At 44.8% G+C, this 576,716-nt stretch overlaps 1 protein-coding gene across 1 annotated transcript; it reads right to left on the bottom strand.

The window, feature by feature from the left end:
• Window positions 1-128,652: 128,652 nt before the first annotated feature.
• On the bottom strand, window positions 128,653-485,093 carry SLC27A6 (solute carrier family 27 member 6). The gene is made up of 10 exons (XM_069227290.1): window positions 484,074-485,093; window positions 418,981-419,190; window positions 309,294-309,452; window positions 281,406-281,530; window positions 258,860-259,054; window positions 216,070-216,160; window positions 202,224-202,422; window positions 201,385-201,482; window positions 177,608-177,738; window positions 128,653-130,072 (listed from the first exon to the last, which is right to left on the bottom strand). The coding sequence occupies exons 1-10, from the start codon at window positions 484,552-484,554 to the stop codon at window positions 129,896-129,898; spliced, it is 1,866 nt and encodes a 621-aa protein (XP_069083391.1). The 5' UTR covers window positions 484,555-485,093; the 3' UTR covers window positions 128,653-129,895.
• Window positions 485,094-576,716: the final 91,623 nt, after the last annotated feature.

Genomic DNA, 576,716 nt, shown 5'->3' with positions numbered 1-576,716 from the left:
GATGCTGGAACTCCTTCAGACAGCACGAATCATGGAACAAGAATTTGGGGTTGGGTCAAAAATCTCTGCATTGGACCAAAATCTACCTACACTAACTTCATTAACCTCTTCCTCTCCTTGTGGGAGGTAAACCATAACTCTGCTACTAGATTTGCTGCAGCATTTCTCACCCTCGCAAGTGATCATGCTCTTACAGGAGGTCGACAATCATTTTCGTCCATCTGGAGGTAAGAGGTTGTTAGTGGACAACAAAACTTTTCACAAAACTACAAACAACATTATTAAATATGGTATGACTAATATAGCCACAAAAGTAAAACCATGTCTGGAAAAAAGTTCAACAGGCTTTATTACAAACTAATGCATCGGCTAATATAGACAATCCTCAATAACAAACTATAAAGATAGAAAATCACCAAAGGATAACTAAAATGCTGTATATGTCTGAGTTTTATTACCCTCAAGCAGACCAAAAACATTCTGCATCTGATACACAATAACAACAATAAAGCTTGGTGACAGCTGAATACACGTACATCACTGCTCAACATGAAAGTTATTTCAAATACAACAAGTTAGTTACAAAGCTGGGAAAGCTCTATGTCACTAGCTGGCATTACCGGGACTAGTCAGATTTGTGGACAAAAACAAAAAGCAAAAAGAGGGCAAAAAATAATTTGAAGAGTGACATCCAGGACAACCTCAAGCTATCTAGAATTGGCAAAAAGTAAGTAAAAAGGCAAAACGTCAGCATTTGAACCTCTGTTAAGAGTCTTCACACAGGGTCAGAAAAATCCAAAGTCTAAGCTTTAGCATCCGTATGGTTTAGGGAAAAGTCAAATATATAAAAACAAATCTATACCTAGGAAACACATTAGGAGATTTGGTCCATACAGAAAAAGTCAGCAGCAATGGTGACAAGGGGTAAAATTCAGCAAAGTCTTTGGTAATCAGCATCAGTGAAAAGTGACAATCTGTCCATGGCTGGGGCAATAGCTTGAAGATTAAAGCTGGGCAAAAAGGAAAAGAAGGTTCAGAAGAAGAGCACAGCAGCAATGTCAGGATACGAAGTTCTCACAGCAAAATCGGGGAAAAAATGCCAACAAGTCCATCCAGAAACGATAAGTTAAAGACCATAAAATGTTCTGATTCGTGGAAAGTTCTCGATTTTTGGGTTGAACAATTCCATTTTCTTATCAAAAAACATCACATAATGGGCTTCTGACACTTTGCAAAAGTCTCCCTTCATTGTCACATGAAAGGGGACTGTTAGAAATGGGCTTGCTGGTTGGCTAGGGTATGCACCTAAACCAGACAGAACCCACCCATTCTAGTCGGGCAAGGGAGTTACACGTCCAAGATAACTCCTGCTCACCCCCTTGGTAGCTTGGCATGAGCAGTCAGGCCTAACCCGGAGGCAATGTGTGAAACATTTTCACAACACACACAACACAAGTGATGCAATATGTACACCACAAAGTAAACACAACACTGAGCTATGTAAAAATAAACTGTATTGCACAAAAGATGTAATCAGAAGGAAGAATGGAGCACACTATTATTGATTTACTTCCAATAATGATTGAAACCCTGAGTCCTTTGGTTCTATTTAAACTTCAATAGACTACCATGGTACAGTTCAAATATATAATAAGTTCTACATATTGGCTACACTATTTGAAATTCACATTTAATACAAATAGAAACACACCTATACAAATAAAACTAATAATTCAAAATAACAACAGAAAATTAAAGAAATAAATATCACAAATTTGACACAACTCGTCTAGAAAGTCCATATCATTGAACTCCAGAGACTTAAAAGTCAAAAGACACCCAAGTCCAAAAAGTCCGTGACAAGGGTGTATGTTATCCCATATGTTGACTTGAAGCAATGCAGTTTCTTAGTATCCAATGCGAAACAGTTCGCTGCAGAATCTGAACCAAATTCAGCCTGACTTGAAGCAATGCAGTTTCTTAGTATCCAATGCGAAACAGTTCGCTGCAGAATCCGAACCAAATTCAGCCGACACGTGTTTCGTCCCTAAAGGGACTTTCTCAAGGCTGACAAAATAAATTGTAAAGGTACTTACTGCAACTTAGTGTCCTATTCAAATACCAATCATTACCTAAAAAGCATGCTATTAAACCAAGTATCATAAAAATCACCGCAAGCGTGTCAAAAATAAAAACTATGAATCATGTAAACATCAAGCCATTACACCAAAATAACACAAACATCAAAAATAATCTGTGTAGCCTGAGTAAATGTGGAGACCAGCCTAATTTTAACCCAGTGATATCTCTAATATTCACCTTTGAGGGAAATGAATTTGATTTAGGTTATCATGCAAGTGATAGACATGCATCAATTGTTTTTATGCGGATTAGTACTGAGTATATCACCAAAATGATGTAAAAATGCATGAACCCATAATTGGTTGGAATAATCAAGATATTTATTAGTACCATCTGTGGTCGTATTCCATTTATTGCCCCTTTGTGAGGAAGATATTTCAAAATTTTGTACCTCGTCCCTTCGCATTTGGTATAAACTTTTCAAAATCTGTTTGTCCAGTAGGGTACAGGGATGCTACACATCTATACTTATTTCATTTCCAGTGGAGAGAATCCCGATGAGCCGTAATTTTCTAACCTGGCAAGAGATGACATGTGTTCTAAAAAGGTCGCTCTGAAATCCAAACACTTTTTGCTCTGTAACACATTTAAAAATGAGGAGGGGTTTAATAATCTCGATGGCATTAAATTACTGCTTTTCATGAAGTGAAAGAGATAACCTCTGGAGAAAGCGCCAACTGTTATCAAATATCCCTGTGAGTCCCAATTGACTCATACGTTTAGTGTATCATGGACTCATCCATGCAGTTAATCTTCACATTCTATTGACCGCATATGCGGTCGAGTCCTACCTTACTGCAGGCAGTCCCGTCGGGGAAAAGCATCTTCTCGTGCCGAAACCGCAAAACCAATTGCCTCCAATGCTCGTACGGATAAGTTCTGTTTGCCGAGGGAAAAGAGAGGTAGGACTCATCCCTACGAGACTCACTGCCGGTCTCGTGACTCTTCCAAAATGTTAGTGCACCGTGTTGTTAACGCTGTCCGCCATCTTTAAATTGTATGTTATCCCGTTCCGAAATGCCGATTAAGTGAAAACTTAAAACTACATGGAAAAATTGACGCTATGTAGCGTCCCAATAAAGATTCGATCCTTACATTCATAACAATGTTTTATATATATTTTATAATTGGGAGACAAATGTCTCCGATGAACTCATTAACTTAATCTGAAAGCCAAGGTAAAGGAAAATTTTAAGCTCATCCCTCCACATTGAATTTCTATCTCGTGACTACTTCGAAGTGTTAATTAACCATAGCGTTGACGGCGTATGTCATCCTTGAATTCCATGTGTCTCATTCAAAGAACACCAATAGAAAGAAAACCCACTACCACACGGCCTAATACCCATTCTGTTGTATCCTTAAAAAGGACTTAGTCTTTTCTTTGATGGCATTGTTTTATATTTGCTTTATGATCAAGATATAATTTAACGTTGTGAATCATAACCACGTTATAAGTACAAGTTGTATGTGGTTCCAGACATTTAATTATTGGAACCCAATGTGTATTAAAGACTACACTGAACATTCAGAATTCAATGAAGAACACCCTTACCTAATTACCCAAGTATTCTGATGGAACAATTTTGATTTTGAATGGATAACCGACTGTTATACCACATGTGCCACGAGCACCATTTAGAGAAGGTTGTCTGCCTGTTTTACTGTAGTGGAAAACTGAGTATATTTGACTATTTTTGTTTATTACATCTTCTAGGCTTGGTCTTAGGATAACAAAAATTCATCTTATCACCAATGGACTTAATGTGAAGTGATGTTAGTACCTAGCGTTTTTCAGTAACAAGTATGTTATTTAGTGGGTACGAGCATATAGCATGCAAACCATTGGTGTATCATGCTTTGTTATGTTGTTAGTTGACTCAAATTCCTGCTTAGCTGAAATAATGATGACATTAGATACCAGTGCATAGTATCAACAGTTCTTATAACCTATTAAGGCAGCAAGTGGAATCATAAAAAGTAATGCATTTCATGATCTAAGTTCATGCCCAGTTGTATACTTCTCAATCTCAGTATCCATTTTGACTCATTTCTTCTGAGCTCTAGCTCACGATTGCCCCCTCTCGGATGTGCTCTTGTCTGGCTGATGCCCATAAATGTTAGCATCGGGACCTCTGTTGTCGAATGTTCCTTCATCATGTGACGTACTACTGGAGAAAATGAATCATTATTTCTCAGGGCCCGTACATGTTCCTGAATTCTTTCCTTCAGTGGCCGGATAGTGCTTCCTACATAGATCTTGGTACATTCACATATCAACACATAAACCACATATCTGGTATTGCAGTTAATGAAATCTTGGATCTTATATACTTTGCTGCCATTGAACTGAAAAGAGAAGGTCTTATGTAACGCCAATTGGCATATATTACATCTACTGCAATTAAAAAAGCCCATAGGTTTTTCAGGTAACCAAATTAATGATTTTTCTTTTAGCGGAGGTAAAAAGCTTTTGCATACTAAATTCTTAATGGTGGTACCTTTTTTGTGTATCATATGAGGCTTAATGGGTAATATGTGTTTTAGAGTGTTGTCAGTATGTAGGACATTCCAATGTTTGAACAAGATCTTGTAAATATCTTGGCTGTTTTGACTAAAAGAGGTACAAAAGGATAACAGTCTTGTGGATGGGGTATTCTTTTTTCCCTTATTTATCAACAGTGATGATCTCGGCAACTTGTTTACTTTTTTTCTTGCACTCTTCAAGACTTGATTGGAGTAACCTCTCTGAATGAATCTATTTTCTAGTTTGTCCAATTCTACCTCACAAAGCCTGTTATCGCTACAATTTCTCTTCACTCGAACCATTTCCCCAAAAGGAATGGCATTAATCTGTGTAGTGGGATGGGAACTATTAGCATGTAGCAAGGCATTACAAGCAGTTGATTTCCGATGTAAATTCGAATGTACGCAATTATTCTCTACAAATATTTCCAAATCTAGGAAGGTGATTCGATCCTTATTGTATTCATGTGTCATTTGTATATTGAAATCATTATTATTAATATGGTGAATAAGTCTCATCAGTTGTGGCACAAAAGATAATTAGACCAAACATACATGTCCGTAATACCCTGCTACCTTAGCATTGGTCAGAACATTACACAGGTTACTTATACTCTGCAAGAATAAGCAGATGTCACATTAGAACATGTAAGTACTCAGGATTCTGCAACATAAGCAGTAGTCAGGAACTGCTCACAGTAAAGACATAAATGCACTTGTCATGGCCACATCATAAATATCCATAAAAGGAACATTTGAGAACCTATGGCAAGTCGTAAACCACATATAAGCGTTTTATGCCCATAAAAGGAATATGTAAGTCTGGTTTAAGTACCTGTCTTCTGATGTAGAGGCACTTCAGTGCCACGGGGATCATAGAGGGGGCCCCCGGCGCTTCTGTGCACAAGATAGGCCACACATTGGTCCTGAGGGAAGGGGGGGCGGTATGCACCCCCTCTGGTGGTGGGTGTCAGGCCCTCCTGGGTCCCGCACCGGAAACGGGCACTGACATGTTCTGTGGGCCCCTAGGGGTCACGACTGACCCTCCCGGGGGGACACTAAAACAAATGCCTGAGGTTGCCGGGGCGTCCATGCTTCTAAGGCAGTGGCCGGGGGAAAGAAACTTCCTATCCACCCCATGTCCTGCAATGCTGAAGGCAGCCGCCCTCGTCCTCGGTGTGGCTGCCTGTGGAAAGAGGGAGAGGCCGACACCTCTCTCAATTCGCTTCGCTCCTCTCTGAAGTCGAGCGTGACCCCTCTGGGGCCTCACCAAGGCACGGCCACCCCTGAGGGAGTCATCGGCCAGCGCGTCCCCCAAATGGGGCGAGGTGCGCTTCTGCTTGATCCAGGCTGCGGCGGTGATCCTCGCAGAAGGAAGAGTCGCGGGTGTCCTGGGGGCGCGCCTTAACATGCCTGTCACCCCGGGGGCACCAGTAGGAGCACCACTTCTCCGGTCTTCTCGTCTCGTGCCCTGGGGGCATGGGATGATGCACGCTCTAGACGTGATCCGGGAATCCGAGCTGCGGCGGTGATTTTGCAACACCCGGGCTGTGGCAGTGTTGCCTCGGCGGCGCACTTTTAAGCGCGAATTGCAAGGACCACAAGGAGAGCGCTCACGAGCACTAAGGGGCCACGCACAAAGCGCTGCACCTGGCGCTATGCACCCTAAACAGAAAAATTAAGCACTCCTCATGCTTTGCATGATTACAGAGGTAAGAGGACACGGCACCCTGCCCCTGGAGACAAGAAAGAAGGGAAGCACAGGGCTAGCAGGCCCAACAACATGCCAGCACAAGGGATGCAGATGGTGACAGTTCTTCCTAGTGACCAGGCAGGTCACAGGTCAGCACAGCAGCAGCAGTCCAAGATGGGTCCTGGTGAGTCCATTTTAGCAGCGTCCTGTGTCCAGTTTCAAGTAAGTCTCTGAAGTCCCAAGAATGTCTAAATTGTGGGGAAAATTCCCCTGTACTTATATTCAGTTTACAGTGTGTTTTACAATGAGGAGGAGAGGGGGTTTCAACCAGTTACAACTGGTTCTTGGAGTGCCCCCTTCTCTCCTCCAGCACAGGTTCCAAACATCAGTTGTGGGTAAATGACCCTATTGGGTATCCCTTCCCTCAGCCTAGGAAGACCATACAAAATGCAGATGCACCTCTGTGACACCTCCACCCTCCCTGCGTACAGGCTGTCTGAAAGGTATGCACAAAGCCCAACTGTCACTCTGCCCAGACGTGGATTGGAGTCAAGCTGCAAAACACCAGAGTCATAAGCACAGAGAAATGCTCACTTTCTAGAAGTGGCATTTCTGTAATGGTAATAAAAAATCCACCTACACCAGTAAGCAGCATTTCTCACTACCATTACAGCCATACCAAACATGCCTACGGTACCCCTCATAAATCAGACAATACCCCTTACATATAAGGCAGGGCATTTCCAATGCAATCCAATGAGAAGGCAGCACTCAGCAGTGAGAAACCAAATAGGCTGTTTGTCACTACCAGGACAGGCCACATTACTAGGCACATGTCCTGCCTTTTACATACATGGTACCCTGCCCATAGGGCTAGCTAGGGCGTACCTTGGTGGTGACTTATATGTAGTAAAAGGGGAGTTCTGGGCCTGGCAAGTAAATTTCGATGCCACGTTCCTGTGGTAGAAAACTGCGCACACAAGCCCTGCGCTAGAAGGCCTGAGACAGGTTTGAAAGGCCACGTCAGTGGGTGGCCCACTAGTAGAATTTAATTTACTGGCCCTGGGTATAGGGATACCACTTTATAAGGGACTATAGGTAAAGTAAATATGCCAATTAGGTATAACCCCTTCTGTGCCCAGGACGTAATGGTTACGTCCTGAGGCACAGTGCTGCTAGCGCTCCCTCTGTGGGGTTCCCCACCACCCCCCCAAGGTAGGGATGGAAGGGGAAGACCTTCCCCTTCCACCCCCCCCGTGACGTCAGCGCGCAATCGTGCGCTGATTGTCACAGGGCCTCCACCCAGCTCAGCTTCCAGCGTGATTGGAAGAGAAATGCTTTGCATTTCTCTTCCGATCACGTGGGGGAGGCCCAGAGAGGCTTCAAAGGGAAGGAAAGGAATTTCCTTCCCTTTGAAGTCTCTCTGAGCGTTTCAAAAGCCGGATTGCAAAGCAATCCGGCTTTTGAAACGCACACTAGACACCAGGGATTTAATTTAAAAAATGAAACTTGCAGGGGCGACCCCGTAGGCAAGGGTCACTCCCCACGGGGGTTGGGGGGCAAATTTATTTTAGGCCATTTCTGCCCCCCGGGGCCGGCAGAGCTAAAGGCCAAAATCCACAGGTAGGCACTTTGCAAAAAACACCTCTGTTTCCTGTGAAAAAATGTGATGTGTCCACGTTGTGTTTTGGGCCATTTCCTTTCGTGGGCGCTAGGCCTACCCACACAAGTGAGGGACCATTTTTATCGGGAGACTTGGGGGAACGCTGAGTGGAAGGACATTTGTGGCTCCTCTCAGATTCCAGAACTTTCTGTCACCGAAATGAGAGGAAAAAGTGTTTTTTTGGCCCAATTTTGAGGTTTGCAAAGGATTCTGGGTAACAGAACCTGGTCAGAGCCCCACAAGTCACCCCATCTTGGATTCCCCTAGGTCTCTAGTTTTAAAAAATGAACAGGTTTGGTAGGTTTCCCTAGCTGCCGGCTGAGCTAGAGGCCTAAATCTACAGGTAGGCACTTTGCAAAAAACACCTCTGTTTTCTGTCAAAAAATGTGATGTGTCCACGTTGTGTTTTGGGGCATTGCCTGTTGCGGGCGCTAGGCCTACCCACACAAGTGAGGTACCATTTTTATCGGGAGACTTGGAGGAACATAGAATAGCAAAACAAGTGTTATTGCCCCTTGTCTTTCTCTACATTTTTTCCTTCCAAATATAAGAGAGTGTGTAAAAAAGACATCTATTTGAGAAATGTCCTGTAATTCACATGCTAGTATGGGCACCCCGGAATTCAGAGATGTGCAAATAACCACTGCTCCTCAACACCTTATCTTGTGCCCATTTTGGAAATACAAAGGTTTTCTTGATAGCTATTTTTTACTCTTTATATTTCAGCAAATGAATTGCTGTATACCCGGTATAGAATGAAAACCCACTGCAGGGTCCAACAGGGTCTATCTTCCACTCGGGTACAGAGATTGCAACAAGTTTTAGGACAATGTTCCTGGTACAAGGACATCCATGTAGAGCCTTTACTTTATTTTCATTATACCACACTTGTAAAATAATTGTGAATGCACATTACTGGGTTCTCAAGTGCACCACTTTTCTACGGAACTGTTAGACATTAGTACACATAAGTGAATATATGTCACGTCTAAGACTATATTGTGACTAAGGGCCTGATAACGATCTTGGCGGATTCCATCACCTACGTGGCAAATATCCCATCCGCCGTATTACAAGTTCCATAGGAAATAATGGAACATGTAATACAGCGCGTGGGATTTCCGTCACATTTAATTTAATTAATCCCCTCTGCCAAGGTCGTAATCAGGGCCTGAATATGTGCAGTCATTATTTCAGCTGCATCATCAGGAATCTAGCAATATTTTGCTGGGAAAACAATGTAATAGCTTACCTGAGCAACAAATTAAAGGGAAAAAACACCAGGTCTCAACTTTGTGGTAAATCAGACTTTAACATGTTTTTCTTCAACCAGGTGTCCTTCCTTCAAGCAGTTCTTTTCTGTGTATAATAAAAACATCACAAATGTAGGAGGACTATGGAACATCCCACCTCCTACAAACCCATACATTTTTTTGACAACTAGGAAAGATCCTCACAAAACATTTCTAAATATATTTAAAGGTTGGCAGGAAGAGTTCATGTAAGAAACCATTTCCAGAGTGGTTTTCACAAAGGCCATCAAATAGAAAGTAAAGAATTCAATAAAAGAGAATACAAATTTAGGCGTCCATACGCTATTCTTTACCTGTGGACACAAAAGACTGCAAAAACTAGCGGATAAACTCAATAAAATGTCAATAACAAACAGTTTGACAGGTAACTTAGGAAACTTTATGCCACTTTAGTGGTGCAAGTCAGAAAAGGCATAAACTTAAAAAGACACTTGGTATCACATCGGTGGTTAAGCGAGGGTGCACATTGGTGCCCTTGCATGGCATGTCACAAACACTATGTGGGTACTTGACCATCAGCGCACTCTTCACAAATGCTATCCAGTTTCTGGTGATAGCAAAAGAAGTATATTGCACATAGACCAACATGAAAATGAGAAGGACTAAACTCAAAAGTGGTGGTCGGTGACTCGCTAAACACAAAAGCAATAAAATGAAAAGCAGCCTGGTCTGTAAATTGATATAACATAAATGTTTCCCTTACTTGGATACAACCCTAAAATCAGCGTTTAGATTAAATGTCCACATAGCATGTTCCTTGAAGGATGCAGACAGGCCATGCCATTGCCTGGCTGTCTAAACTCTATCGCAGAAATAAGCCTAAATTTGCTGGGCGAGAGTGAGCAGTTTATTAAAATACCTGGCCTGCAAGTCAGCTTACACCAACTCCTGTGCACTGACACTTAAGGAGATGGTCTTCGGGTTCCTCTGGTAACTGAATGCCCCACACCCACCTCCCAAATGCAGGTTACGCCATTAGTTGTCATGATATCCCATCCTGTGAGATGACAATTCACTACGGAGCCATAAGCAATGGTTGATCGTATGACAAAGGGAGCGACTTGGTGTACGATTACTGACATGAACTAGTAACAGACCGCACACACTCTCAACACAGACGTCGGATCAGGAAATGACAAGATGAAAAAGTCCTAAACACCCCTTGAGATGAAGACATAGGAATAAAGCTCAGATGTCAAACCCTAAAACATATATGCTAAAAAAGGAAAAGTGAGTCCTGGGAATAAAAGAAAGATACTGCTTATTTTTGTCCCTGGAAAACAGTGTTATCACTATGGTGCTGCATATAATCCTGCGTAATGCAAATGAAAAAGGAACAAGAAAGGGGCCTCTTGTCATCATGACAGCAAGTGGAGAAGGAAAATGGCTGCTTCCCATGTATGTGTCTGCAACATAAAACAGAAAGATTTACATCATATATTGTACTTCTGTGATTTGTGATTGTTAGAGAGGCCAGAATGCAACAAACAATCGCAAACAGACCTTTAAGAAATCGCCCATATGAAATTACACCATCACTCCTGAGTAATGCTTCTAGTAGTGTGACTGTAAATGTGACCAGCCATCAAAAGCACTCGATGGCAGAATGAAGGAGGATGATTCTGGGAGACGATCCGCTAAAGAATGTAGCACTGGTCACAGGAAAGTCAAGTGTCAAGCAGACGGGCATTTAGAGGTACGATGAAACTAGAACAAAGACAATGTATCCAGCCTTTGCTCCAGTATCCAATATCCGAAAGATTGCTTTTTAATGGACTTGTCCCCACCCTTTCATTTACGCCCCCTGAATACTTCATCCTTTATTTCCGGTAACGCCAGATGGTCTCATTTAATCCTACAACACACATCTGATCTTTTTACACTTTTAAAATGGCCCTACCAGAACCTTGTATTCATTTCCACAGCACGCTTCCCTTCCTCCTCTTTTACATCTTCATTGTGTTTTTTAATGTTTATGCATTTGTACACTAAGGCCAAATTAGTTGAACGAAAACATGTACATGTGAAGAACTCTAATAAAGCCATAAAGACATGATGAGTCTTGTTTTCATGAATCCTATCCTCAATCTGTATAGTCTTGCAACCTATACGTCGTTAAAGATTCTAGAATACTGTCATTTATTGTGTTAAAGACACATTTACCACACACATGTGACTTCACTGACCTTTTGGCCAGCGTCCGTCGCTCCCTCCTGCGTGCCAACTGCTGCTGCTGCTGTCTCCTCCCCGAGCCTGCCAGCTCTGTGTTTTAGGCCCGCCATCTATCCACAGTCGCCCTCCTGCGCCTCATCCCTGGTGGCCTAGTGGCCATCTGCATCTGTCAGGTCTGTCTGCTTTTTATCTTTTCATTATTTTTTCTGTACTTCAAATTTTTTCTCTCTTTTTCTCTCCTTTCACCCTTTTCTCTGCTCCTGCACTTTCCCCGCTCCCTGCCGCTGCTGCCCCGCAGTCCTTCCTCCCACCCTTGTAGCACTTCCCTCCCTCCTGCCTCCCAGCTGACTAATCTCCCCTTCCCTTCCCTTCTTATGGGTGGCTGCTGCGTGGCTTCACATCGGGCGTGCCAATGGCACGCTGAAGGCTCACCAAAGGCAAGCCTGTCTGCGTCTTGGCCGCACCCAGCGCCACGAACCCTGGATCTTGCACCACATACCGATATGACACCAGGTCCCTCCACGCTCTGAACCCTTGACACTGGAGCACCTGTCACCCTGCTTCTCCCAAGGACACCCACAGACCTTTCTCTTGCCGTCACTGCCACTTCACCTTCCTGCATGCCAAATGCCAGACGTCACAGCGCCAGGACCACTTCCAAACCACCTCAAGTGCATTCTCTTTAACATCCACTCCCTCCACAAATATGCCATGGAGATTTGGGACCTGATAGACACCACACGCCCGGACATCGCTTTCTCCACTGAGACATGGACAGACACAACTTTCAGGCCGGACATCGCCATCGCCATTCCTAGAGACTACAAGCGTCTATGCAAGGACCGTCCGTCCAGACCAGGTGGTGGCACAGCCATCTCCCACAAGACCACCCTCCAATTGACGATAAACACGCAGGAATTCATCCCCATCATGGAGCACCCTCACTTCCAAGTGAACACCACCCCAAAGACCACCACCCATGACACCCTCATTTACAGACCACACCCAGTGTTCAGCGACGCCATCATCAACTTCATAGGCCCCACGTACTCGCCTCCAGCAACTACCTTCTCCTCGGTGACCTCAACTTCCATTTCAATGATCTCAGTGACCACAACACTTCAACACTACTTGAGAACTTGGACACAATCGCAACTGGTCACCTCACCAACACACACAGCCTGACACACTATCAACCCCATTTTCTCTGCCAGCAGCAACATCACCATTGTCGACTCAACCCTGATACACTGGATTGAACACCACTGCATCCACCTTTCCATCTACACGCCCAGAACGCACACTCACTCAACGCACCCCGCCTACAGGAAATGGAACCAGATCTCAGAGGAGCAACTCATTGACACCCTCAGCAACTCACCACCCACGACACAACAGATGCCAACACCTCAGCTTACAACCTCCACAAATAGATCACCGACTACAACACCCTAGCCCCTCTCCATACAACCACAGGGAAACACTCCTCCAAGAAAGCCAGTTGGTTCACCCCCGCATTCCAGGAATCAAAGCGTTGATGCAGGAGGTTGGAGAAGAAGTGGACAAACAGAAAATCCCTGCAAGACCTTGCAACCTTCAAATCCGCCAGAAGAAACCACCACAGCCTCATCAGGTCCACCAGGAAATCTGCACTGCAGGACCGCATCAACTCCACCTCACACAACACTAAAGAACTCTTCAACATCATCAAAGAATTTTACAAACCACAAGCCGAGACCATAAACATCTCTCCATCTCAGGATCTCTGCAACAGACTGGTCACCTTCTTCCATCAGAAGATCAAAGACATCTACAACAGTTTCGGACCCCCAGACTCTCTGAGCTCAACAACAACACCCCTGCCAGGATCTGCCGAACCCCCATGACTCCTGCATGCCTGGACCCCCCACAACAGATGAGACCCACTCCATCATGAGCAGCATCCACTCTGGAGCCCCTCCCAACCCCTGCCCACATTGTATCATCAACAAAGCCAGCGCCTCAATCGTGCCCGAACTCTGCAAGACCATCAACTGCTCCCTAGAATCAGCAACCTACACCCAAGGACAGGAAACACGCCGAGATCTGATCACTTCTGAAAAAAACCATAGCCGGCCCAACGGACCTCAGGAACTACTGCCCTATCTTGCTGCTGCCCTTCCCAGCTAAAGTTGCAGAGAAAGCAAGCAACACTCAGCTATGCCAACACATCGAGGACAACAACATCCTGGATGTCTCCCAATCAGGATTCAGAACAAACCAGAGTACCGAAACCGCCCAGCTCGCCACCATAGATGACATCTGCTCCCTCCTCAACTGCAGACAAACACCAGCCCTACTTGATCTTTCAGCCGCCTTCGACACAGCATCTCACCGCATACTATGTGCCAGACTCCACGCAGCAGGCATACGCGGCAAGGCCCTTCAATGGATACACTCCTTCCTGATAGGCAGAACACAGAACGTCAGGCTCCCGCCACAACTGTCAGAACCCACAGACATCAGCTTTGGAGTACCCCAAGGATCATTGGTGAGGCTCATGCTATTCAACATCTACATGAACCCATTCTCCCCCGTTGTGAGGAACTACGGCATGAATATTGCCTCCTACGTTGATGAAAACCAGCTGATCATCTCCCTGACCGAGAACCCCTCAACGGCCAAGAAGAATTTCAGGGATAGGTTGAAAGCAGTCGCTACCTGAATAAGGGAGTGCGGCCTTAAGCTGAACTCCAACAAAACCGAGATCCTCATCCTGGGACTCTCCTCATCAGCCTGGGACGACTCCTGGTGGCCTCAATACTCAGCAGGCGCTCCAGCACTACAGACCATGCACAAAACCTTGGTGTCATCCTCAACTCAACGCTCACGTGACCATTGCCACCACCTGCTTCTACACCCTCCGACTTCTACGGAAGATCTTCAGATAGATACCAACCGACTGCCGGGAAACCGTGACACACGCCCTAATCACGAGCAGACTTGACTAACGCAACGTCCTCTATGCCGGAACTTCCAAGGAGACCTGAACAAGCTGCAGCAAATTCAGGACGCCACGACAAGACTCGTCCTCGACATCCCCCGCCAAGAACACATCACAGAACACCTAAAAACCTCCACTGGCTCACCATCGAGAAGAGGATTATCTTTAACTCCTCGTACATGCCTACAGAGCAATCCACAACAGCAGACCCAGCTACCTCAACCACTGCATCACCTGGTACTCCACTCGTCCTAGCAGTTGCTCCCAACGTACCCCGCATAAAGAAGTCCTCAGCTGGAGGAAGATCTTTCTCATAACTGGCAACAAAAGGTTGGAACACCTTACCTCCTCACCTAAGACAGTCAACATTGCTGCCTTAGTTCAAGAAAGACGTCAGGACCTGGCTCTCCAACTGATCTCTGAGGACACACTCCTAGGTGCCTTGAGACCCAATGGGTGAGTAGTGCGCTCTAAAATACATGATTGATTGATTGGTTGATTGACATGCACTTCCCACATCGTGAGAAAACGTGTAGGTTCTGTACATGTTCTTAGGGCGCAGCTAGTGTGCCCAGATATTGTTCATATATATGGACTTCAAACCTTGCCCCTCAGCAGTTTTCCCACTTACATACCGTTTAGAGGGACTAAACTGGGCATATGGAACTGGTACTCTGGGACTAGCTAGAAGATATGTCTTTGCGACCTCAAAATAAAGTCCTCATCTGCATACAATAGTGTACCCCTAGGAACTCCTGTGGCAGTCATGTGCAGTCAGGACCGGCTCTAGGGCAGTGCGACTGGTGCCACCGCACCAGGTGCTGACTGTGGGAGGAGGCACCATGTTTGCAAGTATACTCATTTTAAAAGTCATTCCTTGCCTTCAGTAATTTTCAGGCAACAATAAAAATGCCAAGAATATCCTAGTGATTAACTTCTGCCTGGAGAGAGTTCTGAGTTTTCTCATATGGACGTTTTAAGGTAGGGCACACGGTTAATATGCCTGCTGCAAAGAACATATACCATGCAGATTCCAATATAAACACAAATAGGTCAGTGGGTCACTGCTTTTGTCAGAGAGGTCCTTTTGTTACTTATAGTTTATAAGTTAAAATCCTAATATAGGCATTCCCAAAGTATAGGTTAGAACCCTATTATTTTTCCCCAATCTTTCATTAGCCTAATGTTTCAAGAAGGGTTAATTTTGGTATAAATCAATACGTGTTATTAAAGAGAACCCCCACCCATGGTGTTACATTTTAAATTCTGGGTTTGTGAGTTTCCAGACCTAGCACTCTTAAACTATACTGCCTACCATTATGGATGACGTGACTCCTACACCGTGTAGTGCTCTGTTTTATGTACCATTTTTATACACTGATTTACACACTTATGATTGATTCCCTCTGTGTAATGTGTGTGCGATGTAAAGTGCTTTGACACCCTACACTGGAATGTGTGGTGCTATAAAACGAATTAAAGCATCTGAGAGAGAGTGGTAATGGAGACTTGACGGGCACTGCTAAAGGGTGAAAGTGAGGGAAATTGTGGCGAAGATGGCCAATGGGGGCGCCAACAAACACTGTCACAGAGGGGGCCACCAGCGATAAGGCCGGCCCTGCGTGCAGTATATATATATACCTTTACTCGCTTATTGTTTATTCCCTTGCTTAAAGCTGTCCACTCTCCATTTTCGGTGTTGTGACTCTGGCTTTCCTAGCGCAGAGAGTCAGGGGTGTAATGCGCCTTATTAAATAAAGACATAAAAAATAGACTAACTTATCAGTATTATTTTTCATTTAACAACAAGTACTCAGTCATAATTTCAAGCCAAGAAACTTGAGGCCGGAAAACGGAAAGGTACGATTATATTGGTATTGTAGCCTGCACTACTATTTATTTACCTGTCGCAAAACGGTGCACACATACATTTATGCTAAGTATGGGTAATTCGGCTCTTCCATAATTTGCCTAATATATTTCAGTGCCATACAATTAGAGGCAGCATTAGGGTCATTTTGGTGGTCTCGATTTTATTCCAGTGATCTCCGATGCCCAGAGTCCATAGCTTGGTTAATACGGGAAAGTTCTAGATGCTGCCTAGTAAATTTAACAATGCCAGCCACGCTTTTTATGGAATTATTTTATAATCTTTATTTCACCTATACTCTCCCCCAACCCCTTCCCTTTTCTAATCTCCCCTTCACTCCTTGCCACCCCCACTTTCCCCTCCTCTAGGCTGGTTTACATATCCATGTTCTTCTGACAACGCCCGTTACCCTTGCCCTTTCTTCTATTCTGAACTCCATCTTCTGTCTTCTTCATCACAATTCCTTTCTCAGCACACCGCCCCTTCCGTCTAGCGCCTTTATGTACACCCACAACTTGTCTGCTTCTTTACTCTATTACCGTCTGCCGTTATAAATTACATAATCACTAATGCGGACCGCTATGCAGTTTCTGATATTTTGATAGCTGTAATCGAAAAGGCACAAGAATTACATACATCTGCATACTGTTTAGTTTTTACAAGCCTCTCATAAGATTGTTTACATTCTGGATCATCAACCCTTAAGTCTAGAAAAGTAAATTCACTTAGAAGCAGAGAAGTACTCTCGACTAAAACAGTCTTTATTTCTAGATTGTCTTAGCAAAATGCATATTACATATTTAAAAACTAAAGTGCTGTATACGTATACTTTACTTAGTAGAAAGAAATAATTCAGAAATAAACAGAGCAAAAGAGGTCCCGGTTGTATGCCCTATAACCAGTAGATGGTGCTGTGAAACAGGTTACTGAGAAACGATGGACCCGACGCTTATGTTGAGTAGCGGAGGCAGTATTAAAATACAAGCTTGTTATTTTTGGGATAGCACAAACACAAGTCATTGAACGGTGTAAAGTTGTCAGCTGGAAGAACCACACGGACTCGGGGTATGTTCTAACAACACCTTTATTGTCGCAACTGTACGGGCTTGATAATTCCCCTTCCCGCCCGATCCCCTGATACATATTTACTCGGCCGCGTCATTTCAGGACACGGCCAGAGAGGGGAGCCTCACGAAGCCTCGCAGGGTGGGCTGACCTAAACACGGGCCAAACTACCTGGAAACAAACAAAACAAAACTTAAGAACAGTCCACCTAGGAGAACCCATTCATAGTGAAGTGAACACAAACAGTGGTGACCAACGCCAGAGCGCCCCTTACTGTCTTCTTTAGTCAGCCATAAAGTCTGCATAGCGCCGGAAAGGATTGGGGTTGTACCTCAGATGGTACCGCCTGCCTCCGGATCTTTCTGACATCGACCCCTGACTCCTCTTGGTGCTGGGCGCTTCTTCCCCCCAGGACGGGGCCTTCTGCTGGTGCTGGAAGAGATGAGTGCATGGGCACCTGTTGGCTCACTGCGGCACCTTTGGCCGCCACAAGCTTTTGTCCAGTAGTTGCATCGGGCAGGGGTAGGGCATCCTCCTGTTCAATGTGACTCCCTGGCGTTGCGGGGTCAACATCGTCACCAGCTGAGGTGGGTGACGAAGGAGAAACGTTTTAACTTTGACACATTCCGGGTCACACTCTCTGATCCCTTTTCTGCTGTTACCATTGTTCCCCTAACAGCGGTCACAGTCCATGGCTCTGTCTAGAAAGGCAGAAGGGATTTCCTTCCTGGGTGGCGGTTCTTTACCAGGACGGTGTCCCCCACTTGGACAGGGATTACTCGGGCTCTCTGCTTCCGTTAGTTGTTGGTGCGAGACCTTCGCCTCACGGATTGGTTCTGGGGCGGCGGCTGAGTTGTCCATAAAGGGTGGTGCGGGATGTCATCTGTCACTATCCTGCCGAAACAGAGCTGGCTTGGGGTCGCGCCGGTGGTGGCTTGGGGCGTGACTTGGTACTCCCGGAGGAATGTTTATATGGCACTTTCAACATTCTGTGACTCTGCTGTGGCTATGCGGATTATCTTGGTTAGTGTCTTGACAAACTGCTTTACCTCTCTGTTTGCCTGTGGCCACCTGGGCATGATCTGGCGATGCTTTGTGTTTCTTGATTTCAGAAAGTCTGCCCATCCCCTAATGTCAAATGGGGGGCTATTGTCTGTGCGGACCTTCCCAAACAGACCATGGGTAGCCATCAGTTTTTCCATCTTCAGGATGACTGTGGACGCTGATGGAGTGCACAAGCTCCACCTCCGGGTATCGCGAGCAATCATCCACTAACACTAACGTGTATGATCCATCGAGCAGGCTCCCAAAGGCTACGCTGAACCTCTGCCACGGGGCAGTGGGGCCCTCCTCAGTGATGACTGGTGCCGAGGAGTCTGGCATTCCACTGGCTTGGCAGGTGAGTCACCACATCCTCCACATGCTGGCCTATACTGGGGAACCAGACCTTGCTCCAGAGTTGTTTTTTTGGCTTGAAGATACCCTGGTGGGCTCCGTGAGCTAGTGACGAGTGGACTTCACTATGAATGGGTTCTCCTAGATGGACTGTTCTTAAGTTTTGTTTTGTTTGTTTCCAGGTGGGGAGGAATGTTGTGTTTGTAATAATGTGAATCCACACCAGATGAAGATATGTGGTAGGAGGTATTTATTACAGCCTCAACCAACAGCCAGGATATCAACTGTCATGCAGAGAGCCCTGCATCACAGAACCTCAGAACAAGCTGGTTCCATGCCCAGTGTTCTGGCATGGAGCCATGTTACATCATTACACTTCTTCCTCTTTACATTAGAACAGAAGTAACATGAGAACAAAAACACATTTGAACAGAAAGAAAAAGAGGGTAGAAAGAACTACACAAAATCACGCAAATGTAAAGGAAACCTGCGTGTTCTGACACTCCTATGAGTATGATCAGACCTTAAATCAATGTCAGAGGGAAAACAATAAGAAGTATCATCTCTCCTGTCGGCCACACCACACCCCTCAAAATGTGCTACACGACTATGATTCCAGATGCGACCATCATCCGTCTTGACAGCATTTTTAAACAGCTTAATGATAGTTTTTGGAGAGGTATATTTTGACCAATTTTGACACCCAACAGGAGCTTTGACCTTTACTTTATCTCCAACCTCAAAATTTGTAACTTTCGCATTATTCCTTTTATCAACATAAATCTTCCTTTTGCTTTGCAGAGACACTTCTTTGTCTCTCCATTCCCCAATACCATTGTTTTTCAAACCCTTCCCAGCAACCATCCAGCCAGGACACAAACAAGTATTTGGAGACCTTCCCCTGAGCAGTTCAAAAGGAGTCTTCCCCGTTGATGCATGAGGAGTGTACCTGTAAGCTGTTATACGACCCTGCAGTTCTTTTCTCCAATCTAAACAGTTTACCTTTGCTAATTGTATACTCTCTTTTAAAGTCCTGTTAAATCTCTCCAAAGCACCATTCGCCTCTGGATGATATAATGCAATTTTTTTATGTACAATTCCACATTTTACAAAATACTCCTCCATCTGAGCAGAACAGAACTGCGGACCATTGTCAGAAAGAATAGAGTTAGGAAAACTCTCGCGTTTGAACACAGATTCTAAAAAACTGATCACAGATTGAGAAGTGATCTCTCTCACCAAACTCACCTCCACCCATCGTGAATACAAATCCAGCAACACCAACAGGTAAGGAGTCTGATGTTCTCCATGCAATGGCCCCACAATATCGATAGCTAATTCATCCCGTGGACTTTTTGGTAAACTTCTACAAACCATAGGTGAACATCTTGGTTTGAGCACCTTATCACTAGCTTGACAAGGTGTACACTCCCTAACAGTACGTTCCACCATCAAATCTAATCCAGGCCACCAGAAATCCTGACGGATGCGCTCTTTGGTTTTAGAAATGCCCATATGCCCTTCATGAGCCATGTTCACGATGACTTCTCTCAAACTCAATGGGGGAATCATTCTTGTACCCCTCATTAGAATACCATCAACAACGGCTAACTCATTCGCAACTAACAACCAAGGTTTAACCAGACTTCGAGACTTATGCTGTTCCAAAAGAGACATCACAGAACACAATTCACTATCCTTTTGCAACTCATCCCTCCATTCATCTTCCTTTACAGCCCCCAGCGTAACATCACAAACTCTTATGCCACACTCAGCATCACATTGATCATTTTCATCCTGAGATTTATCATTCCCTACCACCTCCACCAATCTCGACAGACAGTCTGCCGTTACATTTGTCTTTCCCGGAATGTATTCAAACATGAAGTTATACTCCTGTAAGGAAATGACCCATCTCCTGATCCTCGAGGAAATTGAGTCCAAACCCTTCTTCTCAAAAATTTCTTTCAGGGGTTTATGATCAGACCTGACTACGAAAGAAGATCCCCACACAAATTTTCTGAACTTGTTTATGGCCCAGAAAATTGCCAACGCTTCCTTCTCTATAACAGAATACCCTATCTCTGCCCCTTTCAAGCATCTTGAAGCACAAGCTATTAGCACCTCTTGGCCCTTCTTGATCTGAAAAAGAAGAGCACCCAGCACCTTTATACTCGCATCAGTAACAATGAAAGTGGGATTCCCAGGTACAAAAGCTTGTAAGTTTGGTGCATTCCTGAGATCATTTTTTACTTGTTTAAATTCTGTACCACACTCTTCCGTCCAAACAAACTCTGCATTCTTACACATCAACTTCCTTAGATTTACTGTCTTATCTGCAAAATTTCGTATAAATTTGTTATAAAATTCTGCCATACCTAAGAATGAAGAAACCTCATCTTTTGTACACGGTTCTTTTAACATTTCGATAGTGTCCACCAAATCTTTATTAGGACTCACCACTTGCCGTGAAATATGATGACCCAAATAGTCCAGTTCAGTGACTCCAAATTTACATTTGCTTCGCCTAAGAGCTAACCCAGCATCAAGCATCCTTTTAAGCACAGCATGCACCCTCTCATCATGTTCTCTCACGTCTCTCCCACATATTAATACATCGTCCTGGTAGCACTTTACGCCTGAAATGCCTTTAAAAAGATCTTCCATAATCCTCTGGAATACTGAGGCCGCAGAAACCAGCCCAAACGGCATACACAAAAACTTGAAGGCCCCCATTGGCGTAATAAAAGCCGTTAATTCTTGACACTCTTTACTCAACGGAACCTGATGGTATGCTGATGCCATATCCAGAGTGGTAAAATAACAAGCACCATCCAACGATGATACTAATTTCTCAATATTGGGAAGTGGGAACTTGTCAACCACCACTTCTTTATTTAAGGCACGAAGATCCACACATAGACGGATTTTATTATTTGGTTTACGTGCCACAACAATGGGAGCTAACCACTCCGTTGCCTCTACAGGCTGTATAACACCAGTGGACAACAATTTATCTATCTCTTTTTGTACAGCGTCTTGGACACAAATGGGAATGCGTCTAACTTTTGCCACAACTGGTACTGCGCCCTGTTTCAACTTAATATGGTGATTGTACCCCTTTAAACACCCCAAGGTGTCACTGAACAATTCACCAAAAGCTCTCACAAACTTGTTTTCGTCACCCTCAATAGATTGTACCTGAACAGATGGATTGAGAATGACACCCAAACGTGCTTGATGACTCCAGCTCAACAAATTATCACCCCTCTCAGCAACATAAATCCTAGCATCAGTGAACCTACCATTGTACTCAATGCAGTCATCAAAATAACCTAATAACTTAATTGGCAACCCACCATAACCCGTAGGTTTAATATTAGGTTTGAACAGTTTCTTCCTTCCTTGAAAATTCTTCATAAAAAGATCCTTTGAGAGAAACGTGATGTGAGAGCACGAATCAAATTTCATTTTGACTCTAACATCCCCCACCAAAACCCATTCAGAGGGATGTTCCACCTCACTCTCACTAACTTGAAAACTGACTTCCTTTATTTCTGATCTAGAATCTCTCCTATTCCTCATCCTACAATTTTTCCCAAAATGTCCTCTTTTTCCGCAAACATTACAAGTAATCCTATTAGCAGGACACTCACTTGCATTAGCCATGTGTCCAAATCTTCCACATCTGTAGCAATTTCCTTGAAAAGGTGTTGCAAACCTCCTATTCCCCTGTGTCTTTTCTGCACTATTTTCAATTACAACACCTTTCTCACGGACACCCTCATACTTTTTTTTCTTCTCATCTTTTTGTATGACTTGACACTCCACTTCTTGTGCTTTTACACTGACCTTGTCTTCTTTATGTGCTTTACTTAGTTCTCCAACACACTTTAACATATGCTCTACCCTTTTTGCAATACTAACAACCTCATCCAACGGTGGCTCGTCCTTTAGCCAGAGTTCTTCCCTCACTTTATCACTGCAACACCTCAGCACAAACTGATCTCTAATCCTTTCTTCTACCAACGCCCCAAATTTACAACTTGAAGCCAACTTCCGTAACGCCGTAATATATTCTTCAACACTCTCCTCTTTCCCTTGCTCCCGCAAACCAAAATGGTACCTTTCCATAATAGTACTAATCTTTGGCAAGTAATGTAAATCTAGTTGTCTTGCACATATTTCATATTCATTCAACCCCCTCTGATCAGCTTGCGACAATGGAGGTAGATTTTCCAACACCTCCTGTCCTTCACCCCCTAAACAATGTAACAAAAGTGCCTGCTTCCTTTCACCACTCAAATTCGTACCACACACCCTGGCATAATTCTCAAAAATCTTTTTCCATTTCTTCCACTTAATAACCGGTTCTCCTGGATCTGACAAGAAAAACGGCGGCGCCGTAACATTCTGCATACTCACAAGAGGTGTAAAACACTTCTTCCCCACAATATATTCCAAACCCTACTAGTTGCTAAAAGTACTGAAAGTCCAAAAGGTTTCCCAGTCACCGTATGTCCCAGCACGATGCCGCTATATCAAACACGGGTCTTCAGGTGTGTTTGTCACCGCAGAGACGACCTTTTCAGTTTACTTCATTTTACAACGCCCAATACTTGTATTCCACAAGTGCAATAAAGTTTCCAAAGAAATGTATATTCCCGTGACCACAAACCAATATAGTGATCCTTATCCAGTCTCCGTCTAAGTTTCAACTTCCAATAGACCGTCGATGTTCTTCTTCGATGTCCTCCAACAATTGCGCTGTAAAAAAAAAATCCTTCTTCCTCATCTAAGATGGCCGCCACGAAACATTTAGTCCGTTTTCTTCAGGCAGTTGGGCTTGCTTTCTCTTTGAGCAATCTCGGATCGTTTTCCTCACTCAAAATGGCCACAACCAAACATCCAGTCTATTTTCTTCAGTCAATCTGGCTTGTTTTTCTCCTTTCACCAAACTCAAGATGGCCGCCAACAATTCCCACAGCTTACAGTCCTTTTTCAATTGCTCACTGACCTTCTGACGTCGTGAAGCATCCCGAGACCACTTTGATCCTTAGTAAATGCTCAAACAGCTTTCCACAAAGCCCCTACAACCGCAATTTCACACTTTTCTAAGCTAGAACATGCTGCAAGACGCTCGATCCTCTCCCAGCACGTCTCTGTAAGTTATCTCCGTTTTTCTCTTAAATAATCCAAGCTCTTCCTTCTTTGTTGTTGTTGAGGCTGTCCCTTCCTCTGGGTTCCTTTTTATCCCATCCTCGTCGCCAGTGTAATAATGTGAATCCACACCAGATGAAGATATGTGGTAGGAGGTATTTATTACAGCCTCAACCAACAGCCAGCATATCAACTGTCATGCAGAGAACCCTGCATCACAGAACCTCAGAACAAGCTGGTTCCATGCCCAGTGTTCTGGCATGGAGCCATGTTACATCATTACAGTGTTGGCCCGTGTTTAGGTCAGCCCACCCTGCGAGGCTTCGTGAGGCTCCCCTCCTTGGCGTGTCATGAAATGACGTGGCCGAGTAAATATGTATCAGGGGACCGGGCAGGAAGGGGAATTTTCAAGCCCGTACAGCTTCATAGCGGGCGTTCCGATGGCACGCTGAAGGCTCAGCCTGTCTGCCTGACTGCGTCTTGGCCGCGCCCAGCGCCACGAACCCTGGATCTTGCACCACCCACTGATATGACACCAGGACCCTCCACACCTTGAACCCTTGACACTGGAGCACCTGTCACCCTGCTTCCCCCAAGGAAACCCACAGACCTTTCTCTTGCCGTCACTGCTACCTCACCTTCCTGCATGTCAAATTCCAGACGTCACAGCGCCAGGACCACTTCCAAACCACCTCAAGTGCATTCTCTTTAACGTCCGCTCCCTCCACAAATATGCCATGGAGATTTGGGACCTGATAGACACCACGCGCCCGGACATCGCTTTCGCCACTGAGACATGGACAAACACAACATTCAGACCGGACATCGCCATCGCCATTCCTAGAGGCTACAAGCGTCTATGCAAGGACCGTCCGTCCAGACCAGGTGGTGGCACAGCCATCGCCGACACGACCACTCTCCAATTGACGATAAACACGCAGGAATTCATCCCCATCATGGAGCACCCTCACTTCCAAGTGAACACCACCCCAAAGACCATCACCCATGACACCCTCATTTACAGACCACACCCAGCGTTCAGCGACACCATCATCAACTTTATAGGCCCCAAATACTCGCGTCCAGCAACGACATTCTCCTCGGTGACCTCAACTTCCATTTCAATGATCTCAGTGACCACAACACTTCAACACTACTTGAGAACTTGGACACAATCGCAACTGGTCACCTCACCAACACACACAGCCTGACACACTCTCAACCCCATTTTCTCTGCCAGCAGCAACATCACCATTGTCGACTCAACCCTGCTACATTGGACTGAACACCACTACATCCACCTTTCCATCTGCACGCCCAGAACGCACACTCACTCAACGCACCCCGCCTACAGGAAATGGAACCAGATCTCAGAGGAGCAACTCATTGACACCCTCAGCAACTCACCACCCACGACACAACAGATGCCTGCACCTCAGCTTACAACCTCCACAAATGAATCACTGTTGGACCTGGCTTTTTGACAGGGACATCCCCAAACTTTTTGCCTCCTTCCTCCTATTTTTTCTGACCTGTTGTTTTTGGCTTTTGACCTCTGGTCACTTTACCACTGCTAACCAGTGCTAAAGTGCATATGCTCTCTGTGTAAATTGTACTATTGATTGGTTTATTCATGATTGGCTATTTAATTTACTTATAAGTCCCTAGTAGAGTGCACTATATGTGCCTAGGGATTGTAGATTAAATGCTGCTAGTGGGCCTGCAGCACTGGTTGTGCCACCCACTTCAGTAGCCCCTTAACTTTGTCTCAGGCCTGCCATTGCAAGGCCTGTGTGTGCAGTTTCACTGCCACTTCGACTTGGCATTTAAAAGTACTTGCCAAGCCTAGAACTCCCCTTTTTCTACATATAAGTCACCCCTAATGTGTGCCCTAGGTAACCCCTAGAGCAGGGTGCTGAGTGGGTAAAAGGCAGGATATGTCCCTCTGTAGTTATATGTCCTGGTAGTGTAAAACTCCTAAATTCGCTAGATGGACTAAGTGCTCCCGGATTACCATTAAGGGTCACGACTGCGGGCTTATCAGGGCCCTTACGTAACCTTTTTTCGACTACTGGACTATCGAATACTTACCTTGGTCATACTCAGGATTGACTACTGTCTTTATCTTCCTCTTACTTTGGCTTGCTGTTTTCTTCTTCCTCTGGCCGGACGGGCCCAGCCTTGATAAAGTCACTTGTGTGACGAAACACGTGTTGGCTGTTTCCTGTAAGACGATACAAACCTACGCCTGTGAATAAAGACTCTTTCAAAACACCAACCCGGAATCATCGCTTTTCTCTTCGCCTCTGGACTCATACTACTTAGGTTATTTTTTCCCAGAAATGTTTATGGACTCTTACTTCTCTGTGTGCCTTGGTCTACCTGCATATATTGTCATTGTGTACCTCGGTACACAATTCTCTGTGCCCACTAGGGTAGTGGGGCACCCGACCGAGTGGCACCATTTTCTTATCTGACTTACTTTGTTGCTCAAATACGAATTGTTACGGTACGGAGGTGCGGCATCCTTACCGCTACTACCCTTGTGCCCTCATATATTGTTGAAGTGGCAGCTGCTGATCTGAAAGGAGCAGGAAGGTCATATTTAGTATGGCCAGAATGGTAATACAAAGTCCTGCTGACTGGTGAAGTAGGATTTAATATTACTATTCTAGAAATGCCACTTTTAGAAAGTGAGCATTTCTTTGCACTTAAATCTTTTTGTGCCCTTCAATCCACGTCTGGCTAGGTTTAGTTGACAGCTCCTTGTGCCTTCACTCAGACACACCCCAAACACAGGGTACTCAGCCTCACTTGCATACATCTGCATTTTTGAATGGGTCTTCCTGGGCTGGGAGGGTGGATGGCCTGCCCTCACACAAAGGACTGCCACACCCCCTACTGGGACACTGGCAGACAGGATTGAACTGAAAGGGGACCTGTTGCATTTCTTAGACACTCTTTGAAGTCACCCCCACTTCAAAGGCACAATTCAGTATAAAAAAGGGCCTCTGCCCTACCTCATGAGACACTTGCTGGAGAAGAAACCTGAACCAGAAACTACATCCTGCCAAGAAGAACTGCCTGGCTGCTCAAAGGACTCACCTGTCTGCTTTCTCCAAAGGACTGCTGCCTTGCTGTTGGCCTGCTGCCTTGCTGAACTCTTGTCTGGCTGTAAAAGTGCTCTCCAAGGGCTTGGATAGAGCTTGCCTCCTGTTCCCTGAAGTCTCAGGACCAAAAAGACTTCTCTTTTTCACTTGGATGCTTAGTGCGCCGAAATTTTGAACGCACAGCTTGTTCCGCGGCGAGAAAAACGCCGCACACCAACGCTGATCGACGCGACGCCTTCGGGACGACCGGAACTTCGACGCACGGCCTCGCAAGGACAACGCCGCCCTACTTCTAGAGGAGAAATCGACGCGACGGCTGCCGTGAGAGCGAAAACTTCGACGCACAGCCCCGCGGAACGACGCGCAGCCGGAAAACAAGCAGGAGAATCCACGCACAGACCCGGGACATCTGGTAATCCCTGCGATCCACAGAAAGAGACTGTCCGCGTGCCGGAAAACAACGCATGACTTCCCCGCGTGAAAAATAACGACGCAAGTCCGTGTGTGCTGGGGAGAAATCGACGCACACACCATTTCTCCACGTATCTCTTCTTCTGCGGCCCTTTGCAGGGATTTTCCACTCCAAACCAGGTACTTTGTGCTTGAAAAGACTTTGTTTGCTTTTTAAAGACTTAAGACACTTTATATCAGTTTTCAGTGATATCTTTACAAATTCATATTGCATCTTTGACCGTTTTGACCTGCAAATACCCAGATAAATATCATATATTTTTCTAAACACTGTGTGGTGTATTTTTGTGGTGTTATATTATGGTATTGTATGATTTATTGCACAAATGCTTTACACATTGCCTTCTAAGTTAAGCCTGACTGCTCGTGCCAAGCTACCAGAGGGTGGGCACAGGCTGATTTTGGATTGTGTGTGACTTACCCTGACTAGAGTGAGGGTTCTTGCTTGGACAGAGGGCAACCTGGCTGCCAACCAAAAACCCCATTTCTAACATTGGTGATCAGCGGTGAGGATAGGACTTGTGTTTGTGCAGTGACATACAGTAGCTAAGTATTTCACTACCTACCCACAGTTGAAGGTCAACTTGATTTTTTCATCTTTTTGCTTTTGGTTCTCTGATGTCCTCCTGGATATACTATTGATAGTTTGGACTTTGGATTTTGGTTTTTGACTGTGATACCTTATCAGATTGAGAATGGGTATCTACCGTGTGTCATACTTTGTGCTATTGACCACCTCACTAAGGCTGACCTAAGGAGGCTTTGCAGAAAATGGGGCCTTCCTGTATCAAGGAGATCTACTAAGATGGAACTGCTAGATACCTACATAACCTGGGGGGAAGAACGATGGGCAGAGAGAGAGGCAGCAAAAAACCAAATGACTAGGTACTCCTCAGATAAGGAGGAGGACTGCTCACACGAGGAGGAAGAATACTCAGATGAGGAAAGAGAACCAGAGAGAGATGAATGGCTCCTAGCTCAAGAGTGGCAGGCGCAACAGTTAGATGAGTTTCTTGAAAGGGCTGAGGCAGCAAGACTCTTATCCCTGGAAGAAGAAAGGATTGCAGCTCAAGAGCTGAGCCGTGAATAGCTGAAACTGGAGGCCGGAAGGGCTGAGTCCAGTTCAGATGGTGGCAGCAAAAATCTTGCATCCAGTACTGCTGAAGAAGGGTACAAGCCCAGAGATGTGGTGCCCAACTTGAAGAAGGGAGTTGACACACCCCAGGGGGTTCAAGGGTATGAGGTAGTTCCTGTTATGCACAGGGTCCCTGAGAAGGATTGGGGAACTGGCACAGGGAGTCATATTCCTACTGGGGGGAGGGACACTTTACAGGCTCTAGCAAAGAGAGTGACAGAGAAAAGGGTTCCCCCCCTGGTGGACGTCCTGGATATAGAGTGTGGGGACATCCCAGAAGAGTATGGGTTGAGTGTCAGGGACAGTCAGATACTGTCTCACCAGTCTCAGAAGGGTGATGTAGAGTGCTTTTTCAAGGCTGAGTCACTGGATGGTTGGGTGAAGGGTACTGTGGTTAATATATGTGAAGGGCAGAGTGATGTCATTGCTGGAGAGCATATGTCTGGTCCTTCTTTTCCAGAGCTACGCCAGCACCAGGTGGAGTGTGAGTTCTCTGACCCCAGGGAGCTTACAATGGAGGCAGACTTCTGGGTGCATACCAGAGAGTCTGAAGAGGCATTTGGGGGTGCTCCTGAAGGGAGTGTTCTAGGTGTTTCCCAACCAAGTGAGGTAGGAGAGGATTTTAGTGTCCCAGGTAGATCCCAGGTCCTAGAGGGTTCCACGAGGGAATGCCAGGAGGGAAGCCTAGCCTGTACCATAGGGCTACCTGTTGAGGGAAGCCCGCAGTGTCAGAAGAACTTGGAGGGGTGACTGGACCAGCATCCCAACAGTTCTGGTGTCTGGCAGTACCACTCCTAGTGAGGGGGTGCAGAAGTCCAGACAGAGGGTTGAGAGGGGGTTGCGGACCCCAGTGGAGGACCTGGAGAGTCAGGGGTCAGCTCTGAGAGCAGAGCCCCCGAGGAATGACCCAGGTGAAACCGTTTCTGGTTTGGGGGAGATCCAGACTCTGCCGGATGGGCAGACGTCAGGAGACCTGCGCCAACCAGACTCTTGTGTGGCCCTTGGGGACGGTGTGTCCCTTGTGGGGGGTGAGTGTGCCCCCCAGGAAGTCCTGGCATGCCAGGCAATGGTTCAACCTCAGGGTAGTGACCCTGGGTTGGATAACCAGGTTCAGAGGTTAAACTCTGACCTGGTGGGGGGTAGGTGTGCCCCCCAGAAAGTCCTGGTATGCCAGGCAATGGTTCAACCTCAGGGTGGTGACTCTGGGTTGGATACCCAGGTTCAGAGGTTAAACTCTGGCCTGGTGGGAGGTAGGTGTGCCTCCTAGGAAGTCCTGCTGTGCCAGGCAATTGTCCAACCTCAGGGTGTTGACTCTGTGTTGGATGGCCAGGTTCAGAGGTTAAACTCTGACCTGGTGGGGGGTAGGTGTGCCCCCCAGAAAGTCCTTGTGTGCCGGGCAATTGTCCAACCTCAGGGTGGTGACTCGGGGTTGGATACCGAGGTTCAGAGGTTAAACTCTGACCTGGTGGGCGGTAGGTGTGCCTCCCAGGAAGTCCTGCTGTGCCAGGAAATTGTCCAACCTCAGGGTGTTGACTCTGGGTTGGATGGCCAGGTTCAGAGGTTAAACTCTGACCTGGTGGGGGGTAGATGTGCCCCCTAGAAAGTCCTGGTGTGCCAGGCAATTGTCCAACCTCAGGGTGGTGACTCTGGGTTGGATAGCCAGGATCAGGGATTAAACTCTGACCTGGTGGGGGGTTGGTGTGCCCCCCAGAAAGTCCTGGTGTGCCAGGCAATTGCCCAACCTCAGGGTGGTGACCCTGGGTTGAAGAACCAGGTTCAGGGGTTAAACTCTGACCTGGTGGGCGGTAGGTGTGCCTCCCAGGAAGTCCTGCTGTGCCAGGAAATTGTCCAACCTCAGGGTGTTGACTCTGGGTTGGATGGCCAGGTTCAGGGATTAAACTCAGACCTGGTGGGGGGTTGGTGTGCCCCCCAGGAAGTCCTGGTGTGCCAGGCAATTGTTCAACCTCAGGGTGGTGACTCTGGGTTGGATGGTCAGGTGCAGAGGTTAAACTCTGACCTGGTGGGGGGTAGGTGTGCCCCCCAGAAAGTCCTGGTTTGCCAGGCAGTGATCCAGTCTGAGGGTACAGACCCTGGGCTGGAAGGCCAGGTTCAGGGTGTCCCCCCCGGACCTGGAGGGAGGGGCTACTGATAACAGTGCCCCTACCATGTTGTCTTCTGAGGAGGCCACTCCTAGTTGGAGGGTGCTGGACCCCAGAAGGGAGGACAGGGGGAGGGAAGCCTTACCCCGGGCCCTAGTCCAACCTGAGGGTACAGACCCCAGGTTGGAGGGCCAGTTGCAGGTTAATAGCCCTACACTGGTGGAGGAATGGTACAGGGCGACTTCTATAAGCACCCTGACCATGTTGGACTCTGGGGGTACCGCTCCAGGAGGGAGGGTACAGAGCCCCAGAGGGGAGGAACAGGTTCAGGCTGTCATCCCCGACCTGGTTAAAGGGTGCCCAGCACCTGGGGCTACCGCCCCCCACTCTCCACAGCCACAGTGGGGGGGAGAGCTTTGAGAGGCCTGGGGCCTGGCTCTCATCCCTGGCAGCTGTCAGTAAACACTATGGCTTGCTGTCCGGGTGGACAGAGTTATCCCTGGGGAGGGGACAAGTGTCACACCCAGGGGGTAGAGTGGGCAACACCACTGTGTTGGTCCTGGTGGTACTATCCTGCTCCTGGGATACATCTGTGAGCAAAGTAAGGTTAGGTGCTGCACAGATGGGATCCGCAGGTAAGGAGAAAGGTTCCCCATGGGTTGGCTTAGTGGGCCCTGAGAGTATGGACAGAGGGATCCAATTGGAGTCAGGAAGGCGAAGAACTGGAGCATGCCCCTGCTGTTGTGGGCCTGGGTCCTTGTTCTGTCGCCTCAAACAGGGAAGTACATCAGGATAGTGATTGTTCTCCCCTGGCTTTCGGCTGGTAGGGGGTCATGTTGGACCTGGCTTTTTGTCAGGGACATCCCCAAACTTTTTGCCTCCTTCCTCCTATTTTTTCTGACCTGTTGTTGTTGGCTTTTGACCTCGGGGCACTTTACCACTGCTAACCAGTGCTAAAGTGCATATGCTCTCTGTGTAAATTGTACTATTGATTGGTTTATCCATGGCTGGTTATTTAGTTTACTTATAAGTCCCTAGTAGAGTGCACTATATGTGCCTAGGGCATGTAGATTAAATTCTGCTAGTGGGCCTGCAGCACTGGTTGTGCCACCCACTTCAGTAGCCCCTTAACCTTGTCTCAGGCCTGCCATTGCAAGGCCTGTGTGTGCAGTTTCACTGCCACTTCGACTTGGCATTTAAAAGTACTTGCCAAGCCTAGAACTCCCCTTTTTCCACATATAAGTCACCCCTAATGTGCGCCCTAGGTAACCCCTAGAGCAGGGTGCTGTGTGGGTAAAAGGCAGGACATGTACCTGTGTAGTTATATGTCCTGGTAGTGTAAAACTCCTAAATTCATTTTTACACTACTGTGAGGCCTGCTCCCTTCATAGGCTAACATTGGGGCTACCCTCACACATTGTTGACGTGGCAGCTGCTGATCTGAAAGGAGCAGGAAGGTCCTATTTAGTATGGCCAGAATGGTAATACAAAGTCCTGCTGACTGGTGAAGTCGGATTTAATATTACTATTCTAGAAATGCCACTTTTAGAAAGTGAGCATTTCTTTGCACTTAAATCTTTTTGTGCCCTTCAGTCCACGTCTGGCTAGATTTAGTTGACAGCTCCTTGTGCATTCACTCAGACACACCCCAAACACAGGGTACTCAGCCTCACTTGCATACATCTGCATTTTTGAATGGGTCTTCCTGGGCTGGGAGGGTGGAGGGCCTGCCCTCACACAAAGGACTGCCACACCCCCTACTGGGACACTGGCAGACAGGATTGAACTGAAAGGGGACCTGGTGCATTTCTTAGACACTCTTTGAAGTCACCCCGACTTCAAAGGTACAATTTAGTATAAAACAGGGCCTCTGCCCTACCTCATGAGACGCTTGCTGGAGAAGAAACCTGAACCAGAAACTACATCCTGCCAAGAAGAACTGCCTGGCTGCTCAAAGGACTCACCTGTCTGCTTTCTCCAAAGGACTGCTGCCTTGCTGTTGGCCTGCTGCCTTGCTGAACTCTTGTCTGGCTGTACAAGTGCTCTCCAAGGGCTTGGATAGAGCTTGCCTCCTGTTCCCTGAAGTCTCAGGACCAAAAAGACTTCTCTTTTTCACTTGGACGCTTCGTGTGCTGAAATTTTCGACGCGCAGCTTGTTCCGCGGCGAGAAAAACGCCGCACACTGACGCTGATCGACGCGACGCCTTCGGGACGACCGTAACTTCGACGCATGGCCTCGCAAGGACAACGCCGCCCGACTTCTAGAGGAGAAATCAACGCGACGCCTGCTGTGAGAGCGAAACTTCGGCGCACAGCCCCACGGAATGACGCGCAGTCGGGAAACAAGCAGGAGAATCCACGCACAGACCCGGGACATCTGGTAATCCCCGCGATCCACAGAAAGAGACTGTCCGCGCACCGGAAAACGATGCACGACTTCCCCGCGTGAAAAATAATGACACAAGTCTGTGTGTGCTGGGGAGAAATCGAGGCACACACCATTTTTCCACGTATCTCTTCTTCTGCGGCCCTTTGCGGAGATTTTCCACTCCAAACCAGGTACTTTGTGCTTGAAAGAGACTTTGTTTGCTTTCTAAAGACTTAAGACACTTTATATCACTTTTCAGTGATATCTTTACAAATTCATATTGCATCTTTGATCGTTTTTACCTGCAAATACCCAGATAAATATTATATATTTTTCTAAACACTGTGTGGTGTATTTTTGTGGTGTTATATTATGGTATTGTATGATTTATTGCACAAATGCTTTACACATTGCCTTCTAAGTTAAGCCTGACTGCTCGTGCCAAGCTGCCAGAGGGTGGGCACAGGCTGATTTTGGATTGTGTGTGACTTACCCTGACTAGAGTGAGGGTTCTTGCTTGGACAGAGGGCAACCTGGCTGCCAACCAAAAACCCAATTTATACAATCACCGACTGCAACAACACCCTAGCCCCTCTCCGGACAACCTCAGGGAAACACTCCTCCAAGAAAGCCAGTTGGTTCACCCCCACATTCCAGAAATCAAAGCGTTGATGCAGGAGGTTGGAGAAGAAGTGGAGAAACAGAAAATCCCTGCAAGACCTTGCAACCTTCAAACCCGCCACAAGAAACCACCACAGCCTCATCAGGTCCACCAGGAAATTTGCCCTGCAGGACCGCATCAACTCCACCTCACACAACACAAAAGAACTCTTCAACATCATCAAAGTATTTTACAAACCACAAGCCGAGACCATCAACATCCCTACATCTCAGGATCTCTGCAACAGACTGGTCTCCTTCTTTCATCAGAAGATCAAAGACATCTACAACAGTTTCGGACCCCCAGACTCTCTGAGCTCAACAACATCCCTGCCACGATCTGCCGAACCCCCATGACTCCAGCATGCCTGGACCCCCTCACAACAGATGAGACCCACTCCATCATGAGCAGCATCCACTCTGGAGCCCCTCCCAACCCCTTCCCACACTGTATCTTCAACAAAGCCAGTGCTTCAATCGTGCCCGAACTCTGCAAGACAATCAACTGCTCCCTAGAATCAGCAACCTACACCCAAGGACAGGAAGCACACCGAGATCTGACCACTTCTGAAAAAAACCATAGCCGACCCAACGGACCTCAGGAACTACTGCCCTATCTTGCTGCTGCCCTTCCCAGCTAAAGTTGCAGAGAAAGCAAGCAACACTCAGCTATGCCAACACATCGAGGACAACAACATCCTGGATGTCTCCCAATCAGGATTCAGAACAAACCAGAGTACCGAAACCGCCCAGCTCGCCACCATAGATGACATCTGCTCCCTCCTCAACTGCAGACAAACAACAGCCCTACTTGTTCTTTCAGCCGCCTTCGACACAGCATCTCACTGCATACTATGTGCCAGATTCCACGCAGCAGGCATACGCGGCAAGGCCCTTCAATGGATACACTTCTTCCTGATAGGCAGAACATAGAACGTCAGGTTCCCGCCACAACTGTCAGAACCCACAGACATCAGCTGTGGAGTACCCCAAGGATCATTGGTGAGGCTCACGCTGTTCAACATCTACATGAACCCATTCACCCCCGTTGTCAGGAACTACAGTATGAATATTGTCTCCTACGTTGATGAAAACCTGCTGATCATCTCCCTGACTGAGAACCCCTCAACAGCCAAGAAGAATTTCAGGGAGAGGTTGAAAGCAGTCGCTACCTGAATAAGGGAGTGCTACGTTAAGCTGAACTCCAACAAAACCGAGATCCTCATCCTGTGACTCTCCTCATCAGCATGGGACGACTCCTGGTGGCCTCAATACTCAGTAGGCGCTCCAGCACTACAGACCATGAACAAAACCTTGGTGTCATCCTCAACTCAACGCTCACCGTGACCATTGCCTCCACCTGCTTCTACACCCTCCGACTCCTACGGAAGATCTTCAGATGGATACCAACCGACTGCCGGGAAACCATGACACACACCCTAATCCTCTATGTCGGAACTTCCAAGGAGGACCTGAACAAGCTGCTGCAAATTCAGAACGCCACCACAAGACTCGTCCTCGACATCCCCCGCCGAGAACACATCACAGAACACCTAAAGTAAACACAAACAGTGGTGACCAACGCCAGGGCGCCCCTTACTGACTTCTTTAGTCAGCCACAAAGTCTGCATAGCGCCGGGAAGGATTGGGGTTGTACCTCAGATGGTACCGCCTGCCTCTGGATCTTTCTGACATCGACCCCTGACTCCTCATGGTGCTGGGCGCTTCTTCCCCCCAGGATGGGGCCTTCTGCTGGTGCTGGAAGAGATGAGTGCATCGGCAATGTTGGCTCACTGCGGCACCTTTGGCCGCCGCAAGCCTTTGTCCAGTAGTTGTATCGGGCAGGGGTAGGGCATCCTCCTGTTCAATGTGACTCCCTGGCGTTGCGGAGTCAACATCGTCACCAGCTGAGGGGGGTGACAAAGGAGAAACGTTTGAACTGTGACACATTCCTGGTCACACTCTCTGACCCCTTTTCTGCTGTTACCATTGTTCCCCTAACGGCGGTCACAGTCCATGGCTCTGTCTCGAAAGGCAGAAGGGATTTCCTTCCTGGGTGGAGGTTCTTTACCAGGACGGTGTCCCCCACTTGGACAGGGATTACTCGGGCTCTCTGCTTCCATTAGTTGTTGGTGCGAGACCTTCGCCTCACGGATTGGTTCTGGGGCGGCGGCTGAGTTGTCCATAAAGGGTGGTGCAGGATGTCATCTGTCACTATCCTGCCGAAACAGAGCTGGCTTGGGGTTGCGCCGGTGGTGGCATGGGGCGTGACTCGGTACTCCCGTAGGAATGTTTATATGGCACTTTCAACATTCTGTGACTCTGCTGTGGCTATGCGGATTATCTTGGTTAGTGCCTTGACAAACTGCTTTACCTCTCTGTTTGCCTGTGGCCACCTGAGCATGATCTGGCGATGCTTTGTGTTTCTTGATTTCAGAAAGTCTGCCCACTCCCTACTGTCAAATGGGGGGCCGTTGTCTGTGCGGACCTCCACAAACAGACCGTGGGTAACCATCAGTTTTTCCATCTTCAGGTTGACTGTGGACGCTGATGGAGTGCACAAGCTCCACCTCCGGGTATCGCGAGCAATCATCCACCGCCACTAACGTGTATGATCCATCGAGCAGGCTCCCATAGGCTGCGCTGAACCTCTACCATGGGGCAGTGGGGCCCTCCTCAGTGATGACTGGTGCCGAGGGGTCTGGCATTCCACTGGCTTAGCAGGTGAGTCACCACATCCTCCACATGCTGGCCTATACTGGGGTACCAGACCTTGCTCCAGAGTTGTTTTTTTCACTTGACGATACCCTGGTGAGCTCTGTGAGCTAGTGACACAACTCTGGACGTCAGGCAATCACAAGGCGGAGTCCTTGCAGTAGACACCCATCGTCTCTCACTGAGAGCTCGTGCCAAACGTTGAAAAGAACTTGAAGTCTGGCTCTGGCATCTGCGGTGCGAAAGGCCGCAGGATGCTGCAGAGGGCACCAGTCGCCCTATCGCATAGCCTCCATGGCACTCTGTAGGCAGTCGTCTTGACTTGTGGCTTCCACCACTTCGGTGAGTGGTATGGGCAGCGGCCTGGCCCTGTCAACCACCAACCGAACATACTCTTCCGTTTCAAAAGCTTCTTCAGCCTCCTGGGAGGTAGCTGGGCGTGCATGGTGTGACAAGAAATCTACAGGGTTTTGAGTGCCCGGTTGGAACTCTACGATAAAATTTAATTCCTGCAGCTGCAGTATCCACTTTTCAATCAGTAGTGGCGGCATTGATGCATACCCCTTGAAGAGGGGAAGTAGTGACTTGTGTTCGGTAACCACGGTAAAGGCTTTGCCATAGAGATAGAGGCAGAAGTGCCGACACCCCCAGTGAATGGCAATGGGCTCCTGCTCTATCTGGGAGTACTGCTGCTTAGTAGGCGTAAGGGTGTGGCTGGAAAAAGCGATGGGTCACACTCCCCGCAGTCTTCTTTCTGGGTTAGAACCGCACCCAGACCGATGGCACTGGCTTCTACGGCCAGCTGCGATTCACGTTGAGGATCAAAGAATGCTAACAGGGTGTCAGCAGAGAAGGCGTTTTTCGTATTTTCAAAAGCGCACTCTTGCTCCTCACCCCAGACCCATGGGTGATCAGCTTGGGTGAGCACTTGCAGGGGGCCGGTGATGTCCTATAGGTTTTTCATGAACCAGCCACAGTAGGTGACCATACCAAGAAAACTCCTGAGCCCCGAGACAGAGGTCGGAGCCGGGGCCGCTTGGATATTTCTCACTCTGTGCAGGTCTGGGCCAATCCCATGCCCTGAGAATTGGTACCCGAAAAAGCAAATGTCTCTTTTGAGGAATTCACACTTCTCTCTGTGCAGTCAGCCCCTGCTCCTGCAGCCTTGCAAACACCGCTCTCAGCCTTACCGTGTAATCTTCCAAAGTGGGGGCGTGCACCAGAATATCGTCGCTCACATTGAGGACCCCCGAGAGCCCTTGCAGGACCCCTTTGATGGTATGCTGAAACACCTCAGCAGCGCTGAAGATGCCAAAGTTTAGCCGGGTGTACCTCCAGAGGCCTATGTATGTGGAGAAGGTGGTTATTGGGCAAGAGGTTGGGTGTAGCACAATCTTGTGGTACCCAGACTGGAGGTCCATTTTGGAAAACCACTTGGATCTTGAGAGCTACCCAATGAAATCGTCTATGGTTGGGGTTAGGTGTCTTTCCCTCTTGATGGTCTGATCGGGCAGGCACATGTCCACACAGATCTGGACAGCATCAGGCTGCTTGGGTTTCCTTTCAACGACTATCGGGGACACCCAAGGGGTGGGGCCCAACACCTTTTTGATTATGCCTGCTCGCTCCAAAAGTTGTAGTTCACGCTCCACTTTTGGACACAGATGGAAGGCCACCCGCCTGTGTCTGAGGGCAACAGGGGCTACGGAGTCATCTATATGGATTCGGAGGGGCGGCCCCTTCAGGCATCCAATGCCATTGAAGAGCGAGACTAACTATTTCACGGGGTCTCCCAAACTGCTAGCGTGGACAGTAAATGCGAAGTGCACTAGATTGAGGCTTTGGGCGGTTTGGCAGCTGAGCAGGAAACCCGACCTCTCACATGATGCGTAAACTTTGGTTGTTACCTTTGTGCTCTCATGAGTGACATCCGCTGCAAAGACTCCAGGTATCTCCAGAGGGCATGTGTTCACAAAAGCGTAGACTTGCACTCTTGTGGTTTTGAGTTGTGGTGGGTTTGGAAGTCCACGGTACACCTCGGCGCCCATGAGATTTATTGAGGCCCCAGTGTCAATCAAAGCTGAGATGGGCTGATATTGCAGTAGCACCTGGCACGTAGGTAGCCGCAGGTTGCCTGCACAACATGGGCTACTTGTTGGTCGTCGTCCATGTTACTGTCTGACGATGTGGTAGGAAGGGCAGCTACAGCCCTGATGGCCTTCTTGGGTGTGGGCACTGCCACCTTTGGTGAGGAACGGCAAACCTTTGTGAAATGATTGAGTTTGCCACATGCCCTGCAGGCCTTCTCTCAGGCTGGGCAACCCCCAGAATGTGGCAATTGCTCCCACACCATCTGCAGAGTTTGTCCCTCTGTTTTTTTTTATGGCCTTCAGCTCTCACTTTTGACGTGTCTGTGGTCACCGCATTGACTGGCTCAGTTTTTATTTGGACAGTCGGCACCTGTTCCATATCCTCCTAGGTTGAAGATGTCTCTCATCCGCATGTTCAGCTCCTGCAGGATGCGTTCCTGGAGTTTCGATGAGGAGCACTGCTGGATGAACTGTGCCCTGACTTCATCTTCCTCGCCGGGCAAAGTGCACATGGTTGCCAGTTCCCTTAGGTGCACATAAAAAATATCCACTGACTCGTCGGACTTTTGGCGTGCTTGGAAGAGCAGGAAACGCTTGTAGTCCGGGTTTGTGTAAGGTTCAAAATGCACTGTGATCGCACCTTTCAACGTGTTGTACATGTGAGGTGTTGTTTCTGCCACAGACTTGGATACTTTGTGGATGTCCGCCCCTCCCAAATGAAGGAGTAGAGGTCCTTTGCGCTCATCTTTCACCTCTAAAGCCTCAAAGTAGGTTTCGAGGCATTCGATCCATGCTTTCCACCTTGCAGCTTAGGTGGGGGGGGCTTCAGTGATGGTAAAAGGCTCAAGGGCAGGGATACCAGCCATGTTGAGGGGTGCACTGGGCTGCCAGCAGGGTTCAGAGTGGGGTGTCTCAGATTCCGTGTCCCTGGGGCCTTGGGCTTGTGCAGTGGCCTGTCTGTCTCCTCACCTCCGTTCAGTGCAGCTGGTTTACCTTCGGGCTGCACACCTCCCCTATGTTTTTCAGGGGCATCCACCCTGTAGGGCAGGTCTTCCACAGGGGCCAAAAATAGCAGGAGCTGATGCCTGCTGGTTGGAGCACACGTGAGAGGAGCTCCACTCCTCAGGGCAGACCACAGTAGCAGGCGGTAACAGCTTTGAGATGCCGTGTGCTGGAAAGCCGTAGGTCGTAGGAGGTGCCAAAGAGGTGGGGCCACTCGGGCAGGGCTCCGATCCGCAGCCTACAGGAGAGGAGGTGCCGGGAAGGTGGGGCCCTTGGTGCGCAGCCACAGGCAGCTTGAAAGCACTCTCTTGCACCGTGCGTGGCCAAAGAGCACAGCGAAGGTGTGTCGGGCCAGGCAGAGGCACTTGGGTGGGGCAGCCAGCAACCAGGAAATGTGCTGCCGTGCACCCAGGCACAGGAACACTGGAATGGTGTGTGCATGCAGACACACTGTGTCGCTTATTGTGGGGTCTTCGGCACAGGAATGGTGCGGCAGGCGGCTGGGCCCTTTTTGTCGCCATTTGTAAAGTTGCTAGCTGGAAGAATCACACGCACTCGGGTATGTTCTAACAGCACATTTATTGTCGCAACTGTATGGGCTTAAAAAGTCCCCTTCCCACCCAATCCCATGATACGTATTTACTCAGCCATGTCATCTCAGGACGCGACCACAATAACCATCCGGGAAGGAGGGCCTCAACAAAAACCCCTATGAAGCCTCACAGGGTAGGCTGACCTAAACACTGACCAACACTACAAACTGGTCACTGAAGGATCGACTCACAAAAGGATTATGCGCACCAAAGTTCAATTTAAGTGACCTAAAACTGCACTCTACTAATGTAAATCCAAAAACCTTTTGGTTGAACTATATGTTGGCAGTGTGCGCTTGTGAAAGCAAAACATCCACCCATGCACGTCCACAGATATTTGTTTCAGGGGGGTATTTTTTCCAAGGGGGCCGCGGCCGTACTACTACAGGCAGCATAACACTATGGCGGCCGTAGTATTAATCTGCACTGTGAGCCTGCACACTAGGCTGTACCTAAATCGAGAGGTGGAGCAAACACCACCCTTCCCCCCCTTAACCTCTTTCCCCCACCCTCCACAGACACCCATGCATCCACCAATACAGCGGATTTGCTTCATTTGCAGGTTTAGGGAGTAATAGGTGGATGTTTCCTTGTGGAACACTTTGCATCTAGGGAGTCTTCCGGCAGGGGACGTGACGGAGCACTGCTACCACCAGCAGCGCCCGCCAGCAGAACACCGCCAGGCAGTATAATTTTTCACAATACGGCTGTCAGTGGTCAACTGGCGTGGTGCTGCTGGTGGTAGCAGCACCACTTTACCACCATCCGCCAGTATGGCCACAGCCAGATTTCCGCCCTTCTTGTGGTGGAAATCCGGCTGGTGTCATAATATGGCAGACGGATGGTAGCCGCGGCGACGCTCTTTTGGCAGCTGTCGCCACGGCGGTAGGCAGTTTTTACCGCCAAAGACATACTGAGGGCCATAGTTCTCAATGTCCTCATTCAATCTGCGAACAAGATATAGGAAATATATGTGAAGCACGTGTCCTCACACATTCATGCTGTCTCGCAATGTTTCTTTGGAGTGTAGATTCGGTCTGGGTAACTGTAACCAATTCAACCCCTGCCCACAAGAATGCACAATGTCCATTGAAGGCAGCACGACAAGACACAGTGCCATACATACATTAGAAAACCCAGCTGCAACACAAATGTGGCACTGTAGGACACAGCAGCACATTTGTACTTGTCTGGCTATCTTGCAATGCACTTTTCCATTCTCACCACTTTGCTACACTGTGTCTCCACATTCAGACACAGTGGTAGTTCTAACCCAGCCAGAAAATATTATCTACTGCACACCCATGGGCCCACGAGGACATGACACCAGTTTTGCTTTTTCACGGTAGGCCCTATAAGTGAAGGGAATTCCTTCCCTGTCACTGATAGGAGGACCCCTCCCACCCCAACACTCCTGAGACACCACCCAGCCCCCCTTCATCCATGCTCCCTTCCAACCTCCCCCACATACACTCATTCACACAGACATACACGCATGCATCCCATTCAGTCATGCACACATCCATACCTACATTCACAATGACACGCAGACACACATTCACATTTCCATACATACATGCATTCGCACACATGCATTCATGCACGCAAACAACACTACACACACACTTGCATTTACGCACACACACATACATTCATGCCCACACGCCCACAACACCCCCTACTCTCCTCCCCTTTCGGAAACCTGACTTACCTGAATCTAAGGGGACTTCCAGGAGGAGACGGGATGGGGTGCTGCTACCGTCAGCAGCGCCCGCCAGCAGAACACCACCAGGCCGTATTACAAACGGAGAACACACAAATATTTAATGGAGTTTCAGACGAAAGCGCTTTCACAACAGAGATGTTCTGTCCTCTGTTAGAACACCCAGATGGCAGACTCTTTATAATTTGTGGACAAAAGCCACATTAATTGCACAGGAGCAGTGGGTAGGATGATGGTCACAGGGAATGCAGCTACAAGAGGGATTCTTTTGAATCAGAACCAAAGTAGTGTCCACATGTCAAGACACAATTACCATATGCTTCACAAGAAAGAATGCAAATTACCTTGCAAATGTGGACATGATCCCTTCTCATAACTGCAGAAATGGTAAGCATAGTGACCTGTGTAACTGTGTTGCAATATGTGTCAAAACAAAAAAGTCTGCCTTATCAGTCACACAGTTCGTACTTCAAGATTGTAGAGATACTGCCATCTGAAAGGCAACTTAAGGGCAAATTGGACTCCATACCTCTGAGTTGCCTCAATGTTATAATCAATTAGAAAAGTCTGCAAGTCTGAAATCATGTCAACATTTGACCTAAGGCACAGTTAACATTGTTTTCTCACATTTCAGAGGATGTACCTACAGCTCCTGAACAGCTGCCTGTCCGGGATGATGATCTGGGTGAGGATGACAGCCCGCCAACCCTATATCAAGACACCCTCTGGGAAATCCTTTGTCTCAGGCACCTACAACACCACCTCAAGGGAAGCAGCACACACATCAAAAGAGGAAGATGTAGACTTAACCTCATTCAAACCAAGCCAAAGTGTCTGTTTCTCCTTTGCCTGGTGTTCAGCCATTCCAGTGTATGTGACAACTGCTACTGACCTCATTTTGCTGTCCCACCAGTTGACCTCAAACAATTCAGGATGGCCAATGTGGCTTTTTTCCCTATTGCAAATCAATTATTATCTTCTTCACTGAAACACTCCTCTTCCACATATGTACATTGTAATAACTCCCTCATTCGACTCTGTCTGGGCATTCCCTGACTTGGATGAAATGTTGGGGTTGTTGAAACATGGACTTCCACTTGCAATTTGCTCCTATGTCCACTTGTAAATAAAATCACTTCACCAAAACAGCATGTTGTATGTCTGGTAAGTATAAGATGCAGTACCTCATATTGTTTGTGCTGACCCATAATACATGAAAATGACAAATGAAATAGCCCGGGGAAAGGCCAAAAGTGTATGTGAAACAGATGTGCATCTGTACTAGGAAGTAGTCACCCAAGATTACATGTATGAAGTTCTTAGAATTAAAATCTGTCATTGGTCATGCAAAAAGTATGTGCTTGCCAGGTGGCAGATATATGAATGCATGCTAGCCAACAATCTACCATGATGTGTCAAATAATTGTTGCAAGGGTGAGTGAGGAAGTTCATCGAACAGTTTGTGAGCCTACACATACCTGGTAACTCAGATTTGCATCAGGGATTTGCCATCACATTACATTTAGCTTCACTTACGGAACACAGTACAACATTTGGATGAGAACCTGTATTTGGCATGTTGTCCATCACAGCAGAAATGCCACTTCTGCTGCACAACCACGTGGGACAATCCATACAGTCATTTCAGATCTAACTTACCAGTCTCAACTCCCTCAGTCCTTCACCAAGTTAACTATGTTTAGAAGTCATGTGATGGAAGCAAACATCACAGGTCTAATCCGGCAAAGCCATTTATGTCAACTGCCAGTACTGTCACAATGATATATCAAACAAAAATTACCTACATTACCTTACAGACCTAAACTAACTATGCCAATTTTAACCTAAGCTAACTAACATATCCTACAAGCAACTTAAACTACCTACCCGTAACCTTTGAATACTTACACATAAACCACATCAGACCTATTAAACATCAACTCCCTACCCATGTTAATGCACAATATGACATGAAAGACACACTAAACCAATAATACACAAACTAAACATTGAAACCAAAACAAATATATATTTTTGTTGTATATTTTTCAATTTTTATTCTTTCATACAGGCACTAAACATCAACCTCCCCAGCACTAAATGAAGTACCCACCCAAATGCCCAACCTAACAACTATTAAATACTAAAAGCTAATTACTCTTAAAAACTATATAACCTAACACTAAACTAATCCCTATACTATTCTATGCAAATATCAGATGTAAAAACAAATTTAAAAATACAGGGAAGGGGCAACAGACCCAAGTCCACTAAAGTTGGGCCAAAATAATGTCTGCAGACTTTTGTATTTTATCCCATCTTCAACAAGATGGTGGTAACCTGTAGTTCGAGGCCTGCCAGCCTCTCCCTAATGTCATTATTGGCCTGATGGTTTATAATGGAGCCAGGCCTGGGTATAGTACTCCCTGTGGTGGGGCTGTTGAGGGCCCAGGGACAACTCCAACCTCTCACCCTGTTTTTCCCCCCGTGGTAGTGACCTCCAGGATCCAGCAGACTTTCTCTCCTCAAACTTCTGCCCCAATTTCTGGAATGCCTTGCTGACCTGGTGCAGGTGGCAGTATCTTTCTAAACATATCAGAAAAACTTTTCATGTTGTCTGTTTGAGAGGAAGGGTATACGTATGAGTCCAAGATGAAGTAGTTCCTGTTATCACCAATTACATGCATGAACATATAGTGGCAGCACAAGTGGCATATTCAGCTTTGAAAAAGGACTCCTATATAAGGAGTCATGAACAGATGTCACAAGAAACATAATGATCTCCTGAAGTTAAACAGCTAATGTGCTACTATCTTGGCCCTGTAAGGATATATCCCAAGAAGATATTATGGGATTGTAAGAACTAGGAAAGGATAGACCTAGTGGTTGCTACCAAGTGTTCTCATCCGCAAAGTTCCCAACACCGCCTAGTATGAGTAACAACAGCAGTTGGAATGTGAAATGGCCTGCATGCAGACAACAATGTACATACATGCCAGTGGGAATGAAAACATTGACCTTATACCTCTAATAACACAACAAAGGTCTCTGTAATAGGGAATTTTGTATATGTGGGCATGTCATGTGGACATTGTCATGTGTGCACTGCTAATATGTGGAACATTGGCTCATACATATTCAGGACCTCATGTACAAGTGGCCTGTGCTGCTGGTGCATCACGTTTTTTAACACACCGGCAGCATAAACTACAGGGCCATATTTACAAGGCCAAGCAATGCCATTTGCATGGAATGAGAAATCTGACCCCGAGGCCCTGTACTTGCCTCCTGAACATATCGGCAACTACTGCACCGACCACCATCAAATCTGGGACACTTGCAAAAAGAGAGAAGGAAGGGTTAAACCAGGAGGGTTTCACCGACCACTGAGATTAAAAAAGGACAACTGTATTTTGAAAAAGAAAGGTGGAAGCACGCGAGGAGAGAGCCAATCGAAGGAACCCAGGGTAGAAGAAAAGGACACTGTCATCACACCAATGGGAGAGCAAGGAGAGAATGACAGTCTAGAAGGAGCAGGAAGCTGCCATCCCGAGGGAGAACCTTCTACAACAGTCAAGGCCTTTGAAGACTCTGTGGACACGGAGATTTGAAGTGAGGAGTGGTGGATGCCCCCGGAGGACGCTGAAGAGCTACCACAATTTAGGAGAGTTGCGGAGTAGCGGGTGAGTGCCCCTGGGTGGAAACGGGAGGAGGTTAGTGTTGTGTAGTGGAGGGAACAGCACGGGTGATGGTGTTTTTATTTGGACACTAAGCTGGGGCATAATGGTGAGATGGCATGGGACCATCTTGACAATACCGCATATTGGGCATATCATTATTGTTTGCTTCACATGCTTTTGTATTGCCAAAACACCCCATATGTCAAGCATTTTTTTTCCTTCCCAATTTGAACTGGGAATGATAGCCGGAAGCTTTATGTTAATCAAAACCAACCCAGGTGATGTTTAATCTGGCTAGTAACCTCTGCATGTTACAGAGTAAAGACCACCTGAGACAACCACTACTGACACTTGAGGAGTACTCAACACAAGTGCGAAGTCCCAGGATAGTTCAGGTGCATGTTTCTCTCACTATAGAAAAAGAAACCCGGCACAAAGAGAAGGGCAAACCCGGAGATGGTGATGGTATACCATACTTATCTATTTCTATACACTTACCACTATTTCTTCTTCCCAGAGTCTGGGCCGGCATAATCCCAGAGAAGATATCTAGAGAAGGGAGACACAGGAAATCTTCATCAGGAGTTAACTACAACATATGGTGCCAGGCTTTGAATCCACAGCCACATCATCTTATCTTTAACAATGGTTAAATACAAATAAAATCAACATTGAGAAGAAAATGCAAATCTTTTCACCCATATATCTGCACCTATCTCCTACAAGAGGCTTTTCATAGCCTTGTAAATTACTCTGCATGAAAGGGGCGTTCCATGGTTGTAGTTGTGAGTGCTCCCTAACACCATCCATGGAATCTGTCATTCCCGGATTTAGAAGGTTTCATAAAAGCTGGGAATGCCACCCGAGGGGTGGTGTAAGGTTGGGGCAAGGGGGAGAAACAACATTATTTCACCTCTTATGATTGTTTTTGTTCAGGTGTCCCTTCCTGCACAAAAGCAATCATCCCTGCAATGCAGGTATCCTTGCACCATGGTGCAAGGGTGCCTGCTTTGGTGCATGACAGCTATTTGTACGCCGGCGCAGACAAGGACAGGAATGCACTGTATCTTGTACATTTGGTGCATTCCTGCCCTTTTGTTTTGACACAGAGCAGCAAAGCAAAAAGGCTTGCAATACTGCCCTGCCCAAAACTTTGTAAATGAGGCCCTCTGTCTTCCAAGGTTGATTAATAAACACAGCCTGTTTAGAGAAGCCACTCAAATTGCGTCTGACATTGCCATGTGGGCAACAACACTAGCAACGTGCTTCATACATATTGATAGAAGTTCATCCCTCATATTTGTTGGGCACCTCAGATTCCATAACAACATATTTTGTTTAAAAAAAATAAAAAATGATATTGATCCTCAGTTGCCCTATGTCATATGCCACTGATATGTTGAACTCAAAGTGATGTACAGGTACCCATGATGCTGTGGGGACAATTGCAACATTTAATGATAAATGAGTGGTTAGTGGTAAAGCTATGTTTGTCATTGCAATGGACAATGGATATTCTCACTCACTGCAACAATTTGGTGATGTGATTCACACACTATTTTAACAATCATAAATGACACATGTTGACTATGCCTCATCAGAAATACTTCAGCAGCATCAACACTAGTAAGGAATCATGTTGAGGAATGATGAAGCTGCTTACATGGTCAGCCAGCTCCATTGTAGTAATTTGGGGCCAGATGTAGGTAGGAAAAGATTTGAGAGTCGGAAATTGCGATTCAATGCGACTCGCAATTTACGACTCGCAAAATGGAATCCAAGAAAAAAAAGCTACACCAATTTGCGACTCGTAAATGATGTTGCACCGCAGTTTGCGAGTTCGCTTTTAGAGAGGTCGCTTTTTGCAACCTCGCTAAAAGCGAACTCGCAATTTGCGAGTCCGGTGTTGCAAATTGCGACTGGCCCACAAATTGCATGCAGGTGCAGCAGAACAGTTGGAAAATACACTTCCTGGCTCTTGCTGATGACATCAGAAACAGGAAGTCATCAAATACACCTGGGAGTAGGGAGGACCACACCCTTTTCAAACTGCTGTGCAGCACCCAGGAGAGAGGAGCTGCTGCTACCATGGAGTACACAGGCAGTGCAGGGAGGAAAAGAAAACTAAAGTTCCCTGAGAAAGAACTTGAGGTGCTAACTGAGGAATGCTGCCAGCACCATGACCAACGTTTTGGCAAAGCAGCCCTGAGTGTCCCCTACACTGAGAAAAAGAGGATCTGGCTGCAAATCCAGGACCGGATCAATGCCACTGGGGTGAGCCACCGAACCCTGGATGAAATTAAAAAAAGGTGGTACGACCTGCGCTCCAGAACAAAGGAGAGGGTGGAGGAGCGGCTCAGGGAAATGAGGGGCATAGGAGGAGGCCCATCCACCGTCCCACCACCCACAGCCATGGAAGAATTGGTGGAGCAGACCCTGGAGCCTGAGGCCGTGTCAGGAATGGGAGCATTGGACAGTTCTGTGCAAGGGACATCCAAAAGTGAGTACCATGAAATATGCATTCACACCTACAAATGCAGTATCCACACTCTCCCAGTACACAGCAGCAGGCACAACCAGACTAGCTCTATTCCAGACTAGCAACCACTAGAATGGTGCATTAGGGGCAATGTAGTACAGTAGTCAGCAGATAGGCAAATGTTTATTATTGAGGCATACAACAGATGTGAGAGACTGACAGTGTGTTCCCTATGTCCCACAGGTCTTCCACACGACACTCCCAGCAGCCACACCATCCAGGGAGGAGACAACAGGCCAGAGGCAGTGCAGGAGGCTGCAGCAGACATTCCAGGACCCAGCACGACACCACCACAGTCCCCTCCGGAACAAGTGCAGGACATGGAGGAAGCACACACGACCCCTGGCCCCAGCCCCACAGTAAGACGTCCAGAGCCAGCAGCACAACCACGTCGCAGACGCAGATGCCAAGTTCAGGCGGTGCCCCAGGAGGAGATAGGGGAGGCAGCAATGTCTGTAGTAGAGGCATCCCTCCTTACCTGTCAGTGCCTGCAAACAAGACAATTGCGGTTAATATCAGGTGCTTTGCACAGACTTGAAAACAACATGACCCATGGCCTGGCTGATGTGAACTCGTAGTTCACAAAACACAATGACAATGTGAGCGAACTCACCCAGTCCATCTGCCAACTAGTGATGGAACTGGTAGCTGATAGACGCAGCGAAAGGCACAGGGAGCGGCACCTAGTCACACGCTTTGACCGCGTGGCAGCGTCCATTGGGCGTCTTGCTACGAACACTACTGGCCTGTCAAGACGGACCGTGAGTCTGCAGGTCGAACGTGGCCACTTTGCTGGGGATGTGGAACAGGGACTAGGCAGCATCAGCCACACAGTGGACATGTTGGAAGCCAGACAGGTGGCAAGGGGCACAGGTGAGACCCCTCAGGACAGTGAGTAGGGGTCCACAATCAGTGGTGTCTGCAACTGACTCACGTGTGCTGAGGAGTGGAAGTGCACGGCAGGGGTCAGCAGACCCACCTGGGATGAGCCATGCTGGGCGAACAAGGAGGAGGGTGTAGGCCATAAGACAGCATGACTCATGAGGAACATGAAGTCAATGTGTCCTCATACAAATTGGACATGTGCAGCCTCTTACGGACAGAATTTTTCTTTCAAAATTTAGTTCACAAATAAAAAGGTTTTGTTTGTTCCACTACACAACTGGGCTCTGTTTGTGTGACATCAGTGAGTGTGGTGACAGCTGCCACGTACCTGCCAAAGTATTGTGTTGCAATGTGGTCCCGTCTCTGTCTGCCTTGATTTGCAATGCTTCTATCCCCAGGCTGGCGATTTGGTAGCTCTTGCTCCTCATCCTCCGAATCTGTGTCTTGAGGGGTGAGATGTAGCCCACGTCTGGTGGCAATTTTGTGTAGGATCGCGCATGCACCAACAATCTTGAATGCTGTTACCGGGGCATACTGGAGCGCAACTCCACCTCTGTGGAGGCATCGGAATCTTGCCTTTAACAGTCCAAAGGTCCTCTCAATGACAGTTCTGGTCCGCCAATGGGCACTGTTATATCGCCTCTCATTCTCATTGTCAGGTGTTAGGTACGGGGTAAGTATCCATGGTCTTAGCGCATATGCACTGTCACCTGTTTGGCAAAAATAAGCAATGTTAGCAGGGAATGGATGGTTTCTACAGTGACCTGTGTGTATGGCTTCAGCGTGTAGTCAGCAATACCTAATAGATATCGTATCCAAATGCCCCACGTTCTAGACGTTGGTGTATCCCACTGTGTCATGTGTATTCCCTGGAAATCTGGATACAATGTCAGTGATGACATTATGGGCGTCGCACACCACCTGGATGTTCAGTGAGTGGGTACATTTCCTATTGCGGAACACATATTCCAGATTTGCAGGAGGGCAGATTTGTATATGTGTCCCGTCCACACACCCTATTACATGAGGGAAGTTGGCAATTCTGTAGAAGTCCAACTTGGTGCTGTTAATTTCTGCCTCATTCCTGGGTAGGTATATGTATCTGGACATGTGTGTGTGAGTATGGCATCTAGGAAACATCTGAGGAATCGTGAGAGTGCACTTTGGGATACCCCACCTGCCACTGCAATCACCCCCTGATAGCTACCCGAGGCCAAGAGGTGCAGTGAGCATAGCACTTGCACATGTGTGGGGATGGCGCTGCCGCGCATTGTCTGGCGTTGAAGCTGCGGATTGAGTAGTTCAATTAATTCTAATATTGCTGCACTGCTGAGTCTGTATTTGTCATAAATCTCCTCCTCGGTTTGTTGGAAAAGTGTTTGCCTGGTTCTGTATATTCTCTCCTGTCTCTGGCTCCTCCTCCTCCTCTGCTGGGTGGCGTGGACTGTCCTCCTCCTTGCTATCACATACAGTTCAGCCATTTTGAGTAACCCAGATGCCTTCTGGGTCTCCTTTTATACTTTGATTCTGGTTACCACCTGCTCTGACTAAGTGGTAATTTGGGTGTGCAAAATGGGCTTTTTGCGACTAGTCGCAATTTGCGAGTGGCTTTTTCATATGGTTTGCGACTCGCAAATTGCGACTTCCTCTTTGCTGGTCGCAAAATCAGGTCGCTATTTTTGCGAGTCGGTAATGGCTTGCATCGCAATTTGCACTTCGGAAAATGGGATTTTTGCATCCCATTTACGATTTTGCGGTGTCGTAAATTGCGAATCGGGCCATTTGCGACTCTCAAAACTTTACTACATCTGGCCCTATGTTGTTTAGACATTTAGGTGGTCATTACGACCATGGCGGTCAGAGAACGCCAGGGGTAATGTGGCGTCCGTACAGCCAACAGGCTGGCGGTATGGTGGCCCTTATTACGACCGTGGCGGTAGCACCGCGGTCGCACCGCCGGGGCCGGCGGTTTCCCGCCGTTTTAGCCCCGGCGGTGATAATCCGCCAGGGCAGCGCTGCAAGCAGCGCTGCCCTGTGGATTATGACACCCCTACCGCCAGCCTGTTTCTGGCGGTTTGCACCGCCAGGAAGAGGCTGGCGGTAAGGGGTGTCCTGGGGCCCCCTGCACTGCCCATGCCACTGGCATGGGCAGTGCAGGGGCCCCTTAACAGGGCCCGGCCAGCTTTTCACTGTCTGCACAGCAGACAGTGAAAAGCGCGACGTGTGCAACTGCACCCGTCGCACGGCCGCAACACCGCCGGCTCCATTAGGAGCTGGCTCCTATGTTGCGGCCTCATCCCCGCTGGGCCGGCGGACGCAAACTTGGTTTGCGCCCGCCGGCCCAGCGGGGATGTCGTAATGGGGGCCGCGGGAGTGCGGCCGCATTGGCGGCCGCACGACGGTTACCGCTTGGCGGGCGGCGGTAGCCGCCCGCCAAGGTCATAATGACCCCCTTAATCACTAGTAAAGTAAGAATCTCAGTACAAATAGCAAAATTGAGTCACATGAAGGTCTGACAAGGCTCCAATCAGTCAGACTGTACCACAATTCTTTCAGATTTTTTGGGTTACTGGTAGTCATATCCTGCCCATATTATGTGTCACGTACTTTTTCAGTAATGCACATCTAATGATATACAGGTCAGGTGATAGTAACATGTCCCATAGCCATCAAACACTTAGCTGGCACAACATGGAACAACATCAGCACCTCAGGTTTGGATACAACCGGCATGCCGGAACCCCTCTCAAGTATTTTTAGGAGTAAGGACCTCCTCCTGAAAAAACTTCTAGAACCTGGTACTCCTCATCATTGATAATCATGAATGTCCCCAATTTCCACAGCAAATCATTTTTATGGTGTAGAAATAATATTAAACAGTGTTTAGCAAACCAAAGGTCAGGGAGTTGGTGGAGTGGTCAAATGTGTTGCTAAAAACAAAGGTCCTCATTTATGAGGAATAGGTGCAGGGTAGCGCCACAAGTCTTCCTACACCAATATAAAAGGACAGGAATGGATCGTATTTGTGAAATACAGTGCATTCCTGTCCTTTCCCCCTGCACTGGCTCACAAATTGCTGCTTAGCGCCAATGTAAGTAGGATTGTTTTTCTGCAGGAAGGGCCACCTTCCTGCACAAAAACAATCCTGAGAAGCATTTTCCTCTGTCTGTGTGTGCTGCAGAATGCAACACACATGGAAAGAAGAAAGAACAAGGAGAAATGAAAACATTTCACCTCATTATGGCCCTCATTACAACCCTGGCGGTCGGTGTTAAAGCGGCGGTAACACCGCCAACAGGCCAGCGGTAAAAAAATGGGATTACGACCACGGCAGAAACTGCTAAGATAGACAGCCACCTTAACACTCTGACCGCCAGGGCGGTAGCAACAAACACCGCAGCGGTCACCGCCAACAGACAGGCGGAAGACAATGTACCGCCCACCCTATCATGAGAGGCCAATCCACCAGCTTTTCCGGGGCAGTACCAACAACATCAAAAGCATGGTGGAAACAGTACATCGAAGAGGAACCACTCACCTTCTGACACTCTGCGAAGAACCAGGGCGCCATGGAGCCCGAATTGCAGTTCCTCCCCATGTTGGTGTATCTTCTCATACAGCAGGAAGTAGAAAGAAGGTAGCGGCGACGACAACGGTGAGTACTTCACCTAGCACACAGGGGAGGGGGGAGGGAAAAGAGAGTGACATACACACACGAGGCACGCAACACTCCCACCCCCCCTCACCCACAACACCATACACACTTACACATTCAACAATATTACTGATACACACCGTCACCGCCTGGAGGAACGCGAGTACAAAAGTAAATGAGTTTAACTAGTGTTATATTGGAACATTCAGATATAGCAATAGAATTTTAAATAATCAGTATAGACAAAATTGTACATTATGTACACAAGGCTGTACACTGTCCCTTGTAAATGTCCGTGGACCAGTGGTCCCAAAAAGCATGGGCAAAGCCCACACATGACACCTGCCTCAAAACGGAGAGAGCACTGCAGGGGCATCAGGTCGAAAAAACACAGGCACCTCAGGGGGAAGGGGAAGGGGTAGAGGAGCACCTCAGCCGGAAGATGGTACAACGCCACTGCTCCTCGAGGGGGCTCCATGCCCACTCCCTGGTCCTGGGGAGTGCAAAGCCACAGTCTCTCAAGTGGGTGGTTTGCCTACTCCTTGGTCCTGGGGAGTGCAAAGCCACAGTCTCTCAAGTGGGTGGTTTGCCCACTGCTTGGTCCTGGGGAGTGCAAAGCCAGTCTCTCAAGTGGGTGGTTTGCCTACTCCGTGGTCCTGGGGAGTGCAAAGCCACAGTCTCTCAAGTCTCTCAAGTGGGTGGTTTGCCCACTGCTTGGTCCTGGGGAGTGCAAAGCCACAGTCTCTCAAGTGGGTGGTTTGCCCACTGCTTGGTCCTGGGGAGTGCAAAGCCACAGTCTCTCAAGTGGATGGCTTTTTCCACTGGTTCTGGAGGGGGCATTGTGCCCAGTCTGCTTCATCCTGCCAAGGATTGGGGGAGTGGATGCCTTTCTCCACTGGTTCTGGAGGGGGCATTTTGCCCAGTGATGCTGCACCTGGGGTGTGACAGTTAACATTCTCTCACCTGGGTGTCTGAGCCACGAGAAGTACATGGGACAGGTAGCATGATACTCCATGGAGGCAGAGCCACACTCCTTCCTGCAGTGACTTAGGCTGCAAACTGCTGGTAGTGCCAGTGCTTGTGGTGGTGCCTCATGTGGTGTGTCCAGGGTCCAGGACGTCACCTGCAGCCTCGGATGGCTGCCCACTGGGGATGCTGCTGACGTCCGATGTAGGGGCACCGGCTGGGCACGTGGCGGTGCAGATGGTGGTGCAGGTGGCTGCGGCGGTGGCTGCGGCGGAGATGCTGCTGGTGCTGCCTGTGGTGCAGGTGTCTGTAGTGGTGGAGGGAGACACCAGACCGTCTCCGGCAGTCTCGGATGGCTGATCCTTGGAGAGGATGCTGCAGACTGACGTTGTGGCAGCGGCAGTGCAGGTGGTGGTGAAGGCGGCAGCGGTGCAGGTGGCATGCAGGTGGCAGTCGTTGCGGCGGTGGTGACCGTGGTACAGGTCACTGGCATCACTGGGGAAATGGTGGTCAAGAGCCCCTCACCAGGGAGCTTCGTGCCCTAAGGTGACTTGGCCTTTGTCTCGTGTCCCTTCCCCACCTTGGTAGTCGCTGCTGGGACCTTGGCACTGTCCTCTTTGTGTTTGACTGAGGCCTTGCTAGGTGGGTGGTGCTACTTTCCCCTGCTGCATGCCGGCCCCTTCTTGACCTTGGCAGGTGGCGGAATCGGGTGGTCCTTCCCATCTGTAGGTGGCACACTGGCAGCTCTGACGGGTGCCCCCTTCGATCCTCCCAGACATGCAGGGACCACAGGCAGACACAGATTTGGTGGCTGAGGTGCTGGGCTGGGATTTAGACATCCTGGCCCTAGGGGAAGGCCGGGGGGAGGTGTAGGGAAGAGGTTAATGTTAGCTAGGAAAAGTTTTTTTGACACACTGGGACGGGAAGATGGAGGGGGTGTGGGAGTGGAGGAAGAGGTAGTGGTTGTAGGAGGTGTACGTCTGCTGAGTTTGGGTGAAGGTGCATGGGCTGGAGGCTGTTGTGAGGTGGATGGCTGCTGAGTGGGTGTGTGCCTCTGTCTGTGAACTTTGGGAGGAGGGCTCACAGACACACTGGGAGAGGACACAGGGGATGTGTGAATGGTTGTGGGAGTGGTGATTGCCTGTGACCGGTGTGTTGTGATGGGCGTGCTGGTGATGGAGGCAGTGGCTGATGATGTAGTGAATGTAGGTGTGAGTGGAGGCAATACTGGGAGGGAGGTGGAGGACGTGGAGGAGGGGTACACAGTGGAGGAAGTGGATGTTGGTATGTGTGCATGGGTATGGTGCTTGTGTGAGTGCCTGTGTGATGATGTGTGGTGCTTATGTTTTCCTGAGCCACTTTTGTGTGTTGATGTGTGTGCCTGCTGGTCTGAAGGTGTGCTTGGGATAGGCTGAGGTAGAGGGGATTGGGTCTGGGTAGTGGAAGTTGGTGGGGGAGGCTTGACAAAGGGACAATGGCTGTCATCAGTGCTGAGGTCAGAGCCTGAAATGCTCTCTGTTGGGCCGCCACGCCAGAATTAATGCCCTCCAGGTATGCATTTGTTTGTTGCACATGCCCTGCTACACCCTGGATGGCATTCAGAATGGTTGACTGCCTAACAGAGAGGGATCTCAGGAGGTCAATAGCCTCCTCACTGAGGGCAGCAGGGCTGACTGGGGCAGGGCCTGAGGTGTCTGGGGCGAAGGAGATGCCCACCCTCCTGGGTGAGCGGGCACGGGAAACACGCTGAGGAGCTGCTGGGAGGGCGATGCTGATAGGGGAGGTGGCGGCTGTACCTGTTGTTGGGGTGGGCACAGAGGTGTCTGCCACCGCCAGGGAGCTTCCATCAGAGGAGGAGTCGTTGTCACTGGTATCCCCTCCTGTCCCTGTCGTGGAGCTCCCCTCGCCCTCCGTCCCACTGGTGCCTTCACCCTCCGTGGATTCACCCTCATGGGCCATGTGGGATGCAGCTCCCTCTGTTGCCCGTTCCTCAGCTCCTCTGCCAGATGATGCTAATGCACACAAGGACAAGGTGACAAAACAAGAAGGGGGGGAAAGACAGAGGACACACATGGTCAATTCCAGCAACACCACTACCCTTGGCGGACACAACACACACTGAGCTGCCCTATGCACTAGGCCTTGCCCAACCACTCACCATGGTAGTTACCAGCCCATGAGGTACAATGCCTAACGCCAGCACTTGCACACCTGACACCCACAGGACCCTGCACACTAGTATTTGCCCAATTGTACCATTGGGGTAGGGGTGCTTCTGAGCCTGCAAACAAGGGACCTACCCTGGCATGATCGCCCTGGCCTAGGGGCACCCACAGCCCACATCCCCCACCCAGCTAGTTCCTAAAGCGCGCAAAAAGTCAGCTTTCTGAAACTACTCACGCCCTTGTGGCTGCTGTGATGCCCTTAAGCGCCCATCCAACTCCGGATTGGCCACCGCCAGGATGCAGAACATCAGGGGGGTCATGGTGCGATGGGCACCCCTTCCACCTTGGGAGGCCAGCCCCAGCTGGGCCTCCGCCGTCTTCTTGCTCCAGCGGCGCGGGTCCTCCCATCTCTTGCGGCAGTGGGTGCTCCGCCTGTGATAGACCCCCAGGGTCCGAACCTCCTTGGCGATGGCACGACAAATACCCTTCTTCTGGTGGGCGCTGACCTAGAGGGTAAACAGAGTGAAAAAACGTAATTACTCACCCGTCCAGACCGTCATACTCATTGCCCACCAGTTCCCACCCATGCCCTGACGCACATACACTGAGCACCTCACATGCAGCACTCAGGCAACCACCCAACATGTGGCTTACATCCACACCACTCCAAACAGGCATTGCCCACGCATCATGCTCACAGTGTACTCACCGGTTTGTCTGGAGGACTGTAGAGTAGCGTGTACTGGGGGAAGACCCCATCCACCAGTTTGTCCAACTCCTCCGCAGTGAAGGCAGGGGCACTTTTCCCTGACACTCTAGCCATTGTCGCTTCCAGACTCAGGTCACAGCAGCACTTGCAGTGTAGGTCCTCTCCTTTTGATGGTCAGGTATCAAGTGAGTGAATGGGTAGAAAATGGCGATGACGTCCGTGGCAGGGCGTACCGTCAATGCCGGCGTATATCACCATTGGCTCCTAGGACCAATAGGGCCCAATGATAACCAATGCGGAGTTTTGCGGTGGTCTTCGACCGCCTACCGCGATGCTGCACAACGCCAGTGCAGTTATGTCATTTCCCCTTGTCCCTCCTCACAAGTCAGGCAGCCGCCATTTCAGGGGAGCACATGGCATGGCACCTAACAGCGTCACAGCACATATACTGACTCACGATTTAACACACGGCTTCTGTAACATTAGTTCAGACACAGTTGTGCTATCTATGTGGTAAATGACCTTCTGCTCACCGTTCTCCTCCATAGGCTACAACCGCAGAGGCAGCATATGAGATGGCGGCCTCCTCCGGTGTACAGACCTCTGGTGGACCTGTTGACAATGGAAGACAGACATATCATAATCACATACAGACTTGATTGTGCACCAATCCAAGAACTGTGTGCCCAATTGGAGCCAGACCTGATGTCCGCTATCCGCCAGCCCACAGGTATCCCCCCCTCTTGTGCAGGTCTTGTCAGTTCTCCATTTCCTGGCAAGTGGCTCCTTCCAAACTACAGTGGCCATGGCATCAGGGATGTGTCAGCCAATGTTCTCAAATGTGTTGACCAGGGTGTTGTCTGCCCTGCTGAAACATATGTGCAGCTACATTGTGTTTCCCCAAGTGGAGGATTTGGCCACAGTGAAAGCTGATTTCTATGCCCTGGGACATATCCCCAACATCATTAGTGCCACTGATGGTACCCATGTAGCATTTGTCCCCACCCGGAGAAATGAACAAGTATACAGAAATAGAAAAAGCTACAGTTTGATGAATGTGCAAATGGTGTGTTTGGCGGACCAGTACATCTCCCATGTGAATGCCAAGTATCCTTGCTCTGTGCATGACGCCTACATCTTGCGCAATAGCAGTATCCCTTATGTAATGGGCCAACTCCAGAGGCAACGGGTGTGGCTAATAGGTCCCCACACAGTATGAGTAGGTGTGTGGTTAGGGGGTTGTCCCTAAGGGTTAGTCTGTGTCTCACAATTGTCCCTCAATATTTGCAGGTGACTCTGGTTACCGCAACCTCTCATGGCTACTGACCCCAGTGAAGAATCCCAGGACAAGGGCAGAGGAACGCTACAATGAGGCACATGGGCGAACTAGGCGGATTATTGAGAGGACATTCGGCCTCCTGAAAGCCAGATTCCGGTGCTTCCATCTGACAGGTGGCTCCCTGTACTACTCACCTAAGAAGGTGTGTCAGGTCATTGTGGCATGCTGTATGTTGCACAACCTGGCATTGAGACACCAGGTACCTTTTCTGCTGGAGGATGAGCCTGGTGATGGTCTTGTGGCAGCGGTGGAGCCTGTGGACAGTGAGGAAGAGGAAGAAGATGTTGACAACAGGACAAACATCATCCTGCAGTACTTCCAGTGACACAGAGGTAAGAGACTGTAACTCCACTTCACATATCAGTTTACTTTAGGACATTGTACATCGCAGCCTCTTAACCTCTGTCTATGGACACTGACTGTTCCCTTTGGATTTCCTTTTTTCAGATCTGTGTACCTTCTGCTATGTGTACTTCTGCCCAGCAACAGACATACATTGGTATGAGTAAATGAACACATACCTTGCAATGCTTTGCTAATGTTGTAGTGATACATTTGTGAATCATCAGACTGACTCCAGATTGGTATTTGATTAAAGCGTGTTTATTTAGGTGCTAATGAGTATAGGGGTATGTGCAAGGGGCTGGGGTGATGGTGGAGGAAGGTCCATGGTAGAGTCCAGTCTTTTGGTATCACAGGTGCATTGTCCAAGGGGGCATAGGAAGTGGAGCAATTTCAGTTCAAGGTGGACAGGGAAGCAGAGTGGTACAGAAGGGTGGCAATCAGGAGGGTCCTATTTCCTGGCGGGGGTCTTGGCAATGTTCTCTGTCTTCTGCCTGGATCGCAGGGAACGGTTGCATGGTCGTTCTCCTTCTGCAGTGGGTGGGGTGCTGGTGGCCTGTTGGTCCTGTGGTGGTGCCTCCTGTCCACTAGCGCCGGCGGAGGTGGAAGGCTGTTCCTCGGTTTGGCTAGTGTCAGGAACCTTTTGTTGAGCCACTGCCTCCCTCATGGTCTTGCCCATATCAGCCAGCACCCCTGCTATGGTGACCAGGATGGTGTAGATTTTGGTGAGGTCATCCCTGATCCCCATGTACTGTCCCTGCTGCAGCCGCTGGGTCTCCTGAAACTTGGCCAGTACCATGCCCATGGTCCCCTGGGAATGGTGGTATGCTCGCATGAAGTTGGAGAGTGCCTCCTGAAGGGTCGGTACCCTGGGCCTGTCCTCCCCCTGTCGCACAGCAGTCCTCCCAGCTTCCCTGTTGTCCTGTGCCTCTGTCCCCTGAACCTTGTGCCCACTGCCACTGACCCCAGGTCCCTGATCATCCTGGGTTAGTGGGGTTGCCTGGGGTCCCTATAGTGGTGGACACACTACTGATTGACGTGTCCTGGGAACAGTGGCATGGGCCCGCTGGGTGGGTGCTGTGGTGGTGTTTCCTGAGGGGGGGAGAGTCTGTGGTGGGTTGGGACTGTGGCAGGGGAACTGACTGTCCAGAGGTCCCAGATGGGCCAGGCTGGTCATCCTGATCCAGGCGTGCAGAGCTGCTGTTATCACTGTGGGCCTCTTCTGTGGGGGGACTGGATGTAGCTGGCACCTCCTGTCTGGTGACGTTGGGTAGGGGTCCTGTTGGGATGCAAATGCATTGTTATTGTATCTGTGTGTGCCATGTTGTGCAATGGGTGTCTTTCCCTTATAGAATTTAGGTTTCCATGTTGCCTTGGGCTTGTGTGATTGCTGATAGTGTGGGGTGGGTGATTCTCTCTAGTGTGCATGCTGGGTGTCCATGCAGGTCTGTGATGGGGGTCCATGCATTGGTGGAGCATCCAGGGCTTGGTATTGGGATGTGTGGGTTGTGATAGTGGGGTATATGTGCGGTGTGGAGTGATGGAGGTGAGGGTAGGAGTAGGAGTTAGTGACGGCATGCAGGTAGGGTGGGGGGGATACAGTAGTAAAAATTCGACTTACCAGAGTCCAGTCCTCCTGCTACTCCTGCAAGGACCTCAGGATGCATGTTTGCCAAGACTTGCTCCTCCCATGTTGTTAGTTGTGGGGGAGGAGGTGGGGGTCCACCGCCAGTCCTCTGTACAGCAATCTGGTGTCTTGATACCACAGAACGCACCTTCCCCCGTAGGTCGTTCCACCTCTTCCTGATGCCATCCCTGGTTCTTGGATGCTGTCCCACGGCATTGACCCCGTCGACGATTCTCCGCCATAGCTCCATCTTCCTTGCAGTGGAGGTCTGCTGCACCTGTGATCCGAATAGCTGTGGCTCTACCCAGATGATTTCCTCCACCATGACCCTTAGCTCCTCCTTAGAAAACCTGGGGTGTCTTTGAGGTGCCATGATGTGGTGTGAGTGATATGTGTGAGGTGGTGTGTGGGGTGATGTGTTGTGATGTATTAATTGATGTGCATGGATGGTGTATGAGTGATGGTGTTCTGTGCCTCTGAGTGAAGGTGTGCTCTTTGCTTTTCTCTCTCTGCTTGTTCTAATTTTTTCATTGAAAGGGTTTTGTGTAATGTGGGTGTGCCTTTTATAGTGGTATGAGTGTGAGGGTGTGGTGTGTGTATGTGTGTCAAGTGTGTGTATTTCGATTTGTCCAATGTGGTGTGGTTTTGTAAGTGTGTGTGCATTTTGAGCACGGCGGTGTGTACCGCCAATGGTTTACCACGTTGAAAGATCGCCGCGTTGATTTGGGGGTTGTGATACTGTGGGGGTGTTCCTGTTGGCGTGAGGGTGTGGGTTTTGTTATCGCCAGTTTATCACCGACCTTTGGTGTGGCGGACTTGTATGGGTGTCTGTATTGTGGCGGTATTCTCTGTGTGGGTCATAATACCTGTGTCGGTTTACCACCGCGGTCACGGTATGTTGGCACCAGTCAGCACGGCGGTAGGTGGCATTTACCGCCAAGGTTGTAATGAGGGCCTATGTCTGCTCTGGGGAGGCCTAATGTTTTGTCCCTGCCCCAGTTGACGTGATTTTAAAAATCTGGAGCAGCAGACAAATCCATGGGGGATGCATGGGAACAGCCACCGCAATCCCCAGGGGACGCCTCCTTGGCGCAGAGTAAGGCAATGCAGCTGCTTGCGCTGCCTTACTCCATATGTATGAGACAACGCAAAGCCACGTAGGGTGACTTTGCGTCACCTCATAGGTATAATTGACAGGCTTGTGCTGCTGGAGAATCCAAAAAAGTTATATTCTGGAGACTCAAGCCTCTCATAAATAAGCTCCAAATTTTCTGCAAGTGTTTTTTTGGTCTTTCACTGTCAGGTAGCTACATATAAAATAACAACCAGCTTTAATGAAAAATAAATAGAAGAAAGTTGTTACTCAGTGGGAAATGCCCTGTAGTGCATTATGAAACCTGTATTAGTTAATGCACTGCAGAGGTCTGCGTGTAACTGGAGAGGACAGAAAGCACTGTGAATATGTAAGTCATGATTTTATATTTGCATTACACCCAATATCAAATAGACTACTACAAAATGTGCAAAATGCTTTACCATAAAATAGTGCTTCCAAAATATAGATTTTAGTAATAAGCGGACAATACGCATTACAATTTTTTTACATAACTGTTCCTTCAACACCTCCTTAGGGGTAGTAAACGCTATGTAAATACAATTACAGTTAAAAGTATGCACTTCACAGTTCAGTTGTTAACTCTTTTTACTACCACTCAAAAAGAATACATCTTTTTCATCACAAAGCTTCCAGTGATTCGATCAGTACTGGCTCCCAAGCATCCTTTATATTTGCAGATTACACTTTATATTTGAAGATTAACTGGTAGCGCCTATTTTAGGCAAGCAAGCACGCTGGCAAAAACGCTTCTTTAGATGTCTGCCCCTCCCTTGGATTCACTTAACAGGAAACTCACTGAATGACAATTCAGCTGAAGCTATCTAAACTATCCAAATTAACCCTCCCAGGACAGTTGTAATTTTCCAAAACTAAGACGTTTTAGATCCGAGGCAGAAGTGGCTGAGGAATGCATGCCTCTCTTCCGATGACTTCACGTCCCTCCTGGGGTCGCGACCCACAGTTTGAAGACCTCTGACATAGGGTATTACACTACAATGTAAAGTTATCTTTTGTATTGTACATTCCACTTTGGCGTATAGTACTGTGGTGTATCAACATGTCAGCAAAAGCTTGTTTCAGCTGACTTATGATGCATCTTACACATCACATGTAAAACAACACACGTGTACTCAGACATTCTTAACTGTATAAATAAACAATCAGGAGACACTCAGTGGTAGCATTACGATCACAAAATGTGTCGACATCACCTCTAGTGTAGTTTGCAGGTCCGTCTGAAAGACATAAAAAAGTATAATGCTGTGTGAATACTGACCATCTACAATGTGTACATATGTAGCACATTACATTGATGTTACTCATGCTTGCTACTGCAAGTACATTGGCAATGTATCATAGGGCTAAAGTCCAGATAATGGATGTATGTTTCCCATGTTGCAGGGTTCTTACACAGCACTTGGAACCTCACGTATCAGATGCCATAGACTGGATGTCAATACTGATTTAACAGTTCTCAAAATCTCACATAGCACCTTTCGGCCTAACCCTCACAGCTTGATGTGTTTCTTGCAAATGTAAGGCCACTGTGAACAGACCACTATGTCATGTAATTTTTAGACATCGGTCATACAGCATATCTTGGCATCATAACCAAAATATATATATCTCTACCTTCATGATACATGATATCTGGCTTTTTCAAACCCCTATGTGGCAGAGGAATGAAACTCTCAATAACGGGACGGTGGAGCACATTTCAGCCCCATATCTACAAGGCCAATTCGTACAAGTCAGTGTTGCTTTTCATGACCTTGTAGATATGAAGTGAGGCAATAAAGTGTAGGTGGCAGCATTGCCTCACAATGCAATAGGTATCTGTGCCATGGGGCATTACGATGGATGTGTCCACATTACGCCAAAGCTATTTGAGTCATGTAAGTCTTCTCAACATGATGTAAACCTAGGAGTGTTTCATCAGCCTAAGCCTCCCAGGGGAGGCATGAAGGAGGCGCAACAATGCCAAATTACATGTGTCTCATCGTTTAACATATTTTTATGTGTGCTGCAGTCTCCAACACACATACAGTGTTAAAATCACCTCCCTTGTTCACCCTTCCTTCATAAGAATACACAGACCTACAAAGCTGACACCTTTGCAATATTGTGCAATGGTGCCTGCCTTGGCACATGGCAGTCATGTGTGTGCAAGGTCTAATGTAAAAGATAGAAAAGCTCATCTTCCTACATATTATGAGCATTCCTGGTATTTTTTTTAGATGCAGGGCTGCACAGCATTAATGCTTGCAGTGCTGCCCTGCAACTAAATCAGGACATATACTCCTTCAATCTCTACATTTGTCATGCAAACACGTAACATTTTTTAACTTACCAGTAGGTTCACCACCTTTGATTCCCAGGTGGTCAAGGAGATTCCCTCTCTAGGCCAACAACGTCTGCCCAATGATGTTTTAGTTGGTGTATAAGCCAATGAATGTGAATATTCGGGCCAACTGGAAATCGAACTTGGCCCATCCGTGCCACTTCGCCTGAGTAGTATCCCTTGCTAACCTGGCCTTCAGTGCCTATCATATTAGGCAAGCATTGGTACACCAACCACAGTAGGCCCCCAGACTCCTCCTTGGACATATCGTTGGCTGTGGCCATGCCCAACATGTTCCCAAAATAGAACCCCTTCCCTAAACTCACAACACCCAAAAAATGTACCCTTCCTCCTTCCCCAACAATTATAAAACTCCTAAAACATCAGACACCCAACAATACAATGGACAATTCTGGACAACATACAATTATAAGATACAAAGGACCCTAAACCTAAAAAAAAGAACAGCAGACAGCACAACAGGATCAAAAAACACAACGATTTCACAAAACACACACCACAGACCTCCTACAGCTAGCACAGAGACAAAGACTCTAAAGTGAAAGTAAAAGATACTTCACACTTCCAGGTTTGTAGCATGGCTGAGCCATTCCATCACTTCCAGGGTGGATGCATCACATTTTCCATGCAAGCGTCACTTTTCAGACTGAAGAGTCACATTTTTTGGAAGAAGCGCCACTTTTCCAACCGAAGCATCACATTTTTTGGAAGAAGGTCACTTTTCCAACTGAAGAGTCAGTGTTTCTTAAGGAAGCATTGTTGGAAAATGGCCCTCTCCTAAGGGTCATCACAAACTTCCTTATCCTCTTTTTCTTATCTCATTTCGCTGGCTTTAGGTCTCTGGACATTTTACCACTGCTAACCAGTACAAAAGTGCATGTGTTATCTCCGTAGAAACATGGCAACTTTGGCTCATACCCAATCAGCATATTTAATTTTCTTTTAACTTTTAAGTCCCTAGTAATGTGCACTACATGTCCCCAGGGCCTGTACGTTTAATGCTACTAGTGGGCCTACAGCACTGATTACGCCACCCACATAAGTGGTCCCCTAACCATGTCATAGGCCTGCCATTGCAAGGCCTGTGTGTGCAGTTTCACTGCCACTTCGACTTGGCATTTAAAACTGAATGCCAAGCCTTAAAACTCCCCCTTTTCTACATATAAGTCACCCCTAAGGTAGGCCCCAGGTAACCCATAGGGCAGGGTGCCATGTAAGTGAAAGGCAGGACATGTACTTATGTGTTTTACATGTCCTGGTAGTGAAAAACTCACAAATGCGTTTCTCACTACTGTGAGGCCTGCTCCTTTCATATGCCAGCATTGGAACTGCCATAATGTACTTTTAAGTGGTAGATTCTGATCTGAAAGTAGTAGCGCTATCATGTTAGGATAATCAAAATGGTAATGGAAAATCCAACTTATTGGTGAACTTAGATTTAACATGACTATTTTAGAAACGCCACTTATAGAAAGTGGGCATTTCCCTGCACTTAAGGCCTTCTGTGCCTTACAGCCTGTCTCCAATCCACGTCTGGGCTGTGCTGGTTGACAGCTCCCCTTGTGCATTTTGTGTAGACAGTCACAAACACAGGACACTCAGTCACATCGGTATTCATCTGCATACTGAATGTGTCTTCCTCGGCAGGAAGGGCGGAGGGGCTCTCACTTACACTTTAAAGTTCAGTGGCCTGTCCCCACACTAAGGACTGTTAACGCTCCACAGGGCTCCTGGCAGACAGAGCTGGGTTGAGAAGAGAACTTATGCACTTCAAAACCACTCTTTGAAGTTTCTCCTCCTTCAAAGGTACTTTTGGGTATATATACTGGGTCTCTGATCCCACCAAATTAGACACTTCTGGATCTACAACTGGACTCTGTCAGGGGGGTGCTTGGCTGTCCAAAGGACTCAACTGGACTGCTTTGCTGGAAGAACTGCTGCCCTGTTGTTGTCCTGCTGCCTGCTGGCCCCTGACTCTGCTGGAAGGACTCTGCCTTCCCCACAAGTTCTCTCCAAGAACTTTAATTGAGCTTGCCTCCTGTTCTGAAGTCTCAAAGACTTCACCAAAGAGAAGAAAATCCCAGTGCTTCGTAAAATTGACACAATGCCTGCAGAAATCGATGCAGCGCCTGCTTCGCGGCTGAAAAATCGCTGCATCGCCTACCGGATCAACGCAGCGCTTGCTTATCCTCACCAGCACGCCAAAGATTTTCAATGCATTGGCCCTGGGCATCAAAATATCCTCGCATTGCAATGAGGAACCAAGGCTGCACTCCTGGAAATCGCCGCATCACCTTGCAGCATGGAAAGAAATGACGCACCGTCTGTGTTGCGTCGGAAAATCAGACGCAGCGCCGTATTTTTCAGTGCATCTCCTCCTCTGCGTTCTCTTTGCGTCATTATTTTTGACACATCCCAGGTGCTGTGTGTTACAAGGATACAATCACGGATTTGTAAGGTTTGAGACTCAATTAAACCTTTAAAAAGTAATATCTTGACTTGTGCATATTGGATTTTAGTCATTCTCCTCTTATTTTATTCAGATAGATATTATCTTTTTTTCTAAATTGGTGTGGAATACTTTTTGTGGAGTTTTTCACTGAGTTATTGCACAAATACTTAACACATTGCCTTCTAAGTTAAGCCTGTCTGCTCTGTGCCAAGCTACCAGAGGGAGAGCACAGGATAATTTAGGTTGGGTAGTGACTTACCCTGACTAAGAAATGTTGTCCCTACAAGGGTGTATGCCTCTGCCAACTAGAGTCCCAATTTCTAACATGCGTCAGTTTTTATGTTGCATGCACTGGGACTGTTACGTTTGAAGCACAAACATCACTTTCTGCCTTAAACACCAAGGGAGTCATGTCTCATTTTGAGGTCTCACATTTCCTCCTGTACCATCAAAAGGGTCACTTCCTAGCACAATGCATCACTTTTCCTACTAAAGCGTCGATTTTCTGATCCATTCCTTGGAAATGAGTATAAGTGTTATCTATAATATTGTTTTGGCTTTTTTGCACAATTTCTTCTTAATGACAAACTTTTAGACTTGGCATGTGTTGCATGTGTATGTTGACTGTGCATATGTGTAACTCATTGCGGTCATGGGGTTTCATTTACAAAGTTTTGGTGTAGGGCACCATCACAAGCCTTTTTGATGCACTTCTCTGCATCAAAACAAAAGGGTAGGAATGCGCTGTATCTAGAAGTTATTACGCATTCATGCCCTTGTCCCCTGCGCTGGTGCACAAATTTCTGCCATGTGCCAATTCAGTGGTCTTTGCACCATGGTGCAAGGATGCCTGCATTGCAGGGATGATTGTTTTTGTGCTGGAAAGTACACCTTCCAGCACAAAAACAATCATGAGAGGTGTTTTCCTCCTTCAATTTGAGCTGCAGAAAACAGAACACATAGAAAGAGGCAAAAACAGGGAGACCTTATTCATTGCAATACTGAGGTATGGGTCACTCTGTTAAGTAATGTATTTAATAACGCTTTATCCAGCAGGATTCTACGCTCCTGCTCTTCATCAACAATAGTGCCCATTTTTAGGTTGAGCTGCTTTTCCGGTGTGTTGTTATGTATGTGGCCTTTTAACCACCCATCACTTTCACTCGTTCGTGGGCTTGCCTTTCAAAAATTATTTATCATCATTGGTAAATGCTTTACATTTGTCCCTCCTTGGGGCTGTTTTGTTACCGCCTTGGGGACTGACCCTGTTACATGGATTATTGCATGTTTGCCGATAAGTTTGACTGCGAGCAAACTTCTTTTACCTTTTGTGTGGCTCCTTTGCGCTCATGCTCATGGCTGCTGTGGCGCTTTGAATTGGCTCGCTTATGTCAACTGTTTTACTTTAAATTTTTTGTTTCTGTGCACAAGCAAGAGGAATTCCAAGGCTCTTTTGGGATTTGAAAAAAAATCCTAGAAGACATGAAGGGGGTCATTCCAACCCTGGCGGTCATCGACCGCCAGGGTGGATGACCACGGAAGCACCGCCAACAGGCTGGCGGTGCTTCCCTGCCCATTCTGACCCCGGCGGTAAAGCCGCGGTCAGAAAAGGGGATCCGGCGGTTTCCCGCCGGATTTCCCCTGTCTGGGCTGAATCTCCATGGCGGCGCTGCAAGCAGCGCCGCCATGGAGATTCCGACCCCCTTCCCGCCACCCTGTTTCTGGTGGTTTTTACCGCCAGGAACAGGATGGCGGGAACGGGTGTCGTGGGGCCCCTGGGGGCCCCTGCACTGCCCATGCCACTGGCAGTGCAGGGGCCCCCTAACAGGGCCCCAGCATGATTTTCACTGTCTGCTTAGCAGACAGTGAAAATCGCGACGGGTGCAACTGCACCCGTCGCACCCCTGCAACACCGCCGGCTCCATTCGGAGCCGGCTTCTGGGTTGCAGGGCCTTTCCCGCTGGGACGGCGGGCGCTCCCTTGGCGGGCGCCCGCCGGCCCAGTGGGAAAGCCAGAATGGCCTCCGCGGTCTTTTGACCGCGGAGCGGCCAAATGGCGGTGACCGCATGGCGGGCGGCGGTACCGCCGAAATCTTTGATCAAAGTAATGTCAAATTCAGTTGAAAATAATAACATTTCTGATAGAGTTCAAAAGGGCATCAACATCAAGGAGTTAATTAATCTCTTCAATTCCCAAGTGCAAGGAACTATCTACTATGACAAATAAGGTATACATTTCCAAAACAACATGAAATCGTTTTGCTGCCTTTAATTGTATGAGCTTCTCGTGCTGAAAATAAAAAGATTCGACTGCTTTGCGTTCATCCTGTCAAGAGAGGGCAGTATAGTATTGTGTACAGTGACATGCTATTGGCAGAAAAGTGCATATAAACTGCTGTCTCTTTTCCACGGTCCTGAAGAAAAAAGCTGCAGGGTGAAAAGTGCTTAAGCAAGTACTGGAGAAGGGATGACAATCAACTATTTTAGAAAGAATAATAATTAGTGAAAACTTTAACAAGAAAATAAATGGCCCAAAACCTCTTTCATACAAATTATTCTCTCAAAGTTTGTGCCTCAATGGAAGCAAACGGTACAGGGGGCATTGGGTGCGTTTATTAAAACACGTATAATTCATTGCCCATAAATGTAGGTGATAAGATGACGATTTATGTCTATTTATATAAATACATTTTAAATGCGAAAGTATGTCACCTGCAGCTTTCAAATGAATGAGATTTTAGTTTTCCAAGAACATTGCATGCAAGAACCTTAACTTATCAGAGAACCACTCTGACAAAACATGCAGCTTCCAACCGCCCGCCGTCATCTTATAATGTCATACATTTATTTTTGGAGGTGTCAAGTTTGTCTTTTAGCAAATATTTGCTATGGACACCGCTCTGATTTCTTTTCCCGAGGCAGAAATCCACCATGTTGGACAACTGGGGATCATAATATGAAAAGGGGTGTGGCTCTGCATGGAACCAAGAATGTTGCTTAAAGTTGCCTTAGATCATTTTATGCCCTTATGTCCCGACTTGAAAGTCACAAAAAATAGTTCAACAAAGGAAGTGACATCATTGCACTTCCTAGCATCTTTCTCCAAGAAGTTATATCATTGGTTTCCAGCCAAAAACTTCCTTAAAAGAATGTCAGCAGTTTACAGAAGCACACCGATAAATACTTGACAATCAAGACGCATTTGAGGTCCCCCAAATACTATCTCCCCATTTCTCCTATTGATATCTCTGGTAAAATCATGGGCCCAGTGATCTTTAAACATTTGAAAACTTGGGCATACCAGTCCAGCATCTTGTGTCCTTTGCAGTTTGGGTTCTGCCCGGGACTGGGTACATTGGAGCAGTGCTTAAACCTAAATCTGATTATTGGCAAATACACCATCACCAAGCACTGCCGCCGTACCTGGCCTTTATGGAATTGTCAACAACATTTGACTGTGTCAATAGACTTAAACTGTGGCTGATGCTGTTGGACTTAGGGGTTGAGGTTGCGTTTGTGAACTTCCTGCATTTTTTACATAAGAATCTAGTAGCAAGGGTTTGGTTTGGTCCTGCAGAAGAAAAGTTTGACTCTTCCCCCTAGTCCGAGGGGTACAGATTTATCTTCGCCTCACTCGTCTTTGTCATTTATATTACCAACCTGTGTCCCACCTTAATCAAAGCAACCAGTGAGGTTCTAATGTTCTCCAGAGACCCTGTATCGGCACTGTTTTACGCAGATGATTCAGCACTTATGGCACGGACCCTGGGGGCATTCCTTATGCTGGTGGAATACTTTATAATTTTATGCGGGAACTGGACTTGGTTGACAACTTTGGGAAGTTGCACAATATGGGACGTGGACCGGACAAGGAAAATATTTCTAGATTAATGGTGAAGGGGAAGTCACTTGGTGCTGTGAATGATTGTAACTATTTGGGGGTTGTTAGAGTCAAGTGCGCAAAGCGCTTTGTCCCTGTTGTAATCTCTCTGTGGGCTTTTAACCATGCCCACCACACACCCATCAGTTTGGTTGGTTTGTGGGCTTGCCTTTTAAAATTCACTTGATTTCATTAATGAAAGGCATGCATACGTCATGCCTTTTTGGGTGTTTAGCCCTCCTCGAACACACCGGTAAAGTACTGAAAACATACGAGGCTCCATGTTTACCGTATGGTTTCTGGACTACTTTTTCTTTTTATTCATAGGCAGCGCAATCTCACTGGGCAGTAATCATGCGCTTTCCATGACATCGACCCCCTTACATGGATAATTGCACTTTTGCTGATCCTGGATACATTTTTGCTGGTTACATGGATAATTGCACTTTTGCTGATACGTTTGACTGCGAGCAAACTTCTGTTTCCTTTTGTATGTCTTCTTTGCGCTCATGGCCGCCGTCGGCTTGCTTATGTGAAACTGTTTTACTTCTGTTTTTCAGTTTATGTGACAAGAAAAGTACGGTTAGCAGTTTACAACGCTAATAGCTCTGACTAGGGCAAACGCGAGACCTATTGCATTGCAAATGCTTGTTTTTAACAATGCAAGGTCTTGCAGACCCATAACTTTTGCCTGGAGTTGTGTAGATCGGGGGGCTTTATTTAGTATACCACAGGACGCAGGCAGGGGAACCGTCCTGCCTTTCATGAACATTTATAACATCCAGTGCATCTCGGCAGCCCTGTGGGGATCTGGGGACACCACAAAGCTGAGGCTCTGCAAACAGAGGAAACCACATCTGTAGGTGTCCCCTGCACCTTCTAGCTCTCATGTTATCATTCATTCTGAGCTGAATCTGCACCGTATTTATCTGATAATGTGAAGATTCTCCCTCTTTTGTTATGGGTCATTATCTGGATCAACACTGAGACAAATCTAATTAGAGAGATCATTTAAGATTGCATCAAACTGAATAATGGTAATGCAATTCCTTGGTTAGCATATGTCTTTAACAGCTTCACAGCTTTGAGCTTTTTTGGTGCACTTTAAACAAAATCAGATAATTCACTGGTGAAGAACAGTTTTTTAGAGCTTTATCACTTGCAAAGATTACAGTCAGAAACTTCCAAAAGCTCTATTAAAGATTACCTAGCATTTTGTACCCAAAGAGCCCATGCTGTACATAAACACTGCCACTGCCTTAAACACTGCCCTTTCACACAGGGAGAGATCCCTATTATTTAATTTCAGGACAGGTACTGTGTGGCAGTTTATCAGCTTCCCTGGTAATGATGGTCTATTGGGGTGCCAACCTTAGCATGTCCCTGTGATGGTCTGGAGCAGACTTTGAATCATTTTATGTTCCTTTGCAAATGTTCTAATCCTGTTGTGTTATTATTTATGGAGCCATTTCTAAAAACCCATGAGGTTTTAGGAAATGCAGGGATGCTCTGATTTATCTCCAGTCTTTAAATTGCTATTGACATCGTTTATGGCGTTTGCTACTTTCTGAAAGTGGTGGTAAGATGCAGGAATTCAATGGACAGTTAGCCCAATATCTATTTCTATCGACTGGTAGTAGGCCACCGAATGAGCTAGTTTATTGTACAATTTTCATATCTTGTTGTACAAGGTATTTCAGTTCTGCTGCTTTAAATAGCACCCTCAAGTTCATTAGCAATGATTTGTGCCCATGCTTTTAATCATTTGGGTATCTTCTAATTTCAGCAGCTATAGACGATAATGGATCTTTCACAAGCATGCAATCTAAAGTGAATAAAAACCTTCATAGTAGTTTCATTTTTTTAACCTCTTTTTGAGTGAATGTCGGAAATGCTGCTTTTAATTTAGTAGGGAGGAATTCCAACCAACTTAATAAATGTAATATTGTCAGGTCACATCAGAGTTTTAAGAAAATCTCTGCTCAATCCCTTGTAGTTTTGGCATAAACAACAGGAAATGCCCCAGAGATGCAAAGAAAACACAAGAAAATTCCCAGACAAATGTGATAGAATCAAGAAAATGTATTGATCTGAAAGACATCAAAACAATCAAATTTGGATAAGGGAAAATGATCTTATTTCTTATAATTTCAATGCAAAAAAACACTAGAAAATGCGAAGTGTAAATCAGAAGTTACAGTTTGTGGTTGATGGGACCATGGCACAATTTCAGTCTGATTGCGATGGAATGGAAGTCCAGTAAACCAAGCAGTTGTCAAAGTTTTTACCTTGTGATTTTTTTTCGGAGCTGCATGTCCCCAAGTGCACTTCTCTCAAAATCAGAAATGTCACTGTTAAGTTATCACTGATGCCTTCACTTTTGGTGCTGAAAGCTCTGAGTGGGACAAAGCAGGGTCCCATTGTCACTAATGTTACATTGCTGCATCAGTAAATTTGCTTCCTTGCCCTAGGCCAGGGTTTCAACTTCCGACTTAGCCATTTTTTGGTTCACAAAGTCCTCCAGTGCAGCATAGCTTGAAGCTATAGTGAGGGAAGACTTTTCAAGCCTGGATACTTTCACTGAAAGATCCTGCTGAGGCCTTTTTCATAGTAACCAGAATAGTCCCAGTGGAACGCCTGGACATCATGCCCACTACTAGACAGCAGTAAACTGTGACTTCTTGGAGTCAGGCGTACCATGATCATTCTTTTTCCAGAATCTAGGAAGAGACCCCTTCCTTCAAGATGTTTCTTCTCAGGTCCAGGAATTTTCTAAGGAGGCGATTGTGCAGTAGTAATGTTATTCTTTCCACTAGCCAGTGATTAGAGAAATCCCTGCACCCAATCTTGGCTACTTTCCTGTAATCCTACCTCATTTTTCAGCATTTCCTTTCTCAGTTTACTGCAAACTTTCCCTGAATCCCACAAGCAAATTTGTCCTAGCCTTCTTTCACCTGAAAGAGCTCTGTTCCTCCTGCTATCTACTATCGTATGGAAATATGCTGTCCTCCCTTCTGTCAGTGGTAGAACTGATTTTTCATCCTTCTGGAAACACAGAAAAGTCTGAGGTGGCTGTGGAAACTAATCACAGCAGCTTCTGACCACCCATTTGGGATTTGGAATTCAAAGGAAGAGCAGTGAAAGCTGCCCTTTGTGTTGAAGGTTCTTTCACTCTCATTTCCAGATATCTAATCCCTGCTTAGTGCTCACTGTTACCACCACAATACCGTCTAGTTGCCAAAGGCAAAGCCAATGTCATCCAGGAGGACCGTTGTTGAAAGTCAGCTAGGGATTTTGTTAAGTTACTGGAGCAAGGCTGTGAAACAAATCGGTTCTCCCAGGCAGCAAAAAGTATACTTTTATTCAGTTAATTTGGCACTAAAGGTATTCAAATTATGCTGTCATTGTTTAATTAAAAGTGTATTACTAAATGAAAAAAAAACATTTATTTATCTTTATAGTATTTTCCCATGCCAAGATAAGAAAAAGTGATTTATTCCCAACTAGTCCTGTTCATAGAAAATGGAGCGTTAGCTACACAGAGAAAACAGCTTTCAGACCACTTTAGGGTATGCTTTTTTTCCAATAGCTAGCATGCCTCACCACCATATATTTAGTACAAGACCTGTAGGCTTACACAGCCCACTTCAAGAGCAACTTAGCTAAGATTAAAAAATAATTAGAGAAAAGCAATGCAAAACACATTTTTAGGGGGAATTAACCCCTTCGCTGCCAGGCCTTTTCCCCCTCCTGTGCCGAGCCTTTTTTTGGCTATTTGGAGCAGTTCGCGCTTAGGCCCTCATAACTTTTTGTTCACATAAGCTACCCACGCCAAATTTGCGTCCTTTTTTTTCCAACATCCTAGGGATTCTAGAGGTACCCAGACTTTGTGGGTTCCCCAGAAGGAGGCCAAGAAATTAACCAAAAAAGAGTGAAAATTTATTTTTTTTCAAAAAAATTGGGAAAATGGGCTGCAGAAGAAGGCTTGTGGTTTTTTCCCTGAAAAGGGCATCAACAAAGGGTTTGCGGTGATAAAATCACCAGCTTCCCAGCTTTCAGGAACAGGCAGCCTTGAATCAGAAAACTCAATTTTTCAACGAAGTTTTGGCATTTTACTGGGACATACCCCATTTTTACGATTTTTTGTGCTTTCAGCCTCCTTCCAGTCAGTGACAGAAATAGGCATGAAACCAACGCTGGATCCCAGAAACCGCAACATTTTTGAAAAGTAGACAAAAATCTGAATTCAGCAAGGGGTCATTTGTGTAGATCCTACAAGGGTTTCCTACAGAAAATAACAACTGAAAAAGAAAAATATTGAAATTGAGGTGAAAAAAACATCAATTTTTCTCTACGTTTTACTCTGTAACTTTTTCCAGCAATGTCAGATTTTCTAAAGCAATATACCGTTACGTCTGCTGGACTCTTCTGGTTGCAGGGATATATAGGGCTTATAGGTTCATCAAGAACTCTAGCTACCTCGAGCCAATAAATGACCTGCACCCTGCAGTGGGTTTTCAATCTATGCCGGGTATACAGCAATTCATTTGCTGAAATATAAAGAGTAAAAAATAGCTATCAAGAAAACCTTTGTATTTCCAAAATGGGCACAAGATAAGGTGTTGAGAAGCAGTGGTTATTTGCACATCTCTGAATTCCGGGGTGCCCATACTAGCATGTGAATTACAGGGCATTTCTCAAATAGACGTGTTTTTTACACACTGTCTTACATTTGGAAGGAAAAAATGTAGAGAAAGACAAGGGGCAATAACACTTGTTTTGCTATCCTATGTTCCCCCAAGTCTCCCGATAAAAATGATACCTCACTTGTGTGGGTAGGCCTAGCGCCCGCGACAGGATATGCCCCAAAACACAACGTGGACACATCACAGAAAACAGAGGTGTTTTTTGCAAAGTGCCTACCTGTAGATTTTGGCCTGTAGCTCAGCCGCCACCTAGGGAAACCTACCAAACCTGTGCATTTCTGAAAACTAGAGACCTAGGGGAATCCAAGATGGGGTGACTTGTGTGGCTCGGACCAGGTTCTGTTACCCAGAATCCTTTGCAAACCTCAAAAACTGGCTAAAAAAACACATGTTCCTCACATTTCTGTGGCAGAAAGTTCTGGAATCTGAGAGGAGCCACGAATTTCCTTCCACCCAGCGTTCCCCCACGTCTCCCGATAAAAATGATACTTCACTTGTGTGGGTAGGCCTAGCGCCCGCGACAGGAAACGCCCCAAAGCGCAACGTGGACACAGCCAAATTGGTGAAGCTAACAGAGGTGTTTTTTGCAAAGTGCCTACCTGTAGATTTTGGCCTGTAGCTCAGCCGCCACCTAGGGAAACCTACCAAACCTGTGCATTTCTGAAAACTAGAGACCTAGGGGAATCCAAGATGGGGTGACTTGTGTGGCTCGGACCAGGTTCTGTTACCCAGAATCCTTTGCAAACCTCAAAATTTGGCTAAAAAAACACATGTTCCTTACATTTCTGTGGCAGAAAGTTCTGGAATCTGAGAGGAGCCACGAATTTCCTTCCACCCAGCGTTCCCCCACGTCTCCCGATAAAAATGATACCTCACTTGTGTGGGTAGGCCTAGCGCCCGCGACAGGAAACGCCCCAAAGCGCAACGTGGACACAGCCAAATTGGTGAAGGAAAACAGAGGTGTTTTTTGCAAAGTGCCTACCTGTAGATTTTGGCCTGTAGCTCAGCCGCCACCTAGGGAAACCTACCAAACCTGTGCATTTCTGAAAACTAGAGACCTAGGGGAATCCAAGATGGGGTGACTTGTGTGGCTCGGACCAGGTTCTGTTACCCAGAATCCTTTGCAAACCTCAAAATGTGGCTAAAAAAACACATGTTCCTCACATTTCTGTGGCAGAAAGTTCTGGAATCTAAGAGGAGCCACGAATTTCCTTCCACCCAGCGTTCCCCCACGTCTCCCGATAAAAATGATACCTCACTTGTGTGGGTAGGCCTAGCGCCCGCGACAGGAAACGCCCCAAAGCGCAACGTGGACACAGCCAAATTGGTGAAGGAAAACAGAGGTGTTTTTTGCAAAGTGCCTACCTGTAGATTTTGGCCTGTAGCTCAGCCGCCACCTAGGGAAAACTACCAAACCTGTGCATTTCTGAAAACTAGAGACCGAGGGGAATCCAAGATGGGGTGACTTGTGTGGCTCGGACCAGGTTCTGTTACCCAGAATCCTTTGCAAACCTCAAAATTTGGCCAAAAAAACACATGTTCCTCACATTTCTGTGGCAGAAAGTTCTGGAATCTGAGAGGAGCCACGAATTTCCTTCCCCCCAGCGTTCCCCTACATCTCCCGATAAAAATGATACCTCACTTGTGTGGGTAGGCCTAGCGCCCGCGACAGGAAACGCCCCAAAGCGCAACGTGGACACAGCCAAATTGGGGAAGGAAAACAGAGGTGTTTTTTGCAAAGTGCCTACCTGTAGATTTTGGCCTGTAGCTCAGCCGCCACCTAGGGAAACCTACCAAACCTGTGCATTTCTGAAAACTAGAGACCTAGGGGAATCCAAGATGGGGTGACTTGTGTGGCTCGGACCAGGTTCTGTTACCCAGAATCCTTTGCAAACCTCAAAATTTGGCTAAAAAAACACATGTTCCTCACATTTCTGTGGCAGAAAGTTCTGGAATCTGAGAGGAGCCACGAATTTCCTTCCACCCAGCGTTCCCCCACGTCTCCCGATAAAAATGATACCTCACTTGTGTGGGTAGGCCTAGCGCCCGCGACAGGAAACGCCCCAAAGCGCAACGTGGACACAGCCAAATTGGTGAAGGAAAACAGAGGTGTTTTTTGCAAAGTGCCTACCTGTAGATTTTGGCCTGTAGCTCAGCCGCCACCTAGGGAAACCTACCAAACCTGTGCATTTCTGAAAACTAGAGACCGAGGGGAATCCAAGATGGGGTGACTTGTGTGGCTCGGACCAGGTTCTGTTACCCAGAATCCTTTGCAAACCTCAAAATTTGGCTAAAAAAACACATGTTCCTCACATTTCTGTGGCAGAAAGTTCTGGAATCTGAGAGGAGCCACGAATTTCCTTCCACCCAGCGTTCCCCCACGTCTCCCGATAAAAATGATACCTCACTTGTGTGGGTAGGCCTAGCGCCCGCGACAGGAAACACCCCAAAGCGCAACGTGGACACAGCCAAATTGGTGAAGGAAAACAGAGGTGTTTTTTGCAAAGTGCCTACCTGTAGATATTGGCCTGTAGCTCAGCCGCCACCTAGGGAAACCTACCAAACCTGTGCATTTCTGAAAACTAGAGACCTAGGGGAATCCAAGATGGGGTGACTTGTGTGGCTCGGACCGGGTTCTGTTACCCAGAATCCTTTGGAAACCTCAAAATTTGGCAAAAAAAACACATGTTCCTCACATTTCTGTGGCAGAAAGTTCTGGAATCTGAGAGGAGCCACGAATTTCCTTCCCCCCAGCGTTCCCCTACGTCTCCCGATAAAAATGATACCTCACTTGTGTGGGTAGGCCTAGCGCCCGCGACAGGAAACGCCCCAAAGCGCAACGTGGACACAGCCAAATTGGGGAAGGAAAACAGAGGTGTTTTTTGCAAAGTGCCTACCTGTAGATTTTGGCCTGTAGCTCAGCCGCCACCTAGGGAAACCTACCAAACCTGTGCATTTCTGAGAACTAGAGACCTAGGGGAATCCAAGATGGGGTGACTTGTGTGGCTCGGACCAGGTTCTGTTACCCAGAATCCTTTGCAAACCTCAAAATTTGGCTAAAAAAACTCATGTTCCTCACATTTCTGTGGCAGAAAGTTCTGGAATCTGAGAGGAGCCACGAATTTCCTTCCACCCAGCGTTCCCCCACGTCTCCCGATAAAAATGATACCTCACTTGTGTGGGTAGGCCTAGCACCCGCGACAGGAAACGCCCCAAAGCGCAACGTGGACACAGCCAAATTGGTGAAGGAAAACAGAGGTGTTTTTTGCAAAGTGCCTACCTGTAGATTTTGGCCTGTAGCTCAGCCGCCACCTAGGGAAACCTACCAAACCTGTGCATTTCTGAAAACTAGAGACCTAGGGGAATCCAAGATGGGGTGACTTGTGTGGCTCGGACCAGGTTCTGTTACCCAGAATCCTTTGCAAACCTCAAAATGTGGCTAAAAAAACACATGTTCCTCACATTTCTGTGGCAGAAAGTTCTGGAATCTGAGAGGAGCCACGAATTTCCTTCCACGCAGCGTTCCCCCACGTCTCCCGATAAAAATGATACCTCACTTGTGTGGGTAGGCCTAGCGCCCGCGACAGGAAACGCCCCAAAGCGCAACGTGGACACAGCCAAATTGGTGAAGGAAAACAGAGGTGTTTTTTGCAAAGTGCCTACCTGTAGATTTTGGCCTGTAGCTCAGCCGCCACCTAGGGAAACCTACCAAACCTGTGCATTTCTGAAAACTAGAGACCTAGGGGAATCCAAGATGGGGTGACTTGTGTGGCTCGGACCAGGTTCTGTTACCCAGAATCCTTTGCAAACCTCAAAATGTGGCTAAAAAAACACATGTTCCTCACATTTCTGTGGCAGAAAGTTCTGGAATCTGAGAGGAGCCACGAATTTCCTTCCACCCAGCGTTCCCCCACGTCTCCCGATAAAAATGATACCTCACTTGTGTGGGTAGGCCTAGCGCCCGCGACAGGAAACGCCCCAAAGCGCAACGTGGACACAGCCAAATTGGTGAAGGAAAACAGAGGTGTTTTTTGCAAAGTGCCTACCTGTAGATTTTGGCCTGTAGCTCAGCCGCCACCTAGGGAAACCTACCAAACCTGTGCATTTCTGAAAACTAGAGACCTAGGGGAATCTAAGATGGGGTGACTTGTGTGGCTCGGACCAGGTTCTGTTACCCAGAATCCTTTGCAAACCTCAAAATGTGGCTAAAAAAACACATGTTCCTCACATTTCTGTGGCAGAAAGTTCTGGAATCTGAGAGGAGCCACGAATTTCCTTCCACCCAGCGTTCCCCCACGTCTCCCGATAAAAATGATACCTCACTTGTGTGGGTAGGCCTAGCGCCCGCGACAGGAAACGCCCCAAAGCGCAAAGTGGACACATCACATTTTTTCATTGAAAACAGTGCCTACCTGTAGATTTTGGCCTCTAGCTCAGCCGGCACCTAGGGTAACCTACCAAACCTGTGCATTTCTGAAAACTAGAGACCTAGGGGAATCCAAGATGGGGTGACTTGTGTGGCTCGGACCAGGTTATGTTACCCAGAATCCTTTGCAAACCTCAAATTCTGTCTAAAAAAACACATTCTCCACACATTTCGGTGACAGAAAGTTCTGGAATCTGAGTGGAGCCACAAATTTCCTTCCACCCAGCGTTCCCCCAAGTCTCCCGATAAAAATGATACCTCACTTGTGTGGGTGGGCCAGGTGCCTGCAACAGAATAAGGCCCAAAACTTGTAGAGATAGAGGGGATAGCACAGCAAGTTTATAAGGACATATTCTTTTATACATCTTTAGACTGACTCTGCTTTGGGGACCCACATAAGTGAGGTGTCATTTTACTTGGGAGGCTGAGGGGAACACTGGGGAGTAGGAATTTTGTGCTGGAGTGGTGATCCTATGAAGAAAAGTCAGGAAAATATGCTTTTTTTAAGCACATTGAGGTTTACAGAGGAGTCTGGGTAAGAAAATGTTGGGGGAACCACGCAAGCCACACCTCCCTGGACTCCTTGGGGTGTCTAGTTTTATAAAATGTCTGGGTTTGGTAGGTTTCCCTAGATGAAGGCCGCACACAGGACCAAAAACATAGGTGCCCTCTCCCCCCCAAACACAGGTAGTTTTGTAATATATCGTTTTGATGTGCCCACATACGTCCGTGATGTGCCAAACACTAAAATTTTGAAAAGAAACACAGTTAGGTTATGTGAAAAAGACCCCTCACCCACCAACAAAGTTGGTGGCATGCTTCATCATCGGGGTCCCACCTGAGGCACCTAGCGTGTCACAGGTGTGCTGCGACGCCTGATTACAGCGGAGCAGGTTTTGTCATTTTTACCACACATACTGGTTGGATTTGGCACGAGGGTGAGTGATGGTTCAGTGGATCAAATTTTACTAACAAGAGCTTTCACAAAAATTAAATGCACTGTTAGTAACTGAAAGGCAAAAAACTGAACCAATGACTCACAGCTCGTGAGCTGTAAAGCTGCGACAAGGCACCAACCGCTTTACAGTCCATTCACACAACTTTCATACATGACACACACAAGGCCATTCACACCCCAGCCACGGGCCCAGCACATTACAACACTCACATCGACAGACAGCGCCACTCAAGGGCCCATCACTTACATACGCCCACGTGCCTGATACAACAATCACACCAGCTGATGGGAGTGTGTGGACTGGTGTTTGGCTGGCAGTGTGTTGCAGTAGCCAACAGCAAGTCAATATGTACACTCTCAGCCAATCCCCACTCCACCCACAATGGCATCATTTTTTTTTTTTTTTTTTTTTTTTTTTTTTAACAGAGGAACCCCTAACTAAGTAGAAAGAATTACAAAACTACAAACACAAAAGCTCTAACTAAGAACATGACAGAAATGCTAACCATGAAACTAAACACATGAAAATACAAAACAGACATGAGTTTACACTCATGGTTGTTCCCAGAAATTCTTCTGGGTGTGGTAATTCTTAAAACAAGCACCGACACACAGCCCAGGCTTGGAAGGACAATCCGGGCAGTACATTCGAGACTCCCTCCGGATACCTCTTCGAAAACACACTCTACATTTCTTAGCTGGAAAGTCTTTTTTGGGTGTGGGAGGAATGTGCTCAGCAAAGTGGCGATCTTTCAATCTAGCCACATCCTCCACCACTGCTTCTCTAGGAACTCTGGCCTGTTCCACCACAATAAGGCTCTCTATCACTGACTCCTGAAATTTCACAAAAGTCATCTTTGACTCTGGAGACCTATCCCTAAACACAATAAAAGCATTGAAGGTTGCTAAGTGGAAGAGGTGAAGTGCTAACTTCTTATACCAAACGTAAGACTTACGAATAGCAGTATAAGGTTCCAACCTCTGGTCAACTCTATCTACACCTCCCATGTGCTTATTATAATCTAAAATGCACACAGGTTTGCGCACTTCAGCAACCTGGCCCCAAACAGTCACAGGGGAAGTACTCTCATCATGGATGGTACTTAGCATGTAGACATCCCTCTTATCAGAAAATTTCAAAGCTAGCAGCTCCTCGTTCCGCAAGGCACAGCACTGTCCTCTCTCAAGTTTTTTACAGACAAGCTCCCTTGGATAGCCTTTCCGGTTAGAACGGATTGTGCCACAAGCAACTGTGTCCACTCTAAACAATTCCTTGAACAATTGCACACCAGTGTAGAAGTTATCTACATACAAATGGTGACCTTTGTTGAACAGTCGTCTACCAAGATCCCACACAATTTTCTCAGTAACTCCAAAAGTGGGAGGACAACCAGGGGGGTCAATATTGGAATCCCTACCAGTGTACACACGGAAACTATACACATATCCTGTCCTACTTTCAGACAGCATATACAATTTAATTCCATATCGTGCCCTTTTGCTAGGAATGTACTGCCTAAAAACCAAACGACCCTTGAAGAGGACCAAAGACTCGTCCACACTTAACTCTTTGCCTGGAACATAGACCTCCGAAAACCGATCTACAAAATGATCAAGGACAGGCCTAATCTTAAAAAGACGGTCAGAATCTGGGTGATCTCGTGGCAAGGCTAATGCATTGTCAACAAAATGCAGCATCCTAAGAAGAAGCAAATACCGATTACGACTCATGGTCGCTGGAAATATAGCTGTTGCCATCAAGGGACTAGTAGACCAATAAGAAGCCAGTGACGGCTTCCTTATCAACCCCATCAAAAAAGTCAAACCCAAAAACTTTTTTAACTCCTCCAAATTAGTGGGAATCCACTGGGCAGCTCTAGAGTGTGGCCTAAGTCTAGCAGCGTTGTCCCTCAAATGCTGCTCCGCATACAAATTAGTCTGCTCAACAATCTCTTCCAAAAACACATCATCCATGAATAACTCAAAGAAATTGATAGGCATAAAGTTCTCTGTATTGGCGTTACACCCCGGGAGACCAGTAAAGGCAGGCAACTCTGGCTGCTGCATGTTTGGGGCAACCCAGACATCAGGTCTTATAACGGGAAACCTTTCAGCCCCAGGTTGCTGCACTATTGGCACATCAATGTCCTCCTCTACAACAGGCCCTTCATCTGCACTGAGTGTGGCTTCATCATCAGAAGATTCCCCTCCAAGAGAAACATCACTGCCAGAATCTCTGACTTCCTCCTCTGCCTCAGATGCAGAGTCTGTCTCATAGTCATGATCAGACTGTGACTCAAAAAGCATACCAACCACCTGCTGAGCGGTCATCCTGCGGCTAGCCATGATATCTCCTGCTAAAATTAACTGGACAAATTCACCACCAACAACCAGCACTGTGTAAGACAAGTGACAAAGTGTAGCTTTGTTAGTAAGAGTTGTAAACTCAAAAACTATACCGCTCACTTGCCTGAAAAAGCTTGATTCACCAGCAACTACACAGCAATCACCAATGATATCCCACTAAAAATAAATAAAGAAAGGCAAATTAGAAATAAGACAAAACAAATATCATTGTGCACAAACCTAAGGACAATTTCACACACAATCCTGCATTTAGTACACCCCCTACAAACATGTCATTCATGCATGGCAACAATACTCCTTTGGAGTAAATTGTTTTTACTTACCTAAAACATGCAACTGTGCAAACTGCAGGTCAACCACCGCCAAAACCGCAAGGAGCCACAGCAAATAAAGCAAAAGTTTTGAACTAGAACAAAAAGGAGGAAAACATTTTTTATCACAAATGCAAAGACTTCTTCAGTTGACAAACACCCCACCATCAAACATTTAGAAATTGGTGCCTAAGTGGATTCTGCCATGGGGCAGATGGGCCTACTAATAAAATAGACCTGTCTACCCCAAGGAAGCCAGAAAATACCTTTAGTAGTGTGTCCCCATGGAGAGCGACCCTTGCCAAAGGGGACAGCCCTAAAAAAAAAAAGCAACAAAAAAAAAAAAAAACACACACAACACTATCCCTGGTGCCTAAGTGGCTTCTGCCCCCCTTGGGGGCAGGTGGGCCTAAGAAAATAGGCCCATCTGCCCCCAGGGGGTGTAGAAATGGGCAACAGGTCAATGCCCCCCTTGGGGGGGGCGCCCCGTGACCAAGGGGACGCCCCCCCACAAAAATAAACAAATAAAAAAAAAAAACTGGCGTTCTAGTAGTTTCTGCCCCCCTTGGGGGCAGACCAGCCTAAAAATTATAGGCTGATCTGTCTCCAAGGGGTGCAGAAATGGCCTGGGTACATGTGCCCCCAAAGTGGGGGGCGACCCTTGCCCAAGGCCCCACCCATCCACTAACACACACACACACACACACACACTATCCCTGGTGTCTAAGTGGCTTCTGCTCCCCTTGGGGGCAGGTGGGCCTAAGAAAATAGGCCCATCTGCCCCCAGGGGGTGTAGAAATGGGCAACAGGTCAATGCCCCCCTTGGGGGGGCGCCCCGTGACCAAGGGGACGCCCCCCCACAAAAATAAACAAATAAAAAAAATTCCCTGGCGTTCTAGTAGTTTCTGCCCCCCTTGGGGGCAGACCAGCCTAAAAATAATAGGCTGATCTGTCTCCAAGGGGTGCAGAAATGGCCTGGGTACATGTGCCCCCAAAGTGGGGGGCGACCCTTGCCCAAGGCCCCACCCATCCACTAACACACACACACACACACACACTATCCCTGGTGTCTAAGTGGCTTCTGCCCCCCTTGGGGGCAGGTGGGCCTAAGAAAATAGGCCCATCTGCCCCCAGGGGGTGTAGAAATGGGCAACAGGTCAATGCCCCCCTTGGGGGGGCACCCCGTGACCAAGGGGACGCCCCCCCACAAAAATAAACAAATAAAAAAAAAATCCCTGGCGTTCTAGTAGTTTCTGCCCCCCTTGGGGGCAGACCAGCCTAAAAATAATAGGCTGATCTGTCTCCAAGGGGTGCAGAAATGGCCTGGGTACATGTGCCCCCAAAGTGGGGGGCGACCCTTGCCCAAGGCCCCACCCATCCACTAACACACACACACATACACACACTATCCCTGGTGTCTAAGTGGCTTCTGCCCCCCTTGGGGGCAGGTGGGCCTAAGAAAATAGGCCCATCTGCCCCCAGGGGGTGTAGAAATGGGCAACAGGTCAATGCCCCCCTTGGGGGGGCGCCCTGTGACCAAGGGGACGCCCCCCCACAAAAATAAACAAATAAAAAAAAATCCCTGGCGTTCTAGTAGTTTCTGCCCCCCTTGGGGGCAGACCAGCCTAAAAATAATAGGCTGATCTGTCTCCAAGGGGTGCAGAAATGGCCTGGGTACATGTGCCCCCAAAGTGGGGGGCGACCCTTGCCCAAGGCCCCACCCATCCACTAACACACACACACACACACACACACACACACACACACTATCCCTGGTGTCTAAGTGGCTTCTGCCCCCCTTGGGGGCAGGTGGGCCTAAGAAAATAGGCCCATCTGCCCCCAGGGGGTGTAGAAATGGGCAACAGGTCAATGCCCCCCTTGGGGGGGTGCCCCGTGACCAAGGGGACGCCCCCCCACAAAAATAAACAAATAAAAAAAAAATCCCTGGCGTTCTAGTAGTTTCTGCCCCCCTTGGGGGCAGACCAGCCTAAAAATAATAGGCTGATCTGTCTCCAAGGGGTGCAGAAATGGCCTGGGTACATGTGCCCCCAAAGTGGGGGGCGACCCTTGCCCAAGGCCCCACCCATCCACTAACACACACACACACACACTATCCCTGGTGTCTAAGTGGCTTCTGCCCCCCTTGGGGGCAGGTGGGCCTAAGAAAATAGGCCCATCTGCCCCCAGGGGGTGTAGAAATGGGCAACAGGTCAATGCCCCCCTTGGGGGGGGCGCCCCGTGACCAAGGGGACGCCCCCCCACAAAAATAAACAAATAAAAAAAAATCCCTGGCGTTCTAGTAGTTTCTGCCCCCCTTGGGGGCAGACCAGCCTAAAAATAATAGGCTGATCTGCCCTCAAGGGGGGCAGAAATGGCCCTAAAAGACATGCCCCCCAAAGGGGAGCGACCCTTGCCCAAGGGGGCGCCCCCCATCCACTACACACACAATCCCTGGTGCATAAGTGGCTTCTGCCCCCCTTGGGGGCAGATGGACCTAAAAAAAATAGGCCGATTTGCCCCCAAGGGGGGCACGAAAGGCCAACAGTTCTCTGCCCCCTTGGGGGGGGCACCCCTTGCCCAAGGGGGCACCCCCCCCACATAAATACACATAAAAATAAAAAACCCTGGTGATCTAGTGTTTTCTGCCCCCCTTGGGGGCAGATCTGGCTAAAAAGTAGCCAATCTGCCCTCAAGGGGGGCAGAAATGGCCCGAAAAGACATGCCCCCCAAAGGGGAGCGACCCTTGCCCAAGGGGGCGCCCCCCCATCCACTACACACACAATCCCTGGTGCCTAAGTGGCTTCTGCCCCCCTTGGGGGCAGATGGACCTAAAAAAAAATAGGCCGATCTGCCCCCAAGGGGGGCAGAAAAGGCCAACAGTTCTCTGCCCCCTTGGGGGGGGGCGCCCCTTGCCCAAGGGGGCACCCCCAACACATAAATGCAAAAAAAAAAAAAAATCCGTGGTGATCTAGTGTTTTCTGCCCCCCTTGGGGGCAGATCTGGCTGAAAAGTAGCCAATCTGCCCCCAAGGGGGGCAGAAATGGCCGTAATAATTGCCCCCCTAAAGGGGAGCGACCCTTGCCCAAGGGGCCGCTCCCCGCGTGCCAAAAACCGTAAAAAACAATGAAGAAAACAAATCCCTGGTGTCTAGTGGGCATTCCTGCTGCCCGATCGCAATGCGATCGGGCAGCAGGAATGCTCAAAGAGACACCGGGGAAAAGGAAAAGCCTATCCTTTTCCCCGGTGCCTCTTTAGCCCCAACCCCCCACTCACCGGGAAGAGGAACTCACCTCTTCTCTCGTCGCCGCACAGGAAGCAAATGGCTTCCTGTGCGGCGAGGAACCCATAATGAAGTCAGCGCGCGCTCGCGCGCTGACGTCATTATGGGGGGGTGGGGGGGTCGGGGGTGGAAGGGGAAGGGCTTCCCCTTCCATCCCCGACTTTGGGGGGTGGGAGGGAAGCACACAGAGGGAGCGAGAGCGCTCCCTCTGGGCTGTGTGCCGAGGACGTAGTGGTTACGTCCTCGGCACAGCAGCACTGTGCCGCGGGACGTAACCACTACGTCCGCGGCACAGAAGGGGTTAATATTGTTCTCAGATTGGCAAATCATGCTGATTGCTTCCTGTTGCAGTGTATAGATACTGAGACAGAAAGCCTCAAACTCCCCAATGGAATCTGCACATAGTATGTTATGTTGATTTATATAGTGCACTAATCACCCAAGAGAGTACCCAGGTGCTTGGGCCGTTGTGCAGGTGTGTGGTCCGCAAGGTGCTTATAAGAACAGCCAGGTCTTCAGCTTCAGAAGGAAGAGGCTCTGATGTAATGAGGGAGGCTGTTCCATGTCATGGGTGTGATATAGAAGAATGAGCAACCTCCAGTTTTGCTTTTGTGGATGCGGGTAATGTGTCTGAGTGAGAGTGAGGCAGAGTATTGGTATCTGGTGGGTTGGTGAAAGTGTAAACGGGGAGCCAGGGAAGCTTCTTGAGATGTGTTGTAATGTGGGTGTGGCGTGAGAGGTCCATGATGAGTCTTGTACTGGTGTTCTGGATGGTCTAGAGTCTGTGTAGGAGTTGTTTGGAGATTCCAGTGTAGAGAGTGTTGCTGTAGTCCAGCCTACTCGAGATGAGTGTTTGCATGACAGCTCATGTGGTGTTCTGAAACAACCATTTGAAAATCTTTTGTAGCATGCATAGGATGTGGAAGCAGGAGTTGCACACTGCATTGACTTTAGCCATCATGTTGACCCTGTCACCTCAGATGATTGCTGTATTTCGTGTGTGGTCGTGGGTGTTGCTGTTAGTCCTAGCTCTGATGGCCACGGGGAGGTCTTGTTACCAAACACCAGAACGTCTGGTCTTCTTGGAATTAAGCTGCAGGCAGTTGGTTCACATCCAGTCTGCTGCCATGGTCATGCATTTGGTGAAGAAGGTTCTGGTGGTGGTGTCTTGTCCATCAGGAAGAGGATGAGTTGGGTGTCATTGGCATAAAAGATGACACCAATGACAGTGATGTCTTGTAATTGGATGATGTTGGCGAGCATTGCCATGTATATGTTGAAAAAGGTGGGGCTAAGGGGAGAGCCCTTTTGGACTCTGCATATCAATTTCTTAGTCTGTCACGAGAAGAGTGGTAGCCTGACACTTTGGGTTCTTCCCGTAAGGACGGTATAGATGTCCTGTTCTGTACTGAGTAGATGACTTTGAACTGTAGACAGGCTGTGGGCAGTGCAGGATCTTATTCTTGCTTAATTTCTAGGGCACTTAGATATTGTTTTTATCTGAATTGTGTTGTGGCTTGAAGCAGGTGTTAGAAGTCAAAGGTGCAGCAGAGGGACATAATATCACTTTGTCTTTAGACTCAACAGTGCATCAGTGGAAACTCATAATACACTTTGGGTATCTCTTCACAAGTCAGCCATAACGCAAACCTGAAAGTGCTTTACTTCCTCAGGCTCTGTACGTAAGATAGTTAGGTCTGTGTTAATATTTACTCTAGCAGTATTCACCAATGTATCATACAATTCAGAATGAATGTTTAAACTTAATGGTATTCGTTATTTCATTCTAAACTCAACACATCATGTCACCATTCGAGTAATAGACATTTCAATTAAAACTTGCAATGGTTCAAACTTACCATTTGAAGATTAGATTCAGATGATTGGATGTTTTCTCTTCAGTCCTGTAACCACGGAGCTATTTTAACAGGATTGAAACTTCCTGGTTATTCATGAATCTCTCCTCAAAAGCTTTATCTCACTGCTCTATCTCACATCATTACTTCTCTTCACATGGGCATGTTTGTGGACATTTCCAGTACCAAACAATAGGCTCCCTTACAGAGGCGGGACACTTTTTCTGTTGGATAAAGTTTGAAATATAGAGTAGAACAACATTTGTTTCAATTTATTAATTTACGTTTTTGGCTTTCAAGTGAACATCAGTGTTCACAGTACAACACATTTGTAAATTGCCCTCAGAATCATCTGTTGTTATGGGTGATACCAAATACAGAGCGAGATGAATAGACCCTTATCACAAGATCGGATTCTTAGGCACATTGCAAAACTGCATAGCTTTCTTTAACACCAATTTTTACAAATTTATTATAAACAGCTTCAGCTCTCTGTCGCAAACAGAAACAATCCTTTGTCAAGATTGGATGCTTATTGTGTAAATTCCAGATGCTTTGCTCTTATTTTTGGCTTGCCTTCCTTTCCACTGTTTGAGCCCACCACAGGTGCTTTATTGTTTTGTCATCAGGTGACAGGTAATTTGTCCCACTCCAAATGTAGCACTCCATATGTGGAAGTAAAATGGTACCTTGAAATATAAACAGCACAATATTTACCTCATTCAGTCCTTCTAAAGTTTGTTGGATCAAAAACGGTGTTAAACTTCAATTATTTGAGGCAATGTGTTCCGCATTAAGGCACCTGCTAAAACAAATTAGCAGAGTAATCTAATTCATTAAGTAATAGGTTAAATGAATTGAATGGACCACACTCAATAATTGAGTTCTAGACCAATGAAAAGTTAAAGGGTCTTATGAAAAAAATCAAATCAGCAGTACAGAGTAAATGTCATAAATGCTCTCAGATACAGAGTTATCGAGATTAGGCACAAATCTGAAATTATTATATTTCCCAAATGATCAACAAAATCAGAAAGAATTTGGGCAGCATCCCTAGAAGACTATAAAACTCTTCTAATATCTGTCTCTCCTTGAAAATCAAGGGGTCTTTTATACACAATTCTGGCAAAGCAAATTAGAGTTTCTGCACATTCATCGTAGTGGTGAGCAGATGCATGATTTCTCAACACATCAGAGCACAAGGAAAATAAAATTAATTATCTTAACACATAAGCACTACCCCATTTTCTGAAGATTCACAGAGAGCAGAATAATAACAGTGTTAATAAACTATTCTGATTTCAGCTTGACTGTGTGCTGTGGAGCCTTTGGGGAGAGGATGTGGCAGGGGAAGAGTGGAGAGGCATGAGTTGGTGACCTATGACTTCCATCTTGCTCAAATGGTGTTTAATACAGAAATGTGGCTTCACTAAAACACAATAACAAACACACTTCTACACATCTAATAACTTTGTTTCAAATTCAGTTCGGTTTATATATACATATGTACATATAGAATCATATGTGAAAATGCATAACACAGATTGCTAATGAAGGAAAACAAATATAAACCCACAAAATTCACCAATACAGCTGAGGAAACAGACCCACGTTTGAAGAAAATCAGTTTGCACCATTTCAGTGCCACTTAGTGCAGTGGCGGCCCCCGATTAGGGCGGTTGAGTGGCGTCCCGTGCTGTCTGTGCAGCAAAAGTGAAAAATAAAATGGTAATAAAATGAATAACCATTTTATCTTTCACTGCTCCCAGCTCGGGCAGTGTTTGGGGGTGGGGCATTGCTACTGACTGGCAGCAGGGGAGTAGTGCTCACTCCACCTGTTTACACCGGGCATGTCAGTTTGGCCCGCTGTCTTGAGCCAGCCAGGCTCACATGCGCAGTGTAAGCCTAGTAAAACTCAAAAACATATGTCCTACTTTTTTTAATGCTGTGCCCTATTGGCTATTTAGGGCCTACTTTGGGGGTGCCATATGCTTTGAAAATAAAAGTTTAGGTCAAGTCAAAATGGCAGTTCAAAAGTGTACTATGCAATGGGATACACATATACACACACTCATTCATTCACATACACACACATACATCCATTATCACACTAATTACCACATCTTCACACATACACTCATATACTCACCAAATATTAGTTTAAAAAAAAAAAACACACACTTACCTGCAGCTCAGCCTCAGAGGTCCCAGGAGGGTTGGGACTGCTGTCTTCCCTCATTGCCTGACCTTATGCAGCAATCCCAGCCTAGTCACAGAGTGTGATGGGGTAAGCGAGACTGCTGATCCTACCCCACTCCGTGATGATGTGTCACTGATTGACACTCGGTCCTGGGCCTCTTCAGGGCTTAAAGCTGAAGCACCCAGGTTCTAGGCAATGAGTGTCACTACCCATCCTCACACAGGGCAAGGGCATCAAGGACCTTTGCTGAGCTAAGGAAGTCATGCCCACAGGAGATGTGACCTGCTCAGCCCAGCAAAGTTCAGCTCAGGCAGCCAGGAGCCTGCACAAATAACACATGTCTAGCTCCTGGATGCCTGAACTGAAAATGAGGAGTGTCTGTCAGGCTGACCGTTGTTCAGCCTGGCAGACACTCTTGTTGAGGGGCAAAAGGTGAGGGGGCAAGGCCCCTCAGCCCCAAAGAACGGGTTGCAGCTGAAACTACAGGTTGCCATGGCAGGTCTGAAACATGTTTAAATGTTCTACTTAAGTGGAAATAACGAGTACTACAAGCCCAATAGTAGAATTCAATGTATAGGCCGTAGGTAAATCTAGTATCATATAATGCAATCTGAATGACTTGGATCTGGGGAAATAGGGGAAATGCATAGTGATGTATAAAATTCCACAACCCCTCAAATGCATCCTCCAAGGCCCCTTGCAATAGAAACTGGAGGGCATCATGCGACCGGAAAAGTGATCCACCTGAGAGATGTCCCACACAAGAAAATTCCTAGAACCACCTCCAGTTGGGAATGCCGCTTATAGTCAGAAAGATGAAGCGGACGTCTTTTCAACGTTCAGAAAACCTGCCAGATTGTTGCCAGTCAGCCAGATTCCAGGCCCAGTGTTTCAGGGATTATGAGTAGAGAAGATGAGATCCCACACCACCTTGCTTGTTGACATACAACGTTCCACGTTGACTACCAAGATCTGGACAGATCAGCCACGAAGGGAGGCCAGAAAGACTTTCAGAGCCAGATGAATTGCCCGCTGCTTGAGGACCTTTACATGCTGAACATTTCTGCCTGGAGACCAGAACGCCCTGATATCCTGTTAATTCAGATGTGCACGTCACCACGAGGTGGATGCATCAATCCTGATATTGGCCACTACCAAGGGCAAAAAGACAACTCCTGCATCAGGTTCTCCCCTGCTATGCCAGGGCAAGCCTGTCATAGTGTCCTGGGAGATCCTGATGGTGTCTGACATCGCCTTTTGTTGGAACCACTGAAGGAGGCACTGCTGTGGAGCTCTCATGTTTGTGCATGATCAGTAACCCAGCGAGCCATCAGTTCTTCCTTCTAAAACATCAGATTCATATGGCAAGTGTCCCAGATGTTCTGAGGAGGAGTCTCTCAAAGATGTTATTTCCAATACTACCTCTACAAGTAGGAGGCACTGATAGATTTCCAGGAAAAACATGAACAGGTTGATGGAAATGGCAAGGTTGAACAGCAGGGATGCTGTGACACATCTGCCAACTCATACAGTGCCACCATGTGTGACACAATATCAGCTTCTTTCACCGGTCACCCTTTGATTAGCTGATATCACACGGCGGCAAAGACAAATTGAAAATGACTAGACAGAGTTGTTTTGCGGCTCATTTTTGGGTTCTGAGCTGCTGATGTCCATTAAGGGGTGTAAAAACACCCAGGACATTGGCTGCAGCCTCCGCAAGCTTTTGTTCTTTTTTGTTTGAGAAGGGGGTTGGTGGGAGGGGGCAGAGTGCCTCTTAGGTAGCTCTTGGCATGAAGCTGCGCCTCCTACTAGATCACCCCCCGTCACACAGTCAAATATGTTTGTAAATCGGCAGGTCTGCTGTGGTCTTCAAGTCATCCGATACCAGCTGTGGTAAGCCTCCCTTCAGCAGCCAATCGATGAAGTACGGGAACGCTGAGATACTTCACTTGTGCAGATGTCACGCAACCACCACCATTGCCTTTGTGAAGACCGGAGATTGCTGATGTTAGGCCAAACAGTAGGACCATAGACCGATAGTGGGTGAAGTCTAACACGAATTGCAGGTACGTCTTCTGTGCAATGACAGTATTGGTATTTGAAAATACAGTTCCTGCAAATTAAGGGACACCATCTAGTCTTGTGCCTCCAGCAACAAAATGTACCTGAGCCACGGACAGCATTTGGAACTTTTCCTTAAAAAGGAAAAATTCACAACCCTCACGTCCAATTAGCTGCATGTGTTCCTGTAAAAAGAAAATAAAGCAACTTTCCAGATACTGCAAGGGAGGATGGGGATTTGGAGAAGGGTTTCTGGAGGCTTGTCTGCCTTTTCATTTACATCTGGCCCTCTGGTGCTGCAGAAACAGGTTCAGCAGCTGGGTGGGCTGATGCTGGCAAAAGGCAAAACCCTTCAAAAAGCCCTCAAACTGCCAATCTCATTGACCAGGTGGTAGCCCTTCCTCGGTTGAGTCAGCTTTCGGTCCAGACAGACCAGTGTCTTCAAATTACATATAATTTAGACTTGCCTGTACATCACTGGAGAAGCCACTGGATCTGAGCTATGCATGCCTCTTCAGAGCAACAGACAAGCCCATGACCCTGGACACTTAATCAACTGTGTTCAGGTCTGACCAGATGAGATGCCTGGAGATCTCTAGCTAACTATTTCTCACCACCTCTGCAAAGTTCTTTTTGAATGAGCTGACAGAATAGGCACCACTGTGTTCGCCATTTCCCACAATGTGTGGGTGTATCTACCAAGCAGACGTGGGATTCGTGGATGTTAGGGCCAAGCTACCAAAAGGGAAAACACTCTTCCCTAGTATCTCCACTTTTTGGGAATTTCTGTCAGGGGAAGCACTGGGAAAAGCCTCTGGATTCTGCTTGTTGCAACATGAGACTTGCACCACCAGGCTGTCTGTTGAAGGATGGGTAGAGAGAAAAGTGTGACCCCCCGTACCTGTCTATACCAGCAAGCAGTAAGCCTGTTCACAAATAGAGCAATTCTGTATTGCTAAGTAGTCAGCGGTCTCTGAGGATTCAGAAGGCAGCATGTGTATCACCTCACTGCTGCCTTCGTCATCATGAGGTATCATCTCAGGCATTTGGATGTGTTCTGAACCAAAGATGTCCACGAGGGATTTCAATACTATTGGCATGGTGCAGGTCCAGGTCCAGGTTGCGATTGCTCCCTGTAACTGGCTTCTTTTACCAGTCTCTGAGCCTCCCTCAAACATCACATTAGGATAACATTGGTTTTAGTAGGCTGTTTCTGTGGAGTGACTAGTGTCGGTGGTGGCATTGTTGGCATCGTGGCTCTGGAAATAACACCATTGAAGTAACCACTGGCAAGGGGCTTGATGCTGATGCAACTCTAGCCTGCACGGGGATGTGCATTGGGGAAGCCCCTTCGGTCAAATGCTGCTGAGGCCAAACTTGCTGGTGGTATCCCTAATGGAGCCATCTAAGGCCCCTTAGAGGATGGAAGCAGAACAGAGAAACACCATCTTGGCATGTAGGAACTGTGCTGGGTCAGCAACGTGCACCAGAAGTTCAAGAAGGCCAGAGTGGGAAAGGGGGTGCCAGGAATGGCCTTTGAGCTGAAGATGGCTGAGGGGCCATTATAGTTGCTGGAAAGGGCCTTGGATCAGGCACCAGAGTAGGTAGTGGTGTGGCTGGAGGAGCTTTTTGGGGTGGAGTGAGGTTGACTAACTCTAGCTCTGAGGTGGACTCTTCTGGAGTCTATCAAGGTGACCAAGATCATGACCACAATTGTCACTGACGTGAGCCATCATCCCTTTTCTTCTTTTTATGTTTCTCCCCTTATTTTTTTAGACTTTTGGGGATTTAAAAAAAAACGTGACTTTGAAGCCAATCTTGACCGCCACTGGTTTCAGGCCCAATGCTCATTCCAAGGACATGGGTCATGAACAACTTAGCCACCAGTTCCTTGATGGCCTTAGCATGAATGAAGCTGTGTTTTTTGCATGACTGATGCATGCTGCAGCTATAGGCACTTCAAACAGAACTGTAGGCATCGGATATAGAAATTTGTCAACGACAGAAAGGCAGGACTTAATCCTGATTTGTTAGGGGGAGACATCTCCTCAGTATTATTATAGATAAGGTTGAAACAGTTTGGAAAAGCGTACGGAGCACAGTTCTGGAACACTGTTGAAGGGCACGGAAAAAAGGAACAGGGTGCTGGGGTATCATTATATCGCCCAGGTTCCATCTGAAACATTTTTTTTTTACAAATCTGCCAGTTTGTAATATCTAAGAAGAGGGCAATTTTAGTGCAACACATCCTTTTTGTTTTATAAAAACACCTATTTTCTCATTTTGTTAAACAAAAAAGATTTTGCACATTTTGTCTATTTGCTTGGGTCTCCCGAAGGAATGCACAAACCAAAGTGCCGCTTTACAAACCCCAACATATGGGAAAAATGACACAAATGTATCCAGCTGTCTTTTGTGTACAAAAATAAAGAACTACTCTTGAACTGCATAAAATATTTAATAGGGTATATCACTGGGGGTGACAACCCGTGGCACGTAATGGATTAAAAACCCTATAGTGCCCAGTTAAACAAATACTTACCTTCATCAATGTTCTTTTTGGCAGCTACTCTAATCACAGATGATTCCTCATCATTAAAATATTACTGAGGCACCAGAGAGAATCTGAAGAATTTTTCATCAATGCTCTTGCACTCCTATAGCTGCTGCCATGTGATTCCACAGTAACTCAATACCACTTCGAGAAGTAGCAGAGGTGAATCCCATGTAAACCCCACACCTGGATGTTGACTTTAGTTTTTCAATTTTTTTTCCTTCCAATCCCTCAAATGCTGAGCAGTTCGAACAAATTACAGAGGACAATGTGCCAAAATCTAACTTTGAGTCTTGTTTTGATGGTCATGAGTCCACTCCACAGAATGGGGAGGTAGGAGGTCAGTGAGGAAACTGTGGTAAGATACAGTATTCACCAGAAAAGCATTGCTGGAATGTCCTTCTGGTGGATATGTCGAACTGCACATTCTTGGCCATTAGAATACAGTAGTTACCACAGTGGTATCTCCCAAAGATAGAGTGACTGAGGATCGGACTTATTTGAGGAAGGCTTGTAGGATCGAGGGAGCAAAATGGTCCTCACGTCTGACCAGTCTGTCAAGGTAGTAGTGTTTCATAATGTGGTACAAACATTTAGATCTCAGCCTAGTAGATATCAAACACTGCCTTTGGCAATGCCATTGTAACAGCCTCGGCCCTGGTAAAATGAGTGTGCAGGCCTTTTGTGAGTTCCTTCTTTGTCATCTTGTAGTAGATTTTAATACAGAAGAATACCCACCTGGAAAAAGTCCTCTTTTGCACTGTTCTCCTTCTCCCTGCTCCAGAGAATCCCACAAAGAGTTGGCCATCCCCACAATGGTCTTTTGTGCAGTCAATGTGGAAGCTCAAAGCCCTTTAAGATTTGAGGTGAAAAACAAATCGTGGGAGAGTGATAAACTGGTCAACATGAAATGGTGTCACAACTTTTGGCAATAAGGCTGTCTGAGCCTTCAGCACCAACTTGTCAGGAAAGAAGGTGGAGCAGGGTGGTTGCACTGATTGTGCCTGTAGTTCACTCACATGGCATGCACAGATGATGGCAATAGGGTAAAGTGCTGAGTGTCACTAATCCAAGTGGACAGTTGTTCCTAGGCTTATAAGTGGTGCACATAACAACAGTCAACCCTAAGTACATGTCCCACTGGGGTATGGCGAACGGCTACAGGGGCACTATTTCAGTCAGATCATTGAAAAACAGCATCTTTGCAGGTGATTTAAAGAGAGAGGGACAATCAGATAACCACATAAAGGCAAAAAGAGTAGACAGATAACTTTTGACTGTGCCCACTGCAAGGCCTTGATGGGCCAATGAAAAAACAAACAACACATCAGGAAACAAATTTCGTGTCATAATGGCAGTTAACACTGCACTGCACGCTGCAATGGCAAACCTAAGATGTGTTTTAAGGAGCTACTTTCGTGGGTGGCACCATGAGTGCTGCAGCCCCATTGTAGAAGATAATTTACAGGTTGTAGCAACACTTTTAAGGGACTTATAAGCAGGGCCACTGAAAAAATGTAATTCCATGGCTGCAGCTTTTTCACATATTTATGGATTTTCTGCATTTGCCACATAATTCATCATCTTTTGCATAATCTGGAGATTTGTTTTTTAATTGTTTCTACCTCAAGCGGATCTAAAGTTACTGAAAACATGGCAACATGGGTTCACATGCAGTGAAAGGCTCTTTGCAAAGGTTAATTGGTCATCTTTAGTTTTTTTTCCTGTATTTGGTTATTAAACTGGAACCAATCATGTTAAACGTTTTGCTCAGACAGTATTACCATGTGTTGGACCTTACAGCCCTAGGGTGGTTTCTGCCCTAACCTTTTTCCTACCTCCTCCACTTTTCTGACCCTTGTTTTGCTGGCTTTAGGATTCTGAGCACTTTACTATTGCTAACCAGTGATAAAGTCCTTGTGCTCTCTCTCTCTCCTGAGCACAGTAAAAGTAGCGTATCCACAATTGGCATATTTAATTTACTTATAAGACCATAGTAAAGTGCACTACATGTGCCCAGGGTATGTAAATTAAATGCTACTTGTGGGTCTGCAACACTGATTGGGCCACCCACTTAAGTAGCCCTTTAGCCATGTCTCAGGACTACTATTGCAAAGCCTGTATGTGCAGTTTTACCCTGCTGTGCCAACCTGGCAAAATAACCCTTTTGCCAGGTCTACACCTTCCCTTTTTATACATATGTCACCCCTACGGTAGGCCCTGGACAACCCAGAGGGAAGGGTGCAATGTATTTAAAAGGCAGGACGTGTATTTTTAAGTTTTACATATCCTGGTAGATAAAAATCCCCCAAAATAGTTTTTCACTACAGCAAAGCCTATCTCTCCCATAGGATAACATTCAGATTACATTATTACATCTTTTAAGTGTAATTCACAGTCTGGAAGAGATAAACGTTTTGAGTTTGGTGTCTCTGGAATCACAATTTAAAATCACAATTTATGATGAAGTCATATTTTAATTTGCAATTCTGAAAATGCCACTTTTAGAAAGTTGGCATTTTCTTATTTTATCTATTTGATGTATGCTGCCTAGCTTGGATTACTTCTCTGAGGTGGGTGACAACTGGGCGTTATGTGTTCCCCTAGACAGCCACACAATTGGAGCTTAGGTGTGACTTGAGAGGCCATCCTGGCAGGATGGGAGGGAGGAGCTGGCCACAGCCTCACTTACACTTGAATAAGTGGTGTCCTGTCCCCATATAAAGGGCTGCATAACACCCTGTAGTGAGCTTGGAGCCACAGAAGGAAGGGCAGGACCTCTGTGCACGTCAAAGGCCTGCCTTTGAGGTCTCTCCCACTACAAAGGCCCAACTGGGAGCAGGACCTTTGACACCACCAACTCAGTACACTTTTGGACCTGTAACTACTCTGTCAGGAAGAAGACCTGCTGTGCTGTGGAAGGACTGCCACTTTGCTGGACTCCTGTCTTGCTGTGCTGCACTGCTGCCTGCTGTTCTCCTCCCTGGGTGGGAAGGAATGGACCTGCATTACTTAAACCCAGAGTGACTCCAATGAAGAGCTGACTGGTCTCCTTACCTGAAGCCTCAGTGTGATAAAGGACATCCAACCAATAACTTCTGCAGCTGGACACTGCCAGCTTTGAGTCTGCCCCGCTAAGTGGTGCCCACCCATTCCTGGCCCATGGGAAGTGGGCCTAAGGAGCTTGCGCAACACATTCTGGGGCATATTTATACTCTCTTTGCGCCGAATGTGCGTCACAATTTTTGACGCACAATCGGCGCAAACACTGCCCCATATTTATACTTTGACGTCCGACCCCTCGGGCGTCAAAGTTCCACCATGTGCGTCATTTTTTGGAAGGGGGAACCAGCCTTGCGTTAATCATATGCAAGGTAGGCGTTCCCTTCCAAAAAATGACTTTAAGGCCTGTGCGCCTTATTTATACTGTGACGTCATTTTGACGCACTGGAGGGGGCAGGCCTTAAAAAACGGCACCCAGCCTGATGGGCGCCGTTTTTTAACGCCTGTGTCAGGGCAGGCGTTAAGGGACCTGTGGGCTCAGAAGGAGCCCAGAGGTGCCCTCCCATGCCCCCACGGACACCCCCTGCCACCCTTGCCCACCCCAGGAGGACACCAAAGGATGGAGGGACCCATCCCAGGGAAGTTAAGGTAAGTTCAGGTAAGTATTTTTTTCGTTTTTTTTTGTGGCATAGGGGGGCCTGATTTGTGCCCCCCTACATGCCACTATGCCCAATGACCATGCCCAGGGGACATAAGTCCCCTGGGCATGGCCATTGGGCAAGGGGGCATGACTCCTGTCTTTGCTAAGACAGGAGTCATTTCAATGGGGGTTGGGCGCCCCAAAAAAATGCGCAAATCGGGTTAAGGCCAAAATTTTGCCTCAGACCTGACTTGCCCCATTTTTTGACGCCCAAGCTCCATTTTCCCCTACACCGGCGCTGCCTGGTGTGAGTCATTTTTTTGGACGCGCACCAGTCCGCAGCGCCGGCTAACGTCATTCCATAAATAAGGCGTCTGCATGGTGCTTTGGAATGGCGTTAGCCGGCGGTAAAATTTTTGGCGCACAACTGCGTTGGCGCAGTTGCACGTCACAAAGTATAAATATGGGCCTCTATGTCAACCCAACACATGTTATGGGGATTGGAAACAACACATTGCTCCTATTGCGTGTATCAGAACTAGTGTGTCGCCTCTGCTGTGAGACTCAACTCAAGACACATTGCCACTGTTGCAGGAAGAGACACGGCACATCGCCTCCAGACCCCCTGCAAATCAGAAGTGACACATCTCTGCCGCTGTGTGGAGAAAATTGACATCTCCTCAGCTGAGGGAAGCGACACTGGTGAATCCCCTCTGCTGCACCCCACATCTTTGACATTGACGCAGCCAGGATTGAGGTACTTGTGTGCAGCAGGCCTCACCGAGTCTCTGCATCCGTAAATTAAGTTATATTTTCCCATCAAATGTAGTACTTTTTATTGTGGTGTTTTTACAGTTTGAAGTGTTGAACAAATGCTTTACACACTGCCTGACGTCTCTGTGCCAAGCTTCCAGAGGGTGAGAACAAACTAACTTAGGGTTTGTCTGACACTTACCCTGACTAGGATTGTGGTTCCTGCTTGATCAGGGTGCATACCTCTGGCAACCCGAACCCAATTTCTAACACCATGTGTAAAAATTACAAAATTATTAAGCAATAGTATCTAAATATGTTTCGCATTATGCTGTATAATTTACCTTTTTTTGCTGCATAATTTCATCAATGCTGCCGCATAATTCTGTGCTCCTCTGTAAATTAACTGTCAAAATCAGGAGGATGCCAAAGTTATCATATTGAAAGGAAAGAGCAAACTCACTTTAACACTTATTTGCAGGAAGGTCCTAATGTCAACAAAAATGAGTTCATCTATCGAAGGCAAAATTCTGGGGGAACACCAACCAAAGATGGTCATTCCCAAAAGTAAGTAAGAAAGGCCTGTCACAGGTCAGGTTGACCTTTGCCTACTACCACAGAAGATACAGAGCTGTCTGCTGTGAGATCTGGATAGAGTCAAAGTGGCAGCTGATGCTGGGCCCACTCAAACGTAAGGTTCCACTATAGTGGCCACATATTCTATCTAGTATATAGGACAAAGAGTATGCAAGAGGTTTGGAGTCCAAGGTGCCTGAGAGCCACCCTCACAGAGATCCAGGACCAAGCCCGAAACATCAAGATTCCAGACTTGCTGGAGCAGTAAAAATACCTTCAACACCACCATTTCTACGACAGCCCCAAAGGAAGGAATCTGTGGATGGGGCTCAGGTGTGACTTCAGCTCATCAATGGAAAACCTTAGATACTCCAGAAAGTCATTTGTCATCTGAAGGTGGTCCACGACTGACTTCAGCAAGCCCACCTTGAGCAGCTAGTCATTAATATATGGAAATATGCGTATCCCTGACCTTGAAAGGTGGTTAGCGACCTGCGTGATAACTTTTATGAACAACTGTGGGGCTGAGGTGAGGCCGAAAGGGAACAGGGCAAAGTGGAAGTGTTTCAACCCACTGTGATCCACAGATAACATTTATAGGTCTGCAGGACATGTATATGAGAATACCTATCCTACAAGTCCTAGGGCACCATCCAGTCTCCTGGGTTTGAGCAGATCAAATCTGAAACAGGGTAAGCATTTTGAATTTGTCTTCCCACAGAAAGGCATTCAGTGGATGGTGCCACCAGTATAGGCCTGAGTCCCCCATCCTTGTTTAGTGCAAGTAAGAAGCCCAAATAGATCCCCTCTCCGATTTTCAAAGCTGGTACTCTCTCAACGGCCCACTTGGTCATCAGCAGATTGACTTCTTGCAGCAAGGTTGCAGAATTGTCCACTAACAATCCACTCTGATGTGGGGGGGAAACAATCAGGATGTAATTGAGGGGTAAGGTGTAGCCCCTTTGAATGATTTGCAAGTCCTGTTTGCCTGATGTGATGGTCTATCGCTGGAGAGGAAGAGCCTCCCACTGCATGAGTTTGGGCCTGCAAGGGCAGTTAAAGCAGTTTGGAAGCCGGTGATCATGTTGCCAGGAGCCATGGACCAGTCAGAAGAGAGCTGTTCCTGCTTGTGCTAACTGACACAGTCGCAACCACATTTGCCCTCAAAGGACTGGACCTACTGTTGCTGCACAGGTTGGGAGAGATGGCCTTCTCTGTAAGGTAGCCCTGTGAAATAACCCCTAAACTTCCTGTACTGTTGGCGGAACTGCTTGGTGGGGGACAACAGTTCTAAGGATCGTGCTGTGGTTCGATTGTCATTAAATAGAACGCTGATTCAGTCTTTTGATTGATTGATTGAATCCATGCATGCCTTACAACCACTACTCTGATGCTAATAGCTTTACTAACTGTTCCCACAGTGTCCTAACCAACACCTAAGACATAATTTGCTGTGTTGTGGCCTTCCTGTGTTGTTTGAGCCAAGTGAAATCATGAGATCTTCCATGATGATTGCCCAGATATCACTGGCCATTTCACATACAGCATGAGTGTACCTGCCAAGAAGTCACACTGAGTTCAAAGTAGCCAAAGGGAACATCTTTTTGCCCAAGGCATCAATAAGCTTTCACTCTCTATCTGGAGGATTGGTAGGGAAAGCATTAGCAGTCCCCTTACTAGTTGTTTCCTCTGCCACTAGCATAGGATGTCTAGTCAGGAAATCAAGATCTAGGGCTGAGCTATGTCACCTGGCAGCATGTTGACTGACCGGATGACTCAAGAACAGTTGTGAGCAAGCAGCCATGAAATTTTCTGTAAAAGCATCACAGAATGGCCATAGTAGCTGAGAAGAGGGTGGACTTTGTTGAAGGAGTTCAGTTAATATATTTGCCTTTGTGTCAAAAGTAAGCAATTGTAAATCTGGCACTTCTGCTGCCCTTTGCACAACTACTGTGAAAGAGGCCCTTTCCTTCATTGTAGTGAGTCTAGCTCAGTCACTGAAGAAGTATGCAGTCCACTGGTATTTTATAAATCAAGGTATATCCCAACATCATTATAGAGAGGGGAGAGCACTTTCAATGCCTCCTCTTCATCTTTAGTATCACAGGGAATCATTTGCATAATCTGAACTGCAGCAGCGTCAGACCCAACTAAGGCCTGCAGCAGTCGCAGCTAGCTGACCTCTAACGGGGTCGGGTGAGGGGGGTGGTGCACGCAGGTGGGGGGCAGGAAAGGAGGGGTGAACATTTAATAAAAAAAAAAAATCTTACCTCCTCTTCTGCCGACACGCCGCTCCTCTTTCCCTTGTCGTTGCTTCAGGTTGCAGGCACAGGCTGCCCTGCGGCCAATCCGGACGCTGCTTAAAGCAGCATTAGGATTAGCTGGGAGCACCCAGCCAGGGCACTCCCAGGCAGACTGGGATCCTGTGCAGCCTCTCTCCAGCCCATCAACATAGTGCCGGGCTGGAGAGAGCCTACTGCGCATGTGTGTTTGGACGGCCCAAACTCTGCACTCCCCTCAGTGCTCATCACACCCAATGCCCCGCCCCTTTACAAGAAACGATAATAAACTGTTTATTATTGTTTTCTTGTAAAGGTTTTGCAGCTGCTGCTGCTGGCGGGTGGGAGGGAGGCGCTCCTCCGCCCTAATTGAGGAGCCGCCGCCGGCCTGTAGTCTCTGATAGTGTTGGAGTCAAGACTGAGGTCGATTATTAGTCTGCCTGCACACTGACTGGCTATACTTTTTAAATCTTGTAACGTGGCATAGGCTTGGAGTAGGCTGCACCAATATGGAAGAAACTGGTGTGGACCCTGGAGCCGAACTGGAAATATAAACCAGCTTCAGAAGAGGTCCATGAATAAGGCCCACAATTTGAGTTGGTGCAGAAGAAGGGTCACCAACAAAATTCCAGCTGCAGCCCCATTGCTCTGTGCATCCTGAAGGCGCTCTTGAGGTAGCCAGAAGCATCTGAAAGAGATGCACCATTTCTTCCTTAAAGTCTGCCAATTGCTGCAGGGCCAAGGAATCTGGAGTGTGCTGGGACCAGATATGAAGATGCCTGCGGGGTGTATTCTGAAGCCTTGGTGCCTTCTATTTAATTTTGCATGGCAGGATGGGCTCAAGCCTCACTTAGCCTTCTTGCATTTATGGCATGTTTTTTACTTGAATTACCAGAAGACTTGCATCTGAAATGGATTTCACTCAGGACCATCTCCATCAACGAGATTGAGAGTGGCTGTACCCTCACCTTCTCTATGCTCCTGTATCATGATGCTTACCAGATATGAGGACACCAGTAAATGTAACACCAGTCTTTTATCAATAATGGAGGGGTGCGTATATTAGCATATTGCCTTCAACATTTATTGCCTTAGGTTGCTGATAAATGTAGTGCATATACAGCGGGAATTAAGTATCCCATTTGAAGTGATGCTCCAAGATGTTAAAAGCTTGTATGTTTGTAGGTAACATACTTCTTACAAATATTTTGCAAAACACCTCTAAGTGTTCGAACGCAAAATGTCCCTAACAATTGGACTCTAATCTACTCCTTTAATAACAGAGCATCTTCATTGTCTACTGCAGTTAATATCATATATAAATGAGTTCTCTACAGCAACTGCAAAAACATATTTCATCCATATCAGATCAGATTATGTACGATAATTCCACCTGATTTAACTGTAGTCAATCTAAGTTCAAACACCCATTGTTGTCATGTGGGTTGTAGGTATGGCATACTCAAGCTAGGATAGGTTAATCAATTGTATATCATAATTCAGGCCCCCCAGGTGAGTGCCCAATCTGAAAATGCATCTTTGTTCCTTCATAAATCAAAATTGACGTCTCATTCATTTGGTGGTGAATTAGGTGTGCTCACTACTGTCCATTTCAGATTGTCCTCATTGTGATCTTTTTTAAGATAATGTGTAGTCATTCTGCTGGTAGAACGGTGACATTGTATGATACTCCAGTTTTGCGTGATACATATCCTGACTTTCTTGGCCATCATATTGATGTACCGGAGACCGCACTTCCATGTGATCATGTAGCTCACTCTATCACTGTTGCAGCTGCTATGTTGCCTTAATTCCCATGGTGTTTGTAAACCTGCACTATCCCCAAAACCCTTCACTTACAAAGGGAATACACATCCCGAAGAGTTCTTCTTTATTCTAGGACTTCTAGCCCACACCACAATAATGTGTTGTGATGTTAGGAGCCCTGTGATAAACCATGCCATGTAAAGGCTGGTGAGTGTTTTCGTCTTATGAAATATCTGCCTCTAGCATGTTGGAGACAGTACCTTTCCTGGCTGAATGACACCATGTGTCATGACAGTGTACAGACGCAGGTATTTTGTGTCCTTGACTATATATTACCAGTGAATACCGACTGGTGTCTAAACATTCCTTGGCCACCTATGTGTTTCTTCTTGGAATTTGTAACTGACTTAAAGAAAAACTTTACGATTTTATCAGTGTTACATTACTATTTACTTTTCATACTTCTAGTGAACTTTGTCACTTCTATGTTTTTAATAGTCAGAACAGCTACTGTTCATATTGTGTGGACGAGGATAGGGTTTCGATGTTTAAAGTAAATCTTTTAAAATGTACCCCTGCTCTTGAGAATGTATTTTCTTAATGGAAAAGTGCTTGTTCCATTAATTATTCTTGTGATATCTCATAAGACTGATCATTACCTGAAATGCATCTCACTCAGATACTGCTCAGTGGGTTGTGGGGTTCTTGGCACACTGACATAGTCCTTAGTGCCATGGGTCTAGAGGGGGTTATTTCCATGCCGTGTTCTGGAATATCGATCCAGAAAATATATCACTTCCACCTATACTCTTTTACAGTCTTTCCTATCACACACATTATCTGCTTTCAGCCAATCACTGAAATCTCACTTTTCGTGTTGTCCACGTAAAGAATACATTTAGTAAGGTGAAAATAACTTTATTATTTTAAGTGAGAGGGATTGCACCATATAGGCTTGGCTTATTATAACACATGAACATACTTCCACTAAGGACTGTATCGCATGAACAGTTATTTGTTAGCAGTAGTCATTTATGGCATTGGCCATAACATGTAAGCACACTTGTGGCAGGGACATTTTGAATTTGTCATTGGTGAAAGCTGGCAGCTTCATCTGCATTTGATGTGCCAAATGTTGCTTATAGAAGCACTGCTGACAAAAAGACAATAAGTCAGATGTTGGCTGGCTGCCTTTTCAACTTGCCACTGGTCATTTTGTTTTATATTTATTTTGTAAAATTTTATTCTCAGGGTAACTTCTGCCCCCTCCCAGTAAAACAAATACCTTAAAGCAAAATTATTTTTGGTCTCAAAAGGCACACATTTCCATTGAAGCCTCTAGCATTAAGGAAACTAATTTGTGCGCAGATGAGCTCCATGTGAAAATGTAGAATGCCTTTACTCACACTGAAGTAGGTCAATGGCTGACTAATTGCTGTGGTGGGTGGAAGAAAAATGTAAGGACACAGAATACAAATGGATGAAGTAATCTGACTAAAAACCATAATAAGTATGTTATATATTTAGGTGTAGTAAAATCAAAGGAGCTGGTTAACAAAAGTTCTCCTTGACCGACTATGGCACTGTGGAATATTCTTGGATCAGCTGGGCTAAACTTCAACACCACCTTTGCAGAGACTATTGTCTGGCATGTTGAGGCTTGCCGGTGCCTATGGCTTAACTTTGTGCTACGAGGAAGGGTGGCTACATGCTTTATAACAATAGCTACTGTGACACGGATGGATGACTACGGATGGTACTAATTAGGGTAAGGAAATTCTTCTGTAGAACAACTCCTGGATGGGCAATTCCTCGGGGACGTCTTTGGCTTCAAGTAGAGAGATGCTGCTTTTCACCATCTGGGACAATCCTCGGGTGGTTTGTGAATGGTTTTCTTTCGGCTATGATGCCTTTTTCTCTGACTCTTTCTAGAGGCGTACAAACCAGAAAAGGGTATACATCTCCAGGATGCCATTCAGCAATGTCAACTGGGACATTTAAATTAGGACCCATAAGGTCACTGAATCACACCCACTGCTCCTAGTGGTTGCTAGTCATCTTATGGGCAGCTGGTGTCACTGACTCCAGTCTTCTTCTTGGACTCCTTGGAGCTGCAGCTGTAAGAACTAGCAGGCCAGAACCTTTAAGCGACCTGCATACGATTCATAAGGCCCCAGAACAGGAAGAGCTTATGTGTGGTTTTTGATTATGTCAACATCTGTTCCTCTTCTCTCCCCCTCGTTCTAGGATTTTGCCCACAACTTCTTTCTATGCAGTCGCAGCTGCTGCCAGGAAGGGGTGTGTGTGGGAGGGCCAGAGCCCGGAGCGGACGGTCACACACAGTAACACAGTGAGAATACCACAAAAGGACTCAACACCAGTTTAGAAAAATAGCCAATATTTATCTAAATCAAGAAAGACCAAAACGACAAAAATTTAACATACACAAAGTTATGAATTTTCCAAGAATAAACTTGAATATAGCGCTTAGAAACACAAATGGTTCAATTTAGAGTTATTGCGGCGTCGTGAGTGAGCCGTTCCCAACAAACTGACACCAATGGCGGCAGTCACATGGACATCAAAGTACAATACCTTTGGTTAATCAGGTGCATAGATTCAAGGAAGAGAGGCATCTCCGGATCCGGTGCAGCATCAGTTCCTTACTGCAGAGTATGGGATGTGAGGCAGGATCAGTGTGAAGCATCGGTTGCTGAATCCGGCAGGTCAAGACGAGGTGGCGACCTCACGGGGTTGCAGTCACTCTACAGGGCTGCAGGTGCCACAACGGATTTGGGTTTCACAGACGTTAGTGACGCGGCCCTCGGGACTCACAAAGTCACAGGACGTCAGCATGGTTGCAGCGGTGTCGGGCCTGCAATGTTGCTGTGGTTGTCCCACTCCAGCAGGAACCACAGCTTTGATTGGTTTTTCTTGTGTTTCAACCAGTTTTCACTCTCAGGGGCCCAAAGACTGGAGCAGGCACCACCTGGTGAGCTAGGATCCACAACAAGAAGAGACAGCACCTAGTAAGTGAAATCTTTGCTGTCCCTGAGACTTCTTAACAGGAGGCAAGCTCAGTCCAAGCCCTAGGAGACACTTCACCAGCAGGACTGCAGAAAGCAGATTTCAGTCCTTTCCCTTTTAGGCAGAAGCAGCAGGCCAGCACAGCAAAGCAACAGGCAGAGTGGCAGGTCCTCCTCAAGCATCAAGCTCTTCTCCTTGGCAGAGGTTCCTCTGGGTCCAGAAGTGATCTAAAAGTCTGGGGTTTCGGGTCCAGTACTTATACTCATTTCTGCCTTTCAAGTTGGCAAACTTCAAAGGAAAGTCTCTGGTGTTTACAAGACCCTGCCTTGCCCAGGCCTGGCCTCAGTCACACACTATGGAGTTATAGACTGCATTATGTGAGGTCTGGCACAGCCCTTTCAGGTTCTAGTATCGGCTCCTCCCTCCCCACTCTAGCCCAATAGACTCATCAAGATATGCAGGACGCTCTCCAGCTCCCTTTGGGACTGTCTACAGTGTATTCACAAACAGCCCAACTGTCAGTCTGTCCCGGACGTGAATTCCACAAGCAGGCATAGGCACAAAATGGTTAAGCAAGAAAATGTCTACTTTATGAAAGTGGCATTTTCAAACAGACAATCTAAAAACCAACTCTAGCAAAATATGTATTTTTCAATTGTGAGTTCAGAGACCCCAAATGCCAAATCTCTATCTGCTCCCAAAGGTAAACTGCACTTAAAATATATTTAAAGGCAATCCGCATGTTAACTTATGGGGGAGAGATAGGCCTTACAATAGTGAAAAATGAATTTGGCAGCATTTCACTACCAGGACATGTAAAACATACCAGTGCATGTCCTACCTCTTAAATACACTGCAACCTGCACATAGGGCAACCTAGGGCTCAACCTAGGGGTGCCTTACATGTAGCAAAACAGAAGGTTTGGGCCTGGCAAGTGGGTACATTTGCCAGGTCGAATTGGCATTGCCAGACTGCACACACAGACATTGCAGTTGCAGGTCTGAGACATTTTTACAGGGCTATTCATGTGGGTGGCACAATCAGTGCTGCAGGCCCACTACTAGCATTTGATTTACAGGCCCTGGACACCTCTAGTTCCCTTTACTAGGGACTTACTAGCAAATCAAATACGCCAATCCTGTATAAACCAATCACCAATACAATTTACGCAGAGGGCATAGGCACTTTAGCAATGGTTAGCAGTGGTAAAGTGCCTAGAGTCCTAAAGTCATGAAAAAACAGGTCAGAAATAATAGGAGGAAGGAGGCAAAACTTTGGGGATGACCCTGCAAAAAGGTCAAGGTCCAACAGCCCAGCTGATACTTTCCATATTAAAAAAGAAGAAAAATGTTTTCTAGATGGTCACGTCTTGCCACACACACTCTCTGTAATCTAGTTATTGTGTGCATGCATGCACGAATAGGAAGTGGAGCATTGGATGGAGAGGATAAATTGACTAGACTGCTATCCTTTAAAATAGAATACAATATTTCTACAATGGCGATGGGCACACCTTATGTCAAAGCGCATCACAATGTTTAAGTCTTAAATAGTGGAGTTTGAGGATTATTGGATTTTCTAATACAGGTATGAGCACACCTTACAAGTAGCGCATCACGTTTTCAATTTCAATATGGAGAGCAACATGAGACCCATACTTGTGCAGCCAAAATTGTGATCAGCCAAATAGATGCCTGCATGTTAATGTGTGATTATCAAAACAGCTAAATATTAGTTGCATACAGTTTTAAGAGTATTATTAATCAAGGTAACAACTAAGCATCAACAGCTTTGTTGGCAAAATAAAACATGGCTGCAAATACTTTTGCACAGATATCCCCATTCTTACAAGTTCCAGGCAAACCACCTCTCAAATGAAGTGCATGGTTAAGGTGTTTTGAAAGTTACCTAATTGTCGGTGGGGTTGCTGGTTTTCAACATAAGCGCAAAACATCTATTCTTTTCAGTCATCTGGGGAATGAAGGCAGATAGTTATTTGACAACTTAACACAACCAACTCCACCATCTGCAGAATCAGGTGATTGGAATTAATATTCTGAAGATATTTGTAGATTGAAGATTACATTTCCTGAACAAACTAGTGTTTTGTTGGAAAGATTTTTATTTTCCAAGAGGAAGCAAACATTAGAAGAGTCTTTCGAAGCATTTATTTCGGCTCTTAGAAGTCTGGCAGCCCCTTGCAATTTTGGTGCACCATCTGAAACGTTTATTAGAGATCAGTTTGTAATCAACTGTTTCTCAAAGAAAATTAAATAAAGGCTGTTAAGTTGCAGAGACCCAAAGCTGATTGAAGTTATTGATCTGGCTAAAACTATAGAGATCAATTCTATCAACAAAACTGATGAGTCCGTTTTTTGGACATCAAGAAGGCGGTCGCACTCTAAGTGTGCTCCGGGCCCCTCCGTCATCCCCCATTAGAAGACCCGGTATCCCATGCCCAGAAACCCATTCTCAGTGATCACACTCCCCCCCGAGGCAAGGTAAGGGGGCCTGTGGTGACCATAAAGCCTAGGGGTCTGGAGGAACAGCCGGCTGGAGATTCGGCCTGCCAGAGGAGACCAGGCCCGGAGCTGAAACATGGCGCCTCACGTGCGAGGATCCGACCACCCACAGGGTGGCTAGACTGGACCGGCTGCCCGCGATGGGCGGGCCTGTGGGGCTGAGAGATCGGGAGAGCGGACCGGCTGATGTGGAGCACCCATGAAGAGAAGAACTGGTGAGGGGGGCCCAAGCAGAGAACTCCTCCTGGGCTCGGAGGAACTAGAGGAGAGCCACGCCACTGGCATGGCCTGCAGCTGGAGCCCGAGTGGAGCAGTAAAATACAGCCAGGCAGCCACTGCAGACTCTAATGACCGACACCCCGACCAGTATAGCTGCGGCCATTGGGGCACCTGGGGTCCTGTGATGTCCGAACTTCCGGTGCCAAGAGAACAGGCCCGACTAGAGACCCAGGCCCATCAAGAAAAACCATGCCAGAAGGTGAGGAGTAGCGGCTGGTGATGAGCAGTCCAGCTTCTTGGGAGGGCTGAAAGGCCCGATCACCTACAGCGGCGATCCTGCAGCGAGCAGGGGCCGGAGAAGAGACTTGACCGGTTTAGAGGGCTGCAAGGTAGAGGCACTAGATGAGGCAATGTCCTTGTCGAGTGCCCCCATCGGGCCTAGCGTGCCAAGCGAATCGGGCTGGATGACAGACAAGTGACGGGGGAATGGAGAAGTGAGGCGTGGTGAGGCCCGATTGCATGAACCAGAGCGAGGCCTCGAGAGAACACCACCCAGACAGGATGTAAAGTCCAGGCCACACTGACGAGGGAGTGAGGTGCGGTAGGGTGCAGTGGCCTGAGGTGGGACTGTGGGTCGAGCCCCCAGGCCCTGGTGCTGCAATGATTGCCATCAATTGGAAGGTGCCCATGGATATCCAGCCAAAGTGTGAGCAGGTTATGAAGCCCGGCCAGAAGCAGGCTACATGCGTGGAAGTGGCGAGGCCCACAGCAACCCCAGTGAGGTTGTTAGCGTGGGGGTCAAGAGGAGCGGCCAGCCCGGAGAGTCCCTGGGGCTCCCCCCATCCCAGTTCATGTTCACTGGCTGCAGCTGAACAATCCCTTGAGCCAGGACCTTGATGCCTGTGGAGTGCTTTCCCGACGAGTACAAACTAGTCACTGGCAGGTGCGCAAGTGACGTGGAAGAGATTGGCTTACATCCTCTAGACAGTTGCTGGTGTACCACACACCAAAGGTGCAGAGACGGAGGGGCAGAAAGCCGAAATCTGCAACACCGGACCCCTCCAGTCTCGTCATGGGGAAAGACTGACTCAACAAGAAGCCACCCGCATCCCAGCAACACATCAACCAGTTCCCTACCCAATCGAACCTTCAAAGGAATGATGCCTTGGTGCCCGGAACCCCCACGATGGAGGGTCTGGACACCATCCCTCAGGCTATTCAGTCCTCGCAACAAGCTGTCGAGACCAAGATTGGAGAGGTACGCGAAGATGTGGACCTGCTCGGACAAGACCTATGGACAGCAGTAGGCCGTATTAAAGAGGCAGAAGATCGTGTCTCAACAATAGACGATGAGATCCCTGAACTTGCTCAGCTGCTGACCCATACAGGAGAACAGCACCACAGAGCCAAGGATGTAGAAATTAGCTCCCAGAGCAATACCTTGCGCTTTGTAGGATTCCGTGAAGGTGTGGAGAAGACCCAGACCGTCGAGTTCTTGGAGCAGTGGCTTCGAACCTGGCTGCCAGAGCAAATGCTGCCCCACTAGTTTGCAGTTGATCGAGCCCCCAGCTCACTAGCACCCTGGCCCCCATGGGGAGGGCAATGGAGGCCAATAACTGCCAGATTCCTTCATTTCAATGATCGGGGTGTCTTCCTTAGAGAAGTGAGAGTGCAGACTGATCTCTGATGGGAAAACCACAAAATCCTATTTTTTCCAGATTACACACGTGAGCAACAGAACAAGCGCCGCCCATATGAAGCGGTCAGGTAGAAGCTTAGGACGATGCAACTGTCGTACATGCTGCTGATCCCACGCGCCTCAAGGTCCCGAAGAAGACTCCCTCCCCACCCACAGGGTTCCCCAAGATCCAAATGAGATGGTTCACTGGGACTGAGGCATAAGCGGGAGCGCACCCGGTCCTGCCACAGAAAACAGAGTGAAGTGACCCGCTCATCTGAGGTGGACTCTGCTGGGCCCTCGGCTCTGCCGGGACCGGCTGCAGCCGATCGTTCAGAGGAAGAGCAGCCCTTGCCAAGCCAAGTATATGACTGCCTTAGCCAAACACCCTCCTTACTATAAGGCAAAGAACAAACATTGATCCCCTTCAGACCTAGAGGAGATGAAGGGAGATCTCCTGACCAACAATGGTAGTGGGACAGGGGCCTTATTGTAGAACTCCGACTATATGGAGGGGTCCACCACTCCACACCTGTTACAGACACATTGGTTTGGGGTATTCAGTTGTGTTCTTGGGCAAAAGTTGCTTTCAGGAGGGAGGTATAGGGCGGGGCAGCTGGGGTGTTTGAGGAAGTACTCGCAGTAGATTTTGAGGACAAGTTGCAGTTGTATTCTGCGTGTGTTAACAATTTTCTTTCAGGTGGTCCTGTCATACCCTTAGATCGACTTTCTACTGATGGCTCTCATAGAGAGGCTTTTTGCCTGCAGGCCTCTTCCCTTGGAAATCTGGACGTACATGAAGTCCTAAATGCCTTTGAACACTGATCTCCTGCACATTCCGGGGCTGGAATGTCAATGGACTCCTATATAAAATGAAACGCACTGCGGTTTTTGGCGCTATTCGTCACTTTGCCCCCTCTATATTACTGCTCCAGAAAAAGAACCTGCTGGGCACCCGGTGCCCTATGCTACGATGAGGCGGATACGACAGAGCATATCATGCAGGCTTTTCAAGAGGCCCTAGGGGGTGGCAATACTGCTGCATCGTTCGGTGCCCATTGTGACCACTATGGTTAAACTAGACCCGCAGGGTCGATATGTCGCTGTGTTGGGAACACTGAATGGCCAACCGATTAACCTCCTAAGTGTGTACACCTCCCCTGGCATAGTGGAACGGTTCCTGGTGACTCTCCAAGAGATTCTGGCGCAACTGCCCCCAGGCTTGGCCCTCTTAGTGGGGTGACTTTAACGTAGTCATGTGCCCACAGTCTGATACCACCAGCGGACTGTCGGAGAAGGGAAGCGCCTGAACCAAGCAACTGCATCGCTGGGCTGATGGTCTGGGACTCTGTGATGTGTGGTGGGTCTGGCAACCCAGAATGAGGCAATACACACACACATCAATGGCACACCACCCACACGAAAAGATAGACCTCCTTTTTATGCCAGCATCAGATGTCTGCCGGCTTACAGGGACACAGATACTCCTGTGCAGGATCTCTGATCATGCACTGCTTCTTGTGCAGATGGATGACCCTGACAGGACCCAACACCCTTTGTGGCGGTTAAACACTTGGGGCCAGATGTAGCAAAGGTTTTTACCCATTCTGTGTCTATGGGAAAAAGTGTTCGTACATAAGGCCCTTAGTACCTCCAGGATGGTGACTATGTCCAAGCCCTGAGAAAGGAGCGCACCCACTACGTCACACACAATGTTGGCTCCGTGCAGTCGTCGGGCACGGTGTGTGCGGCCTGCAAGGCTAGCCTCCGGGGGGCATGCTAGACATCTCCTCAGGATGCGAGAACGTACAAAGAACCAGCGGGTTGCAAGCCTTGAGGCCCAGGCACTACGTCTGGAAATGCAAATCCCCCTCACAAACCATGCAATCACCACCAGACAACTGGGGTTAATTAGGGAAGAAATCTGCTATCTTACCCTTAAATCTGCTAAACACATGGTGCGTGGCTCGACTGCCCCATTATATGGTTGGGTGGGACAAGAATAGTGAACTGCTGCACTGATTAGCATCCCGACCCCTAGCTGGTAGAATTGTCCCCGAAATCATAGATGACTCGGGCAACTCTTGTACGATGGCCCAATCTATCACCCAGAGCTTTGCCGCCTATTACACTGGGCTTTATGCAGAGCGACCACGACCACAGTTGGAGTGGGAGGCAGCGCTACTGTGCGACGTGTCCCTCCCCCACATCTCTGCCGCAGGAAAAAAGGACCTTGAGAAACCCATAACACTGGAGGAAATCATGGAGGTTATCTCGACCCTAACCCCAGGCAAGACTCTGGGTCCCAATGGGTTCCCGGAAGAGCTTTACAGCAAGTTTGGGGCTCTTTTAGCCCCACAACTGCTGAATCTATATGCCGAGGGTGAGTGGGCAAGAAACTTCCCCTTACACCTTGACCAGGACACTATTGTGGTGATTCCAAAGTCCCACCAACCCTCAGTGCATTGTTCTGCCTACCATCCCATCCCATTTCACTTCTCAATACTGAAATAAAAATCTTCTCCACAATACTCGCTGCTAGACTGAAGAAGGTGCTACCCTCTCTAATACACCCAGATCAATGCGGGCTCATGCCAACCAGAAGTACTTGACACTGCCTCCGGCTGCTCCATATGGCATTGGCCTTCCGCCATTCTCTGCCCTCACATTTGGCACTGCTCCTTATAGTCTTCGAAAAAGCCTTTGATACAGTTGATTGGTCGTATTTCTTCTAAGTGCTCACAAATGCAGGGATTGGCCCTAGATACCGAAGGTTGGTGCAGCTCCTCTATTCCAACCCAACTGCCCCAGTGAAGGTTAATGGAGTGGTTTCAGACCCCTTCCCCATCCGCCGGGAGACCTGCCAGGGATGCCTGTTATCCCCACTTCTTTTTGCCCTGGCGATTCAACCACTAGCGAAAAATCATATGACAAGACCCGTTATACAGCGGATAGGCTTGGCCCACCGGACGGGAGGACCGCATTGCCTTATACGCTGATGACGTGCTTGTTTACTCGACTAACCCAGTTAATGAAACTGTTCTTTGAGGCCTCAGGCCTCGTGCTTAACCCTGAAAAGTCTGTACTGGTCCCGTTGCACCCCTCGAGGGACTGCTATGATTGGCAAGATTAAAATCCAATCCGACAGAATAGCTTCCTTGGCATGGTCTCCTAACATCTCACCGCTTACCCAGAAGATTAAGGAAGACCTTACGAGATGGCAGAGCCTACCCCTTAATGTCCTGGGGAGAATCGCTCTGTATAAGAGGATGATACTGCCCCACATCCTTTATCTTCTCCGGAACTTACCCTATCAGCTCCCCTAGAGATGGTTTAAGGAAATGGACTCCGTGGCGCGGCAATTTATGTGGTATAACTCCCACCTACGGCTTGCATTGCACAACTGTCAGCGCGGCGTTCATGAAGGGAGGCTTGGAATGTCCAATTTGTACTTCTACTATTTTGCTGCACAACTGCTGGTACTTAATGACTGGCTGGGAGGTGGGTGGTCAGACCCAGCATACCAACTCGAACTTCTGACAATGGGCTTCTCCAAGCTCATTAAACTGCTGTGTGGTGCCCCCCTACCCAGCTAGACTCCTGAAGTGACAAAGATGGTGCGTAAGGGGTGGTGGGCGGCAAAGCGAGAAACAGGGTGGTTGGCGGGCCTCACCCGAGAGAACCCACTGTGGTAAGGGATGTGGCTCCGTGAGGTCTCCCCTTTGGAGGGTCCCACAAATGGGACAACATAGGCATTTTACTCCTGGGAGATGTCTGGGTGGGCTCTCACATGCTGTCCTTTCAGGAAATGCAACAACAGTACTCACTATCAAGGACCCAGTTTCACAAATACCTACAGCTTTGATATTCTCCGAGCGTCCATGTCCAGGCTGGCACGGTCCTCCCTGAGTTTAGCCCAGCAGAGGCAAAGGTCCTGATGGGTGGTTTGGGCAAGGGCGGGGTATACCAGATATATCAAACTCTGATCACGAACACAATAAAGCCACTCATAAGCCTCAGGGAGAGATGGGAGGGCTGGTTGGGGCAGATGGAGGAGGAGGACTGGCAAGTATATGTTTTTACACAACTTACCTTGGATTCTTATTTACCATAGTCCCATATTAAGAATCTAATTTCTGTTCAATTGAGTGACGCCCTTGTTTATTTTACCTGGTATTTAGTTCCATTCTATGATGTGTAACACATGGCATACCGCATGTTTCCCCATTAGTTATCTTGGCATGTTATACTGGTTTGTTTCATACTAATGTTGTGCAAGTACTGGGTTAATAATAGTGTCTCAATATCCTTTTCTCAAACTCTACACCATTTCTTTATCAGAGAAGCATGTGTGGCATCAACATCAATGAAAATTACTGCAGCATTAAGCTTCTTCTGGGCAACCCGTGGCAAGGTAAAGTGGTCTTAAGGTTATCACTGTGTGTGGTGTATCACAGTTGGGTGGGGATTATTTGACCCTCTGCCTGACCCATGTCAGGGTGTCTGCCCAACTGTGTGTGGTTTGGTAGATCTGTGTAATCTTAGAGTAAGGGTTTTAAATTGCTAGCTCAGGCGGTCATAGCAGGAACGTTTGTCTACTTGCATTCGGCTTACAACATTTCTGTCCTGATAAAATACCTCACCCCATTCCTCATCTTCTCTTGTACCCCTTTGCATGTGTCTCTATTGTGTTTCCTAGGTTTCCTTTCTCAAGAGCATGAGGGATTTGTGAAACTCTCTCTCGATTTTGTAGGGCAGTTATCAATAGTTATGTAGCTTCTCATGAGCATTCTCAGGCCTGTGATTTTGGATAGATGTTGGCCATATGTGAGGAAAGGGTAAAGAATGAAATGGCAAACTTTGCACTACACTAAGAAAGTGTGAGTGTTTTGGTTGTAGGATGAGGGTTTCTCTATAGATGTGTTTCCTAGGGCCGGGACTCAGTGGTGTGGCCAATGTGATATGGGCCCTAGTGTAATGAAGAAAATGGGCCCCCTAGCTGCTGTCTGAAATAATTCGGGTTGACTGCCCCATTCCCTCCTCTGGGCTTCAGTGCCACTGCACCTGCTCAAAAGATGGAAGCTACGCCCCTGCAGGGCCACATCTTGTGACCTCCAAACCTGAGTGAGTCAATTTTCCCAATGGGGGTGCTCTGCAGGGGGTGGGTTTGGCTCTTACAGTGCCTCCCCTAATCTGTACAGAATGTGACAATGTTATCAAGTAAGGGCTAATCTAAGGGACAGATGGTTGAAGACAGGTAGATTGAATAGAAAGCTAGACAGATCAAAAGGTAATTAATCATATAGGCCCTCATTATGTCACTGACAGCAAAAACCGCCTACCGCCACACCGCGGCAATGGCCGCCAAAAGACTATCGTTGCGGCTACCAGCCGTCTGCTGTATTATGACCACAGCTGGATTTATGCCAGAAGGATGGCAGAAATCCGGCTGTGGCCATGCCAGCGGATGGCGGTAATGTGGCGCTTCTGCCACCACCAGCGCCATACCAGTAGACCGCTGCCAGCCGTATAATGACCCATTCTGCTGGCGGATGCTGCTGGTGGCAGCAGCGCCCCGTCCCGTCCCGTCTCCTGCTGGAGGACCCCCTAAGCACAGGGGTGTGAATGAAGGGGGGGTTTGGAGAGGAAGGGGGGTGGAGAGGGATTCTGGGGAGGGGGACGGGCGGGGAAGACCTCTATCAGTGACAGGGAAAAGATTCCCTGTCATTGATAGTGCCTACCTGCATGGTTTTTGTGGCAGCAACGGAGCCATGGAAACCATGGCGGTAGGCGGGATCATTATCCCGCATGCGGTACAGTGACGGCCCCCGGGCAGGAGATTGATATATCCAGCCCAGTGGGCGTTACCGCTGTGGCGGTTGGTGTGGTACCAAGATTGTTGGCAGTACTTTCCACCATATTACTGCCGATCGCCAGGGTCATAATGAGGGCCATAGTGAGGTATGCACATGTAAAGAATAGGTCAGCAGAGAAAAACATACATTTGCTGTTGTAACCAGGGAGGGGGCAAGCTCTGCTCTCAGTGTCGAATGAGGGGTTGCACTGCTACTTGTGACAAGCAAGGAGCAGCCCTGATGACCACTATGAGCAACATATCACTCAGCTGAGCAAGGGGTTGTTCTGCTATCACTGAGGTGTAGCTTCACTCTCTGTGGAAACAGAGTCAGTGGAAGTTCTGCTGACTATGGCAGGTGAGAGATAGCTCTGCTGCTGAGTGTAAAGCTGATGAAGGCATGTCAGTTGCAAGTGAAATTTGGCCTATGCGCTGGTCTCTGGACAAGTGATAGCTTAATTTCTGTCCTGCTGCAGGTGTGGTTACCCTAGTCTTCGCGGGAGGAGCTGAAGGGTCAGCCAGGCTTTCCTGCTTCCAGTGTCCAGCCCTGATATGCAGAAGTTGCTGACAGGAGGAGCGAGCAAGGAGAAAGATAGTCACTCATTTCCTTGCAATGTGGGAAAGCAGGCTTCAAGATATAGACCAATGTCAGTTTGTTAAGGGATTGGTCCAGGCTCTGAATGATTCCAGGGCTGCAGGCCTGGCTGTCTACACTCCTGCTCTGAACCTAAACTGCCAGTGTGGCTGCTCCAGTTGCCCTGGCGAGTCAACAGGGCTGTGCATACGTCAGGGATGCTCTACAGAGTGCAAAACTTCCAGTTTAATTCCAAAGATTATGGAGAGAAGAAGTTGCCAGTAGCAAAAGGCTGTCAGACTTATGTGCTGTGACAACAAACACAGGAACATGCTGGCATACAGGCACACATACATTAGCTTGTTTGGCACTAGGGCTAATTTTCTCCAAGAGTTGCAGCCGCGTAGCCTGCATACCGGTCCTGGTCCAGAAAGAGCTGTAAGAGATCAAAGTAGCACCTATCCAGAGACATTGGGACCTGAGGGGACATTTTTGAAAGCTCATTAGACAGCAAGGGAACATTGCACTGAGCAGAAAGTTATACATAATCCTTATTTTTAGATCAATTTACCTACCACCGAAACAACACTGTTAAAAACATTAAAGGTTTATTTCATTCCCAAAAGTACTTTATTTAAAAATACAAATGTTTTTACAAACTATAGTTTCTGCAATAGCTCAGACTGTCGAGTAACAAATAAAACAAGGAGCAGTTAACATTACTTATTGCTACAAATGTTAACAATTTGAAGGTTAATTTAGTAAATTATTCCAGTTACAATGGCAATTTATTTAGAACATTTTAAGTGGATTAGTATTCTGTGCCTTATTGTATGCCGTGCCTGTAAATCCCCTTCACTTTATATGGCAGTGGTGTATAATTTGAATTTTCATAAAAAAATGGAAGACACCACATAACTGATATTTTTCAGAAGTCATTGTACATCAATAGAGTTGCACAACAGAAGAGTCTGAAACGAACATCCACAAAAGGTCTAGTACAAGACTCTGGTTGAATCGCTCAAGCTAGCATCACATCGCACTATTCACATTTAACCTGGACGGAGAAAGTCCCACCTCCCACATTGCAGATTCACATTTGCAATAAAACACTGTGTCACGAAATGATGCTATAAAATGTCATGCAAACCTTCTGGTTACCAAATGCACTTGTTCCAAGGACACGAATCTAATTTATGGCGAGCCCATGCATGTGTGGGCACCGCGCTTTGGATTTGCACACTAAGGAACGCAACTGCAATTCATTCACAATAACAAGGCAATGCTGAGGTTTATTACACTTTGTTTTTATATGGATGCTGCTTTAATCGAGCATTTATTTGGGATAGTCAGATTTTAAACATATGACGTTGTATTATTCAGTACATCACAAACATACCATTTTTGTAGTTAAATGTGGACCCGCATTTGCATTATTCACTTGATACAACTTTACTAATTTTTTACAAATCAACAACCAATTCATAAATAAATGAAGAAGGCCAGGCTTGAATTTTGCCATAATTTCAATATTCTTAATTTAACAAAAATGATTATCAAACATAGGCCCGCGGCTGATGATTAAACTGGCCAGCGACTGACTATTAAACTTTTCGAAGGCCTAGTTTAGATGAGTAAAATGGTTCACTAAAATCCAAATTCGATATCACAGAATCAGCAATTGCTGATATTTGAAAACACAAATCGATTTAGTCATGTAGACACACCTGCTTAGTTTGTGGACAGTCCTGCATGAGTAAGGAAAGGAAATGGGTGTTACAAGGATTACATGGTATGCAAACTTTATGCATACCTAAAAAGAATCCACAGTTTTCTAATCAAGAAAACAGGCGAAAAACATGACCTTCAAGAAAGAATTGCAATTGTGCTGTCTCGGTGGTAAGGAAGTAACCTCATATTTGATTTCGGAGTAAGGGAAGAAGGGGTATCTTCACAGGAAAAAAATACCCTCCCGTTTTAGATTAAAAAAAAACATAAAATGAGCTATGCAAATGCATATTTAAGCAAATGCTATACTAATGAAAATTATCCCTCAAGAGAACATTTCACATGAGTTAAGTGCCTTTTTAGTAGCGACATTTATGGAAAGCTATGAACTTTGGAATTTACAGGAGCACTCCTTGGGATTTTTATGAATCCCACAAAGTCAGCAACGTACCCTTAATTCAGGAGCAGATCTAACAGATTAGTAGATTTCCAGTTTTTAAAACTATTTTTAATCACCCCCGTGTAGCTAAGAAGATAAACGCATGGATGTTTTTTATATATTTTTCAGCATGGATCGATTTAAAATTCATGAGGCAAGAGGTTAACAGAGGCACGTTTCTCTAGGACAGAGTTGTTTAGAGTAGAGCGTTACGCCGTCAATAAATTGTGTCATATTTCTGTCGCAGTTACAGCTATATTACACATTTGGAAGAGAGACGATATTTTAAAGACTTGTGTCCATGGACAACAAAGTGTGGAATGTGTGAGTAAATAAAGTATCTTGCAACAAGTTTACATTTCCTTACACAACGGTAAGTACAGACAAACATGCTGCTGTTTTACTATGTAGTCAAAGTGAAGTTTCTGTCTATAGTGGCATAACAGCAATGAAAACACACACATTAGACCTATGCCAGTGGTTCTTAAACTTTTGACTTCTGTAGATCCCTACTTCACTATTACTGGAACATGGGCATCCCCAATTAATCATTTTTTAATATGGGCACTCCAACTGAGTAATTACTGTAAGACGGGGATCCCAGCCTAAGTATTTTCGATAATCAGAACTGTGAAACAATATATTAAAAATACAAACAGAATTCATTAAACATATATACAAAAGATGGAATTTCAATTAATTCACAATTAAACATAAAAAATTTAAATTTCAATGGGAAAGTTTGAGCTTTTTAAAATCCAATGAGTCCACCCATCCTCCATTCCATATTCTGTTTGTTGCCCTTACACTGAATACATGAATTAATCTGAGGATACTAACTTAATTTTTACCCTCCAAATTCAAATTCCTCCACTTGTACAAAATGTTTACAATTTTCAATTGCAATGTTTGCTTCTTTATCTATCATTTAATAATTTGTTACTAATATTTAATGTTCGAAGCAGTTGCAGACTCCCTGAGTAGTCTTTGCAGACCCCCAGTGGTCCTCGGATCACAGGTTAAGAATCACAGACCTATAGCAAAATGGTGACATTTTAAGCAATTGCAAACAACAACGGACTTGAGGAGAGCAATGCTCCACCGAGTTACCACTGTTATATTTTATATCATTTTCTTATGTTTATCCACACTCATAGTAAGTGTCTTGGTTACTTTGGTTTGATAACCTACAAGACAACAATAACTATATTATCTGAGGGAGAATATAGACTCCCTTTAATCCCATTTACTTCTGCCCCTGGTAACTTGAAACAACTCTCCAATGTGTATATTCTGATAATGGCTCTACACGAAAAATACCTTTTCCTCAAATGTCTGAAGTCGTGCCCTTCTGTTTCAACCTCTGGCATGGGGAACCCCAAATAAGCAACCTACCCAACAGCATATAAGTAAACAGGTGGGCGGTGCTTGGAGTGCCTTGGGTTTGTACAGCACATTTAGTGAATATAACAGCCTTCTCCTACACCCAGCAGAATGAAGTATAAAAACAGGACCACCAGCCCCCTCAAGTCTCATATTTCTTCCTCTAAACTGAGTGGTGGATAGCTCAGAGATGATGGGACACAATTAAAAGCAGAACCCTTGGTAATATGAGATAAATCTTTGACAGGAAATTAAATATGCTATTGGTTGTAACACTGCCTAGATAGGCATAATACATCTCACACCAAAATTGCTAACGACCAAAGACTTTCTTTCAACTGTAATCATTAAAGATGAAATATGATTTGTGGACTATCGCATAACATACACATTTGTCATTTGTAGCTATCTCACTGCCATAGTAATAGAAGGTGCATGCCATCTGCTCATGCTACCATCTTCCACTCTTGCCCGTTTGGAATACTTGTACTCCTCCAACATAGCGCATGTTGTCTTATTTATTATTGGGCCTTCTCTAATTAACCCCCCCCCCTTTTTTTTGGTGTTCATGCCCACACCTGTTTTAGCTAGCCTGGTGCTATGGGTGCTGCATAGCTGATTATATTTTTTTTACTCCTAACTAGAATTATATTTGACATATCTCTCTTTCACACTTCCTCCTCGATCACGCTGCTAGGTGTTCTGCCGAAAGACAAAACAAGACCACCTCTCTAGTCACTTAAGACATTAGATCAGAATACTTCATACATAAGGGATCACAAATACAAAACTCTGCCAATCATGCACTCCCATACGGCACAGGGTTCTACCCATCTGAAATTGAGTTTAAGTGACCTATAGAGGTTTATGAAGTCATATATAAATGCCACAACACAATTACATACTCAATATTAGTTGATACCTCAGTTCTAGACTACGTTAAAAGGCACTTGACCCATGAGTGCATTACTACTATAAGACTTCTCAGAGTGGAGTTGACGGTGGTAATTTACACTTGGTCCATGAGTGGATTACTACACTACCGGCTTGATTTAGAGATTGGAAAATGGTTTACTCCTATGTCCAACGGGATTTAGATTTTGGTGGATATTTTCGTCTACCAATAACTAAATCAGGTCCTTAGTATTTTCAGAGTCCAAAAAACGAGGTGTTGGTGGTCAGTGACACTTGGTCCATGAGTGGGTTTCTATAAGTCTTTTCAAAATCCAAAAAGAGGAGGTGATTTTGTTGAAAGTTTTGTCCATCAGTGGATTACTATGATAAGTATTTTCAGAGTCCAAAGAAGGAGGTGATAGATGTGACACTTGTTCCATAAGTGGACTACTACTAAAAGGTTTTTCAGAGTCCAAAAAGAGAAGGTGATGGTGGTAAGACCCCAAACAGCTATGTGCAGCCTACGTCAATAGTAAACACTTGCAGTCAACAGGTAATAAAAGGCTTATCGAGAAAGAAGACAGCCTTGCTAGAGGAACAACTGAAGTCACTGTGGTCCACTTCCAAATGCATACTAGAAAAACAAACATCTAGTTAGCCTAGAGTGGAGCAATTCAACATTCTGGCAGGAAAATGTAGTCCAAACTTTCTTCCTTTGCCTTCATGCGTAGGTTAATTAGCTATTTGATGATAAGAAGAATAAATAGTTGACAGCCATGGACATATAAACTACTCCCTAGGAGTATCCTCAAATATACAAAGGATAACAAAGATACTGTAGGATCTCTTTGGAATGGACAGATGAAAACCTACCAATAATAGGAAAAACTGAAGTTAACTTTTTAAGTATTTGCAAAATCAAGTAACTAGCCATTTGAGAATACATTTATGCAAATAGCCATAAAATAATTGTACATTCTAAGCAGAAAGCAAGGAATACCCTTGAGGGAACAACTATAAAAATACAGTGCCTGCAGGTGCATTTCCATGTGCTAGTAAAGAATCACGCACAGTACAGTCCAGACAGCCATACTTTAATGTGGAAGATTCAATGACCTCTCCCTCAGTACCAAATGACTTTTTAATGCAGATATGGTTAGAAACTACGACTGCGAACTACTAACTGTCAGTAAATGGGATTTGTTTTATGAAATGTTTTGGCCCAGTTAATTAAAATTAAAAACTCATCAAGACCATCAGGACAGATTGTCTCTAATGTCAAAGAACACAGTGTTATGCACAACTGATCAAATTACAATAGCAGCTAGAAAGGCAACAGTTATTTCTGGCAGGATGTTTCAAAGTGGGTCCTAGCGCTATTCACTTTCGTGGGATAATGTATAAAACAGGTGCACGGGTTTCATCTTGCCTCTTCAGTGAGTGGGTGATAAGGATTGGTTTCACTCAGCCATGCTATCCACATTGTTTTTCAATAAAGGATTTACAGATGACCCAGAAGAGCAACGGTTCTAGTATTACTGATTACCGACTTCTCACCCACGCACACAAAGCCCTCCACGACAAGGGACCGGAATACCTCAACAGACGCCTCAGCTTCTACGTCCCCACCCGCCTCCTCCGCTCCTCTGGCCTCGCACTCGCTGCTGTCCCTCGCATCCGCCGCTCCACGGCGGGTGGGAGATCTTTCTCCTTCGTGGCGGCCAAGACCTGGAACTCCCTCCCCACCAGCCTCAGGACCACCCAGGACCACTCCGCCTTCCGGAGACTCCTAAAGACCTGGCTGTTCGAGCAGCGATAACCCCCCCTTTTTCCCCTAGCGCCTTGAGACCCGCACAGGTGAGTAGCGCGCTTTATAAATGTTAATGATTTGATTATGATGGGAGCTGTTAACAAGGCAACCTTCCGAAAAACAGCAAGACCAACTAGAGAGGTTTAGGGCTAGATGTAGCAAAGGTTTTTACCCATTCTGTGTCTATGGGAAAAAGTGTTCGTACATATGGCCCTTAATGTGAACATATCTATGGTGATGTATTTACGCCACAGACACTATAAAACAATGTACCAACTGCAGTATATCCAATAAGTCCAAAAAAGTATTTACAGGTATCAGCAGAGGCGGCCTGTGAACTTCGGGGCATAATACCTTCCTCCAATTGGGTAGAATTGAGTGAGCAAAGGGGGTCAAGCGCCTGACCTCCAACAAATGTGTTTGGAGAGGGTTCAACCCTGTGAACATTTTGAAAACAAAATGAGCTGAAACGTGCATTTTAAAGCCCAATTTCGTTATATGCCTGCTAAAAACCCAGAGGTTCTAAATTGACACTCTTATAATATTCTAGTACCTTTGAGGTGTGCCAGGCAAACTGTACTGTCTCCACAGTGCTGGGGCGCAGCAGCCCCAAGAAACTTTTGCAGAAATTGTGACAAAATAGTGGATCTTTCAGCATAATGTCGCCTAAAGTGTGCTGAAGAGCTATATATGTTTCACATAGTTAAGTAAATCTATGCTACGCAAGGTTATGTGGCCTATTATTTTCAAGATGTTTTGGTTCTTTCTCACGGGCCTCAGTCGCATCTCATGGCAGAGACTCTACACATAGGGGGAAATGTGAACAATTCAAACGTTAAACAACACTTAATCGTAGGCAGACCGAGACAAATCTTACAGACCTAGAAAAATCTTATAAGCTTATCCAGCAATGCTATTGTTCAACTACCTAAAGATCACAGTATCTCTCATACGTAGGACTCGGACAGCAGCAGTAATATCAAACGGCGTTATCAGTATTGTTGATGAAATGCCTCCCTGCAATCAGTGAAACACACAAGTGCTATTTTGAATGTTTTCAGAAAGGCAGCAATTTTGTATTAGACATTAGGAGTTACTGAAAATACAGACATTTATCTCATTCTAGCCTAAGTGCTTGCTGCTGATGTTCCCCTCCATAAGCTACAGGTCATAAATAACAACCTGCAGCCTTTCTAGGACCCGCATGGTGCTATAGCAAACCATATTATGTTGTGTAAGTTCTGCTCCATACCTACAATAATCCCTGAAAAGTGAGTTTCGCTGGTTTCTCATTTATCATAAAACGGGCTTTATCCACTGGTCTAGTCATTTTATGGACGAATGCATTCGAAGTTTTGTTACTGTTCTAAAATGTGTGTTACTTTGCATAATTATTCTTCTGGTGTGGCCATGACGGCCCTGTAAGTGTAAGTCACCCACTGTGACCCCGTTCCTCTCATCACCATTGCCAGTGCACTGAAGCAACCAGACTTCTAAATTATCTGAGCACTACCCCAGTGCCAGAAATTAGGCTTGGCGACATCATAACCTTCCTTAAACACAAATTTACTTGACTTTGAGATAGGAGGGCAAAGCCACTTCTAGACTCATGCGTCACTCACAGACAATCCTAAATATCTCTCAAATTTCCATAGGGGTAAACACGTTGCTGCCCGATAGCCTACACCTATGCCTGCCTAGTTGTGCCTACTTCTGAAGATTACTAAATCATATCATTTTCTGGCCTTCTTGAATTAAAACTCGGCATACGTGACGCACAGTACTGGGTGCACAAGGAATGTTTCACTACAGTTACGCCTGTCCACGACATACAGTCTTCCTTCTTGAAAATGGTTTTTCAAAGCCAGGGTCGCCGTGAATAGAGTACTGCTATAGAAATGTGGTCTGCCACCGTTACGGCACAGCAAAAAAATCCAAGTGTTCACACATTCCTCCTCAAGATAGTTAATGTTACGTTTTGTTTTCTTTCTCGACGCAGTAATAGCTATAAACAATAATACAGGGAGTGCAGAATTATTAGGCAAATGAGTATTTTGACCACATCATCCTCTTTATGCATGTTGTCTTACTCCAAGCTGTATAGGCTCGAAAGCCTGCTACCAATTAAGCATATTAGGTGATGTGCATCTCTGTAATGAGAAGGGGTGTGGTCTAATGACATCAACACCCTATATCAGGTGTGCATAATTATTAGGCAACTTCCTTTCCTTTGGCAAAATGGGTCAAAAGAAGGACTTGACAGGCTCAGAAAAGTCAAAAATAGTGAGATATCTTGCAGAGGGATGCAGCACTCTTAAAATTGCAAAGCTTCTGAAGCGTGATCATCGAACAATCAAGCGTTTCATTCAAAATAGTCAACAGGGTCGCAAGAAGCGTGTGGAAAAACCAAGTCGCAAAATAACTGCCCATGAACTGAGAAAAGTCAAGCGTGCAGCTGCCACGATGCCACTTGCCACCAGTTTGGCCATATTTCAGAGCTGCAACATCACTGGAGTGCCCAAAAGCACAAGGTGTGTAATACTCAGAGACATGGCCAAGGTAAGAAAGGCTGAAAGACGACCACCACTGAACAAGACACACAAGCTGAAACGTCAAGACTGGGCCAAGAAATATCTCAAGACTGATTTTTCTAATGTTTTATGGACTGATAAAATGAGAGTGAGTCTTGATGGGCCAGATGGATGGGCCCGTGGCTGGATTGGTAAAGGGCAGAGAGCTCCAGTCCGACTCAGACGCCAGCAAGGTGGAGGTGGAGTACTGGTTTGGGCTGGTATCATCAAAGATGAGCTTGTGGGGCCTTTTCGGGTTGAGGATGGAGTCAAGCTCAACTCCCAGTCCTACTGCCAGTTCCTGGAAGACACCTTCTTCAAGCAGTGGTACAGGAAGAAGTCTGCATCCTTCAAGAAAAACATGGTTTTCATGCAGGACAATGCTCCATCACACGCGTCCAAGTACTCCACAGCGTGGCTGGCAAGAAAGGGTATAAAAGAAGGAAATCTAATGACATGGCCTCCTTGTTCACCTGATCTGAACACCATTGAGAACCTGTGGTCCATCATCAAATGTGAGATTTACAAGGAGGGAAAACAGTACACCTCTCTGAACAGTGTCTGGGAGGCTGTGGTTGCTGCTGCACGCAATTTTGATGGTGAACAGATCAAAACACTGACAGAATCCATGGATGGCAGGCTTTTGAGTGTCCTTGCAAAGAAAGGTGGCTATATTGGTCACTGATTTGTTTTTGTTTTGTTTTTGAATGTCAGAAATGTATATTTGTGAATGTTGAGATGTTATATTGGTTTCACTGGTAATATTAAATAATTGAAATGGGTATATATTTTTTTTTGTTAAGTTGCCTAATAATTATGCACAGTAATAGTCACCTGCACACACAGATATCCCCCTAACATAGCTAAAACTAAAAACAAACTAAAAACTACTTCCAAAAATATTCAGCTTTGATATTAATGAGTTTTTTGGGTTCATTGAGAACATGGTTGTTGTTCAATAATAAAATTAATCCTCAAAAATACAACTTGCCTAATAATTCTGCACTCCCTGTATATTTCACTGTTTTGTGCATTCATTTATTTGCATTTCTCTACTAGAAAAGTAGAGATTGCGATATCAACTATCCCCAACATTTGGTAATTACTGTGTCCTGGAGCAGTCTCATCAGGCACAGATGATTCCTCTCGCTTCCCCAACATATGTTCATTCATACATAAGCTAACAAACGTTCTTGCTCACTCATGCTTAATTACACCCCCCAAACATACTAAACTCCAAGCCCCTCCCCACGATCCCCTCTAAATAGTGTTGATATTTTTCGCTGCCACTTTCCCTCCCTTTCTATCTATTCATTGTATATAGTTATGTTCTGCCCTCTTTTCGTGCGCTTTTATAATGCCTTTCCCTCCAGCCCTTCGCGCTCTCTGTCGTCTTTTTTCATCGTTCTTTCTTCATGCATACATCAATCGCCCTTTCTCTGTTCCATGAGGCCTGTCCTTCCCCAGTTGTTTTTCTACCTCGTTTTCTTCTGTTGCTTTTTTCGTTCCCTCTGTGTGTCTTTATCCCTCACACACGTTCCCCACTACTCTCCTTGTTCTTTCTGTCATTAGCACCGTGGTGCTCTGTTTCGGTAATTCCTTTCTCCCTCTTTCTTCAGTTCTTTCTTACCTGTTTTCACTTGTTCTTTCCATCTGTATTTCATGCCATTTCCTTCTCTCATTTCCCTAGTCAATATACTGTTATGATAAAAAAAAACATATTCTGGCCTACTGTAATGTAGTCTGCTGCTCAAGTAAAGCGCCCTAAAGCTCTTGGGCGAAGTTCGCGTTGTAAAAAGAGTGGCCAAAATGTTCACTCCTGCCTTGGGTGTGAAGCTGCACAGCCCAACATGACTCTGGAGACCTGTCTATCATCCATGCATCATCTTTTGACTCCACCTTTTCCCACCTTGTCACAGGTTGCGGTGAGGTCAGCTAGTTCTCTAACCCCTCAGCCAATGACAAGATGGGAAAAGACAGTCTGATGCAAACTTTCCATAGCTGTATAGCTGTTTGGTCTCCTACTCCACTTCCACTTGCAGGCAGCCTTCACCTCAAGCCTGAGAGCCCCACACCCAACCCCTGTCCTTTTTTCTGGCTGGGCTGATCTGCCACGTGCAGCTCCATGGTAACTCCTTGTCTCTTGAGTCAAAGGGCAGCAGCGGGCAGCTCTTGGTCTCCAGAGGCATGAAGAGGCATAGCGCTACATGGCTAGACCTCAGCCGGGCAGGTAGAGGCCCACGACCCCACACCCAAACTGTAGTTCCGTAGAGGTCAGGGCATTGCATCCAGAACAGCAAGAACCCCTACACATCCGCCAAGATGGGAGGTCAGTTGAACTTTCACATCGCCCCCCCCCCCCCCTCACAGTAGTTATTTCCTCACAAGACTGTGGGTTTGGGGATCACCTAATGAACCGTTCACATTAATTGCTCATGCATGCCTTAGATATAAAATGTCGGTATCGCCTCACTGACTGTTTTTCCCACATCTGTTCTGCCAGGGTAGTAAAATAAAAATAAAAACAATAATATCCGTTATCCCACTGTGACTTTGAACTCTGCCTAATTTTATTTCACTCTTTTTACAAAGTCAACACAGTGACTTACATCCTTACAAGTAGGATTCATGAAGAGAATCGACAAGGATCAACAGAGTGATTTACAATACAGGAACACTTGTAAACAGAACAATAGAAGCTCGTAAGGTTCATATTACGTCAGGCGTAAGCAGTCACAATTATTCCCCATAAGAAGAAACATTATAGCTCAGAGTCTTTCATCCACAACAAACCTAAATCAAGAAAGTAAAGTCCAATCACATTATTTCAATTTATGGGTGTGTGCCTGAGGAACACATTGTTTCTATCTACATGCTGGAATGGAAGCAAATTCTAGTAAGAGGAGTGCGCATCAAGTGTTAACATTGTAAAGTCACTGTAAGGAAAGCAGACAGTGCAAGTGCATACAGAAGGAATACTGCCAATAAGAATATCAAGGGCTTTGCCATCCAAACATGAAGTAGATTAAGGGCACTATACCGTTTTGGACTTCAGTAAGTGATTTACAGAGTAGAAACCCAGAGGCTGATAGGCACTCAGATCTCTTGCAGATAAATGTTTGTGCCCTGGCAGAGGTATTAAACAACAAAGGTTCTACCATTACCCATTGCATTCAAGTTAAAGAGACACACAGACTCTTGTGAGGAAACCCAGAAAATGTCTGTAGTGAAACCATGAACAATGAAGGCTATAATTCATCCAATTATACGTGTTTAGAATCTCATTAAGATGATGCTCAGGCGAATTAGTCCTGCAGTGGGCATTCATGATAGTTTGGTAATAAAATTCGAAGTGTTAAAGAGAAAAGAACCAGAATTATACAACCTTGTTCATTAATCACGAGAAGATGAAACACTAACTCAAGAAATAATTAGTAATGATTGTGTGCTCAGACAGTACACCAATTTCATATATAAATGTAGGAAAACGCAAATGCGTTCATCTCTACAGTGGTCCATGGATGTTTTGAAAATGCATTAGGTTTTAAATAAGAATTAGCTGTTTGTACGACGCTTTATCAAGGGTTGGATTACTTATTCGAGTGCCTCTAAATGTACGGTTCCACATAGGGCGCTATTCTACTTAACCCCTTTGTGGGTCATCATTTATAATACATTTAACAGTAAGTCACAGAATTAGGAGACATAAAAATATTCCTAAACAAATTAGGTATACTTTTCACAATGTACAATTTTTCAGTATTTCATCCACTGAAGTTTTTTCCGCACAGTTAAATTTTGATATGACCAGTCAGGATCCTGTCATAAATGTCTCTTGTCAATTGTACGTAGGATTTCTGAGAATCATCTAAGAAATAAAGAGGATCTGCAATTACTGACGGATCAAAACCTTCTTCCACCAATCGAAATTTTTGCTGCTTGAAGGTTGCAGTGATTTCCATCTTTTCCTAGGAAGAACAAGTAGGAGAATGTGAAATTGTTTTTTTAGAAAGTAGTCCAGCACAACATCCCAAACTGAAATCGAATATCGCTGCCCGAATAATAAGAGAAAAAAGAACGTACACTATGCTGTTAGACTGCACAAGAAAAGTCAGCTTCTTTCACAAGCGCCACCAATGACAAATAAAAATGAAATCATAAAAAAACGATTATTCATGCGGAGATTCACTACTCCCAAACTGACTCAAATAAACTTCACGTACAACTACGATTTTCAGAACTTAGCTTACGCCACTGAACCCAATGAAAGCAGACTTTCCACACTGTGCAAATTCCAATTTAGGGGGTACAGAATAGTGCTCAACCATCACAAAATATAATTTTATGCTGTCACTTTGCATTGGAAAACAATCCTAGTTAAAATGTCTCTTCATTCTTGAAATATGGAGGAGTCTGGACGTCCACATTTGTTCTATTATATAAATACATATCTAGTTCGGAGCCTGTCTACCCTGTTCAAACTACACATATCACTCATCCGTAGAAGCCACTAAATAATACATTACATAGATTGAAGGAATCATTTATTTGCAGGCTTTCAAGAAGACTTTCAATCTTCAGAAAGGTTTCAAATGAAACATTTTCTGAACTCACAAAAATTAAGCAGTAGATTTTCTTATTTGCACATATTGTCTGCTTGATTTGTAGGAGCTCTCATTCCTCTGAGCAAGGCACACTGTGACTGACTGGTAAACCCACGAGCCTCTCGGGAACACAGCGAAAGCAATAAAGTCTATTATTTTTCCATTTGGGTGTTGAGACAAGCTTGCCTTAGTATAACATCTGCTTTCCATGCAAAATTACTTTACTGCAACCTTTTTATTTCAATCTAAATGTTGAAATGTATTTTATGTACATCTAAATCCATATTACCCTTTTTGAATATCCTTGGATTGCTCTTACAGGCGTGGACTGGCCCATGAGGTGGGAGGACCACAACTGAAAACTGAGTGGGGAGGAACAGCCGCATTATGGAATCCAGCAGCTTCTACTACACCAAACCCAGGAGTTGAGCTGGCCATGTGGGTGGCGCGGCGTTTGGGTGGTGGGGTGGGATGAGTGCGTTGGGGGTCTTACTTCATAGACATTATTATTTCCAAAATTAGCCTTTTATTTAGCAACCTTAGAAAAATTATAAGATTGAGAGAAACCCAGTAAGATGCTACACTTATGCCTTACAGTCTACAAGAAACTCTGATGTACATTCATAACTAACTGAGCTATATTACAAAGTCAATGACTTGTAACTAGCAGGTAACTCAAGAAACCGCAACAAAAACAGTAATCCACTGAGAGGTCTGCATAAAATACGAATCTTTGACCTGCATGTTACATGTTGTGTTCTGAAATAGGCACATCAACCTGAGCTACTGAATGATGAGTCAAACCTATGACTATTAAGTACCAACAAAGTAGACCCCTGAGACTCATAGGCGGAGCAAAACAAACCTGTTCAACCTTTCCAGCAAGTGCATAAACCAATAGTTATGTCACTTTCGTTATACCATGAAAATTACTAGGTTCACAAAGCTCTCTGCAGCAGGTGCCGTGACCCATAAAATATTGAAAAATGCGTTATGCAGGCTCAAGGCTGATTTACATATGGCTAGGTCCAAACTGGAATGACATAGCAAGCAAAAAGGCAATGGATCTGTGACTGGGGGTGAATGTTTAATTTGTTCAGCATTCCGTCCTTCATCTGTTCTTTTTGCATTTTTCACCCTGAGTGGGAAGGGTATGCCCAGACATGGGTTCCGGGCTCGCTATGCCACTGGATTCAAGCTAGCCTTGCTGATCAGGGGTGATACCCTAAAACTGATCCAAGGATGCTTGTTCCTGGTTCAGGGAGGACCCCGCCTGGCAGAGTTTGAGCTGGACTGTTCCCATGGGGAGCAGGGTCAAGACTTATTTGCACATGGCTAGGTCGAAATTGGAATGTCATGGCAGGCAAAAAAAAACAATGGATTAAACCCAGATCTGTGACTGGGGTGAATGTTTGATTTGTTCAGCATTCCGTCCATAATCTGTTCTTTTTGGATTTGTCACCCTAAGTGGGAAGGGTATGTCCAGGCATGGATCTTTTACTCACTATACAGGGAGTGCAGAATTATTAGGCAAGTTGTATTTTTGAGGATTAATTTTATTATTGAACAACAACCATGTTCTCAATGAACCCAAAAAACTCATTAATATCAAAGCTGAATATTTTTGGAAGTAGTTTTTAGTTTGTTTTTAGTTTTAGCTATGTTAGGGGGATATCTGTGTGTGCAGGTGACTATTACTGTGCATAATTATTAGGCAACTTAACAAAAAAAAATATATACCCATTTCAATTATTTATTATTACCAGTGAAACCAATATAACATCTCAACATTCACAAATATACATTTCTGACATTCAAAAACAAAACAAAAACAAATCAGTGACCAATATAGCCACCTTTCTTTGCAAGGACACTCAAATGCCTGCCATCCATGGATTCTGTCAGTGTTTTGATCTGTTCACCATCAACATTGCGTGCAGCAGCAACCACAGCCTCCCAGACACTGTTCAGAGAGGTGTACTGTTTTACCTCCTTGTAAATCTCACATTTGATGATGGACCACAGGTTCTCAATGGGGTTCAGATCAGGTGAACAAGGAGGCCATGTCATTAGATTTCCTTCTTTTATACCCTTTCTTGCCAGCCACGCTGTGGAGTACTTGGACGCGTGTGATGGAGCATTGTCCTGCATGAAAACCATGTTTTTCTTGAAGGATGCAGACTTCTTCCTGTACCACTGCTTGAAGAAGGTGTCTTCCAGGAACTGGCAGTAGGACTGGGAGTTGAGCTTGACTCCATCCTCAACCCGAAAAGGCCCCACAAGCTCATCTTTGATGATACCAGCCCAAACCAGTACTCCACCTCCACCTTGCTGGCGTCTGAGTCGGACTGGAGCTCTCTGCCCTTTACCAATCCAGCCACGGGCCCATCCATCTGGCCCATCAAGACTCACTCTCATTTCATCAGTCCATAAAACCTTAGAAAAATCAGTCTTGAGATATTTCTTGGCCCAGTCTTGACGTTTCAGCTTGTGTGTCTTGTTCAGTGGTGGTCGTCTTTCAGCCTTTCTTACCTTGGCCATGTCTCTGAGTATTGCACACCTTGTGCTTTTGGGCACTCCAGTGATGTTGCAGCTCTGAAATATGGCCAAACTGGTGGCAAGTGGCATCGTGGCAGCTGCACGCTTGACTTTTCTCAGTTCATGGGCAGTTATTTTGCGCCTTGGTTTTTCCACACGCTTCTTGCGACCCTGTTGACTATTTTGAATGAAACGCTTGATTGTTCGATGATCACGCTTCAGAAGCTTTGCAATTTTAAGAGTGCTGCATCCCTCTGCAAGATATCTCACTATTTTTGACTTTTCTGAGCCTGTCAAGTCCTTCTTTTGACCCATTTTGCCAAAGGAAAGGAAGTTGCCTAATAATTATGCACACCTGATATAGGGTGTTGATGTCATTAGACCACACCCCTTCTCATTACAGAGATGCACATCACCTAATATGCTTAATTGGTAGTAGGCTTTCGAGCCTATACAGCTTGGAGTAAGACAGCATGCATAAAGAGGATGATGTGGTCAAAATACTCATTTGCCTAATATTTCTGCACTCCCTGTACCACCGGATTCAAAAAGATGAACTGAACCCAGATCTGTAAGTGTGGGTGAATGTTTGATTTGTTCAGTATTCCAATCATCATCCATTCTTTTTGCATTTGTCACTGTAAGTGGGAAGTGAAGTAAGCTGGGTTCTGGTTGTAGTACACCCAACTTTATTTTACCTGGTGTCAGTATGTTCTGGACTATAGTGCACTCGAGTGTTGCTAACCAGGGCCCCAGTGCCCTCTCCCCTAAATGTAGTTGCTTGGTAGCTTTTTACCCACCCAATTGGCATACTGGTGCACCCATGTAAGTCCCTAGTATACAGTACTTAGCCCAAGATGCCTGATACATGAATCAACAGCTCTGGGCCCGTTGGCATGAAACATCAAGGCATCCGAAAAATGTAGAAAGAAGCCCCGATTAGAACCGGACAAAACTGAAGAACCACGTGGGGTGCATCGCGGCAGAGAGGCGGAGGTGACGATCTAAGCCCTGCGACTGGCTGAGGCAGAGGAGCGAATCCTATCAGGGGCTGAGACCGGGGGTCACAGCGCGAGGGTGAGCCCACCACCCTGTGGACACCTGCTGGTGAGCCTCCCTGTGGCGCACACTGAACCTACAGGCTCGGTCCCTGGACGTGGGCCTGCGCAGGGGAGGAGAGTTCCCGAGCTGTGAGCCTGAGGTCGCACAGGAGACTGGGGTGAAATGTACGTACAGCCCGGCACCCGAAGAACATAAATAGAGGCCCTGTGCAGAATCGGAATTGGCCGAAACCGAAGCACAGTGTCCAACCACGAATGAAACGCAGCGGCGGGAAGACAGCAATGGATGAGACGAACTGAGCCCAAGACCGGCGATGCCCAATGACTGGGCAAGACCTAGAGTGAGTAGTGACTGGTGGTTGCGGGGTGGAAGTGAGCCCACCACCCTATAGACTCCCACCAGTGTGCTTCCCAGTGGGGCCCATCGAACCCCTGGGCCCGGTCCCTAGAAGAGGGCCTGAGCAATGGATGGGAGTTCCCGAACTGCATGCCTGAGGAAGCCCGTGAGAATAGGGCAAAATTCACATGCTGCTCAGCGCTGACTGTCGCATCGGTATTGAAGAAACTGCCAGGGGAGACAGCAACATTTGGCAGAACCTGGGCCGACCAGTGAGATAACTGTACCCCCCTCCCAGAAGCCCACTTCATCCAGGCGATACTAGGAGATACTTAGCCCCTTCCCGCTGCTCACAGACCCAGCGGACACACATATCTGGGCACAAAATCTTACGACAGAGCCCGCAGCCCAGTCCGGGGATCAACTCGCTTAAATATGACATTTCCTACTGTGCATTAACTCAGCCCAGGCTCGCCTATTAATCCAGATATTAATATCAGGCCTCACTCCGTGCTCAGCCTGGAAATACACCTCAAATCCTGGCACCTAGACACCAGAATTAGACTCTCCATCGCAGTGCTCGGTGAGATCACTGGACCAAGAGTACAGTTGCCAACATACGGAGATGATACTACTTCTTAGAAATCAAGGATAATAATGGTATGCACAAGAACCAAAACAGCAGGCCGTGCTAAGATGCCTCACCCTCATATTCCTTCCTCAGAGTTCTCCTCCACGGCACTGTCCACAGACGTGATCCCCCCCCTACAGACCAGACATCTTCAGAGGATAAACTAGACCTCATCTTGCAAGAGATTCGCAATTCTAGAGCCGCAGTGGAATTACAACTCTGTACTCTCACCACTGACATAAACATCATTAGAGATGACCACCGTAAATTTCCAGACAGGGTTCAGACAATGGAAAAGATGCTAACGACCCTAGTGCCAGGCCTAGCAGAACAAGCTACAATGGTATCACAGCTCCGTAGACAAGTGGAACAACTACAGGAACGTATAGAAGATGTGGAAGGACGATCCTGGTGCAATAATGTCTGAATTATTGGTATGCCGGAGGTCATGGAGGGTGCCCACCCAATACAGTTCATGGAGGGATGGTCCTGCACCATGGGGTCTCCAACAGGGCTCTCATCCCTTTTTACTGTGGAAAGGGCCCATTGAGTGTCAACAAGGAAGCCTATACTAGGAACACCACCGAGAACCATTGTAGCAAAAATTCTGAACTACAGAGACCGGGCTCAACTACTTCGAGCATGAGGATCTCCCTGTTTCCAGACTATACTATGGTGGTACAGCGTTGATGCTCCACGCTTACATAGGTGAAGAAAAATCTCCCTGCTGCCGACCTCACTTATGCCCTGATCTTCCCGGCAAAACTCAAAACAATTCCCACTTCTTTGACACTCCAGAAGCGGCACGTACATGGATGGATCACAACATACCAGATTCACCATGGCCGGGTGGCCGACAGACACCCCTTTTGGGGGTCCGCTCGTGCCCCCGCCGCCATGGCGTGGGGACTATTGAGTCTTTGGCGCAGTCTACTCCATCCTCTAGTCTGGCCAAGGTGGGTCAACGGGACACCCTGATCTCAACAGCAGCCTTGTGAGCTGAGCCGTGCTGCCATAGTATCAGCACGTCGAGAGGTAGCACGCTGGACTAAGACACGGACAGCAGCACAGCCCTATTTCCATTGATAACACCACAAACTGCCAATGACCTGTAAGACTATTTAAACACGGAAATGCCCATTGTAGATTCAGCCCTATCACAACGCTTTGGCTGATCATGTGTGATAGTCTTAAATGTTCTGTCAAGACCACCTTGTTGCTACTCCCAGAAGATTACCTCTAATAAGCCACCACTGTATTAATGTCAATGCTAGAACCTTGCCCACTTCACGATAATTACCTCATCTGGGGACTAGTTAAAAATATCCTGCGGAATACTTAAATATAGCTGGTATGTGCCCCAATACTACAGGGATGGTGGTCTGAGCCCAGACACCCATTTAGTTTTATGAGTAAGTTACACAAAAGCGTCCTAGGTAACATGGTTCATTGGTTGCACCCCCAAGGTGAATGCAGAAGTTCAAGGCTAAATATGCAACTCTCATAGCATACGTATTTAATCACAAGCAAACTATCCTGATGCTACTGACAAAAAACAAAACAAAAGACTGCAATAAACTATGTCTTAAAAAAAATACAGTACTTTGGTACCCAGGGCATTGGTACACCAGGGGTCTCATATGGGCTGCAGCATGTATTGTGCTACCCATGGGAGCTAGTACCAACTGTGTCTGCAGGCATGCCATTGCAGCCTATGTGAAATGGTGCATGCACCCTTTCACCACCGATCTTGGTCACTGCACTTAGACACTATAAGTCACCCCTCTGGTAGGCTCTTCAGCCCAAGGGCAGGATGCATGTCTCTAAGTGTGAGGGTACCCTTGCACGAGAAGGGTACCCCTACAAACCCAATACTCCAGTCCCTGGGTTTTGTAAGTGCAGGGAAGCCATCTTAAGATATGAAGTGGACACTGGTCTACATGAGTGGTCTAAATACATAATGGGTTTTACAAACTTAGGCATGTTTGTATCAAACATGTTGGAATCATGCAACTACACTGATTCCAGTGCTAGTTGCATGATCCCCTGTACTCTGGGGTTCGTTAGAGGATCCCCCAGTTCTGCCTATGCAGCCTAATGGGGTCTGGTGAGCCTGGCTCCAGCAGAGGAAGGCAGAACAAAGGATTTCCTGCAAGGGAAAGGTGTGACTACCACCCCCTGTGTATTAGGAGCTGGGGTGGGTGGCCTCTGAGTGGCCATCAGACTGATTTGAAGGGCACATTTGGTGCCCTCCTTGTATAATCCGGTTTGCACCAGCACAGAACTGCACAAAGGAGAGGGGAGTGACCACCCACCTGTCCAGCCCCTCCACTAAGGAGGTGCACAGAGCTCTGCTAAGTGGCCACTTAATTCTGCCATCTTGGAAATAAGATGTGCAGAGGCCCCTGGGAGCATCTGACAGGTATGACCACCTCTGATAGGTGAGTCACTTCAGAGAATGACCAACCCCATTTTAGGATTACTTAAGGTCTCCCCCATAGGGGGAGGGTCCTCCGATTAGTCCAGCAAGACTCTACAAGGCACACTCTACAAGACATCTTCTGCTCTTGGCATCTGGAACTGCTGATGGTCTGCTTTGGAACCGAAGCACATCTGCTTCTGGTGGTAAGGCTCCCATTGCAACATTGTTTCTCTGTATCCTGTAACATATTCTGCAAAATTCAAGGCTGTGCATCCTCCAGGGCCACATGGACACTGTTTGCACCTGGAAGCACAAAGGAATCTCCCTTGGAGTGAAGGAGTCACACCCCTGCATCCACAGGCACCTCAAAACAACATTGACTGGCTGGTGGGGTCTGCTGTTCCACGGACATCAAAAGGCTCTGCTTCACAGGTGGTGGGTCTGTGGCTTCGGCTGGGTCCGGCCTGCTTGCCTTCTGACCAAAATGGGAGACTGTGAGCCCCTGCTCCTGCCCCTGGACTGGAACCCCTGTGCACCGCAACTGTTGCTCTTGCCAAGGCTTGTTGATTCTTCCTCCAGGAGATCTTCTGGCACCAAGAAGCCCCTGGCTCCAGCACTCTGCAACTCGACAATCAGCCCCTGTCCTGTAGGTCCTGCGACACAGGACTTCTGTTTTGTTGTGCTGGTGAAGCCTCCTTGTGACTCCCTGTGTCTATCGCCTGTGGGTCACTCCTGGGGGCTCCATCAACTTCTGCTGGCCTTCCTGCATGCTGAGGGCCAGCCCTGTGGACTCCCACTGAAGGGCAGAGACTTCTGGATCTTGCTGGTCCCCAAAACTCGGCAAATACCTCTTCAGCTCCTGCTTGCATTTGCCAATGCTTGTTGGTGACCTGGCTGGTCACTGACCCTCCATCAATCTGGCGACCGGCGAGGGACAGCTCGTAGGAGACTCCTAGGATCTTCTGCAGCTCTTGGACCCCGCAGCTGGACTTTTTCCTCCACCAACTTGCAGGATCTTCACCCCTTTGCAACCTGCACCACATGGGCACCTCCAAGGGTGCTGGTCTCTGTCCCCTTCTCTCTCAGGTCCTCCACATCTGAAATCCATCCCTGGGTTCCACCAGCCTGGTCCACGGGTCGTGGCAGCAGCTGGACAATCCAAGGCTTCCACTGACTTCAGAGAGAGTCCCTTCTCCCCTCTGCATGCAAGTCTTAGAGTGTAGGTACTCCAGTCTTCTGGGTATCCTCGGGTGGGGGCACTCTCCAACCTTCGTCATATCTGTTGGTTTCCTTGGGGTCCACTGGGAAGGGTCCCGAAACCCACAAAATCCAACCACTACTCTCTGTGTTAGCCTATGGGACAACTGGGAGGGTAACTACCTTGCACCTGGTCGCTGGAGACACTTATCGTACTTACCTTTGGTGTGTTCATCTACTCCCAACCCCTAGCTTACTACCACACTTACCTTGGTTGGGTTCACTATTTTGCATTGCAATTTCTTAGTATTTTATGCTAATTTTGCTGGTTATTATTTGTATATATTGTGTGTAGATATCTTCATAGGGAAATATACCAATGGCAGTCTAGTAGTAGTGCTGTAATAAAGAATCCTTTATTTTTGCCACACTTGTTGTTCTTTCTTGTGAGAGAGTTCCTTTCTGACTACTGTGGTATTGCACGTGCTTTACATTCTTCCTGAATAACCTTCAGCTGCTCACCTCTGCTACAGCTTTTGGTATCTGGACACCTATTCACTATCACTAAGGGATGCCTGGACTCAGTGTAGGGTACCACACTAGAGGTATACATCATAAACTGAGCCAGCCTCCTACAGGAAAGGTATGCCAGACGTGTGTCCTGTGTTCGCTATGCCACCAGATTCAAGCAAGCCTGGCTGATGAGGGGTGATATCCCGAAACCAGTACAAGAATGCTTGTTTCTCGTTCAGAGAGGACCTGGTCTGGCACTTCGGGCTGAACTGTTCCCATGGGAGCAGGGTTAAGACTGATTTGGAGATGGCTATGTCCAAACTGTAATGGCATGTGGGGCAAAACACTATGGATTAAACTCAGATCTGTGACTGGGGATGAATGTTTGATTTATTAAGCATTATGTCCATCCTCTGTTGTTTTTGCATTTGTAGCCCTTATTGGGAAACGTATGTTTAGATATGGGTTCTGTGCTCACTACACCACTGGATTTAAGCTAGCCTGACTGATGAGGGGGTGATACCTGCAAACCAGTCCCAGGATGCTTGTTTCTGGTTCAGGGCAGACTTGGCCTGGCAGTTCGGGCTCGACTGTCCTAATGGGGAGCAGGGTCAAGACTGATTTGCATATGGCTAGGTTCAAACTGGAATGCCATGGTGGGCAAAAAACACAATGGACTAAACCAAGATCTGTGACGGGGTGAATGTTTGATTTGTTCAGCATTCCATCCATCATCTGTTCTTTTTGCCTCTGGAAGACTGGGCATATGTGGACTCAATTACATCAAATCAAGGTCTCTAAACCATTGGGTTTGGAGCAATGGCAGTACAATTATACCCTGGAAATCACTAAGCCTGGAGGACAAGGGATGGATGTCTGGCGTTCGAAAAGCTGTGGTGCCTGTTCAGGCCACCTCTCAGTGTGTATTGAACACTTGCAACCACATATTCAAACGTCGTCTTTTTGCTTTCCGTATTGAAGTTACCATTAAGTACAGGAATCTTTAGACCGTGGTTGCTGCCAATGGCTCTTGTAAAATGCTGCCCTATAAGAGTGTCATTCTCTGTTCTACAGAGTCTCTTCTAGTGGAGTTTCATTGGTTTGAACAGTGTTTGGCTGTAAACATAATGGGCCCTCTCTAAGGATTTCATACATATGATCAAGTATACTACAATGACAGAGGCACAAATAAACCTCTTTGTTAGTTTGCAGTCGTTATGTGTATGTTGTACCTCCTCAGTATCGGAAATGGGGACATGCTGGAAGGCTAGGCACCTACAGTTTTTTTAATGTTAGATCTACAGTAAGTTGGATGAGAGTCTTCATGTTCATGTCACAGAAAGTACAAGTGACATATTTGGATATGATGACAATCTTACTGCACCATCTGTTACTCCATTTATCGTTAGAGTTGATTCAGTTGATCTGCCTGCTAGCCAGTATACCCTTCATCCCTCACACTTCCATGTGCATTCCTGCTAAAGGTGCATGTTCTGTCGCAGAGGGTAGTGCCTCCCTGATAGAAGTGTCAGTCTTCTGCCTGTCCCTTGGGTATATGAGTATCTGCTCTCCCATGCAAGAACTTCCAAACAAGTCTCATGCACCGCTGTCACACTTACAGTAGCTGGTCACAGCTGAGAGGACCCACTGAGTTCCAAGTGTAATGTTTTGGAATAGGCGTCTGTTGGCCTGCACTAAAGATTCCATTCAACATGCAATACTAATAGCATAATACATTGCATATCGTGCCCTTGTAAACTCGTCTACCAGGGTCAATCACACAAAAGACAACTTTTTCACATATGAGAACATATGTCACAGACATTGCAATATTGAAAATGCTCGTGCTCTTCAGTGTGTAAACACTACCCGATCTGTCATCCGCCCGCTGGTGGGTGTCTTGTGGTTTGGATCCAACAGTCAGTTTGTGGCTGGCGAATGACCTACGCATATGCTAGGAATGTATTGGCTGTTTTATTGAGATTTGTTGTGAACACCTTACCTAAACAGTTGCAGAGAGGAGATGCAAGAGATGCACAGTCATGTGAGGAGGAGGAGCAGTGCAGTGCGGAGTGCAGTCCGGAGGGGAGCAGAGAGGAAACCGTGCGTAGGATGCTGTGGGCCTGGGACGCCGGGCATCGCAGGCAGCGTAGAGTGGTGAGTGGCAGGGAGGGCCCAGTGGCCCTGCAGTCCAGTAGGCCTAATGGGACCTAGTCGCCTGTAGCCTTTGCCCCCACCCTCGCCCTCCTGCATGCGGACGTGGATGCGTGTGCACTGTTTGGGGGGGGGGGGGGGGGGCGGAGCATTGGAAGAGTTGTAGGAGTCCGTGGTGGTCTTTCCCATCCTGCTTGCATCATTCCGACTCCGTCTCACTCCAATGCAATTCAATTTAGCTACCACATGCTGGGATTTAGCGGGCACTGTGATGTGACAGCGTTGTGACAGAGAACAGTTGGCGGAATTTTCATTTACTTGTGATCACATTTTTGGGGACTCGCATTGGAGGCATTTTTGGAGCATTTGGCATAATTTGAGGCAGTCTGGAGGTGTTGTGGTGGCACTGTGAGTAACAGCAAGAACTTGTAAGAACCCCAAGATCATGTATAAGAATCTGCAAAAGGGGTTAATTTAGAGTGAAGAGGGCAAGGTAGCGGCACATTAGGTGCTGCTCTGCAGGGTCGAGGGTCACGGCGGGCAGCTGCGGCCTGTCAAGGTGTAGGTGCTGCTTTCACACTGACTCTCCCACAATTCTCTTACCTACTATCCCCCTCTTTTTTTACTTCTTTTGCTCCTTGACCTTTGACTCTTCCCCCTTGCTTAAGCGCTATGTTAACGATCTGCACATTGTACACACTGGAAATCAGCCTATTGTCATCTAAAGGCTAGGAAAAGCCAGGAGCTCTCAGATGATAAGGTGACAGTGAAGGTATCAGTGTCAGCTGTGTTGATCCACTGGCTCAGAGGCCACAAAGGTCTACGGAACGCTCACAGAAGCAACCAGGGTGCTGTGATCTCCATTTGTGTTTTTGCCACTCTTTTTCATCTCTCTTGCTTTTCCCCGCCTGTTCTCCCTGTTGCATGCAGGGCACCTGGTTTGCTGGTGTTTGCTGCGTTCATTGGCCATGGTCCCATGCGAATGGTGCCATTTTCCTCACACCGAGGAGGCAGGATGAGTTGGGTTGAGGTGCTGTAGTAAGGGGGCCAGGCAGAGAGTACACTTACTGGCATAGGCGTCGCACAGTACATTCTTGGGAGGGAATAATGGAGTGGTTGTGGTGGCATTCACTTGGGAGGCAGGAGTTCAGCTAGAGGTGGGAGCCCGTGAAATACAGTAGACTGAAGCTGGGTGGATTCTTGTTACTACTCCTGTTTTTCACATCTACATCTGTAGTCATAATAAGTTTCGAATTATATACCTCCTTGGCTCTGGAACATGAAAATAAAGGTAAAGCACCTTTTAGGAAAGCTCTGATTGTCTGCTAGAATGACATTTAGGAGATTATGCTCTGGATGTCTGATTGCCACTTCTACCTCCACCTTTTCCCCCAGTTACCTCTTGAAGTTAAAAAAGTCCATCTGTCAAAGGAAGTCACGATTGTCCCCTTTGAAGTCCCATCCATCATTCTTGAGCTTATTCACAATGTCTGATAATAAGGAAGGAAAGGAAGAGCTGGCCACCGGTATGGGCAAATTTGTTGATGTAATTTCCGACTCTTAAGAGATGCATAAGGCTTCTTCCTGCCAGGAAGCTTATTTTGGGCAACACTTGCAACTTCCCTCTTTGGCTAAGATAGGTTTGTCCTGTGATTCGTCTTGTGTAATGGAAGTAGGCAAAATAGTTGCTGCAGGGTCCAATAGCAGGGGAAGCTGTCCCTGTGGGACAGGCTCCATGGTTGTTGAACATTCGGGCTCCGCCTCTAAGAGACTTGCTCATTTGCACTTTGGAAGCAGTTTGTTTGGTACTCAGGAGCCGGTTGTCAGTACCATTCAGGTGGACTATTTGGACTCCCGTCGTCGTCAAGATGACTTGCTAGCAGTAACACTTGCCCCAAATATGGAAAACTTTAATGGTTTCCTGCACAATGAGTTTAGAGGTGCCCTTTGTGTACAGGAGGACTTTGCTTTGTGAGACATTGCTGTTATAAAAGATAAGAATTTGCAAAAGGAGGCTTGTGGGATATCCTCTGCTGTCTTCTTTGGGAGTCAAATTTTGATATGCATGCAAAGTCGTCCATCTTTGCTGGGTCTATATGATAGCACGCCTTAGTGAATTCAATGAATGGTGATTTGCTTTTATGCTCTGGGACCCAAGGGTTTATACACCCACTTAATCGTGAGGGAGTAGGTAGGTAAAATGCTCCATGTGTTTTGCTTAGAAAAAGTGTTATCCTCCATTCTAGCACTATTGGAAAGATCAGTCTCCAACCCATATAATGTATTAGAGGTATACTGTCACTAATTTGTTTGGGGATTCAGCACCTTACCTCCCATAGTTCATGCCCAGCCCAGAGATTATAGTCAAGAGAGGTGAAATCACAAGCCACTCAGGTTAATTCAGTGGTTAATGGTGAGCTAAAAAAAACTTTGGTATTCAAGTGGACAGGGCTAGTTTGATGAGGGTTCTTCTTCCTCTAGGAGAAACAGATGGAGAAACTGGGGTCAAACAAGAGGAGGAGAACGTGCTTTCCTTAAAACATTTATTTCAAGGACATAACCAGGCTGAACAGGGGTCCAAAAATGGAGAAACGTCTTCCTGTTTTTTTAAGTAAAAAAAGAATTTAAGTCTCCCCATGGGCGCACCTTCCTTTCATGCTCGACCTTCTGCTGTTCCTTCCAAAGTACCGTCTACTGGTGATTGGCAGAAGGTGGGGGACACCGTTAGGGACCACAGGGAAAGATCCTCTAAAGGGAGGAAGGAGAAGAAACGCTGGATTTTGAAATGCAGACCATCAAAACTAAGTCTTGCTGCTGTTCCAGAAGAGTTAATATCCCCTGATCAGATAACACATAGAGACACACTGAAAAAAGTTCCCTCTGATCAGTTGCTAAACCCTGAACTATTGAGTAATGCATCTTTACATTTAGGCTCTGCCACTGATCCGGTAGCTTCTTCCAGCGCACTAGAGATGCTGGTCCCAAATATCTGTGCCCAGGGAAAGAGGCTTTCCCTCAATAATGGAGTGATTACCCATGGCTCGTAGGTTGGTGATGCTCAGGTTTCTCATAATGGTGGAGGGGGGAGTAGAATGGTGAATTGTGGTCTTCAAGGGGTGGGTACGTGGTCCAGAGGCTCCCAAGTGGAGGGGTGGAATTCTGAGTTGGCTGCGTTGGCTTCACCTTCGGGGGAAATGTTATCTCAGCATGCACTTAAGTCAGCTGGGACTCTTAAAGGGGTGGCTCAACCATTTTTTTCATCATCATTATTGGCCCCTCATCATGGGTCTGGAATGATGCCTGGTAATCATTCAGAGAGGTCTTGAAATAGGGTATTTTCTGACGGTATTTGATTTAGTTTTTTTGTTGGATCGTGCTTTTATGAAACAATTTATTTTACATCTATTCTTGGACATCGAGGCCCTTGGAGTGGTAACGAGTAAAGACATTGAAAATGTCTATATTAATACTTCTGCCCCTTGCCCCTAGTGCAAGGGTAACATTTAGTTCTAGGATTATTTTGATGTTGATTTAGAGAATGTGGATAATTTTTGGAAAATAGGGATTGAAGTCCTTCTTGCTGAAACAATAACATGTCTAACTGTGACAGTTCGACCATGGACCTTCAGGGTGTCTCAGTAGATGTGATACAGAGGAGGGGGGTCCCTTAACTTAAAGGACATCTGTTAGACTTGGCATCCTTGGCGTGGTCTCCCCTACATTTTTGTCTCTGTTTCCCAGGTTGTTGATGTGTGCTGGACTCTATTTTTGCTGTTTTTGAAACTCTGGGTACGTTACCACTGCTATCCAGTGCTAAAGTGCAAGTGCTCCTATGTAAAATGTATGTGTAATGGGCTTTCCATGATTGGCATATTCACTAGTAAGTTCCTAGTGCAGTACAGTAGTGGTGCACGGGCCTGTAAATCAAATGTTACTAGTGGGCCTGCAGTGGAGCCCTGCTCGGCTACAGGCCGCGGGAGGCCTCGGTTAAAAGTTTACCTTCACACTTAGGCCCTCATTCTGACCCTGGCGGTCAAAGACCGCCAGGGCGGGGGACCGCGGGAGCACCGCCGACAGGCCGGCGGTGCTCCAATGGGGATTCCGACCGCGGCGGTAAAGCCGCGGTCGGACCGGCACCACTGGCGGGCTCCCGCCAGTGTACCGCCGCCCCATTGAATCCTCCACGGCGGCGCAGCTTGCTGCACCGCCGCGGGGATTCCGACCCCCCCTACTGCCATCCAGATCCCGGCGGTCCGACCGCCGGGATCCGGATGGCGGTAGGGGGGGTCGCGGGGCCCCTGGGGGCCCCTGCAGTGCCCATGCCACTGGCATGGGCATTGCAGGGGCCCCCGTAAGAGGGCCCCTACATGTATTTCACTGTCTGCTGTGCAGACAGTGAAATACGCGACGGGTGCAACTGCACCCGTCGCACAGCTTCCACTCCGCCAGCTCGATTCCGAGCCGGCTTCATCGTGGAAGCCTCTTTCCCGCTGGGCTGGCGGGCGGTCTGAAGGCGACCGCCCGCCAGCCCAGCGGGAAAGTCAGAATTACCGCCGCGGTCTTTCGACCGCGGAACGGTAACCTGACGGCGGGACTTTGGCGGGCGGCCTCCGCCGCCCGCCAAGGTCAGAATGAGGGCCTTAGTCTCTTTTTCAAAGATTTTCTTCAGCGGAACGAACCTGCCAGTCCAATCCGGCTAGAGTTGCCACGGCGGGTCGGTCCCTCTATGGAGCTTTTTTTCAAAAGTTGTCCAAACTTCTGGGGCTTCTCCCAGATGTCCTTTTAAGGCTCTTTGAGGTCCACAGCTCACCCCAAGGTCCAGAAGTTCTGAGATGGTCCTTGGGGTTGCGGACTACAACTCCCAGAATGCACCTGGTGCAAACTCCATTTTTGGCTACTGGACAATGGTCAGCTGGTCGCTTTCTTCAGGAGTTGGTGCAGGGGACTCTGGTTAGCAATTTTTCACCTGTACCAAACAGGGAGTCCCTCTTTGAACCAGTTGAAGCCAGGCAAAGTCCTTCTTGTGGTGAAGCCCAGGTGTGCAGCTGGTGCAGTCCTTCTGTGTGCAGGTTCCAGGTGCAGGCCAGGGGTCCAGCAGGGCAGTCCTTCTACTCCTTTGGTTCTTCCTTGTTGGAATCTGATGGGGATCTGAGGTGTGGGTGCAGGTCTGCCAGTTTTATCCTTGCTCCTGGGTGAAAAGCAGGGGGGTCCTGGTTCTCCAATCAAGGGCAGGGTCCTTCCCCCTGTGATGACCACCTCCTGGGAAGTGTGGCAAAAATCAATCCCAGGAGGCAACATTCTCCAAAAATCCATCATGGCTGAATCTGATTTTTGGAGGTTGCATCTGGCTGAGCCCACCCACTGGTGTGGCTAAAAATCATAAACACACCCCTCTCCTGCCCTCTCCTAATCTTAGCAAGGGGGTACCTAGTTGTCTGGGGTTGCAGGATGTGGGGGTGTTGCTGGTTGCTCCAAATATCCTTCTCTGCCTTTGAAGACCAGCTTGGCAGCCCTCCCCCTTCCTGCCTCACCATCTGCTGAGGGGAGATTCCCTCCCACAGGCACATTCCTTTGTGTGAAGCCAGGCCACTTCACACCTCATCAAGGCAGCCTGGCCAGGCTGCTAGAGGCTGGCCAATCAGAGCACAGCAGCACAAACAATGCAGGGCTGGAATTAGCAACTTTTCAGGTAAAGTTTAAAACTTTTTACCTGAACAAGTTATATTAAATCCAACAACTGGAAGTTGTGGGGTTTATTATAACAATTAATTTGATACCAAACTCTTGGTATCCATCATTTAAGGGGACTTTAAAAATTAAAATAAAGTCTCCCCATTCTAGCCTATGGAGGCCATTCACTATAATGAGGGAAACACAAATTTGGCTGTTTTTACCTCACCAGGGCTTATAAAACTATTTTTATAAGGCCCCTGCTTATAGTTACATGGCACCCAGCCCGCCCTAGTGGCACATAGGGCACACCTTAGGGGTGACTTATATGTAAAAATAAGGTAGTTTCAAGTAACTGCCTAAACCATGGGCACATACATCATTGTAAAAGTAAAGTTCCCTCTCAGGCCTAGGCTATACACAGGTTGTAAAGAGCTGCGTGCAAAAGCATTTTGCTTATGTACTTTTGGTTTATAAGGTAAAAATTCTGATTACATTGAGCTATGCCTGTGAGGTGATGGATAAGCAGCATTCGTCCTTCTTCAAGAAAGTAGAAGTGAGTATATGGCGCCGAATTTATAATCTGAATTCTATGATTTTTTACCATCCTTCGGCTTGTATTGGGCTTCCTTCAACAACTGTGATCGCTATGGCAGCTGTTCTGAGGTGGGGGGCGGCATATTGGGTAGTGAAGCTGGTTCTATTAGAGCTGCATTAAAATTAGAATTTTTTCATAGTTTGAAGGGAAGAAGTGTCCTTACTGCGTGAATTCTTCTTCCAAGACTTCTTTTAAAATGTTTGATAAAATGTTTTTTAGCATGCCTTAAGCAGGAAGAGAGATATTTTGTACTGTTAGAATAGAAAGTAGTATATGTAAAAAAAAATAAAAAAAAAAAAAAATAAAGAACATATCTTTTATGGAACATGCCACATGGAATAAGGAAAATTAGCTTGCTACTGAGATTAAATTTGCTCCAGTTACAGGTTATTACAGGTATTTGGAAAGATATACCAAAGGAAGAGAGGTTTTGTGATCTTTGCCCATCATATGTATAAGACTTAAATCATGTGCTTTTTGTATGTACAGTCCTTTGTTCTTAAAAATGGCACTTTTTGAGACCGATTTTTTGGAAATACAATATAACTTTGGCAGTTGCGGCACCTACTTGTCAATTTACTCCACCAACTGAAATGGTCTGTGAAAAGATTGTTTTTTTTTTTTTTTTTTTACATGTTTTCAAGTTTGTTCTACATTTTTTATTTATATGAGTATTTATTTAGTGATGCCTTTCTGCATTTTATATGCATTGTAAGATACAAATGCAACCTTTATGATCAGTTGTATGTATGCGTTAAGGTAAGCTGCTCAAAATACACTATGGCACAATCGCCTTTTGTGTGGGCAGAGCTGCTTATTTCATGCTTGCAGCTATGCACTTTTCAATACTGTATACATGAGAAGTTATTTGGTGATTTTGTTCCTGGTACTTTATTTGCATCACAGGTGACACCAATTACTGGTATGTGAAAGTAATTATTGTGACTATTCATATGTAATGTGTTAATGATGACGCTCATCAAATTTTATGGCACCATTGCACTTTTCTTGAGTGGGAAGAACAGTTTATCGTTTGCTGATTGGTATCTATGTGGTGCCATTTTACTTGCCCACTTGCACTTTTCAATTCTGTGCAGTTTAATAGTACATTGTTCCTATATTGTGTTTGAATTCTGGACATATTTGTTCGAATATTATGCTTTTGAGTTTGCACTACCTATTTCTTCTGCACTGACAAGAGTACTGTATTTAGCACCGATACTGTGCATTTAAAATGTATAGTTGAAGGTATGGATAAATTGGTGTATTATTTTATGTGGATCTCAGTTGAGTACCATAACATAATAACATTGAATTAATTGATTGACTGATTGAAATTGGTCCCTTAGTAGCACTCTATACGCAAGCCCGGCCACAATGAAAATATCCAACCCTGCCAAATCACTGATGTGGCAAAAAGACCAGTCCAGTTAGGTGACATTGCAGCAAAACTTAAAAACAAGCATTGGGGAAACCAATAGTTATGGGTTTAAAGAAGTCACTCACACTGTTCAATGAAAGCACTCGAGTGGAGTTGGAATGATACATCTAAACAGACAACAGCTTTAGGTGAGAGATGAATACTCCACTGAGCTGAATCAAGACATGACTGACAAAGTCTCAAGCCAATACTGAAAGAGGGGTATAAAGGGAAAAACCCACTCTAAGTACAGCATAAGCAAGAGGTCTGTTTGACAGGAGCACTTTCAAGCTACAGCCCTAAAGGGGGAATGCAGTTGTCGAGGCAAAAATTTTAATAGATTACCACAACCCCTTTCAGAAGCGTATCTCAAGACTAAAGTAAAACAGTATCATGTGAAGCTGAAAGAACAATTGTAGCATAAGGCAAGGTTGGAATGTTCCTTTTTTTTGCTGTCAGATGACTGTAACACAAAAAAACAGCAGTCCTGGATTATAACTGTAGGAATCCTGATAGATTTAAACCCAATAGGCCTGTCAAAGCAGAAATTAAGGACATGAGTAAGGAAAACATTTGCACCAGCCGCTCATTGGTCAGCCAGCCACTGCTTACCTACGGGCAAGCTTCAGCATTCCTCACTGCCAGGCAAACATGAGTAGTGAGCTGGGATAACACGAAGAGACCAAGAGGCTCTGAACAACATCAAAAGACTTACTTTACAGCAAACAAAGGGTCCGCCTGACTGACACAACTAACTGCTCAGCAGTGAAATGCTGAACTGTTTTAAAGAAGCTGTTCAACAAAGCATCACTCATTTACGTGAGCATTGGAACCAGGTAAAGCGGTCTCCAAGCGGACCTAAAAAGTGCAAAAACCGTCCATACCTTTTCAACAGGTGTAGTTAAGGAGAACAGGGAAAAAACGACATACAAACGGCAGTTACGGAATACCTAAACAACACAGCTAATGTACCATGTACGCAAACCAGCACATTTTAAATACCGCATAACCTAATACATGAGAATTAAACAATCGGACTCCACACCAGAACTACCCCAAAATACCGAAAAATATTAACAGCACCGAACACCGAGCTCTAAATACACGCTCAGCACTCAAGAAAACAAAAATAATCACCGATTTATCTACCTTATCAGGTTAAACAAATAATAACTCAAAATACAACTGAACAGAAAACTTCATATATGGTTAGACATATGAGCAACAGCAAATAAAGCCATAAAGCAGATTAGCAATGAACCATAAAGAACACACAGGAGTCAATAAGTAATCATGCAAACTCTCTGGAATGCTCACGTTAGGGTGTCAAATCATATGTGAAACTCACGGTTCCAAATGTGCCGCGAAAGTGCAGGCACATGGTCAGGCATGAACATCTCAAACGAAAATACAAGAAAAAAGCGTAGTCATGAAAAACTCCAGTGGTGCTAATATCCTTGCTGCAGAGCACAGGAATACTGAAAAACATCTTAAACAAGACCAATAACCTACATTTTAAGAAACTATGAGTAAAAACCATGCTGAATACTCAAAGGCATACACAGACCAATAAACCAAACTATCAGCAATATGCAAGATGTAGCAGGACATACCAATTGCATACAAGGAGGAGGAGGAAGATAGACGAATCACTGCACACCTTTGTAGAAAGATGAGAGTCACAAGTACTAACTTGATAGCCTAACAGAGAGAGTACATAAAGACGATATAAGCACCGTAAATCCATAGGACTGACTCAAGAGGAAAAATAGTATACCATCTGCACTGCCATACCCTATCCCCTTAGGAAACTACTCACAGTCCTGCATTTATTTTGAACCTGATCTTTTCAAAGCAGCATGGTTCAATTTTAGGCTGTCACAGCAAATATTTGCTTATCTACTGATGCTGTTAAGGATACAGTGTAACCTTTTGAGGATATAACATTTGGAGAGATCAAATATCAAGTTTTATTAATATATCAGTGGCATAGAAGTTAGGATATGGTGATGAATTAACCTACATTTAAAGGCCTAACAGAGAAAATAACATGAGTGTTAAAATGTGCATGTTTGAATTGTGGTGAACCATGTGGCCACCACTCGTAATAAACACTTTGTTTTAACATGAGAGTTTTGCATTTATATTAAATGAAGTACTGAAGTGAATTGATTATTACAAATGTTATTGAAAGTTTTAAATGATTCTGAATTAATTGTACTTGCAATGAAGTAAATGAATTTCATTAATGCAAGTTACGTGCGTGCAGAAAAATAAATGCACATTCATATTTTTCTAACATGCTATGAATAATGTTTGCAATTAAATAATTTGCTTTGCATATCTGACCTGTAAAGTGTGCAACAGGTTTATTAAAGTATTAAATGTATTAATGTGTATTAAGGCTTTCTTAGCTTGACTAGGCCTGAAAGATTCATTTGGCAGCATCAATGGAAAATAACTTGTTTATTCTGTCCCCTCTGACCTGGATTCTTTCCCTAGGCTGCTAATGTGAATGTTGAATGTTCTATTGTATTGAAGGCAAGAAACATGTTTTAGAGATAACAATGTTGTACTATTTGTTCTAGCTGTCGAACAAGAAATGAAACTTGTAGTTCTCGTGTGAAACGTATTGGTTTGGTTTTTTGTGTGTCGTGACAAAGGATCTCAAGTAACAAATAACTTCAGAGTGTAATATTTTGTTAGAAGTGTGTGAAATCAACTGATGACAATGCACTTTTGCTGACAAGTTTTGGTATAGTTGCAAATTTGATGGTGCCATCTGCAGCCAATGGATGCTGAATCTGACGTCCGAAGTACGCCCACCTGGAGGACCGATGAATGGATCATGCATATTTCTAATTAGTGAGGAACTTTGGTAACTGAGAAACAGCTTGTGTTGGTGTGAGTTTGAGTCAGTCCTGACATGCTGAAGAGATCCAGAGGCTCTCTGCTTCTTCTGAATGCCTTTTAACCCTTATCTGTCTTCTGATAAATAAAGTCTTAGTCTTAATTGCCCTATTCTGTTATGCGGTTGAGTACTAATAAGGCCAACTAATCCTGAACTGCTGTTCTGTCCTATGTGCAGCCCGTGTTCTGCACTGTCCTGATGCCTCTGTCAAATGACGCATTAAGAAAGTGACCGTCCTATCTGATAAATTATCGCTGTCTGCTGTCCCATGAGGAAAGATATAACTAAACGTGGTTTCGTGTTTCCTTTTAGTTGAGACTTACAACAGGGTATTTTTGTAGCGAGTTGCTGTAGATAGATGTTTTTCCAAATTATTTTTTTCTTTCTTTTATTTTTGTTTCACCTACATTTGTTAGCTCATTCCCACACATACAAGTACAAATTTGTGTTAGTGAGTGAGGTGGAGCAAAGAACATTGGAAGTGTGGTGGGTGACCAACATGAAAAGGAGTCACAACTTTTGGCAAAAAGGTCATCCTGGTCCGAAACACAAATTTGTCTGGGAAAAAGGTGGTATAGAGTTCATGCACAGAGTGAGCACGGAGCTCACTCGGGTGATGCACTGAAGGGATCGGAATGAGGAAGATAGTTTTTAAGGTTAGAAGACTTAATGAGCAGCTGTGCATTTGCTCAAAAGAGGTACAAATGAGTAATGTCAGGACCAGCTTAAAATCACACTGTGAAATCACAAAAGATATGGGAGCGAACATGTGTGTTAAACCGCATCCCAACAAAGACGACTGTTCTGGCAAACACAAAAAGGCAGACAAATAACCTTTAATAGTGCCCACTTGAAGACTTTACTGGGCCAAAGCTAAATCAAAACACACAACAAAACTTATGACCATTTGACTTTTAAGAGATCTGCTTTGTGGGTTCAATACCAACCCACAAACTTGTCCCTGCATCGAGCGCAAAAGGACTTTGCTGTGCTTTCTTCAGTACTTCATGGGGTGGTATTATCTGCAAGAGCCTTCACCAGCCTTCTTCTGATGGACGTCAGGAAGGCCTTCAATGTCAGATGGATGGCCAGCAGCTCCAAAAGATTTATGTGAAGCTGTGTTTCCAATGGAAAGTGGTGTCCACTGATCTCTAACTCTCCTGGATGACATCCCTAGTCCAACAGAATGCATCTGTCACCACTGTCAGCTCTGTGGTAGGTAAAGGTGAGGGGTTTGCTGTTAGTCATGCAGCCACCTCTGCAGATCTTCTGTAGTCTTCCTTGAAACCTACAGGTCCAAATCCAACAGGTTTCCTTGGTGCTCAGCCAACTGAGACTTTAGATCCCAATGGAGGGCCCACAAATGCCACCTGTCGAAGTGAACATGCTGGATGAATGAGGCCAGCAGAGCAAGAAAACTCAGAGCAGCTCTCACAGAGACCAAGGACAGAAGCTGAAATGTCTGGATCATAGCCTGAATGTCCTAGAGTCTTTGTGATGGAGGAAAGACCCTGAACAACACAGGCTCCAGAACAGCTCCTATAAAAGAAAGACTCAGCAAGGAGACAGGTATGACTATAGTACATTGATTAAGAACACCAACAATAGCAGGAGTTCCTCTGTTGTCTGAAGGTAGTGTTCGACTAACTGTGGTGAGTCTGCTCTCAACAGCTATTCATCAAAGTAGAGGAGAACGAGTGTCCCTAGCCTTCAAAGATGTGTGGCGACTACTGCCATCACTTTCGTGAACACTCAATGGGCACTGATAGGTGGAAGGGGAGCACAGCAAACTGAAAATGCTCCCGGCTGACCTTGAACCACAGATAACATTTGTGGGACTGCAGGCTGAGCACATGAAATTATGCATCCTGCAGGTCAAAGACAACAATCCAGTATCTGGAACTAGGGCAGAGAGAACTTGGGCTGGAGTAAAAATGTTGAACTTGGCCTTCTATGGGAAGCCATTCAGAGTGTGAAGATCTAAAATAGGACAAAGGCCTGCATCCTTCTTCAACACAAGGAAATAGCAGGTGTAACAGCCCATCCCCAATTCGGAGGCTGGCACCCTCTCAATGATCCCTCTTATTTAGTAGACCTTGTGACACTTGCAGCAAAATGAATAGGTGCTCCTCTGACAGCTGCTCTGATGTGGGCTGAAGCTGTGGTGGGTCAAAAAGAAGCAGGAAGGCATAACTATGCTGGATGATCTGGAGGACCCATGTGTGAGGTGTGATGGACGGCCACCATGAAAGAAAATGTTTGATTCTGCTTCCCACAGAGTGGTTGAGTGCTGCTAAGGGCAAACTAAATTGGCTTGGAGGCTGTTGCTGCTGGGGTGGGAGACTAAGAAGAGTGGTGTTCCTAGTGACCAGAGTGATTGTCTGTTTGGTCCATGTTCCCACGCACGATAGGACTGAGGTGGCTGTTGCAGGGGCCTGGCATTTTCTATATGGCAACCATCTGGACCAGCATCAAAAGGGTTGAAACTTCTGAGAAAATTGTCAAGCGTGGATAGAAAAGCCAAAGGTACATGCTTTTCTTAGAGCCTACAAGGCGAGCATCAGCCTTTTCGCCAAATAGGTGGGACCCATCAAAAGGCATATCCAAAAGGGATACCTGCGCATCTCCAGAAAAGCCAGTTGCATTTATGAATGGCACTAAAAGACCATACAAGTATCCACTGTTGGTCCCAAGCAATCAGTAATATCCAGCCAAGCACTAATTTTATTTTTGGCTGCATCCTGGCCATCCTGAATGGTCTGAACCAAAGAGGCATGTTACTCCTCTGGGATTAATGGCAAGATCTTGCTGGCCATGTCCCTGAGTGTGTGCACATAACAGTCTACCAGGTAGGCCATATTGACCGATCTCAATGGCAGGCTGGTGGAAGAGCAAATCCACTTCCAGAATGCCTCAATCCTTTTTGAGTCAGAGGAATACATTAGGATTCACTTTGCCAGTGGACCCTCAGCCCGTCAAACTCTCTGGGGTAGTATGCTGTTTGAGAAAACCCGGGTTGCCAGGCTCTGGTCTGTGGCATCTAGCTTCATACCTGTTCACTGGTGGACAAGAACAAGGCTTAGCCCAAGTGCTCATATGGGCATCACTCATGTTTTCATTAATTAGAAGTAAGGCTAAGACAAGGCTGGGCCATGGTGCAAAACCTAAGCAAGGACATTTGTCCTGAGTCCAGTACCTCTACTGCTTCTCTAATCAGTGGAAAATCAAGCACTCTCCTCTGTTGGGGACCCAAGGGTTGAAATCAATCCTGTATAAGTATCAGAGGAAATATCGAGCCCAGCAGCCTCCTGCTGGCCCATATAAATAATGTTGCTATCATAATGTGGGGCCAAACCATCCCATTGGAAGATGGCAAATTCTGGTTACAATCTGAGCCAGATAGATGATGGCACCTCAGAGGATGGCTTGTGGAAGAGGAAGCATTTTGTTTGAATCAAAACTCATTGTGCTGGGGTGAAGTCAAACCATGATATCAGTCATGGTGAAGACACATTTGGCTTGGGGTCTGACATTGGAGTTAACATCAGGTACCAGCCACATCAAAACCCACTGCAATTAACAGGATAGGTACAGGTCTTGGAGCCGGAATGAAGTCAGCATCAGGGTCAGTGCGGAACCCGAAGTGAGTTCTAGGGGCGCAGACAGCACTGAGAATGGATCTGCTGGCAGTAACCTGACTGGAGACCCCTGCGGACCCTTGGGAACAAAGACACACCATGGGGAGCAAACAAAAGTGCCAAAAATACGTAGCACAGCCTACTAAAGGTCTAAACCTGCTTTGGTGTGGTCCTTCACCTGAGAAATGTGTTGCACATCAGGACCAGTAATGGAATCGGCTCTTTGACTGGAAACGAGATCGACTGTCACCTTCATGTCCTTGCAATCTTTCTTTAGAAAGAAAGTGGCAGGGTGGGTTGCTTCGATTTCTTATGCTTCGTCTTCACTTTGACCGTGAGAAAGATCAGTTGCAGAAATGGCCTTGAGAGCAGTAGCAGGTCTGATCTTTCAACCGGGAGTGGGATTTATGCAAGGTCCAAGACTTCTGACAATGTTCAGGGACATACAGCTTTGCTTCGTAGTCTTGGATTGCCTTTGGGTGCAGGCGGGCCCATTCTTTACATGACTTGAGTCGTGCCTCGAGCCCAAGCACCAGAAGCACACCTCTTGCGGGTCAGTCACTGATATATGTTTCTAACAGTCACTGCACAGTTTCAGAGAATTTGTCACCTGGCGGAAAAGAAAAAGGAAGCGGAGCCTGGATCCATGCTTGAAGGAGCGAAAAGAAAGGAACTTGAAGTGATGCACAGTGGCGGCACCTATACGTGGCTCTACTCCTTCACTTCAGGAGGGTACGAGTCAGCACCTAGTGGCGCAGTAGCACTGCTGTGACAATGTCTGGTCTGGTGCCTGGGGAATATTTTAAAGGTGAGAAATCTGCAGTAAGAACCATCCTTTAGAATGTGTGTGCATATGCTCCTGTGCACATTCACATTTGGTCATGTTTGAGAATATATGATATGGATATAAAATCAAACAGTCCATAACTCACTTTCAATTAGGGGTGCCTCCTCCTCCCATTACCTATGCAGCAAGCCAGAGAAGAAGGTCTTTTCCTCGAGCTAGCAAATTATTTTGAGCTGTTTATTGCCACTTTACTGCAGACATGCCTCTTGACTTGAGATCATTCAAATCTCTACAGGTTATCCCCGCTATGGGAGTTGACCACTTATGCCATTCCACAGCTTGTGATGGGACTGATTGCTGGTTGTTGTGATCCAATGACCAAAAAGCGGGCCCACTGCTTCACCATTACATCCAACATGGTCATGAGCTCTTAATCTAAAAACATACTTTTCTGTTGACTTCTGGACAGGGCTTGACCTTCGTAAAGCATCTGCAATTGACTATATGAGGTTGGCTGATGGCTTAAGATTCTGAGGGAAACATGTTTATCGTGACCAAAGGAGATCATTTCATTGAGGGCACACAGTGTGTCTCGGAGTTTGTCATCCATGCAGGAGGATATGAAAAGGCTCAACATTTTGGTGGTCTGTTGAGTTTGGCACTGGGACAGTCAGTTGGTACATGTGTCATATTGTGTGCTAACTCTAGAATTCCAAAGCTGTTTTTCTCAACAACTTCAATCCAGTATTATTGCATGGGATCACACCACGTACAATTTTAGTGCATGAACTTAACCAAGAATGTCCACCACAGTACCACGAGCGACTGGCCCAAGCTTGATTTCCAGAATATCTCCATAAAATAATATACATACAATAAATTAAAGTGCCTGGTAGATGGCTATGCTAAACATGTGGCATAAGCCTGGCCCTTCTGGACCTATACAGGATTGCCTTGCGTTCAACTCATATAGAGTAACACACCACTTACATAACGCAGCACCAGCTCTGAGGTGTGGTGAGTTTATAACTGTTCTAAGAGATTTTAAGTTGAGCACTGAGTTAGTAATACTAAACAGGTGTCTGTTCTATTCCGTAAAGTTGAGATTAATTGTGTTGCCTCAGTCATAACTTTTATTTCCTTGCTATATAGCGACGTTTCAGACCAGAGTCGTTATGACCCAAGTTTGAGCAGTAAAGGTGCGTCCATTGTTAAGAACCTAAAGTTTTTACCAGTCATTACTGTGATAGGTCTTTGCAAAATAAAAGAAGCTCGTCTATACGCAATTCTTATGAGAGCAATAGAGCCTTCATCCACTCATGGAAGAGGTGTATTTGTGTGAGACTTAAACTGAGAGCTCTTTTTACCAAGCAGAATTGGTTTATATTCATTTGCTAAGGGCATGCATGTGTCGAGTAGTTGGCTAAAACCCAGAATATTAACAGTAGACAGTTAGTAGACAAAGTGCGGATTTCAGGTTCGACCTTCGGTGTGTACAAGCAGAAGTCTAAGAAAATCAGGTTTCTGATACAGATTAATATGCAATGAATTGTATAAAGAATATCAGTTCTAAATGTAATCCATCTCAGAACATAACCCGAAAAATGAGTGTAATAGTTTTTCACAGACCTTGGAAATGCTAAATTGATCAAGGAAAAGGAGAGATGTTATACTGCACTTTCAAGAAAACCCTCTCCTGTTTCATGATGGAATATGTTCAAAATGTTTTGCTTACCACATGCTTTGAAATGCATGCCTTCCCTGTTCTAATGAATTAAAATTGCAGCCCGTCACCAATCAGAATGTACAAAATAGTGCAAACCTCAAGCCACATTTCTGCACAAGAATACATATCAGAGGCATCCAAACCAAAAACTAGGTTATGTTATTAATACGTCTGAAGCAGGCCATGCCTCTCCCAGCTTGGATGATGCATGCTTTCAGTTTGGGAAATGGTTGTCGTTTGAAAACAAGGTAATTTAACTTCAGCCGATTTAAAAGAATCCTGGTCAAAATAACTTAGAGTATTTCGGTTATCTCCTTCTGGGGCTTTGCACCAGTGCACAGTGTTGTGTCAACCCAAGTTTATTACTTTTGATTATATTATAGTGGCCTATGAAAATGTTCCTAATAAACCTAATACAGTCCCAATCATCACAGCATTGTACAAAATGCCTAATTATAATATAAACTCTGATGGACTTGGCCCTTTCTGCAGTTTCAACCCCAAAAGTTTTGCCTTCCTCCTCTATTGTTGTTGAATTAATTTTTGTTGGCCTTGAGACTCTCAGCACTTTACCACTGCTAACCAGTACAAAAGTGGTTGTTCTCTCTCCTTTAAACATGGTAAGATTAGCTTAACCTAATTGGAAAATCGAATTTACTTATAAGTCCCTTGTAGTGTAGTATACCATATACCCAGGGACTATAAATTCAATGTTTAAAGTTGGCCTGCCCTTTAAAACGTACCCCAGGGCAGCCACTGCAGCCCGAATGCAGTCTTAAACTGTCAATTTGACTTGGCAATATATCCCTTTGCCAAGCCTTAAACTCCTCTTTTATTGAATATGTGACTGCTAAGGTAGGCCACTAGGTAGCCCATAGGGCGAACTGCACTGTATTTAAAAGGTTGGGCATGTACTTTTAAGTTGTATATGTCCTGGTAGTGAAAAACTCCTAAGTTCATTTGTTCCTAACGTGAGGCCTACCTCTCCTCTGAACATGGTAATATTGGCTTATACACAACTGGCATAATTAATTTACAAGTCCTTAGTAAAGCGCACTACGTGTCAAGGCTATAAATTACATACTACTAGTGGACCTGCAGCACTGGTTGTGCCACCCAATTAAGTTGCCCTTTAAATGTGTTTCAAGCCTGCCAGTCTAAAGCCTTCGAGTGCTGTTTTCAAAGTGCCATTTTGACCTGGCATTTTAATACATATGAGTCACCACTAGAGGAGGCCCTGGATAGCCCAGAGGGCAGGGTGCAATGAAGTTAAGACCTTCGCTGCCAGGCCTTTTCCCAGTCCTGTGCCGAGCCTTTTTTTGGCTATTTGGGGCAGTTCTCGCTTAGGCCCTCATAACTTTTTGTTCACATAAGCTACCCACGCCAAATTTGCGTCCTTTTTTTACAACATCCTAGGGATTCTAGAGGTACCCAGACTTTGTGACATTTTACTGGGACATACCCAATTTTTACTATTTTTTGTGCTTTCAGTCTCCTTCCAGTTAGTGGCCGAAATGAGTGAGAAACCAATGCTGGATCCCAGACATTTCTGAAAAGTAGACAAAATTCTGAATTCAGCAAGGGGTCATTTGTGTAGCTCTTACAAGTGTTTCCTACAGAAATTAACAGCTGAAATAAAATAAATATTGAAATTGAGGTGAAATAAACAGCCATTTGTCTCCACATTTTACTCTGTAATGTTTTCCTGTGATGTCAGATTTCTGAAAGCAATATACTGTTACGTCTGCTGGACTCTTCTGGTTGCAGGGATATGTAGGGCTTGTAGGTTCATCAAAAACCCTAGGTACCCAGAGCCAATAAATGAGCTGCACCTTGCAATGGGTTTTCATTCTGTACCGGGTATACAGCAATTCATTTGCTGAAACATAAAAAGTGAAAAAAGGGTATCAAGAAACCCTTTGTATTTCCAAAATGGCCACAAGATAAGGTGTTGAGAAGCAGTGGTTATTTGCACATCTCTGAATTTCAGGGTGCCCAAACTAGCATGTGAATTACAGGGCATTTCTCAAATAGACGTCTTTTTTACACACTGTCTTACATTTGGAAGGAAAAAATGTGGAGAAAGACAAGGGGCAATAACACTTGTTTTGCTATTCTGTGTTCCCCTATGCCTCCTGATAGATTTGGTATCTCACTTGCGTGGGTAGGCCTAGCGCCCACGAAAGTAAATGCCCCAAAACACAACGTGGACACATCACATTTTCACAAAGAAAACAGAGCTGTTTTTTCCAAAGTGCCTAGCTGTGGATTTTGGCCTGAAGCTCAGCCAGCACCTAGGGAAACCTAGCAAATCTGCACAGTTATGAAAACTAGACACCTAGGGGAATCCAAAATGGGGTGACTTGTGGGGCTCTGACCAGGTTCTGTTACCCAGAATCCTTTGCAAACCTCAAAATTTGGCCCAAAAAAACACTTTTTCCTCTCATTTCGGTGACAGAAAGTTCTGGAATCTGAGTGGAGCCACAAACTTCACCCCACCCAGCGTTCCCTCAAGTCTCCTGATAAAAATGGTACCTCGCTTGTGTGGGTAGGCCTCGCACCCGCGAAAGTAAATGTCCCAAAACACAACGTGGACACATCACATTTTCACAAAGAAAACAGAGCTGTTTTTAACAAAGTGCCTAGCTGTGGATTTTGGCCTGTAGCTCAGCCGGCACCTAGGGAAACCTAGCAAACCTGCGCAGTTTTGAAAACTAGACACCTAGGGGAAACCAAGATGGGTTGACTTGTGGGGCTCTAACCAGGTTCTGTTACCCAGAATCCTTTGCAAACCTCAAAATATGGCCAAAAAACACTTTTTCCTCTCATTTCGGTGACAGAAAGTTCTGGAATCTGGGAGGAGCCACAAATTTCCTTCCACCCAGCGTTCCCCCGAGTCTCTCCATAAAAATGGTACCTCACTTGTGTGGATAGGCCTAGCGCCCGTAAAAAGGAAATGGCACAAAACACAACGTGACACATCAAAATTATCAAAAACAAAACTACCTGTTTTTGTGGGGGGCAGCTGTGTTTTTGGTCCTGGGCTCAGCAGCCATCTAGGGAAACATACCAAACTTAGACATTTCTGAAAACTAGACACCTGAGGGAGTCCAGGGAGGTGTGACTTGCGTGGATCCCCCAATGTTTTCTTACCTAGAATCCTCAGCAAACCTCAAATTTAGCTTAAATAATCACATTTTCCCCATATTTCTGTGTGGGATTACCGCACTGGGACAAATTTCATACCACTCAACGTTCCCCTCAGTCTACCAGTAAAAATGATACCTCATTTGTGTAGGTGGGCCAAGTGCTTGTTAAAGGGAAGAGCCAAAAACATGTCAATATTGAGGGGGAAGCAAAGGGGGTCCAAAAGGGCAGTTTGCAAAAACACATTTTTAGGCTGACAAGTGCAGCAGAATTTTTATCGGTATAGATGAGACAATGCTGGGTGGTAGGGATTTTGTGGATTCCTGCAGATTCCGGAAGGTTCCATCACAAAAACGTGGGAAAAATGTGTGATTTCCAGCCAAGTTGGAGGTTTGCAGGGCATTGTGGGTATGAAAATGGTGCGGGTGCATGTGAAACACACCACGCTGGAATCACCCAGATGTTTAGTTTTCAGATGTGTCTAGGTCTTGTGGATTTTTCTACATGTCAGCGTCCCAAAGTCCATAAAGTGTAGCCGTCACCATTCCAAGTGGGCTGATTTTGAGAGATGTTTTAGAGTGCGGGGAGAGCTGAAAGACTGTTACTCCCTTCAGTTAGGGTGGGGGCATAACAAGGCCCCTACTGGTTGGTAGCCACCACCCCAATATTTTCTGCCCCCCTCACCCCCCCGGGTGTGGATCAGGGGTAATTGCCCCATCTGCCCAATGGTGGGCAGAACAACTTTGGCCCCATTTATTTGGGGTGGGGGTATGTCCATACCCCCACCCTCTTATTTTGGAGGAAAAAAAACTTCCCTGGTCTCTGGTGGGCTTTCTGCCCCCCCAAGGGGGGCAGATATGGCCAACAGTAATGTGCCCCCCCTGGGGAGTGACCCTTACCCAAGGGGCTGCCCCCCCCTAAAGAAAACACACGCATACACACACACACACCAATCCCTGGTGCCTAAGTGGTTTCTGCCACCCTTGGGGGCAGATTGGCCTAACAAAAATTGTCCGATCTGCCCCCAATGGGGGCAGAAATGGTCTAAATACAATTTGCCCCTCAGGGGGAGCAACCCTTGCCTAAGAGGTCACTCCCCACCTCTAAAAAACAAACAAACAATAAAAAACCCTAAAAAAAAATGTCCCTAGTGCCAAGACGTTACTGCCCCCCGGGGGCAAATCGGCCTAATAACAATAGGCTGATCTGCCCCTGGGGGGGGGCAGAAATGGCCTAAAATAAATTTGCCCCTTCTCTCCCCGGGAAGCGACCCTAAGGGTTGCTCCCCATCTCTAAAAAAAAAAAAAAAAAAATGTTTTATCCCTGGCGCCAAGAGGTTTCTGTCCCCCTTGGGGGCAGACTGACCTAACAAAAATCAGCCAATCTGCCCCCAAGGGGGGCAGAAATGGTCTAAATACAATTTGCCCCCCAGGGGATCGACCCTTGCCTAAGGGGTCGCTCCCCATCTCTAAAAAAAAAAAAAAAAATGTTTTATCCCTGGCGCCAAGAGGTTTCTGCCCCCCTTGGGGGCAGACTGACCTAACAAAAATCAGCCAATCTGCCCCCAAGGGAGGCAGAAATGGTCTAAATAAAATTCCCCCCCCCAGGGGAGCGACCCTTGTCTAACGGGTCGCTCCCCATCTCTAAAAAAAAAAAAAAAAAAAAAAATAGGCCGATCTGCCCCCGGGGGGCTGAAATGGCCTAAAATAATCCCCCCTCCCCCCGGGGTGACCCTTGCCTAAGGGGTCGCTCCCCTTACGTGAAATTTGCGTTAAAAAAAAAAACTCCCTGGTGTCTAGCATTTCTCTTCCGATCGCGCTGGAAGCTGAGCTTCCAGCGCAATGGGAGGCGGCCTCTGTGAGGTCAGTGCGCGATTGCGCGCTGAAGTCACGGGGGGGGGTTGGGGTGGAAGGAGAAGCCTTTGGGGGGTGGGAGAGAAGACCACAGAGGGAGCGCTAGCGCTCCCTCGGAGCTCTGTGCCAAGGACGTAATGGTTATGTCCTCGGCATATGAGCACTGTGCCGCAGGACGTAACCATTACGTCCGCGGCACAGAAGGGGTTAAAAAGTAGAACATGTTGTTTTTAGTTTTACCTGTCCTGGTAGTGAAAAACTGTTAAATTAAATTTTTACTACTGCAAGACCTATTTCTCCTGTTATTTCCAAATGGAAAGAGATAATTGCTCCACGTTTGGTGTCTAGGAATCACAATTTAAAATCCTAACTTATGGTTTAGTCAGATTTTAAACTGAAATTCTGACAATGCCACTCTCAGAAAGTTGGCATTTTCTTGTCTTGCCTTAACCATTTGGTGCCTGCTGCCTGTTTCTGGTGCCATGACTGGATGTCGCTGGCAGTTCGGCTTTCTGTATTCCCACTAGACAGCCACACACAATGGGAGATTAGGTGTGACTTGATGGGCCATCCTGGTCCTGGGTATGGCGAGAGGGAGGAGCAGACTCAGCCTCACTTATACCTGAATAGGCTGTGTCCCACACAAAGGGCTGCAAACTGGAGCCAGGGCAGGAAGAAATAACATCTGTGCACTTCAAAGGCATGTTTTTTAAGTCTCCCCCACTTCAAAGGTACAACTGAGTATAAGAACTGGACCTCAGGCACCAGTACAATTCTGGACCTGTGGATACTCTGCCAGGGAGATGGATTGCTGTGCTACTGGAGGACTACCACTCTGCTGGACTGCATTCTGCTGGGCTCCTGCTTTGCTGTGCTGACCTGCTGCCCAAATTGAATCCAGAGGCTAGGTGGCTGGCTTCCTGATCTGAAGTCTAAGGGACAGCAGAACCAATGCCTCCTCTCTGATGAATAATGAATCACTGAGCAGAACCTACCCATTTCCTTGGCTGAGCGACACATTCTTTTGCAGAACCGAAGCATTACTGCTGCTGCGCAGATTAGACCAGTCGCAAATGAGTCACATTGTCACCACATCCCTGCATCTTCGGTTTAATGTATTGCATTAGGAATCACGACTGTGCAATGCTTTTACCGGCACAAGTAATTTGCATCTCCAATCGACGGAAGCCTTGATGAAGACAATGAAACTCTGCATTGCAGGCTCACCTCTCATCAGAATCAAAGCATCGCCTCAACTGCGCAATGCATCCTCAACACCGGCCTTCGTATTGCAAGCCCCAGTAACAGAACCCTTGATGTAGACACAACAGGTCCTCTCACTGTAGCCTCCCCGCATCTCAGAACCGATGTATTGCCTCAGCTCTGTGACTCATCATTGTGATGCAGATCCACACAATGCTCCACAACCAGGTGTTAAGGTACTTTGCTCAGCAGGCCTAACTGTGTCCCTGTAGCAGGTCTATACTCCATCAGGGTTGACCTGAACATGTGACTTTTTCCCAGTCCAGTGCAACCAGAGATCGCCAATACCACTTTGTGCTTCTTGGTGCTATTTTAACTTACAACTTTGAAATTCAATAACTCCAGTTCTATTAATTGGATTTTTGTCGTTTTGGTCTTGTTTTATTTATTACATTCTTATCTACTTTTCTAACCTGGTGTGGAATCCTTTTGTTTGGTGTTTGCAATGTTTTACTGTTTGATGTTTTGCACAAATAGTTTACACATTGCCTATAGGTTAAGCCTGACTGCTCTGTTCCAAACTACCAGAGGGTGAACAAAGGTTAATTTAGGGGTTTGCCTGGACCTTATCCTGACTAGGATTGTAGTTGATGCTTTACCAGGATTCATACCTCAGTCAACCCAGTTTCTAACAGACTCACATAAAATTGACCTAATTCCCACTGCATCAAATTCAAAGTTAATACCAACAAATATAACAGCAGCTGCTATCCTACTGAGGGACGTGGAGGCAGTCAGACTGGCCATGCATGGCACATGGGATATTTTTGACTGGTTGTCCGCCAGCTACTAAGGCATTTCGAATTCTACTGGTGAATAGGAAGAATGTGGGGACCTCATGGATGTGCGCCTCGGAGGCAAGTATTGTGTCTATGAGGCAGAAATCTAAGAGAGAGGTACAAATGTAGCCCTTTTTATAGTTCTGCCCCAAGGGACAGTGGTGAGACCTTCCACCCACTCCTGTGCATCATAGTTTGAATGCTTCATTTGATGTCCATGGTGCCCTGCCACGTTTGTCACACTACTTCAACCTTATTATCAGTTTGACATCTGCCTTGTTATGTGTTGAGCGAGTACTAGCTTAGTTCAATATTTTGACATGTATTTATAAGCATAAAACGTTTCTCCAGGTCTTGATACTTTTTTATTGGGCTACCTGAAATTGAAATAAAATTGTAGCATGCGCTAACTATAAGAGTCTTGGGTACTTCTGCTTCAGATGCAAGAGTTGGGAGCATGAGAAACAAGTCCTTAACAACTACCCTAAAGTACTGAAACATGATCCTTGTGCCATCAAGGCGCTTTTTTCCAATTTTGTGTTACACATCTCTGTTACTTTTATTGTGTCTGTGTTTCTGAACTGAGAAAGCAGGCTAGGACTGTTTATTTGTATTTATGTATTTGTATTTATGTTTCTTATAGAGCGCATTCAGACGAGGGGTATCAAAGCGCTAGACAGGGTAGAGAGGCTGATGCGATTCAGAGATCTAATGTGAGAACAAACAAGTCTATAGTTCCTTTCGAAATGGAAGAAGGAATGAATAACCTCTAATTTTGAATGGAAGCGAGATCCATAACTTGACAACTGCCACTGAGAAGGCCCTGTCTCCCCATTTTACTCTTTTGCTCCTCAGAGTCTGTGCCATCTCGAGATCTGATGATCTTAATGGGCGACTGTGAATGTCTCAATCGTTCGCTGTTTGTAGATATCCTGAACCCTGAGAATGAAGGGCCTTATGAGTCAAACATAGCGCCTTGAAGATCATCCGCTTCCTAATTGGAAGCCAGTACAGCTCCCTCATATCCTCCTTGGTGGATGTAGAGGTTGATAACCCAAGCACCAGTCGGGCAGCTGAATTTTGAATGAGCTGCAGCTTGTTCAGCGATAGCTGATTTATATTTAGATATACAGTACTCCAGTCTGGACATGGTGAGGGCTAGAACCACTGTCGCTCTAAGTTCTTATGGGATAAATGGCAGGACTTATTTTATTTTTTATTTTAACCACCAAAGACAGGCGTTCGTGACTACAAGTACCTGGGCATTAAAGGTTAAAGCTAAGTCACAAATAACCCCAAGATTCTTAGCTGCGAGTATAGGAGTAGGTAGTCTCAGACGTCTCGGACCACCAGTTTAGATTCCAAATGGAGGTATTCGCACCAAAAATGATCACCTCGGTTTTGTCCACAATCATTTTTAGCCACTTCTGGCACATCCAATTGTTGACTTCTCTCATGCAGGTTTGAAACCTGTCGGCTGTAATGTGAACATTGTCTCGAAAGGAAACAATTATGTGGGCATCACCAACATATGAGGGCACCTGGAAATTAACAGATCGAATCAATGTATCCAGGGGGGCCACATACAAATTAAAGAGGGTCGGACTCAAAGATGACCCCTGGGGAACTCCACAAGGGAGCTGAAAAGTAGCTGACCTAAAGACTTGACTGTCAATGATCTATCTCAGAGGAATGTCTCCAGGATGCTCAAAGCCAAGCCTCTCAAACCTGCCGGATGTAAACGGTGTGTCAATATCTGGGGCGAGACAGTGTCAAATGCCGCCAACAAACCTAACAGTATTGGAATAGCACCACCTCCCTGATCTACCTGTTTTCTAATGGTATCTGTGGTGGCAATCAGGGCGGACACTGTACTGTGATTTTTCCGGAATCCCTGATGAGAGATATCCAAACAGTCATTCGCCAACAGGAAGTTCTTTGTTTATGATTTCTTCCAGGATTTTAGCCAAGATAGGCAGGAGAGCAATAGGACGTAACTTTTTGAGGTCCCCTGGATCCCCTCCTGTTTTTTCTTTTTTTAAATAGGCATGATGACGGTCTCTTTCCAAAGGACTGGAAACACCCCATAATTCCAATACTTCTGCATACATCATCTCCAATTGCACTGCTATTGGTTTGCTAACCATTTGCAGCACTTGGGGGGTGGGTGGGCAGGGGTCATTTGGGGACCCTGAGTGAATCCCAAATAGAAGAGACTTGATTTTATTAGTTACTAAAGGTCCAAACTTTGACACAGTTGGGCCCCCGATCTCTTTGCCATTGGTGCCAGTATCCTGCTCTCCTGGAGTTGGACATGGGGTTGTTAAGAACTCAGAATTAATCTTCAAGATCTTATCTCTAAAGAACTCAGCTACTTTATCACAGTAAATCTGCTAATTTTCTCACTCCTGAAAGGTGGTTTATGCCTTGAATAATAGCATGACTTAGCGACTTTCATAGCACTTTTGCATGCTCGCCATAATTCCCTAAGCTTTGTTCTTTCTAATTTCCATTTTCTTTCCTGCCTTCTGCATGACCTCTGGGGTGCCTTAAGCTATTCAGTACACCATGGGGCCAAGACATTTTTTTGTTCAGTCTTGGATTTGACTTCCCTCGACGGGGCCACTTCCTCAATTGCTTCCCTGACCCAGGAATCAAGATTGGCCATACGCGACCCTAGGCTCCCCTCAGACCTCCCCTGGTGCCTCTCTAGGTCGAAAATAAGATCCACTCTCTATACGGCCCCAGAATCTGCTTTAGGTGGTAAGAGTCTGCCTGGGGTCCTTCCGTCTCCTGTCTCTTACTTCAGAGGGGGCAATGCTATGATCTGTCCAGTCTAGCTGCCTGCACTCCCCAACAGTGGCAAATTCCTGTGTGGAGAAAATGCACGTCTAATACATAGCCCGCTGTATGAGTGTTCGAGGTAACCACTTGAGTCCAACCAAAGCAGAACATAGGCCCTCATTATGAACTTGGCGGTAATCACCGCTGACTGCCATGGTGACGGTGAACAAAAGACCGCCAGTGGCGGTGGACTGCACACCGCCGAATAAAGATGCCAAAAACACATACTGCCTAAAAATTGACAACCTCCACTCACCGCCAGGGCCAATGACAGCAGAAAAGCACAACACAGCACCCCGCCACCGCCATTCCTACAAACCTCCCACCCACCAAATAATGAGGCACAAATCAGCGCAGCAGTGTGGACGACTTGGAAAGACGGTGGCAGTGTGGGACTGCCTATACACAACATGGGACCCCAGCAGCTGTCATCATGGACCCCGAAGAATGTAAGGCAAACTGGGTCCATAGGTGAGTGTGGGTGTCCATATGTGTGTCTGGGGTGTCTGGGTGATCAAATGGTGTGTCTGGGTGGGTATTGTAGAGCTGTGTTGTGAAAAATTAAATATGTTTAATTTGCTGTGTAAGTGTGTGGGGGCATGCTGTTAGTGGCGGTGTGAAGTTTGAGTCATGGGTGTGATGAATGTGGGAATGGGAGGTACCTAAGGTGTTGCCACCCAGTTACCCCTATACTTATAATGGGGACCGCCATGTATTACCTGGCGGTGATGACCGCCGCGGTAAACATAGCGGTCCATGCATCATTATACCAGCAGCTGTACAGGGCTGGAAATAGCCCTGAAATGGCTTACCGCCATCTGCAGCAGCCCTCTCAAACTGGCGGTGAGTGGCTGCCCACTGGCTGTTTCTACTGTTCATCATTATATGGCGGTCCGAACCCCCAACCTGTTGGCGGTAGTTACCACCACCACCGGTGGAGCAGTGTTTACCGCCATTTTCAAAATGACCACCACAGAGTCCAGGAGGGTAAGGGTGTCACTATCTTCCTGATCCTCCAAATGGAAGTTGAATTCCCCCAAGGATTAGACAGTGGTCTGTGGAAGTAAGAGGTTCAGTGACTTGGATCCAATTCTCCAGGAATTTCTTCTTGGGCCATGGTGGACGATAGACCAGGAGCCTTTTGGTGGACGATAGACCAGGAGCCCTTCCAGTCTTCACATATTCCCTTGCCTGAGCTTGAAATAGCCACCTTTGCAGGTTCCTGCAATAACAGTTAAGGGAGCCATACTGCAGCACAAACTATTTTTGAAAATGATTACCACCCCACGTCCCCTCTTATCGTGCTTATCTTACTTCTCCACATCATATCCCATGAGCATAACTGTAACAAAGTCCGGGTCACAATCTGCTCTGACCCAGGTCTCCGTCAAGAATATATAATCCAGTTTGAATTCCAGAATGACTTCCCTTATTTACAAACTATGTTTCATTAAGGAACGGGCATTGATCAGCCCACGTCTGAGAGTGTTGTGATTAGCCATCCCCACTCTCCCAGGTGGAACACGCCTAGGGGTCCCCATTGGACCGACTAAATGGTCAATAATAAAACATTCCCTGGGTTTGCAGGAACAGTACCTGCACCTCCATCCGTCAGTGGGTTGAAGAGAAACCTCCTCCCCTATCTTTCAGCATGCTTTGGGCATGTGGCTCCTGAGCTGTGCCCCTGTACAATGTATTCAGATAGTATGTTCACGTCCGCAGCATGTCCTGCTTAAATGCTGCCTGCCCACAAAAAGGGGGAGTGGCACCAGAAAGGAAGACTGGTTTGATGTCCCCTTTCAAAATAGGTCATCAAACATGGCCGACACAGTTGATTCAGGACTCGGGCTCTCACAGGCCCTTTACCCCCAATAGTGTGCTCGTAGTGAGCAACAGAGGGAAGTCCTCCGTTCCCCGCCCTCATCTCGAGCCAGCACTCAAGTCAAAGCCCCAGTTGCATGTATTTAAAAACACACAGTATTAAAAATCAGCAGCAGAATAAATCGAATTTCTTTTCTTTAAAAAAAAAAAAAGATCAGGAATTAAGAAGTCCATTGTCAGCATTCTTACCCGGCCATAGAACAGTGAAAAACAATTCCATGAACTGACGAGAAAAAAAACAAGGTAAACAAATACAAATGGCAAAATAAAAGTCTAAAGTATGTGTATGCCTTGTGTATAATTTTCAGTAAGCTGATTAGGTTTGCTTTTATCTTCATGCATGACAGCAACAATTACCCTGACATAGAGAAGTGGACAGTCTGCCCTCGAACATTTCTATTAGTGCCTCTGTGCAGAAGGCTAGTGTTGGACTTGGCCTTATCTGAAAGACCAGCCCCAAACCTTTTGCCTTCACCCCTCCTGCTTTCTGAATCCATTTCTGTTACCTTTTAGGACTCTGTCCACTTCACCATTGCTAACCAGTGCTTAAGTGCTTGTGTTCTCTCCTTTAAACAAAGTAAAATTGGCTTGCACCTATTTGGCCTATTTATTTTATATTTAAGTCCTTAGTAAGTATGTACGACATGTACCCAGAGCCTGTCATTTAAATGCTGCTAGTGAGCCTGGAGCACATATTGTGCCACCCACTTAAGGAGACTTTTTAAATATGTCTCAGGCCTGCCAATTCAGGTTGATAAAATAAACCTCTTGCCAAGCCTAAAACCCACTTTCTAAACATATATCACCCATAAAAGGTTTATATGTCCTGGTACCGAAAAACTCACAAATTCATAGTTCACTACTGAGAGCCCTACCTCTCTTATATGGTAACTTTGGGGTACTTTAATCCATTTAATAAGTGATAACGTTTGACTGGGAGCAGGAAAGTCATGTTTGCTGTCTGATGAATTGCAATGTAAACTCCTCTTTAATTCTAAAGTTGGATTTTAAGTAAAGTTATGAAAATGCCATTTCAGAAACTCAACAGTCTATTGTCCTAACCATTTCACAAAAGCCTACTGTGCCTCTAAACAGATTAGGACCAGGGCAGGGAGGAAGTAAATTCAAGACAACACTGTGGAGGGAACTCCCAAAAGCTTGTCCTACTTCAAAGTGGGCACGGGTATGAATATTAGTCCTTCAGACCCAACTCTTCAGTTCACTCCTGAACCTGTGGATACTACATAAGGAGCAAAGCATGCTGCTTATGGTCTGTTCTGCTGGCTGAGAACGAAGACTGGATCTGCACTCCTCATCCCAGGCTGAAGTGACTCCAAGGGCCAGCTGACTGACCTCACGGAGCGACAGGCACACAACAAGGTCCCTCTGCAACTGCCCAGCTGTCCTGCTGCAACAATACCTGCAACGAGATCTGCCTGAGCCCTGCTGACCTCTGCTGGAGTAAGTTCCTGATCCACAAGGGGTACCTCCCATGCCCTGACTCATGGTATGATACAATTGCACTCCTCCTGAAGAAAAGGAGAAATCCTGAAGGTTTGGGCTCTCGTAACTGTGAATGGGCCCATTTGCGCCAAGACCTTTCCACCAGCTCTGACCACCAACGCAAAGCTCTGGTCAACCCGACTCTTGGCTCAAGAGAGACCGCCAGCGAAGACCAACAACACAAGAACTGCACTTCATGCTAAGGCATCGACAGTCCGCTGTGACCACCAACGAGATGCTCCAGCAACAATCGATCGTTTGCGACACTCGGCAGGATATCCGTGCTACAGTGATGAACATTGGTGATACTCTGCTCCTTGAGGCCTCCTTCACAGCAAACAGAACTCTTTGCTCTAGACTTTGGAAGGTAAATTTTTCAGCAGGACTAATATTGTCCCTGTAATCACCCTCCACTCTACTGCAGTCAGACAGACTTATGACTTTCACCAGGTCTTGCATGACCAGATAAACACGAGCGGTGCTTTGTACTTTAAGGCACTACACTTAGCTTAAATCTTTGGAATTGCATATCTCCTGCTATACTGATTGGAATTTTGTCATTTTGGTGTCAAATAATTTATCACATTTTACTCTAGGTTGTTTAAATTGGTGTGGGATGTTGCTTGTGTGGTGATTTCAGTTTATTACTCTTTGTGTGCTGCGTGAATAATTTACACATTGCCTCTAAATTAAGCCTGACTGTTTTGTACTTGCTAAGCTATCAGAGGGTTAGGCACATGTTAATCTAGTGAGTTTTGTCTTTCACTGTGACAAGGATTGTGGCTGTTGCTAGAGTAGGGTTTCACCCCTCCCCCTCCAACCAACAACCCAGTTTCTCACAGTCAGTATTACAGTGCTACCGTTCAACTGTCTACGGAGGATACTGAATCTAACAACCCAAAACATGACCCCCTGACCCCTTTAACACAGTTCATGAAATGTCTCCACTACTAATGAATGGCACAAATTCAGTGCAAGTTCAGTTCGGTGCAAGTTGTTTATTGATAAGAGATTTTTTCTTTGTGAAAACTTATCCTGGTATCACCAAGAGTCATTTACAATGGGGTAAATATGGTAAAGATAATAAAAACATAGTGTTTTGCCCATGAGCACAAATATGGCATGTTATCTCACACTGCAACATGTGTAACTCAGAATTACCTGATCAATCCCAGGCAGGGTAATGATGCAAATTCCATAAAATTGTTCCCCTAGGTGGGTTTACAAGCATCATTCTTGATCTCCTCAGGAAATTACGCCAATAGCAGTAACTGAGATAAATGTTATGTATCACATCTTGCAAGGATTGTGATCTGTGGGCTTGAATCCTGGGTTACTCGAGGCTTCCTGATTTACCATGATCGATTAAAACTGCCCACAGAAAACACCACCAGGCCCATCATCAGTCAACTTCACACTGCCTGCAAGGCATACTACTCACTTGTGTTGCGTTGGGTGCAAATTCCACAGGAAATGTCTTACAATATCATTAACGCCTTTGTAATTCCATCTAGTTGAAATATCAGTGCAAGGGCAATTGTAACAAGGGCAACTAAACAGGTATAATGCTGCAACAGTTTTGAGCCTGTTTTAACTCACAAAATGGCATGCAAATAATTAAAATGCCACAATACCAATGAAAAAATAAGCAGCAACAGTTGTATTGATAGCATTTGTTGACAGCATGCTAATGCATGTCATATCATCCCTTTCTCTGCCGTTATTTAGAGTGGGGTGCATTTCTACCTTAGGTGCTTGGTGATTTGCTTTTTTTATTTTTTTTTAGGGGATGGGGCGGTGTTTTACATCTTTATTAAAAACCTTGCGCACAGCACATTTATTACACAGGGAAGTGCTCAATATGGGGTGAATATTTTAAATTACTTTATTTTTACACTTGAACTAGGGCTTTTTATCTTGATTTCTATCCTCATTTTTACACTTGAGAATGAGGCTTTACTTTTGTGTGGTGCATTTTTACCTGCTCTGTGGTCTTCCGCGGCTTGCCGATTGTAACGGAGAGTCAGGTGCCTGGCTAAATGTAGCTGCACTCCAGAAGATCCCCCTTGCTATTCCAGACCACTACTCTCTGCTTAAATGCGATGGAGATGGCAGAATGGACCGTGGAGTGGCTATCGCCTTTCATGATTTCCTTCAGGTGTAATTGACTTGTACCTTAATGTCAGAGTGGGTGGAGTTTTGTGTGTTTAAAATCACAATTTCCGCTACTGGCCCATTTAAGGGAGTGCTAATTTACCACCCCTCTAGGATGAATAAATACTTTTGCCGGTCCTTAATTGATTTTTTTGCACCACACGTTCTGGCCCCAACCAACTTTCTGCTCTTGTAAGATTTAGATTTTCACAGAGAAAACTGGGAGGATGGGGATGTAACTGAACTTATGGCAGATTTAGAATCCCTTGGCTTCACACAAATTTGGTCAGGACCTACACGCGAGGCAGGCATACTCTTGACCTCGTTTCCACTACGTCAGAGGATGTAACCTGTAATTCACCTCTCCTGATTACATGGTCCAACCATCACCGAATACAATTTCAAATTCCTCAAAAACCCATCGCAGCCGTATCAAGACCAAAACACTACATATTTATCTGGTCTTTGAAGGCGGTTAGTCCCGACTCCTTCGCTGAACTCTATGAAAATCTCTATAGCTTCATGTAAAGACATTGAAGAAGCCGCTGAAACATATTAGGGTACCATCATTAAGGTTTTCAAACAAAAGGCCCAGGCAAAAAATGTCCTTACTATTGCAGCAGAACAGCGTTCCTTGGTACACTAATCTGTTATGCAATTTTAAAGTTAAATGTAAACCCTTGGAGAGCAGGGGGCACACCACTAAGCCCACGGTTGACAAAGAAACGTTTAAGCTGACATTAAAATCAATCATAAGCAGCTTAAGATAGCTCGCAGAGACTACCTTATGGCTAATATTGATAATGCACAGTGCTCAACTAAAGAACTACATAAAACCTTGAATAGTTTTATAAAACCTCATGCCTGTGCCAAATCTGTTCCAGCCTCTCAAAAACTGTCTGATTCGTTGGCAGATTTATCTGAGGAGAAAAACAATCTTACTTAAAATAATTTTCCAACAGCTCCAGAATAGCACACAATATATTATGACATCAATCATGCCACTCCTAATGTCACCAACACTTTAAGCAACTTTGACCTTAGCTCCTTAGAGCAGGTGCAAAGGATGCTAGCACTAGCCAATTCCGGTCCCCTCAAAATCCTTCTCCTCCCAAGATTATGGCTAGTCTGAATCTGGAGACTGCCCCAATGGTAAGGGAGCTATTTAATCTCTATAACCACAACCAGGCTTCCAGCAAGCTAACGTTAGAAACCTGCAGCCAATCCAAAGTTTGTTTCTAACTATCACCCCATCTCTTTGTTACCATTATTTGCCAAACATTTAGTTTTATGTTAACTCCTAATTGTCGTCCTTTCTTGAAGAGCACAAAATCCTAGACATCCCACAGTCTGGTTATAGAACATCGCACACTGCAGAGACAGCCCTGGTGGCAGTCTCACACAACATCAGATTATTTTTAGATGCTGGGATCGTGATTATGGTGGTCCTACGAGACTAGTATGTGGCCTTTGATGCAGCCTCTTATTCCATTCTTCTCAATGGACCATACGAGACTGGCACACACGAAAAGGCTTTGCTCTGGTTGTGGGGTTTTATGGACAACCGAACCCATAATATCTGCTTTGAGTCCTTTAGTCCTAAATCCTTAAGAGTCAATAAAGGAGTCCCACTGGGTTCAATGCCTGAGCCAGACTCTTATGGACTTGAGATCATATGTTATGCAGATAATACGCAATGGCTTATCTCTTTGGATTTGACCCTAGAAAAGCGTAGTCGCAGTTCTCCCATTGTATGCATGAAGTTGCAGCATGGATGACCAATAATTGTCTCCAGTTAAATGCAGATAAAAATTGAGATTCTACTCTTTGACAAAGCATTTGAAATATGGTCATCCAAGCTTGGTCCTGCCCCCTCCCTAACCAGGTTGTAAAAATTCTGGGGGTCAAAACTGATCAATGAATGTCCAGGTTGATTCTATCTGTGGAACCTTCTATGCCACCATGGGGCTTTTGAGGAAGACCTTTCCATGGCTCCCCCCATTATATAGAAAGTCTTTAGTCCAGGCAGTTGCCTGGATTATGGTAACACACTTCTAGGAGTAGCTAAACTCCAGATGGTGCAGAATACTGCTGCCTGGTTAATTTGCAATTTGCCCCGTTGTACTTCCATGGCTCCCATTTTAATGGATCTTAATTAATTGCCCATAAAAAATGCAAATTCTGTAGGATATGCTGCTTGATACAGAAAGCGTTAACTAAGGTTTTGCCCACCTATCTACATCCAAGGTATGCCTGGATCAGCGCTCTTGGGCTCATTGCCTCCACCTCCACTAGTGCAATAGGCGCACTTTCACACTTACCATATGGATTTTGCTTACTGCTCTTGCTAAGAAGGAGCAGCTAGTTCCAACAGAGTTAAGGTCCACTCGTTCTGCCTACCTACTCTGCCTTCCTGCACACTCTCAAAATAGAGACAGCTGGGCCAGCTGACTGGAAATCCTGCAGTTCCTAGATTAGGTTAGAATCTATTGGTGAATGGCAGACCCCCTGGCATGGAACAAATAGGCGAACCTCGAACCACAGACTAGATTACTAGATTACCCAGAAATCCTTGTAATTCACGTTATCTAAGAAGTCAAAAAACATTCCTTTGGGGCATTATCTGTGAAGCCCACAGAATGGGGTTTCAGATTTACTAATAAGTTCCACTTTTAATTTAGACTTCAGTATTCACTCCATTATGACTCATTGTAGACTAACCACATAATTTAATGTTTACATCCAATTCAAAGTGATACACACACAGTGCATCCCTCCTTCGAATTGGAGCTATCTCTTGCTATCTTAAAGCTGGAGGCAAGAATGTGGAGAAATATGAAATAACGAGGAGTTATATCTTTCTACAAGTACAATCTTCTGAATTGAACTAAAGTGTACAAGTGAAGTATGCAAAGAAAGTCAGACGTTTCCTCCTGCTGCGTCACTGCTACACTTGGAGCAAACTTCAGACTTTCCCTAAATTCACTAAGAATTTCATAAGTACTGACTCGATTGTCACTACTTTCTATCAATACCTACCTGCTTAAACAAGACTCCCTTCGAATTAAACAAGCGCACATTTCTGAATGGGAAAATGTATTAAACAAATGTATTTGAACTTTTTTTGTGGAGTGGTGTAATTTCCTTCCTCTTTTCAGCTATGAAAAAAAGATTTACTGCTTCCCATATTAGGAGTAAATCTAAGACTGTTTTCAGGGTGGAAAACTATATCCACATGTTGAGTGACAACCCACAAAGGGAGTGCTAACCTCTTCTGAAGGTTCTTCACATTGGATCACCCCCTTTCTCTGCGAGGATGTCATTTTGGAGTTAACTTCCCAAGTGAATAAATTCAACTACTGGTCCAAATTCAGGTTTAGTGAATTACAAAGTCCAATCTGCAACAGAAATTTAAGCTACTGACACAATATTTTCTATACTTTTGTATGCAGCTAACTTTGTGAAGGCAGTATAGTGATTTTTTTATCCTTCGTGGTAAATGCAACAACATACGGATGACAATTTAAGATTCTCTAATAAATTACAAGCTCTTGAACATTACTGTATAAAGCTCCTTTGGCGTTTTCAATAGTTTTATCAGGTGCTTAGTTGTATTAAACTACACCTAGTTTTTGTTCTGATAACGAGCGGAGCTCAAATTCTTTTTGAATGTGATCTATCTTATAAGTAGCCTGATGCACTTTAGTGCACTTGATGCTCAATATATTATATCTGACAACACCTAAAAAATAATGTTAAGGAACTGGTAGCGTCTACAGGAATTCTGATGAACAGTTCAGGTTAACAGGCTTTAACAGGTCAACTAATGTTATATCACAATCACTTGAAAACTGTATTTTAAAATAATTTACCTGTATTCTTAAAAACTTTGGACACGCATACCCTGGTAAATATGTCACAACCTGTTCATAAATCCTTTTCAAATTCAAAGACTGATTAGGTTTCAATACAATGGAGGCCATCCCGACTTTTCCTTCATGACCTGAAATTAAAAAAAGTATAAATATATATTACGAGCACTTTGTAGGAAAGAGAGCATGTTTTAAAGCTGTTTGAAAATTAACTTAATTACATAATAACATCTGTTATACCTCAAATTCATTTCCGGGCTTAACAGAAGTCTCGAAAGAGGCCACGTGAAGGCTGAAAGAAACTAAGATGCAACACCCCAGGTACAAAAAATATTAAATTGATCGATTTATTTAGCGATACAATAGCATCTCTAAACAAATCGGTGCATTTAAGTCTCGGCTGTCTGTCCCAGGCTGCTGCCTGCCTAGCTTTGCTTTGAAGCACGAGACGGAAGCCAGGCAGTAAATCAGCTTTCTATACTGTGACACAGGGCTGACTGCTCTAAAGCCCCTCATTTCCATTGCGGTCTATGGCAGTATTCACTATAGGCCAGTGACGCTTCTAGAGTCATGATTTTGGGTGTTGGAGTCGTCATCCCAGCGTGAGGGTAGCCACCCACCATCCACAAGCATTAATCCCACCCTTCCCTCATTCGTCATGAAGTAGGAGTGGATGCAAGCATGTGTGATTTAGTGCCTTGTCTTCGTAATGGTAAGAGTTATAATGCTAATCTTGTGGTATTATTTTTGTAATGAGACCCCTTGTCACTCTAACCTCTCCCATGTGACACCCCAAGCCCTGGCTGGAGATCGCTGGCTTCTTTAGAAGTGAAGCTGTTTTATTTGTTCCTCTTGAAACTGTTCTAAAGGACAAGCAGGGTTCTTGCTTCCTTGCAAAATGGATCCAAATATCTGAGTCAAGAGCAAGGGGAGAAACATGTACTTACAGTAAAGGCAGTTATTGCTGTATGCCGTTAAAATTGGCCCTATCTTCATGCCCTTAACTTGAATGCCACAAACATGGATTGATATGCGAACAATGAATGTTAAAATGTGTGTAATGTGTGTCAGCCACTATGGGCCACGTGTACAAAAACATTATTCTAGTGAAAATGGGCTGATTCTAAAATGAATTTAGGGATGTACAAAGTCCAAACTGCGATTCAATACCTTGTTATTGAATCGCAATTTGGGTTTTGCGATTTGGTATTAGGAAGGGGTGTATCTAGGTTGTCTCTCCCTAATACCGAATATAAATGGTATGTTTGATTGTTTTGTGACCGTGAATGCAGTTGCAAAACAATTGCAGTTAGCACCAATTTGAAATTGGTGCTAACCCATTCGCAAAGGGGAAGGGGTCCAAAGCACCCATTCCCCTTTGTGAATGCATGCGAAAATGTATTTTAAAAGCAGGCAGTGGTCCCGAAACGTTTCACTTTTTTTTTTTTTTAAACGCAGTCTGTTTTCCTTAAAGGTGAACGGGCTGCATTAAAAAAAATGCTTTTTTTAAAAAGCAATCACAGACATGGTGGTCTGCTGACACCAACAGACCACCATCCCTGTGATTTTTGTGATTCCCAGTGGGTCTCAAATTGCGACCTACCTCATTAATATTAATGATGCAGGTCTATCTGAAACCCACCGGGAATCGCAAAAGAAACTCAACTGAGTTTCTTACATTTGGAATTGTGATTCCCTAATTGCGATTTGCATGGAATTGCAATTAGGAAATCGCAATTCCAAATATTTGTACATGTGGCCCTCAGTTCCTCTTATTTCACATGTGTTACATAATGTTGCATCTCCCAAGAGAGTTAGCTGTTTCATCATGCTGTGTTTCTGTGCATTGTATTACTCTTGCATAGTGCATACTTTGACTCGTGGCAGGTGTTTATGAGGGGCTTTGATTGAGAGCGCTGGTGCTGAGGCTTAAGGCATAGCAAAGTGCCTGACAGTGGGTTGCTCTCTTTGCAGAGCATGCATTCCAGCTGCAAATGAAATTCAGTGTAACTGTGTGTGAAGAGGTCAAAATATTTGGAAGGCAAAAGCAAAATGAAATAAAGTGTATAAATGTGAACTATTGAAGTGTATGTTTGGGGTGATGAAATGAGGAAGATGCAAGGGAGTGTATTAAGGGGAGAGGGAAAAGAGTGTGCTGAAGAGGAAAGAGAGGAGGTTGAAAATGTACAGATGGATGAGCTGTAAAGAGAAAAAGGGAATACATATCTAACGTAAAGCACATATAACTGAAGGCCATCCTTCTTCCATAGGCCTCAATAATATTTCATTCACAGTCTCACAATTTCCAAACTGAAACATTTCCAATGTTAATTATTTATAACTAATCATTTTTGTTTATTTATTTAACAGCGAACAACCATTGACAAAGCCAATAGTACTTACAGGCTTAAGGTGTATGTCAGTTGTTGTGTTATATTTCTGGATGCAGTAACATCTCAGAGAGAAACCAAAATACAGACCAGGGGGCACAGTATGGTAATCACAGAAATTTATTTTACATATTCCCTTTTAGAGAGCCCCCACTTTTTTCATCTCACTTAAAGATCTGTCTGCACATATTTCTGAATGACTGATTGCAGCCAGCAGCTGTGGGCGATTCCTGATGCCTGGTTAGAGCATTTTCTTCCAATGTTGATGCTGCATGCAGTGCAAGACACTGGGCATGCACACACTTTAAAGGTCCTGAAGTTATTGTTCTTTACAAATTGCACATTATACTAACTGTTGAACGTATTAATGCAGTAAGATATGTGCCAGTTTTTGATGTGTTTAGTATTTCAAGACTATACGTTCCTGCTGCTTTATAAACCTTGCTTTCTCACTAAATTAATTTGCTTTCAAATGCACCATTTGTCAATCTTTTTTCAATACTTTCTTGGGAGGAGGACTCGTTCCACATTTGTCTATTAAGCTTGCTCACTTCACTCGCAACATTAAAGTCATACTCCACTTTCAAATGTCACAAGCCGCCACTGGAACAGAGATCCCTTTGAGGTCATCTGCATCTTACAAGTTGAATAATTTTTTAGGTTAGGCATAGTGAGGCATCTGCACAATTACAACAAGACCTCTGTGATTCAAATATGATATGCATCATAAATTTCCCCAACAGTCAAAGACAGTATCCCGCCGCTTTGCGTATGGATTAAAAAGGCATACTGATATTCATGTATGCAGCACGATATTGCCTCCCTCGGCATAGGTGCTTCATCTGTATAAATGAAAGGCATCTTAAAATGGAACAAGCCATTCTCATATAAAGAAAGTAGAATAATTTGCAAACAAGGCAGCTGATGTTCTAAGTTTTCACTTTGTGCATAAGTAACTGTAATTGTTATAATGATACTTCCTTGGTAATGCTATATTTGGTGGATACTCTAACAGGAGATTTCTCATCTTTTGAATTTCACCTGGCACGAGAATGGATCCAGGACTTCCCAGCATCTGCTCCAGTAATGCCGAAAAGTGGCGCCATCAGACTCAGAAGCGGATCTGTAGTGACAGCATGGAGTTGTACATAGGCAGCAATCCTGCATATCAACATCATTTTCTTTCAAAACTCTTCTGCACCCTCAGACGTAGATCAATTGTGACAGATCACTACATGACAGTGTGCATTATATAACTTGGTACCTTTTTAGAACCATAAAGTCCACAACACAGAATGTGGAGAGAGCATCGATCAGAAAGTATCTTATTTTAAATAGATACCAAAGCAGTCCCTCCCAAAAAGAGTAGGGTCTAAGGAGTGGACTTACACCAGGGAGTCCTGAAGAACTGTGCTGGTGAAATGACCCTGTCTGCAGACATGAGGGTCAAGACAGTAATGCCTGGTTAAGTTGTGTTCTGATGTGCATATGGAAGAGTGGTAGAGGTCCAGCACCATAACACCTCTCACCAGTGCCTTGGCTCTCGTAGAATAAGCCAGAAGGCCAACAATAGGCTCCTTCTTGGTCAGAGCACAACACATTTTTATGCACAGGACAATCCATCTGGACAATGTTTTTTTATGAAACGCTGTTTCTGCCTGCCGGCCCAGCGGGAAACTTGTAATAGGACCGGTGGTGTTCTGGCTGCCCTGGCGATCAGATGGCGGTACATGTTTGTTAGGCGGCCTCCACTGCCCGCTAAACTTGTAATGAGGGCCAATATCTAGTTGCAGGTTCCTTACCTTTGAATTTCCCCCAGGTGTTTTACTGGATCCAGTGATTTTTGTGAGCAGTACCCCTGTGCACTGTTAGATGGCGTAGATCAGCTCCTAGTTCCTCGTTAGCGCTGTCAGCCCTGGATATGACGTTGTGGTTCCTACAGAGGCGCCTCCCCAGCAAGCTGATGTCCGTTTATTTTCAGGACTTTCTAAGGCCCTGAAAGGTGAGTCCCTGCCCCTAGAAATCAGTTCGCAGACCAGGGACAATGGGTGGGTCAGTATTGAATCTGCACCTAGATATTATCTTTACCAGATAATGCGTTACCGAAGGTAAGTAACTTGTTCATCTGATTCTAGTTGCAGATTCCTTACTTTATTCCTTAATAGATACCCAAGCAATATCATTCCCGGAGGAGGGTCTGTGAACCAAGTTCATACAAGAACATCCTGTGGGCCCAAACGGGCAAAGTGTCCGTCCCTACTGAACTGAATATTCCAGGCAGTAAAGTCTGATAAACGTGCACAGAGATGCCCACGTTGCTGCCTGACAGATGTCAAGGACCGGAACTCTGTATACTAATGCAGTGGTTGCAGCTTTAGCTTGGGTAGAATGAGCATGCAAACCCTCAGGGAGTTGCTCTTTGGTCAGTGCTTAGCAGATCTTAATACAAAGAATGACTCATCTGGTGATGGTCCACTTCTGCACTACCTGACTTTTCTTTGAACCCACATAACCTAAAAAGAGTTGGTCATCCACCCGGAACTCTTTTGTATGATCAAGGTAGAACGCTAGTGCTCTTTTAGGATCCAAGTGGTGGAGTTTCTCCTCTTTCTCAAAATAATGTGAGGGTATGTAAAAGGTAGGCAAGGTGATGAATTGCCTAAATTAAAGGGCATAATCACTTTTGGCAGAAAGGAAGCCCTAGTGCAAAGCACCACTTTGTCTGGATAGATGGAAAGGTAGGCCAGTTTAGATGACAGTGCCTGCAGCTTACTCACCCTGTGAGCAGAAGTAATGGCCACAAAGAAGGCTGTTTTCAAAGTGAGAAGCCTGAGCGGAGAATTTGGGAGAGGCTCGAAAGGAGGGCACATCAGAAATTTCAAACCCATATTCAGATCCAATTGGGGCATAATGACTGGTAATGGAAGAAAGAGATGTGTAAGACCTTTGAGGTACCTAAGTTCAATAGGGGACTTAAATAAAGAAGGTTGATCAGACAACCTCAAAAAATCTGAAATAGCAGACATATAACCTTTGAGAGTGCCCAGAGCAGAGCTCTGATGGGTCAGAGAAAGAATAAACCAAAGGACCAAAGAGAGAGGGCCAGAAAGGGGGTCAACAGATTTGTCTGTGCACCATACCACACATTTCTTCCAATTACTGGCATTAACCATTTTGGTGGGGCGATGCCTGGCTACCAAGATTATATAACAGACTTCGGGAGGAAGGTCAAAAGCTGTCAACTGTTGCCACTCAATCTTTACGCAATCAGGCAGAGAATCAAAATTTTCAGGTGCAGAATCCTCCTCTGCTGCTCCCAAAGAGGTCGTCCTGATTGGAGGATCGAAGGACGTGCGCAGCAGCTCAGGATACCAGACTCTGGGTGCCCAGTCCAGAGCCACAAAGATTACTCTGACCAGGCCATTCTTGAACTTCTTGAGAACCCTGGGCAGAAGTGGCATGGGCAGAAAGGCATACAGGAGCTCTGAGTTCCACTTGAGAAGAAAAGCATCTCTGAGCGAATGCCGCCTTGAAAACTCCAACTCCCGATCTAACTAAGGAGCCCACTGCTGAAAGAGACCATACACCTGCCTTTGGATGGAGATGCCATTTGTGATCCATTTTTGGCTCAGTTTGTCTGTTGTGGCAATCCCACCAGGTGTTGAACCACCAGGGATATGCCTTGCTGTTCCAGCCACGTCCAGAGGCACAGAACCTCTTGACAAAGGGTCCACAACCCCACCCCACCCTGCTGGTTGCAGTACCACATGGCAGTGGTGTTGTCTGTGAACATCTGCACCATCGTTCCCTTGATGGAGGGAAGAAATGCGTTTAATGCTAGCTGGATCACACAAAACTCCAACAGGTTGATGTGGAGTTCGGATTCTACTAGAGACCAGATGCCTCTGATCTCCACCTCTTCCAGATGTCCCCGCCATCCCAGGAGTAGCACATCTGTCACTACTGTCAGCTCTGGTTAGGGAAGGAAGACGAATCTGCCTGTGACCCAATCACGATTGGTTAACAATTACTACAGATCTTTTCCAGTTTCTTCCGAGATCTGGACCTTGTTGGAGAGATTCCCCTGATGATGCCCCCACCAGAACTTCAGGCCCCAATGCAGAGCCCGCATATGCCATCTAGCATGTGTCACCAGCAGGATGTAAGGGGGCCATGAGGCCCAGCAGCACCAGAGTCATTTTCACTTAAATCCAGGATAGAGGCTACCATGATTCTACCATGAATTGCAAGTAACGTCTGTGGGCAGGCAGGACAGGGATATGAAAATAAGCATCCCGAATGTCCAACGATACTATCCAGTCCCCTGAGTTCAAGGCAGATAGAACCTGACCCAAGGTGAGAATCTTGAACTTCTCCTTCTCAAGGACGAGATTAAGAGACCGAAGGTCTAGGATAGGGCGGAGGCCCTTGTCCTTTTTGGGTACCAGAAAGTAACAGGAACCTACTACGGGCACGGGAGCCCTCTCTATAGCCCTATAGAGCCTCAGACAGCTGTAACTTTCTTGCAGAAAAGGAAAACATGATTCTCTGTCATCTGATTGTAGGATAGCAGCATGGGTGATAGTCTTGGAGGGGAGAGAGTAGCCTGTTTGGAATATCTGCAAAACTCAACTGTCTGATGTGCTGAATTGCCAGCAGAGCAGGAGATGGCGAATCCTGCCACCAACTGGCCCATGGTGGGGAAGAGTCAGACTAAGAAGGTTTAGCGGGTGCTTCAGAGGAGGGGTGTCTGACTGTCCAGACCGTTGGCCACCTGATCCTTGAGGCTGGTGGATCCTGCATCCTCGGCCATGCAGAGGCTGGGCAGCATGAGCAGCACGATGATTGCCAGGGAATGGACATGGTTGAAGGTCCCTTCAGTAGTCACGAAAGGCAGACTGTGGGATACGAGGCCGCTGCAAGGCCCAAAGACCTGGTTGTAGCAAGAGAATCCTTGAAGTGCTTGAGCGTCAAGTCTGCCTTGTCTCTGAAGAGACGGGTGCCATCAAAGAGAATGATGTTCACTGAAGCTTGGACATCCCCTGAAAAGCCCGACGTCCTCAGCCAGGCACGGCATCTCAGAACCACTGTCGATGAAATCGCTCTGCCCAGTGAGTTGGTTGTGTCCAGTCTGCAACGGATTATGAACTTCGCTGCGTCACTTCCATCAGTAACAGCCTGAGAGAGTACAGCTTGGCCTCCTCTGGGACCTGTGGCAGCACTTCCACAACTGTGTCCCATAGTGTGTGGGAAGTGTGGGAATAACGGCCCAAAAGGCATACAGTGTTCATGGACCACAATGCAAGGCTGGAGGAAGAAAACATCTTTTTCCCAAGTGAGTCCAACATTTTGGAAGGTCTATCTGGAGGTGCACAAGGGAATGCCCCAGGGAGGTCTCAGGGGTGGAGTGGGGTGTTGCATCAAGAATCGGAGCTGGGAGATGGCAGCGGGCAATCGTACAGTTCACTGAAGTCCCTGTGCTGCTTTTGGATCAGGTAGCCAGTAGGCCATCCTTTTTAAGGCCTCATGAAACAGGAGCAGGGGTTCTGAGGTGGAGGCTTCCTGTTGTAGAGATTAGCCTTGATTGCCACTGAGGCAGTTGAAGTTCCAGGTCCTCAGCTGCTCTTTTAACCACCATAGCATAAGACACTCCCTTCTCTGTAGCCATGTAGAGGGAAAAGCAAGCCAGCATCTGGAGAAGTATCCAAGTCTTCACACCAGTTAATATTGTCATGGAGGTGGTATTGTAAAGGGTCCAGCGATCCCTCCAATCCATTCCTGAGGCCTAAACCATAATAAAAGTGCTCAGGATCTGATCAAGAAGGTAAAGCTCCTGCTTGCGTCGGAGTCGGCATCGTACGATGCCTATCTGGCTCCATGTCAGGGATTACAATGGGGATAGCGCCGCCTGCGGGTGGTTCGACTAGCCCCAGTCCGGATCCAGTACTGGATCACTGGGTGCCCCTTGGCGTCGAGTCCAAAGCTGCCAGCACAGAACCCAAGAAGGCCTTTTCGGTCTCCAAGGGGCCGAAGGCACTCCAACGGTGTCTGGCTGCCCAAAAATGAGGTGCATGGCTTCGTAAAACTCTGAGTTGGGCAGAGGTCACACCGGCTACTGAAAACTCGGGGAAGCACGGTTGGCTCAAGCGCAGGCTTCACAGAGAGAGACCTAGAATGCTGATGCTACCTCGTCTCACCTGCCGACGGATGAAGAGAAGTGAAAAAAGCTTTGACTTCTTCGACTTCTTCTATGCCTCATCTTACCTGATCGCCCTGAGGACTTGGAGTTGAAGACGAGGATGGAGGACTCGGCAACCAATCTTGGGACCTTTCTCTCGACTGAGATTTCGACTTGCGCAGGACCGCTCCCTCAAAGGCTTCGGATGCATGGACCAATACTCAGAGCACGACTTCAGGTCGTAGTCACGCTCCAGGCATTAAAGACACATGATGTGCAGATCCGCCCGATGACAGGATCCACAGAGCTGGAAGCTGGTCTCTTTTGATGACATTCTTGACACACCAGGAGTGGAAAACTCAAAAAAATCTTCCACAATAAGTTGAAAAAAGGCAGTCAATATGTGACTGAGGCGTAGCTCTTTTCGGATCAGCGCTTGCTGCCGCAGAAAGCAAAGAACTGATGTCAGAGTGCAGGGGTGGTGCCTTTCTAGGAATCACAACATCATATCCGGCATGGACAATGCACACGGAGCGGATCAACAACACCTAACAGCACACAGGGATACAGCTCACGAAAATGTGCAGATCCAGTCTGACACCTCCAGGAAATTCAAAGGTAAGGAATCTGCAACAAGAAGTCTCTATCAGAGGTACATTTCTGTAGTTTAGAATTGCCTATGTCCCAAGCCCAAACTTGAAGACTGATAGAGTTCACAGTTCTGAATGTGGTTGCAATGGTGGAGGTGTAAGCATCAATAGGGATGTGCATCATAATTGTCTTTGTTGAGGCTAAAAATATAGTGGTGAAATTATGTGTTTTTGTCTTCTGGTAAATTTTATGGTTTAGTTGTGCCTTTAAGTTTGATGTTGAACAACCAGGGTTGTTATCGGACTCGGAGTTGTCCAAAATCCAAGGATAGTTAAAACAGAAAAATAAGAAATGGTGGCATTTCTGGTCTGCTAAGGTTTTATGGTACTGATTAGTGAGGTGCCATTTATCGCACAATTGAGATATGGGCTATAATAAATAGTTGTGATCATACTAATAGCGACTGGTGTTAGTGGAACCGATTGCGCAAAAGGGAAACTATACCAGTCAGGGTGATTTCCCTCTGGTTGAGATTTCATCTGTATGTGAGGAAGTCAGAAGATGTTACTACTGATTGTGTGAATGAACTATTTAGAATTCTCTAGAGGAGCAGACAAATTATTGTGCTTGCTTAAAAGTTGTGGAATTTAGTGTACAAGAAATTGTAAAGGAGGTTGAACCACTGCAAGGAGTGAGAATTTTGTCAGAGTACACTGCTCTGGGATAGGTCAGTTGGTGTAACATGCTAGGCTGGGTTTGGTTGGTGAATCATCAGGTGATGTCCTGTGATAGGCTGGCGAAGAAGGAATTGTATTGGGATAGGAAGTGAACATTGATTTGTACGGGTCTGTGAATTGAATAAAAACATTGAAATGTATTGAACTTATACTTCTTCATTTATTGTTGAATTTGTGTACTCATGAAATTCTTTAAAGCCCTTAGAGATTTAATGAGAGGTGATGTGTGAGTATCTGTCCCTGAGGCTGAGGAGGATCCACCAGAATGTACACCAGGCCGTCATATGGTGACAAATGTAGGGCTTCATACATGTTTATGGCTTTATCAATGGCACAAAATCACCGAAAAGAAAGAGGCACTAAGGTTTCCACAATATGGTACTTTTGATTTAAAGAACATTGAAAATTTAAGGGAAAAGCTATATGAAATTAAGCCGCCTCCTCGACCCATACAGTATGAAGAGAAGGAAAAGTACCAGAATAAAGCAGAGAGCAGTGAGTAAATATGCTGATGCTGCATGGGATGAAGAACAACAGATATGGAGGAAATGTGTCGTTGAGGGAGCTAGAATGTACCCAGTCAAAATGAAAGAAAAGCCTAAAATTAAGCGAAAGAAGGGAAATGAAAATGGGGAATGTGGAAGGAAAAATGACAAAGTATTAGATGTTTTTTCCTCACATCCACCACCTTATGTGGCTCTAACATCAGGTACAGAAAGTGTTTTAACCACTAGTGGTTATAAAACTTATAACAGCCCCTGTTGATCCAAATATTCCTATTTGGGGGACCACCTCCAACACTCTTGGTTACAGCTCCACCTGCTGAAGCAGCGTCTACTTCAATTGCTCCAGGTGTTACAGCTTCTATTGTGACTGTTTCTGCCCCAGGGTAAGTTCAGATATTAGCAATTCCTGTGATAACTACACCAATCAATATTGCTCTGCATCCTGTTGTTTCAGAAGCTGTAGGAGTAGCTCTGACAGGGTTTATCCCGATGTCGCAACACTTACACATTTTTGCTTAAACGCCACCACAGAATGTTCAATCATTGAGACAAGTGAGAAAGATTATTTTTACAACTGCAATTGCACAGCGGGAGACAGGACCATTTGATGATGGAATTTGCCCCTCGTGGTTTGAGGAAACACCTGACAATAAAGGTAAAGGAGGTAGAGAGAGACAATTCAAGAGTTAGGGAAGGATGAAACCGCTAGATGTACCAAAATCAAAGGTGGAACTGGAAGAAATTATAAGGGGACGTTTGGCTAATATATATATATGAATCAATATCAGGAGAATTAGATGATTTATCCGAGAAAGAAAATTACAAGACATGCACATGTCACTCATGATGGATTTGCAGAGTTGTCAGCTAAATATGAAGCAGACCTCAACAATAGTATTCCTTTACAGAAAAAGTTTTAGAGCACATTTAGATGTTAAAGCAATTGCAACCATGTGATCCTGAGGAATGAGGCTGCACATTGCTGAATGTTTGAAGTGCATTAGGAAATGGAGCGATTTTGACAGATTAAGGAGAAAGTTGACAAAAAACAAGGAAAGAAAAAGTACAATCAGATACTACAGAGATAAATGGTAAGCCACCACTAGTACCACCAGATGAAAATTAGGCTATACCCTTTCCTAGGAGGGAGATACTAGATGGTGAGGGTGTTCAAGCACCGTGGAGCAGAGGAGAGACATTCAACTTTCTGAAACTGAGCGATAATCCCGCCCAGTGGTCTATACAAGTTGACAGGTTTGAGAAAATACTGATGGTTTTGTAGACAAATTTGAAAAATGTATTCTATATTGTGGCACTGAATTATCTATGGGCTGAATGTAAGATAGCTGTGTATTGGCCTTGCCCAGAGCCGCTAAGAGATGAACATACCCATCCACCTTCACCTATGGTGATGACAAAGATACGATGAGGTAGTTAACTTTTTGAAGGAAAAGTTTCTGCGAGGGACAATGATAGGTTAAAGGTTACTAACTACTCAGAGAACTAAAGAGTCAGTGCATGCTTATTATGAACAACTGTTAGGGGTGTTGAAACAGCACAGTGTAGAGAAAATCCCAAAAAGATAGATACATGAAGTTTTCTGTCAAAGTTTGTTCTAGGGTTGCAACCAGAACTCAGTAAGCACATACAACAGAATTTGATTTGTTGGCATAAAAAACCATTAGATGAGATCCTGAGGTATGAAAAATACTGTAGCAATGAACACAAGATGAAGCAGAAAAGGCTTAAAGAAATATTGATGCGGGTACAAATTAAGCTGCCATTTTAGTTTTAAGGGATACTGTAAAATCAGAAGAATAGAATTTTTGCAGAAAAAGACATCGGACTAATCAAAGGTGTGGAACCACTTCGATTAACAATAAAATAGAATGCAGTGTTTCTTAGAAAGCCCCATATAACCTCATGGCAGAAATAGTGACTGGGTCTCACTCCGGCTATTGAAATTATGTTAAAAAAAGGAATTTTGAGGGAAATAGTTTGTAGTCATTCCAATTTGCCGATTATGGGCTTACAGAAAACTAACAAGTATAGAATGGTACATGATCTTCAAAAAAATTAACAGCATAGTTGTTCCATGCTGTCCCGTGGTACTGAATATTATTTCAAATTCTCTGTGATGCAGAATGATTTACTGTTCTGGATCTCTGCCAGGCCTTTTCCTCATCTCCACTGAATGAGGACAGTCAATTCACGTGCTCTCTTGTTTTTTGGCTTGGTGCCACTTTCCTCAAGGGTATACAGAAAGCCCTTAAGTTTTTAATCAGACTGTGAAAAAGAATCTCAAGACTTTACAAATTCCTTGTAACCCAGTTCTGGTGCAGTACATGACCTACTTGTGACATTAAGTACACAAGAAGCTTATAAACCGGACATGATAAATCTGTTAAATCATCTGGCTGAGAATGAACACAAAATGTTCTCAAGCAAATAGCACTACTGCCAAAAAGAGGTCCTATATTTAGGACATCTCATTGAAAAGGGATTGAGAAAGGTCACAAGAGAGAATCACAGCAAGTTTGAAAACGAATCCACCCAAAACACAGAGAGAGAGGTCAGAATGTTCTTGGGAATGGTGGGCTACTGTAGACAGTGGATACCCAACTTTTCCTTAGTGACCAAGCCTTTACTGAGAGTACAAAGATATGCCTGAACCACTTCCATGGGACAACAACTGTTTAAAAAAGGGTTCCTAGACCTAAAAGAAAGTCTCTGTCATGATCGGGCACTGGAATTCCTGATTACAGTGAAATATTCACATTGTTTTGCAGTGAGCGGGAGGGCTGCACTCTTTAAGCGCTTACTCGTTTGCCTGGAGACTGCCCTACAGCTGTAGCATATTTTTCAACTACTTGAGCATTTTGCCACAGCACTGCCGGCTGCCTAAAAGCGGTTGTGCCATGGGGTAACATGAGTGACAGAAGCAAGAGCATAGTTATGTGACATCCTCTTACATTCATGGACCCTCATTCTGTTGAGATTTTGCTCGCTCGTACTAAGACCGAATATTCGACAAACAGCAGACTTAGACAAAATATAAACAACTGATTCTTACTGCAGAGAATGTCTGTTAAAAAAAAGTCAAACTCTCAATCCAGAAACATTGCTAACAATGCATGAAAAAGAAATTGATGGGGAAGAAGTTGAGCATGACTGTCTCAATATTACAAATCTATGCACCAAGCCAAGACTTGGCATTAAGGATGAACCCCTTGATGAGCCGACTATGTAATTTTTGTAGACTATTCAATGTTTCAGAGATAATGAGGGGAATTTCAGAGCTGTTTATGCTGCTTGTACAGTCAAGGAAGGGGCTGAAGCCTCTTGGTTTCGAGGTGTTATCTCTGCACAAGTGGCAAAACCGATCACCCATACATGAGCCTGCTATCTTCCAGCACATCTGCGGGTGGCTATATCTACAGATAGCATGGTTTTGGTGTGGTCCATGACGGTTATTGTTACAAAGGGAATTCATGACCATGTTCAGATCTCCAGTCCGAAATGGGGACTATGCAATGAGATTGTTGGAAGCATTACAATTGCCACAAGAAATTGCAGTAGTTAAATGCGCAGCCACAGAAGTGCAAACTATTATGTAACTGTTGGAAACAGATATGCCGGCGAAGTTGCTCAGTACTGTGTGATTGTGGCATGCACATTTAACAGAGAATATACAAATGAATTTGATGAGGACATCAACTTTTCAATGCTTTTGTCAGTACTTGATATGAGGGAGGAAATCAAGAAGCTGCAGAAAGAAGGCAGAACAGCAAGGATACATCAGAGCAGGGTGTGTTAAAAATGCAAATGACATTTGGGTTTCAGCTGTTGGAAGACCTTTATCACCAGAGAGCTTGTTATTTCACGTGACAAGACATTTTCATACCCCGCCACACATCCGTAGGGAAAAAATGGTGAGATTATTTAGACAGAACTCATTTAATCCTTGACTGAGTTTTAGCTGAAGAACTAAGCCATAGTTATGTAACATGTCAGCAGGTGAATGTAGGGAGAAAAACCCCTGTAACACTGAGTCACATAGGAAGATCAGGAGCAACCTTTAACAGGATAAAGTTGGATTTTATCAAAATGCCTGCTTGTAACAGATGGGGATATATCATGGTTATAGTGTGCATTTTCTCTGGATGACTCGGAGCCGACCCGGAATACAGAAATGACAGCTTCACTGTGGCTAAACTCCTGTTACAGGAACTGATTCCAAGTTTAGATTTCTGTTTTTCGTGGATTCAGAACCCAATTTAATAACGAGATCCTTATAATGCTGTGTATGGCACTTGGAAGTGGAACAGAGACAGCATTGTAGATACTGTTGAGAAGCTTACAGTGTAGTTGAGCAGTTTAATGGGATGCTGAAATCATGATTGGCCAAAGTCTGTGCACCTACTTCTCTGTAATGGCCAGATCCTTTGCCATTATTATTAATGAGCTTCCGAATTACCCCTGAAAGAAGGACAAGATTATCACCACATGAATTACTCATGGGACGTGCTTTGCAACTGCCTGCTGTACCTGCAAATATGCTTGTAAATACAGATGACATGATTTTCAACTATAGCAAGGGGTTAGCAGATGTGGTTTGTTATGCTTCTTACCAGGCTGGAGTTGTCACTGCCACTCCGAGATAGGAAACAGTGTCCAACCTTAACCCTGGCGACTGGGTCCTTGTTAACAAACATGTTTCAAAATTCTGCCTGGTGTCAAGGTGCAAAGGATTCTATCAGGTGATTTTAATCACCAACACTGCTATGAAATGTTCTGGGATACCCAATGCATCTCACACCCAGAGCTTGAGATATATGCATAATAAAATGGTGACTTATGAGTCAAGTCTGAGATTGTATCCATGTGCCCTGAAGGGCCAGAGGGGTGATGTTCAGCAGAATTCCTCAATTTTCCAAGTACCTGAAATTTCATAAAGTGGTGTGGAAGTATCCCCTGAAGACAAAGACCTGAGAACTGAAAGTAGGGGAGCCTTTGGGTTGCCACCAGAACAAACAAATTATATAGATGAGGGAACAAATGTGAGTTAGAAAAAACTACAATTGGGACTGGAATGGCCAAGTAGCAGGAGACCACTGACAACTAGTGTGCCAGTTGAATGTATACCATAAATCATCATCGAAGAAACAGAACCTAGTTCTGTCGCTGTGTATAAGCGACACAGAGGAAGAAGAACAAACTCCAAGAAGATCCAAGAGAAAGATAGTACCTTGATGTAGGTATTCAGCATCCAAGTGGATCTACTACACAGAGAACATGCCTAATGCAATGTATCAGGATCCTAATGAACTAAGATCAGAATCATTTGAACCTCCATGATATGCCGGTCTAAGAAGGCATTTGGATTGAACTCTTGAGACGATATTACAAAAACAAAGATTTGAAACTGACATTTAATTTGTTCAATTCGGAGAAATATGATTTTACAAATAATGAACGGTGTCTAAATCAAACTATAAAGAATGTGATAAATGAATGTGACAGCTAATTTCTAACAATGACAAAAATAAAAAGAATTAAGGAGAATTCCCTAGGGCCAAGGTTGCAGTAGAAGAGTAGGAATATCACATTTAGAAGATGACAGAGTAGCTAGGGATACCTCATAAAGACTACTGTATATAAGCTAAATTAAATAAGTGCAAGTTAAGCATCAAACGTTTTGCTTCATTTGTGGAAGTAGAAGTCAACACAGAATATTAAATCTGCCTGATGCTATATTCTACTAAATATCTGACTGTAGAGAAACGTGTGTTTCATTACCAATGCTAAATGTAGAATAGTAAAAGCTGATTAATAGTGGTTGTGATAGAACTTATCGTTCTTTTGGTTGGTATGAGTTTTACCCCAGAGACAGAAACACTTAAATCTACATTTACACCTACAACTACACATACCCTATTTGAGAGAAAATTAAAAGCTTCATTCATGGATGCTTCAAATTGAGATTTGAAATTGAGTGTTTATTCTGGATTACTTAAAAAATAAAACATTTTCTAGCTATTGTGTCTAGAATTTTCAATTATATTAAGGACATGGAGGCGAGATTTATGCTTCTCTTTCTTCACTGATAAAGTTACAGTAGTCAATGAAAAAAACAAAAGCTTTAAACTACATATCCCATGATCCATGATACCCTTGTCCCCACACATCCACCAATAAGAGACTATCTATTTGTCCGTATATAATCCCCTATGACCAATGCCCGGTCTCTTTCTTTGCGAACACAGAACAACTTCAACTGGCACCAACATGGATATCAGGAACCAACTACAATTTCATGCCAACGGGCGAAACCAGACCTGACACCTCGAGAGATTTAACAGCTACATCGAACCGTCCAACTCGTACTTCTATCATTCAATCCTCACTGTTGCTTAAGCTGGATTGTTATCTAAACTTGTCCACAAGAAAAAACAATTGAACATCATATCTCTATCTAAATTGAAAGTAAAGGGTGAGTTAATCTACAACACTATAATAGACTTGGTAACTCTCACGGTAAGCAGTACCAACAACAGTGGTCATAATACACATTATTAACTGAAACTTTAGGTGGGATAATCCTCGAATACATGTCCTTAATGGAAATGAAAAGTCTTGATGCAATAGCTAGAATTTGTTTTTATTCTGTGTCAGGGCCAGAGGCTTCAGGTTTTGCTAGTTTAAAGCTATGCCACCACCAACAAAGCAACATCAACAATTGGTTTGTGATAAAACATCTCAAAAAGGGAGTCAGATGACCAATTCACCACTGCCATAATGTCCTCTAAACTAGAGCCCATGGAAAAAGCTTTAGAACCCATGGAACCCGGACTGAATGTGTCCCAAACATAGTCACATTGATTCCTGCTTCAGCCAACAACAATGTGATCCCAACGAGTCACTCTTGCTGAGGTTACTGGGTGATATGGTTTCTGCAAAGAAATAAGCAATTGACTTCCATGATCTCTGCGCAAATTGTGGGTACAGTCTTCATAAGCTCTCAGGCAACTTATAACACACAATTTCTGATTCTCAGGAAAAGTTAGATAAGATAGACAATGTGAATTGATTTTAGTTTGTTAGATATCTAGAAAGACACACCCGAAGACGTAAATACTCTACCTGCTATACCCAAGGCTTTCATGTCAGAAGCCAGCCTATAAGAAGTGGCGCACAGAACCAACGTCAATTTAGCTGACATGTTTCCTAATCAGATCTTCATTCATTGGCCAAGCTCTCAAAAAACCAGAGGACCACATTTACGTCCCACAAAATGGAATACTTTGATTGAGGAGGGTCAGTCTTTCGGATTCACCTAAGGAGTTTGCAAATTAACAGATTATCTCTTGCAGGCCTACCATCCAGTTGGGTTTGACTTGCAGATATAGGAGACTGAAAATTATTAACAGTTCTATAAGCCAAACCTTGTCGCGCTAACTAATAAAAAAATTAACAATAATTGGAATACATGCCCCCAGGGGACCAGTCTCCTGCTCACTACACCAATGAACCCATCTGCGCCAGATGCAGTATAATGTTTGAGTACTAGAGGCCAGGGACTGGGATAAGAAGAACATAACCTGTTCCAAAATACCTGGCAATTGCAACTGTCTTCTGAAATCCTCCACGCCATTAGCCCCAGGCAGTCCTGAATCAACAATGGGTGAGGGAGCCCTAATGGGTCTACAAGAAAGTCCTGGAATGTCTGAATTCAAGCTGAGGGAGTGCATGATTGCGCCATTGCCACCAGGATCCAGGACTGGGCCTTTCAAAAGGGGGTCACAAGAACTAGTTCTGCGTTCTGATGGCGCGCTTGCGATAACACTCTTTGAATCATCAAGAGCAGAGGAAACACATGTAGCAATTTCCCCGTCCAAGACTGGAGAAAGGCATCTGAACTCGCCACACCTGGGTACTGCTTTCAAATGTAAGAAGTCAGAAGATGTGTATTCAGCCACAAGGCAAAAAGATCTGCTTAACAAAAGACCCATAATGGGTTGAGGGCTTTGAAAATGCAAGGATGAAGTCTCCAGTAACTGGAATCATGAAGAAACAGAGTTCCAGGCCAGTGAGTACTTGGTCTGACCCGGAATGTATTCGTCCTTCACCGATATCTGGTGTTGTAGACAATAATGCAAAAGATTTTTGGAAACTACTATCAAGAGACGCAATCTCATCCCGCCCAGCCCTGTTTATGTAACAAACTGATGAAACATTGTCCATCTGGAGCAGGGTGCAACACTTCACCTTGGGTGGAGTCAACATTCACACAGGAAAGGACCCTGCTCTAGACAGTTGATAAGAAGATGGGGCTCCTCTGGAAACCATCTGCTCCCATTTCTACTGGGTACATCTTGGCCCAACCCCATCTGCTGGCTTCTGACTCTATGACCATCTCCAAAACAGAGGCAAATATGGCCTTGCTGTTCCAGGTGTCCATATGGTCCAACCATCAGGAGATTTCTGTTCTGGCTTCCTACAACATCAATATGTGCTCCAAATAGGATAAACCCTTATGAAAGATGTAGTATCTTGAGTCGTTGCAATGCTCTGTAATGAGAGAGCCTGGGAAGATGCCCTGAATGGAAGATGCCCGAAGGCCCACCAATGTGGCAAAATCCTCAAGATCTGCAAGGAATTTCCTCAACTCTTTCTTGATGGATATCTACTTCGCCGGGGGAAGTTTGAGCTGAGCTAATACTGAGTGCACTTGGAAACCCAAAAATTCCAGATTCTGAGCTGCAACTAGGAGAAATTTCTCCCCATTGATTGTGAAACCCAAGATCTTGGAGCAGTTGCACTGTGCAAGATAGGCAGGTCAAGACTGTCTCTCTGCTCCATAATGAGTACATTGTCTAGATATATAATCATGCGTACTCCTCTCTCCCTCAGGAACAGCATCACCTGACAACATCTTGGTGAAACACCAAGGGGTAGAAGAGAGGCTGAAGAAAAGAGTGATAAACACTGACACCAACAAAACTGCACAAACCTCGGGTGGGGGCAGGTATTAACAGATAAGCATCTTTCAGGTTGATTTGTACCATCCAGCCTCCTTCTTGCAAGAGGTCTTGCAGAAGGTGGATGCCCTCCACTTTGAAAAGTCGATATACTATCCAAGTATTGAACTGATTGAGACTGTGCACAAGCCACAAACCTCCACCCTCTTTCTGTACTAGGCAAATAGTGCTTACGAAGCCTCAGGCATGAGGTAGAGAGTGGGCTATCATCTCTTTTACAAGTAAGGATTAGATTTTGTTGCCGATAAAAAGACTCTGTGACTGGTAAAAAGGAGAGAAAGCCGAGTTGCATAAAAGTACAGTTTGAATCCCTGTACTGTGTCCAGAACCCAGCAGTCCTGGGTGATTTTCCGTCAGTTGTGCAAGAAATGCATGACTCTGCCCTCCAATGCAACCTCTGAATATGGAACTATAGTTGCCTGAAAAGGAAGTGTTCCCTGATGCGGTTCCAGCACAGTATTTGCCTCTGTTGGGACGTCCTGTGCCACCTCTATTGTGAGATGGGTAGAAGGTATTTGACCCAGAGTTGGACATTGTACCTCTGCCTCTGGGAGGATATCTTCTGGAAGAGGTCTGTTGGACACCTCAGACAGGCATCTTCTCTGAAGCGTCCGCCTTTCACAAAAAGGCCACTTTGAAAGACCTTTTTTTTTTTTTATAGAGGATTGAGCTTTGTCTAGTGCTGAGAGGATGGCCACATACTTGCTCAGATCTTTCACAAACATGTCCCCAAACAGGAGGTCATTCCCCACAGCGCCTGCCCCAACAGCCACCAGTTTGGCCACTTTAGAGTAAACTCTCATCAATAGGGATTAAGATGTTCTGCTGACATGCTACAATTTGCGTTGCTGAAGAGCCTGTTGAGCCTGGTCTAGTAAGACATCCAGGTCAATAATGGAATTTAAGTCCTTAGCTTGAACAGCCAGCTATAAAATCTTTGGCAGCCGAAGGGAGGGATCAAAAAATTTGTCCTGGCAGCCTCGCCAAGCGCAATCAATCCCCTTCTTGGGGTCTTTAGTGAAATTCTTCCAGAATGCTGAAATATTTGGGTCTAGGTCTGGGATATCTGTGACAATGCCTGTAAGCGATGGACTCAGGCATTCAGAACGCAAGGTGTTACGCACCTCTTTCTCAAACCCCTTTAGCTAGCAAGCCTGGAAGAAGTCTGCTACTTCAATTTTCAGAAAAGAATGAACACTAATGCACAAGTTAAGGATACAGAAATAGCTTGGATTTTCTTTAGATCCCCAACAAAGACAGACATTATTAAAGCATATGAACGAAATGTAACATATTTAACAAAGCCAATAGAAAATACATTTTCCAATCAAGGAGAGCTCATGTGTATCATAAGGCAAATAGGGAGGAACATATAATAATGTTTGGAAGAAGGAGGCTGGTGAATAGAAAAAGAAAATTATCTATCCAAAGTAAAATTAGATATACAACAAAAAGAAAAATTATGTTTATAAAAGGAGAAATCAGTTTAGGAAAATACACACTGGGATAAGCTGTGAACATATATTTGAACTTCTTGGAGGGCCTGTTCAAATATTAACTGGAGAAAAATCACTTATTCCTGAGGTATATTTTGTTTGTGGGCAAGATGCATATTTCCAGTTGCCTCATGATTGGGAGAGTGTTTGGTATTTAGCTTTATTGTTTCCAAAAATGTACCATGTAATTAGCATAAGTGCTCTAACAATGAATACTGACATACACACAGTACCATTGATGGTACTCAATTAGTAGGAGATATTTCTGGGGAATCATTCACCCAGTAGGGGTAATTCTGCATGATGAGAACATCAGAAAGCTTTCTACAGTAGTATATAAATTAGCAACTAGTACATCTGGTGCATTATTAGCAGTTAACACAGTATTAGTAGTTATTAGATCAAAGGTTTTGCAGAATCAATTAGCTTTAGATATACTGCTGGCAAAGAAAGTGGAATCTGTAAAATGTGGATAGCTCAACACAATTGGTCGTACATTCCTGACGAGAGAAAAAAAATAGAAGAATTAGCAAGGATCATGTCTAACCTAAAACCTGAATTAGAAACTTTAGAAACAACTAGCATGTTAGGAACCTCGGGCAAAGGACCTACTGCTTTAAGTAACTGGATTGGAACTGCTGGGGGTGAATATTAAAAGTTATATAGATTGTTGGCATTTGCTTAATATGCTTTTATGTTCTATTTAAGGGATCAAGGTGTTACTTAGCAAACGAGAAAAAAGGCAAAAAGAGAAAGGCAAAAAAGAGTGGAAATAGAAATGGAAAATAAAGAATACGGCATACAAGAATCTGAAGGAAGAGGAAACTTCAAAATGTGGGACAGATTGCAAAGGAAGGAAGGTGTACTTTAGAGATTAATTTGTGATCCAGTTCTGATGTCTGTTTTAGCCATCAAGATGAGGAGGCTGTTAGAACGAATTCTCCTGATTTTGAAAAAAAGAACACATAGTAGTGAGGTTCTCACAGGGAGGAGAGGAGATGGCAGAAAATATGACTCCTGGAAAGAACTGTCTGAACCACAAGATGTGGATGAAATATCTTTTCAAGGACTTGTTACTGTGGTCTATTGTGAAGATTTGAGAAACTAGGGGGTTTACCTGCTTTTAGGGGTTTGTTATTTCAACTTATGTTTTAACAAATGTCCATAACATGTGTTCCTAGAGTAGTCTGGAACTATGCCTTCTAGCATTCAAGAGCACTCAGGACTCTTTTACTGAGGTTCATAGGGTTACCAATCTCCAGGAGAGATTTCCTTTTAATCCTTTTCTTTTCAGAAGATGTTTCTGATCTACAGCTGAGAATATTGTTCAGCTTGAAAATTAATTTGCTTAAATGAGAAAGCTTTATGTTTATGAATCTTGTTCTTTCATCAGAACTCTTTATTGGGTTTCTAAACTGACACCTTTTTCTGCAGCTTAGTTATGAAATTGCCATTCCAGTCAGTAATTTAGATTAGGGAAATTCCTTCATAGAGTACACTTGTTGTATTATCTCTTTTTTATTTTTTTAATCGTCTTCACCAATTTGGTATTTTAATTCGTTTTGAAATGCTGTTTAATGGATTATTTGAATTTGTATTAAAGATGACTTAAGACTAATAATTATTGAATAAAACAATTTAAGACCACTTGAATTGTTATTAAAACTTTTTAACTCACACCAACTCTCTTTTTTGACTATTACAGAGCCTTAAATGAATTCTATTGGTTAAGAAAGTTTGGTGTAAATAATTGCTCCTTTTAAATTCTCTATGTTTGCTAACAAAGGTCATACAACCAGTGGTGGGGCTTGTTTAATGATTACTCCTGAAAGAATGAGATACAAGGATTTCAAGGCCATCACTATAATGATATATGCACACCCAAAGCATGATAGCATAGTAAACTGTTCCTGTGCCGTCACTATCATGATATAGACACACCTCAAGAAATATGGCATAGTAAACTGCACGTCCATGTGCAAGGCAACATATTTAGAAGTAGACCCCTCCAACTCTGCAGCTAAGGTGTTCCATAGGTTGTGAAGCAAAAGTCAATGCTCCATTACCAATTTACCAATGATAACAAAGGATGTTTGAAAGGCAAGCCCATGAACGAGTGATAGTGATGGGCGTGCAGTGGGCATGGTTAAAAGCCCACAGATAGATTACAACATGTCAGAGCGTTTGTGCCCTCAACCTAAAAAATTAAGCTCTTGTTTGTACAAAGTATGCTTATACCTATCTTTTCTTTTATACAGTCGATGGATAGGTGAGGCAATAAATTATGTGAGGGATCAAATGATGAATCATTAGCAAAAGTCTACGAAATTCATACCCATTTAGCAGGGGACAGCACAGACTCTCCTGAGCCAAAGCACAGCATACCAAGGCATCAGAAAATAGCAAGTGCAGTGAAGCACGTATATATCATGGACATACCAACTCGGAATTGAATTTAATTAAAATAAACAATAAAGTTAAGCAAGCATTTTGGACACTCTCAATTCAGTCACCTCAGCAGAAACAGGTACTCATCTGTCTATGATATAACCAGCCAGAATGTACCCATCTAAAAAGGAATGCACATTATATGTAGGAGTTAAAGAACAAAGTCTGCCTCTGTAGACGACAACAGATTTATCATGTGGTGCAATAAAGGTAGTAATGTAGATTGGTGTAGAGACAGACAAATAAGGGTTATGACACAGCTGTCTTGCAACATATAAGATAATTGCTGCACATTTATTTTGGAGCTTGGCTATAACACAACCAATTTGATGGGTTCTTCATTAGATTCAAAGAGAGATTAGTTAAAAAAGATTGTAGAGAGTAGTGCACCTTCAACAGCAACACCATACACATTGGCTTCTTGTATAAAGTCCACCATCCCAATGATGTCTGAAACTTCTGTGGTCGCAACATTTTCACCTTTCCATCTATAAAAACATAAATAAACAATATTTTATATTTGAAATATCTACTGTGAGCCAGGAGTTTGTGCATTAAATCTAAATGAAACAAATACAGTCATTCCAGATAAAAGAATTAATAACAACCTCCTGCAATTCATTTGATACTGATACATACCTAAGGAAAGGAAATGGCAGAATACACACTCTGAAACAACAAAATGTGTGTGCAACTGGTTCTTAAGTTGCCTTAAGTCAGGATTCATTAGATAATTCACTATAGGTTTGTTCTTTGTATTTTGTTACTCATAGTCCTGTGTATGTAATTGAAAAATAGCAAAAGAACAAGAATGTGGATAGACAGACACAACCGGGGCTCAATAGGCTACTCATGCCTGACGTGGACCAGCCTGAGACTTGTACAGTAAGGAGCCCAACAAGTTTTAGTTCACCAAGTGCTTTAAAAATCCCACAATCAAAAACAAATAAACCTCACTCCTCATGACAGTCATGCTACTTAGATCAACTTACAACGTAAGCATATTTATTTCTATGCGGACAAGCCCTGCATATATACCCAATCATGAAGTAAGACACCTGCACATGACCACCTTACATCTGATACATCAACATTAAGGTGGTGGTGAACACTATATCTTGTTTACATCACTAATAAATCAATTACAATACATGTGCTATAGATAAATCAATTTCTGATAGAAGACAGAAGAAATGTACCATAAATTTACAAACAAATAAAAACTTTACCTGAATGTATCTCCAATCCGGTCTCGAAAGTACAGAAAATTATCATCATCATGGATCATTAAATCTCCGGTATTAAAAAATCGATCTCCTTTTCTAAATACATTGAATAGTAATTTACTTTCTGTATGTTTTTTGCTGCCAGCATAGCCAAAGAAGGGATTCACTGAATTTATTTTTGATATGAGAAGACCAGTTTCGCCTACAAAGAGAAAGAGGAAGAGGAAAACATACATTAAAGTAATCAAACAGCAAAAAACAGAAATAAATTAAGCACACGCATACACCAAGCAGTACATTTGATTAAAGGCAGGGCATTTTGCAAAAGGTTCTGAAACAAAAGTATAAATCCTTGTAAACATGAGCTGACAAAATGTTTCATCTGTTTTCCTTGGATATAATTTAAGGCTCAGACACATAATCCAATTTATAAGAGTAACCATGTTAAAGCGAGGGTTAAGAGGTCCAGTGAACTAGAAGGAAAGAGAGCTAGGACTGGAAGCTATCAGAGGTGAGTACCTGAACAGGGGAATGTTCAAGGAGATCCTCATGTAGGAAACCCTTTGGTGAAAGCCTCAAATTATGGGTGACTCTATGGAATTTACAGAGGACCATTAATCCCGTTTTGGAGGTAGGGAGAGTTGTAAAAGCATCTACCCCTATCAACCAACCACCCACCATTCTCTTCATAGCCTGGTGATGGTTTGCCCTACTGGTCAATGGAGTGTTATTATGTCAAAGGGAACAACACAAAGTGATCCACAGACACACGTGTTACAGGTACCTGCACAGTGCCTTCATCCGTACAATGAGCATCTTGAGTGACAGAAATGGGGTCTTTGGTTAGCAGTCAGGTGACCCCCTGTCCAAGCAAGGACCCTCACTCTAGTCAGGGTAAATGAGAATCACACTCAGTTAACCCCCACTGACCCACTTGGTAGCTTGGCACGAGCAGGCAGGCTTAACTCAGAAACAAAGTGTTAAGTATTTGTACAAACACACACAGTAATAGAGTGAACCCCTACAAAATGACACAACACAGGTTCAGAAAAATAGTCAATATTTTATCTAAATAGACAAGACCAAATACGATAGAAATCCACAAAATACAGTTAAAAATACGAATTTAGCACCTAAAAGTATGAAAACAATGCTCTGAGGCAAGTTGGTATTATGCAGCGTTGCAACAGAGTTGTTTCCTAAAAGGTGACGCCATTAGCACCATTTACGGAGTCGTTCGACCCCACTGTACAGTACCTTATGGAACAAGTAGAAAGCAGGCCAGTGCACAGAATCGGGGAGAGCAGCTTTGCTGGGTCCAATGCGGTGTCGATTCCGGTGCCACAGCGCAGAAGGACTGTGCATCGCGCAGCAGTGTCGGGTCCTCACTACAGGGAGGTAGAGCTGAAGCTGCATCAGATGCGAAGTCGGTATCTTGGATCCGGCAGACATGAAGTCCAACGGAGTCATGATGCTGCGGGGCAATCTCACAGGGCCGCGATGATGCCACATGGCCGCAGGCACTGCAATGGCGTTGGATCGTCACAGAATTTGGATTTACGACACTCCGGTGTCAGCAAAGTGTGGCGGGATTAGCGGCTGCAACGACGCAAGGCATACAGGGTCGTTGGACTTCTAGGAGGTCCACGGCCTCAGGGGGCGTCACGGTTAGGGGTAGTGGCATCAGTTCACAGGGTTGTTGGATTTGTCGCACTCAGCGAGGTCCACGGCCTGGGGGCAAGTGGCATCGCGGTCCAGGGCAGCACCATCCTTTGCAAAGTTGCACGGAGTCGTTAGTCTGGTATTTCACCAGGAATTCACTTCCATGGGTCCAGAAACTAGAATGGCACCCCCTGGCAAGCTAGAGTCCACAGTAAATAGACTCGGGTCTGGTTGGTGAAGCCTTTGCTGTCCCTGAGGCTTCAAAACAGGAGGCAAGCTCTACTCCAAGCTTTTGGAGTCACTTCTCAGTACATCTCCTCACCTCTTCTACAGGCAGAGGTTCCTCTTGAATCCTTGAAGTAATCTTAAGTCTTGGGTTTTGGGTCCACTACCTATACCCCTTTCTGCCTTTGAAGTTGGCAAACTTCAAATTAAAGTCTCAAGTGTCTGCAAGATCCTTTCCTGTCCAGGCCAGGAGGTTTGAGACTGCATTGTGTGAGTGCAGGCACAGCCCATTCAAGTGTGAGTGACCACTCCTCCCCTTCCTTCCAGCACAGATGACTCATCAGGACATGCAGGCTACACCCCAGCTCTGTTTGTGTCACTGTCTAGAGAGAGGTGCAAACAGCCCAACTGTCAAATTGACCCAGACAGGGAATTCATAACTAGGCAGTCACAGAATGGTTCAAGGAAGAAAATGTCTACTTTCTAAAAGTGGCATTTTCAAACACACAGTCTAAAAACCAACTTCACTAAAAAATGTATTTTTAAATTGTGAGCTTAGAGACTCTAAACTTCATATTTCGATCTGCTCCCAAAGGGAATCTGCACTTTAATAAAATGTAAAGGCAGCCCCCATGTTAACCTATGAGAGAGATAGGCCCTGCAACAGTGAAAAACAAATCTGGCAGTATTGCACTGTCAGGACATGTAAAACACATAAGTACACAGCCCACCTTTAACATACACTACACCCTGCCCATGGGGCTACCTAGGGCCTACCTTAGGGGTGCCTTACATGTATAAAGAGGGAAGGTTTAGGCCTGGCAAGTGGTACACTTGCCAAGTAGAAATTGGCAGTGCAAGGCTGCACACACAGACACTGCAGTGGCAGGTCTGAGACATGTTTAAAGGGCTACGTATGTGGGTGGCACAATCAGTGCTGCAGGCCCACTAGTAGCATTTGGTTTACAGGCTCTGGGCACCTCTAGTGCACTCTACTATGGACTTACTAGTAAATCAAATATGCCAATCATGGTAAGCCAATAACATTTATATTTTACATAGGAGCACTTGCACTTTAGCACTAGATAGCCGTGGTAAAGTGCCCTGAGTAACAAAAATAGTACAAAGGTAGTCCAGCACACATCAACAACCTGGAGAACAGAGGCAAAAAGTTAGGGGCGACTATGCCACGGATGCCAAGTCTAACATTTAGCAGTTAGTATTAGGCCAAATCTACTGTACCTCATCTATCTCAGTTTTGTTTAAGGGGGTGAGATGGAGAAAACTCAATATGCAGGGATGTGCACACAGAAAAATCCTAAACAATCTAAGTATAGAAACTTTATCTTGGTTATTCATGACCATAAAAGTGTATAAAAGTGAATAAATATACAGCAGTTCCTTAAAAAGACCAAAGGATGAAATCGCATTTCCTGAATCAAAAGACTATCTCAAAGCAGGAGGAAAACAATGAATAAAACTTGGACCATCCAAAAAAAACCTCAGAAAGGGCTGCTATGCTCACCGGAAGTAGGTAGGAAATCTTCAGTACATCTGCTATGAAGTGCTGTTCAATGGAGAATCTGGGCTGTTGAGCCAGCTTATGCAAGATAATAACAAAATCCGATAGCAAACTTGTTGTATAAATGTCGTTCATGCTACATGAATACATCAACACGCACAGTGCAAATATGTATGGTATCCGAAAAACATAGCAGATATGACAATTTTAAAAGCAATAAAAAACATTAAAAGTGATGTACACAGTCATTATTTTTCTGGGGTAGCCTACGGGACGTGCTAATCAAAATTGACTACCAAGAGGACTACACGCTAGTTTAGAAGGAACACAGCACTAAAAACACTGGTTGGCAAATGAGGGCTATACAAGGCCACATTTACACAACTCCTAGCTCAGCAACAGTAAATCTCTGCAAAATCTAGGCTCGGATTTTAGTTCATCAAGCATTTAATTCTTATATACCAGGCTGCTTTCAGAAAGCTAGGCACAGGGGGCACGACATTTGGATTAGTATCAGTTTGGCAGATTTGGAAGGCCTCCTGGTGGTGGCCTGGTTCCCAGTTTTAAACATAGTGGTTTTATCCATTTTATTTACTGGATTTTGCACGCAGAGCAGAAGACAACACGTGCTAGGCATTTGCACATGAGCATTGCACGCCAGGCATGTATCAGTGCTAGACACAGGGTTGTCCAGGTGCTCATACAAAAAGGCTGAGGGGAGAGTGTCCAACTTAACTGGATACAGAACTTACTTGAAAGTGGACTATGTAAAAAGTTAAGAAACTCTTCAAAGATATAGGCCATTTTGGTGTTCAGAAATGAATTTGTGAAAATGCTGAGTGACAGTGCACCACAATGGGTTACCTGGATGGTTTTCCAACAGGACATTTTTACAAACGAGGTTGCACTAGCGATGATTGTACTGGAATCAGACCAGATCTTGCCCCTGACTAGTTAGGTAAGTGAGCTTTGTATATATTTAAGCCAAGGAATATTTAAAGTCACACACAGTCTAAGTAAATACCATCAGATGACTTTTGGCTATGGAGTGGCTGAACCCACTAGTCTTCACTTTTCTTGCTTCATCACATAATGTGTGAGTAAAAAGTAGGCTCAAGAAAAGAGCATAATTATTGTCTAACCTTTCCACTGGAGACAGCGCAGAGTGGCCTTTCAAGAGCTGAACACTAAGTACTGAGGCTAGAGTTAAAAAGTCAAAATAAATTGACGCAATGTAGGTGTCATTTCTGTTAGAACATAAAGCATTTGAGGGATGTAGGATTTAAGGGTAAAACGCTTTGTAGTCCATAGTGGAAAGTTTATATGACTGTGGTGGTAAGAGCAGAGGTCCATTTTACGACACTAATTAGATGAAACATCTGAAGGCACCCTGTGTTTGTTGCCAATGCAAAGATGGACTGCACACTATTGCCAGTGTTCACCGACTTTTCATTCAAATTTTGTAATTTTGGAAATTACCTAGCCCTGAAGCAGCACATGAAAACTATCCAGTCCTTTAAATGCTAAAAGAGAAATGGAAGATTTTCAATCTACTTAACTTTGTTTTCTAGATCCACTGCACCAGAGATGAGGCACAAGAGCTAACAGTTTTCCAAGGGATATGTTGCAAATGAAGGGACTACACAGTGCCATATCAACGTCTCTTGATACCGACAGCAACAGATTGAACTAACATAGTGTGGCAATCAAGCAGTGCTTAATTTGTAAATAAAAACGTGCCAGTGCCCTAAGCCCTCCACTGAAACACTCAGCTGCTGCAATTAAATGTGCAAGCATACTGAGGCAGCATAATTCTAAAGGCATCTTTAATACATTTACAGCCACTCCTTGCACCTTCAGCTCACTCTTGCAGCTTTCTGCTTTCTACCTTTGTGGCTCTTTTTCATTTTTCTCTTGCTCCGTCTTTCCCCATATCTGTTTCTTGCTCGCAGTAAATGTTTGAGGCAAAAAAAAAAATCAGTGCCGGCCCTCAAAAATAAGAGCCGGTGCCCCTCAATGGAAAACACAGGCTCAAATTAAGCACTGCAATCAAGCCAGTCCCACTTATTTCTGAAGACACCAGATAACGAAGGGTGGACCGAGACTACCAGGAAAGTATCAAAGCCAAAGTTGTAGTGGGCACTAACCCTTCAGACGTTCTAAGAAAGATGTGATTCCTGAAAACCCAGGAAAACACAAGTTTTGGTTGAAGACCTTTCAAATCACATCTTTACTCGAGTAAAAGAATGAAGGGAACACTTTCATAAGAAAGGAGTCTCGAATCATAAGAAAGGAATCTCGAATCATAACATCCATACTCTGATGACACGCAAATCTCTTCATGCCTTACTGGCAGAATTCACTGGAAACTACTCTGCTGCCTAATGCTAAACTCTTCAAAGACTAAAATAAACTATTCTTCAGCATCATCACAGCCTAATGCTCTCTTTTGAACCCATTAACACCTCCCACATCTTAACCCCTCATACAACAAGGAACCTCACAGTTCAATTTAACTCTAGCATGTAGCTAAAATGATATATTTATTCCACAACCACAGCTGTTTATTCCCCAGTGTCAAACATAACAATTAATAGTACTCTAACTTCGAAATGTATGCATCAGCCACGAGTATTCTAAACTACATTAACTACGTCATTGGGCCCATCCGATACACTTTTCTAATACTGTCCCGTTTTCTCACACCCGACACACATACACACACGAATTGCTCACTCACCAAACTTACATGACTGACTTCAAGCTGAATGTGCTAGCGTGCCAGGTCCTTAGTAAGTAAACTTAGAAGGGGATGCATATAAACTGATGAAACGTTTGGATTACATGGAGTATCCTAGCCATGTGGTGACCAATGGCATCAATAATCAATGTAATCAATAACCACTAAGAGAATCATTAAATATTAGACAATTATATGAACATTTCATGAATAACCACAACTCAATAAACGTTTTAACAATTTTTATTTCCCTATTAGTTACAATTCTAAACCATTGGATTAATTCACGCTTTACTTAATCATCTCAGAGTTAATTCATCAGTGACCACCAATAACATAATCTAATCAGAACTTGAGAAAACATATGCTCAGCGTAAGCTAACAAAGATGAATATATCGACATTAATAGCAGAGTTCAGCAATCAGTTTGTCAATCATTTGTCACTGTCCACGTCACCCAAAGGAATCTTACCTAACCCAGATTAGCATTAGCATGTGGGACTTCATGTGAAAAAAATTTAGAACACAAATTTAGAAAACATCTAGCTAAAAGAGAAACTATTCAAACAGCACAGTTGGTACCTAGAAAGAAAAGCACAAAAAGTTAACAGTCACATTGTCATAGCTACCTATCCACAGAATGGATCAGCAACAAAGTCAGTCTTCGTCTTCAGGTCATCATTCGATAAGCAACACATCAGGCTCTCAAGAGTATGAGCCCAATGACAGAATCTCAAACCTCGTCTCCTGGCATCATCAATTCACCCCTCGCATCTCCCATTTCATCTGAAGCTTTTGTCCTCTGTCATGACTTTTTATTAAGGTTTTCCAGTCCATCCCCCTAATTCCTAATTGGTCAGTCAATCACCAGTTATTACCCTAACCAATAACGAATTCTAATACTACGCCGTTCTCAGTTCGTTGATTGGTTCACTGTACGATGTCCTCATCATCCGGCTCATCAGGTATGGAAAATGCTGCATCTTCTTCTACAGTCATTGCTTCTATTGTTCAAGTCCTGGGAAAGTACATTGAGTCTGTCTTACACCAGAATTGTTACATACTCTAGTCCCTCATCTCCTGTCCGTCGGTACATTACAGAAATTTCTAGCTAAGCAGATTTAATTAACATACACATTTCATGGACAGTTCAATGCACCAGCTTCTCTGCAGTGTGCTAGAAATTCACATTCTGCATGAGGCCTGGTAACTAGGCCACAACTTCGGCTAAGTTAACTCTACAATATAATGCAAAACGTATGTTATACATCTTCATATGACATATTACTACATTATTACTCTTTTTCACATTTTTAATCATTTTAGTACAAGTTCGTTTAAGTTGGCTGTCACTCTCCGTGGGCACATTTTTAAACGTGCACATTAATTTTGCTACGTTTAGTTTTCTTGTTAATCAAAACACATAAACATTCATTAATAATTTCTAATTAGCATATATGCGTAGCAATTGCCTTACTTCTAAATTATACAAAAAAGCTTTACCCTTGACATCCATGGCACCCTTCACCCAGGACCAGACTGGGGAACCAAAAGCAGTGCTGCCAAAAATGCTCAAACCAACTCCATCTCCCTTGACTCCTCGCCATATCACTCTTTCAAGCAGCTCTTCTCTCCTCTTTCCGTAATCGCCAGTCGCTTTCTCTCTACAGGCCAGTCGCATTCTCTGTACCTTCTGCCTCCCTACCTCTCCTTCTTACTCTCTTGAAGCCTCACTGTGCCTGCTGCAGGTATACTCAGGAAGCAGGGGAAAGTGACAGAGGCACCAGGAGCTGGCCTAAACTTTCAAAAAACAGCCTCTCCAGTCTACAGGGAAATGCCCAGTAAACTAAAAGGCCTGTCCAGCCCTGTGTTCACCCCACAGTTCTACAGACCTGTCACTTGCTCCCCACACTGGACATAAGGAAACACCTTATGAAAGGCAGACATCTACCTATTGACACACATCTCTGGGGACACCTCTTGGTTCGGATCTTTTCTCCAAGTTTCTCGACGATATGCTCTGTAATGCTCTGCCAGTAAACTCAGATCCAATGCATCTCTCTCAGAGTGTAAACATGGCCTCAAAATCCATTACAAAGAAATACAATATCTAGGCGAGCCTAAACAATTGATAGAAATGTATGTTTTAAATCATGTAAAAGTAATTCAACATCAGTGCAATCTGCAGAAATATACCTTGGTATAGCTCCAGCCTACAGGGCAAGCAATAATAAGCGAGTGCAATTCATTAGGTCTTGCATCTGCTCGAGTTAGAGCTAATAGCGTTGTAAACTCCTAACATTTCTTGCCACATACACTAAAAATTAAAAGTAAAATAGTTTCACAAATGCAAGCCGACGGCCGCCATGAGCGTGGAGGAGACACACAAACGGGAAAAGAAGTTTGCTCGCAGTCAAACATATGAGCAAAAGTGCAATTATACATGTAACCGGGAAAAGTGCAATTATCCATGTAACAGGGTCGATGTCATGCAAAGCGTTCGACTACTGCCCAGTTAGATCGCGCCGCATAGGAAATAAGAATAAAAAGTAGTCCAGAAACTATATGGAAAACATGGAGCCTCATATGTTTTCAGTAGTTTACTGGTTCTCTCTAGGAGGGCTAAACACTGGAAAAGGCATCACGTATGCATGCCTTCCACTAATGAAATCAAGTGAATTTTAAAAGGCAAGCCCACAAACCTACCAAACTGATGGGTGTGACATGAGTGGGGTTAAAAGACCACAGAGAGATTACAATAGGGGCCAGAGAGCTTGGGCGCTCAACCCTAAAAAGGAAGTTATGAGTGAGACTTGCACACAAGTGGAAATGATGAGGGGTGTACTGAGTTTCAGACTGTGTAGTCTCTCGACTCAGTTCTTTTCTAATCATAAGACATAATTTCCCCACTCAACCTCTCCATGACATAGATGTCCCAAAATGTTAGAAATACAAATGTGAAGACAAAAGAGTACACAAATAAGGAACTGAGTCATAGATCATTTCAAACAAAAGAATAGGTTTATAAAATATTGTATTGCAGAACGTTGGCATTTAATAAATTAGATGTGACCTTTACCAGGGATCCTCACCATCGCCAGGGGATGGATGGACAATAATTTCCTGTAAATAAACCCAATCACAACTGATCTTAATTACTGCTGTTTCCATCCAAAAATGTGGCCACTACATGTTTTACCCGTCTTTGCCTCCAAAAAAAAAATTCTCCAGTTATTGATCCCTCTTTTAAAACACCAGTAGTGAACACTATCATTCGATTTCTTCTTGACTGTGTTGATTCAAGCTGCCTTGAATCTATAGACATGTGCTTAACTCAACTTGCTAAGAATGCTGCACCACTAGAGCTCACAAAAACTGCCAGAAAAATGCACGTCACCAGTACTCTGACCTTTACACTGGTTTAACCATTTTATCTTGGGTGGCATTTAATGCGCCAACAATTGCCAATAAAACCCTATGTTATAATATTATCAGTTTTATTATTTATATTATGGTGGCTTAGCCAGGTGAGAAGCAGAGATCCCACCTCACACGATAACAGAAACATATCTGAATACCTGCTTACTAGACTACACATTGCACACAAGTGTTTGTAGACTTAGCTTCCACCAATCAGTCACATCACTTGAGACCACAGTATAGACACCAGGCTGGAGTGCAGGACATGGACTTGAAAGGAGATGATCTGCTTGCCCCATCTGAGAGAAACAGCCTATTTTGCAAGAGGTGGAGATGGTAAACAAAACACTCAAAGGGAGAAATACCTGATGGGTTGAGGAGCTCACACAAATTGGATGGCAGTAAAAAGGAAGGCGAACACACACCATGTTAAGAGTCGTTGTCTACGTGGAGACAGGTTGCAGCCAAAACACAGAAGGAAAAATCAAGTCCACACAGCCGATACGGTGTGTGATGCAGATGGAAACAGCAGTAAAATAAGGGAAAATGACAACTTCCCACAATCCCTAACATAAATTAGGGGTTAAATAATGTGAAATCAGGATACAGAGTTATTTTATCGAGGAATACCGAAGGCTAACCACCCCTTAACGGAGGCCCTTGAAAGAGCTGAATATGATTATATGTGATAACAGGAAATTTAATGTTTTCTTCTTTTTAATACTTTGCTTGCTGGAACAAATAGTGTGAAAAACAAAAGGAATCGCTAAGGCATTGTTAGAAAAATCAAAAAATGAATTATATTTTTATTTCCTATTCTTTTTAAGGGTACTATGCAAATTCCTACGTCCTGAAGATTGTCTCATGGTTTTAATCCAATAAGAGACCGAAATATCAACTCTTCCATCACATCCACCTTTATATTAAAAAAAAAAAAAAAAATGTTTAGAGTCCGTTGAACTTGGTTGAGCAGCTGTTCCAGAACAGCTGTGCAGTCAATTCAGGCAATTAGAGACCTCTCTTTTGAATAGAAGAAATCAATCTGCAAGATATGGACAGACATGATTAGGTGCTAGATGCTGCTATATGTGGCAAATCAGTAAAGCAAACAATGCGGGGAGGGGCACATTTCACAAGGTTCTCAAACTGTCCTCAGAGTCAGGAAAGCTTAGTTACCACGAGAAGTCCACACTGCATCCGTGGCCGCAACAAGGAGTCCCACGCTGATGGCACACAGGAGAATGGCAAGAGGTTTGGGATTGGCACTCACACTATGCTGAGGTCAGAAGGTAGCTTATCAAGTTATGGGAAACCTCCTCTCTTGAGGCCCCGGCTCTCACAACGCCCCAGTCCTGGGTCTGGATCTCTAGCTAGCCCTGGAAACCTGCTGTTGCTGTAGGCGGTGCGCTTCTCCCAGTTCTCGGCCAACGTGTGCCTCATCCACAGCAAGCGGCGTGGGACTAACGCAGGATCACGGTCTCTCCGAGGTCCTGCCAAAGCCACGCAGCTGGCAAAGAGACAGGCAAGTGAATGCTGCCCTTCAGATGCCCACACGAGCCAGAAAAGGACACCTGTCAGCAGGCAACACCTATATGGGGATCTCATCACTAGTCCATGAGAAGCCCACAGTCAGGCGCCAACAGCGAGTGAACGAAGATGGCAGTGAGTCAGCCCATGGATGACTGAACCCCACAGGAGCACTATGAAAGAAAGGCCATTTTAAGGGCAGTCAAGCTTCACCACCCGTAAGCACACATTCAATTCACATTCAATGTATAGTGTGTAAATGCTTGCAAATGCCATTTTAGAAAGTATTTACTTTGCAGGAATTTGGTATTCTGCAGTGTGCATATATACTGGGGCAGTATTGAGTAATGCATGACTTGAATCGATTATGTTGAAGATGGAATACTCAACTCTGAGGCACTGAATTAATCAACTACTTCCAGGGAAAGCACCAAAAATGGGAAAACATGTTTTGTTTAAATGCTACGCAAATATACATAGGAACATAGATAGCACTTAATAATGAGGCAAGTAGTTGTTTGAATGAGAATTGGCCACTGAGTTGACAATACAGATTTGAGGGTTCCTAGGTCAAATAACTTCTCTTTGATGAACATCTTTAAAGATATACTTACCAGATGAAGAGACTGCTCAGGGGCTTATCTGTCTTGAAACTGCCAGTCAGTCTAATTCGAAATTCTCATAGATATTTTAGGTTGAATTCATCTTCCTGGAAATATTGCAGGGGCTCTTAAGCATACGTTTGATTAGTTTTTTGTAGGTATTAAGTGGTTAAGATTAGTAATTAATGTGTTTTGCTCTAGAAACACATTCCTTTGGAGGATCTAGACCCCAAACGCGCATTGCAAAGCCCTTCCTGATTGATAAATACAAGACAGAGATTATTTGACCTACGGTATAGGCTGTCCATCACCACCAAGTTAAAAGCTTCGTACATCTTGCATTCATGCATACCACCCTGCTGGTCAAGTCCTTATGCACTGATGATATCACACTTGAGAATTAATAAAATATAGTGCATTAAAAAAGGTTCGGTACATCTTTTGATTCTCACTAAATTATGAATCATTTATTCAACAGTGTGTTGAAGGACAACACTTTTGACATTTGCTTTTTTAAGGTGCACTCATTTTTTTGTTTACTAATACCAAATGGCAATTATTGCTTGATCCATAAACAAAGTACAGTGGACTACTGTAAAGTCTCGTAGGGTGGTGCAATCAAAATGTCTTTAATCCTTACAGATCCCTGAAAACAGTGTTGAACAAGGGCACGGAGTGGCTCACACTACCTGTATATTGAACTGTTTCTGCTTACAAGACTTGCCTATTTTGGTTTATCCTGTATCACAGTGATCATCGGACGATGTACATCCATCCCGATTTGTCTCTAAAGCTTACTGCAGCATTTGCACTCTCAGGAGTTATGTCAAAGTTATTTGTTAACCAATCTGTCTTCTCAAGACTTGACGTGCATCTGTCACCAGTAGAAGCATGGCTGCCTGCTTGTATGAGGCTTCTGTTTTTGACAATCAGATTGTCACTGCTCGAGTATTAGCATCATTCTTGGGATCCTTGTACGAGCTAGCTGTGACAATCCATCTAAAAGGACAGTAAATATTTGAGTGCATTTCTTTCAATGTGTGGCTTCCGCGTTTACTTTTGCTAGCCCCACAAGTGACAAACACAATACAGACTTGCACAGATGCAGAATTATTTAAATATAATCAGGAATTTAGAACTCATGATGTACAAAATATCCATGCATGTTTTCACGACATTTTATATTGCTTAAAATTGTTTGCAGATCACTCCATTTAGAGCAAAAAAACGAAACCGAAATATAAAACTGCAGCCATGCCGATGCCCAATCATCTGACTCGTAGTCTGCTAGTTCGACAAAAGACACATTTTAAATTTACTGTGAGAAGCAATTTGATCCATCTGAAATCAGAGGCCAGATGGCAGGGTGTTCCAGATCTGAGCTGTCTGAATGCTCAGTTACCTGTACGTACCTGTGGAAATGGTGCATCTGTAGGGCAGCATGGCAGCAGGAAGGGAGCCGCAGAGCCGAAATGCAGTGATGAAAAATGGAAGACACGTATTTGATCAAAAGTCCCAAATATACGTTGTGAACTAAACACAGGTCTGTAGATGCACCATACTGTGCACAGGCCTCAAATGGAGCTCAGCATGCAACGGAGAGAAACAATCACAATCTACCACAACATTCGCATATTTATCAGTATTCTGTTTATTCTCTTAGCATATGGTGTGTACTGCTGCAGACAAGAGCAGTCGCGGCTAGGGACTGGGAAAAAGTGGCTGGGTGGGGGAAATACACAAAAATAAATAAATATATTTAAAAAAGACTTACCTGTAGCTCACTGCTGCTCTCCGCTGCACTGCAGGCTCCCAGCCTGTCCTGTGACCAATCATGACACTGCTCAGAGTAGCATTATGATTGGCTACAGCGCCCTGGCTGGGTGCTCCAATGCAGACTGGGAGCCTGGGCTTGCTCTCTCCAATCCGGCAACACAGTACCGGGTTAGAGAGAGCCCTTGTGCACATGTGTGTTTGGCTGGCCGAGACGGCCAACCAAACATACATGCACACTGATAGAAGCGCTCTGTGCACTCCCCTCACTGCTTGTCACCCCCATTGCCCTGCCCCTTTAAAAGTAAAACGATAATAAAAATAGCACCATACCGAATGTGTCTCCCCTGGAGAAGAGACTGGAAAACGCAGTCTTACCTTGTTTCACTTTTACACACCAGCCTTCCTCGTTTCTAACTGGTTCATCTTTTTGAATGTCATACTTAATCAATTCAAAGGGGAACAACAGCTGAAATAAAGAAGAATACGGTTTGAGATTACAGAGCAAATATTTATACACGAAAGTGACCTTTACTAAAATAGGAAAATTCAAATGTGTGCAGCCATTGAACAGTAACCAAACTGGCCTATTCTGGCTAACAAGACAGCATGTGGTTCTCAGCCCAACTGACTTCGTCCATTACTATTGTGAAGAGAGGTTATTAGTAACACTCTTTACCATGTGGTAAGTCTGTGAAACACATCTGCATGCGTTTGCATGTGCTGCACTTTCCCTATGCCTTTTCTTGTAGTTTACTTTCATGTATAAATTGTACAATTACAGAGACACCTCTCTTCATTATCTTTTGGTTTGATGTGGTATGTATCCCTTGCCTGAATACTTGTTGAACCAGCCATGTATCTTCAACTTTTCTTTAGATTCTTTCTACATTTAATTTGCCACTGTTGTGGCAACTCACATGCACTGCACAGTTCTTTGACTTGGAGCACCTCTACTTTTAAATTTAATGTACCATGTACCATGCTGTGAACCAATACATCCATGTTTTGACTGTAACATAACCTAAAGTATTGTTAATTTGATGGTTAATTCCCCTTTGCACTAACATTCATGAATCCTTCATTTCTGAAATATTTTGAATGACACCATATGAATAGCTTTTTTTAATACTGTCAATGGAAAGTGAGGCAAAAGCCTTGGAAATCAGTCACTTGGATCAAAAATACATCACCAAAACAAATCTTAAAATTGAGACCAGGGCAAAGCAATGATACATACTCATACATCTGGAGTATAATTCGCCACACAGATGTGTAAAGAAAAAGGTGACACTTTCTTTGAGTGTAATTAGATTTAACTGGTTGACAGTGCTGAGGGAGCTATTAAAATCCCTGCACATAAGACGCTGTAAGCAAGCTGTGGTTCTAGTTCATAGTGGTGGCGAGAGTTGACAAATCAGAAGCTAAGATAGGTGAGGTCAGCACACAATGTATGACAAGCGAAAGCGAACCACTGAGGATTGAATTATACAGAAACAAGGAAGAAATGACATGAATTTGGAAGTCAGTCATAACATTAAGAAAGTGGTGAAAAGTATAGTGGACGAAACCCAACTTTTATACCGGAATTACTTAACTTGAAAATTAGATAATCATAATTAAATGTATGTCTACAGTGTACTTTGATGTCAGCTGTTGCACTTCTTGTTGAAAATAATAAAGATTATAGATTGTTAGATAATCTTCTATCTTTTTTCTATTTCTGGGGCTTGGGGTCTCCTACCATTCCACACCTGCCCTCGCTTATTCTTAACTGCCCCCTTCTTCTCTTCCATATCTGTTCCTCCTTCCGGGCAGGAAGTTATAAGATCTTGCCGCAAGGTCCTTAATTCCCATTTATGATACAATAACAACCTTGTGCTGATGCGGTGCATCCATGTTCCTTGTTCTCTAGAAAGTCACATCGTCATTTGTAAAATTTGCAACATGTCATGTCTGGCTTTCTCTTAGGTGCTGGTTCACCCTCTTTGATGTCAGATTCATTTTTCCACAATGGTCCCCATAACAGGTGGGCCAAGTTTAGGTGTAGGAATAATGGGGCGGGTAGAGGAGGGCTGGAGGAAGGGAGGTGATTTGTAGGGCATCAGAATCGTTAATTTCGGCAGTAACTTACAGTATCTTGTAGGGGAAGATTCTGCTCCCCTACAAATCGCTTTCCATCCTCCAGTACTTAATTTGGGTCATTACAACTTTTGGTTCCCACAACAGAGAATAACTAAATAACCATGAACACCTGGATATAGTGGGTGAAGATGCATATTTTACCCAAACTGATAATAAGGCTGCTAACATTTATAACCTGTTTTAAGCAGGTGGTCTGGTGTGGATCAGGGTCCTGGCAACATGTGGAGAGAACTGGGCGCTGTCTTCCCTTGGAAGTGTGCTGGAGATCACAGGGACAGTCATGGGCCGGGCTGCAAACGTACCCACAGCTCCTGCATCTCAACACACATGGTTTTACTGAGTGCAGACCAATCGCAGTTGCCCAGAGCGGTACCCCCTTCTGTTACAGTCTTCAATTTAATTTTTGTTTCTCCAAACTTGGGTCCTCTGATCGGCATCATCGTGTTTATCCAAGGGACATTAAGATAGCCACATGCTATTACAGCAGTACCTTAAGACCTGCCAAGTAAAGCTTGATCTAATTTGGACTGCTGAGTGGCTACCATGTGGGAGTCTCCACTGAGAGTTTTCAAGAAACATTCTTCAATTCCATTGCCACATAAGGGTCATCTTCTGACAGTAAACATCCATGTAATCAGCAAATTCTTTAAAATCATGTCTTCAGAAAATCGTGAATATCCCAGGTCGAGAAAAAATAATCTACTGTTGATCATTTTTGCACTAGGGCATGCCAGGGTTAGTCATGTGAGAACATGTCATACTCATCATGATTACAAGACAAGTATTTCCCTGATAAGTACAAGTAAATCTAAATAATCTAGCTACTAGTTACCAACTGCGAGCGGCAACCTGCAAACCACATCCTGGTATCTGGATTACCTTCATTTTAGCAACAAGCCATAGACCCCATGATGTAAGGTCAACTACTCTATCTGGTTCAACAATTGTATGGCTTATACTGGGAGCATATATGGAAATGAATAGGGCACCCTCCATCTAAATTATATGTACTAATTCTTAATCCCCAGTCACGAGATAATCATGACAGAAAATCAATGGTGAAGATCCTACTTATCTTTTCATACAGGCAAAAACTTACTCCCATCAAGATTTAGACTCTAGGATGTGCATCTTCAGTTATAGATGATCCAGTTCATTGAGTCTGAAAGTAAAAAAGAAACCTCACAGAAGCATTTTGTCGGTTGCATTGATAGATACACTCAGTGCCACTGGCTTGTCATCATAGGTGTGCTTCTGTGTGTGGTAGTGTGTAGTAGAGAGGAGTCCCGGACATTGACTTTAATCCTTAGTCTGTTTATTTGAACTTAAGTTTAGTATGTTGCACGCTGTCATATAATGAGCTGGTAACTTTGTAGTCCGTCTTGTCGTGTCTGGTATGTTTAGTTTCCCCTATCTCATGGGATTGTGCATCTACTAGACAGTAAACTATCTGTCAAAAAATGTTTTAAAAAGGGATAATAGGTGGATGGTAGTCACTTTACTTAGTGTACCACGTGGCACATGATTAAAAATGGTATGGCATGTGTTTCACTTAATGGTTATGACTGGCCAACGTGTTTAACTGTCGTTAAGGGAGTAGCAACTTCTTCAGAAGATTAGTTTTTTTTCTTCCCTCTCTTCTTCAATTTGAGCTATGGAGATAGGATATCAGGCCAAAAGTTATTCTGTCCCCAACAAAAAATTGTTTCAAAAGTAGAAAAAAAATGAATGTATTTTCAAAAAATACATAATTTAATATATATCCAATATGGTTTTAGAAATGTATTATTTTCTTTAAATGTAAGGTTTGGGTCTAAATGGTGTGTAAGGAATTTTAGGGTTCTAAAAAAAGAGTTCCCTCATTTGCATGGGTGCGTATTCCCATACAAATGATGGAACACTTAGCCTCTGTCCCTGCACCATAATATAGACAAGAGTGCAGAGGCAAATGAGCTTTCACTCAGAGCGGTGGTGCACAGCCTGTGTGCTCCTAGGGGACATCCCATGAAAGGGGAGGGGGGGGGGACTTGAATCTCCTACACATTCCGCTGCAGGCAGGTGTAGTTGCTCACAGCACCCTCCTGCAGGGGGAGCTCTACCCCTCCAACCCCTTTGAAAGGCAGGCTGTGGTGCCACTTACAAAGTGAAAGATGGACTGCCTATGTCAACCAGCTGGACCGCTTTTCACTAATGTGTTTCCCTCATGAGGCTGCATATTATCCGCAATGGGTCACACTCAGCAGTGGCCAGCGTCAAATAAAAGTGGTGGGGCAAATATTTAACCCACTGACGGGTACTGATAAAAACCAGCAGTGCCCTTAACTCTCAATTGTGGTCCATTTTAAAGAGTGTTTATAACTGGCCACAATTAGAAGCTCTGGAGTTGAGGCTGAAGGCACTGCGAGGTTTTCACAGTGCCTGTCAGAAAGATTCCTTTCCCACTACCTCAGTGCTTGGTGCAACTCTTCATCTAAGCAGTTCAACTCTCCTCTACCGATCCAGGGACTGCTTTCATGCTGCTCAGGCAAGAGAAGCACCAGGATTGGCTGGAGGGCACTAGTTCGATGCCTCTTCAGGCACTGGGAGCCTGGGCTTACTGTCCACCCAACTGTCTAAGACAGCTCGATTTGGAGTGTTTAAAGTGTGCATGTCAGGCTGGCCATCACAGGGCAGCCAGCCAAAATGACATGCACACTTTTCTTCCCTGCTGCTAGCCCCGCCCTCAGATTCGGCTGCTGCCAGCATGAAAAATAAAATAGTAATAAATATATTACTATTTTATTTTTCATGTTTCCTGCACTCGTAGTGTAGGGGTGAAGCTCCTCCACCCTAATAGATGCACCACTGCTAGTCACAGTAATCAGGTCTGTGCCCAGAACACCCAGTTATAGGTGTGCCATTGAGCAGACCCGGGCTGTGTGCCCTAAGCATAAAATAACCACAAATTACTCAATATCTCAAAGGGGGCAATGTCCTTGGGCTTCCCTATATAAATCAGTGTTTTTATGTGTATATTTTATTGAGTTGACTAAAGAGAACCACGACTACAACAGCCGGAAAAACACATGCACGCTAGTTAAGTGCTTAACTAAAAAAAGTAGTACTGGAGCAGTGGAAGGACAAAAGTAATGTGTCCATGTTCCAGGGGTGAAACAAGTACGAGAAAAGAAAGTAAAGCCCACATAAGCTAATAAATAGGAAGCAAGCAAATGAAGGTGACAAAGTTAACCAACAGTGAACAATGGGCAGGCTGTAAGTCTATTGTAAGATAAAAATATGTCTTTCAATAGACAGCACGTGCTGTCTAGTAGGCGAGACCTAAAAATCTGTAAAATGTTTAACAATCAGCTGCGCTTTAAGGCATCAATGACTTTAAAGCAGTACCAAACAAAATCAGATCAGTAAGATATTGTAATGAATGGACTCAGTTTGAGCACAAAAGAATTTACATAAACATGCATCCAGGTCATGGAATACATGAACATATAGTAATGTTAATATATTGCCAACTAATATGGCATTAATCTTTTAGGATGACACAGTTGGACCATTTGCTTAATCAACTTCACTTCTTGGTCCCATTATTAATGCCATTGCTCTGCGAACAGGAGGAGGTGGAGCCAGAGAGTAGCCAGAGATTGCAGCGAAGATATAGAAGTCCAAAGCGGTATGTGGAGCTCAGTCTGCTAGCAGCGGTTACACATTAGCGTTACCGGTGGTCGCATGCAGGACAATTTTGTCCCAGGTGGTTGGGGGGCTAGGGGTGCTTACAGAGATTGCTGCTGCTACCAGCCAAAAATGGTTGACACTAGTGATGCTGCCACAGCTCACCAAAGTACATTGGAGCATTTGAAGGACAGGATGATAGGAGTGGTGGAAGTGGCAGGAGAAGCTGGCATGCTGTGCCTTTGCCACCTGCTTAAAGCTTTCCCCCACCCCTCTACACGCTTCGGGAGTCATTGAGGAGTTACTGGATGGTGAATGTGGTGGCTGTGGTCACCCACTAATGAGAGTGTGCCCCCAGGACCCTGTGTAAATGGCCCAGCTAGAGCTGGTGGGGCTAGTGGGGGACTGGTGAGCCTCACTTTCCCCTCACTAGCTCCTTGCTCCAGTCTCTCCTCCTCACTGCATGACTCTCCAATAGTTGCCCAAGCCCCTGAGCCAAGGACCAGTCAGACTGTGGGCCTCAACAAGCTAAAGCAACCTTCAAATATTCTTTAAGTATTCTTCAAATATCTCTTAGTGGCATTAGATTAAATTAAGGCCCGTAGGGGTGGTCCCAATTTGCAACTCACAGTTTGCAAGAAATCTACTGTGCCTTGCATCGGTTTCAACTTTCTCCCAGAAAGCGATTACAACCTGATTACAAGCCTCCCTGTAGTCTACACAGAGGTGCCTTCAGACTTACCCTCATGGTGTCCAAAAGGAAACCAGCTCTTTACTTGAACTCTCCTACTAATGGGAGAGCCTTTTTGCCCCCAGCTTGACAAGGAACACTCGGAGCACGGTTCAGGTGCGTTCACACCCAAAACTATCTAACAAGGCTCACTGAAAAGGAGACATCACGTGGTTCTTCAAGCCTTTTCCTGTTTTGTGGGTAGATTTGGGGCTCTACTAGCTTCCTCCACTGTCGACTTCTCAGGAGGTGCCGAAGTGACTCATTCTGTGGTGGCCTTGAGCATGTCAGGCTGGCCAGCCTATTCCAATTCTTTTCCATGCTGCTTGAAGTGAAAATCAAAGCAAAGATCACAGTTGTGCCCAGGTATTAGGAGCAGGTCTGAGCACGATATAATTAACATAGGGCAGACCTCTAACACCTCTTACAACTTCCAAGTAACAGAGCACCAGTTTTTAGATCCTATCACCTCTCAAAATCGAGAGTGTGTTCAACAGCCTTTGGAAAAAACGAAATAAGAACAAGTAGCTGCTGCACAAATTCATCATTACAGTAAATGCAGTTCAGGGGAGCCAAAGTGTCATAACCCTACAACTTCTTCTGGATCCCAACTGCCCAAGGCCAGTCCAGCTGCCGAAGACAACAAAATGGGGAAACTCACAACCTCTTTTCCTCAAAGTCTTGAGCCCAATATTTAAAGAACTCTTGAACTCACCCCAAAGTTGTTTAGAACCTCAGAAGTGGTAAGGCCATCTCTTCCATGAACTCAAGTCATCACTAGTGAAGAGGACTTGAACCCTACAGTCATAAATTCAGCACACAATTTAATTGCAAGAGGACTTATATGGCAATCCACAAAAATGAAGCTACAAATAGACTTTCAGCAATCTATTGCACAGCGCCTAGTGTACCTAGGTATAAAGATTGACTCCGCTAGAAGAGAAGATACATGGCAAACTGCACATCAGGTCAAGCTCCTGCTCTTGTGCAGCTATCATCGATAAATGGGAAAAGCTCCCTGGGATTCTTGGTGAGATCGTCACCACACTCAGAGACAAAGATGGTAATTCAGCACCTCTCAGCCCGAGGCCCATTGTAGACTCATCTCCGAGCATGCAAGTAGAGAGGATCAACCCCCTGACTCAAGCAGAAATCTGATTGATAGAGTCACGCCTAAGCAGGGCCCTTTGGTCTCCGCTGTTGGGTCTGATTTGCAACATCTGCAAATAGGATCTAGCTCCCGTTCTGAGGTCATGCTCAAAGGAAACAACAACAAGAAGTCATCATCCAGCCCAGCACCTTTAGAGGCCCCCCTGTCTAGGAGGGCCAAGAAGAAGCTTAGGAAGCAGCATAAAACATCCAACTGATAAGAGTGGCGCAGCTGCAATCCCACTCAAACTGTTATACAACAGGAATCAAAGACTGTGCTCAGCTATATCCAATTTTTACTTCCAAACTGGGTGCTAATAAACTTTCATTGTGTGAGGGACCCATTCAAAACTCTATTCATAGCTTAAAGTCTCATCCCCCTTGCAGGGATATCCAGGACTCCCAGGCTACATCTGCAGCAAGCTTCATCTCCGAACTCATAAATGAGCAAGTGCTCATTAGGCCAAAGATGGACATCAGCATTCAGGCCACCCTGGCAAGTGATTTACGCACTGCACTATTTAAGACAAGTCCTGCCCCTGAACCTGCTCCTGAATAGGTGCCTAATGAGTCAAATATGGTTGCCAGCACTCAGGTTATTCTGACAAACTACCAACGCGCTGCACCATTTGAGCAATTAGCAGCGGCTCCCCCATGCTTTCCCTCACTGTCCTCCTTGCCTAGTAGGCAGCTTCCTGACATAAAATTGCCAGCCACTAGGCAGCTTGAAAATGACATGACTGATTCATCGGGCTCTGGCCCTCTAATTCCATCTCAAGCGATTAGATCTGTTTCAGGAGTACCCTCATTCTCAAATGAAGCTCCTTGGGTGTACGATGTACAGTTAACCCCCAGATATTGCATTAAAGGCGCACATGACAACTTGAACAGGAGTTATATTCTATGTTTATTTAGATAAATACATACCATCTCTGGTGCACATTCCTTCAGATGACCTTGGGTGGGTGAGATTCAAGGCTCTTTCTAGGGACACCAACGGTCAATCAACTCTAGAGAGTCTCCGACACCAGCGCCTCCAATTTGCAGTGCTCAAGTAAGTGCTACTATTAGCAGAATGGGGAATTAACATCCATCCTCCTCCAGTGGAGAAATATCCACATGTTCTTTATCCCTCTATAAGGGAGAAGGTGCTCTATCAGCCTTGCGTGGCACAAACAGTAGCATCAACAGCAGACAAACTCCTCAAACATGGCTCAAGGTCCCCTTGGCTATCAGAATAACATATCCTGCCAACCAACGGGCCGCATCCTGTGGCTCACCAATGGCAGATCCTGCAGTGGGTCTTAGCTCCAACTAGCATCACTCCTGACTCCAAGCCCTAGAATATCAACAGGGAGGAGGAGTGCAGTCAACAATAGGCAATAATCTCTTGGAAAGTGGCAGGTCTCAAGAAACACACAGGAGAAAGGTCATCTCTCAATTATCTGTTCTATGGCGACATACTGTGTCTCCAAGAGACATGAGCCACAGAAACTATGTCGCTTGCAGGTTACTATGAATTTCATGTCATGGCCACAAAACGCAACATATTTGGCCATCCGTCTTGCGGCCTTTCCATTTTCATCAGACACACTTGAAAAATAGTGGCCTTAGAAATGTCCATCAAATCGCACATCCCCCAAGCCCTGCGCATTAAAGGTTTAAAGTTTAACTCACAAGCCCTACTTTTGCTGCTAATAAACTGCTATTTGAATGCTGCACAACATCAGAAAAAAGAGTCTCTGGAACTATTATCAAGCACGATCGATGAGCTGCTGTTGAAATACGGTTCCCATTTCGCAATCATAGTTGGGGACTTCAACGCCTGGAACTTGACAAAGCCTTTCAATCATCTTGGGGCGTCAGGTATGGCCCCACCCCTACACGCTCTCCTCCACAATCACAACCTTAGCTCACCCCAGACTTTAAAAGAAGATCCCCCCACCTTTGGCACACTAACCCCATTTTTTTAAACACATCAACAATTGACTATCTTTTCGTTTGTGAAGGACTGGCCCCCATGCTCTAAGATTTTGAAGTTGATGACAGAGATAAAAGTGATCATAGACCCGAGCAGGCAACCTTGCAATTTACTTCTACTGATTTAACATCATTATGTTTGCTTGGAGAACCAACAGGGGAAGAGCGCCACAAGCTACTTCTTAGAATGAAATGGTCCACTAAACTGGGAGACAAAGTTCTAACCTGGACTGAGAAAAGAAAGTCAGGCAATAAACCACCCAGTGAAACAACAACACTTAGGCATTAGGAGGACCTCATAGTGGACCGCCATCAGGCACTGGGGAACGGAAAAATGGGATTCCCCTAATAAAACTTCCCAAACTTCAACACATGCCACCCAATGCATATAGAAGCCAGAAGAAAAGGCAGCAGATGGCCAATCTATCGCTGCATAAGTTGGCTTACAAGCACAAAGGATGGCAGCACAAAAAGAGAGCACATCGAAGCAGAGTGGCTCAGAATTTTCACTGTACTAAACAAAAAGCATCGCTCTCATCTGTGGAGGAACATAAACTGTTTAGGCAACCCAGGGCAGAATAAGGAGAATGGAGTGTCGGAAAAGGATTGGATCAATCATGTTGAAAAACTATACACAATCGATCTGGAGGTGGAAGCAGCTCCTTCTACTCCCCCACTTGTTCCAGAGCCTTTGATCCAGCAGAGCTCATTCATCACAGAAGCTGCAGTTAGAAATATGATCAAGAAGATGAGGGTAGGATGGGTCTCCAGGGCCCAATGGGATTCTTGCTGCTGTGTTTAAAACAGAGCTAGATTTTTGGGCTAACACCCTTACGCCACTCTTTAATTACTCGTTTGGCATAGCAACAATACCGCTCTCTTGGAGGGGTAAAATTTTATTCCCCATCTGTAAAAAGGAACTAGGAACATGGGCAACGGAAAAAATAATTCTTCCTCTCTTTCAATCAGGATTTAGACCTGCTTGTTCAACAATAGACAACCTCATTGCGCTGGCGTATTTAGCTTCATAAGCTGTATTAAGAAAGCAATCCCCCACCACCCCTTTCTGCTGCATTGTCGATTATAGCACCGCTTTTGACATGGTGGATTGGGCCAGGGTGTGGGGGAAGCTAACTGCGTGGGGAATCCCACCTTTGCTCCTGACGACAATCATTTAATTACACCAGGGGGACATGGGTTCAGGTTAAAACAAGCCCCACCACAGTTACTGCCAGAGTGTCGACCATCAACAGGATCCAACAGGGCTGTTTATTGGCCCTCTTCTCTTTCAATCTCTAAACAGAGGACCTGGGAGGTGCTCTCGAAGGCATCTGCTTAGCTACGCCAAATCTGGCTGGAACACAACTTTCCATCTTGCAGTATGCAGATAACACCATAATAATGGACTAAGCCAGAGCCGATTTACAGAAAGACCGCAACGTGCTGCACCGCTACACCCAGGTGGCGATAACTTGCAGGTGAACCACAGTAAAACCAAGATTGTTGTCTTTGTCATTGTATCCTCACAAAAAAATGAGTTCAATGGCAGCTTGGAGCTTTACAAATATCTACAGCACCAGCTTTCAACTATCTTCAAGTCTGGTTCTCAGAAAGGGCCAAACCGGCTGAACACTTAAGTTACCTTATATCCAAGTCGACCTGTGTCATCAATTCACTGAAGCATTTGAGCAACCACCTATATGTCCTACTGCTGAGCCAATGTTGACAGTCTTGAAAGCGAAATTGTCCCTGCCTCTCAACTATGGCCATTTGGCCTTTCCAGACACCCCGGATAGCCTTCTCAGATTAAGGCATATAAAAAAGTCCTGCATGCCCCACGGCAAGTCAGAAGAGCAAGGCTGAGACTGCAGCTGAGTTTTGGGAGCCCTGATCTTGCATGCCAGGGGGATGTAATAAAGTATTACCTAAGGGTCCTGTAAGCCCCGGAAACCACCCTCAAATTCCAGCTGAAGACAATCTTTGAGGAGGAGGATTATCCATGGCAAATATGGTTAGCAAAGGTGATTAGCAGGTTAGAGATCAAGGTCGACAGCCTGCATACCCATGCTTGGAAAAGAGCTGTAAGTAAGCAGGTCACAAGATCCTCATTTGAGCAGGACATTGAAAGTCTTTGTACCAGCCCTGTGATTGAGATGTGGGGAAGGCACAATCTTATTTCTATCATGCACTCTAAGGCCTGGTACGTAGCAAAATCCTCTATCTGAGGTTTATCTAGTTCCCAATCTTGGACTTTAACCCGGCATGGGCCCGCCTGCAGGAGTCAACATCATGCAGATTATTTAACTATCACAAAGAATCCTGGCTTCATCTGCTGTGTTGGTGTCCTAAACTGGCTGAGGAATGACGCTGCTTGCTTCTTCCATTGTTCCGGTCCAAAGGTGTGAGGGTCTGCAGGGAGGCTTCAGGTTTGTGCTTCTCAGAAAACTCGCCAAGCTGCCTAGCCATATTGGGGAAATTCACAAACTTCATTTGACTTTTATTTTCTGTAGTTGCCTCAGAAGATATTAGTCACAGCAGCCAGCTCGTAGGAAAGCTGACAGTTTTGTCAACCTTATGGCTAGAGAACTCTGTCCAGTCAGAATTATGTGGCTCCTTGCTTTTTAGGCAGCCAGCCCCTTGGTAGCCAGTCTCTGGGACTGTCTGGACGATCTAAATTTAATGGCTGGGGCACTTGTCATGATATGCCCCGTGGCTAAATTTCTGCTTCGGGTCATCTGAGGTCCTTTTATTATGTCATTTTTGGTTGCTGAATTATTGGCTTTAATGGTGCTAAGCCTATACGACTCAACTTTCACTCTGTGTTCTTAGATTTCTTAACTTTTCATTGGTTTTACTAATTATGCGCCGGTTGAACTAACTGCCTTTTTATGTGTAAATGTTATGTACAGTTTTATACGTGTAATGATTTTAATCAAGCTTGAATAAAATGTATTACCGATTATAAATGCAATGCTAAAATAAGGCATTAAGAATGCAGCAGAGACTGAAAACAGAATGCACCACCTAATGTACATATTAGTAAAAGGAAGGGCAACAATCTCTTGATACCACTTGCACAATTTGAAATGTATGAATCTACAAAACAAAACCATATATCATTAAGTTTCACTTGATAGCAGCAGGGGGCTCGCAGTCTTTGGAAAAATAAAGCAAGTACCGGTAAACAATCGACACATTCAGAAAACATTTGGTGCTCAGGGTGACTGCAGCAGCACCAGGGAAAGAAAACACAACATTGGACGCTCTCCAGTACAGCAGAAACCTTCTGCTTAGTGCGTTTATTGAGTAACACTTTCTAAGCACTACAAAATGCACTGCTTTCCAGCAAAAACTTAGGTTGTTCAGCAAAGGCGATAAGGTTTGTTGATAAGTTAAATGCATGCTACAATTGGAGGCAAAATTGACAGGCAAACCATCTTAAGAAACAAGCAAATGAGAGTACCAATAAAGTTAACCAATACTAAGTAATGGAGAGGCTGTAAGCCCATTATAAGTTCACAATAGATTTTTCACAACCAGATAGCTTGTAGTATAGGGTAGGATCGACTTAAAGGAGTACATCCATTGGCCAAGATTTTGAAGATGATTTAAACAATGTTTTATTGCCAGAGAAGCTACAAACTGTCACTTGTGCGGAGACAGGAAATGCAGATCTTGCATTAGACTATAAGCTGCTAGAAGGAAATGTGAAATAGAAAACTATTTTCAATTTTAACTTAACAACCAATATAAAAATATGCCCATCTAGGTTGCGAATCCCATCCAGCCCATGCAAAAAAGGAATCTGGGTTGGCCTTTTGTGTGCAAGTGTCTAATTCAAGGTAGTGGGAACTGGGAAACATTACAGGGTTTCAGCTGCCGTTTGGCCAGTGTCCTACCTTTCTACTACAATGTTACATTCCCCTTTTATATCCCTTTAGTTTATAACGTTTACAAAACAGCAAGCTCGGAGGCACAGGCTGTATCTTTACATCAAATGTTCGTTTGTATAAATTCCTTCTCAAATCACAATATAATTTATCCTCACTTTTTATACTTCTTAATTGAATAAGCACTTTCTTTGCATATTACTACTGTTTGCCAAATGAGTTTCTGTATGGTTTTGTAAAGTTATTGGTTACTTCCTCAGGGCAATGGTCGCAAAACTCTTTCATTCGTGCACAGTTTCAGCCATTTTATTTCTTGCGTGGAAACAGAATATAAACAGATAAAATTAAAATCATAACATTATCACTACAAGTGTGACAAATACATGACAAAGATACGCAAACCAGCTTCATATTTGCATAACCTTATTTATAATGTAATTCTATTTCATGCATTAATCATCCTTGGTATCACGACTCAATTTTCTTCAAGTTACTTTATCTTCATAAAACAATTCTACTAATTTTTATATACAAAATAATTATTTTTTTAAATGTATCTTTGTTAAACATTGTTAGTTAACCTTCAGGTAAAACCCAAGGGTTTGCTTCATCTGTTTGCTACCAATTCAAATTTTTGTGCATGCTTACTGTTTAATTGCTATATATTCTTAACATTGAGCCTTATGCATATCTTTTTGCACATATCTCACATCAATAGAGATGGTATGCAGACGATCAACATAAAATAAGTTAGAACCATCAAGGCATTTCTTTATTATTATGTGAAACATAAAGACAAGTGCGGCCATGCTTGACAGGCAAATTTACCTCTTTAATACAAAATGTAACTAATAGTAATGTCAACACTGTTTTGGAATAGAAACTTACTGATATATACCTGAATCAACAGCACGATAACCAGCTCTGTTCCTACCTCCCCTCTAGATCATAAGAGTGGAAACAGCACATTATAAATATGCCAACCAATTTTCACGATGTGTGTCTTGTGGTACCGATTATTTAGCTCACTGTAAGATTATCCCTTCTGATTGGTCATTTTACAGTAAATGGATCATAAACCAACTATTTAATTGTACCTTAAATGTCATCATACTAACTAAAATAATACCTTTCGCTTTATGTAGCTTTCTTTTTTAAATATTTTGTGACTTTAAGCACTTCAAATGTAAAGACTTTAAACTTCTCAGTTAACCTTCTCAGTTACTCCTAAGGGAGACTTCAAACTCTACTTAATTCCAGTGACCTAGAGGAGACTGAATGACGTTATTCAGACAGTGATGCTAGGCTGCTCCAATCTTTATCATTCTATCTTTACTTTCTAAACCTACATTTCTAAAAAGATTCCATAAAGCATTCTCATCATAAAATATCAGCAATTTGAGAACATCTATAAGCAATGTATTTGAATCTACTGTAGGGCAAGGTGTGGTGATCAGAATATTGGATAGCTACAATAGGAGTAGGATAGCTACATTAGGAGTAGAATGTGGGGATGGAATGGTCGGGCAAGGAGAATGTTGTGGACGGCAGTTGCTGCGGGGCGGTTACTGGTTGATGTCGAGTTGGCGTTGCTACTTTACGACAAACCTTGTTTTTTATTAAATTGAGTTGGAAACAAATCAGTCTTGGTGGCAACATTCTTTTCTCCACACAAGGGCAGTAGGATTGCTAAGTTAACGGTTTCTATGACTCCATTACATCTCTCTTTCTGGAGCTCGGTGTGGCAGTGCAAGGTCTGAGATGGCTGGGATGGTAAGAATTTCCACACTGCAACCTGAGAGGAACTCCTTTACAGCAGTTTGGATTATTTACCCCTGAATCATCAACTTCAAGAGTCCAGAGGCTGCACAAGATGTCGAATGGATTGTGACAGTCCTGTGTGGGCCCCACTTGTCAACACAGGGGCCTGCTGAAACAGCAGCCCCTTTAACAATATGAAGAAGGGAGTTGTAAGACCCAGAATGAAGACTCTGGAGTCCTTGTGGTGAACCAGCATTGCAGAGTTTTCTATGGCTGGCCTACACAGTGTGGCAGCAGAAGGTACTGAAGGCTCCCACCTATCTTAGAGACACGGAGGTGGCAATGGGTAGATTTCCCTAGTAGTTGCTCCCAGAGCATGGTCACAGCTAGAATGACTGAAGTACACAGATCTGTGACTGAAGTTAACCTTAGTGGCAATTTGGAAAGCCATAAAGATGCTAATAAGTGTGAGACACTTTTAAAGCATGTGACCAAAGGACCATACAAGGAATCTCTGTGCCCCTGAAATTTGTGGTGCATTTGAAGCCTGAGGTCAATGAAAGTGGTCAGGACCCATGGGAGGCCAACATGACCCAAGACAAACCCCTGTTTGTTAGTGACCCCTATTTGTTTAAAAAAAATGTTTTTATTGGGTCTTACAAGCTATACAACAGATATGACAGGGAAAATCGCCCTCAAGTGCTGAAAAAGAAAGCAAGTTATGTAAGCAAGCATTAGCATGTTGATAAAGTAGAATATTACTTGGAGTGTATTGCGATCACTAAAATGAGTGTGTGGTAGATGACTTGCAAAAATAGCGAGGATATATGTCTCTGTATTATTAACTGGGAGAGGGACCATATATTGGGAGGAGGATTGGGTAGATTACTGTCATGGTGGTGACAGGCAGGAAGATTTGAGGGGCTCCCGGGGACATGGACGGTTTGGTAAGTGAGTGTGATGTTGAGGTTGGTCATGTGGTGTCAGCCTTGGGTGGGTCAGCAGGACAGAATCCGGAAGGGAGTAAAAGGGCCTGTGGGTATGTTTGGATGACCCTTTAAGGTTGTTAGTGGTGCTGCATATGGAGAGGATGGGAGCAGTGAGCTCCAAATGTGTGGTACTGTGGGGGAGTCGTTCAAGCAGTTGCAACCAATGACAGCACTGGGGCAAGCAGTGCAACTTATGGTGGGAGATTATTCGTATTCAGACCCTGCAGTAATTCCACTAGGAAGGTGGCCCATTGAGAGAAGATGGGGCATTTGCGCAAATGCCCAACCTCTTTGCATCGGAGGGCCTCCGCAGATTCCCACTTGTGCATCACTCCATGTCAAGAAGCTACCGGTGGAGACGTTGGCGAGCGCCATTGGAGTGTGATTGCGCTTCTAGCAAGGAGAAGTGCTGGGGCCGCAGAGAAAGACCACCCTTTGTGTTGTTTTCTGCACCCGAAAGTACCTAGGGCGCAGCCTCCCATGTGTGTAGGTCAGACAGCTCTGTGACCTCCAATATGATGTTGTGCGCTGACTGCCCAATAACTCTGTAAAGCTGAGCAGAACCAAAGCATGTGCTTGCGATCCACATTTGGGAGGAGACAGCAACAGCATGTAATGTGTTCATCAGGGTAGTATCGATTCAGTTGGGAGGAGGTGAGGTACACACAGTGTAGAGTGAAGAATTGAATATTCTTGAACCCGGAGTTGCAGGAAACCTGCTGTGGGTATTCCAGTGCCTGCTCCCATTCCTTATCTTGAAGCGCCCTCCCAAAGTCATCCTCCAATCTATTTCTCAACGTATTGAAAGGGATATCCATGAGTTCTCGAATGGCCTTGTTTAGCCATGTGATGAGATGTTGACCTGTACCCATCATAAGTATGGTCTGCAGGACTAGGTGGGTAGCCGGTTCTGCCTCCTGTGCATCCCATAAAGTGTGGCAGGTGTTACAAAGTGTCCGGTGTATAAGAAACTGACACAGTCGGACGGCATGATTCACTGTCAGCTGGTCAAATGAGAGAGGCTGGCATTTGGCGAATAGGTCGCCCACCGTAAGCAGTGAGTGCGCTGTCCAGTCTCTCATGTCTGTGGGTGTGAAGAAACCAGAGATGCGAGGGAGGCTGACCAGGGGGAAGGTAGGAGCGTTGAGTGGTTTTCCGTGTGAGAGGTGATGGATACGGAGCATACGAATATGGACAATTACTAACTGCAAAGGCCAAGAAGGATGGAGGCAGTTTCCCAGGGAGGCGTGGGATGGCTATAGGTATGACCACCCTGTCATCACTAGTTTCGCCCAAGTAATACCTTGCCGTCTAGCCCAATAGCCACTGCAGATCTGAGGCTAAGCAATATGCTTTAAAAGAGGGAGTTCCCCCTCGCCCTGGCCCACCAGCAGTTGTAATTTCCTGAAGGCAATGCAATGGCATTTATTGCCCCAGAAAAGTGTGGTCAGGAGGGAATCCAGCTCAGTTAAGAAGGATTTTAGTGGAACAATTGGGAGGTTGGTAAAATAGAACAAAAGATGAGGTAGTATAACCATCTTTGCTAATGTGACCTTGCCTATTGTCGCTAGGGGTATGGACTGCCAGAAGTGGCTCTGAGATCAAATGCTCGCTAGGGCATTATGCAGGTTTCCGTCGTACAGATCAAGAGGGGTTTGATATGAGGGAATTCCCAGGTAGTGAATAGCTTTCCCACTCCAGCAGAGCTGCGCTTTGCCAAGGAATATGGAGCGGGTTGCGGACTGGAGCTGAGTGCTATATCGCTGATTTTGTCCACTTAGCTTGCAATACTGGGGCTACTGTAAAGGCAGCTAAGGAATGACAGAGCGAGGAGAGGTGGAATGTTATGTCCTGGAGGTACAGGAGAAAGTTGTCTGCATACAATGATAGACTGCATTCTGTCTTCAAAGGTTATACCCCATTCCCAGCCCAATCTGCCTAGCCGGACGGCTAAACATTCCATTGCCATTGCAAAGAGGAGGGGAGAGAGTGGGCATCCCTGCCGGGTACCTCGGCCCCCTAGAAAGGAGGGTGAGATGAGGCAGCATAGGCATACCCATTAGTGACCCTGATACCTGTGGAAAAAGGCAAGAATGGTGCAAAGGACATCTAGTTTTATGAATGTTAGCATTTTGTTTTATTAAAGGTTTATCTGGCAACATGGCTCCAATTGTTGGGGAAGGTTATTATGTTTAACTGAACTAAAACAACACACAACATATTTTCTTATTCAAAACACTAGTTTACAAAGGAACGCATTTTGCAGCACTCATATCTGAAAGTGCTGTTTAGAGTGGTAGTGGTTGACTCCATCTAGGCTCTGGAAGTGGTCCCTAAAGAGCACGTGAAACTAAATACAATAACATTTACTTTCAGCAAACTAATGACAGTCGAAATAATTAATGCCAATGTTTAGATGTGTAAGAATTAAGGGAATCAGAAGGACAGGGATGCTGGTACCACACAAACTGACAAGACATCAGGTGAGGAACGAGTGAAACACTCAAGAAGTGCAAGGGGCCACAGTGGGGGGAACGTGTTTGTGGATTAGATAGTGGATGAGTGGACATGCCTAATAACAACCCTTTAAAGTGTAATGTGACTTTCCAATGGTGTGTTAGTACAATGGATTGGGAACACTGACTAGAATATGCATTATAGTCATGCTGTATTAGTTTCGTGTTATTGCTATGCTGTTGTATGATAAAATGGTAAACACAAGCTAAAAAAAGAAGTGTGTATGACTCCTCAGACACCAAACATGGTCCATGTAGACGACTGGGTCTTGGCAGATTAGGAAAAGACTAAGAGTTATCAAGTTATCATTGAGATTTTCAGGGCCATCACATCTGGGTCACCCAGCTTCGCATGGGGTGTAGAAGAGGCACAGACTTTATTTAACCATGAATCAGAAGCAATCATTTTACTTGGAAACTGTTGGATTTGGTATTGAGAGGTGCAGTTGTAAGCAGGTCATACCAGTCTTTTGCATCCTCCCCAACCCTTTTTACTTTCTTCCTTCTTGGCTCCCTCTGTTATAGAATAGTTTTTCTTTGACCTTTACTTAACTTGTACATTTCCTTCTGTGTGTTCATTAGGTTTCTGACTGTCTAATAATGACATTTCCCAGGTTTCTTTACTCATCCTTTAAGTGAATAACTGGGTGTTACCCAGAGCACAGGAATTGTGCACATGCCTTCCTTTGCAAACCCTTCCACCTGGATGACAAGTCCATGCCAGGATTTCTTTCTCTATTTCCATTCCTTGTGTCTCCCTTGAGGTCTCTGGGGGTAACTGAGTTCACTTCAGCCACTGAGATGACGTGCGTGGACTTGGGGTTGACATCAAGAATCAATGCTACTCATAACCTTGACAAAACGGAAGCATGTCAGGTACAAGTTTGAAGAGCGTCAGCTATTATCTACAGTGAGCATAAAAAACAGTAACCCTCTTCACAGACCTCAGAAACCAGCAACTTTTGTAACTTTCATGTGCACAGACAGCTCTTCGAATATGTTAGGGCACACTTTTAGTGGACTTAGGTACTGTTAACTTTTTAGTAACCCAGAAGGGAGATGCCCTCTGTCGACTACTGGAGCATTCCACAACAAATTAATAAACCCTCCATTCATTGCTGCCAGAACAGTGTTTTCTGGGTGGCACTGCAACCACAGTCCACATATCTAAAATGTTCTCCATCAATGGCAGCTAGTAGCCATCAGGCTGGTCTGGACACAATTTGGATTGTTTTCATCGCCATATTCCAAATTCAAGAACTAAGGTCTTCGTCACACTGCCAATTTGGCCCTGAAAGTACTAGATATCATGGCACTGGCGTTGGATCTGTTACTGGATGGCAAACAGCTTCCATCAGTTTAGTAGCAGCAGTACTGAGTTAAGAGTCAATTCTCTTTTAAGTGCAATAAAAGGCCTCAACAGTAGCTGTGGTTGAGCAGTCTAGACTCCCTCAGTTGAGGGAATGAAAATACAAGTCAGTGAGCACGACTCACCACTCAAAGCGCATACAGTGCAAGCAATAAATCAATGTCCAGTCCAATACTCACTTTTATAGAAAAATCTGTATTTTTATTTCTAGCTCTACACATGCAAAGGTATACGACATTAAAAAGCAATAACACAATCCCCCCTGAGGTTGGAGATCTAAGAGTTGTCAGGCAAATCCATGTCCCACCCTCCTATGTATAACGTGTTTGGAGTTAATCCCCAGTCACTGGTGGCCACGTCCAGGGAATGCATACTATTAGGCCAACCTGAAGAATTCTTCCTTTCTTTCACTCTTTAGGAATTAGTCAAAGGTGTCTATAGTGCTGCAGCACCTAAAGAAGCAAGTGTCCACGGGCCACAAGGCCCGGTTCCAGTCATAACTGCTCCAGTGGTATGGCAATGTGCAGCGGTGCAATGAGTGCCATCTCCTTGGGTGCTCACAAGTTTGGATCCTGTATGGAGAAGTCAGGCTGCTCACAAGAGACATGGCAGCATCCAGCAGCGCAGCCTCTCTCTTTCAAACGGCACAGTCAGACTCTGTTCCAGTGATTGGGGCTGCTCCCGCTAGGTGGACACAAAAGGTAAGTTGCTTTTCCCTGTAGCCGGGGGAGGGTGCTGTTGTGATCCTTTGGCTCCTAATGGAGCTCCAACAAAGGTCCACCATCCTCAGTGGTGTCTTGGTGAATCTCTGGGACTCTGTCAGGTGCAGATCACAGAGTGAGGGCTCGACCCACTCGTCACAGGAGTCTTCCTCCAGTCCGGGTGATGACCCGAACCTAAGGCCCAAGTGACACCAGTAGCCCGTTCTGGCATATGGTGTTGCTGCGATAATCACAATCCAATCACAATCCGGGCGCAGGCACTAGCCAATACTGCAAACAGGCACCGACCCGACTGTACACAGCCTCACATCTCACTCCGGGAATCCTCGTGCAGGGCTCCCTAATGGACCTTGCTCCATCCAGCGCTAACCTCTCTCTCACATGGCACACTGGTTCTTAGCAAGCAGACAGGTGATGGTGCTCCAGGAGCCAGGGCAAGTGATCTTGGGTGTTCTGGGTGATGACTCCTCACCCCCCAGGCAGATTAGAATGTGCTGGCCCCCAGACCTTGTCACAGGCAGAAGTCTTGCAGAGTTTCCCCTTCTTACACGGCCCATCTGGCTGCTTAGCCGGAGACACATTTTTTGGAACTGCAATAAGCCTCCCTTTCTTATAGTCCTTTCCAGATACCAGGAGTGATTTAGGGTCTGAGTCTTGGCAGTTGCATGGTGGGGTTCTGCTTCTTTTGAAGTAGACACATTTCTCTATCTTCTTTTCCTCAGCATGCAATACTCCGTAATTGATTGTCCCACAACATAGTTCATGGAAGTAAGTTGAGTTCACACCTAGAAGTCGCCTGCATTGATATGGGCAACAAAAGGTTAATACCAGACTCCCAGCACTACCTTTTATGATTCCCCTATTAGCCCATCTCCTTTCATGAGATTTGTCCAGATCCCTTTCTTGTGATCTATCACTGAATCAAAAAGCCTCCAGTATGTGTCCCTCCAAGCTCACAGGAATGAGGCAATACACAAATCTGTCTTGGGGAAGCAGGGGGTGGAATTTCTGTCCTCCTCATGTCCTCACAAGGCATGCCTGAGCTTCCCAAAATGGAACTCAGGGTCTTCCGAAAACTGTATCATTGTAGGCAAATTTACTCAGTGTACATTCACATCACACTTACTGTTCAGCACTAATACCTCTATGCATTATACCCTCACATGTACATATACATTCAGCACACACACTCGGTCTGCACACATTGTTCAACACTGAAGCATTTCTTTATTTGATCAGGGTGTACTACTTTAACACACACGCACTGTGAGCACAAACACTCACCATATGTGCACTGCACAACACTTCACCATCCATGAACTGTACTTCACACAAGCACACATACACCCAACACATGCTTTCATTGTGCATGCACTGCACAGCACTACATCTGTCATGCCATGTATTCCTCACAGTCATGCATACCACAATTCTCAGGTGTAGCACACAGTACTGCTTTATCTCTGGACTGTACCCTTCCCAGGCACACATAAAACCACGCAGTCTCACTATTCCTGCACTAGGGAGCACTCTACATCTACCCAATGTAGGCCAAGGCTGAGTTAAGCATGCAGCAACTGAACTTTTAAAAAATGAGTGAGCCTGTAGGCCTCACTCTAGTGATAAAGGGCAAACGGTTCCTGTTTGCTACCACTGATCACTATACAGTATGCTGCCACCCCGCACTTATGATGCTTAACTCCTGGTGAAGGTGGTAGACATCCATCCCTATGAGGGTACCATTTGGTTGCCCCTTCCGATTCAACAAGACCACAATCTGTGAGACAGGCGTATATCATGATGGCACACACCCATGAACCGTGTTCACCTATGAAAAAAACCTCAGCATTAGGGATCCCGAGAACAGTATTGATAGGCACTCAGGGAAGGGATGCAGGTCTTCACCACGCAGAGGTCTTTCCCGTCCCAACAGTTGGCCTTTCAAAACTGGACCATGTCTCTTTGAAAAGCTGTTCCTTGTATTAGTTATCCATAAATAACAGCATAGGATTCAACACTGCTTGCGTAGCCTGCAGGTGTTGGCAAAAAACAACTCCTCCCTTCTTTACAAACTGTCTCCCTCCTTATTGCTCAACCCACATCCAAGAGGAAATGACCATTTACCGGTTTGAAATTTCGCAGGGAGGCTGTTTGCCACTCCATGCAGCTAGGCCATGAAATTATTTCTCTATGACCCTTTACAATTGTCATCCTTACGTTTATATATATGGTAAAAACGGAATGCCTCTCCTTTCAAACTGTTTCTCAGGTAACAGAATATCTGATGCAGAAACACAGTGAGTGAACAGTGAGCGTAGAGTTAAGTGTTTTATACACCTTGTTGAGTACTTTAAAGTATGAAAATGTGGGGTAGCATTGGGACAACTTTTTATTTTATATGATCTGATTCATCTTCCAGCCCTCTGGAGGGGGCTGGAAGAGGGCTAGAGGAGGAAGGGTATGTACACCATGAGTGTGCATGTCTGTTTGGCCGGCCGTTTTGGGCTGGCCAAACAGACGTGCACTTACCATTTCTCCACCTGGCTGTACTGCACAGGCGGGAAGAGAAAGTGCACAGGGTCCCACTCCCTGTGTGAGTGCCAAATCAGGCAGCTCACACCAATCACAATGCTGCTGTTATGCTGGTGACAACAGCGTTGTGATTGGCTGAGGGGTGTGTGGGAGCCTGTGAGCTTCCAGATGAGGACGGAGGAGACAAGCCCATCTCCCGACAGAGCAGGTGGGTTTTTTCAAATTTGTTTTTATCCCCACCACCATCGTTCAGTGGAAGCCACTGGAAACACAAGCTCATGTCACAAGGTGTGTGTCACTCTGCCATACTCCGGGGATCCTCGTTCTTCCATTACCATGCTTGCACAAGCACCCACAGCACGTTTGCTATGCCACTGGGCGCTACATGATAATTGCTGCGTTTACCCACCTCAACCATCTTTGTTCATCAGACTCGGAAGGACCAACGGCTGAACTGGGGATCGAACTTGAAAAGTTGTACAGCGACAGCTGGAACCCTACAGAAACACTTTCACTGTACTGAGTGCCTGCTGCTGCTGGTTCATAAATCTCCTGATCTCTTTATTCTGTTTACATCACAGTTAACGAGCTGTCTGTCGGTGGGCCAGGCCTCTGGGAGCAGTGGTGTGGTATGAAGTGGTAACACTGCTCCTCAAGAAAGGATTTGTAATTGATGTAATGTCAGTCAGTGATGGAATTATTCTGTGCCTAAAACCTAATCGTCATTTCTATCCGTCGCTGCAATGACAGAGCATACAATATTCCTTCCTTACTCTTAAAGCACTTTACATAGATTGCAACACAGCTATTACCCCAAAATGATTACATCTTTCCAAGAGACAAATACCAGACACTCGTTAACATTTAAAGTTGCTGCAAAGGTCCGTCCATGATACTGAATAAGAACTTTAAACAAAATCATTTGTTTTCATTTTTGACATTGCCTCTAAGGCAAGGGAACAGGTGCACAGGAACATAAACTGTCTCTTCATTAAAAAAACGATGGGTCTACATTTGAACCGGTGCTAGCAACACCATGAGGGAGTTGTTGGTGCGGTCTGTGATTATACTCCCCTCTAGGCATTCATTCCAAAGTCAGAGCGACCACTGACCCTTTCTCTGAGCCCACAAGCATCCAGAGAGGACATGCTAATTTTGTCATTCTACTCAGTGCTGTACAGCAGGGGAATTCTAAGTTGGTACGGCTGACATATTATAACTTCATCTACACAAAATGTCTCGATAACCACAGTTTAAGCCATGCCCTTACTAGTGTTGGCCACGACCCTTTAACAGGTTTGCCACGTTCCTCTAGAGTCCCCTCAGTTTATCATCCCATTAAAGCCCCGGGTTTACCAGTTAATTCTGTGTGAAAACAAACATCTCCTATGAGCCACTGCGACCTACAACATGTTTCTTAGAAAAGTTCCGTCTTCAGGTTTAGGCAACACAGCAATGTTCTCGCTACTTTTACCAAGATCCCCCCCCCCCCCCCCTTTAATCCTAGCTAGTGGCACATTTAGTTCTTATAGCAGCAGCCATGATGCCGCCTAGTTAGTGTTCCATGAAGAACACACTGAATTTGCTGACAGCGCCCACAAGACATAAAAATTCAAAACAAGGGCGGGTACGTCAGAGTTTTCATTGGTTGACACCAGTGCAGGGCAGTCTCTGAATACAAATCCACACTGTAAGCACACTGCGGAGAGCACAACAAGAAAGAATGGCCCCTTTTAAATGAAAGACAACAGACATTCCTGGCTGGTGACTCACGCAGTTGCCTAATACAAACATATTTCCAGGCAGCCATGCTGCATCTTGAATTCTAATGTGCAGTGGCTTAATGCGGGCAGATGGGTGACCGCAAAAATAAAGCATGTATGAATAATCACTCAATTCACAACATCGAGCCTCCTCTTAAAATACAATGAAAATAATACGTAGTGCAGTCACTGTGTGCACTAATCATTTTTTTTAAGTGATGATTAACTTGCATTTTGTGAACTAAGTAAAGGTCTAGTGCCTGATTCAGAGATCGGAGGAGGGGATACTCCCTCCCGGAGTAACCTACCCGCCGACCTCTAAGTCCGGCCCTAAGTGTCACAAGTGTAAACGTTCGGTGGGGTCACGAAGAACCGTACCCTCGCGTGCAGTCTGTACACAGAGTTACACCAGTGCAGCGCTGTAATGCTGGTTCTCAAGGAGGCCGGCCTTTAGGAGTGAAAGGAATCCTCAATGAGTTGGTAATAATATCTGGGTTCAAGAAATTTTATGTGATTTTACTGTTCTTGGGAGCATTTAAGAACACACCCAGTGACATTCCTCACATTTTGCAAATGCTTATACATATTTTCACTGGCGTTCCCATTTGCCGCGAAGGGAAGCTGGAGCTGCTTTATGCTAACAGAATGCAGGCACTTTCTATGGATCAGCCATTTTCGGAAAATAAATTCCTCTTGCTTCACACTGAGGGGGGACTTAGCTGCTCTTAGACTAGCAGCACTAAGCCAACGTTAGTGTCAAAGAATTAAATAGTTAAAATCGAACACATTTATAACAATATAAAAACATGAATCATTAAAACGACAAAAAAATCATAAAATTTGGTAGCGAGTCAGGGTTATAATTAAAACAAAAACATGCAAAAACTTTTAATAGTAAACAATAGAGAAGGCCTAAGTCAATGTTGCTTTTCCGGGGACTCAATGGGGCTAGGTAGGGCAAAAGCGCTAACTGTGAACTGCATTTACCAGGATGCAAAGGGGCGAACTGTGCTGGAATGTGAGGCAGTGTGCTCCCAACCCCCCCTTCATGTTTAAAAGGCTCCCTTGAACCAGTGAGCTGACGAGCTTTGGAGATGCACCTATGTGCCTGTGAGTGGTACTTGACCTGAGAGGATTTTGGCAGCATTTCCAGCAACCCCAGATGAATTTTCTTTGTTCTCTACTCTCTACTGATGAAGGGCTAAACCCAGAAACACGTGTCTAGAGATATACAGCAATGTCTGCACCAACTTTGGTGAAAAACTATAGATAATTTTCAAGTAAACGCTAACTGTGAACTGCATTTACCAGGATGCAAAGGGGCGAACTGTTTTTGGAATGTGAGGCAGTGTGCTCCCAACCCCCCTTTATGTTTAGAAATTGATAATACACTTTAAATGTAAGAGACTGTGTGATGACCTGAGGTATGCATGCTTCTGCAAGGGGGAATAAAAGGGACTTGCCACATACATGCAGCCTTCTGAACCTAGAGACCCAGGTGTAAGTGTCCCTTTTGATGGGGATAGTGAAATTAAAGGGTGTGTGAAACCAAGCTGAAGATAAGTGGCCTATGCCAATCCCCTGTGTTGGCTGATTCTGAGCTACACCTTCCAATGCTGCTGATCGTACATTTTGTTGGTGCTGCACTTCAGTGGCCAGGGTCGTCATTTAAAGCAGCATGATAATGCAGGCTCATGTCATCAGTACTTGCTGCTAATTTCCTATGACTGCAGACTCAAAGTGAAAATTATGGTTGGGATAGCTAGTTAGTAAAAAGTCACTTGTGTGTATGCTCGTGGAGTAAAGCAGTTGATGGAAAAACGTTTTATTTTTCCTTTCAGACACTGGAAGATATGCAGATTTTTAAAAGGCAGTGGTGGCACTCAAAGCTTTCATAAGCTAATAAGCCTTGACCGTTAATCTTTCACCTAACAGCAATTCAACAACTTCTAGATCCAACTCAGAGAACCCCATCAGAATGTTAGTGAACAATGATACTAACAAGTAGGTTAGAGGAAATTAATATAGGGTTTCAAATCCCATGTCCTTTAGAGACAAGATATGAGAACGAGTCTTGAGGCAGTACTCTTCTTTGATAGGTGCCATGAACTAATGCAAACTACTTACTGTACATGGATCTTGCACAAATGGCCACAAACTCTTGGAAAACCTCATTGGTCAAGCCAAGTGCATTGATCAGCAGCAACCATGAGGGGGGAATGCTAAGCTAGGAGAGGTGATATTTAACAGCAAGGAGGGACAATGGACACTAGGGAGGAGAAAAATCAACATACCAATGGACATCTGGGAAAAATCCAGAAATGCTCGTCAAGCACGAAGCTCAAACACTGTGTGATGGCATGCAGAGCTGGGTGCCTTAACCTAAAAGTGGGAAGCACTACTTTCCACACCCCAGAAGGATCTAGACAATAATGGAAAATGTCACTTACCCAGTGTACATCTGTTCGTGGCATTAGTCGCTGCAGATTCACATGCTGTGCATAGTCCGCCGTCTGGTGTTGGGCTCGGAGTGTTACAAGTTGTTTTTCTTCGAAGAAGTCTTTTCGAGTCACGAGACCGAGGGACTCCTCCTACTTTGGTTCCATTGCGCATGGGCGTCGACTCCATCTTAGATTGTTTTCCCCGCAGAGGGTGAGGTAGGAGTTGTGTATGCTAGTAATAGTGCCCATGCAATGGAATGAATAAGTATGTACAAAATGAAGGTTAAAGTAATATATTTACAAATGTACAAATGTTGAAGAATTACTTCCTAACGGCTACAGGCTGCCGGGAAGGCGGGTGGGCGCATGTGAATCTGCAGCGACTAATGCCACGAACAGATGTACACTGGGTAAGTGACATTTTCCGTTCGGTGGCATGTGTAGCTGCAGATACACATGCTGTGCATAGACTAGTAAGCAGTTATCTCCCCAAAAGCGGTGGTTCAGCCTGTAGGAGTGGAAGTAGTTTGAAATAAAGTTCTTAGTACGACTTGACCTACTGTGGCTTGTTGTGCAGATAACACATCTACACAGTAGTGTTTAGTAAATGTATGAGGCGTAGACCATGTTGCTGCCTTACATATTTCGTTCATTGGAATATTTCCTAGAAAGGCCATAGTAGCACCTTTCTTTCTGGTTGAGTGTGCCCTTGGTGTAATAGGCAGTTCTCTTTTTGCTTTAAGATAGCAGGTTTGGATGCACCGTACTATCCATCTGGCAATAACTTGTTTGATATTGGATTTCCTGTATGAGGTTTTTGGAATGCAATGAATAGTTGTTTTGTGTTCCTAATTTCTTTTGTCCTATCAATGTAGTACATTAGTGCTCTCTTGATGTCTAATGTATGTAGTGCTCTTTCAGCTATTGAATCTGGCTGTGGGAAGAACACTGGTAATTCCACTGTTTGATTTAAGTGGAACGGTGAGATAACCTTTGGTAAGAATTTTAGATTTGTTCTTAGAACGACCTTATTCTTGTGTATTTGAATAAATGGTTCTTGTATGGTAAACGCCTGTATTTCACTTACTCTTCTTAGAGATGTGATAGCAATGAGAAATGCAACTTTCCACGTTAAGTATTGCATTTCACATGAATGCATGGGTTCAAAAGGTGGACCCATGAGCATTGTTAAGACAATGTTGAGGTTCCATGAAGGAACAGGTGGTGTTCTTGGTGGTATAATTCTCTTTAGGCCTTCCATAAACGCTTTAATGACAGGTATTCTAAACAGGGAAATTGAATGAGTAATCTGCAGGTAAGCAGATATTGCGGTGAGATGTATCTTTATGGAAGAGAAAGCTAGATTAGATTTTTGCAAAAGTAGTAAATATCCTACTACATCTTTTGGAGATGCATGCAATGGTTGAATTTGATTATTATGGCAGTAATAAATGAATCTTTTCCATTTACTTGCATAGCAGTGTCTAGTGGAAGGTTTTCTAGCCTGTTTTATGACCTCCATACATTCTTGTGTGAGGTCTAAGTGTCCAAATTCTAGGATTTCAGGAGCCAAATTGCTAGATTCAGCGATGCTGGGTTTGGATGCCTGATCTGTTGTTTGTTTTGCGTTAGCAGATCTGGTCTGTTGGGTAGTTTGACATGAGGTACTACTGAAAGGTCTAGTAGCGTTGTATACCAAGGTTGTCTTGCCCATGCTGGAGCTATTAGTATGAGTTTGAGTTTGTTTTGACTCAATCTGTTTACTAGATATGGAAGGAGAGGGAGAGGGGGAAAAGCGTACGCAAATATTCCTGACCAATTCATCCATAGAGCATTGCCTTGGGAGTGCCGTTGTGGGTACCTGGATGCGAAGCTTTGGCATTTTGCATTTTCTTTTGTTGAAAATAGATCTATTTGAGGTGTTCCCCAAATTTGAAAGTAATTGTTTAGTATTTGGGGGTGAATTTCCCATTCTTGGACTTGTTGGTGATCCCGAGAGAGATTGTCTGCTAGCTGGTTCTGGATCCCTGGAATAAATTGTGCTATTAGGCGAATGTGGTTGCGAATTGCCCAATGCCATATTTTTTGTGTTAGGAGACACAACTGTGTCGAGTGTGTCCCCCCCTGTTTGTTTAAATAATACATTGTCGTCATATTGTCTGTTTTGACAAGAATGTATTTGTGGGTTATCATGGGTTGGAATGCTTTCAACGCTAGAAATACTGCTAACAGTTCTAAGAGATTTATGTGGTACTTTCTTTGATGAACGTCCCATTGTCCTTGGATGCTGTGTTGATTGAGGTGTGCTCCCCACCCTGTCATGGAAGTATCTGTTGTTATAACGTATGTTGGCACTGGGTCTTGGAAAGGCCGCCCTTTGTTTAAATTTGTACTGTTCCACCATAGAAGCGAGATGTATGTTTGGCGGTCTATCAACACCAGATCTAGAAGTTGACCCTGTGCCTGTGACCATTGTGATGCTAGGCACTGTTGTAAGGGCCGCATGTACAACCTTGCGTATGGGACAATGGCTATGCATGAAGACATCATGCCTAGTAGTTTTAATACTATTTTTGCTTGTATCTTTTGTGTTGGATACATGGCTTGTATGACCTTGTGAATTGTTTGAACCCTTTGTGGACTTGGAGTGGCTATCCCTTTTATTGTGTTGATTGTCGCTCCTAAGTATTGTTGTGTTTGACACGGCAAAAGTTTTGACTTTGCATAGTTGATGGAGAAACCCAGCCTGTGAAGTGTCTGTATGACATACTTTGTGTGATGTGAACACTTTGTTAGCGTGTTGGTTTTGATTAACCAGTCGTCTAAGTAGGGGAACACGTGTATTTGCTGCCTTCTGATATGTGCAGCTACTACTGTTAGGCATTTTGTAAAGACTCTTGGCGCAGTTGTTATTCCGAATGGCAACACTTTGAATTGGTAATGTATTCCCATGAATACGAACCTCAGGTATTTCCTGTGCGAAGGATGGATCGGTATATGGAAATACGCATCTTTTAGATCTAATGTTGTCATGTAGTCTTGCTGTTTGAGCAGTGGGATTACGTCTTGTAATGTGACCATGTGAAAATGGTCTGATTTGATGTAGGTGTTTAGTGTTCTGAGATCTAGAATTGGTCTTAGTGTTTTGTCCTTTTTCGGTATTAGAAAGTACAGTGAGTAAACTCCTGTGTTCTTTTGTGGACCTGGTACTAATTCTATTGCGTCCTTTTGCAGTAATGCTTGAACTTCTAGTCCTAGAAGATCTACATGCTGTTTTGACATATTGTGTGTTTTCGGTGGGACGTTTGGAGGGAATTGGAGAAATTCTATGCAATAACCATGTTGGATAATTGCTAAGACCCAAGTGTCTGTTGTTATTTCCTCCCAAGATTTGTAGAACTGGCTTAGTCTTCCCCCCACTGGTGTTGTGTGAAGGGGTTGTGTGACCTGTGAGTCACTGTTTATTTTGAGGGGTTTTGGGACCTTGAAATTTTCCCCGGTTTCTTGGGAATTGTCCCCCTCTGTATTGTCCCCGAAAACCTCCCCTTTGATATTGTCCCTGGTAGGTAGGTGGTCTTGTTTGTGAGGTGCTGGTTTCTGTGGGTTGACCTCGAAACCCTCCCCTAAAATTAGTTTTACGAAATGTGCCAAATGTGCCTCTGCCCTGCGGGGAGTAGAGTGCGCCCATGGCTTTGGCTGTGTCGGTGTCCTTTTTTAATTTTTCAATTTCTGTGTCCACTTCCGGCCCAAACAATTGTTGTTCATTAAACGGCATTTTAAGCACAGCCTGTTGAATCTCGGGTTTGAACCCAGAGGTGCGCAGCCATGCGTGTCTCCTTATGGTGACTGCAGTATTTATTGTTCTTGCAGCTGTATCCGCTGCATCCATAGAAGAACGTATTTGGTTGTTGGAGATATTTTGTCCCTCTTCAACCACTTGTTGCGCTCGTTTTTGGACCTCTTTGGGGAGGTGTTCGATGAAATGCTGCATCTCGTCCCAATGAGCCCTGTCATATCGCGCTAGGAGTGCTTGGGAGTTGGCGATGCGCCACTGATTTGCAGCTTGTGCTGCAACCCTTTTCCCAGCTGCATCGAACTTGCGGCTCTCCTTGTCCGGAGGTGGTGCGTCGCCTGATGTATGCGAGTTGGCTCTTTTACGAGCTGCTCCTACGACTACTGAATCTGGCGCCAGTTGTGATGTAATAAAAGCAGGGTCTGTAGGCGGTGCTTTGTATTTTTTCTCCACCCTTGGAGTTATTGCTCTGCTTTTAACTGGCTCTTTAAAAATCTGTTTAGCGTGCCTTAGCATTCCCGGGAGCATGGGAAGGCTTTGATAATGGCTATGGGTGGAGGACAGGGTGTTAAAGAGGAAGTCATCCTCAATAGGCTCCGTATGTAGCGATACATTATGAAATTCGGCTGCCCTGGCTACCACCTGTGCATATGCTGTACTGTCCTCAGGTGGTGAGGGCTTAGTTGGGTACGATTCAGGGCTATTGTCCGATACTGGAGCGTCATAGAGGTCCCATGCATCTGGATCATCTTGGCTCATGGTGGTATGAGCTGGTGAATGTGGTGGAGTTTGTGCCGGTGATGCATGGGTTGACGGTGATGAAGAGGGTGGTGGAGTTACTTTCTTTACCACCTTTGTTTGTGGCTGCTTGTCTTCTTGTTGGAAGTCAAGTTTTCTTTTTCTCCTGATTGGGGGAAGAGTGCTGATCTTCCCTGTATCCTTTTGGATAAAGATCCGCTTCTTCAAGATTCGGTGTCGATCTGTCTAATCTAACCCGATACCGAACGAAAAAATACCAACGGATTTTTCCGAGATTCTGACTAACTTTCCGACCCGAAACACAGAGCGAAAAGGAACACGTCCGAACCCGATGGCTGAAAAAAAACAATCTAAGATGGAGTCGACGCCCATGCGCAATGGAACCAAAGTAGGAGGAGTCCCTCGGTCTCGTGTCTCGAAAAGACTTCTTCGAAGAAAAACAACTTGTAACACTCCGAGCCCAACACCAGACGGCGGACTATGCACAGCATGTGTATCTGCAGCTACACATGCCACCGAACGACTAATTATGCTTTCTACTAACATCTGCTGCAGCCACAGTGCCAGAATGAGGAAGCCAGCAAGGATCTATTACTACAAGGCACAATGATCAAGTATTTTCTGGAAAGAGTGTTGGATGTAAGCCACTGTGGGATATTCTGCTTCAGGAACCAGAGAACAAATTGCGGTCTCAGACAGGTGTGCTCAGAGCAAACACTATATTTGCAAACTGAAAAGGAAATAATTGACAGTAAATTGGGTGGTTAGCACTCTCAAATCGCCTACGTGGTCACAAGACTCAAGGGGATAATAGATAATAAACAATTGACATTGGTGTTCAGGGGTCAATATCCCATCCACTACAACAAACAGAAAAATGGAGAACGGGTAACACGAATAACAGTGGAACAGAACCAGTTCATTATCTGTATGGATATCCAAGGCCTCACAAAATGTAGAGACACTCCATGCTGAACACACAATAGAATAGAAGATGTGGGTTGTGCAATGTGTATGCACAAATGCTCTCTCCCTTGAATAATTATGCAACATCACCATCATATAAAGTAAAAGACATGCAAAAAATGGAACACCAAAGGGCACCAACCAGGGACACCCTAAAAGCCCTGATGTAACCAGGCATAAACTGCATGACAAAAATTGGAGTACTGCTAATGAGTGACTGGAAAATCATATCCAACAGTCATATTGAGGAGGATACACTTCACACCTGTGGATCTCGAGGAATGGTGAAAATGATAACAAGACTTCGTGAGAAGGTTTTATTAGACCTGTAAGCCTTAGGGTTGCCTTCTCCCAAACGTTCTGTCTTACTCCTCCGATTTTTGCTGGCTTTAGGACTGTGCACACTTTACCACTAATAACCAGTGCTAAAGTGCTAGGACTCTCTCATTTAAGCAAGATGAAACTGATGTACATCCAATTGGCACATTTAATTTATTTGCAAAACCCTAGTACAGTGGTAATACAGGTACCTAGTTCCTGTAAATTAAATGCTACTAGTGGGCCTGCAGGAATGATTGTGCCACCCACTTAAGTAGCCATTCAAACAGGTCCCAGGCCTGCCACTGCAGCCTGTGTGTGCAGTTTTAAACTGGCATTTCAACCTAGCAAAATAGACATTCTGCCAGGCCTAAACCTTCCTATTTAATACACTTAAGTCACCTCAAGGGTAGGCGTTAGAAAGCCCATAGGGCAGGGAACAGTGTATTCAAAAAGCTGGACACTCATTTTTAACTTTTACATGTCCTGGTACTGAAAAACACTTACATTTGTCTTTCACTACTTCAAGGCCTACTGTTCCCATAGGATAACATTGTGTTACCTTATTAAATTTAATAAGTAATAACTTTCAATTGGTAACAATTAAGAATGGCAAGCTTGAGATCTAAAGAATTGCAATTCAAAACTCTCTTTAATTGTAACATTGGAGTTTAAGTCACAATTCTAAAAAAGTGTCTTTTAGAAGGTTAGCATTTTCTTCTTCTATCCTTTCTTGGTCAGATGACTCGGTGTAGCTAGCAGTTGGTTTTGTGTATTACTCCCAGACAACGAGACAAAGGGGTAATAAATGTTGACAGGATGGGCCATCTCAGACTTGATAGGAGGGGCAGAGTTGTCAACTGCCACACTTGCATATCCAAAATACTCTGCTTCAGCACACTCACAAATAATTTCACACTAGTATTGTGTGACCCCAGAAAACCAGGGGCCAGAGCAGGGAGGCAGGAATTCCTGTCACCTCTGTGGGGGTAAAGACTCTAGAAACTTCTTCTACCTCAAGGTGGGCACCAGGCATACATATTGGACCCTTAGACCCAACTCTTCAGTACACCCCTGGATCTGGGGAAGAATAAGAAGGGTTGCTGCGCTGCTCTGTTGCAAGGACTGCTACTTTGCTGCCCTGCTGCCTGAGTGCGAAGGACTGAACCTGAACATTGAACCCAGGACCACCATGGTGACTCCAAAAGCTGGTCTCCTGACCACAGCCTCAGGGACAGAAAAGGCTCCAACCACTTTGAAACCTGCACCTGGACTCTACCTGATGTGAGTCCTGCCAGCCCAAGAGGTGCCAATCCAGGGCTGGACTCTTGGAAGTGCGCCTGAATGTGCTCTGACAGCCCAGCTGTAGTCCTAGCAGAACTGCCTTCCAGCTACGCATTGGAACCACCACTGAGCGACACATTCTCAATGCAGGATCTCACAGCTCCACGGAACTACCACTAAGAATACTTGATACAGGACCTTGCATTGCAGCCGCTGTATGACACATCCTTAAAGCAGGACCTCACACCTACCGCTGCACGACACAAACTCAATGCAGGACTTTGCAATGTTCCACATCCAGGATTTATGGTACTTTATTCAGGGGGCCTAACTTGGTCCTAGTATCCAGCCTACACTCTATTCTGGTCAACCTGAACCTGTGACTTTGCCCCCGTCTGACATGACCAGATAACTACGGTTTGGGCTTTGTGCTTTAAAGCACTATTTCTACTTAAATCTTTAAAATTGCATATCTCCAGTTGTATGAGATGGATTTTTGTTGTTTTGGTGTCAAATTATTTATTAAATTTTACTCTATTTTTTAAAGCGGTGTGGGATATTTTTTGTGTTGTGTTTTCACTTTATTACTTCTCAGGTGCTGCATAAATACTTCATAGATTGGCTCTAAATTAAGGCTGACTTCTTCTCTACCAAGCTACCAGAGGGTTGAGCACAGGTTAATTTGGGGTTGAGACATGATACAACATGAAGTAGCTGAATGTCTGGATTGTGTAAATTTGAGGGGGCATAGTTGAGCTACAATCCCCTCACACAGGGACAATCCATTTTTATACATTATACATGCTGTGCATGCCTCAGGCTACACAGTACCGGGCACACATCTGCGCATCCTTGAAGCCAAAAAAGCCATTCAGAGCAGCAGGGCCAGGATCTTCAGCACCAACTCTGTGTCTTATAGGGCTTTGCTTCCCTTCTATCAAAAAGGTTGGAGCGGGACAGGGGTAGGTCTTCCCCTTTTCAATACTGACCTTGCTTCTCTGTTGGCTTCTCATTGGGAATCATGGCTTGCTGGTTCCAAGGCCAGATTCCTGCTCTGCTGCTGCCATGGAGTCTGCGAGTTGCCAGCTAAGTAATCAAGCAAAGTAAAAAAAAAAAAAAAACATTTTCTCTATGTATGTGTGTATGTGAGTGTGTTTGCGAGTGATTGAGAGTAAAATGGATTGAGTGAAAGTGTGTGTGAGAATGTGTTTGAGTGTGACAACAAGAGTGAAAATTTGTGATAATCTGAGTTTGAGAGTGATTATAAGTGAAAGTGAGTAAAAGGGAGTAACTGAAGGAGTATGAATGTGTTAGAACGATTAATTGATTGGAGGCTGTGAGAAGGAGTGAAAGTGAGTCAGGGATAAAGCTATCATCAGTTCAGTTGGTGCAGTTGCACCAGGGCCCAGAGTTAGTGAATTAGTAATGGAGGAAGAAGAGGAGTTAGATGAATACCAGGAAACTGTAAAATTACAAACTGCAGGCCAGGTTTGATGTTCAACCAAGTTTATTAGTAGTTTGACAAGCATTCTTCAAGAGGATTCAGAACTCAGGTGAAGATGCAGACACATATATTACGGCGTTAAGGAGGTTAGTGGCTGATTGGCAGTTTGATAATGTTTCCGATTAATTTATTGGTCATAGTAACGATAAATATTAAGCAAAAGTTGTTATCAATGGGGAATTCCTTGTTAGAAGTAATGATTAAGACAGCAAAAAGTACAGACTTCTCAAGTGTCAGCTAAAGAGTTAAAAAGTAAAACTTCTGATTCAGTGTAATAGCTAACAGCAATCTGAGTAACACCCTAAAAGATGTTAAACAAATGGTCAAATCTAAATAATATTTCTCCCAACAGAATATTTGTTTCCAGTGTTGGAATCGTATGCATGATAAAGGGGAAAGTCAATGTCCTGTGAAAAATGTAGTTTGCAGACTATGTAACAAGTGTGGTCATTTTGCAAAACTCTGTCAAAATCACAAATCTAGGGATTCACCATCCATTAGATGTGTTACTGATGAGGGCATTCAGAAAGATGAAGGTGGTATTGGAAAAGACTTATGGGGAATGGTCCTTGTGGTTAAAAGTGACAATGTACGAATGGGTGATCCTAGTTCAAGTGTAGATCCATATGTGGAAGTCATTGTTGGTGACAATGGCTTGAAGTTATTAGTGGATTATGGGGCATCAATAACAAATATAACTCAAGAGTTATATGACAAAGTATGGCCAAATAGACTACTACTGCCTCCTGACCGTACAGCTCTGTCATATGAGGGATGCAGCACTGATTTAAGTAGATACATTGAAAACATTTTGGATTTTAAGGGACAGATGATAACTGGAAAAATGTATGTGGCATAAAAAGAATCAATATTTTAGGGTGGTTTCACCAGGGAATCTTTGGTATGATCCTAAAACGAGGAACAAAGGAGCAAGTATTAGCCATTTAAGATAAGGAAGATTTGGACAAGATCATGAATAAATATACACATGTATTTTCTGGAGAACTAGGAAAGGTTAAGTATTTCAAGCACAGGATTATTGTGAAAGAAGGGGCGAGACCTGTTAAACATAAATGTATTAATGTTCCCTTTAGTATTCGCAAAGATCTTGAAAAAGAGTTGGGCTCATTAAGTAAAAGTGGCATAATTGAACCTATTGACTCTTCATTGTGGTTATCACCTTTGGTAGTAACTCATAAACACAGTGGAGAATTGAGGGTCTGTGTTGACCTCCACATCGCAACAAAGAAATTTCTATCAACTCTGTCCCCTTTCCCAATATATGCGAACTGCTGGCTGTATTGGAAGAAGCATTTTTTTTTCAAACTAGGTCTGGCTTCAGCATGTCATCACACTGAGCTGGAGCAATATTCAAGACATTTGACAGCATTCATTTCCCTTTTTGGAACGTAGAAGTATTTCCGTATACCTTTCGGGTTAGCCTTAGCAGCCTTGGTTTTTCAGAGGCTAACGACCACAAGATGATGTATTAATCTACCCTTCAGACAAACACATGATAGGATTTTAGACAAAGTATTTAAAAGACTCCAGATGCAAAGAGTTGTACTCAAAAGGGACAAGTGTGTTTTCCTTACTGACAAAGTTGAGTATTTGGGCCATTTTGTAACTGGTCACTGAACTGAACCAAAGCCTAGCTTGTTAAAGAGCATCACCCAAGCAAAACCACTGGTAGATAAAACAGGCCTGAATTCATTTTGCTTGTGTGAATTGTATTCCTGTTCCATACAACATTATGCAACTAGGCTGAAACACCTATCCTGTATGTTAATGATAGGAGTAACATTTGAATGGAGTATGGAATGCCAAAAGTTTTCAACTGGATAAAAGAGCAGTGTGATGAAACATTACAATCCTGATTTTCTGTGTGTATTAACAGTTGATGCAAGCAATGTGGGATTAGGGGTAGGCCTCAGTAAAGTGAAGGATGCTCAAGTTCAAACTACTGATTATGGTAGCTTATATTTTGAGCCGGAAGAATGCTAGAGGATTTACTCCGTGCATTGCTAGACTTTTGTCAAAGCTTTTCCAATTTAATTTTATTTCAGAATGTATATCAGGTGGAAAAAATAGTTGTGCTGATTATTTATCACGCTATTCAGAGTGTTTAGAGGAAAATAAAGCTTGGATGTGAGGAAGATATGGAGGGCTGTATTGTTGTATCTGTTGACTTACCTCAATTGGGTGTCTTTTCAGAACATGGTTGGTGCAAATGTTACAAGAAGATTCCACTTTGGGTTTGGTCATGATGTATGTGGAGTCAAGAAGGCCAGAGGGGAAAAATCTTGATTATGACCTTAGAACCTTTGTGAAAGTAGGGGAGAAATGATCAGTGGAGGATGGTCTGTTATTAAAAGCGGACAAGTTTGCGCCTCCTATTACTCTAAGGAATCCTATTATTGTTAGAGTTCATGAGGGTCATTTGGGGGCTACTATGATGAGGAGACATGCGAGGATGTAATTTTGGTGGCCTTCTATGGACAGAGAGATTGACCAAGTAGTAAAAGAATGGGTTCTAGTTTGTTCTAGTTGTGACAAGTTAAGAACTATCCCATCGCGTCCTACTGAATTACATACAGCTTCTTGTGAGAAAGTTGGAATAGACATTGTAGGACCATTCAATTCTTTAGCTAGCACTTCACATTTAGCCTTGGTAATGATGGACTATTATAGTAAACGGCCAGAAGTGAAATTTGTAAGTGAGGTCACATCAAGAGTGGTTGTAGAACTTCTAAAAAAAAGTTTTTTTTTTTCTGAAAGAACATATCCCTGGCACATTAGTATCAGACAACAGTGTTTAATTTGTGTCTATTGAAGTGGAACTTTTCAATAAAATCAGTTGCATGAGGCATCCCATAAGTTCTTTATACCATCCCCAGACGAACAGTCTGGTTGAGAGGATGTATAAGGTTTTGGGAGAGTGTATTCAGTGGCCCATTGCTAACAGATGTGTGGTAATGAATGCAGTAAATAGTATGTTTTTTTTACCTTACCAGCCCCCCGCCCCATGTATCAAATGGAGTTTCACCTTTTGAATTGTTACGTGAAAGAATAGCTACAATATGTTTCTGTCCCGCGTGGATGAATAAGTGGGTTAAGGTGAGACAAGAAAAATTGACAGATGAAAGTATCAAGTTGAAAGTGGAAAAAAATCAAGAGAAAAAGGAAAAGTATTTTGATGAAAGAAACAGAGTCAAAGTTTCAGATTTTATAGTGGGTGAAACAGTTTGAGTGTGCAAGCCAGTATTTGTAACGGAGGGTGTGACCAAATTCGGACTACTACCTAAAGTTCTGGAAGTAAAAGGGAACAGTGTCCGAATAGAGGGTGGACAATGGTGGAACAGTAGAAGTGGGGTAAGGGTGAGGTTGTACATGAGCATGAGAGATTCACAAGGCTCTCACTCACGAGGCTCCAACATGAATTCCTCAAAGTTCAGATCTTGTGACAAAGAACATGACTATGAGTTGTATGTGAGACGCAGTGGCAGTATGAGGAAATTAACTTTTCAATTTAGAGTTTAGTCAGTATGTCCAGTATAGGATTCCCTGCATGGATTTAAAGTACACATTGAATTAAAATGCTGAATTTATATTTTTAATTTTGTCAGTATGAGGATGTTGTATATAACTTTTAACTTTGCTCTTTTAACTGTTGTATATAGCTTTCACCTCTATTCTTTTAACTTTGTGTTTCTAATTTTGGTTTATTGACCAAAGTATTCATATTGCATGTTATAATGTTGATGTACCATGTATTATGTATTTGTGCTATGTTTGCAAAAAGGAATAGCCATGTGGGATCTATCTACATGTCCTCATGCTTATTGCTCATGGAACCTTGGCATTGTCCAGCAAATGATCCATGTGGAATGTATTTTAAATCTATGGTCAGTTGCTGCCTACCTGTGTGCCACCAGCAGCTTGTCTTTATATGAAATAAACTTTCTTTGAGGCACATTTTACAGACTACTGTGTTCTTGAAACACAGCATATTTCTGAGTAAGCAACTTGGATCTGCTGTAGATGTGACTCCTTATCTGGCACAGTGAACCAGATTATTTGCGAGCTAGAGTCATTGCCGGCAATGTGATCACTGTGGCAGCGCTGACAACAAGGATTCCTTGTGTGAGAATTATGATCGGACAAAGAGTGTCAGGAAATGAAAATGGATGATCGGCCTCAATATCAACCAATTAACACCTATATAAATTTCTATGTGAGGATATGTCAAAAGCTGGTCTTCAAAGAGGTGTGGGTCTTGGTTTCTTCTCAGTCAGGAATGGCCTCCTGCTTCTCTCACCACTGCAAACTCTATGACCAATAGACAGAAGCATTCACAAGAAAATGAAGTAAACCAGTAAGGCGATGATTCACGACCGAGCAACGTGTTGTAACAACAAGCAAAGTTGTGACACACGAGATGCAGCAAACCGCTCCTATTTTAGGCCATGACGACCTGGAAGAGAACATTTGGCAACAAGAAACAATGCTGTTGCCATTTTAGATAGGGCATTACCATTCAATTGGCATGACTTCTAATAAGCTTTCTCCATCTCAAAACCTGGTCTGGATTATCTTGGGATCAGAGCTAAAACCAGAGGACCTGTCCAGACACACCAAGAAGGAGAAAAGATAACACAAGTTGTGGAATGTTGCTGAATCACAGAAGCAGGTAACTGCAGCACCAGCAGCTCCCAGCACTGTGTACACGGAGAGAAGTGAAAACATTGCCACCTAAGGCCCAGGCAACCGCACAGCACGAGGCAGCATGCCCCAGGAGTGGCAGTGCTAAGTCCCTCAGCGCATTGTACCCATCAGGCCCTGGGCAAATGACTCAGCACACAGCAACGGAACAAGACAAAAATGTGGTTAGATATGCACGTTTGTGTAGGAGCAAACCAGATTTCTGTCTGCATTTCTGTTCAATATGTGAACTCTGTGAAATGCTAATAGTATTGTTCAAACAGATTTGATCAGAACGTTGGTAATGCACCAATAAAGCCATGTATGAAGATGATGTATTCAAATGGTCAATGAAAACCATGCAGTGTTACAGTGTGCAAGAACATTCTTGTGAATATAACAATGTCAGGGTTTGGTGTGTTTTACACCATATTAACACATATGAATTAATAAATAGTTTGGTAATCATCAGTACCCTTGTATGAAGGTTTGTATGAGCAACACAAATCAAGTAAAATCCCAGTGGTGACTGTCTGTGCAAGCACAGGAACTCAGTTCAAACATAATTTGACATCATGCAAAAAAGGGTACAAGTGGAATGCGCCCTTGTTTTAGTACTGAGTTGTGTGCCTATTATCTATATGGTACATGGGCTACTTAAGCACTATACCACTTAATCCTGCTGGTAATTCTGGCACTCTCCTCACCCACATACCCAGGCATGCATTCGTAAGATAGTGCCAATACTGGAGAATTTTACTGTTTCTCCTCTTGCCACTGTAACACTATGAAATTGTTGTCTGTTTTATTTTCATGAAGGAAATATGCTTGCACATAGACTCAATGGCGATAAAAATATCTTGACGTGTTGTATGTGACCCACATATGTGGTGAGTACATTAACTAGTAGTTACTGTCCCCCTTGGAACTTGAAGAAATTCTGCATGCCTTTAACATAAAGGAGCCACTTCTCAATGACCTTGTCATTACCTCTTGCGTGAGTGTTTTGGTAAGGGTGCGGCCTGGTGAGAGGGCGGAGGAAGACTGGACAAGCTGGGAAGATACGTTGCGGACTCTGATGGGCGGACAGAATGATAAAAGTGGAGCCACTGCATGCCCTGAACCCTAACATATCTAAGACAGATGGTAGCTGGCCCATGACCCACAACCCCAAACACTAAGGGGAAGACCAAGGTGATAAAAGGCATCGGTTGGGGAACACAAGTAGCTGTGCTGGGGGTGGGCTTATGTGGGGGGGGTGAACGGTCAATACTGGGGTAGGCGAGTCGGGGCATGAGCCTGGAGTGGCAATATGTCAGAAACAAACTTATGTGGTCTGTTGTGTAATGTTGCTCATGCAGGGCAAAGATCCTTCAGTTGGGTGGGTGCATACCAATGCTGCTTTTTGTTTCTACGTTGGATGACTGAAAGATTTTTTTTTTTTTTTAAACAGATAAAAAGTGTGTGTTTGTTTTTCATGAGATCAGAAGAACTCAAGTCATTACAAGTATCCATGCATTAAAATGAAATACTCACGTCATTTGTGTATGTTTTTTTACATTGTGTTCTGCAGTATTTGTTTTGCTCATAATATAACTTGTATATTATCGCATTCAGAGTTACCAATCCCTCAGTTTCCTCCGAAAGGAAGGTAAGGCAGCGGAGCAGTCCTTTACATATCCACTTAGTGGCCTGATAACACATGCTACACTTATGTCACTCTTGATATTACCCAAAGTCATAACAACTAACACTACAGTCTCAAACATATACACAAGACAAAAAACACAACAATGCAGAACATTGTCATGCATCTTACCAGCAGCATAGCTGCTAAAACGTGTTCTAATGTTTGATTCCCATTGTTATTACTTTTATTTATACTCCTGAAAAGATTTGGAAATTCAAAACACTGCACAATACTGTAATAGAAGGGTGCACACCACTAGTACTACAACAACGTATTATAGTACATCCAGAGTATCCTGTCAATGTCCATCGCAGAGTTGCAGGTTGAATGCTTACATTAACAAGGAAGATGTGCTACTGAGGGGAAATAAGGGCCTGTACAGGTAAAATGTAGACAAAGATAAGACAGATTCAACGTAGGATGTTCTCATGGTGCTGACAGAATGAAGTGAGATTTCATTAGTATAAGAAGCAGGAAATGAACATCACTTAATCACTTACCTTGTAAAAAAGATTGGAGCGACCCACTGATCCAATCTTTCCCGTGTGGTTCAGGAAGCAAATGTTGCCTTCCGTAGCCCCATAGAGTTCACACATCTTGATGTTGCCAAATCGATCAAGAAATTCTCTCCATACATCAGTGCGGACGCCATTTCCAACTGCCATGCGCACCTTGTGATCCTTCTCACCTTCTTTCTGTTGAATTGGGGGAATGTAATAACATTGTCATTGCTCCTTCATGTCACAGAAAAAGTGATATTCGTTATACTGTAGATAACATTTCTTCTAAATACACAGCACAGTAAAAAAACAAGGATTAAATTATTTAGAACACATGCACTGGATTAAGGTGGTCTGAAGAAGAAGAGAGTGTTTATTAGTCACAATTACATTATTTTTTAAATAGACAGTGTAGACCAAAATGTCACCAATGTGTGTAGCAGATGTTGCTGTTGTCATTTCACAATTTTCCCCTGAAAATGTTCATTTCATTACAGAGACCACTATGGTGCCACTATAGCTATAGACTGCATTTGGCTCTTAATGCCGGAAATAAATCTCCTACTTTGTCCCTGAGGGAGCAACTACAATTATCTAGTTATGGGGAAATTGTCTGCTTGGTGCATTCTATTAAGAGTTTGATTACATCACTGGTATGGTATCCAGTGAGTGATCATTATTGCACCTGTATATTCCATTCAATCACCTGTAAGAAGGCCCAGGTTAGTCTCCTGCGAGTTCATTTCTCAAATCATCTAGTATGTTTGCATCACATTGTTTGGACCAGCATCTTCCGTTCATCACCTGTAGTAAATCAGATTAACCTTTCTAACTATCCCAACATGTTATTAAAGATGCAGTCAAAAAACACAATATCTCTGATTGGACTTACACCTTTAATTAATGTGTTGACAACATTGCAACGTTGTATTCAGTTCCAAACTGCACATCACCTCTAATGAGTTAAGCCTTGACCGTGCAGCCATAGCTGCCTAAGGGAGAGCCAAAGAAGCTAGGGAACTGTGACTAATCATTGCAGCCACAGTATCAATACTCCTAGGCAACTGGGAAAAATGATCAGTATCAAACTATAAACAGCTAGGTGGTCCCTTCGACCAACAGATTCTGAAAGAAAGGCCTGAAAATATTTAAAGATGATGAAAATTTAAAAGCAATATTAAATATAAAGGCATACTATTAAACCAAATCTTCCCTACTTCATAACCTCTATTTTAACTATGAAAAATAGCACTACAATCAGGATTTCACCATTATGCACAAGTCTTGCTGATGCCCCCCTCTTACTCCTGCCCCTAGATCAGTTCAAGATCAAAAATGCTATAAGGTTTTCCTTCTAATTATATTCCCTTTTCAACTACCAAGGAATGAATTGTTAAGTGTTTGCTTGACAATGCTTTTGATTACAAAGTTTTGATTTTTATTTTACTGCTCAATGATTTAGGGAAATCAAAGTTCAACTTTAAACTGATAGTCTTAAAAAGGAAAAATGAACATACTGTCTACTGAACGGTAGCTGCTTTACCTATTTATGACTTTTCGAGCACTGCAGGGATAAAAAATTCTGAACAAAAAGAAAATTTAATGCATTAACTTAGTTTATCATCCCTTCTAGGATGCTATTGTAAAGGTGCAGCAAACACAAACAAGAACTGGCATAGGCAATAGGTCTCACCAATGCGGGAGCTATTGGCTTTGCCCATGTAATTTAGCCATGTTGTTCACCAGCATGGCTGCTCTTCAGTATGGCTTAAGATTAGTGGCACAGAGCAGAGTGGTGTGGAGTATCGTACAGTGGAATGGCGAAGAGAGGAGTAGAGTTTTTGTAGAGTGGAGTGTATTGGAGCCGCATATAGTAGCATAAACTGGAGTGGCTTAGAGTTGAGTGGACTGGTGTAAGGTGTATTGGCATAGAGTGTTGCAGAGTATAGTGTGTAGAGTGCAGTGGCATTGAAAGCCATGGCATTGAATTCAGTGGAGTACAGTGCAGCATAGTAAAATGCAGCAGCAGCGATGAGAGTGGTGCATAGTAGAGTGCAGTGTCACAGAGCAGAGAGGCATTGAGTGGACTAGTGGGATTCAGAGTGGAGAGCAGTGGAGTTGAGTGATGCAGAAAACAGTGGACATTGAGTGCAGTGGCATAGAGTGGTGCAGAGCAGAGTAGCATAGAGTGGTGCAAAGTGGAGTATAGTGCCATACAGTGCAATGGCATAGACTGCAGTGGCGTAGAGTGGAGCAGTGCAGAGTAGAGTGGCAGAGAGTTCAGTAGTGGAGAGTGCAGTGTTGCAGAGTACAGTGTCAGAGTGCAGTGGTGTAGAGTGGCACAGACCACAGTGTTGTAGTGTACAGTGATGCAGAGTAGAGTGCAGTGGAGTGAAGTGACAGTGCAGATGTGCAGAGTGCATTGGTGTAGAGTGAAGTGGCACAAAGATTGTTTAAGAGTAGAGTGAAGCAGCGTGAAGCGGAGTAGGATAGAGTGCAGTTGCGCAGAGTGACGTAGATTGCAATGGCGTAAAGTGGTGTAGAGTGCTGCGGCACAGACTGCAGTGCTACAGAGTAGATTAGAGTGGCATACACTAGATTGGCATAGAGTGCAGGGGCACAACGTTGAGTGCTACAGATTAAAGTGTATAGGCATAGAGTGCAGTAGCATAGAGCGTAGTGTTGCAGTGTGGCAAAGAGTATAGTGACAGAGAGTGAAGTTGTGCAGAGTAGATTGCTGTGACCTAATGTGGAGTTGTGTAGAGTGCAGTGACAAAGAGAGCAGTGGTGTACAGTGGCAAAGAGTGCCTTGGCATAAAGTAGAGTGGCACAGGGTAGAGCAGAGAGGCGTAGCGTGAAGTGGCGTAGAGTGCAGTAGCACAGAGTAGAGCAGAGGGCAGTGATGTGGAGTAGTGTAAAGTGGAGTGGTTCAGAATAGAGTGCAGTAGTGTGGAGTGGTGTAGAGGAGAGTGGAGTGGAGTGGAGTGGCGTAGAGTGGAGTATTCATGGTGTGGTAGCACACTGCCATAACGGACAATACATTTTCAATTGAAATGGCCCTTACATTTGCACAGACATACAGTTTTATTAATAAAACTATACAGTGTACAGATGAAAATTTGAGGAAATTGAATCACCTAGTTTAATGATTTCTTCTGATCACATTAAATTATTTGTTTTCAATACACTTCAGAAATAACAAAAATGTGCTTTCATAATTCTGATATATTCTGAAATACTTACAAAGTTCATTTAAATGTCTGTGCTAGAAAAAAAAACTATTTTCTATCCCCAGGATCCAGCAAGATTAACACATAAATCCTCTGACTTTGAAGTCAGAAAAAGAAAAGTAAACAAGCAACCTTTGAAGACAGCGCCTGACTTTTGACTTTGGTCTTTGAATGCACAGCAAATGTTATGAGATAAGAACACAATTTAATTTAAAAGCCTGTTGACAGAAAGCGAGTGTTTGGAGGGGTACAGAAAACAGTTTCGGTAATGGGAGGGACAAACTGAACCTGGGGAGCCAAAAGCAAATAAAGCCAGCAAATGAAAAGCCAGAGAGTGTTAGTTACAAACCACAAAGCCAAAGGTAATCAGCGCCGTCAGGTAGGCTGTGCCCTAAAAATGGTGGTGTTATTTTTGTAGAACTGTCAGCCAGCACCCCTATTGAGGCTTTCTAAAGGTCTGATTCACATTCTTTCAAACTTGAATCTAAATATTTTGGTTAAACTGCTGAAGGTAACTCCCTCCAACTCAACATCAAAACTAAATTGTAATACAGGAGTAAAATAAGGCTGTATCTTTGCACTAACGCTATTTAACATCTACATAAGTGACTTTTATATTATGTCATCAAGATTGAGTTTTTCACCTGGGCTTGGCATGCTGATATTTCGATGTGTGACTATAAACCAATAGGGCTTCAACAAATGTTCAAAGAATTATCTAAACCCATTACAACCAAGTGTGTAAAAATATAATTTTATGTTATTAATTTTTAGGACAATTAATTTCCGAGTAGCTCAATAGATGTGAATTCACTCAAGCTAATTGATATCTATAAATATCCAAGTACATCTTTTGAGAATAAACTGAGGTGGGGGTGTTCTTGCAACTAAGAAGCCTATAGAGTAAGCAACAGTATTGCCCTGAGTGGGTCTACCTGTAAATATGGAAATTATTCTCTACAGGCCTTAACAGATGCCTATCATGCAAAGATCACTCGGATAATATTCAATGAAACACAACATTGTTTTTCTGTGTATGAACTTTCCAACTGATTAGATGGAGAGTCTGACCATGAGGGTCTTTGGTCTTCTGAACAGTGCTCCAATCGAGTACTGTGACTGGTATTTGCCTTAACATCGAGCTGGGGAACGCAGTATTTTTTTTCATTTTCCTAGTTGATTTCCAATACAAAAGCTATTTCAAGATCACTGGGCTATAGTATTTTTAAGGGTATGTCATGCAGTGTACAAGGACATTCAAAGGGATAATATATTTATTGGCTGCATTGGCTGGAAGCCCCAAACGGCTGCTGAAGAGCTCTGACTTTCTGATTGTATTAAATACTTAATATTGGTTCAATGCAAACACAATTTTGTACGTTAAATAAAAAAAACAAGTTTAAACAAAAAATATTTCTACATAGGAAGGAAATATAAGGTGAATAATATGTAAGGGGATATACTGTTACATAATTTTGGTTCACGGATTACAGAAACTTGCTTTTGGGTTTATTCTTTAACGAGGTATTGAAGTCTGAGTGTCAGATCATATTAATTTTCTTACTTCATAACTTCTGCAGCCTGACTTACGCAGGATGCTTGTGGAAGCTATTATATTCCGAAAATACCCCTAAGATGTTTTTTCAAGAAAATCTGCCTGCTGATTTTCTCTCATTTGGTCTTTCGAGTTTCTGAATCAGAACAAATAACTGCTAAATCTAATTTTCGTAAACTCCTCGCTGTTTCTACTTGCACAATAATCTGAAGCTGAGATAGCCCTACACCTGCACAGGCAGAATAAAAAAAGAAATTACTAAAAACATACAAATTAGAAACAAAAACGCAAAATGCACTCCCTTTAATTTATAGATTAGTCTGGTATTGCTGGAGCATAATGGTGCAATCATATGATTAGCAGTCACCCAACCCAAAATAAGATTTATGAAGACACAATAGGGCTCATCAAGAACTTACCTATAATAATAGATGAGTACTTTTATCCTTGTTGTCTCCTTTAAATTCATAAGCCTAAAATATAATTGATCAAAGCCTGGACCCTCTGCAGTTGTAAATCAAGCTGCTTTGATTTCTCCTCCGGTGGTCACGTGATGCTGGCAGGGTGCAGAATTTGTTTTTAAAGTTTGGCTGGCGAGTTATAAAATGAGATCACTAAAAGCTGCGGAATGCTCAGAAAGTTTACACCCTGCCCTTCACATCCACCACCACTTACATCCCACCTTCTTTCACTAAAACTTCAGTGGATCACACCGCCATCCTTTTGCAGGAAGTTCAATTGTTTTTGGCCAAATTAATCATAGAGAGGCTCTCAGAGGTGAAGAAAGGCTAAATGTTTCACTCCCCTTACTTTTTTTTTTTTTATCACCAAGCAGGATGAGTGTCTCATGCTAATTCTGGATCGCTGTACTTTGAATGCCTTCTGGTGGAAGGACCAATTCAAAATACATATTCCAGATCTGCCGTGGATCTAGAGCTTTGGGTTGTGTCCTTGGACCTCCAGGACAATTACTTTCATGTGTCTGTCCCGCAGTCACACAGACACTTTCTTTGGTATGCTGTAGGGTCAGAGCATTTTCAGTTTGCCATTCTAGCCCCATGGATACAACAACGTGCTAGGTGAAATGCATAAATTAATCTCAGCCACTGGTAATTATTAGGGGCCGCAATCCAGCCCATCGCTGTTTTGCTTACCATGCCAGCTCAATCAGGAACCTGTCAAATGCGAATTGGTCTCGATACGGCTCCAATAGAACAGAGCAGCCTGAACTGCCAGGCCAGACACCCTCTGAAGGGGAATACAATCAACCCAAGACCATTTTCACAGTATCTGGGTTTCTTCAGTCAAGTATAGCTTGAGTCCTGTGGCACAGTGAGCAAGAGATCCACGTCTGGGTATACCCGTTGCACTGAGATGCACAAAAAGTGATGCATGGAATGTTTTAATTAATTTCAGCCACTGGTAATTACTCTAGGCAGTGTTCCAGTCCATGTTATACCTTTGGCCTCACCTCTGCCTCTCAAGTGTGTGCAAATGTGATGGAAGTGGTCGTGGCCCATTGTTGCAGGTAACAAAAATGCCTTTCTGTTGGAAGCTCTGATCTAAATATAACCATTGTGGTGCTATCATGAAATACATAATCAGTTCACTAAAACTGATTAGTTTAATTGCTTCTGGTGTGCAATCTCACACCTGGACCAGCGTTATTCGGGTTACTCTCTGGTAAGCTCTGATCTAGAATCCTGTGTTCCTTATAACAAGGCCATAGTTGTTTCAATAGAAATATCTGATTGCGTGCTACAACATAAGGAATGCCTTTGGGCTTTTGTTTGCACAATGTTAAAAAAATTCATATGCAATTGTGAAAAGTATAGCCTTGGTGAGCTAATCAGACATCTTCAAAAACATGTACACTGTACGAACTAATTGTCCTTTAGGTTAAGAAGGCATTTAGCATATCAGAAGTAAGTCAAACTGTCCTGATTTATAGATATTGGAGTTATTTCAGAAGGAAAGTCTGACCTAGGCATAAATAACCATACCAAGAAAATAAATCACTGGCTTGCTCGTGCTTTCAAAGGGCACCCAAAAATCCAACGGGACAAGTCAAAGTGATAACAATCAAGAACGACACAACAGATGTCAGAAAGTGCAGTAAGTCAGAGTGCACAAATGCCCATGGTCAAATGTAAATTTCCAACTAAAAATCAACAGGATACATGTCCCGGCGGTGTACATGAGATCAGTGCAAAGTGTCTTGGACATGCGTTATATATTATATACATTTCTTATATGGACTTTATAAAAACATTATTGTAAAGGCAGACCTTAAATCCTATCCTGCAGCAGAGTTGCAGCTCAGACAAGGATCCTACACCTGGAAATTACAGAAACATTGAACACATGTCTGTGCTAGTGGCTAGTTTCAGGTGAGGTGATTAATGCCATGTGCAGGAGGAGGCACATTTTCCTCAACATATTTTAGGTAGGTATGATGCATGTTTAAGAGGCAGCGTGGTGAATGAAAATGTCACTTACCCAGTGTACATCTGTTCGTGGCATTAGTCGCTGCAGATTCACATGTTTGGCACAGTCCGCTGCCTGGTGTTGGGCTCGGAGTATTACAAGTTGTTTTTCTTCGAAGAAGTCTTTTTTTGGTCACGGGACCGAAGGACTCCTCCCTCTTCGGCTCCATTGCGCATGGGCGTCGACTCCATCTTAGATTGTTTTCCCCGCAGAGGGTGAGGATGGAGTTGTTTGCTATAAATAGTGCCCATGCAATGGAGTGAATATGTATGTACGTTAAGAGTTTATAATAATTATTTACAAATGTACAAATGTTTAAGATTTATGATCTACTTCTAAACGGCTACAGGCTTCCCGGGGAGGTGGGAGGGTACATGTGAATCTGCAGCGACTAATGCCACGAACAGATGTACACTGGGTAAGTGACATTTTCAGTTCGATGGCATATGTTGCTGCAGATACACATGTTTGGCATAGACTATAAAGCAGTTACCTCCCCTAAAAGCGGTGGTTTAGCCTGTAGGAGTTGAAGTAGTTTGGAATAATGTTCTTAGTACAGCTTGGCCCACTGTAGCTTGTTGTGCATTTAGTACGTCTACACAGTAGTGTTTAGTAAACGTATGAGGCGTAGACCAGGTTGCAGCCTTACATATTTTGCTCATAGGAATGTTTCCTAGAAAGGCCATTGTAGCACCTCTCTTTCTGGTTGAGTGTGCCTTTGGTGTAATAGGCAATTCTCTTTTGGCTTTAAGATAGCATGTTTGAATACATCTGACTATCCATCTAGCAATGCCTTGTTTAGAGATTGGATTTCCTATGTGTGGTTTTTGAAAAGCTATGAACAGTTGTTTTGTTTTCCTGATTAGCTTTGTTCTGTCAATGTAGTACATTAGTGCTCTTTTGATGTCTAATGTATGTAGTGCCCTTTCAGCCACGGAATTTGGTTGTGGGAAGAACACTGGCAATTCTACTGTTTGATTTCAATGGAATGGTGAGATTACTTTTGGCAGAAATTTTGGATTTGTTCTTAGAACTATTTTATTGTTGTGTATTTGAATAAATGGTTCTTGTATGGTAAATGCCTGTATTTCACTTACTCTTCTGAGGGATGTGATTGCAATGAGAAATGCGACTTTCCAGGTTAGATATTGCATTTCACAGGAATGCATGGATTCGAAAGGTGGACCCATGAGTCTTGTTAAGACGATGTTAAGATTCCATGAAGGAACTGGTGGTGTTCTTGGTGGTATAATTCTTTTTAGCCCTTCCATGAATGCTTTAATAACTGGTATTCTAAATAGAGACGATGAATGAGTAGTTTGTAGGTAAGCAGATATTGCTGCGAGGTGTATTTTTATAGATGAAAAAGCGAGATTTGCTTTTTGCAAATGTAGTAAGTATCCTACTATGTCTTTCGTAGAGGCATGTAATGGTTGTATTTGATTGGTATGGCAGTAGTAAACAAATCTTTTCCACTTAGATGCATAGCAGTGTCTAGTGGAAGATTTTCTAGCTTGTTTTATGACCTCCATGCATTCTTGTGTGAGGTCTAAGTGTCTGAATTCTAGGATTTCAGGAGCCAAATTGCCAGATTCAATGATGCTGGGTTTGGATGCCTGATCTGTTGTTTGTGTTGTGTTAACAGATCTGGTCTGTTGGGTAGTTTGACATGCGGTACTAGTGAAAGGTCTAGTAGAGTTGTATACCAAGGTTGTCTTGCCCATGTGGGTGCTATCAGTATGAGTTTGAGTTGGTTTTGACTCAACTTGTTTACTAGATATGGAAGGAGAGGGAGAGGGGGAAAAGCGTATGCAAATATCCCTGACCAACTCATCCATAGAGCATTGCCTTGTGATTCGCGGTGTGAGTACCTGGATGCGAAGTTTTGGCATTTTGAGTTTTCTTTTGTTGCGAACAAATCTATCTGGGGTGTTCCCCAAATTTGAAAGTACTTGTTCAGAACTTGGGGGTGAATTTCCCATTCGTTGGCTTGTTGGTGGTCTCGCGAAAGGTTGTCTGCTAGTTGGTTTTGTATTCCTGGAATAAATTGTGCTATTAGGCGAATGTTGTTGTGAATCGCCCACTGCCATATTTTTTGTGTTAGGAGGCACAATTGTGTTGAGTGTGTTCCTCCTTGTTTGTTTAAATAATACATTGTTGTCATGTTGTCTGTTTTGGCAAGAATGTATTTGTGTGTTATTATGGGTTGAAAGGCTTTTAACGCTAGAAATACTGCTAACAGTTCTAGGTAATTGATATGAAATTTTGTTTGGTGTATATCCCATTGTCCTTGAATGCTGTGGTGATTGAGGTGTGCTCCCCACCCTGTCATGGAAGCATCTGTTGTTATAACGTATTGAGGCACTGGGTCCTGAAATGTCCGCCCTTTGTTTAAATTTTTGCTGTTCCACCATAGAAGCGAGAGGTATGTTTGGCGGTCTACCAACACCAGATCTTGAAGTTGACCCTGTGCCTGTGACCATTGTGATGCTAGGCACTGTTGTAAGGGTCGCATGTGTAGTCTTGCGTTTGGGACAATGGCTATGCATGATGACATCATGCCTAGAAGTTTTAGCACAAATTTTGCTTGTATCTTTTGGTTTGGAAACATAGCACTTATTACCTTGTGGAATGCCTGCACTCTTTGTGGACTTGGAGTGGCAATTCCCTTTGATGTGTTGATGGTTGCTCCTAGATATTGTTGTGTCTGACACGGTTCTAGGTGTGATTTTGTATAGTTGATGGAAAACCCCAGTTTGTGAAGGGTTTGTATGACACATGTGGTGTCGTTTGCGCATTTTTTTACTGTGTTGGTCTTGATTAGCCAATCGTCTAGGTAAGGGAACACATGTATCTGTTGTCTCCTGATGTGTGCTGCTACTACTGCTAGACATTTTGTGAACACTCTTGGTGCAGTTGTTATTCCGAATGGCAACACTTTGAATTGGTAATGTATTCCTTTGAATACGAACCGTAGGTACTTTCTGTGAGAAGGGTGTATTGGTATATGAAAGTACGCATCCTTTAGGTCTAATGTGGTCATGTAATCTTGCTGTTTGAGCAGTGGAATGATGTCTTGTAGTGTGACCATGTGAAAATGGTCTGATATGATGTAGGTATTTAGTGTCCTGAGATCTAATATTGGTCTTAATGTTTTGTCTTTTTTTGGAATTAGAAAGTACAGGGAGTAAACTCCTGTGTTTTTTTGTTGTACTGGTACTAACTCTATTGCATCCTTTTGCAGTAGTGCTTGAACTTCTAGTCCTAAAAGTTCTAAATGTTGTGGTGACATTTTGCGTGTTTTGGGAGGGATGTTTGGTGGGAATTTGTGGAATTCTATGCAATAGCCATGTTGGATTATTGCTAATACCCAATTGTCTGTTGTAATCTGTTGCCAAGATTGGTAGAGTTGGCTTAGTCTTCCCCCCACTGGTGTTGAGTGAAGGGGTTGCGTGACTTGAAAGTCACTGTTTAGGTGGAGGTGTTTTTGGAGTCTGGAATCTTCCCCTACTCCTTGGGAATTGACCCCCTCTATATCCCCTGAAACCTCCCCTTTGGAAGGAACCCTGATATGGTGTGGTTCTTGTTTGTTGGCTGGTGGTGTCTGTGGGTTGGCCACGAAACCCCCCTCTAAATGGAGTTTTTCTAAAAGAGCCTCTGCTCTGCGGGGAGTAGAGTGCGCCCATGGCCTTGGCCGTGTCTGTGTCCTTTTTAAGTTTTTCAATGGCTGTGTCCACTTCAGGGCCAAAAAGTTGTTTTTCGTTGAAGGGCATATTAAGGACAGCCTGCTGGATTTCAGGTTTGAAGCCTGAAGTGCGGAGCCAAGCGTGTCTCCTTATGGTGACAGCAGTGTTGACTGTTCTCGCTGCAGTATCGGCTGCGTCCAGTGAAGAGCGGATTTGATTGTTTGAGATCGTTTGTCCCTCTTCAACTATTTGCTGCGCCCTTTTTTGGTATTCTTGGGGAAGATGGTCTACGAGAAGTTGCATCTCATCCCAGTGAGCGCGGTCATATCTGGCCAGCAGCGCTTGAGAATTTGCGATGCGCCACTGGTTGGCTGCCTGTGATGCTACTCTTTTTCCTGCCGCATCAAATTTTCTGCTTTCTTTGTCCGGAGGTGGGGCGTCGCCAGATGTATGGGAATTTGCTCTTTTGCGAGCTGCCCCTACTACTACGGAGTCAGGTGGTAACTGCGAAGTAATAAACACTGGATCTGTGGGTGGTGGTTTGTATTTTTTATCCACCCTTGGGGTGATGGCTCTTGATTTTACGGGCTCTTCAAAAATTTGTTTTGCGTGCCGTAACATCCCTGGTAGCATTGGGAGACATTGATATTGGCTATGTGTAGCCGAGAGGGTGTTAAATAAAAAATCATCCTCTATAGGATCGGAATGCAGTTGGACATTGTGGAATTCTGCAGCCCTAGCCACCAGTTGTGAGTATGAGGTACTGTCCTCTGGCGGTGACGGCTTTGTGGGGTATGAATCTGGATCATTGTCCGGCACTGGGGTGTCGTATAGGTCCCAAGCGTCTTGATCCTGATTATCTTGACTTATGGTAGTTTGCGCTGGTGAGTGCATTTGTGGCGGTGTTTGTGCCGGCGATGCCTGTTGTGGTGGAGAGGGCGGAGGCGTGACTTTTTTAACCACTTTGGCTTGTGGTTGTGCGTCATCCTTGAGGAGACTGATCCTTCTTTTCCTCATTATTGGGGGAAGGGTTGATATCTTCCCTGTGTCTTGCTGGATGTACAGTCTCTTTTGTGTGTAGTCTGATTCTACACTTTGGAGCTCTTGTCCAAATTTGTGCATCTGGCCACTCATTCCTTGTTCCTCTGTGTAGGATGAAGGTGTGGTATTTTTCGGCGCCGAGAGAGAATCTTTTTTCGGTTTCGGCACCGACAGAATTTTTGTTCCTTTCGGCATGGATTCTCGGTGCCGATGTTTTTCGGTGCCGGTATCTTGTTTTTGTCTCTCGGAGCCGCTATCTCGGCTCCGAGGTTGCTCCATGGCGGTCCCTCGACCGGAGTCGGGTGTCTTCGCTATGGGCGTGCCCTTTTTCGGCGCCTTCGACGGGTCGCCTGTTTTATGGGTCGAGCCATGGCCTGTTGGCAGTGGCGTCCCCTGGGCTTTCGTTTTCTCGATGGTTTTACTTTTCGACGTCTTACTCACTGTTTGTTGTTGTTGTTCGACGTCGGAGTCTCCGGATTCTGAGTCCGGAACCGAGAATGTTTCCTCTTCGTCGTCGAAACGCTGTTTTGTCGGCGTGGACGCCATTTGTAGACGCCTGGCTCTTCGGTCCCGGAGTGTTTTTCTGGACCGGAAGGCTCGACAGGCCTCACAGGTATCCTCCTTGTGCTCGGGGGACAAGCACAAGTTACAGACCAAGTGCTGATCTGTATAAGGATACTTACTGTGACATTTTGGGCAGAAACGGAACGGGGTCCGTTCCATCGGCTTCGATGTCGCACGCGGTCGGGCCGACCAGGCCCCGATGGGGGAATCGAAGCTACCCCAAAGTCTTCCGATGATCGGTGTCGATGTACCTAACTATCCCGATACCGAACGGAACAATACCGACGCTTTCTTCCGAGATTCTGACTAACTTTCCGAACCGAAACACGGAGCGAAAAGGAATACGTCCGAACCCGACAGCGGAAAAAAACAATCTAAGATGGAGTCGACGCCCATGCGCAATGGAGCCGAAGAGGGAGGAGTCCTTCGGTCCCGTGACCAAAAAAAGACTTATTCGAAGAAAAACAACTTGTAATACTCCGAGCCCAACACCAGGCAGCGGACTGTGCCAAACATGTGTATCTGCAGCAACATATGCCATCGAACCTAATGTTTACAGATAGTACTGTTTATATGGGGAACCAAAAGAGGCGTATTTGGAGGTTTACTAATGCATGGTGTACCAGCAGTCATGTATGTATTGTGAATAGGTGTATAAGCAGTGAATGGCCTGGTACACAATTACTGCACACTTGGAGTGTCATGTAGGGCATATTTTGGGACACTCAGAAATATATTTGAGGTTAATCTGCAGCTATAGATAGATGAACCCACGTGCACTGTGGGATAAGCCTATCCGAAGCATTAGCGGCTGTATCAGTGGTGAAACACAATCAAAGAGGACGCCTCTTTGATCGCATTCGACCACTGATATAAATGTCTATGAGCCCTAATCACCAATTGTTTGATAGTGGCTATATCACTGACGGTTGGATAAATCCTCTGAGTACTTCTCTCTCAAATCTGCATAAGTAGAGGCATTGAGCTGTTTTTGGTGGCTACCATGTTGGCCCTGATGATGACTCTATAAAATGTATCTTGGTGTCAAAACATTGACTGACTACTAGCGGATTTATATTAATGGAAATGATTTACACATTGTACTCTGATTTTGAGTCTTGTTATTGAAGCTGTTCCAAATATCAGCCCCTAGGCAGTATATATTGAAAAAAGCATTTGCGCCCTTTATTCACTCATGTTACTTTTCACTGTGCCACTTTTTATTGGAGTACCTCCAATATGAATTTGTAATATTTGTTTACACGGTTTTCCCTGGGCAAGGGAGGTTAGGCCTATTCCTCTCTCAAAGGTGATCGTTGTTTTGTACTTCTGACTACCCAGATCCCCGTGATTACTGGTTTGCCTCTTATAGTTTACACAAGAATAAAAACATTGACAGCACAAACAGAACGAAAAGTCTGAATCTCCTCAATGGCACACAATTGTAAACAATATGCACTAATGTCCTTATGTCTATTTGACTAGGGTAAAGGCTCGCACTGGGTTTCACTGCTGGGGGCCGGAGCACAAGCCCTGTTTACAGCTGGGGCGTGCCAGGCGTATATCTTAACCACTGAATTGCCTGGAGGCTCATTTCACGTTTTTGAGGTTTTCTGTGTAGGAGACAAGACTGTCTAGAGGGGCCACCTCATTTCAGGTGTTCATGTACACCCTTACCAGTCCTGGACTTTTGTGTGATAGCCTAACACATTCTGGGTGTTGCTGTATTGATTGCCTTCCGTTTAACTAATTAAACTAACACACCAGATGTCAATGATTTATAGGTAAAAAGTTCAGTATGGAAGGCAGCAGTGGCTATCATGAAACACTGCAAACGTGGATCAGTGTCCTATCTGACTACTCTGGTCTATCCACATGATGGTTGGGTCCTCCTCTTCCAGTGATCTTAAACTTTTGTCATTTGCTTTGGTGTTTTGTTAACTTTTACAGTAAGGAAGTCTCTACTAAGTGAGCTCCTCTAGGTATTACATGTATTAATTTCTGGCCTTAAATTACCTTAACTTCCCTTCTGACCCTCATTGGGCACACTCTTACGATGAAGTGACTGGAATCAGAACAGCAGGTAGCCTTCTGAGGCTGGCAATGTGCTGTCTCGGGTGTAGATATTCCCCTCCTCTGCTGGTTGCTGCTATCTATTGCTTCTGTCTAGTCCTGGGTGCAGCGCCAGAGCGGTGAGAATGTGGAATAGAAGTAAAAGTGCGGCAAAACTAGGAAAACGGGGGCGGATGCTGCACTGTCTGTACCTTATTGTGTTCATTTATTTTCTGCCCTCAATGGCAAATCTAATAATGATATAATTGTTGCACTTTACGCTGCTTCTCCACCATAGCCTCACACCTACATGACCACTCCACATTGATTTACCACCTCAGGTACCTCCTGTGTGCGCTGCCTCTGAATGCTGCCAGCCTTCCAGTGGAGCAGCAGTTGCAGTGGCAGAGGGGCCCAGAGGCCTGAGGGGCTCACAGCACCCTGATTGTTGCTCTATTTCACGGTTCACGGTACTGACTACACCACTGCATTCTACTCTCTTTGCAGGATCAATCTGACAGGCAACGGCTGCGTCACCAGCTAAAACAGCCTCCACTGCTCATAACAGAAGACAGCTTCAACTGGTGATGCTGCCACAAAAGCGAACGACACTGCGAACTGAAGATCCCGCCACTTCCTAGCAACCTCAAACAAGCACGGTCAATGAAGGTTTCTTTTGTTATGGTATTTCAAAACCATTATTGTTGGAGGAGCTGCAGGCCCCATATGAACATAAAAAAATACTGTCTAAAAGTACAAATATTATTTTGGTCTCAAGAAACACATATTGCCATGCTAGTCCCTGGCAATGAAGGGACCTACACTGCGGGAGAGTGTGTTCCTTGATTAGAGACAAAATGACAGACATTCGAGGTAGATTATTCGAGGTAGATTATGCCACATATTTGATACTATCTTCACTCTCAAAATAATGTAAGAGAACGATAGATAAAGCATAATGCAAAAGGGACTATTTGCCAAATCCAAGTCAACTTCGATTACATTTTAATTGGGGGGCCGGATTCCCAATTACAAGAAGCACTTATTAAAGGAAATCCAAATTACGTACAATCTAAATTACCACCAAAATATACAACTGTTGGATTTCCCGTCGTGTACGAAGTACACCATTTACCAGTCACTACACTGCAGTTGTGGTTCAAAACGTTCCTGGGAGGCACTCTGAGCAATCTAATTACTAAGGGGGTGTAGTAACATGTCAACAACAAATACTGTGCTACTCTGCAAGTACGCGGAGCTTCTACACCCAGATGATAAGCTTAGAAGCTATGACTAAAGGAATTTCAGCAAGTGACCCATAGTTACCCTAAACAGATGTCATGGAATTCCTACATTTGTCTCCATGTGGAAGCTTCTGATAACACGTGGGTACAAAGAGACAGAAGCCCATTCACTGCAAGCAATGGGTGAAACCTCACGCGGCACAGCGCACAAACCCGCTCTAAAGGTCCTTTCATGAGCTCAGTGAAAAGAGAACTCTCCGGGATCCCCTTCTGAGGTTACAGGCTTTTAAAACTGCGCAGAGAAGAGTAAGTAAAGGCACTGTAACATTTACATCAGAGATGTAAATCCTGAAACTAAATGCCGTGACGACTATGCGTTTCCTGTTTAAAAGAGATAACCAAAGGGGAATATTTTTGTAGAGCTATGTCTAAAAAGCGAAGAAAAGACTCACATGCAGCGAGGCCTCTAGAAATTCAGGACAGCATATGTACAATACCACTTTTCACGTGTTCTTCCTTAGAGATTATGTGAATGGAAAGCATCAGTTTGCAACAACATACCTTTACCAACGGACCCTCGCACAATTTACATGTTGTGCGTATTCTGTGCAAAATACAAGAAGCAATGGTATTTTGCAGCCGATGCTATGCGTTAGATGTCATTAGCATTGTTCTTATTTATCACAAACAGAATCAAACGTTGGCAAAGCCGTTAGACTGCGTCTTTCTAAAGCGAGTTCCAAGATGTTGGCTACGCCCATACTTGTTCGTAAATCATGGTTACTCAAAAAGTAAAAGAAAAAGAAGAAAAATACAGAAGGAAAAATAAACACATTGCGCAAGATATCTAAAAACTGAATAGTGATTTCAATTATAATCGACCTTTGTAAAGGCATGGTTTATTTGTTAAATGCTTTCCATACAGGAACTTGAACAAATTAAAAAAGCCCATTGCACGCGATCCAGGCTAACAATCATATAAATACGATTGGTTGCACTTACTAAAAGAAGTAACAGCTGTTTGAGGCTCTAAAATATGAGGTGCCAGAATTTAAAGGAAACATTTTGTCAAGGCTTATTACGAACTAAAATAAGTTTTCTGACCATTTGGTCCTACGCATCAGCCTGTGAGACATCTACAACTTATATGAGCATGCCAGTCCACTAATGGCCCTACAATCCCCTACACCTATTGCCATAAATGTTGACTTTGTATTCCATGGTCTGGCACTTGTGTGCAACATGTGGCACGAAAGAGATAAAAACAAAATGGATCTCATAAGGTCTACACTTTAGTCACACTTCAGCAAAAATATACCTCTTCCTCTTCTTTTATGGATGAGCTTGGAGGGAGAGGAGCAAAACAAGGGACACATGGGGGTGGGGATAAAACAAAACACGGGAAGAGACCAAGAAATCACACACACTGTGACCAATTTGCTACTGCTGCACCAAAACGTTCTGACGTGCTCGCCACAACATCTGACTAAATGTGCCACCTCTAGTGAAGGACTCATGCACTCTTTCCCAGTGTCCTGAAAAAAAAAACAAATTGAAAGGGCCACTGCACACTGCTAAAGGTCATGTGATTAAGTGTTCGGGTCCCAGGCTCAGTCTTGGTGAGCAATCACAGACATGGTGGTGACAAGCATGTTACCATCTGTGTGATCATATATACAAAACACTGTTCTGAGGATTCTGGGTAACAGAACCTGGTGAGAGCCCCACAAGTCACCCCATCTTGGATTCCCTTAGGTGTCTATTTTTAAACAATGCACAGGTTTGCTAGGTTTCCCTAGCTGCCGGCTGAGCTAGGGGCCAAAATCCACAGCTGGGTACTTTGCAAAAAACAGTGATGTGTCCACATTGTGTTTTGGGGCACTTCCTGTCGCAGGCGCTAGGCCTACCCACACAAGAGAGGTGCCATTTTTATCGGGAGACTTGGGGGAACACTGAGAGGAAGGACATTTGTGGCTCCACTCAGATTCCAGAACTTTCTGTCACCGAAATGAGAGGAAAAAGTGTTTGTTTTTTAAGGCCAAACAAATTGTGAGGTTTCCAAAAGATTCTGGGTAACAGAACCTGGTGAGAGCCCCACAAGCCACCCCAAAATCGGATTCTCCTAGGTGTCTAGTTTTAAAAAATGCACAGGTTTGGTAGGTTTCCCTAGGTGCCGCCTGACCTAGAGGCCAAAATCTACAGCTAGGCACTTTGCAAAAAACACATCAGATTTCAATGTAAAAATGTGATGTGTCCATGTTGCGTTTCCTGTCATGAACATTAAGCCTACCCACACAAGTGAGGTACCATTTTTATCAGGAGACTTGGGGAAACACAGAATAGCAAAACAAGTGTTATTGCCCCTTGTCTTTCTCTACATTTTTTCCTTCCAAATGTAAGACAGTGTGTAAAAAAGACGCCTATTTGAGAAATGCTCTGTAATTCACATGCTAGTATGGGCACCCCGGAATTCAGAGATGTGCAAATAACCACTGCTTCTCAACACCTTATTTTGTGCCCATTTTGGAAATACAAAGATTTTCTTGATACCTATTTTTCACTCTTTATATTTCAGCAAATGAATTGCTGTATATCAAGTATAGAATGAGAACCCATTGCAAGGTGCAGCTCATTTATTGGCTCTGGGTACCTAGGGTTCTTAATGAACCTACAAGTCCTATATATCCCCGCAACCAGAAGAGTCCAGCAGAATTAACGGTTTAATTGCTTTAAAAAATCTGACATTGCAGGAAAAAAGTTAGAGTAAAACGTGGAGAAAAAGGCTGTTTTTTTCACTTCAATTTCAATATTTTTTCATTTCAGCTGTTATTTTCTGTAGGAAACTCTTGTATAATCTTCACAAATTACCCCTTGCTGAATTCAGAATTTTGTCTACTTTTCAGAAATGTTTAGCTTTCCGGGATCCAGCATATGTTTCATACCCATTTCTGTCACTAACTGGAAGGAGGCTGAAAGCACAAAAAATAGTAAAAATGAGGTATGTCCCAGTAAAATGCCAAAATTGTGTTGACAAATTTGGTTTTCTGATTCAAGTCTGCCTGTTCCTGAAAGCTGGGAAGACGGTCATTTCAGCACTGCAACTGAAACTTTGTTGATGCAATTTTCAGAGAAAAACTACAAGCGTTCTTCTGCAGCCTTTTTTTCCCTTTAAAAAAAAAAATAAAAAAATAAATGTTTGCAGTATTTTGGCTAATTTCTTGGTCTCCTTCAGGGGAACCCACAAACTCTTGGTACCTCTAGAATTCCTAGGATGTTGGAAAAAAAGAAGCAAATTTGGCATGGGTAGCTTACATGGCCAAAAAGTTATGAGAGCCTAAGCACGAACTGCACCAAATAGCCATATAAAGGCCTAGCACCTGAGGGGGAAAAGGCCTGACAGCGAAGGGGTTAATTACTTTTCAAATTCAAATATTTAAGGTGTATAGCGAAATGTGATTCAATTCTTTTTACTTGACAAATACATTTTTCTCTTTAATTTGTCCTAAAATATCTCATTCTAAGTATATCATTCATGAAAGTCTGAAAAACTCACTCTCTCTCGGAATTTCTCTCTCTCAAAGTATTCCTCTAAATGTCTCTCTCAACCTCTAACTTTCCCTCTCTCTCCCTCATTCCACAATGGGATGGAAGAGACAGAGCAAGATAAACTGGTGTTGCAATGGTCTCTAAATACAATGACTTCAAGGTGTCACACCAGCAAGATTTTTGGTTTGACTATTATGGCTATGTTTTGATGCACAGTACAGCAGATTCACTTGTGGCCCACTGGTAAAGCTCTTGGACTGACACTCAGTAAGTTGAGGGATCAAGTTCTCCTATCTCATGGTGTTGTGTCTATTTATTTACTAGTGTTTTCAATATTAAATATTCCTCATGATGGAACATTGAAGTCTTTTTCCCAGCAAAATCTTTGGATTACGGCCAACCCACTATAACCACCCAATCCCAGGCCAGTCTCTGCGGCAGCCAGGCCAGTCTCTGCGGCAGCCAGGCCCTGCGGCCAACCCCCGCCGGGAAAGGGAGAAACCATGCTTGGCGAAGGGTTGGGTGGTTATAGGGGGTTGGCCACAGGCCCTGCACTCAAACCCCCCACCCCTCGTGCACGACCAAAGGCCATGTACGGCAGTGGTTGAATTAATGTATAAATTATAATTAATTATAATTAGTATAATAATAAGTATAATTATAATTAAAATTCCTTTATGTTATAAAAACATAGAACATTTTAAACATACAAAACCACAGAAAATTAGCAGTTATAGTTATAGTTATTCCATGCCCTACCTGTGAAAAGTGATTTAGAGCCACCTTCAGAGGATGGTTATTAATAGATAGAAAAGCTTTACACATTCTAAAGTGTCATCTGGACCAGGGGCTTTACCTCCTGGTATGGTCTCAAGGATCTTCTTCCTCTCCAGAGGTCTATATATAGTGTCTGTTTATCGGATACAGAGATGGGATTCTGAGGAACAGATTTGAGAAATCCTAGGCAGAATTCCTTAGTAGCCTTAATGGATGATTTAGATAAATCAGTAGACATTTTTTAAAACATTCAAAATGTCTTTGGTATTTGCTATGCCTACACCCGTGGAGTCTTTTATGCTGGTTATAAAGAAATTATTCATTTTAAACTTCGAACAAGCAGCTAGAAAATATCCCTGCTTTATCAAGAGAGACAAGTTTTAATTTCCTTTTTGGGCACAGACCCAAAGAGAAGTATGTTTGCTAATTAAGGAGTTGTATTATTATTTTAGACTTGACCTAGGATTTCCAAATTAAGCAAGTTCTTGGAGCGTTTGCAAATTATTTATTTGGCTTTAATACCATTTAGTTAATTACTCCAGTGCCTGTTTTATTTCTTTATTTTTCCCAGCCAGCCAGCTTATAATTTGGCCTCTGAAGGAGCATTTTAGGGTATTCCATAACCCCACCAGGGAAGACACAGAATTCTCATTTTCATGTAGGAATAGGTTTTACATCTTGGTCTAATTCTCGAATGTCAGATAAATTTTCTAGTACTCCATTATTCATGCACTAGGAGCCAGGTTTCCAATGTGGAGGAGAGATCATAAGTGAAATAGGTATGGCGGCCTGATCGGAGGTAAAGATTGATTCAATTCAAGAGGAGAATATTTCTTGCAAAGGGAGACAATGACGAGAATGTAATCACTTCTTGAGAAGCTCTGATATGGGGGTAAAAAGAAGGTGAAGTCAGTTTCTGTGTGGTTGTGCAGTCTCGAAATGTCAACAAACCTGTGAGGAACTGAGGTTAGGCATAATTTTATGGGCTTGGGGGAGCGGAGAGTGTATCTAGAATTATATCTCGTGAGAAGTTAAACTTCCCTCCAAAAATAATTCGGGTTTATTAGGGAAGGGAGGCTAGTTTAAGGTTTAATGATGACCAAATTTTAGGTACGTCCACATTTAGAGCATAAATGTTAACAGCATATAGTTCAGTGTCACCACATTTAAGTCTAGTGATTAGCCATCTCCCATCACTGTCCTGTTTAGAAGCAACGAAGGAGAGAGCATAGTGTTTCAATTTAAGGGTGAAAAAACAATTAATTTTTAGATATTGTAGTTGTCATTTCTTACCTAGTATAATAATTTTGATTTTAGAATTGGGTTTTGAAAGATTAAAGATTGAACTCTCATTATACTCTGCTCACAACATACAGTAATGTTTTGTGCACAGCACACAAGTGTACAGGCGTGAGTAAGTCACATGACAAAGTGCTTTCACCCTCAAGGCCAATTTGCAAGTTCAGCCTACAAAAGCAAATCCACATTAGGTGAGAAGTGTCTCTCACTGGCTCAGTAATGGCCTGATTTCTGCATCCCTTTGCTATCAGATTGACTCCTCTTCATAATGAATTCCACATTTCTTACAGTATATATATACGTTGAGGTCAGGTACACCTTATGGCTAGTACACAGCCACGTCTTGTCGACGTATGTGGGCAGGCTTCTTGAAACTGCTTATGGCAGAGTATACATTACTTTGCTAAGGTGAATCTTACCTTGGGTGAAGAAGGGAGAAAAGAAAAATAACTTGAGTCACAGAGAACAAGAGAATCACTTTATATCCCACACCAAAACCAAATGTGAAAACAAAAATAGGCGAAGAGATACAGCCCTGCAAGGTTAGTGAGCATCAGGATCTGGGTTACATATACATGGATATAACACTGAACATACAAGGTTATGTAATAATATGTTTGGGTAGCAGTTCTCAGCCCTGAATGTACCTTGGCAGCCAGGGCAAGCCAGCACAGTTACACAGATCTTACAATTAGCTCCCTAAGCAGCAGGACTGTCCACCAAAAGGTTATCTGCTGCCTTTTTAAAAAGTGAGTGAATCTTGCTGTGAGTGAATTTTGCTTGGTCTAAAATCTGAAGTTTGTGTGTTTGGTGCTCAGTTTCACCTTCTGAAATACAAACTGGAACAGAGGTTGGTGCAGATTGCACACATTTTACTAAATTGCAAACAAACGCTAGATCAGAAATTCAACCAAAAAATAGTATAATCATCTATCTCCACTGCACAGTTGGATTATTATGTGATACTGATTAGAGCTCACAATGTATTGATATGATGGACAATTTTCACCAGACCAAAGCACCACATTTTAGAAGAATGGAAGTCAGGATACCAACTATACCAACCTTGGGTTGCTTACAAAGGTAACGGCAGATTTCCCCAATGTACTGAATAACAGTGATATTATACTTTTTACAGTCATCCCAGAACTGGCTTGCTGAGAATTTCTTCTTAAGGACACAAGTTGCTCCTTTAAACAAAACAATAAATATATTCTTTGTAAACAAGTTAATCTGAAAACAGAGCAATGTCAGAGGTACAATGTTAACATCTTCAAACTGAATGCAATTAAAGTGAATTAGTAATAGACAATCTTTATTATGCATAACAGTTTTTTTATTGCATTTCTTCTTCAATCTATAAAGAACAGACAGTGCATACAAATTCTCACAGACTAAACTATAATTCGTAAACGCCACAAAGATGTACAGGATGTATAAGGTCATCTGTTTGATAATCCATGTCTGTCTAGGAAGTGCAAGGGTGACGTAGGGCCTGACTAAGATCTTGGTGGACGAGTTACTCCTTCACAATGGGTGCAAAATATAAATCCTATAGGATATAATGGGATCTATATTTCGGCAGAAGGGATATCCATCACTATTGTGATGGAGTAACTTGTTCGTCAAAATTCCAATCAGACCCTTACTCTGCTCCCATATATGATTACGCATTTAGCTCTGCACACTAAAATGTGCCATCAAAATCACCACAACTTGCAGTTTGTTCTTGTAATGTTTTGAGTGGCATAGCGCAACATTCCTGTAACTCTTTTCTAGTTACTATAGTAACTGAGATCTGCCTTCCACGACTACTTAGCATAGACATCATCTACACTTCAAGCACCATGGCTGGGATTAAAATACACAATACACCAACTAAAAATGAAGAAGAAGCAAAAACGGAACAGAAGTACCTTTTGGGATATATGTGTATATATATCTACACACACACAATGAAAGACTATGATAATAATTAAAGAAAAACAATCAGCAAATGTGACAAAGGACACAGGATGCAGTGGTGCAGTAGTTTCTTAAAAGTGTAGAGCAAATTAGTGGGCAGTAGGACTCCAAATGTGAACAACATGTGCAGACATCATTGCCATCAGAGACCGCATTTCGAATACAGGAGGACAAAGCAGGATCTGAGTGAGACAATCAAATGTTGATGCCATTTCTGGTGCACACTAAAATGAAATGGGGGACATCGGTTGCCAAATCGACGGTAGGTCTACAATTACACCAATGGACACTAGTGGCGTTGCAAGAGATGATTTTGTTGCCACCCTAGATTCAATACAATCTATTAGTGTATTTTTGGTAATGTACTGGTCAGAGTACAGCTTACTGGCAATTTATTCCTGAGGTCATTTTGAATTATTTTCAAAAGGACATGTTAAATACAAACTGCAAAAATCTAAATACTTTTTGATTCACTGGACTAAATGAACATCTATTTCTTTGGGGTGCATATATTAGTTCAATTGGTACAGACTGGATAAAGTTCATAGAGCTCTTTTGCTTCAGATGAACCCATTGTATCTAGTACAATGCTAGTGTGTCTCTTTACATTTTCAGGATTTTGAGATGATAAAATGCACAATACCTAGCCCTCTAACAAAGTGATTTCCTTGAAAAGCTTTTGGGTGTAGATTCACAAATGTCCATTAATTGAAAACTCAATTAAATAAACCAATGGAGATTTTATGCATCTTCCCACAGTGTACAACTGAAGACATTCACTGTTGTACATTGATCTACAATAAATGCTATTATATAGTAAATTTGAATTGGCGTGACGATCTTAGAGTGATGGATTAAGAGATTCATTAAAAATGTGGCATGGTCAAACATTCAATTTAAATTGAATGTTCTACAACAACAGAGTAGTATAGTGGAATACACACTAGACAGTGAGATATATCTGCTCAGATTGTCCCTTATATACTGCCTGAAGGTATCATAGTCTTTGCGATCTAGAAGAAAGACAGTCCTAAAGAAAACAGTCATGAAGAAAATCTTGATTAAGCCTGCTCTTCAAAATATTGGCTTTTCATGGTATTTTCTAGATGAACAGCTTCAACCTGACTAAAGTAATTATTGATGCAAATGTATAATCAATTCTGTTTCTTCTCCTAGATAACATTAATTCTTTCCATTTGGTATAACGTTTTTATAATATTGAACACTATTGCAAGTAGGTGCAGAATTAACATGTAGGCTTTAGCCAAAAAATAAAGCTTTTAAATTCAAGAAGATGCAGTAATAAAGCACATTTACACATTTTAGGCTTGAATAGCTGAAGCAGCATTTTCTGCAAAGCTGACCTAGGTTATGAATGTGAAATGATTACGTTCTGACCGGATGACATGTTTGGAGAGCGATGACGTAATGTGAAAGAGGTCTGTTTTGATCTTCTCATAATCATATTTTTCATAAGGTACAATAATTGTATTAAAAGTCTTTAGTTAAACTCTGAAAAATGTTTCTAATAATACAAAGACACTGTATGGTGAATGGATATGTAGCTTGTGTTTTAATGAGGTAATGTAGAAGTTTAAAGATGAAAATGCAGTTTTCTTAAGGAAAGTAAATGATGAGAACCCTCAAGGATTTATACAAAGTAGCTGATAAAAATAATTCACTTGAAAAATGCTGTCTGTCGATGACTGTATTCCTGGTGAGAAGATGATGAAGTGTTCCTATTCCCATGAAGACATCAAAAGCTGATTGGCTGACTGGGAGCAGAAGAAAAAACATATTGCAAAAGCTTAGATCTACAAAAATGTGTGTTCATACAGAAGGTGGCTTCACTCCTTTCCTCTTTCCCTTAAGGAATGGGCTTAATACACTTATTCTAATACACTGATTGCTTTGAACAATGATTGCTATTGATGATATCTCATACTGATCTCAATAAAGACGCATTATTAAAAAGAGTGAAAAATAAAGCTTATGTAGTCACACCACTCTCATTATTGACAACAAAACTTGGAACTGTGATGATTATTTAATTGGTGTACAGTTCCTAGTTAATCTCATCCACTGGCCGAAGGAGCTGGGATCTCTCCCTGTTGAGTTGGTAAGTTTTAACTCGTAAACCTACATGTAAACGAGATCCCCGCTCATGCACATTCCTTAGGTCTTGCAGGGAGAAACATCCAGCAAGCCCCACTTTTTTCACCAATTAATTTAACAGAAATGTGCAACAGGGCATTTTAATAGTGGGTGCCAACAGCAACAAAAAAAGATGAACTAGTCACTTCAAGTAAGGCTTGAAATAGAGCATATACAAGGCAGAACTACCTAGCAGATTCCTGAATCGCAAAATTTTTGCCAGCCTAAACTGGAATGTGCGGTGATGCTGCCTTAATGTTGGAGCAGTAAGCTGTCGTTCTCCTCTCAACCAGCATTAAGTGCCTAAGAATTATGGGACATTTGTTGGCCTGCATTAGTGCTGTCTTGTGGAAAATAAGCACAGCCCCCTCAATGAGTTTAGAGAAGCTGAACAAGCATGGGGGAATTGTAAGGCTGATGATTCTATTGCTGTGGTCACAAGGGCCACCAGTTGTGCAGTGTGGTTAGGAATTAAAATCTATTCCCACTGAATAAAATTAGTCAATTATTTTCAGTATGCTAAGCAAGTCATATGTTTGTAAATAATGGGTTTGGAGCAGCTAGGTGATCACAAAACTTTTAATGAGCTTAAAGATCAGCTTTCAAGTATAGTTTTGGGTGTTCAGTGTTTGTTTCATGTTTTGGTTCTTATTTTTATTACCGACTGTTTTACTTTCAACAGTATGTATAACTTTATGATGTTACTAGTGTTATTCCTCTTGGAAGCAATTTTCTTTGTAATAACTCCTGTTGCAACTGCACTATGCATTGTACCCAAATTAACCTTCAAGCCTCCACTCATGAGTTAAGCTTTATACATGTCACCCAAACTACCCCACTGAGGCAGCGAGGTTTTAGAGGCCAGATTTCCATTTCAGAACCAGGATCTAGTATCCTGGACAGTATAAGATAGGGGCAATATAAATTTTAAAATGTTCAAACAATTGGCAAAAAAGCATGAGAAAAAGGAGTGATTAGAACTCTGGGCAACTCTATTAGCAACCACTGTTGCCACCAAAGTAAAAATGCCTAAATCAACATCGTCTTAGGTGTATGGTTCCAGCTCACTCTATGGCAGATAGGCATAATTTTCCAATCCTGTATTACATGATCACCTATTGTGCTTTGGAATCTTCATGAACCAATTATTGGTAAAAGAAAATATAGGGCTGGAAAAATGGTGTTTTGCAGACATGGAGTGATCAGGCAGTCCTAGAAACACTAATAAAAATAGTGACACAATCTAACACCTTACCGCTAAACTCCGTGTCATTGTGTGAGCATTAGAACATTACCTTATGATTTATTGTATCAAATGTCAAATTTGAGATAAGAGTGAACGCAAATGCAAAGATTTTAGCATTTACAAATTAGTATAAAAGCCCTAGAGTCCATGGAATTGAACTCAAATGGTGAGACTGATGTTAAAGTTAGATAGTGTTCTCACCAGGTAATGGTGGATGGGACTTGAGGCTCACAGATCATGCCTGTCCTTTCAAGGAAGAAAGGACATTCACTATAGCCTAAGAACCCGCCGTAGCGGGCTCTACCGGCTATCGGCTCGGGCATTTAACAAGGGAAAGGGCCTTTAATAGCCGGTAGAGCCCGCTACGGCGGGTTCTAAGGCTATTAGAACATTCTGCCACTCGGGGCAGAATGTTCTATTAAAAAAAACAAATTGCTCACGGAGCCCGAGGGGATTAAAATCCCCTCGGGCTCCGTGAGGCTTTGTTCACAGCTGTTGCTGTGAACAAAGCGAACATTGGAATGTTGGCGCTGCGGGCTTTTACCGGCCAGTAAAAGCCCGCAGCACTCCATTGTTTTCAATGGAGCTGCCAACGTTCGAATGTTCTAATAGCTGTAGGAACTCGCTGCTAATTTTATGAGTAGGGACATTAAGGCAATCTTCAATTTGGTGGCATGGTGCCATCACGAGAAAATGCAGAGCTACTAGGTGTTGGCAAATGAAAGGAAAACACAAGTATTTTCTAGGAGATAGTGATGATATCATAACAAGGATAATGGTATTCTTAAAGGGAAACTACAGCATACAATGATGGCTAGTAAACATTCAGAGGTGAGAATGTATATAACCTTGCACATCCAAAAAAATATATACAACTAATATCTGCAAGAAGTGTCTCAAGACTAACATAAATTAATCTAAAAAATCAGCCTACAATACTTTGAAATTGCACGAAGCTTGACTTAAAATATGTATCTGCCATATTCTTAAAGTAAAACCACATTATGTGAGAAGAAGCTTTGCCATCCAGAGCTATGGTGTACCCGATGAAAGCCCTGAAAATACTTACCAGAAGAAGGGGGACCATGTCAATCCCTGTCGGCTAAGAGGCTGAACTTTGGCCTGCAGGACAGGGTGGTACTCACACGAAGTTAAGGCTGGGCACTCTGCTAGGCTAACTTGCTCATAGAATTGCTTTCAAATTTCTACTCCCCCGCTGGACTACAGGTGGGTGATTAGTGGTTTACCTGGTGGGGAGACTGCTTTGGCGCTGTCACACCTTGAATATTGATGAATGGCTTTGATTCTCCCGAGGGGTCATAATGCGTCTGATGGAAAGGGCTGGCCAGACACAAACAAGTGGAGACCCAGTGGCAGGTCTAGATGTGGGGATACCAGGCAGTTGTCAAATACACTCATAATGAATGCATGCTTGGTTTTGTTCCACACTCTCATGAGTGAAAGGCAAAAACAGAGGAAACATTATTCTAAATCTAAAGCCACACTGCATAATAGGGGCCAAAAAGAGTCAACATAAAAGAGAAAGATTTGGAACAACGCATCCGGAACCATGCCTGTGTTGTTCACGCAAGTGGAACGACGCTTGCCTAAACAAAGCAGGCCATTTTCTCTGCCTTAACCACGCATATGCTGAACAACACACATGTATGGTTAAGGTAGAGAAAAAGGAAGATCCATCGGGAGAGGACGCGGTCTGGTAAGTGGCTGGGGGTAGATTTTAGGGCTGGGGGGTGAAGGGCTGGAGGTGGTTAGGTTATATTATTCAGGTCAGGTTGATAGGGGCGGAGTGGGGGTCAGGGTAATTTTGTATTTGGGGGGTTGGGGTAATACATTTTTTAGGGCGGGTGGGGGGGTTTTAGGGGTGGGGTCGGGATAATTTTGTATTTAAGGCGGGTGGGGAGGTCGGGTTTGTAGGGGCCAGGTTTTTTTTTTATTGGGGTATATTTGTATTTAGGGTGGGTGGGGGGTGGGTTATTAGGGGTGGATTGGGGATTCGGGGTAATTTTGTTTTTAGGGGCGACAGTTGTGGGTCGGGTAATTTTGTATTTAGGGAGTGGGGAGGTCAGGTTTTTAGGGTCGAGGGGTCAGGGTAATTTTGTATTTAGGGTGAGTGGGGGGTCGGTTATTTAGGGGAGGAGTCGGGTCAGGGTAATTTTGTATTTGGGGGTTGGAGTAGTTATGTTTTTAGGGCGGGTGGGGGTGAGTTTTTAAGGTTGGGGTCGGGTTAATTTTGTATTTAGGGCAGGTGGGGGGGTCGGGTTTTTAGGGGCAGGTGGTTTTTTGGGGGTAAAGGTTATTAGGGTGGGGGTTGGGGTAATTTTGTATTTAAGGTAGGGGGTGTGTCTTTAGGGGCGGGTAATTTTGTATTGAGGGCATGTGGGGGGGGGGGGGTCGGGTTTTTAAGGGCCAGGGTTGGGGTAATTTTGTATTTATGGCGGGTGGGGGGCAGGTTATTAGAGGTGGGGGGCTTGGGATAATTTTGTGTTTAGGGCAGGGGCGGGTTTTTAGCGGTGGGGGTCGGGGTAAATTTGTATTTAGGATGGGTGGGGGGGTCAGGTTTTTAGGGGATGGGGTGGGAGGTTGGGGTAATTTTGTTTTCCTGGCACGAGGGGGGTTGGGTTTTTAGGGGCCGGTAGGAGGGGTCTGGGTAGTTTTATTTTTGGGAGGTGGGGGTCGGTTTTGAGGGCTCATGGTAGGTGGGGGGTATCAGGGTTGCTTTTAAAGGTGGGGGGTCGGGGTACTTCTGTTTTTAGGGTGGAGGGGTGGCATGCGACAACCACGCATGCCGTTTCCACACATGCCTTTACTAGGCATGCCTTTACAACGAAAAATCATTGCAAAGGAATGCGTGGTAAAGGCATGCGTGGAAACAACGTGGTCGTTGTTCCGCCCGCATTGTTCAGGCATGCGTGGTTGCCGCATGCGTGGTTCCATCATACAACCAACACAAAAAGTACCATGATGAATCAGGTTTAAGGAAAGAAAAAAATTAAAGTTTACTGTGCGCTACTAACAACCTGAACAGAGACTTGGTGCAAATTATTCATAGCGTTGAGAGCTGCAAGGCCTTGGCTGCTGAAGTAACGTAAACAATCATATTTTGTCAGATTAATGTGCTAGAATCAAATCTAGATAATAGAATGAGGTTAGGAGGGCATTTGCTGGGTTTACGTCTTTCAGGAATTAACTTGTAGGCAATATTGTGAAGCTCAAGTATGGAAATGTGCGGTAATTGCAACAGGTGAAAATACTATAGTGCTCCTTAGACAGGCCCAATAGGAATTGCAATACAATAATGTGCCCAAGCCATTCCATGGAACCAAACAACAGGGCTCCAGGATCCTGCCCTCTAGACTCACCAATGTCATAATGTGCCTAAGGCATGCAGCCAACAGGTTCTTCAGCTGCGATGTTCCCTTATTGTCCTAAAAAGGCGGGACAGTGCCATGATTTCATTCCCATGTGCCAGTCACTGCTATGATGCACCCCAACACCACACAATCATGCAATGATACGCCCAAGGTTTCTCCTCGAAGGCCAGTCATATTGTGTCCTTGTCATCCCTGCCATAGATTTTTCATTAATGTCATGATGTGCAATACACACCTACCGGCAGAAAGGCCGGCTCACACAGGTGAGAGAGCGTAGTTTTAATATCATATATTATAGACGTGAAATGCTTACATTTGACTAAAACATTCCTAGAATATATTAAATAAAAGGTATAAGTTTTGCTCATATATGAACGTTAATGCTAAAATAAATAATAATCTTCAGTTATATGTAGTATTATGAGTTGAACTGGATTCATTAAAATTGTGTGTCTTAAGTTAGCATGAGTCGCGAACTAGCTGTGCAACTCTCATTTAAAATCTATTTTCCTGTTTTTCCTGTATGCGGACTCGCAAAAGAACTATGACCCAGCTATTGTTCTCTTCTGTATTGAAAAGCAACATTAACAAAACTTCCCATCCGCATTCTAATAGCTTTTAGTATAAAGATATGTGCTTCGAAACAGTAATGGACACTTTCAAGGACGATGAGACGAGGGGAGAAGAACTCCTGACCCGAGACGTGTGCCAAGATGGTGAAGTAACCCCGGACGTACCACCTACGAAAATGCTGATTATAAAGACCAATTGGAAGATGAGAAAATATCTTAGAATGACAAATGCATTACTTAATGAATAATTTGATTGGTTACCAATGATGGGGTGTAGTTATTAACCAATAGAATTTTGGGGAATGGGTTAAGAAAAGGGGATAAAAACTCATGACACGGAGGACGAAGTTCAGTTAGGAAGGGATGACATCAATTGCATCCAGAAACTCTGTCACTCTATTTGGTGATTTGAGACTTAGACAAAATATTACAGTCCATAGACTGCCCTATTACACTGTCCTCCATATAAGGAGAGTGACTCATGATTCTCTTTAGATAGATTGACGGTGAACCAACTAATGTCCTGAAGACGAAGACTGATCCTGTATGCTGATTTAGCTTGAGGAGGGTAAATATTATTGCTAACAGAATCTCTATGCTTTTTCTTTCTTGGTACCAACTGCTGTATGTTTAATTAAGTATCTTAGTTAGATGTTTTTCTAAATTGATGTTCTAAATTGTTTCGCATGAAGCCCAACATGCTAATGCTAATTTGAGGTTAGAAAAGGTATCCGATTGACTGACGAAACTGACGTGACTGACATGAAGCTATGCTGAACTGATATTCTGATGTTTATCATGCACTATGGTAAAATCTCTGCTATTCTATCTATCCTATGATTCTGATTATCGCATTCTTGAAAGTTTATTATAATTGCCACTCTGTGATTATGGTTTTATGCTTCTTGGTTTTGAGATTAATACGTTTAATATTAGATTGTAATCAATAGGGAATAAAATCACAAACTCTTCTTTAAGGTGTGATTATTTGAGTCAGAAACAAATGAATGCGCCGATATTTCATTAATGATTATGAAAAGGAAATTTTGATGTTTGATAATCTCGTCTTACGGAGACCTACCACTGGGTCAAAAGATTCATCGGCCTAAAACGAGTCCTGATGTGTATAAATTAGCATAGACGGACGCGTTAACAGTTTTGGTAGCAGAGTTCGGGTTTGGCCCTTGGGGGCCCTAGGACGGAGTTTTTGTGGTTAATTTTTTTTTTTTATAATGATGAAATTTGGCAAAACGATGAGTGGCTAGGTACACCATAGGCTTTCCTGGGATGTCGGAGCCTGGCTAAGATGAGTTGGGAATGTTCTTGGCGCCATGGTATGTGTGGTTAGGGTTTTGCGCTTGCTCAAAAGCTTATGCAACTTGCAGGAGATTGTGAAGATTGTGTGTTTAGGCCAAAGATAAGTGTCGTTTAGCAGGAGTGGGCGTACTCCACAGTATGAGAGTAGGGAAGTCGGCGTACTTCACGTGAATGCAGCGCTATTTGTTTAAAAAATTATCCACGTGGTTGGTCAAGGTACGGACCTGTTGAGGTTTAAAGACTCCGGAGTAGGATGAAAAATATGGTTTATGTTGTAATCTGCGTGGTTTAATAGGTCAATCGGGCGTGGTTGACAAGTCAAGTTTGAGTCACAACGTATATATGAAACCTTCGATGGAGATTTGACAAGCTCTAAAGTGCACTAGAGGGAGTCATTGACAAGTCGAGAGTAGGATTTGCGGGTCGAATTCTGCTTGCGTATGTGGGATCTGAGAAGGAGAGAGTAGCGGCCGAGGCTTCAAGTGAAATCTCTGTAAAGTTCTGAAGCGAATGCGTTATCCTTCCTGTAGTAAATCAGCAGATTTGTATTGTCATTTAAGGTGTCTGCAATAAATTGCATTAGTTTGTGTGGGATATGAGAAGTTAGTGAGGTGTGGATAAGCCGCAAGACTTTGTCAGCTGCAGTGTGTATGAGTGTGACGTCAGGGGTGCCGCGCTGGGATAGGTCAGATGTTGAGAGGGGTCGCGCACGGATTGGCTGCCGTCCGTGAGAGGCAATAGGGTGAGCAAAGGGCAGGTGAAGAGTGTCCTGGGAACTAAGCCGTTCCTGATTAAATTTAAATTTAAAATGAACTTTGTTAAGGCATTCAAAAGCGCTTTGAGGGGAGATGTATACATCGTTGCAACAGATGGGGAACCTACACCGCCCGAAGGTACTCCAGCTTATACTGTTATGGAGGAAAAGGGTGTTGCACTGTGTTTGTGGTTAAAACAATGGCGCAAGTTGACAGAAAAAGAAGGGTGTCTAGCGTTTCCGGAACATGGAACGTTCAATCAAAGAGTTTTAGAAAACTTGAGGTGGATGCTAAGTACACAAAAACCACCCCCGAGACCAGCCCAATATGAGGCACTAGCGATCTGGGATTTAATGGCTCTTAAACACAGGCAGGAAAGGTTTCACAGGAGATTGACAAGAGCAGAAAAATCCTATGCAGAAGCAAGATGGGACAACGAGAATAAGATGTGGAGACGGGGAATCGTAGATGGGTTAAAGCTATTTCCAGCGATAACACAGGGAGAAGAGACACAGGGAAAGAAAGCTACTTGCAAAACTAACAGAGATTCGGACAAAGTTAAGGAACAAAAAAGGTCCTGGGAAGAAGAGGACGATTCAGAGGACGAGGAGTTTATGGATAGATTACTACATGACAGACCACCACCTTATGCGGTGAGTGATAATGTTCCGAGCACTAGATTGGATCCTGGGAACCAGACACAAGAAAAGGGAGTCACTGATACGGTACAGACTAGTGATACAGCTTCGATACAGAATGGTGACAGTGTACCTACTGCTCCAGACATACCGAAACAGTTGCAACCTCCACCGCAGATAAAAATAATTTATCCTGATGTTCCAGTGCTTGAGACTACTACGAACTTAGTGGTGCCGCCAGACCCGATATATACAAAATCGAGATTGGTTCAGATTGAGTCAACCCCACAGTTAGTGTCACAACCGCCACAACTGATACCGGGGTATAACCCAGTAGCGGGTCCTTTAAAGGAACCTGCACCAGGATTATTAGAGCAGACCTATGGTGTTGAAGCTCCAAGAAGCCTGGGATCAGGTCAGACCCCTGCCGCAATATCACTACCTATCACTGTTGGTCCCCCAGTACCATTATATGCCCAAGAGAGAACAAAGACATGTGAACAGGGAGTTGTGGCCAATGAAATTATAAGAGGAGGGTCTATTAGAACTCCACAAATAATGGCCCAGGGAGGACATGTTTTCGAGCAATCAAGACCTTTAATGGACCTGAGTCCAATAGGGGCACCTCTTGAGGCAATGCGACAAGCAGGGTTGGGAGTTTTGACTCCCCAAACTATGAGTACAAATACCTCATACACTCCAATGATACATACAGGGAACCTTTCACTGCAGGGTTTTACAGTGCAGCAGTTAAATGAGTGGTTAGAGAAAACCTGTACATCACAAAAGACTACAGCAACTACGGTAACCGAAGTCAATCCCGAAAAAGAAAAACAAAATGAATACCTGAATCTGGTACGACTAGGTGCAGAAGCTGCTGAGTTGGTGGAAGGAACCATGGGGGTAAACAGGTTAGAATCTTACACTGAGACGGAATTGAGATACTTGTGCCCTAAGATTACTAAAGAAGTAGGAAAAATACACCAGAGATTAACAAATTTGGCAGACAGATACAATATCGATATTGGGAACACGAAACATTTGAAACGAAGTTACAGATTAGACTTTGACACAAAAGATTTCCAACACATGAGATCCGCAGGTATGAAGACACACTTGAAAGAATTGCTGCAGAGTGCGCAAATCTGGGGAGCATTAGAAAAGTGGGAAAACAGATGGGCAAAGAAAAAGGATAAAGGGATAGTCCAGGATCTATTGAAATGGCGACAGCACCCGATCTTGATTCAGTAAAAATCTTGCCTATGAGAGAAACAGCTGGTGGTGTTTTAGTCCATGTGCCATGGTCCAGGGGGCATATTTTGTCCTTTACAAATGATTACCCGAGGTTGAGAGAGAAACCGATCGAGTGGTATCAGCAGACAGATAGATAGATTCGTGAAGCTTGCAAAATGTCTCTGGGAGGACTTGAATACTTTGTTTGAGATTATTGTTCCACCAGATTTATGGCTTGAGTGCAAAAGAGGGGTGGATTGGCCCACAAAGGAACCGGCAAGGGACAAGGTGACAGGAGCACCTTCTGAAGAGGTGATGAAATATTATCATAAAGTAATTGAATTTTTGAAACAAAAGGTGTCACCGAAGGTGACCGATTGGCAGAAAATTGACCGGACTTCGCAAGAAGTTAAGGAATCAATACATGCTTATTATGAGAGATTGTTAAAAGCATTTAAACATTACAGTGGTACTGAAACGATCGAGCCGAAAGACATGAATCATCTTGTGTTCAGATTTGTTGAAGGGCTGAGACCAGAGGTTGGTCAGATGATTAAGAATCATTTAATTTGTTGGCAAGCTAAACCGATCGACGAGGTGTTGCAGTATGCGAAATACTGTAGTGATGAAATTGAGTTAAAGCAGAAAAAGCTAAAGGAAAAGGTGATGGTGATGCAGATAAGAGCTGCACAGGCTGGAATTCAGGGAAATGGTGTTCAACAAATTATGAATCAGCACCCGCAAATGAACGGAGGGTTTCAGGTACAGCCGAGAGGTAGAGGTCGAGGTTTTGTGAATCGAAATTCAGACATGAATAATGTTGTCATGCAAAATGATGGGCAAGTAATGAAGAGGATGTCACCATGTCACGCGTGCAGGGCATGGGACATTGGAAGCGGGATTGTCCAAATATGGTGCATGATGGTACAGTTCAGCAGAGCATGAATGTTGGGACACAACAAAATCAACGAGGTCCAAGAATGAGACAGCAAAATCAGAATTATCAAAATAATTTGGCACAGATGTCAGGGGTACAACCCATACAGCAAATGCAGACGCCACGTTTCCAAACTGTGTCAGTACAACCAATACAACAGCAGATTCCTATGGTACCTAGACAGCAAATGCAGCTACCTCTAGCCCCGATGGGTCAGCAACAGGTGATGCTTCCTCAGCAGGTCACAGGTCAGGTGTCGAGTCAAAACAATACTGTACAGCAGTTCCCATTACGAGGTGAAAATGAGACGAATGACGATTGGTCAGATGACAGTTCAGACAGTGAAGAGTGTAGGCTTGCAGCCTCACTAGAAGTAGATCAGAGAGGCCATATGTAGAAGGGAAGGTAATAGGCTATAAGGTTTCATTTTTGGTTGACACCGGAGCTACACGCTCTACAGTCCGTAGTGTGGAAGTACCAAGGTTATCTTTATCAGGACGCACCATACGAGTGGTTGGTGTGGCTAATCAGTATCTAACCAATCCAATTACCGATCCAGTACAGGTTGAAATTGGAAATTTCCAAGGCCTGCATAGGTTTGTTGTATGCGACTCAAGTCCAGTATCCCTACTGGGAAGGGACTTACTATGTAAAACTAAATGTTCAATTACCTGTTCCAACGATGGAATAGAAGTTCAGACAAACAGTGATGATGAAGGTGAAGAGGACCAGCTTATAGGAGGAGGGGAGATGAGCGAAGATTAATCTCTAATTACCTTATTCCCAGTGTTCACATTAATTGACTTACCTGCTGACCTACAAGGGTCCGTAACAGAAAAAGTGTGGGATTTGACAGGAAAAGAGGTTGGATTGATTAAAGGAATTAAACCAGTCAAGGTGCAGATAAAACCAAATGCCGTATTCCCACAAGTACCACAATACCACATGACTCAAGACGTGCTCATTGAGGTGACACAGATAATTGCAGATTTTCTCAGGCAAGGAGTTCTAAAGGAAGTTTTGAGCAGTCCATGCAACTCACCTATTATGGGTTTGAAAAAGCCCTGTGGGAAGATTCGGATTGTGCAGGATTTGAGAAAAATAAATGAAATTGTGATAAAATGCTGCCCTGTAGTTCCTAATCCAGCGGTAATAATGTTCCAAGTTCCTTGTGATGCTGAATGGTTTACCGTAGTAGACCTATCACAGGCATTTTTCTCAATACCACTACATGAAGAAAGCCAATTTTTGTTCAGTTTTAAGTTCCTAGATAAGGTGTACAGTTGGTGCAGAATCCCTCAAGGGTTTTCCGAATCTCCATCTATCTTTAATCAGATCTTAATGAAGGATTTGGAACCTCTTGTACTGCCTTTTATTTCAACTCTTGTGCAGTACATTGATGACTTGTTGATTGCATCCAAGACCAGAGACAGTTGCAAATATGATACCATTGCATTGTTGAACCATTTGGGAAGAAATGGGCATAAGGTGTCACCTAAGAAGCTTCAGTACTGTCAGAAAGAAGTAAAATATTTGGGACATTTAATTGAGAAAGGATCCCGAAGAATATCAAAAGAGAGAATAACAGCTGTCATACAAATGAATCCCCCGACAACAAAAAGAGAGGTCAGGATGTTTTTGGGAATGGTGGGTTATTGCCGCCAATGGATACCCAATTTTTCAATCATTGCAAAGCCTTTGATAAAATTGACAGGGAAAGATGTCAAAGATGAGCCATATATAATCACTTTGACAAAAGAAGAACTTGAGTCATTTATGGAACTGAAGGAATGCATGTGCAGGGCCCCAGTATTAGGGATGCCCGATTATGAAAAACCTTTTCTGTTGTTTTGTCATGAACGTGATGCTTGTTCTTTGTCTGTTTTAACACAGGTCCACGGAGATGCAAATCGCCCTGTAGCATATTTTTCAGCTACTTTGGACCCTGTCGCAGCAGCCCTACCGGGTTGTTTGCGAGCAGTTGCAGCAGTTGGTCAAAGCCTTTCCCAATGTGAGGGCATAGTCATGGGATACCCTCTAACAGTTTTGGTTCCACATTCTGTTGAAATACTGTTGACAAGGACAAAAACACAGCACATGACAAATGCACGACTTACCAAATATGAGACGATTATTTTGGGGTCACCAAATGTCACATTGAAAAGATGCACAGTACTGAACCCGGCAACTCTGCTTCCCAATGAAAATACAGAAGTCAAAGAAGGGGAAGAATTTGAGCATGATTGTCTTGAGGTAACTGACCTCTGTACCAAACCTCGCCCAGACATACAGGACACCCAATTAAAAGAAAACGATTGCATTATGTTCGTAGATGGGTCCTGTTTAAGGGATTCAACTGGAACATTAAGAGCTGGCTATGCAGTATGTACAATGGCTGGCATAGTCGAAGCCTCCTGGCTTGAAAAAGTATTTTCAGCACAAGTGGCAGAATTAATAGCTCTTACAAAGGCCTGCCATGCTGCTGTAAATTTGAAAGTTACAATTTATACGGATAGCAGATATGGATTTGGAATTGTACATGATTTTGGTCAGATCTGGTCACAAAGGGGTTTCATGACCTCTTCCGGATCACCTGTGAAAAATGGAGAACAGATAAGAGATTTGTTACATGCGATTCAGTTACCTCTTGAAATTGCCGTGGTAAAATGCAGTGCTCACACCAGATCACAAGACTTTGTGTCAATGGGAAATGATTATGCAGATCAGGTAGCAAGATTTTGTGCATTAAATTGTATCTCATTCAAAGAGCAATGGGAATTGTTACCTCAGCCTGAAAATGACACAACTCTGAATCTAGCATTACAAGTGGTTGATACTCTAGATGAGTTAAAAACACTACAGAACCGTATTAACAAGGAAGAAAAACGCTCCTGGCAGAGAATGCAATGTAATCCGAGAGCAGATGATACATGGATCTCAGATGATGGAAAATTAGTCTTACCTAATAGTCTACTGTCACAATTCGCCCGATTATATCATGGGCAAGCACATTTAGGAAGAGACGCCATGATCAGATCTTTCAAAGTTGATTGGTTTAATCCAAAATTCAGACATGCTGCAGAAATCATTTGTCACAGGTGCATCATCTGTCAACAGATGAATGCTGGAAAAGGAACAGTGGTAAATTTGAGCCACATTGGAAGAGCTGGAGGTCCATTTAATAGAATACAAATGGATTTCATTGAGATGCCTGTTTGTGGAGGATTGAAGTACGTGTTGGTGATTGTGTGTGTTTTCAACCATTGGATCGAGGCATACCCTACACGTAGAAATGACAGTCTCACAGTTGCAAAACTATTACTGAGGGAATTAATACCACGATTCGGGTTCCCGGTTTCTATAGAATCAGATAGGGGAAGACACTTCGACAATGAGGTGATCAAGCTTCTGTGTGCAGCACTCAACATCGTGCAGAAGTTACACTGTAGCTATCGCCCTGAAGCATCAGGACTAGTTGAACAGATGAATGGTACCTTAAAATCAAGAATAGCGAAAATGTGTGCAGCAACGAACATGAAGTGGCCAGATGCATTACCGCTAGTACTGATGTCCATGAGAAACACACCAGATAAGAAAACAGGATTGTCACCCCATGAAATCCTCATGGGTAGAGCAATGAGGTTACCAGCGGTACCTGCCAATGCACTAGTGAATATTACAGATGATATGGTGTTGGATTACTGCAAGAATTTAGCTGACGTGATACGCTCTTTCTCTCACCAGGTAGAAGCTAACACGTTACCACCAATCGGCGAACCAGGACACTCTCTGCAAGCTGGAGATTGGGTGGTTGTCAAGAAACACGTAAGAAAATCGGGTCTTGAGCCGCGTTGGAAAGGGCCATATCAAGTGATATTGACGACCACTACTGCTGTGAAATGTGCCGGGGTTCCCAACTGGATACATGCCAGTCACACAAAAAGGGTAACATGTCCTGTTGAAGAGGAACTTGAAAATTCCGGTACAACAACTTCAAGAGAAGAAGCCTCAGAGTCAGAGATCAGTCAAGAAAGATCTGAGTCTACAGAAGAGCCTGCTGAGAACAGCCGCGTGCCTCACACTATCAGAGAGATCGAGAGAGGTGACGGAGTGCCAATCTCAGTGGAGGCAACAGGAGAACAAAGACACAGAGAGGTTATCCCAGAAGCAGACGAATACAATTCAGAACCTGAATACAGTATTGAACCAGAAGAAGAGCGAGACGGAGTAGCCACAAACACAGATCAGAACGAATCAAGCTATTCTGATCGAATTCCAAGCCTGCCGAGAGAAAACACCATATCACGAGAGGAGGGTGTTGTCCAGAGTCCTGAAGGAGATCACAGACACAAGACTCGCAAAGGTGATACATGGCCAGAAAGGTCACCCTTTAGAATAAGAGAATTAACAAACGAGTCAATAATAGAAGAGAGTGATACCTCACAGGTGGATGATCTGAGTGAAGGGGAACATCAAGGTGAAAGAAGATTAAAAAGAAAGAGAATAGCAAATCGAAGGTACACAGGTCCTGAATGGGCATATGCTACAACCTTTGAATGGCAACAAGAATTCTTAGCATTCTGCTTTGATCGAGAAGTGCCAGGCCAATACTACGGTACCTGAAGGAAAACATCAGGAAAACTTTGTGGAAAAATATATTAAAAGGAAAGAGACTCTATAAACCTACCAGAAAGAGACAAATCCGGATTTGACATCAAGAAAACCTGATTACGACAAGCTTCTAACCTGAATTGACAAAAAGGGTCCTGAAGTGAAAGAAGACGCTGTAAATACGCATAGAGAGTTTGCCATCTTGAGTTGATTGTTGATCTACTATTCTGATTCTATACAAACATGGCTTATAGTAACAAGGGAAGTAAAGTGTGTGGTTGGTTAGGACTTATGATAGGTGTTGTATGCGCAATAATGATTGTGGGAGTGATTGTGGGAATGCCATGGAGAGAGAGAGAGACTATTAATGCAACTTCAAAACCTGAAACTACCACTACAACTAATAAATTATCACCGTGGGAGAAATTCGAACAAGATACTAAACATCTACATGAGGGAACTAATACAAAGGGGGAACTTTCTACTAATGTCTTCTATCGCTTATTGAACGAGTACGTGGAGACTATGGATACGAAAGATTGTTATGTGTGTACTAAAATTCCTTCATCTGTGCAGGAGGGGGTCACTTATCATAGTCTCCCTCTTACTTATGGGATTAGTTGTAGTTTGTTACTAACGAGATTTTATAATCAAGAGCATGTACAATACTTTTATTCAAATCTAGACGTTGTGTTCTCTTTTGTGCCTATAATTGAATTCCTAAATAAGCTAGCTAAAGAGCATGACATAAAATTAGTTAGAGGATTCTTTGAGCCAACACTAACATTTGGAACCGCTTACGCACACCGCAACAATTTAACATGCTTACTGTCTCCTGTAGAGAAAAGCTTTTTAGATCACACAGATGATAGACGCAAAGCATTAAAGGAGAAACTAGAAAAAGGCTTAGAAAAACATACCTATGCAAATGATTACGCTTACACTGCTATTAAAACACAAGGCAAGTTAGCTATAGATGCACTACACGTAGGTAGGCTATGTATATACAGACCGAAATCTGATAATGACAATTTGTTTGTGGGTACGAGTGAATGCAGGCATGTGTTTTTGTTTCAGAGTAAATGGACCTTCATGTTAAATGGACAAGACCCAGCGATTCCTGGAATCTATTACATCTGTGGGTTGAATGCATATTATCGTCTCCCAAAGGGATGGTATGGGACATGTTATTTGGGAATAGTTTTCCCAAAAATATACCAGATTGATGACTTAAAACAAATACATAAGTCTTCTGAAATACAACATTCAAGACAAAAACGAGAATCCGTGGCTTCTGTCATTGGTGACATATTTGGAGCAATAATCCCATCAGTTGGGGTTATCCTAAATTCTATGAAAATTCAAAAGTTGTCCACTATTGTGGATAACATGCTGACAAACTTTACAGGAGCAATATTATTAATGGATACTGAACTTGCTGCAGAAAGAGCTATGACTCTTCAAAATCGGCTTGCTTTAGACATTCTTTTAGCCAAAAATGGAGGTGTGTGCAAAATGCTTAATGAGCGTCACTGTTGTTCCTGCATACCTGATAATAGTAAGAAAATTAGAAACATGCTTACTAACCTGACTAGAGATAGTACAGACTTGAAGGAACTGAAAGAACCTGGAGTCTGGGAAAAATTTGGAAAAGGAATTGCCCGGGTAGGAAACTGGTTTACCAGTATTTGGAATGGTGTCCTTGCAAAAATTATGATGGGCCTATTGATTGTTTTAATTTGTCTACTAGGATTATGGGGAGCATGTAAAATTAATGACAAAATTAGAAGAAATTTATCAAAAAGAGCCATACAAAATGAAGAAAGTGAAAGAGAGAAAATGTTCAATGAAATATGGGAAAGTTCACATAAAGGGCAAGATGTTGAAATGCGCATAATGCGCAAGGTGAAAAACTGATAATGAAGAATTGTGTGATGACGTGCGTCATCAGAGGAGGGACTGAGAGAGCGTAGTTTTAATATCATATATTATAGACGTGAAATGCTTACATTTGACTAAAACATTCCTAGAATATATTAAATAAAGGTATAAGTTTTGCTCATATATGAACGTTAATGCTAAAATAAATAATAATCTTCAGTTATATGTAGTATTATGAGTTGAACTGCATTCATTAAAATTGTGTGTCTTAAGTTAGCATGAGTCGCGAACTAGCTGTGCAACTCTCATTTAAAATCTATTTTCCTGTTTTTCCTGTATGCGGACTCGCAAAAGAACTACAGTATGACCCAGCTATTGTTCTCTTCTGTATTGAAAAGCAACATTAACAAAACTTCCCATCCGCATTCTAATAGCTTTTAGTATAAAGATATGTGCTTCGAAACAGTAATGGACACTTTCGAGGACGATGAGACGAGGGGAGAAGAACTCCTGACCCGAGACGTGTGCCAAGATGGTGAAGTAACCCCGGACGTACCACCTACGAAAATGCTGATTATAAAGACCAATTGGAAGATGAGAAAATATCTTAGAATGACAAATGCATTACTTAATGAATAATTTGATTGGTTACCAATGATGGGGTGTAGTTATTAACCAATAGAATTTTGGGGAATGGGTTAAGAAAAGGGGATAAAAACTCATGACACGGAGGACGAAGTTCAGTTAGGAAGGGATGACATCGATTGCATCCAGAAACTCTGTCACTCTATTTGGTGATTTGAGACTTAGACAAAATATTACAGTCCATAGACTGCCCTATTACACTGTCCTCCATATGAGGAGAGTGACCCATGATTCTCTTTAGATAGATTGACGGTGAACCAACTAATGTCCTGAAGACGAAGACTGATCCTGTATGCTGACTTAGCTTGAGGAGGGTAAATATTATTGCTAACAGAATCTCTATGCTTTTTCTTTCTAGGTACCAACTGCTGTATGTTTAATTAAGTATCTTAGTTAGATGTTTTTCTAAATTGATGTCCTAAATTGTTTCACATGAAGCCCAACATGCTAATGCTAATTTGAGGTTAGAAAAGGTATCCGATTGACTGACGAAACTGACGTGACTGACATGAAGCTATGCTGAACTGATATTCTGATGTTTATCATGCACTATGGTAAAATCTCTGCTGTTATATCTATCCTATGATTCTGATTATCGCATTCTTGAAAGTTTATTATAATTGCCACTCTGTGATTATGGTTTTATGCTTCTTGGTTTTGAGATTAATACGTTTAATATTAGATTGTAATCAATAGGGAATAAAATCACAAACTCTTCTTTAAGGTGTGATTATTTGAGTCAGAAGCAAATGAATGCGCCGATATTTCATTAATGATTATGAAAAGGAAATTTTGATGTTTGATAATCTCGTCTTACGGAGACCTACCACTGGGTCAAAAGATTCATCGGCCTAAAACGAGTCCTGATGTGTATAAATTAGCATAGACGGACGCGTTAACACAGGCACTAAACTTTTCCCAACCCTAACTAGCTAAAGTGGTACTGCTCCTCCTTCGTGTTTGAAAATTCATCCTGACCCAGTGAAGAATCTGTGAAAAGCATGGGGAATACTGCAGTGAAGTATGTTGTTTTGCTGTTGCACATTATCTCTTTTCACAAGCCCATTGAGACCATCTCCCTTTTGCTCACTGGCATTTAGGACCCTTCGCAATGTGATCATTTGTTTTTATGGAGGTGAACCTGTTTAGGATACTCTTTCTCTCCATCCCACTCTCATGGCAATTCACATCCAAGTCCATTACGCCCCTCTCCTTTGTTACTGTGTTCCTTGTCGTCATTTATGGGTCGTGATGCAATCCTTGCCCATTGCCCCTTGCCCCTTGCAAACCTTAGCACTGCCTTTGCGACCCATTATCTCGGAGCTTGCTAAATCAGTACCAGGAACACAGGGGCAGCTCGTCCTCAAGGACAGCGGTTGGGGCTCCACTTTCCTCAGTTTAATATATTTTTCACTATTAGTGTAATAAACAATAGGGTACAATTAGCTGATGCATGACCTTCTCTAGTAGCTGAGGTAAATAAAAATACTTTTAAATGTTATGTTGTATGCACGCTTGTGGGTGCGAGCGCGCCTGTGAGAGAGAGAGAGAGGCGGGGGGTGCGCGCGCACGCGCGTGTGTGTGTGCGCGTGAGCTAAAATAAGGGTCAAATGGCTTGTGAATTGATGTAGATGGTTTTACATCCTGACCCACGGCCCTTGCTCACGTCTTTGTTGTTGTGTCCCTCTGCAGTGAGTGAATTTCTTCCTCTGCGGGCCGCCTCTTGTTTCTATTCTCAATTTATCTCTCCATTTAGTCCTGTGCTTTATGTTGTCCTCAATGCTCCTTTCTTGCTTCTGCCATTAACCTGTAATCACCCCATCCCCACTTAATGGATTTCCTTTTTATGGATCTAGAGGAAGGATTCACAGGTCCTGCTCATTTAGTAGTTTGGTACTTCCTTCATTTCCTTCACTCCTCCGACTCACCCCCATCTCTTTTTTATTGCTTGAAAACAATCTGTGTTTGTCTCTATACTATCCCTTCTGTTTTTAACATCAAAACATTCTGTTTATCTATTTTGTTCTTGTTAACATTTGTTTTCAAAATAGCAAGAAAAGAAAAAACGTTACTCTGCTTCTTATGCCTCCTTAGTACATGTGCTGGGCTATCATCGGATCTTCAGGACACCGAGGGCCATTACCGACAATATCCTGGAGCTAAAAATGGCCTAGGGGCACATAACAAACACATGGAACAAAAGAAGCCAGGAGATTGCACTGACAAAGGGCTACTGAACTGAGACATTAGGTTTGTACCTGTCTGTGGTGGCACAAAGATCAGAAAAACATGCCCTGGATGCAGCCCAGAGTAATTACAGATGGTGAGGTTAATTCAAGTAATTCACTCATCAATGAGACTCTTTAAGAATTGTGGGTATGCCTAGACATGGGTCTCGTGCTTGCAGTGCCATTGGGATTAAGCCGCACCTCACTGATAAACTCTAGTTGGAGCCAGTCTGGGGTTACTCTTGAGTCCTTTGCGTTAAGGCTGGACCAAGGCCCGTCATGGGGTCTAAGGCAGCATTCACTTCCTCTAGTGGTACAATTATAGAGCTCTTGAACAATCCATTATATGGAACTATTTTGAAAATGGCACACTCTAATGCATGGGCTCTACTATGGCAACCAGAATTCCCATTTAATCAACAGTAATAACCAAGCTGCAGTTTCCCTTTTCTCATTAAAGGCTTGAGTCACAAATTTACGTTTTCCTAGTGCTGTTTTTCTTAGTGTTGTTGCCAAAATGGGATGGGCTGAAAGACATGACCAGTTGATATGCCTTGGTAAATAATTACTGATAAAGAAATAAATAAGACTTTATTAGTATTGTTGTTATATTTACTTTTTTCAGAAATATTTAGGAACGATAAGTAGTAGAAAAAGCAATACGTGGTTCCACTGTGCCAGGTCACGAATGCAATGGAAATCACATGAACTGACAGAGTGCCTTGGTGAAGCACGAGTCACTCGATGCACGTTTGGAATGACAAAGGAAAGTGCGTCTCTGTAATGGTGCCAGTGGTAAACTATTTCTTGGAGTTTCATGCCGACAATCTAAAGTTATTAAATGGGCCATCCAGTGAACGTTATCGGAATATGTCTCAAAACTCAAGACATCTTCAAACAAAGCACCATTTTAGAATGCCAGTTGTTGGTGATAGTGATTCAGGACTAAGTTAAAAAGGACTTTTCTTTCCTCGTCACTGCATGGCCCCTTTACAGTTACTGCCTGATGAAGCTGGCTGTCAAAGCAGGAAGGGTGTAGCACCAAAATGAATGTGTAAAATCGAAGGGTTACTGTGTATAGACAGTGAAAAGTTGAGACACCAAAGCAGATGAAACTCAACCTACAACTCAGTGACAAAGCTGTTTGAAAAGAACTTGGCCTATGCCTTGGGAAGTCTGGGAATGTACTCTGCTGTAGAAAGGGTAGGCTTGGGGATCTTAGTTATGATAATATAAAATGTATTTATAATACTCCAACACCACAAACCTCCTGCACAACCTTACAACACTCGGCTTCAAACAACTCATCAACATCCCCACCCACAGAGCCAGACACATCCTCGTTCCCATCTTCTCAGCAGGGAACAACATCACCATCTCTCACACCATTGGACTGATGACAAGTGCGTCCACTTTACCTTCACAAAGAACACTGCACGCCACTATGTTCCCTTCCCCCTTGGCAGACGCTGGGTCAAAGTTACAGAAGCACAACTCACCAAAGCTCTCAACCACTCCCCCCTTACCGGACGCAGCAGATGTCAATGAAGCTGCATGCAATCTATACCGCTGGTTATTGGAAGCGGCAACAATGTAGCCCCCCTAAGGATCCCAGTGGGAAACTGACACAGCAAAACACCTAAATGGTTTATGGCAGACAGACAAGAATCCAAATGCACCTGCAGATGACTGGAACGGAAATGGAGGAACAGCAAATCAACCGAAGACCGCACAACCTACAAGAATGGAGTCACCATGCACCACTTGAACATCAGAGCCGCCACAACAGCCGCCATTCAAGAACGCCTCAGCACCAGCCCTCACAACAGCAAAGAGCTCCTCACCATCGTCAAAGAGATGACGAACCCCAGGACAGATACATCATCCCTCCCTCCCTCCTAAGACCTCTGCAACGACCTTGCCACCTTTTTCCACCAAAAAATCCAGGACATTTACGAACGCTTCAGGAAACAAAACCCTCCCGCAGCACCCACAAACACCAACATGGACACAGCACCACACCAGATTCCGAACTCCTGGATTCTCATCACCAAAGAGGACACCCAAAGACTCATGAACTCCATCCACTAAATCCGTGCCCTCATCATATCTTCAACTTGGCCAGTGCCACCATAGCACCTGAGCTCTACCTAACTATCAACCGATCCTTCGAGACTGCCACCTTCCCATCAAACTGGAAGCACATCGAGATCAACCTGCTGCTCAAGAAACCCACCGCCGACCCAAGGGAGTTGCAAAACTACAGACCCATCTCTCTGCTCCCTTTCCCAGTGAAAGTAATGGAACAGGCTGTCAACCAACAACTCACCGAATTCCTCGAGACACACTGAATCCTAGACCCATCTCAAACTGGATTCCGATGCAACCACTGCAGCAAAACAGCACTCCTCGAAGACACCGCTGTTATAAGCGCCATACTAGACCACAGAGGCATGGCCACACTCATCCTCCTCAACCTCCGGCTGCGCTTCACACCATCTCCCACTTCACCTTCTGCGACAGACTACACGACGCCGGCACCTGAGATAAAGCACTGGATTGGATCAGGTCCTTACTCACCGGAAGTACACAGACTGTCAGACTACCGTGGTTCACGTCAGAACCCAAAGACACATGCTGCAGCGTGCCCCAAGGATCATCACTCAGTCCAACGCTTTTCAACATCTACATGGCCCTGCTAGCCAAGCTCATCAATCAACACTGGCTAAACATAGTCTCCTACGCCGACGATACCCAACAGATCCCCTCCCTGTCCGATGACTCTGCAAAGGCTAAGAGAAATTACCACAACAGGATGAGAGCAGTCGCTGCCTGTTTGGAAGCCAGCTGCCTCAAACTAAACTCGGACAAGATGGAGACCCTCATAATTGACTCCAACCCTTCTGCCTGGAACGATTCCTGGTGGCCGACCGCACCAAGAAACACCTCCACTCCCACAGACCACGCATGCAATCTGGTCATCATCCTGGACTCCTCTCTATTCGTGACCCGCCAAGTCAACACCATCTCATCGTCATGCTTCCACACCCTCCGACTCCTTCAAAAGATTTTCAAGAGGATCCTCCCTGACACAAGGAAGACAGTCACCCATGCAATTGTCACTAGCAAACTGGACTACAGCAAAGAACTCTATGCGGGCATCACCAAGAAACTACAATCAAAACTACAAAGAATCCAGAATGCAGCTGCCAGGCTCATCCTGGACATCCCCTGACACAGCCAAATCTCCTCTCACCTCAGAGACATACACCAGCTCCCTGTCAACAAGCACTTTGCATACAAACTCCTGATCCACACCTACAAGGCACTAAACAACAGAGGACTGGCATACCTCAACCACCGCCACGCCTTCTATGTACCCAACAGACATCTCCGTTCTTCCAGCTCGTCCTCACAGCCGTTTCCCAGATCTGGAAAAGCACAGCAGGAGGAAGATCCTTCTCTTTCCTCCCAGGTCAGACGTTGAACAAACTCAGCCAGACTGCATCACTGAAGCAGTTCAGGAAGGACCTCAAAAACAGGCTTTTTGATTCAGCTGCACGCCCACAAACAGCGCCTTGAGACCCCACGGGTGATTAGCTGCCCTTTAGAAATCACAGATTGATTGATATTTATAGTGTTTTCACCAGAATTTGAAAGGTAATCTGAGCAAACCATCTGACGTCCTTCCTTCAGAAACAGCAAGGTCATTATACACTATGAAATGCACAAAAACTGGACCGTGCGCGCAATCAGATGCAAAATGATAATTTTTCCATGTGCTGCCTACACCATATGTAAGGTTGTTTGTTAACAGAGTAGATTTCATTGCATATAATCTCTATTAAACATGCTACTTACTGGAGGTTGCAACAAACACTTGTCAAGACGTAGAGGAAGTGCTGTACCAGTGTTGCATTAGGTTAACAGGAATCTGTATAGTGCTGGGATGACATTAGTATGGCCTTGAATCACTGTCAGGTTCTGGTACCAGTAGTGTGGAAGTTTTTAACAGTTCTTGCCTTGCTTATAACAGGCTTTAGATTGCAGATCTAAATATCCACAAAAAGAACATTCTATGGAAGATGGTTTGTATTATTCAAGGTTAATTAGTTTGAGCCAAGGCAGCACTTAAACTGTTGCTTAGTGACCGGTTGTATATGGTTTGTGGAGTTCAACTCAGCCCATTGCTTTTCTTTGTCTATGTCAATGTCCTTGTTTGCTAATGGTTTATCCTTCTTCAATGTCCCACCTTTTTGTCATTTGTATCCTCCCACAGAACAGCCCCTAACTTCTGTATCTTCATGCTGTAGTCTTTTTTTATTCACTCGCTGCGCTTTGAGCTCAAGTATGTTGTTCATGCTCCAGCGTGGCACCACAGCTGGTTTCCATATTGTGTGCAGTGGCAGCGGCTTCATGTCTGTCACAGAAAAATTCAGGAAATGCTACGGTAAAATTGGACCACGTTCAAAGTGTATGTTTCTTTTTCCATACTGTGCGAGGCGGCAGCGGTTTCGTGTCTGTTTCAGAAAAAGTAAGGAAATGCTACAGTGAAATTGGACTACATTTCACTGTATTAGTTTTTTTTTCATATTGTGCATGGTGGCGACAGCGCTGTGTCTGTTTAAAACATTTATTAAATGCTACAATGAAATTTGACCACATTCACAGTGTTTGTTTATTTTTCCATATTGTGTATGTCGGCGGTTTTATGTTCATTGTGTTTTGTTTTTGACATCAACATTAAATTAGTGTTTGTGTTTTTATTATGTCTTTACATTATGTTTGTTATTTTTAACCAACTGGTAATTTCTGTTTTTGTATTGTAAGGAGCTTTTAGTGTTCATGTTTGTTGGCGTCAAATTATGTTTTTCTAGTTGGTTAATGTGAGAGGCAGTTTAGTTAGTTGATTATGAATCCTACTATAGAAATATCAATCAATCCTCATTCAGGACTTTTAAAAAAGCTATTTAGAGTAAACTACTCTTTTTTTTAGCGGAATAATGGAATCTGAACCTTTCCTATAATATGACTGCATGTATGGGTAACATTTAATATTTTCTTTCCGGATATTAAAAGTAACATTTAATTTGTAATCTTCAAGATAAAGCTTCATCTATTTCGCCTCTAGTCTGGCATGAAATACTGGCTGAACATTTCACACACGCACACTGGAAGGTTCCCGAATGTTCTGATAGGTAGAATGACATTATTAAAGCTATGTGCTCCATGTTCCAACTGTTTTTAATTTCTCCTTTCTTGTAATAAGAAATACGGAGAACTCTTCTCTCACTTCACAATTTCACATTACACAGATTTATTGTAACAGCCGAACATTTGACAATCAAAACAATCACTAACAAATATTGCTTAACTTACCTAGATGTATGCATCCAGATACGCCAATCAAGGAAGCAGCACTGTGGTACAGAGGAAGCGTTACATAGATGATATCTTCTGATGTACCACCAAACGCCCAGATCCCAGAAGCTCCTTTCAGTGCCTGGAGCTGGCTGATAACCGCAGCTTTTGGTAGCCCTACCAAAGAAGAAAACAGAGTATGTTCGGATTCAACACATTAATCCAGATACCATTCTTGCCAGCACCGCCAACATATTTATGTTTGCGTTTCAATAACATTCCTGCTAGATATTGTTTGCATCAATTTAACATGAAAACGAGGTCAATTTAAAAAAGAATTATGTGGAAAGATATAGGGGGTCATTCCTACCCTGGCGGTCATAGACCGCCAGGGTAGGTGACGGAGGAAGCACCGCCAACAGGCTGGCGGTGCTTCCGGGGGCATTCTGACCGCGGCGGTAAAGCCGCGGTCGAAAAGGGAAGCCGGCGGTTTCCCGCCGGCTTCCCGCTGCCCCAGGGAATCCTCCACGGCGGCGCTGCAAGCAGCACCGCCATGGGGATTCCGACCCCCTTCCCGCCAGCCTGGTTCTGGCGGTTTTCACCGCCAGAACCTGGCTGGCGGGAACGGGTGTCATGGGGCCCCTGGGGGCCCCTGCAGTGCCCATGCCACTGGCATGGGCACTGCAGGGGCCCCCTAACAGGGCCCCACATTGATTTTCAGTGTCTGCGTGGCAGACACTGAAAATCGCGACGGGTGCAACTGCACCCGTCGCACACCAGCAACGCCGCCGGCTCCATTCGGAGCCGGCTTCCTCGTTGCTGGTGCTTTCCCGCTGGGTGGGCGGGCGGCCTTTTGGCGGTCGCCCGCCCGCCCAGCGGGAAAGTCAGAATCACTGCGGCGGTCATTTGACCGCCCTGCGGTGTTCTGGCGGGGGAACTTTGGCGGGCGGCCTCCGCCGCCCGGCGAAGTTAGAATGACCCCCATAGTCGGTTAAAAAAATCCATATTATGTTTATAAATGATTTGGGAAATTTAACAAATACCCCAGCAATATAAAGAGTTGGAAAACAAAGGCAGCAAACACCAATACATTTCAGGGATCCATGCTTGGTGACATAACCGTAGGGCTAATACAATAACGAGTCTCTAGCGTTTCTACTGAAGGCCCACTTTCCACACAGCTGTATGTCGTGCATAAGACAGCTAGAGGTCTGCAGGGGTACACTGTGGCGGTGCCAATTAGGTCTGCCACATCACATGCCACCTGAGCCTAATGACGTCACAGAAAGTGGAATCACATGACCTTTGACCCACTGGCGTTACAGAGGCGATGTAATGTGATCTTGGACCCTGAGAACTTCAGACGACTTGAAATACCTGAAGGTAAAAAAAAAAAAGTGCAAGAGTAAACCTGAAGGCCCTATTACAAGGAGTGCAGGGATACTGCAGTGATATTCCTGTACGCGGAAATCCAATTCCACAAGAAGCAGTACCCTGAACTCTCTAATCTAGGACTTCGTACGTCATAGCAAGAGTTTCCACGTGTTGTATATTAGAGAGTTTACACGAGTTGTTTTTATCCATTAGTGCAGTCTGGCGAATCTATTCTTTCATTTGTTTTCTTGTAATTTTTTGTATACCCTCGTTATCACCCGAGTAATGTGGTTAACAGTTCATCCCTTTTACAGACTTTTTCCAGTTTTTTAGTTCTTCATTAAAGGATTTACGTCTGAACTCCGTCACATACATGCCAACATTTTAGAAGGGGAAAGAGGAAGATAAAAAAAAATATTAATCTGGAAAATGTATTAGTTCTTTTGAGGCCTGAATCAGGCATATTGTAATGTATTGGACTTGCAAGTGCCCTGCTGCAGGATTAGCTATTAGAAATGCAAATATATGCATAATTACTTTCCTTATCTGTCAGAAGCAGGGAGAAAGCACAATGCCAGGTACAGAGACCTGGCAAAAATGTTGTGCACTAGCCTGCAGGAGCAGGTTAATGGCAGTGCATAGTCAGAGTCATACAAGACCAGTCCCTGGCAGCTAAAGTTCGCTGGAGAATCCTGATTTTGGATGCAGGAATAGGGAGGAAGGAGACTAACCTTGAAATATGTAGTCTTTTGACCGAATCGGGAGGGATGGCATGTATGCAATACCCACTAAACTAATTTTCACCTGTGGAAAACTGACAGTGGACTCCTTGAGGAACACTAGGGTGCATCTTTGAGGGTGCCCTTAAGCCATTTTGTTCTACCTGCAGTCTAGTTTTTTTAGGGTTGAGCGCGCGCAAGCGATTTGGCCCCTGTTGTAATCACTCTGTGGGCTTTTAACCATGCGCAACAGTTTCGTTGGTTCGTAGGCTTGGCTTTCAAAATTCACTTGATTTCATTAGTGAAAGGCATGCATACGTCATGCCTTTTCGGGTGTTTAGCCCTCATCGAGAGCACCGGTAAACTACTGAAAACATACAAGTCTCCGTGTTTTCCTAATGGCTTCCGCACTATTTCTTTTTATTTCCTATGCAGCGCGATCTCGCTGGGCAGTAGTCGAATGCTTTGCATGACATCGACCCTGTTACATGGATAATTCTACTTTTGCTGGTTACACGGTATATCTACTTTAGACGGTTACATGGATAATTGCACTTTTAAGGATGTTTCACTGCAAGCGAACTTCTGTTTCCTTTTCTGTGTATCCTTTACGCTCATGGCGACCGTCGGCTCGCAAATGTGAAACTGCTTTACTTTTCATTATCAGTTTATGTGGCAAGAAAAGTCCAGTTAGGAGTTTACAACACTAATAGCTCTAATTCGAGCAAATGCGAGACCCGCTGCATTGCAAATGCTTCTTTTAATTGTTTTTAATTTGTCAACCAGTAGTAAGGCATTTTGGGACAGCTGTGCCTTTCCTCAGCAGCAGGCATTCGACTGGAATGCCAAAGGTACATAAATATTAGGGAAGTCTGACTGTGCCTGTCCAGGGCCAGCACCCTGACACTCTGCTAGACTACTTCGCGACATACCATCCACTGCCCCTTCATGTGAAATAGTAACCTAAAGTATCCACCAGACTTCATGTTATCATGTTTTCCAACCAATACTAAATGATAGCACAGAAAAGTAAACCTTGCCATGCCATTCTACTATAAAGAGTCAGTTCGGTTGCCTCTCAGTGCCATAAAAATTGCACCAGGCTAAAAGGAGTGGAATTTAATATCAGATCTGCGACAAAGAACAGGCATCGAATTTCAGACATATTTTTCATCTATACTCCTGACTTTTCATGTAAGAAAAAAGAATTGGCTCTGTGCAGCCCAGCCAAAACTTTAGACAAAATTCTCTGCTCTGACAGGACAAATCATGAATCTGGAGGAGTGGCCTCAATAGTTCATCCCATCTTAGAAGATACCATAAATCAAACTCCATCCATAGAATATTCCTATAAAGTTAAAATTACCAAAATACTATTTATGTTAATTATTAGTCACCAAATGCCTCTATCTGAAAACTATCATTGCTAGTGAAAGAGAAAGAACTCGGCCTCCTTGCTATAGCATATCAAAATCCTATTACAGTAAGTGTTCTAAATCTGTGGCTAGAAGCACCATTCACTATAGAACAAAATATTCTAATGGATCTTGACATTTTTTAACTTAAACATAGTGGTGGCTGCCTCTCAATGGGGGCGGCGAGGTGGAGGGGGGCAGGTGGGTGTGGTGGGGGGTAATAGGGTGGGAAAAAAAAACGCTAACCTGTGAGTGGAGTTGTGCAGAGGAGACTGGCGTGGCCTAGACTGGTGTGGCATTGAGTAGAGTGGCGAAGACTGCATTGGCATAGAAGAGTGGTGCAGGTTAGAGTAGAGAGGCGTAGCATGAAGTGGCATAGAGTGCAGTGGAGTGGTGCAGAGTAGAGTGGAGTGGCACAGAGTGGAGTGAACAATAATTTTAGAATTGGTCCCCAAGGCTACCATTAACTGAACACCAGGAGCCATCGGATTCTTCCTGTGTGTTTGAATGTCCCAAGGGAAAGTTCTTGGCACTATAATTGTTCATGGCTGCCGGGTTCTTAAATCGAATGTGAATTAGAACGCCATCCAACCTCGCATCACCACCGCTATATATATATATATATATATATATATATATATATATACATATACACACAGACATTACCTAGTGGTAGTTATAGTTATGCCTTAGTTTCAATAGAAAAAGCTATTTTTGTTTTGCTAATAACTTTGGCGGCATTTGATGAATCTTCATAAAATGTTCCTAAATAAATGGTGGTCACTTCAGATGCTGTCTGAAAAGTTTGGGGTGATTCGTAAAGTGGTGTTGGAGAAAAAGGGGCGGTCCCAAACGCATTTTCCCCATACATTTTTCCATAGGGATTTTGAACAGTGATAGCGCCCAAACCACTGGATGGAATTACACCAAATTTGGCAGAAAGGCAGCTTTTGATCCAAAAAGAGCCCTCTTTTTTTTTTTGGTGTAAATCCGTTCAGTAGTTTTAGCGAAATTAAAGAAAATCCAAATGTGTACAGATAGGGAACCATCCTGATCTCGTGCTGAGGTCTGATTGGCTGTCAACACTTCAGCATTGAAACAATGATGGCAGCTATGTTGAGAGCTTCAGCAGAGTCCCAAACAAAAAGTGTTAAAAAAAGGGCCAGGGTAGAATCACCCTGACTCATTAGCTCTAGTGCTGGGTTCCCAGAGGGACTGCCCAGCAATAAAAAGCAGTTTTTTTCAAAACAATTGCCGCAATTCCTGGCGGATCCGTTGATCTGGTGAAAAGTAAAACAAAAAGAATAAGCGTGGGCTCCCGCACTTTCTAATTCTGAAGTCCCCGGTGGGTCAAGCCCGGAGGCATTCAAATTTTAATGCAGGGCAGGGGTCTGCCAGCCGTCCCACTGCCCCAGGGACTGCCAACTCCCTGGGGCAAAAAAAAATAACGCGTGCGGGGGCCACACAGCCCCACGATGCACGTCACCTCCCCTAGGATTTAAACCAAAATGATGCAGGGTAGCCATGTGGCCAAGCCGCAGCCCTGGGAAGCGCCACTTCCCTGGGGTGTTAAAGAATTGTAACAAGGGGGGAGCATGGCCCACCACCTCCTCAGGGCTAACCTCCAATTAAATGCAGGGGCCTACGCGGCCCCACGTAGCCTTGGGAACCACCACTTCCCTGGGGATTACAATTTATACAGCACAGGGGGGGCTGCATGGCCACCCCGCAGCCCCAAGGACCGTCCCCTCCCCAGGACTACAATAAAAAACTGAAGGGGTCAGTTTCTGACCCCCCAAGCCCCAGGAACCACCACCTCCCCAGAGCAAAGGTCATTGGAGGGAGGCCTTTAAGGGGCCACCAATGGCCCTGGAGACTGCCACCCCCCGGTCTGCCTCCTGCTATGTCCCAGGCTGCCCACTCCTGGGACATAGCTGTTTGCTTTTGCTTGGTGGGAACTGACAGCTCCCACCAAGCAAAAGTGAACAAAGATCGCTTCCTGCAAGAGAGAGCTGTCAAACAGCTCTCCCTAGCAGAAAGTGGAGTTTTCGTATGCATGCGTGCAAGTAGGGAGGTGATATTAACAAAGAATGCAGAGGACTTGAGGCTCCCCCTGCAGTCCTGTCTCTCTATCTCCCATAATGGGATGGGATGGGATGGGATGGGATGGGAAAGAGAGAGAGAGAGAGAGAGAGAGAGAGAGAGAGAGAGAGAGATATATATATATATATATATATATATATATATATATATATATATATATATAGATTGTCATTGCTATGGTCTCTCCATGCAATGACTTTCAGCACAGGAAAGAGTAACCTGCGGCATAATGGTTAAAGTCACAGACCCTCACACTGAAAGTTGAGGGTTCTATTCCTCGTGTGTCTGTGGTCATTTCCCGACTTTCATTTCTTTTAAAGTTTAAGGTTCATACTAAAAGGTGATCTCACTCTTTTTAACTAACGAATACATTTTTCTTATCAATTTGTCCAGAAATATCTCAATCTAAGTATATCATTCACCAAAACCTAAGACTCTCTATCTCTCTCCCGCCGACTCTCTCTCTCTCTCTCTCTCAATTTCTCTTTTTCAATCTTTTTTCCTACTCACACACCCACTCAGACCCTTACACACCCCCTCACAGACCCACTCAGACACTCATGCATCCACTCACAGACCCATTCAGAACCTCGTGCACCAACTAATAGCTCCACTCACACCCTCTTGCACCCACTCAGAGACCCACTCAGACATGCACACATCTACTCACAAACCCACTTACACTCTCCCGCCCTAAGTTAACTATAACTCGCACACCTGCCATGCACATTTTTCTCATCAATAACTTTATTGCAAATGTTGCAGTGATAATATCAAAGATGACATAGACGATCTCATCAATGATATAGTATGGGGAGTAAATAGCTGTGCATGGGGAAGGCACGAGTTATAGTTACCTTAGGGCGCATGTTAAAGTTACTTGAAATAACTCTAACTATAACTTCTGAATTTCTATGGTTTTGTATGAGTAAATTCAGAACCTAACTATATCGTCCCTGTAACCTTTGTTTTTTTTCCTGTGAATTTCTATGGTATTTTAACAAAGTAATTTTAATTACTATATGTTCATCCAACCACCGTCGCACAGGGCTGGCAGGGGTTGGTTGCTGGGCCTGCAGCCAAGCACTTATAACCACCCAACCCTGTGCTGCGCACAGTCTTTGCCCATGTACGGGAGTTGGCTACAGGGCCTGTCTCTGTCAGTAGATCTGTGAGTGCGTGCGTGAGTGTCTGAGTGGATCTGAAAGTGGGTGTGCGAGTCTATGAGTGAGTCTGAGTGGGCACATGAGTCTCTGAGTGCATGTATAAGTGAATGAATTAGTGTATGAATGAGTCTGTGAATGTTATATATTTTATTTTTTGCATATCCTCAAATATCCTTGAATACTCTAGGACTTTCGCGAATATTACGCATGATGAAAAACAAAATCATTTAAAACCCTTTTTGACCCTAAAACACCCCTGTAACACACCCCTGGGGTCAGGGTATCTCCACCCTGACCCCTTATACCACTTATCATTTCTATTTTCAGCTCCGGGGACCTAAAACGGTGGCTGCAACTTCTAGTCTGGTTGTGGCCAGCGAATTACAGTACTTCTGTGCGCGTGTGCATTCGTGGAAATTCACGAATATTAGTGGCAAGAGATATACAAATTAATTTTCCCTTTCATATCTCCAAAATTACTGGACGGATTCACACAAAATTAACACACAATCTGGGTGCCGGAAGCTAGCTTTCTGCCAAATTTGGTGTATTTCTTTCCAGCCCCGCACAGTAAGAACATGCACAGCACTCAAGGGCTCTTGCAGAGGTGGAAGATGCAGAAAGTGGGGCACGGAGCCAGCCGCTGACGCTAGTCACAGCACACCATGAGGTCTTCACTGAGGGGACACTCAGTAAACACAACCAGCTGCCTCTCTCAGTGGGTACAATCAATGGACCCTGCAGGCTTAATTAGCTCATCTCATTTCAGGCCAGGCTACCAGGTTACCCCTCATGGTTTGGGACCGCGTCTCCAGAAACACACCCTCCTGGAACCCACCTCTCCCCTGAGGCCGCTGCTCAAAAGTGGGTATTGAGTGGCACAGACTGCTGCCAATTCATTGGACTATCATGCTATCCACCTCACCCCACGCCACCCCAAATTTTCGGTCTACTCAGACTCATATTAAGACTGAGCCTAAATGAATATGCTGTGCACACTTAAAGTTAGTGACAAACGCAGCACCTCACTGACTTACAGAAAGGTACTGTAATTAAACTTAGTTCTGCACATATGTGGACAAGTCACCGAATGCTTGATCATTGCTTGTGCAAGATACCTAGCTCTGGCTCAGCTCGAGGACCTTAGACCCTCAAGCCCAAAACGAGCAGAGCCTTCATGTGGCTTCTGCCTGCTCCCATGCTGCAAACTCATGCGCTCAGAATTAATGACTAAGTATTAACCCTTGATGTAAAAAAAAAGAGGGGAGAAAGAGATACCCAGTTAGTGGCTGAATCGAATGTTGTAAAACTAGAAAACTTAGGATCAATCCCAACTTTCCAACTTCACCAAATCGTGTCATTCTAGCTGAATATTTTATTTCATAGACCCTTCTTTTCCTTATCATCACATAATAGCGAGCCTTCAAATATGTGAGCTCAGGATATACGCTGTACAAAAAAATGTCGTTGTTTGATTTAATGGAATATAATGCCGTTTCATCTATATTAAGAACCTACGGCACATACAGGGTGTACATGACAGGTCTTCTCTCTAAATGTGATACCTTTATGACTGCTGCAAGGTGAGTTCCACGAAGTGCTCTAGGATTCTAACAGCCAGCCAGGGCGCAGGCTCCTCAGTGGCTCCAAAGCCAAAGGAGATGGAAATGGTTATGACTTTCTGCAGCCAGTGCTGCGTCGCAATAAAGTGAGGAGGAAGAAACAGTGCTCAAATCCCAGCCGCCACCAAAAGTGTCATGACAAGTTGTCAGTAAGCTCATGACCACCTCTCTTTCTTCGACCAGGTAGGCTCTTGTTTGTGTACCCAGCAGCTGCAGGCTCGCATCTGGCATTGGGAATCACACAGCAGCGTTGCAACAGCCTCCAGCAATTCCGAAGAGCAAAGAGGAGGTGTAATGGTGACAAATGCGTTTCAGGGCTCTGATGCGGGCACCAGCATTGAAATTCATTAGTGTCACCTGTGATGCGTGGACCTTGACGCGGATGCGCTTTGTGTGTGCTGCCACATAGTGAACCCTGTGATGTTAGTGCTTTTGTGACCCAGCTGTTCACCCTGACTACAAGATGATCGCTCGAACCACATGTCACTTTAACGGTGAGCCCGACAGCACACAAGAAAAAAATCTAAAGGCACTATGCCACTTAGGCCCCGTGCAAAGGCACTTACTTCTCTTCTGGGTGTGCAGCGGAGATCCCTGGACTTCACTGGAGACACCGTAGTACGTCGGGCCAGCCTAATACTGTGCAACACTGTGTGTGCTTTATTCCCATCCCTCCGCTAGCCTTGATGACGTCACCATCGTTGCTGGCCCCGAGTAAGACCATAAACAGAAACACCAGTGAGAACTCCTCTTGGGCCCAGTGTCTCACAGTTGATTTTAGGACATAACGAGAATGATGACGTGCATGCTTTTGGGGCACAAATATTTAGCATATAATTGACACCTGCCAGAATCAGCCAGCCGTCAAAAGTGCAGACCTGACAACTGATGAAGCAGAAAATGAAGGTTTTACATTTATTAGAGCGTAAACGTAGTGTGAAATAATCATGTGTGACTTTAACCGAACTAATAAAGATTGTACGGGGACAAAATGTGCCCTCAGAGTAGTTTGCCAACATTTATAAGCGTGCTTTATATAACGTGGTGTACTAGAATTGCACTAATCCGACATAATTATAAACGTGTGCTATGATTTGCTTGTTTGAAATGTTTTAGCTTAGCATTACTTTAGCGGAGGCTTTGGCCTAGTTGTCTGGTCGCACGGTTTAGATGCCCGTATTTTTCCACTGTGCTAATAAACGTGTATTTTTGCTTGAAGCTGTACTTTTCCACAGAAACTGTTCACATGCTTATCTTAAGGTTTCGTGCCAGCCTGGCATATTTCTCTTTACTCCAAGGTCGATTTGCAGGTGCGGACAATGGAGGCTCTGAAAGTGAGCTAATTGGTATACAATGTTGCAACTTGCGTACCCATCTCCAAGGATAATGTATGCTTAAGTAAAAGCTTGAGAACTGTCGTTTTTGATTGGACAATTTGAAGCTAACCTATGAACCCTCCAATGGAGACCCTACTGGATTCGAACTGTTGGCTATAAAAACCAGGTGCACGAGAGGAAAGCGGCCATTATTGGACATCGCCCATGCCCGCCATTTTGTAGACTTTGCAGCTATTATGGCCCACTTTGCTGCGACGCCATTTTGAAAGAGACTTTGATGCTTTCTCTAATCGAGAGAAAGAGACTTTAAATGATTTTGGCCCTAGAGACTTTAACTTTGATTTGATCCCTTTGCATGAAGTAGTAGTTTTACCTTGCCGCCGTGAGGCAATTGCCCCGTTCACCCCTGCCCCTTTGCCCCGTCCCATGCTGATCGAGAAACGGTACCTGTGAGACGAAGACTTCCTTGTATGCTGATCGTAATTGGTAAATATGAAAGGAAATTGTACAATTGCATTGTGTTTCCTTTAGGTAACCAACTGCTGATTTTGATAAGATCCCTAGTTAGGAGTTTTTTCTAAATTAATGTTACTAAATTGTTTTCGCATGAAGACCCACATGCCGATGCTAATTTGAGGTTAGATGAGGATTCCTTTTGTCGCACGATGCAATTTGAGACCTTGCTATGCTGACCAATGTATGCAATAAGTTCATTACAGATTATAGTTTTAGTGATTTGCATTGCTATTATCGAATGCCTTGTGATTCAAATGCTACATAGATTGCACCTGTTTCGCCGCTATGGACAGCTATTAATGTTCATTTATGTTTATCATTTGGTGTTGAGACACATCTATATTGTGCTAGCTTTGTTAATATAGGGAAATAAATTCACTAACTTTGAATAAACCGGTGTGGTCATTCCTGGCTGAAAGGTCAGGGTTCGCCGAAATGTATTCTGGATTAATTGTCAAGTGTTATGTTGATCAAGGTATTGCTTATGTTCGTTATTGATTATTGATTTTAATGAAATTGATTGATTAACAGTACAGAGAGTTCCCACTTAGTCAAAAGATTCATCGGCCTAAAGAGCGTCCGAACACAGGTAAACTATTACTACGGACCGCTCTATCACAACCTAAAGAGGGTGGGCGTGGAAATGAGTGGAGCATTCAGCTCGCACTGCACAACAGTGGAATGACAGTTTTAAGGAGAAGGGCAACAGAGAAAAAGCCTTGCCCTTCTGTGCGTAAGAAGCCTCCTTGCCTCGTACTAAATACATAAACAAAGACTTCTGACTCCATTGGTGTCCTATGAGGATGAAAAACCTAGCATGGATCCCAAGGGCACAAAGCCTCTAACACATGAATACTCAAAGTACAGCCGCACCCATTCATCCGTCAGGCACCCCACAAGCCACCACATTACTCAACACCCTCTGCACAAAACACACCACACAACACCCATGTCCCCACAAAGGCACCCCTGTTTCACTGATGAGGAGTTGCGGGTCATGGTGGAGGAAATAGCGTAGAGCAACAGCTGTTTGCATCACAGGTACAGCAAATCTCCATTGCCAGGAAGATGGAGCTATGGTGGAGAAACATGGACCGGGTGAACGCCGTGGGATAGCATCCAAGAACAAGGGATGACATAAGGAAGAGGTGGAATGACTTGGGGGGGAAGGTACATTCCATAGCAGCAAGGCACCAGCTCGCTATTCAGAGACCTGGCGGTGGACCCCCACCTCCTCCCCCACAGCTGATAGCATGGGAGGAGCAAGTCTTGGCAATACTGCACCCTAAGGGACTCACTGGAGTTGACGGAGGACTGGACACTGGTGAGTCAACATTTACTACTTATCACCCCCCACACCTGACTGCCACCAGCACCCCTCACCCTGACACCCCTCACAAGGGACTACACAGCACACCAGCAGGTCCCTTCCACTAGCCAGTCAACTGAACAGCTCTCCACATCTGCTGCAGCTACAGGCTACCAGCACCCCTCCCTTTTCAGAAGGTGAACCACCCCCAAAATAGCCCCTGCGACCCAGACAGACACCGGTGACACTTGCCGAGACTAAGACCACCGCCAGGAAATGAGACCCTCATGAAAGTCCCCCTTGTGTTCCACTGTGTGTACTCTGAACTGCCATTGCTCCCCTTTCTATGGCCCCTTAGACACTGGACCTGTGCTACAAACAGACTGGACCAATATCATGGACTTCCGTCTGCCATCACCCCATTCCATTGCACTATACCTTCATAATTGTCACTACAATAAACACTTTGAACACAACTTGAGTAATAGTACTTTATCTGACAGAAATGTGCAATGTTTTGAACTGTATCATCTCGTGCAAGTGTCCAGTACTTTGTGGGTCCATCCTAAAAAATGGCCTGCAGCAGTTTGTAGTCAGCACATCAGTACACAGCTGTTACTACACCAAAATCTGCAAAATGGGAAGGCTCAGGTAACAGTCAGTTGGGATGCTAAGGAAGTGACTGCCATCATGCTAAAGCCACACATAAAATTCATTTATCAGAGGTATGGTCAGTTCTACTGTCTTACCTGTGTGTCATTGAAAGTACTGCCATATTACTGATGTCCTGTCGTCCACATCCTCATCATCTTCCTCCTCATCCTCAATGTCCTCAGGGTCCACTGCTGCCACAGGAGCATTTCCACCCTCATCCTCCTGCAGATAGGGCACATGTCGTCTGATGGCCAGACTGTGCAACATGCAGCATACAACAACTATCTGGCAGACCTTCTCTGGAGCGTAGCAGAGGGATCCACCTGTCAGATGGAGGCATCTGAACCTGGCCTTCAGAAGACATAAGGTCCTTTCAATTATTCTCCTGGTTTGCCCATGAGCATCATTATACCTATTCTCAGCCCCTGTCCTCGGATTCCTTACAGGGGTCAACAGCCAGGACAGGTTTTGGTAGCCAGAGTCACTTGCAAGAAGTGAGGGACAAACATTAGCCTTGCACAATGGCATTGGGGATGACTCCTGAAGGTATACACTGAAATGCATTGGGTGGGGACTCAGGCTCACCTATAAGCCACACCCTGTGCCTCTGTAGTTGTGCCATCACATGTGGGATGCTGCTATTCCTCAAGACAAAGGCATCATGCACCTACCCAGGATACTTGGCAGTGACGTGGGAGATGTACTGGTCAGCCAGGCACACGATTTAGACATTAAGTGAGTGGAAACTCTTCTGATTCCTGAACACCTGTACATTGGCCCAGGGGGAGGGGGTACTAATCCAATATGTGTTCCATCAATGGCCCCAAAAACGTGGTATATGGCCCAATGCATAGAAACCAGCCTTCACACTGGCCAAATCTTCCACTTGGGGGAAAGCGATGTAGCTGCACATGTGTCTCAGCAAGGCTGACAAAGCCAATGTTCTCAATAGTGCTGGCAAGGGTTGTGACAGTCCAGCAGCCAAGCCCACTATCACTTGGAAAGAGCCAGCAGCCAGGAAATGGGGCATTAATAGGACCTGCACAAGAGGGGGGATCCCAGTGGGATGACGGATAGGAGATATCAGATCAGGCTCCAAATGAGCACACAGCTCTGTGGCCCTGTCCAGTCTATAGGTGAGGCTTATGTGCCTGGCCTCCAGTGTAGCCAAGTCCACAAGTGGTCTGTACATGGGGGGCTTGCCTCCTCCTCCTATTCCTCCACAGTGGTAGGTATCTAAGGGACACAAGAGTGAGAAGGGAGTGACAAACTGAACAATGGAACCACCACTTCAGTGTACATTGAGCATGTATGTAATTGGACTATGTAAATGGCAATGTATGTACAATTGACAGCAATTACGCAGTTTTCAATTTAAGATTGTGTACCAGCACCACAACGTGGCGACCGCCTGTCCTGTATGTAGGGAAAGGTGGAAGTGATGTAACTCAGCCGGCATTGGGCGTCATGCCGGAAAGCAGTCTTACTGGCCGTGCTATTCCCCATTGGCTAAAATGGGGCTCTATGGAATACAGTATCCAATGAGGATCACCGAGGACATGACCACTATTTTCTAACTCTAACTTCACTTGATTCCTGACTTTCCACTGTACGACAACTGCACTGCATGTGCTGCTGTGACCTGTGTCTGGAACCTGCCATAGCCATTGTGACAGGGGAAAGGGCCCCTGCCTTCACTTCGGAGGAGTTGGAGCACCTGGTGGATGGTTCCTACCCCTGTATGTACAGCTGTATGGGCATCCAGACCAACAGGTGAGTACACCATGGGGATGTTGCATGCGACAAGGCTACAAGGAGATGTGTGTGCTGGGAGTGTCTCATTTGGTTGAGGGGTATGGCTGGTGATAGTGTACATGCAGGGCTCCAGATGATGTGTGTACCTTATGAGGGGAAATGGTATTTGTGGGCCAAATGAGTGACAGGCTGGATTGTATGGTTTATGGTGTCTTCCTGTCTGTGTTTACTCTGCAGGTCAGCGCCCATCAGAAGAAGGGATCCTAGAGTACCATCACCAAGGACATGCGGACCATGGAGGTCTACAGCAGGTGGAGCACCCACTGCAGGAAACGGGCATCTGAGACGCTGGGCCTGGAAGACCGCAGAGGCCCAGCTGGGTATGGCCTCCCAAGGAGGGAGAGGTGCCTGTTGGATCCTGACCGCTCTGCTGGCCCGCATAGTGGCAGTGGCTTACCCAGAGCTGCATGGGCGCTTGAGGGCATCACAGCAGCCACAAGCGGGTGAGTACAGTGTGTGTAACAACCGTCTTTGTTGCCTGGCATAGGATCCTGGGGGTGGGTTTAAGTCAGTGGTGCCACTTTATGCCAGCTCATACATTGTTGCGTGGTCCAGCTCAGGGTAAATGGGTGAATAGCAAAATCTGCATCGCTAGCTAGGTGGCATTCCATGTCAGACAGGGCTTTGTAGGACCCAGGAGGGGTGCAGATGGCAGTGGTTGGGTCACATCCTGCTGTGGTACCTAGCCAATAGAATGCCAGTGTGGTGCATACTGCTCAATCTTGGTCCCTGTGTGTGATGGTGATGTGTATGGCATCTGTGGTGTTGGTGCTGTAATCGACCTAGTGTTTCCCTTTCTTTCTCCCCTCTATTTCCTTTTGGCATCCTGTCCATGTGTGCATTAGCATCATCTGGCAGAGGAACAGGGGCACCAACGAGTGAGAGAGCTACAGCCCATGGGACCCAGGAGGCAGAGTCCACCGACACCGAGGGGGCCAGTGGGACGGAGGGAGAGGGGAGCACCATGGCGGAGACATGAGGGGGCAACAGTGACTTTGAATCGTCCTCCGATGGGAGCTCCCTGGTGTTGGCAGACAACTCTGGAACCGTCCCAGCTACAGCCGGCACCCCCGTACCGGCACCCCCGTACCAGCACCACCCTCCCAGTAGCCCCACACAGAGTTGCTTGTGCCCGCTCACCCAAGAGGGTGGGCATCTCCTTTGCCCCTGGCACCTCAGGCCCTGCCCCAGTCAGCCCTGCTGCCCTCAGTGAGGAGACTATTGACCTCCTGAGATCCATCTCTGTATGGCAGGCAACTATAGTGAATGCAATGCCTACCTGGAGGGCATTCACAGTGGCTTGGCGGCCCTACAGAGATCATTTCAGGCTCTGGCCTCCTCTCTGATGGCAGCCAGTGTCCCTGGTCATACCGACACCCCTCCAACTACCACTTCCCATTCCCAGTCTCCTCAACCCCAACCCATCCCATGCACGTGTACAGACAAGCATGCACACAAAACATCACACAACAGTGGCACAGGCAAACCCAGGAAGCACACTTCAACCCACAAGCACTCACACAAACAACAGACAGTTGCACACACAACAACATCCACTGCCTCCACTGACTCCCCTCCTCCTCCTTCCTCAGCCACATCCGCACTCACACCTGCATGCACTGCATCAACAGCCACCACCACCTTATACAGCACACCAACCTCACTTGCAGACATCTCCACAACATTCATTCACACGTCCTGTTTGCCTTCTTCCACCCTGTCTGTTCCCTTCCTAAGAGACACAAATGCTCGCACTCAGACCCCCAATAGCCATCCACCTCACACATGCACACTGTCCATGTACCTGCACCTAAGTCCAGCAAACGTGCACCCTGTACAACTACTACCTCTACCTCCACTCCCATCCCTCCTCCCATATCCCACCCCAACGTCCCTAAGAAGCTTTTCCTTGCCCATCTTGACCTCCTCCCTCCCACTCCCCCCGTCCTGCCCATAAGTGCAGGGTCCAAATGACCCAGCCCAGCACCTCAGCCAATCTCTCTACCACTGCTCCCACCAATAAATCTGCGGCTGGCACTAAGGGGCCCTGAGTGGGATGGCAGCCACTCCCAGTAAGACCACACCTCCACCCCAAAAAAAAGGAGGTCTAGGGTGGCAAAACCTAAGGGACAGAAGACAGGGTCAGTGGAGGCACCTCCTAGACCTGGAGGCAAGGACACAAGTCACATGACTAAGGCCAAGCGGCCCATCAAAAGGAAGAACCCAAGAAGCCCCCTCCACCACCTGTGGGCAAGGAGCCCCATACACCACCTGAGGGCAAGGAGCCCCATCCATCACCTGAGGGCAAGGAGCCCCATCCATCACCTGAGGGCATGTATCCCACCCTCCAGAAACTGTGGTCTTATACTCCCCTCCAGTCGCTACTGGGCAAGGATCCCCCTCCAGAATCAGTGGGCATGATACCCACTCCAGAGACTGTGGCCTAACACTCCCCTCCCGTGGCTATTGGGCAAGGAGCCCCCTCCAGAACCAGTGAGCATGATACCTATTCCATAGACTGTGGCCTTACTCCCCTCCAGTGACTATTGGGCAAGAAGCCCCCTCCAGAACCAGTGGGCATGATACCCACCCCAGAGACTGTGGTCCAACACTCCCCTCCAGTGGCTATTGGGCAAGGAGACCCTACAGAACCAGTGGGCATGATACCCACTCTAGCTGAGGTGCCACCCAATCCCCTCCCCCCTGAGGTGCCTGCCCATTTCCAACATGATGCCCCTGAACAGTGGAGTCCAGATGATGTCAGGAGTCAAGTTGGGGCTTGCACTATGCCCTGTGGCCATGTGGCCCGTTGGTACTCTGGACTGGCCATTGGCCCAATCTGAACACTGACGTGTATATAATTGTTTATTTATTTATTATGGTCGCTGTTGCCAGCAAATTGCAGTGTTTGTACTTCAGACTTTTGTCCTTGCATTATTTGCTTGTGGGTCCTGTAACTGTCAATGTACTGTGCAGCTGGTTGTTTGTGTGTGTGTATGGTTTGTGTTGTGAGTGTGTGTCACTCCTTTTTCTCACTCTCTCCATTGTGTGCTAGGCGGATGTACTCACCGCCATCGTCAGTGCGCCAGGACGGCCATGGCGTGGTAAAGCATCGGGTAGACTTGAAGTTCCAGTTCCATGGTGGCTGCGGAGTCCTCCGTGTCCCTGGAGGTGGGTGTCTCCTTTTATATGTTGTGTTTCCGCTAAGCTTTGGGTGGCATGGCTAACGCCCTGGAAATCCTGGCGGTTTGCTATGTCATAACATGGTGGGCGGTACCTTGACTTCCGCCTGGCTGTAGGTGGCTACCGCCGTGGTCGATGGTGCTAACGCCCTGGCGATTGGTGTGGTACATTGGCTGTCTATGGGACGTCTCACCGTCATGGTCATAATTTGGCAGTAGTTACCGTCAGGCTGTTGGCGGGAATAACGCCACTTTAATAGTGACGATCAAAACACTGCCTGGGTCATAGTGACCACCCGAGTTCCATAATACTTTATCAGCAACCAATAATGCTTCATCCTCATTGTCCCGTGTACCAACCACTAAATATGATGCAGATTTCATCCTCTTTAGAGGTGGGCGAGTAACAAATTAAGGGTCTAGCTTGGATCATAGGGATCATGCAGGGGCCAGCCCTGAAAATGTTTGCAATGTAAATTATACAACAACCATCACTTAAAATATTATAAAGTCGTCTCAAAATTTTAAAAAGTGTATTTTTTTAACATGCGGAAGCTTTAACATTAATACTTCACATTATAGTACTGTACTGAGAGGCAGTGCTTATTTTTGAGGGCCAGCATTTATTTTTCTGCCTCAAGCATTTACTGCGAGCAAAAGACACCTATGGGAAAGAAGGAGGAAGAGAAAAACAAAAAAGCATCACGATGGAAAAAAGCAGAAAGCTGCAAGAGTGAGCTGAAGAGGCAGTGAGTGTCTGTAAATGAACTGAAGAGGCCCGAGGCTTCAGGCTTCAGGATTATGCTGCCTCAGTATTCCGTGTTCGCACATTTAATTGCAGCAGCCGCATGTTTAAGAGGAGGGCTTTGGGCACCAGCACGTTTTTATTTACAAATTAAGCACTGCTGAGAGGTACTTATTAAAAGTGATAGTTTTTAGACCTGAACCATTTGTGAACTAAAGAGGCAAAACAGTTGTCATTTAAACCCTATACATGGCCCACCTTATTATTAAGCGGCAACAATCTATTTAATCAAACACACTGGGTTTTTGTACAATTAGTATTCTGAACTCACTGATTTGAAAGTGCTTTCATATGTGATAATGAAGAAAAAGGAGTTTTGATGAAATAAGATATATGCCTAAGATGACACAATTTAAGAGAGCAAGAGACATTTTATCCAGGTTTTCTAGTTTCACTTTGTACAAATCAGCCACTAAATGGTACCAATTTGTCTTTCATTACATTAAGGCTTTGTTTTTACCTCTTTGTACATTTCTGTGCAGTTGTTATATAGCACAAACTCAGGCAGACTATATCAGAGCTCTTTACATGGGTACCAGTTATATTACACAAGGTCACGTTATTTTTATAAGCACTGGGAACATTAAATGATTTGCCCAGAATCACCAGATGTTGAGCCGACGCCAAGACTCAAACCTGGTTCCCCAGTTCCAAAAGTTAGCAGCTGTGGCGTAACACCACATCCTGGGTAAAGGGAGGGTGCCAGGCAGAAGTCACATGAAAACTCCAACAGGATCTCGAACTCGAGCTTCAGGCTCAAACCTAGCTCGAGCATTTCTGTGGCTTGCCCAACTTCACCCCTCACCCCAAAACCAGTACCCAGAGCACAACGCCCCAGTAAAGTGACCTCTGAACTCTACTCCTTTTCTGCCATTACATTCATACCAACATTCTCAGGGCACTCCTTTCATTTCCTCCTGCATTCACACTACTCTTTCCATTGTTACATTAAATGTTTATGGCTCACTTGATTTCAATAAAAGTTCCCTAACATAAAGCACACAATTGTTCACGGGCATGTCAGCCGCAAAAACACAAAAGTGTGTTGTAAAATTTCCATTTTGGTGCAGCTACATTTTCTAATCCAAGCTGCAATATCCTGGTGCGGTTTGACTGACCAGATCTGGGACCGGTTAGTTTGATATGCTCGTGCACGTAGTCATGAACCGAGCAGTAGCCGGAACTGTGCAAGGTGGCAGACCCTGACCTGAGAGCCCCTGACTGGGGCCAGGCTCTTCATGTCAATTGCATGGGAGCCGCCTCAAGTTTCGTTATGCCACTGCGGGGACTGTTACACGTGAGAATGAGGAAAGCACTTCAAGTAATTTCATTCTTAGCCTTTTCTTGCCTTGTCTGCCTAGACAGTGATCCAGCGTGTGCTGTGTCGAGTCACTAATGATGTTTCTCATTTTACAGTGCATTCTGAGACATGTATTTCCGTCTTTTTGGGTGTGGAGTAAGCCCAGGCCCCTTGATTTTACTAAATTTGTATATATAATATACTTTTAGCCAATTGTATTCACCAGTTGGTCTGTTGTTGTCATTCACAGTTTAATTCTGCCTACTGCAACATACAGGTTGAGGCAGTGGGTAACTTCAATGTGAGTGACAGTATTCTCCTTTGTTACAAGGGTCACATTCGTACGGTCAATAAAATATTGTTACGGTCATTACGGTCATTGCCCTAAAACAAACAGACTGAATGAAATGTCACATCTGCGATATGCCAGGGGACCAAAACATGAAGGTCAACTAAAGCAAGCCAATGTCTGTACTGGGCTACCTGTGAGAACTTAATGTCTCAAAAGTGCTGGCTCGAAGCTTCTTTTTGTCTTTTTTGTGGTGTACGATTATATTAGTTTTGTGTGTTAGCAAGAGGTCTTCCAAAAAGCTAATACTAAGCCACAAAGGGTACTTTAAGCAAATAGTAGACAATTATCAGTGGACATTCCCCTTCCTGTATCCACAGGCTGAGACAAAATACATTAGGAAGAAACATTTACTTTAAGCCACTTGCAATCTTTCGAGTGCAAGTTGCAACGCCACTGACATTTTATCTACCACCATTATCGAGCGAGAGAAAGACAACACGCCGCTCTGTAAATAACCTTTAGCTAAATATCCAATATCTTACTATAATGTGGCCATCAGGAAGGCATTCAATGACAGGAGTGATTTAAAAGGCACTTGTAGTTGAAGGCAACCCAGGTGGTGTCCCTGGTGGTGTCCTTGTTAGTGGCAGCTGCAGCTGGATTCTGAACTGGGTTTGACCCAATACTGTTGTGTATACATATTCCAGTCCTGCTACCTTCTCAGCCAGTAATACTGGAAATAGCAACTGTATAAACAAGAAAAACGAGGAATAACCTAGAGTTGGGAGGTAGCCAGGGCCCGATTTACGTTTTGTTGCACTAAAGCAAGCGATGTGAATTTATGGAAAAGCTTAGATTTATGCTAAAAGATGGGCACTGAGAGAGACACAGTGAAAAATACCAGCCCAAAACGGCAGGAGGAAAGTTTCTGGGTACTTCACGTGCAATCTAAAGAGAGTGTGTTCTGTTCGTTTGAGGTATTCCTTTGCTCCTGCAATAGGATTTTTACCGGACAGACGTGAAATTACATCTGGTGTAATGGCGTAATTCTAAGAATTGTACATAACAAGCGAAAATCAAAATTTGGCAAATTGCGCGAGATTAAGGAGATATAAGCAAAATTTCACCTGGGTATAGTTAACAGGTTCATTGACAGCACGCCAGTACAAAAAGCGAAGGGTATTAGCATACCGCTGGCCAGAATGCTCTGGGTAGGATGGTATCCGGTAAAGACAATGCAATAGGTATTCTGAGGAAGAATAGAGTGCGTTCTTTAGCGAACGTTTGTTGAAAACAATACTGTAGTCTAATGTCAGATTTACCTTATTTTATATTTTTAAAGTATTAAAATTATATCCCACGAAATATATGGAAAAAAATGTAGACATTAGTGTATTTTAAGCACATTAGACTCAGAACCTTGGTCAAAAGAGGATAGAATTTTACAAGTGGCTATAAATGGGTGCCTTTGGGGATTTCTGGGAAGTTTGTGGCAAATGATAGGTTGGTGACAGCAGGAAAGAAGCTACATTTTGGTTAATTAGGGGGACATTAAAGGTCTCCCTCGAGTAAAAGCTGGTAAAAACAAATAGCCCCTGATCATTTTGGGACAGGAAACACACAAAAGGTGATGGAAGGAATGCATGTGATTTGTCTAACCACTGGCAATCTTTCGGGGTACTATTCCAATCCATTGTTCTTTTGCCCACCATGCCATCTAAGATTAAACTCAGCCATATGCAAATTAGCCTTGACCTTTCTCCAAAAGGAACAGTCCAGCCCAAATCGTCAAGTAGGGTCCTCACTTAACTGCAACACAAGCAATCCAAGGCCAATTTCGCACTGATTGGGGCTCTTCAGTCGGGAGGAGCTTGATTCCAGTGGCATTCTGTGCATAGGACCCATGTCTGGGCATTCACCCAATGCGTACATCAAACATACAAAAGTTGATGGGAGCAATGATTGCTATAACCACTGGCAATCGCTCAGGATAGCATTCCAACCCATTGTTATTTTGCCCCATGCTACCTCAGTTTGGACTCCGCCATGTGGAAATAAGCCTTGACCCCGCTTTAATAGGAACACCCCTGCCCAAACTGCCAAGTCCAGTCCTCTCTGAACGGGAAAACAAGCAACCCAAGACTGGACAACATGTCATAAGGGTTAACAGTCAGGCGATGGTTTTTAGTCAACACTTTGGCTTCTGGGTCATCGGTTTTCTCATCATGAATGACTGACAAATCACAGCAAGTTGACCTTCACGGCATAAGACTAGTTTGCAATGCTTGGTAAATCACCTTGAAATAAATATGGCACTTTTTGCCCCACAGAGCAGCAGGGTGCATGTTCAATTCATAGTGTCCTCCTGCTAATAGATGAGCACTGTCTGAGCCAAGAACAAAAACCCAAAGCTCTTGTCTAACGGGAGTATGACAAATTACAGTAATGATGTTCAGCAATGTCACTTTTCTCTGTCTTAAGATGGCACTGTACTCCTGTAACATTTGCTCAATCAATCAAAATGTGTTACTGTGCAATTTAAAACTAAAAATCACAGAACTGGCCCTCTCAATACAAAAGTATAAAAGAAAGCTTAATCACAATCAGAACATAAAGATTACTTCATACTGATGAAATAATAAAATCCCATAGTTCCTTCTGGTGCCCAGACTAACTATGATACAATATAATTACATTTCTATAACCATGTCATAAATCACAAAGGCATGACATGTACTGGTAATATTTAGAACTAATGGTGGTTAGGAACGTGGACGCTGACACACAAACCTAGAGATCTCTTGTTGCTGATATAAATTATGGATTTTTCCTGCTTCTATTTCGAAGTGCCATAATTCTTAAATACAGCCTTAGTACATTTGGCTATAGATTACGGAACTGAATCCACTATATTAGAATGTGAAGTTGTCTGTTCATTCTTTAATAGTTCCTTCACAAAGGTGGAGACCATACATTGCCTACTACATGGTCAAATACAAAATGGCTGAAGCATCATAAATGTTTGCTGGAGTGGCAAGGGAAAGTCCTAAACACTCCTTTTCATAAACACTGATTACTAATAACCAGTACTTGAAAAGGATGTCGCAGTCCAAGTTAAAATATGACTGTAGTTATGTATTAATTACATACATATTTCTGCTACCATTACTTTACCTTGAAAGACCAATAGCGGCAAGACAAATACCTACTCGAATAAAAGGAAGCAGAGAGATCAATTCAAACAGCATTTCTGTATCTTTCAGATGCAGTGTCAGAGATTGACCTAAAAGCATTGCTGGCTAAAGATTACTAAACACAATCAATCTTTTAAGCAGGTGCACTGCATGCACCCTGTGAGGAGATGAGTGCGATTGTCCTACCTCTCCGAGGATTCTTTTACTGTTGCCTCACAATCCTCTTTCCCACATAACCCAGTTAATAGTTGAAGTCCTACAAGGCTCTGCCTGGGACCTCTTCTGTTCTCTTTTATACTGTATTCCTTAGTGGGTCCATATCCTTACTTGGCTTTTCTTGCAATTTATGTGCTAATAACACCCAAATCTTGTCATTTTCAAGTTTCTTGCCTCATCTCACCTACCGGCATGTTTTACTGAAATCTCTAGCAAACATGGCACAGGATGGCACTACATTCACTCATGTCAACAACTGAAGCCCAATACTTTTCCTCCTCCTTTGCAACAATCTCTCTTTTCACCTGACTTTCACATCTTCTGTGAGAAAACATGGCGTTTTCTCTAGCCCCTTTACACAAATGGAATATTTCATCACATCACCCAGCTAGGTATTAGATACTGAATATCTGTAAAATTCACTCCTGTTTTCCATTCCTACAGCCAACATGCTGATGATGTTCTACTATGCATATTGGACTACAGAAACAGACCATTAGAAGGAATTCCACATTTTATTTCTCCACTGGACAAAGTCCTACATTACACCACCAGAGCCCTTGTGAATCGCTCTAGGCATACACCTACCTCTTAAAGTCACCACAGAGTCAGCTCGCTGTTGACCTTATACAAGGCTCAACAGCCAGCTGACTTAGCATTGATCTATACAGATATTAATAATATGTGACCAAGCTATTTTTCAGATATCAGAACACCATACTACCACGCCCATGTAATAAGATCTGCTAATCAACACTTCCTAACTTGACCCAAACGGTTCTGCACACTATCCCGGTACAGATTGCTCCACTTACTAGGACCCCTTCATTGGAAATCACTTCCTATCACAATCAAAGCTACAAAATATTTGCAGAAGTTCAAAATAAGGCTGAAAACCATTTAATGCCACTTCAAAACAATAAGGGCTCTATTCCCTTCAGTGTCCAAACATGCTAGCATTGGCTGTTATCCGAACCTGGGGGGTGTAGACAAGATGGCTAATGAGACAGATGCACGGAGATGGAGCTCCGCTCGCCTCATTTGCCTACAAGCATCCTGTCGCATTGGGGACACCACCCCTTGACCCTCTCTCACAAGAGTCGCTATTGCCTCTTCACCCCTTAGCTTGCAGTGGAGCGCAGGCACAGGTCACGATTGGAGGGGTTGAGGCTGGAGCCCTTCCACTGGCATTGGTGTTCGTTGCCAAAGCCTGGGCCTCTCTTGGCCTTGCTGTTGGGGGCAGCTGGTGACAGCGGTGTAGAAGTCGCCCCGCCCAGGGCCTGGACTTTGAGGAGCAGGGTGTTTGTGAGGGTGGCTTCCTCCACCTACCTGAACACTAGTGCTGTGGCGAGGTCCCAGCTGAAATGGCTATGCTCGGCATTGGAGCATGGGCCTGCTCTCTGCTGTTGGCCCCCATCAAAGTGGCAATATCCTCTGGGAAGGCACCCGCATCTAGGCCCTATGGGCGCCGGTCCTCTACTCCCATGGCATCTACACCTGGACAGTGGCGGCTTAACTGAGGTGGGTGCATGGGCCCCTGAGGGAGTGTAATTGTAGGCCAGACGGGACTGGGGGCCATGCATTTCGGAGTCAGAGCACCCCTGGATGAAGGTAATACTACCTGCCCCCAGAATAAATAGGGCAACGATGGAGGTGTGTGAGAGAAGCCCTCAGCCCAGTAGATGCAGCAGGACCTTTCAGATCAGGGAGCATTTTGCTTCTGTTGTAAGCCAGCCCATATGGTCCTGCTGGGGTGGAGCTCCCCCTCCTCCTGCCTACTTGGTGTGCAATTGCTGTTGTTGTTTGGATGTTTGTGGCTGCAGACAGTGCCCTTGCCCCTTCTGTTGTCACCTAGACATAAGTTTGCATTTGAAAGGGGGGGCTCACTCTCTACACATGTTGTGGCAAACATGGCAAAGCAGTCATGCCCCAAAGGAGAGGAAGTCACTCCTAACAAATCCTCTGACACCCTAAAGGTGGACGATGCCGGTGAGGTGGCCGCGGGGGCTACCACCATGAACAAATTTGATGAGCTCCTCAGGGAAATCAGGGACATTAAGGCCACACTAGACCCCAAGTTAGATGATCTCACAATAGAAATGAGCTTAATTAGGGCAGACCAAGCCAATTTGAGACACTGGATGGAGTCCAATTAATCCATCCTAGCAGGTCTACACCCCTCTGTTTCGGATATGCAGTCTCAATTCCGGACTCTAGAGGCGAAGGTAACATCATAATGCGCCTGTGTGAATGACGTTGAAGGCAGATCGCGGTTCAATAATATTCATATAACAGAGCTCCCCTTGTGGTGTGGAGTTCCCCAATATGGACCTCTCCTTGGAGGACTGGCTGCTCCACACCATCCTTGATGGTCGACAATCCACCTTCTTCTCTATGGAGCGGGCACATGGAGAACCCCGGGGGTAGGCTGCCCCCTCCTGGGTCATCCCTGAGGCTGATGGTGGCGAGACTCTTTAATTACTGTCTTTAATTACTGTGATCAAGATCATATACTACAAGCTGTTTGCACCAAGGGGCCTTGGCAAGTGGAAAACAACCCAGTGAATATAAATCCGGACTACAGGCCAGTGGTGCAATACCAGCGAGGCTCCTTCATGCCGGTTAAACGACAACTCTGCCAGAGGGGCACATGTTATTCCCTGATGTTCCCAGCTAATCTGTGGGTGCTGGACTCCAATGTGACCTGTTACTTTACATTCACAGTGAGGGCCTCAGAATGGCTAAAGACAAAAGGAGCATAGCAGACACACACGACATGGTGAACCATGGGCAGGAAGGGGAATAATGTTTCCCTCAATGACAACAAGGCACTAGTGCCCCCGCCGTGCCCGGCCCATGGAGGAGCAGGCAGTCAGTGAGCAGGCCCTGATGGTGGCCAAGTTGGTATCTCGTCACTGTCATGCCACCAGCTCCCAAACATGATCCATGCCCTCATTGGAGGGAGACAGGGAGAATGCCCTGATGGACATTTTGTCTGATTTGTGGGAGGGCCCGGCCTTGACCCTGATGACTGCCGAGCTGGTGATCTGACCATGGACTCCATATTGTTTTGCTGCAGGTATTAAGACACTGTTATTTTTGCTCCACATTTGGGGGATCTCGTGTACACTGTATAAGGTGGGTGAGCTGAGCAACAGATGTCCTTACAGCATCGGAATCCACTATCTCCGCAACTTTGGTGGACCTGGTTTGCCTAATGTTGTTTGTTGCATTGTTCTTGGTTTGGGGCTTGTTTTTGTTTCAAGCTGGGGCAGAAAGGTGGGAGTACAGTTTATGTTTCAGTCTATTTCCCTATTCCTTTCTTTTGATTGTGGTTGGTCAGGGGGACTATGTGAGGGGTTCATGGCTGTGGGGGTAAGGTTGGTGCATGGCTGTGGGTGTAAGTTTGTGGGGGAGGTCCAGGTGAGGGCTGCGTCTCACTGACTCAGAGATGGTACTAGGACTTACTGACTCTGCCCCCTATAATTATTTGTCCTGGAATGTGTGGGGGTTGGGCACACACTGATGACGCCACCAGGTGCACTCCTACCTACGGGCAGATATGTACATATTGCTTATCTTCAGAAACTCACATGACCTCATTGGAGTTGAAGCACTTGCAACAGTGTTGGCAGATATGCACATATTGCTTATCTTCAGAAACTCACATGACCTCATTGGAGTTGAAGCACTTGCAACAGTGTTGGAGGCGGTCAGATAGTGGGTACTGCTTATTTGACATATAGGAGTGTTTATATGGGTGGCACCTGCAGTCCCCCTTCAGACTGTGCGCCAGAAGTTAGACCCGAAGGGTCGATATGTTTTCATTGAGGGCCACCTAGATGGTGCACCTCTCTCACTGGTGTACAGTATGCACTGAATTCCTGCCAGCATCAGGTCTTTGATTTCCTTCCCCATACTGCGCTCCATGACCTACAAGCGTCAAGCCTCTGTGGGGAAGACTTTAACTGTGTACATAATCCTACCCTAGATCAATCCATACCCCACAGCATGGCAGCAAGGCACGTGGAGCTGGTCATTCTTTGGCGGACTGATTGGAACACAGTAGACAGAGGGACAATTGGCACTCCTTATAGCCCTTAGAGCATGAATATTCCAAAGTCTCCCAGATTCACCAGCTTCACACGAGAACTGAACATTCCATGGGTAATGTAGGGTTATTTACCTTTGTTCGAATGACAGAATATTTGGGCTGGACATTGTAGGATCACTACCCTCTTCTGGTCACCTTGAATTGGGGGAGGCATTGGCCTCTTATCCACGTGTGGCCGTTACCTACGCATGTGTTGCAGCATATGGTGTTTTGGGAAATTATAGGCCCACAGATGCTAGAATATTTTGAGTTGAATAAGACTTTGTGCCCGACAAGAGGGTGGAGTGGGACGCCTTTAAGGTGGTCATACCAGGCCTATGTATTAAAACAACCCATGGTGTGAAGCTGTCCTTTCAGCTCAAGTTGACAGCCTTGGAGACAATGATCCACAAGGCGGAGATATGCTTAGGGACAGGGGTGATTGAAGGCCTCTAGGCCGACTACAGAACTCTGGTTGACAGACTAAGTAGGCTGAAATGTGTGGACTATGTCTCTAAACAACATGCGGAGAGTGACAAAGCAGGATAGGTACTGGCCTGGTTGCTGTACTTCGAGAAGGAGCAGCCTAGACTGACGACCATTCGCTTCCCAACAGGTGAGATACTCACTTAGAAGGTAACCATTAGCAAGGCCTTCTTGGACTACTAAAGCTCCCTCTACCGGGGGCGTCATGGACTGAACAATCCTGAGCTGCTGACCTACTTAGATACTTTACCAATACCCTTCCTGGACCCGCTTAATTGTCAGGCACTGGATGCCCCATTAACAATTGGGGACGTCGAACTGGCATTAGACCAGCAATTGCATGCAATAAAACTCTTGGGATGGATGGGCTCCCCATGGTGTTCTATGCGACATACAGAGCCATGCTTGCACCACTGCTTTCAAGTTTATTTCGGGCGGCTAAGGCCACTGGCACTCTCCCACCATTGTTGAAGGAGGCGCTCATTGTGGTACTACCCAAGCCCGATAAAGATCCACTGTAGATGAGCTTCTATAGGCCACTCTCACTACTATAAGGTGCTGGAGAAGATTATTGCCAATCACTTGCTACCTCGTATGTCCAATCTAGTCCATGCAGACCAGAACAGCTTTATACCAGGGAGAAACACATTTCTTAATCTCCGTCGGCTGTTTCACATCATGGAAGAGCAAGACATCAAGAACTCAGTTGGAACGGCCCTTTCATCACACATCGAGAAATCCTTCCATGAGCTTGTCCTGTCTCTGAGCCATCTTTAGGTATATGGGCCTTGGACTAGAGTTCCTAAGCTGGAACAACCAGCTCTACAAGGGCTCATTTGCTAGAGTGCAAACCGTCTGCAACATTTTACCGCCATTTGGGATCCATAGAGGTATCAGGTAAGGCTGCCAGCTCTCTCCTCTCCTTTTTGTCCTAGCCTCACAGTCACTGGCTGTCCTATTCGGGTAGTGGGGCCCACGCTGGGCTATATGTGGTGGTCGGCAGGTGGGAAATCATCTCACTAAATGCAGATGATGCACTAATATTCCTTCAGGATCTACATCATGGCTTGCCAGGAGCAATGGAGCCCCGGGTTAGTTTCAGAGCAGCCTCAGGCCTGCAACTGAACTAGTTCAAGTCCTGTCTGTTCCTCCTTCGGAGTATCCTCGAGCAGGATTGTGGGGAGTCGTGTCACTTAGGACTATTGTGACAGTATAGACCCTTCTGTTACCTCAGAGTATATATCTACCACGAGGAGCAAGACCTGGTAGACGGCAATCTTGGCAAGGCTCTAGCCAGGGTGCGACTCTCACAGACTTTTTGGAGCTCCCTCCCCCTGTCCCCACTGGGTGGAGTGGCTATAGCAAAGATACTGCTACTAGATAGGCTGTTGTACCACTTTTCAGCTTTACCAGTCTCCCTGCCTCAGTGTGTTTTTCGGGAATTAAACTCGCTCCTTACTGCCCTAATTTGGGATGCCAGGAAGAAACGGGTCATGCTGAAGAACTTGTTTACCACTCTAGAGAGAGGGGTCTGGAGGCACCAAATTACGAATTATACTACATCACTGCCCAACTGCAGTGGCCCTCGAACTGGCTTTGGGTAGACCCTAACCCATGTGTATGGGGCACACTGTGTAACTGTAGTAAATTGGGATGGCTCATGGCCCTGACAGGCGGCACTGTGTGGCTGTGCTGCCTGCTCCAGACCAATGTGTGTCCCCTCGTCACAGCCCAGTTCCATATGCTCCCACCGGGTCCATATGGGCATTGTCGTTTTTTCACAATATTGTGTCGTGGAGACTCTCGTTATAATAACAAGACTGCTGGATGTGGGCTGCAGCACTACTGAGCACGGGGGACTGAGTCTGATCCTGCGCTGTGTAACAGCTGCTGTCTTAACCCTTCCAGCCAGCTAGCAGCACCTCACAAGTACCCAAGAGTAAAAGGTGATTTGTGGCAGCCCTTCGCATGACATCTGGATTTCTCAGAGAAATCGTGGTGGAACAGATCTTACCCCTTTCTCTCAGTCACATATGTCTCACACATACAAAGGCAAAACAGAAGCAGGACTAGGTTCAATAAATATTATTGAATCAACTGCATTCTATGTAGAAAAAAGGCAGGTATTGCGATAATAAGGATGATAAAACTAATAAAAGCAATGCAGTGGCAAGGAAACTGAAACATAGTACAAGTCCCATCATACTGTCACAACAATGGTTCTAGAATCCCTACCTGCATTACCAAGGTTCTATACAATAGCATGGCAGTGTAAACCCTAATCTGCCCATCAGGCCCCCTGGGAGAACCCCATACCTGTGATTGTAGGTAAAGAGGAGGTCTGTTGGTTTACCACGAATCCTCTCAAATGGAGTGAGAGACTGCATCAGGTCTCAGAAGAAACTGCGAAGGCGACGTGCAGTGTACAATGGCAACTGGTTGTAATTCCCCTCTATCATGTAGAGGGCAGTGAGGTGTTCTATTATAAAACATCAGGTGTTCTGAGAAAACTGACCTGATGTGACAACACATATATTTCTGTGTATGAGAGTTGGGGACATGATGAACGCTTTGTGCTGATAATAACTCATAACTTATCATGTTCAGCCTTGAATGAAGCACAGAATGAAAATGTTGTTCAGAGAAAAGAATAACAGAATTCTGTGCAAAAGGACAAGCTGATAAAATAATAAAAACATCTCCACTGAAATAAGATTTTTGATCAAAATAATAGAAGAATACAAAATGCATGCCTCGGATTGAAAGAGCACAAGCTGCAAGCCTAAGCTAAAATAATGTGCCTTTATAATAACTAAAGTAACCTCACAACACTCTCTCCATTGTTAATTCAAAGTGTTGAGGTCCCTAATAAAGCCTAAAGAAAAAAAACTGCCGTTGCTACATCTGCAACCTTAAAATCAAGACTAAAATATATACAAAAAAATGTATGTTTACAAGCAAACAGATCAAAATGCTGGCCAAAGATAACTGGTCAATTTAGAATTTAAAATCATATCAATCAAAATAGGGCCAAATGTAAATAGATCATCAATAATCATGTCCTTTAGAAAATCACCAATTTCATCAATTTTAATAGAATCCAGGAAAGACCCCACTTCGGCAGATGTTAATATAACCAATTTGCTGGCAAGGAAGGTGAGAAAGCACTCATGTTCCAGTGCCTCAGCTCCAGCTGAGGTAGCAGCATCTCGTGCAATGCCAGGTGTTGTAGCACCAGTAGCCACTTGGTCCTCAAAGGACGACTCCTAGGAAGCTTCCCGCAACAAACGTAATCTCAATGTGCATGTCTGGTAATGAGCCCTCAGCGAGATCATCAACAGATCAGCATTCAAAGCAGTTATGCACTGCGTAGAAAGACATACTTCCAGTGCATGCTCAAAAGGGCACCACAAGCAGTGAAAGGCAGGCTGCACACAGTTCAAAACTGGTCTGAATGACAAAGACGAGTTGCACACCAGCTTTTCCAGGAGTTGTGCTCCAAAGTACTGCATCATGCGTTCATGACACTGTTGGGCTGATGGAAGCGCCATCAGCCCTCTTTATTGAGAAGGGGCAGCCATTGCGAAGAAAGAATAGCAACAGCAAAATGCCTCCAATTATTGCCAAACACTCAAGAAAATAGAGTGTATGGCTAAAGGTAAGATGCCAAATATAGAGGAAAAGGTGCTGACAAAAACGGAAACAGACAGCCTTAAAGAAATGTATAATCCCAGCGGTGTTCGAGGCTTTAGAAATTCACCCAATTCATTCACCAAAGTGTCTAGGAAAGTTAGTACTTAAGAGGGACTGAATCTCTGCAGATGACCTCGCCACTTGGAGAGCAGAGGTCTCGCAGGTAGATGTAAGCACCACATGTTTTTTAAACAAAAGAGCTTTCAGTCTTCTTAGGTTGTCCAAATTTACATTTGAAGTAGCAATATGAGGCCATATCTCCGCTACTTTTATCCATTGCACTGGAGGAAAATGCACATTACGGCAACAGGTGACAATTTGGGAGACCGAAATGATATAGTCAATTCCGGCTTGCTTTCCACAACGGTTCTTCTTTGTTCAGAATCACATAGCTCCAATTCGAGAGCATATGAATCAAAGGGACAGGAACTCTCTTCAGATAACAGGCTAAATTTGCTACTGAAGCATTGCATGCTCCATGCAAAGACAGCTGTTTACAAATCACCGAATGGCTCACAGAAGTCTCACACTCACTTCCACCCAGAAAGACATCTTCAAGAAATTGAAACATTTGTACAAGAAGGGGAGCTCCCACACTTCATGTATGTAACTATTTCTTAGCCTTTCAGATGTGCCTACAGGAATGTGCTTCAAGCATGAGGTGTAATGAAGTGTGGAAATAGGCAGGTTAATAACCCCATGAATTAACCAAAAAGCAGATGGGATTTCTGCCACAGTAAAAGGCAAATTTTCCAACTTTTCAATGATAAGCATGAGAGATGTCGCTTCTTTCTTCGTCATTATTTGTTGCTGTTGGGTTAAATTAAATGCGGCAAACAGGTCTTTAAAGCCAACATATTGCCACAGTACGCGACCAGTTTTTAGGACTTGTAACGTCCAACCTAACTGAATAATGGACCTTAGTTGGCTTTTTCCATGCTGTAAAGACAACATGCCATTTTGTATAATGTCGATATCAGAAGAAATTATGTTATTGAGTGTATAGATGGGGTTGGACAAGGGGTTCATTCCATTATCTCCAACGGCTAATGCTTTCTGTAAGTTTCCCTAATCCATTTGCCTTAACCGGGCTGCGGCTTCTATTTGGGAATGTTTCCAAACTTTTTGTTTTTGTTTTCTGGCGACCAACAGGAAATTGTGTAGATCTGTGTCTTCTGGTAGGAGACTGAGGTGTCCTTTTACAGCTGCTAGGGAGGAAGATTTCAGCCACTGTTGGCATAATTTTCCTACACTATTTGTGGTGATGATATCAGAGTGTTATGATGATATATAAGGAGGGTCAGGTCGGCTTGCTCTAAAACCCCCTGTGGAGATTACAAAATGTGCATGACAACCATCTGTGTCAGTTGGCCACAAAAACCACCCGTCAGTACCTGAAAGTGCTGTGTTAAATGTTCCTTTTGGGACCCACCTGTCGAGCTGTTCTTCAGTGACATTAATTATTTTCTGCCAATTATTAAATTTAGCTGGTGAGGGAATACTGGTGTATTCATTTCATACATTTTCACCAAGCCTGGACAACTAGTTTGCTGTATGGTGTCATTTAGAAAAATTATTTGCAACGGAATAAGGCATGCTCTTAACAAAGCTTCCCTTCCCTGAATTTGCCAAAATGTAGCTCCACAAAAACTTTTAAAGTCAATTGACTGTAACCAATATTTAAAGCCTTCTATCGCCAACTAGGAAAGCAAGGAATCAGAATAAATCAATTTAGTGTCTGTTAACAAAACATTTTGCAGTTTCATACAAGCTAATTTGAAATATTAAGACTCAGCATTTATTACATCCTGTCTAGTACAATATTCAAATTTTTCAATAAATATTTTAGAACGCCCCACTGGTGGGGTCAGACAATGTTCACATTCTGTGTAATAATAAACATTTCATGGTGCTAGCTTTATGTATGAAATTATGTCCATAATGATTGTAATAGAACATGTCAACATAATTAGAAGTTGTTTGATAAACATCTTCACTTTAAAAAAAAAGTATAATATTCCAGCTCAGAAAGCACAGAATCAACTGTTTTTACATCCCAATCATCAAAAAGTACTCCCAGTGTTATATCATTCATTGAAACTTTAAACACTTATGGTATTTGAAGGATCGCCATCGGCCCAAAGACATCAAAGGATATTTTATCCCAAACAATTCCATCAGGAATCGGTATAGCTGAAATGTTCACTAGGAACAAGTCTCTCCGGACCTCATGTGAAGACAAGTGTCTGGAACCGCAGCACCAGGCCTAGAGGGCCAGGGTATTCCCTCTGGTGTCTTTTTCTAGGAATTGGGCTGAGTCCCGAGTCCTAAATGGCAGCCACCACTCCCTGGTTGAGGGGGTTTCAGCCAATCAGATCTCAGTTTGATATCTGTTGGGATCCACAGAGCCTCATAGTCTCCATAGGTGCAAAGTTTTTTTCACTATTTACTCACAAACTACTGAACGGATTTACACCAAAAGCACTCTTTCTGGAACTAGATCTAGTTTTCTGCCAAATTTGGGGTAAATCTGTTCAGCGGTTTAGTCTGTAGATGTGTCTAAAGTTCCTATAGGAAAATAACTAGGGAAAATGCATTCTGGGACCACCCCTTGTTTCTCGGTCCCAGCTTGACAGATCATTCCAAAACCTTCCAAGCGCAAACTAGGCAAAAAAAGAGCACTTTTTCAAAAGTTTTGGAAAATTCATAAAACGACTGCCACACGGTAACAAATATATATATATATATATATATTTTTTCTCCAATATATATATTAACCAGTGGTTCTCATTGGGTGAGAGCAGACATGAGTTCCCTCCCCACAGGAACGTTGGCTGGAAAGGTATATCTGCTCCCACTAGGCAGGAGCTAGCTGGTTAATATTTTTCCAGTATATATATTAACCAGTGGCTCTCATCAGGTGGGAGCAGACATGAGTTCCCTCCCCGCAGGAAAGCAGGCAGGAAAGGTATATCTGCTCTCATTAGGCAGGAGCTTAAAGATGCTTCTACCAGGTGGGAGCGCTCTTGCGTGTAAGGAAACACACATTGCAACAAAAACAGCAGCTCCTCCAAAGCAGGAGCAATGCTAGCTCCTGCAGCACCCACGATGGGTGCATGTGGGAAGCCAGCTGGGATCGCGGGTGCCATGGGGCTCTCTCCGCAACCACCTCCTTGCTATTTAGTGTGTGCCCCTAGTGGGCACAGGGACATCCACATAGAAGGAGCACAGGTCCTGAGGGTAGGTCCCTGTGGCCACTATAGGCTTGGGAAGGATGGGTTGTGTGCCCACTTTCCCTTATTAATGGATTTCCGCTTGGGGATGGGTTTCCCATCCCACAGGCCTGTTAAGGTTCGGGATGGGGGGCTGCATACCCCTCTCGCAGTTATGTTTTGGCCCCAGAGGAACGGGTCCCCTTTTAGCTCTCGGGGAGGGGATAATTTGACCTGGCAAAATAACCCTGTTGGCAGGCCTAAACCTTCCTTTGTCATACATATAAACCAGGCCCTAAAGAGCCTAGAGGGCAGAGTAAACTGTATTTAAAGAGTTGGACATGTACTTTTTAGTTTTACATTTACTGCTAGTGAAAAACTAAATTTGTTTTTCACTACTGTGAGGCATCCTCTCCCAAAGGAGAATATTGAGTTACTTTATTACATTTAGTATTAGGACATTTCTTGTTCTAATAGATTGGTGCCTGTTGCCTGTATCCTTGGTCGCATGACTGTGATTAACATAGCAATTGGCCTTTATGTATCCCTCCCAGAGAGTGAGACAAAGGGGGGCTAGGTGTTGGCAGGATGGGCCACCCTGCCAGGATATGTGGGGCGGAGACGTTTCTTGACCCCAATTACAATTCAAAGGAACTGCCTCAGCCCAATCACAAAGAACTTCACACTAGTCTTTTGTCTCCCCAGACCCTCTGGAACCTGGGCAGGAAGGAAGGAAATTCCAGAACAATCTGTGGGTGGAAAACTCAGGATGTTACTCCCACTTCAAAGCTGGTACCAGGCATAAAAATAGGACCTTTAGACCCACTCTTTAGTTATCTCCTGGACCTGCGCAGGACACTCAGAAGGCCTTCCCTACACTTAAGAAGACTGCCCTCCTGCTGGACACCACTTTTGAACTCTCAAATGACTGCCCTGCTCCTGAAAGGCTGCCTTGCTCCTTGAACCCACGACTGCCTGGTGACTCCAAGGGCTAGTTGGCTTGTCTCCTGTTCTGAGCTACAGTGACACAAAAGCTCCAACAGCTTAAACCCTACACCTGTACCTGGCTTGAAGTGAGTCCTACACTCCAAGTGGTAGCCACCCAGTGGTAGTGGTGCTAAAGGTGCCAAAACAGCCTAAAACCCAAACTTGGGATGTAGAAAATTTTCTGTGAAAAAGTGGCCTGAGAAATGAGAAGAGACCGGGACCTACCTGTTGGCCGATCCGCCCAAGGTGCATCACTAGTTGGCCTGACTTCACAGTAATTTCCACTGCATTCTTCTCCGCTGCAGCAAATCCTGTTGAGCAGCTCCTCGCTGATGGGGTCAGGGATGCTTTAGCGCAGGTGGCGCCCGGTGCAACAATAATTTTTGGTGCTACCCCATGACCTCGGATTCTCTCACTACCACCAGGCAAAAGTGCCCCCCATCACTCCCTAGCCCCTCTTTCACATACATTTCACTTGTTTTGAAGCACTGGTAAAGGCTGGCTTTACTAATAAGAATGTATATCTACCTCAGCAAATCATTGTTAACAACATTAGGAATACATAATGAAAGACTAAGGAAAAACCCATAACTTCACATATTTATTTGAAGTTTGTATGACTTTTTGATGACAGCTCATAGCAGTCACTGTTCTATATTAGGGTTGTGTCTTATGAACTGCAGTAGAAAAGAATCTCTGTGACAAAAGCATTAATCCATTCAGCTATCCACATAAAATACAGATATGTGTTTTATGCAGCAGACATATTAACCCTCTGCGCTACTTTATGGTGAGTCAAAACTGCCACCAAACAAAACTTCAAGCTCTCGCTCTAGCAGGAACATTAGTCACAAAAGTTATCTTGATATTTTTATTGTTGCCTGAAAGCTGGACGCACAAGGAACTTTGCAGCAGGTGTTTTCAAATTTTAAGGAATTGCTAAACACAGCACCTCCCTCAGGTCCCTAGGTGAGGCTGCACCAGTTGCATTGCCATAAAGCTGGCCCTAGAAGGGATATTAGTGCTCATGGAGCCCTCTTTTGCTACAGCATGCAGTTCATCCCACTGGAGATTTCTGACATCTAAAAAAAGACTGATTACCAGTACAGCAGTCTTAGGACCGCAGTACTATTGCTGGTAGTCCGCCTGCCACGTCCTCAGTGGTCCTACCACCCTATTAGGATGGTGGTAGTCAGACCGCCACAAGTCCAGCACCACCACTGAATCCTGACCCACCACGTCGGCGGCAATAGGGACAGTGACGAACATATGCCGACCTGCCTTTTCACTGACATTGTCAAGGAGGGGACACTGCCATGAAAAGGTTGACTGAAAGGCAGGACAAATATGCCCGTGTCCTGGGCATTGTACTGGCCCCCGGACAGCATTGTCAGAGCACACACTGCATGACTACAGTGAGTCCAACTTGCTGGCTGCACAGTCAGTGCAGCCAGCATTGATGTCAGCAGGCTCCTACAGCTGGAGCCAATGCCGGCTGCACTAACTGCGCTGCCAGTCCAGCGGGGATGTCCTGATGCAGCAAATGGGAGGCTGCCAGCTTGATGGCGTCCTCCCGACCACCTCCGCAGCGGTCCAGCAGTCCGACCGGCAAAATCATAATCAGGCCCCAAGTCTGAATGTAGAAATCTTCACAGCAACTTTGTCTTGTGGCTCACTGACAACAACTCATCCTCGAACAATGCTGGCTGCCTTGTCCCTCTGAATTTTACCTTCTCAAAATAATTTTTCAAGAAAAATGTCTAAGTTAGAAGGTAAGAGGAGGAAGAGCCCAATCCAACCTCGTGTATTGAAACCGTGCTCAGTCACTGTCAGCATTAACTTTCGACTTTGCCCCTGTCTCACGTGACTAGACACCCATGGCTGGATCCTTTAGGCACTAGCTTTTACTAGAAACCTTAACAATTCATAACTCTGGTTCTATCTATTCGAGTTTTGTCATTTTAAAGTCAAATAATTCATTACATTCTACTCTATTTTTCTAAACTGGTGTAGGGTTTGTTGTGTTGTCTTTTCACTTTATTAGTGTTTACGTTCTGCATAAATACTTTACACATTGCCTTTAAGATGAACCCGACTGATTTTGTGCCAAGTTACCAGGGGGTTAAGCACAGGTTATTTTAATTACTTTTTGTGGTTCACCCTGACGGTTACTGTGCTTTGTGCTTGAGAAGGGTTTTCACACTGCTCGACCAAAAGGATTAGATCACTTTCCCTGTAGGCATCTGTTCATGGTATGCAGTGCTGTAGGTTCACATGATCTGCATTCTCCTGCCATCTAGTTTTGGGTCCGGAGTGGTGCAATTCGAAGAAGTGTTTCGAGTCACAAGATCGAGTGACTCCTTCTTTCGGTGACATTATGCATGGGCATAAATTAGTTTGTTAGATTGTTAACCTACAGGTGGATGAGAAAGGAGTGGAAGGAGTGAGTAGGAAAAGGGAAGTCCATGAAAAAGTGTAAATGCATATGTACAGATATATACAAGTATAATGTTACTGTAATGGCCACAGGCATCCGGGGAGGAGGGTGGGCGCGTGAGAATCTTCAGCACTACATGCCACGAAAAGATGCTTACAGGGTAAGGAACATAATCTGTGTGATGGCATGTGTGGCTGTAGATACACATGCTCTGCATAGACTGTGAAGCAGTCCCTCCATAAAAGCCGTGACAAGCCTGTGGGAGTTGCAGTTGACTGGAAAAGTGTACGTAGCACTGCCTGACCTATACTGGTTTATTGGCATGCTAAAACATCCACACAGTAGTACTTTCTGAAGGTGTGTTATGTAGGCTATGTAGCTGCCTCACAAATGTCAGCTATGGGAATGTTTCCTAGTAGAGTGTACTCTGGGAGAAACAGGTGAAGGTCTTTTGGCCTTAGCATAGTAACTTTGTATGCATTTGTCTATCCATCTGATTATGCCTGATTTGGATATTGGGTTGCCTTTGTGAGGTAGGGAAAAGGCTACAAAGAGTGGTTTCTTCTTCCTAAACTCTTTAGTTCCATCACTTTAGAACATGAGTGCTCTTTTGACATCTAGTGTGTGAAGAGCACTTTCCACAACTGTGTCAGGTTATGGGAAAAAAATTGGTAACTCAACAGACTGATTAAGGTGAAATTGAGAAATCACCTTAGAAAGAAATTTGGGATTAGTCCAAAGAACTATTTTATCCCTATGAATTTAGAAGAAATGTTCTACTAAGGTTAGTGCCTGCAGCTTACTAACACGTCTGAGTGAAGTGATGACGACTAAGTAAGCAACTTTCCATGAAAGAAATTAAAGTGGACATGTGTGAAGTGGCTCAAAGGTGGACTTATGAGTCTTGTAAGAACGATGTAAAGGTTACAGGATAGGGCTGCAGGACCCTAATTGGAATTACATGTTTCAGTCCTTCTATAAAAGTCTTCATCACAGGAATTCTGAATAAAGAAATTTGTTGTCTGTTTTGGAGATATGCAGCCATAGTTGGGAGATGTAGGTGAATGGACGTGTAGACGAGATTTGCTATCTTCAAGTGGGGCAGATGGTAGACAATTTCTTGTACTGTGGCTTTCATTGGGTTAATCTTTTTAGGTTGGTAGTAGCAAACCAAACTTTTCAATTTTGCAGCATAACAGGCCCTTTTAGTGGGTCTTGAGAATGTCCATATATTCTGCAGGCAAACCTAATTAGCAAAACTCTATGACCTCAGAAGCCATATCACAAGGTTGAGTGACTTGGGGTCTGGGTGCCTAATTTGTCCTTGATTCTAGGAGAGAAGGTCCAGCTTGTAGGGGAGCTTCTCGTGTGGAACTACTGAAAGATTCAGAAGTGTGGTAAATCAAGGTTGACATGCCCAGGTGGGAGCCACAAGGATCATGGTAAGAGATGTTTGCCTGATCTTTCGAATGAGAGGAAGAGGTGGAAAAGCATAGACAAATATCCCTGACCAACTCATCCATGCACCTCATGTTTTCTGTTTTGGCGAAAAGGTCTATGGGAGGAATTCCTCACTTTTTGAAGTTTGAATGGAGGACTTGTGGGTGGAGTTCCCACTCAGACTTACGGTTACATCCTGCTGAGGAGAGACAAAGTTGTTGTCCATCCCGACAGATACTCCACCAACAGGTGAATGTGGTGATAAATGACCCAATTCTAAATGGTCTGAGACAGGTGTGATAGTTGTAAATACAGTGTCCCACCCTGCTTTTGTAAGTAATACATGTTGTCTGTTTGGACTAAGACAACCTTGTGAGACAGGTGAGGAAGGAAAGCTTTCAGGGCTGGCTAGGACCATCACTTGAAGTTCCATGTAGTTGATGTGGAAGGACTTGTGTTTGGCAACGCAGAGACCTTGCACCCTCAAGTCTTGGAAGTGAGCATTGCAACCCATATGTGATGTGTCTGTGGTCAATGTGATGTGAGGCACAGGGTCTAGAAAAGGCAGCTCTTTCCAGAGGTTGTTGGTGTTCCAAAATTGCAGAGAACAATGAGTTTGGTGGTCTTACAATAATAGATCTTCCAAATGACCCTGTGACTGAGACCACTGATGAGCCAGATACTGGTGTAGGGGACGCATGTGTAGTCTGGCATGTACAGTATAATGGTCCTTTCTGTGTAGGACTGTTTTACCTGAAAGTGAGGGAGAAGTGTCTGAAAACTTTGGAAGCAAGCTTGATTGGGGTACACTAGTCCTACCTCTGCGTTCAAAATTACTCATAGGAAAGGTTGGTGTTGTAGTTACTGGAGATGGGATTTGGGAATGTTGATAGTGAACCCCAGTTTGTGAAAGAGATTCACTGTCATCGAGTTAATTGTTGACAGTGCTACAGTGTACTTGCTTTAATCAGCCAGTCGTCCAAGTAACGAAACACATGTAAGTTCTGTTTTCGCAAGTGTGCTGCAACTACTGCTAAACATTTTGTGAACACTCTGGGAGCAGTAGTGACTTAGAAGGGAATGACTTTAAACTGATAATATTTGCCTGCAATGACGAATCTTAAGTACTTTCCGAGTGCAGGTGAATTAGCAAGTGAAAGTAAGTATCCCTTTGGTCTAGAGCTGTTGTAAAGTTGCCTACCTGTAGAAGTGGAATGAAATCCTGAAGAGTGACCATTTAAAAGTGTTCTGAGAGGATGTTTCCGTTTAGAGGTTGGAGGTCCAATATTGGACGGAGGGACCCATCCTTTTTGGGAATCAGGAAATATAGGGACTACACTCCTGGGGGCTGATGCTCTAGAGGAACAGGTTCTTTGGCCCCCTTGAGAAGAAGGGCTAGGATCTCTTGTTTGAGAAGGGTTAAATGTTCCTGGGATGGCCTGGGAGTACGAGGGGGAATATTGGGAGGTGTGGTAATGAGCTCCAGACAATAGCCATGTTGGATAATGGCAAGGACCCATTGGTCCATGGTGATGGTGTCCCAGGTGGTGTGAAAAAGTTACAGTCTTCCCCCAACAGGTTTTGGAAGGTCAGGGGCAAGGTGTAGGTAGTCACTGCTTGGCAGTGGAGGAGTATCCGTGTAGCAGTGCTCGTCACTCTGCCCTTATTATTGGATCCCCTGTAGGAGCCTCCGTAGAAGCCTGTAGTGTAGGAAGGCTGGGGTTAACGGGTGTGTGATGCAGAAGCCTCTGTTGAGGAGGATTTTTATGTCCCCTTGTGCCCGGGGCAACAAAAGGAGCCCCTCTGTGTGGTGGTTTGGAGGGCACCCACAGCGTTGGTGGTGTTGGTGTCCTTTTTTAATTTTTCTGGAGTGGTATCCACCTGTGGCCCAAACAAGTGCTCTTTATCAAAAGTTATGTTCAGAACGGCCTGCTGGACTTCAGGTTTAAAGCCGAAACACCAAAGCCAAGCATGCCTTCTTAAAAGGACGTTAGTATTAATTCCACAGGCTGCAGTGTCTGCAGCATCAAGGACACACGGGATGAAAATTATTTGTGCAGGTTTAACCCTCCATGAAAATCTGTTGTCCCCGCTTATGGTGCTCCTTGGAGAGGTACTGTAGTAACTAGGCCTGAGGCGAACTCCACAAAGTGACCAAAAAACCCTGCCACGCTAAGCAGAGTTCTGCGAAGCAGCAGAGTGTGTTAGGTTGCACTGTTTTCGCAGATTTTCAGCACCAGGTGTTTGTCCCTTGCTGTAAAATCAGCTTGAATGTGATCACGAGCAGTGCAAGAGGGCGCTGCTTCTTTTCTGCCACTCGAGTAGATTTTCTACTCGAGCGACAGCTTCCTCATTGAGTGATCACTCTGGAAAGAACAGGTTCATTAAAGATATCCTCTGCATGCCTAAGCATACCTGGGAGCATGGGGAGGTACTGTGTAACCCAGTGCGTCGTGGGAAGGGTATCCAACACACAAACTTGCTCAGTGGGGTCTTTGTGCAGCTCTACATGGTGAAAGGCGGCTGCCCCAGCTGATAAGAGGTAGTGTCTTCTGGTGGTGAGAGGCATGCAGGGTAAAGATCAGGGTCATTTGAGGGGATGGAATCATGGTCATAGGTGATGGGTTGGTGTCATTAGGAGGACTCCCTACACCCTTAGTGTTGGACTGTAGTGACCCCTGAGGAGTGTCATCCCCTTGTATGGGTGACTGTGGGGATTAAGGAGGGGAAGTGAGTATAGTTGAGGAAAGGGATGGAGGAAGTGGTGGTGGAGGAGGAAGTGGAGGTGGTGGAGAAGGCCTGTGAGGTGGGCTAGTAGCCTTGTCCTTTGTCCTCTTTTTAGAAGGGACAGGAATGTCCAGGGCCTCGTGATAGGAAGGCTTCCTTTTGGGGAGCACAGGAGAGGAAGTTTGGCAATGATATGACCTGTGCCTTCTTGGATCTGGAGCTCGCGCTGTCTAGCAACCATTTTCTCCAGGACCAACCCGACTGTATTGGGGCTGATGGAGGACTGGCCTAAGTCTCTGGCTTCTGAGATTTTCGGTGCCGAAGGCTTATGCTTCTGAAGCTTCTTCGCCTGTTAGCTATTGGTTTGTTGTCGAGGTTCAGATCGATACTGAAATAATCTCTCGATCTGAGGCTGTTGAGGTCAAAGCCGATGGCTTGGCTTTGGCCTTGGCAGACATTTTCGGCTCAGAGCTGGAAGGCTGGGCGGGTGAAACAGTCTTTCGATACCGTCTATTGCCGCATGGCAGTGGTGGACCGGTGATCTCTAGGATGGGCTGGAAGGCCTTTTAGGAGGATTTGTGCAAGACAGGAGGGGCCACGTTACTCATGCGCTGGGCAAAAAGTTCTTGACTTTTGATGTTGAACTCAATGTCCCACTCAGAGGTGTCTTGGATGGAAAGGGCTTCCTCCTCCTGCACTGGCTCCTCCTGAGCACGTTCCTCTCCAAAGAGATCCAGGGTGTCGTCTGGCATCTTCTGATCCATTTCCAGCAGACAAGCTTGTCGATCCCAAAGGGTCTTTTTCGACCGGAAAGACTTGCAGGTGTCACAGTCGGCCTCGTGGTGGTCTGGAGAGAGACAGAGGTTGCACACCAGGTGTTGATCAGTATGCGAAAAGCTGGCATGGCACAGAGGACAGAATCGGAATGGAGTCAGTTCCATTAGGGAACCATTTCCGTCAGTGCCAGAGCCATGTGGAAGTTAGCCCGAGGCAGGTGCTGGTGTCCCAAAGGGTAGACAGTTGGAGTCCGAATCAACGCAAGACGCAAAATCACTAAGATAGGAGCAGTGCAAGTGACAACGATAGAACAGAAAAGAAAGACTGAGGGAACCAATCTGAATGGAGTCGAAAGACTGTGCAGAGGCACACATCTCTGAACCCGATGGAGGAGAGAAAACAATCTAACAAAGGAGTCAATGCCCATGAGCAATATCATTGAGAAGAGTAGTCACTCAATCTTGTGACTCTGAACACTTATTTAAAAAAAAAAAAAAAAAAAGTTTCACCACTCCGGACCCAACACTAGATGGCAGGAGTATGCAGAGCATGTGTATCCACAGCAACACATGCCATCGAACACCCAGTTTCTAACAATATGTATTTGTCAAGATGGCTGAAGGAGTTAAACTCTGTTTGACATCAGCAGTGGCTTCCTCATCACAAGTTTGAATTCTGGCAAAGCTATTTAGCCTTCCTTCTTTAAGAGGTCAGCTAAACCAGTTACATTGAATTATTTTAGTAATATCAACTTAAAATAACCCCATAATTCTGATATAAAGCAAAGCAGAAAAAAAGCTTTTTGCTATTATTATAAAATAGGAACAACTTCCGCACAGACAATCTTTTAAAATATTCTCATAGCCCTTATCTACACTGCAGCAGTGGGGTGAATGTTTTCCCTGTTTCCGTACTGTGTCGAACTGAGGTATTAACCTGGGAAAAAGAACTGCAGCGTCATTTTTTGACAATAACACACAATTCGCAAAATAATCTTTGCTCATAATAAAAATGAAATTTGCGGTGTTTTTAAGTGTCCTAGCTGATGTTTTCAGTTATTAAACTTTTTATTGAAGCTAAAAAGTAAGTGCAACACTTACTCTAGTACTTAGTGTGTTAACTGTTGTTTTACCATAATCTTTTATAGAATCTATCTTAACTGTTTTTAGGTCAAGCGTGCAATTGCTTTGACCTGTTGTAAGTACTGTGGGCTTTTAAGCACACCAATGTCACGCCCATTATTTTCACTTCTTTGTGGGCTTGCCTTTCAAAAATCACTTGATGTAATTCATAATTACTTTACATTTGTCCTGCCTTGAGCCTGTTTTTGTCACACCTTGCAGACTGCCCCTGTTACAAGGATTACTGCACAATTGCTGATATACTTCAGTGAGGGCGAGCTATTTTTTTCTCTCCCCTTCGTGCTGCATGTCGGCCACAGTGCAAACAGGCACAACAGCGTGAACCCGATCAGCAGTACTGAAGCGCTGGTCATATTGTCCACAGTTACCTAATCAGAGTCATTTATTATGGCTCCCCCCTTAAAAACTTTGGTAAATGCTTTACATAAAACAGAAATCTTCAAAGGAAAAGCGGCTCTCCTGGCCCAGCGGAAGAGCAGATACTACAATATTCAGTGTACTCAGGAAAACTCGACCCATAATGCTTTGCAAGCATTTTTTTCACAACATTTTTGCCGGTAACTCAGCCTATAGTGGTCCTAGGACAACGCTACCACCAACAAAACGTTCAGCACAACGCGCTCTTTCTGTGTCAGTAATTTTTGGACCCTTGCACTAGGTTACTGAGGGCCCCAAAATAATAACCCTCCCACCATGAGATCTCTTTTTAAGCACTCTCATGGCTGAGACTTTTGTTTTCAAGCTGGGAATAGTGTTTTAAGGACCTCATTAGTGATATTATTGATTTAGTCCTGTTACCTCTGAAAATATGTAATGCGCTATATTCTCGATGGGCTATATATATGGTTACTCTTCATTATTTATTTTCATTGTTTCGTATTATTTATTGCCATTTTCTTTTCATGTGGTTATGCCCTCTAGGGGCTAACTATATAGTTACATGTCCCTGTTTCTTACAAATGCTATTTTCATTGTGGTGTCCTCTAGGGTCTGTTCTAAACATTACAGTCATTTAAAACATATTAAAATATTTGTGGCATGGAAATCTGCCCCATAATGCTTTGCAGGGCATTACTTTTACAAAAATGTTTGCTCGTAACTCATTCTGTAGTGGTCCTAGGACAATGGGACCACCTTCAAACTACTGACCACAATCTGGGCTTTCTGTCTACATCATCTCTGGGTCACCACACTATGTTAGTGGGGACTCCAAAATAATAACCCCTCCCATCATTCAATGTCTTTTAAACTTTTTTTATGGCTAGAACTTTTGTTTTATAGCTAGGAGAGGCTTTGTTTGAAAGGCCTTGTTTGTAATGTGATATTGTAATAAGCCTACCAGCCCTAAAACACTCTCTACGGTATAAGTATATGGTTGCACAGCATCATTTTCTCCTGTTTTTTTTCATAGGGCTATGCCCTCTTGGTGCTAGCAATATGTTTACATGACCACGTATTATACAAATGATATTTTTATGGCGCCCTCTAGAGGCTGTTTTGAACATTACAGACTAATGCCAAAGTTTCTTTCTTATAAAGGTTTATATGATAATTGTATATGTTTTAATAATCTCTCCCTTTTACAATAATGACCCTAATACAGACCAACTTAACACCTTTATTACACTATGACTGTTTACACACTCTTGATATGTTCGGGTGACCCTTCTAGTTCATTTCTCCTCTGTAGCAGTCTTGTGTATTTTTTGGGAAATTGTGTTAGTCAGCCAGCAACTCTAATGGGGTGGAGAAAGTGGCATTCAATTGGAATTAGCACGGCAGATGTAAATTAGGATGCTAAATGGCAACATTTTCATTTTTTGATCCAGATAGAGATAGAGGAAGAAGGTAAATGGAAGTGCTATAGTTATATGCAGGGCCACTGGAATTATGTGGCAGGAAAAGACAAAATTGTGAGCCAGGGTTGAACAATTTATGTGGCAGAAAAAGTCCAGTTATGAATTTACAATACCAATAGCTCTAACTGAAGCAAATGTGAGACCTTTTGCATTTCAAATGCTTGTTTTGTATTGGGGATTTGAATTGCCTGGTGGTGAATGGCCCAGGGGGAAAGGAAGTGGTGATATTTTTACACAATATTTTGGCACTTTTTCTTGTCGCCATTTCATTTTGATGTGCACTACTCATCTGGCTGGTCCCTCCTTAAAATGAAGAATGCAGGACAGACACACAGCAGATGCACGCAGTGGGCGTCCCTAAGGCAAGCCCGTCTGTGCCCGAATGGTACAGAGGGCAAGGGACTATGCCCCTTCTTCAGATAATAAGGTATGTTACACTGTAGCTCAGCTGCTAGCTTTTAAAAACCCCATTGCAGATGCCTGTGCTCACCATATGGATCTTAATCTCCCCTCCTCAACCTGTAAGACCTGAGGTTTTCAGTTTTCAACCAAGCATAGGGAGTCACATATGCACACTCCCGTCACTGACAGGCACTTGTTCTTAGTTAACTGCCACTCATTAGGCGCTCATTAGTTAGACATCTTCAATCTTGTGATGGATTCTTCCTTTTTCTAACTGAGACGTGGTTACACAATGGTTCCACCCCAGAATTAGTTCAGGCTCTTCCCTTGGGCTACTCTATAGCTAGACTAGATCATTCCGGGAAAGGAGGAGTTGGTGCTGCTATAATTTATAGGGGCTAATTAAAGGGCACCTTCTCCTCAGGGGGGTCGGGCAATGAGTGTCTTTTGCTCTCTTTTACTTTGGACCCCACTTTCAAATTTCCAGGTATTTTGGTGTACAGACCACCTTGTCCCGTTGCATTTTATACACACCCTTCCAGGTATTGTTGCGACTTAGCTGTGAAGAAAGCTAATTTTACTGTACTTGGAGATTTCAATCTTCATGCCGAAGTCACCAGCATTCCAGCTGTGAAATCTCTGTATCAGGTCTTTGGTGCGCTGCAATTGACTCAACGGGTGACTGGACCTACACATGAGAAAGGCCACTTGATAGACTTGTAACTATAATCATCTACAAGTTCAGGCTCCTATCCCCTTTAACCTGGTCAGACCATTTTTCAATACCGTTTACCTTATCAGTCTCTCTAACTTTGACAACCAAGCCTCTGACTGCCTGATGGGACCGTTGCTGGCCCAATTTAAAACCTGAGGCCTGGTCTGCTAGTCTTCAATTCACCAGACCCTACCCTTTAGATTTTGTCACCGCTTTGATGAATGGATTGCAAAGTCCTTAGATTTGGCTTTCCCTGTTAAGAGAATTAGATTACTACCATTGGGGAGGAAAGCTCCTTGGTTTAATGGTGATCTTCTAGCCCTTAAAAAGGAATGTAAACATCTGGAAAGATGCTGGCAGAGGGACTATGATCAGTTGCACAAAGATAAATAAAAAAGTTCTGTTAGACGTTATCACGCTGCCATAAAATTGGCCCATGCTGCCTACTATTCCGAAAATATTGAGCGTTCCGCCAACTTTCCCAGGGAGATTTTTCTCTCTACTCTTGGTTAATGTGCTCGCTGATCTTTTTCTTTCAGTGTCATTTGGCTCTCCCCTGGATCCTGTCCGTCTACATGTTCTGCAGCAGGGCCGTGATCATATTTTTAAATCTGTCCCTCAATGTGGCTGAAGTTCCTTCTCATTGGAAGCATGCCATAGTGAAACGCCCAATAAAGAAACCAGGTCTTGATCCAGATTCATTTAGTAATTGTATACCTATCTCTTTACTACTGGGTCTATCAACAATTCTTGAAAAACATGTCAACATACATGTCTCATCTATTCTTGAGGTGAACAATATCCTTCATCCCTCACAAATGAGATTCAGGCCACAACTTAGTATTGAAACATCTTTGCTCACAGTAGTTGATAAACTTAAATCTCCGATGGACTGTGGCGGTGCAGCAGTTCTGATCATATTGATTCTGAGCGCCACCTTTGACACAATGGACCACTCTATTCTCATTCACAGAATATCTGAGGCTGGGGTCACAGGATCAACCTTAAAGTTGCTATCCTCCTTTTTAGATAATAGAACCTTTCAGGTTCTTGACCACTCCTGCTACTCAGGCAGTCTTCCTTTAAGTTGTGGGGTGCTGCAGGGCTCTTCCATAAGCCCAAACCTTTCCAATCTATATGTGCTACCATTAGCTGAAATTGTGCACTCATTTGGACTGTTCCTAGTCTCTTGTGCTGATGATACTCAATGGTGATGTCTATCTCGCCTGATTCTCATTCCAGTCACCATAATCTGGTGGCTTGTTTACAAGCAGTGCCTAGCTGGATGGCCTCCAGCAAACTTAGGTCGAATGAGGATAAAACTAAGTTTGTGATCTTAGGTAATCTCCTCAGCAAAGGGACTCCAACCACCCTTTCAGCCTGTCTAAAAGGCTTGCAGAGCCCTAAGGTAGTGGTAAGAAGAGCCTCAGAATATGGCTGGATTGTAACATCACCATGGAGTACCCAGATAATAGGTTAGCCACCTACTGTTTCAGAATACTTAGACTTCTGAGAAAGGTCCTTTTTATTCTTCCTTTTTAGCAAGGAGAATTACCAAATAGGCCCTTTTCCTTTCATGACTAGACAATGGCAATGTCTTATATCTTAGTTCACCAGGATATGTCACCAACAGACTGCAGGTGGTGCAGAACGCAGCCGCCAGATTGCTGATGGCTCTGCCAAGACAGCACTCTGAAGAAAGCCCTTGAGGCCTTGCATTGGCTGCCAATTCAACAACATAGTCAATTTAAAGCCCTATGTATCTTACACAAAGCTTTTTATAGGAGAGTTCCCCTCCTATTGAGATATTTTGCTTCCCCTTATAATCCGAACAGACTGCTCAGATCTTCCTCTGCTCAACTTCTCCAGATTCCTACGTAAAGAAGGCTTGTTGGAGAGACCAGTCCTTTCACTATCTAGCCCTCAGACTCTGGAAAATTCTTCCTCCTGAAATACGGCAACTTTCTAGTGAGTTCTCTTTTCCCAAGGCCTTAAATAACCTGGCTATTCAACAGTTAATGTCTGCTGTTCTGCTTGGTGGCTCTGCACCACCGATGGGAGAACTTCGGGTAGACATGCACTTTACAAATCCTCCAGACTAAACTAGACAATACACATGTGGCTCTGTCAGTTACTTATGTACAAAGGTATCATACCAAAAGTATGCAAAGAAATCAATAAAATTGCACATGCCCATAACACGACCAAGGTACCATTCATGAAATCACTCTTGAAAAGAAATTCTACTGATTCTCTCTATCAATATGGAACAGCACAGTCTACAAAGGAGTGACTCAGCTGCCTGATCATCACTCTAAAATAAAGTAGAATATCCTTCTCGAACCATCTGGTAATGAAGACATCAAAATAAGAATAGAAATACAAAGAATTCAAGTAAGCACTCAGCATATAAATTGGATTCTCAGTATTTGATCTGCAAATGTGCACTCCTTTTCCAGGAAGACTGCTCACCCCACTGTTCGTTTTTCTGTCAAGTGGCATACAGATTACCTTTCTGATGCGGCACGTGAGTTGGACCCATAGCAAAATGAAATGGAAACCATGGTGAATATCACAATATAACAAGCAAGCACAATTGTACATTCTGCACCTTTATCATAGCAGTTTGATTATTTTTTAACAAAAATAAAATAATGTTATGTTTTTTCCTCCCTATTTTAAAGTTAGGTTATGCAGTAAGTACATGTCGGCACTGGTGTCTCTATAGGGGAACCAGATGGAGCCTGTGCAGTCACCCAAGCCCTCGTAAGCAGCAATATGGACTACAGCAATGCCCTCCATGCAGGAACCACAGGCAAACTCCAGAAGCGGCTGCAACGCATCCAGAACACCTCCGCACGCCTCATCCTGGACATCCCCGCCACTGCCGCAACACAGACCGCCTGAAAAACCTGCACTGGTTCCCAGTCAACAAGAGAATCCCCTTCAAACTCCTCACCCAGGCTCACAAAGCAATGCACAACACCAGACCAGAATACCTCAACAGACTATTCTCCTTCTACACCCCAGCCCGGCATCTCTGCTCCGCCGACCTCGCCGTCGCAACCCTCCGCCGACCTCGCCCTTGCAACCGTCCCATGCGTCCGCAGAGCTACAACCAGCTGTAGATCATTCTTGCACCTCGCTGCTAAAACGTGGAACACACCTCACACCCACCTGCGCCAGACCAAAGACCTCCTTACCTTCAGGAAACTTCTCAAGACCTGGCTCGGAGACTTACTCCCATGCCCCGTGTTAGTTTATAAAAAGATGTGAGGAAGCAGGGTAGGGATATCCTGCCCCCTAGCCCTACTGAAGGAGAGGGGACTCTGAAGGAACCCCCCACGGGGCCTAAATAAAAAAAATATATATATTTTTAAAGCCTCAATCCTGCGTGACTCCTACTGCATCACAGCTTATATATAAACAAAAAGTTGGCCAGCGTTTTTTCATTTAGTAATGTAACCACAGAGTGGGCCAGGGCCCTGGGGACCCCGTCCCCCTGGGCCAAATGACAATGAAAGGGAATGCAGCCCTCACTCCCCGAGCCACTAATGGGCCCTGGGAACCCCATTACCAGAAGCAGAATTTGTAAAAACAGAGGAGGGCATGAGACCCTCCTTCCAGAGCTACTAACGGGCCTTGGGGAACATATGCCTGGGGCTAAATTTCATCAAAAAGGGGAAAGGGCCGGCTGTCTTCAACCCTGTGAAGGTATCCACCCCATTTCCTAGGCCATGATACTAAACAGTGTCCTGGGGAGCCTACCCCTGGGACACTATGGTTCCCTGCCCACACTCTCCCAGGCAGGGAAAGCCACCTGGGCTGGAGCAGTTAAAAAACGCTGCTCCTACTCAGAAAGGAGCAAAAGAAAAGGTGTTGGCTGCCACCAGCACACAGTATGGTGCCGCCCGCGGAGTAACTACGGGCCACAGGCCTTGAGGATTCACCTGCTGCCCCCAAATTCCCTCTATATTGTGGATGCCACAGGTGGGCACCAACCAACAAGTTGAAAAAGGCCAGCTCCCACAAGTGAAGCCCGCTAGGGCTGTGGAGGCCCTGAGCCCCCAAGTAAAAATGGAGTACTGAGTGCCCCAGGTGAGCATGTGGCACCAATTTCATCACATTATGTATGCCAGCTGGGAAGCCAGCTAGGGAAGCAGGAGCACTGGAGCTCTCCCTGTGGCCCCCAACTAAAATAAATAAAAAAAACATGTGGTTGACCGAGTGGGCACCAAGACACCCAAAAAAATATTTAGAAATGATTAAAAGAAATAATAAGTGAGCAGAAGGTGACACTCATTTATTATTCACTGCTCCATAAAGGAGTGTCCCTTAATTCTCTGCAAGGGCTAGTTAACTTGTTGTTTTTTAGTTTGGTGGTGTCCCTATAAGTAGCAGGGGCAACACCAAACATTTGTTTTAATTTTGTGGGTGGCTGCAAGGAGTATAACAGCTTTACAGCAACATTAAAAACAAAATGAAAAAACAGGCTCCTGAGTTAATAAATTCACGACCTCAGGAGAACTTACCATATTTTTTAAAGCACTCCTAGCTGGAGCTCCATGCTCTTCAGCTAAAGTGCTGAGCCCTCTTTTGGTTGTTTTTGTGATTGCACTTTGCGGGCTGAAAAATATTAAAACGAAGGCTCAGGGACACGTTGGTTTTATTAACAAAAAAAAATATGTTTCTCAGTTGATCATTTAAACATTTTAAGTAACTACAACTTGTGCCGTAAAGTTACTAGGTTGCATGACAAGAGCATGAGTTATAATTACCTCACACATTACCTCACTCATGACATGTTCTATAACATCACTGATAACATTACTGCAATATATGAAACAACATACTTAATGCCACAACTGTCCATGGTGGGGTAACTATAACTTGCGCATATCTCTACATAGTGTTGTCAACCCACTAGACACACTACATTAAGTATAACTCGCCCCTTCCCCATGCACAGCTAATACCCGGTCATATTATATCACTTATAGCACATTTTAAATGATAGCATTCATAGCAATACTCATGACATCTCAAATGACATCATTTATAAGAACAAGGTGTGTGCTAGCAGGCGAGTTACAGTTAATGGTCAGTGGCTAGTGAGTTGACAACACTGTGTACGGAGTTGCGCAAATTAGAACTTTAAGTTATAACTACAGCTTTGTAATTTGCAAGGTTTGTGTAGTTTAGGTTGGTTTTATATACAAATAATTGATTAATTTTCATAACAATAACACAGGGATGTGGAATTCCTTTTGCCTGACGCCCTGGACAAATTGTTTGGGGTCGAGGGCAACAAGTTTTCATGTTTATTTTGTCCTTGGCTCAAGTAGGCCCAACCTCCTGCACTGCAAACATTTTGGTTGCCAGTTTACAGTGAAGGGACTGTCTGTAGTTTAAGTAATATGTGTGTCCATAGGTTAATGATGTTCAAACTTGTATTTATGGTTCATTATTGAAAAGCCTTTATTAGGGTGAGCGCCATAACTAAACGTTTTAGGGGTACACTGCACTACCGACAGTGGTTCCAGTAAAAAAAAAAAAAAAGTGTACACACATTTGAAAAGTTTAACAATTTAAGGCTAAGTATAATGCTCCTAGAATGCTCTCTGATTATATGCAAATGTGTGCAGAAGCTTGTAGACAAGAGTGATGATTCTTTGCTTTCAAAATAAAAATGCAAGTACGAAAAAAACTTTTTGCTACTATGAAATTTTAGGTGGTATTTCTTTGAAGCATCATTTAGTAATATGTGTTGATGCATGCTAGTATTTCCGAAAATATTCCTAATGGAAAAATCATTGTAACCATTTTCAATAAGATTATGGGAAGCAACAAAATAAACAAGCACTGGCAAAACCAACCGATCTGACATTTGTTGTGAGACTTTTGGTTTTGTCAATTCATGCCTTGTTTTGACAAGGCTTTTGTAACACTTTATTGTTGTGTGACCAGCTATAGCTGTCACCATTGTAACGAATACTGGCAAAAAGAAAAAAAGTTTTTGGGTCTCAAAAAGCACACATTATCACCAGTGGTGTTTCACAGGTCCCGCAGCCCCAGCGGTGCGGGGGAACCCCTCCAGAGGACCCACTCAGCACAGAACCTGGCTCAAGTGAGCCTGTAGGGGTGAGCCCCTCCATGTTCTTTGCAGAGGGGCAACCTCCAGTTTTGTTATGCCACTGATTGCCACAGTAGTTCCTAGCTCTGAACTAAACTACTTTGTGTGCCCATATGCTCCTTGCGGACAGCAGAATAAGATCACTCACTGTAATGCCAGCCAATAGATAGATAGATAGATAAATAGAATTTTAATAAAAACTAAGGGGGTTATTACAACTTTGGAGGAGGTGTTAATCTGTCCCAAAAGTGACGGTAAAGTGACGGATATACCACCAGCCGTATTACGAATCCATTATATCCTATGGAACTCGTAATACGGCTGGTGGTATATCCGTCACATTTGGGACGGATTAACACCTCCTCCAAAGTTGTAATAACCCCCTATATGTCTTGGCCATCGTCAGACCTAATTAGGGGCCCAGTTCTTAAAGAAAGTCGCAAAAGTGCACCCATGCTACATGTCTTTGAATTAGTGGCTTTCGTGAATGCACAGGAACTTACAGAAGTAGACCAAGAAATCGTACTCCTAGAAAATATATGTGAACCATATTTTAGCACAAGCAAATATGCATGTGAAGATTTGCTCATGTGAAAATCTATTCAGCATTGACAAGTTCACGTTGATTCTAACCATTTTTCCCAATCCCGGAAGAACTCCTACTTCTGCCATTGTTAGGAGTTAATTTCCAACCTTTCTCAATTTGGGAAAAGATTAGAGAAGAGCTAGTGAACATTGTTAAAACATGCAAATTAGTAGGCTGTCAGACTCAAAGGCATTCCAGCCCAGGAACTATTGCTCTCTGCTTTCTCCAGCCCCAGTACGTAGATCTGTGGAAAGGTAGAAAAATAAGGAGATTGCTATAGTAATGATTGAAATTGCAAGTATTCTAGCCCTACTATTGTGTTAGCCCTGGCATGATCAGAGAGGCTATTAGCAGAGCTCTTACATAATAGAATTGCAGCCATAATTTGTCACCACACTACATGGCACACAGGGACAAGTAGATTTAAGAAGGCACGCGTCCCATGGACAAGTAGATATTTTATTAAAGTTCACCACCCTGTATAACATATCCTCAACCTTTGTTTTTTTCATTGAATTTCAATGATTTTATTATTGCCATAAAAATGGGTTTAACATTGTGGCGTGGGGTGTCGCTGAGTGTTATTGTTATTTATAAAGAAAACAATAACAGTGAGTTAAAAAAGAAGGGATCTAACTATGAACAAGCAATTACGTTTCAAAATAACATATGTATCCACCTAACTCAAATCTCGTTCATTGAAACCTTTGGTTTTATTTATAGTAAGAGGTGCATTGCCTCAGGTTCCAGAATGAATTAAGCAGTTGTTTGCTGCTTTTCATGCATATCTCAAAATACCTTGCACCTGACCCTGGTTTTTGAGTAGAAGGCCAGTGCCAACTGTTGCAAAGGCAGGCAGTCTCTGAAAATCTAAACGCAGATGTCTTCAGTGCATTGATCCCATTGAAATTAAACTTAGAAAGCAGAGGGGATAAATACCTGACATGGATGGTATCGTCTATCATTTTTAAGCTGATGTGAGCTGTTATCCTAAAGCAGTAATCCAGTTAATGCAAATCAGAAGCTTCTAATGATGTAGTAGATTGACATTCAGCCACTAAGAATAATTATACACCCTCAAGGCAAATCAAGGGTCACGAGTTTGAGAGGGAAATTTTCGATAATGTTCTCTTTCCTGTTAACTCTGCTTTGAACCAGCTCAGAAGACCTTAGTTTGTTTTGTATCTCTTTCAAAGACATTTTAATTATTGCAGCATAGGTGCCAACTTAAGTCTCTTTCAGGAGTCGATGGCCCTCAACATGTAAGCTGCTAATATAATACTGAGAATACAATTATCCTTTGACACTATGTACTGTCTCTTCGCCTCAGGAGGATGATCTACTACGCCCGGATTTATCATACCACACAAGACCTTATAGATGGCTCCCTCACTAGGGTCATTGCCTCACTCCATCCCCAAACTGCATTCTGGAGCACGCTGCCACTTACCATCCAAGGTAGAGTGTCCTTATCTGAAATGGTGATGCTCCCACGTCTGCTAAATTTTTCCACACTCTTCCAGTGCATATACCTCTTTGTACATTCGTGCCCTACATGGTATGCTGGGGGGATTCCTCAGGAGTAAGAGTAGGCACGGAGTTGCATTACGCAAGTGGCAGCTCACAATCAAGAAAGAGCACCTCGGAGCCCCTAACTTTGAACTCTATTATTTAGCGGTGCAATTGCAGGGAGCTTCTCACTGGTCAGTGGGACGACTGCTGGAAGAACTGGGACTGCCCATGGCTGATCAGGTACAGCGCATGGTGCAAGAGGTTTTTCTACCACAAGGGAGAGTACCCCATGAGACCAATAAGCTCTTACAGGTAGCATACAACAGCTATCTTAGGACTCTGCACATAATGCCAACTCTAACACAATACACACTAGAGATCTGCATTACTTCCATAAGGCCTTTCTGGGACCTGGTTGGGAGGTGGGGACTGGCAATGGGATGCGGCTGGAGTGGGCACCATAATGGTGTGATCATTCCATTTGCACAGGTGCAGGCGACTTCAAGTTGCCAGCAGGCCACTTCCTGGCAGATGGCAGGCTGATTGCCAAAATTCATTGACTTTGGCAGACAGTCGACACAGAGCCTAAGTCACATCCTTTGGTAAACACCATAGGTGGCCTGCCACAGACTGATCACCTAGCTGACCCGGTCCTTGGTATACACACCACAAGATCCCTTGCTGTCAACTACACAGAGCTGGGAACATGACATAGGTCGAGAACTGACACAAAAAGAATGGGATAGGATTTTGATGTATCCGTGTAAACTTTCTCATAATGCCAAGTTCAAATACATCCAACATAACATTCGACATAGGGCTTATCTCACCTCGGCACATTTGCACAGGGCCTTTGGATCTGCCTCAAATTGTCCTAGGCGTCATGCACCGGACACTGACATGGCTCACATGATCTGGGGCTGCCCGGGGAAGGTAACATTGTGGCGAGATCTCAAGGATGCACAGATCTATGCTCTAAAGAGAGCAGAGTCCTGGGCCTGTTGGCATAAAAAGATAGGAGCGCTACCAAATGCTTTATTGATTTGGTATTGCTTATAGACTACAGGTCCTTTGCAATGCACTGTAAGGCCAATGCATTACCGAGACTGAAACATTGGTGTGCAGCGACACTTACGTGGAGAATAGCTGAAACTGTGGGGCTGTGGCGGGAGGAGACTCCGGGTCTACACAGGGTCCCCTTAGCTGCAGAATGGGACACTGCTCCATGAGCTGCAAGAAGTTAAAAAGGATCTCCATGGTTAAAGAAGCCTAAATTCAGGGTACCATCCGGAGCTATACTGCATGAACCTGGTCATTCCCCCTGTCCACCTTCCCCTTAAGAGGAGCTCTTGCCTGATGTTGACACTACGTGCAGGTTGCTTCTATCCAGCTTGCACACAGCACTGCCCCACAGTGCTAAAAAATGGGTATGGAAGGGAGGTTTACTCTAAGAGCTGATGAACAAATAAACTGCTTCTTAACTATTTGTGCTTGAAAATAAAACTGTTACGACCTAAATGTTGTTATTTTTTATTTGCTTCTTTATAATCTAGGACCAAGAACTTCCGTTGGACTGAACATGCTGTCATACAGCAACTGGGACCATAGTGGGATTACATACTACGCTTTTGTTACACAAATCTGCATGCTTGTAACGTGCTCATGTGATGTTGTAATGAAAATCAATAAAAGTTGGTCCAAAAAAAAGATTACCTAATACTCATAGCTGGTAAACCACAGTGACTTTTTCTAAATCTAAATCACCAGTTAGATAATGCAGCAGTTTATACAGCGACCTGTTGCAAGATTAAGCTTTTTGAGGATTAGGATTCATTTTGACCTTTGGCTCGTTACTGGTAGGTAGTTGCCTTATTTCAATACTAGGTCTTTGTCATCTGGATATGATCCCTGATGTAGAATGACACCCATTGGGGTTTTGAGGATTTGGTTAGCTTGGTCTCTGACTGGTAATATTCTCATTAGGTCTGGCTTAGACAGCATAGTTGTTGCCTGATCTTATGTGATCAACAGAAAAAGAAACTTTAAGAAGCACGAGTGAGAGAAGGCTTTGACTCTGCCCACACCTTGCTTCTCTTGAGTACAGCATTTGAGTGGGCAGATGTTATGAGCTGCCACAACAAAATAATGCTTGTTGCACTCCTGTTGGCTGCTGAAGGATTTCCCCTAACTTAAAACGGCAACTGTGTTATAACCTAAAAACATTGGGACATAGTTAAAAGAAAGTGGTGCATCATAGATGATGCGTCACTCATAGATGATGCGCCACTATCCTTGCGCCCCATTGAACCCCCCCTAACGACACCATGTGTGCATCGTATTTACAGTACAGCCCACCATGGTGCACGCTAGGGCAATAATGTCAAAAATGTTGGCACTATTGTGGCTCGTTGGTGGATTAGCACCAAAAATATGTCACTAATCCACTAAAATCAAGGGAGGCCCATTGAATACAATGGGACCATCACTTTAATGCCTGCCTTAGTCAGGCTTTAAAATGATGCTAAAAATGGCGCAGTGAAATCTTGTAGATTTTACAGTGCCATTTTTCTGGGCCTCCTAACGGAGGGATGCCCCCCTTGCATACATTATGCCTGGCGCAGGCAAAATGTGGCACAAGGGGTTACAAAGTGGTGCAATGCATGCATTTCACCATTTTGTAAATATGGCGCAATGAAAATGCCTCCTTAACGCCACATTCAATCAATCAATCAATCAAAAAATGTGTAGAGTGTGCTACTCACCCGTGAGGGTCTCAATCAAGGGGCTTAGGGCAGGGGGGGTAAACAGGGGGGGGGGCAGGGAAGGTCACTGATCGAACAACCATGTCTTGAGCTTCTTTCTGAAGACCAGAAGGTCTTTGGTTTTGCGAAGGTTGGTGGGGAGGGAGTTCCAGGTTTTGGGGGTGAGGTAGGAGAAGGACCTGCCTCCTGTGGTGGTGTGTTGGATGCGGGGAACTGTGGCCAGGGCGAGGTCGGCTGATCGGAGGTTGCGTGTGGGAGTGTGGAAGTTAACTCTTTCGTTGAGGTAGGTTGGCCCGGTGTTGTGGAGGGATTTGTGTGCGTGGATGAGGATCTTGAATGTGATTCTCTTGTCTATGGGGAGCCAGTGAAGGGATTTGAGGTGTAGTGAGATTCGTTCGTGGCGGGGGAGGCCAAGGACGAGGCATGCGGCTGTGTTCTGGATTCTCTGGAGTTGGAGTTTGAGTGTGGTGCCAGCGTAGAGGGCGTTACCGTAGTCCAGTCTGCTGCTGATGAGTGCGTGGGTGACTGTCTTTCTGGTTTCTGGGGGAATCCATTTGAAGGATTTTTTTTAGAGTGCGGAGTGTGTGGAAGCAGGAGGAGGTTAGAGCATTGATTTGCTGTGTCATGGAGAGAGAGGGGTCAAGGATGATGCTGAGGTTGCGTGCGTGGTTTGCGGGGGTGGGTGCGGGGCCTAGGGCGGTGGGCCTCAAGGAGTCATCCCATGTGGTTTTGTTGGGGCCTAAGATGATGATCTCGGTTTTGAGTTGAGCTTGAGGTGGTTAGTGGTCATCCAGTTGGCGGTGTCGAGGAGAGCGGGGTGTAGGTTGGTTTTGGCGGTGGCGGGGTTGCGGGTGAGGGAGAGGATGAGTTGGGTGTCATCTGCATAGGAGAGGATAGTGATTCCGTGTGCTTGGAGGATGTTGGCCAGGGGGATCATGCAGATGTTGAAGAGTGTGGGGCTGAGGGAGGGCCCTTGGGGGACACCGCAGGTGATCTTGGTAGTGCTGGAGTGGAAGGGTGGAAGGCGGACTCTCTGGGTCCAGTCGGTGAAGAAGGAGGTGAGCCAGTCTAAGGCTTTGTGGCGAATTCCTATGTTGTGGACGCTTGTGCGGAGTGTGTGGTGGCAGACGGTGTCAAAGGCTGCGGAGAGGTCTAGGAGGATGAGTGCGACGGTCTCCCCTTTGTCGACTTTGGTCCTGATGTCGTCAGTGCATGCAATGAGGGCGTTTTCCATGCTGTGGTTTTTGTGGAACCCGTACTGTGAGGGGTCAAGAGTGTTATTTGCTTCGAGGAAGTGGGATAGGCGGGCGTTGACTAATTTCTCTGCAACCTTGGTGGGGAAAAGGAGGAGGGAAATGGGGCGGTAGTTGGAGAGGGTCTTCGGGTCGGCTTGTTTTTTTTTATAGGAGAGCAGTGATTTCCGCGTGCGTCCAGGGGTCTGGGTAGGTGGCGGAGTCGAAAGAGGAGTTGATTATGTTGTAGAGTATGGAGGCGATGGTTGGGCTAGCTTTGTTGTAGATGCGGTGTGGGCAGGCGTCGGAGGGGGAACCGGAGAGGATGGAGTTCATGGTTTTTTCGGTTTCTTCGTGTGTGGTGGGGGTCCATGTGGAGGGTGTGGTGGGGGGGGGTCATGAGTGGGGGTTGGTTTGGGTGAGTGAGGGGTGTGTGTGGTGTATGTGTGTGGTATGAAGCTGTTGTGGATGGCCAGGATTTTGTGGAGGAAGTGGTTGGAAAGGGCGTCACATAGGGGATGTGTGTGTGTGTGGGGTCTATGTTGCTGGCTTTGGGAAGTTCATTGATGATGGTGAAGAGTTCTTTGCTGTTTTGAGAGTTGTTGTCAAGGCGTGTCTTGTAGTGATCTTTTTTGGCGGTGCGTATGAGTTGGTGATGGGTGTGAATGGTGGTTTTGAGGGTGGAGAAGTTGGTTGTGAAAGGTTCTAGTCGCCATATTTTCTCAACTTGGCGGCATTTGCGCTTGGAGTCTTGGAGTTCGGCGGTGAACCATGGGGCATTCTTGATGTTGCTGGTGGCAATGTGTTTTCTGAGGGGGGCTAGTGTGTCTGCACAGGTAGTGATCCATTTGGAGAGGTTGGGTGCTCCTGTGTTGGGGTCGTTGGCGTGGGGGGGGGGTTATGGGCCAGTTGGGAGTTTAGTCGTTCTGTGGGGATCTTGTCCCACATGCGGTAGGGGGTGGTGTGTTGATGGTAGTGTGTGGGGGGGTTTGGTGAAGGAGAAGTGGACGCAGTGGTGGTCAGTCCAGAGTGGTGTGGGTGTAGGCTATGTGTTGGCTTGCGGTGAAAACTGTGCGAGCGTGTGTCCTGCGGATTGGGTGGGTGCGGCGACCAGTTGTTTGAGTCCGAGGTTGGTGAGCTTGTCTATGGGGGAGGTAGTGTTGTGGTCTTGTAGGTTTTCTAAGTAAAAGTTGAAATCACTGAGGATGATGTAGTCTGTGGAGATGAGGGTGTGCGAGCTGATGCTGTCAGTGATGGGTGTTGCAGAAGGCGGGCGTGGTCCAGGTGGTCAGTAGATTAGTGGACCTCTGAGGGTGGAGTTGTTGTTAATTTGGATGAGGAAGTGCATGTGTTCAGTGTTGTTGATCGTGTCTTGGGAGCTGGTGGTGACTTTGATGGTGTCCCTGTGTAGGATGGCGATGCCACTGCCTGGCCTGTTGAGGCGATCTTTGTGTTGGAGTTTGTATCCCATGGGGGTGGCTATGGCAATGTCGGGTTCTGAGGAGGGGTTGGTCCAGGCTTCCGTGAGGAAGGCGATGTCAGGTGAGTGTGATGTGATGAGGTCCCAGAGTTCTATGGCATTTTTGTGAAGGGAGTGGATGTTGAGGAGCAGGCAGTTGAGGTGGTTGTGGTGGGTGGCGTTGGTGTGGTGCGTGAGGTGTTGTTGTGGGGTGTGTTCTGGTTGTAGGCTGGTGTGCAGCGGGGTTGGTTGGTGGGGGCAGGGTGGGTGAGTGTTGTGTTGGGGTGTCATGTTCGTTGAAGGTGGGGTCACTATGGCTGGTGTGTGGGGTGAGGGATGAGGAGCAGGAGAAGTGACAGGTGTGGCAGGTGAAGGGGCCATGAGTGTGTGTGGGGCTAGATGGGGTGCATGTGGGGCGGGGGCCTGGGTAGAGAGAGTGGAGGGTGAGGGAGGAGTAGGTGTGTCTGAGAGGGCCAGGGGGACTCGTGCTGGGTGCGGTCATGGCGCGGATGGGTGTGGACGGGTGCAGACGGGCTTGCCTTCGGGGGTGGGGCTGCAGAGGGCGCAGCGGTGGGGGAAAAAAACAGGCAAAACAAGGACAGTGAGGAGGAGGGGGGAGGCGGGAGGGGCCACAGGGGACGCAGCGGCGGGGGAAAAAACAGGCAAAACAAGGACGGTGAGGAGGAGGGGGAGGTGGGAGGGGGCCGTAGGGGATGCAGCAGCGGGAGAAAAGGATAGCAAAGCTGGTGAGGAGGTGGCGCCGATGGAGGAGCGGGGAGTGACCTGCCTGCAGAAGCAGGGTCAAAGGTTGCTCCCTGCTACCGCACCGTGGCTGCCATAAGAGGAGGGAAGGGTGGGAGTGGCAGCTGGGAGGAGGGAGGGCTTGACGAATGAGAGGGCTTGGTGGTGGGGCCGCAGGGAGCGCAGCGGCAGGAAAAAAATCAGGCAAAACAAGGACAGTGAGGAGGAGGGGGGAGGCGGGAGGGGCCGCAGGGGACACAGCGGCGGGGAAAAAAGCAGGCAAAACAAGGACGTTGAGGAGGAGGCGGGAGGGGCAAAGCCGGTGAGGAGGTGGCGCGGATGGCGGAGCGGGCAGCGACCTGCCTGCAGAAGCAGGGTCAAAGGTTGCTCCCTGACACCGCGCCGCGGCTGTCATAAGAGGAGGGAAGGGTGGGAGTGGCAGCTGGGAGGAGGGAGGGCTTGACGAATGAGAGGGCTTGGTGGTGGGGCCGCAGCGGCAGGAAAAAAATCAGGCAAAACAAGGACAGTGAGGAGGAGGGGGGAGGTGGGAGGGGCCGCAGGGGACACAGCGGCGGGGAAAAAAGCAGGCAAAACAAGGACGTTGAGGAGGAGGGGGGAGGCGGGAGGGGCAAAGCCGGTGAGGAGGTGGCGCGGATGGCGGAGCGGGCAGCGACCTGCCTGCAGAAGCAGGGTCAAAGGTTGCTCCCTGCCACCGCGCCGCGGCTGTCATAAGAGGAGGGAAGGGTGGGAGTGGCAGCTGGGAGGAGGGAGGGCTTGATGAATGAGAGTGCTGGGGGGGGTGGGGCAGCAGGGGATGCAGCGGCGGGGAAAAAACAGGCAAAACCAGGACGGTGAGGAGGAGGGGGAAGCGGGAGGGGCCGCAGGGGAGGCAGCGGCGGGGAAAAGAACAGGCAAAACAAGGATGGTGAGGAGGAGGGGGGAGGCGCAGCGGGAGGGGCCACAGGGGATGCAGCTGTGGGGAAAAAAACAGGCAAAACAAGGATGGTGAGGAGGAGGAGGGGGGAGGCGGGAGGAGCCGCCGGGGGCGCAGCGACGGGGAAAAAAACAGGCAAAAGAAGGATGGTGAGGAGGAGGGGGAGGCAGGAGGGGCCGCAGGGGACGCAGCGGCGGGGAAAAAAACAGGCAAAACAAGGACGGTGAGGAGGAGGGGGAGGTGGGAGGGGCCGCAGGGGACGCAGCAGCGGGAGAAAAGGATAGCAAAGCCGGTGAGGAGGTGGCACGGATGGCGGAGCAGGGAGCGACCTGCCTGCAGAAGCAGGGTCAAAGGTTGCTACCGCGCCGCGGATGCCATAAGAGGAGGGAAGGGTGGGAGAGGCAGATGGGAGGAGGGAGGGCTTGACGAATGAGAGGGCTGGGGGTGGGGCCGCAGAGGGCGCAGCGGCGGGAAAAAGCCAGGCAAAAACAGGACTGTGAGGAGGAATGGGGGAGGCTGGAGGGGCCGCAGGGGCGGCAGCGGCGGGGAAATAAACAGGCAAAACAAGTATGGTGAGGAGGAGGGGGAAGGTGGGAGGGGCCGCAGGGGGACGCAGCGGCGGGAGAAAAGGATAGCAAAGCCGGTGAGGAGGTGACGCGGATGGCGGAGCAGGGATCGACCTGCCTCCAGAAGCATTAGTGACGCAGCGGCGGGGAAAATACCAGGCAAAACAAGGACGGTAAAGAGGAGGGGGGAGGTGGGAGGCGCCACAGGGGACGCAGCGGCGGGGAAAAAAAACAGGCAAAACCAGGACGGTGAGGAGGAGGGGGGGAGGCGGGAGGGGCCGCAGGGGACACAGCGGTGGGGAAAAAACAGGCAAAACAAGGACGGTGAGGAGGAGGGGGAGGCGGGAGGGGCAGCAGGGGACACAGGGGATGCAGCGGTGGGAAAAAAAACAGGCAAAACAAGGACAGTGAGGAGGAGGTGGGAGGGGCCGCAGCGGCGGGAGAAAAGGATAGCTAAGCCGGTGAGGAGGTGGCGCGGATGGCGGAGCGGGGAGCGACCTGCCTGCAGAAGCAGGGTCAAAGGATGCTCCCTGCTACCGCGCCGCGGCTGCCATAAGAGGAGGGAAGGGTGGGAGTGGCAGCTGGGAGGAGGGTGGGCTTGACGAATGAGAGGGCTGGGGGGTGGGGCCGCAGGGGGCACAGCGGTGGGAAAAAACAGGCAAAAACAGGACGGTGAGGAGGAGGGGGAGGCGGGAGGGGCCGCAGGGGAGGCAGCGGCGGGGAAAAGAATAGGCAAAACAAGGATGGTGAGGAGGAGGGGGGAGGCGCAGCGGGAGGGGCCACAGGGGATGCAGCTGTGGGGAAAAAAACAGGCAAAACAAGGACGGTGAGGAGGAGGAGGGAGGAGGAGGGGGGAGGCGGGAGGAGCCGCCGGGGGCGCAGCGACGGGGAAAAAAACAGGCAAAAGAAGGATGGTGAGGTGGAGGGGGAGGCAGGAGGGGCCGCAGGGGAAGCAGCGGCGGGGAAAAAAACAGGCAAAACAAGGACGGTGAGGAGGAGGGGGAGGTGGGAGGGGCCGCAGGGGACGCAGCGGCGGGAGAAAAGGATAGCAAAGCCGGTGAGGAGGTGGCGCGGATGGCGGAGCAGGGAGCGACCTGCCTGCAGAAGCAGGGTCAAAGGTTGCTACCGCGCCGCGGATGCCATAAGAGGAGGGAAGGGTGGGAGAGGCAGATGGGAGGAGGGAGGGCTTGACGAATGAGAGGGCTGGGGCCGCAGAGGGCGCAGCGGCGGGAAAAAGCCAGGCAAAAACAGGACTGTGAGGAGGAGTGGGGGAGGCTGGAGGGGCCGCAGGGGCCGCAGGGGCAGCAGCGGCGGGGAAATAAACAGGCAAAACAAGGATGGTGAGGAGGAGGGGGAAGGTGGGAGGGGCCGCAGGGGGACGCAGCGGCGGGAGAAAAGGATAGCAAAGCCGGTGAGGAGGTGACGCGGATGGCGGAGCAGGGATCGACCTGCCTGCAGAAGCATTAGTGTAAAAAAATTAAGTTAATGTTGCGCTAGAGGCTTGTAAATATACCCCATTGGATCATCCAAAGGAAAACTCTCCACTGTGCTGAAATGCCTTTGGCTAACAATGGTTTCCCCTCATCTAAGATGGCTGCTGCACTGACATGCAGTGATGTGGTACACAAAGTGGAAGCTGTTTTTCCATGTTTTTTTAAGGCATGAATGACAATTGGCTTGCAGTGCTATCTTATGGGTGTCTGCACAGTGTGTGAAAGGCTGGGCTTCTGCAGGACGTGGTGCACTAAGCCTCGCCGCTCGGAAGGCTTTTAGTTTGGGTCTTGACTTGCAAAAGCGTCACAGAGGATTAACTCAGCGCTGGAGCTGGGCACATGAAACATCACAGAAACATGAAAAACAAATCACAGGAGCAGTTATAAATCGAAAAATCCAAATTGCAGAGTCTATCCATGGGTAAGGATAGAACAGCTTAGAAGGTCTTGACCACTCCTGTGGCACCCTTGGACTGCTGCCTCTCGCTCCTTTCAAAGAGATCCTTCGATGAAACAGACGCCAACCTTTTCGTGGTACCGAAACCCACTGCGCATCTCAAGACCATTCACAGCTGCAGTGGCCATGTGTCTGGCGCAACGAAACCTGTAGAGGCAGGGCGCGCGCTTTCCATGGTTCTAACAAGTCAAGATGCTCGGTGGCCAAAGGGCCGTTGACCCTGACCATTAGCAACAGAAAGAGCTCGGCTACATCCTCCGCTGCCAACACCCAGAGCCCTGCGGGGCCCGCTCCATCCCGTGCCAGCCACTTAAAGAATAGACACCAAACAAAACACAGTGTGTCCATTCTGGCGGCCAGGGCCCGATGCAGGGGACTAGCAGATATACACACAGCTGCCCGGCTTCCCGAGCGAAGCAAAACAGCTTTGCTGCTTGCCAAGCACATGCTCACGTCACACCTAGGATAACTGAGGTCGTTAAATTACTCCTCCAGTTCAGATTTTACGAAAGCCTAAAGGTGATGAGCTAGCTGGCACGCAACAAAAATAAATTAAAGAAAAACAATAATTACTGTCCAGCGCACAGTGAAACGGAGATCCTGATGTTACAATTGTGTTCTCAATAAATCACTCCACTGTCCACGCTAGATCAGATCCCAGAAAAGATACCAGAACGGGGCCCGTGACCATATACCAACATCTGCTCATATCTGACCATTAAATTAAAAAATGCCTAATCGTATTTGACTATTGGTCGGCGAGAGGGTGAGTGGGGTGGCAGAGGGGTGTTGCTGTGCTGCGCATGCATGGGGTGTACACACAGATATATGGTATACCTTAACGGGGCAGGGTGCTGTAGTGTGTATGCAGAGGGTGATTTGGTTCGTCTGCCAGCTGTGGGTGCGTTGTAATGTACCAGCAGTGTGTGCTATAATGTGTGTGTATCGGGTGTCGTGGTGTATCTGTCGGGATTCCTGTATTCTTCCTCCCACGGAATTCTAGGAAACATCTGCAGGAGGCAGCTGTGATGTGCATACTGAATTACTCAGGTATATTCTCACAAGGGATGCTGTGGTGTAGACAATCTCTTGTGAGTGCAAAGTATATTGGGGAATAACTACAAGGGCTGTCTTTAGCTGGCCTTGGGTCCCTGCACGCCGGGTTGCTGCGGTAGGTCGTTTGATTGTGTGTGTCATGCCCGCAAGGAGTACTACAGATCAAAGCATGATCTATGTGCTTGAAGGCCACTGTTCTAGGACCCTGCACAGGGGGGCGGGGGTGTGTGAAAACGGCGATCTATGGTGTGCAGACAGAGTTGATAACTACACACGTTCGGTCGATGTCCTGGGCTCCTGCCTAGGGTGCTGTGCGAGGAGTGATGTTCTTTGCCTTGTTTGGGTTTTTAATTTCGACTTCGTTCTTTCCCGATCTACCCATTGTCACGTTTATTAACTTTTTATCCGAGAAAAAGAAAATACTGAATCCCATTCAAGGCAAAACTATTAGTTTAGCCAGCATAGAGGTTCGGTGCGTTTAACACTTAACCTTGAAACATGCGCTGGTAATCTATAATCGGCAACTTAAAACCCTAGCAAGGCCGAGTCAGCCTTCTACACGCTTTGTTGTAAAATTGAGTCCCCTTCAAATGGATTTGTAAGCGTTATAAACAGGCACAGTGCAGTTGCAAATGGTATAAAAACAAGCCAGTAGTTGGGAAATTCAAACCATGTTCTGAAATAACCTTGAACTGAATTCTTCCTCTGTTTTTTTTTTATAACAAAACTTGGTGGGGCCACGGCCCTATTAAGTAAGCTGTGAGAATCAACACTGGCTACCAATACCGAGAGAACTTTGGTCTGTTGCGTCAGTGGTGTCCACAAGCATAGGTCATAGGACAACCATCTCTCTTAGATGGCTATTTGATACACTTGCCCACCCCATTTCACCATCCATATCGCAGGTGATCAAACTAGCTTCACAAATAAAAATGTGTGCCCTCAGTCCAGTTCTACACCTAACCAAGTGTCCGTGTACTTTTTTAGCGCCCCACGGCCAATGAAAGCAGCACACAAATATTTAATAGCACATCCGTTTCTAACACAGATAAACGTTGATTCTAGGCACCACCGTGATTTTAAATAAGGTGCTGATAGGAACATAACACATTTCTCTTTCTTACTGTGTGCAAAATGATGTGTTTGAAAGCGAATACAGGACCATTAAAAAACAGAAAACACCGAGAAGCAAAATTATTCGTAGGACTGCCATGACTTAATGATTTCCCTAGTGTATACCCAAAGCATAAAATGTACTAGTAAACTGCAGAGGAACAAATATTTTAGAAAATAGTGGTTTGTCCCCCTGTATTGCTTTATGTAGACTATTTATTGAATATGACGTTATTAACCTAAATCATTCCTTAGGATTGTTAATCACTCATTCAAAGTACAGAGGTGAGTTTTCTATTCACACATCATTTTCCATGTATTCACAATGATAAAAACAGCAACATCTTGTTTAAAAGTCCATTATTTTTTAAATATTTTATTTATGAGAGTATACATTGGACTGCAGTAGTTATTTGTTGAAAGTCTCTGTTTGTAATCGGAGAGGCAGAAAGTAATCAGTCCACCCCGGCTGACCAACCTCTGAAAGGTTGCAGGGGCATTCTTTAACCCAAACTTGGGCATCTCCCAAACTTGGAAGTGGCCATCTGGGGTGGAGAATGTAAACCTTGTTAAAGCAGGTGTCTTAATCATACATTATTATGAGTGTTTATGTATTTTGAATAATGAATCTTGTAGAAAATGAATAACGTAGAGAAAAATAATGCACACATTTGAAAATGTGACCTCGGAGAATGGCCACCAATGTTCACAAAATGTACTAATTAATACTTATGAAATATTGAAAATGTATTAGATGAATGTAGTAATATGTCATATTAAGGGTTATGAAGTATGCTTTAGCTTTATTCATTTTAGGCCTTAACTTAGCGAGTGTCTTGGCCTAGTTCTGCCAGGCCTCATGCAGAAGCTGTATTTTTTAGCGGTTAATAAAAATGCTGACAGAGTGAACTAAAATGTAAAATGTCCATTGTCTTGTTAAAAGTGCTTAACCAGAGCTTTATGTGGGAACTAACGGACAGGAGAAGATGTCCCTAGCAATGTAACAACTTGTGTGTAAAGTGTGTGAGATGTACTTTCCCAGGATGCGAACAATGAAGACACTGACTGGAGAGGAAAACGCAACAAAGTTGTTACCCGACGAGCCGGACGATGAGGACATCGTAAAGTGGACCGATCAACTTTGTGTGAAGAGCGAAATATTAGAGTTCATAGATTTGGTATTGAATTATTATTGGGCAGTGTATAAACGTACGATTGACTGACCAATGGGGAATTAGGGGATACTTTAGGTGACTTTGATATAACAACGTGACAGAGGGAAAATACTTCAGACCATTATTGAGATTAGACTTGCGCAGATTTTGAGAGAAGAAGAGACTTCAGAAGAGATTCGGTCATTGGGCTCATACTCTCTGATGGAGATCCTGATGCTTTGCTGCTCGATTGATGACCTAAGGACAAAGACTGAGTCTGCTTGCTGACCCATACCAAGGATAGGTAGATATGTCAATGTTACTGTTATGCATTTTATGCCTTTTCTTTCTAGGTACCAAATGCGCTGTTTTGATGAGATCCGTAGCAAGATGTTTTTCTAAATTTGTGTTGTAAATTGCTTTGCATGAAGCCCAACTTGCTGATGCTAATCTGATATTAGTTGAGTGCACTCAGACGTAGCTGACGAATACGGGGACTAATGATTGACCAGGTATCTTGCTCAGTTCTATATTATATATCTTTATTGCAGCTGGTTATGCTATTGATCTGCACTACAACTTTAGAATGTGTTGTGATTCAAGCTTTGATTAGACAACTAGTTATGTTATTTATTTAAATTCATTCGGTCTAAAGATTTAGACCATTAAAATAAAAAAAAGTAACAATCTTACATAGTGGATTTATGCCGTTAAAATTCAAAATAGCAGTCATACATAGTATTAATGGGAGCTGGTGGCCAACAGTCAGGTATAAATGTTACAATAAGATCCTCAGAATTGAGGCTATGATCATGCTTAAAATACAATAAATTAAACATACGTAAGATAAAAGGACTTTGATAAAAACTAATGTCTATCATGCAAATATATACAGCTGATGCCTTCCATGGGACTTTTGCTCAGTATCTTAGCCATTTTGTGAGCCGATAAAATTCATTATCGTGTACAAAATGTTTTATCGAATAGCGTAGCAAATTTCGAGTGGAAGTTCGTCTCCATAGACTTGTGAGGACTCTGCTACTCATAGGAGGTGCCACAAATTCCTCTTAAGATTCCTAGAAATACCATATAAGAATTAAGGAAATACTCGTCAATATCAGAATACATGCCACATCTGTAAGATAGAAAGCAGAGAAAAATATGTCTTGGTAAAATCTCCTACTGTGGGCGAGTGCCTAGCCGACTCAAGGACCCTTGGCTGAAATGAACCTACGACGGATAGACTAAGCCTCAGATAGGTATTTGGTGACTGAACTAGCTACCAATGTAGATGTGTCATATTTACATATTCTAGTGGCATTGGCTCTATCCTGCAGTGATACATTTTTGCAGAGAGGAGTAATCCACCTCCCTTTAGGTCTCCTGTATAGAGGGCAGAAAAACAGCATATGCTCAATTGTTTCCTTACGATAATTGCAAAGTATGCATTTGTCAGTTGAAAAGTTGCTTGATGACCAGCGAGCCGTGTAGCTATTGATAGGCAGAGTACCGTATCTTAGCTAGAGATATAGGGCACAGGCATATGGAGGGAACTAGTTATGTTCTTATATGTGTTTAATTTGATTTTGAGATTAATCTACATGTCTTTAGCATTGTTATTATAAGGGAAATAAATATTACTAAACTTTTACTAAAGGTGTGGTTATTTATGGCTGGAAGGTCATGGTGCGTAACAATTACTGACTCCATTGATTATTGATTTTATTGATTACTAATGATTGTTGATTATTGTGGATTGATTATTTGTTCATGTACTGGAGCTATTGCAAGAACATCTTAAACGAGTCAAAAGGTTCATTGAACTATTCACGTCCCCTTGTAAGTTTACTTATTAAGGTTAGACACGCTAACGACCTCTCATTGGCTCCACGGTTAAAGCAGTCTGCCAGTATAGGGATGTCATGTCAAATGTATTCAGGAAATTGGCTGTCAATTAGCTCATGAGCTTGTGGGATGGGGTGTGCATCAGTCTTGGTGACTGAGTTTAGCCCTCTGATCCCCAAAGAATCGGAGTCCTGGTGTGCTGCCCGGTCGGGTGGCCTTGGCTACCAGAACCAATGGACTGGACCAGCAGCTGTTGGAGAGCTCAATCGCCCATAACCCCAGCATCTTTAATACCTCCTCCTTGATGCTGGCTGGCTATCACTTTGTTAGACAGCCTGAAGATCTTATTCCTGATAGGAATGCTGTCCCCTGTGTCATTATCATGGGGAGCCCGGGGGCAAGTTAGAACAAGTAGGTTACGTTCTCCTTGCACCCCTTGACCTCATCAGGCCAAGTCGACCAGTCCTGCAAGGTCCAGTGTTCCACTGGCTCCATTACACTTTTAGACTAGGATGAAACTATACCATAGTGGCCTTTTGGTCTTGCCAGTTTCATGTTTTCCTGATAGCCTCCAGGTTCTCAGTAGAAGTTTTCGAAAAGCTCTTCATCTGGACCAGCCAGCCAGTTTGTAGCTTACTACATCTTGGGGAGGTTTCTTGGTAGCTTGCTCCCATCTCTCCTTAACAAAGCTGGAAGTCCCTTTGAGAGGGTAGCCATGCAGAAGTTGAAAGGAACTGAGCCCTACTCCCTTCTGAGGCATTTCCCCGTAAGCAAACAGGCATGGTAAGAGGACATCCCTCTTACATCTTAAGGGCTCTGAAAGGCCCATGATCATGACTTTTAAGGTCTTGTTGAACCTCTCAAAAGCCCATTGGCCTGGGGATGGTAGGGTGAGGAGAACTTGTAGGTTATCCCACACTCATTCCACACTGGCTTCACATATGCTGACATGAAGTTGGTGCCTTGGTCAGACACAACACCCTTGGGGAGATCTGTCCAGATAAATATCACTTTCTGTGGTCTGGCCACTGTGGGCGCAGTCACTGTCCCCAGAGGCATGGCCTTTGAGTACTTGGAAGTATGGTCCGCCCAAAAAAAAACCCACTGATAAACCTCTTGCCCAGGGCTATCAAGGGGTCCAAAGGCCACACCATCAAAATGGATGTGCTCACAACAGGGTGATTAATCAGGGGAGCCTTCTGCTTTAACTCCGAATTCCTACTGGCCTGGCAGATGGTACAGGACCCGCAGGATGCATCTGAGGTAACTCTCATCTGGGACCAATAAAAGTGGGTGACCATCTTTGCAAAACCTTTGGCCTGATCCAGGTGTCCAGGTGTACATCATGGGCCAGTCCCAACATGATTGCCTGTAGCACTGGAGGGCCACCAACACACGGGTTGCCCCAGACTCAGAATGTTAGGCTCGCTGTATAGGAGAGATGTCTCCCAGCAGATGAGGTGATCACTAGAGGGGTCTTTGGTTGCCTGGGCTTTGCCCAGCTGCCATAGGCCCTCCAGAGTGAAGGATTCCTTTTGTGTCTGGCAGAACTCTGCCTGGGAGTGGCCTCCTCTGGAATGCCATCCGGCTACCTCAGGTAGGTCTCCCAGGGCAGCAATGTAGGTTCCAGGGTATCACTCACAGTACCACTTCCACCTGGACAGTGGGAAGGTCGGTGATGGTTTTCCTATGCCCATGCCCCTGTCCCTTCTCTTTTTGACAGGAACCTGGGATATTGTTCCAACTTCCAGGTCCTTTGGAATACCCGCTCATGCTGCCAAAGTCAACCCTAATACCTCCAAGTGGGGCTAAAGAGCCATCTCTTTCCAGATAGTGCGCTCTAGGCCATTATTTAGCAGACAGTCCACAGGCATGAGTGGACTTACAACTACCTTTAAGGAACCTGAGACACCTCCACCCCATTCAAAGGGAGCCAGAGCCACAGGGTTGTGCTTCACCTAGTTGCTTGCAGACTCAAACTGTTGGGCTACTTTAGGGATTACCTGCTCTAAGGACACTAGATGATACCTAACAGTAGTCATAATGGCTGCTGTGTCTCTCAGAGCCTTCACCCGATGCCCATTGATGGTGAATCACTACCTGTACTTCTAGGTATCATCAGGGAGTAAAAGTTTGGCACCGTCTCTCTGCCACCCAGGGACACTAAAGTAACCTCTGCACTCCCTACCCCATTCTAAATGGGGCAACTACCTCCCAAAGTACTACACTAGCCCATGAAAACCACCTTTCTTTTGATCAGAATGGGGCTGGGAATCTTCCACAAACTAATCCCCATTCCTCCTCCGGGACCCCATGTATATGCAGGGCTACCTCACAAGTGGTAAACCCTTATCAACATCATCCTCCACCACATAACTAGGCAGCAGGTCTCTGGGGAAGTGGACCCTTTTGTGTCCAGCAGACATTGCACTGTCACTGCCACAACTAATGTGGACTCTTAAAGCCATTTGACTTTCAGTTCCAGCTCATCTGGACTCAGCTCGACAGTCAGCAATATTTTCTTTCACAAATTAAGTCAAGCAAATTTTAAAAGGCAAGCCCACGAACCAGCAAAACTGATAGGCGTGACATGGGTGTGGTTAAAAGCCCACAAAGTGATTACAATAGGGGCCAGAGTGCTTGCATGCTCGTCCCAAAGAAGGCAGGCCAATCCGGTCCGTCATCTCTCTGAATATTACTGGCATACAATTCCAGCATGATCTTGTTCACCAGCTTTGCCAACACTGTTCCCACACATCTTCAGATTAACAATGAGCAAACACTGGCAATTCCAAAAAGTCTGGCTTGTGAATAGACTGTCAAGTCGGATCTATAACTCTACGTGCATTGACTATCCTTCTATACTGTATCTGTTACGCTGCCTGAGAGAAATGCATAAATATTCTGGTTATCCAAGACAAGTTGCAATGGCATGCGTGTGCCCATAAAAGTTCGAGCTCAGGGAGCTGGCTAAATAAACAAAATGATCACAGCTGTGTGAGGAGCAACAATTGTTTTTATGGAAGCACACAACGTCTGCCTAATCAAAACAGGTACTCCCGCTACCAATATGTGGGCGTAGCCAAAGCCCCCTGGCCATACTCAAATAACTGCCTGGCCAGAGCTGCGCTGTCAAGACAGACCATAAAAAGCAATGTCTTCGGACTACCCACAACCCCAAAGACAACTATATGTACTATATTTATACATAGCTGAGCTCAAAGAAAGCACTCTTGGGAACTAGAGAGGCAAGACCACAATCTAACAATGCAGTAGTTAATTCAGCTGAAAGTTACTTTGTGTCCTCAAGTCAAACTCAGTTTTACTGAAAAATGGCTCAAAGCTGGCCACTGCACTGTGCGTTTACCTGAACCTTTCATTTCAGTCTGAAATTGCTGTTATGTGTGACATGACTGGGAAACATGGACGTCAGTTTACTGAAATGCCAGGTGTTGGGGACGTGACATCAAATGCCCTTTGACCACCCCCACTTTAACTCATACACACATAATTACACATACAATTACATACACTCCCATATAAACACTCACCTACAAGCACATACACAACAAACACTTAAAACCATTTTTTGCTTACCTCAGCTGCCATAAAAGGGCATATTCTAGCGAATTGTACTCCATTTTTACTGCGCTAATAGTGAAAAATACATTACTGTTCGCTATAAATGTAATAAAAAATTGTCAGAAAACAGAGAGTGGAGCCCCAACTGACCTCTATGATGACGAGTGGACATGTCCCTGTGTTCCTGGCACTGAATTTGCCACCCCTGGGGCTAGGGGTTGCATAGTCAGTACCAGGGGTTGCAAAGGGCAATTCAGGGGTCGCAGCCACCAACCCCTGGCGATCCCCAAATGACGTCCATGCAGGGAAAGGCAGATGACCTTTACACTTTTATTGTTAATTTCTCTAGTTGTGCCATGTTGCTTTTGTGCCGCAACATCAAATATATTATAGCTTTCCACTAATTTTGTTTACGACATTTACACAAATAGGTTAAAACTGTGTAAGGCTGAACTCCCTTTGAATTACATAAATGCATACCGTTTATAAGTCTTGCAACCGGATCCTTAACTTAGTTTAGGCCTAAACATCAAAGAAAGTAAATAAACTAGTTTAAGGTCGCATATTGAAAGAAGCAGATGAATAAACATACTTTTCAAATAAGTGTTTATTTAAGGTTTCTTTTTCTTTCAGGCAGGTTGTTTCAAGTGCCCCTAAATGATCCGTTTAGCCAACCCAATGAACTCCCATGGTTTTTACATATTTTTATATGCTCACGACACTCAGATTATGTTGTAACCCGAGTCCACCTGTATTCTGAGATTGCCTATCCGAGGTTGAAGGACGGTGAGTGCCAATCACTTTGTGTTAAAAGAGGACAAGATAGAGCTCACCCCTCTCACTTCTGGGACCTCTTCATGGCCCAGTAACTAATAAAGAATAGGAAGGGGATTCAACAGAAAAGGGGGCTCAAGTCCCTTTCTAAACAGTTAGTAGTTTTAATAATAAAGTTAGATTTTTGGAACCATAGCTAACTTTCCTAACTCACAGCTCCATTGTGATGCTCAAACTAAATAATGGAATCTAACTTACATGATGTGAATAACCTAATAGTGTCTGTCTAACTAGAGGTGGGAGAGTCACTGAAAGCTGGAACTGAGCTCGAGCCAGGAGCATGATCTAAGCTAAGTTCAAGGAACTCTTGCACAACTGATCTAAAAACTAACCAGGCTCATCCTATACATGCACTCTCTGAATCTTCCTGGCATACAGGTCCTGCATGATCTTGTTTGCCAGTTTTGCCAAAACTGCTCCTACACACTTTCAGATTACCAATAAACAAGCACTGGCAACCAAAAAAGTTCTGGCTTATAAATGCACTGTCAAGCCAGACCTAAAACTTTATGCGCTTTGACTTCCCTTCTAACATCTGTGCTGCTGCCCAAGAGAAACATCATAAATTATCTAGTGATTGAAGACACTTTGCAATGGCATGTGTATGACCCTAAAAGTTCAGGCTCAGGAAGCTGGATAAATAAACAAAATTATGACAGCTGTGTGAAAGGCAAGCACTTGTGGAAGCACATAACTTCTGCCCAATCAAACTATGTACTCATGGCTAATTTGGAGCAGTCTAAAACGGGCTATTATTGCAATGTAAATCTGGATCACCTTTAGACCACTGCCCCCCCGCAGGTGCTCAAGAAGGGTATTGAGATTATCAGAATGATTTTGAATGCCTTATTTAATCAATCATTCCTTACGGCTCTTGTGCCCGGTTATTGGAAGTTAGTCTTGTTAAGCCTTTGATCAAGAAACCCAATGCTATCCCAATGGTCCTGTCTCACTACCGGTGCATTTCGTTACTTCTGATGCCTGTCAAGATATTGGGAAATCTGGTAAATGCCGAACTGGTCGATTTCTTAGATTCACATAACACTTTGCACTGTTTTCAAGCTGGTTTCAGCCCTAGACACTCCACTGAGTCTGCACTTCTCGAAATAACTGAATCATTTAAGCCAATGTTAAAAAGAGGAAAAAAATGCATTGATGATTCTTTTAGCTATGTCAGTGGCCTTTGACACACTTTGCCAGGATATTCTCCTTTAAGTCTGGCAGAGATAGGAATTCCCAGTCTTGCTTTAGCCTGGCTTTAATCTTTTTTAGAAAACTAAAAGCAAGTTATCACATTGGGGCCCTTTAGATCAAAAGAGACAATGCTTAAATATGGTGTCTCCCAGGGCTCGTCACTAAGCACAACTTTATTTAATATGTATTATTTGGTATCTTCACCATGTCTTGCACAACTTTTTTTTTTTTTAAACATGTTTTTATTGATTTTTCAAGACGAAAGCCATACATTTTCTGGCACACATAGTCATTGATAACAAATTATCATTGGTTACAGTCTATCGTCTGGCTCTCCCATATTAATGGTCAATGTATATATCAAACAGCTAAGAACTTGTGTGCACTTCCCGGTCCGCTGATTCTGCCCATCACTACCGAGGTCGCTGCCACGTAGGGCAAAGCTTTCAGTTGCAATGTGATTCTATTACCACTAGCGACAGGGGCCCATGTGACCACACGGGCGAGGTCGGGGAGCAGAGGAGACAGGGGGGGGGGGACAAGGCGGAGGGTTATGGCACAGTAGGTTTTAGCGCAGGTGTCCATTAATTGATTATGCAGGCCTTTTGGTGCTGTGGCATGCTTGCATGGGGGGATGGGCTACTAAGCTGTCAGTGTTGGCGAGGCATTGATGATGTGTATGTGTACGTCCCCAAGTGTAGTATTGCCTTTCTGCCGGGGGCAGGGCTCTCGGCCTACCAGGTGGATACAGCTATCTGTAATTCAGGGGGGTCTTTCATCGTTTTTGGCTTCTAGCCTAGACACTAAGACGCCCCAGGTCTCGCAGCCCGCCTGCCGCAGTCCCCTACGGGTTAAGTTTGTTAATACCTGATGCTCAGCTCGAGCCCAACGTAACGTAAGAGCAAGCCAGGCTTTTAAGTCAGGCGCGTTGCAAGCCTTCCAGTTCATTGCTATCAATCTTTTGTACATTACATACGCTAGATCTACGAACCTGTGCAAGTGTTTATTTCTTTTCGTCCTTGTCCTTAATCCGAGTAGACAGGATTTGGGATTCGTGTCCAGATTGAGCCCCGTGATTTCCGCTAAGGCTGTGACCACCCCCTCCCACTCCCCCCTTAACCGCGGGCACTCCCAGACCATGTGATAGAACTGTGCTGCTGGTGTTTTACATCTGGGACAGGCTGGATCCGATCCGGGGAACATGCGTTTAATCCTGGCTGGCGCCAGGTATGTCTGATGTAGATAATTGAACTGTGTATATCGGAATCTGGGGTTTCTGGAGACCTCACGTGTGTGACACAGAGCTTTTGGCCAGTCTGTCCCTGAGAGCGGATTAGGCAGTACCATGTTCCACCTCTCCCTAGCTTTCTGCAAGTTGTCTTCCGGGGGTCGATTCAGAAGTTTATAAAGGTTTGAGACTGCTTTTCCTTGGGGGTCCCAGTTCAGCATGTGGTGCAGGGTAACTGAGATATCAGGCTCTACGTCGCCAGATGCCCACGTTTTCCTGATTGCATGGCATATCGCGTGATATGCCAAGAATTGCCCCGGATTGATCTCTGTAAGGGCCTGTATAGCTTCGAAAGTCATTAATTTCCCTTCCTCGAAACAGTCTCCTACTGCACCAATACCCGCGTCTAACCAGGTTGTAGGTGAATATGAGCCAGCTTCCACCCGCCCGGGGAGCCTATCCAGCGGGAGGAGTGGTGAGTAGGGTAGTTTTTTAACTCCTTTTTGGATATACTTCTTCCAGTATGTGTGTGCCACTATCATCAGCGGGTTTGTGCATGTGCTTTTAGTCTGCTTATCCAACAGCCAAGCTAGTATGGGAGCGCCTTGGAGTTGGGATTGTAACCATATAGTTTCTGCCGAGTTAGGTCTGTGGAGCCAATTTAAGATCCACTGCAGCTGTGCGGCCGCAGAATAGAGCTCAAAGTTTGGGGCGCCCAGTCCACCCATTGCTACCGGATGATGTAGCGTGGTAAGTGCAACTCGCCTTCTGCCCTCTCCCCAAACCAGTTGTAGCAGGATGGAGTTCAAGCCGACGAAGAAGCTTTTGGGGATAATGATTGGTAGGGCCGCAAAATAGTACAGCAGTCTGGGTAATATCAGCATGTTTGCTATAGCTACTTTACCCAGTGGGGAGAGAGGTAATTTATTCCAGAAGCGTAGTGAACTCTTAACAGAGGACACCGCTTTCCCCAGATTTCCATCCCTTAAATCTTCCGCCCTGTGGTATACGTTGATTCCTAAGTATTTAAATGTGTTGAAGCACCATTTAAGGTGGCCTGGTGGGGCACTTTCTTGCCTCGCAGGCGCCCAGCTGGTTAGTGGGAATATGCAGGATTTCCCCCAATTAACTATTAGACCAGATACCCTTCCGAACTCAGACAGCAGCGACATCACTGGGGGCAGCGACTCCTCCATTCTGCGTATGTATATCAGGGCATCATCTGCGTATAGTGATATGGAGTGGAGAGTGCCGTTCCTTGACACCCCCCAATCTTCTTTTTTGGCCCGGATGCGTGCAGCTAGTGGTTCCATCGCTAAGGCAAATAGGAGGGGGGAGAGGGGGCAGCCCTGTCTTGTTCCCCTGTTAATCGGAAAGCTTTCTGATATTTCTCGTCCCGTCTTCACCCTAGCCTGTGGGGCAGTGTACAGAATGCGTACCCAGTTTGTGAATTTTGGGCCGATACCCAGTAACTGCATAGTGGCAAACAGGAAGTCCCATTCTAATGTATCAAACGCTTTTTCTATGTCGAGCGATATTACCACCTCCTCGAGTGCGGTCAGGGGAGTGTCACCCATCACACTGAGCAGCCTCCGAATATTTAGGAAGGTGTTACGTTTCGGGATGAATCCATTCTGGTCATCGTGTACCAAGATATGCATGTAGGGAGCTAGTCTGTTAGCCAGGATTTTGCCAAGTATCTTGCAGTCTAGGTTCAACAATGAGAGAGGTCTGTAAGACCTGACGTCAGTGGGGTCACGCCCCTGCTTTGGAAGGACCACTATCATTGCCTCTCTCATTGAGGGAGGCAGGATACCATTGGTGCCTGCTTCTTCAAACGTTTTTAGGAGATGTGTGTTAAGGTGCGCCGCGAAAGTGGAGTAGTATTCCGACGGCAGGCCATCTGTCCCTGGGGCTTTATTCCTGGGTAGTTGTTCAAGAGCCTTATTAAGTTCCCCTAATGTGATGGGGGCTTCCAGTGTGTCTCTGTCGACATGCATTAGTTGGGGTAGGGGAGAATCTGCTAAAAAGGACTCAAGTTGTTGGATGGTACATGATGTGCTTTTGGTGTATAATTGTGTATAATATTCCCTAAACGCATCATTTATTTTTACCTGTGTAGTAGCTATTGCGCCTGCGCCTGTTCCTATCGCCCCGATCGGAGAGCACCGCCGGTCCTCCAGCAGCAGCCATGCGAGCAGCCTACCAGATCTGTCGCCCTCCGATTGTAGCCTAGCCACGTGGTGTTTGTGATCGTGAAGGCGTAATGTAGCATCAGCCTTTGCATGTTCCGCGCGCATTTCCTTCAGGGCCGTGTATGGCGTTGCATTGCGGGCAACTGCGTTTTCTAGTGCTCTTAGTTTCTTCTCCAGCTTGCTAACCTCTGCATGGAGTGTGCGCCTCACCCCCCATGTAGTGGAAATACAATGTCCACGGATCACCACTTTGTGTGCGTCCCACTCCATTGCTCTTGATTTTGTGGTGCCAGTGTTTAATACCCAATACTGTTTCAGCGCTGTTCTCAGTGAGTCTGCGAACGCAGGGTCGTGTAAGGCTTCCGCTTGTAGCCTCCACGTTGGGATAGCCTGGCGCTTCCTGCCCCAGTCCAAAACTATTTTAAGCGGTGAATGATCTGACAATGTCTTGGCTAGGTATTCTATTCTACTGGTCCCTGTGCAGATCTCCTGGGTGCCCCACATCAAGTCTATCCTGGTGTGTACCTTATGTGGTGCTGAATAAAATGAATATTCCCTGTGTCGTGGGTGTTTCATGCGCCATATGTCATGAAGGCTCATGTTACTAGCCCATATCGATAATGGGCGGCTGGGGTGTCTGATGACTATTGAATCTGTGGGGGGATTTGACCTGTCCAATGCTGGATCTGGCGTGCAATTGAAGTCACCTCCCCATATGGCGGGTGTTTCAGGATTCGTTAGTAACGCTGGAGTGAGTGTGCTCAGGAACTCAGGCAGTGCGCTATTGGGAGCGTATACCCCTATGATTGACAATTGTCTGCCGTCCAGCTTACCCTCCACTACCACATATCTGCCCTCGTGATCTATCTTGTGTGATGTTTGGATAAAAGGGACATTCCCTGCTATCCATATAAGTACCCCCCTCGCGAAGGTTGAATAGGATGTGCCCACAATCTGACCTCCCCATTTACTGCGTAGATCCTGCAGGTCTGGGTCCCGCAGGTGAGTCTCTTGTAGTATTGCAATATGTGTGCCATGGCGTTTGAGTCGTGCATGCACCCTGGACCTTTTGCCCGGAGTCCCCAGCCCCCTGATGTTCCAAGTGACTATGTCATATTTGTATGCGCTATGGGTTGTGGATTGGGCCATATTCAATTTGTGAGTGCATGTCTTGCACCCCGGATCCCGGGAAGGCCCATTGGGTCCCCTCCGCCCCCGCCGCCCCCGCGTGCGGGCCCCTTGCCTCCGGGCGTTTAACCAGTGTTGCGAGCAGACCGGTAGTGCACAAACTAATAGTTACCCTCTTTCCCTCCCCAACTGGATCCCAACCCCAACTATGAACTTGCAACAGGCTACACACCCATTTTAGGTGCGTGCCAAGGTGTATCCGTATGGATATCTGCGGGGGAGCAATAATACTATCCGGATGCGGCTCATTTTAGGGGCTCGCATCCTTCTGCAGACACGGTCCACAAATTGGCTTGGGGCACTCCCAGGGCACAGCCATCCACCCCCCCACCCCACGCCGCGCACAATATGAATAAAGGAGTTATCTCCAGGAGCAAACGTGCAAGGATACATAAGTTCAGGTGATGTGACCAACCACATCAGGAGGAGGTCGCAAAGTTCAGTTCTGTATTCAGGCTGTGGCGGTTGGTCCCCCCCGGGGGGGATAGTTCAGTAGTGTTTGTTCAGAGTGTGTCTGCGGACCTAGGGGTGAGCTCCGGGCCCCTCAATGCCTCCGTTAATGTAGAGTCCGAGCTGACCGAGTCAGAATCCGAGCCCTCCACTGGTTGGGTCCTGAGCGTCTCAAAGGAATTCTGAGTTAGTAGGGGGGTTTCTTTAAGGGCCCTGGCTCTCTCCTCTGCAGCCTGTTCTTCCGTGGGTTGACCCCTGGCTCGCCTTTTGGATCGTTTCCTAGGTTTCATCGTTGACCAGTTCTCGCCGGTACCAGCTGCCTCGCGGGGTTGGGCGAAGCCTTTGGCATGCATCCACGTCCAGGCATCTTCCGGTGAGGTGAACATATGAATGCGCTCATTTGTTGTTACACGTAATTTAGCGGGGAACATTAATGCGTATTTTATGTCATACTCCCGGAGGCGTTGTTTAACTTGGGTGAAGGAGTTGCGTTGCCTTTGCACTTCCTGAGTGAAATCTGGATAAGCGTAAACAGTTGAGTCCTCATACCTGTATGGACCTTTGCTGCGGAACTGTTGAAGTATCGTATCCCGGTCCCTGAAGTTTAGGAACCTAGCTATCAGTGGTCTCGGAGGTTGGCCCGGTGCCGGGGGGCGTCCGGGGATTCTATATGCTCTTTCCACTGAGAAGAATTTGGATGGGTTCCCATTCAGGACCTCTTTAATTAGCCAGTATTCCAGCAGGAGCTCTGAGCTTTGATCCAGTGATTTTTCAGGAAGACCAAGAAAACGTATGTTGTTGCGACGGGATCTGCCCTCCGCCTCCTCTGCTCTTCTCATCAGTGACTTTACTTCTGCATCTAGACGGAGAACTTGTTTTTGGTTATCCGCTACCGAGGGGGCCAGGTCACTTAGCACCGCCTCCGCTGTCTTCACTTTATCAGATAGTTTGCCATGGTCTACTCTGAGGATGTTCAGGTCTTGCGATACCGTGTCTATCCTGGTCTCCAGTGAGGTTTTAGTGTCCATGATTGCTTGTAGTATTTTCTCGAATTGCGAGGAATGTGACATGAGCGTGGACTCCAACGACTGCAGAGAGGGCGTATGCTGCTGATCTCCGGGAGCCTGGCCTGGCGTGTTCCGGTCCTGGTTTTTAGCTGATTTGAGCCTTCCGGCCATTTTGACTTATCTGTTGCGGCCTGATTCTTCCCAGAATCTCGCGCTCACCTACTTTCTCTGGTCCCTGTAAGCGAGGAGGGCATATATGTCCCCGCGGGGCCACGCCGGTGCAGATTTCAGTTTTTGAGGTTTCGGCCCTACTGTTGGTTCTCTTAATGAGATCTTATTCAGGTGGTCTAGTGCCTCCCGACGCTGGGTCCACGTGCATGCCCCGAGCCCCCGGTCAGCAGCCAGCTCCAGGCTCTAGGTCCACTTTCAGTGTGGAGTAGAGGAGTAGTATTCCCAGGTGTGTTTACTTAGTGTGATGCAGGCTCGCACAGTTCTTTAAGTACTGTTCCTCCCTGTGGTGCAGGTCGGCGCCATTTAACAGAGGATATGGCTTTGCTTGATCCTGGTCGACCCTGCGCTAGCCACGTCTATGGTAGCTTCGATATCCAGCTGCAGGTCCAGAGACGATTCCCGGGACGGACGCTCCACGCCAACCGCTATAGGATAGGGAGGCACCCCCAGTGGCCCACAACAGGATTCGTCTCCCGTCCTTCTTCCCCCCTCGCGGGCAGGAAGGGGTAGGCGATGCAAGGCGAAGGCAGTGACCAGTTCCCCTCGCAGCGGTCCCCGCAGACGCCGTATGTCCGTCTCGCCGTCAGGACCTCCAAATCTGGCGCAGTACCCCACCCCAAGGGGAGACGGCGCCAGCGGCCTCCAGGAGAGGGCGCGTCTGCTGTGGCCGAGCGCACAGCCGCCCGACAGGGCCCGCGGCCACGCGTAGCAGCTGGGCAGTCCAAGGAGCGGATCCCGACCCGCTCGTGTAACAGATACGCCCCTGGCCTGTTGTTGTGGTCCCACAGGGCCTTTTGCGGAGTGGAAGGCGCGTCTCTCCGCTCGCTTCCAGTCACGGCGGGGACGTCCACCCGGGGTCCCTGCAGTCCCCGCCGCTGAATCGCCGCTGCTCCCTGAGGCTCCCCCGCGCCCGATTGGGGGGGAGGGGAAACTCCGGCGGCCGATTGGCGTCGAGGAGGGGGGGGGGCACCCAGGGCGGAATTATAGTTTAATATGGGTTTATCACCCTCGCGAGGTGGGCCGCTCCCCGCTTCCGCGCACCCACCTCTCCTTCAGTCCGTAAGGCCGCATCCAGCCCGACGCGGCCAGCAAAATGGCGGCCGCAGCTCCCGGCTCCGAGCCGCTCCGCGGCAGTCCCTCTGCCCGGCCGCTCGATCACGTCCGGAGCCGCCAACGAGAGGAGAGCGGTCCCAGCCGCGGATCCTGCCGCAGGGCTGCGACAGCGGCGCCCCAGAAGCGCCCCGCAATTATTTACGAGGCGAGCCCGAGAGGAGCGCTTATTCAAGCTTCCTTCCCGGTCGCCATCTTGGCTCCTCCCCACCATGTCTTGCACAACTAACTCTTAACCTTGACAAAAATTCCATCAGCTCTGTAAGCTTTTATTTGGAGGAATGAACATTTCCTAAAGTATAAAGCGTTGGGGGACCTCCTGACCCCTCCCCCCACCGAGCCCCAGGGGACAGTCACTTCCCCGGGCTTCAAACAAATAAACCACGGGGGTGCTCAGCACCCTCCCCCCCATTACAGTCCTGGGTACTGCCACCCCTTAGGGCTTTAATAAAACAATTAAGGAGGTCCATTTCGAGCCCTGGGGACTGGCACCCCCCAGGACTGGCTCCTGCTATGTCCCGGGGGTGCCCACCCCAGGACATAGCTGTTTGCTCTGACTTGGTGGGAGCTTTGACAGACAGTCAGAGCAAACACTTCACTTTCTGCAAGTACAAACTAGTTGTTCTTCTTAAAAAAGTAACATTTCATTTTTATCGATGTTACTTTTTTAAGAAGAACAACTAGTTCTCCATCTCGGATTGGTGATCAGACAAGCATGACAGCGCCCCTGCCTATTAAGGTGGTGAAGAATTTGAGAGTCAAGTTAGACAATGATTCGCTTTTTTACCCCTATGTTTTTTCTTTGATTAAGGGGGTCATTTCAACCCTGGCGGTACAAGACCGCCAGGGCTAAAATGACAGAAGACAGGGCCATTACGACCGCCGCGGTCGCACCACTGGGGTCGCACCGCCGGGGCCAGCGGTTTTCCGCCACAATGGCCCTGGCGGTAGTAATCCTACAGGGCAGCGCTGCTAGCAGCGCTGCCCAGGGGATTACGAGTCCCCCTACCGCCAGGCATTTCCTGGCGGGTTGAACTGCCAGGAAAAAGCTGGCGGTACAGAGAGTCGCGGGGCCCCTGGGGGCCCCTGCACTGCCCATGCCAGTGGCATGGGCAGTGCAGGGGCCCCCTGACAGGGCCCCATGCAACTTTTCACTGTCTGCTATGCAGACAGTGAAAAGCGCGATGGGTGCAACTGCACCCGTCGCACGGCCGCAACACCGCCGGCTCATTTGGAGCCGGCTCCCATGTTGCGGCCCACATCCCCGCTGGGCCGGCGGGATGTCATAATGGGCACCGCATTGGCAGCCGCACGGCGGTTACCCGCCAATGTTGTAATGAGGCCCTAAGCCTCTAAAAAGGTTTGTTAACGTTCTACCCTTTTCAGCAAGGAGGTTAGATGTTTTTGCCATGATCACATCAAGACTTAACTATTGTAATAGTATCCTCTTAGGTCTACCTAACTATCTGATCCAGAAGCTACAGCTGCTACAAAATGCTGCAGTGAGGCTGGTACTTCCACCCCCTCATCAAAGCTCCATCACAGAGGGTTTGCAGGAGCTCCATTGGTCACCAGTTGGTAAACTGATTATTTTTAAAGTTTCAACTATTGTGTATGAGACCTATTATCAAACTACTCCCAAGTTCCTGTCTGATAGTTTTGTTCCCTACAGTGTGTGTGTGTGTGAGGGTCAGGGGGTGTCAGCTCTATAGCTGATCTCAGGGCAAATGCATGGAACAATCGTGTGTTCTCTCTACAGCAAGCTGCCAACCTTGCTACTTTCAGAAATCTGCTGAAATCATTACTGTTCATTCAATCTCAAGTGTTTATTTTCCAGAGAGACAGGTGTCTGTCTTTTGTTTTAGTGTTGTTAGCACCAAAATGCCGATAAAGGGGTTGTTGCACTTTACAATTGCCAAGTTACTTCTATCATTCAATATGTGGGTGGAAGCAAAGTCCCTCTTCCGGTGATACTCACATAATTAATTGTCTTGCGATAGCTGTGCTGTGAAGCCAGACCATTAAAAGCCAAGTCCTCGGGCTGCCCACAACCCCAAAGACAACTTTATATACTATATTTATACCTACATGAGCTCAAAGGAAGCACTCTTGTGAACCAGAGAAGCATGACCACGGTGTCACTATGTTGTTTTTAATTCAATTGAAAGTTACTTTAACTTCTGGATGAAAACTCAGTTTTACAGAAAATGAATCAAAGCTGTGCACCACATTGCGCATTTGCCTGAATATTTCCCTTGAGTCTGAAATTGCTGTATAAGTGACGTAAGTTGAAAAGGCAGATGACCTTTACACTTTTATTGTTAAGTTCTCTAGCTGTGTCAAGTTCTTCTGCACGGCACCATAACTACTCATTATATAGCTATGTATTAATTTTAGTTCCCACAGTTATTTACATGAATGGGTTAAAAACGTTTAAGGCTGAGCTTCTTCTGAAATACATAGATACATAAAGTTTGTAAGTCTTGCAAAGGTTAATTTTAGTCCTACAACATCAAAGACATCAAGTAACGAGTTTTAGGTTGCATAATGAAAGAAGCACATGACTAAACATATTTTTCAAATTAGTGTTTGCTCACGACTTCACTTTCTTTCTGGCAGGTCGTTTCAGGTGCCAGTTTTGTCATTCAGTTCTTCGGTCCCTAAATTGTGGGGTGCCCCAGGGATTTCGTTTATCGCTGTTATTTTTAAATCTACATGATTTCTTTGGCCAACCCAATGAACTCCCATGTTTTTTTATCTATTTTTGTATACTTGTGACACTCAGATTGTGTTGCAATCTGAGTCCATTTGCATTTTAAGATTTGCTATCCGAGGTTGAAGGACGGATGAGTGCCAATAATCTCTTGTTAAATGGGGAAAAGATGAAGATACTTTGTCCAGCTCATTCCTATCCCTTCTGGGACATTTCTTTCAGGCCATCTCCCTTGGGTCTGAAAGTAGTATTGCCCACATGAGTAAAAACCCTGGGTGTAACAACAGACTCAACTCGCTTTCTGCAGGGTCAAGTCAATGCAGTAACAAAGAGCTGCTATTATTAACTGCACTCCTAAGCACAACCTATTTCAGTTCCATTTTCTCACAAGGTCCAGATTATCAGTGCCTTTGGTTCTTCATGTATTGATTACTGTAATTTGATTCTACCTTTGTCTTTCAGAGTATTTAATTATCAACCATAAACTCTTCTAAAACCAAAACTATGCAGCTAGACTGATGCTTAGATGGAAGATGAAAGATCATGTAACTCCAGTGCTGGCCTCCTTACACTAGATGCCTGCTGAAGTACGCATTCTCATTATGTCTATGTTTCTGGTGCACAGAGCCATCTTATTTTCATGGAGCTCAGTTTTGAGCCCCTGATTCAGTCTTCATCAGCCATTGAGATGCTTAAGGTCACAGAACAACTCATCCTCACAATGTCAGACTCCAAGGACCTGCTCTTTGATGGATCTGTTCCTTCCTGACTAGCAGGATCCAATCTGTCACCTCTCCACTCGGACCCTCGAGACCTCATCTACGGATAACCACATGAATCCTCCCCCAACCAGACACTCTTCAACACCAAAATGACTCAGCTGGCCAGCATCCTCAGTGCCCACATCAATGTCCATGTCCCCCCTGACAGCAACATGCAACATGTAACTTATAACTTATTCTCTTACAGACAAGACGCCCAACATCTGAAAGAACTTCAATGCATGCATGACCGAAATCATTGACTGGGTGAGGACCAACTGCCTGAAGGTGGACTGTGACAAGACTGAAGTCGTACTCTTTGGCAACAGCCCATCCCTGTGGGGCACTACCTGGTGGCTGACAAAACAAGGACCTCCATGCATCCCCGCCAAGAACCTCTGGATCATTGACTGCAAACATGATATGACTGCCTTGGTCAATGCCATCACTGCCTCATTCTTCCACTCACTGAGACACTAAGAAAGATCTGCAAATGGCTACCAAATGACACCTAGAAAATCATCACCAGTAAGATGAGCAATGCGAACACTCTTTACGCTGAGATCAACAAGCAAGCCATCAAGAGGCTGAAAACCATTCAGGACACTGTGGGCAGACTCACACTCAACCTATCATGCCGCACACAAGTCACCTCACCTCAAAGAGCTACACGGGTTACCCATACACAAAACAGCACAATACAAACTCTTCACCCAAACCGTCAAGGTACTACATAACTGTGCCCCAGCATACCTCAACAGTCACCTAAGCTTCTACAAACCCTGAAGACAACCTCACTTGGCTACACCCCTTCTTGCACAAATCTCACATACACGCCTTCTCCAACATCGCTCCTAAAGCGTGGAAAGACCTGCTGCCACACATCTGCTACTCTTCCTCACTTCTCAAATTCCACAAGAAGCTAAGGACCTAGATCTTCAAATAATTCACAGTGGCCCTAGATGGAGCTAGTCTCATACCTGATCGGTGCCAGGATTCCCTTCCGGGTGATGGTGCACTTTACAAATCTGCATAATATCCTCATTTTTCCTAGAGTCTGCTGTCAAACGTTTGGGGTTGCACTTTTTCGGCTTAAGCAACTAAGGAACGGAAACCCTTGCCTTTACATCTTAGGCAGATTGATGACCTCTGTAAATTTAGGAGGGCGCTTAAGACAAGGCTGTTTAGACATCATTCCAGCCCTGAATTCATAATTTCCTTTGCACTGGTTAGATGGCATTTCCCATTTTAATTTTACAGGTGTTGGAGAATTAAAATTCTATAACAGTGAAAACATATTAATATTACACGTTAAATGGACATCTAAAGGTGTGGACCTTAATTTCCAAAAAACATAACATTTTCTATACCACCTGCTCCTTTCCCTTAGTTGGAACATGGGTTCAATGTCCCAGTGAGGGCAGGCAGATGCACAAGTCTATTGCAAGAAAACTACATCAGGTGTCAGTTTTATGGTATTTCTTTTTTAACATTTTTTACTGCATTTTTTCATATATATACACATTGGCCATCTTACTGGTATTTATCCATATTTATATATATATATATATATATTTAGAATAAATGAAGTAGTAAAACCACATATTTCCACATTTATTTAACTGTTAAACATGCATTCATACTTTAATTCGTGTCGTGTTTCAGCGGATTAAAGCATCCAAATACAATAAAACATTGCAACCAGAGGCAAATATTTGCATTAAACAACAACTATATGCTGACATATGCCTGCATTTAAGGAAATCTCATCCTGTTTTTTAACACCCTATGCTGTCCATCTGCTCAGCTGTCGGCCTGGAATTCACGAAAGGTATCATGGGGAGTCACTCACAGCAAGCCCACTTTTCTGCATTTTCCACATTTAAAAATAAATAGACACATGAGGCACGTTGTTTTTTTTTAATCTCTATTTCCTAAATTATTGTTTGAGTCTCACCCTCAGGCAAAAGTAGGTTCCCCCTAGCATTGCTCCAAAAGACAAATGACAGACACTCATGCAGCAGGTATGCAGCAGTATTGCTGATATTTATGTCAAGAGCATGTCTCAATGTCACAGGAAAGATTTAAAAAACACACTACCTGCTCTTTAGAGCATAAGCGATTAGGTTGCTTTGGACAGTAAGCCACAAGAAAAATAGGCGTTGAACCTGGAAGACATTGATTGCACTCGTGTTTGGGAAGTTTTGCACCAAGAGACTTTTGGAAAAAAAATTACATTTCAACTAATCAGTTCAAAGATTGTATTTTTCAGGTCTGGAAAGCTAGCTTCCGACATAAAACACTCAGGCTGTGAAATAACAAGCCTACAATAGATGCAGTCAGTATACATACGGTAGGAAGTTCTGTTCATAGCCTTTGCAAACTGTAAATCAGAGACGTATTACCAAAGCTAGTGGGCCATGCTGTTTTCAGAAAGAACACACTTTGACAAAGCCAAAAGTTCTCACCTACGTGAGAGCCTTAGAGATTGCTAATGTCTTTGAGCCACATTGTACAACAGTGTGGCTGCTGTTCAGCATGGCTAAAGGTAAGTGGTGTGACATAGAGCAGAGTGGAGTAGAGTGGATTAATGTGTTGTACAGTAGTGTAGAGTAGAGTGTCAGAGTAAAATGTCAGATAGCAGAGTGGCAAAGAGTGGATTGGAGTAGCCTAGAGTGGAACACCGTAGAGTGAAGCAGCGTTGAGTGGAGTGGCGTACAGTACAGTGGCATAGAATATAGCTGCACAGAGCAGAGTGCCAGAGACACTGCGCTACTCCACTCCAGTTTGTGCCACTCCACACTACTCCACTCTTCTCCACTCCAATCCACTCTACTCACTCTGAGTTACTCAGCTCCACTCTACTCTACGCTGTGCCACTCTATACCATTCCAGTTTATGCCACTCTACTTTATACCACTGTGCTTTATGTCACTCTTGTCTCTGGCACTCTGATCGACGCAACTCCGATCTGTAGCTGAAGAAACGACGCCCCGCCGGCTCCACAGCTGAGAAACGACACTCGCAGGGAACGCGACAGAAGAACCGACGCACGGAGCAGGAGAAACGACGTACATCATCGGTGACAGAGGCTGGGAGATCACAACCCGAGCTGCTGGGTTTTCGGATCATCATGCGGCTGGATTTCCGACTCAAGTACCGCTGTGCGTGGAAAAACAACGCACTGCCTGCCCGGACCCAAGAGTGCTGACCGGATCGATGCATCGCTCTCCTGAGGGGAGAAGAAACGATGTGCCCGACCCGGCAAGACTAGAAACAGCGCAACGCACGGTCCCGCTCTTGAGTGGAATCAATGCCTCGCAAGCCCCTTTTTGACGCGCACTTACCTGTGCGGGGTTATTTTTGATGTGCCCAAGGTACTTTTTCACACTGACAGCGTTAGTGTGTGTTTAAAACTACTTAAAGACTCTTTTTGATTTTTAATTGATAACTTGACTTGTGTATTGTGGATTTTTGTCGTTTTGGTCTTGTTTTGTTCAGATAAATATTTCCTATTTTTCTAAACTGGTGTTGTGCTATTTTGTAGTGTTTTCATTAAGTTACTGTGTGTGTTGGTACAAATACTTCACATCTAGCACTCTGATGTTAAGCCTACTGCTCTGCCAAGCTACCAAGGGGGTAAGCAGGTGTTAGCTGAGGGTGATTCTCTTTTACCCTGACTAGAGTGAGGGTCCTAGCTTGAACAGGGGGTAACCTGACAGTCAACCAAAGACCCCATTTCCAACAGTATCACTGAAGTATTAATTTATTAATTTATAGTATCACTGCAATTTGGTGTACCTTTGGACACACATCTTTTTTTCCCCGACTTGACAGTGCTCGTGCCTGCCCTGAAACGCCAGAATGCCTGAACGCCAGACTGCCGAAATACTGAGCGCTGGACACGGATGATGGATGTTTATGCTGTTTAGACGGACAGTCCGATGACAACAACAGCATTTATTTGTATTGCACTATTGCACCAACAAATCATATAGTTAATACTGTATTAAGCCATTTGAGCTGGTGAGGAGTCCAATCAGTGTCCCAGCCAGCGCCCACATTGCCACTAGGTTGGCAGAGAAGAAGGTGTTGTGACGGAATCGGTCTGCCCCAGGAAGCCAAGGCAGAGAGCGGCGTGTAGCGGTGCGACCCATGCCCACTGGTATCGCTGGTCAGGGGAGGCTGTGTTTGGCCACTGTGGTGGTTGTTCGCAGTATCAGCCTTACTGCTTGTGCGCTGCAGCTAATAACAAGAGTGGAGCTGCAAGTTCTTTTTTTGAGCCTTTGGAGGTCTGCCATTATTTGGCAGGAAGACCTGTGGAAAGGTCTGGCAAGACTATGGTTGCCCAAACAGCATGCAGTGTGATCTAACAATTAACAGAGTTAGCAATTGAGCAACTAGTCAGTTGGACTTTCTGGACTTGAGAGCGACTAGGCATGTAATAAGTGATATTGTGGCATTACAGTGGTGGAGGCAACTGTCAAGTAAGTACAATTGTTTCTCTTGGTTTTCTTGAAGGAGTAGTAAGTTAATCACATCTATATTGCCCTAAGGGCCCCCGGAACAAGGAAGGGGAGGTAAAAGAGTGCTCAAACTAACTCCCCCAGTGCAGCAAGCAAAGAGGAATTATGAGCGAGCAGGTGTACTGGATGACCGTTCAGAGTTGGGGAACATTCTGGAAGTGGACAGTGCTGGGTCTCAAGGAGCGTCTCCGCTGGTGAAGTCAATTAGGGAATTTGTGGGGAAGCATACTAAAGGCATGCCATCTAAAAGGGGATTGGATAATATATTCATCACACCACGGAATTCCACCACCCAGTTACCAGATAGGAATAGGACAGACTTATCTAGGGCTCAGACCTCAATGGACGAAGGTATAGCTCAATTGGAGCAAAGATTATCCTTGTTGCCTTGCTTGCAATTGAGGCAGCCTGGCAATGTGTGTTCTCAAGATGAACTTCAATGGTTGTGGAGTCCAGAAAATTTGGATATGGAGGAATCCATTGTAAGTTGAGCTCCGTTTAAACCCCAAAAGGCCATTGGTCTCAGCCTTGATGGTGAGCCATGGGAGTCTCCACTAAGCCCCATATGCTTAGAAAATGAAATTCCAACCTCCATGTTACCATATGACTTTGTTGTTGGTCCTTGCTCCATGGCATCACTGTTGAACGTTATGATTTTAATGCAAAAAGCTTTGCAGGACTTTTCAAGACTGTGGTCTTGAGTTCAGATATGCTGAAGTCACATAAGGTTTATTTGCAGTCTACAGCCTCGGAGTTAAAGCAGATAAATAATTCTATGCCCAATTTCGTGGAACCAGTTGAGGAGAGGAAGGTCCTAGCAGGTCAGGACGAAGCAGGAGGAGTCGGGTGTCAGGAAAGTGGATCCAACAGACCAAGGGACTGGGTCCCAGCAGCAGATGAGGAGCCCTCAATGTAAATATGCAAATACCCAATGTTAGTAAAAAGAAGGGTCAATCGTTATCGATATGGTATTTTGTTCAAATTAGGGTCCCGAAGGAGGAATAAATAAATAAAAAAAGGAATGCAGGCAGTTTTGGCTAAAGATAGAATAAAGAAAGCCCAATGTATAAGGCATCAGACCGTGTCTGCAGTGGGGAGTTTAGTAAGTGACAATGCTGAGGATAAACATAGTATCCTGGCTAAAAGAAGAGTATCCTAGGTCAGATCAAGGTTAAGAAGCACATATGCACGCAAAAGGAAAAGGGTTTTATTCCCAGGACCCTGCAAGCTGATTTGGCCAGGTAGAAGTCAGGAGGGGCAAGAAATGAGTAAAGATTTGGAGCGGGGTCTGAAAGAGGTAATCAGTCAGGAGTGTGAAATTGGTGGGGTGAGGGCGGACTAAAGGGGGTATAAAAGGTACGTACCCCATGAGGTGAGATTGCATATACATTGGAGCACAGTTTCAGTCTATCACCTGAGGTTGGTGGTTCCCCCCTTACTAGATTTAGTTGCAAGAGGAAAAAGGTAAACCCTTTATGGGTCTGTCTAGAGCAGGCACTAGGTCAGGGTTCTGCAAAGTTGGTCCTGGAGAGCCAGGTCCATGCCAGATTTTTAGCATATCCACATTTAGAAAAAAGAGGTTTCAGAAATCTACATTTTTCTAAATGTGGATATGCTAAAAATCTGGCATGGACCCGGCTCTCCAGGACCGACTTTGCAGAACCCTGCACTAGGTAGCCGTTGAGGAAAATGGGTAAGGAAGTTAAATCCCTTAAACCGGTCATGGCTCCTTGAAATATTCTCCCTTTCCCAGTCTATACTCAGTCTCAACAACTGACCTGAAACAAGTAGGCTTTCTGTAAAATAGAGATGGCAGGGATGTCACAAAGGTCTTGCTGTACTCAGGCTTGGTGAGAGATACCTTTCTTAAAGTAGAAAGTGAGTTACAGCCCCAGGGTGTGAAAATATCTGGGAAAATAGTCATGGAATAGCCCATAACTCGAAATCCAGGCTTTCTGAATTTTTGTGGTGGCCTAAAGGCAAACCAAGTTAAATGGGGACCCCAGGAAGATTCCGTCAGATATAGACAAGTTATGGAAGGTAGGGTAGGTAGGATTCAAGTTACGTTGCTCCATAACGATGTCCACAGATCCTGGAATATCCCGTTCGATCCGAACAGGTATGACTGCCTAGATAGGGAGTAGGCTGTAGATGAACCGGAAAATATAAGTAATGTGTGTTAGGGGCCGCTTCTCTCGACAGCATCAGCTTGCTCTCCTGGAATATACATGGGTTAAGTAATATAATGAAACTGCAGGTGGTTATAGGAATTATAAAGCAGCATGCTATCCTATGTTTCCAGGAGAAATGGCTGCAGAGAGCCCCCATCGATAGATGTTTTTTTTGGGGGGCGGGTGTAACTGGATGCTAGCCTGTGGTATGGAATTATTGGATATAGGCTGGGGAAGAAAAGTATTATTGTTCTAAATGTATATATGAATGCACTTAGTACTGCAGATTACAAGGAAAACATCGAACTGTTTTAACCCCTTCCCCACCACCGGTGTAGTGGTTACGTCCGGTGGCGCAGAGCTGATGCGACACGAACGTAACCACTACATCCTGTTATAGGCCCTCGGGGTAAGCGTTGGCGCTCCCCCCGAGGGCCTCCCCCCACCACCCCAGGGCAGGGCTGAAAGGGGAATCGCTTCCTCTGAACACCCCCCACCACCCCTGTGACGTCTTACTCCTGTCGCGCTGGGGGGCAATTTTTTAATTAGCCCTTTTCTGCCCCCCCCTATATTAATTAGGCTGGTCTGCCCCCAGGGGGAGCAGAAGCCACAAGACACCAGGGATTTTTTTTATTTTTTATTTATATTGATAAGGGGAGTGATCCCTTAGGCAATGGTCGCTTCCTTGGGGGGGGGGGGAATAGGAAATAGTTTTTAGGCCATTTCTGCCCCTTGGGGGCAGATCAGCCTATTTCTATTAGGCACCGAAAATAGTGTGGTGGTGGCTACCAACCAGTATATGCCCTCACCCTTACTGAAGGGGGTAACAGTGTTTCAGCTCTCCCCCCGCACACTAAAACATCTTATCCCATGGCAAGCATGAGGACATTTGATTATTTTGGGTTTTGGTTTTACATTTGGGCCATGAGATCTTGGCTAAGTCTCAAAATCGTCCCACTTGAAATGGTGAGGGCTACACTTTTTGGACTTTGGGACGCTGCGATGTAGCAAAATCCACAAGACCTAGACACATCTGAAAACTAAACATCTGGGTGAGTCCAGGGTGGTGTGCTTCACATGCACCACACACCATTTCTTACCCACAATGCCCTGCAAACCTCCAACTTTGCTGGAAATCACACATTTCTTCCACATTTTTGTGAGGGAACCTTCTGGAATCTGCAGGAATCAACAAAATTCCTACCACCCAGCAATGTCACATTTGTACCGATAAAAATTCTGCCCGGCTTGTCAGCCTAAAAATGTTTTTTTTTTTTTTTTAAAACTGCCCTTTTGGACCAGCTTTGGTTCCCCCTCAATTTCGACATGTTTTTGGCTCTTCCCTGTCACAGGCACTTGGCCCACCTATACAAGTGAGGTATTGTTTTTACCATGAGACTGAGGGGAACGCTGGGTGGAAGGAAATATGCCCGGTGCGGTGATCCCATCTCAAAAATGTGATTTTATTTAGCTAAATTTGAGGTTTGCTATGGATTCTGGGTAAGAAAACATTGAGGGAATCCATGCAAGTCACTCCTCCCTGGATTCCCCCGGGTTTCTAGTTTTCAGAAATGTTTGGGTTTGGTAGGGTTCCCTATATGGCTGCTGAGCCCAGGACCAAAAACGCAGGTGTCCCCCCAACCCCCGGCAAAAACGGGTAGTTCAGTGTTTGATAATTCTGATGTGTCCACATAGTGTTTTGGGGCATTTCCTTACCCGGGCACTAGGCCTACCCACACAAGTGAGGTACCATTTGTATCAGGAGTCTTGGGGGAACGCTAAGTGAAAGGAAATTTGTGGCTCCTCTCAGATTCCAGAACTTTCTTTCACCAAAATGTGAGGAAAAAGTGTTTTTTTAGCTAGATTTTGAGGTTTGCAAAGCATTCTGGGTAAAATCCACAAGTTACCCCATCCTGGATTCCCCTAGGTATCTAGTTTTCACAAATGCACAGGTTTGGTTGCTTTCCCTAGGTGTCGGCTGAGCTAGAAGCCAAAATCTACAGCTAGGCACGTTGCAAAAGATGTGTCAGATTTCAACGTAAAAATTTGATGTGTCCATGTTGCATTTCCTGTCGCAAGCATTAGGCCTACCAACGCAAGTGAGGTACCATTTGTATCGGGAGACTTTGGGGCACACAGAATAGCAAAACAAGTGTAATTGTCCCTTGTCTTTCTCTACGTTTTGTCCTTCCAAATGTAAGGCAGTGTGTAAAAAAGACATCTATTTCAGAAATGCGCTGTAATTCACATCCTAGTATGGGCACCCCGGAATTCAGAGATGTGCAAATAACCACTGCTTCTCAACACCTTATCTTGTGCCCATTTTGGAAATACAAAGGTTTACTTGATACCTATTTTTCACTCTTCATATTTCAGCAAATGAATTGCTATATACCCGGTATACAATGAAAACCCATTGCAAGGTGCAGCTCATTTATTGTTCTAGGTACCTAGGGTTCTTGATGAACCTACAAGCTCTATATATCCCCGGAACCAGAAGAGTCCAGCAGACGTAACGGTATAGCTTTAAAAAATCTGACATCGCAGGAAAAAGTTACAGAGTAAAACCTTTTTTCATCACAATTTCAATATTTGTTTATTTCAGCTGTAATTTTCTGTAGGAAAACCTTGTAGGATATACACAAATTACCCCTTGCTGAATTCAGAATTTGTCTACTGTTCAGAAATGTTTAGCTTTCCGGGATCCAGCATTGGTTTCACACCTATTTCTGTCACTAACTGGAAGGAGGCTGAAAGCACAAAAAATAGTAAAAATCGGGTATGTCCCAGTAAAATGCCAAAGTTGTGTTGAAAAATAGGGTTTTCTGATTCAAGTCTGCCTGTTCCTGAAAGCTGGAAAGTTGGTGATTTTAGCACTGCAAACCCTTTGTTGATGCCATTTTCAAGGTAAAAACCACAAGCCTTCTTCTGCAGGTTATGAAGGCCTATGCTCAAACTGCCCCAAATAGCCAAAAAAAGGCTTGGCACCTGAGAGGGAAAAGGCCTGGCAGCGAAGGGGTTAAGAGGATGTGGTGTACCTTGATTATTATGATGGGAGATTTTAATCATAAACTGTTCTCTGAGTTCGTGGATGGAAAACATGAGGAGTGCTTAGCTGCTTTTAATATACAAAGCGTTCGTAAGCCACCAAATGTGACATTAGGGACAGATATTGCCTAATCGGAACTGTCCAATTGATTATGTGTTTGTACTGTTAAGGGCATTTGAATTTATTGAGAAAGTTGAGGTACTAACGGTGGAGGGAAGTGATCATTACTTCCTACATACAATCCTTAAAGTCGACATTGCACCTAGACAGACAAGGGACCTACCTTTATAAGTAGGTTGCTCAAGATGTTTAAGAACGAGGCTATCAGAGAAGAACTTAAGTTTCTTGAAAGCCCTACAATACAATTATGGTGGACTAGACTGTCAGGAGGTATCCTTAGATCCCTTAGCCAGGTATGATGTAGTAATAAAAAAGTTGGTCATGTGCCTTTAAACTGAAGTTACAGCCTTCCATTCCTTACAAAATAAAAACAAATCTGTGTAGCATGCTATAAATAATTGGTTTGACAAAGAAAGTAGAATATTAAAAAGTATTATGCGAAAGTTGGAAAGGTATCTAAGATGCTAAAAAAATAAAACAAAGGGATGATGCCTCCTCAGGTTAAAAAGAGAGTTGAAAAACGTGGTAGCTCGGAAGAACCGGTTATCAAATGCAAAATAACGGGAAGTGATGATGAAGACCATAAAGACCAAAAATGTCAGGAAATTCTGGAGGCTGGTTCAGAGTGGGGCAGGTAATTCCCTGAGGAAGTCATGGGGTCATGTGGGCGAGGATGTGTGGGATTTTTTTCTTTTTAGAGAAGAACTATAATCGTAGTGTCACAGTCAATTAAGGAAACGATTTAGAAGTTAAAGCTCACTAGGGCTGCTGGCCTGGATATTGTACCAGAGGTGGTAATGAAAACTAATATTCCATGGCAGCTCAGGTTGTTTTATATCCTATTTCAGGAAATACTGTAGACTGGAAGATTTCAGAATAGATGGAAGGGAGCAGTGATCAAATCAATACATAAAAAAAGGCGATTATGCCCTCCCGGGAAACTACCGGCAAATCAACCTGTTGGATATAGGTGGCAAGGTTTTCTACAAAATTCTTTTGGGGATGGTTAAGGAATGGGAAGAAGCTAACTCTATTATACCCCAGGAACAGGGTGGTTTTAAGGAGAGTCACTTGACAATTGACCACTGTTTTAGTTTTTGGGCCATTGCAAAGAAAGTTTTAGAGCAGGGCAGAGTATTTTATTGTTGATTTTAGCTCCGCATTTGACTGTGTGGATTGTGTATTGCTGTGGGAAGTGTTAAAGGAATACGGGATTCCAAAAGACCTGTTCTTAGTCCTGCAGGAACTCCACAGGGATAATTGGGCCAAAGTCAAACTGGACAGTAGGGGTTCCCTTTCTAGGAGAATTCATATAAAAACGGCCTCAGTCAAGGGTGTGTTTTGGCACCAACATGGCTTTCCCCATTTCCGGCTGACTTCTCTAAGGTCTTAAGTTTACCAAATATGTTCAGCCCAAAAATAAATAGCACATCAGTTGTCTCTTATGAGCGGATGATTTGGTAATTTTTGATCGGACAGGAATTGGGCTCCAATGAAAACTGGACATATTTGGAGACTATTGTAAGAAGAAAAAATTGAAAATAAACATGGAAATGACATAAGTGGTTCAAATAGGGAAACATAGGAAGAGTATGAGCTGGGTAATAAATAAAGTTAAAATAGAGAGAGTTAATAAATATAAATACCTTGGGGTATGGTTTTCATGTAAACTAGGCTGGAAGAATCACCTTGCCTTGTCTCAAGTTAAGGCACTTGTGTGGGTAGGGGGACTATGAAAATTTGACAAACAATATGGTGGTCCTTCTCACCTGCCAGTAATGATGGCTTATCAAGCTATGATATGGCCACAGTTCATGTACAGAGTTGAGGTGGTTGGTATAGGGGGCACAAAGAGTTGGGACCTTGAAGAAGGAAGGTGCTTAAAAAAGGTACTCCCTGTCTGTGATGCTATTAATTGTGTTTGACCAATGACTTTGTGTTTCACCACTGCGCATATTAGTTGCTCAATGTTCACCAGTAGCACATTATATGTTTTGTCAGTTTAGCCACCTATTGCCTTTAACATGGAGTTAGCCATTACATTCTGTATTCAGTTTAGCCGTCTATTGGCTTTAACATTGAGTTAGCCATTACATTCTGTATTCAGTTTAGGCGCCTATTGGCTTTGACATGGCATTAGCCATTACATTTTGTATTCAGTTCAGCTGCCTATTGGCTTTGACATGGCATTAGTCATTACATTCTGTATTCAGTTTAGGCGCCTATTGGCTTTGACATGGCATTAGCCATTACATTTTGTATTCAGTTCAGCTGCCTATTGGCTTTGACATGGCATTAGTCATTACATTCTGTATTCAGTTTAGCTGCCTATTGGCTTTGACATGACATTACTTTTGATATTCAGTTTAGCTGCCTATTGGTGTTGACATGACATTAGACATTACTTTTGATATTCAGTTTAGCTGCCTGTTGGCTTTGACATAGCATTAGACATTACATTCTGTATTCAGTTTAGCTGCCTATTGGCTTTGACATGACATTAGACATTACATTTGATATGTAGGTTAGCTGCCTATTGGCTTTAACTTAGGGTTAGACATTGCAGTTGAGACATTATAGATGTCTGTGTTTTTCCAAGCTGTGTTTTTCCACAAGATGGACCAAGCTGTTTTCTTCACACCAGACCTTAGCTGATAAGAGCACGTAGATTTTGTGTTTACCTCGCAATCCAGTCTGAGAGCGGAATTGCTCAGGAGAACTGGCCACTCTCCAAGGTTGTTTGGCTCTCACACTGAGTTTGCTTTTAAGGATGACTCTGGGCTACAGTGAGTTAGATTTGAATCTGATTGACTTCAGGCTGGAGCTAGACGTCAGTTGCCAGACTCCTGTTTGGGTAGAAAATCTCTTTCTTGCAGTTGACCGGATTCCTCAACTTGCAGACCCCAGAAAGATGAAGCTTTAGGCCCTACCGCCTTACCCATACGGTGATGAATTTGACTTTTATGCCTTGCTTTGAAGTTATGTTATATATTTGCTGTGTTCATTGCAACTGAGAAGTACTGTGATATATTTTGCTTTCATTGCGGCGACTACTTTTTAAACGTGTGCTTGAAATCTACTAATTTCGTCTCTCGGGAACTTGTGGGTGAGGGAGAATTAACAACAATAAAGGTCTTCTTTAAACTCAGAAGTGCATTCCAGAGAGGTTCTGTAAGCTCCGATAGGAGATAAGTGGGGAAGCAGAACACTGTCCCATCCTCCACCATTGTGCAGGCAGTTAGAGTGGAAATGGGCTTACTAGGGTGGACACATTTAGCATATGCAGAGATACTGAAATTGTGGATAAGAATAAATACTGCAGAAACATTGGAAATCTCCCTGTTATGTAAAAAGGAGATATTGCAAAGTGAGCTATCCTGGGCCCGGGAAGTAAGGGAGAGGATTCAAGCATGTGCCAGGGCACAGATGTGAGGGGAGTAAGTAAGGTGGAGTTGAAAATAAAATTAAAGCATGTCTCTAGGGATGAGGATCTCACATACCTGAGGAAGACGCGATCAGTTTCTCATTTACTAAGTTCATGGAAGAATGATAAAACATTTCTCTACATGGAGAGTCTCCCGAATATTAAGATGCGTCAAAGTATACTAAGATTTCAATGTTAATGTCAGGGCATCATTATATCCTGCTAAATGAAGGGAAAACCTGCCAATGTGGTCTCAATGAAAAAGGGAATTCAATCCATGTTCTTGTGGACTGTTTGTAGTTTTTATCTCAACTGAAGATTTTTTAGAAAGCATGTATTTTTTTTTTTTCAAATATGGTATTTGGGTAGGGGACAAGCAATTGAGTTACTGGTTGACATCCAATTTTTTGATGGTACATGTGCTATGGGGTGGTTTTTAGTTTCTGTCTATACATTTGTAAAGACAAATTGTGATTAATAAACTAATCAGTGGGAGTTAGTTTCTAACATATAACAATGTTTTAGAATATACAGGTTTTTATGCTGTCCGGGGTGGGTTTTTATGCATTTTATGTTCTGGTATTTATTTGCTCACTTTGGAGTTTTTTTGTGACAAATTGTTGTAGAATTGTTTTAAAGACTAAGGTCTAAATAATAAATATTTTTTGACCAACCTATAGTATCACATCTGAAAAAGCATGACCCTGCATCTTAAATATATGAACATTACAAAACAGGAAATCTCCATTTGCTGTGACTTTCAGTTAAAACCAAATGTCATTGGTATAACTGAATGCATTCACAAAAGGCTGTATGATTTGTTGAATGATGTATTGGAAAAGGTCGGCAGCCAGTAACACACCAAAACTATGCCTATTGTATTGAAACAGACCAACATGTGTAGAAAAGGTTGAACTGTACCTGCGATTTTCCTCAAGCTGCAACTAATGATAACCTTAATTTCATGAGAAGATCTTTGCACCATTTAATTGCATTAGGATGTCAGCAATGTGTGGATCTAGATTTCATTCTCGTTCAATTGCCTTGTTTGCCTGATGCATGTCCATGCATGTCAACGCATATACGTACAGCTCCTCCACTGTCCTTTTTGGGCACTACTCCTACGGAAGAAACCTATGGTGTTGGTCCAGTAGAACACTCTTTAATGTCATAGTTGAGTAACGATTCAAGTTCTTTTTTAACAGTTTCTTGTAAATGAAAAGCAATTCATCTACGTCTCTGAGCAACAGGACGTACACCCTCATTAATATGCAGCTTTACTTTCATAGTCTTATGCTTTCCTAAACCATGAAACAACAAAAGGAATTGACTTACTATTTCATGATGAGCATTCATGTTGTAATTCACTGAAATCAGTCCCATATCAGCAGCTGTGCTGAAACTGAGCAGACAGGCACTTGACGCTTTATCCTGAATCACAGGGATGGGTGCGTGTGCCTTTGTTTTCTTGTGTTTTATTGTCACTACAAATGAACCTTGACTTTTAATGGACGTGGATGCAGCCTATATATATAGTTAGGTTTTCAACTGCGTAAGCCACTGTAGTGCAGACAGTTCATTGTATTTCTCTTCAGGCATTATGTTTATCAATTTACCACTGTCGATAATGAATGGAATCGATCAACCATTTATTTTCAATGTAATCTTTGGACAGTGTTTGTATGGTTTAGTTGCTTTAGCATGTCTACTTTTCTTTGATTGACAATTTTCTTCACATAAGGCCACTCCAAAATGCGCACTTTTCAATAAGGTAAACATCGACATGCGCCACCATCTTCCTGTCTTTCACTTGAAATTTAGGTGGAACCACTGTTTGACGATCGACTTTGTTTAGTGTCAATTTGCCTCAATTGATGTCGCCGCTTGGCCTTATGTGTGTGCGTTGAGTGTTGCTTCTGGAAAGTTCTGGTGGCCATTTTGTCTTTGCGGTGTGATGCACTTACATTTTCACTTTACAAACCATCACAAAATGGTTCTCTTTCCCAAAGCCTATACATATCTGTCGAGTGGCGGGACATTTACCTTCATGTGGAAACAAAAATACACATCTAAAACTTAACTTCTTTTTACGCATAGACATCACTTGGTCTCCTTCAGTCTTTTGCTTTAGCTTACTTTTCACACTCATGACTGATTCGCTCTGGGCCTCTCTGGCTTCCATGTCAACAGCTTGTCTTTCAACATAATCGTCAGCTCTGGCAGCCGTTAACACTGGCTACAGATTGAGTTTCTCTCAGCATTCGTCGTTTGAACAAATCTGACATCCATCAATACCATTAAGATGCACAGCTTCTTTCTTCATTAAATTCTTTTGAACTTACTGTGTTTGATGTGTGTATCGGGTCTCTTCACAAATTCATAGATGGTTTCACCAACCTTTTGGTGTTCTTGACTGAAAATATATTTTTTATAATCAACATTTGGTACTGGATGGAATTTGAGATTCAACGTTGCTTTAATCTGCCGGTATGTGACTTCATTGACAGTTTCTAGCATTCTCCGCATTACTTCTTTCACACCATCACCAGCAAGATTCTTGAGATATTTGATAATCTTTCTGTTATCAGTCTCTTCAAGTTCATCAATGAAATTATTGAATGTCTCTATCCAAGCAATTTATCTATCCCGAATATTTTGCTTTTTGGCAGTACTGAAATGTAGTGGTGGTTTCAGGAAGGGGGTAGCATGGTATCTAGCAATGGAAGTGGCTGACATTTACAGTAGAGCTTATTCAGAGGCAATCTACTGTCCACTAGGACCTGCATCATCTGCGCCACTGCTGAGGCCCTGCAATGGATCGGCCTCTGGGTCACCCTGGACAGGCTTGGGACTGTGACCTCCTTCTTGATCTCCATCAGACCCCATTCACTTTTGGAGACCTCTGGAGTTCTTAGCCACCACCTGGCAACTTTGGTGGTGTGCCACTCCAGGTATGGGACAGCTCACTAAATACAACCCACATGTTTCTTCTTGAGGCTTCTCACACAGTGCTGAGGTTGTAAAGCTCCACTTATCAAGACTCTGGTAAGCGTAATGACAGTATGCTTAATTCTTACTTGTTCTATCACCCAGTGCTTCTATATACTTCGTTTTTAACTACAGCAGTTTTGAGCAAATATTTTCTGTATCTGTACGTAACTGCCTTTTTCAGTAGCCCTCCGTATATTGTTCAATTTTATCCAATGTTGCAGCACTGTACCTCTATGAATGGCCTGACAAGCAGGTTCTCGGCCAAAGACATGTTCATTCTTTACAATGCTTTCATTATCTTTAACTGCTTCACATCGGCTGGAGCTGCGCTTTGACTCCACGTGCACGAAGCTTCAATTCCATACTTCAACAGCAACACAATTGGCATGCACAAGCAGTTTGCGTGGACCTCTGCAAACTCTCTGGGACAGCACAATCGTTCTTTGGGTTTCTTATCCCCCAACGGTAGCATCTTTACCCGCCAATGACTATGCCACACACAGAACTGAATATTACATAGCTTTATTCTTCTGCGGGGAACTGCAAACTCACTATTCTAAAACAACCTTTCACTGCATTCCGCTCTAACAACTATGTCACACTTCTATGGAGTCCGTTCAGAACCAAAAGGGTACGGTCATAAAACATGCAAGACACTAACTGTCCTAGCTCCCCCCGATGCCTTTCCTGGCTTTGATCACATCATAATTAACTGAAGAACTTTCACACAGTCTTTTCTTTCTTTACAAATTTACGTCATATCTCCTCTGCCCTGTACGTTAGTTGTAGTTTGATTACCCAATGAAAATGATGCATGGTAAAGCAAATGTATTACTTGTGAGGAAAGTTTTGAAAAACACAGTGAAACGCCCACATTAATTGCTTGCTATTTACAAATCTTTTTGGAAGGTTTCCACATTTTTTCCATAAGCCATGTTTACATCAACACCTTGCCCATTTTTTATTTTTTATTTGTGCACTTGCGCAACTTGTTGCCTTTGACCCATCCAGGAAATGCTGATCACCTTTACTGCCTCTTTTGCTGTTGTATTGTGGGCATTGTGGTTCCACTGAACCACTATGTGAACTTCATGGTGCTCAATTCCGTTCCTATCATTTTCTCCTTTCTCGTTGTTTTATTAGCATTGTGGTGTTCCCGCACTGAGCAAAAACATTTTTCAGTGCCTGTGTAAAATGCTTGACCTAAATTGCTCAGTCTTAATGGTCACAATCCCAAATGTTTCAGTCCACAATTCCACAATTATTAATTCTGATCATTTTGTTACTAATCATTGCCATTAAATAACACCTACCAACGGTCACTCTTATCTCATTCTAAACGTGCAGTATGCTAGCTGCACTCCGCAGTTTCCCCCCTTGTCTAACTTGGTTAGTTACAGTTTTTTTAATTAAGGGTCTTTAAATTTGTTTCCCTTTGTGTGTTAATTTGCAGTTCCACTTCTTTCATTGTGCTACCTTATGTTCAGTCATTCACTAAATCATTTAGATTGGTTCCGACAGTGCTTTGAGGTAGCACATAATTAGTTATTATTTCTTCCATTTCTGCTCTGTTTGTAGCCTATTTGTTTACTGGGTCAACTTCACTTTTTCCCTCTCTTGCTTTTCTGCTATCAAGAGTTTCTGTGTAGATGCTTATTAAATAGTTAGTTAAGATGCACATGCAACTTAGCATCCTGGTTGACTCCTCCCAGTGTCCTGCTTTTAAATGGAATTATGTATCTGGACTCTATTTGGTTAAGTTTCCTTTCCCTGTCTTCTCCATGTTCGGGTTTCAATATGTGGTCAACTACAAAATACTGAAGCTGTTCACAATTGCTTTGATGTTTTTTTTCCCATATGTTTCACCACCACATACTTTCTGTAGTTATTAGTTCTTTTACATGTTGGAAGATGGGTTTGTTTAATTGGTATGTGGAGGTACCTATATATTATAGAAGACATGGGTATCCTATAACACATAAGACAAATTTGCTTGTGCAGGTGAATCTATCATTTGGCTTTGTCCCATTGCATTGGTGAATTTCGTCATGCTCCTGGTAATATTGCATGCCTTGTAATCTACGCATTTCCATAAGCCTTTTTGATTTAGCCAGTTGTTTCTCTCCTCTTTGCTCAGTACAGTGTTTGTCTGAAGACAATGATTTGAAGAGAATACGCGTATGTGTGTGTGTGTATGTATATATATATATATATATATATATATACACATACACACACACACACACACATTACAGAGTGGAGGTAGACAATCTGTAAATATAGTTAAGATTACCAGAGACCGAAATTTCACTGATTTTTGCTTGCTAATACCTTTGCCCTGTTTGACAAATCTCAACAAAACTTTGCAGACGTATTGCTTTTTCTACATTGGCTGATGATGCAAAGTTCTGCGGTGATTCATCAAGGAGGAGCAAATAAAAAAAAGGGGATTTGGGGTCCCAAAACACGTTTTTGCACAATGCACTTTCAATGGGCTTTTTGAGACTTTTTAGAAAGACACAGCGTCAAAAGGGCTGAACGCATTTTAATGAAAATCGTGAGGAATATATATTATGGAGTGGAAAGGATCCCTTTTTAGGTTTCAAGAAAATACATTCAGCCATTTTGGAGCTATAAGGCACTATGTGATATCTCTGGCCACTGTGTACTTTGGTAGTTTCACAAAATTCTGCAAAATGTTACACAACTACTGCAGTACATGCAGTTTGATCGGGGAATGGCTGCCTTTACAATAGTAAAAGGCAGCCATTTTGTTTTACCCATACTTTGCCTGAGTTCTGGGTAAGGGCCTTAAAGATAGGTACGTAGTAGGTTTTATATTTTTTCCTTTCTATTAAAACATTATTAAAGTGGTAATATGTAGTACAAATTATTTTTAAGTTTCAATGTATTTTTAATACATATTACGGAGTATCACTGTACTAACTAGGAAGTATACAGCACTTAAATAATTTGTAAAAATTATGTAAAAAAACATACACTGTACTACACTATATTTCACAAATATAGTGTACCACAGTACACTGATAATTTTTTACATATTTGTTTCTTTACAAAAATGTAAGGAGTACAGCGGATAATACCTGCAAATTACTGCGCTACTTTAAAAAAAATTACATTTCTTAAAAAATTAAACATACACTGTGCTACACTGTATTTCAGCAATAGTGTACTACAGTGTATTTTTCTTTTTCTATACATACCTACAGAGGTACTTTCTAGATATTAGTGCAGTAGTTCATAAACTTTTTTTTTAAAACATATAGAAAAATATAAATACATTTTCCTCCCTATTAACACTTTAATAAAGTGGTACTAGTTAGAGAACAACAACAAAGTCTATTGCTTACCTATAACTAAGGCCCTTACCCAGAAAACAGAGAAAGGGCCTGATTTAGAGTATGGTGGAGGGGTTACACTCCGTCACAAATGTGACAGATATCAAGTCCAACTTACTACAAGTTCCATAGGCTTTAATGGAATTGTAATACCATGGACAGTATATCGTCATGTGTGTGACAGAGTAACCACCTCCGCCCAAACTCTAAATCAGGCCCAGAGTGTGTTAAAAACAACATGGCTGTCTTTTAGCTTTGTAAAGTCAGACACCCCACTACACTCTACACCACTCCACTCTTCGGTACAACCCACTACTCCACTGTACACCACTACAGTCTACACCACTCTACTATAAGTTATTCAAATGAATGCAACTCCACTCTACGCCACTCCACTCTACGGTATTCTACTGTACGCCACTCCACTGTACCCCACTCATCTGTACGCTATTACGCTGTACTCCACTCTATGCCACTCCACTGTTCGTAATTCAGCACTACACTATTCCAATGTACGCCACTCCACTTTATGGTATTCCACTGTACGCCATTCCACTCCAATCACTCCACTCTATGGCACTCCACTGTATGCAAAACCACTCTACGACAATCCACTCTACATTATTCCACTGTATGCCACTCCACTCTATGCTGTTCCTTTCTATGTCATTCAACGCCACTCCACTGTATGCTATTCCACTCTACACAACTTCACTTTATCTGCTCCACTCTCTGCCACTCCACTGTACGCTATTGCACTCTATGTTACTTTCCTGTACACTATTTCACTCTACTCCACTCTATTCCACTGTACGCAACTTCTCTCTATGGTATTCCATTGTATGCAACTACACTGTATGCTATTCCACTGTACGCCACTCCACTTCAGACTGATCCACTGTATGCCACTCCATTGTATGCCAATCCACTGTAGGCCACTCCATTGTGCGCCATTCCACTCTATGTCACTCCCCTGTACACTATTCCACTGTATCGCACTCCAATCTCTGCCACTCTTGTCTACTCTATTCCCATCTACGCCACTCAAATCTACAGCATTCCACTCTATAGCACTCCACTCTATAATACACACGCTACTCTAGGGCACAGCAATCAATGTCACTGCACTGTATGCTACTCTGCCCCATGACAAGCTACTCAATTCTATGGCACTGCAGTCTACACCCCTTCATTATATGGCATTCCACTCTACTACACTACATGGCATTTCACTATACGCCACTCCACTCTACACTGTTCCTTTCTACACCACTGTTCTCTATTCCACTCTACCGTAGGCCATTTGACTCTATGACATTCTACTCTACACTATTCCACTGTACACCACTCCACTGTATGCCACTCAACTCCATGCCACTCCACTCTACACCACTCCAAGAAATTACACTCCATGCCAAAGCACTCTACACCCACTCCAGTTTACTCTATTTGGCTCTACCCCACTCTATCCAAACCCATCAAATGACACTCTATTGTATGGCACTGCAGTCTATGACACTCTCTCCCCCTACACTCTACGACCTTCAACTTAATGATGCTCCATTCAACAATACTCTACTGTATGATTTGAAACACTTATTTAAAAAAAAAAAAAAACATTGAAATCCAATACAAAAGTACTGGTACAGCTTAGGTATTGTTAGGAAATCTTTATTTATTACTTCTACTGCAACCAAACTTTAACTACACAAACATTAGAAACTCTAAATGTATAGTTATACTTTAAATGTATAAATTACATACCACCAGTTAGAACCTAAATGTATAATCTACACACAGTTATAACATAACATTTTATGATTCATGCACCACCTTCAATTTACTATAATTTGCACAACTCCATACAGTCTTGTTGCATCACTCACCACACTACATTAACTATAACTCACCACTGTACCATGCACAGTGTTTCCAGAAATAATGTAATTTCTGATGACATAAATATTGCTATAAATGTTATGATGTCACATGATAAAAGTCATGTAATATGCATGGGTATAACCAGCGCATGGAGAAAGCATGATTTATACTTGATGTAGTGTGGCGAGTGAGGTGACAAGACTGTATACAGAGATGCACGACTTATAGTAAAATGAAGTTGGTTCATAAAATAAAAAGTTATGACTGGCGGTGCATAAATTATAAATTTAAGCTGTAACTATAACTTTTGAATTTCTAATGTTTGTATAGTTTAGGTTTGGTTTGTATAGAAATAATAAATAAAGTTTTCCTAACTATAAAGAAGCTTTAACATTTGTTTTTTCATTGATATATATATAATAAGTATATATATATATATGCACCTATACACACACAGGTCTATACTAAGGTTATATCATTAAAGATTAAAGTAATAATCTAAAATAAGTGTAATTAGAACATTGGAATGTTGACCACTCCATTGAAGACAATGGAGTAGCTCCGGGCTTATAATGGTTGGTATAAGCCTGGAGCTCCAACATTCCAATGTTTATCTTCTAATTTCTCCCCTCTTTAATTTACAACATTCTACCCTCAGAGGGTGGAATGTCCTAAAGCCTTACTTCTGCCTCAGCCAATACCAGTTGTTAAAGGTCCCACCCCCCTTATAGGCCCTAGCCGCACTTAGGTAAAGGGGACTTTAACAATCGGTATACCAGTCGACAGCGAGCTACAAGGATATATAACATTTCAGAAATTAATTTAAACAAATTATTTTTAATTAATACAATTTAAATTAATAAGTAACACATTTTTAAATATACATTAAACTGTGGTTGCATGGTTTCAATTTTTTCAAATGTATATGGAGTAGTTTTTTTAGATTTCAGCCATGTTTAGATATATAGTGGTACCAGGGAGTTTTTATTTTTAGATTTCAAGGATGGGTAGTGCATAGGGGTAGTAAAGATTTGTTAGCGTTCAGAGGCAGGTATTATATAATGATAGTAGACATAGAGACGGAGGGAGGGAGGGAGGGAGGGAGGGAGGGGGAGAGAGAGAGAGAGAGAGAGAGAGAGAGAGAGAGAGAGAGAGAGAGAGAGAGAGAGAGAGAGAGAGAGAGAGAGAGAGAGAGAGAGAACATGCATAAGGGGGGGGGGTTAAAAGTTATACTTACTTTACCTGCATAACAAAGGCAAGCACAATGTAAAATAATGGGATGTAAACCAACATGACGTAAAGGCTACTGATATAAATAGAGTTTAAATAATAACTGATATCCCCAGGGAGCATAAATTACATGAGATGTATGGCTGGTCCTGATCCCACAGAAAGCACATTGCATGAGTGTAAAAAAGGGGCACTGAATGTGCCAGCAAATTTTAACACTTGGGCAAATGTCAAAGGCAATGTTGCTATGAATGTTATTAGTCAAAAACCGGCATCTCTCAAAGTTGTTTAACAAGGATATGAATGTTCCAGTTGTTGCTCATTATTGCTAGAAGGAGTCATCATAATTGCACACCCAAAGCTCCTGCTGGTGCCTACATAACAATATGCCCATTGCACACAAAAAAAGGTTTACAAATGCATTTGTACCTGTTGTTCCTGAAGTGAAAATATACAGAGAAGGGGACTTTAGATCACCAACAAATCTGAGATGAGATGGCACTGGATCATCAGGGACAACTTCAAGAAGTTCCAAAACAGAATGAACACCTGGCAAATTAGAGTCTTTTGCCATCACCCACACACTGACATTGTCTTCTTGAAGGCTGGGTAAAATCTCTTTCAGTGTTCCAAGCATATCTGTTAAAGAAGGAAAAATATAAAAACATAATTAGTGCATTATCAATAACTCTATCAATTATTATGCTGTCAATGTAAATCTTCCTATTTATCAAGATTCCAAGCTTCAATTGGCAATGATGTTAGGGAAAGGAAATTACAGAAAATTAACCTAACAGGTGGGGGGGCTTTACAAAATGCCATGGGCAGGTTTTGACTTTGAAGCCACTCCTTCAGCAAGAATAGAGGGCATGGTCACAAAGTTTATTAAGGAAGCTCTTTGAGCATTGCGCCTAATGCATCCCAATTTAGTCTAGTCAGGTGATCCTTAACCTGTGGTCCGGGGACCCCTGGGGCCGTGACTGTACTCAAGGAGTAGATCATCAGATTAATAAAGTGTATAAAAATATAGAAGCAAAATGTACAATTTTAAATTTTAAAATGTGCGAGTGTGAAGGAATTGCAAACTAGAGGCTAAAAAAAAGGTAGTATACTCAGATTGATTTGTGGAAACAGTTGAATTGCATCAAAAATAACATAGTAAGGATGAGGCGTAGCCACAATTCAATTTAAAAACGCCCGAACCTTCTTACAAAAGTTGATTTGTCTATATTTGTTTGTGAATTAAATAAATCACTTCACCATTTATATATTTTTCACGAATGCCTGTTTCTGTATCTTTTATGTGTTGTTTTGCAGTTTAAATCCTCTTAAATGCTTAGGCTGGGGTCCCTGGCTTCAAGTAATGATTTAGTGGGTGTCCCCAGGTTCCAAAGTGATTCAGTGGGGGTCCTCAAAAGACCAAATGTGAAGGACTACTGGTCTAGGCATTTAATTTAAATTAACCACTCTTTCATAGTATCAATGCCCATGAAACATTAGTTATACACCTAAAGCAACCCGTTTTAACTTGAGTTCCCTCAAGGGTTTCTCCATCTTTCATGGACTCTTAAGTTTTATTATCAAGGATCCTGCACAGCACATCTTCAAAGATGAAGACTCAACATTGCCACCAGCATGCACAGCTTTTTAATGTGTGCAACAACATTCACTTTGTCTGCAAAGACCGCTTGTCATGTCAGTGCTACAAGATGGAAAAAGTGCAGCATGCAGCACTTCACCCCCTTAATAAAATGCAATACAAACTAAAATAAATAGAAAAAGTCATCAAAGAAGGGGGGTATTAGTGATACTGCTGTTTTCACCTCTTGAAAAGTATACAAAAGTAAACAAGTAAAGTAAGTAGATGTAAAGACAAAATGTATGGGTGGTGCTGAATGGTAGATTATGCCCTACTACCAAAAGGCATAACAGTGTATCTGGAACAGTACACTGTAACAACTTGTATAATAAATTGAACCACAGCACTCAAAGTGAGTCCAAAGTACTAGCTGAAATTCGAAATAAGAGTTTGTAAACATTCAAGTCAGGTTCAATTCTTTTTATGTCATGTGAGAGTGTCCGTTCTTTCCATGTTCAAAAACAAAGACAGCCAATACGAGTTTAGTCACACCTCATGACTTTTCCAAGAATGCAAAGTACATAATAATGCAATAAGAACAAAATAGTACCAATCAAAAAGGGCAGGCAGGGGAAAACATATTGTAGCCACAATCCAAATATTGGTCCATAAATCTTATCTTATAGTCCTGAAAGAAGTGTGTAATCTGATAAATATAGCATGGACCATGGATTTGGCAACATGTACCATATAGTAAAAGCTACCAAAATGAGAAGAGATGAGAGAGAAAAGAAAACAACACCAACAATTGTGCTTGAAATAGAAATACCACAAGGAATGCAGTACACCCAAAGAGTATGAGTATGTGGGCCAGTAAGAAAAAGGTTAAAGGAATATAAGAACGACGAATTGTACCACCATAATGTAAAAATGTATAATCTGTAGGAAACTAATGTCACAAATAAGTTCAATGTGTTCAAAACCATAGAAGTTGAACATAGTTTCTTAAAGTCATAACGTGGAGAAAACATGGAAGGATCCAACGCGAAGAAACATCTATGTTCAACATTTACCATATATAATCCTAGTGTGCCATAGTACATAAAGGTCAGCAAAACCCAGACTGTAAACTGGTAATGAAATAATGCTAAGGAATACCAAACTCACCAGGTTGGTTAAAATAGTTATATATGTAGAAAGTCTGAACAATAAGTATCATATATCAGCCCCAAAGAGGTCTAACCTCATACATATCGGTCAAGTACAGAAACATAACGTAACTAGAAAAGAACAAAAAGAGTAGTAAGCCATAATAAGATCTACTCCAATTGTAGAAGGAAACCACCAAACCATTAATCAACAAAGGCCAGTACATACCCAAAAAAGCCTATTTAGCCAAAATAAAAGATTAAGGCAATGTAAATGTTTTGGAAGAATCCAGATTAGGTCAAACAAATGAAGCAGAGTACCAGAAGTAAAGTAATCTCCTGGTGAGAGACCTTGCTAAGTCATCCACCTGTTGAAAAACAGAAGGTAGGAAGCCATAAAACATCACAATGAACTGTAGGGTTCAGAATGTTCAAAAACCATGGACTGGGGCAACCAGAGTGGTGTCTCTACTTTGTATTGAGCAAACAGTGAAATACACTTAAAAAGAAAATCGTGGAGAAAACCCCGTTACGTCAAGATATGTGGAGAACTTGTAAACGCAGTCAAAGCCCCATGTATTGTAAAAAACATATGAAGTAACGGGAGTCCCTCCTGTTCTATATCTGTGCCCAGGGTGAGCACCAATAATGTCACAACAGTGAATAGCATGCAAACAAATCACGTGGGTGAACTGCAAATTCCAAGAATCAGAATTACAACTGACTAATAAGTAGAATAGGTTCCAATTACACCTAATTTGACAGAAAAACATGCAAAACGCACAGTTCTACCACATGAACAAACAAGGGCCCTGCTCTCTGAAAATAAACTGACTGGGTTGAGTAAACAATGTGAGGGAAGTCATAAATGCCAATAAGCCCAAATCAGGGAAAAAAACTTGAAACCTCGGTGAAATATTAAGGTGCATAAAATAAAAAAATAAATACTAACATTGCCCCTTACCTCCACAAGCAGAAAATGCATGCCATTCCGTCTTAAGAAGCCACTACAGTCTACCTCCTGGCATAAGTAAACTGTAGAAATCAAGTCCAAAGATGACAACAAAACAACACAGCCATATTTAACTACCAAAACCAGAGTGCACGCAAGTCAGATATCCAATGTTCTCAGTAAGGTGATACTTCATCCAAAAAGGAGTCTAAAAACACTGTTTCAAAAAGCAAAAAACACATTTGGAGGTGTTGAATAACCCACTAGCTACAGCTAACGACTGAAAATACTAATTCTGGCACACGGTCTGAAATTACCAGAAAAAGGGGCCAAACAGTCACAATGTGAGCTATAAAAACGTCTGGAGATGATTCCATGTAAAACAAAGAGTAAACATAGTGTAAGTAAGGAAGGACTAAAAAAATGAACAGAACAGAAAATCTCTTAGGTAGTCCCCCAAAGTACCAATGAAAGTAACCAGTGAAAGTGTGATGCTAAAGTATTACAATCGATTAAAAAGCAGAAAGAAACCATGAAAGGTAGACAGTAAAAACTTTTTTTTTTTTTAATGAAAATAACATATACACATTTCTGCTAACTAGCCAACCATAGAGAGCAAAAGTATGAGGTATGAGTTGCCCAGTATATTTGGTCCAGCAAGATACAAAGTACATAATATAACTGTGTATACTGAGTACAATAAAGAGCAAAGTAGAATTTAAAAAAAGTCAAAAAAGAATATGTGACTAAGACAACAACATTGATAAATTCTCAGAAAACCACAAGACAAGGGTTTACTGAATATTTTGACAAAAATACACAAAGTTTCTCTTTGGGTGTTTAACCCCATGTCTACTGCCCGCAATTTAATAATCCATTTTACTTCACATTTTATAAGGGCTGTAATTCTGTCACCACCTCTAGGGTCATTGATTGCTTGAGCTATTCCATGTTCCTGAATGTGTTCTTTTAAGGGCCAGATGGTGCTGCCTAAATAAATCTTGCCACATTTAAAGATAATGCAGTACACTGTAGAGCCGGAGTTGAAATTAATTAATTGCTGTATGTGAAAAGTTCTGTTTAAATTGTAAGAGCAACTCATCTTTTTAACCAAAGCAAATTGACAAATTGTACAACACATACATTTGTAAAAGTCCACTAGTTTGTTGGCCAGCCAGACGTTAGTCTTCCTTCGCGAGGCTTGCATACTAAAACAAGGTCATAGTTTGTTTCACAGTGACCCTGCTATGAGTAATTGGAGGCCTCTTGCTCAACATCTTACAAAGAATTGTGTCCAGTAAGAGTAGATGCCAGTGCCATTTTAAAATGTGATACAGTCCAGAACGTTGTGCACATTATCTGGTAATAAGAGATAGGCGTCTGTCATTGTCTTTCCTGTGAGTCCAATGTGTCCAGAGGGAAAGACTTAAGGTGTGAATAATTTTGTTTCCTGCTCTGGAACGTGTTTGCTCAGAGTACCCTCTCAGTCGACAGCGTTGTTCCAGTAAATTAAGTTCCTCTGTGAAAATTCTGTCATCAATGCAGTTGTGTAACATTCTGGTCATTTCACCTAGGGGGATCACAATGATATGAGTATTAGGATGCGCACTACAGGCATGTAGGATGGAATTCCAGGCTGAAGGTTTTCTGTGCAATCGAGACATGATTTTAGAACCCTCAGTATAGAAGATTACATCAAGAAACCCAATCTGTTTGGAAGTAATGTGGAGTGTGAAGCTAATGTTATAGCAATTGTCATTGAGGTGGTTGAATAAAATGTCTAATTCTGACTGAGTACCAGGCCAGAATGCAAAGATGTCATGAATGTATCTCCCCAAGAAAAGAAAGTGTCCCAAAATTTCTGATGGACAGGCAGACCATAGATGATGCCTCTCAAAATGTCCCATGTACAAGTTAGCGTAGGATGGAGAAAATGTGGCCCCCATGGCAACTCCCTGTGCTTGTCTAAACAGTTGTCATAGTGTAAAAAGACATTATTCAACAGCACCAATGTGGTTAGGTCTAATAACATCTCAGTATGTTCAAACAAAGTGGTATCCCTGGATGAGAGAACTGAGGCCTAAGTTGAAGTGCCCTTTTCCAGTGGGATGCCTGTGCACAATGAGTTAACATCAGGGTGAAAAAGATGCAGTCCTCTGTCCATTCAATATCCTCCAATTGGCATAAAAAATCCAGTGTGTAAGAAGGTAAGTTTGGAACCAAGGAAGCTGTAAGAAAATGTGAATCTACACTGAGATATGTTTTGTCAGGGAGCCAATACCCGAAATAATGGGCATGCCTGGTGGGAAATGCCCTGGTTTATGTATTTTGGGGAGTATATATAGGAAGAGTGCTCAAGGTGTAGTGTTAAGCAGGTATTTGTATTCGTAGTCAGTGATGAGACAGAGATTTCTCTAATGGGAGAGGCTCTTTTCAATAACTCGAGTAATCTTTGTCAAAGGGTTGCCAAGGGAGTAGAACATATGCCGGGCTATCCAAAAGTTGTCTGATGTTTTCATCTATGTAACCCAATTTAATCATTATAGCAACATTACCCCCCTTGTCTGCCTCCCTGATGACAATGTCATTGTTGTTGGCCAGTTCCTCTAGTGCTAACTGTTCTCTAGCATTCAGATTGGCACCTGTGCGCTTGCGATTAATAATGTTTTTGTCCTCCAAACTGTAAAGGTCTAGAGTGACAGCCCGGTAGAAGACATCTATGTGATTGTCAGTACGTAGAATGGGAGTGATGTAGACTTAGACTTGAGTCCACTGTCAATGCACAAATTACTCATAGTTGGAGGGCGACTCTGAGAAAAAAAAAAAACTATGCTCCAACTTTATTTTAGTATGCCGACCTCGCAAAGGAAGACCCTTGTCTGGCTGTCCAAAAAACGAGTGGGCTTCTACAAATGTTTGTGTTGTACAATTTGTCAACTTGCTTTGGATAAAAAGACGAGTTTCTCTTACAATTCAAAGAGAACTTCTCACACACAGCAATTCATTAATTGCAACACCAAATTTACACTGTACTGCATTATCTGTAAATGTAGCAAGAGTTATATAGGCAGTAACATCTGAACCTTAAAAGAGCATTTAGGAACACATCAAGGCTAGCAAGAATAATAACACTAGCTATCCACTGGCTGCAAATTACAACTCTACGCACATGGGGTCAGAGGCAATAATCATCAGGTTTCATGGAATAGCTCAAGAGATCAATGACTAGGAGTGTTGACAGAACTACAGCCCTTATAAAATGTGAAGCAAAATGGATTATTAAATCACGGGCAGCAGACATGGGATTAAAGTCGATAGAGAACTTCATGTAATTTTGTAAAAATATTCAGTAAATCCTTGTCTTCACCATTTGCTATTCCTGATTAGGTTTTGTGCAATATGTGGTTGTCTGAAAATATATCAGTGTTGTTGTCTTACTCACATATTTCTTTTATGAATTTTGTTAATTTTACTTTGCTCTTTATCCCTGTTGTTTACAATGTAATATACAAGTTTGATCACCTGCTTAGCTTTATTTTCTTGGTACTCAGTACACCAAATTATACTATATACTTTGTATCCTGCTGCACCTATTACACTGGCCAACGCATTCCTCATATACAGGGAGTGCAGAATTATTAGGCAAATGAGTATTTTGACCACATCATCCTCTTTATGCATGTTGTCTTACTCCAAGCTGTATAGGCTCGAAAGCCTACTACCAATTAAGCATATTAGGTGATGTGCATCTCTGTAATGAGAAGGGGTGTGGTCTAATGACATCAACACCCTATATCAGGTGTGCATAATTATTAGGCAACTTCCTTTCCTTTGGCAAAATGGGTCAAAAGAAGGACTTGACAGGCTCAGAAAAGTCAAAAATAGTGAGATATCTTGCAGAGGGATGCAGCACTCTTAAAATTGCAAAGCTTCTGAAGCGTGATCATCGAACAATCAAGCGTTTCATTCAAAATAGTCAACAGGGTCGCAAGAAGCGTGTGGAAAAACCAAGGCGCAAAATAACTGCCCATGAACTGAGAAAAGTCAAGCGTGCAGCTGCCACAATGCCACTTGCCACCAGTTTGGCCATATTTCAGAGCTGCAACATCACTGGAGTGCCCAAAAGCACAAGGTGTGCAATACTCAGAGACATGGCCAAGGTAAGAAAGGCTGAAAGACGACCACCACTAAACAAGACACACAAGCTGAAACGTCAAGACTGGGCCAAGAAATATCTCAAGACTGATTTTTATAAGGTTTTATGGACTGATGAAATGAGAGTGAGTCTTGATGGGCCAGATGGATGGGCCCGTGGCTGGATTGGTAAAGGGCAGAGAGCTCCAGTCCGACTCAGACGCCAGCAAGGTGGAGGTGGAGTACTGGTTTGGGCTGGTATCATCAAAGATGAGCTTGTGGGGCCTTTTCGGGTTGAGGATGGAGTCAAGCTCAACTCCCAGTCCTACTGCCAGTTCCTGGAAGACACCTTCTTCAAGCAGTGGTACAGGAAGAAGTCTGCATCCTTCAAGACAAACATGATTTTCATGCAGGACAATGCTCCATCACACGCGTCCAAGTACTCCACAGCGTGGCTGGCAAGAAAGGGTATAAAAGAAGGAAATCTAATGACATGGCCTCCTTGTTCACCTGATCTGAACCCCATTGAGAACCTGTGGTCCATCATCAAATGTGAGATTTACAAGGAGGGAAAACAGTACACCTCTCTGAACAGTGTCTGGGAGGCTGTGGTTGCTGCTGCACGCAATGTTGATGGTGAACAGATCAAAACACTGACAGAATCCATGGATGGCAGGCTTTTGAGTGTCCTTGCAAAGAAAGGTGGCTATATTGGTCACTGATTTGTTTTTGTTTTGTTTTTGAATGTCAGAAATGTATATTTGTGAATGTTGAGATGTTATATTGGTTTCACTGGTAATAATAAATAATTGAAATGGGTATATATTTTTTTTTGTTAAGTTGCCTAATAATTATGCACAGTAATAGTCACCTGCACACACAGATATCCCCCTAACATAGCTAAAACTAAAAACAAACTAAAAACTACTTCCAAAAATATTCAGCTTTGATATTAATGAGTTTTTTGGGTTCATTGAGAACATGGTTGTTGTTCAATAATAAAATTAATCCTCAAAAATACAACTTGCCTAATAATTCTGCACTCCCTGTATTTGCTCTGTGTGGTTGGCTATTTACCAGACATTTGTACATGTTATTTCCATTTTTTGAGGTTTTTTTCTGCCTCAACTGTCTGTCTTTCGTTGTTTCTTTCTGCTTTATCATCGATGGTAATACTTTAGCATCACATTTTCATGCCTTTCTTTTGATGGTACTTTGGGAGACTACCTAAGAGATTTTCTATTCTGTTAATTTTTTAGTCCTTTCATACTTATACTATGTTTACTCTCTCTTTTACATGGAAACATCTCCAGATGTTTTTGCAGCTTACATTTTGACTATTTGGCCCTTTTTTCTGGTAAATTCTGACTGTGTACCAGAATTTTTCTTCACTTCTCCCAGACTTTGAAGTCCTTTCCCGATTTCTACAGTCTACTTGTACCAGAAAGTAGACTGCAGTGCCTTCTTGATGACAGGACCGCTGCTCACGGAGGTAAGCGGGCATGTTAGTTTTGATTTTTTTCTTAGTCACACACATTAACTTAATGTGCCCTAATAATTCACAGAGGTTTCCCGTTTTCGTCCCCTGATTTGGATTTATTGGCGTTTATGACTTCTCTCACATTGTTTACTCGACCCGGTCGGTTTATTTACAGAGACTGGGGCCCTCGCTCATTCACGTGGTACATATGCGTGTTTTGCATGTTGTTCCATCAAATTAGGTGCAATTGGAAATTCTTCCACCTATTAGTCAGATGAAAGTATGATTCTTGGAATTTGCGGTGCACCAAAGCGATTTGTTATTATATTATTCATAGTTGTGACACTGCCACTCATCCTGGGCCCAAATACAGAACAGGGGGGACTCCTGTTACTTTGGGAAGTTGTACTTTTTTTTAACAATACATCGGGCTTTGACGGCTTTTACAAGTTCTCCAGGTATCTTGAGATAGTGGGGTTTTCTCCACTGAGTCCTTTTTAAGTGTGTGCCACTGTTTGCACAATACAAAATAGAGGCACTACTCCAGTTGGCTCCATTTATGGTGTTTGGACATTCTGAACCCTACAGTTCATTGTGATGTTTTATGGCTTCCTAGCTTCTGTTTTTTAACAGGTGCAGGACTTATCAAGTTATCTCGCCAGAAGGTTACATTACTTCTGGTACTCTATTTAATTTGTTTGACTTAATCTGGATTCTAACAAAACATTTACATAGCCTTAGACTTTTATTTTGGCTAAATTGGCTTTTTTGGGTACATATCAGCCTTCGTTTGGTGTTAGAACTTATTATGGCTCATTACTCTTTTTGTTCTTTTCTAGTTATGTTGTGTTTCTGTTCCTGATCGATACTTACGAGTTTTGACCTCATTGGGTCTGTTATCTGATACTTATATATTGAACCTTCTACATATATTACAATTTGGCCAAATTGGTGAGTTTGGTCCTCTTTGGCATTATTTCATTACCAGTTTACAGTTTGGGTTTTGCTCACTTTTATGTACTACAGCCCAGTAGGATTATAGATGGTGAATGCTGACTATAGAAGTCGTTTTCCCCAATTCGTGACTTTACAAGACTACGTTCAACTGCTACAGTTTTGAACGCACTGAACTTCTTCGCAACAGTAGTTTCCAACGAACTATACATTCTTACATTAGGTTGGTATAATTCGTTTTTCTTTAACTTTTTCTTACTGGCGCACATACCCATACTATTTGGGTGCACTGCATTCCTTATGGTATTTCCATTTGGAGCACAATTGTTGGTGTTATTTTCTTTTGTTCTCTCATCTCTTCTCATTTTGCTGGCTTTTACTATATGATACATGGTGCCATGTTCAAGGGCCCTGCTCTATTTATCGGATTACACACTTCTTTCAGGACTATAAGATAAGACTGTTTGGCCCAATTTTTGGATTGTGGTTACAATGTGTTTTTCCCTATCTATGTCCTTTTTGTTGTATACTATTTTGTTCTTATTGCATTATTATGTACTTTGCAGTCTTGAAACAGTCACAAGGTGTGACAAAACACGTGTTGGCTGTCGTTATTTTTGAAAATGGAAAGAACGGACACTCTCACATGGCAATGAAGGAATTGAACCTGACTTGAATTTTTACAAACTCTTATTTTGAATATCAACTAGTACTTTGGACTCACTTTGAGTGCTGTAGTTCCATTTATTATACAAATAAATAGAAAAAGTGTCCTTGAAGTACTAATTAAGATGAAGACTAATCTTATCTGCTTGTTAACCAGAATTCCATGACAAAATGATAATATGCTTTCTTTATTAGGTTTTTATACAGACTGATAATGCATGTGGACTTGTAGATTAGTTTGAGTGCACTTACTGCTAGACTGCAGAATTTACAAAAGGAATTAACACAAGGCTACACATTGTTTTATTACTCTTTTAGAACAGGAGGGTGAGCTTGAAGCAATTGAGTTGCAGGCAGTGGGGTAGAGGAGTACAGTAGTAACACTTCCATAGATTTGATGATTCTAAGGTACTTAATTGAAGGTTAGAACAATGTATGGGGTTTAAAGTGTATATTTTAGTAATGTGGAGTGGTAAGGAAATCCTTATATTTGGGTAGATGGAATATTATAATGAGTGGTATAGGGTTTGTTTCAATGCCTTAGAGTAGAATTGTGTTTTTATCTTTTTTTCAGTATATGCATATTGTTAAATCTGTATCACAGAACTATGGGTAAGATTATTGGTTGTTTGGAGGGTTCTGGAAGTAGGTCTCCAAGGGTGAGAGGGACTATAAGGAACACAGGTCCCAGCATTGGCAAAGCTATCATGACCCTCCTGCACAGTCAGAACAGCAAGGGTGAAAAATAGCTGCTATAGCTGAGAGCTGTCAAGCTACCCAATTGGCAAACTGTGAATCAGGCAGTGGTAATCCAGCTATGAGCTAGCCTGGCCTTTCCGCACCTTCAGTTTTGTAATAGTTCAGGGGGAGCATGGCCTCTCACAGCTGGGCACTGGGACATCTCTTAGCAGTCTGGGATTCTTCAACTTAACATCTCCTTTACCTTAGGCAAGGTGGGACTGTAAAGACAAAAGACATACCCCTGGCCTTGGATAAAGCAGGGATGTTGTTCAATATTGTTTTCACCTTTCATCCTTCAGCAAGGTGTGGGGGAGGGTGACTCATTGCTTCCAATGTCCTGTTATCAGAGGTGAACATATAAGAGAAAGTATAGTAAAAAGTCCCTCACACCTCTATTTTTTTACTTCCATGAGTTTTGCAAACACTATTGAAAAATTTCAAGAAAATACTGCTGCTCCAACCCACTTGCCTTCATAATGAAATTACAATCACAATAGTTTTATGGAAAATGTTTTCAATGAAATTGCAGTTTTGTTGATGATGGCACTACGTCCTATACCTTCCAGGTTGACGTCTGGATGAGCATATCAAGTATTAATTCCCCTTATCCCACTCTGTTGTTCAAGGGTAAATGAGGTAACTTTTCCTTTTAAATTCTCCCAACACCAATTACAGAGGTTGTGAAGATTACTCAAATAAATTGTGAAGACTGAACCTTTGTACTAATGGTCCCAAGAGAGGCAGCTATATTTACTCAATATCGCTTGATCCAATGTAACTATTTACAGTGATTTTCCCTCACTCCCAATGACTATGCAGTGGAGCCCCGACCCAACTGGCCTCAGGTGCAAAAGTGAGGTTGGGGACTTCCTACACATTTTAGTACTGTACACTCCAGCAGTACACAGTATAAGACATCATAAAGACTATCCTGTCTCGTCCTTCAAACGTACTCCAAAATGGCTTTAATTAACATGGCGGAAAACGTAGGTTTCACTCATGCAGAAAAGTCTTCATGCAAATGCGGTTGATCATTTGTAAAACAGACACTGCTCAGAGGCGGAGGGCGTCCAACAGTTAGCGGACGGAGAGCCAGCATGAACTCTAGGAAACCGATATATGAGGCCCAATGATGCCCACCAAAAACACACCACATTAAGGTCTGGGATAGCTTGAACCAATAGATTGGAACCAAAAAAATCTGAAGGGGGCGAGAACCAATCATATACAACCAACACTGACTATCGACACAGGGCGTCACGTTGTGGGTAGGTTATTGAATACTTGCACTGTCTAACCAGTAATTAAGTCTAAACTATAAGGGACTGTACAGCCCTGCTGGAATACAATTACTGGACATGTTAGTACTTATTTCTGTTTGTTTGCAATTTTCAACCAAAAATGCAAACCTAAATAAAAAGATTTATTAGAAAAAAGAATTGCAGGGAGAGGAAATTGTCATTATCTCCTTCACTTTGGCTAGTGGCAAGTGGGGGGGCATTGTTTTAGTCCCCACTGTCTTGCTCAAGTGAGGGCTGGACAATATTAATTTATTCACCCTTCCCAAGGGTGAGTGGGTGCACGTTTGTCCCCCAATCTTCCTCCCACCCTGGCCAAATGCAGACTTGTACAAATAAAAGTACTGCTGGACAGCTAACACCTGCCTGTCTGCCAGTCAACTCTCTCTTTGCAAGCAGGTCAAATGAACAACTGGGAGCTGGCAGAGCTTTACTTCATAATCACAAAAAAAAACGAGTGTGAAAGAGCATCTGCAAGAAAAATATGAATATAGAGCGTGCTGTATTTACAGATTTCAGTCAGAATCTATCCATTGATGCCAGCTTTACAGCCCCTCCCACACACAGGGAGGTTTTATTCTCTAAATGCTAAACAGAAGACAAGCAGAGGCCGCTTCGTAGAGTAGGAAGTAGGGCCCACTTGCAAGCCAGAAAATAAGAATGTGCAGCAACTGCATGTCCCACTGCTATTTTAGCGAACATGCTGAGTATTCACACCACACAAAATGACTCCTAATGGACAAAGCAGCTAAACTCTAAGCTTTGGCCTATGAGAACTGTTGGAAACTGGCCTTTTCTGCATGGTCATCCCTGATTTATTTCCACTTGCCGGACCCTATAGTTTTTCAGGCTCTAGAACTCTGTGCACTTTACTCTGGCTAACCTGTGATAACATTCTTGTGCTCCTACTTTCAACATGGCAAAATACTCCTATTTAGCTTAGTTAATTTACCTATAGGTTCCTAGTATATAGTACCAACCCTCTGTAGCCTGGATGTGCAGTTTTAAACTGCAAATCTGATCGGTTATATAACCTCTTTGGACAGGCCTAAACCTTCCTTTTGAATATTTAAGTCACACCCTATGCAGGCCTTTTTGCCCATAAGGGAGGGTGCATGGTACTTAAAAGTAGGTCATGTGAAGGTTTAATGTCACATGTTCTTATACTAAAAAGACTCAAAAGCTATCTTCACATAGTAAGGCTGGCTGTTACATAGGAAAATACTAGGACTCATTATTAAATACTAACACACTGTATCTTTGGAATGGGACTAGCTCGAAAGATAAACAACTATTTTGACCAGTTATTAAAAATCCAACTCAATGGTGAATTTTGACTTTTACCAAACATTAAAGAGACGTAGCATCTATAAAGTAACTTTTTCTCTGCCTAAAGTTCCTAGAGAGTAATCTGCATCCAGCCACTAATTAGCATTTCAATAGGTGTGAATGGGTGTGAAATGCCTCCCAGGAGTAAATAATATACTGACATGAATGAGCTGAGATGACCCCGCTGAACCTGACAGCATATGCAGGGTGGGGCCTTGTGCATCCTTTTTGATATTAACTTATGAAATCCTGCTTGATAGGTCTGCTGGATTTCTCATATACACTTGGGGCACACTTCAAAGAGGCCTAACCTATCACAAGCAGATGCAGCTAACATCCAAGCCTACCCAGGGGTGTGGAATTCCTGTTGTCTGACGCCCTGGACATATTGTTTGGGGTTAAGGTCAACAAGTTTTCATATTTTTGTCCTTGTGGGAGGTAGGCCTAACGCCCTGCAGCACAAACCCGTTGGCTGCCAGTTTACCATACCACATTACGGATCAGGGAAGGGCATTGTCCACAGTAGAGGTAACTTTTGTGTTCATATGTTAATGCTGTTTGAATGAGCTGAGATGACCCCGCTGAACCTGACAGCATATGCAGGGTGGGGCATATATGGTTGGGGTTGTATTTATGGTTAATTAATGCAAAGCCCTTATTATTAGGGTGAGCACGCGCGCTAAGGAAATGTTGTAAACTTGGACAGCACTACTGGTAGTAGTACCAGTATAAAAATGTGTACACACATTTGCAAAGTTGAACAATATGAGGTTATTTATAATGCTCCCAGAATGCTCTGATTATATGCAAATAGTTGAAGAAGCTTGAAAGTCATATTAAGGATTCTTTCATTTCAAAATCAAAATGGTCATAAAAAAATGCAATGAGGGAAAAACGTTTTTCTAAAAGATGCTATGAAATGTTAGGTACAATTTCTTTAAAGCATCATTTAGTAAAATGTGTTGACGCATGCTAGTATTTCTAAAAAAATATATATATATATCCATGATGGAGGAATCAGTGTAACCAGTTTCAACAAGATTATGGGAAACATGAAAATAAAAGGCAATTGTCAAAGCCAGTAGGTACTATATTGGTTGTCAGCCTTTTGGTTTTGTCACTGTGTGTCCTGTTTAGACATGGTTTTTGTAAAAGATTATTTTTTGGGGAGCTGCCAGTCCCTCACTATTATAACACTGGCAAAGGCAAAAATATTTTTCAGTCTCAATAAGCACACATTGCCACAGTAGTTTCTGGCATTGCACAAAACTACCTTGTGAAAGAGCACAATGCTGTCACTCATAGTGAAGTCATCCAACAGAGAGTCAGAACTATTATAAAAACAAAAGTTCTTGTTTAACGCCAGACCTAATTAGGGGCTCAATTCCTAAAGGAAGTCACAAAAGGGCAACCATGGTATATGTCCTTGCATTAGTGCAGATTTATGACTCACGAATTACTAAAAATTTACAGAAATAGGGCAGGAAATAGTACCCCTAGAAAATATTTGCGAACTACATTTTAGCTCAAGCACATATGTATGTCTAAATTTGCTCATGCTGAAATCTGTTGAGCATTTACAAGTTTGCTTTCCCTCCAATTAATTTTTTCCCTAACTGTCAGCAATACATTTACAAGCTTTCTCGAAAACAATTAGAGAAGAGCTGGCAAAAAAAAACAACCCTAAAACATGCAAGTTCGTAGGTTTGCAGAGAATCAAAAGGGCATTCCAAACCTGGAACTATTGCTTACTGTTACCTACAGCCTCAGTATGTACATCTATAGAAAGGAGGCAAAATAATGGATTTGCTAGTATTCAAACCCTACTATTGTATGAGCCCTGGCATAAGCAGAGAGGCTATTATCAGAGCCCTTAAATAATGAGATTGCTGCCATAATTTGTCGCTGCACTACATGGCACCAAAGGGACAAGTGGATTTTGTTACAGGACAAGAAGATTAATGAAGCAATCTGTCCCACGGACAAGTAGATATTTTATGAAATTCTACACCCCTGTACTACCACTTATTTTGTCCCAACATCCAGGCAGGCTCCAATCACAGTGGGACTTTTTTGACATTACAATGTCCAATCCTGCTAGAGTATCGAAATCTGCTTCACAGGTCTGCTTTGGTTTTACCAACAACAATGGGAGCGCACTTCAAAGGGCGAGGACCGGATAGCAAAACAATTCTTGTGTTTAAACTGTCTGGTTGCTGTAAAACTCAGCTTCTGTTCTACCAGAAGTCTGTCTATTAGATTTCTTTGTGGCTACAAGACCTGCTTAAAAATTTATATTATTGTTAGTTGTGGGAGGATACATGTATTACCATAGTTAAATGCCCCAAAAACACACCCAGCCCTTAGAGCCCCAGTTTAGTGTGGCTGAAGACTTTTGTCATCTTGAAAGTGCCCAAAGTGGGTAAGATTAGCCCCAGGATCCTTTATCCTATTGTTTAGAGCATCCCCAGCATTCATTCTCATTCACCAGCTTGTGCTTGGCATGTGTATGGCATCTTCAGGCACCCACTTCAGAACACTCCTGGACCTGTGGAAGATCAGAAGAGGAATGAACCTGCTATGTGAGACCTGAGACAAGCTCTAAAGGACTAGCCTGCTCTCTCTCATGTAAGGACAAAGAAGGACAGGGGGTCCAAGTGTTATAAGATTGACCTCCTGTTCAAGCTACGGAGATATGACATTCAACCAGAGGCCTTTCCTGTAACTGCCCATCTGACCTTTGGTAACTGGAGCTAGACTGGACCCTGCTGTGTGGCCTCTGCCTGACACCCTGAGAGTCTCTAGGTGCCTCCCCTGAAGTCCTGTGGGAAAGTGTACTCCTATGCTGACTGAGACTTAAAGGACTAAGTCAGAAGGTAAAATCTTTTGCCCAGAACAAACCTGGTTGGTGAATTCATCCCTCACTCCATCATGGTAACTGCCAAATAGTGCCTAGGTCCTGTTCTACCATGGCCATTGACTATCACTGGCACTTTGTGCTTCTTGGCCCCAATTGTACTTAAAACTTTAAAATTCATATCTCAGGTTCCCCTTATTGGATGGTTGTCATTTTGGTGTCATTTAGTTCACTAAATTGTACTCTGTTTTCCTAATTCTGGGATTTTTATGGTTTTGCATTTTAACGTTATTACTGATTTAGTAATGTGCTGAGACTTTGATGTTCGGGTGAGCAATGGCAAGCAAGATACCCCAATGGACCACAGAGAGGGATACTAATGAATACTTGATTCACGCAAGTGACTTGGTTCAAAAATAGAAAATGAAAATGTATGTAGACAAGAGGCAACATGTGAAAGATCTCTCATTCTGAAAAGGATATTTGTTTATCGCTCATCAACTATGGAAAAGAAAATCTGATGCTCCTTACGATGCTGAACCTTTCCCAGTAGTATCTACAGACGGACACATGGTGACTGCCTGCCAACCAGGAAAGTCCCTTACCAGAGAGTCTTCTCCCTTTAGGCCTGTGTATTTTTTTAAAATCATTTTTCAACTCAAGATGGTGAAAGAAAGAATGATTGTGAAAACTTAACAACTGTTGATGAGTCCTTAGCATCATTGGCAATTTCCGACATTGAAGACAACCCTTTACAGCTTCCGTTAACCATGAATCGACAGGCAGACTAATTGAAGAGATATTGTTGTACATGTTTCTGTATATGTAGATATTTCTGTCCGTCTAATGATTTTCTAAAAAATTAAAATTTTTCATTTGGTAGAGGGAAGATGTAGTGCCTTGCATGATTTAGAACAGGATCTTTATGGCTTCTGGAGGACTACGTATCAGACGTAATAGCTAGAAAAGAATGAATGCAAGCTTACTTTAAAATGTTGGAGCTAACAGATCCACGCAGAGGAATAAAGGTGTGTGATTTACAGCTCTCTCTCTCTGTGTCCTAGACATTCAGCGGGTACCAGGCTGGGGAAGACACTACAACTGGCTCAATCTCTTAAATAGGGCTGAGAACAAGCAGTGCTAACACTTTTGCATGTTGGAGTTCCCAAGAAGGCTCTCACTCAGGGATGCATTCCATTTAGAGTGATGCACAGGAGTGCTGTATGCCTTTCCATGACTAACTCTCCTGCCCCCAGTTCTGAAAAAGATGATGAACAGCCAGACTCAAGTCATCCTACTGGCTCCGGATTGGGTCAGGAGAGTGTGCTACACAGAACTTCTGGGCATGAGTAACTATGATCTGATCAGGCTGCAGCTTCTGGAAGATCTTCTGTCACAGTAGCAAGGCAGGGTCTTGCACTTGGGCCCGTACACTGTACACCTTCAAGAGTGGTGATTGAGCAGCAGTAGTTTACTGCATTCAATCTTCCTTCCAAACTAGTGGATGTCATCTTGGCAGTCAGGAATCATCCTACAAAATCTATTATGGCACAGTGTGGCACCCATTACAAGGATCAGTTGCAGGCCAAACTGTTGGATGTGTTACAGGTTTTTTTTTGTCTTTGGCCCAGTAAGGACTTTCCTGTTGCCCTTTCAGCATTTCTGCAGTGACCGAACTACCTTTCTTTGTTTAAATCACCTGTTGTGATGCATATCCTCAAAGGTTTTGTTACATTTTTACCAAACCCCTTTGCGATGCCTCACTGAGACCTTAATCTGGGCCTTAATTTCCATATGTGTACCCCTTATGAGCCATTACACAGTTGTCTCCTGCCTCTCCTGACCCTGAAGACAGTTTTCCTCATCACTATCACACCAGCTCACCAAGTGAGTGTGATTCAAAGTTTTTCAGTACAAACGTCCTACGCCACCTTATTTCAGGGCAAATTGGTGCTACGGTCTAGCGAAGTCTTTCTACAGAACTTTATGGCTCCCTTTCACGTTCGCCAGTCCATCATGCTTCCACCGTACTTTCCTCTGCCTCGCCTCTCAAAATAGGAAGACAGAGTCCATCCTTTGAATTCTGAAAAAGTTTACACCAAAGACTACTGGATGGATGATCAGCTCTTTGTGTGGTTCTCTCAGACAAAGAAAGGTAAGGCAGTGAAAAGGAGGATGTTAGCACATGGATAGTTCTCTGCATCAAGATCTGCTAAGCACTGACCATGAAGCAGACATCTGAGGGACTGAGTGCTCACCCCGCCAGAGCCAAGGCTGCTACTACTGTGATGGCCGATGGAGTGTCTCTCCTGGATGTTTGTCAGGCTGCTACATGGTTACTAGTGCACACATTCACAAAGAACTATTGACTTGACTGCCAGGTCTGACAGAAAGACACGTTGGCCACTTGTCCTGCAGGACGTGTTGTCCGAGTCATTCCACAGACCCATCACCGGGATGGTATTGCTTTGGTAACTATTCCAAAGGTGGGGAATCTTCTGTTAGAAGTATCTATCACAAGAATAAATTGCCTACATTCAGTAACACTCTTTCTGGTGCATACTCCAACCACATTTCTCACCACCTTATTACCTTCCTGTTCTGTGGAATGGCCTCTTTCCATCTTAACGCTTCATGGTTCAGAGGTTGGGACACTCGTACGAACAACTGGTCTTTGGCCTCACATCCATGGGCATGGACTGAGTCCTTTAAAAATGACGTCAGCATGCTTGAGTGGGATCTATATGTAGTTCCAGTCATTACTTCTTCCAGATTCTATTTGGCTCATGGGGTTATTCTAAAGATTAGGAACCTGCAGTTAGATAGACTATCCAACAGAAAGAGTATTACCAAAGGTAAGTAACTTGTTCAACTTGCACAGTAGTGGTGGTCTTCAATGCACGTTTGAGTTAATGAAATGTTTTATTTCTACTGTCGCATCTGTTATATACGCCCTTTTGAGAATGCATCTGAGAATTATTCAGGATAAATTGATCTGAATTTATCAAACTGACAACTGTTTTTTTTCCTGTCTATTGAACAATCAGATTTATGTGAGTATTCTTTTCGAATAGTGAACAAGGAGAACTAGAGAGGTATTTTGCTGTGTGTGTACAATGACAAGGGGGCACTGAGGTTTTAAGTGCCAATGTATTGCTCAAGAGATAACAATGAACAATCCTCCGCCTTACCCAAAAGCTGGTAGGTGTTCTTTCGTCCACTACATTCCCTCCTTCCTTGGCCAAAGGCAAGGGGCTCTAAATTTAAGGTTGGTGGGTGGGAAACAATCAGCTCTGAGCCTACTTGAAGTTTAAAACTTGTTTATCAGCAAATTTAAACAAAACAGCAAATTTGCTAGTCATACCGATATAGATTCACCATCTGAAAGCATAGAGCAGTTAATGCTGCTTTTCCCCCAAATTTACCAAAGCATTTTGTTCAGGTAGAACAACTTTGCCAATGGTTCATGTAATAAAAATGGCCACCATAGACAGTTGGAGCCTGCTAGAGGCTTGTCCGTTCCAATGGAAGCGTTCAGAGATCTTGAGGCAAACTTGTACGGTGCTAATTTCTGCTGCACTAATTAAAATCAGTTTTTTTGCTTTTGAGTGCCAACATGAAACTGCAGAGGCATGCACATCTGTGCTGGTGTAACATGTATATTTACAATTTTCGCCAGTTAAACAATACAGCAAGCATTACTGAGGCATTAATAAGAGTCTAGGCATTAAGTAAATGGCAAAACAAGTTCAGAAAGGAAAAAAGCAAGTTAACAATCACCTCACTTTTGTGCCTTCTAATGCACAAACTAGAGCACATCAATAGGCATTAACCTAATAAATTAAGTAGCACATTCGCCTCATCTGTCACTTGCACTGGTATATGAATCGCAATGGCACATGATCCTTCATGTTTTCTTGGGAAATCACAAGAGCTTATATCACTTATATCATCAGAAATTGTCACTGAAAATATACTGCAGTGTTATGTTATGTATATATGTATAGCGTGCTAATCTCCTATGAGGGTATTAAGGCTCTTTGCAGGTGAGCCAGCAGCTGCCAACTTTGTGAGGTTATTCGAAAAGCCAGTTTCTTGCAGAACTCAAGAAGTAATGAGGAGACCCCGATGTGGTATGGGAGGTTGTTTCATGCCTTGTGGGGAGGTAAGGGGTAGAAGAAGGCGTGGCCACTGGCTGATGCTTTGTGGATGCGGGGTATGTGTGCTAGTGAGAGCCTGGCTGAGAAGAGGTGCCTGGGAGATAGGTGGAAGGGTATGTAGCTGCTGAGGTAGGCAAGGCCAGTGTTGTATAGTGCTTTGTATGTGTCTGTGAGAAGTTTGAATTGGGTACCTTTGTGTATGTGGAGCCAGTTAAGTGCTCTGAGATGTGGGGTGATATGGGTGCAGTGACATAAATTGAGGATGAGCCTTGCTGCAGCATTTTGGAAGGTTTGGAGCCTGTTCAGGTGTTTCTTAGTAACTCCTGTGTAGAGTGTGTTGCCGTACTCCAGTCTGCTGGTAATTAGGGCGTGTGTAACAGTTTTCCTGGTGTTCGCCCGTAGCCATTTGTAAATCTTTTGCAGCACTCTCAGGATGTGGAAGCAGGCAGAAGTCACAGCATTTACGTACGCTGTCATGTTGAGCGTGTCATACAAGATGATTCCAAGATTTCTAGTGTGGGTGGAGGGGGTGGGTGTGGGGCCGAGGTCAGCTGGCCACCAGGTGGAGTCCCAAGCCGAGGATTTCCTTCCAAAGATCACCAATTCAGGTTTTGCCTGTATTGAGTTTGAGGCGGTTGAATTTCATTCAAGTGGCTACGAGGTCAAGCAGGTGGTGAAGTTGGTTTTCGCTGTGGGGGTTTTGCCCGACAGGTATAGTATCAGTTGGGTGTCATCTGTGTAAGAGATCATGGTGATATTGTGTGATCTCATGAGGTCCACCAGCAGGGTAGATGTTGAACTGAGACTGAGATAATTAGAGGGATTTGCATATGACATTTTTGTCCTTCAATGTGTAGGATGGCAGGTTGACTCTGTGTTCTTCCTGTAAGGAAGAAGCAGAACCACTAGAAGGCAGGTCCCTGGATGCCTGTTTAATGTACTCTTCTGATCAGGGTGGAATGGGAGACTGCATCAAAGGCCACTGAGAGGTATAGAAGTATGAGGGCTAGTGTATCTCAACTGTCAAGGAACAGCCTGATGTTGTCTGTTGCTGAAACGAAGATGGTCTTGGAGCTGTGGTGTGGCCTGAAACCCGATTGTGTGGTGTGTAGAAGCTGGGGTGCATTAAAGTAGTGAGCAAGATGCTTGTTGATGGCTTTTTCCAGGGCCTTTGCTGGGTAGGGTATAAGGGAGATCAGACAGCACTCTGCTAGCTGAGTGGAGTCTGCCAAAGGTTTCTTTAGCAGTGCGTTGACCATCATGTGTTTCCAAGCATCTGGGAATGCTACAGAGGTGAAGGAGTTGTTCAGGATGTAGGTAAGGACTTTGCTGATAGGAATGGTGCCCATAATGTAGACGTGATGAGGGCAGGAGTCCGCTGAAGCCCAGAAGGAATGGCCCTCATGATGTTTGGTGTTTCTTCTGCAGTGAATGTTTCCCAGGAAGGCAGGGTTTTTCAGTGGATGTTGGTGGGTAGGCTCTTGGTGAGGGTGCAGGGGTTTGGCTGGGTGTCGAAGTTGTTTGTAGTGGGGTTTGACCACTGACTTTGTGTTTCACCACTGTGCATATTAGTTGTTCAATGTTCACCAGTTGTAGATTACATTTTGTATTCAGTTTAGCTGCCTATTGGCTTTATGTGGCGTTAGACATTGCAGATGAGGCATTGCAGATGAGCTGTTTTTTTCCACATGGTAAACTAAGCTTGTGTTTTTCATATTTTCTCTTACCGAACAGGATAGCATGATAAGGAAGCACATATTTTTTTTGTTTTCTTCAGTACAGGGAACAGGTTGGCCTTGGAAGGGTAGGCTTGAAAAGTTGGCCAATTTTCAATGTTTTTCTTCCAAATCTGACCTACGGTAGCCAGCATGTTTGAATATCCATCTGAGGTGGGAGGGCCTTTCAGAAGGCTTTTTCCATGATTGTTTAAGCTATAAAAAAAAGTGGCACGGGTCAGTAGCAAGGGGAATTTCCGAGACCCCGGGCAGGATTGCACATCAAATGCCTGACACAGACACTTGTCCCGTGAGGGTGGATATCTCTTTCTCGCAGTTGAACCATCACAGCATCATATGCCATCCCACTACTGCTTCCAGTGTGTATGGCCCTAGTTTATATCCAAGTCCTAATTCCACAAACATGCTTGCCTCTCGCCTCATACATGTGCTTTTTCCCCATTCAGGGTTGTCTTGCTCCCAACATAGCTTCTGATGCTATAATATACATGTCTTGTATCATGCTTGGCGGGCCACACCCCCTCAGTTTTTGAGCTTTAATAAGTGTACCCTTTTCAGCAGTGACCGATTTTCTCAAGTCCCCGAGCCTAGCGCCCAGGTCTGGAGCATTAGGAGATTTCCAAGCCACGACAATACACCTCTTAATCAGAATCAATGTTAAGATTAAAAACGTAGTCACATTTGTATTTCCTCATCCGAGACTTTAGAAGTAGGCATAGCAAGGACTCACGCAACCATTGACCTCCCAGTTAGTTCTTCCACCTCCTTCACAACCCTTTGTTAGAATTGTTTTATTGTTGAATATTTGCCATATGACAGAAATTGGCCTTTGGTTGGTTACACATAGGGAAAACTATCAAGACTCTCTCAAATATCTGGCCTACATGCTTTGGGGTAAGGTAGGTTTGATGGAGGTAATTACACTGTGCATATTTTAGCTAAGAGTTTCTGGAGACCTTTATAACATATTCTAGTGTGGAGCCTCATTGTTCATCCAATACTGCCTTCCCAACACATTTTGTCCACTTATCCCCAAGATCTGGGCTTTAACCTTGTTGTGATAGAAGTGTAATGTACAGGAAGTGACCACTTTCCTGTCACATCGAACACCCAAAAGTTGATTGGAGGAATACTTGCTATTTGTCTAACCACTGGCAAACGCTCAGTGTAGCATTCTAATCCATAGTTCTTCTGCCCACCATGCTACCCTGTTTAGACCCAGCCATAGTCAAATTAGTCTCGGGCTTGCTCCAACAGGAACATTCGACCCAAACTGTTAATCCAGGTCCTCTGTGAACCAGAACACGAGCAGCCCAAGACAAGTTTTAGCCCGACTGGACTCTCTTTAGTTGTATGTAGCTTGGTGGCCATAGTGAGCAAGGGATCCATGTCTGGGCATAACCATGGCCAGTTAGGATGTTACATGAAACACACAAAAGGTGATGGTAGGAGTTATTGCAACACATCTAACCACTGGCAATCACTTTCCAAACCATTGTTCTATTGCCCATGTTGACACCTTAGATTAGGCCCAGTCATAAGCACATCAGTCGTGGTCTTACTCCAACAGGAACAGTCCAGCCCAAACTGCCAGGCCATTGCTTATAGAAACTGTAGCACATCCCATTTTTTCTGGTTTGTTCTGATCTTGTCCCCCAGACCAACTTTATCATAACAGCCCACTATACATCAGTAACTGACCAGGACCTATCACATACCCATCCGTAACATCCTGAAGCATGCACAATGTCCCCATTGTCGTCATGCCAGTACCTGCCCATGGTCTCTAATCATGCATAACGACTATATACCTAAATTCAGGTACGGCCTATAACGGGATATCTGTATTGTTGGCAGTGTTGCCTCCTCAATTAGAACTATTTATGCCAGCAAAATGTGAACACATCTGCTAGTTTATTCATTTTTAACTTGCAGCTGCTAGGCTTATTAACCAATCTATACCTGCATGCATCTGTAGCTCTTGCACAGTGTCTTCTGTTTCAGTACTAGGGGTAGTGCCCAACCACTTCACTGGACACTGCTGAGCTGCTGCATAATGCAATTGAAAGTTTGGATAGTCTCTTTCTTCTACAGGACTTTTTGTTGTGTGGAGAGCCAATCTCTTCCTTCCAATCCCCTAATTTAAGTCAGAGAGGGCACTATGCAAGTCTCCAAAGACCATCCTACTTCACAGGAAGTGCTGCAAAGAGATTCATTTATCTTGGAAGGACCAACATCAGCTCCATTTCAATTGGAGAATGTGGAAAAGTTATCTAAAGTCATGTGAAATGTTTTCTCACTGTTAGTACTCTACCTACTTTGCCCTTGATGAAGTTGGCGTCCGTGTGACTGATGTTCACTGCCAGGTACTTAAAGGTATGAAACTTCCATTCCAATCTGGTAGACAGGACCTGCTTGTGCTCTGTGTTAGTCATGTGTCTGAGCAGAAAGAGACATGACTTACTTCAGGTCATTGTCAGCTATGATATATTGCCAAATTCATTCAGCATACCCATTACTGCGAGAAGGGTGATGCATGTGTCCTATAAGTAAACAAACACATCATCTACATACAGCAAAATTAACTGAAGTGGCATGGTGGGTGAAAACAATGGACTGGGATGCAGCCTGCGTGACTGCCAGTGGCTGAGATTAATTAAAGCATTCTATCCATCACCCTGTTTTTGATGCCCAAAGTGTGACAGGTATGCCCAGACATGGGTCATGTGCAAAACGTGCCACTGGACTGATGAGCCCTATTAAGAGCAAAACTGGTCCTGTGATGCTTATGTTCCACATCAGGGAGAACCTGGTCTGGAAGTTTGGGCTCATCTGCTTGCAGTGGAGAACAGTCAAGACTGATTTGCTTATTGCTGGGTCCAAACTGCAGTGGCATGGTGTGCAAAATAACAATGAATTGCGAAGTAGCCCAAATAATTACCAGAGGCTGATAAGAATTCAAGCTTTCCGTCCATCATTTTTTTGTATACTTCAGTGTTGGCAGGGTCTAAGGCAAAAGAATAATATACAATAGGCCTTTTCAGGTCCCTGTGGTCAGGTGTTGCTCTTCTGCTGTGTTGCTCTCCTGTGAGCTAGATAATGTACAAGAGAGAGACAATATTGTAATTTTTTTCCTTTATGTCTTATACACCGATGGCTGGACTACATTAAAGGACTGTTGCAGGGTTGGAAACCCCAGAAAAACCTGAGATTTCCACATTAAATGTTGCTCTCAAATCCTGACCGAATCTGTACACATTGTTCTTATCTGCCTTTTTAACAGGTGGGATCAGGGCGTTGGAGATACTCACTCTGTACAACAAAACCCTCCTGGTTGATGAGATCTGTGATGACTGGTCGTATTGGAGCTTATGCTTCAGGAACGATACTGTGGGATGCAAGGTAATTTCTTCATGGGATAGACCTTAATCTTCACTGGGTCAATGGAGTGGATGCATCCCAAATCATTGGCGTGCATAACCCAAAAGGTGAAGGAACCTGTTTGAAGATTTAACCAATTTGTTTGGGGAAATGAAAAGCACACTCAGAGTTTGAAAATTCAAATTCACAAAGAAAAGCCAGTTCTGAATGTTGATTCTTTGGTGGAATGCTCAGAAACACTCCCTCAGGAGCACATACACTGCACAGTTTACTTTGCACCACAAACCCCGCCTAGCAGTTTGTGAGTGAAGCAGGACTCAACAAGAAAGCATGTTTATCAGTAATAAAGTCTATTTTGACAGGTACTAGATCAGAAATGGTGTGTGGCACTCGCTGGTTAGAGATGCCAAATTGTTCTACGGAGAAGCCCAAAAGAGGTATGCAAAGGAATTTAGGGGGACCTTACAAGCACCAGTGTCTGTAAGGTAAGGGATGTCCTTACAATCTACTACACTACTGACACAGGAACCCTTCTGATGTACTGGAATAAAGAAGTACATGGAACAGGCTGCATCTCTCGATCTGTCTACTAGCCAGGACACGGAGTGTTAGATATCATGGCAAATTCAAAAGAATTACAGCTTCAGAGCAAGTTCTGCATTAAGTTTGGGCAATCCCTGTTCAAGTATCTACCTAGTCAAAATTAAGTCACATTCCTCTCAGTGGGACTCATTATCCCCTTCATTTTCCTTTCTGTCTCTTGGATCGGTTTCCACCTCTAACACCTCAATTCTGATTTCAGTCACATTCTTGTTCACTTCTCTCAGTCCCTCAGCCTTTACCTTTCACAGTCTACTTGAATGATTGTAGCGGATGGGCCACTCAGCTAATTCTTCCATTTGTGTATGGCCCCACAATGGTTAACTGTGTTAACAAGTTCCCTAGACTTTTGCTCTGCCACCCAGTAAAGAAGGAACACGTAGCTTTGCACACTAAGCAGATGTTCTTGTGCAAAGGCAGCTCTGACAACTTGGGCTTGTTCTGTTGTGCTACCTATCTCAGAGTACCACGCGAACCATGTATTAATGGATCCAAATAATTTGCGGGCCCTTGTCATTACTTTGTCTGCAATTAGAAATTTAGCTCCAATCCATCTTAAGTGGGCATATCTCGCTTACTGCATTCAGCAACCGATCCATCAAACTTTGCAATTAAGCATCTACAGGAGCTATCCTCTGCCACTTATTCTTCTCCAGCAATGAATGTCTCTCCTCACTTGACATTCCAGTCTTAGAAATTGTTTCACATACACCCAATTCAGTCTTTTCATTTCAGGCACTAACTGTAGATTTTTGCAGATCTTAAGTGGATTTTCTCAAATTTAGAAATTGTGTCTAAATAATAACAAGACATGTGGAGGGGCAGAAAACATAGAATGTCACCCTACTTCCAGGGCCATGATAATTTTGAAAGGGAAGAACAACATTTGGAGCATGTGTCGGGGTTCTTCTTCCTAAGCATCACTTAAAGTCTGGGTGTGCACCTTAGTCAAAGTCTCTAGCTCTATAGTATGTTGTATATCTCACATTTTCCCAAATTACTGTCGGATTGTGATCTAAAATCAGTTCCCGCACAGTTCAGCACTGTGTGGGGACCAAAAGACAACATTGTCTGGACCATGGGCCTGCTGGTTAAGTCAGCCTCTTGTTATGTGTGCTGTGCTCTGTCCGCTAAATGCTCCTTAACAGTTGCTTGCATGTTCTTCCCTTGTGCCCTTCCTTCCTGTGTGCTGCAGGAGCTGCCCTGTTCAGGGTGTGACTGTCTGCGCACCCACATCATCTCTTATCTGGTTCAGTTAAGGTTAGTACAACCTACAGCTGCTCACCCCTTTTATCTTCCTCTATTGGTGGTTCAGTTATTTTGAGGAATTGGTAAGGTGGAGACAGAGGATTGGGGGCATAACGCTAATGCTTTGCCTCAAATGGCTGCTTTGAACGAGTGAGTGGGACTCAGCAATGATGGAAAAAAGTTCTTTCCAGAGGAAGGTACCTTTGGAATTGAATGTTCTATAATTTCAAGAACATTATTACAAGATTCTAGAAATAAGATTAATAATGGATTGTGGATGGCTTTCATGATTCTGTGTAAAGAGGTCAACAGGTGCAAATATGAACCTGTCACGTAGGCTGACATTATCCTAATGAGGCTACTGGATTCGGGCAACAGAATCACCTGAATTGTGGGGAACTGAGTCTAATCCTATACCATGTGACAACTGTCGGCCTAATCCAGGGTTTTAAGGCTAACTAGCCATGTCTCATCTCTGCCCAAGAGCAGGGATGACTGTGGCAACCGGGCGCATGACAGAAATGACTCCTCAGGGGGGAATTGTGGTCGATCAGATCTCATCCTTTCTCTCACTTACATTAGTCTCACATATGCAAAGACAAGCGGGGTCAGAGAATGGTTCAATAAGGTTTATTGAATTAACTGCATATTATATAAAATGGCATAAATTGCAATAACTAGGATGATACAACACACTAGAAGCAAAATGGTGACATGAAGAGTGAAACACAAGAACAGTCCCAACATACTGTCACTATAAATAATATACGTGGTTCCTACATAAGCTATGTTAGAGCACAGCATGATAAACCCCAATCAGCCCTTCAGGTCCCCCCCCCCCCGGGAAGACATTATACCCCATACCTGGGCAAGGAAACCTGTTGTCTAGAAAGACACCATGCCCATGTAGGCCAGGGATCCAGTAGTCTAAGCATGCAGCTGTAGCGAAAGCAACCAGCATGCAGTCATGGTCATCTGGCTGGAATCTCCCTCTAACGTGTATGGGACAGAGAAGTGTTTTTATACTAAAACAGCTGATGTTTTGAGAAAATGTCCCCACATAAGGGTGTGTATGTCTCTGTGAATGTTGGAGACCCAGCGTACCACTTTGCAGCCAACTCTATCTGGCTGCAGCCTTGAGGAAAGATCAAAGTGAAAAGAATGTCCTGCTAGAAGCGCAATGCTTTCCTAGGCAAAAGAACAACTAGATAAAGAAAACAGAACAGGACTGCAAATGTGGCCTATGTTAGAAAAATAAAATGAAGCTGAATAAAATGCAACTTGGTTAAAGTGCACAACGGCAGGCCTAGATGCTAAAATAACGTGTCTAAAAACATGGCTAATATAGCTATACAACACCCTCCCCTTGCCAGTTCAAAGTTGGTTAAATGCCTAAAATGAAAACATAAAAGCGACTAAAAGCTATTCATAAAAGCTATTCATAAAAGCATATATACATGAATGTCAATAATGACAAGTTAAAAGACACTTGACATTTGGAATATAAAAAGGGCAATTTAAAACATCAGCAGTGGCGCCAAAAGAACCAAATGTAAAAGTCTGTGTCATTTTTTTAAATCGCCAATTGCATACAGGACAATTGAAGCCAGGAAATGTTCCACTTCGGCAGGTGGTAATTTAGCTAAATCGTTGCCAAGGAAAAACAAGGAGCACTCATGTTCCAAAGCCTGAGCTTCAGCTGAGGCAGCAGCATTCCGTATTGTGCTCAATGTTAAGTCAAGAGCTGCATGATCCATGAAGGGCAACTCATAGACAGCTTCCAGTAGCAAACACACCCTCAACATGAATGTCTGTTAAGGAGCCCTTAGTGAGAACATCAACAGATCAGCGTTGAATGAAAGTAAGTGCCACTTAGAAAGACAAACTTTCATTGCACATTTGAAAGGCAAACAAAGGCATCAAAACACGGGCTACACATAATCCAAAACCGGTCTGAATGACAGAGACCAGTCGCACTCCAGTTCTTCCAGGAGTGGTGCTCCGAAATACTGCATCATGCATTCACGTCACAGTTGGCTGGTGAAAGCGCTTTCAGTCCTCCTTGTTGTGAAGGGACAGCCACTGCGAAGAAAAAAATAGCAGCAGCAGGATGCCACCTATTATAGCCAAAGTAATCGGAAATACCCCCAAAATACTCGAAAATATTGAGTGTATGGATGAAGGCACTAATCCAAATATTCAGGAAGAGTGTGAATGAAACCAGAACCAATAGCTTTAAAGAAATCCACAAGCTCAGTAGTACTGGATGTGTTAAATATTCGTCCCACGACTTCACGAAAGTGTCTCGGAAAGTTTGTTCTTAAAAGGGACTGTATTTCAGCAGATGACCTCGCAATTTGAAGTGCATAGGTCTCGCGCGCAGATGTAAGCGCCACATGTTTTTGAAACAATAAAGCCTTGAGTCTGCTCAACTTGTCAAAATTCACATTTGAAGTAGCAATATGAGGCCAAATATCTTCTACTTTTGTCTGTTATATAGGAGGAAAAAGGACATTCCCACAATAGGTGACAATTTGGGAGACCGAAACGACACAAGCAATTCCGGCTCGCATTTCACAACAGCTCACTGTTAAGGAGCACATACCTTTCATTCAAGAGCACCTGGAACGCCGGTCTAATCAAGGGAACTGGAAATCTCTTTAGATAGCAAGCTAAGCTCGCTGCCAAAGTGTTACATGCCCCGTGCATGGACAGCTGCTTACAAACCATCGAATAGGTCATAGAAGTCTCTCATTCACTGCCGCTAAGAAAGACCTCTTTCATGCCATTGAGACATTTGTACGAAAAGGGAAGCCCCCACACGAGGTGTATGTATCTCCTAGCCTTTCATATCTGCCTAATGGAATGTGTTTCAAGCAGGATGTAAATTGAAGTGTTGAAATAGGCAGATTAATAACCCCATGTATCAACCATGCAGCAGATGTTAATTCAGCCACAGCAAAAGGTAACTTTTCGATCTTTAACATGACATACGTCACTTCCTTCTTAGCCATTATTTGTTGTTGTGTTAAATTAAACATTGAAAAAATTTCCCTTGCAGTCACGTGTTGCCAGGGAACGCGACCTGCTTTCAGTGTTTGTAGTGTCCAACCTAACAGCATAATGGACCTTATCTGGCTCTGTCCATGTTGTAAAGATGACATGTCGCTCTGAACTATGTCTATTGCTGAAGAAACAATGTTGTTTAAAGTGAACATGCGGTCAGGCAAGATGGTAATCCCAATATTCCTTATCTGTTTGCATTAACTGGGCAGCAGGTTCTTGTTGGGAAAGTTTCCAAATTTCATTATATACTGCATAAAAGAAGCACTTTCTACATTGTCTTCAGGGGCCTAACGGGAAATCCTGCAAATCTGTATTGTTAGACAGGAGGCTCAGGTGTTCTTTAACAGTATCCAGTGAGGAACTTTTTAACCATTGCTGGCATGATTTCCCTTCACTGTATGTTGTTACTATTCCCAAATGTTCTGATGACACATGGCGAGGGTCTGGACTATTTGTTCTAACACCTCTATGGAATTTACAAAATGTGCATAACAACCATTGGTGTCTACTGGCCAAAATAACCACCCACCATGATGTGTTAAATGTTCCTTTTTGGACCAGCTCATTCAGCTGACCTTCAGTTGCATTAGTGTACGTTTGCCATTTGTAAAATTTAGCAGGGGTAGGGATACAGAGCGTATTCAAGTCCTTAATTTGTGCCAACCCTAAACAATTTGTCTCTTGTGCAGTATCATTTAAAAATATCATTTGAACAGGTATGCTCTGAATAAAGCTTCCCTTCCCCTTATTTGCGAATGTTTAGTTCCCCACGTACTTTTTAAGTCAATCGACTTCAGCCAATATTTATAGCCAACCGGGAACCAAAGGAATAAGAATAAATCAATTTTGAATCAGTTAATAAAATATGTTGACTTTCCATCACTGGCATTTTAAAGTAATTTGACTCAGTATTTTTCACATTGTGCCCAGAAAAATATGCAAACTTTTCAGAATACGTTTTGGAACTGCCCACTGGCGGAGCCGGACAATGTTCCCATTGTGTATAATTAAAAATAGCCTTTGGGGTACTTGCTCTATGAATTAAATGATGTCCATAATAATTCTAACAGAACATATATCCATACATTTCTCTTGATTGATAAACATCCTCACTTTCAAATACAGTGAAATATTGTAAATCAAACATCATAGAATTAACTGTTTTCACATCCCAATCAGAAACCACTCCGGGTGTTATTACATTATTCATGGAAAGTTTCATCACAAATGGAATTTGGATGACCTCCATCAGACCATATATATCAAATGATACTTTATCCCAAACAATCCCATCAGGAATTGGTATAGCTGAAATGTTCACTGGGGACAAGTCTCTGCGGACCTTATGGGAGGAAAAATGTGTTTTTCATCCACCAGTTCAACAGTAGAGCGTTCAGGAAGGTAATGACCATGTTTCAGTAAAAAGAAGATGATGACAAACCCAATCCAAAGGAGGAAGGCAAGTACAGTTAATATGATAGTTCCATGGAAAAATAAAAAAGTTAATCTTGAGCCAAATTATCAGCTTACATGCTCTTGGCAGTTCTGTTGCAGAACAGACAAATGAGTCGGTGAAAGTGTCATTGATGTAGGCAAAATATCCAGAAGTAGTTCATGCAAAAACTGGAGCCGTGTTTGGAAGGGGAGAGTAGGCAGAAGTCTCCCTCAGTGGTTCATAGTAGACCATACCATCCGTTTGTATTGAATTTGAGTAGAATCGCTCCACGTTGTTGACAACATTTGTCGCAGCAGAAGTTAATGGTACTAGAGAAATATCATTTTCCACTGTCTGCAAGCTCAGAGAGGTGTCAGCGTTGCGGTTTAAAACCTGTAGAGGAACATCCTGGTCTATCTGTAGTAAGAGGAATTCAGGTACCACCCAGGAGTCCTCTAGATCTGCTATGCAGGATTGACCATATGGTGTAGCTTGACATTGTTGATGGAGACAAAGTGATTTTCCTTAGAACCACACAGTGATGTTAGAATGACAGTTCTGGTATCGTGTATACCCAGGACTGGAACCGGTGCACAATGGGAAGCACTGAACTCCTTTTTCACAGCAATCTTTTCATGCAATAGATCCCCAACTTTAGGAATCCAGCTGGTATGTGTTATTGGTGCATCCCTTGTTCCCAAGGAGGTGACACTAGCAGATGCGTTGTCGTCACATAACAGTTGTAAGTCATGCAAGACAGTGACATGTTAATTTATGTCCAAAGGTGTATCTGCCACCTCCGTACCAGGACCATCAAGATCTGGAACATACATGTGTGTTCCGAACAGACATTCATATGAGGTAGATCCCCCCAGAGAACTTATGGGCAGATTATGAAGTGCTCTCTGTACTCCATACAGGTAATTAAGCCAACTACAACCCATGCTCAATACTATAGCTGTTAAGGATTGCTCTAAATCCAGTTTCTTCACTCCACAACACTATTTCTCTTGGGATACAATGGTGATGAATAATACAGTTCGACCCCTAATGATGCCATGGCATCCCTGAAAGCCCTTGAGGCGAAAGCAGGGCCCTGGTCCAAGTGGAAATCCGAAACTGCATGTGTGTCGATAAAGACTTGCAAATCTTTAATAACAGTTCAACGTCAGCTGAGTGTTGTTGCCAAACCCATAGAAATCTGGATCATGAGTCAACCGCAATTAAGATGTATTTGTATTCAGGGAAACACAATGGTCCAAGTATACACATTGTAAAGGTCTGTCGGAATTTAGGAGGGGTTTCTGCAGTGAGCGTTTGACCCTGGACCCTTTTATGTGCTGGGAGATGTCACAGCAAAGGACATACTTTTGGGTCTGTTTGTATAGACCTGGCCACCAATAGCATGCTTGTAATAATAATATTGTAGCTGTCACAACAGCATGGGCAGAAGCAACTCCCTCGTGCTGCTTTGATCAGCTCTGGACTCTGATGGGGATCACACGATCACCCATCCCTGGTACTGTTACTAGGGCAGTATTGAGGCTTGATATGCGGTAGGAATATTTAGCAAGATATGCCTTGGGCACGGGCTTGCCGTCAGACTAAGCTTTCACAGCAGCCAGTGTTTCATCATCAAATTTCGTTCTAAAATGAGTTACTGCAGCAACAGAAGCCATAGCTACTGCTGACTTAGCTGCTTTATTAGCCAAGATATTGGCAGTAACGTGTATTCCAACACACTGATGTTCCAGTGTATGTACAAATGCAAGTTCATATTGCAAAAATTCTTGAGTTTGTAATCAGCATCAGTGGACATCAGGGACGTTGCCCATTGCATCCAACATGGATGTAGTGCTTTCGCGTTAGGGACGCTGTCTTTGGTGACCGCCTGAAGGACTGGGATCGGAGATATTACAAAGATGCGTTTCCCCTGGGCTAGAGGTCTCTCTTTAATGACAGCCATCTGAACAGCAGTGAGAATTTTCACTGTGGGAGCAAAGCGTTGTTCTGCTGTAGAATATAAGTGTGATTTGTACACAATCGGGACGGTGTCACCCTCATTGAAAAAGGTGAAACCAATGGCACCAGCAATTACTCTAATAACCAAATGTGTTTGTTGTCCCTTGAATGAGAATGTTTAGCTGAAAGCATGTCTTGTTGCAATACTCTGAGAATGCATGTGTGTTCGACTGTCCAATATTAACTTAAAAAGTCAGGACGTATTAAGTCATGTAATGACTTAATGCGTTGTGCATAATCTGGAATGTATGTTCTGCCATAGTTTAAAAAGCCAAACAAAGACTAGAGCATTTTGATAGTGTTTGGTGGTTGTAGTTGTGCTCATTTTTCAAAAAATTGGGGCGCTAGGTTCTTCCTTCATCTGATAATTCGTATCCCAAAAACAGGACACTAAGGAAGTTTATTTTTGTTTTTTTGTTATTAAATTTTTAGTCTTATTCGTCAAATCCCACAACAATGCAGGCAACCTGTCTCTGTTGTATGAGGTCATTGTCCGTAAGGTAGATGTCATCTATGTAGAACAGCGCCTCAGGGTCACTGTCGTGTAAAATAGAAGTAACACTAGCTGGAAACAGTCCTGGACTGTTCTTGCACCCTTGTGGGAGACGGCAAAACCTTTTTTGAGAGTCTAGAGTGCTGAAACTTGTTAAGTCCTTAATTTCGGGCGCTATATTTTGGCAGAAAAAAAAACATTGGAAATATCAAAGATTGTTTTGTATTTTTTGAGCACTTATTGTTTATCAGTGCTGTACTGTATGCATTTTGTATTACAAATGTACGTGTATGATTGTTTAAATATCTGTAGTCTAAGACTATTCAATATGAATGGTCTGGTTTAGCTACGAGGCACAATGGATTGTTCACTGGTGAGACACAGGGTTCGATTATGCCATGGTACTCTAGCTGTGTGAGGATTTCCCTCACAGGTCCTTTAGCTTCCTGCTTTATTGGATATTAGGGTTGGTGTAGAGATCTGATTGGTATTACATGTTATTGGCAATCTTTATCCCACCCTACGTGTTTGCGATATAACACGGGTGCCTGCACCTTAGCCCAATTAATGGTGTAATTCTCCCTGAGCTGTCTGGGAACAAGAGGCAAGAAGGAGGTTTCAATAAGGGAAATTACAGACAAATTCTGGTGGCCAATCCTTTTTGGCCAGCAAAATATCATAAATGGTAACCACTAGATCCCAAAAGATGGTGTCTATTGTGCACTCAATTTCTCCTTCTAACTGTATAGTTACTTTATACACCCTGTCGGGTGTAGAGATGCACATGTCCGCAGTCTCACCTTGTAAGAAGTCATCAGTTGCTTTCACCTCCAGATGCTCTTGAAGATTCCAGCAAACCATTGTGACCTCTACTGTGCTGTTTAGTAGTGCCTGTGCACACTTCCTGTTCTTCAGTAAAGCTCTCTTCTCTTCCTGAGTGGCATGTCGTATAGCAATTGCTGCCACTTTTTTCTTTTTGAATTGGGATTTTTGTTGGGGGAAGTTTTCTTAACAGAAACTTCAGAAGAGCGTTGTGAGTCCTGTCTCGGTTTCACATACTCTGTTCGCTTCTCTGACCGCCTACCTCTCTCACTGCGTTCATCTGGTAAACCCTGAAAGGAACGAGAGTGGTGTGCATCAGTATATTGTTATTTGTCAGACGTTTTTATATTATCTCTGTTTCTGAGATTATATCAATTTTGAGGGGTCTCCGAATGCAGAGATTCGCCCCTTTCTTTTTTATGTGTTTGTTTTTGTTTATCCCAGTGTTTTTTAGAACCTTGAGGTGCTTGCTTGGTATAATCTTTATTAGATTTACCCTGTAATTGTGGTTTAATAGGTCTGGCCCCCAGACTATCTCGACCAATACTAGAGTAAGTCTCAACGATAATCTTTGGCAGCTCGCATTCTTGATCCTGTACAGGAATTTCCCCTTTAAGATTACTTAATGTAATTGAAGATACAGTGGCAAAATTGCTCATTAATTGCATCCACAAGCCCATAGCCGGGACAGCCCCGTATTCATCTTGAACTTGTTTTAACACTTCCGGAAGATTTGTAAGTGTCGGTGCGCCGCGTGCAGTATTATATAGACCATGGCAAATACCGTGCCCCATGTATTGCAGTTATCTACTGTGGGAACCATCTCAAATGGCAAGCACATAGTGAGAATTCTATGTTTATACTGAGGTCCTGTAAGGGGAAAAACTGCTTCCGGCGCATTTGTTTTTTGAGCTAACCAAATGAAATCTTCTCTCGTTTGGCGGGTATCTTACCCATGATCAATAATCAAATGTACAGTCGCAAGGTTAATGCCTGGCGTGACTGCAGGTGGTTGCGCTGGGGCAGTACTTGCTTGTTTAGTATTTAATGTCTGCGTTACAAACTGTACTAACAGTCTGTATATTGGTGTAAGCTAAGCGTATAAGCAGCGAACCTCAGCTGCCTCCAAGGTTGCTGCATCAGGATACGGTGTATATGTGGCCAGTAAAGGCCCGGTAGGACCATCATTGCTCAGAGGACCTAACCTAATGTGTAATATTGTATGTGGTGGGGTGTCATCAAGCCAGTTATTATGGTCTTGATATGACAGGGGTATCTCTAAGTATGGATAAGCTCTGTATTGTGCAGGTATGTTAACAGGTGTGTAGTGATGAAATGTATTAGAGTTCCCATCATCTGCTGGAAAAGTGACCCAAGAATAAAATATTTCTATTTTGTAGGCTGGATGAGCCTCGACTACAAATGTTACTGGACCCCCCTGACCTGCGAGGCTGTTTGCACATAAATGAGCAGGGATGGGTTGTCGCATGTTTACTGCGATTGCTACCCACTGTGGGTTCGCCATGGTAATGGTAAAGGTATTTGTTCAGAGGTAAGGACACCAAATGGGGATTGATCCTTTTAAGGTTCAAGCTTTAATGACCTACAGCGTTGGATAGGTACTACCTACCTCACTGACGAGGAAATCCTAAATACCACAGACGTCTCTGTATATAGTATAGAGGTGCCTTTCACACGTAGTGAGACAGAGATATTTAGGAGGATCCAAAAATTGTCTGACAAACCTTGGCAGCGCCATGTTGCATAGGCTTTCATTATCCTAATGAGGCTACTGGATTCTGAAAACACATCCAATTATAATGATATTTTCCTAAGCCCTTTGGTGGAAACTCTTCCATTGTACTTGAAGGACAGTACAGAATTCCTGTTATGGCTACAGGGGTTGCTTGGAAAAATTATTTCCTGCTTATAACCTTAGGTATGAAAGCACTACATACAAGCATTTGTCACAACTGGGGACCCAGGCATGTTGCCATTTTCTGAGATCACGACCCATAATGTTTCTGTTGCATACTGAATTATGATTGACATTATATACTTTTCCCTGTCTGGTATTATTTTCCTATTCAAATACAAGGTATATGGACAAATAAAGGGTACAGCGATGACAACCTGCTCAGCCCCAGCTATACTAATTGTTCAAGGGCTGGTGGGAGAAGCAGCTTGCTAGCTCTATGGAATCCTGCCTCAACCATGTGATACTATGGGAAAGGTACAATGATGACGTTCATTATTTGGAATGTCACGAAATACACAACTTTTCATTTTTGGTCAATGTCTGAAGTCAATCATTTAAATTTGAGGTTTACTAGTACTAAAAGTGAAACTGAGGTCCGGTTGCTGGATTTGAAGGTGGGGGAGGCTTGTTGCTTGCTTGTATCAGAAACTAACTGCAGGAAATAGCCTGTTGTATGCTAGGAGCAGTCACCCCCAACAGTCTGAAGTGTGATATCCTTTATGAGGAACTCTTGAGGGCCAGACAAATTGCAGTACGGAAACTTTATTTGGGATTGAACAAAACACTATGTTAGAGAGGTTAAAAAAAAAAAGGAGTATTCTGGACAGATCCTCAAGACAGCAGTAGTCAGAGTGAGTGGTAAAAAAGAGTAGACTTTTAAACGTGAAAGAAAATTAGGACTCACCAGTTGGGCAGAGTAGAGTCAGAGATTAGATTTGTGACTAACTTTAGTAGTAGTGCTAGTCAAAAATTTAAACTCTTGTCAAAGCATTGGCATATTCTACAAAAAAACAATTTGGTAGTAAAATAAATCAAACAGTATCCTAGCATAACATACACAAGAAGCACCTCACAGAAAGATAAATGTATGAAATTACAGGTTTTCATAAATGGAAAGTCTGCAGAAACCGTTCAAATACACTCATTTCTGGGGTCTAAAAACACAGATCACTAAATATGTTTCTTGTAACTCTGATTTTCTGGTATATGTGTTGATCTGCCCTTGTGGTAAACAATACATGGGGAGTTCCATACACCCAATCAAGAAACAAATACTGGAACTCTTAAGAGCCACTAGACACAATGGTATCTAATACTCTGTCGCACACCACTTAAAAAGAAGGCATGAAGGAAAATGTGAGCCTCTGAAATATTTGGGATTGACAGGATACTGCTCTGTAGTAGGGGAGGAGGTGTGAACTGACCCTTCGGAGATCGGAATCTAAGTATATAATTGTATTAGAAAACAGGATCCCATATGGGTTGAACACAAAGGATTAATTAAATTTACATCTAGAGTAATTAAGAATGCTCCTGTACTAAGTGAATTGTGTTTAGAGTTACTGTAAGCAGTTTGCCTTACTTTTTAACATACTTTAATGCTCTATTTCAACAGGTGTTGGACAGGGGGTCTGTGAGATGGACTCATGGTGGTCATCTACAGTTATACATCTAATTTGTGCTTAAATCTCCTATATGTACTGTGACAGACAGTTGGGCTGGTGTGTTTGGAAGTACTGATGAAACAAACCAGTTGGAATACAAGCAGTATTGCCCACATAGGCTATAAGTAAATATATATAGATGTCTACATGATCTTTTGAGGACATTGTTATCACGTTGGTATGTATGCTTTAATTTAACGTGGGAAGTCCACTTGGATGGTGTGTGCCAATTATTAATGGTTAGAGTGGACTTTTGAATGGGTGGCTAACCAAATATCGAGACCACTTATGCTTTCCCAGTAGCTATATGACAGGTACTATATACCCACGGTCTACACTGACAGGAGGAACAGCTAAGGACTTTCCCCATAATGCTGGCCTTGTACAGTTTTGTTACATACATAACAAAGGCTGAATGTGTAATGAATAGTAGTAATGATTTTGTAGTAAATTATATGACTTACAGGCACTCCAAAATGGCACTACTGTCCATGAACTGCCCGATTCTGCTTTTGAGCATTGGAGTGAGAGGATGCCGGCAAATCACTTCCATAGGAAAAGCCTTTTTTGGTTTACTTATAACTTTGGTGCTGTTTCCCGAATCTTCACTGAAGGTTCCAAAAAAAGTCTAATCTACCTGTAAACCTGTGCAGTATTTTTTGAGAATGGAAATTCAAAATGTATGTACATGTCAGGACGCTGTGGATCCGCTTGCCCAACAGATCTAAAGATAAGATATGAGATGTGGAGGCAGTCATTTTAGGGATCTGGGACTTAGTCATCTGTCCTGGAGAAAGAGTAAAAAAAAAGAAATCATATAGGGGGCAGGGTAGGGATGCCCTGCAGCCCTAAGCCTTATGAGCGGGGGTCCCAGAGAGAACCCCTATCCCTGGGGCCCAAAACTTAATTTTGTGTTTAAAGGACAGCAGATGCATTGAAGAGCCACAACCCCATTTAAAATAAAAAGCTGGCTCCTGCCCTTTTAGTATATAAGCGCCTAAGGGGCGCCAGAGGATACACATTGAGTTGCTGGGTGTTGGGTTACCTCCCTGAATGATTGCTGCCCCTGGGAGGAGGGTCCCATCTCCCTGGAAGCTGGTGCAACACTGACTAAATTGTGACTTAATAATACCCCGGGGACCACCACCTCTCCAGGGCTTATATTAATATGTTAGGGGGGACAGTGTGCCCCCCCCCCAGATCCCAGGGACCAAAACCTCCCCAGGATAACAAAATTACACATGGTGGGGCTGCGCAGACTCACCGGGGCTAAAATAAATTATGCGGGTGCACACAAACCCCCGGCCACAGGGACCACAGCTCCCTGGGGCTATAAATACAAACTAAAGCAGGGGGCACACAGACCCCCATGCCCTGGGCCCCGGGGACCACCAACTCCCTGTGGCTATAATCAAAATAGGATGCTGGGAGGCCACGCAGGCACCTCTCCAGATCTCAGAGATCACCACCTCGCCAGGGTCAAAAATGTTATTTTAATTAAAGGACGGGGCTGGGCAGCTCCCCTCCTGGGCCATATACACCTCTGGGAACCATCACCTCCACGGGGCCGAAGATCAAAGGAGGAGGGCCGAACGGCCACCCTCCTGGAGCCAAATATGGCTCTGGGGACCACTTCCCTCCCCCCCCAAGTGCCTGCTCCTGCTACCTCCCAAGGTGCCCATCCTCGGTAAGAAGCTGTTTGTTTTTGCTTGGCGGGAGCTGTGACAGCTCCCATCAACTAAAAGGAAACACTCCACTTTTAGCAAGCAGGAGCATTAAAAATACTCCTTTGCTGAAAGCAGAGATTTCATCTCTTTCGCTGCCTGCAGACATGCGGGCAGGGAATGAGATGAAAATATTGCTCCCACATGCAGGGAACTGCATTTACAGCAGACCACTACTAGAACCAAGACTCCTTTGAGTTCCCACATTGAGGCTGAACGCTGGAGCATTTTTCAACAATCTACTTACCCAACAAGACCCATAATTGCTTCAGTGGTCATTTACAATTGGTGTGGCTAAAAGTTGATCAGAAGGAAGTTATTTCCACTCTTTCGGAGAGTTTGTTTTATAAAGCCCCCATTTCCAATGACGTACTCCAAGATCTTGTCAAGCATTGCACAAACTGGCTCTATTACTTGCCATTATTTTCCAATGAGTTCAACTCTTTGAACGTGGATAAACTACTTGCTTCATGGGCAACTTCTGTGATATCCAGGGTACATTATGGATCCAACGGAGAGTGTTCTGGAGCCAATCAAATTGTTCAGAAGGATACACAAGGGATGTAATTTAGTACCCATACCTTTTACTCTGTACATCAATTGCCTTTATACTCATTAGGCCCAAAGTGGCCAGGATGTCCTTCGGATTGGTAGATTCCAATTACTTGTCCTACTCTATGCAGATAATGTTGTTTTATTATCTCGGGCTACTCTGAGCCTTAAGCAGCTTCTAAATTATTTTGCTACTTTCATGACTAATCTGGAGATGGATATTTATTATAATAATAAGTCCCATGTTATGTTTTGTGGGGGTAAGAATCCTAACCTAAGACCTACTAACTGCAATGGACATGTTCTGTAATGGTGAAATGTTCCCTTATTTAGGGGTAAATTTTAATTCATCTGGAACATTTAATAGCAATATCACTGCTAGATGCCACAAATATGTTCAGTCAACTGGCACTCTTTTTATTCTCATACCTCTGGTGGGTGGAACTTATTGTACCTTTTTTAGAACTATATAGTACCCAATGCATACCTGTAGCCATTTACACTGCTTGTGTGTAGGGGTAATCTAAGGTACCTTCCCTGCAGACTGAGGTAAACCGTTTCTGTTGTAGGTTACTTTCTCAACCACGTTGCTGCTGTATTCTGTGTGCTACAAGGAGCTTGGGTGGAGGTATATTGAATATATCATTTAGTTTGCCGCCCTAAAACTGTGGTTGCAAATTTGAAATAACCCCATGGCATGTCTCTACCAATTCATAATGCTGGATTGTTTGGATTGCGAATACGGAATACATATCCATTGGCTCACTTATATTAAATCACGTTTTTTGAGGTTGACTAGACTCACTCTAACTGAAGTACATTAGGAAATGCAATATATTTTGGCTGAAAGCAATTTTTTTTAGAGGAAGACAGCAGGTTAAGGGTGGAGGGGGAAAGCCAAAAAGCCCTCTAGTTAACAATACCTTGTTTTTACCCACTACCAATGGCGTAGAACCATATTTACTGTCCATACCTAATTTGCGGAACCGTGGGCTGTTGATGAAATGTAAACTTTGATCTATTAAAAATCTGCTCAGTTTCCTAGTAGGTCACAAACAAATAATACGTTTACCGATATGCCCGTGTGATAATACGTCACCTCAATCGCTTTTGCATTTTGTGTCTTTTACACGTATTATATCAAGTATACCAGGCAACTTCTTCCTGACTTGAAAATGCATATGTTCAGTCAATGTAGAACTGACATCCTATGTTTACAAACCTTATGTCAATCATATATATGTATAGCTCTTTTAAAATGAGCAGTCGGCAGTAGATCTAATATGCAGCTCCCCAGTTCTTGGTAATGTCATTATTGATCCAGCAGTTTTTATATGTATTTTCTATTGTTGTCTCACTTTTACACATTTAATTTACTAGTTCACGCTTGTATTGTCTGTAATCATAATTTTAAGACTGGATTTTGACGCGCACCTGATGATTTTTAATGTTTTAAACAGTCATTTGATTAATGTGAGTCATTTTAAAGTTTTTAGTAATCTGTGAATACGATGTAATTGATGATGTGGTACTTCATAATGTTTCTTAAAACAGAATAAGGTTAATTTGATTGATTGTGCTGATATTTAAAATGTGTTTTCTGCAACAATGTCTATTATAAGAAGTCACAGTTTATACCTGGTCTGCTAATCTGCTTGTTCCACGCTCGTTATCCACTCATGCAATATTTCCGCATGAGTAAATAATGGATATGGGTACCGTTTACATAAAACCACGTTTTTCTACAGATGTGGTTTTCTCGCAGGTGAGGCAACCATACCTTCATGCGTTGGCAGACCCATTCCGCCACTTGTGCTTAAAACAGTAGGCATGTGTCTGAACATGCTAATTAATACTTTTGATTTGGGTGTCCAGTACGAGAAATTGAAGTTTCACGCACTCTAAACATTATTTACTTGTAAACTGTATGCTTACTGTTGTAGCTAACCCTGCCATTGGAGGAAAAGCTCAGTCGGTACAGAATATAAAGGGCCGCACAACGTGCGCTCCGTTCTCTACGGGTTTCAAATTCCCAAAATTCAATCCGCTTTTAAAAAAAAACATTACAGTAAGCAATATGGAAAATTAAAATTGAATTGTCATGCTTTTGCTCTGAAGGGCAGACTTTTTTTTTTTTTTTTTTACACTTTATGTCATTGGTGAATTTAAAAAAAATGATAACACTACTATTAACATGTTCAAAGTTCGAGCTTTTAGCTACTGTATATACAGATAGCTTAAAAAAACGGAACGGGAAGTACTTACGTTCCCTTTTCACAGATTCGATTAAGAGGCTGTTAATAACTTTGATGGTTCATGGCAATGAATTCAAGTTTTCCTTTATAAACGGTCAGCTAAAAGGTAGCCATTTCTGCTCTATGTAGAAGACACCAGCTTCCAAAAATAAGCGGAAGCGGAAACTTTTTGGAGAAACATGGATGAAAACACCTGCACACTCCCCATATTTTCCAGACAATCTTAGGCATTTTAAGTGCTCATTTAACCACTAATACGGAACAGGAGAGGAAGCTGGAAGAGAGGACAGAAGGCGGGAGAGAAGGGATGGAAAAAGAGAGATTGCACGAGGAGACAAAGGGAGTGGGGCTGGCTTGAAAATTTTGTTGCAAGGTCTAAATAATGCGTAAGAATCCATTTAATGTTTACAATTGTTGAGGGAAGCTTAATATAGACAGGTCTGCGTTTTAAACCAAAATATATTTTTTTGTTTGATAATAACTTTGGCCCCCTATGATGAATCTGTACAAACCTTTCCAAAAAAAGTACTTTTGCTTAACTAGTTTAATCATTGAAAGTTTTGGGGTGAATGGTCAAGCGGGGCTGAGGAAAAAGGGGAGGTCCTCCAATACAAAACCCCCATTCATTTTCAACAGACTGTTTTAGGAAGTGATAACGCAAAAATTGCTGAAAGGAATTACACCAAATTTGGCAGGAAGATAGATCATGGTCCGGAAAGTGTGCTTTTTGTTATGTGGTGCAAATCAGTTCAGTAGTTTTTGAGAAATGAAGGATCAAAACTACTTGTACATCTGGACGGTTGCTTTTGAGGGACTTTCACAAGAGTCCCTCAAACCTAACTTCAAAAAAATTAACATTCTGATTGGCCTGGGGGCTTTTTATCCCTTGGGCATTCTTGCTCCTGCAGGAGTGTACTCCTGTGTGAGCGAGTTACCTTAGGGCATGAGGTATAGTTACTTGAAATAACTCTTACTATAAAAGCTGAATTTCTATGGTTTTGTCTGTGTAAAATCTGAACCAAATGTAACGTCACTGTAACCTTTGGTTTTCAGTGAATTTGTAGTGTTTTTTTATGTTAAGTAAGATGCCCATCGCAATGCGTGGTGGGAGCAGGTGGGTTAAAGGGGGGGGAATGGATGCCAGGATCTGGCCTGGCACTGTGCTGCCCTAACACAAGCTTGCTGCTCCTGCCTCCTCCCCCTTGCCATCCACGTCCATGCCCCTGTTTCCTCAATAGAGCCGTGTGGCTGTAGTTCTGCCAATAACCTTCCTGTCTGCCCTGAACAGTTAGCTTGCTGCCCCATACATCTCCTGCCCACTCTCATTTGTCAGAGTCCATGCACCAGCCCCCTCCCTCCTGCCCCGCATGGTCCAATGTGCTGCTACTGTCCTCCATTTAGCTTGATGTCCCTGCCCATTCCTCCTGCCCTTCGCTGCCAAATTCTATGCCCCATCATTGCCCTTCTGCTTTGCCTCTGTCCTTCCCCATCTCCTCTGAAGTCTGTGTACATGACCCCGATCCCTACTCTTTGCCCGCCATATTCCTTGGACCTGCCACTGCTCATCCTATCTACTCTGAGTGTTCTTTTGAACTGCCACTGCCCCTCCCACCTCCTAGCATGGTCAGATGGCTGCCACCTGTCCCTGCCACCTCCACCGTTCCTGTCAGAGTTTCATGCACCTATGCCCTCCCTTCCAGTCCTTCGTGGTCCATTTGCTGCCACTCCCTTCTGCCCCACATGCTCTATTGTGTTGCAACTGCACCTCCTGCCGACCCTGCGTGGTCTGTTGTGAAGCCCCTTTCCCTGACTTCTCTTCTCTGTGTCCAGCCCTTAACCCACCCTTCTGTCCTCCATTGTCCTTTGAACATGCCCCGCTCCCTCCCTCTTGCCCACCATGGCTGCTGTGCTACCAGGCCCCTCCCACCTGCCAAGTGTGGTCAGCTTGCTGCACATGACCCCACGCTAACCTTCCCTCCATTGTCCGTTTCTATGCCATTATAGTCTCACCGTTGCCCTCCATGGTGTTATGCTTCCAGTGCCCAACCCGCCTGCCCACATGGTCAGCTTGATACTCCTGCCCTAAACCCTTGCCCCCTGCCCTCCATTTTCCATGTGCGGTCCCCTATCTCCTATGTCTTGTCCATTGTTGTGCCCCTGCTCCTGCCCTCTCCCTCCTTCCCTTCATGGTCTGGTAAGCTGCAAGTGTCCCTACTGTCTGTCCGGTATGGTCAGCTTGCTGCCCTTGCCTCTTTCCTCTCTGTTGTCCATGTACATGGCCCTGTCCCCTCTCTATTGCTTTCCATGTTCGGTTGTGCCGCGCTGGGGTCCAGCTTGCCCTGTGTAGTGTATTGTTCTGCCGCAACACCAGCTTGTAAGGTCACTTTGGTGCAGCTTCCCATCTTCCTCCTGCCCTCTGTCATCTGAGTCCATGCCCCTACCCCATTCCTCCTGCCCTCTGTGATCCAATCTACCATTCTTGCAAACATTTTGAACTTGGTAAGAGGGAGATTTGGAAAATAGAAACCTGGGGAATTCATTTTTCCCACTGACTTACACTGAAAAAGGAGATTTTAGGCAGGTGACAGATAAAATAAAGCCTTTTTGGAATTAAAAACATTAGGAGTCTCCTGCATGAATCAGGTCTGTTGGCGTTGTATGGTTGTACTGCCACTGCTTCTTATTTCTGACCTCAATGGATGGTCTGTTATATTGCCACAGCCTTTCTTGCCTGTCCTGCATGGTTGATTTATTGCCCCTGCCCCGCTTTCCCCTGCCCTCCATTGTCCGTTGTGCTGCCACTGCCCCTCCCTCCCGCCCAGTGTGGTCAACTGGTCCCTTCTACACCCTCCTCCCTGCCTTTAACCATCCAAGTCTGTGCCACTGACATTTGCCTCCCCAAAGTATTCTAATGAACAACTATATTATGAACCTTCTATATTTATTACAAAAGAAACCACCATCTTCATGCATACAAAACTGTAATACCTAAAGCATTTCTTCTTGAAATTATCAAAATGTGAGTCTTATTCCCACAGAAAGTATGTTTAGTGCTCTAAAAAGACTAAAATGAGGACATATTTTCTGAGTTCTCAAATAGCGAGAAAGCACTTTTAAATTATTTGCTATCTTTCTCTTTTTTTATACAGTTGATCACTTGATTATGTGTTACATTTAGGGGAGTAGATGTGGCATTAGGGCCAAAGCTGCCCACATTCCAGCTGGGGAACCGGGATCAAGTTTTGTGTCAGCTTGGCATCCTGCGATCCTGGGCAAATCACTTAATCTCCCCATGCCTAAAGCCCAAGATGAAGGTGTCCCTGTGTAATGTAACTGATGCTCATGTAAAGCACTCCAATACCTTTGGGTCAAGTCTGCGCCATACAAAACTGCAAACAAACAAACACAAATTAACTGTTTTCACACTTCTATCATTGGGCTAAAACTGAGCTACACCTGGGTGACATTTGGGCTCTTTTTTCTCTGGTGGCCATCTTGTGAGACTTATTTGTTATTAAGGTCCCTAATTTTCTCATTTACTGCATTATCCTCAGTAGAAAATGCTTTTAGTTTTCCACTTCACTTCCATCAAGATGGCATTCAGATGTGCCACACTCAGAATGTTAGCACTCTAGTTGCTCATTCGAACACTGTAGTAAAGTTGATTACCAGGGAGTTAACTGTCAGTCTGCTGCTGGTGTTGAAAGTGCATGTTTCAGTCTGCATGTCAGAATGTTTTAATGAAACAGAAGAACAAGCTAATTGAGAACTCACTTAAAACATGTTAAAAGTTTTCTTTCCACAGCACTAACCATAATCTATATGACAAAATGAAAGCCCTAATTGTGTTCCTTTCCAAGTTAAATGTTTTACATTTTACCAGTTTGATTGAATCAAGATGGCTTCAGGTATGCCACCCTTTTGTCATAAGTAAGATTATTAGTGCTCTAGCTATTCTCTCTGGAAGGCTGCAGCAAAACACAAGGAAATCAACCGACAGGCTGCGGCTGTTGGAAGTACATGTTTTACTGAGAATATCAGACGTCATTCTCATATGGCTGACAAAGCTAGTGTGAATTTACAGAAAATATGCTCTCATTTTAGCCTCTGGAGCACCTTCTGTAACCTCTTTGGCAGTGGTTCCCAATCTTTTGACTTCTGTGGACCCTCACTTTATCAGTACTGGGAACCAGGACCCCCACTGAGTCATTACTGGAATCTGGGGACACCCCCCCCCCCACCAATGAGTCGTTACTGTAAACTGGAGACTTAATCTGTTAATTTTATTACATTTTCTAAGCAGTCACTGACCCCCTGAGGAGGCTCTGTGGACCCCCAGGGGTCCCCAGACCACAGGTTGGGAACCACTTCTCTATGGGAAAATAATGAAAAAACTGTTTTCTCTCAAACATGATTCATGAAATCCCAGCAGAAGGCTTTTTCACAGGGTGAAATCACCTTACAACACACCACAATTCTTAAAATGAGTATGGTGCCAACAAATGATATATGTTCCAACTAAAATTTGTTATCATCCTTTATACATTCTCCTTTGTGTGACCATCAAAAACCTGCCACTCTCTACAAAGCAATTCAATTAGGACCATGCCTCAGAGTCCTAGAAGTGCTTCAACAGCATGTTGTCCACGTTGTGGCCCGACAAAGGGGGGTGGGTCCATTTTGGACCTCTATACATGCCCTTTGGGGAATGAGTGAGCTTACTCTGCCCACATACATATTTTATTATTCATTTACAGGGCTGCCAAGACAGATTGTTCAAGTTGTCTCCAAACAATCAGGACTGACTAATCTCCTTTAAATTGGCCAATCAGAGCATATCTGTCCACCAACTGTCCAGATATCTATAATTTGTTTCCTTCAATATCTGAACGGATTTACACCAAATAACAAAAAGCACGATCTGTGCACCAAGATCTACCTTCCTGCCAAGTTTGGTGTAAGTGAATTCAACGGTTTGGGCTGTAGTTGTGTCTAACGACCCCAAAGGAAAATACACGGGATAATATGCTTTGGGACTACCCCTTTTTCTTGGCCACTGCTTGATGGATCACCCTGAAACTTTCAAGATAGCACCTGAAGAGAGTGGCAAACTAGTTTTCAAAATTTACTAAAGATGCGTCAAACAGCAGCAAAATTATTGGCAAATCAAAAAATGTTTTTCCTATGGAAACTAGGCGACCGCCATATTTATATAAACATACATATACGAATATAATAACATTTACTCGTTTTGTTCCGTGTCCAAGGGGGCATACGCCCCCTGAAGCACACTGGGGAATTTTAGGGCTGCAGCAAATTAAATCACCTGCAGTAATCACAGGGGCGTGTGTGCTGGCGTTCTACGAATTTGGAATGATATATGTTTATATCTTAAATGTTCATCCAGCACAAAAGAAGAGAAAGCCTCACTCACGAGTTGGCAGGATCTTTCTCTTTATTTATATTTCCTGCCTCAGCATTCCTAACGTGTTTCAGTCTAACTGGACTTTGATCACAGGTAACTCTGCTGGCAGACCGGTTCTAATTGCAATCACAATGCAATTACAATAATTTATAATACCGAACCACCAATGGAAGCCCCTCTTGGTTTTTCAATGCATGTTGTCAGTACTTGTGGTGCCAAATGTTTCATAATAAACCTCCAGTGGGCGGTGCCATTCTCCTGCCGGTTTTTAGATTAATTATGTAATTTATACACTCTGCTAAATATCGCTCCATTTTGCAGTACAATTGTTAAAGATGCACGGACCCATACTCGGGAAATCCGCAGCATCACCCTCTTGCCCTATTTGCTTTTCGCATGTCTCTAAAATGGTCCCAGGTGGGCAATTAAGGTGCTCTCTCTGGTGGTGTGCGCTCTGCGGCAGGACCACGCTGCTAAATATCTTTACATTTCTTCCCACACAAAAGAAGAGAAAGCTGCACTCGCAAGTTGGCAGGATCTTTCTCTATTTAGCTTTCCAGCCTCTGCAGTCCTGACACATTTCAGTCTAACCAGATTTTGACCACAGGTAACGCTGCTGGCAGTCCAGCTCTAATGGCAATCACAATCCAATTACAATAATTTATAATGCTAACACGCACACAGACACACATATGTATATATATATTCACTGTTATAGTTAGGTTGATGTTCAGAAATTCAGCAGTTATAGTTATACCTATCTGAAGAAATTATAAGTATAATTATAACTGCTGACTTTTCGTGGTTTTCTATGGGTAAAACATCAACCCAACTATAATGTCCCTGTAACCTTTGGTTAATTCAGTGAATTTATATGTCTTTTTTAGCACATGTTAATATTTATGTCAGGTTGCGGCCAGCCGATCAGGCCCTTGCTTTTCCCCAGGATCCAAGAAGGATCCTCAAATTTGCGTATCGGTAGGAAAAAATGGGCAATGTTTTGCCACGAGGGGACACTAAGGGACAACTCCATGTGTCCTACGGTGGGATGATACCTGTATCCTGACTCCTTATATGTTTTCATAATGATCCCCCACCCACCCCCGGCAATGAGAGAAAGAATATCGGGGCTGCAACTTTTCTGTCAGGTTGCGGCCTAGCCAATAAGGGCCTTGCTTTTCTTCGAAATGAGAATCTGAGAAGAATCAGAGTCCCTATATATAATGATATATACACATTTGTTTTTCATTTAATAACTAGAAAACTATTGAATGGATTTACACCAAATCACAGAAAGGGTGCTTTCTGGACCAAGAGCTAGATTCTGCCAAATTTGCAGTAAATCCATCTAGCGGTTCAGGCTTTGATTGTGTTCAAAATCCCTATGGAAATTAACATTGAGAAAACATGTTTTGGGACCCAACAGGCAAGTCAAAAAACACTTTTTCAATGGAAACTAGGTCCTAACTATAACTACCTACTGGTGATCCCCAGTAAGTAGGTTTTTTATTTATATATATATATATATATATATATATATATATATATATATAAAATGTTAGGGTGTTCAAGGGTGGTAAGGGTATTTTTATGATTATGGGGGGGAAGGGTATAAGGTGGTAAGGCCATTTTTAGGATTTGGGGTGGATAGAGGTATAGGGTTGTAAGGATTGTTTAGGGGAGGGTATGGGTATTCAGTGTAAAGGTATTTTTAGGGTTTATGGTGGGTAAAGATACAGGGATGGCAAAGCATTTTTAGGGTTTAGGGGCTGGTAGGGGTATAGAGTGGAAAGGGTACTCTTTAGGGGTGCTTAGAGGTACAGTGTGGTAAAGGACTTTTACGGTTTAGGAGTGGGTAAATATACTGAAATAATGAAAGAAATGTCAATTTTATTGCCTTGCGTTGTAAAGGCAAGTGTGGTAAAGGTATATGCTTGGTAAAGGCACTGTGTTATAAAGACATTGCATGGGAAATGAGGTGTGTTAAAGGCATGCATTGTTCCATCATGCATTACTGCTATACTACTAAATGATGCACTGGGAAACATTATGTGTGATGGAATTGGTCGAGCCTGCTTATTATAAAATATTGTGACAAAGACTATTGGTGTACCTTATTTATTGTGAAAATCAAACCATTTGTTAAAACGAGTAAGCCTTTGACCGTTGGTTGGTATCACATTGGGTTACAGGCTACAGACAGGTATTTTATGATATGTAAGCTCAAAGATTACTGTAGAAGGCAAGGGCTTTGTAGTTGGCACCCACTCTGACAAAGCCTGGAGCTTTCACTGTGATAATTCTTTCTAGGCCCTACTGAGAGGGTTTGTATATTGTTTTGCTAGCTATATTTTTCTGAATATTTGTACTTCTTTAACTGTATGCACAATTGCTGCCTATTTATAGGCACCTGAATAGGCCTGTGTTGGGTAAGGTGTAAAGCCAATAGTAAAGTCTGTAGGCGTCAACGCTTCATTGGGAACAATCATGTCAGATTTTGTAGGTTTGATCTGTTTATTATCAAATATTATTATAAACCCAATAGGCTTGACTTACTTATTGTGAAAAACATGTTGATGACACTAGGCTTTTAAGAATGAATTTTTATTACACTGTACTAAAGCTCATAGACAGGTGTTTTATTAGACGGAATCTCACAGATTACTGCTGAAGTTAACGGTTTTTGTGCTGGTGACTCACCCAAACAAACCGTGGGGATAGAATATATGCACTGCAATAATCCTTGTTAAGCCGTTATAGAAGAGAAAGTATTTTGCTTTGCCAACTGTAATGGTGTATGTGTTTGCACTTTTAACTGTATGCCTATTGTTTGCCGTGAAGAAAACATACTATCAGTACAGAAGTCTTGAGGTTGTAGTGACAAGCCAATGATAAAGACCAGTGGCTTGATTATTATGAAATGTTAGGATAAAGAAAGTACCTGGCATATGGACTGTAAAAAGCATAAGTTAAAGTCTGTAGGCATTTAAGGGTATGTTGTTATTACTCTCTACTAAATATTACAAATACCATGTTATCTTATAACTGTATACCTGATGGTTGCCTTGTGGGACAGCTTAAGCTGAGTGTAGGAGGCCTCAGTTGGTCATGGTGAAAATCCTATGATAATAGCAACAGGGCTGATTGGTTCACTAGGAAAATTATTTCTGATGCCATAGGACAGATATTTTTAGTTTGAGAGGTTATGATGAACGCAGTGTATGTTATATGTTAAAGTCAATAGGCATTAAACAGTAGATTGTCATTTCTCTTTATTAAAATCTACAGACAGGTATTTTTGGTATATGGCATGGCATAGGTACATTCATAGGGAAAGGTTTTGGTTAATGCTTGTGACAAACCCTAGTGGTACACAATTTGCAATATTATCATTCTTACGACAATCTCTTCTTGATACGTTTCCAACGATCTTGTAATTAAAAAATCCTCATTAAATAATGCATACATTTATGTATAAAAATATAAATCCATATAAATACACAGACGCTCTTCGGGTCAGCTCTGTTCTGCCATTGGTCTGTTTGAGTGTAATTTACGCTCTCCTTCTATACATAACAGCGTACTGCATGGGGAATGGTTCAGTACACATCAGTCACTGGCTTTCTCAACCTGTGAATGATGTAATTTTCAGCTCGCATGCGTAGTTGTGTACACCCACTGGAAAATTAGTATGCTTCAGTGGCATGCCTGGTTCACCAGTCCTTAAGTGTTCAATTTTCTCATTATACAGTTACCCATTCATGTCTTAAGAGGCTACTACAGCTCTCCAGGCAGTGCTAACTGGTCTCTTGCTTGGCGCACATTTAATCTACTGTGTCCCACATCCAACATTGCCACTTTCTCTAAACCTGGAGACCATTATGGAACACTGCTGTTCATTGTTCATACTGTACTGTTGTTTTACCATTCCCAGAAGGCCACCGTGTTTGCTCTAAATGCGCCAGCCATGTTGGAACTTTAAAACAATGATAGATCATTTACCATGTTGCTGCAAGACAGGAACCCGCTGCTTTGTTTAATTTTGTTATTGCAAGCATATGCCCATCATGTTTAGATGGCAGGATGTTTTCTTTTTCTCTACTTGCATTGTTTTAACTGATCGTGCAAAGGTTCTGAGTTTGTAGGTATTTTATTGCAGTGTAGTCAGAAGATGAATGCAGGAATGAGACAGTGGATGGATAGATGAATGAATGCAAAGATCAGTAACACAGTGCATGTATGATGGCTTACAGAGTACTTAAACGTATCAATGACACCAAAGGCACTTTTATTCATAAGCTAAACCTATTGGCATTGACAATATTTGTTTATAAATATAAATATTTATTGAATGGAATAAGGTTTCTCACTATAAAAGCAAAAGGTTTCCAGTCCTCAATGCTGGAACCCAATGATTCCAGTACACATACGGGTGAGGAGCCCATAATAAATCCAACAGTCTCCCTCAGCCGGCAAACGCGCACTCCTGGAAGAGACAGGACAGCATGGTTGCCAATCACCAAGTGTTTATTTTCAGTGCCAAACAACAAAAAGACAACCCAACGCGTTTCCGCATTAACACATAGCTTGTTCATAGGTTGAGAATTAAAACACACATAAGACTGCACACATAAGAAGTAACAAGGCCTTACTGTCATCCGGAAGTCCTTTCGGTCCTGCACACTAAGCAAGAAAAGCAACACTCAACTCCGTGGACCTGCTGACATGTCACTTGCCACTCTCTGCAACTCAGATTACCAACTTCCATTTAATATACATGCCTCTTGGGCAGAAAAAGCACTTCACTGATGAATTTTCAGGTATCCTCGCCACCTTGCCCATCCACAACACCCACACCAGCCTCCTGGATGACTTCAATCTCCCGGGCAAGCTACAAAAAAACCAAGAAACACACTCTTCACCCTTTTGGATACCCTCAATGGTACAGCATGTCACACAAATGCTACATCCTCGATCTTGTCTTCTCAACATCACCATCAGTCCAATACAAGCTACCCATTCCCCTAGACTGGACTGACTATTTTGCATTCCTTATTTTCCAGCTCCACGTACTGTGAACAAACGAAGGTAAAAACAACAAACAAAAGCCCAAACCTTCAGATCCTTCAAAGACTTCTCCATAAACAACCTAATGCTTGAACTGCTCTCTCACCCCAACAACTCTGCGTCAGATGCCAACACCCTTCTAAACAACTTAAACATTTTTGGGAAAGCTATGTGAACATGAATGGCTCAATTACAACATTCAAGTGCAAGCCAAAGTCTTCAGCTTCTTGGTATTCTAAAGACCTTCCTGACAATAAATGATCTATCTTCGGAGAAGAAAGAAAATGGAAGAAAAACAGAACTCCAAAGAACCTCCTGATGCTGAAGCACCTCTGCATAATACTCAGACAGCTCCTCAACCAAAGTAAAGTACTATATCATCAAAGAAGTCACCAACAGAAGAAGAACACTGTTCAAGACAATCAACCACTGCATAAATCCCTGCCTGATCCTGTTATTTCTCACTTAACAGACAAGTGCACTGCCATCCACCTTTGCTTCAGTGAAAAAATACAGAGAATCCAACAGCACACAGACAATACCAAGCCTGCTCCATCTCTCAAACTCACCCCTTCCTGTGGAATATCACAATGGTAGGCCTTCAAAACCCTAGCTCTCCCAGATCTGATTGAGACACTCTACTTTCTCACAGTCACTTCTTACGGAGCTATTGTCTTAACAATGTCCTTCATTGAAAGCGCTCTCTGGGGATGGCTACCCTTATCCCCTTACCTCTAAAGATACAGACACTAGTTTGTGGTGATCTTATCAACTACCAGCCCGTCACTCATCTATCATTCATCACCAAGATCACTGAACAAGCAGTCTATGTTCAACTCCATGATTACATCAGTGGTAAATATTTCCAGCATGATTATCAGTCTGAATTCAGATCACACTGCAGCACAGCCAGCTTACACACTGTAAACAATGCCCACTTTACCACTAATGAAGATGACCCCTGTCATGATATTGTTGGACCTCTCAGATGCCATCAGCCTAGTTGACATCCCACCCTGGAGGCATAAAAGGGATATACTGGAAAAGTTTTTCAGTGGATCTCCTACCTTTCCAACAAACACCACTTTGTTCACACTGGCACCTGCAGGTCACAAAAGTTCCCTATCGTATGTGGAGGCCCCCAGGGTTCCATAATGTCTTCTTACATCCTCAACCTATTCACAGATATCACCATCAATATTCACAACTGTGCCAATGATACACAACTCTGCTTGGAAGTCTCCTCTGCTTCAGACATCCAATGCTCCAAACACTGTTTTCATCCAAACCTGGATGTCCAGTGTCTGCCTGAAGCTCAACCTAACCGAGAAAGAATTACTAGTCGTTGGACTTGACCCTTCCTACAGGGTAAATCCTAAACTTTATGCCTTCACCCTCTGATTTCTGAGTCCGTTTTTTGTTGGTTTTGCAGATTCTGTGCACTTTACCACTGTTAACAGGTGCTGAAGTGCCTGTGCTCTCTCCTTAAAACATGGTAGAACTGCCTTATACCCAACTGCCATATTTAATTTACTTGTAAGTCCCTAGCGGTACTATGTGCACAGCCTGTAAATGAAATTATGCTAGTGGGCCTGCAACACTGATTGTGCCACCCACGAGTAGCCCTTTAAACATATATCAGGCCTGCCACTGCAACCTGAGTGTGCAGTTTCAAGCCACCATTTTGACCTGGCAAAAAAACGCTTTTGCCAGGCCCAAACTTTCCTTTTTAATACCCATAATTCACCCCAAGCATATGTCCTAGGCAGCCCAGAGAGCATGGTGCATTTTATTTAAAAAAGTGGGCATGTACTTTTAAGTGTTAGATGCCCTGGTAGTGAAGAACTGTTACATTCATTTTCACCACTGCAGGGCCTACCTCTCCCATAGGATAACATTGGATTACCTTATTACATTTAATAGGCTATAACTTCCAAATGGGAGCAGGTAACCAGTTCATGTTTGGTGTCTTTTGGAGTAGTAATGAATATCTTCTCTCATGGTGAAGTTGGATTTTAAATTACAATTTTGAAAATGCCACTTTTAGGAAGTTGTCATTTTCCTGCGTTACCCATTCAATGCCCACAACTGGTCACATTACTGGGTGTAGCTAACAGTTGGACTTTGTGTATTCCTCCTACAAAGCCACACACAATAGAGAGCTTCGGTGTACCTGGATGGGTCATCCCTGGCAGGATTAGAGGGCACAGCTGGGCACATCCCTACTTACTCTTGAACAGGCTTGTCCTGCCTCCACACAAAGGGCTGCATAACCTCTGTTGTTAGTCTACAGCCAGGACAGGGAAGGCAAGGTGCCAAGGGACTTCAAAAGGAAACCTCTAGAAGGCCCAGGTATAAATATTGGACCATAGAGACCACGTCTTCATTACACTTCGGGTCCTGTGGATACTCTGTCAATAAGGACTGCTAAGATGCTGCCACTCTGCTGGACTGCTGCTCTGAAGGAGCTGCTACCCTCCTGTGCTGACCTGCTACCCTCTTGTCTGGGTGAGAAGTGCAGGACCTGCATATGTTGAAACCAAGGACCCCAAAGTGACTCCAAGATCTAGTTATCTAATTTCCTGACTACAGCGTCGGGGAAAGAAGGCTCCAACAACCTTGAACCCAGCACCCAGACTCTTTCTGTTATCTGTGAGTGCTACCCTTCCAAGTGGTGCCTCCCCAGTCCTGACGTGAGGCCAAATGTGCTCTGCCAGTCCATTTGTAGACTCAGCAGAACTGACCTATCTCCTGGCTGAGTGGTGCAAAAATGAGCATCTGCTGCGAATGTTCTCTAGATGCAAAGACTCAACATTCAGCGCACAGCCCACTTTGGGTGCAAAGATTTCTAAAGGAAAGCCCTCACATCACAAATCTCTCGTCTACAGCCTCGATGATGACGCTGGTTTTCGCATAGCAACCTCACAGCACTTCAGAACTGACATTACCTCGACTGCACAATGCATTCTCAATGCCAGACTTCGCATTGCAAGCCCCCATCAATGGTATCCTTAACAATGCAGGATCTCACATCACAGCCTTGCAGCTCTTTGGAACTGATGCATCGCCCAGGCTTCGTGACACGTCCTCTATGCAGGGCTTTGCAAGGCTCCACAACCAAAATTTAAAATATTCATGTTCAGAACTCCTAACGGAGTCCCTGTAGTGAGGCCGTCTCCATCGCGGTGGGCTTGAACTCCATTGCTGTCGGCCTGAACTTGTGACCTTGCCATGGTCTGGCACAACCAGATACGAACAGTTGTTGCTTTGTGCTTTTTGGGGCTATTTTCACTGAAATCTTTAAACTTGCACATCTCTGATTGGATTTATGTTGTTTTAGTCTTGATCCATTTATTAAAATGTACTCTATTTTATAAATCGGTGTTTTGTTTTTTTGTATTGTGTTTTCACTTTATTACTATTTGAATTGCTGCGTAAATACTTTACACATTGCCTCTACTTTAAGCCACACTGCTCTGTGTCAAGTTACCGGAGAGCTGAGCACAGGTTAATTTGAAGTTTGCTTGTGACTCACCCTGACAAAGATTGTGGTGGCTCTTTGGGTAGGCTTTCACCCCCCTCAACCAAAAACCCAATGTCTCACACTAATATTTGCCACAAACAAAATAAAGATACAGTACACAACTGTCTCAGTGGCATGGATCTTGATGACTTAGGACCCCAACTCTCACTCAGTGCCAAATCACTTGGACACCAGTCTCTCAATCAAGAAACACATTGCCAAAAAAAAAAAGAAAGCTCTGGTGCCAACTCACTCTTCTAAATAAAGGCAAACTGTGTTTTCCAGAAAGCAAGTTCAAAACTGCTGTTCAAGCCCTTGTGCTCTAAAATTTGGATAGTAGTAATGCCCTATTCCATGGCCTCTCAGACACCACACTGGCATTTCTTAGGGGCATCTTACATGCCACAGAACACCTCATCCAGAACCGGCAAAAATATGAGCACCCTCATTCAGATGAAACTCTCCTTGGCTCCACTTGCCAGTCTGGACCATCTTCAGAACCAGCTGCATCATTTACAAAGCCATCAGAGCCAGCACCCTTTGCTGGTTGAAAGTGAAGAAAAAAAAACAATAATAATGAAATAAATAGGTGTGATGTGGCCAGCGCTGACTGCATTATATCCCTTTTTTTCTTACTTTCAGCCATGCTGCACCGCAGCTGAACTGCTGAACAAGATGGCTAAAAGTTAATGACAAAGTCAATAGTTCTTGCATAGGCAAGACCTATTTGGCTTTGCCAATACTTATTTTTTTCCTAGTGGAAGGGATGGGACAAGCAACAACACTGGAGCGAGGGGTGATGTAAGCAACAACAACAGGGCAGTTCAAGCAAAATGTGAGGAGGATGGGGTTACAGTGCAAGCAACAATGCTGGGGGGAATGGGCAAGCAACAACAACTGAGCAAACACCGATGTGGCAACAGCGACAGAGCAAGCAACAGCAACAGGGCAAACAACAACGAGGCAGGCATGAAGAATGGATAAAGCAATGATGGGGCAAGCAACAACAAAGAGGCAGGCAACAGAGCAAGCAAAAACGAGGGTGGGTGGGTAGCGTGCAAGAATACACTCTTATGAAATGTTGCAACAAAAATAAAGAAAAAGTACTTCCAAAAGTGTGCAAGCTTTGAAACTCTGGGAGCTACTAGTAAGCAGAACTTTGACCATGCTCCAGTGGAGGGACAAATACACAAAGAGGAAGTGAAACCAGAACGTACTGACTAAAAAGAAGAAAGGAAATGAGAGTGGCAATAAAGACAACCAATGCTAAACAGTGGGTGGGCTTTAAGTTCCCTGGAAACTAACAAAATGTCTTTCAATCAACAGTTTGCCCACGGTCTCAGGTGAAACCTAAAAAAGAACACAGGACAACTGGCCTTTTCCATCTATGCACCCGGGATCAGGAACAACATCCATGCATCCATCAGGCCCACAATGACACTGCTCCAATTTAGGAAAGAGTTGAGTTGAATTCTCACCTCTTTGAAGAACACTTTTAAAGAAACACACATTGAATTAACCATCCACAATCTAAGTTCTCTCCTAATATTTGCTGACTTTAAGCTTGACAATGTACGGCGGTAAGCTGCTTTTTGGCTAGGTCTGCACTATGGAAATAAAATATATCAGTACATACATACTAATTTATCACTACTATGCAACTGTCAGATTTTTCATTATTATCACAGCGCAGCACAACTGACTTCAGGAAACAATACTTGCCTCAGATACCATTTTAGATTCAGCCGACAGAAGAAAACAGAGGGGGCCTTGCACACAATGATTAGTGTTTGTAATTCTATATCACTGCATGGATTTAACCTCTTGTAGTTTGGGTATAATAATAGCAAATTATAATCTGTATACGTGCATATACATTGTAGAAATACAAAAAAAACAGGTGTGCTGCATTTTTACCCAGAATAAAAGTAGTCAACATAGAAAGCGGAGATAAACGACGCTTCCATCGCTTGCCACGTTTGTTCATTCTCGGTCCCTGTTAAGGCAGGTGTCTCAGTTGTAGTCCCACCTCACAGACCGTCCTCAAATTTCGCAAACTTACCATAAGAGTGGCAAATATAACAAATCGCAAAGACGAATTTCAAAGGGGACTTTGTAAAAGCATGATTGTCCCATTGGTATATAACGTGCAAAGGCCCTTTAAACAGTCCTGTAGTTCAAAACATTTAAACAGAACTTACAAAGTGGGTTGCCATTGTACTGTGTAGATGTAAAGTGACCTTTTATCATGTATGCCAGTTTCATATTACACTTTTTGGGGAGGGGGGCAAACGGCACTAGGACTTGCCTGACAATGGAAATTTCAGGGGTGGCAGCTCATGCAGCGTTTTCCCCCCGGCTGCTTTGGGCTGAGGGTGCGCACCAGGCCAGGGGTCAGTAGGACTGGATAGTTGAGTTAAGGGACGGAGTTTAGGCTACAGTTAGCAGGTTCCTGGGCATACTTTCATGGGCGCTGTGGTCCTAAGTGGTCCACTTAGGGTAGTGTTTTTCTAGTCGTGCTTCGGGTTAGGTTTATGTGGGCGTTTTTGGCTTGGCCTATTATTGTTTAAGGTTGTGATAATATCTGACAAGTCTACAGCCATAAGAGAAGTATTGAGTGTCTTATGAGAGGCAGTCAGGGACCATGTGATTAGGCTGTGTGTCCTTCCAAAATCCTGATTGGGCTGGAGAAGCCAAAAAGAGGCGGCGAGTGGGGCTGAGGTCACAATTATGGCCTGAACATCTCCTAAAAGTAACAGCAAACTGAAGGCTCGGGACTGCGTTTGTACACGCAACCCCGTGAAAATGTTGTCTAACTAGTCTCTGACGAACGCGGAGTTGATGAGCCGGCTCCAGCAAAAAGAGGGGGAGAAGGGCACACACTCTGCACCGAGGAGCAGGAGTCCTTCCAACATGGGATGAACTGCAGGGGGAGTGAGGTTGACACCAGGGCAGATGAGGACCATTTCAGCCCCACCAAGGCAAAGGCAGCACTCGATCTTCAAAGTGAGCACCCAGGTTGGGGAGGGAGAGGTGTTTTCATACAATGCACTGCCGCACTGCATAATACACAAAAAGCACCAGTGTTATTTCAGAGGCCGGGTTTTAATATAAATTCATTTGACTGTAATGTGAAAGTTGTGCAGGAAGGGAGAGATGTCAAGAAAGGCAAGTCTGCACAGGATTTTGGGGTAACCACCTCAGATGCTACACTTGTGTGACAGAAGGGTAGTTATTAGCTAAGAAGAGAACAGAGGATTATGAAGGGAGAAGCTTGGAGTGAGGTAAGCAGAAATACAGAGCTGAGCAGACTGGTAAATGGATTTGAATACCATCAGACGCAGTTAAGGATTGAGATTACAAGTCATACTTAGGGTAAGGGAACAGAGCCATTGCTCTCAGGCTGGGGCAACGTAGAGGACTACAGGGAGATAAGCTTAGCGAACGATGCCAGAATAAGTGATCTGCCACCTGTAATGTTCGGTGCAACCCGGGAGCACCAGTTTGAAGGGAAGCAAAGGTTTGGTGACACCCTCCTGACACTGAGGGATGAGGAGACCGAAAGGCAAGCGGCCTTTCAACAACATTGATTGCCGTACATTTGATAAGATTATGGGGAATGGCAAGTGCCAGGGTGCGAATGCAGAATCTGGCAGTGCGCTGAGTGATAAGGAAGTACTGGAGTTGGACTCTGAGGAAGAGGAGGAGGAACTGGAAGAAGGAAAAATCACATGAACAATTCCCAGTAAGAAAAAAAAGGAGCAGTGGGTGGGGTTCTAATTTGTCTGAGAGGACTACTTTTACGCAGATACTGAACAAGTTAAAGAAGTGGTAAAAACAGTAGAGCAAAGGAATTTAAGGGCAAGAGAAGGAGCAAGGGCATTATCTGCAAAGAGAACAGAGCATTGTCTTAGACTTAAGGCAGGTGAAAAAAGATAGTTGAGATGATGTGTGGGGGGCAGTTAGTGAGGTTTTTGCAGACAAAGAAGTGGGTATAGACGGGGAGGGGTCAAAAGATAAAGATGTAGACAGCAACAAAGTGGTAAAGAGGACAGCAAGGTACCTCAAACTGATGGTAAACAAAATAAGATGGTGGGCAAAAGAGAGGAAGAAGAGCAAAAAAAAGGGTGAGAGAATTTAACATATATATGGAGGTGTACATGATGCCACTGGGAGGACATGTATCTGCTACCACAAAGGATAACAAATATTCAAAAGGGATTTTATAGATATCTACAAGCTGTTACACAGGGAAATCCAGCTGAAAGAAAGGTGTAAAGAAGCAGCATGTGAAGTGGTCCATAGACCAAGTGTACTCCTAGTATTGATACATGGACATCCGCCTTTCTAATTTCCCCAAGTCTCTATTGTGAGAATTGTCCATGTAGATATGTCATCATCTATAAATATATGGATATGATTAGAAAAGAGGACATGGACTTTGGAGGTATGGCATTGGAACATTATGATGGGGACATTTGAGAAAGACTGTGGTTGAAGCAGCACAAGCCATGGGATGGGGTAGACTATTCACTTTAGCTGCAATGGATGTATCCAACACTCCCACCACCCAGCCCTGCATTCTTTACTGCCTAATCCTTGGGAGGGTTGCGTCTTGTGGGAGGGGACAAGGGATCAATTCAGGTTCATGTTGAGGATTTACAGGGACTATCACATCAGAAATCGCTGTAGGCATAGGCACAAATGTGCAAAGCGTGGAGAAAAGCACCCAGCTCTGCAATGCTTTGGGGGAAACATCAGGGTCTGGTCAAATTAACTAAGGAAGGGTGAGACGCATGCAATAACAACCTGTCAACAGGGGCTTTTACACTAATTAATATTAATAAATGTGAGTTTTCACTCAACTCAACGCGTTGGTATGGTGGTTTAAAATAGATTTTCAACTTGGTTCTGAGGGGCCTAGGAAATGGTGGTTGGCAGATAACTTGAGGTAAGCAAAAGAAACGCCACAGGTGGTAAAGTGGTGAGAGTAAACTTGTGTACGGAGATGAAAGTGAAAATAGCAGGTTCTTTCTATTAATAGCTATTAGAGATTTTATGGTATCCCATTAGGAGTTGTGCCCAAAAAGGCTACAGGAGAATTTGGGATGATTAATCATTTGTCGAGGCCAGAGGGTCTTTTGGTAAATGGTTTCATATCTAAAGAAGACATGGAAGTACACTTTGTGTCAGTTGTTGCTGCGATTGATTTTATCAGGAGTTGCAGGGTATGGGCTGAACTGGCAAACTGTGATGAAAAGTCAGCCATCCGGCTGTTTTTGCTACATCCTGTTTGTTTTGCCTTACTGGGCATTCAATTTGACTGTTTCTGTTTTTGTTGATGAACTGCTGCAGATGACTTGTGAAATTTCATGGAAACTATTTGAAGCACTCAGCGCTTTCTTACAATGGTGTTTCATGGCTATGCGTCACTTGGTTGCTTTAAAACATGTTATGCATTCTCTTTCTTGCGTTTTAAAGGGATGTTATTCTAATTTTGCAAGCACTGGTTATTCTGTGGAGCATTTAGAATTTCCCCAACTACTGGGTACAAGAAGAGAAAAAGACAAAGGTGTAAATTAAGTGGTCATAAAGGGGTACAAATTGTAATTAAAAATTTACGAAAATCAAAAATAGGCCAACTGGGGAAAGATGGAACAGTTGTGCTGTGGAGCACAGGTGGTTGGATGTGTCCACTGGAAGCACGGAAAAAATTCAGAGCTGCAGGGGAAAGAGAGGTGGTACACTTGTCACCAGGATGAATGTTGCTGGCGCTGCAGGTATTAGCTGTTATGAGAAAAGTGCTGGTGAAAAGGGGGAGAGGTCTGAGGTACGTTCACTTGATAAAACTCAACCTTCAGCCAGCGCATTTCATTCTAAATAACTTTTTGGCATCTGGTGTGCCAGCTTTGAACAGCAGTAGGAAGCTTTTAGGGCCATTTGGCGCGATACACTTTGGAATACCCCACAAGATAGGATAAAACTGGCTTTGGACTACTGTTAAGGAAAGTGTGTTGAGAGCCTTGAAAAAGTTCTTTGGAAAGTTCTTTGAAGCGAAACGCATCGACTGAGGGTTGATTTTTTTTTCAAGTGAACAAAGGAATAATAAAGAACTTGAAATGTGAAACTATACATGTGGCAGATATTCTTCCCTTGTGACTTTGGACCACAATCATAAGAATCATACTTTTGTTTGATGCTGAAAAATGTATATAAAAATTATAATGTTTTACATATTTTTTACTTCTATTTTTCTTTGATATAGTTTGCGTACCAGGATTAAGGGTGGTGATATTTTCAATTTGCCCAGCTGTGATATTACTTCACTTAGGTGTGAATGACCTTATGCAGCTTTTGGGTTTAGGCTTGATAAAGGCAATGAAAAGTGATTTATCAACGACTGGGAGGTTTTGGTGAGGAACGTTCATTTTTTGGACAGCATTGATTCCCAGTAAAGCTTGGTGAGATGCAGTCAAATATAACACTGTTCAGAAAACCAGGTGGAAAGTTAACAGGGATGGATGGTTTTTGCCAGGTTGGAGGTACTGCAGTGACTGGGCATAATTATATCACAAAAGAGGACTACACTTTATTTCGTCAGGATGGGGTACATTTGACTTTTCTAGATAAGGAGTTTTATTTGCTGAAAATGAGGAACAAGCTAGCTAAGAAGCTGGCTGTGCAGCACTGGTGTTGAGATTTTTGCCGGGAGGCCACTGGCAGATGGAGCATAGGGGAGCAACGCTTGGGTGGGGTGTGGAATGTCAGTGAACGAAAGGAGATTATGTGGAATCTTTGCAATTTCAGGTTGGGGGGTTTTGTGTTGAGGGGAGATTTTAGTGTGGAGAGGATAGGTTGTTTAAATGTATTACTGAGGCGGTGTTTGCTATATGTTGTATTTCACTGAAGTTCTGTTGCATATCTGTCCTTATGAGGTGTCCTTTGTTCTTACAATAGCCCCATTTTAACATGGGGCGTACCGCAAAATAGATTGAATGGGAAAAACGAAAGCCATTTGCAGAAAGCATAAGTACTGTTATGGTTCTCACAAGACATTGTTAGTTATTACGTGACTGCTGAAAACACTGTCAGATGACGAAAACGTTGGCATGTTGTGAAATGCAGAGATGCATGTGACCTTTAGCAAATCTCGGGGAGCTCTGTGTTCAAAGTCATTCAGAGGGTCACTCTTACACAATCAAAAACACAGGACAAATTAGGCAATCTACTGCAGGTTCTCTCTGGGAACAACATCCCGCGCGACACCATCTCAATCCTGGTTTTTCGAAATGCGTTGCACAAAAAGGCAGGGCTAGCTCGCGCTTTCACATGGCACTAAAGTCACTTAACATCGCCGTTAATTTGCATTACCACGAAAAGTCTAATTTCCTAAACTAAGCTTTAAAGTTTTGACGTAAAGTGCAGAAGTTACATCATGTGACGCATACATACCTGCCCCCGCCACAAGCGCCGAGGCACCACAGCTGTTGAAACAATGCAGCAGTGACTTGGAGCGGATGTTTATATTGAGGAAGGCCACCGTGCAGCCCAGCTTGGCCAGCCCTAGCCAGACATGCACAAAGTCGGGCTCATTGCTCATGAGTAGGGCCACCGTATCCCCTTTCTTGAAAGATGCATGGCGGAGTAGGGCCTGGGCCACCCGGTTGCTCCTTCTGTCCACTTGCCGATAGGAGTAACTCTGACCTTCGAAAATCAGGAGCGGCTTGTCGGGCACTCTGACTGCCATGGCCAGAAAGCGATCAAGTGTTGTCTCCACCCGGCCTGTGCGCTTGTAGAACTCCACCCGCAACCCGGCGCGGAGCACCTTCAGCAGGTAGCGCAGGTCCAGCCAGAAGTAGGGGAAGAAGAGCCGCTGCACGACGTGCAGGGCCAGCAGAGCCGCCGCACAGGCGGAGAGACCGGCCAGAAGCATGGGTGCAGCCGAGGCGAGAAAGGGGCCACAAGAAGGGGTGTACTCTCGCCACTTGTGGAGCAGCAGCCGCCTAGCACGCAGCTTGATGCACGTGGAATTCGCAACAGTATTTCCCTCTCGGAAAAGGTACGTAGACACGAGAAGGACGGGTGGGGAAGTCCAAGAGCAATCTCGAGGAAAATGCGCGTTTGTTACTCTTCTGATAGTAAATGCTTCAGTGTTGCCAGCAGCAGCACTAGTGGTGCTCCTATCCCTTTAAGAAAAACCACAACACTCCGGGTGTAGGCTTCAGTCTCACTCCTGGCCGTGGTTGTCTGGGGATCGTGAGCCCCTCAGTACAGAAGTGGCGTTTCCATGTGTCTGAGCTGCGCCACTTGCCTTCGGGGGCTGCACGTTACGGGGGAAAAGTTTAGATGGTATGAGCAGAAAAGAGTTCCAGGATGCTCTGAAACTTTCATCTTTGCCCCGTCCTAATCCACAAGAATCACCGCCCTCTACCCGACAGCCGATCAGTGTCGTTGCCTACAGGCCCCTCCTACAGCAAGCTCATCCGATCTGATACACACAACACACGCCTACTAATCTGCGGCTGCATTGTGTCAAACTTAAAATCATAGTATTATTTTTTAGTTTTCCTTTCACCCTTGGCTCGAGATATTTCCTTTCTGGCACGTCTTCGTCGGACTTGACCGGGGCCAGGGTTCCAATATGGGTGTAATTAATCAATATTTCACTGAGCGCGCTTTCTCGCGCTTTCCAAACAGCCACTGAGTTTACTTGTCTACTGTACTACATAGAACGTTACTCAGCCGCTACTAAGATCTCGGCTGGGAAAGGTGGTGTGTTGCACGAGCATCGCTCATTTATTTATTAAGTCATTTCAAGTTTAACTACAGCTTTTACATGATTACATGTTCCTTTATTTGTAGGTCTTGGCCACAGGCAGATCTGGCGGTTTGTGTTCGAAGATCTATTGTTTATAAAACCTATACATATAGTAGGTTTTGGGCCAGCCCCTTGCTTTTGATTGTATGGCTTTTATGTCTTTCTAATGGCTTGGCGTTTTATACACTAGCTTTTCTCCCTAATCTTTCTTTGTCCTGCCTCTTGAGCAACCCCTACTCACTGTAATCCGATTGGATGATTTGTGACCTTCAACTGCTTGTATTTGGGGGACTGCCTTTTTAGATCTGCCAAAGTGCATGCACTGTCTGTTGCAAGACAGTGTTAGTTTACAGTGGGCTTAAAGCCAACATATTGCTAACCATTGGTTAGCATACATGGCAATAGACCAGATTCAGGTGGGAGACTTCTGATTTTTGAAGTCACAAATGGCTTTATTTTGACGGTCTCTCGCCTGAAATTGCCTCTCCTTCAATAGAAGTCAATAGGGAAAATACATTCTCCTGATTGTTTTTTTTTTTTTTTTTTAACTCTCCCACTTTCCTATTATGAAATGGTGGCATTTATGGGTTAGCTTTACTGTCACCCATTTACTTGCTTCTTATTTGTCAACTTCCGTGGGCTTTCCTTCCTCTTCTGGTGTTTGTCTCACCCCGAAGCATGGCTACTTTACCTGTGTCCTTCCACTGCACCCTTTTCAGGTGCTACTTTTTTCTATTTGGTTAAGCACTCAACAAGAGTCCATGTGTGATTCCAGCTGTCTCCCATGTGTACTTTGTGCTGCTCTAGTGTTTCTCCCCTCACCCTTCCTCCCTTGCATTTATGCTTCCTACCTGCCCAACTTCTGTTGTCATTCTTGCTTCCACACCTGTCCTGCCCACCCACCCTCCATGGCTCAATTGCTTCCTCTGTTGCCTGTTTGCTTCCATCACTTGCCCACCCAGCCTCCATTCTCCATTTGCTTCCCTTTCCCTGACCGTCCACCCTCCGTTGTCTGTGAGGCGTCCCTGCCTACCCTCTGTTAGCTACGTGCTTCCCCCATGCACTGCCTTACATTGTCTGTGTGCTTCCCCACTGTTGTTTTTCGCTTCTACTTCTCTCCCTCTCTCCCTTCTGTATTCCTCCATGTTGCCTCCTTCCCTGTCCCTCCCCAACCCACTTCATGTTTTTTTTTTAAAGAGCACCTTAGGACTTTATTAAAAGAGCGCACTAGCAATGTATCCATAAAAGCACATTTCATGCAGCTTTCTATTTACTAATTGTCAGATTCCTTTTCAAAGGGCCATGGGCAAGCAGGAAACACTGAGCCAAACTGTGGAGGTTGAGGACTTTTACTCCTGATGTCCAGTGGTCCGTCCTACTATAGATTCTGAGCAACTGGGCCAAATGCCCCTTCAGCACATGACTCTCAGGGTTAGTGTTGTCCGAGCAGTCCAAGGCTCCTTTGGGGGAGAGGTGTGGATGTCAGGGAGTGAATAGAAGTTCATAACTCAAAATGCTCACAGCAGCAGCAGTAAGTCATTGTCTAGCCAAATACTTTTATAAAAAGAGAGAAGTATTTTATTTCTATTGCTACCAACACAAAGGAATAATACAACATTTACAAACAACTACACTATTACCTTGAGTTCAGAGCTCTTGTGTTTCCTTGGCGGTTCCCTGTACTACTTCCCCCTCGCTGTGGCAAAAGTGTGTATTCCCCAATCACTACTAGCAACATCTAGGGTGTGCCCCACTAGTAGTCCAAGTCTCAAGAGTCAACATTGACTCTGTTCTAAAGTCAAATGTGGTCTAGCGCTGACATGCTATCTTGCCAGCAAGTTCCCCAGGCCTGAGTGGCCTGAATTCAGTCTTAACTGCACCTGTGGACTCGGAAGGTCCAGAATTCCTGAGCACGCCCCTTCTGAGGGCGTCATCGTGGCAGCTGCTGGTCAAGGTGAGTTCACTGCACATGGCCAAGCCAGGCATTCTTACTGACCTTCTCACACATGAACACGCTTTTGTGGCAACAAGAGGTTCCTCGCAGTTCCTAGATGGAAGTATGTCATTTGGTCTCTCCCAAGACAGGGGTAAGATAATGAAAAATTCCCAGTGCTGATCCCTCGTCTGCGGGTTAGGTGCATGGGGGAGTCTCATGACGTGCTCACTACTCCAACGATGCTCTGGGTAAATGCACACTTCTAGGAAGTTTTGGTGACCCCCTTTGGCATATGGGCTCACCGTGCCCCTACTGTACACAGGCACCAACCCACTCAGCACAGTTAGAATCCATGCTGAAGCCCCTCCTGGCATACAGGTTGCCGATCTGCAGGTGCACACAGGCTCTGGCCCAGTCAGCACAGCGTTCAAAAAAGTTTACATGTGGCAACCCATCTGGGATACAGAGTTGCTTGTTCTTACCTACACATGGGCTCTAATCTGACTGGCACATCGTTCAGCAAAGTTTATGTTGCAGCAACCCCTCCTGGCATACTGGGTTGCTGATCCTTAGCTGTACAGAGCTTTGGCCCAATCGGCACAACGTGCACCACAGCTCACTTAATGGTGGTTCTACCCTGGCATATGGTGGTCGCTGAATTTGTCCTGCGCACAGGCAATGACCTGATCGGTGCAACAGATGTTTCCTCACACCTCGCAATGGGAGTCCACTCGACAGAATTTCTCATTGGACCTTGGTCTCTCCAGCGCTCTCCTCTTCCTCTCCCTCATTGGACACACTGGTCTTGGAAAGCAGGCAGGCAATGGAGGCAATTGTGCTCCTGGCTTCCAGGCAGGTTGTCCTGGATTCCCTGGGTGATGTCCCCTTACCCAGTATGGAGAACAGTGAGCCTTAGCCTCAAGTCCAGGTCATAGGCAGAAGTCTTGCAGAGCTTCCCATCCTCACACAGCCTATCTGGCTGCTGGCAGATGACAATTTTTGGGATCTCAAACGCCACTTCTTATAGTCCATTTACACCCACTATATGAGATTTAGAGTCTGAGTCTTTGAAGTTTATGTTGGGGCTTTGCTTTTTTAGAACTGCCCGCTCCTCTGCCTCTTGAAAGCAGTCTGTCACAGCAGGGGCAACTCCATAGCTGATATCCCTACCTCACAGGCCATGGAAGGGACAAGAGTTCACAACTGTATAAGGAAATGTCTTTTTGCATGATCACTCCCAAAGTTTTGGACTGATGCTGCTGGATTTTCGACTCGGAGTGCACTGAGGCATGCTCACTAGTCAGTGCCAGTGTTCTAAACTTTGACAAAATGAATGTTAAATTGACTACCCCAATTGGCATTAGTTGACTTACTTATAAGTCCCTAGTATATCGTACCAGAGATGCCCAGGTGTGGTACCAGAGGGATACAGGTCATATATGTTAGAGTGTCCACACAGGACTGCAGCACTTACTGTGCTACCCTGAGTGTGATAAAGCTCAACATGGCTCCCAGCCTGCAACTGCAGCCTGAAGAACTGCCAGTTCGACTTTGTCATTTAAACCAATGACAAAGCCCCCACTTCACTTAACAGTATATATGTGTCCCCTAAGTAAGGTCTATCGAGCCCTAAGACATAGAGTGGTATATTATTAAGCAGGACACTACTTTAATGTGTCCTAAAAGTAAAACCTCCAAATTGTCGTTTTTACTATGGAAAATGTAGTAGCCCCATTGTCTACTACAGAATTATAGGTTGACATCTCAGCCCTGCTAACGTCTGAATGGGACTACTAAAATGGGAATTTCACGGTATCAAATTAATCATGATATTAAACCCAACTTGATGCCCAAGTCAAATTTAATGTTGCTTTTGAGGAAAATCATCTTTAAGAATGTTGCCACTCTGCTGCCCAATTTATCTGGTGGGCAATTGCAGTTGCAGACCATCAGACAGCCTTGTGCCCTCCTGGGGAGTAGTGTGAGTGACTTCCAGGTTCGGAACTAATAGAGACATGCCACAGAGGGAGGTGCTACCACTCCCTTGCAAGACGTTCAAAAGGCAAGCTTTAATGGAGAAGCCACCTATGTTGGGCAAATCGAGATCACAGTTGTGGATGGCTGCCCCTTTGTTTAGGTAGATGGCTTTGTTTAGATAGATGGTTTGGCAGCAGCAACAGAGGGGTGAAATCAGTTGCCAAACCAGTTTTTCTGTGGACGTGTAGCCCACTCATAACTACACCTTTAGGTTGAGCTACCAAGTTCTGACAGTAAAGTAAGGGTTCCCACATCTTGAGAGTGGGCAGAATAGTACACTCTGGGATTGCTAGATACCACACATAGCCAGAAGTCATCATAAGGCAGGAGAGACCCTAGTTACCCATTGGCTAGTGACCATATCATCTCCCAGGTCACTTTCTGGGACTAAATATAGCGCCCTTGGCACCCTGAAACTCAGATCACATTTGGACTGGCGAGAGGACTGAAGAAGGGGTTCCCTGGTGACCCCTTAGACCTGTCAAGAGGCTGTTCCAGCCACTGGACTGCAGCTGCTGTTCTTTGGGCCAGAGAAGAAAGGACTGTGCCTTTGGTGCCTCACTCCAGAGCACCAGGCAGAAAAGGTGAACTCCAAGAGTCAGTCAGCATGAGAGCTATAAAAGCTGAAGTAGCATGTCCTGGCTAGTTAGTAGCCATCTTCAAGTAATGGCCTCTGACTGCTGAGGTGCTGCCAAGAAGAGCTCCTATTTATACTAAAAAGTTGTACCTCTGTCTGCCAGATCTGGGAGAGTCATCAGAGTACATATTGGTTGCCAAAGACGGACACTAGCCCTCACCGAAGGAAACCACTAGTTTCCCTTTGACCGGACATTCGTAGCCCAGCCACTGCTGGCTCAATGGAAACTTTGAGGGATGCTGACTCCTGTGGCCAAAGTCATCACAACTTATCTGGCAGCCGAGGAATAAACCCAGGAAGACCCCATCAACTACATAGCACCAAGAGCATCTATCTGCATCCTATTTCCCCAGCATCAGGACTACATCAAAAAAGTCTAAGGCGGTCCTTGTAAGAAGTGTGGACCGGGACTTGACACTGCTGTGGTGACCAGTTAACTGGCCAAACTGTACTTGCTGGCCCCGCTGACCCTTTTTCTGTTGGAATTGGTCACCCAAACCGGGCCTGAGTAATTGACCACAACTTTTCAAAAGTTTTCAAACTTTATGGTTACCAATGCATTTTTGAGTTTTGGACTAAAAGCGGAGATTTAAGTTTTACTTGAAAACCATATCGCCAAAGCCCTCCAGGTTTTGCTCAACTTGATGGCAAAAAATTCAGAAATATATAACCTGTTTTAATAAATTGATGTTTGATTACTTTCTTATTGTGTAACTTCCTAATTCTGTTGTTTGGTGTGTCCAAATGCTTTACACTAGTTCCTTTGTTTAAGTCTCTTCACTGGAACCAATAAGGTGTACTGGGAAGAGGAAACCCTGTACAGTGAGACAAGGTGCCCCAAACCAGAGACCAATAGGAGAGTGGTGGTCCCCCAAAAGTACAGAAAATTCCTCCTTAACCTGGCCCATGACAACCCCTTAACTAGACATCTGAGTCAGTTTAAGACCTGGGAAATGCCGGTCAGTCCACTACTACTGAATTCAGATGTCTGGAAAGGCAAAGGAGTTTTCTTGCTCCTGTGTTACCTGTCAAGCCAGTGGCAAGACAGGAGGCAATGCCTGCGTTGGGGCTCCCTTTGAAAGGGTGGCGATTATGCTTTTAGGGCCATTTGGCGTGATACACTTTAGAATACCCCACAAGAGAGGATAAAACTGACTTTGGACTACTGTTAAGGAACGTGTGTTGAGAGCCCTGAAAAAAGTTCTTTGGAAAGTTCTTTGAAACGAAACGTATCGACTGAGGGTTGATTTATTTATCAAGTGAACAAAGGAATAATAACTTGAAATGTGAAACTATACTTGTGGCAAATATTCTTCCCTTGTGACTTTGGACCACAATCATAAGAATCATACTTTTGTTTGATGCTGAAAAATTAATATAAAAATTATAATGTTTTACATATTTTTAACTTCTATTTTTCTTTGTTCTAGGTTGCGTAGCCGGATTAAGCGTGGTGATATTTTAAATCTGCCCAGCTGTGATATTACTTCACTTAGGTGTGAATGACCTTATGCAGCTTTTGGGTTTAGGCTTGATAAAGGCAATGAAACGTGATTTATCAATGACTGGGAGGTTTTGATGAGGGACGTTCATTTTTTGGACAGCACTGATTCCCAGTAAAGCTTGGTGAGATGCAGTCAAATATAACACTGTTCAGAAAACCAGTTGGAATGTTAACAGGGATGGATGGTTTTTGCCAGGTTGGAGGCACTGCAGTGACTGGGCATAATGATATCACAAAAGAGGACTACATTTTATTTCGTCAGGATGGGGTATATTTGACATTTCTAGATAACGAGTTTCATTTGCTGAATATGAGGGACAAGCTAGCTAAGAAGCTGGCTGTGCAGCACTGGTGTTGAGATTTTTGCCGGGAGGCCATTGGCAGATGGAGCATAGGGGAGCAACGCTTGGGTGAGGTCTGGAATGTCAGTGAATGAAAGGAGATTATGCTGAATCTTTGCAATTTCAGGTTGGGGTTTTTATGTTGAGGGGAGATTTAAGTGTGGAGAGGATAGGTTGTTTAAATGTATTATTGAGGCGGTGTTTGCTATATGTTGTATTTAACTGAAGTTCTGTTGCATATCTGTCCTCATAAGGTGTCATTTTGTTCTTACATGAGCCCCATTTTAACATGGGGCGTTCCGCAAGATAGATTGAATGGGGAAAATTAAAGCCATTTGCAGAAAGCATAAGTACTGTTATAGTTCTCACAAGACATTGTTATTACATGACTGCTGAAAACACTGTCAGATGACGAGAACGTTGGCATGTTGTGAAATGCAGAGATGCATGTGACCTTTAGCAAATCTCGGGGAGCTCTGTGTTCAAAGTCATTCAGAGGGTCACTCTTACACAATCAGAACCCTGTACAGTGAGACAAGGTGCCCCAAACCATAGACCAATAGGAGAGTGGTGGTCCCCCAAAAGTACAGAAAATTCCTCCTTAACCTGGCCCATGACAACCCTTAACTAGACATCTGGGTCAGTTTAAGACCTGGGAAATGCCGGTCAGTCCACTACTACTGGATTCAGATGTCTGGAAAGGCAAAGGAGTTTTCTTGCTCCTGTGTTACCTGTCAAGCCAGTGGCAAGACAGGAGGCAATGCCTGTGTTGGGGCTCCCTTTGAAAGGGTGACGATTAGCACTGTGGGTCCCATAGACCCACCTGCTGCTCTGGCAATAGGTTCATCCTGGTGGTAGTAGACTATGCCACCAGATACCCTAAAGCCAATCCCCTTCGAACAGTTACTGCCCTTGCAGTAGCTACAGCCCTACTTGGCATTTTTACCAGGGTTGACTTCCCTAAGGAGGTCATCTCACATGGGGGCACAAATTTCATGTCTGCCTATCAGACAGCCATATGGGACAAGTGTGGCGAGACGTATAAACTCACTACTGCCCACTATCCCTAAGAGATTCAATAACAGCATGAAGGGAATGATTCTAGGGTTACATGAGTAACACAGAAGGAGTGGATGTGATGTTCTCCAACCATGCACACTGTTTGCATAAAGGGTTCCCTGAAAGGAAGTAGGCTTCAGTCCAGTTGAATTACTCTTTGGGTACCCTGAAAGAGGAGGTTAGTAGAGACCTCTCAAAGTACCCATAGAAGAGATAGTAGACTATGTACTAGGCTTTCACCCCAGGTTTGCAGAGTATATGAAAAAGGCAAACATAATTTTGGAGGGCAGCCTGGACATAGTGAAGCATTGGTTTGACCGAAAGCCCTCCAGGGTTAAGTACCAACCACAACAGCTGGTGTGGGTGTTAGAGTCTGTGGCATCCCGAGCCCATCAAGACAAATGGACTGGATGCTACCTTATCTTGAAGAAGGAGGAAGTCACCTACGTGGTGGATTTGGGTCCCGCAGTAACTCTCACCGGGCAATCAATGTAAACAGGCTCCAGCTTCATCATGTTAGAGCAGGAATCACAATACTCATAGTGACAGATGGAGGAAAAGAAGAGGAGAGTGAGCCTCTTCCTGACCTGTCAACCAATGTCAAAGACGGTTCAGTGGAGGAAATAGTCCTCTCCTTCACTCTGACAGAAAAGCCAAAGATGGACTACTACAGCCTGCTCAACCAGTTTGCTAATCTGTTTTCGGGGCCTTAGGGCTGACAACTTGGTGTCCCCTGATGTGAACACAGGTGGCAGCTTGCCTGTCAAAATAAAAATCTACAGACTGACCACGTCAAAGCTAACATCAAAGCTGAGGTTGCAAAGACACTAGTACTTGGGCCAGCCCAGTGTGTTGGCTCCCAAACCTAACCCGAAATGAGGGTAATCTGAGAGAAAAAAAATTGTGGACTACAGAGACCTTAATGCAGTCACCAAGATTGAGCTCATTTGATCCCAGTACCTGATGAGCTTGAAGGTAAGTTGGGGGCTGCCATATATCTAAACAACTTTGACCTGACTTCAGATTATTGGCGAATAGCCCTCACACCAGGAGCCACGTAGAGGGCTGGTTTTTCAAACCCTGAAGCCACTTTCAGTTCAGAATGATGCCCTTTGGGCTGAACAATGCACCTGCCACTTTCCAGAGGTTGGTGAACAGAAAACTTCCAGGTTTGGAAAACGTTTAGTGGATCCTATCTGGATGATATTGCTGTGTTTAGTTCCACTTGAGAGGATCACCTGGTCCATCTCAGGAAAGTGTTTCAAGCCCTGCAACAGGCAGAGATGACTTCCAAGACAGGTAAGTGCCTGACAAAGCAAGATTCTGTTGTGTACTTGGGCCAGTAAGTAGAGAGAGGCCATGTACGTCCGCTCCCACTCAAAATTCAGATAATTCTGACCTAAATCTAATTGGAACCTTCCTTGGCCTGACTGGATAATATAGAAGATTTGTCAAGGGTTATTGTACCATAGTGGCACCTTTGACAAAGCCAACCTCCAAGAACCAGCCCAGAAAGGTCATTTGTAATGACCAATGTCAAATGGCCTTTAACACCCGAAAGGAAGCTTTGTACTCAACACCTGTCCTAGAGGCACCTGATTTTAGCAAAGAGTTTAGTGTAGAAACTGATGTTTCAGAACATTGGATTAGAGCAACATTGCCACAGCTAAATGATGATGGTCCGGATCAACCAGTTGCCTTTATCAGTAGGTGATTGACCATAGAGGGCAGCATTGAAGCGCTGTTGAAAGAGAAGCCTTTGCTGTGGTTTGGCCTCTGAATTCATCCAGGAAGAATCTGAGACCCTACCTGTTTGAGACTAACTTCAGCGTTCAAAGTGACCACAGACCTCTCAAGTAGCTATTGCAGATGAGCAGAGAGAGCCTGAAATTGTTGAGGTGGTCTATTTCTCTATAGGGGTTGGACTTCAAAGTGGAACACAGACTTGGGACTGACTATGCCAATGCAGATGGCCTTTTCAGGTTCTTCCATGTATATGGTGATAGCTACCAGAACAATGGTTAGTTGCTTATCACCGTTTTTCTGGTTGAGGGGGCAGGTATGGAAATACCCCTTTTTGCATGATCACCCGAGGTTTTGGGTGGAGCCTGTGTTTTTTTTTCACTCTGGGAGTGCACCAAAGCCTGCTAACCAGTGTTTTAACCCTTGACAAAATGTGTGTTGAATTGGTTATTCACAATTAGCATAGGCAAACTTACTTATATGTCCACAGTATATGATACCAGTGGTATCCAGGGCAGTAGCATCAACTGTGCCACCATGAGTATGACAAACCACAACATAGCTTCCTGCCTGCCCCTGCAGCCTGGAAGAGCAGTTTTAAACTGCTAATTCAACTTTGTAATTCAAACAAATTGTGAAGCCCCACTTCCCTTAGCACTATATATGTCACTCTTAAGGAAGATCCATCAAACTTCAAGGCAGAGAGGTACATATTAGTAAGTAGAACAGGTACTTTAATGTTTCCTAACAGTAAAACCTCCAAATTGTCATTTTTAATGTGGAAAATGTAGAAACTCCATTGGTTAGTACAGAGTTACAGGCCGACATTTCAGCCCTGCTAACTTCCAAATGGGACTACTAAAATGGGTACTTCAAGGTATAAAATTGATTGTGGGATTAAACCCAATTGATGCTCTATTCAAATTTAATGTTACTTTTAAGGAAAAGCAACTCCTAGAATGTTGCCACTTTGTTGCCCAGGTTATGCTGTAGCCATTCGCAGTTACTGGCCACCTGACAACCTTCTACCTTCCTGGGGTCTAGTTTGAATGACTCGCAGGCTCAGGAACAATAGAGGCCTGCCAAAAAGGGAGGTGTTACCTCCCCCTCCTTGCAGGAAGACACACAGGGTGTTGACCCAAAAGGGAGACTTCAAAAGGGAAGCTGCCTTTGGTGGGCAAATGACGATCATGCTCTGGGAGGGCTGCTTCCTTTTCAGATAGATGGGCTGGCGGCAGGAACAGAGTAGGAAAACCAGTTGAAAAACTGTTTTTTCTGTGGGTGTGTAGCCCACTGGTAGCTACACCTCTATGGTGGGCTACCAAGTTCCTAACAGCCAAGGAAGGGTTCATACATCTTGAGAGTGGGCAGAAAAAAGGAACTCTGGGATTGCTAGATGCCACACATAGCCAAAAGTTGTCATAAGGCAGTAGGGATCCTAATAGCCCACTGAGTTGTGACGGCATCACCCCCCAGGGGACTTTCTTGGCTTAAAAATAGCACCCCAAGCTTCCTGAAGCTCAAATTAAATCTGCACTTCAGAGATGACAGAAGAAGGACTGCCCCGCTGAACCATGGACCTGGCAAGAGAGGTTGTACCAACAGCTGGACTGCTCCTTGGGATAGTGAAGAAAGGACTGTCTCTCTGGTGAATGGCTATTGGAAAAGACACTCCAGACGCCCAGAGAGAAAAGGTGAACTCCAAAGGTTAGTCGGCAGACCCCGTCCTGGCTACTCAATAGCCGTTGTCAAGGAATCGCCTCTGACTGCCGACATGCAGTTAAGAAGGCACACCTTCGATACTCAAAAGTTGCACCTGTGTCTGTCAGATCAGAGAGTCATCAGAGTGTAGATTGGTCGCCAAAGACGGACACTAGCCCTCAGTGAACAAAATTGCTGAAACTGCTGTGACTGGGGATCGGTAGCCTATCCAGCGCTGGACTTCTACTGACTCAAAGAGGACTTGAGGTGACCCCCTACTCCTGTGGCCAAATTCACCCACTTTACCCGTGGACCAAGAAATAAACCCAGGAAGACCCTTGTCAACCACACAGCACCTAGAGCGCTTTTCAGCATCCTCAGCATCCCGTACCCCCAGCATCAGAACCATTCAGTTGAAGTCTAGGGTGGTCCTTGCATAAAGTGTGCAACTGGACTCGCGTCTGCTGTGGTGACCAGGTAACTGGCCCCCCTGATGTCTCTGTCTGAATCTGCCTTCCAAACCAGGCTGGAGTAGTCAAACACAAATCTTTCAAACTTTTCTAAAAGTTTTCAAACGTTACGGTTACCAATGCCCATTTGCACTATGGAATGAAAAGCTGAGATTTACTTTTTCCTTAAAAATCCAATCCATATCTCTATAAACATCTTGTGGATTTTCCTCATCTAAAACTCATACAAATATAATCTATTAGTATAAATTGGTGTCAGATTTCTATTGTGTTGTGTGACTCTCGTAATCTGTTGTTTCGTACGTCCAAATGCTTTACAGTAGTTCCTTTGTTTATGCGTTTCTGTTCGATGCCACAGCTAACCATGGTTGATCTAGAGGTTTTACAAATGAGCTTCACTGGACCCAAGACAGTTTTGTGCGTGTATTTATTACACATGTGTAGTCTCACAACCACAGCATATAATATTCCACAATCCTCACAACCTGGATGTCAGCCACAGTGATATGTGTATCAAAAGGTAAACCCAGGATCCTAGTCCTGCTCTTTATCATCATCTCCTACCTGAGATGTTCCCTGGCCTCATTCTTTGTAACCTCTCACTGAATCAAAGAGCACCTGTTGAAGTGTATAAGGGATGCCTGCCCTTCCCAACCCTCCAGTGTGTATCACACCCAGCTTGCAGCAATACACAAATCTGTCGGTCGGCGGGGTTGATTCCTCTACCTTTTCTCCGTATTTCACCATGCAGGTCTTGGTCTCTCAAAATGGAACCCAGAGCTCAACCCCGCACCTGCTCCCGACATCGCCTCAGAAACTCCAGATGGTAGCACACCGGGACAGCATTAACAAACACAGGGGTGGACTCACCATCACTCACAAAGAAACCATCTGCTTCACCACTGCCACAGACGACACCACCCTGATCATGGAACACCTTAATTTCCAACTCCAAATCGATGGCAAAATCACCATCAAAGGAACCCTCACCTATAGTCCTCCAAGACCATGCCCAAGTTTCAGTGATGCCATCACCAAATTCATCGGCCCGCTTGCCATCAACTTCAAACACTACATCTTTTTTCAGAGACCTCAATGGCGCCAACACCACCAACCTCCTCGAAAGCATGAGCAACATTGGCCTCAACCAACTAGTCACCGACCCTACACAGTACGCAGGACACATGCTCAACCCCTTCTTCACAGCGAGCGACAGAGTCAAGTACAGCCATGTCACTGAGCTCACCTGGGCAGACCATGCCATAGTCCACCATCACAGGATTGCCCAGCACAGCCGCCAAGCCTCCCAGCACCTCACACCACAGCTTGAACAAAGTATCAGAGAGCCAGTGGACTTTTCCCCTCAACACCTCCCACCTTTACCCCACAATCAACCTAGAACAGGCTGTCAAGAACTGCTCTGCCTAGATCACCGATTGGGCTGACAAAGTCTCCCCCATCAATGCCATCCAACTCAAGAGACCCACTAAATAGGCCAGTTAGTACACCACAGAACTAAGAACCATGAAAAGCAACTGCAAGCAACTAGAAAGAAAATGACACACCAACATAGAGTCCACAGACCAAGCCACCTTCAACTCATCCCTCAACCAATACCACCAATTTCTGAAAGAGACGAAGAGGAGTGCCCTGGCCACCTGCATCGAAGCCAGGTCTAACCACAGCAAAGAACTCTTCAACATCTTCGGCGAGTTCTCCAACCCCTCAGCCACCAAAAACATAATCACCCCTTCTCAGAAACTCTGCAGCACCCTGGTGGACTTTTTCAATGACAAGATTTGTACCATCTACAAAAACCTGGTACCCCTGATCCAGCGCCACGGACATCCTCAGTGTCCTCGCTCCCATGGATACAAACCCCAACCCCAAATCTCTGACCACCTGCTCTCCAACCTTGGAGCAGCTCACTACACAAAACACCAGAGCCATCATGAACAGGAGCAAGATGATCAGCAGTGAGCTTACCACCATCTTCAACTCATCTCTAACCATGGCCACCTCCAACAAAGTATGGAAACATGCAGAAGTGAAACCTCCACCGACCCCAGCGAACTCAAGAACTGCCGTCCCATCTTTCTGCTCCTCTTCCCACCAAAGTCCTCGGAAAGGTCATCAGCCGCCAACTCACTGGTCACCTGGAGGTCAACAATCTCTCGGACCTCTCCCAATCCAAATTCCACACGAACCACAGCAGTGAAACCCCCCTGATTGCTGCCACTGCCATCAGACCTTTCCTTGACTAGACAGAAACAGCGACCCTGATCCTCCTCAACCTCTAAGCAGCATTCAACACATGTATCCCACCACAGCCTTATTAAGAGGCTTCATCACCAGAAGAATCCAGAAAATCCACCTTTCACTTTGGAACCCAAGAACATCATCTGCAGTGTCCCTCAAAGGCTCATTCCTCAGCCCTACACTGTTCAACATATACATGACCCCCTTGTCCAACATTGTCAGAACCCACGGAATGATGATCAAATCCTACGCTGCCATACCCAGCTCATCCTCTCAGTATCAGAAGACCCCTCCACCATGAACGCCAACTTCCGCAGGTTGATGGGTTTCACCAACTGGATAAACAACATCTGCCTAAAACTCAACACAGACAAAACGGAAGTGCTGATCTTTGGGAATAACATCTACCCATGGAATGACTCCTGGCAGCCTACAGAACTAAGACCAGCACCCATTCCAACAGACTACACTTGCAACCTTGGCATCATCTTGGACCGCAAGATCACCATGAAAACCCAGATCACCACAGTCTTCTCCGCCTGTTTCCTCACTCTTAGTATGCTCTGTAAAATCTTCAAATGGCTTCCCATCAACAAACAACAAACCGTCACCCAAGCCCTAGTCACCAGCTGGCTGGAGTGCGGCAACACACTCTACGTATTAATTACCACACACCTCCTGAACAGACAATAGACCATACAGAATTCAGCAGCCAGACTCCTCTTTGACCTCCCCACATGAACCCACACCACCCCACACCTCAAGAAGCACCACTGGCTCCCCATTCAGAAGAGATGTCAGTTTAAGATGCTGATCCACACCTACAAGGCCCTTCACAATCAAGGACCAACATACATCAACCACTACCTAAACATCCACCAACCCGTCAGACATCTGATCTCTGTTTCCCTCTTCCTTGCACACCCTCCCCTGCATCCGCAGAAGTAACAGTGGAGAACGCTCCTTCTCTTAGTTCGCGGCAAGATTGTGGAACAGCCTCCCCTTCACCTACAGTCTTCATCCTTTCTTCTGGAATTCAGGAAAGGACTCAAGACCTGGATGTTCAGCTGGACACCTTAGCAGTTATGTTCTCAGCACCTGTATGCCATCATGGGTGATTAGCCATGTTCTATAAATCCTGTTTGATTGACTAATTGAGGGCCATCCATGAATTTTACCATGGACAGGCACACATACACCCAGTGCATGTATAAAGCATGTATACACTGCACTTGGGACGCTTAACTCCTGGTGAAGGCAGTAGCCTTTCACCATTAGTAGGGTAGTGCTCTGGACACCCCTTCTGGCTTAACAATACCACAGTCTGTGACACAGGTCTATGTCTTGTGGACTCGCATTATCTGTGTTTGCCTAGGACCACAAAAATCAGCATTAAAGATCCAGACATCAGTGAAAGTGGGCACTAAGAGCAGGAGTGCATGGCCATTACAATGCAGAGGACTTTTTGCTTCCAACAGATGCCCCTCCCCAATCAGAACACCCCAAACAAACTCCTAACCTGGAGGGGTTTGGTGATCAGTTCCGTAAAAGAGTCTGAAAAGTCCATCAAAAGTCCTGTGGATCAATCCTGCTCTGTGCTCCATCAGAAAGTATTACCCTTGCAAAGAAATACACCATCTCCACAACTCTTCTCTACTGTTGTAAATGGGGTCTTTGGTTGGCAGTCAGGTTACGCCCTGTCTGTCAGGAAAACTATTGCCAGTGTTGGTAAGTTCATCCCGCAGCAAAAAATGATTTCCCTTTTCCTTGTACCCACGTTGGTTTCACAGGCCTCCTCACTCCTGGTGGCTCTTGCAGAGGCTTTTCTTAGAACTAGCTTATTCAGGTTTAACTGCCACTCAAAATGGTGGCAGCAAATCCTTGTGAGTTCAGCGCTCTAGTGTTTCTACCTTAGTCTTGTGCCGAAGCTTCCCTCCAGCTGTTTCTCTCTAGGAGCCCTGCACTTCAACTGTCATCCCGAAGAGAATGAGCAGTGTTCCTGAGGCGCTTTGTTTCATAGAGAATTCTTCCACTTTTGAGTAATTAATTATTTTTCTTGTTACGGTGTGCACACCAGATACTTTTTCCCTTTTGAATTAACTGATTTTTTTCCTTCTTCCAACAACTGGCTATCGGCTTTCTTAGGAGAATTCGTTTTGGCAAAACAGAACTTCAAGCAAATGCATCCTTTTGTATGATTTCTAGACTTGCCAATATATAAATATGTGCATATATTTTCAAGAACTCTTTGCTTTGCAGACTTGTCAGTCTTAGAGACAAACCTCGGTGCTCAGACTAATTCCTAGAGACTGTTATTGAGAAAACTGAACCTTGAGAAGGAGTTTTCTTTTCCTGTAAAATACATTAGTAGTTTGTATTTTTGTGAACTTTTGAACTGTTCTCCAGAGAACCTTGGAAACCTCTGACTCCTGGAGTAAAGAAGATATTAAGTAAACATTGTTCCCTTAGAGAGAGGCTAGTCTCTCAAAAGATCCAGGTTAGGAGAACAATAGAATTGGGTGAATGCGAATGGCTGAACAGTTGAAAGAGTATTAGGAATGTACTTATCTATGCTCTTATTACCGACTGCAGGTCCTTCCTTTAAAGAAATCCTAATAAGAAGAAAGGTGCAGGTTTTCAAGTGGGAAGCACAGGCTGGAACTAGATCTGGAGGTGGTCTCTTTTTTTTCTATTCTCATTCCCCTTTTCCCCTAGCGGATGCAGGGTTCAGATAATCAGTTAAAGTCTGAGCACGCATCTGTTGGAGGGAGTTGGGTAAAAGGCATCTACTCCTGTGGAGGTTTTGATTTAATGGGTAATCTCCTGACCCTGTCCAAGCAAGGACCTTCACTGTAGTCAGGGTAAGTCGCATACAAGCCAAATTATCCTATGCCCACTCTGTGGTAGCTTGGCACTGAGCAGTCCGGCTTACCTTTGAAGGCAATGTGTAAAATATGCAATAAATCATACAATAACACAGTGCAAACACCACAAAAATACACCACACAGGTTTAGAAAAATATAAAATATTTATCGGAGTAAATTAAGGTCAAAACTATCAAGATTTGATAAATACAAGTTGAAATGTCACTTTTGTAATGATAGTCTTTAGTTCTTAAAAACAACAATGGTCTCTTAGGAGCGCAAAGTACCTGGTTTGCGTCTGAAGTATCCACACGGGACCGCAAAGGAGGAGATGCGTGGAAAACGGGGAGGTGTGAGTCAGTTTCTCTAGGCGTACACAGACGATGCATCAATGCTTTTCCACTCAGCAAGGGCTTTGCGTCGATTTCGGGCGTGCAGGCTTGGATCCTCTTCGGGTTGCAGGGTATTTGGATGCCCCGGGGACGATGCAGAGAAATCCTCGGTGTGCAGGACGAAGTCACAGGAGCTGCGTCGATCCAGTGGGCAATACGGGAAATTTCTGGTGCACAGGGAGTCCCAGGAAGTCGGGCTGCGTTGTTCCGGCTCGGCGATTCGTCGATCCGGTGGGCCGTGTATCGAAGTTCCAGTCACAATGCTGGCGGTGCGTCAATCTCCACTCAGGGAGACGGGCTGCATCGATTCTGGCAGGCTGTGCTTTGATTTTTACAGCACAAGGTGTTCTTTGCAGAGATGAAGTATTTTAGGCCCTGACACATTCTGGAAATGGGAGGCAAGCTCAATCCAAGCTGTTGAAGAGCACTTCTCAGCAGAGCCAGAGGGCAGCAAGGCAGTAGGGCAACTGCAAGGCAGCAGTCCTTTACAGCAAAGCAGTCAAGTGAGTCCTTTGGGCAGCCAGGCAGCTTTTCTTAGCAGGTTGCAGGTTCTGGTTCAAAGTTCCTTTCCCAGTAGGTATCTTGTCAAGAAGTGTCTCTATTGGTAGGGGTAGGGGCCCAGTTTAAATACCCAAGTGTGCCTTTGAAGTTGGGGAGGGGAGACTTCAAAGAGTGGCTTAGAAGTGCACACGGGCCCCTTTCAGTACAATCCTGTTTGCCACGGTCCCAGTAGGAAGATTGGCAGTCCATTGTGTGAGGGCAGGGCACTGTCCTCTGAAATGTAAGTGTCAGGCCCTCCACCCTCCCAGCCCAGGAAGACCCATACATTCAGTAGGCAGTATGCAGATGTGTGCAGGTGTAACTGAGCATCCTGTGTTTGGGGGTTCTCTGAGTGAAATGCACAAGGGAGCTGTCAACTCACCAAGCCAGACGTGGATTGTAAGGCACAGAAGGATTTAAGTGCAGAGAAATGCTCACTTTCTAAAAATGGCATTTCTAAAATAGTAATATTTAATCCAACTTCACCAGTCAGCAGGATTTGTATTACCATTCTGGCGATACTAAATATGACCTAGTTACTCCTTTCAGATCGGATTTTCTTCTCATACAGTATATGAGGGTAGCTCTAATGCTAGCCTATGAAAGGAGCAGGCCTCACGGCAATGTAAAACAAATTTAGGAGTTGTACACTACCAGGACATATAAACTACACAGGTACATGTCCTGCCTTTTCCCTACATAGCACACAGCCCTATGGGTTACCTAGAGCCTACCTTATGGGTGACGTATATGTAGAAAAAGGGGAGTTTAAGTCTTGGCAAGTACCTTTAAATACCAAGTCAAATTGGCAGTGAAACTGCACACACAGGCCTTGCAATGGCAGGCATGAGACATGGTTAAGGGGCTACCTATGTGGGTGGCACAATCAGTGCTGCAGGCCCACTAGTAGCATGTAATATACATGCCCTAGGCACATGTAGTGCAGTTTACTAGGGACTTCCAAGTAAATTAAATAAGCCAGTTGGATATGAACCATTGTCACCATGTTTTAAGGGAGAGAGCATATGCACTTTAGCACTGGTTAGCAGTGATAAAGTGCGCAGAGTCCTAAAACCAGCAAAAACAGTGTCAACAAATAAACTGTAAACTTCGTACTTGTATAGCGCACTACTCACCTGTTAGGGTCTCAAGGCGCTGTACGCATACCGCTGTGGAACCCCCTCCTGGCTTTTCCCTGTGAGGTGCCCACTCCTGGGCAACCTCCAAGGTGAAGCCAGGCATCCCAGCGCTGTTGGAGCCATTGTGGAGATTAAGCAAGCTATTGCCCAGAGTTACAGAGTGGGACCCATGAATTAGATTAGGCACAGATGCAAGAATTATCAGGTCTGAGGAAATTGAGCCCAAGACCCACCGAGGCAGGAATTGAATCCTGGTCCCGGGCCCGATTTCTGCATCAGGGTCTGCTGCCCTAACCATTGAGCCACACTTCTCCACGAATAGACACAAATAGAGGGAGGCAGGCAAAAAGTTGAGGGCGACCACCCTAAGGCTGCCCGGTCTAACATCTCCCTTCATAGCCATCAACTATTTCAGTGACTTACGATCCATTTGCATCACAAACATATAAGGGCGGAATTTCTGAAAGGCCCACACTATGGTAAAGCACTCCTTCTCAATAGCCACTCAGTTATGTTCTCTGGATCTTAATCTTTTACTGATAAAAGCTACCAGATGCTCTCTATCTTTGTCATCCAGTTGTGCTAACACTGCTCCAATTCCTTGGTCTGAGGCATCCCCCTGTACAATGAAAGGCGGACTGTAGTCAGTTGCTTATAGTTCAGGTTCAGTGCATGGTGCTTTTTTCAGTTCTTCAAATGCTTTCTGTCACTCCTCAGTCCATATTACTTTGCTTGGCTGCTTCTTGTAAGTCAAAGCAGTCAATAGGGTACCTGTGCTTCCATAGTTTATCACAAAGTTTCTGTAATGCTAAGTGAGTCCTAAAAAGGCCCTCACTTCAGTCTTGGTAGTAGGCATTGCCACTCCATCACAGACTGAATCCAGTGAGAGAATCCTCCAGTTCCCCCGCCTCATGCCGCTCAAGGTAGACTACAGAGGACTGTCCAACCTGACACTTGGTTGCTTTAATGGTAAGTTTCACCTCCTGTATCCTAGTCAACACCAGTCCTGAGGGTCTCTGCCATGAATTGCTGAATACCGCAATGCCATCCAAGTAGGTCACACAGAATCCTACCAGCCCTGCAAGAATATGGTTCACCAAGAGCTAAAGGCAGGCAAGAAGATTCTTCAACCCAAAGGACATCACCTTGAACTGAAGCAGCTTCCCTGGCATAGTAAATGCAGTTTTCTCCTTGGCATTTGGTGCCAAAGCAATCTGCCAATATCCACTGGTCAGATTCAAGGTGCTCAAGTACCTTGCAGCACCTAACCAATCCACAAGTTTATCCGCTCTGGGAGTTGCATGGGAATCAATTTTGGTTACCTTATTTATGGCTCAGGAGTCCACACAGAACCACAAGTCGGTAGACCTTTGCTTTGGTACTCAAAACCACATCACTAGACCAAGGAGTATGAGATCTCTCAATGACGCCCTCCCCCAGTCCAACAGTTTGGCAACTTCTGCTTTAATGTTTCCCTGAATCCCAGGCTGGGCTGGACTGTTCCCATGGGAACAGGGTCAAGACTGATTTGCATATGGCTGGGTCAAAACTGGAATGGTATGGCAAGCAAAAAACTGATGGATTAAACCCAGAGCTGTGACTGGTGGTGAATGTTTGATTTGTTCTGCATTCCATCCATCATCTGTTGTTTCTGCGTTTGTCGCCCTAAGTGGGAAGGGTATGCCCAGACGTCGGTCCTGTGCTTGCTATGCCACCAGATTCAAGCTAGCCTGGCTGATGAAGTGTGATACACTGAAACCAGTACCAGGATGCTTGTTTCTTGTCCAGGGAAGACCAGGCCTGGCAGTTCAGGCTGGACTGTTCCCATGGGAACCAGGGACAAGACTGATTTACATATGGCTAGATCCAAACTGGAATGGCACGCAAGCAAACAATCTGCTGGATTAAACCCAGAGCTGTGACTGGGGGTGAATGTTTGATTTGTTCTGCATGCCGTCCATCATCTGTTGGTTTTGCTTTTGTTGCCCCAAGTGGGAAGGGTATGCCCACATGTGGGTCCTGTGCTTGCTATGCCACCAGATTCAAGCTAGCCTGGCTGATGAAGGGTGATACTCTGAAACCGGTCCCAGGATGCTTGTTTCTGGTCCAGGGAAGACCTGGCCTGGCAGTTTGGGCTGAACTGTTCCCATGGGAAACAGGGACAAGACTGATTTGCATATAGCTGGGTCCAAAGTAGAATGGCATGGCAAGCAAAAAAACTGATGGATTAAACCCAGATCTGTGACTGGGGGGGAAATGTTTGATTTGTTCCGCATTCCGTCCATCATCTGTTGTTTTTGGGTTTGTTGCCCCAAGTGGGAAGGGTATGCCCAGACGTGGATCCCGTGCTTGCTATGCCCCCAGATTCAAGCTAGCCTGGCTGATGAAGGGGGATACCCTGAAACCAGTCTCAAGATGCTTGTTTCTGATCCCAAAAAAAACCTGGCCTGGCAGTTCCGGCTGGACTGTTCCCATGAGAAACGGGGTCATGACTGATTTGCATATGGGTGGTCCAAACTAGAATTGCATGGCAAGCAAAAAAAGTGATCGATTAAACCCAGATCTGTGACCGGGGGTGAATGTTTGATTTGTTTTGCATTTCATCCATTATCTTTTGTTTTTTGCATTTGTCCCTGATCCCAGGCAGACATTCTATACATCCTGTCCGTCACTGGCAGACTGTGACCCTTCTCTATGTCATGAAAACAGACAGGTGTCAACCCTTGAGTCAGTGAGAAGAGGTTTGCAAACCGTCCCAATACCTCTGTACATTCCCTCTTCTTTTCAGGCCTTAAGTCAGGGGATAACTGAATCTCTTGGACAGTGCCATCCTTCATGTCACTATGTAGCAAGTAAGGATAGGTTCACTGTCTTTCTCTACTTCCGCTGCCATAGCTATGACATTCACTGTGTAATCTCTCCCGAGGCAAGACTTTAGCCTCTTCAACTGGAACACCTCTTGGGTTCCATTGTGGCGTTTGTGTTCGCCAAATAGTTAACCTAAAAAACCTACTGAACTACCTTATATGGTTCACACTATTTTTCCTCCAAGTCTCTGAGGCAAATAAGCTTTAGCACCAACACCTTCTGCCCTTTCTGCTACCCAGTCAGCATAGCTTTTTGGTCACACCATTTCTTCTTTAGCACTTGGCTGGCCTGAAGTTTTTCCTTTGCCTTATTCATGTTTTGAGCCATCATCTTCCTGAGGCCAATCACATAGTCCAGCACATTTTTCAGTGAAGAATCTGAGGTTCCTTTCCACCCTTCTCTGCCTAAGGTGAATGGACCCTGTATCCAGTGTCCATACAGAAACTCAAAGGGACTTAACCTTACCCCATTTCTGTGAAATCTCTCAGTAGGCAAACGAGAGACATGGTAGGAGAAGATTCCTCTTTCTCCCAAGGTTCTCTGACAGACTTCTCATCATGCTCTTCACTCTCCACCAAACCATTGGTTTGTGGCTGATATGCCACAAATAAGTGGTATGTCACACCAGCTTGCTCCTACATTTCTCTCATGTAAGAGTAGATGAAGTTGGTTACCCTGTTAGAAATTTCCTTGTGTGTAAAATCTGACCCTAGAAAAGATCCCCAGGAGAGCTCTCACTACCACCAGTGCAGTTATGCTCTTCAGATGTACAGCTTCATGATACCTAGGGACATGATCCACCACAACTAAGATGTACTTGTTGCCTAACTGTGAGGGGGTCAAATGAACCATTTATGGCTATTCCCTCCCACTCAAATTGAACACCTTCAGCTTGTAGAGGCACTAATGTGTCTTAGTCCTCCTTCCTGTCTTATCACTCGTCTGGCAAGCTGGACAGTTTTTTCAAGTACCTCTGTGTGTCTCTGCAACACCCTAGCCAATAGAACAAAGGGTCCAACCTATCCTGGGTTTTTCTAATTCTTAAATATCCTGCTAAAGGCACTTCATGGGCCAGTGACAGCAAGAAGTTACTGTGCACTAAAGAAATCATTAGCCACTTGGTAGTTCCTGGCTCAGGATTTACAAGCTCACAATAAAATAGGCCATCCTCTCAGCCCACATAATGTTTCCCGACCACTCCTTTGCTGACCTGTTCCTGGGCTATCTTCCAAAGTCCCACAAGCATAGGGCACTCATCCTGTGCCTTGCAGAAATATTCTCAGTTAGGCAGCTAGCAAACCCTGCAACTCTAGAAGCGACTCAGACTCCAGCAACTGGCCCACTTCAGGAGTCTCATTCCCCCCCCCTTTAGAGCAGAAGAAATGACCTCTGTAGCACTGCCTTCCGGAGTCTGCTCTGACCTGCAAACTACCTTGTCCCACTCCATGCAAATCAGGAATGACCCCAGCCCTACTGTGAGACTCATGTGCAGACACACAGCTGATTTTGTTCAAACCATAAAAGCTTCTGGTCTATAAAGGCTGCTGGTCCTGACACCCAGTCAGGTGCAATCAAATGATTGAGCAAGGGACATCAGCATCTTGCTTTTCCTTTATCCCAACATCAGTCGTAGCTGCCTTGCCATTGAGCTAAATTTCAACCCTGGCAAGTGGATACTCCATGCCATCTCCACTGGCTACCAATCATGTATCCTTGGTTCCAGGAAGTATCTTTTCCCATTTGAGGTACTTCATCTCAACCATAGTGCGTAAGGCTCCAGTATCCATCAGAACAGGTACTTTTTTCCCATTGATAGTAACCCCTGCACAAATCTAATTGCATTAGGATGAATTTGCTTCTGAGCATCTTGGTCCATCTCCCATATGTCCATAGCTACTAGAATGAGCACAACTCGGCCCCGTCGGGTCCCTTCACCCATATGTAACATGCTTGCTATCATAGGTGCTGCTGAGTCAGGATCATTCACCTGACAATCTCTCTTGAAGTGCCCCAACTTGTGGCACTTGAAACAAGTCACCACCTCTGAAGAACTTACCTGTCTTCCCTTCCATGATGCTTCTCCCTGGACATACCACCGCCATTCCCATGGATCCTGGGCACTTCTCAAGAATTACCCTGGCCCTTCTCCTCAGGTTGGTAACCAGTCTATGAAGAGTTTCTCTACCCCCTTGGCTTAGAACCAACCTTCTCTAGCCTTTTGTGAAGCCTGTTAGCTAAACATTTGTCGGCCAACACCCCAAGTTTCTCTGGATCCCTCTCTGTGAAGTCATGGAGCTGTTGCCTAAGTGAGGTAGATCACTTCTCCCTGAGTCGCCCTGTCACCATCAGCTGGTTAAGGGACAGACAGTCCTTGGCCTCCCTCCCTCTTACCCACTGATTCCATCCACACAATACACCACTGAACCACGTTTGAAAAGGAACACTATCCAATCTCTTGTATTGCCAGAATTTCTGAAGGTACTGAGCTGGCTTCAGCCCAAACCGCTTAATCAGAGCTTCCGTCATGCACTCTTAGACCAACTGGTCTGCCATAGGCATTCTTCCAATGACGGCTGTCCCTTCCAATGGCATGCACCCCAATAAGGCAACTGTCTTAAGCACCTCATTTAGGGCATGCACCTTTCAAGGGACTTCAAAGCTCACAACTCATCCCAAAATATTCTGAACTCCCACATACACATGCACAAGATCTTTTGGAACCTTGCCCATAACCTGGCCTGAACTAGATGTACTATCCATCCTGAGCTGCCGTCCTGAGTTTCTCTCATATGGGCTATCCTTTCCCTTTCCAGCTCTCTCCTTTTCCTTCTGTTTCTCCTCCCAGTCTCTTTATTTTCCTTAGTTTTGGTCTGTTTCTGCTACCTCTCGTAATTTATCATTGAAGGCCCATATCTCCTATCTCTCCTTCCTAATCTTCTCTTGTTTCCGGTGAGCTAGTCTTAGCTTTTCTCTCTCTCAAACTCTCGTTTTCTCAGCTTCATCAGCCTTATCCTTCTGCAGTGCCAATTGTAAGCTCAGGGTCTATGCTAGAGTCAACCCACACAAGAGATTCCCTCCTGGAATAAGTGACAGTGTTACCCTAGAAATATGAGGTGCTGCACACACCACAGGTATTCTAGAAAGAGAAGGTGGTGAGTGTCATGGTGAAAGTCTGGAAAATGCTTTAGCAGATGCGCTCTGTGTACATCTGCGATAGATTTGTCCTAAGAGAATCCTAAAATCTGAATCCACAGGGCTCTCTTCCCAGAGTTTACTACAGCTTCATCCCTTTCACACAGTATGTCAAGCTCGTCTCTAACGAAATTAGCAAGTACCTCTTTGTGCCTACTCCTGGGAAACCTTCCTCCACCCTCTGTCTCTACATAAATCCTTGATCCCATCTATGGGCATGAAGCTGCGTCAGTTCCAAACCCTGTGTTTTCCATTACCTATATGTGTTGTCTTTGTATGTAAGAAAAGCAAAAAAAAACTGGACTTATTGTATTGCTGGCGCAAATTGGAAATGGCTAATGCTGCTCCTGTAGCCAGGCTTCTAAACATTAGGCGCAACACTGCTTCCCGACAATTGTCTAAACCCCTTTTAAAGGGCCACAGGGCAAGCAGGTGATACTAGGGCCAACCCTAAGGGTTAAGACATTTTACTCCTGATGTCCCAGTGCACATCCTACTTTGGTTCTGAGCAACTGGGCCAAGTACCCCTTCAACACTTTACTTTCAGGGCGGCATGGTCCGAGCTGGCCAAGGTTCTCTCAGGGGAAGGTGTGGATACAAGGGAGTGAAGCAGCAGCAGCAGCAATAAAACATTGTCCAGTCAACTACTCACTTTTATGAAGAAAAAAAAAAGTATTTTATATCTATCGCTACCAGCACAAAGGAAAAGTGCAGCATTCACAAACAGCTGCACAATCTTCTCAAGTTTGGGTCTCTCTGGTAGTTTTCTGTCCCACTTCCTTCTCACTCTAGCAGAAATGGTTATTCACCATTCACTACTGGCAACATCCATGGTATGCTCAACTAGTAAGCTGAGACTCAAGAGCCTACTCTGTCTCTGTTCTAAAGTCAAAAGTGTTCCAGCAATGATGTGCTATCTAGTCAGCAAGTTCCCCCAGGGCTGACAGGCCCTAGTACAGTGTTACCCACAACTGCAAGTTCGGAGGGTCTAGAGATCCTTAGTGCGCCCCCTCTGCAGGCGTTAGTGTGGCAGGAGGTAGTCAAGGTGAGTTCACTACTTGTAGCTCAAGCTGACTGCACTTGCTGATCCCTGATCTCCCCACACAGGGGCATGCTTCTGAGGCAGTCAGTGGTTCCTTGCGGTTCCTCATTGAGGTAAGTCTTTTGGTCTCTCCCATGATAGAGGAAAGATGATAAGAACGTCTTGGTGCTGATTCCTTGTCCGGGCTTAGATGTACAGGGGGTTTCCCATGGCAGCATCACTACATTGCTGCTGTGGGTCAATATACACTTCTGGAATAGAGGGTCACCAGGTATTCAGGCATATCGGGTGACTGCGTCAACTGTACATGGACAATGACCTGCTTGGCACAGCAAGTGTCCACACTGCAGCATCTCCTGGCATATGGGGTTGCCAATCCTCAGCTGCACAGATCTCCAGCCTTATCTGCACAGGGTTCAGCAAAGTTCACATGCAGCAGCATTTCCTGGCATACAGTGTTGCCCATCCTTAGCTGCACCCGGGCTCTGGCCTGATCAACACAGCCTTCAGCAAAGTTTATGTTGCAGGATCACCCTCTAGGCATACGGTGTTGCCAATCCTTAGCTTCACACGGGCTTCGCCCAGATCAGCACAGCTTTCACCACAGCTCACTTCAGGGCGGCACTCCCCTAGCACAAGACATCACTGACATTGTCCTGCACACGGGCAATGACTTGATCACTACAGCAGCTGCTTCTTCACACCTTACAACAGGTGTCCACTCAACAGTATTTCCCACTGGCCCTTGCTCCCTCCACAGCTGTCCTCTTCATCACAGGGCATGCTGGCCTAGGCAAGCAGGCAGGCGATTGTTCTCCAGGCTCTAAAGCAGGTGGTCTTGTATTCCCTGGGTGATGTTCCTCACCTAGCATGGAGAATACCAGGCCTTTCCCCTAAGCTCTGGTCACAGTAAGAAGTCCTTCAGAGCTTCCCCTCCTTACACAGGCTTTTTGACTGCTTGGCAGATTACATTTTTTGGCATCTCAAACTCCCCATCTTATAGTCCATTTCGAGACACCAAATGTGATTTAGTGTCTGAGTCCTTGAAGTTTATGTTGGGCGTCTGCTTCTTTTGAAGTACCCACTCCTCTGTCCTCTTTAAACAGTTTGTCACTAGGAGCATATGCAAACCTGAAACCCTGACTGAAAAATGTTTACTGTACAGATATTAAAATCCATTACAATTTAAAACCAAGAGCAATCAAATAGTACAGTACACAATTGAGAAACCCAAGTTACTGATAAACTTGGTATTAAAATAAAAAATAAAATACATGATAAGTACTTAATTGATTTGTCTACATTGATATCAATTTAAGAACAAACTCATAATAGCATGGGATCCAGTAGAGAAAGTATAACATTGCACATAATTGTAATTAAAATTACTTCCGGGCCCCCAGCAGGCCGAACGCCCACCTAGTAAATAGTGAACATAAAGCCAACAGTTGTCAGGGCCCTTAAAGTGTTTATGTGCATTGGTTATTGAGCCATAGTTTGACATCCAACGGATATTAAAAACCAATGTGCAAAGTTGAAACTCAATGTCTATACAAAATTAATTCAAAATCCAACGGAGCAAGAGCAGAAATGATTTCCACACATTGTTACTCCCTGCTCACAGTGCCCCAGATGAATTTGGCCTGAGCAACCCTAATGAATTTAATCAACAGAACATTCAACATTGTGTTCCTAGGGTCCAAAGACATATTAACAGCCTGCCAACAGGAGCAGGTCCCCAGTTCATTCCACCTATTCCGCAGCAGGGATCTACGCTCCTGAAGCAAGGAGGGAGACAGGCAAACCACATGTTCAAGGGATTCTTCCCCTTTGCCACAGCCCCTGCATGTGACACCCTCCGTGGGACTAACCACCATGAAGGTAGATGCTTCAAGCCATGAATTTCTCTTTCAAATGGATGCCATAAGAGCAAGAAAGATAGCTGGTGTACCTGGCTGAAATGAATTGATAAACGCCCACGCGTGCTTACGTTTAGCGAGGAAAGCTCGATCAGAGTGGTAAGACCAAAGATGAGTACTCCTTTTAATAACCAAATTAAAAAGGGGTTGAGAAGGGTTATTGGCCCAAAGATCGTCAGCACTTAGTAGCTGTCTACAATCAGTCAAAAGGCGGTAGTGGGACCCTTTTGCCTCAGTCGCACTAATTTCAAGCCACAAAACTGACCCCAAACTACCTGCCTTGGCCCAGTGCAACTTATAACAAGGTTTCAGAAGGTACCTGCATCTACTGCTCGCTGGCCTAAAGACCAAATTCCAACTGCACCTGTGCAGGAGATGCAGATTGAGGTAAATAAAAAACCCTCTTATAAATCTTAATGGCCAACCTGTTTAACAGACATGAACCTATGCCCAGCATAACCTCCTGACCATAAGATAATGAGGGAGTAATCTTAACTCTCATAACTTCCATTAGTGGGAGCAGATTAGGCCCCCTCAGAGTCCGAAATAACTTAGAGAAGGCAACTTGCAGAGCTACAGCTTTAACTTCAATCTCCTTCCTGTGCCTGACAAAGCTACACCTACTGTCAAAGTGCACCCCTAAATATTTATAAGACAAATCTGAAATAAGGTTGCTGCTCTTATAATACCAGCTGATTCCCAGCTGCCTTTTCCTGCTAAAGTAGACCACTTTAGTTTTGAGCACATTTACTTCCAAATAGTTCACAGCTGTATAAAGAACAACTTGGTTAAGCAACCATTGAAGGCCAACCCTGGTATAGCTAAACATTGCCACATCATCAGCATAGAGCAAATGGCTAAACCAATGTCCACCGATCTTGGGGGGATGAGACCTGTCACCTGCATCAAGAGCAGGTGACAGGTCTGCAATTAAAAGATGAAAAAGCAGGGGCAACCCTGCTTCACACCAAGAAAGGTGGGAATTTTCCTGGAGGCTGAGCTGCCATCTCCTAGTTTAATGCGGTCTCAGGTATCTGTGTGTAGTTGTATGATGGCTCCCAGGAGCACCAATGAAATCCCCCAATTTCATGGTTTAACCCACAGGGAGCTCCTGGGAATCTGATCAAAAGCTGCCTTAAAGTCAACAAAACAGCAATGCAACACGGAACCTGATAAGTTTGCCTTATCCATCAGAATAGACAGAACTAGTAAGTTCGTCGATGTACCTGATGCAGCAGAAAACCCCATTTGGGAAATAGGAATTAGGCCCTTCGACTCAGCCCAAGATCGAAGATCTTCTAGCAGATGACTGGTATAAAACTTAGCCTCATTGTTGAGGAGAGCTATCAGCCTAAAGTTGGCTGGATCATACCTTGACCTATGGATTGGGCTCCAGAATCCTGGAGGACAAGGCACAGTAATCGAAAAGATTTGTAAGGTGATAAGCCCAAAAAGGGACATCCTGTTTAAACATCATCTGCAGAAGACCATTGGGGCCTGGTGCCCTGTCCCATTTTGCCTAGGAAATAATGCAATGGAGACAAAGCGGGGAAAAAAGATCTTAGCTTCTGAGGGGGACAACAGAGACGCTACAGGATGAGGCTGCGGATTAGCCAAAGCTACTCTAGAAAGATGAACCCCCATATCTGGCTGGTTTCAATCAGACACATTTACTGAGAAATGTTTGATCAAAAAGGCAGTTCAATCACCTTCTGAAATATTAGCAGTGCAAAGCCCCGACTGGTTCTTTGTTAATTTTTGATAAGACCCCAAAACTTTCTTGAGTTCAAGTCCTTGCTGGCACTTATAAGTTTTGCCTAAAACAAATTGGAGCGTCTCTGATTTTCTTAAAAAACAGCCTTACTATAACCTTTCTGCAAATCCTTATACTTAATAAGTAGTGCCTTAGATTTGGGACACTTCCTGATTGCGCTAGCAACTTTATTGCAAGCTTTCTTTAATTTCTGGGTTTCCCTTGAAATAACAGGATATGAATGAGAAACAAAATTACGTACAGGTTGATGAAACCTTGACCATAAGAAGAAAAGGAATTTGTCTCATAGCTTACAGGGATCGCTCGGCCTGCCACGCCAGACTCAAAAAAGGTTAACACACTGAGCCATTGCTACACTACTAAAAGAGGGGCTCCATTTTATAAGTTTTAAGGACTCAAAGCATACACCACCTCCCACGGCCCGAGCCTCAGCATGATAATGAAAACTAAATTTTATAGTTACAGTCTGGGGGCAATAATCACTCACACCAGGAAGAAATTGGGAACTTTTCAATAAAGGGGAGCAATTTCATATTACACCTTGTTGCAGATGGCCATTCAAAACGTTGAAACCCATTCTATTTAAATGCATTACCATATATTCTCCCAGGCACTATAAGGACAGTCTGTGGGTCTCAGCTGATCAGGCACTAACTGGTGGTTGCAGAGAGTGGGGCCTTCTAGTGTTTCGGAGGTATCCTGAAACAGGTTTGTAATAAAATCCCCTGTTACGAGATAGTCAGCATGAGGATGATGCGTAGCTAAGTCACCCAAGATCTGCATTAGACGGGACTGCTTCCCTCTTTTTTCCTTAGTACCTGGCACAATATAAACATTAATCACAATAAGGGTTTGTGCTGAACTCCAATTACAAATCGTAATCCCCTGGACCCAATTCCCTTCCCAAACCAGTGGCGTAATTTGACATTTTAATTTAACAGCAACAAAAATAGATAACCCTCCCGGCACGTCTGCTTTTCCTCTCTCTATGGGCAAATTTACGGACTTCCAGAAACCCCAACAGTGAGCAACTGACCTCAGCCCATGTTTCTTGCAAGGTGATTATGTCATAACTATTTAAAAACAACACTAACTCAGCCGATTCAGATTTGTGTACCACCCCTTTAATATTCCAAGAACATAAAGACAAACATTCAGACTTTAACACAGAGGGCACCTCCCACGATGAACATTCGGGTTGCCCATGTAAAAGTGCAGATGGCACCATATACAAACATGATAGCCAAACAACACAGGCCATGGGAGTGACTAGAGTTCACACCTTTGTAAGGAAATGCCTTTTTTTGCATAATCAACCCCAAAGTTTTGGACTGATGCTCCTGGTGTTTTCGACTCTGAGAATGCACAGAGGCCTGCACTCAGTCAACTACAACGATGTGTGTATCAAAAGGTTAGTCCAGGGCCCCAGTCCTACTCTTTATGATTCTCTTATCAGCGCTATCTCCTTCTTGAGATGTACCTGGGCACCTTCCTTGTGACTTGTCACTGAATCAAAGAGCACCTTTTGAAGTGAACAGTGGAAACCTGGCTCTCCCCCTCTCCAGTCTGTGTTCCACACAGCTTACAGTTAATGCAGTAGTACACATATCTGTCCAGATGGATTCCTCTACCACTTCTCCATGTTTCACCATGCAGGCCTGTGTCTTCCAAAATAGAACCCAGGGCCCTCCATGTATTATACCATAGGCAGGCACAGTTACACCAAGTGCATGTATACAGAATATACACACACACAGTGTACTTGTGCTGCTTAACGCCTGGTGAAGGCAAAAGCCTTTCATTACTATTAGGGTAGCGCCTTGAGTGCCCCTCCTGGTTAAAAAAGACTGCAATCCATGAGACAGGCCAATGTCATGGGGCACAAACATGATCAGTGTTTGCCTATACCAACAAAAATCAACATTAGGGATCCAGACATCAGTATAGTTGGGCACTCAGAACAGGGATGCACGTTCATCTATATGCAGAGGACTTTTCTGTTCTCACTAATACATCTTGGGTTTGTAAATAAAACACAAAATTGTTGCTTCATTTTGTAGGCAGAGCATCTATAAAATGAGGTGATGGCCCTTTCACAGTGTTTGTTTTACATTATTTCTAGCAATACTACACAGCAGCTGCTCTGTTGTACCATGGGAGTGCATGTGTTTTCTTGCTGTCTCCCTTGTGTGCTGCTCCGCCTCCACAAATCCACCCTGCTTTTGGTTTTGCTTCTCCCAAAATCACTTCTCTTGCCCCTCAAAAACAGGAAGCCATTGGACTTTTTTACTTTTTTAATTTTAAAAACACTTCACCTGCCACAAATGTGCATACTACTCAATGACACGGGCTTCCTTCCTCATTCCCCTCACCTGCTGCCCTTCTACTCCTGTGCCTCTCCCTGTTGCATTATTTCTTTTAAAAAATCATTTTGCTATCAAGACACTCTTATTTTCATGTGCTTTCACACTTTTTTAATTTACAGCTCCTGCTATCTTGCAATGGTACATTTAAAAAAAAGATGGTGTGAGGCCCCGATTCCCAGCGTATGAGACTCCTTTAGGGCGATTATTAAAGGCCATTTTGTTGCAGCCGTAGCTGAGCAACCTGGAGATTCAACAACTAGAAAGTGAATTTAGAGGCTGGAACCAAAATGCATCACATACCCCACATGACGCACTATTTTTTGTCTGAGCATGGCCAACGTTGTATTTACTGTACAAATCAGCCCGAACTCTTGATGCCTCAGTTACGCAAATAAGTGTGTTTAGAGACAAAGTGGACAGTTCTGTGGCTTGGTCATCCAGGGTAAATGGGAAAATGATTACATTATGGAGATCGTAAACGACACCCGACTGTCCATATTGGAAGACCTGAAAAAAGTGGTCAAATTTTTCAAAGCCTTATCAGAGCAATTCCTCCCTGCCTGAACATGAGAGGACGTTCCTGACCCGAGTCCATCCCCCTAAACTTTAGAGCACTCGAGGAGAATCCTTAGGGGCTCTATTATACCCAGTCAAATATGCCTAGCTGTTAGATCACAGAAACTTAACAAAACACAAGGCCCAGACGGCCTCACAGCCATTTGCGACAGAACAAATGTGGCTAAACTCACTTAAAAATTGGTGGACCTGTTTAACTACTGTGCTGTCTCAGGTCATGCAGAGATGACTGTCATGACTATTCCAAAGCCCAACAAACTTCCAAGCATGTGTGCATCGTACCAACCAATAGCCCTTTCAACCATAGAAATAAAACTGTTTACAAAAACCTTTGCCACATGCCTTTGTGATGTACTGCACACTCTTGTCCATCCTGACCAGAGTGGATTTATACAGAGTCACCAGGCACACAAAACCCTCTGAGTGCCACCCACCTGCATTCCCTCAAAGGATATTCTAGTGGTCTTCCTCTCTCTCTGGATACATGGAGGGCCTTTGACAGGCTAGACTGGGCCTCTCTTACAGTCCAAAATGGCTTTGGACTCAGGTTCACAAGGATGATTTTGCAAGCTACACCCAATGAATAAAATCACCCTGACCAGCCACCTCTCATTACCCATCCCACTTTCGAGAGGTACCAGACAGGGATGCGTGTTGCCTCCCCTCTTTGCGCTTTTCATAAAACCTCTAGCATGTCTGATACGACAGTCACCTGCAGCGATGGGGATCCTGTTTGAGCCATGAGAATATCATATCTCATTTGATGCAGGCAATGTCCTCCTCACCCTGGGCTTGTCAATCACCTCTCCAGCTGAAGTGGTGACCTTACTGCAAGCATATGAGTCAGCCTCAGGCTCTAAGATCAACTTTAACAAATCAGTGATTCTCACTCAACCTAAAAAACATACAGCAATGGCTAATGTCTTTTGTCTGGAGAGGCAAGAAGCCCAGACTCTCAAAGATACTTCTAACCCAACCATGGGAGGCAGGTGGTCCGGCAATGTCCAGAATTCCCAACTAGTACGTGGCAGCACAGCTGTAGGTAGTTGTGGAGTGTCCCACTTTAGTGCCAGAGAAGAACTGGTAGGGGATGAACCACACTATCACACTGAGCTGCCTCTGGGACTTAGTAAGGATGGACAGATGTCACAGGTCCCCTAATGAATATATCAGAACCTGGTCTCCAATATTATCCAATATTCTTGGAAAATGGACAGATATGTAGAACTTGCAGGTCTTGTGCCCTCCAAATCCCCCTACACTCTGGTCCTCTGCAATCTGGAATTCACATCAGCTGTGGAGGGCTAGGCCTTCTGTAGCTGGAGGGAGGAAGGATGCAAAATAACCTTAGATATGTTTAAAAACTCAGTTGCCAAACCCTAATGCAATGCAAAACCTCCTTCACGCTCCCAGAGACTGGGAGGCTCTGTTACACCCAACTATGCCACTGGATGACACACGCCACGATTTGGGCTGGAGGCATCAGACCCAAAACCTCCTTCAAAACAGTATTCCCTAAACTCATAGGCATGAACAAGACAACTTAGGCTCTATACTTCCAACTGAGGCCCCGGAGACTTGACACTATAAGAGGGAATAGGAGTTGCTCCCAAGACTTCAGTAAACACACAAGCACTGGCATAGACTCTCTAGAGACTTCCACAACTTATGTATCATAGAGCCTCTCCCAGATGCTGGAGGGGCTACAGCAGCCGCAGCCTATCCTTTGGGGCTGAGGGGCCACGGTCCCTTGCCCTTTGCCCCTTAAGAAGAGTGTCAGTCAGGCTGAGCAAAGGGCAGCCTGACAGAAAGGCTACATTTTCAGGTCAGGCAGCCAGGTGCTAGACATGCACTATTTGTGCAGGCTTCTGGCTGCCTGAACTAAATTTTGCTGGGCTGAGGAGGTCACAGCTACTGTGGGCATGACCTCCTCAGCTCAGCAAAGGTCCTCGAGTCCCTTCCTCTGAGTGACGAGGGATAGTGTCACCCATTGACTCCAACCTGGGTGCTTCTGTTTTAAGCCCTGAATTGCACAGGGCTGAGTGTCAATCAGTGACACATTGTCAAAGAGTGGGGTGGAGTCAGCAGGCTCACTGACCCCATCCCACCCTGGGGCTTCTGCTTTTCCTCATTGGTTGACCTAAGGTCAGTCAATGAGGGAAGGCAGCAGTCCCAACCCTCCTGGTACCTCCAAGGCTTTGGACTGCCACCTTCACTCACTGGCTGACCTAATGTCAACCATTGAGGGAAGACAGCAGTCTCAACCCTCCTGGGACCTCCGAGGCTGAGCTGTAGCTAAGTATGTGTGTATGTTTTTCAATTAAATATATGTTTGGTGGCTGCTTTCAGGTATGTTTGAATATGGTAATGAGTGTTGTTAATGGATATGTATATGTGCGTGTGTGTGTAAATGAATGAGTGTGAGTGTGCATGTATGTCCCTTCTGCCCCCCTCCCTCCTAAAATTACCAACCACCACTGGGCTGCAGAGCCTTTGGCAAGGCACTGCTCAAATGGTTGGAGTGCCTGGTCATATGCCCATTTTGGGATAAGATATTGAGGTGTCTACACAGTGTATTGACTTATCTACTGCCCCACACTTCAGAGGTGATGCTCCTGGGTTTTAAAGTGACAGACCAAGGATCCGTGACGACCCATGAATGACATACGAGCCTCCAGTGCCTGCGGGTGGGGGACAAAATTAATGATAGCGCAAAATTGGAGAAAGGCAGAGTACCCAACACTGACTCAGTGGTAACATAAATTATAGACTATACTCGCCATGGAACAAGTAGCTAGTAGTATGAATGGAACACATGTATTGTTTGAGCTCAGGTAGAAACGTCTCTACGAACGCCGGAGCAGTGGCCTCTCGAAGTCAGCTCTGGCCCCGCGCTAGAGGGCATTGGGTCTCTTCCACTGAGGCAAAATTCAAGAATGCTCATTGGCCTACAGATTGCCAAATTTGTATATATGTATTGTGCTGGAGGGTGGACACAGGCATCTGCAGTTGGGGTTAGCAAAAGGTCATGGGTGGTCCAAGAGGAAAGGTCAGGGGAATGCACTAGAGGAACCCCTACAGGTTATTTTTCTCTGATTGCATTTTTGTTATCGATGGGACCAACTATGGCATATTGCCTATGCTAGAAACCGCCTAAGGGGGGTTGAGCTGGTTGGTTACTCCTATGTAACTGAAAAAAGTTAATAAAAGACTTAAAGGTGAAAAAAACATGGCCTCCAAACAAACGGTGTATATCTAGTATTTTTAATTTCACTCTATAAACCATTTGAAAGCACACACGTGAAAGAACCAGCCGGTGTCACAGAGTAAAAGGGTGAAGCTGTGACCTTTGTAGAAATTTGTTTAAACATTTGGAAACTATGCAGAACACTATAGTAAACCCTAAAGTTGTCTAGAGCTTGGCCCCGCTAACCAGGAGGAGACAATGATATGCAGTTACTCCACATAAAGCTGCAAACGACCATTTGCAATATTCTACAGAAGACATTGAATTTATAGGGAAATGGTTCTAAATAAATGTAAATATTGAGGTAGAATTACCATCTTTTGTAGATTATAACAGCCAATGATGAAATAGTCAGCCTGTCTAATTGGTTCTAAACAATAACACATTGCTGAAGCTGTGAATCATAATATTCAGAGACAACCTCCAGAATTGTTGGATAATATTAATGTCAAGATATGCTGCATAGGCAAGCTACCTGAGATATCACCAGTTATATCAGATGTCCCAATAATCGCATTGAGGGGGGCCTCAAATGATCCCAAGGGGGTGCTAGGCTCTGGCCAAAAGAAGCATTATGTTGATAACAGGGTTTTGTTTTCAGCAGACAAAAATGAGCAGGCAGCAGTAATCTGCTTTGTAGTGTGCAATGACTAACATGTTTTGTTATTTATATCCAAGCTAGGAGTGTAAGTCAAAAGGGAAGGGACTTCAAATACCCTTCAAACCCCTGCCCCTCCCCCACCACCATCACCCTCACTAATCACACTCTGGATATTTTTACATGTTAGTAAGGCTTACTGGACCAGAATAGTATGTTTGGCATGATTTATTGCATTTTTAAAAACCGTAACAGCAACATTTAAATAAGTCTAGACGTATTTAAACATTGCCAATTTAATAGAATAATTGTTAAAAATAGGGGAGAGGGTGATGATTTTCTTTCCCTCTGGGGGGTGCAGTGTTAAAATGTTAGAAGACCACTGCTTCATACAGATCCAAAGGCTCGACTTTCGCCACGTATCTGAGGAGAAGCAGGCTGGGACTGTATAATGCTACATCATCAGCATAGGCAGTACACCTAACCTCTACTTGGTTAAACACAATAAGGGAAATTTGTGGGTTGACAAAGATCTGTGAGAGCAAGGATTGTAAATAGTGGGGGTTAGGGGAATAAAGGGCAGCCCAAAGGGGTCTAGTGTTGTACTTAAAAATTGGACAAAGCACATCCTGTGGTGGAGATACTGTCAAACAATATGGCACAGATACATGCATGCTGATTTATATATTATATATAAATCATTCAGCTTAATCCCTCCAGAATGCCATAGCTAGGGGGGTAGAATGGCCAGCACACCTTGTTGAAAGCTTCCTCCAGAAGAATTGTTGCTTATTTATTATTCCGTTATGCTACAAGATTGAAACACTTGATGGCCAGATTTGTATCCACAGTCGTTTCAGGCGGCATTCTCAAAACCCACACCTTTACGCCAACAGAACAACGCCCATCACATTATGACCCCCGAATAACCACGGCAGACATTCAACGGTGGTAAACAATTGGCGGTACATACCGCCGCTCTCACAATGGACACTCACATACAAAACACCACCACATTGGACAATTCAAACAACACACACCTGACAACCAAACACACACACCACATCCACACACCCACACCACTATAAAACACATACCCACTGTACCCACAACCCTTTACGAATACAAATCATTGCCACCAGACTGACACCAAGAACACTGAGACAGCTAGAGCCACACACCACTGACACCCATACACCCCTCACACACTCCACATCACATATCCCAACATATTACCCAGCACACCCTCACCAACACACATCACATAACACCCATGGCACCACAAAGGCAGCCCCGTTTCAGTGAAGAGGAGTCAAGGGTCATGGTGGTGGAAATTGTCAGGGTAGAGCCACAGCTATTTGGAACACAGGTGCAGCAAATATCAATAGCAAGGAAGATGGAACTGTGGCGGAGAATCGTGGACAGGGTCAACGCCGTGGGACAGCACCCCAGAACATGGGACGGCATCAGGAAGAGGTGCAATGACCTACAGAGAAAGGTGCATTCCATAGCAGCAAGACAGCAGTTTGCTATACAGAGGACTGGCGGTGGACTCCCGCCTTCTCCCCCACAACTTACAGCATGGGAGTAGCAGGTACTGGCAATACTGCATCTTGAGGGCCTGGCCGGAGTTGAAGGAGAACTGGACTCTGGTAAGTCAACTTTCAACAAGTATCACCCCCCCATACCTGCATGCCATCACACACCCTCACCCTCACTCCCATCACTCCACTCCATCCCGCACACTCCACCATCACATCACACTAATCCCAATGCCAAGCCCTGTATCCTGTACCAGTGCATGGACACCCCTCCCAGCCCTGCATGGACACTCATCACTAAAGCATGCACAGCATAGGGAAACTAACAATCCCACCATACACCAAAATACACAAGTAAAAGCTGGCAGGGCAACACCAACCATAGAGGGGAAGCCAGGGATGTACAATATGTCATACACATGAAGCATAATACATAATTTACATCCCCACAGGTACCCCAGCGAATCCCAGCGGAGAGAAGATGCCATCACTATCCAGTCCCCCAACAGAAGAGGCCCACAATGATGACAGTAACTCTGGTCTTCAGGATCTGGACGAGCTACCTGGGCCATCATGGACCACTGGACAGCCGGTCACCCAAGCCCAGTCACAGACCACCACAGAGCCACCACCATCAGTAACCAACATCACAGCACCCACCCAGGGTCCCCAAACCTCTGTCCCCAGGACACATCAATCTGCAGTGTGCCCGCCTGTACAGGGACCCCATGCCACACCTCGCACACAAGACAATCAGGGACCTGGGGTCAGTGGCAGTGGGCATACGGTTCAGGGGACAGAGGCACAGGCCAACAGGGAGACTGGGAGGACTAATGTGCACCAGGTGGAGGACAGGACCAGGGAACAGACTCTCCAGGAGGCACTCTCCGTGATCCTGGGAGCCTACCAACATTCCCAGGACACAATGGGCCAGGTCCTAGATAAGGTGCAGGAGAAGAACAGGTGGCTGCAGGAGGGACAGCATCAGGGGATCAGGGAGGACCTGCAGGCCATCATCAACACCCTGATATCCATAGCAGGGGTGCTGGCAGACATGGCCAACATAATGAGGGAGGCAGTGTCACACCAGCGGGCCCCTGCCACTAGCCAGTCATCTGAACAGCCCTCCGCTTCCGCTAGTGGCCAGGAGGCCCCACCACAGGACCAACATGCCACCAGCACCCCTCCCCCTGCAAAGGTGAACCACCCTGCAAATATTCCCTGCGAACCAGACAGAAGCCAGAGACACTTGCCAAAACCGCCACCAGTAAATTAGACTCTCCTGATTATCCCCCTTATGTCCCACTCTGTCACCTTGTCCACCTTGAACTGCCATTGCTCCCCTTCCTATGTCCCCATTGTCAGAGTCACCAGATCCTCTGGGTCTGCATGTTCCCAACACATCCACCACAAGACAGCTCCAATACTCTGATTAAAATGTCACAGAGTCTAAGAGAGTCCAAGTGGGGAAAAGGGGATCAGGTAGGGAACAGCTGGCAAGGAGACCTGTAGGAAGCAAAAAGGTTAGAACACACAATATCAAGATTATATCATACTAATCATTACTAGGCTATGACTCTAAGCATTGTCATACAGGAAACATGAATAACTTAAGCATGGACTTAAACAACAAGGCCTCAAAAATGATTGAATACCTGTGAGGGAATCAAGAAAGATTAATACAACATTCTAATGAACCACTCAATGAAATGTTCCACATGAATTAGAAACATCAGAATTTTCTAGAATTACGCTTTCAAATTCAAGCATAGACTTTGGCATGAGGACAAGGAAATACTCTGAATGATTTCCATAACACCATATGAATTGTACTTGAGAGAGTTGTTATGCACATACTATATAACATCTAGAATTTTAAAACACTTTAGTTTTCTTAAAATGCAGGAACATGAATTATGCACATTACAGATTTCCACAAAGGTTTGTAACTGCCATGAAATGATTGTGCACAAGGAGTAACATGAATTAGACACAAGAAATGAATCGCTTGTCTTGCCAATTCAAAGACCACCAAGTAAATGCCATGAAGTGGTAGTGCACAATGAACTTCGTGATTTTAATACCAGAAATGAATTGCGCGTTCTGCCGATTCGAATGTCACCACGGAAATGCCATGAAATGGTAACACACAATGAATATCATGAATTAAACACAAGAAATGAATTGCACGTCTTGCCGATTCGAAGGCCACCATGTGAATGCCAAGAAATGGTGGGGCACACCCAATATCATGAACTAAGCACAAGAATTGAATCGCGTGTCTTGCCGATTCGAAGGCCACCATGTGAATGCCAAGAAATGGTAGCGAACACTGAATTTCATGACCTAAGCACAAGAAATGAATCGAGCGTCTTGCCGATTCGAAGGCCACCATGTGAATGCCAAGAAATGGTAGCATACACTGAATATCATGAATTTAGTACAAGAAATGAATCGCGCGTCTTGCCGATTCGAAGACCACCATGTGAATGCCAAGAAATGGTAGCGGACACTGAATATCATGAATTAAGCACGAGAAATGAATTGCGCGTCTTGCCGATTCGAATGCTACCTTGTAAATGCCATAAAATCGTAGCGCACAATGAATATCAAGATTTGTACTCGAGAAAAGAATCGCGCGTCTTGCCGATTCGAATGCCAGCATGTAAAATGCCATTAAACCATCAAATGCACATTCACACGTACGAGAGCAAATCCTTTTATCATGCTAATTAGACCCAAAAACTCAAAATCCTTCGAGAACGGAATCGGGGGCCCAGCCCGTCCTCTGTCTCACTGCCCTGATCAAGAATCACCGAGCAAAGTGCAAGGGCGAGGCCTGGAAGATCAAAGTAGGCCTCCGGAACAGGAGCTCAGGAATTTGCTGCTGCTCTGCACCGGGACCTCTGAATAGTGAGCAGGTGGAGCTGGGCTGGCTCCCTTATATAGGGTCTTGGCCCAGCCCACAAACCACACCCAGACATGCTGCAGGGAAAGATTCTAGAAGGCCCTGGAAAGGGACCGCACCCTGACACACTCTGAAAACCTGCAGCAGTACATTGCAAATGAACAGTATTTATATGCACCTTGAACATAAGTCTTCAGGATTAAACTCTGCAACGCAAAAGGTTAAACAACAGCATATCAGCACAATGCATGAATTACGTTATCTTAAGAGTGCTGGGTTTTTGCATTCTAGTCGCCCGTAGAGCGCGCACTGCCCTGATGTTGACAGTACTCCCCTCTCCCAGACGTGCTGTAGGGCCTGGTTTGTCTGGATTGAGATGATGAAAACGCCTCACAAGTACCGGAGCATGAATATCAGATGCGGAAACCCATGAGTTACTTTCAGGGCCAAAACCTTTCCATGAGATTAAGTACCATAGATTACGCCCTCTCAGTTTGGAATCCAACACCTTCTTGACTTCATATTCTACTTCCCTTTGTACTACAACTGGAGCTGGATGAGGGCGGACCTTCTGGACTGCCTTTTTCAAGAGGGAAGTGTGGAACACTGGATGAATCTGTAATGATTTTGGCAATTGCAGTTTATAGGTCACAGGATTGATTTGCTGAAGGACAGTGTAACGACCTATGAATTCAGGGTTGAACATGTGCTTCTTCTTGAAGTCTATATGTTTTGTAGAAAGCCATACTTTATCACCCGGTTGATTCTGCGGTCCCTCACAATGTTTCTTGTCATATTGCTTTTTGTATTTTTGTTTGGCCTTTTCTAAATGCAGTTGAATCAATTTCTGGGTTTGATGAAGATGTTGAATGGTTTCTGACACAGCTGGTGTAAGAGAACTTTCTTGAGGGATCGTGATGGACAAAGTGTCAGGATGATAGCCAAAAAAGGGTGTAACGCCAGTGTGGAATGAGTTATTGTAGGCTAACTCAGCTAACCAGAGCATTGATGTCCAAGAATGAAGTGCCTTTTCTGCGTAAGCACGCAGGTATTGTTTCAAAGTCTGATTTAGTCTCTCCGTTTGACCATCTGTTTGAGGATGATGGCTAGTAGATAGTGTGGATGTCACTTGCAGTGTTTTGCACCATGTCTTCCAGAAATTGGAGGCAAACTGTGATCCTCGATCGGAGAGGATCATTTTCGGCACTCCATGATAACGAACCACTCTATTCAGTAAAATAGTTGCCAATTCACTGGAGGTGGGCAATTTCTTACAGGCAATGAAATGTCCATATTTCGTGAGACTACTACCACCAAGATTACTGAATGTTGTTGAACCACTGGTAGACCTGTAATAAAGTTTAAAGAAATGTGCTCCCAAGGACGACTCGGAGTTGGGAGTGGATGCAACAACCATTTCTGTTTTGAATGACTTGTTTTAATACGAGCACAGACTTCGCAGTTGTTCACCATTGCTTTTACATCTTTTGTCAGGGTAGGCCACCAAAAATAGCGTTGGATTAATTCAAGAGTTTTAGGAGCACCTGGATGACCTGCCGTGGGTATAACATGCAACCAAATACTATCTTGCGAAGTTTGGTAGTGGGCACGAACAAACGAGCATCATGAAATGGTAATCCTTGCTTGATTGACCTTTTGGGATCTGCTTCGGCCCATGTCTGCCATTTCTCAACAGTGAAAGAATTGCGGATGTCTTCAAAGAAATCTTCAGTTTTTATGATACATAGGACTTTGTCTGGAGCAATGATAGCTCTGGAGGTTTGAACTGCAGGCAACGTGGTAGACTCTTGGCGGGACAACCCGTCAGCTTTGCGATTGTCTTTACCAGGTCGGAAAGTTACCACAAAATCAAATTCGGCAAAAAACAGCATCCAGCATAATTGCCGAGGAGTCAAGTCTGGCGGAACTCATGAACTGGAGATTGCGATAATCAGTATATATTGTGACAGTGTATTTGGCAACCAACAGATGATGTCTCCATTCTTTAAAGGCGCCACAAATCGCCAGAAGCTCTTTTTTCAGCAATGAAATAGTTCTGTTTGGCTTCGTTCAACTTCCGAGACATGTAAGCTACAGGATGAAGTTGACCATTGTCTTTGTTTCCTTGTGACAAGACTGCACCTATTGCCACATCTGAAGCATCAGCTTCCACTATGAAGGGATGGTCCGCATCAGGATGAGTCAAGACTGGGGCAGTGGAGAAAGCTTCCTTCAAAGTTGAAAAGGCTTGGTCAGCTTCTGGGGACCATACAAATCTTTCTTTCTTTCTTAATAGCTTAGTGATTGGAGCCACTGTCTGGGAGAAATGATTTATGAACTTCCAGTAAAAATTGCAAACCTCAGGAAACATTGTACCTCACAAGCAGTCTTTGGGGTGGGCCAATCAGATACGGCCTTTACTTTCTTTTCTGCCATCACCATACCTTGAGGGGTAAGGATAACCCCTAAAAACTCAACTGTGGTAACGTGAAACTCACACTTGGTTAGTTTGCAATATAAATGGTGCTTTTGAAGGGCTGCAAGAATTTTCTTGACATGTTGTACATGTTAATTTTCATTGTCTGAGTAGATCAAAATGTCATCGATTTATACTATGGCAAATATGTCGAGGTACTCTCTAAGAACGTCATTCAAGAAAAATTGAAATGTCGCTGGAGCATTACACAGACCAAAAGGCATGACAATGTATTCAAAGAGGCCATATCTTGTCTTGAACGCTGTTTTCCATTCGTCGCCCTCTCTCATTCTGACCAAATTATAAGCACCTCGAAGATCAAGCTTTGTGTAGATTTTTGCTTTCCTTACTTGTTCCAGCAAGACCGGAATTAGGGGCAAAGGATATTTATTCTTGATGGTGACTTTGTTCAATCCCCTATAGTCGATACAAGTTCGAAGTTCTCCATTCGCCTTTGGAACAAAAAACAAAGAAGAAGCTGCAGGAGACTTAGAAGGGCGAATGAAACCATTCTCCAAGAATTGATCTAGATACTTTCGTAAATATTGATTTTCATGTTCTGACAGGGCGTATACACGACAGTTGGGGAGTATCGCACCTGGAACTAGATCGATTCGACAGTCATAAGATCTATGAGGAGGCAAGTTTTCTGCTTCTTTCTCATCAAATACATCTCCATAAGATGAATACTGCTTGGGCAATTTAACTTCTTTCTCTGCGGCAGTGGCTATGTATGAGTTGCAAACTTTTGGTACTTGAGACTTTTGGAGGCATTGTTCTTTACATAGCTTTGATGAGAACACGACCTTTCATTCTGCCCAAGGAATCTCAGGATAAGCCAAGGATAATTCCATACTGGGGAGCATGGATCACGTCAAGGATGAGTTTCTCTTTATGTTTCTTTCTTTGGTTCTTATCCTCACAGATCACCGACAAGGGAACAGTCTGAAGAGTTACCGGACTTCCAGTCAAGAGCTTTCCATCTACTGCCTGGATGATTTCTAGGGTCTTTTTCTCAATACATGGGATCCCCCATGCACGAACCAATTGGGCATCAACAAAGTTCCCGGTAGCCCCAGAGTCTACTAGGGCCTTCTTGAAATAAGTATTTTTCTTTACTTGAACTTTTATGCCCAGCTTTAGATGTCTGGATTGTGAAGGGTCCACGGTGACACCCAAGAGCAACCCTTCTTTACATCTTGGGTGTTTTAGTTTTCGGACTCGACTTGTGCATTGGCTGCAACTTTCTGGACAGGACCTCGTTTGCTCTTTGGTTTGATGGGACATTCTTTGGCAAAATGACCCTTGCACCCACAATAAAGACATTGCCCATTCTTTCTACGTAGGTCCTTTTGGTCTTTGGTCAGTGGTCTCCTGATTGCTCCAATTTCCATAGGTTCTGGCGTCCTTTCTTTCTGAGTTCTTGAGTCTCTATTATCGTGAACACGCCAGGAGCATTTTTCAGTCTTTTTGTGTGTTCCCCTCCATTCTGTTAAACGATGATCCAGTCTTAAAACAAGGTTTATCAGGTCTTGACAGTCTGTTGGCTGCAGGTCTATTTGAGCTATAATATCTTTTAGCTCCTCTCTGAGTCCCTTGTAGAACAAGGCCGCTTGCTTTTCTTCAGGCCAGGATGTCTCGGCTACCAGCCGGTTAAAGTTGGCTAAATATGATACTAAATCTTGATTGCCTTGTCGTGAGTCTAATAATTCGCGATATGCTGACAATGTTATAGTTCTACGATCAAATACTCGCTCAAACTCACGAACAAAGTTTCTCCAGTTGTAAAGCAGGGGACTGTCTTTACGCACAAGAGGTATAGCCCATGTAGCTGCATCTCCAGTCAGATATGATAACAAGAAAGCTACTCTGGACTGGGCATCAGGGAAATTATGTGGTCGGCAGGTGAAATGTAATTCCACTTGAACCAGGAAAGATTGCGCTTTCAAAGGATCGCCTGAGAAACGCTCTGGAGGAGCTAAAGGAATGGCCAAAGGAACATTGATGGAAATGTTTGTGGGATTACCTCCAGAGGTCTGAGGAAGAAGGACCTGGTCAAGACACACCTATAGGATTTAGGGGGTCATTACAACATTGGCGGTAAAAGGCGCTTACCGCCGTGCAGAAGACCGCCAACACACCACCGCGGCGGCAGGAGCCCGCCACAGCTATTATGACACACATCACGGAATCTGCCGAAATTCAGACACCCACACAACACCGCCACACCAAAGGTCAGTGATGAACATGCGGAAACAAATCCTCCACCTCCACGCCAACAGAAACACGCCCATGCCATTACGACCCACGAATCCACGCAGCGGTCTTTCAACGGCGGTATTCCACCCCCCCACCCTCACACCCTCCCCTATCACCCTAACTCCTCACTAATGTACCCATAACACCAACCACCCATCCCAACCCCAAGACCTGCATGACACAACTAAGCATGGATACCCATCACTAAAGCATGCCCACTGCACATACCCAGAACACCTCCCAACCATCAGCACACAAGCCCCCACACAGGAATGCCTGTACTGGGGTACACGCACACCCAACCATTGCACACCATGAAACACACACATGCAATAATCATGTACTTATTCCCCCGCAGGAACCCGAAGGAACGTCACCACACCAGAGGGTCCAGACAACACCACTCCACCCCCAGAAGAGGCCCACAGTGACGACAGCAGCTCTGCCCTACTGGATCTTGATGACCAGCCCGGACCATCGTGGGCCTCAGGACAGTCAGTTCCCCTTGCCCAGCCACAGCCCAACACCGAACTTCCACCCTCTGCTAACACCAGCACAGCACCCACCCAGCGGGCCCATACCTCCCTACCCAGGACAGGTCAATCAGCGGTGTGTCCACCACTACAGGGCACCCAGGCTAACCCACCACCCCAACAACAACAGGGACCTGGGGGCAGTGGTAGTGGGCACACGGTCCAGGGGACGGAGGCACTGGAACACAAGGGAACTGGGAGGGCTGCTGTGCGACAGAGCGAGGACAGGCCAAGGGAACCTACTCTCAACGAGGCCCTCTCCTCCATCATGGGAGCATACCACCACTCCCAGGAGACGATGGCAAGGGTCCTGGACAAGTTGCAGGAGACCCTGCGTCTGCAGGAGGAGCAGTATTTGGGGTTCAGGGAGGAGCTCAGGACCATCGCCTCCGCCCTGGGCACCATTGTAGGGGTGCTGATGGACATTCAAAAGACTTTGAGGGACACCGTGGCACTCCAAGGGGCCCCTGACACTAGCCCCGATGATGAAATGCCCACCACCTCCGCCGGTGCTAGTGGACAGGACGCCCAGCCACAGGACCACCACACCAGCACCCCACCCCCTGCAGACGGACAACCACCACAAAAACGGTCCCTGAGATCCAGGAACAGGACAGAGCAAGATGGCAAGACCCACGCCAGGAAATAAGACTACCCTGATTGTCCCCCCACTGTCCCACTTTGTTACCCTGTCCAGATTGGAACTGCCCCAGCTCCACTTCTAATGGCCAGATGTGCAATGTACCTGTGAGAGTAATAGACTGGACTCTGCCATGGACATTCTTCCACCATAACCCATCCCGATTTCACAACCCCCCTTCATTTTTCTGCACTTAAATAAACACCCTTGAAACACTAATAAAACTGGAGTCAGTCTATGATTTTGAACTTTGTATTGTCAATTACAGTGTCAAAAAGGGTTACCCATTGGAAGGCCAACATACCAATGTCACACATCACAAGCCTTTCAAGGGTGCAAGCTGTTGACACATAGGTTACCACATTTGTGAAACTGAAATGGAAGGGGACAACTCAATTAACAAATAGTGAGTGAAATGTAGATACAGGATAGAGGTAGACGTGTGAAAGTTAATGTAATGTTAAACCTGAAAATGTACTCACCTGTGTCTCACTGGAAATATTGCTGTATGACTGTTGTCGTTTTCGTCTTCCTCAGCTTCATCCTCATCACTGTCCACAGGCTCCACAGCTGCTACAACACCGTCATCTGGATCATCCTCCTGCAGAAAAGGCACCTGGCGTCGCAATGCCAAATTATGGAGCATGGAGCAGGCGATGATGATGTCACACACCTTCTTCGGTGAGTAGAATAGGGACCCACCTGTCATATGGAGGCACCTGAACCTGGCCTTCAGGTGGCCGAAGGTGCGTTCGATCACCCTGCTAGTCCGCCCATGGGCCTCATTGTACCGTTCCTCTGCCCTGGTCCTTGGATTCCTCACTGGGGTCAATAGCCACGAAAGGTTGGGGTAACCAGAGTCCCCCAATAGCCATGCACGGTGCCTCTGGAGTTGACCCATCATATCAGGGATGCTGCTATTCCACAGGATGTAGGCGTCATGCACAGAGCCAGGGAACATAGCATTTACCTGCGAGATGTACTGGTCTGCCAAACAGACCATCTGGACATTCATCGAATGATAACTCTTCCTGTTCCTGTACACCTGTTCACTCCTCTGGGGGGGGACCAGAGCTACATGGGTCCCATCAATAGCACCTATGACGTTGGGGATATGTCCAAGGGCATAGAAGTCACCTTTAACTGTAGGCAAATCCTCCACCTCAGGGAAAATGATGTATCTCCTTACGTGTTTCAGCAGGGCAGCCAACACTCTGGACAAGACGTTGGAAAACATAGGCTGGGACATCCCTGATGCCTTGGCCACAGTAGTCTGAAATGACCCACTTGCAAGGAAATGGAGCACTGACAGCACCTGCACGTCAGGGGGGATTCCAGTCGGATGGCGGATTGGTGACATCAGGTCTGGCTCCAACTGGGTACATAGTTCCTGGATTGTGGCACGGTCAAACCGGTAGGTCACGATCAAATGTCTTTCTTCCATAGTCAACAGGTCCACCAGCGGTCGGTACACCAGAGGATTCCGCCATCTTCTCCTATGTCCCAGCTGACGGTGCCTAAGAAGGACAACAGCGAAGAACCAGTCACTATTCCTCCAGGTATGTACCCACAGTTACACAAGACTACACCACTCACAAAACCCTTCCTGTATGTGTGTTGATTATAGGCCTAGCTATGTGTGATGCAGTAGTAAATGAAGCCATGTGGGCCCCTGAAATGGCGGCTGCCTGACCTCTAAAATGGGACAATGGAATTGTGGGGTAACTGCGCTGGCGTTGGACACTGTCGCGGTAGGCGGTCGTAGAGCGCGGCGCAATGCTGCATTTGTTAACATTGGACCCTATGGGTCCCAGGAGCCAATGAACAGGGATGATGCGCCCCGCCGCGGACGTCACCGCCATTTTCTATCTCTTCAATCACTAGATACCTGACCTTCGACAAGAGAGGACCTACACTGCTAGTGCTGCTGTGACCTCTGTCTGGAAGCGACGATGGCTGCTGCTGCGTCTGGGAAAAGGGCCCCTGCCTTCACTGCACAGGAGTTGGAGAAACTTGTGGATGGGGTCCTCCCCCAGTACATGCTACTCTACGGTATTCCAGACCAACAGGTCAGTACACAGGGAGCACGTTGGATGGGCTATGCCTGGGTGGAGAGGGTTGGTTGGAAGAGAGAAGGGTGCAGAGTTCATAGAACATAAATGCATGGGAATGAATGGGCCACATGGCCAGAGTAGGGAGGGGGCCACTCACATTGACGGTGCAGTAGGTAATGACTGTTCCTCTTTCCTTGTGCATGTCATGTAGGTCAGTGCCCACCAGAAGAGGGACATTTGGTGTGCCATCGCCAAGGAAGTCCGGACCCTGGGGGCCCACCAGAGACGGGGCACCCACTGCCATAAAAGATGGGAGGACATTCACCGCTGCAGCAAGAAGACGGCGGAGGCTCAGCTGGGGATGGCCTCCCAACGTGGTAGGGGTGCCTGTCGCACCATGACCCCCCTGTTGTTCTGGATCCTGGCGGTGGCCTATCCGGAGTTGGATGGGCGCTTAAGGACATCACAGCAGACACAAGGGGGTGAGTACAACCTCATTCTGTGGACTTTGCGTGCAGTGGAGGTGTCTGGGTGGGGGAGGTGGGCTGTAGGTGTCCCTAGGCCAGGGCGAGTTAGTTAGGCAAGGCCCCTCCGTAATGTAGGCCATGTGGCACTCTAGCCCAGCTCAGAACAGTGGCAAGTTGATGTATAGTTGCCCCTTTGCCATCCATGTGCGCAGATTTCTACCATTGCCATGTAGGCCATATCCCAGAAATTGCATGTGCAGAGGGCAGGAGCACGGCGTAATGCATGGGGCTGCTGCGTCTGGCTTGTCCGCCAACGGTAGCGGTATGCGATGCACTAAAACTCTCTTTCTTCTGTCTCCCCCCTTTTTCTGCTCTCCCTGTCCTTTTGTACATCCGCATCATCAGGCGGAGGTACAGTGGCACCGGAGCACGAGGGAGCTGCATCCCACATGGCCATTGAGGGCCACACCACAGACTCTGAATGCACCAGTTGGACGGAGGGCGAGGGGAGCTTCACGTCGGCCACAGGATCACCAACCAGCGACACTGAATCGTCCGCCGATGTGAGCTCCCCTGTGGTGGCGGCACCATCTGTGCACCCCACTTCTACAGGTACAGCCGCCACCTCCCCTACCAGCACCGCCCTCCCAGCAGCCCCTCAGCCTTTGCCCCGTGCCCGCTCACCCAGGAGGGTGGGCATCACCTTCGCCCCAGGCACCTCAGGCCCTGCCCCTGTCACCCCTGCTGCCCTCAGTGAGGAGGCCATTGACCTCCTCAGGTCACTCACTGTTGGGCAGTCTACCATTGTGAATGCCATCCAGGGTGTAGAACGAGAGTTGCAACACAGTAATGCATTCCAGGAGGGCATTCATTCTGGTCAGGCTGTCCTTCAGCGAACCCTGCAATCTCTGGCCTCAGCACTGATGGCAGCCATTGTCCCTGTGTCCAGCCCCCCCCCTCCAACTTCCTCCACCCAGACCCAATCCCCTGTACCCCAGCCCATCCCAAGCACACCTACAGACCAGCATGCACACAAGTTAACACCCAAAAGTAGCTCAAGCAAACATAGGCACCTCACACACCACAGGCACTCACACAAGCATCACACCCATACAGACACAGCAACATCAACTGTCTCCACCGTGTCCCCCTCCTCCTGTTCTCCCTCCTCCCTCCCAGTCTCGTCTACACACACACCTGCATGCACCACATCTACAGGCACTAGGACTCGCACCAGGACACCCAGCACCACAAGCCGCTCACCTGCACTCACCACCCCCACTGCCATTTACACGTCCCCTGTGTCCTCTCCCAGTGTGTCTGTGACGCCCCCTCCCAAAGTACACAAACGCCGGCAATCACTCACCCAACATCCATCCCCATCACGACAGCCTCCAGTACCTGCACCTGCACCCAAAACACCTAAAGTGACACCTCCTACAACCACCTCCTCTTCCTCCACTCCCAGACCCCCTCCAGCTACCCATCCCAGTGTCCGTCAGAAACTGTCCATATGTCAAATTGACCTTTTTGCCCCAACCCCTCCTCCAATTCATCAGTCCCGTCGTAGCGCCTCAGCCAAAAAGCCTCCAATACCAGTGGTGCGTGTTCCAGGTTTTTGGAGTGCACCGTCCACCAGGGCAGGCAGTAGGACCCGGAGCCAAGGCACTGTCAGCCCACCCCCTGTAAAGTCTCCGAAATTGGAGAGTGAACGAAAGGACCGTGTCAAGACTCCTGGTGGGACTACAACTGAAATGGGATCGAAGGTGATTGGTGAGTCAGCTGTAACTCCAAAAAAGGTGGGGAAGGTCCCGAGGAAGTCTCCCCAGCCTGTTGTGAGTGTCACGGCGGAGAAGTGCGCCATCATTTCCGGCGGTCCAGACACAACCGCCGGCAATCACTCACCCAACATCCATCCCCATCACGACAGCCTCCAGTACCTGCACCTGCACCCAAAACACCTAAAGTGACACCTCCTACAACCACCTCCTCTTCCTCCACTCCCAGACCCCCTCCAGCTACCCATCCCAGTGTCCGTCAGAAACTGTCCATATGTCAAATTGACCTTTTTGCCCCCACCCCTCCTCCAATTCATCAGTCCCGTCGTAGCGCCTCAGCCAAAAAGCCTCCAATACCAGTGGTGCGTGTTCCAGGTTTTTGGAGTGCACCGTCCACCAGGGCAGGCAGTAGGACCCGGAGCCAAGGCACTGTCAGCCCACCCCCTGTAAAGTCTCCGAAATTGGAGAGTGAACGAAAGGACCGTGTCAAGACTCCTGGTGGGACCACAACTGAAATGGGATCGAAGGTGATTGGTGAGTCAGCTGTAACTCCAAAAAAGGTGGGGAAGGTCCTGAGGAAGTCTCCCCAGCCTGTTGTGAGTGTCACGGCGGAGAAGTGCGCCATCATTTCCGGCGGTCCAGACACAACCGCCAGCACTGTCGTTACTGGTCAGGAGACCACCGCCAGAGTCACAGCCCAGGAGGGCCCAAGTATCGTCACTGGTCAGGATACCACCACCGGAGTCACAGCCCAGGAGGGCCCAAGTATTGTCACTGGTCAGGAGACCACCGCCAGAGTCACAGCCCAGGAGGGCCCAAGTATCGTCACTGGTCAGGATACCACCACCGGAGTCACAGCCCAGGAGGGCCCAAGTATCGTCACTGGCCAGGAGACCACCGCCAGAGTCACAGCCCAGGAGGGCCCAAGTATCGTTACTGGTCGGAGACCACCGCCGGAGTCACAGCCCAGGAGGGCCCAAGTATCGTCACTGGTCAGGAGATCACCGCCGGAGTCACAGCCCAGGAGGGCCCAAGTATCGTCACTGGTCAGGAGACCACCGCCGGAGTTACAGCCCAGGAGGGCCCAAGTATCGTCACTGGTCAGGAGACCACCGCCAGAGTCACAGTCCAGGAGGGGCCAGGATGCCACAGCCCCGCTGGGCAATGATGGAACGTCATGCCACACACCAATGTCCAGTGTGGAGATCGTCATGCCACACACAAATGTCAGTATCAGAACCGCCATGTCAAAGCACTGATAAACAGTCCTGAACCACCATGTCAAAGCACCGCGGAACAGTCCTGAACCACAATGGCAAAGCACCGCTGAACAGGGCACATACCGCCATGTCAAAGCACCGCTGAACAGTCCTGAACCGCCATGGCAAAGCACCGCTGAACAGGGCACAGACCGCCATGGCAAAGCACAGCTGAACAGTCCTGAACCGCCATGGCAAAGCACCGCTGAACAGTGCTGAACCGCCATGGCAATGCACCGCTGAACAGGGCACAGACCGCCATGTCAAAGCACCGCTGAACAGTCCTGAACCGCCATGGCAAAGCACCGCTGAACAGGGCACAGACCGCCATGTCAAAGCACCGCTGAACAGTCCTGAACCGCCATGGCAAAGCACCGCTGAACAGGGCAAAGACCGCCATGGCAAAGCACCGCTGAACATAGGAAAGACCGTGTACGTATGAATAGGCCGCCACATTAGGCATCCTTATCCCAGGTGCAGCTGGGACAGTGACAGGACAGGAACTTTCACGGGGAGACTCATCCAGTCTGGGCACCAGTCCCACCCAGTACCAGTAGAGAACTGCATCTACTTGAGAGACTGTGGCTTTGCACTCCCCAGGATGGCACAGTGGGCAACCCACCCACTGTAGAAACCTGAGAGACTGTGGCTTTGCACTCCCCAGGATGGCACAGTGGGCAACCCACCCACTGTAGAGACTTGAGAGACTGTGGCTTTGCACTCCCCAGGATGGCACAGTGGGCAACCCACCCACTGTAGAGACTTGAGAGACTGTGGCTTTGCACTCCCCAGGATACATCAATGGGCATGGAGCCCCGTCGTGGATCTGGCTTCGCATTCATGTGGCTGAGGTGCCCCCCCTTCCCTTCCCCCTGAGGTGCCTGTAGTGTTTCTATCTGATGCCCCGGCAGTGTTCTCTCGGATTTTGGTCGGGTATCTATTGTGGGCCTCGCCCATGCATTTTTGGACTGTTGGTGCACGGACATTGTTGTGTACATATCTGCACTACTTCTTGTATTGTATATATAGTTATGACAGATTTCGAGATATATATCAGTATATTTTTGTATGTATATTGGCACATTACAATGTTTGACCGCAATTCGCTTTGTCTTTGCATTCTTCCGGGGGGATTGTGGGTTGTTCCTGTGATATTTTTGACTGCATTGGTGTGTATGTTGTGTATGTTGTGATATGCGAGGGTGGGGGTGTTTGGTGCGTGTCCCCCTAACTTTTGCCTCCCTGTGTCGTAGGTGCAGTACTCACCAGTATCTTCGGCGCCTACGTCGCTGTTGGTCGTAGAGGAGCAGAAAGACAAGGGCAGGTAGTATTTGGAGTTCCGGCTCCATGGAGTCGTCGTTCCTCATGGAGTGTGTTCAGGTGAGTGTTTTCCCATAATTTATCCGCGGTGAATCCGCCCCGGAAAAGGTGGCAGATTGGTGTGTTCTGATACTATGGGCGGTACATTGTCTTCCGCCTGTCTGTTGGCGGTGACCGCCGCGCTGCTTGTCTGTACCGCCGTGGCGGGCGGTGTGTTAAAGTGGCTGTCTTTGTTGGCGGTTTCCGCCAGGGTCATCATTCCCTTTTTTTGTCCGCCGGCCTGTTTGCGGTCTTACCGCCGCTTTAACACCGTCCGCCAGGGTTGTAATGACCCCCTTAGTTCCTTCTTCTCTACCTTATCCTGTAACAGACTCACTCTCTCAGCTAGACTAGCTGCTAAATCTTTTGATGACACCATTTCTGCCTGGAGCTGTGTGATAGCCTTGACTAGCTCATCCAGAGTGGCCATGCTGAGAACATACACAAACCAGGAGGATATTAATTCTTGGGCTCACTATTCTGTTAGAGTGACCAGATCCTCGGAGTCTGTGCACGTTCCCAACACGTCTACCACAAGACAGCTCCAATACTCTGATCAAAATGTCACAGAGTCTAAGAGAGTCCAAATGGGGAAAAGGGGATTAGGTAGGGAACTGCTGGGAAGGAGACCTGTAGGAAGCAAAAAAGTTAGAACACACAATATCAAGATTATATCATACTAATCATTACTAGGCTATTACTCTAAGCATTTTCATACAGGAAACATGAATAACTTAAGCATGGACTTAAATAACAAGGCCTCAAAAATGATTGAATACCTGTGAGGGAATCAAGAAAGATAAATACAACATTCTAATGAACCACTCAATGAAATGTTCCACATGAGTTAGAAAAATCAGAATTTTCTAGAATTACACTTTCAAATTCAAGCATAGACTTTGGCATGCGGACAAGGATATACTCTGAATGATTTCTGTAACACCATATGAATTGTACTTGAGAGACTTGTTATGCACATACAATATAACATCTAGAATTTTAAAACACTTTAGTTTTCTTAAAATTCAGGAACATGAACTGCGCACATTACAGATTTCCACAAAGGTTTGTAACTGCCATGAAATGATTGTGCACAAGGAGTAACATGAATTAGACACGAGAAATTAATTGCGCGTCTTGCCGATTCAAAGATCACCAAGTAAATGCCATGAAGTGGTAGCGCACAATGAACTTCCTGATTTTAACACCAGAAATGAATCGCAAGTTCTGCCGATTCGAATGTCACCACGGAAATGCCATGAAATGGTAACACACAATGAATATCATGAATTAAACACAAGAAATGAATCGCCTGTCTTACTGATTCGAAGGCCACCATGTGAATGTCAAGAAATGGTAGCGCACACCGAATATCATGAACTAAGCACAAGAAATGAATTGCACGTCTTGCCGATTCGAAGGCCACCATGTGAATGCCTAGAAATGGTAGCGTACACTGAATATCATGAATTTAGTACAAGAAATGAATTGCACGTCTTGCCGATTCAAAGATCACCATGTGAATGCCAAGAAATGGTAGCGCACACTGAATATCATGAATTAAGCACAAGAAATGAATCGCACGTCTTGCCGATTCGAATACCACCATATGAATGCTAAGAAATGGTGGCGTACAATGAATAACATGAATTAAGCACGAGAAATGAATCGCGCATCTTGCCGATTCGATTGCTACCTTGTAAATGCCATAAAATGGTAGCGCACAATGAATATCAAGATTTGTACTCGAGAAAAGAATCGCGTGTCTTGCCGATTCGAATGCCAGCATGTAAAATGCCATTAAACCATCAAGCGCACATTCACACGCACGAGAGCAAATCGTTTTATCATGCTAATTAGACCCAAAAACTAAAAATCCTTCGAGAACGGAATCGGGGGCCCAGTCCGACCTCCGTCTTACCGCCCTGATCAAGAATCACCAAGCAAAGTGAAAGGGCGAGGCCTGGAAGATCAAAGTAGGCCTCCGGAACAGGAGCTCAGGAAGTTGCTGCTGCTCTGCACCTGGACCTCTGAATAGTGATCGTGGAGCTGGGCTGGCTCCCTTATATAGAGACGTGGCCCAGCCCACAAACCACACCCAGGCATGCTGCAGGGAAAGCTTCTAGAAGGCCCTGGAAAGGGACCACACACTGAGACACTCTGAAAGCCTGCAGCAGTACATTGCAAATGAACAGTATTTATATGCACCTTGAACATAAGTCTTCAGGATTAAACTCTGCAATGCAAAAGGTTAAACAACAGCATATCAGCACAATGCATGAATTACGTTATGTTGAGAGTGCTGGTTTTTTTCATTCTAGTCGCCCATAGAGCGCGCACTGCACTGATGTTGACACCCATGGACAATGCACCTGTCCTACAAACAGACTGGAACAATACCCTGGATTTTCCTCCATCATCACCCCATTCCATTGCAATTTCCCCTCTATATTTTAGCACTACAGTAAACACCATTGGATAAAAATCGACTTCGAGTATGTCATGTATTTCAAATATTTATTGATTGAAACAGCTACAACCATTGCAAATGAACTGTACATAGAATGAGCATAGAATTAATGACCTGTAGCTGGATGTTGTGATCACACCAGAAGTATTTGTCAAATCACCAACATCTGCAAAATGAATATCCAGAGGTAACAGTAAGTAGACAAAGAAGTGGGAAATGCCAGCATGCCAGTGCCACACAGAGTACAACCAAAGTCATAGAAATGTAAAGTTGCACTGTCTCATCTGTGTGTCATTGGAAGTACTTACGTATCGCCAATGTTCTGTCCACATCCTCATCCTCTGCCTCCTCATCCTCACTGTCCACAGGGTCCACTGCTGCCACAGGGGCATCTCCAGTCTCCTTCTCCTGCAGAAAAGGTACATGCCGTCTGAGGGCCAGGTTGTGCAATTTGCAGCATGCCACTACTATTTGGCAGACCTTCATGGGAGAGTAGCACAGGGATCCACCTGTTAGATGAAGGCACCGGTACCTGGCCTTCAGGAGGCCAAAGGTTCTTTCAATTATCCTTCTGGTTCGCCCGTGTGCCTCATTATAACATTCTTCTGCCCTTGTCCTGGCATTCCGCACAGTGGTCAGCAGCCATGATAGGTTTGGGTAAACGGAGTCACCTGCAAATATTGAGGGACAACATTTAGCCACACACTATCCTATATGATCAACACGATAGGCATACATCAACATATACAGGGTGGGAAACACGACTCACCTATTAGCCACATCCTGTGCCTCTGTAGTTGGCCCATCACATTTGCTCCCAATTGGGATGCTGCTATTCCTCAGGACAAAGGCATCATTCACCGACCCAGGATACTTAGCATTGACGTGGGAGATGTATTGGTCCGCCAAGCACACCATCTGCACATTCATGAAATGGAAACTTTTACGATTCCCGAACACCTGTTCATTCTGGCGGGGGGGACAAACGCAATATGTGTTCCGTAAGTTGCACCAATTATATTTCTGATATGTCCCATTGCATAGAATTTGGCCTTCACAGTGGCCAAATCCTCAACCTGGGGGAATGCAATGTAGCTGCACATGTGTTTTATCAGGGCAGACAACACTCTTGTCAGCACATTTGCGAACATTGGCTGTGACATTCCTGCTGCCAAGCCCACTGTCACTTGGAAATAACTAGTTGCCAGGAAATGGAGAACTGATAGCACTTGCTCAAGAAGGGGGATCCAAGTCGGGTGACGGATAGCAGATATCAGGTCAGGCTCCAATTGGGCACACAGCTCTGTGTTTGTGGCCCTGTCCAGTCTATAGGTGAGTATTTTCTGCCTGTCCTCCAGTGTAGCCACGTCCACCAGCAGTCTGTACATGGGGGTATGTCTCCATCTCCTATTCATCCACAGCGGTAGGTATCTAAGGGACACAAGAGTGAGGAGGCTATCATAACCTGAACAATGGAGCCACAACAGCAGTCCGCAATGTGCAAACATGTTATGGGACAGTGTAATTTGTGAAGTATATGCCTATTTATCCCGTGACGCAGCATTAATCCATAGGCCTGTTTCCCCCACCCTGAAATGGCGTCCTCCTGTCCTGTGTGGAGGGACAGGTGGAAGTTGGGTAATGCAGCTGACGTTGTGCACCGTGGCGGTAGGTGGTCGTGAACCGCAGTGCAATTCCTCATTGGTTATAATTGTGCCCTATGGGGTACAGGAGCCAATGGTAATCTATGGTGGTGGTGACAGTATGCACTGACGCGGATGTGACCACCATTTTCTATCTGATTCCTCACTTTTTTCCTTACCTTCCATAGGAGAGGACCTACACTACATGTGCTGCTGTGACCTGTGTCTGGAACCTACCATGGCCTGTGTGACTGGGGAAAGGGCCCCAGCGTTCACTTCTGAGGAGTTGGAGCGACTGGTGGATGGGGTCCTACCCCAGTACGGACTGCTCTATGGGCCTCCAGACCAATAGGTGAGTACACTGTGGGCACGATGCATGTGGCATGAATGCATGGAGTTGTGTGTGTGAAGGCCTCGTGTAAGGGGGTTGGTGAATATCCTCTTTGCAATGTACACGTTGTGTGCTGGGCTATGTTTGTTCCAATGGTGATGGAAACTGGTATGGTGGACCATTTGTGTGACAGGCTGGACAGCTTGTCTAATGGTGTTCTCCTTTCTGTATTGCCTCTGCAGGTCAGCGCCCACCAAAAGAAGGGAATATGGCGTGCCATCACCAAGGACGTGGGGACCCAGGTGGTCTATGGCAGACGGAGCACCCACTGTCGCAAACAGTGGGAGGACCTGAGACGCAGGGCACGGAAGACCGTGCTGGGGATGGCCTCCCAACGAGGAAGGTGGGCCCGTCGGACCCTCACCCTCCTGATGGCCTGCATGCTGGTGGTGGCCTACCCTGAGCTAGATAAGGGCATGAGGGCATCACAGCAGCGACAAGGGGGTGAGTCAGTGGGCATCCTTGAAGCTCGCGGCTGGAGGGGTGGTATCCGAGTAGTGGTTGTGTCAGTGGGTGCCCCTAGGCCAGGCCTGACATAGCAATGTAGGTCCTCTGGTGGCTAAGGGTTTGATTACGAAATACTGCTTACCAAGCTTGTTAGTATTCACTACTGGTCAGGTACCTCCTCCGATGGGAGCTCCCTGGTGGTGGCTGACACCCCAGCTACAGGTACAGCTGCCACCCCCTGTACCAGCACTGCCCTCCCAGTACCCCCTCAGCGAGTTGCCTGTGCCTGCTCACCCAGGAGGGTGGGCATCTCCTTCGCCCAGACACCTCAGGCCCTGCCCCAGTGAGCCCTGCTGCCCTGAGTGAGGAGGCTATTTACCTCCTGAGATCCACCTCTGTAGGGCACACAACCATTGTGAATGCCATCCAGGGGCTGACAGCCCAGATGCAGCAATCTAATGCATTCCTGGAGGGCATTCACGGTGGATTGGCGGCCCAACAGAGTTCGATTCAAGCTCTGGCCTCCTCTCTGATGGCAGCCATTTTCCCTGTTTCAACTGTCCCCCCTCCAACTTCCACTTCCTAGTCCCATTCTCCTCAACACCAACCCATCCCAAGCACACAGCCAGACATGCATGCACACAAGACAATACCCAAGGTGGCACAGGCAAACACAAGCACCACACTTCATCCCACAGGCACTCACACAAACAACATTCATGTGCTGACACAACAACATCCACTATTTCCACTGTCTCCCCCCTCCTCCTACTCCTCCCACCCAGTTACGTCCACACTCACACCTGAATGCATTACATCAATATCCACTACCAGCATCATCACCACACCAAGTAGAACACACACCTCACTGGCAGACACCTCCACAACATCCTTGCACACGTTCCCTGTGTCCTCTCCCACCGTGTCTGTACCCCGTCCTAAAGTACACAAACACAAGCATTCAGACACCCAACAGCCATCCACCTCACGACAGCATACAGCCCATGCACCTGCACCAAAATCCAGCAGACAAACACCTCCAACAACCAATCCCTCATCCTCCACTCTCATTACTCCTCCCTCTTCCCACCCCAGCATCACTAAAAAGCTTTTCCTTTCCCATATTGACATCTACCCTACCCCTCCCCGTCCTGCATGTATTGGCAGAGTAGCAAGGACCCAGCCAAGCACCTCAGCCAAACAGTCCACGGGCCCAGTGGTAGCAGCACCTACTTGTGGTGGAAGGGATTCCAGGACAACAGTGCTGAAGGGGAAGGAGCCTGCACCAGCTGCAAACAAGGGGAAGGAGCCTGCACCAGCCAAAAAGAAGGGGAAGGAGCCTGCATCAGCCACAAAGAAGGGGAAGGAGCTTGCACCTGCTGCAAAAAAGGGGAAGTATCCTGCACCAGCTGCAAAAATGGGGAAGGAGCCTGCACCAGCCACAAACAAGGGGAAGGAGCATGCACCACCTACAAAAAAGGGGAAGGAGCCTGCACCAGCTGCAGAGAAGGGGAAGGAGCTTGCACCAGCAGATGTCACAGAGCCCCCACTGCCAGCCGTGGTTGTGCAGCCATCAAAGAGTGCAGGGGCTGAGCAGGAGCCTCCCGCAACCACCACCACAGTGCAGCAATGGGAGGGTGCAGGGGCTACGCAGGAGCCTCAAACAGCCATCACCACAGTGCAGCCATCAGAGGGCGCAGGGGCTGAGCAGGAGCCTCCCCTAACCATCACCACAGTGCAGCCATCACTGCCGGCGGACGCCTTATAGTCCAGCCTCCAAGGGCTGCTGTGTGACCTGCCCCCTCCAGAACCAGTGGGCAAATCACTCACTCGAGAGACTGTGGCCTTGCACACCCCAGGACAAAGCAATGGGCACGTTGCCCCCTCCAGAACCAGTGGGCAAGTCACCCACTCCAGAGACTTGGGCCTTGCACTCCCCAGGACCAAGCACAGGGCATGTTGCCCCCTCCAGATCCGAGTGGGCTTGTTCCCGCATCTGGCTGAGGTGCCCCCCCCTCCCCGAGGTGCCTGCCTATTTCCCAACTGATGCCCCTGCTGTGTTCTCTATGGAGTGGGGCAGGATTCGAGTGGGGCCTTGGACTTTGCCCAGTGGCCATGTGGGTCCTGTGAACTATGGACTGGGCAGTGTCCCTTTTTTATACATGTGTACATATCTGTTTAGTGTGTAAATCGGATTGTTGAATTTATTGTTGGACTGATTACAAACATTTCCGTAAATTCCTGTTGCCTTGGCATTATTCTGCAGATTTTCGTGGTCAAATTGTTTTTTGTGTGCAGCTGGTTGTGTGTATGTCGGGTGTGTGTTGTGCGTGTGTGTGTTATTGTCTTTTTCCTCCCACCCTCCCTTGTGTGCTAGGCGGCTGTATTCACCGTTGTCGTCTTTGCCAGCGTTGGTGTTCCAGGTGGAGCATGACATAGAAGATCAGCAGTAAAACTTGCAGTTCGGGTTCCATGTCGGCGTGGATCTTCCCTGTGCCTCCAATGGTGAGTCCTTTGACTTTTGTGCTCTGTTTCCTCCAGGCTTCTGATGGCATTGGTACCGCCCCGGAAAAGGTGGCGGTTTCCTGTGTCGTCATATGGTCGGCGGTACTTTGTCTTCTGCCTGGCTACAGGCGGCTACCGCTGTGGTGACTGTTGTTTCTGCCCTGGTGGTCGGTGTGGTACATTGGCTGTCTATCGTAGAGATCACCGCCATGGTCATAATTTGGCGGTAGTTACCGCCAGCCTGTTGACGGTATTAACGCAACTTTATCACCCTCCGCCAGGGTCGTAATGAGGGCCATAATCTTTTCCAGCTAAGCAGCAGGAGTTTCAAATAATTCTAAACTGCATCAATGAGAGTGTGGCCACAACCTATCCAAAGGGTTCTAAAAAAATCTGTACCCCTCTATGTTATTTTCAAGCTATATTCACGGCTCTAGCCCGCATTAACCCCTTAAGTGAGAATGAACTTGAAATAATTGATTGAGAATCTGAGTATTTTATTCTGAATTACCAACACCTTCAGAGCATGTTTGAGCTCTATCTCTCTTTATATTTATGTTATTTATATTTATATCTGTGCTCATACTCGACTCTTCAGAAGTGCTGTTCTTGAGCTGCATTCAAGATAACACCCCTTAAAGAAGCATTTAATTAGCCTGGCATAATGAAAATTGGAATGAAAACCATTCATTTTATAAAATACTGCTGCTCTTTTGACAGCAATGTGGTCCTTGGGAAAAGGGTCAAGTATTAGCCTACAATGAAAACCCACCATCTTGGCAGAGGCCCAGAGCAAGCACGAGGCGTCTCTACAATTGCTGGAGAGTGGTTCACAGCTACTATGTGACTGAAACACTGCATAGAGTGGATGTGCAAACATTAAATCAATACTTGAGTAGTGACCATGTCAAGCTGAAAAAAAGTGAAAGTTGTCATTGTCATTGTCATTGCGCAGTGCTTGACATCTTTGAGGGCATAAGATGCCATAATATGCAGTTCCACATTATGATAGCTATCCATCTGATGTCAAGCATTTGGGTGGGAAGAGTCAACATATTGGAAGATGCAGAGTTTGACATCCCCTCAGTTTGCTGTCGTGGAGACCATATGGTTAGAGTCATAATACCTGAAAAGAGTAGGATTTTCACTATTAGTACATCTATCAGACATGCTGTCAAAATGGACCCTACTGACCTTGGAGTCCATACAGACAATAGCTCACCAACTGTAGGGATCTTTGGTTGATTGAATGATACATCGCTGATAAGATAAAGGGCCAGTCTCCACACCTGAATTTAACCAGTTTGTATAAAGAATGTCCTGCACACCTATTTGATTCAGAAGAAGCTTAAATTGATACCTTGTGAGTTTCCTGTAGACAGTCCTACCCGGATGTAAACTACAAAGGTCCTCCTTAGTCAACCAGGAAGTGGAATGGCTCAGCGGCCATAGCAACAAAGGCCATTTTCCCTTGCATGGACTTATTATCAGATATGGCTTGATTTGGCATGGGCTATTGTGCTGACCCCCTATTCTATTAAAAATTAGTATGGTTTTGTGATCTGATGTTGCAAAAACTGAAGCTATGAATGAAATGTTTTGCATTTTTTGCACACAACACAGAGTATTCCTTTTTAACATAGATTTGATGGTTCAATACATTATTATGTATTTGAATTCAGGAGGATTGGATTGATTCTGACCAAGCCACAAACATTAGAATTTCCTTAAGGAGTTTTCTCTCGTCTTCTACCTGTGTATACTCAATCAACTGAGGAATTAATTTGTTTCCCTATTGTGTGTGGAATAAATACCACTCACTAAAGCAATAGTATTGTTTCACATTTACACACATTATAAATATGATTACATTTTGCCACTCCATGTTATACACTGCACATCTCTGCTGAACCATTCTAGCAAAGGATAGCCTAGCTCTCAAGTTGGCATAACAAAGCGAGGATTGGAAAAACCAGCAGACTCAGCTGTTTTTGATGTAAGACATATCAATTTGCCAAAGTGTTCCCAAATGTATCCCACAAGAAGTTCCTGGCACCTGCTTGTTAGTGCTTGACTACAATTTGTATTTCTATCACTTGTTTTCACTTCCAGTGTGAAAAAGTATATAAATGTTGTTCTTAAATGTATGGATTTTAGCATTACATACTCCAGCGGATTGAGGGTAAAGCTATGGCCAAATGAAACTTATTTTGAATGCTTGCCAGCTATTTTTCATTTAAACATATATTAGACTTCTACACAGTATCCTGAGTGCCGTGTTTTCTTTTATAGAACCTGGTACATTATGTGTGAGGAATCATGTTCTTTAGGCGAACAGAGGTGCTCTGGATTATATTGTACATGAAGACCCTAGGCATCAGGGGTAAGGGAGAAATTTCTCTTCAGAGATTGGGGAGGAGCATGGCCGAGCGCTGGGTCTGATGATGTGACAGGACTGCATAAGCATGTTGAACCAAATTTAGGTCAAGTCTAACTGTGCTTACCGTATTTTGCTTGCTTACCTGTTTGTGTTGCATGTATTCTCTTGTCTGTAATGTGTTAAAATTGCACACAAATATGTCGCCTGGGTATGAAATGATGGGACGATAGAAGGTTTGGGTAGGTAGTAATAGGAGCAGTCCAGAGACAAAAATTGTGTGTGTGCAAATCAATTGTATAGAAACAATGGGCTCTATGAATAGTGCCTAGATGGGGAAGAATGACAGGAGTGCCAGTGTGAACTCCATAACCTCAAATAAAATTTGTAAGCAAGAGCGTTCTTTGTTAATGAAATTTTATTCAGCTGAATGACATTGAGTCTTCTGGAGCTCCAGCTAAAATGCCTGATAAAAAAATCTAAGCACTGGTAGTTGTGCTTCATCCAGCAATGGAACTTTTCTCAACAGTTCAGTTTTGAGGAATGGCAAACAGATGTGCTTTCAAAAGACTCTAGTAGGGACTCCAAATCCTAGGACACCTTGCAGGCAAGCAGCAGGGGGAGGAGGAGGTGAGCCCTCTCAGACTTTCAAGCACTATAAAGATTAACCACCTGCAGACTTTGCCGGAGGTCAATGAAATCTGCTGGGTACTCTAAGTCCCAGGATACCTTGCAGCCAAGAAGGAGGGGTATGATTGATGCCACTGAATTATTTGGGAAGGTTGAGACACTATTGCATGTAAATTATCCGGATATTGATACCATGCCAAATGGGAAAAAAACAAACTAGCTAAGACCAGTGACCAGGGAAGGTTTAGTTGCAGGTCCTACTTCGCCCTATGCCTGTACTGATAGTATATTTTTATCCTATTATCAGTTGTACCAACAGGTTTGAGCCTCTTATGCATATTTGCTTTGAGGCTGCAAGAGATAGCAATAAAGTTATGAGGCTGCATGAGATAGTCATAAAGACCAGGGTGCGGAACACAGTAGTAAATTATCTTTTTAGGGAGTAGCTAATGATCCACCATGTAATTCCTTCGAAGATGTATGTCAGAAATAAATGATCCCAAACAGGTTGTGAGCTCATTAACTTACCTTTTCAAAGAACACTTTAACAACAATGAAGTTGAATGTCCCGAATTCTTGGCCTCCTCTGAGGGCCCTATTGCAAATCATATTGAAGCTTCCCCTTGGGGAAGGACGGGGTAAGGTGGAAAAAGCAGGAAACCCTGTGAGGATAACTGCCTTTAGGTCTTTGTGCAGATCTTCCTGTCCTCATAGAATGCATATTTCCGATTTACCTTCTTACTAAGTAACACCTGATTGTGACAATACCTGATTATTAACAAGTTTGGTAACACATTGGGCTACAAATTGTTGGAGGATCAAGGTAGAGTTGGTTATTTACCCCACTACAACACCTATCAACTTGCAAACTAATACCAAGGCAAGATTGATTTACCTAAATACTGTAATCACTACATATGTCCCAGAATTAAGATAGGACTCACAAATAAATCGAATCTCATTAACAAATAAAGTTAGCCACTGAATTAGGTGTGTCCTGCAGTGTTGTTCAATTATTCGTTCCGATACAACACACTGTGTCATTCTAGTGTGGTGGATAAGTGGGATTACTAAATCCTAACCCAGCTGAGGCTTAAATGTAGGTTTCTCCTATTGGGAGGCTCTCAAATTAAGCCTAAAATAAGACTGCCTCAAAATTCAGAGCTTGTGTTACAAATGTCAAATAATATCACAATGCCTTGCTGCTATCCAACAAAGCATAACAACCCCAGATTGGTCATAAATCTCCCTTGTAGGAAATCAGTTGTTTCAATAAACATCTGTAATAAGGGAATTCCATCTAATAAGGAGTCTCTCACCTTAAACAAACTTGGTGACATCTTAGAACTTTACTATGTGACTATTGCAGATGATTTAAAACATATTATGAACTCTTTGGGGTGGTTTATGCCCTTTATAAGAGGAAGGTGAGTACTGGTGTGTTCCTCTTTTAGCTTTACCAAATCAAATTACCTATTTCTCACTACATTCTATGGAATTTGAGCATGCAGTGATCGTTCTCTCTCAGCTGTGACAGCAAACCCTACTTTAAAGAAAGGAGTCCAAAAAACAACATTGATTATGATGGGCGTCTGAATCTGATTGTTAATGGTGGACGTGGTAGTCCATCCCAAATTGGAACATGGCGATGAGCCCCTTAAAATAATTATAAATTGTTGACAAAGCAGATTCTATTAATGACAAAGGTTTCTTCCAAACTGTAGGAACCTCAAAAGGGCTAATATACTTTCCTCGCCATGTTATACCTGACATATATAAAGCTCTGATTCCAGTCTTGGAGTTATTTAATTCAATCTATAAGTTTTGTTGATCATCCAAAAATCTATTCTTCTAGAGATGGTAAACCATGTCATTGAAATCATAAAATGAGCGGATGGTACAATGGTGTTTCTAAAGTTGCAAAGGATTCTTTAATTCTTGCAATTACGAAAGGTGAAAAAACAATTCTAAGATCATGTAAAAGAAACTGAGAAAGTAAAAAATGGGTTGACCTGTTGGAGCCTGCTCAATCTCACAATTTGGAGATTTTTTGGCATATTGTATCTCATGGAGAGGGAAATGAACTTAAAGCCAGAAGTTGATATTCAGTAGCACAAGTGAGAGTCTTATTTCCTTGAGTTATACAAGTCTCCATTACTACATTTGCAAAACCCTGTCAAGTGTGACCAATATTTAGAGATGTTAAATTTAGATGGTATTCCCTTGGTTCACATGTCAATTGATACTACAAATGCCACGAAAACCAGGTAAAGCCCCTGGGCTATGTGGCTAGACTACATTTCTAGTGACCTGTTTCATTCAAACCTACGTTATGGGCTTTGTTTATCGATAAACTGTAAAATTTGATATGGAAAGGTACACCCATCCATGAAACCTGGAGTAGCACAAAGATTATTTCAGTACATAACAAGCGTTGGGAAAGCCAGTAGGTCTGACCTTGTCCACCAGCTTTTTGCCTTCGGCAATTCTTTTTTTTTCTGTCATGGTTTTTGCAAAATTGTATTGTTGAGAAGCTTCTGGGTCCACATCAATCTAAAGAGAAATTGGCTAAAGGCAAAAATATGTTTTGGTCTCCAAAAATGGCATCTTACCATAGCAGTCCCTACTTGGTGTGTTTCTTCTGAAAGGGCAGCCTGCCGTAACTCACAGAAAAGTCAGCCAGTTGTTAAAGTGGGCTGGTCATTGTCTCATGATGCATGCTGGAGTGGGTGGAAAAAATACAAATGACACAACGGACTATTGGATGAAGTCTGAGTGAAAATTCCTATATCTTCTATGTTATATAATTAATTTTAGCAAAATCAAAAGGTCTCGGCTAACACTAGACTTAAAAAAGCAAATTGGTCCGGCATTGGCTGCCAGCCTCTTACTTTTGCAAATAATTTTTTGTAAAGGTTTTGCAAATCTTTACTTCAAATAGAGCGGGTTCAAACAATAGATAAATAGAAAGCCTTGTAGAGACAGGTGGCTATAGATTTTTGTAGAGATAGATGGATAGTGTAGCATAGCTACATAGATACTCAGAGAGAGATAGAATTGCATTGATAGCTATACAGTCTATTAAAGTTGCATAGGTATAGAAAGGTATATAGATATATAGAGGTATAGATAGATAGATAGATAGATAGATAGACAGACAAAATTGGATAAATGACAGTTTAAAATAGTAGTACACTGATAGAAATGGGGTTTCTAGTTGGCTAGGGTATTCACCTAAGCCAGGCAAAACCCACCCACTCTAGTCAGGACGAGGGAGTAACGCACCCAAATAACCCACTGCTCGCCCCCTTGGTAGCTTGGCACAAGCAGTTAGGCCTATCCCAGAGGCAATGTGTAAAGTGTTTGCACAACACAAACAGCACATGTGACACACTATCCCCACCACAAAGGAAACACAACACCAAGTTATATAAAAATAAATTGTATTGCACAAAACATCATTAGACCAAACACATGTCAGTAATACCCTGCTACCCAAGCAGTTGGGTATTACAGGTTATTAGTACTCTGCAGACGTAAGCAGTAGTCTTAATAAAATACATAGATCAGATTGACACTTAGGTTACTGGTTATCTTGCAACATAAGAAGTAGTTAGGAACATTGCTATCACCACAATGCACATATCATGAGAAGTATAGGGTCAGCATTGCCAAAATATTCTCATTACTGCGCATAGTATGACACAGCGTCCAAAAGCTCATGGCTTTAGCCTATAGAAAAACAATATAATTTCTGCAAAAACAATACTATAAACGCAACCAACACAATAGCAGGAATGCAGATATCATTTTACCAAATCCTTACCAGAACCGATGAGTAGGGCCTGCCATCTGCCTGAGGTGCCGCAAGGGTGCGGGCAAGAACAGCGATGTCCGTGTCCCAGTATCAGAGTTCCCATGCTCTGTTTTTTGCCCTGAGAATTAGGGTTAGTGTTGGCAGGACCGGTGACCTCCGTCGAGGGTCGCTTCCCTTGGCCTGCTGGTATGTCACCACTGTGAGCTGGGGTAGGGGGACCTAATGGTAATTGGGGACATCTAGCGAGGTCACCAACCCCGTCCATGAGCCGAGCAGAATAAAGAGAGGCCCCGGGGGAGAAAACGGGGTACCTCTATTGCGGTCACCCTTCCTTCAAAAGGGGCCCAAGGCGGTCGCAGCAGCGCACCTGCAGCCTGTGCACAGCTCAGCTTCTACTCATTCTCCTGGGAGGGGGCCGTGGAGGTGAGTGGCCCCAGATTGTTGCTCATGCCCTGGGGGCACTTCTTAAAGCGATCCATACCCTGGGGGCAGAGGAGACCGCACGCCAACTCACGCTTTCTCGTTGTGTCGAGGGACAGTGAAGTTCTCTTGTCCTCGCATCGGCCACTCCTCTTGGAGGCACTGGAGAGTGCACACCAACCCACTTTAGAGACAGGGGCCCGAAGTGCTCTTCATGTGGTAATTTAAAGGGGAAGCGCTAGTCAGGCTCCAATAGCATTGTGGTGCTCTTCCCTGCTACCATCCCTGTTGTGGTGCTGGGTCAGAGAGGCACACCGCCCAGCCCCTGGAGAACACTGGTGGGGGGCACTCACGGTGCAACAGGTGACAGAGGCCAACACCCTAAGGGCAGGTAGGGGCGGTTCCTCTTGACAGTGCAGCAGTGCCCAGGGGACTGCAAATCAAGTAGCAACTGGTAGGCAGGCCAACAAGCAGAAAAGCAATCCAGATCAGTCCTTGGTGCCACCCAGCAAACACCAGGCAGCCGGGCAACAGACAGAAGAGCAGTCTAGATCAGTCCTTTGGTGCCGTCCAGCAGTCCTTCTGACACAGTCCCGACCCAGGTCCATAAGTGCTCTAAAAAAATGGGGAAAAAACCCCTTTACTTATCCTCAGTTTTGCAAAGCATTTTCATTGAGGGGGAGAGGAGGTTCCAACCAGTTACAACTGGTTCTAGGAGTGTCTCCTCTCTGCTCCAGACCAGGCTCCAGACATCAGTTGGGGGTAAACAATGCCCTTTGTGTGAGCCCTGGGCACAGCCTTTACAAATGCAGGTCTTCCTGCCTCCTCTTCTCTCAGCACAGGAAGACCTCGGTGACAACTCCACCATCCCTGTGTACAGGCTGTCTTAAAAGTATGCAATAAGGCAAGCTGTCACTCTGCCCAGACATGGATTAGAGTCAAGCTGCAAAACTCCAGAGTCATAAGCACAGAGAAATACTCATTTTCTAGACGTGGCATTTCTATAATGGTAATAACAAATCCACCTACACCAGTAAGTAGCATTTCTCACTAATATTACAACCACACCAAACATGCCTATGCTACCCCTCATGAATCAGGCAATACCCCCTAAACATAAGGCATGGCATTTCCAATGTAATCCTATGAGAGGGCAGCATTCACAGCAGTGAGAAACCAAATAGGCTGTTTGTCACTACCAGGACAGGCCACGCTACTAGGCACATGTCCTGCCATACATAGCACCCTGCCGATAGGGTAAATTAATTGTGCCAATCCGGTATAAGCCAATCATACCAAATTTACAAGGGAGAGCACATGCACTTTAGCACCGTTTAGCAGTGATAAAGCGACCTGAGTCATACCGTCAGCAAAAAGGGTCACAGAAATTAGGATTTTGTGACACGGCACAGATGATGCATTGTTTCTTTCCACTCTGCAAGAGGCTTTGTGTCGATTTCTGGTGCGCAGTCTTGGTTCCTCACTGTGATGCGGGGATCTTTTGAAACCCAGGGACGATGTGGGGAAAGCCTGGGCATGCAGGACAAAGTCCCAAGCGTTGTGTTGATCCGGTACGCGAAGCAGTGCGTCAAATTTTCTGTCTGACGGCAGGCGCTTTGTCGATTCTTCACTCAGGAAGTCGGGCTGCATAGATCTGGCTTGGCTGTGTGTCGAGCTGGTAGGGCTGTGCATCGAATTTCCAGCTACAATGCAGGTGCTGCATCAATCTTCACTCAGGAAGTCGGGCTCCATTGTTCCGGTTCGGCTGTGTGGTGATTTTCTCATCGCAAGGTTCGGCTGTGTGGTGATTTTCTCATCACAAGGTTGGCTGTGTGTCATTCATTTTTGGCCCACAAGGAGTTTTCTTGAAGAGATGAAGTTTTTTTTGGCCCTGATACTTCAGAAAGCAGGAGGCAAGCTCAATCCAAGCCCTTGGAGAGCACTTCTCAGCAAAGTCAGAGGCCAGCAAGACAGCAGTGAAACAGCAAGGCAGCAGTCCTTCACAGCAAAGCAGTCCAGGTGAGTCTTTTGGGCAGCCAGGCAGTTCCTCTGACAGGTTGCAGGTTCAGGTCCAGAAGTGTCTGATTCGGTGGGGCCAGAGACCCAGTTTGTATACCTAAAATGCAGTGATGGGGGACTTCAAAGAGTGGTTTTGAAGTGCACAAGGTCCCCTTTCAGTACTTTCAGTACAGGTCTGTCTGTCAGGGTCCCAGTAGGGGGTTTGGCAGTCCATTGTGTGAGGGCAAGCCACTAACCTTTGAACTGTGTCAGGCCCCTCCAGCCTTCCAGCCCAAGAAGCCCATTCAGTATGCAGATGAGTGCATGTGTGACTGAGTATCCTGTATTTGTGGTTGTTTGGGTGAAATGCACAAGGAAGCTGTCAACCAGCACAGCCCAGACATTGATTAGAGACAGGCTGTAAGGCACAGATGGATTTTAAGTGCAGAGAAATGCTCACTTTCTAAAAGTGGCATTCCTAAAATAGTAATATAAAATCCAACCTCACCAATAAGCAGGATTTTCTATTACCATTCTGACCATACTCAACATGATCTGTTTATTTCTTTCTGATCACAATCTACCACTTAAACAGTATAAGGGTAGCCCTAGTGCTAGCCTAGGAAAGGAGCAGACCTCACAGTAGTGGAAAACAAATTTGGGAGTTTTGTAGCTAGCACTAGGGCTACCCTAGGAAAGGAGCAGACCTCACAGTAGTGGAAAACAAATTTGGGAGTTTTTTCTACCAGGGCATATACAACACACAGGTATATGTCCTACCTTTTATCTACATAGCACCCTGCCCTATTGGTTACTTGGGGCCTGCCTTAGGGGTGACTTATATGTAGAAAAAGGAGAGTTTAAGGCTTGGCACGTACTTTTATATGCCAAGTCGAAGTGGCAGTGAAACTGCACACACAGCCCTTGCAATGGCAGGCCTGAGACATGGTTAAGGGGCTACTTGTGTGGGTGGCACACTCAGTGCTGCAGGCCCACTAGCAGCATTTAATTTACAGGCCCTGGGCACATGCAGTGCACTTTACTAGGGACTTACAAGTAAGTCAAATATGCCAATTGGGAATGAACCAATGTTACCATGTTTAAGGGATAGAACATATATACTTTAGCAGTGGTTAGCAGTGGCATGCAGACTCCTAAAACCAGCAAAAACAGTGCCAGAATTGTGGAGGGAGGCAGGCAAAAAGTTGAGGGTTGACCACCCTAAGGCTGTCAGGTCTAACACTGCTCTACTGTAATCCAGCGGCAGCAGTCACAGTAAATGGAACCCTTTCATCTGAATTCCCCATTGCATGGGATACTAGGCAGGGATGTCCCCTGTCCCCTTTGTTGTTTGCTCGCATTAACCTGGCGTGCAGGTTCCTCACCCACCCTGGGCTGCATGGCTTCACGTTGAGGGAGGAAGGGACTGACGAAGAGCACATTTCCTTGTATGCTGATGACATACTCTTGTATGTCGCGAGGCCCCAGGTATCCCTTCTGCAACTTTTCCACCTGTTTGAGGAATACGGGAGCTACTCAGGGTACCGTATTAATTGGGACAAATCAATATTATATGCCCCGAGAAAGGCATCGATCGATTCTCTCCCAACCCATCTGCAAAGCTCCCATGTGGGATTCAAATATTTCGATATTTATATGGCACATGGGGCAGACTTCTGTCATACTGATAATTTGGGGAGGGTGATGAGAGCCTGCCGAACTGACCAGGAGTGTGGGAGAGGTCTCACTCACAAATTGATGGGGCGGGTAGCCATGTTTAAGATGATCCCTTTCCCGAAGTTCCTATATGTTCTGCAAAATACATATTACCAGATCCCCTTGAGATTTTCCACAACCATAGCACAAGACATGCGGCTCTTCCTGTGGGAGGGGAAACAGCTGAGAATTGTTCTCAAAACACTACAGTGCAATCAATATGCGGGGGGGGCTTATCTCTTCCAGACCGGGAGGCGTACTACTGGGCAGCCCACCTGATTAACATAAATGACTGGATGTTTGGAGATCATCCTGCCTTCCGATTAGAGAGACTGCAATGGGGAGGGAAATCCTGTCTTAATTACCTATACGGAGGAGGGGGACAACAACATCTTCTGCAAGCCACTCTGGTGTCCCTCAGGGCATGAGCTAAGGTTATCACTGTAATGAGATGGCATCACTGATCCACGAGGGAGAACCCCCTATGGGAGGGATGTTATTTGCTGGAAATTAGTTAATTGAAGGGTTTTGAGACTTGGGATCACATCGGTATCTTCAAGGTGGGAGATGTGATGGAGGGGGGTGACATCATGCCTTTTGCATCCTTTCAAGCCGAATATGCACAGTTCCTCTGGTATGCATGTCTGCAACACACATAAAAAGTAGAGGGCCTCCCGGGCGACGGGGTACCCGGCTACCCCCACTGGAAGGTAGATTATTGATGGAGGGCCTAGACACCAAAGCGACGTCTATGATGTATAGGACTATTAATAATAACCTGCCGGACACACTTCTAACAATGCATGAACGGTGGAAGACCGACTTAGGAGAATTAGAGGATGTAGATTGGAAGGCACGCTGATGTTTCCAAGAGAACTGGCTATCCTGTTGAGATTCAGACTAATCCAATTTAAGATCCTTCACAGAATATACTATGACAGACAACGTTTACAAACTATGGGAAGGGGTCAGCAACCAAACTGTCTTAGATGTCGCAAGAATACTGGCACCTTTCTACACACACTTTGGGGCTGCCCTGTGCTCCAGGAGTATTGGACAAAGATTGTGGGGGAATTGAGGAGGGTAGTATCGGAGGAGATCTCTCTTGATCCCAAATTAATTCTCCCGGGGATCCCCAAAGACGTTGACCTGCCTGTGCAAAGCTTCTGTTTCACAGCCTTGGCATGGTGGTGGCCAGGACAGATATTGCCCGCCTTTGGGGCTCTGAGATATGTCCCACTGTGGATTCGTGGAGAAGGGGGATGGGTTTATGACACAGTTGCCGGGCTGGAGAGAGCCTGCACAGGCTCCCAGTCTGCCTGGGAGCGCCCTGACTGGGCGCTCCCAGCCAACCCTGACGCTGCTTTGAGCAGAGTCAGGATTGGCTACAGGACCGGCTGGGAGCCTGGGCCTGCAGCCTGGAGCTACAAGGGACTGAGAGGCGGTGCAGCGGCAATGAAGGAGGTAAGGTTGTTTTGTTATTATTTTTAATTAAAGTTTTATTTATCCCTGCCCCACCCCTTTTGCCTGCCGCGAGCCGTGACTGCTTACTTGGATATGCTATGTACCTGTTCAAAATCAAATAAAAAAATGTAACAAAAAATAAATTGTGTAGGCTGCTTTCCTAAAAACATGGTTAAAACCCTGAGCTTGGTTACATTTTGGTCAGAAACTCAACAGATCACTCAACAAGGTTCAAAAATATAAAACTAGATACTGGGATCTAGTTCTATAGAGGGTAGTTGGCATTCCCTGATAATGGAGGCGTCACTGACTGCTTTTTAACAATCAAAGGAGATCTAATATTTGAGGACTTTTAAAATGATCATACCCCTCCAAACAAGGACCTTGTATACTACATTTAGACCTGGCATCCTTTCATTGGAATTTTTTCTTCTAAAGGGCCTATCAATAAAGCCAGCTCTTGTCTTTGTCTGGGTTGTCATCTTGCAAACAAGAGCGAGAAAAATAAAAATAAAAATTGGGGGGCATACCACAAATTAATATCTTGTTAAGTAGCCCCTTATGCTGGCTTTTTGTCATTTCACAGTGATGGGTGGCATAGAGGATATGAAAAATTGATTCCAGTGTTTGTATAGTATTTGCTGTGTCTAAGTTTTTAGAGTCAGCATGACTGAAAAGAAAAAAATTAATTCAGTCCTGCTGATGGTATTAATTGATATATGTTTGTACATATTCTTACGAAATATATGCCTTTAAAATATCTGGGGCCAGATGTATCATCCCGGCCCTTTGCGATTCGGTAATAGCGATTTCCAAGAAATCGCTATTACCGACTCGCAAAGTGCCATGTATCACATTTGCGATTCGGTAATAGCGATTTCTTAAAAATCGCAAATGCTATTACCGAATCGCAAATTGCGATACCGGCCCCATTTGCAGCTATGGGCCTATTGGCCCATAGCTGCAAATTTTTTGCATTTCAAAAATTGCGATTTCTGAACCAGAAATCGCAATTTTGGAAATGCAAAAGGCTAGGGTGCTGGGGGCCTAAGGCCCCCTCTGCTGCACCCCAAAATCATTTTTAGCAACATGTAAGGTACACACATGCCAAAAGGGCATGTGTGCTTTACATGTTCAATTTAAAAATGCAGTTTAGCTGCATTTAAAATTTTGCACCAGGTTACCACCTGGTTGCAGATCATGGTATTTTGCATGTGCAAAATGCCATTCTGCGAAAAATCGCAATTTGTGATTTTTTCAGCATTGCCTTGCGACCTGGATTTTGCTAATCGCAAATTGCGATTCGCAAAACCCAGGTCGCAACGCTAGAAATCGCAATTTTAGCGATTTCTACTTTGTGGTCTGCGAATGCCTTTCATGCATTGCAGACCACTATTTTGCACTCGCAAACGGCCGAATTTACCGATTCGCACCGTTTGCGAGTGCAAAAATATTTTCATACATCTGGCCCCTGGTTCTTAGTGATTGTATTGTAGCTGTTGATGTTGTTTAACATTTATGGTGTATAAGAATAAAATTAGCTCAAACTTTTAAGGCTTCTTTATTATGATTGATTGTTTTTAATTGTTTTTGTCCAGAGCAATCATGGTCAGCGGAGTGGTGGGAGGAAAAACTAGGAGCATTGTTCACTCTGGTCTCCTATGCACAGAATTTAATAATGGACAAAGACCTTGATCTGGGTGTTCACGTTAAAGCCATCTGCTCAACTGGTTTCCATTTTCTCCATGTCAACAGGAAAATGATGCCATCAACACCACTGTAGGTCTGGAATGTCCCTGGCCGTGCTCTAGCTACATCTCAAATGTGTAGCGTCTTCCCCAAACTGCTACCCAATGAATGTCTAGCCACACAGAGAGCTGTAAATCACACATTTTCATTCCTCTGCATGTACCTGTGAACTCCAACATACTAAACCAAAATTTCATTACATTCTATTCTAGTGATTACGTCACACTGATACAGAGTCCTTAGGGAGTCTGAAAGGTTCCATTCTAAATCATGCAAGAAACTACAAAAGGGACTACTGTAATGCCCTTCTGAAGGTCTTTCCTAAATAAGGTGATCAGACCAAATAGATAGTAATCCGTCTGACTAAGGGAACAGTGTTGTGTCAACAAAATACCTCACCTATAACCCTTAGTAATATCCAACAATGCACTCACTTTACACTTCATCCATAAAAATCACAGCTAAATAACTCACACACATAATCATATATATAACATAGCTGAATACTACAAAAACATTTTTAAAAATACATATGGCTTTAATCCTATAACATAATGCATATAATTGGCTAGAAATACTTACTGTAGTGAACACAAATTAAAAAAAAATCATGAAAAATAAAAAACAAGGAGGCTATTCCAATGACCACACAAATCATCTTTCATTACGTGTGCCACTACTGATTATGTCACTTGGGTGGTTATTACAACCCTGGCGGACGGTGTTAAAGCGGCGGTAAGACCGCCAACAAGCCGGCGGTAAAAAGTTTACAATTACGACCGTGGCGGAAACTGCCAACAAAGACAGCCACTTTAACACTCCGACTGCCACAGCGGTACAAACAAACAGCGCGGCGGTCACCGCCAACAGACAGGCGGGAGACAAAGTACCGCCCACAGTATCACAACCTACCAATCCGCCACCTTTTCCGGGGCGGATTCACTGCGGATAAAAACACGGCGGAAACAGGATTCTGAAGGGAAAACGCTCACCTCTACACACCCCACAAGGAACGAGGACACCATGGATCTGGAACTCCAAATCCTCCTTGCGATAGTCTTCCTGCTCCTCTACCAGGAGCACGAACGCCGGCGGCAAAGACCACAGTGAGTACTGCACCTACGACACAGGTGAGGGGGGAGGCAAAAAACAGGGACACACACACGCAACACCCCCACCCCCACCCTCACCCACTACAACACACACACTAATACATATTGATACATCACAGTTACACCCCCCAATCCCCCCAGAAGAATGCAAAGACAAAAGGAAATGAGTGTAACCATTGTAATATATTAAAAGCAAGTACGCAAAAATATATATATACACCATTAACAATATACACCAAGCATAGTAGTCCAGGTAGTGGTTTCCAATTAAGTCCGTGGAACACTGGGCCCACACGGTATGGGCGAGGCCCACACAAGATCCCCGACCATGACGGAGAGAACACTGCAGGTGCATCAGAGAGCAAGAAAACAGGCACCTCAAGGGGAGAGAAAGGGGGGGCATCTCAGCCGCTTGAGTCCACGACGCCAAATCCACGAGGGGGCCACATGCCCACTGTTCCATCCGGGGGAGTGCAAAGCCACAGTCTCTCAAGTCTCTACAGTGGGTGGGTTGCCCACTGTTCCATCCTGGGGAGTGCAAAGCCACAGTCTGTCAAGTCTCCACAGTGGGTGGTTTGCCCACTGCTTCATCCTGGGGAGTGCAAAGCCACAGTCTCTCAAGTCTCTACAGTGGCTGGGTTGCCCACTGTTCCATCCTGGGGAGTGCAAAGACACAGTCTCTCAAGTCTCTACAGTGGGTGGGTTGACCACTGTTCCATCCTGGGGAGTGCAAGGCCACAGTCTCTCAAGTCTCTACAGTGGGTGGGTTGCCCACTGTTCCATCATGGGGAGTGCAAAGCCACAGTCTCTCAAGTCTGTACAGTGGGTGGGTTGCCCACTGTTCCATCATGGGGAGTGCAAAGCCATAGTCTCTCAAGTCTATACAGTGGGTGGGTTACCCACTGTTCCATCCTGGGGAGTGCAAAGCCACAGTCTCTCAAGTCTCTACAGTGGGTGGGTTGCCCACTGTTCCATCCTGGGGAGTGCAAAGCCACAGTTTCTCAAGTGGATAACAGTCTCCACTGGTTCTGGAGAGGGCATAGTGCCCAGAGTGCTTCATCCTGCTAAGGACATAGGTATTGGATGGATCTCTCCACTGGTTCTGGAGGGGGCACGTGCCCAGAGTGCTTCATCCTGCTAAGGACAGAGGTAGTGGATGGATCTCTCCACTGGCTCTGGAGGGGGCATGGTGCCCAGAGTGCTTCATCCTGCCCGTGACGGACTCAGTAGCGCCAGTGCCCTTGGCGCTCATGGGCCAGCGGTGCTTGAGACGGCGGTGCCCAGTTCAGCGGTGCTTGAGATGGCAGTGCCCTGTTCAGAGGTACTTGAGACGGCGGTGCCCTGTTCAGCGGTGCTTGAGACGGCGGTGCCCTGTTTAGCGGTGCTTGAGACGGCGGTGCCCAGTTCAGCGGTGCTTGAGACGGTGGTGCCCTGTTCAGCGGTGCTTGAGACGGCGGTGCCCTGTTCAGCGGTGCTTGAGACGGCGGTGCCCAGTTCAGCGGTGCTTGAGACGGCGGTGCCCTGTTCAGCGGTGCTTGAGACGGCGGGCTCCTTTGCAGTGACTCACCTGCTGGCAGTCCTTCATGGCCCAGCGGGGCTTGTGCTGGCGGTCCTTCATGGCCCAATGGGGCTTGTGCTGGTGGCCCTTTATGGCCCAGCGGGGTTTGTGCTGGCGGGCCTTCATGGCCCAGCGGGGATGATGGCGGTGGCCTCCTGGGCAGCAGAACTGGTGCTGGCGGTGGCCTCCTGGGCAGCAGGGCTGGTGCTGGCCTCCTGGGCAGCAGGGCTGGTGCTGGCGGTGGCCTCCTGGGCAGCAGGGCTGGTGGTGGTGGCCTCCTGGGCAGCTGGGCTGGTGCTGGCGGTGGCCTCCTGGGCAGCAGGGCTGGTGGCGGTGGCCTCCTGGGCAGCTGGGCTGGTGCTGGCGGTGGCCTCATGGGCAGCAGGGCTGGTGCTGCTGGTGGCCTCCTGGGCAGCAGGGCTGGTGGCGGTGGCCTCCTGGGCTGGTGCTGGCGATGGCCTCCTGGGCAGCAGGGCTGGTGGCGGTGGGCTCCTGGGCAGCGGGGATGATGGCGGTCTTCTCTGCCGTGCTGCTCTTCCCAGACTTTCTGAGTTTCTTGTGCCCCTTCCCCACCTTGGAAGGTGTCGCAGCTGACTCCACACTCCCACCTGGACCCCTGGGAGCGGCTTTGGTGGCTGGAGTCTTCCCCCTCTCCCGCCGGGCACTGGCCAACTTCTGATGCTTCACAGGTGGGGGACTGTCTGTGCTATGGCTCTGTGCCACACTAGCTGCCCTGGTGGCCGGTGCACTCCAGATTCCGCTGACTACAGGCACCACTGGTCCTGGAGATGTTGTGGCTGAGGTGCTAGTTCGGGACCTAGGAGAAGGACGGGGTGGGGGAGGTGTGGGAAAGAGGTCAAGGTTGGACAGGAAACGTTTTTTGGAGACACTGGGACGGGTAGCTGGAGGGGGTTTGGGAGTGGAGGAAGAGGTTGTGGTTAAAGGAGGTGTTCGTTTGCTGACTTTGGGTGAAGGTGCATGCGCTGGAGGCTGTCGTGAGGTGGATGGCTGTTGGGTGGATATGTGCCTGCGTTTGTGTATCTTGGGAGGGGGCATCACAGACACACTGGGAGAGGACACAGGGGACGTGTGAATGGTAGTGGGGGTGGTGACTGCACGTGAGCGGGGTGTGATGGTGGGTGTGCTGGTGATGAACATAGTGGCTGTAGAGGTAGTGCATGCAGGTGTGAGTGTGGATGAGACTGGGAGGGAGGAGGGCGACGAGGAAGAGGGGGACACAGTGGAGGCAGTGGATGTTGGTGTGTCTGCATGTGTGTGATGCTTGCGTGAGTGCCTGTGGGATGTGTGGTGCTTATGTTTGCCTGAGCTTCCCTTGTGTGTTGACGTGTGTGCATGCTGGTCTAGAGGTGTGCTTGGGATAGGCTGGGGTACAGGGGATTGGGTCTGGGTGGAGGAAGTTGGCGGGGGAGACTAGAGACAGGGACAATGGCTGCCATCAGTGCTGAGGCCAGAGTCTGAAAAGCTCGCTGAAGGGCAGCCTTACCAGAATGAATGCCCTCGAGGAATGCATTGGTTTGTTGCAACTGCCTTTCTACACCCTGGATGGCATTCAAAATGGTATACTGTCCAACAGTGAGGGACCTGAGGAGGTCAATGGCCTCCTTACTGAGGGCAGCAGGGGTGACTGGGGCAGGGCCTGAGGTGCCTGGGGCAAAGGTGATGCCCACCCTCCCGGGTGAGCGGGCACGGGGCAAAGGCTGAGGGGCTGCTGGGAGGGCGGTGCTGGAAGGGGGTTGGCGGCTGTACCTGTAGATGGGGTGGGGCACAGATGTTGCCGCCACCACAAGGGAGCTCCCATCAGAGGACGAGTCCGTGTCACTGGTCTGAGCTCCTGTCCCCGCTGTGGAGCTCTCCTCGCCCTCCGTCCCACTGGTGAAGTCCGATTCCATAGTGTGGCCCTCCATGGCCATGTGGGATGCAGCCCCCTCGTGCTCCGGTGCCACTGCTCCTCCGCCTGATGATGCTAATGCACACAAGAACAGAGAGACCACAAAAAGGGGGGGAAGACAGAAGAAAGACATGTTGAGTGCATGCATTACTGCTACCGTTGGCGGACACGACAGACACAGAAGCCCCCTGCACTACGCCGCACTCTTGGGCTCCACTGTCAATTCCTGGGAAATGGCCTACTAGGCTATGGACAACATCTGCACACATGGATGGCACAGGGGCATGACTAGGTGTACTTGGCACTCTACAGAGGTGCGGTGGGGTGCCACATGGACTGCCTTACGGAGGGACCTTGCCTACGGAACTCGCCCTGGCCTAGGGAAACCCACAGCCCACCTCCCCCACCCAGACCCCTCCAGTGCGCGCAAAATCAACAGAATGAGAGTGTACTCATCTCCTTGTGGCTGCTGTGATGCCCTCAAGCGCCCATCCAACTCCGGGTACGCCACCGCCAGGATCCTCAACATCAGGGGGGTCATGGTGCGACGGGCACCCCTCCCACGTTGGGAGGCCATCCCCAGCTGAGCCTCTGCCGTCTTCTTGCTCCAGCGGCGAATGTCCTCCCATCTTTTCCGGCAGTGGGTGCTCCGTCTGTGGTAGTCCCCCAGGGTCCGGACGTCCTTGGCGATGGCACGCCAAATATATTTTTTCTGGCGAGTGCTGACCTACATGAGTTGTACAGGGGGAAGAGAAACTTATTACCAACTGCACCGTCAAAGTGATTGGCCCCCATCCCTACCCTTGCCATGTGGCACATGCACTCACCATCATTTCATGCACGCCGCACTCTCCCCCCTTCCTTCTTTCATCCACCCCTCTCCACACAGGCATAGCCCATACAGCATGGTCCCAGTGTACTTACCTGTTTGTCTGGAGGACCGTAAAGTAGCGTGTACTGGGGAGGACCCCATCCACGAGTTTCTCCAACTCCTCCGTGCTGAAGGCAGGGGCCCTTACCCCAGTCGCACGAGCCATTGTCTCTTCCAGACCGAGGTCACAGCAGCACTTGCAGTGTAGGTCCTCTCCTGTCGAAGATCAGGTATCGAGTGATTGAACAGATAGAAAATGGCGGTCACGTCCGCGGCGGTGCGTACCGTCACCGCCGGCGTACATCGTCATTGGCTCCTGGGACCCATAGGGTCCAATGATAACCAATGCAGCATTGCGCCGTGGTCTTCGACCGCCTACCGCAACGGTGTACAACGCCAGCGCAGTTACCTCACATCCCATTGTCACACTTTACAGGTCAGGCAGCCGCCATTTCAGGGGCCCACATGGCTTCATTTTCAACTGCGTCACACATACCTAGGCCTAGACTCAAAACACATACAGGCCACTTTTTAGATTATGATTGCTGTTCTGTGTAAGCTGTGGGTACGTACCTCTGAGTTGTTTGACTCTGTGCTTGCTGTTGTCCTTCATAGGCACCGTCCGCTGGGACATGTGAGGAGATGGTGGCATCCTCCGGTGTACCGACCGTTGGTGGACCTGTCGACAATGGAGCAAAGACATGTGATAATCACATACAGGCTTGACCGTGCCACAATGCAGGAACTGTGTACCCAGTTGGAGCCAGACCTGATGTCAGCTATCCGCCATCCCACAGGAATCCCCCCTCAAGTGCAGGTGCTGTCAGTACTCCATTTCCTTGCAAGTGGGTCATTTCAAACAACAGTGGCCATAGCATCAGGGATGTCCCATCCCATGTTTTCAAACGTGTTGTCCAGAGTGTTGTCTGCCCTGCTGAAACACATGCAGAGCTACATCGTTTTCACTCAGGTGGAGGATTTGCCTACAGTGAAAGGTGATTTCTGTGCCCTGGGACATATCCCCAACATCATAGGTGCCATTGATGGGACACATGTGGCTTTGGTCCCCCCCCCACAGGAGTGAACAGGTGTACAGAAACCGGAAGAGTTATCATTCGATGAATGTACAGATGGTATGTTTGGCCGACCAGTACATCTCCCATGTGAATGCCAAGTTCCCTGGCTCAGTGCATGACGCCTACATCCTGCGGAATAGCAGCATCCCTTATGTGATGGGTCAACTCCAGAGGCACCGTGTGTGGCTATTAGGTGAGCACATGGAAGCTAGTCATTGGGAATGGTTGTCTGGGGCTGGGGATATCCCTCCAGGTTAGTGTGTGTCTAACAGTTGTCCCTCGCCATTTGCAGGTGACTCTGGTTACCCCAACCTGTCATAGCTACTGACCCCATTGAGGAATCCCAGGACAAGGGCAGAGGAACGCTACAATGAGGCCCATGGGCGAACTAGGAGGGTGATCGAGCAGACCTTCGGCCTCCTGAAGGCAAGGTTCAGGTGCCTCCATATGACAGGTGGATCCCTATTCTACTCACCAAAGAAGGTGTGCCAGATCATCGTGGCCTGCTGTATGCTTCACAACTTGGCTTGGCGACGACAGGTGCCTTTTCTGCAGGAGGATGGTCCAGATGGCGGTGTTGTTGCAGCTGTGGAGCCCGTGGACAGTGAAGACGAGGAAGCAGAAGAAGAAGACATGGACAACAGGGACTCAGTGATCCAGCAATATTTCCAGTGAGACAGAGGTAAGAATACAAACCTGCCTACTGCATGTACTTTAACACTGCTACCTCTCTACTGTCAGTCGTTTTCACCCAGTGTATGGTCACTGAGTTGTCACTTTCCCTTACGATTTCACGGATCTGGGTCCCACAGTGTGACATCCGCTTTGATTCCTCATGGACTAGAGCTCTGTGACATAGGTATGTTGACATTACAAGTGAAAGAGCTTTTGCCACAGTAATTGCTGATACAGTATTCCGAAATCACAGACTGACTCCAGATTGTTTTGTGCTTTAAGGGTGTTTATTTTAGTGCTATAAATTGGAAGGGGTAGCAAAATGGTGAGGGGTGATGGCGGAGGAATGTCCATGGCAGAGTCCATTCTATTAGTCTCACAGGTGCATTGCCCAAATGGGCATAGGAAGTGGAGCTGGGGCAGTTTAAGTATGGACAGGGTGACAAAGTGGGACAGTAGGATGACAATCAGGGTGGTCTCATTTCTTGGCGGGGGTCTTGGCATCGTTCTCTGTCTTGTTCCTGGATCTCAGGGACCATTTGCGAGGTGGTTCTCCCTCTGCAGGGGGTGGGGTGCTGGTGTGGTGGTCCTGTGGCGGTGCCTCCTGTCCATTAGCACCGGCGGAGGTGGTGGGCAGTTCATCGTCCAGGCTAGTGTCAGGGGCCCCTTGTAGTGCCACAGTATCACTGCTGGTGTTCACAAGTTCCTTTAGCACCCCTACAATGGTGCCCAGGGTGGAGTTGATGGTTCTGAGTTCCTCCCTGAAGCCCATATACTGTTCCTCCTGCAGGCGCTGGGTCTCCTGAAAGTTGGCCAGTACCGTTGCCATTGTCTCCTGGGAGCGGTGGTAGGCTCCCATGATGGAGGAGAGGGCCTCATGGAGAGTGGGTTCCCTTGGCCAGTCCTCCCCTGTCGCACAGCAGCCCTCCCAGTTCCCCTGTGTTCCTGGGCCTTCGTCCCCTGGACCGTGTGTCCACTACCACTGCCCCCAGGTCCCTGTTGTTGTTGGGGTGGTGGGTTAGCCTGGGTTCCCTGTAGTGGTGGACACACTGCTGATTGACGTATCCTGGGGACAGAGGTATGGGCCCGCTGGGTGGGTGCTGTGCTGGTGTTTCCGAGGGGAGATGCTCTGTGGTGGCCTGTGACTGGGTGTGGGGAACCGACTGTCCCGAGGTCCCAGATGGGCCGGGCTGGCCATCTAGATCCAGTTGGACAGAGGTGCTGTCATCATTGTGGGCCTCTTCTGTTGGTGGTATGGACATGTGTGGATCCTCCTGTCCGGTGACATTGGGTAGGGGTCAGCAGGGGTATAAAAGGATGTTTATTACATCTGTGTGTGGCATGGTGTGCAATGGGTGGGTGACCTTGTACCCCAGTGCTTGCATTCCTGTGTGGGACCTTGTGTGATGATGGTTTAGGGGGGTGTATGGGTATGTGCAGTGACCATGCTTTAGTGCTGTGTGTCCATGCGCTGTTGTTGCATGCAGGGCTTGGTGTTGGGATGGGTGGGTTCTGATAGTGGGACATTTGTGAGGAGTAGGAGTGATGGGGTGAGGGTGGGGGTATGTGCTGGCATGCAGGTAGGGTGGGGGATGTAATAGTTAAGATTTGACTTCCTAGAGTCCATTCCTCCAGCTACTCCTGCGAGGCCCTCAGGATGCAGAATTGCCAAGACCTGCTCCTCCCATGTTGTTAGTTGTGGGGGAGGAGGTGGGGGTCCGCCGCCAGTCCGCTGAACCGCCAGGTGGTGTCTTGAGACCACGGAACGCACCTTCCCCCGTAGGTCGTTCCACCTCTTCCTGATGTCATCCCGATTTCTTGGGTGCTGTCCCACTGCGTTGACCTTGTCCACTATTCTTCACCATAGCTCCATCTTCCTTGCAATTGAGGTGTGCTGCACCTGTGATCCGAATAGCTGTGGCTCTACCCGGACGATTTCCTCCACCATGACCCTGAGCTCCTCCTCAGAGAACCTGGGGTGTCTTTGCCATGCCATGGGGTAGTGGAGGTGATGTGTGGGGTGATAAGTGTGCTGATATGTAGTGGTGTGTAGTGTGAGGTGCGTGGAAGTTATGTGGGTGATGGTGTTGTGTGCCTGTGGATGCTTGTTAGTTGTTTATGGTGTCTCTCTCTGGCCTTCGTTCGTGAATTTTGGACGTAGGGGTTTGTGGGTGATGTGGGTGTGTGTTATATATTGTATTGGGTGTGTGGGAGTGGTGTGTGTGTGTGTATCAGGTGTGTGTATTTTGAATTGTCCAATGTGGCTGTGTTTTGTAGATGAGTGTGTATTTTGAGTGCGGCGGCGTGTACCGCCAATGGAATACCGCGGTTGAAAGACCGCTGCGTGGATTTGTGTGTCGTGATAGTGTGGGGTTATTTCTGTTGGCGTGACGGTAGAGGTTTTGTTTTCGCCAGTTTATCACTGACCTTTGGTGTGGCGGACTTGTGTGGGTGAATTTTGGCGGTTTCCGTGCTGTGGGTCATAATAGCTGTGGCGGTTTTCTGCGGGCGGGGCGGTGTGTTGGCAGTCTTCTGCACGGCGGTAAGCGGCTTTTACCGCCAATATTGTAATGACCGCCTTGGTGTCCATGAAGTTCATTGATAGCATATAGAGATCACTGGTACACCATAGTTTATGCTTTTCCGATCTTTTGAAAACATAGATAGACACCACCTTCTTCAGGGCTATTATGTAGATTACTCCTACCTACAGATCATACATAAAAGTACAGTGATGATACATTCATGGCGTTGAGGGTCTTGTACAACATGCTCAATATTCAAAGCTATAAATCTCACAGTAAAGCAAACCACACCATTATAAAACAACATCCAGAGATTTCTTATGCTTCATTTAACATCCCATTTAATAAAACTATGTATATCCCTACAGCTATTAATGGTATTCCGGCATCAAGCCCTACCTCTCCTCAAACATACTACTTCTCTTCTCACATTATACTTATAGATTTGACAATCATGCACCCTACTTACAACATCACTCACCTACTATACAAATAAATAATAAACTAGGTCCAGGTTATATCTGGATCCACTTATCTTTTCAGAACATAATGGGACGCACCAGTTTAAAAATCTATGAATGGTAGCCAACATCCATTAGTGGGCATAAAATCCTACAAAAAAACAGTACATTACTCAGTCACCCTTAACTTTCAAGATATATATGGGCTAAAAATTATTGTGGTGTTTTTATCATCTCACCTCTAGTTTATGCAGGAAATTATACAACCCATACCTTCTTAGTACGTATTGTCGCACTGTTAGATGATCATTATAATCAGTTCTCCATGATGGGAGGCATAGCTCAATGAATATAAAATCCCAAAGTGGGGACCGAATTCATAAATGTTAAAAATAAGTGTGCAAGACAATAGAGTATTAGAACCTCTAAGCTCCATTATGTATCCTTGATCACGTTTACCTTGAAAATCTCACACCACTTTTCTCCTGTATCAGAAGTGAAAAGCTACTTTACTGCTTTTGTGGCAGGCAGGAGTCCTATCCATTGCCTTCAATAATCAAAGTTTGAGATTCTCTGTTCAAACAGTTTTTATATTACTAATGTAGTACATCCACAACAGCTAGGCTTTGTGATACACATTTATACATAACTTTTAACCACCCTTTAAATATACTTATTATGTTGAAACTGAAGACTGGTTTAAATAAACCATTTCCAACCTTTATTTACAAATGCTTTAAAGATCTGGTTTATCTAAACTGTTTAGACCATCCTATATGCAAAATAGAGATCATACTCCTCTTAATCCCCAGCGTCCCTGTTACTTTTACTCACCGGCGTGGTCATCACGACTGATGCACACCTGCTAAAGTTCAATGCTGGTAAAAATGCTGAGTTTGATAAGGTCTGTAATGTAGTACCACCCGATGTGCTCCATATTGGCGGTCTAGTTCTCAGCACCCGCCTGCATGTATGATTGGTTTGTTCCAGCGCACTGCCAATGGGCGTTGCTGTTCAGTCAGTCACACGCCTGTACGTAAAAACAACTAGGTGCCTGTGCCTCTTTCATTTCCCCCCATGTGTGTTGGCCTACTACCAGGGGGCCCGACACTGCACTGGTGACAAGGCCGGTGCTCAGCTCATGCCCTGCTCACGTCGCAGCCAGTAACCCTCAGCTGTGCAGCACCTACCAGAGCTCCAGGTGCTGACTTTGACTGTCCCCACTGCATGGCCATACGCCGTACTTGAGCAGGCCCACCAATCACAGTAAGTGCACTGCCACACGCCCGCTTAGACAGCGTGCCTGGAGGACACTGTTGCATGAAGCCTCACTACTGCCTGGTATTACAAATCTCAGAAGGGGGATAAAAGGAGCAATCAGAGAATAATAACTGAAACTGCAAAATAATACTCAGAAGTCAGAGAGAAACACATAGCCCATTAATGGCCTGCATGCAAGAGGATGTTAACAAGATGCAGTAGCAGTCCAGTAAGAACAGCGACATCTCACAATAGAGTGCAGGCAGCACCAAGCTACTCATGACCAGAACCACAAAACCCATCATACATAAGGAAGGCTCCACATAAAGCCACCACACAGCTTAACAGCAATGCACCTTGCCCTTGGTTTGGCGGCTGTACCGCATCCATATGATGACATTGCTTGTGCCCTGAGATAAAGCTACAGGTGCCACAAAAACCTATCACAGATCAGCACTTTCTCAGTGACATCATGGCCAGTGTCTCCACCATAGAACCATTCATTGTCAAGGGCACCACCCTCCTCATCACAAGCACCCAAGTAGAGAGACTGGGTAAAGCGTCTTTAATTCTTCTTTAAAGGCACCAACATAGCAGCCAAATAGTGTTGCACCCTACTTCTACATCTAGGGGGCAGAGACATTCACAAGATTTGTAAAGAGCTAGTGGCGGTGACCCCAAGACGTAATCCATGCTGATTACAGCCCTGAAGAATTGCTCAACATGTTTCACAGTCACCTCATTAGCTGGAAAACATGTGCACTTTATATGACGAGCAGGAAGAGATACGAGGCCAGATCATTCAAGTGGTTCATCCACCAAACTCACAGAAACCATACTTCAAGAATCGGGAAAGACATTCTGACCCTAGGTAGATCCAATGAACTATCAAAGGCAAGAGTAACCTACATGCAGGCAGCCATCCACAGGGTCATCAACACATAGGCCTTCATTATGACATTGGCGGTAAATCCCATTTACCGCCATGCCGACTGCCGCCAACATAACGCAGCGGCGGCGGATAACCGCCAACCATATGATGACACACACTTATCAATCCATCACTATACTGCCACACACACAAGTCTGCTAGCCTAAAGGTCAGTGATAAACTGGCGGTATCAAAACCCACACAGTTACGCCAACAGAACTACAGCCACAACATTATGATCCACAAATCACCGCTGCGGAAATTCAATGGCGGTAAACCATTGGCGGTACATACCGCTGCGCTCAAAATACACACACACATACAAAACTACACCACATTGGACAATTCAAACTACACACACTTGACACACATACACACACCACACCCACACCACTATAAAACACACACCCACATTATCCGCAAACCTTTACGACTACAAACCATTGCCACAAAAGAGAGATACAGCAAGAGCACCCACACAACCAGAGCCACATAACACCATCACCTACACACCATCCACACACCCTACATCACACACCCCAACACATCACCCCATACACCCTCACCCACACCACTCTCACTACACCTGTGGAACCACAACAACACCCCAGGTTCTCAGAGGAGGAGCTAAAGGTCATGGTGGAGGAAACATCCGGGTACAGCCACAGCTATTTGGATCACAGGTGCAGCAGACATCCATTGCTAGGAAGATGGAGCTATAGTGGAGAACTGTGGACAGGGTCAACGCCGTGGGACAGCACCCCAGAACAAGGGATGACATCAGTAAGAGGTGGAACGACCTATGGGGGAAGGTGCGTTCCGTGGCAGCAAGACACCAACCAGCTGTACAGAGGACTGGCGGTGGACCTCCATCTCCTCCCCACCAACTAACAACATGGGAGGACCAAGTCTTGGCAATCATGCATCCTGAGGGTCTGCCCGGAGTAGGAGGAGGACTGGACTCCGGTAAGTCAAATCTCTATTACTATCACCCCCCCTACCTGCACGCCATCACAAAACCTCACCCTTACCCTCACTCCCATCATTTCACCATCTCCCACATACCCCACCATCACAACCCACTCATTCCAATACCAAGCCATGCATGCAACACCAATGCATGGACACCCTCACAGACCTCCATGGACACCTATCATCACTGCATGCACACTGGAGAATCAACAATAGCAACTAACACAAAGGCAAATCTGCCAGGGCAACAACAACCATAGAGGGCAACACACCCATGCACAATATATCACACGCAGAAACAATAACACTGCAATTACATCCCCACAGGTATCCCAGCCAATGTCACCGGAGAAGAGGTGCCAGCAACATCCAGTCCCCCCCCCAGAAGAGGTCCACAGTGATGACAGCAGATCTGCTAGCCTGGATCTGGATGACCAACCTGGCCCATCAGGGATCTCAGGACAGTCGGTTACCCAGGCACAGTCACACACCACCACAGAGCCTCCCCCCTCAGGAAACACCACCACAGCACCCACCCAGCGGGCCCAAACCTCTGTCCCCAGGACACGTCAATCAGCAGGTTGTCCACCACTACAGGCACCCCAGGCCACCCCACAAACACGGGATGATCAGGGACCTGGGGTCAGTGGCAGTGGGCACACGGTTCAGGGGACAGAGGCACAGGACAACAGGGAAGCTGGGAGGATTGCTGTGCGACAGAGGGAGGACAGGCCCAGGGAACCGACTCTCCAGGAGGCACTCACCGCGATCTTGGAAGCATACCAACATTCCCAGGATACACCGGGCCAGATACTGGACAAGTTGCAGGAGAACATGCGGCTGCAGGAGAGACAGTACCTGGGGATCAGGGAGGACTTGAAGGACATCAACACCACCCTGGTCTCCATTGCAGATGTGCTGGCAAACATGGCCAACAGTATGAGGGAGGCAATGGCACACCACCGGGCCACTGACACTAGCCAAACCGATGAACAGCCCTCTACCTTCGCTGCCGCTAGCAGACAGGAGGCCCCGCCACAGGACCAACAGGCCACCAGCACCCCTCCCCCTGCAGAAGGAGAACCACCCTGCAAACGTTCCCTGCGTTCCAGGCATAAGCCAGAAACTGTTGCCAAGACCCCCACCAGGAAATTGGACTGTCCTGATTGTCACCCTTGTGTCCCACTCTGTCACCCTGTCTACCTTGAACTGCCATTGCTCCTCTTCCTATGTCCCCGTGGACAATGCACCTGTGACACAAATTGACTGGACTCTAACCTGGACTTTCCTCCATCATCATCCCAGCCCATTTCACTTCCCCCTCTACTTCTTAGCACTTAAATAAACACCCTTTGAAAAATACAAATATGGAGTATGTCAAATGATTTAAGTATGTATTAGTTTATCAAGGTTTAAACATTGCAATCCAACTGTACAGTAATGTATAAATAGGAAAGACCTGTATTTGGCTGCAGTCAACACATCAGGAGCGATAGTGGGGCACAAATATCTGCAAATAGAGATGCTAAAGGGTACAGTGAGTGGCCATTGAAGTGGGAAAAACAGCCTGCCAGTGGCAATGTCAAACAAAACTGTCAATTAAATGTGAATTTACACGTCTTACCTGTGTGTCATTGGAGGAATTGACAAATTATTGCACTTCTTTTGTCCTCATCCTCTGCCTCCTCATCTTCACTGTCCACAGGGTGCAATGCTGCCACATGGTCACCTCCAGCCTCCTCCTCCTGCAGAAAAGGCACCTGGCGACGCAAGGCAAGGTTGTGCAACATACAGCATGCCACGATTATCTGGCAGACCTTCTTGGGTGAGTAGCACGGGGGTCCACCTGTTAGATGGAGGCAATGAAACCTGACCATCGGGAGGCCAAAGGTCCTCTCTATAATTCTTGTTCGCCCATGTGCCTCATTGTAGCAATCCTCTGCCCTTGTCCTGGGATTCCTCACAGGGGTCAATAGCCACAAGAGGTTGGGGTAACCAGAGTCGCCAGCAAATATCGAGGGACAACTGTTAGCCACACACTTACCCTTAGGGCCCACACCATACCCATACACCAACATATACTAGGTTGGAACCAGGGCTCACCTATTAGCCACACCCTGTGCCTCTGGAGTTGAGCCATCACATTTGAGATGCTGCTATTCCTCAGGATAAAGGCATAATGCACAGACCCAGGATACTTTGTATTGACGTGGGAGGTGTACTGGTCCGCCAGGTACTCTGCACATTCATGGAGTGAAAGCTTTTTCGATTTCTGAACACCTGTTCATTTTGCCGGGGGGGACAAATGCAATATGTGTTCCATCAATAGCCCCAGTAATGTTGGGGATATATCCCATTGCATAGAAATCAGCTTTAACTGTGGCCAAATCCTACCCCTGGGGGAAAACGATTTAGCTGCCCATGTGTTTAATCAGGGCAGACAACACTGTGGTCAGCACTATTGAGAAAATTGCCTGAGACATTCCTGCTGGCAAGCCCACTGTCACTTGGAAGGAGCCAGTTGCCAGGAAATGGAGCACTGATAGGACTTGCACCTGAGGGGGGATTCCGGTGGGGTGACGGATAGCAGAGATTAGGTCAGGCTCCAATTGGGCACACAGCTCTGTGATTGTGGCCCTGTCAATTCTATAGGTGAGGATTATGTGCCTGTCCTCCATTGTTGCCAAGTCCACCAGGGGTCTGTACACGGGGGATGTCTCCATCTCCTATTCATCCGCAGCGGTTGCAAACTATGGGGCAAAATAGTAAGCAGCTGGTCATTATCTCTTAATTCCAACCACTACAGTTCAATGCATGTTGT

Source organism: Pleurodeles waltl, chromosome 1_1, assembly GCF_031143425.1.
Source record: "Pleurodeles waltl isolate 20211129_DDA chromosome 1_1, aPleWal1.hap1.20221129, whole genome shotgun sequence".
Lineage (NCBI taxonomy): Eukaryota > Metazoa > Chordata > Amphibia > Caudata > Salamandridae > Pleurodeles > Pleurodeles waltl.
The sequence above is the reverse complement of the archived record's forward strand: the minus strand, read 5'-3'. Positions and strand labels throughout refer to the sequence as shown.

What these genes read in the sequence shown, in the direction of transcription:
- SLC27A6 (XM_069227290.1), bottom strand. Translation starts at nt 484,554, where the DNA reads ATGCTTCTGGCCGGTCTCTCCGCCTGTGCGGCGGCTCTGCTGGCCCTG. An exon ending in ACCTTTGTAAGCAACCCAAG is followed by an intron (nt 259,055 to 281,405) that starts GTTGGTATAGTT and finishes CCAATTCAACAG; the next exon opens with AAAGAAGGTGAGAAGGATCA. An exon ending in CAAAGTTTTTAAGAATACAG is followed by an intron (nt 130,073 to 177,607) that starts GTAAATTATTTT and finishes TGTTCTTCCTAG; the next exon opens with GAAAAGATGGAAATCACTGC.